This window comes from Anolis carolinensis, chromosome 6, assembly GCF_035594765.1.
Source record: "Anolis carolinensis isolate JA03-04 chromosome 6, rAnoCar3.1.pri, whole genome shotgun sequence".
NCBI lineage: Eukaryota > Metazoa > Chordata > Lepidosauria > Squamata > Dactyloidae > Anolis > Anolis carolinensis.
Genome location: NC_085846.1, coordinates 99,957,128 through 100,533,843, shown reverse-complemented (window position 1 = coordinate 100,533,843; position 576,716 = coordinate 99,957,128). Strand labels below are relative to the sequence as shown.

At 39.9% G+C, this 576,716-nt stretch overlaps 15 protein-coding genes and 1 long non-coding RNA gene across 35 annotated transcripts; 7 read left to right on the top strand and 9 right to left on the bottom strand.

Moving 5' to 3' along the window:
- Positions 1–65,454: 65,454 nt before the first annotated feature.
- On the top strand, positions 65,455–72,999 carry LOC100563866 (patched domain-containing protein 3). Its single transcript, XM_062957070.1, has 4 exons — positions 65,455–66,246; positions 67,370–67,491; positions 68,448–68,593; positions 70,299–72,999. Exons 1-4 carry the CDS (start codon positions 65,488–65,490, stop codon positions 71,819–71,821), a joined length of 2,550 nt encoding a protein of 849 aa, XP_062813140.1. The 5' UTR covers positions 65,455–65,487; the 3' UTR covers positions 71,822–72,999.
- Positions 73,000–75,043: 2,044 nt separating this feature from the next.
- On the top strand, positions 75,044–86,919 carry LOC100564061 (patched domain-containing protein 3). The gene is made up of 4 exons (XM_062957858.1): positions 75,044–76,078; positions 79,029–79,150; positions 80,827–80,972; positions 84,548–86,919. Exons 1-4 carry the CDS (start codon positions 75,323–75,325, stop codon positions 86,068–86,070), a joined length of 2,547 nt encoding a protein of 848 aa, XP_062813928.1. The 5' UTR covers positions 75,044–75,322; the 3' UTR covers positions 86,071–86,919.
- Positions 86,920–95,716: 8,797 nt separating this feature from the next.
- On the top strand, positions 95,717–108,844 carry LOC100564258 (patched domain-containing protein 3). The gene is made up of 4 exons (XM_008112389.3): positions 95,717–96,683; positions 102,162–102,283; positions 102,967–103,112; positions 104,248–108,844. The coding sequence occupies exons 1-4, from the start codon at positions 95,928–95,930 to the stop codon at positions 105,912–105,914; spliced, it is 2,691 nt and encodes an 896-aa protein (XP_008110596.2). The 5' UTR covers positions 95,717–95,927; the 3' UTR covers positions 105,915–108,844.
- Positions 108,845–109,406: 562 nt separating this feature from the next.
- On the bottom strand, positions 109,407–122,412 carry LOC100564455 (mycocerosic acid synthase-like polyketide synthase). Its single transcript, XM_062957857.1, has 6 exons — positions 122,397–122,412; positions 121,927–122,080; positions 120,424–120,584; positions 119,358–119,561; positions 117,001–117,182; positions 109,407–116,026 (listed from the first exon to the last, which is right to left on the bottom strand). Exons 1-6 carry the CDS (start codon positions 122,410–122,412, stop codon positions 110,477–110,479), a joined length of 6,267 nt encoding a protein of 2,088 aa, XP_062813927.1. The 3' UTR covers positions 109,407–110,476.
- Positions 122,413–123,535: 1,123 nt separating this feature from the next.
- Positions 123,536–130,376, bottom strand: LOC134299967 (uncharacterized). Of its 2 annotated transcripts, XR_010007220.1 has the most exons (4): positions 130,282–130,376; positions 129,403–129,556; positions 125,295–125,396; positions 123,536–123,626 (listed from the first exon to the last, which is right to left on the bottom strand). It is a non-coding gene; the product is annotated as an uncharacterized LOC134299967 (long non-coding RNA). The 2 variants fall into 2 exon arrangements; XR_010007221.1 differs by lacking the exon at positions 129,403–129,556 and having other exon boundaries at positions 130,282–130,373.
- Positions 130,377–135,413: 5,037 nt separating this feature from the next.
- Positions 135,414–147,764, bottom strand: LOC100564655 (phthioceranic/hydroxyphthioceranic acid synthase). Its single transcript, XM_062957161.1, has 5 exons — positions 147,567–147,764; positions 145,548–145,708; positions 145,153–145,356; positions 144,038–144,219; positions 135,414–141,742 (listed from the first exon to the last, which is right to left on the bottom strand). Exons 1-5 carry the CDS (start codon positions 147,746–147,748, stop codon positions 136,184–136,186), a joined length of 6,288 nt encoding a protein of 2,095 aa, XP_062813231.1. The 5' UTR covers positions 147,749–147,764; the 3' UTR covers positions 135,414–136,183.
- Positions 147,765–159,024: 11,260 nt separating this feature from the next.
- On the bottom strand, positions 159,025–179,996 carry LOC100564856 (phthioceranic/hydroxyphthioceranic acid synthase). Its single transcript, XM_016994278.2, has 8 exons — positions 174,706–179,996; positions 174,244–174,298; positions 172,665–172,728; positions 171,847–172,000; positions 168,673–168,833; positions 167,534–167,737; positions 165,890–166,071; positions 159,025–165,669 (listed from the first exon to the last, which is right to left on the bottom strand). Exons 3-8 carry the CDS (start codon positions 172,717–172,719, stop codon positions 160,120–160,122), a joined length of 6,306 nt encoding a protein of 2,101 aa, XP_016849767.2. The 5' UTR covers positions 172,720–172,728; positions 174,244–174,298; positions 174,706–179,996; the 3' UTR covers positions 159,025–160,119.
- Positions 179,997–182,593: 2,597 nt separating this feature from the next.
- yme1l1 (YME1 like 1 ATPase) lies at positions 182,594–210,559 on the bottom strand. 2 transcript variants are annotated; one of them, XM_003222080.4, is made up of 19 exons: positions 210,374–210,559; positions 207,572–207,703; positions 205,842–206,004; positions 204,971–205,069; positions 203,641–203,750; positions 202,775–202,925; positions 202,436–202,543; positions 201,585–201,667; positions 199,848–199,938; positions 198,257–198,409; positions 197,739–197,871; positions 190,070–190,132; positions 189,491–189,603; positions 188,680–188,835; positions 186,993–187,144; positions 185,478–185,604; positions 185,302–185,375; positions 185,082–185,168; positions 182,594–184,697 (listed from the first exon to the last, which is right to left on the bottom strand). In XM_003222080.4, exons 1-19 carry the CDS (start codon positions 210,404–210,406, stop codon positions 184,554–184,556), a joined length of 2,172 nt encoding a protein of 723 aa, XP_003222128.1. In that variant the 5' UTR covers positions 210,407–210,559; the 3' UTR covers positions 182,594–184,553. The 2 variants fall into 2 exon arrangements, with proteins under 2 accessions (XP_003222128.1, XP_003222127.1); XM_003222079.4 differs by having other exon boundaries at positions 202,460–202,543.
- Positions 210,560–211,634: 1,075 nt separating this feature from the next.
- mastl (microtubule associated serine/threonine kinase like) lies at positions 211,635–230,451 on the top strand. The gene is made up of 12 exons (XM_003222055.4): positions 211,635–211,880; positions 212,795–212,932; positions 215,990–216,129; positions 216,626–216,714; positions 217,723–217,829; positions 218,424–218,568; positions 220,166–220,338; positions 221,344–222,552; positions 223,833–223,968; positions 227,269–227,382; positions 227,462–227,563; positions 229,488–230,451. The coding sequence occupies exons 1-12, from the start codon at positions 211,719–211,721 to the stop codon at positions 229,643–229,645; spliced, it is 2,673 nt and encodes an 890-aa protein (XP_003222103.1). The 5' UTR covers positions 211,635–211,718; the 3' UTR covers positions 229,646–230,451.
- Positions 230,452–231,815: 1,364 nt separating this feature from the next.
- acbd5 (acyl-CoA binding domain containing 5) lies at positions 231,816–256,370 on the bottom strand. 2 transcript variants are annotated; one of them, XM_008112392.3, is made up of 13 exons: positions 256,233–256,370; positions 252,028–252,211; positions 249,790–249,910; positions 249,129–249,201; positions 245,797–245,908; positions 239,228–239,353; positions 238,321–238,536; positions 237,495–237,607; positions 236,360–236,618; positions 236,020–236,219; positions 235,175–235,225; positions 234,353–234,462; positions 231,816–233,839 (listed from the first exon to the last, which is right to left on the bottom strand). In XM_008112392.3, the coding sequence occupies exons 2-13, from the start codon at positions 252,122–252,124 to the stop codon at positions 233,827–233,829; spliced, it is 1,491 nt and encodes a 496-aa protein (XP_008110599.2). In that variant the 5' UTR covers positions 252,125–252,211; positions 256,233–256,370; the 3' UTR covers positions 231,816–233,826. The 2 variants fall into 2 exon arrangements, with proteins under 2 accessions (XP_008110599.2, XP_016849768.1); XM_016994279.2 differs by having other exon boundaries at positions 256,209–256,317.
- Positions 256,371–267,251: 10,881 nt separating this feature from the next.
- Positions 267,252–372,451, top strand: abi1 (abl interactor 1). Of its 9 annotated transcripts, XM_062956993.1 has the most exons (12): positions 267,252–267,557; positions 302,814–302,981; positions 340,952–341,128; positions 343,850–343,864; positions 344,552–344,652; positions 349,709–349,849; positions 354,399–354,499; positions 357,215–357,265; positions 359,228–359,404; positions 362,503–362,589; positions 366,557–366,742; positions 370,203–372,451. In XM_062956993.1, the coding sequence occupies exons 1-12, from the start codon at positions 267,441–267,443 to the stop codon at positions 370,376–370,378; spliced, it is 1,497 nt and encodes a 498-aa protein (XP_062813063.1). In that variant the 5' UTR covers positions 267,252–267,440; the 3' UTR covers positions 370,379–372,451. The 9 variants fall into 9 exon arrangements, with proteins under 9 accessions (XP_062813063.1, XP_062813064.1, XP_062813056.1 ...); XM_062956986.1 differs by lacking the exon at positions 343,850–343,864 and having other exon boundaries at positions 267,256–267,557; XM_062956989.1 differs by lacking the exon at positions 362,503–362,589 and having other exon boundaries at positions 267,263–267,557.
- pdss1 (decaprenyl diphosphate synthase subunit 1) lies at positions 372,231–399,450 on the bottom strand. 3 transcript variants are annotated; one of them, XM_062956997.1, is made up of 11 exons: positions 399,370–399,450; positions 392,480–392,544; positions 390,080–390,200; positions 389,833–389,963; positions 387,301–387,442; positions 385,408–385,519; positions 385,207–385,316; positions 376,933–377,013; positions 376,523–376,636; positions 375,173–375,253; positions 372,231–372,739 (listed from the first exon to the last, which is right to left on the bottom strand). In XM_062956997.1, exons 1-11 carry the CDS (start codon positions 399,433–399,435, stop codon positions 372,599–372,601), a joined length of 1,164 nt encoding a protein of 387 aa, XP_062813067.1. In that variant the 5' UTR covers positions 399,436–399,450; the 3' UTR covers positions 372,231–372,598. The 3 variants fall into 3 exon arrangements, with proteins under 3 accessions (XP_062813067.1, XP_062813065.1, XP_062813066.1); XM_062956995.1 differs by lacking the exon at positions 399,370–399,450 and adding an exon at positions 399,030–399,278; XM_062956996.1 differs by lacking the exon at positions 399,370–399,450 and adding an exon at positions 399,051–399,278.
- On the top strand, positions 399,229–426,836 carry LOC100565439 (protein adenylyltransferase SelO). 5 transcript variants are annotated; one of them, XM_062956982.1, is made up of 21 exons: positions 399,233–399,361; positions 401,013–401,177; positions 403,003–403,241; positions 404,022–404,140; positions 404,593–404,721; positions 405,265–405,329; positions 405,653–405,709; positions 408,231–408,329; positions 412,742–412,809; positions 413,347–413,434; positions 413,934–414,003; positions 414,267–414,339; positions 414,909–414,992; positions 416,329–416,458; positions 418,174–418,218; positions 418,313–418,394; positions 418,481–418,573; positions 421,766–421,845; positions 422,896–422,939; positions 426,402–426,481; positions 426,642–426,836. In XM_062956982.1, exons 3-21 carry the CDS (start codon positions 403,028–403,030, stop codon positions 426,762–426,764), a joined length of 1,743 nt encoding a protein of 580 aa, XP_062813052.1. In that variant the 5' UTR covers positions 399,233–399,361; positions 401,013–401,177; positions 403,003–403,027; the 3' UTR covers positions 426,765–426,836. The 5 variants fall into 5 exon arrangements, with proteins under 5 accessions (XP_062813054.1, XP_062813052.1, XP_062813053.1 ...); XM_062956981.1 differs by having other exon boundaries at positions 399,258–399,380; XM_062956984.1 differs by lacking the exon at positions 401,013–401,177 and having other exon boundaries at positions 399,229–399,361.
- A 3,136-nt stretch (positions 426,837–429,972) lies between these two features.
- Positions 429,973–491,636, bottom strand: apbb1ip (amyloid beta precursor protein binding family B member 1 interacting protein). Of its 2 annotated transcripts, none has more exons than XM_008112394.3 (14): positions 491,437–491,636; positions 474,601–474,672; positions 472,258–472,345; positions 470,395–470,693; positions 468,651–468,728; positions 467,137–467,296; positions 465,938–466,059; positions 458,873–458,947; positions 449,985–450,128; positions 445,956–446,066; positions 441,044–441,142; positions 432,869–432,980; positions 432,513–432,604; positions 429,973–430,988 (listed from the first exon to the last, which is right to left on the bottom strand). In XM_008112394.3, exons 2-14 carry the CDS (start codon positions 474,670–474,672, stop codon positions 430,419–430,421), a joined length of 2,022 nt encoding a protein of 673 aa, XP_008110601.1. In that variant the 5' UTR covers positions 491,437–491,636; the 3' UTR covers positions 429,973–430,418. The 2 variants fall into 2 exon arrangements, with proteins under 2 accessions (XP_008110601.1, XP_003222106.1); XM_003222058.4 differs by lacking the exon at positions 491,437–491,636 and adding an exon at positions 483,914–484,091.
- Positions 491,637–500,965: 9,329 nt separating this feature from the next.
- On the top strand, positions 500,966–514,010 carry LOC103279099 (uncharacterized). 2 transcript variants are annotated; one of them, XM_008112395.3, is made up of 6 exons: positions 500,966–501,199; positions 502,359–502,399; positions 504,405–505,041; positions 506,689–507,227; positions 508,828–508,894; positions 509,856–514,010. In XM_008112395.3, exons 3-6 carry the CDS (start codon positions 504,417–504,419, stop codon positions 511,373–511,375), a joined length of 2,751 nt encoding a protein of 916 aa, XP_008110602.2. In that variant the 5' UTR covers positions 500,966–501,199; positions 502,359–502,399; positions 504,405–504,416; the 3' UTR covers positions 511,376–514,010. The 2 variants fall into 2 exon arrangements, with proteins under 2 accessions (XP_008110602.2, XP_008110603.2); XM_008112396.3 differs by lacking the exon at positions 502,359–502,399.
- A 15,904-nt stretch (positions 514,011–529,914) lies between these two features.
- On the bottom strand, positions 529,915–576,425 carry gad2 (glutamate decarboxylase 2). The gene is made up of 16 exons (XM_003222133.4): positions 575,585–576,425; positions 574,343–574,402; positions 573,514–573,666; positions 569,937–570,170; positions 556,982–557,072; positions 555,529–555,641; positions 554,148–554,263; positions 552,101–552,180; positions 551,255–551,309; positions 546,824–546,940; positions 546,058–546,122; positions 544,784–544,862; positions 543,428–543,577; positions 539,931–540,038; positions 538,232–538,321; positions 529,915–534,778 (listed from the first exon to the last, which is right to left on the bottom strand). The coding sequence occupies exons 1-16, from the start codon at positions 575,658–575,660 to the stop codon at positions 534,605–534,607; spliced, it is 1,761 nt and encodes a 586-aa protein (XP_003222181.1). The 5' UTR covers positions 575,661–576,425; the 3' UTR covers positions 529,915–534,604.
- Positions 576,426–576,716: the final 291 nt, after the last annotated feature.

Here is a 576,716-nt window from a genome sequence, read left to right as displayed (position 1 = left end):
GTCTTGGGCTTCTGGAAGACGCATATCATAGAGCCATTCTAGAGCAGTGGTTCTCATCCTGGGGTCCCCAGATGTTTTTGGCCTTCAGCTCCCAGAAATCCTAATAGCTGGTAAACTGGCTGGGATTGCTGGGAGTTGTAGGCCAGAAACATCTGGGGACCCCAGGTTGAGAACCACTGTTCTAAAGTACCTAGAAAATGCTTAGAGAAGTGCTCTCTTTAAACCTTCGGTGCTTTTCTGTGGTCAACTGGTGGTGGAAATTGAGGAGGAAATTGACCAAAGAATTATTCTGGAGTTCTAGAGAGAGAAAAGGGCATTTCTAGTTCCTCAAGATTGATTATAATGTATTTTCAAGCTTCCCGTGTATAAATGAAACCACATTCAATGAGCCTACCTAATAAACGGACCTACTATATACAGAATGGTTTTCTATGTTGCTCATCTAGATTTCAGTCATAGAGTAAAACATGAGTGGCTAATCTCCATCATATCTCCTTGTGGAGAGAAAAACGGGATAGTAATAATAATAATTTGCCACAATTTGCAGAGATAATTGAAATTTGTAGGAAAGGATAATTGCCTAGATGTTTCACAGATCCAGATACTACTCCTAACAGATTATGCTGCTGATAGTTCCCATAGATGTCAAAAAGAGAAAGCCCTCTGAGATATGGGAGCACATCAGAGCATTAGGCTGAGGCCAGCCTCGGCATTTCAAAACCTTGAGTAAAGACAATACAGAGACTATAGAACCAATGGGATAGTGCTACTACCTACTGTAGTGGGCTTACAACAGGTTTTATGACAGCCAGAAACAGAAGTTCACGGTCATAATTACCACTTATTGTCTCATCTCTGCTGCCTGAGGTAGCTGCCTGCACCTAAAGGAAGCTCAGTGACGTATTATCTGCTGAGGAAGATACTTATTCATAACACTCTGGTTTAGCTTCTTACTTTCCAATACAATGGTGGAATTACATAACCCATGAGTTGCATGCTGCCATTGCAGATTCCATGTGGCCCTTGTCCTCGAGGGGCCTCAAATCTTTTTTGAATATAGCAAAAACAGCAACACTTTTGTCACTCACAAAGCCCACTGTAGCCTGCAAATTCAAGGGGTGACCAGACAGGACTTTCTGTCACCCAAAACATCACTCCCACTTGCCACTGTGTGGATCATTGCAACCTACCAAGTGTCCAGAGGAGCAGCAATACGTGCCCCCTCCAGCCCTTCACTGTTTGACTTTGTTGAGCTACTTGAGCCAACTGTGATTTTTTTCCTTAGCATATCCTTCAGTTGCATGCTTCTAAATATTTGAAACCCAAGGATGGATTTTTCCTCATGTTACAGATTAGCAACTGATGCTCATATTTTTGGGTTGCGAACTAGAGCTGTTCTCAGCTGCTTTTAAAAACCCACAGGAGTAGCATGCGTAAACATACAGTCTCTTAACCAGCCCAGATTCTAAATTTGTTGGCAAGGAAAAGCGTTGCAAGCTGCCACAGCAGTTGTTGATACCAACAACTCCAAGATCCTGAAAACCAGTCTCTTAAGACTTAAGAAGTCAAGATGCCTTCAATTTTTTCCTGTTTTAGCCAAGTTCATGTAATATTTTTCGATCTTAGCAGCTACTTAAACTTACAGTATTAAGTCTACCACTAGGCTATTTCCTGACACATGTTGGAGTGAAAAAGTCATCAAAAGCTGTGTCATGGAAATAATTTCTCTTTCTTCATGACATTATGCTGCAAAAATTTAACAAACTTTTTTTTTTGCTTTGGTTGCTTAATGTGCAACATCTTAATGAAAGGCACTCCAGAGCTTTGTCAGGATGGTGTGAGATTAAATCACAACATTACTTCCCAAATGGATTCTGTTCCATTTTGTTGACATGCATTTCTTTACATGTGATGCCAGCGCTGAAGAAGAAATGTTTTCATTAACCACTGTGGCATAACCATGGGCACATACCCTCCCATGTGTTGCATTTGATAAAAATGGGAAAGTCAACAATGTGAATGTTAGGAATACAAAAGGAACAGTCAGCACAATCCACCACCACCACCTGGCTGAGCTTCGCTCCTTCTGGTTTGAGCTCTAAACATTCAACCAAATGAAGATTATGAGATATTTTTCCTCAGCAAGCTGGACGAGAGAAGAAGAGAACAGATAGAAATGTATAACACAGTTTTTGCCTTTCCAGTATTCAAAAGTATTGGATGAGAAAAAGGATGTCTCAATGTACAGCAAAAGGATGTGTGAAATTTGTTCAACATTTCAAAGCAAAGTGTCCTCCCCGTACCTCTTGGACTAATTCTTAGATTGAGACCAGGGCCGACCCAGTGAAGAAGCCAGCAGAGCTCCAAAAGCTTGCAGGTTGTGTTTTGTGCCTTTTGGTTGGCCAAAAAAGAGGCATTGGTGATATCTCAATTACCTTATGTAACACAATTTTTCTTCCTGGATTATAAATGTCATTTCCTAATTGGATCTTTCATAAAGACATGGGAAATTTTTATTAAACTGCAAAAATGTTGTTTTTGTGGGATATCCTGCAGCACATTTTTCTATAGTTTCATAGAGTCTCAACCAATTCAACACAGTTTGTCGCAGCCACAAAAACAAGGTTTCTGGAGTATAAAAACAACTTTCAAAGTACATACCGCACAATTAAACTGGAATAACACTTTCAAACCAGGAACATTTTTTTCAAATTTTGTTCCATTGTGTTATTCTTCAGATTTTAAGAAGTCAAGTTTGACCCAGAGAATATCAGAAGTTATTGAAAGCTGTATGTAAGATTAAAATGTGTAGTGGGAAGGAATATTCAAACTATGGATTTCAATATGAATTTCTGTATAGATTAAAAAGAAAAAAAATTCAGATGGGACAGAACTTATTTATATATGAATACATGAGAACATGAAAATAAATTGTTTGGTTCATCTCTTATCCAGCTTATTGTGTTCCTGAGGTTATCTCAATCCTTACTAGAGCCTGGGGGGTGGATACTTTTAAAAATTGCATTGGCCAAAATTCCCCAAATATTTACCATGGCCATGCAAGGTGAAGAATTCTGGGAGTTGTAACTCCTGGAAGTAACTTCCCAGAAGTCTGATATAATGGCTATGTTTTCTTTCATAAGAGGAATCATTTTCCTTTCAATTTTGAGCAGGATTTTTAACAAGCCTAACTAGTAGGTATTTTATTTTATTTTACTTATTTTAACATTTTGCACCCCACCTTTCTTTATAAAATAAACTTAGAGTTAGCTTACAGAAAAATGTAGAACAAAGAAAATATATCATCTTATGAAATCACAGACTAAAAAAGCAATGGAAGGCCAAAAGCAATATAGTAGCAGAGAGAGAAAAGAACTAACAATGGCCAGCAATCCATCATTAATAACCAATATAACCAAGCAATACGCCACGCTATCTGTGCTGGAATGCCTGCTTTTTAATGCTGTGGAATGTAGACTGTAATTAGCAGAGAAGCCACTTTGTTCTTGCCTAGAGACGCTACTGTATGACTATTCCACAACGTCTGGGCATTAGGCCTGGCTATTCAAAAAGGGGTCCTAGAGTAGAACTTAAAGTTGTGGGTATGTAGTGCAATGCAAAATGCTGCACTATTCTTACTAGGTCTACGTTAAGTATGAGCAGATTTAGGTCCAGCGCTTAGCAAGCAAATGCTAGGGTTGAGCTTTGGCACAAATCATGGCATGATCTGCACCATTTACAAGCAGAATTCAAAGGTGCTATCTAAGGTGCTGAACCCATCCTAAACATATTTTTGAATAGCTCATTTAAAGTGTGAATTAAAACCCAGGATGAATTTGCAACCCCTCTAACATGAGAAGTACTTACTGCCATTGACTAGAATAAAATAATATAACATAATTTTCCAAGAGTTTCCTAGAGCAATGTTTTATCCTTAACTTTATTTAGCAAATAAATAAGTAGGGTTACTGTGAGTTTTCCGGGCTGTATGGCCATGTTCCAGAATCATAGAATCATAGAATCATAGAATAGTAGAGTTGGAAGAGACCTCATGGGCCATCCAGTCCAACTCCCTGCTTAGAAGCAGGAAATCGCATTCAAAGCACCCCCAAAGCATTCTCTCCTGACATTTCACCCACATCTATGACAGGCATCCTCAGAGGTTGTGAGGTTTGTTGGAAACTAGGCAAGAGGGGTTTGTATATCTGTGGAATGTCCATGGTGGGAGAAAGAACTCTTGTCTGTTTGAGGCAAGTGTGTATGTTGCAATTGATGACCTTGATTAGCATTGAATAACCTTGCAGCTTCAAAGCTTGGTTGATTCCTGCCTGGGGGAATCCTTTGTTGAGAGGTGATTAGCTGGCCCTGATGGTTTATTGTCTGGAATGGTCTAGAATAGGTATCTCAAAAAGTTGTCCTACACTAAGATGATCTGGTTAGTAAGACTGGCAAAAGACATACCAAGGTAATAGTAAGATTACACAACAGCAGTCCTTGCCTATCAACAGGACATGAGAAATTGGGGGCTTCGGATTAGAGCTCATTTTGTTTCAAAACAAATAAAGGCACATCACAGTGAATAAAAATTCTGGTTAAGTTTTTCCTTTGCTCCAGTGGTGGGATTTATACAACCCTCCAGATGGTGCTGCACTGCAACTCCCATTGGCCTTAGCAAATATACCCTACACGGAAGAACATTGGGAGTTATAGTTCGAACATATCTGGAAGGATTTGCAATTCCTCCCCTTGCTTTAGGCAGCGAAATCTGGTGAATAAGGTTTTCATTCACTACTGTGTTCCATAAGCTTTTGGTGCTATAAATCTATCAATAGTTCACAAAATTTCTACTTCCTAAGTACTTATTGGAGACGATTTACATGAGTGACAAAGTGATAAAAAATGTCACTTACTCAGTTCTGACTCATATTCACTTCCCATGAGGTCTCCATATGTGTCTAAAATGTTAATTGTCTAAAATCCTGAAGCAATAAAGTGATTGTGAATACTGTACTGTTTTGTTCATTGTACACCAAAGGGTATGCACAGCTTCCTGACTCTTTTTCCACATTTGCATTTTTGCAAATTCTGATTAATTTTAAAAATAATACACAACATAACTAAAAGATGAATTAGTTTTAAGGGAGGGGCAAATCTTTCAGTTTTGCTTTCTCTTTTACTTGATTTTAATTAATTTTGGTTGATTTTATTTAAAAACAAAGAAAATTAAAATCTTATCCTGACTAAAAAAAATACAGAATTATTTCTTATGGGAAGACTTTATAGGGACAGCCGTGGTAGACCTTAACAAAAAATCAAGACTCTACTTCTATCCTACATTTACTGTATTTGGACAACCAAAAGGCATGAAATACATCATATTAGTTTTTGAAGCTTCTTGGCTTCCTCCATCAGGCAGGGGTGATGAAAATCTATCCCGGAGTCTACCAAGATGGCATTTTGGTCCATTCACAGAGCTGGATCCAGGAGGTTGGGAAAGCTGCAAAACAAAAGTCTCCTTCTGTCATCTGCAATCCCTCATACTAGGCTAGTGGAACTAATGAGGACTTATTTCATACAAATTGTCTGACCCCATGGCCTTTGGAAGCAGCAACATGTGATTGTCATCATGTAGTAGATTTAGAAGAAGCAAGTGTTCATTATGGCAAAGTGTGTGGCAAGTGACCATAATGACAAAAATGGATCAGATTGATTAGGGCTTTCTGGAAGGTTGTACCAGATACTCAAGTTGTGAACGTTTTGCCAGAAGTCTATGATGTCTTGCCAGTACTCTGAACCTATACATTCCTGTCACTTTCACCACTGATTGCTCCCTTTCCCACTAGGTTCAGTGTTCCACATACAATGAGGCAAATGGAAAAAATGAAATCACTTTACTACACATGGAAAAGTAATCTACATGAGGGACAAAGTCATCAAAAGTCCTCTTGGCCATATGATCAGATGTCACATACATCCCCTTCTCATGAGGTCACCACATATTGTTCATTTTGATCATGTGAATTGGCCTTTATGACCACACTCACATCTATGGCCATATCCTACACACATTTACTCTGAAGTAAGTCCTAATCAAAGAAGTAAGCCTTACTTGATTAATGGAACTTCTTCTTCTTCTTAGGCGATCCCTCGTCGTTCGAGGATGATGGTCTTCCAACCTTGGTATCTTGGGCGTGTGTTCTTAGGTGACTGAAGAGACCGATTCTTGACCCGCATATTCTCCCGCAGTGAGGACATCGGTTTCCAGGTGGAAGGCGGTCCCGGTCGGGGTTAGCTTGACGCTCCTTCCTCTTGGCACGTTTCTCCCTTAAGCCCTCCGTTCGTGCCTCTTCGAACTCCGCAGCACTGCTGGTCACAGCTGACCTCCAATTAGAGCGCTCAAGGGCCAGGGCTTCCCAGTTCTCAGTGTCTATGCCACAGTTTTTAAGGTTGGCTTTGAGCCCATCTTTAAATCTCTTTTCCTGCCCTCCAACATTCCGTTTCCCATTCTTGAGTTCAGAGTAGAGGAGCTGCTTTGGGAGACGGTGATCGGGCATTCGGACAACGTGGCCAGTCCAACGGAGTTGATGGCGTAAGAGCATCGCTTCAATGCTGGTGGTCTTTGCTTCCTCAAGCACGCTGACATTTGTCCGCCTGTCTTCCCAAGAGATTTGCAGGATTTTCCTGAGACAACGCTGATGGAAACGCTCCAGGAGTTTGGTGTGACGTCTGTACACAGTCCACGTTTCGCAGGCATAGAGCAGGGTTGGGAGGACAATGGCTTTATAAACAAGCACCTTGGTCTCTCTACGGATGTCCCGGTCATCGAACACTCTCTGCTTCATACGGAAAAATGCTGCACTCGCAGAGCTCAGGCGGTGTTGTATTTCAGTGTCGATGTTGACTTTTGTGGAGAGGTGGCTACCAAGGTAGCGGAAATGGTCAGCATTTTCTAATGTTGCACCGTTAAGCTGTATTCCTGGCTTTGCAGAGGGATTAGCTGGTGCCTGTTGGAAGAGCACTTTGGTTTTCTCGATGTTCAGTGAGAGGCCGAGCTTCTCGTATGCTTCTGCGAAGGTGTTTAGAGTGGCTTGTAGGTCTTCTTCTGAACGCGCACAGACTACGTTGTCATCAGCATATTGGAGTTCTATAACAGATGTTGTGGTGACCTTGGTTTTGGCTCTCAGTCTGCTGAGGTTAAATAGCTTGCCATCTGTCCGATAGATGATTTCCACTCCGGTGGGAAGCTTCCCATCAACAAGGTGAAGTATCATAGCGATGAAGATGGAAAATAAGGTGGGGGCAATAACACATCCCTGCTTGACACCTGATTCAACCTTAAATGGGTCACTTTGGGAGCCGTTGCTGTCCAAGACTGTTGCCATCATGTCATCATGGAGGAGCCGCAGGATGTTCACAAATTTGTCAGGGCACCCGATTTTTTGGAGGATGGTCCAGAGAGCGCTGCGATTCACTGTGTCGAATGCCTTTGCAAGGTCAATGAATGCCATGTACAGAGGTTGGTTTTGTTCCCTGCATTTTTCTTGGAGCTGTCGAGCAGTGAAGATCATGTCCACTGTTCCTCTGGAGGGGCGGAAGCCATTCTGGGATTCTGGGAGGGTGTCTTCTGAGACAGGGAGAAGGCGGTTTGCAAGGATTCTTGCGAGGATTTTCCCGGCGGAGGTTAGAAGGGAGATACCACGATAGTTCCCGCAGTCTGTTCTGTCCCCTTTCTTGAAAAGGGTGATGATGGTGGCATCCTTGAAGTCTGCTGGGATTTTCTCGGTCATCCACACCTTTTCAATGAGCTGGTGGAGTTGTTGCATCAGCTCAGGTCCACCCTCTTTGAAGATTTCAGCGGGAATCCCATCAGGTCCGCTAGCTTTGTTGTTTTTTTGTTGGCTGATGGCATTGCTGACTTCTTCCAAACTAGGCAGTGCTGCAAGCTCATCCCTGGTTTGTTGTTGCGGGATTTGTGAGAGGGTCTCTTCGGCCACATTGGAGCTGCGATTCAGCAGGTTCTGGTAGTGCTCTTTCCAACGTAGTGCAATTGATGTTTTGTCCTTCAGAATTTTGGTTCCATCTGATGAGCGTAGGGGCTGTATGCCATGGTTTCTTGGTCCATAAATGATCTTTGTGGCTTTGAAAAATCCCTGAGCGTCATGGGTATCTGCAAGGTGTTGGATTTCTTCAGCCTTCTTTGTCCACCAGATGTTCTTGAGTTCTCTGGTCCTTCTTTGGACCTCAGCTTTTGCACTGGCATAGATCTTTTTCTTGGCAGCACAGTTGGTGTCTCTCTGCCATGTTTGGAAGGCTTTCCTTTTGTTATCAATCAGCTGTTGGATCTCTTTGTCGTTATCATCAAACCAGTCTTGATGTTTCTTAGTTAGGTATCCAATGCTTTCTTCGCAGGCTGTGATGATGGAGGTCTTCAGTTTGTTCCAATGTTCCTCAACATTTTCGGGGTGTTCTGTGGGTAGATGATCTTTGAGTGTTGTTTGGAGAAGGGCTCGTTTGGAGGGCTCCTGAAGGGCTTGGGTGTTCATTTTTCGCCTTGTTTTTCTTCCTTGGAGTCTGCGTTTGGGGACGATCTTGATAGCCATCGTGGATCGGATTAGCCTGTGGTCTGTCCAGCAGTCATCAGTACCTGTCATGGCTCTTGTGAGAAGCACATCGCGGCGGTCTCTGGCACGTGTGATAACATAGTCCAGGAGGTGCCAATGCTTTAATGGAACATTCTCCAATTAGTAGCCAGAGGCTCGGCACTTCAGTAAAGAGATTCATGGCATTGACTATTTGTGAAAAAATAGTGGTGGTATTGTTAGAAGATGCATGTTTTGTGCAAGCATGATGTGTAGGCTGGAGGGGGAGAAAACAAATAAGTTCCCAGCTAAATTGCAGTTGTCTGAAACCACAGATATAACAAAATTCCATTAAATAACATGACTTCCAGTCCTGGCACACCACAGAGTTCTGGTAGAGTATCTAGAGTCCTATCATCTCTTAAGACTTTGCAACAGACATCTAAGGTAATTTCTGGGGAAGGATATCATAGAAATGCTTGGAAGATCTAGCAAAATTCTAGAAAGACAATCTTCCCCACAAAATTGATATTCATTCTGTGGATATGGGGATCTTACAGTAATCCCTTTAGCATTGAGTTCCCTACATCAGGAAAGGCTTGGGTATGGTGTGAATGGGCCAAGAGATGCTTTGGATCTACAAAATCCAAGAATATACCAAACTTGGGGGCTAAATGTGCACCAGAACTGGAGCTGCCTGAAATAATTTCTCTTCCATGATATGTGTCCATCTCTGTGCCCCACTTCTCATGGAAAGCCACATTGAAGTGCCTTGGTGAAGTGACTGGCAAGAGCAGCTCTTCTTAAGTAAACCTCACCCCCAAAGAAGAGCTCATTTATCACTCCTGTTCCAAGTGTCTGTGCACTAAGCAGGGGACCAAGGGGTTCAGAGCAAACCCTCAGACCCAACCTCTCCCCCATTTTAATGGCATGCAGTGATCTGAGGACAGACCTGGGTCAACTCCAGGAAGGCCTGAGCCAGTCATTATTTCCAGGAACAGAAACCAGAATTAATACAGTAGGAAAAATACATCTAATAAGTCCAACTCTTTCTTCTTTGGCTAACTAAAATAAACATTTTTCTAACCTGTATTGTTTCTGGCTCCATTTTTCTTCTCAGCCTCTTACTACAGTTTACTTCAAAGTTCCTTGCTGGGTGTTTGGCAGCTCGGGTTTGATCTATGGTGTGACCTTGCAATACACAGCATCCACCGTGCTCGCTGTATAATGCGGCTGCAAAGTTCAGCTTTTATTGGAAGTGAGGTTGCATAAATAAACACTCTTACCTTAATGTGCAGTAATACGGTTTGAGCTGCAAATGGGCCACAGGTTTTGGAGAGATTAGCATATACGGGAGAAGCAAAAAAGAATATTGCCGACGGGCATCGATTTGCCTATTGCTGTTCTTGAAACCTGATATTCTGTGCTGGAAACGTTTCTGATGAAGCCTTGGTATTTCTCTTAAGGATCATTCTCTTCTAATGAGATATCGCAATACATTTTACTACAGTCCCAATTACTCTTTCATACTGCTGATCCCACTAGCTTAACCTACATGTTATCCTGCACCCGTCTGCATTTGGGAATAGAAGCAGGTTAATCACTTTTTGTACTGGATGCACAGCATCTTAGTATGTCCACATTTAACAGATGCAGCTCTTCCTGCCACTTATTTATGTGCTAAGAAAAACTTCCTCTTGCTTTAAAAATTATGAATGGTTCTGCTGTTGAAATCAAAAGGGCAGGGCAAATTTAACAGGGGAAAATACAGGCCCTTTCACACCACACATTTATAGCACTGTGATTCTACTTTCACTATTATGTCAAAATCCTAGAACGTATTATGTCATATTAATACAATTGTTTATTTTTTAAATATCTGCCCTTGTAATAAATTTTAGTAAAATTAATGGGGTTTTCCTCTGGTCAGATCTATCTAAATTGCCTTATTGGTGAAGCTCACGCTATTTAGTTGAACTGGTCAGCAGACAAAATAACTCTTTGCTTGTATTGGGTCAGCTCTGGCATCCATTCTAATTTTGGTAAAGGCTCTTTGTAGTCTCTTCAAAATCATTCTTTCCAAGTTCCATATATGCTGCAGAATGCTTTGTCCACATGCATTGTCTTTAATACAGGAAAAACCTTTGCATTTATTTCTGTGGTGTTTTTAATGCTCCCTCAGAGATGTCCAAATGTCATAACTGAAACATTTTTAGAGAGACAGCATAAGGCTGCTGAACCTGTCCTTTCCAAACTGCAAGCACCATGATTAACTGCACCACAAAAACACCCTGGAAAGCAAAAATAAAAAAGTGAGCATAATGAATACCACAGAGCCAAGGAATCACAGCTACAGCTGCTTTTCCCTTCCATTTTCTACTTCAAGGCCATCTCCCAAGTAAGGAATTCATTAATGGAGCAAAGACAATATTACAGAATTACAGGATCAAGATGTTATTGGAAAAGCCACACCGCCGCCTTTCCCCTCTCTTTCCTTCTTCATGATGAAAACTTGAAATTGCTTTAAATTGCTGTCCACAAAAAGATCATGTTCGGCCAGTTTTAGCTCGTTGGAGTGTTTTTGCCTCTGTATGTGAGGGGAATGATAATATCGTATCACACAACATTTGTTTCTGATCCAACAAAAACACTGGAGAACCTTGTTTATCTCAGCTGGCTGGAGATCATTCCAAATAATTGAAAAGCATAATACTAAAACACAAAACTAAAACACTGAATATTAAATAATAAAAACAGTAAGCACTAAACGACTGAAACTCAAAAGTGGTCTGACCCCCCAGCTAAATTGTACTGAAAGGAGGGGAAGAATAATAGATTCTTTCATGTGTTGTCGAAGGCTTTCATGGCCGGGATCACAGGGTTGTTGTATGTCTTTTGGGCTGTGTGGCCATGTTCCAGAAGTATTCTCTCCTGACGTTTCGCCCACATCTATGGCAGGCATCCTCAGAGGTTGTGAGGTATGGAATGTATTGTGGGTGAAACGTCAGGAGAGAATACTTCTGGAACATGGCCACACAGCCCAAAAGACATACAACAACCCTGAGATTCTTTCATACTTGTAGATCCATGTTGTGATTAACCATTGTGCCTTCAAGTCATTTCTGACTAGTGATTACCTCAAAACATAGGTTAAGTCAGTAGGACCAGCAGTTCTGCAGGCGGGCAGAGTTCTCCTCCCACCCTGAGATATGGACATAGATTTGCAAAGCATTGCAGTAGCACAATGCTCAGAGACATGACATAGTGAGGGTCATCATATTTATACGTTGCCACTATCCCTGGTCTCAGCAATAGTGTGGGATAATGGCTTCATGCAATAAAGTCTTGTGAGTCAGAGTGTGCAACTTGTCCAAGGGTACCCAGTGGGTTACCATGTATGAATGGGAAACCAAGCCCTGGTCTCCTACTCAAAACAGTATACCATGACTCATATTATTGTATTGTTAGATTCCTTATTACTGTACTTAAAAAGTACATTATTGATGATGATAATGACACCGATTTTCTGCTTGGAGCTTACCTTATCATAAATGGTTTTATGTGTGTGCAAAATTGAATTGAGGAGTTTCACAAAGTCCATATTCCTCAAGGGACTACCAGAGGTTACAACATACCAGCAACTATTGCAAAACAGTAGCCAGTGGAGTGGCTGATGCCCCATGGGCACTGAGGCACATCAAGGCATGCAGCGAACACTGGCTAGGAAGCTCCCAATGTGCATCACAGGTGTGCAATGCTCACCAGAAGTTCCTCGAGATTTCTTGGCCTTACCAGATGCACATTGTTACAATTTCCTAACAGGGATTCATTGTATTTTTACAACACAATTATGGAGTCTTAAAGTTATAAAACATGTGAAATAGGATCTAGGGGTGCATCTATACTGCAGAATTAATTCAGTTGACACCACTTGAATTGCATGGCTCAATGCTGTGGAATTATACAAGGTCTGCAGCCTTCCCTTCCAAACAGTGCTGGTGACTCACCAAACTACAATTCCCAGGATTCCACAACAGTGAGCCATGGCAGTTAAACTAAATTAATTCTACAGTGCAGGTGCACCATCAGCCATCATTAACAATTGCTTGTATATTTCTGGAATTAGGTGGGTTCTCAAATCATATATTTTTGGTTCTCTGTGATATTTCTGCTATCATTATTATTAGTAGTAGTAGTATATGCCACTTCTTCTCTCCCAAAGGATACTCAAAGCAGCTAAAACTAAAAAATCATTACAATATGTATTATTATTACAAATATTATTACAAATAATGGTGGATTTTAAAATTTATATTGAGCAAGAAATGCTTTGGAAAAATGTTGAATAGAAATGCCAATAAAACAAGCACTGGTGTCTCACACTTCATTTTCTAATCGCATGCTCACAAGTATGGCTGTGGATCTAGACAGATAGATAAATTTCTACTTTATCTTCCTGTTTTGGGGGGGAAATCTGGTTATTAAAAACAATGAACGTATGCTTACAAAAGTTGCATGCTGTGGATAGGCACCCAGCTGTGTGTTTAGTAGGGAATGATACATTAGAGCACGCCTTTCCCAACAGCAAATCAGGCCATGTTGACAAAGCAGCACCAGCAGAAGGCTGCGTAATTAGTAAGTGCACAAATATGCGCCTGAATAAAACCAGATCTGAAAAAAGTGGAGCTCTTCTGCTATTGCTCCTGCTGTTGTTCCAAAACAGACAATAATGAGCTTTAAATTATTGACAGTAGTGAAGCAACACTTCATAAAAACAGCCGCAGCTGCTGCCAGAAGTGAATGAAGAGATCTTGGTGAATGTCTTTCCAAGCTCATGGTCATGGGATACTTAGATTCTAGGCAGAGGTGGGCCAAGGACAATTCTGTATGGCAAGGTAAAGAATTGGACTGGATGACCCTTGTGATCTTTTCCAACTCTACGCTTCGTAAACAAAGCAACCATCAGATCCAGATACATATGCCTTTGTTTCAGGAGTGGATCATAAGGTCATCCAAATGCCCTTACATCATTGTATACCTTTATTCAAAGCAAGCAAACAAAAATTGGTTTGCTCATCAGTCAGGAAGACAGGAAATTATTGGGTTGAAATAATTGAACTACAGCTCCCAACACCCCTAGCAGTATAGTCAGTGACAAGAGGTGTAGGTCCATCACCACTTGTTTTGATAGATGTTGATCCATATCTGGCCTTATATTCTGGAGGAGCATCCATTTCCCCTGACACTTTTTCCTCAATCTTTCAGATTTGGTTTCTGGGTTTCTGCCCACACTCAAGTTTTTCTCCACCTTTTGCCAAGGAGTTACTTTCATCTCCAGACCTCATATACTCTCCGAAAATGGGATAGAAACTGAGAAGCAGGACCATAGCCAGAAAAGAAATTCAGGGACAGGGGATTGAATTTTTTTTTTTTTTAGCAAATCATGAGGAGTAGTTCCATAATGCAAAATAATTTAGAAATCAGGTTCCATCGATAAACTTCATTGGACACTCAAGACAGATAAACTTCAGTGGACACTCATGGGGATTTGGTTAATTAGTTAAAATTCATGAGTAAACTAGGTTTTTTTAAAACCTGAAAAATTTGGGGGGGGGGGGGTTTGAACCCCTAACCCCCCCCCCTTGGCTACAACCCTGCTGAGAAGTGTATACCTAAGTAACACCTGAGTGTGGTCAAGGCGGCAAAAATAATTAATGAAGGAAAACAAACAAGCTAGGAGAGGCTGTAGCAGTTTGTTTTTGCCAAAACCTACCAGGAAGGAAAAGAATCCATCCCTCTTTACCTATGATATGAAAGGGAGAAAACAGTGCATATGTGTAATCCAGCTAACTACCTACATTGCCATACCAATACTGCAGAGGTGGATGGGATTTGTTGGACTGCAAATCCCATCATTCCTCATCACTAGCAGTGCTGGTTAGGACTGCTGGAAGCTGCAATTCAACACTATCTGAAAGATTACATAATTTCTGTCCCAGTGCTACCTTCATGCCCAGATGATCAGGCAAGTTCATTTTACTTTCTTTGAATTAAAATGCCATTTTATTATTAAACTATCTGCAGATTTTCCTGCAGTGTCCCAAAACCCTTTGAAATATCAGTCTTTTTAAAATTTTGAAAATATCAACATGGCGGTCTACCTCTGCTATACTGAAAGCTCAAATAAAAGCTATCCATGTTAGGTTGAAATTGCCTGAGGATTCAGAACAAAGATGGGATATGTGAGCTGTTCATCTATGTGTGGAGACACTGGTGTTTCTTTCAGCTCATAGCAATTTCACACAATTGCCAAGGTTTGAGGTCTGGGAGGAAACCAAATACTTTGAATATGTTGCTCACTTGATAGTAAGCAAGCAAAGGAAATTGGATGTTTCTTGGCATAGCAGTTCCCATGTTCCCATCACAACATGGGGATTTCCTCCATACTCATGTTAGAAGTGCAGCCAGCAACAATCCACCTTTGTGATGGATTGGACAGCTGTTAGCTAACCAAGAACTATTTGGTAGGGTCTCCAAATGGCCCAGGACATTTTTCTGCTTGAGGTGAACCAGCCACTGATAGTCTCCATTCTCAAAGCAAAACAGATCTGGTTCCTACAGCCAAGCAAGTTAATGAAAATCCTGTAAGATAATGAAGAAAAGGAGCAAAAGGAGCAAAGGTTTTTCTCCATACATTTTTTTAGTATGTGAATAAAGATTTTTTGCTTTAAATCATAGAGAGAATAGCAAAGCTCCCACAAAACACTAGAAAATAATTGATGCATGTGTGTGTGTGTGCATATCCCAGAATTCCCCAGCCACCATGGCCTATTCTGTACTCAAAAGAGTAACTTCTCCAAACTCTCTTTCAAAGCTGCTTCACAGATAGACACGCTGGTCTCTGGCCAACACAAGGCTAAAGAAAGAGTCCAGAATAAAACTGGCAACTAGGTGCCATGTCTGGAAACATTCACTCTGCACTTTGTATAACTTCATTGCGCAGAGGCTGAGAATGCCTGCCCAAGCAGTTGTCTTCAATTGCAGGTTGAGCTGGGGAGACAGAACGTAACAAGCATTGTATGAAAGCTTGCCAACTCCCAGAAGATTTTGTGTTTATCTGCTGGTTGCTGACACAACCAGTATTTTTAGCAGAAATCTAAGCTTTGTACCCATCAGCGTAATCTACGAGTGCAAAAACCTTAATCTCTCTATCTAATGTGACAGCCAACTGGTGTGAGTTAGGCGCATTGATTGTCATGTTACAGCTAGTGGCTTTAAAAGACTGTCTTTTTGAAGAGTGCCAGGTAGTATCCACTAGGGATGTGCTATTCTGTTTTCGTTTCAAATTCTGGATGGCATCCTCCCCCGGGTTCTGTTTTTGTTTCAAATTTCGCACCTCCTTCTGTTTTTATCGTGAAAATTCTAGGAAATTGGTAGTGGGGCCATTTGGATTCATAATTCGGAACCCTGAGTTCAGTTTCCATTTTGGGGAGGGGGAGGGGGCAAAATTTGAAATGAAAACAGTAAGGATTTCCACTGTTTTGCACACCCCTAGTATCCACTGAATAAACAATCCATTATCCTAATGCTGTTGGACAGCCATTTTCAGCATTACTCAGTCTCCAATGGCTATGCTGATTAGAGGTCACAGTAGTTCCAGTCCACCAACATCTAGAGGACTTCACTTTGGCCACATCTGCACTATTGTCTCTTTGTCTCAGCTATTTGTTGTTAACTTTGATTTGTAATGACTCTTTGAATGAGAGACCATGTTATCAATATTCTTTCTCAAGTCTTGCAAATCCAGAGCTATGGCTTTCTTGACTATCTCCAAGTCTATGGCATGCAATGACAGGCATATCAAAACTCTTGACAACCAGCCCCAAGTATTATAGATAAGTAGTCGCACAAAGACTCAGGTTTTGGTTTTAAGTCCACCACCAAATTTCCCCTAAGCTATAGGCTAGAGACAGCAACATTCAGGATTTTATTGCATGAAGCCTCTATCCCGCAGCATTCACATGATCAAAGATAGTGGCAATTTACCAGAATGATCATACCTCTCCATAGTCGTGTAACTGGCTGTGATGATTTGCTGCTCTGTAGCCTCTCTGTCCAGTTAGGAATGTAGCTCTGGCCTTCAGCAGTCCTGCTAAGTTTTTAAAAGTATTTCTATATGCAACTTTTCAAAGTCAGTAAAAAATAGTAAATATTTTTGGGGAAAACTTTAAATGAATCTCCCACTGTGAAGGGGGTTGCGAGGAGAGTGGGCGAGCAGAACAGTGCCATACCTTGATGTCACGTTTGGACTGGCATGACAGTACAGAAGGATATTGGGCTCATTGCATGAGGTGAGAGGACGATGGAGCGAGCAGGGGCTATTGATGAGTTTTCCTGTCATTATCAGGGGGTGGGTTTATCATGGGTGACACCAGACTACCAATGGCTTTATCATGGGCTGATGGCCCTGTTTCAATGCCACCTTTGTGCAATAAAGTCCCCATACAGCAGAGAGCTCTTTCATCTCTTTAAACTGAGACAGCTTACAAATGGATAGCTTAATATTACAAACACTTGTGCCTTGACAAATTCTACAGAAATGACCTCTTACCTAAATAACAATTAAATGTTTGAACATTTTTGTTTTCCATCTACTATAAAAACCAATCTGGGGCTCATATATACAGTCACCTAAATCCAGGGCCAAGCCAGAGCCGGTGTTTGTTTACCCACTTCGCTCTTGAATCATGGCAGCAGCAGGAGCAGAATTCAGATGATCAAGTGGTGCTCAACTCAGTTTACCCTCAATGGATGGCTGTCCTTAGTTTTGCTGTCCTTTGCCGCTGCAGCAAAAGTTTACAGGATTCACTACTGCATTAATCAGATTTGGTCTCATAAAGGGCCGGAATGCAACCATGAGCTTTCGCATTGGTTTGCATTATTCAAGAATTCAATGATCATGCACTAAAGCTTGGATCCTATGTCCTGGGACAACCACATGAATAAAATAAATTATGATGTGATCCTGAAGACTTCAGTTTCTTTGGAAGTCCCATCAAAGTTACTGGCACTTCTGAATAAGTTCATTCAGTACCACAGACTTAAGTATTTCCTCCATATTCATAACCACGGGGTCTAGGGAAGGGTTATGTTTCGAGACTGGTACATTGTCAAAGGATCTTTCCAGCTATCTAATATCTATTTATCTTATATAATCCACAACAGCTGACAGGTTTTTAACAAATCAATGGGACAACATCATTCAATTAAAATGCCGAGTCATGCTCTGAAACCTCAGATATGCTGGATACAATCATCATCAGCAACAACTGAAGTGAAATGTTGCATAGTGGATAGAAAGCTCTAGCGATATTATTTTCAGACAAAGCCATAAAGGAACCAAAGAGAGGGATATAGATGACAAAAATAAACATCCTTCTTTGCCATTCACATATCCCGGCAATCTATCATTTTCTTCCTCCTCAATGCTCAAAATGCTATTTAAGTTCAGGACACCTGATCCTCTCTTCAACATAGTGGCTCAAGGCCAGTTCTATCATTCGGCAGAGTGAAAAAAAAATGGCTTCATGTAGCAGGTTCTAGAAGTCAGAGAAGAAAAGTAATGTAATAGGATGTAAAGCTATGAGTGCCACACATCACTAAAGCATGTCCTTTATCATCTCAGGCCCCTTCTACACTACCATATAAGATTCAGATTGTCTCTTTGGCAGTGTAGACTCATATAATCCAGTTCAAAGCAGATACAGTAGAGTCTCACTTATCCAAGCTAAACGGGTCAGCAGAACCTTGGATAAGTGAATATCTTGGATAATAAGGAGGGATTAAGGAAAAGCCTATTAAACATCAAATTAGGTTATGATTTGACAAATTAAGCACCAAGACATCATGTTATACAACAAATTTGACAGAAAAGGTAGTTCAATACGCAGTAATGTTATGTTATAATTACAGTATTTACTAATTTAGCACCAAAATATCATGATATATTGAAAACATTAACTACAAAAATGCCTTGGATAATCCAGAACCTTGGATAAGTGAGTCTTGGAAAAGTGAGACTCTACTGTAATGTGGATTATCTGCTTTAATAATCTGGATTCTATGGCAGTGTAAAAGGGGCCTCAGCCATCCTGGGGGGAAAGGCAGTCATCTATCAATTCAACTCAGGTACATTTATTTATCGTGTCAGAAGCAAATTGATATAAATGCAGTTATAATTTATTTTAAAAATACACAAACAAAGTTAAAAACTTGACAAGATGCCCAGTCTTCTGTGTGCACAGGAGGGAGTTTCTCATCTGGTAGCAGCCATGGTTTGAGGTTCCGGGTTTTAACCTGCCACTTTTGGACTCTCACTTGCTGAGGTGTTCCTGCGAGTATCTCTGTAGATCTTAGAAAACTATTTCTTGATTTAAGGTGTTGGCTGATATGAACAGAGGATGTTCTGGAGATGTCACTGCCATGGTCCATTCATTGCTGGCTGCTTCTTCCTGACAGATGTCAGGTGGTACAATACCAGCTAAACAGTATAATTTCTCCAGTGGTGTAGGGCATCGACATCTTGTGATAATGTGGCATGTCTCATTAAAAGCCACATCCACTGTTAATGTGATGAGATGTATTCTACACATGGGCATGCATATTCAGGAACAGAGTAGCAAAGCACAAGGGCAGATGTCTTCACTGTGTCTGGTTGCGATCCCCAGGTTGTGCCAGTCAGTTTTCATATGATATTATTGCTAGCACCCACTTTTTGCTTGATAGTCAAAAAAGTGCTTCTTGTAAATCAGAACACAGTACAGAGTGACTCCCAGGTATTTTGGTGTGCTGCAATACACCAGTGGGATTCCTTCTCAGGTAATCCTTATTGCTGGAGATGCTTGTTTGTTCTTAAGATGAAAAGCACATGTCTGTGTTTTAGATGGATTAGGAATCAGATGGGATTTTTTGCCTTGATATTCTGGGATATAGTTCTGTGTGGAGGGGCCTCAGGACCCTTCAACACTACCATATAATTCAGAATATAAGGCAAATCATCCACATTATCTGCTATGAACTGGATTATCTGAGTCTACACTGCCACACAATCCAGTTCAAAGCAGATAATCTGGATTTCATACAGCTGTGTAGAAGGGACCTCAAACTGGCAAACATAATCATTCAATCCCTACCAAAACATTTTGCAGTGCTGGCTTTTGCCTTTCTTCTTTCAAATGTCAAAAGGCAATGTCAATCCAAGATGAAATTTTAAAAATATACTCCAAATGGTAAAGAAAAGAATTGCTTTATTTTCTAACCTCTGTGTGCTCCTTTTATAATGTACCTTTCAGATATCAAACTAATTGGAAATCTCTTGGCATGAGACCTTTCCAGAACTTGCATTTTTCAACAACTGCAAGACGCATTTCTATTCTTTGACAGTTAAATGCTTGGTTTTCTCTTTGTTTCATTGCAGCCTGAAAAAATTCTGCAAATTTTGAATAAATAAATCACCCCAAAGTCATTGGAGAAAAAATTCCTTTGGTGTTAATTAGAAACAGTTCGTATGTTCCCCATTTCACCTGATACAGTTTACTATCTGATAATCTATTCTGAAAGTTAGTTTATAGCTTTATAGATATCATATGTGATCAAATGAAGAACGCAATGCTTTAAAAAATGTATTTGAAGTATTGTCCCAAAATTATAAACCCTATTTGTTTACTTTTTAAAAACCTTGCCTCACACATAACAAAACATCAAATGCCATTGAAAGGTTCTTTTGAAGGTTCCCAACTAGAAAAATAAAAGGTTCAAATAATGGCTTATATGTGTTCTCTAATAACTATTAGCAATCGTAGCTTAAGTTTCTAACTTTTGTTCATTCCTGAGTGTTCTCTCTTTAGGACTAAAGGAAAATTATGATACATTAAATTACATTTGAACTATAGTCAGTATGCAATTTCTCCACTCTTCGGTCTCCAAGTCTGATCTTCCTGACGGCATTAAATCTGATTCTGCTAATTTCGGAAACATTAATGCTGCATTAGTTCATTTAAATTGAAGTATTTTCTTCCCCTACAGCTCACATGGAGATTTTATATATATATATATATATATATATATATATATATATATATATGGATATTAATGCTTAATCAGATATTGGGAAGCTGAAGTAAGATCCTCACTGACTCAATAAATTTCCCCACAATTTGAACACACCGTTTTGGAATAGATGTACTGTCAAGCAAATTTATTAGGTAGCTGAATGAGCTTATCTTACCCATGTGCAGCTAAGCGAACTCTATTGATATCCGTTCTTCAAAGGAAATAAACTTGAATGGCTTCCTCTGGTTCCGATTTTCTCTTTGGTTGCCTCCCCCCGGTCTCCTTCGGAGAGGTTATCGCTAATAAATATGGTTTTGATTCTCCAGAAGTGAGCCATCTGTCTTTATCATGGATTAAAGTATCACGGAAAGGTATACAATATGCACCCAGCAGTATTCTTAAATTCAAGTTAAGCAGTTTGCCAGCCTCTCCAGATGGTTCTCATAACCCGGCACGGAGCACTACGTTTCTCTTCGCGATCTGAAGAGACAACACTAGATTAAAAGCACGTTTGGCGGAGAGTCTTTTCAAGGGCTCCTGCAGGTATTCTAATTATGCAACATATGTAGTTATTTCTGGTACATAAATTGGATTTTTATTGATTTGTGGGGTTCCTCAAGGAGCTCCCAATTTTAGTCATAAAGAACTACTTTGTACCAACACAAAGCATTCCTGTTTATGTTTCACTTCTGAACCTGACACTAGATTGAAAATACTGTCTAGGTTGTATAACAATAGGCACAATCCCACTGGGAACTTTCTTTTATTGCATGCTTTTTCCACAATTCGTATCCACAAAGTAATGCAGAGAAAACACCAAACAGACTGCATCCATTATTTTTCACTGGGTCAAATGCATTTTATCATTCTATGCCATATGCATTTATCACTGAAATTTAATATTTATTTTTCATTTACATCTGCCTTTGTAACAAATATTAAAAGCGAATTGCAATGAAAAGAGCGCAACAATGCTTTTAAAAAATCAAACCAATGACTCTCCTTTTATAATGAAAAAAACTCTAATATTCTCTATATCACTCACTGAGGCCCCTTCCACACAGCGGAATAAAATCCCTCATTTTCTGCTTTGAATAGATGGCAGTGTGGACTCAGATAACCCAGTTTGAAGCAGATATTGTAGGATTTTCTGCCTTGATATTCTGGGATATAGGGCTGTGTAGAAGGGCCCTGAGTTCAATGGAGCTCAGGTGTATGTAAGCGAATATAGAATGGTAGTCAAAGGTTCCAATCCTGCATGTACCAAATTGGGATTATGTCCAATTTAAACTAAATGGGATTTAACTCCAAACTGATATGCATAGGAGTCCACTCTTAAGTATTTTTATTAGAGAAAAATTATTAGTTTTGATAAAGATTGGGAACTAATAATCATTTAAGGTAACAATGGGGGAAGTTATCATTATTAGGGTTTGAAAAATAGTAGGTTGGAACAATAGATAGAAATGTGTTTATATTAAATATATAAAAATTAGGATAACTGGACAATTATAACCATTAGCTGAGAAGTGAGAAGTTATCTATTTGTATTTTTCTATTTTAGTCTGTTAATGTGATTCTTGTAATTATAGTTCTAGTTTGGTTATTTTATATTGGGTTTGTATCTTTATATATTTTTTATGGAATCATAGAATTGCACGAGACCTCACAGGCCATCCAGTCCAACCCCTGCCAAGAAGCAGGAAAATTGCATTTAAGGGACCCCCAACAGATGACCATCCAGCCTCTGTTTACAAGCCTCCAAAGAATGAGTCCCCGCCATACTCTGGGGCAGAGAGTTCCACTGGTGAACACAGTTAGGAAGTTCAGGTGGAATTTCCTTTCCTGTAGTTTCAAGCCATTGTTCCACGTCTTAGTCTCCAGGGCAGCAGAAAACAAGCTTGCTCCTCCCTCCCTTTTATATTATTAAAAACATGTTGCTTAAAAATAAAAATATAGCAGCAACAGTGCAAAACAATCAGCAGAGGCTGGATGGCCATTTGTCGGGGGTGCTTTGAATGCGATTTCCTGCTTCTTGGCAGGGGGTTGGACTGGATGGCCCATGAGGTCTCTTCCAATTCTACTATTCTATGATTCTAAGAGAAAAATCTGTTAAAATATCACTGAAATACAAAAGGCTTTGCTAACTGGTTAAAACTGAACAGCGATGGACTCTCGTGGGAGATGTTTGAGATCTTCTTCAGTGCTGAAAAGGTCATATTATTAGAATCCCTCTCCCATTTTAATGGGAAAAATGGAGAATTTTCTCATATAAGAAATTTACAAATGGTGAGGCTGGATCATATGGGGGAAAGTGGCTCTATAGTAGACTTTCTGGCCAGGAGCCATTTAGTGCTTCAGGAGTTCAAATGAGCACCTTGAACTGAACCCAGGAGGAAAAATGAAGTCAGTGAGCTGGTTTTAAAAACGGGTAAAATACGATCTGATTGGCTATGGCTAGCTCTAGTAAGAATGTTGGCAGTAGGAATTCGGGCATTTAATATGAACCAATTAAATTTAATTAACCCTGAACTCGCAACGGGATGGTTTAATTTTATACACACTGATAAAGCATAACTCATTCCTTTGGAAACAGTATCCCAGTCATTAGAATGGCTTATATGAACCAGATTAAGAGTCAAGTAGTTCTGTCTTGTGGGCAAACAAGGCCTGGCATTAATTGTATTTTTGTATCAGATTGGAGGGGGAAACTGATAATTAGTGGGGCTAGAAGAGACATGCACAAGGAGGAATTTTACCTTTTAAACGCTTCCTGAAGTCCTAAGAAAATGCTTCCCATCTGAATTAGTGTTTCGAGAAGTGGATAGAAGATTCTCCCAAAAGCAAACTACCATGGTAACTTTTTGCAGATGGTTGATTAGACAGATAAATTAGTAGGTATGGAGTCACCTCTATATTGTGTTTTACACATAGGGACACTCTTCAAGTGAGCATCTCTAAATACACAGTTTCAATGCCATGTGCCGCTATGACTGGAAATGTCATTATACCATATTATTCAGTCAACTGCACATACATGTACCAGTGCATTATATAACATATCTCGATATCTTTTTAAAATCACAATGTATTTGTTGAGAAATGATTTGGACATGTTGCTTTTTTTTATTGTAAGGTTGCTGTAAAAAGTTGAGCTATGCATTAATGGTCACAACCATTACAGAAGAAGACTATGATGAGTTTGTTGTATACGCAATTATAAATGAATAAAATGAAGCAAATACACAAACAGTCGTTTTGTTGTTTTAAAAGCAGTAGCATATTCTGTAGACAAAGATAATGATATGTGCTCTAATAAGAATGTGCTACAACCAGTTGCATTCCTACAGATGAAAGTCCAACCAAGATCAAGAAAATGAAAACCATACAACATATAACTGTATTTCCACTCTCACTGAGATGTAAATAATGTAAACCAAATGCAGAAATCGTTATTTTGGATAAGATATGTGAAGGAAAGAGATAGTGAAAAATGAAAGTGGAAAGAACAATTGATTCGAATAGATGGATCATATAAAGAAAATTGCATGAGTGTGCTGTGCTGCTTGTTGCTCCATTCCACATGAATTATGATTATATTATTTTGTACTCTTGACTTGGAATGAATGGTACAGTAGCATCAATAGAAAACAATTCTGCTCTCACAAATGTGTGTCAGGGGAGATAAACTGAGCTATTTGTTGACTCCACTTTCTTTAATATCTCTAGATGTGGCTTTCAGGGAACACAGAGGACTTTGACAGGGAGGGAAAGCTTCATTCCACAAGTGAATTTCCACTTCCATCTGTTAGGATTCAACCCTGTATGTTCAAAAAGCAGCATAGAAGCAGGACAAATTATAAGAATATACAGTCTACGAACTTTATCACACCAGTCTGTTGTCATGTAGCAATTACATTACTTGGATAAATGGAAAAATATCATTTGAACAATCACTTTCACACTATTGCACTCAGGCCTGTAGCGAGGGGGCGGTTTTAGGGGTTCAACCCCCCCCCCCGAAATTTTTCAGGTTATAAAAAAAACCTGGTTTACTCATGAATTTTAACTGGTTAGCCAAATCCCCATGCTAAGTCTATGAGACACAAAACATTAAGAGCCCCTCCAGGCACTATCTCAAGCAGATATTGACAGGTTTGTAGTGGGGAGGGGTGTGTGCTAGGGGTTAACCCCCCCCCCCGAAATTTTCAAAACCCCCCCCCAAAAAAATTTTCTGGCTACGGCCCTGGTTGCACTAAGCTGGCACTTTGTTGATGCTAATTCCCATTATTATCAGTATTCTGTACAGTCTCAAGAGCCCCTGGTGCCGCTAAACCCCTGAGCTGTTGAACTTGCTGAGCAAAAGGCTGGAGGTTCAAATCCAGGGAGCGGGGTGAGCTCCTGCTATTAGCCCCAGCTTCTCTCAACCTAGCAAATGAAAACATGCAAATATGAGTAGATCAATAGGTGGGAAGGTAACGATGCTCCATGCAGTCATGCCGGCCACATGATCTTGAAGGTGTCTATGGACAACGCCAGCTCTTCAACTTAGAAATGGAGATGAGCACCAACCCACAGAGTCCGACACAACTAGACTTAATGTCAGGGGAAAACCTTTTCCTTTGCCTATTCAGTCTCACTGCCTATTCATGCTCATCCTACCAAGTGCTTTTTTTTTCTTCCCCCCCCCCCCCCATTTTACCACAACTACACAATTTCACAATATTCTGTGTTCTCATGAGACTTTCCTCCGCTTCATAATATTGGGACTGCATCAGAATAAAATTATTGCACACCAAAGAGAGAACTATAACAATATTGGATTCTTTGGTGGGTTTTCCTGTCAATGAAAAGAGAAAACCAATCACAATGTGAGTGCAACTATAGGAGAGACACAACAAGTGTGAGGGGCATGCAAAAGCACTATTATGCTGCCACAGTTCTGTTTTATCAGCCTTGTGTGATAAAGTTCTACATTTAGAGAAAGATGACCAAGTAAACAGGGTGAGAAGTCAAAGAAACTAACATATTGCCACTGCTATCTATTTTTTTTCACACCAAAAACAGAGTGGAAGAATGCTGTTTGTAAATAGGTTTGTCCCTAAAATAAAGACGTAATATATAGTGAGTCTAAATGTCCTTCTCCTTACATCTCCAAATGTCAAGCAGAAAAAACAAGAACAGCACGTTTTGTGGTTTGCATTCTCAGTGCGTAAAGTGTACTGGAGAAATTTGACTTTGTACTGACATCTCTTCTCCATGTCTGGTGTTTCTTTTTCATGAAAGTAATATCACATCAATCAAACCCACACTGCTGTTAAAAGATACACACAGCTAGTATGTTGTAGTCAGAAGTACGAATTTCCCCTATAAAAAGAGTTTGCAGGAGACAGCGGAGAGCTGTTGCGGCATCACATAATGAGGCTCTACATTTATGATCACATTAAATTACAAATTATTTCCATGGCCTGCTTTTCTTTTTTAAGCTCTGTGTATGCATTCTTTCAGAATGACATTCAAGCATTGGTTCCATCCACTGCTTTGGGTTAGACATAAAATCTATCCCTAAAACATACATACTGTATGTAGTGCTGAACGAAACTTTGTCTGCTGGCTCGTGTCATCAACAGCAAATTATGAAACTTTATCAGATCTCCAAATTTTCCTGATATCCTCTTGCAGTTTAATTCCCAACAGCAAATTTGTCATAACGTATGGTTGGTAATCTACAAAAAGAGTTTACTTAAGATCCAGTCTTCTGCTAGAGTACAAAATTATGGTTATTAACTATATGTCTGCAAATGTTCTGTAGAAATGATATGCCTTCATCTAGGAAGGAAGATTCTTAACTTCTCGGATCCAGAGTATGTGAAATTACTAAACTGATTTTTGAGCTTGTTTGTGGTTTCAAAAGCAAAGGATATGGGATTTTTTTTCACCAAGATATGGAGTTAATTAAGTGAGCACAGCACAGTTCTTAATAATTCTAATGCTATACAATTTCTGATTAACACAACATTCACTCATCTCCATATGTGATAACTCCATTTTTTGAGAAGCACTGTGTTCTGTTTGAAGGGATTTTGATTGACTTGGATTAGAACTCTGGGTAGGATGCAGGTGTGTGGTCATGTCTGGAGATGTTACTTAGCCATGAATTTGTAACTACAAATAGTTATACACAGGCACCAAATGTTGCCTTAAACTGATATGAAACATAAGTGGTTGGGGCCACATTATGGCTGGACATGGGTGCTGTCAACTGCCTCCATGGCTAGTTTGGTATGGCTGGAAATGGGGCAGGCGTCCATCTCCCCAGCATCCAATTTCCTCCCTAAAGATAAAAGAAAAGCGATGTATTTGATCTCTAGACTGTTTATTAACAGGTTGCTGGCATGAGTCTGAGCAAATCTGCTTGAGAGGAGGGAGCTGGGGACAGGATGCAAGGTCAGAGACAGAACTGAGCTCAGAGGATAAAAATGAAAGTTTAGGTGGATGGACTAACTAGCAGTGGTTAGATAGGAGATTTATGTTCCGTCAACATTGAGCTTCTCAAGAGAGAGTCCAAAGGTCACAACTCTTATTAGCCAAAAAGTCCTTATCAATTTCTCAGGGGAAACGGCATGATTATTAGAGAAACACGCAGGTTATTTCATCAGTCTAGGCAACGTTCTGCTAAGTCAAGTCTTCTAAGGGATTTCTAGTTCCAGGTTTTCTTGCGTTCATATTTCATGTTTCAGGTTCCTATAGACTGGGTGGTTGTATGTGGTCCTGGCCATGAAAGCCTTCGACTTCCTAAAGACTGTTCCTGTATTTCATGTTTTGGATTGATCCTGCTTTTGTAGTCCTGATTTTTGTTGCATATCATGTACTTTGGATTCTGAGGATTATTCCTGATCTTTGGATTTTGGATTTTTATTGTTTTGCTGAACTACCTTTTATATATATTCTTCAATAAACTGCTTTGCTATTTTACCTTGGACTAGAATGTGTGTTAAGTACAGAGGTGAATCCCAGCCTTGGAGTACAACACATCCTGCACAGGAATCCAGAATGGGTGTCTCCACCTCCCCAAAACGGGGGACGGTCTGAATCCTACTGCAGGGGGATGTGTTTTTGTGACTTGGAGTGCAGCTGTATTAAGTGCCTTATCCAGGATTAACTCGCATCAGACTGTGTGGACACACACAGGATAAAATTACTTTATGCTCCATTAAATGGCAGTGTAGAACCATCCCATATAAGAAATGGAAAATATTAGTCATAATCTGTTGGAACTCACATTATGAATGATGCATAGCAGCAATGATGGGAGGGTAGAGAAAGCCAACTCTATTGCCAGAAAATACTGTCCCGTCGGCTTCTTTTCTGGCATAGACACCTTCGTTGTCATTCTTTCCCTCCTCATTGCGACACCTGCAACCATTTTATGCCTGCCTGCATACTGCCATCTGTATCACCCATCACTTATAGCCATGTAGTTATGCCACTTAGCAGGACTGTAGCCATATGTTGAAACTATAACTACCTTTCCATGTGTTCTAGGATCTTGTAGATTCTTGTGAAACTTTTTGTGAAGGCAATGTAATATGAAAGATGCCTGGCATTCAATTGGGACATTATGCAATGGTAAACCCATTTATAATCATGTAAAGTTGAATTGCAGTGGAAATGTAGCTGGATCATTACAGCCACTGTGCAAGAAGAGCGAGCAGCATGGCGATTGCACCATGGTCCAGTGCATCACGTGTCCAGAAGCACAACATATTTTAGGCACAACATATCCTGTTGCACATTGGGTACCCATGTCTAACAATGGGATATTTTCCATTGTCACAATTCACTAGGATGGTGGTATATTGTGTCAGCAGCATAGCTCCAACATCATAAAGTTCTATATCATAACCTTGGATGCAGGATCTCAGCTCATAAATATTACTATATTTACTTGAAATTTTAAAATTTCAAGTAAATATAGTAATATTAATTCAGACCTTTTCCTGCTCATAGAGCTAGAGGGAAAACGATACATACAGGATTGAAGAGTATTAGATTTGCAGATATGTACACAAATAGATGCACACACATATATGCACAGCCTTCTAAGGTCCCTAAATATCCTAATAATAATGGCAAAAATGTTGGCCAGCTGAAGGGGGAGGCAGACATACTCAAAGAAGGGGGAGAACAGAACGGAGTGTCTGGAACAGCAGGGCAGCACTGCATAGATATATATAAAAACTAGAAAGAACCATTTCATTCTGGATAAGTCATTTCCTGGTTCATGCTGAGAAACTATTTTTAAACGTCCTTAGGGATGGAAGCGAGAGCTGCCCAAAGACATCAGAGGCGAAAGGTATTTTTTTAAAGTAATGTGTCAACACTCTCCATCCCCATCCCAAAAGACAGCAGCAAAGTGCAGGGTTGCTCCTCGAACCTTGTTTTTATTTAGTGTGAAACACTTTTTTTAAAAAAAATGAAAATAATAATAATACTGTTATTTCTTACCCGCCTCTGCTTGTGGATCAAGATAGGTAACAACAAATACCAAAGTGAGTGTAAAATCCAAAGCCTGGTGGTTACAGACAGAATTTTTGTGGGCAGGAGAGAACTGCTTATGACAGCCCATTAGGGATGAGTCAGTACTGACCACTAAAGCTGGGATGAGATGCATCAAACCCAACCTGCTACATAGTAGTGTTAGTGTCCAGATGGTCCAATTGACCTCCACATCTTTTGGGTCACCATCTCTACTTCCTGACAGCCATGCAGCTCCAGCCAATAATAATATTGGTAAATAATCACATTGTTTTAATCTTGTTAGAAGCAACATGAGAACATACTGCAAGTCGCTTCTGGTGTGAGAGAATTGGCTGTCTACAGAGACATTGCCCAAGGGACACCCAGATGTATTATTGGGAGGCTTCTCTCCCTGCAAGCTAGAGCTAACAGACAGAAGCTCACCCTGTCTCGCGGATTCGAACCGCGAGATCAGCAACTCAACCATATTCACCTATAAAATACTCTTAATTGCAGTCCCCATAACTTTATCTATTCAGAACCAACTTTAAAAAAAATGATTTCTGTGTATTGGCTACATTGGTTCATGGTAAACTTAATTTTAAAAAATAGCATAAAACCAGAGAAATTAAGTAAAAATATTAATAAAGTTTTTCACCTTTTCCTATGTTCAGAGCTAAAATCATTGTCATTTACACTCCTACAGGAGAATTTATTGTCAATGTTCAGAAGCTTTTAACTTACACTGATGCATCTTTTATTCCCTGTAATTTTATAGCATCTTTCCATGATGGTTGACAACACTTTATGAATTTAAAAACAGCATTTTATCCTAGTATCTTTTTTCACTAAGAAAAATATAATGAAGCTACAGGTGTCTTTTAAAAAACCCAGAGGAAAGACCATTATTTTTATACTGCTTTTGTAGTATGCTGCTTTCTGCAGAAGCGTTTCCTTCTGCAGAAAAGTAACCGCAAACCAATTAAATATATCAAATTATCCTGCCCTATTGATTTTTTTCCATAAGTGATAAATCAATGTCAAGAAGAGATGATAAAAACAGTTATGTTACAAGCGCCTGAATCTTTTGCAGCATGGGGCAAGGAGTGTAATTGGAAAGAGATGAAATAATAATAAAAAGTCAGATACCTGATGGATTGATGGCAGGAAAGTCACAAAGCAAATGAAAGTAAAGTCCATGAAAATGAAACGCCTCCTTTTTGATACGTTTTCTTTCTCTCTCTCTTTTAAATGACTACCGGTTACCATCTCTATGTCATCTTCATAATCTGTCTCGTGCATCCAACTAAAGAATTGCTGCCATCTTATGGAAGAGCCTTTGAAAAACACTTTTGAAAAACTGCTCAACTCTACGGATAATTCTGATACAGCTAAACAAGTCATAGCAATAGCTTCATCTTTCTATCAACAGTAAGATGCAATGTGGATTCAAGGGACAGAAAATTACAGTGCTTTGAAAGTATAAGGCTTTCTCTAGTTTTTATGATTTGCACTTTTTGAGAGGAATATCATGAGTACAGGATTCAAACCAGGCAGGGATGCTTTGCCTTTTGCAGTTTTAGAGCAGGAAAGGTTTCAGAAAGGTGACAGCTTTCTGGAGCATACATCACCATAGATGCAGCTACACTGTAGAATTAATGCAGTTTGACATCACTTTAACTGACACGGTTCAAGACTATGGCATCTTGGCAGTTATAGTTTGGAGAGGCACTAGCACGGTTTGGCACAGAAGGATAAATAATAATAATACTGTGTTGTCGAAGGCTTTCATGGCCAGGATCACAGGGTTGTTGTATGTCTTTCGAGCTGTGTGACCATGTTCCAGAAGTATTCTCTCCTGACGTTTCACCCACATCTATGGCAGGCATCCTCAGAGGTAGTGAGGTATGGATAAACTGGATAAAATGGGTATGGATAAACCCTAACCCAGTTTATCCATACCTCACTACCTCTGAGGATGCCTGCCATAGATGTGGGCGAAACGTCAGGAGAGAATACTTCTGGAACATGGTCACATAGCCCGAAAGACATACAACAACCCAATAATAATAATAATAATAATAATAATAATAATAATAATAATAATGAAGTCAAAAATCAGAAACTCCTCAAAGCACAGCAGACAAAAAACCAGTACAAGAAAGCCACACTACAAACTAGAGCTGACAGCTGGCACAACAAAACATTGCATGGGAAGTTCCTTGACAAAATTGAAGGAAAAGCTGACAAGGAGAAGACCTGGCTCTGGCTCACGAATGGGACCCTGAAGAAGGAGACAGAAGGCCTGATCCTTGCAGCCCAGGAGCAAGCCTTCAGAACAAAGGCAATTAAGGCCAAGATCGAAAAATCAGCTGTTGACCCAAAATGCAGACTGTGCAAGGAAACCGACGAAACCATTGATCATATCCTCAGCTGCTGTAAGAAAATCGCACAGACAGACTACAAACAGAGGCACAACTATGTGGCCCAAATGATTCATTGGAACTTATGTCTCAAGTACCACCTTCCAGCAGCAAAGAACTGGTGGGATCACAAACCTGCAAAGGTATTGGAGAATGAGCACGCAAAGATACTGTGGGACTTCCGAATCCAGACTGACAAAGTTCTGGAACACAACACACCAGACATTACAGTTGTGGAAAAGAAAAAGGTTTGGATCCTTGATGTCGCCATCCCAGGTGACAGTCTCATTGACGAAATGAGCCGCTATCAGGACCTCAAGATTGAACTTCAAAGACTCTGGCAGAAACCAGTGCAGGTGGTCCCGGTGGTGATCGGCACATTGGGTGCTGTGCCAAAAGATCTCAGCCGGCATTTGGAAACAATAGACATTGACAAAATTACGATCTGCCAGCTGCAAAAGGCCACCCTGCTGGGATCTGCACGCATCATCCGAAAATACATCACACAGTCCTAGACACTTGGGAAGCGTTCGACTTGTGATTTTGTGATATGAAATCCAGCATATCTATCTTGTTTGCTGTGTCATAATATAATAATAATAATAATAACAACACTTCATTTATATTCTGCCCTTCTTCCCATGGGGACTCAGAGCGTATTACAATGTAAACAGATACAGGCAAACATTCAATGCTTTGTAACAATACAATGAGACACACATACACATATAAGGCAAAGGCTTCTCCTTTCATTTCCAGCTTTGGAGGCGGTGCTCATCTTTGACTCTGAGGAAGGTGCTCTTCTCCATTTCCAAGCCGAGGAACCTGCGTTGTCACCCTCTGGTCATGTGACCGGCATGATTGCTTGGAGCATCTTATATCTTTCCCGCTGAAGCAGTACCTATTTATCTACTCACATTTGCATGTTTTCAAACTGCTAGGTTTGCAGGAGCTAGAGCTAACAGCGGGAGCTCACCCCGTCCCACGGATTCGAACTGCCAATGTTCCAGTCAGCAGTTTAGCAACACAAGGGTTTGACCCATCGTGCCACCACGGCCTCAGTAAACCTACCTAATAAAACTACAATTCCCACAATGCCATCACATTGAGCCATGGCACATAAAATGGTGTCAAACTGTATTAATTCTATATTATAAATGCACCCTCATTTAATTCCAGCATAGATCACCCAATGAAGCCATCAGGAAGACCCAAGTGTCACACTTTATCTCTTTAGATATTTTCATGGAGATTCAAGTGTCAAACCTTATATCTTTGGGGGGTTAAAAAAATGCTAGTAGGTAAATGGTCTATGTCCATAGTCCTCCATCTGGATTCCTAATCATTCCCTTCCCCAGATGGTCTCTCTTAAGTTGCGGAAGGAGCTCCCTTGAATATTTTAAGAGGACAGATCCTGTGATATCCTCTCACAAGCCATCAATGAGCTTTACAGTGTTTTCAGGTGCGATGGAATTTTACAACATTGTTCAATATTGATTTTTTTTCAGGAAAAGAATTTCTGTGAATGCCAGGGCCTGTGTTTAAAAGGCAGTATAACATTTCAGAAAGGAAACCAATTTCAGTCTCAGGCTCCACCTAGGCTTTGTAATCAGGGCATTAACAATACAGGGTTGTTCTTTTTTTTTTTAAGATATGAAAACCAGGTTGACTTTGTCTTTTTTAACTTTACTGCTAGCAGACTCCGCCGAATGGCGACTTCGTTTTAAAACGGGCTCTGCGGTGCCCTGGTGTTTTGTTTGGCAGGCATGAAAAGAGATTTGGGGCAAAATAAATTGCTCCAAAGCACCAAAATGGGATTAAGAGATTTGACAGGACTTGGGTTTTAAAAATCAGTGCTATGTACAGGCACAGTGGTATGTTTTCATTTGTTTCTTTTTCAAAGATAAAAGCATGAAAACAAAGAGTGCTCCAAGCTTCAGTGGTCTTCACTAAGCCTGTATGAAAGTTTCCTGAGGCATGGAGTTACAAAGAGTAAAACGTACGCAAACACAGCCCTCCCAAAGCTACTTTCAATGCCACAATGTGAATAGCCGTGTCTATAATGTGTAAATACCTATGAATTATAATAGTAGAGGCCTATAAAATACCAGTCCTGCTTGGCTCTCCTCAACATCTGAACTATATTTGAGTCAGTGCAGAAGTGAACACATCAATCTAAGGGTGTGTCTGTAGAAATGATGCAGTTTGACACCAGTTCAACTGCCATGACTCAATGCTATGGGAACATGGGAGATGCAATTTTACAAGATCCTTAGCTTTCTCTACCAAAGTGTGTTGATACTGTAGGTAAAGGTTTTCCCCTGGCATTAAGCCTAGTTGTGTCTGACTCTGGGGGTTGGTGCTCATCTCCATTTCTAAGCTGGAGAGCCAGCGTTGTCCGTTGACACCTCCAAGGTCATGTGGCCGGCATGACTGCATGGAGCGCCATTGATACATACCACACTACAGATCTCAGGATTCCATAGCATTGAGCCATGGCAGTTAAACTGCATTAATTCTACAAGTGCAGATGCACCCTAAGGCTGAGCTCCACCAAGTAAGTCTGTCAGTGGTTTGCATTACGGTGACTTCCTGTTTGTTTGCTTTTCTACATCCACTCCTTTCCAGCATCATTTTTTTGTATTCTCTCTTACTTCTCCATTAGATCATGTATTTGGTATAATCGATTTTTGTAAGCAAATCAATGTTTACATGTTTTACAAAAAGGGGACCAAACTTGTATCTAGACCAGGCATGGGCAAACTTTGGCCCTCCGGGTGTTTTGGACTTCAATTCCCACATCCCAGTAGTCTGTTAGGAATTGTGGGAGTTGAAGTCCAAAACACCTGGAGGGCCAAAGTTTGCCCATACCTGGTCTAGACCTTGTATTGTGGGGGCATGTCTCACATGTTTAGCTTGTCTCACCAATTTGATCACTATGTTTGAGAGATATAAATCTCATCTACTCTGACCATTTAATGCAGCTCAAAGCTAGCTTCTAACTGCAGCAGCTAGACAACAAATGCTTTCAAAAGCATATGAAAGAAAGCTCTTAATGTGCACCAATTGCTCTGTGGTTTATGTAACCACCATCCGGACCTTAAACAGCTTCCAGGATTTCCTATGTAATCATCTGCACAGCGAAACCACTTTCTTCAATGTGCCTAGGTGGCTTCCCATAGCTGAGAGGACAAGGTTGTGCCCCCTGACAAAGAGGGTTGAGCAAGACATTACATGATATCTCCTTTAATGACATTACAAGAATACTATGGAGTATATGAAAACGTCATCAAAAGGATTATAGCACTGGAAAGACTTGGGTGAATTTTAGCCAATAACTCTGGGGACCTTCTGGGGGGCCCTTCCACACAGTCATATAACCCAGAATATCAAGGCAGAAAATCCCACAATATCTGCTTTGAACTGGGTTATCTGAATCCACACTGTCATATATTCCAGTTCAAAGCAGATAATGTGTGGTTTTATTCAGCTGTATGGAAGTGGCCTGGGAGATACTATGGAATAAGGCAGCTTGCTATTTCTGTATGTCAGTGTAAATAATACTGTGCAATGGGCTGTGTAAAGTAGACAGCTTGATCAAGCTTTTGGAAGGATTTTGTAGAGACATCACCTATATAGCTTATGCCCATGATTGTGTGTGCCTCCCATTGGCAGGACAGGGTGAGTCTGGACCAGCCAGATAATTCCAATCCTTATTAACTTTTTAGTGCTATTTCAAGTTAGACATGGAACCTTTCACCAACCAAGCTCAAAAATTGTGCTAATGCTAATCACTTGCATGTGGCCCATAATATATTTTTAGCGACTGTTCTAGTATGGTTTCCAGTACAAGGTGTTGACAGGGCTAAAATCTGGAAGGGTAAAAATTGGTCAAATTAGGAGGGCAGATTTTCCCGTCAGATGAAAAGATAAAAACAGCACGCAGTAAATGGTAGACTTCTTCGGATTACTATTTAACATAAAGTGACATTTCCCTTAGATGTAGCTTTGCTTTAAAAAAAAAAAGAACCCAGTTATTCCACTCCACATCTGCCAGAGAAATTAGGTACTCAGGAGTTTTTGTTTTTTATTTCTCTTAATGCATCTCTACACAGTGTTGAGTTGTTTTTTCCCTTAATGTGTTTTTTAATATATTGATCCAAGGGTTGTATTCTAACTGAAAGGGGCTGGTAAGAAAAACCTTTGATGTTAGTTTTGAATGCTGAGGTTGACGGAAAGAGGGCAAGCAGAAAGCTGGAGCATATTTTGAGTGTCCTATAACAATCTGGGAATCACTCTTTTTCCTTTTTCTCTCTCTTCCCCTTAGGAGGTCGCAATGTAAATTAGCTTAATGTTTTCAGTCTTACACCTTTAGGAAAGAACCTTCTTATGTAACAGTTTTTGCCATAGAATAAAAATCCCTTTACAGAGCAAAATGTGGGGAGCTAAGTCTTTGCTAATGTTCTTCTTGAGGGAAAGTATGAGTTATTTTAGCCATTTTCCCCTTATGGAAGAAGGCCTTTGAAAACTACACCACCTTGAAGTCTATTTGCAATTCAGGATTGTGTTAGAGGGTTGATATGCATGGAAAACAGACTTTTCTTTATAGGAAACAGCCTCTTTTTTAGCACAGGAGTATTGTTTTCTGCACAAAATAAGCTGTTTTCAGTGGAATACATCCATGTGTTAATTTTGTACTAAATAAGTCTTTAATTGCAAAAATCCCTGTCCATCTCGGATTCTTCTTCTCTTGATTTCTCAATGTTGAAACAATCATGTTTTTTTCAGCATTTTTTGCATATTTTTGGATATTCTTTCCATTCCTAGCAAAACAAAATCTCAAAGTTATTGTCTAGTGCGTTTTAAAAAAATTTGGCAGCTCAATATCTAGTTCTCTCAGGTTAAGGTATTGTTTCTCATAAACCTTATTAGTGGAACAAGTTGCCTTCCATCTGTTGAAATTCAATTTCCATCCATTCTAGCCAAGATAGTCAATGAGGCATGTTGGGAAATATAGTCCAAAAGTGTCTGGAGGACCACGTGGTTCCATCTCTACAATAAAAATAGAGCTCTGCATGTTGCTCCAATTGGGTTCAGAGTCTGATTCGGTGATTCAGTCTGAACTCAACTCAATATGGAATAATCTAAACACAAGATATTCTACTCATGACCTCAAATCCACAACCACATTTAGGAACTTAAAGAAAACTTGGAAGGACAGCTATGAAAGAGTACAATTGTGAAATCTGCCCAGTGAAGAAAGTTGATATCTTTTAATGGTAATGTTAGGGTGATCTGTACCACCTTATTTCCCATTTCTATGTAGAGTTGTGAAAGCTGTAGAATGAAAAAAGCTGATAGGAAGAAAATCTAATGATTTGAAACGTGCTAGAGAACAGTTCTACAGAAACCATGAACTGCTAAAAAGACAAATAGGTTCAAGATTAAATCAAGCATGAATTCTTTCTAAAAGGCTAAACTAAGATTGTCATACTTTGAATTTATTATGAAAAGAGGAGACAAAGTGGAAAAGACAATGATGCTTGGGAAGGTAGTAGGCCATAGAAGGGCTGTTGAGGATAGAGTGACTTGGAGGTCTCTCGTTCATTGGGCCACTATAAGTTGAGATCGATTTGATGGCAGTTAGCAACAAATGGAACTACTGGAGCCACACACAATCTCATTCTACTGTACTCTTACATTCTTCTTCAAGTGCCTAACTGCGAGTAAAACAGACTGTTTCCTGCCAAACCTAATACCCTTGTTTCTGCCAACTTCTCTCTTTTTCTATGACAAAACTGTTTAGTAAAAAAATAAATACACTCAATTTTTTAAGCTTTGGGAAATCTGAGCTTTTAGAGCTATGTATCTTTATCCACTTTGTTTCTAATGATTTTTAAAATCATATGTTTCCTCTCACAATATATTTCTAATTCAACTAGCCAGTTGTCTGGTTTAGTGTTGTAAACTGCAATCAAAACAAAGTCAGTAAATTACAAAGGGGAAAAAGCCAACCCTTTAACATGCCCAGATAAACAAAAAGATTTAATCCTGGTTAAGTTAATCATAGAATCATAGAATCATAGAATCATAGAATAGTAGAGTTGGAAGAGACCACATGGGCCATCCAGTCCAACCCCCTGCTAAGAAGCAGGAAATCGCATTCAAAGCACCCCCGACAGATGGCCATCCAGCCTCTGCTTAAAAGCCTCCAAGGAAGGAGCCTCCACCACGGCCCCGGGGAGAGAGTTCCACTGTCGAACAGCTCTCACAGTGAGGAAGTTCTTCCTGATGTTCAGGTGGAATCTCCTTTCCTGTAGTTTGAAGCCATTGTTCCGTGTCCTAGTCTGCAGGGCAGCAGAAAACAATCTTGCTCCCTCCTCCCTATGACTTCCCTTCACGTATTTGTACATGGCTATCATGTCTCCTCTCAGCCTTCTCTTCTGCAAGCTAAACATGCCAAGCTCTTTAAGCCGCTCCTCATAGGGCTTGTTCTCCAGACCCTTAATCATTTTAGTCGCCCTCCTCTGGACGCTTTCCAGCTTGTCAACATCTCCCTTCAACTGTGGTGCCCAAAATTGGACGCAGTATTCCAGGTGTGGTCTGACCAAGGCAGAATAGAGGGGGAGCATAACTTCCCTGGATCTAGACGCTATTCCCCTATTGATGCAGGCCAGAATCCCATTGGCTTTTTAGCAGCCGCATCACATTGTTGGCTCATGTTTAACTTGTTGTCCACGAGGACTCCAAGGTCTTTTTCGCACACACTGCTGTCAAGCCAGGCGTCCCCCATTCTGTATCTTTGATTTCCATTTTTTCTGCCGAAGTGAAGTATCTTGCATTTGTCCCTGTTGAACTTCATTTTGTTAGTTTTGGCCCATCTCTCTAGTCTGTCAAGATCGTTTTGAATTCTGCTCCTGTCTTCTGGAGTGTTAGCTATCCCTCCCAGTTTTGTGTCGTCTGCAAACTTGATGATCGTGCCTTCTAACCCTTCGTCTAAGTCGTTAATAAAGATGTTGAACAGAACCGGGCCCAGGACGGAGCCCTGCGGCACTCCACTTGTCACTTCTTTCCATGATGAAGACGACGCATTGGTGAGCACCCTTTGGGTTCGTTCGCTTAGCCAATTACAGATCCACCTAACCGTAGTTTTGTCTAGCCCACATTTTACTAGTTTGTTTGCCAGAAGGTCGTGGGGGACTTTGTCAAAGGCCTTACTGAAATCCAGGTATGCTACATCCACAGCATTCCCTGTATCGACCCAACTCGTAACTCTATCGAAAAAAGAGATCAGATTAGTCTGGCATGACTTGTTTTTGGTAAATCCGTGTTGACTATTAGCAATGACTGCATTTGTTTCTAAGTGTTCGCAGACCACTTCCTTAATGATCTTTTCCAGAATTTTGCCTGGTATTGATGTGAGGCTGATCGGACGGTAATTGTTTGGGTCGTTCTTTTTTCCCTTCTTGAAGATAGGGACCACATTCGCCCTCCTCCAATCTGCTGGGACTTCTCCCGTTCTCCAAGAACTCTCGAAGATAATTGCCAGTGGTTCTGAAATAACTTCCGCTAGTTCCTTCAGTACTCTTGGATGTAGCTGATCTGGCCCTGGGGACTTGAATTCGTTTAGAGTGGCCAGGTGTTCCTGGACAACTTGTTTCCCTATTTGGGGTTGGATTTCCCCCAATCCTTCGTCCATTCCATGTTTCTGAGGTTGAAGATGGCTTTCTTTTTGTGAGAAGACTGAGGCAAAGAAGGCATTAAGTAGTTCTGCCTTTTCCCTGTCCCCTGTCGCCATCAACCCATCTTCTCCTTGCAATGGCCCTATCGCCTCCTTTTTCTTCCTTTTTCTACCAACGTAAGCAAAAAAGCCTTTTTTGTTGTTTTTTATGTCCCTGGCAAGCCTGAGCTCATTTTGCGCTTTAGCCTTGCGAACCTTTTCCCTACAGGTGTTGGCTATACGTTTGAATTCTTCTTTGGTGATTTCTCCCCTTTTCCACTTCTTGTGCATGTCACTTTTGAGCTTTAGCTCAGTTAGAAGTTCTTTGGACATCCATTCTGGCTTCTTTGCACTTGTCTTATTTTTCTTCTTTGTTGGCACTGTTTGCATTTGCGCCTTGAGTATTTCACTTTTGAAAAACTCCCATCCATCCTTAACTCCCTTGTTTTTTAATATCGGCATCCATGGAATGCCGCTCAGTAATTCCTTCATTTTTTGGAAGTCAGCTCTCTTAAAGTCCAGAATGCGTGTTTGACTTGTCTTAGTTTCAGCATTCCTTTGTATTGCAAACTGCAGGAGCACATGGTCACTTGCCCCTAAGGATCCAACCACTTCAACTGTATTGATCAGGTCTTCCACATTTGTTAAGATTAGATCAAGAGTTGCTGATCCCCTTGTTGCCTCTTCTACCTTCTGGACCATAAAATTATCTGCAAGGCAAGTGAGGAATTTGTTGGACTTTGTACTCTTGGCTGAGTTTGTTTTCCAGCAGATATCGGGATAATTGAAATCGCCCATGACTACTATATCTCTTCTTTGTGCCTGTTTGGTCAGCTGTTGACAGAAGGCTTCATCAAGTCCTTCATCCTGACTCGGAGGTCTGTAGTAGACACCCACAACAAGATCTTTTACTACCTAGCTATCACCTATTCCTAACCCTTTCCTGGAATATACATCTTCTTCCTTTATTCCTGCTTTTTCATATATTTTATGTGTTTTTACAATAAACTGTTTGCTTATACTCTGGCCTCTTGTGTGCTGCTGTGGTCAAAGGGGTTTCCAGGCCTGGGGTGCAACAGTTGACCACATAATGCAGTTTCAAACTGCATTATATGGCAGTGTAGATGGGGCCCCAATAGTTCCATGGCTGAGCAGAGATTTAAGCCCTTTTCTCTTGAAGCATAGTCCAATGCTCAAACCATTACACCTCACTTGTTCTCCTCCCAAATGATCTTGGATAACAATTCCCATTGGCCATAACCAGCATTGTCAATGGTGAAATATAGTGGGCCAATGGCGACTAGACAGCCATATACACACTGTCCTTGGCTTACTGCAATACAGTATACACATTTTAAGAGCTACAAATCAAAGCCATGGTACCAGTCCTATTGAATAAAATTAACATACTATACTGTGGTACTTCATGTTTTCCATACCGGAATGCCAAAACCCTTGTCCAATCACTTCTTATGACAGAATCAAATGTCTAATTTGCAAATTTGAGACCTCTCTGCACTGCTAGGTGCTGAATGATCAAAGCTAAATGTATGTTGACATCTAGACATCTGCATAATCTCACGTCATGGAGCCATGCCCAGGTATTGTCTGTAGACAAATCAGTTTGGCAAGATGGCTCAGGTCTGCAAACCTGACAGTTTTCCTTGTTGAGATTCCAGCTGAAAAAATCTGAAATGGTTTCAGTATCAAAGCCTGAAGAGGTTTGTCCACATTAGGAACTTAGGCAGCAAAGCAGCTGAGGGAGGAAAGGAAAGGGTCCGAGGCTGTTAGGAATTGGGGGAGCTGAAGTCCAAAACTCCTGGAAGGCCCAAGTTTGCCCATACCTGAATTATACCATCAAACTCCTTACATTTTCCTTTTTAGGTTTTATTTTACAATTAATTTTATTAAAATATTTGCTATATTCAAATTTACATTTACTGCAGTCATGCCGGCCACATGACCTTGGAGGTGTCTACGGACAATGCCGGCTCTTCGGCTTAGAAATGGAGATGAGCACCAACCTCCAGAGTCAGACATGACTGGACTTAACGTACCTTTACCTTACAGTTGATCTGTTACTCTGATTCTGATCTTTTTCCTGGGTTGTAACTTATCCTAGATCAAGATAAACTCCCTCCTTTGCAATAATCTCATTTTTATCAGGCAAGAAACAGATCAGCACCGCTGTCGTATATCATATTCTATATTTGATCAAATATGTGTAGGCGACACAAGCTTATCAATTATTCTGGATCAATTGTATCGTCTGTGGCGGGCTGGGCTGTGGCGCAGCTGGCTAGTAACCAGCTCCAATAAATTACTACTGACCGAGAGGTCATGAGTTCGAAGCCCGGTTAAGCCCCTGACCATTAAATAGCCCTGGCTTGCTGTTTACCTAAGCAACCCGAAAGGCAGTTGCATCTGTCAAGGAAATGTAGGTACACTTTATGTGGGAGGCTAATTTAACTAATTTACAACCCCATAAAACTGCCAGCAGCATGTGGAAAGGAATGAGGAAGTACAGTACTCGGTGTCACTAGTGGACGGTGAAGCAACAGCTCCCCCTGTGGCTGTTGACGGGATCGACCATACCCTCAGGAAACTGGAAATGTTAAAATTGCCTCTGTGTTTGTACTGTATGTTGTTTGTCTGATGGAATTGAATGTTTGCCATATATATGTTCATTGTAATCTGCCCTGAGTCCCCTTTGGGGTGAAAAGGACAGAATATAAATACTTTAAATTAATTAATTAATTAAATTGATCTGTCAAGCATAACAAAAAGCAGCAGAAAGTGGGAAGGAAATGGGAGAAGGCAGAGAAGAACCAAATAGTCCATGAGACATTTGCGACACCACAGGGGTGTTGCTGGGAGGAGAGAGGGGGGAAACAAGGGCATTGCCCCCTAAATGAAATATTCCTTTAGTCCCCAAATTTCTTGCACTTGTAACTATTTTAAACTTCAGTTGAGCTTTTAGAAATGCCAGTTAGGCACCCGAAGCAAAGGAGCATATAAATGTATCAAGAAAATGGGAACACAGCAAACAGGTATGAATGATTGCATGGTGTCACTTTCTGCAATGCTAGAAATTTAAGGAATGAAGGAAAATTTCATGTGGGGAGCAGAATTCTTATTTAGAAGACAAACTCCCCCCCCCCCTTTCCAATAGCTGTACCTTGCCAAGGAGAATTCTAATTCTTAATTACTGTATAGTTGAGAATGCAGAGAAAATTCAAATTTATCGCACAATCCCTCTATTCCTTTACAATTGTGTTAGCATAGATAGCAGATACATACTGCATTGAACACCTTTGATATGGCGCATCTCATTAGTGCCACTGTACCCATTCTGTGGTCTCACAATCACATTTCTGCAGACTCTCATAACCCCAAATCCCCACTCTATTGAGGCTCCTTTAATTTTATTAGTATAATTGTGTCATTCCAGTAATTTTTAAAAAAAGGCAAATATAAAATAAAAGGAAAACAAAATGTTTGGGAATAGTGAGGGGGAAAAGAGGTGAATCCTTTCCCGAGACATCACTTTACTGGCATCATGCCAACACAGGAGTGGAAAGGACCCATTGCATCAAAGTAGGTTGCAGGATTGGGAGTTCTTAATAGCTAGGGATAGGAGAATCCAAAGAAAATCCTGGGTTTTGGAGTTTGGAGAAATATTTATTTATTTATTTATTTATTACACCATTTGTATCCCACCCTTCTCACCCAAAAGGGGACTCAGGGCGGCTTACAATAAAACACACATATATAAAAATATAAAATATAATACAAATATTCTGATTTATCTACTACAGAGCTTTAATGTGTCGCCAAATTATAAATCCCAGCACTACATACGATACTTACTTACTTGCTTGCTTACTTACTTAGGCAATCCCTCGTTGTCTGAGTATGATGGCCTTCCAAGTCCAGTGTCCTGGCAGTAGATAGGTAGGTGACTGTAGAGCTCTATTCTTGACCAGCATGTTCTTCCACAGTGAGGACATCGGTTTCCAGGTGGAAGGCGATCCCTGTCAGGGTTCGCTTGACCCACCTTCCTCTTGGCATGTTTCTCCCTTTCGCCCTCCATTCGTGCCTCTTCAAATTCCACAGCACTGCTGGTCACAGCTGACCTCCAGTTAGAGCACTCAAGGGCCAGGGTTCCCAGATCTCTGTGTCTATGCCACAGTTTTTACAGTTAGCTTTAAGCCCATCTTTAAATCTCGTTTCCTGTCCATCAACATTCCGTTTTCCATTCTTGAGTTGGGAATATAGTAACTGCTTTGGGAGATGGTGATCAGTCATTCAAACAACGTGGCCAGACCAGCGGAGTTGATGGCATAGGAGCATCACTTCAATGCTGGTGGTCTTTGCTTCTTCCACCATGCTGACATTTGTTCGCCAGTGTTCAAAAGAAATTTGCAGGATTTTTCAGGGGCAACACTGATGGAATCGTTCCAGGAGTTGAGTGTGATGTCTGTAGACAGTCCACGTTTTGCAGGCATATAACAGAGTTGGGAGGACAATAGCTTTATAAACAAGCACCTTGGATGTCCCGATATTCAAACACTTCTGTTTCATTCAGAAAAATGCTGCACTCACAGAGTTCATTCTCCATATGATTATATGGCATGAGAGAGACCAAAATCTTTGTCTTACAACAGGGAGGGGGAATGTATGAGCCTCCAAAAGTAGCAGTACTACAACTTCCATACTCCTTTGCCATTGCTTATACCGCCTAGGATTGCTATGTGTTGCAGTCCAGCCACATCTAATTCCAGTGGACTTCCAGTTAACTGGCACCCATGGGGATTGAAAGATACCTGATAAATGTAGTTTCTGGTTGCTTGAGAGGTACTATTAAAATAGGTCTATAACTATGCCATACCATGAATTCTGTATTCACTTGATATTCATATTGAAATACAGTAATTAAATACAGTAATAAAGACAAACTTAAAACAAACTTATTTTTGTTACAATTGTATTTTGAGTTTTATCAAAAGTATTATTTCTTTACTGATGTTTTTGCCCATTGCTTGAGAGTCCTGATTGCTTGAGTTTTGGTTAACCAAGAGTCTACTGTTCTACTTTGCAACTCAGTTGGGAAGGGAATTAGAAGGTGGGACTTGTGAGTTTCATTAGCTCTCTCACACACACTTTCCCTATAATATGAGGAATACATATGTGATTCAGTTAGGGTTTAATTGGTTTCTGTGATTTCTGTGATTGTCAAACTTATAATTTAAGCCTTACAGCTTTGGATCTTGCAACATCTGGAACTGTCCAAGCGTTTTAGCAGATCCCACAGTTTCAATGGATTTCTCATGTCTATGGATAGTTCATGTCTGTAGCATTAGCGATTGCTATAACAAGACATTTTATGTTTAAATCATCTTTTTTTAAAACAATATGTCCTGCATTTGCCATTGGGAGTGATTCTAGGTTCCATAGTTTTGCATTATGAATCATTTTCTGCCTTCTCTAACCTTTTAACAATCCTCTCCCCTTTCTCATCCAAATGGTTTCCTTATATACTTCTAGGTAATACAATACAGCTTGACTAATATTTGCAAATGTGTAAATACATATTCCTATGCTATCATAATAAGTATGTTCCCAGAATTTTCCATTGGCAATCTACTGTTTCAGTAGGATGTGTTTTTGATTAGTTTCAACTAATTTTCCTTAATTTTTTTTTCTGGCAAACTTTTACTTTAATGGCATTTTTGTATCTTTATTACTGCTTGCCACAAGTCATACCATTTCCAGATGTCCAGATGCCATGGAAGTAAGTAAAGGAAACAAGATGGCCAGCTATGTGGTGTTTAGAGCACCAAAATAACACATGCTATGATGACGGATGCTTTCGTTTTCTTTACAATATGTTCTTTTCCCGCTTCTTACATATGTCCATATTTCAGATATGCCCAATGCTTGCAAATGATAGTTAAATTAGCTTCTGCAGATATAGGGTATCTATTTTTAGACACATAGGGTCAAAATTGAACTCCAATTTGTTTTTACTATGCCTTCCAAAATTCCCTTTTTAGCATGGCCATTTCCAATTCTCTGTAGGATGAATCCCACTGGCACACTAAAACACCTTCATTTTTTTTCAGAACCCACTCCTAAATGATGATCAGTAATGAAGCCACAACACATCCCATTACTATTTTGAGAGTGATTCCAATGAAAGCTGCAGTTCACAAGGATGTTTTTGCACATTTTAGTGATTTTCTGTGTAATTTTGAGGTGAACATTACCTGGAATTGGCCACATGATAATGCCATATCTATTTCCAAAATGAGGTAGCCAAGATAAGCATGAAAATATTAAGTGTGGCCCATCACAGGGCAAGTGTGAAACACCTGCAGCTCAATTGGAGCTTTCCCAGCTGTTTTTGCTTAACAATCACATTCAGGTACTGGAAGCAATAGCACTAATCTGTTATAGAGAAGTCCAAAGCAACTCCTTAACCTTAATGCTATGACACCTAGAATTAATCTCTCTATGTTTTGATGAACTCTCAAACCTTCTTGGCATTGGACCGCTCATGATCAATGTCAGCTCATGCTCAGAAGTTTACATCAGATGATGATACAGTTTTCCTTTCCCTAAAACATAATTGTTTCTTCACAATATGCTGATACACAACATTACTCCATCTGGTTTGAAGGCCTCCATCATTGTTCTGGTACAAAAGAAGTTCCCTACCAGGAATTTTCAGGACTACAGACCTACAGAAATACCTTGAAAAACTGGTCTGCAGGCATATCATTTCTTGCCTTCCGCATGCACTGGATAAACATCAGTTTGCATATAGAGCCAACAGATTGACAGAAGACTACTCTGGCCCACTGGAATGACAGGGGAACTATGTGAGAATGCTTTTTGAAGATTTAGTTCCACATTCAACACAATCCTTCCACAACTCATGGATCTTGGATTGTCATATTGAATCTGTTCCTGGATTATGGACTTCTTGTCTGGACGTTCCCAGAGGGTTAGATTAGGTCACCATACCTCTTCAGCGCTCACTCTCAACATTGGGATGCCACAGGGCTCTGTGTTGAGTCCTCTGCTTTTCACTTTGTACACATTTGATTGTACCCCTACCCACCATAGCAATATCATCACCAGATTTTCAGATGATACAACTGTGGTGGGGCTTATCTCTGAAGAGGATGAATCTGCCTATTGGGATGAGGTGGATCGGCTGCTCTTGTGGAGCAGGGACAATAATCTGGTTCTTAACATCAATAAGACCAAGAAGCTCATAGTGAACCATAGGAAAAACAGACTAAAAATTCAGCCCTTGGTCATAAATGGAGACCAAGTGGAGCGGGTGGCCAGTTTTAAGTTCCTGGGTGTCACTGTTAAGGAGGATCTGACCTGGGGCACCCATATGGCAGTGTTGGTTAAGAGGGCCCAGCAGAGACTTTACTACCTGACACTCCTAAGGAACCACCTATGGATGGAGAGTGTGAGAACTAATTGAAAAAAACATGAACAAATTCTTAAGCACACTGCACATATCTCATTCATAGTGCAAAAAAAAGGCAAAGAAAGAACAATACAATGAAGAACAATTTCAACCAACATAAACTTAACAGTATTTCAGGAGAAGACCCCGGGAACTATCCAGTCCAATGCTCTTCTGCTATGCAGGAAAAGCACATGTCCCATTCTGACATCAGCAGAGGTGCCCACACAACCAACAAGGTGCTCCATACTGACATCAGCTGGAGCTCCATGGTCAGCTAGGCGCTGGTACATGGAGGAGATACCACCGCAGTACAGCAAATGCACTCCCAGGCCATCCAGACAATGGCCCTGGTTTGGCCATTGTTTTGCCTCTGGGATTGTTCCAGGACAGATTTACAGCAGGCTAAACTGCCCGGTGGAGATATGTCCTTAGTTTTAAACTTCTAACAATGGGAGAAATCCTAATAGTCTCAGTGTGATGGAAGTAGACTGCGGTCTGGGTTTGAAGGCAGTCTGGGTTAGATGCAAAGGGGAGGGGGGAATAATTCCTGGTCCATTAAAAAGGCAGTCTACAGCTAGACCTATTCAATATGTAGGAAACAATTTATGAACCTATAATGTTCTCATCTTTAGCAGAAAGTGAACTCTGGCTGTCCCAGCAAATCTCTCATTTCACCCACACAAACAGACCTCTTGCTGCGCTTGAAAGACGATGCACTAAACAGAAGGCTCACAGATTCAGTTTTTTTGGAAAAAAAGAGAAAAAGGAGATGGGGAAATTGTTTCAGCAGAAAGCACCTTGTTTACAAAGGGCAAGTCCCAGAGTATGAGTTAGAAGTGGAATTCATAACATAGGCTATAGCTAAGTAGCACTCTAGTGGGTTTTTCATTTTGAATCCACTTTGAAGCCCAAAATAATATAGATTCAGAAGCTGGATATTAAAAACTATATATCTATAGTATGTGTTCTCTGTTTCCTCTGTTAAAATGGAGTGGGAGGAGAACACCTCATTTTGGGATCCAGATGTTCCTGCTGAAATTTGTATCTAAGTCTGTAGTTTGGTCATGGTGTTTTTGTATAAGAAGTCTGGTTTGAAATTCATGCTTTTGGCATCATAAAAAATACCTTAGCCATAAAGTTAATGTCAGTCTAACTGGAAAGAGAGAAAGAGCCTTGTTGAATCAGATGACAGGTTCTTCTCATCCAGTATTTTGTTTTCTACATGGCAGCAAACTAGATGCCCTTGTAAAGTCCACAAACATAACAGGAATGTGATTCCTTTGGTGTGAGGTTGGCTCATTATTACTATTCTAAGGTGTAATGGTTCTGAGAAAACCCATGTGGTGTACATGTTTGGTCTTTGTTTATATCCTGCTTGTCTCCCAATATGAGAACCAAGGCAGCAGATAGGATATGGGATTTGGATTCTGGGAGGGATAAAGTTTGAATCCTTGCTCAGTCATGAAAAGCAACTGGATGATTATGGGCAAGTCACACTCTATTCAACCTCAAGGGAAAGACAATGGCAAACATTCCTTGGAATAAATTTTGCCAAGAAGCCCCTAGAGGAGAGTTGCAATAAGTCAGAGGTGGCTTGAAGACATGTAACAACATCAGCAACAAATGCTCCCGAGCCTGAAGGTTTCATGGAGACATAAAGGCAAGGGGTGTAGTCCCCCATTTAGAAATCTATGCATTCATTACATTAGGTAACACGATTTTGTTCCTGGGTTATAAATGTCATTTCTAATTGGATCTATCATAAAAACATGGAAAAACTTTATTAAACATCATGTCCATCCAGTCATGTCCAACTCTGGGGGTTGGTGCTCATCTCCATTTCTAAGCTGAAGAGCCGGTGTTGTTTGTAAACACCTCCTAGGTCATGTCACCAGCATGACTGCATGGGGTGCTGTTACTTTCCCGCCAGAGCAATACCTATGAGATACTTACATTTGTATGTTTTCAAACTGCTAGGTTGGCAGAAGCTGGGGCTAACAGTGGGAGCTCATCTTGCTTCCCAGATTCGAACTGCTGACCTTTTGGGCAGCAAGTTCAGCAGTTCAGCAATTTAATTCACTTTGCCGCTGGGGGATTATTATTATTATTATTACTACTACTACTACTACTACAAAGTGTGGGTGGCCATCTGTTGTGGGTTCTTTGATTGTACTTGCATGGCCGAGGGGGGTTGGACTGGATGACTCTGGGGGTCTTGCACTGAAATAATTTTTTTTCGTGTCAGGAGCAACCAGAGTTGCTTCTGGAGTGAGAGAATTGGCCGTCTGCAAGGACGTTGCCCAGGAGATGCCCGGATATTTTGATGTTTTACCATCCTTGTGGGAGGCTTCTCTCATGTCCCCGCATGGAGCTGGAGCTGATAGAGGGAGCTCATCCACGCTCTCCCCGGGTGGGATTCAAACCTGGCAGCTTTCAGGTCAGCAACCCAACCTTCAAGTCACGAGGCTTTTATCCCCTAGGCCATCGGAGAACAAAAGAACAATTTTAACCACTGAAATACTGTTATGTTGGTTAAAATTGTTCTTTGTTTTAAATATTATATTGATCTATCTTTCCCTTTTTCCTTTTTTTTTTTTTGACACTGTGTGAATTCCTTCACACAAACACTCTCCATCAATCTGCTACTGGCCCGGCCCATGCCTGAGAGATACACACACACACACACACACACACACACACACACACACACACACATATATATATATTAGGGCTTCACAAGAAACTTTCGGGCTCCGCAGCAGAAACTTTCGGGCTCCCCTGCACTAGAAAAAACAAAAACAAATAATGGTTTGTAAATGAAGTCAGCTAAAAAAAAGAGTAAGGTTACATTACAAATGGGTTGTTTCAACCAAGAAAGCCATAACCCCAAGCATGACATTTAATAACCAGTGCTAGTTAAGAACTAACTCTTGTGGAGAAAGTGATCTTCTAGGTATGCTGTCCACCCCCTGGATTATAAACGTGTTTTCCATGTGCCCCTCCAGATGTTGTGGAACTTCATCTCCCATCACTCCTCACAACTGAGCATACTGGCCGCTGAGCTGCAAACCAACAACACTGAGATCACCACATATCCCCTAGTCATCTTTTTCAGCAATATGTATTAGTGGTGGGCTTTCAGAACATGGACATTAACAAGTGGGCTCTTCTCTTATTTTTGTCTGTAGGTTGCAGGGGGATAGGTGATGGACTGTCAGCTGAAGGCAGTTTTGATGTAGAGAGAGAAATCAATCTCAGAGGCCAGTCTCAAACTGAGCCAGGAGGAGGACACCCATGTGGATAATGGACCCAATCCATCCCTTTACTCCCTTTTGTGGAGGGTGCAGTGGCTATAAATCACAGGCTCTTTACTAGAATAGCTAAAGCAGAAGTGGGATGGAAACTATTCAAAGCACCCAGGACATTACTTTCTGTGGGTTAGCAGAAGAAAGCCAAATGCCAAAATGGTAGAGTTATATTTTTGTCTGACCTTGATTTTAGCGTTTTCTTACTCAGCACGGTTCACTTCATATTTGTTTTGTTTTAAAGTCTGGAATATTTTGCATTTCACCTTAATAGTTCCACTCTGTTTGAAATGTTTATATAGCGTGATTTACTACAATATGGATGTGTAATTATGTGATGATTAGACAAAACATTTCTGACAAGAAAGGAAAACAGTAGTTAATAATGTTTTCCATCTGTCTGGTAGAACTTCACTGAAAAAGCAGCCCTTTGCGTGGACCAGAGTCCAAGGCTACACCTAGATGAGAACACGGTAGAAACGGTAATGCCTCCATAAATTCATTCTGATCCCTGCTTGCACATTTTTGGAAAGCATTACCATCTGTTTTGCAGATAAATATTACAATAATTAATGTCAGCCCATGTTTACATTAGAGAACCTTAGAAGATTTCCTCTGCAGAAATAAAGATGCTTTTTAAATGACTTGAATGAAATACATTGTCGTTATTAACTAAAATGAGAGTGTGTCAATAATGGCTTCTTTTACTGCACAACACTGAGACATTTTTAAGTTTCTTTTCTCCATTTAGGCCAGAATTCTTGGCTGTAGCTGTTCAGCATAGACTAACCAAAAGTTCAAATTCTGCAGATTTAGCAAAGAGGACTACACCATTTGTGATCCTTTGACCGCACATATGTAAAATATTTTGCATCTCTGCCTTAAATAATGGAGAAAAGAGTGATGTTTCTCCCAAATATGTAAAAACGTCCTCATGCACCCAGTTCCTCATGCACCCTGAGAATTGCCACAATATGCCCAATGTTTCATTCTTTTAAAAAACACACTACTGTGGTACAGCTAATAAAAAGGTTTTGGAATATGTTGGAGGAATGTAGTACTAGCCTAATTATGACTATGAAGAAAATGTTTAAATGTTTAAAGCAGGGGTCCCCAAACTAAGGCCCGGGGGCCAGATGCGGCCCTCCAAGGTCATTTACCTGGCCCCCGCCCTCATTTATATTTTATATCAGTTTTAATAATATAATATACTAGCTTAATAATATACTCCAGCGTCAAACCGCATTAAGTCAACAGTGTAGATGCTCTCTTGGTTGGGAGGAACACAAAGGGCTCAGTGGCTCCAGATGCCTGGCATCAAAAGGTGCCGGTCTTCTTCCATGTTGGTTTTATTGTGCATTTTTTGTTGTCTTCATTGTCGGTGGGATCAAGGGCTGGGCAATTTTGTTGTCTGTTTTGCATTCAATAAAGTATTTTCATGGACTATAACTTGATGGGAATGAGCCTCACAAGCGACTGGCCTCACACTTTAGGATGCAGAAAATAAATAAGTCACATTCAGGGAGAAAGGCAGCATACAAAGTACCGTATATACTTGAGTATAAGCTGACCCGAATATAAACCAAGGCACCTAATTTTATCACAAACAAAACCGGGAAAACATTGACTCCAGTATAAGCTGAGATACCAATAAAATTACATTAATTGAGGCCTCAGTCATTTAAATGTTTTTGAAACTTTACATCAAACTGTAATTTATATATTACATGTAATATTATTCATAATATTACATTATATAGATATAGTACAATATGGTAACTTATTGCCAGTATTGTGCTATGCTAATGATATAATATTATACATAAATTTAATTTGTAAGCCGCTCTGAGTTATGAGACTAATTCTGAAGTGCCAAAAAGTAGCATTACAATGCGAAAAGCATTTTGTTTTTATTTGTTATTTGTTCTGATGGCAACCCTACAAATGAGAGACTTCCAAGAGCCTCAATCATTAGCTAGTAGCTACCCTCTTGAGCAGGGGTTCTCAACATGGGGTCTCCAGATGTTTTTGGCCTTTAACTCCCAGAAATCCTAACAGTTGGTAAACTGGCTGGGATTACTGGGAGTTGTAGGGAACCCCAGGTTGAGAAGCATTGCTCTTGAGTCTGGCAAACTATCCTAGTTGTTGCTGTTGTGGCCTCTGTGGAAGAGAAGAAGAAGGAGGCACAACTCCATCATGCCTAGGGCCAGAAGCAGATGAAAATTCTTCCCCTCATCCCAACTGCCGAAGCCATGACCTCGAAGGGAGAGAAAAAGAGTCAGCATAGATCCATCGTGACTAGGCTCAGAGTTTGATTAAAATCCTTTCCTTCATCTCAACTGCCATGGAGGGAGAAAAGAAAAGCCAGGCCCAGCTCGATCTCATTTCTTTGGTCCCATGGCTGCTGAGAAGCCCTCCATGTTTTCCAACTGCCACTGGCCTGGCCATGGAAAGAGACAAGAGCAGCCAGCATCTTACGAATCTAATCCCCTTCCCTCCTGCCTTCTGCATTTCCTTATGTTTTGTGTCTTATATAGATTAGCCTGAGGGCAGGGAATGGTCAAAAGAGCACTTTATAAGCTGCTCTAAGGCCCTAGATACATGCTCTAGGGCATGTATCAGTCAACCAATCTCCAAAGTATGGATTCTTTGATAAGACTCAATACACATGTAGTGTACTCTTCCTCTTTTCCCATTGCCTTCACATTCACTAAGCATTATCGTTTTCCCAATAAGTCATGCCATCTCTTCATATGATAGCCTCAATTTAGTGCTTGTTTTGGGAGTTCAGGCCTGATTTGATTGAGGACCATTCATTTATCTCTTGAGCAGCCAGTGGTATCTGCCTCTTTAAACACTTAGAATGAGTTCATTGTCTTCCCAATAGTATATCCATGGTATATATCCCACTGCTTTGGCAGAAAATGGGACTGGTATGAAAACAACCTGAGATGCAAAGCATACTGGACATCCTTGGACCAGGTGTTGTCTCTCTGTGCCTGACGTACCTCTTTTGGTTGTTATAAGGACAAAATCAGGAGGGAGAAAATCTGCTTATGCCATCTTGAGTGTACAGAAAAAAAGGACGTGTACAAATGCAGGTTAAAAAAAAAATCCCATTTGGGCACGAATCCTTACAGCTTCCCCTGACTGGTACCAATGGCCCTGGGCAAAAGCACAAAGAGAGAACACAAAGTCCCTGAAACTACAATAATAAAATCCTGCAGGGAAAGCGATCTCATTTGAGGAACATTTTATTCACAGGGTGAGGAGAGGGATGATTTATTATTTCTTCAGTCCCTCCTTTATTACTTTTTTCAGGTGGGCAGCGTGTGCGTGTGCATATCTCTCACCCCATTTTCTCATATGCAGTTAAGGTTCCCCACTTAACACATGAGACTGGCACACAATAAGTTCCAGATGCTGGAGTACATGTCTGACAGTTTTGAAACAAAATTATTCTATATTTTAGGCTTTAATGACCTCTGCTTTGTCCCAGAGAAAATAAGTCATGACTGAATTTTTCTTTCTGCGCCTTCGATATATTATGCACCTGTTAGAAGACTTGGCACTTGGAAAACCTTTGTCTGCCGAGATGGAATTTATTTTGATTTGAATGACATTTTGCTTACCGTCCAAAGCTCTTCGATAGATTTGATGTGCTGTTAATTCCACCGTCCATATCACAAATACAGATTTCTGAGGGAGTTAATGTGGTTGATTATTATAGGGGTGAGGAAGGGGTTGATAGTTCCCCCTTCCCTCTGCAAAAGTAGCCTTGAGCAGAACTTGCAAAAGTTACTATTCAGAACAGCAGCACTCACGCTGTCCTAATCAGTATGTCCTGGCTGGAGGATTCTAGTCATTATGTTTCAAAAAATAACTTTTCTAAGTTTTTACCTAGATAGGGCCCTTTGTAGAGTTGGCTTTAGAATTAGGCATCTCTGGAGATAGTTAAATCTACTAACACCACTACTCAGAGCTGAAAGGTGGCCAATAAAGTTTCCTGGATAGTTGCCACTGTGGATTCAACCCAGACAAAGGCCATGAGTAGCCATCTGATTTTCCATTAAGACCATTGCTGATGTGATTGTTTGCAAGAGAGATGCACCATGCATGTTTCCACTGGAAAATGATAACTACGGAGGGATTATGCAAAGGCACATCAGAAACCTCTTTGTAGTAAACATGAAATTTCACTGACAATCTGACAAAACCCAGGAGCAAAGTGATGCCTAATGATTCTTTACTGCCATCTACTGGCTCCACATAAACACCGAAATAGTCATAATCCTCAGAGTTTGGGGGCTCATGTTGATTGTATTGTTGAAGGCTTTCATGGCAGGAATCAGTGGGTTGCTGTGAGTCTTTCGGGAAGTATGGCCATGTTCCAGAAGCTTTCTCTCCTGACGTTTCGCCCACATTTGTGGCAGGCATTCTCAGAGGTTGTGAGGTCACAACCCGAAAGACTCACGGCAGCCCACTCATCTAGATTGATTGTTGTTTTGGAAGAGACTTTTATTGTGCACTTGCACTGCCTTCTTTCCAAACTTTTATCAGAGTGGCAGAGGTGATGTCTGGGTATCACTTTCTTCCATTGTGTGCTTTGATACAACTTCTGGCTTCTTATCAGGACTTTATCGCACGAGTGAGGCAAACCGGCATTGAGGATGGGTTTTCACCTTTGGTAACAGCCTCCATCACACCTTGCTGTGTGCATCCCATTGCTGATCTGCCTCCTCCCCACAATTAACTCATTCTCCACTACTAACAGGCAAAACCCACCAAGAGCTGTCAATCTCATAATGTTCCCATCACTTACCTTTTGTGATGGCGTTGTTCTCCCATCTCCTCCTTCCATATGTATTCCTTCCTCCCTCACTAATCCAGGATAGCTAAATGTTCCATATCATTTCTGAGTTTAAAAAATTCTGTAGTTCCTATCAAACTGCTGTTACATGAAAAACATATCAGCCTAGAACAAAAGAGAAACACTGCATCTTTGTTTTGTAACACTTGGTGTATTCTATTAAAACAGCTGCTATAATCTACAAAATATTATAATGTGGTTCGACAGATACAATTTAAAGGTAAAGAAATATATCACCTGACAACCTGGATTTTAATGATCTATCATCATGGGGCGGGGGGGGGGGGGGGGAGAGAGAGAGAGAAGGTAATAATTGATCCAGGATGTGTTTAAGCAGTTATGTCCATAAGCACATTCACATATACTATGGTGGAAAAGAGATTATGGTTCAGCTGAGTTCGGCATTCCACCTACAGATCCACAACCATTGCCAGTTGTTTTTCCTGTGTTGCTCAACTCCTCAGATTTAATTACCCAAGAACTGTTCCTAGTGAGGTTGAGCAGGAAGATCCATCTCTGCCTCTCTCCACGCTTCCATTTTAGTGAATGCAATTTTTAATGAAACCCCCAGAATCTCAAATACAAAGGCTGAAATGAACAATGTCAACATAATTCCACACTCGCAAAAATTAGGGCAAACTTGTTTTGAGTATAATATGTATTCAGATGCACTTGAAAATATGAATGCATTCTCCAAATCACTGGAGTAGTAATTTGCAAATTGTGACTGTAAGAACAGGTTTCGTGTATCACTCTTTGCAGTAAAAGAAGGCAGAAAAGTAGAGGGAACAACAAAAAGAAAGAGAAATGGACAGAAGCAGAAACAAAATAAAATAGAGACCAAGCTTGTTCACAATACTGTTAATGAAGCTCAGTGCAGACAGCACATATATCCAAAAAAGTGTCTGTCTAAAAATGATGACTATAGGTCATTCTACTAAAGTAAAGTAAAATAAAATTGATTTGGGTTTTGAAACTGCACACAATGTTCCTTCTTTGGCAGGACTATCAAGTCTGCTCTTAGTGCACCTGAAAAGTATCAGATGGCTTCATACTACAATAAATCCCACTTCAGTTACAAGTCGAGTAGCCACCTCCTCTTCTGTGTTGTATCTGGAAAAGTGTGTGTATGTGAAAGAGAATATGAATGCCCTTCAATTGTATAATCTGTTTGTCAAAATTGGATCGTAAGTGTACATAGGCATTCCCAATGTTTACCCAAAACACATGGAAATCCTTTTCTTTAGAAAACCAGGACCAAACATAACAGCAAACCTGCACTTGCCATAAAATATACATTGATATTAGAACAAGATTTGAAAAAAAGAATGATTTCCAACCTGTGGTCTATGGACCACCAGTGGTCCAAAATAACTAAAATATGGTCCGTGGCCTTACCGTTACTATACCGTTGCAATAAGAGCAATTGGTCTCGCTAAACTTTCTTATAGTGTTGAGGCTTATTAAATATGGTTTTCTGTGGATGAGCAGATGGTGACTACTGGATAGCATATGTTCTGTATCAGGAACTAGGGCTGATGTGGTCTATCCAGTGCTATTTTCTGAATCAGCACCCTAAATAACCAAACTGAATCTAAAGTTGACAAAAAACTTATTCGTAACCCTTTTGGTACTAATGTTGGAAAGTGGTCCCTGGTCACAGTGGTCCCTGATTAAAATGGTCCCTGGTCAAAAAAAAAAGGTTGGGAACCACTGCTTTAGACTATATCTCCTAGAATTTCTCAGCTATCATAGCCAGTAGCTGGCAAGGATTCATGTGATCCTCAAAAAGAAATAAGCAGAAACTGTATCTGACATGCATTCAGGTTACAGTATTAATTTGGGCCACCACTCTCTTTCAACCAAGGCTATTTCACAGACTTGTGATTATAAAAAGAGTGGTAGAATGGGCAGATAGTGCCTCATACTCTCTAAAGGAAGGGAAGATTAAAATGTAATCAATAAATAAATTAATATGGTGTCTGACCTGGATATATCCCTGCTATTGGCTGCTGGCTATCAGCCCCAAAAAGAATTTTAAAATACTATTAAAATGTGAAATATGCACAAAAAACCAACACACATACACATACATACCCCCAGTGTAACTGGAAACACTCCAACATTCAAGGACTATGATATTATGATTCACATACTGCACACTTTCTTTTAGAAAGCACAAATCTATCACAGCGTCCACTGGCTCAGGACGTCTTCCCTTATGAATTCAGCTATTCAGTGCAAAGGCCTCAAGCTTGTTGTATCTCTCAACAGCTAGAAAGGAAAAGTCCTTGAAAGATGTGTCTCTAGCTGGAGCCAAAATACAGAGAGTAGTTAGTAATCCATAATTTCCAGTAAGCTATTAATGAACAGCACTAGGCAAAATAGTCTCTGCGTAAAGATTTAAATGCAGAATATCATAAAGAAACATAATTATTATTTAATATTATAAAAATGGGAACAATTTACAATTTCTCCTTCTAACTGGAGAAAAACAGATATTCGAAAACTACTTAAATTTGCAAAAAAGAAAGAGGTGATTCCAGGATCTCAGTTTAAAACAATACAATACCCTCTTAAAAGCTTTAAAAACCTTCTGTTTTGAGCGCCTGTCTGGATTTTAAAAAAAATCTTTGCTTGCCAACAGAAGGATGGTAGGGAAAGGGCTGTTCGGGCCTCCACGGGTAATATCTACACTGTAGAATTAATGCAGTTTGGCAGCACTTTAACTGCCATGGCTCAATGCAGCTGTAGTTTCACAAAGTCTTTAGCTATCTCTTTCAAAGGGTGCTGGTGCCTCACTAAACTTCAAAATCCAGGACAGCATCACATAGAGCCATGATAGTTAAAGTGGTGTCAATTTGCATTAATTTTGCAGTGTAGATGCACCCCGTGGGAAGGAAGTTTCAAATTCCAGGGGCAGCCACTAAGAAGACCTTCTTCTCTTATATCTCTACCAAACTTGCCTATGAAAATGATAGGACTGAGATTCCCTTCTGAGGATCCTGGGGTCTATCAAAAAGCTTGAACTTATATGACTTTTTAGGTCATAGCCAAAGGTCAAAACCAGCACTTTGAATTGTATCCAGAAAGAGATTGGCAGCCAGTGAAGCTGTTTTATCTGGGGAAATGTAAGGTCCTTGTAACCTGCCTATTAACACTCTGGATACATAAATTTCCAAATACTCCTAAAAGGCAGACCCATGTACTCCAAATCCGTGTCACTAAAGTATGTACCTTGTAACTCCCAAAACCTCCAGCCAGCATGGCTACTGGGAAATTTGAGAAAGGGGCATGCTGCGGTCCAAAAATGTAACATTTCCATCCTCTGAATATATTCCTGTGAAAATATTGGTCACTAAATTCCTATGATCATGTTGGACCTGAGTTCAAAGGCGGGTTGCTTATTTTTCACTCATTCATTCTGAATATAGTTCTTCAGCTGTTCTTCTTTCCCTTGAATTCTTTGTCTGAACTTTAAACAGGGCAAGGCGTATTCTGCCAAACACATTCTTACACACAAGCAATTTCCATTCACGCTAAAAGCAGAGTTCCAAGGAGAAAATGCATCCCCCTCCTAGAGACATGAAAAGGTTTCAGGATCGTTCAAACGCTAATGAAATAGTTCAGAGATCTTATCAAAGTGAATACGCACAGTGCAGTTTTATGCAAGCAAACCATCCCACCTCTGATCTTAGAAAATAGAATTCTTCTTTTCTTTAAAGCAACTAATATTATTTAAAATGAAAACATAGTTTCCTAATAGAATCAGCATATTAACTTTTGTTTCGTTTTTCTGCTCAGTGAATACGTTCTGGCTACGCAATTGTTCTTTATTGTTTCAGGCTGTCTGCCAGTTACTAATTAGAAATAAAAAAGAATGTCATAAAATATCGTATTGAACATCTATTCCTCCGAGTCACAGCAAAGTGGCGCAATCCATCATATCCAGTGACCCTTTCAATGGTATCCTACACCAATCTGAGAATTTAACAATCATAAGATGGCCTAATATTCTGCTCAGGTACCCAACATGTTTTCAGCAGTATTACGTATGGGTTGCTGTGAGTTTTCTGGGCTGTATGGCCATGTTCCAGAAGCATTCTCTCCTGACATTTTGCCTGCCTCTATGGCAAACATGCTCAGAAGCTGTGAGGTCCTCACAACCTCTTAGGATGCCTGCCATAGATGCAGGCAAAACGTCAGGAAGGAATGCTTTTGGAACATGACCATATAGCCCAGAAAACTCACAGCAATCCAGTGATCCTGGCCATGAAAGCCTTCAACTACATATGCTCATATATATGCCTAGAATTTTTAGTTAAAAAATCGACTCAAAAAGCCTAGGACAACGTATCCACAGAACACAGTGTAAATAAGGTATCTTAACTCTTACCAAAAAAATTAATCCATCTCCTTCTCTGAATAACATGGTGAAGGGCACAAGCTTAGTTTGTCCCAGAAGAGTCTAAAAGAAGTACAGTCCCTTTACCTCTGAGGATGCCTGCCATAGATGTGGGCGAAACGTCAGGAGAGAATGCTTCTGGAACATGGCCACACAGCCCGAAAGGCATACAACAACCCAGTCCCTTTACTCTCTCTGCAATGGCACCGCTTCTGGCCTTCTTTCATGTCTGGCTGTGGAAATTGCGTCAGTCATGAGGGTCAGCTGGCATTGACACTTTCCCCTCTCCATGGAATGGCCCTAATCTATACTTTTGTCCCCAAAACCTCCCCTCAGCATATACATAGGTATATACTGAGGTTTCCAGCAACATATTATGATTTCTCCCCTAAGGGCCCTTCCAAACTGGCCCTATATCCCAGGATTTGGTCCCAGGTTTTCTGTTTATCCCAAAGTATCTAGCACTGGGGATTCATATAATCCAATTAATACAGAAAACCTGTGATCAGATCCTGGGATATAGGGCTAGTCTGGAAGGGCCCTGAATTTCTATAAAAAGCAATATATGCTCCCACATTGGGGATGACATCAATGTCTGGAGAAGCTATTTTCAAGACAGAGAAAGAACATCCATACCTACCTCTTCCCGCATCCCACATTCAAATACCAGACAGAGAGAACATCAGCTAAATACATGCTGCCAAGTCCTGTGTTTAACCAGAAGAAAGTCCTTTGGGTAGAACTAGTGGGATTTGCTTACTAGTTGAATGTTTAGCATTACAGCATGGTATCCAATTCTCAAAACAACCAGATTTCCTTTGGTGACATGGCTTCACAAGGTTTGGGTTAGCAAATGTGTGTCCTGAAGCTACTTTATATTGAGTTAGATTCTTGGTCCAAACAGTCCATTATTGTCAGCTCTGCCTGGAAATAGATTTCCAGGGTTATAACAGAATGTTTTCCTAACCGTATCTTGAGGTTTCTGAGATCATTTGGTGGCCTCCCATCCCACTATGGGAGCCCCCGATGGCGTAGTGAGTTAAAGCCTTGTGACTTAAAGGTTGGGTTGCTGACCTGAAGGCTGCCAGGTTCAAATCCCACCCGGGGAGAGCACAGATGAGCTCCCTCTATCAGCTCTAGCTCCATGCAGGGACATGAGAGAAGCCTCCCGCAAGGATGGTAAAACATCAAAACATCCGGGCGTCCCCTGGGCAACGTCCCTGCAGACAGCCAATTCTCTCACACCAGAAGCAACTCAGGGTGCTCCTGACACGAATTTTTTTTTATCCCACTATGAACCAGGCCAAAATCGGCTTAGCTTCAAATAACAGGTTTGTTTAAGAAAGTATGGAAGTGATTTCTTGAGTTTGCTGGTCTATTTTGTGATAGATTTGAAGGACAAAACATAATTATTTCTAAATCCTCTCTTTGCCCAAATGTCAATCAAATCTAACATATCACACAGTTCTAGGATGCAAGCCCGGCTATGTTCAGTGAGGCTTACCCCTATCAAACAAACAATCACTTTGGGACTATATAACCCTCTTTTACTCTCTGGTCAGTATCTTTTTCAACTTCTGACACATCCCCACAGAACTATATAATGCAAATTTCTTGAAATAAAATTTACTGTACTTACAAGCAGGCCAAAGTAAATTTGGAAACATAGCAAAACTGTGGTGTCAAACTGCATTAAGTCCACAGTGTAGATGCATCAAAGGAACAATCAAACATTGTGTCAACGTGTATAGTTTGTCAACACTTCCCAACAATGAAATAACGAAAGATTTTGTTACTTCTCCTTTGCAACAGCCAAACATATGCCAAAAGCTGAACTCCAGATGGGATTGGACTGCAGCCCCTATCGCTTTTCATTAATGTCTGTGCTGAATAGCGCAGTCTGGCAAATGTCCATGTTTTGTATTACCATAGGTTCTTGTACTTTGCTACTTATATGAGTACCTTTCAAGTTTCCATCTATTTTCCACTTGGCAGTGCCTTCATCTGTCTGTCCTCTAGCTCCTACAGAAGCAACTTGCATATAATGATGGTTTTAGTTTATAGGGAATAGTTTTCTAGAATCTGGACATTTATCATACAACATCATAATGTTGAAATTATATGAAAAGCAAATCACCAAACATTCTAGAAATGATATGGGTGGCTAAAGCTGTGTTTCCTTTCTGGATTCCTCAAAATTTAGAAGGACTTTAAGAGTGCCAGGTGTAGATTAGTACTGTACTAAGGTATTTTGTAGCAATTGCATACTTTCCCCTTGTGTTTCATTTTTAATTAACGTAACATTTAAAAAAAAATTGGAAGGGTTAAGTTGGAGGGTGCATTGACATTGTACCATTAATGCAGTTTGATACCACTTCATCAGACATGAGTCAATGCTATGAAATCCTGGGATTTGTAGTTTGGTGAGGCACCAGCACTCTTTGGCAAAGAAGGCCTTGCAAAGTTATATCTCCCATGATTCTATAGCATTGAGCTATGACAATTAGAGTGCTGTCAAACTGCATTAATTCTACAGCGTAAGATGTAAGAATGGTCCTTTTATAGCCGAGTGTTTGGTGCCATCATGTGGTCAATTTAATTCTTCTTACAGGGAAGAATGTCAACAGATCGGGGAATTGGGTACATTTTGTGGGATTCAAGAGGGCATGTATAGTAGGGCCACATATTACACAAGGGATCCCTTCCAGGATCTTTTGTATAATATGATTTTCACGTATAAATTGGAGCCCTGATATTCACAGCATAATATAGAATCACACTGGAGGATCTAGCAATGCCCAGAGAAGTGTTCTCTCTAGGCCTCCAAGTGATTTTGAAATGATTTTCAATTCTGGAATTCCATATAAGGGATGCTCAAAACATAGCTGTTTTAAAGGTCTGAGTAAATAAAAAAGTCTTCACCTGTACCAAAAAGACAGTAAAAATCGTTCCAAGTGAGCCAATCTAAAGTATAGTAGGCTATTCCGTAACACGGACGCTGCCATCAAAAACCCTCACTTCATTATATAGAAGTAGGGTTGTTGTATGTTTTCCGGGCTGTATATAGAAGTACTTCTTCTGAAGTCCTTAATGTATGGGTAGCCCCATATGGAAACAGATGGTCCTGCACATAATGAGACCTGAAGCTATTACAGCTTTAACAATTAAAACCAGGAGTTTGAAAATGGGAAAGAAAATAAAAAATACTTCACGCCCCATTTGCTTCATGCCCCATTTCCAATAATGTTATGCTTGCCATTTCAGTATGTTTGACATATGCAGATTTTAGTGCCTTCTATTAAAGCCATTCATCGCAGATGTTGATCCTATTTAGCTAAAGCCATACATCCATCGCTCCACTTCATACTGGAGTCACTGCTGTACAGCGCATAGCAATTTCTGTTATATTTTATGTCACGCACATGCTTTCAAATATACCCATAATGTGCTGATTTTCTTTTTCCGCAGCCTATATCATTTTTACACTTGTCTCGATTGGTTTCTGCACTAAATGCTGCCTTTCTGGCACGGGGACACATAAATTCACATCAAAGGTTTTCTGCAGCTTGCATAAAGTCATTACTGTAAAGGAAGCAACACTGCCTTGCTTCAGATCAGAAACACAAAAGACAAACACAAGCCTTGGTGAACCATGACTTGGGGAAATATAATTATGGAGATTATACTAGAATATACTAGAATTCTAATTTGGTGGGTTCCAAGTACTTCCAAATGTCCCATATTTTTATTGTTGTTTTGTGCCTTCAAGTTGTTTTTGACCTATGGTGACCCTAAAGGCAATGCTATCACAGGGCTTTCTTGGCAAGATTTGTTCAGAAGGGACTTTCCAATTGCCTTCCTCTGAGCCTGAGATGCTATTACAGTCTACCCTGGGATTAGGGGTCCAGGACCCCTGACAAAAGTGGGAAAAATCACCCATTAAAACACTTTTTAAAATCTGAGATAACACATCTCTAGAAATCTCTTAAGTCTTCAAGTTCAACTCTGTGGTCAACCTCCACTTGCAAATTTGACATTTTCCATTTCATGGGTTTGAGTATTATGGCCTCTCTAGGATTCTCTAGGTCTTCTGTCACATTTGAGAATGTAAAGATGCCCAGAGAGAGTATACTCAAACCCATGAATCCAAAAATATCAAATCCGCAAGTGTGGAGGACTCATTGTATTTGCTGATATTATCCACTGGGTTTCCATGGCAAAGCTGGGATTCAAACATTGGTCCTCAGAATTGGTCCAACTCTTAAAATACATTGGTCCAATAACATTGGTCCAACACTTAAAATACTATACTATGCTATCTCTCTACAGATACCATGGGTTGCCAAAATGATAAATAAATTGGCCAGACAGCAAATCAAACCTGGACTCTCTGTTGTAGCCAAAATTATTGAACCAAGGCTGTTGTACTTTCAATGTAGCATGAGGCGACATAATTCATCACAGAAAACAATAGTTTATTTATGTATTACTTTAAGATATTTCTAGCCCACCTTTCTCCGCAAGTGGACCCAAGGCGGCTTACAACATGTAAACCATAAAATACAAGATTAAAACATAATTACCAAAGTTAAAACATAGATAAAATCGTATCTTCAGTATAACTCTATCCCACCTCCCCAGTATAAAACCCCTTCAAAATGCAAACATTTGACTTTGCCTCTTTGGTGTGGGAGGGGTTCTAGACATGTGATTGTACTGAGCATGCTCAGACTCAGGACTCCATTTTTTAGTTAGTCTGCTGAATTGGGGGTAAATGTGTCTGCATCAGACGTCATGCATGTTGGTGTTTTGGACTTTAGTACAGAAGTATGACTTATGGACTTTAGTGAGTACAACTATATCTAAAGACTATGGACTATTGATTAAGAATGATACCCTGAGTGCATCTTATCTCTGGCTGGCATGACTTCATGGAGCACTGTTACCTTCCCGCTGAAGTGGTACCTACTGATCTACTCACATTTGCATGTTTTCAAACTGCTAGGTTGGCAGACGCTGGGGCCAACAGCAGGAGCTCACCCCACTCTCTGGATTCAAACTGCCGACCTTTCGGTCAGCAAGTTCAGCACTTCAGTGGTTTAACTCGCTGTGCCATCAGGGGATAGTTGTTTTCAAAATGTGGTTTCCACAAGTTCAGAGATTAACATTTGCCAAACGGATATTTTTTTTTTCCTTTTCAATAAGGTTATGATTGCCATTTATTTCTAAAGGGATTATTTATTATTATTATTTACCTTATTTCTTCCCCGAAGGGGACTCATGGCAGCTTACATATGGCAACCATTAGATGCCTTAAAAAACATACAGACAATGACTTAAAACCAATTAAAATTTAAAATCAATTCATATTAAACATTTAAAGCATTTAAAAACAATTACATTCAGTATTAAAATCACATCATCCGAAAATCATAGTCCGAAGCTCTTCCGTCATTGAATTGCACATAATTCCAGGTCTATTATTTGCACTGTACTCATTTCTGAAAGCCTGATCCCAGAGCCATGTTTTGACTTTCCTAGCAGGGAGGGGGCAGATCTGATCTCGCTGATGAGGGACTTCCACAGCCGAGGGGCCACCACTGAGAAGGCCCTAGCCCTCGTCCCTGCCAGCCTCACTTGCAAGTCAGTGGACTGAGAGCTGGGCCTCCCCAGAGCCTGTGTCCAGAGACTGGGTGCAGTTCTCTCCAACCAGTTATGGAATTTTCCAATAGACCTTAGGGCAGGCAGAGGCAAAGTTCAGCCCTCCAGGTGTTTTGGACTTCAACCCCCACAATTCCCAACTGTTAGGAATGCTGGGATTTGGTGTCCAAAACACCAGGAGGGCTGGACTTTGCCCCTGCCTGCCGGAGGGTCTCTTTGTGTGGGAGTTTCGGGGGAGAGGAGGAGGCCTTGCAAGGCATGGCTGGCTGGAAAGCGCCCGTTGACTTCGACGTGTGGCGTGGAATGGGGCGGGCTGGAGCTTCCAAGAGAGAACGGGCGGGGAGCGCAACCGAGGGAGCCAGCCAACGGTGGTCGGGGGCCTCGGGGTGGGTCTGGGGGCGATGCCGGTGCGGTGGTGCCACACGGACTGCTTGGAGCGGCCTCTGTCGCGCGCCCTGCGGGCCGTGGGCGCCTGCGTGGGCTCCCACCCGTGGCTCTTCCTGCTGGGGCCCTTGGTGCTGTCGGCGGCCCTGGGCAGCGGCTTCATCCTGGCCTCCGTGCGGGAGAGCAAAGACCTGGAGCTGCAGTTCACGCCGGTGGACGGGCCGGCCAAGAAGGAGCGGCGCTTCGTGCAGGCGCACTTCCCCAGCGACGACGCGCAGCGCTTCTCCGGGCAGCGCCTCAGCAGCATGGGCACCTACGCCACCTTCCTGGCCGCGTCGTCGGCGGAGAACGGCTCGGTCCTGACCCGCCAAGCGCTCTCGGAGCTGCTGGCGCTGGACGCGGCGGTGCGGCGGGTGCGGAGCCGGGACGGGCTGACCTTCGCGGACCTGTGCGCCAAGAGCGGCGGGCGCTGCTGGGAGCCCAACCCGCTCTTCGCCGCCCTGCAGGGGGACGCCGCGCGCATCGAGGCGCTGCTGCCCACGCTCACCTTCCCCATCTACGACGGCCGCGTCTTCCTGGGCTTCTTCCTCGGGGGGCTCTCCTTGGGGCCCGGGCCAAAGGTGACGCGCCCCGTCCGGGCGGCCAAGGCGCTGCGCCTCATCTACTTCCTGCAGGAGGACCGCCAGGACATGAGCCAGGCCAGCCAGCGCTGGCTCGAGAGCTTCCTGGACAGCGCGCCCCGCCTCGCCCGCGCCCTCAACCTCTCCACCGTCCAGGTAGGGCCTCCGCCGCGCGGCCAAGCCCCCCCCCCCCCCCGCGCGCTCACGGCCAGGGCTCCCGCTTGTGCAGTCAGGGGAGGCGGGCACACACGGGCCAACTTCGTCCCCCCAGGTGTTTTGGACTCTTAACTCCCACCTGTTAGGAATGGTGGGACTTGAAGTCCACAATGGTTGTGCTCCCAGGCTGGGAAGCACCTCTGTGGAATATCAAAGATTGTATGTTTCTATGTGTATGTGTGTCCATTTCCAATCCATTTCAGTTCACTGACCCCCAGAATGTCTGTCCTTAATCTTGACATCTCACCAATAACCACATCCAGTTTACCCTGGCTCATCGATCTTACATTCCGGGTTCCTATAGTGTGTTGATCTTTAGAACATCAGATTCATTGCTCACCTCCAGCACCATCGGCCGCTAGCCTTCCTTTCAGCTTTGAGTTCATATCTAGGGCTAGTTGAACTTATCCTCTGTTCCTCTCCAGTAGCATTTTGACCATCTTCTGACCTGGGAGTCCCATTTTCCGATGGTTATACCGACATATGTCTGGTTGTACTAATCTGTTTAGTTTTCCTGGCAAGAATACTAGGGTGGGTTGCCATTACCTTCCCCAGGGATCGTATTTAATCTGACCTTTCTGCCATGACCTTCCCATCTTCGGTGTCCCTTCATGGTTTCACTTGTGGCATCATCGAGGCACCCAAGCTCCAGCACCACAATAAGGTAAAATCCTTTGCAGGAGGTTGGAAGCATACATTAGATAATGTCAGAAGAAAATCAGCCTGTGCTCTGTAGATTATAGCAAAGCCTGTGACTTTGTGAAAACTTTGGTGCACTCTTAAATAAATAGATGGCCCACAATATTTTATTATCCTGATGTATAACGTATATGCAAGTCAAAGAGGCTACCTTCTGGGCAGAATAGAAAGAGACAGAATGTTTTCCAGCTGGCAAGGAAAACACTGCCAGGCAAGGCTGCATTTTGTTGCCCTACCAACAATAACAATAGCTTTATGTGCTTGATACAGCCTATGTTTTAAACCTTTATGAAAACTGAAACATATAGGAGATAAAATATGTCATGGTTTATCTTCTTCTTCTTTTTTGCCCTCAACCTGGCAGGTAGTCTATTTTTCCTCAATATCCAGACAGAAGGAATTTGAAAAACTTGCCGAGGATGTGGTCCCATTGGTGTCTGTTGCATATTTTTTAACAATAATATTTTCAATATTATCATGTGCAAGGTAACCTTTCACATTATTCTTGGGAGGAAGGGGGAAATCTGTTTTCCTTAACATTGTATTTGTGTGTCTTCCCACATGTGTTTCTCTTGCTGTTGCCGGTGTAGAGGCAATATATATTAAATGTAATCCTATACAGGGCCCCTGGTGGTGGCTCAGTGTGTTAAAGCACTGAGCTGCTGAACTTGCAGACCAAAAGGTCCCAGGTTCAAATCCCAGGAGCGGAGTGAGAACCCACTGTTAGCCCCAGCTCCTGCCAACCTAGCAGTTCGAAAACATGCAAATGTGAGTAGATCAATAGGTACCGCTCTGGCGGGAAGGTAACGGCGCTCCATGCAGTCATGCCGGCCACATGACCTTGGGGGTGTCTACGGACAACGTCGGCTCTTCAGCTGAGAAATGGAGATGAGCACCAACCCCCAGAGTCGGTCACGACTGGACTTAACGTCAGGGGAAAACCTTTACCTTTACTAATCCTATACATCTCTACTCCAAAGTGAGGTTTTAGTACTAAGGAAGTATGGTATATGAATGCACCTAGTCTACCAAAATATGTCTTGTTCATGACAGTTTGGGACAGATGGGGTTAAGAGTGCTTTACCATTTCTGGACTTATTCTGCTTGACTTTCATCTTCCTACAACATTGTAGGAAAAATGAAGCAATGCAAGGATAAAGATCCAGCCTGCTGAAGCAACTGCAAGTCAAAGTTGTGAGAATCATGGAATTTGTATACCTTTGTCCTGATCTGAATTGTAAAAGTTCACCATAGAGTGAGGTCCATGCTTAGCTCAAGGCAATGTTTCAAAGCCTAGAGATTGATATCAGTACATGTTCCATGTAGCAACTGCAGATGGCATTGCAGTTTTGTTCAAGACGGCAGAGACATGTAGAATGAATCAGAATTCTGTTTATACTCTTCGTTTTTACAAACTAGGCTCTTCTGCATCTGTTTTGCAGGTTAGACACTGTCCGGACAAAAGTATGGGTCGCAGCTTTCGGGGTGATGTCATCAGGCTTAGCTGTCGTCAGCAGTTTTGGCTTGTTGTTGTATTGTGGGGTCCCCTTTGTTATCACAGCTGCGAATTCACCATTTCTTATACTCGGTAAGTGAACATGTCCACAAATTATTTCTACTTTCTGCATGTTTGGTGAACATCTTGGTAGACATGAAAGAACTTACATCCAGTTTCTTAACCGGCAAAAGTTCTATATTATTGTTGTTTCTCAGAATTGTCCTTCTTAGGCTGTAGTTCTTTATTAATGTAACATCCAGGAATAATTCCTTTCGACTGAGATTTGCATTTTTGCACGTTCAAATTTTTGATTTTGTTGATTCTCACTTAAGATAGCTTTTCCCATTTAATAATACACAGAGAGAGGGGGGATACTGTTCTTTCTCCAGTAAAAGTACGATATCTCCCATTTCCTGGCCCTTCATATTCTGAAGGTAAATTCATATTTGATCTTTTCACAATAATAGACCAAGTTGAAATCAGCTAAGGTTACTACGACAATTTTAATTGACTCGTTTTGCAGGAAAAACACACATTTTAACCACACTCATTCACTATATATATTAACAAATATCAGGTCAGGGCCCAAATTGTTTCTCTTACCTAATATGGCCACAGTTGCATGTGTGTTCCCTTCATGCAAATTGAAAATAGAGGCATGTTATAATCAGTTATTTCTCCAAGGAAGGGTCTGGGCCTAACATTTGATTTAGGAGTTTAGAGAATCATTTGGCACTACAAGCTGGTTAACTTTGTTTCTCAGCATTCCTCATTACTGGTTAAGTTGGCTAAGGCTGCTGAGGTTTGCAGCTGAGCATGTGATTCCCACCTCTGATTTAATTTGTTCTGGTGATATCTGTTAACCTTCTTGAATACTACACTTGGCCCTGCACATTTACAGGTTTCACTTTTGCAAATTTGGTTTTCTCAGGATGGCCAGGAGGAATGCTCCTCCTGTCATCCCAGAATCAACTTTCATGGTAAGTACAATTTCTCAATGTATGGATTTTCATTATATTCTCTTCATGAATCTCTAGGTCATCCGGTGTGATTCTATAGTCAACTTTTGCTGGAAGTTGACCATAGTTGCACTGGAGAGGCAAAATATTCTTAAAGTTCTCTACATATGTGTAGGTCCTCCAGTGCAATTCTGTGTCAACGTCTGGTAGATGTTGGCCATGGAGCTATGCTGAAGGACCTAGAGATTCCTAAAGAGGTGTTGTCTATGAGAGAAAGTTGTGTTTTTTTATTCAGTTTTTCTACTTTTGTAGAACCCCTAACTCTAGCAAATGTGGGGGGCTGACTGTATTTGTTTATTGGAGATATGGAATGAACACATAGTAAATGAGTCTTTGTATTTAGGATTGACAATAAATAAGTATTACAGTAGAGTCTCACTTATCAAAGCCTCACTTATCCAAGTTTCTGGATTATCCAAGCCATTTTTGTAGTCAATGTTTTCAATATATCGTGATATTTTGGTGCTAAATTCGTAAATACAGTAATTACAACATAACATTACTGTGTACTGAACTGCTTTTTCTGTCAAATTTGTTGTAAAACATGATGTTTTGGTGCTTAATTTGTAAAATCATAACATAATTTGATGTTTAATAGGCTTTTCCTTAATCCCTCCTTATTATCCAAGATATTCGCTTATCCAAGCTTCTGCCGGCCCGTTTAGCTTGGATAAGTGAGACTCTACTGTAATTCCTAAGCATGTCCAGCTTCTCTATACATTTTCAAATGGGCATGTGTGTACTTACACCATCTATTTCTAAACCCCCTTCTCTAGGAATTGGCATTGATGATATGTTCATCCTGGTGTCCTGCTGGCAACGTACGCAAGTAAAGCAGAGCATCAGAGACCGGATGGCTGATGCTTATGCAGAAGCAGCTGTGTCGGTTACCATCACAACTCTTACTGATGTTCTGGCCTTCTACATTGGAATTGCAACCGCCTTCCCATCAGTTCAGTCATTTTGCATCTATACTGGGACAGCCTTCCTCTTCTGCTTCACATACAACCTTACATTCCTTGGGGCTGTCCTTGCTCTAAATGGTAAAAGAGAAGAAAGCAACAGACATTGGCTCACCTTCATAAAAGTCTCTGCGGAGCCTCAGGATTCTCAGAGTTGTTTTTATCGTATGTGTTGCACAGGAGGATTTTTTGATGAGACAACCGGAACAGAGCTAGAACATCCCATGGATATATTCTTTAGAAAGTATTATGGACCTTTCGTCATGAACAATTGGGCCAAGGCATTTGTAGTAATCTTGTATTTGCTTTACATAGGGAGCAGTACCTATGGGTGTATACAAGTGAAAGAAGGTATGGATCTTCGACATGTAGCTGTTGATAATTCATACATCATTCCATATTATGACTTTGAAGATCAATACTTTTCCCAGTATGGTCCAAGAGTTATGGTTATTGTTACCGAAAATGTAACATATTGGGATAAATCTGTTCGTCAAGATATTGATGACTGCATGAAGGCATTTGAAAAATCACCCTTCATAGAGGAGAGTTTATCAGATTCATGGCTCAGGATTTATGTAATAATCGCTGCGGGCATGACTCTAGATATAAACAATCGCGATGACTTCATTGGAAATCTACCTACCCTGTTTTCATTAAGTCCTGACTATAAGTGGGATGTTAAATTTAATGCTACTGAAATATCAGCTTCACGGTTTTTCATACAAACTATCAATGTTAGAACTACAGTGGATGAGAAAAATCTCCTAATTGAACTAAGAAAAACTGCTGGAGAATGCAAAATTCCACTGATGGTGTATCATCCAGCTTTTATATTATTTGATCAATTTCTTGTGATAATTATCAACACCATTCAAAATGTTGTGATTGCCACTGGTGCCATGTTAGTTGTTTCCTTGCTGCTGATTCCCAATCCTTTCTGCTCTTTTTGGGTAACTTTTGCGATTGTCTCTGTTATTGTTGGTGTGTCTGGTTACATGTTCTACTGGGGCATTAATCTTGACTCCATATCTATGATCAACCTTGTTATCTGCATAGGATTTTCTGTAGATTACTCAGCACATATTTCTTATGCTTTTGTTTCCAGCGAGAAGATCCAAATGAATGAGAAGGCAGCGGATGCCCTAGATCGACTTGGTTATCCTATAGTGCAGTCAGCTTGTTCCACCCTTGTGGGAGTCTTTGTACTATCATTGGCAAACACACATGTCTTCAGAATCTGTTTTAAGATAATATTTCTAGTGATTGTGTTTGGGCTTGCTCATGGTCTCCTTTTTATTCCTGTGTTCTTAACTTTCTTTAAAAGCTGCGCCTAATTGTTAAACAGATGGCATCAAAAAATAATGATGTCAACAGTCCCCTAGTGTTAAGGAGTGCCATTTTTTTTTAGATCAAAACACTAGAAATGAGGCTACTGTTCATATAAAAAAATTAATAATTGCTGCCATAAATCCAAGGCCTTATGGTCATGTGGCTTTTTAATGAATAAGGAAGGCATCTCACTTTGATTTCTTCTGTAGTACAAGAACTGCTCTTTAGCAAAGACTACCTATTTTCAGTAGAACGTAATAGACTTATTTATAATAGAAGATTTGTTGGAAGGAACATCACATGTTTGTACATTATGACATATTACAAGAATTCGTGTACAATGTGGTATACCCCTAAATTAATACAGAATGAGATAAAGGGGTTTATTTGGAGCCATTCTGCTTAACAGTATACAGCACTGTGACGATTCAATGACCTTCCTGTATTAGTCTTGGATGATGCTCACACTCAAAGTCATGCCGATCATAAAATAAATATGGAAAAAAAGATGGGATACAGAAAGGATGAGGGGAAAGTGATGTGCCAAATCCAGTATATGTCAAATCAAGTCCAGGTCTAAATGTCAAAGGAAGTAGACCCATCTTGGAAGGAGACAAGGCTCTTATTTTTTAACAAGGGAAGTCTATGTTATGTACTCCCCCAGTTCAAAGTTCCTTTCATCTATAAATGAGATGGGACCATCAAAGTATGATATATCAGAAGTAAATATTCAGCAAAGTTCATAGCTTCAAAGGTTTGAGTAAGCAATGCCCTTGTAAAAACAAGACTCAGTGCCAAGAGGACTGATTTGCATATAAAGCTAATGTCTCTGTCTTGTGTGAGTATTCCAATATTCACAAGTAAATTATTCTGCTCAGTTCATTTATTGATTTTGTTTAGTTTTTGTTCCATCCCACCTTTTCAGAAAAGAGCATGAGGTGTTTAGTGTTCATGCACAACCATCACTGGCTAACAGTAAAGAACACGACTGACCAGAAAAATAAGAGCTCTGTCTTGTGTTTCATCTCAAGGTGGACTTAGGCTTTCTTTTAACTCTGTAGCTATATTGTATTTGGCTGTTGTGTGTGTCATTTAGCTACATTTATCTGTGCTGCATAATTACAACAGTTCTTTCTGAGACGTCAATACGAGGGGTGCATAATAAACAACATATATTTATTTATTAGATTTCAGTGGTCTGTTTTCTTTCTCGGACTAATCCTTCTCTGTGAATCACAACCACTGTCAAAGGGTCCAAACTGCTCTCCTTTGTCATGGCGACAAACACAATCCAATCCCAACTGCACAACACACTGTGTCTGACCGCCATATACCATTCATAGAATTATAAAGCTGTATAGATGGAAAGTATCCCAAGAGTCATTTTGTCTATTATACCACCAATGAAGTAATTCATAGTTACAGCATTCCTGGCAGATAGCTATCCAACCCATTGAAAACGTCAACAGAAAGCAAAAAAGCAAAAGTGTCACTATCTCAGCCATCTATGAGAACAATTTTGAATTTTGGGTTTTAGACAAGGGATGCTCAACCTGTATTTAAAACTCTTCTGTACCAGTCCATCAGGAATTACTGACCTTACTTTATAGTGGCAGACTACAAAACAAGGTCAATAATTCCTGAAGGACTAGTTCATTGTGCTAGTCAAGAATTTTTTTAAAAATGTGACTTGACTTTGGGACAAGGCACATTTTCTCAGCCTTATTAGAAAGCAATCATTAACCACTGAATGTATCTTGCAAAAAAACAAACAAACAAACCCAGACTTTCGTAAATATCTCAGCAGTGTCTGACTGAGGGCCACATGCCTTATTATTTGAGAACTAATATGTGGACACAGCATATTATTTGAGAAGACAGAAATGCTGGACCAATCCAACACAGTCAATAAAGAACTATACAGAGAAGCCATCGAAATCCACAAGCATGTGGACAATTTCAACAGAAAGGAGGAAACCATGAAAATGAACAAAATCTGGCTACCAGTATTAAAAAAAAAGTCTAAAATCAGGACCGTCAATAAAGAACAACACTCAGAAAACGGGAATTCCATACAGGAAACAATCAGGGCCAGCTAACACTTCTCAGCAAAGGATTCCCACAGGCAATAAGCAGCCAGATCTTGAAGCTGCAAGGCTATTCAATGCTAATCAAGGTGGCCAATTGCAACATTCACACTTGCCTCAAACAGACTAGAGTTCTTTCTTACACCCTGGACATTCCACAGATATATAAACCCCACGTTTGGCCCACATCTATCATGTTTCCCCGAAAATAAGACAGTGTCTTAAATTAATTTTTGCTCTCAAAGATGCACTAGATCTTATTTTCAGGGGATGTCTTATTTTTCCATGAAGAATTCATATGTATTGTTGAACAAAAAATGAACATTTATTACACAGTAGTTGTCATCTCAACCAGCACAACCAGACAAACTGTTAATCCCATCAAGAATTTCTTGTTTCCGTATATAACAATCTATGGTACGTAAATTTACCAGTCCTGCATGCTCTGGTGTTCTCTTTGGCGGGCATGCTTCAAAAAACAAACCTTGCTAGGTCTTACTTTCGGGGGAGGCCTTATATTTAGCAATTCAGCAAAACCTCTACTACCCTGTTTCCCTGAAAATAAGACATCCCCCAAAAATAAGACCTAGTAGAAGTTTTGCTGAATTGCTAAATATAAGGCCTCCCCCGAAAGTAAGACATAGCAAAGTTTTTGTTTGGAAGCATGCCCGGCACCCGCCAAACAAAAGACCATAGCATGCAGGATTGGTAAATGTACATTATTATTATTATTTTATTTTTATACCCCACCTCCATCTCCCCAGAGGGACTCGGGGCAGCTTACATACCAGTTGTATATGGAAATAATGGTAGTAACAAGAAATTTGTTACAGTTTGTCTGGTTTAGTTATGTTGGTTTGTGATGACAACTACTGTACAGTATAGAATCAATGTTCATATTTTTGTTCAACAATGAATATGAATTCTTCTTCATGGAAAAATACGACATCCCCTGAAAATAAGACCTAGAACATCTTTGGGAGTAAAAAATAATATAAGACACTGTCTTATTTTCGGGGAAACATGGTAGGTCTTATTTTCATAGGATGTCTTATTTTCGGGGAAACAGGGTATGGCAGGCTCCTCAGAGGTTGTGAGATATGTTGGAAAACGAAGCAAGGGAGGTTTATATATCTGTGGAGGGTCCAGGGTGGGAGAAAGAACTCTTGTCTGTTGGAGGCCAGTGTGAATGTTGTGATTAATCACCTGTGATTGAATTAATGTTTGTGACTGGGAGACTGCCTGTACTAGAAGTAAGGGAAGAAAGGTGGTTGAAGCGGGCGTTCTGTCCGGCTCTGGTGGAATGCCGGGGCCTTGAGCTTCCCGGGCGAGGGCGGGACGGGGAAGAGAACCCGGCGGTTGAGGGCCCAACTGCCTGCCTGCCTGCCTGCCTTGCCCTGGAGGGGAGCGGAGGGCGCGATGACGGGCCAGAGGTGCCACACAGATTGCGTGGAGCAGCCTCTCTCGCGCGCCATGCGGGCCCTGGGCGCCTGCGTGGGCTCCCACCCGTGGCCCTTCTTCCTGGTGCCCATGGCGCTGGCGGCCTCCTTGGGCGCGGGCTTCATGCGCCTCAAGGTCCTCGAAGCCAACGACATCGAGGAGCAGTTCACGCCCATCGGGGGCCCCGCCAAGAGCGAGCGGAGCCTGGTCCGGATGCACTTCCCCACCGACGACAGCGAACGCTTCTCCGCCCGGAGGCTCACCACGGAGGGCTCCTTCGCCGTCCTCATCGCCGTGGGAAATGACTCCATCCTCACGCGGGAAGCCTTCGCGGAGCTGCTGGCGCTGGACAAGGCGGTGCGGGCCCTGCGGAGCGAGACGGGGCTCTTCTTCGAGGAGGTCTGCGCCAAGATCGGCCCCGCCGGCCCGTGCAACAGCCCCAACCCGCTCCTGAGCGCCATGCAGGGGGACCCGGCCCGCATCGAGGCGCTGCTGCCCAGCCTGACCTTCCCGCTCTTCATGGGCCGCGTCCCGCTGGGCTTCTTCCTGGGCGGCGTCACCCTCGACGCCGGCGTCCCGCCCGCCCGCCCCGTCCGCGCCGCCAAGGCTCTGCGCCTCCTCTACTTCCTGCAGGAAGACCACGCGGGACCCAAGGAGGAGAGCCAGCGCTGGATCCACACCTTCCTCCAGCGCGCCCCGCAGCTCCTCCGCTCCTTGAACCTCACCTCCATCCGGGTCAGTGGGCGCCCTCTCGGGCCACCCCACCCTCCCTGGCCCTTGAAGCCACGGAGAGAGAAGCCGTGGACACACAGGGCCCGCTCTATGTGAAAACTTAAGGGTCCTTCCATAATAATCATAATAATAATAATAATAATAATAATCATAATAATAATAATAATAATAATAATAATAATAATAATAATAGTTTATTTATATACCGCCCTATCTCCCAGATGGGACTCAGGGCGGTTTCCAATCATAAAAACAACACAAACATTACATAACAACATAATAACACATTATTAAGCAAAGTAAAAATACAATTATAGAAATAAATAACACTTACATGACCTGATCAAGGGGACGGGAACCATGCCAAGTGATCTAAACCTTCCCAAGTTTGCCAGTCAGGTGTTAAACTAAGTTCCCCAAAATGTGAGGTCTCCAACTGCAATAGTTGCTGATCTAGACCCCTTTCTCTGAAGGGGAGACAGTCAGCCTGCGCACGACCTTCAACAAAATGCTATTCCAGAGGTTATCATATCACAACTCCCATCAGCTCTAGTCATGAGAACTAAGAGTGAGGAATGCACGAGTTGTAGTCCAGCATCTGGAAGGTCACATACAAAGACAAGGTACCACCGGCCTTGAGTATGACACATGTGTCGTAAGAGATACCTGTACGAAACCAACACCTGATAGACACTGGTCGTCCAGTCCTGGATCCATACCCATGCCAACCACCATCAAAAGTGGGCCTGGTGGGATGATCCCTGCAGCCCACCTTCTTCCAAAGTGCCCCCTCCACAGCTGCAGCCAAACCAACACCAGCCATTCACCACACCATTGAGTAGGGGCCCCACATCATGGTGCTCCCAGTCGGTGTCTTCTAGATGAATTATCTTCCCATCTTAATTTCGTTTGCCACCCTTGTTCCATTTCCAGTAGATGTCATCTACATAGAATCCTAGAGTTGGAAGAGTCCACACGAGCCATCCAGTCAAACCCCATTCTGCCATGCAGGAACACACAGTCAAAGCACTCCTGACAGATGGCCATCCAGCCTCTGTTCAAAACCCCCAGAGAAGGAGACCCCACCACACCTCCAGGCAGCATATTCCACCTCCAAACAGTTCTGTCCTTCAAGAAGTCGTTTAAGTGGAAAGTTCAAGTGGAATCTGTTTTCCTGAAATTTGAATCCATTGTTCATTTCATCTCCAGAGCAGCAGAAAACAAACTTGCCTCCTCCTCCTCCTCAATGTAACATCCTTTCAAATATTTCAACACGGCACTCATGTCCCCGCTCAGCCTACTTTCCTCCAAGCTAAACATACCCAGTTCCCTCAGCCGCTCTTCATAGCATTTTTCTTAATGCAGCTCAAGGCCTTGGTCTGTCTTAATTGGAATCAGCTCTGTGTCTCAAGTAGACACCCCCCCCCCCTTATGGTTAAGTGTCCATGTAAATGTGCCCCAGCTCAACAGCTCTTGCTCAGTTCCTTGGTTCCCTATCCATCTGTAATGTAGCCTTTTCCTGCTGCCTTCTAGTTTGCCAAGCATTACTGGTTTTCTAGTGAGTCATAATATTCCAAAATTTGACAGTCTCAGTTTGCTGCTGCTCAATCATACAGTCGTTTCCGACTCTTCGTGACCTCATGGACCAGTCCACGTCAGAGCTCCCTGTCGGCCGTCGCCGTGCCCAGTTCCTTCAAGGTCAAGCCAGTCACTTCAAGGATACCATCCCTCCACCTTGCCCTTGTTCGGCCTCTCTTCCTTTTTCCTTCCATTTTTCCCAGCATCATGATCTTTTCCAAGCTTTCCTGTCCTCTCATGATGTGGCCAAAATACTTCATCTTTGCCTCTAATATCCTTCCCTCCAGTGAGCAGTTGAGTCTCAGTTTAGTAATTTTGTTTTCCAGGGAAAGTTCAGATTTAATTTGCTCATTTATTGGCATTTTTAACAATCTCCTGTATTGATAGAACTTCTCTCCACACCACATTTCAAATGTGTTGATTATCTTGCTATCAGCTTTCTTCACAGTCACAAATACAGGTGGGAAATGTCATGGCAAGGACAATCCTAACTATAGTATTCAGAGAAATACTATGGCACTTCAGGGTCTTGTCTAATTCCTTCAAAGCTGCCCTTCCCAGTCCCGGTCTTCTTATTTTTTTTATTGTTAATGTACCAAGGGTGTCACTAGAAAAAATTCTGCATATTTTGCAGGTTCTCAGCCTCCGCTTCTTTCCCTGTGCATTGGGGAAACCACTGAAATATCATTTCCAGTTCTTTTAATGTGTATCTCCAAATGCCAGTCCATGTAGATGAGATGGTCAGCAGTGATTATTGTCAGCTTCAGCTGGTACACCAGCTGTGCCCCTTCCTAGAACGGGAAGACCTAAAAGTGGTGGTGCAATCACTGATCACCTCAAGGTTAGACATTTGCAATGTGCTGTGCATTGGGCTTCCTCTGTACCAAGTTTGGAAACTCCAGTTAGTTCAAAACAGGTCAGCCAGACCGGTTGGGAACATCTAGGAGTGAGTATATTATGCCTGTCCTAAAATCACTTCACTGCCTGCCAATTAGTTTCTGGGAAAAGTACAACGTGTTGGATATGACCTTTAAAGCCCTACGTGGTTTGGGTCCAGGTGTTGTACCCCGCTTGGAGTGGTGAGCAGAGGTGAGTAACAAATAACATTATTGTTGAGGCTAGGTGCTGCCCCAAATCCCTAGTGTCTCTTCTGTGCTGCTGTTTTCACTGGCAGAGAATTTCAGCTTTCTTTTCGATTCCTCCAATTCCCCCCTTCCATCTGTCTTAACCTTCTTTGGCTTTCTTAGTAACATTCCATCCTCTTCATTGTTGCTGTTGTCATTGTTATTAATGCTAGTATTATGACTTCCCTTAAGAAAGAGGAAATATTTAACTATTTGTTTTCTTCCTCTTCTTTTCACCTCCAACCTGGCAGGTAGCTTATTTTACTTCAGTGTCCAGACAAGAAGAATTTGAAAAAATCTCCAAGGATGTGATCCCATTTGTCTCAATCACATATTTTTTAACAATATTCTTTGCAATTATTTCTTGTTCAAGGTAATGTGTTCCCTCTTGTCTTGGGAAGAGGGAGACATTGATTTTACCCTTTATCATGTGGCTGGATGCTTTAGGGGAAGGGCTGGATGAGCAAAATTGGGATAGCAAAAAGCTGGGGATAAATTGGTCCTGTCTAAAATAGATCCATATAAATGGATGGGACTTATTAGTAAAAGGTAATTTAAAACCTACCTGGTGGGCTAATCTAAGGGTGCTTCCACACTGGGCTTAAAGCCTCTCCAAAGAGGGTTTAAGTTCCCATGGACACCCCTAAAGATGTGGGCTTTCCACTTCTGTTCCCACAGGGCACATACCCCATTAGAACCGGGCCTTTCAGGCAGGCCTGGGTCTAATGGGGTATCTAATTAATTTGGGATAAAGCGGGGCTTTCCTGCTTTGTTCTGAATTCATTCACTTTTACCTGAGGCATCATTTACAAACCTTAGGTAAAAGTCCAACAGTGCCCTAAGCAGAGGTAACATTAAATTTAGCCGTTGTAATGTTTTACCACTGCTTTCACTGCTGGTAGAGAACTGTGGAGTCACAGGATTGAAAATGGACCTCTACAATTGGGCATGTATAGAATGATGAAAGCTGCTCAGAGTGGTGTGATTGGGATATTAGGGTGCCTGTATAGTTTTAATGTATTAGAATATTTGTATGTTAATGCTTTAATGACACAAAGGGTTTAAATGGTTTTTTTTAAATTTTATATTCATATTTTAATTAATTTACACTTTTTTCAATTTGCAAAATGTCATTTGTATTGTTAGCCACCTTGAGTCCCTATATTGGGAGAGAGACAGGATACAAATCAAGTAAATAAAATGAAGACATGAAATCCCAATAGTTTTTCATTAGCAGAGCCCATGACATCATCCAACACTCTTTTCCTTGAGTTCTCCTCTTCCCTCTGAATTCCCTTTGCAATCCCCACAGTAGCAGGAGACATGATTTCCCCAGCAACAATACATTGATGTGAGATATCCCTGTTGTAATGTAAAGTATTTGAAAGTGGCTTGAACTTGACCAAGCAAGATCCACTAGCTATACAAAAGACCTATCCTTATTGAGGATTCTGGTAGAATATAGGCCATGAATCTACTTGGATTTTTGGACTCTCCTTATGGATATTGCTGAAGAGACAAGCATGCTGATTACCTGGGGTTCCAACACATATTGCTAAAACTCTGTAGAAAACAAATGGAAGAAATGCATTTTGAGTGCACTCCTGATATATTTACTCAGTAATACATCACCTGGATCGCAGTGGGACTTATATTTCCAAGATTGTAATTAATATGCAAAATATGTGTGTTTATGTAATTTGGGGAATTAATCCTGTTGGTTGTCCCATCTAGATAAGCCCATCAGTCATTTGCTGAATAGTAGGTCAGCAGTTATGTTAATACCAGTAATTTAATGTGTCTCTTCTAACTGAGACATTCTGTAAATTTTGAATCTATAGGTCCCAGTTCTGATCTGAATCATATAGCTTGTTGCAGTGTTTAAAGCTTAAGAATATATGATGCAACTGAGAGACTGCCTGGGCTTGTTTCAAAAACGAATTGCATTTTTTTCTTATTGGTATGGAGAATGTATTGGTCAGCCAATATAGTTTGGTAGGGACAATGAAACTCAGAATCCAATTTGGCTTTTCTTAATCTGTTTTACAGGTTGGACTGTGTGCGAACCAAAGTGTGGGTGGCAGCTTTTGGGGTAGTGTCAGTAGGCTTATCTGTCCTCAGTAGCTTTGGATTGCTGATGTTTTGTGGTGTGCCATTTGTTATCACAGCTGCAAACTCACCATTCCTTATACTGGGTAAGTGAAGATGTATATACATTTCTTGTGAAGTTTCCTTATCTATGCTTATGCACAAAATTGAATTTCTTCTTTCCTCCATCTATACATTCCCTTCACTGTGAAGGGAATTCAGGATCAATCTATGATTGTTTTTCTCGAGTTTAGTCTTATAAACTAATTACCGGTATGTATATTTCTGCTTAAAAGTAAAGTCATTAATTACTCCCAGTTAATTGTATAGTAAGCCAAGACAAAGTAGCGCCCTTGGGCCACATGTGGATGCCAAGGCTACCTTTATGACATTGGACCCCTCCATGTGTTCCAGATATCCCTTTTTCTGGCAAAAACTATTGAATTGCCACTCTCTTGAGTCCTCCAGGAGTGAAATTTCACCATTAAAATAAACTGAAATCCTACCACATCATTTAATACAAAGTGTGGCCCACATGATGCATATCTGTGACTCCTGGGGTGTCCAAATTTTTATCTACGGTTTTCTGTTTCCACATTAAGTTCAAGAACATATCCCCCACAGATAATGTGGTTATACTGTGATTTCTTTCAGGGTCTCTTCATACTCCCAAATACATACCTATTTGAGATATATACTTTGGACCAGCTGACTTCTACCAAGATATATGATAGGACATTTAATATAAAATTTGCACACAAAATTATTTGCATGTGTTTCTCATTGCACTCCATTAAAATATGTGTTAGAGAATGTCAAAAATCGGTTAGATTTTTGCTCATGTATATGTAGAATGTGGACAAAAATATATGTGCTGGTGGAGCATCTCTTATACTCCAAAATCTAATATTGTGCACCTGAGAGAGTGACACCTTTGCTTTCTGATGATTCGATGTAAACAAACCTTGGTTCATGAACAAAAATATGAAAAATATTGTACAAAATTGCCTATAAGCTGTGTGCATAAGATGTAGATGAAACATCTATGAATTTATGAGCCTCAATTATTAGCTTTTGCAGAAAACAAAACATGCTTGCTTTTGTACAATTTATATTGCAATGCTTTCCCAATAGTTTGACTATTTACTTACTTAGAGCTTTTAATCACACCTCTCTGCAAAAAAAAAAAAAAGCTCTCCAAAGTAGCTAACCCACAACTAATATGACAGTTATAAAAATAGTAGAGAAATGCAGGCCTTTCACATCCATAAAAAAACAAATAAAATGGTAAATTTTAATCTGAGATAGCATCTCTTTTTGGGTTCATCTTTACTAATACTTTATGGCATAGGGGGCCAAATCATTTCCATGGCCATTACACAACACATGTAATGCAACCTTGACCCAACTTTTAAAAAGTCAGTGTATACTCTGCAGCTTTCTCAAAACTTTGGAGTATACAGTCACGTCAGGAACATGTAATTCAGGAAATGGCACAGATGATTACATGCCACTCCCTGGGCTTACGCCCCACTTGATTTTACATTTGCAGTGTCCATGACTGAACGCTGCTTGGTAGTCTCATGCATTTGTATAGAATCGCTATCTGTTTCAGTTTGTTTCATTTGTAAGGCTCTTTTTTCGTTTTTGAGCACCTCTCCCGAAAATGGGCACCTTCACAAATGAGTTTTTCCATCCAAGGTCTGAAAAAACAAAAGATTTTCAGCCCATTGGTGACAAAGTGCCAGGGCCTGCCAGAGCCTGTAGGCCCTGCCAGCCACCAGGTCCTACATCTGAGTGCACCGAGTGCTTGGTGCTTGGCTGTAAACCCTGCCAAGGCCTACAAGCACTAAGCATTTGGCACTTGGCGTTCGTCTGTAGGCCCTGCCAGCCACGGCCTACATCCAAGCACGCCAAGTGTTGAGTAAGAGGCACTCAGTACACTGAAATCAACTGAATGGCTACCATTCCCACTTTTTTTTTTTGTTTCACTGATATTTCTGTTCCATAGGAGGGTGTACCGTTTCATGCCATGCAAATGGACAAAACGTTACGAAAACACAAAATAAACAGATGAGATGGTAACTGGGCCCATGACTACTGATTGGTGCATAGAGTAACTATATTCGGAGTGCTAAGGCAATCGGAAAGGGTAGGAGGGAGTGATATCGTCACTCCAGGGGCCAAGCAGTGTCTGCCACCATTTTCATATCTGGTGTGCACTGCAAAGGTAAAATCGAGGGGGGCAAGGTCAAGGTCACAGGTGAGCACTGGTAAAACTGGTTTTGGTGCCATTCACCTGTGTAGCAATTCCTTGATCTGGGGTCAAGGAATGTAGCCTCCATGTAGCTCCACAGCTGACACAGAAGTGAACTGTATAACCTCTGGCGAGGCAAATCCAGAGTACCCCAGTCTCATACCACAAGGGGGAGAAAGCAGGTGGAAAAGTCTTCTTTGCATGGCATTTCATGGGGTTGTGTCTTTAAAGAAGGCGGCAAATTTACATACCCCCATCACACAGGATTGCCTACCTTCCTTTCTAGCTCAACCATGTCAAGAATACCAGCACACTTTAAAATAGGCATCCTTTTCGAAACATACTTCTTTTCATGGGCTCATTCCTCTGAAGCCCCTTACACTGAAGGCGACAGCGTATCCTATCCTTGTGGAAACCTCACTTCTTTCCATGAGCTTGTTCCCCTGAAACCTCTACAGTAAAGGAGATGGGCACGCCTTTTAAAATGCTTATTTTAATGAGATCCACACCATCTTCAAACCACTAATGGAAACAGAAGGAGCATTCACAGAACCCTTCATGGATTCTCACACTGAAACATCACAAAGTAATTGGACAGATCCACCATTTCCCACACAAGGAAAAATAATGTTTTTATGCATTTCTATGTGCAGGGTAAGGATTGAAGTTGATTTTTGCCCATCTTTGAAATCCTTCAATTTTTACACACTGCAGAGATGGAGTCCCACAAGCAACCACCATAAGCATTGTTCGATGGGCTCCATCTTTGAAGTGTGTAGAAACGGGTAGAAACAGAAGGAAACTTCCATGTAGTGAGGTCCTCAATCAGAGACTCCACTGGAAGTTGACCCAAGAACTACAATGAAAGATCTACAAATATTTAGAGAAGTGGTCTGTCTAGGAATTGCTATGTCCTCCATTATGGTCAACTTCTGCTGAAGTAATATAATTAATCATAAGTATTAATAATTAATAACCATATTTGCAAAAGTGAAACTTGTAAATGTGGAGGGACAACTGTATTCTTCTGCAAAACTCCCTGGCCTTACTGAGTCTGGTACATTTAGTCTCTCTGTAAAGTGTAAAGATGTATCACCATATACTTGATCCATATCCTCCTCCAGATCCACCTCCCCTCCTCCTATGAAACTTGCCAAAGTGCTAGCCCTCATTTATATGTATTTTCATCTGTTCCTTTCTTTAAGCCACTGAATCCCAAGCCTAGCTTTCCTTCTCTTGCTTCCGCTGATGTAAAAAAGTCCATTGGATGTTCTCCTTTTTCTGTTTCTTCCAACATTGCTGTTTTTCCCACCAGCTCTTGTTCTTGGTGCACCATTGTCTTCTGTATTCTCAATTACTAATTTTGTTCCTCTTTCTCATCTGGCATGTGAGAAGTGACACATAATATCTCTGTCATTTATCCAGGTGTTGGTGTAGATGACATGTTCATCCTGGTGTCCTGTTGGCAACACACCAAAGTGAAAAGCAGCATCAAAGATCGGATGGCTGACACCTATGAAGAAGCAGCTGTTTCTGTTACTATCACAACAGTTACTGATGTTTTAGCCTTCTATATAGGAATTGGAAGTTCCTTCCAATCAGTTCAGTCATTTTGCATCTATACAGGAACTGCTTTTGTATTCTGCTACATTTACAACCTGACATTCCTTGGGGCTGTCCTTGCTCTAAATGGTAGAAGAGAAGAAGGCAACAAACATTGGCTCACCTTTATGAAAGTCAGCCGTGAGCCTCAAGATTCTCAGCTGTATAATATATGCTGTGTTGGAGGATCTTTTGATGAGACCACAGGAACAGAGTTTGAACATCCCATGAATGAATTCTTCAGAAAATATTATGCACCCTTTCTTATGCTGACCTGGACAAAGATAGTAGTGGTTCTCCTGTATCTCATGTACATGGGTTGTAGTATTTATGGGTGTACTCAAGTCAGAGAAGGTATAAACGTACGAAATTTAGCTATAGATAATTCTTATGTTGTTCAGTATTATGACTGGCTTGATGAATACTTTTCTGAATATGGTCCAAGGGTTATGGTTGTTGTTTCTGAAAGTGTAGAATATTGGGATCCATCTATTCGTACAGAAATTGAGAAGTGCATGGAAGTTTTTGAACGCTCATCCGACATAGACAAAACCTTATCAGAGTCGTGGCTGAGAAATTATGAATCTCTTTCTAAACTCACATCCATAAATATAAATGACCGTACCATATTCATTGATAAGCTAGTTGACCTGTACGCAGCAAGTCCAGACTCTGAGTGGGACATTAATTCTAGTACTACAGAAATATTCGCCTCACGGTTCTTCATACAGGCAGTCAATATTACTGATGCAGTGCATGAGAAACATTTCTTAAATGAATTGAGAAACCTTGCAGCAAACTGCAAGATACCACTGATGGTTTACCATCCAGCCTTTATTTACTTAGATCAGTACCTTGTAATAATTCCAAACACAATTCAAAATGTTTTGATTGCTACCGCTGTCATGTTAATAGTTTCCTTGACATTCATTCCCAATCCACTGTGCTCTTTGTGGGTAACTTTTGCTATTGCTTCCGTTATTGTTGGTGTGACTGGCTTCATGACCCTTTGGGGCGTCAATCTTGACTCCATATCTATGATCAACCTTGTTATTTGCATTGGGTTTTCAGTCGATTTTTCTGCTCATATTTCTTATGCCTTTGTTGCCAGTGAGGAACCCAACGTAAATGATAAGGCAAGAAACGCTGTATACATGCTTGGTTATCCAATTTTGCAGGGAGCTGGTTCCACCCTTTTGGGAGTGCTTGTTCTCTGTATGGCACGCTCATACATCTTCAGAACATTTTTTAAGATAATGTCTCTGGTAATCATATTTGGGGCTATGCACGGTATCCTTTTTATTCCTGTGTTTTTAACCTTTTTTGGCTTTTGTGCTGGTTTGTAAATGAGAGCTATCAAAATAAGAATCACCACCAAGTCATAAAGTATTGAAAGACCTCATGTAAATGTAAACATTATGAGGTTGCCTCCTGTCAGTGTGGAAAAATAAACCGCCACCACCTCTAATTCTAGACACCCCTTACATCCCATAAAGTCCTCATGATTTGGTCACACATCAGCCAACCAATAAGGTATGTTTTCCTTTGTACCTCCCATGCTGTATCCATCTAACCCAGGCATGGGCAAGCTTCGGCCCTCCAGGTGTTTTGGACTTGGCTTCCCACAATTCCTAACAGCTGGTAGGCTGTTAGGAATTGTGGAAGTTGAAGTCCAGAACACCTGGAGGGCCGAAGTTTGCCCATGCCTGATCTAACTTTTAATTCTTCCACAATTTTGTCATGAAAGGTTTGTTTTTAACGGACTGCTTTCGTTTTATCATGACGTGGCCATTCCAGGTGGCCTCAGTCATTACAGAGCGGGAGGTACACCACTAATCAATATGGAATGGGATGAAGTTTTTCTCTTTGAGGTCACTGTTTAATGACATAGAGTGGTGACTGCCTTTTGATTTCAGGAGAAACAACTAGTATTTTTTTTCTTCCGCTTCAAAGGGATGTGTTGGGGAAAGAAGTGCTCTTTGGTCCTACTCATGCCAGTTTGTGAAGCCAACTTGAGCAAAGTAGGTGTGTGTTTGAGAAACCAGAATTCTTATGTATATATGTATGTATTTATTTGTTTGTCTGTTTGCTTTATGCACTGCGTTTTTTCTGCCTTTCTCCCCAAGCAAAGCCCAAGGTGGTTCCCAAAACATTTTAAAAATCCATAATAAAAATATAAAACAGTTTAAAGATAATTTGGTCACAGTGTAGTCTTTAACAGGAGGGTAGAGTAATTAGTCAAATCATTTACTAGAAGAGTATTTTGTTGAATTAGTTGCACTTCCATGTTATTTGGGAAATGTGTAGGAAACAAAGTTTGTGTACGTTATACCATCAGAAAGCAAAGGTGGAACCATCTCACCCATCCATGTGGACACTTCTGGATTTTGGAGTTTTTCGGAGTTGGGAATTCTAGATAAGGGATGCTCAATGTGTAAGCAGATGTAGAGTGGGGAAACATGTTGCCTTTGGTCTCAATTTTATGGTCCAGAAGGTAGAAGAGGCAACAAGTAGATTGGCTACTCTTGATCTAATCTTAACAAATGTGGAAGACCTGATCAATACAGTCGAAGTGGCCGGATCCTTAGGGGCAAGTGACCATGGGCTCCTGCAGTTCACCATACAAAGGAAGGCTGAAACTAAGACAAGTCAAACACGCATTCTGGACTTTAAGAGAGCTGAGTTCCAAAAAATGAAGGAAATACTGAGCGGCATTCCATGGATGCCAATATTAAAAGACAAGGGAGTTAAGGATGGATGGGAGTTTTTTAAAAGTGAAATACTCAAGGTGCAAATGCAAACAGCGCCAACAAAGAAAGAAAAAAAGACAAGTGTGAAGAAGCCAGAATGGATGTCCAAAGAACGTCTAACCGGGCTAAGACTCAAAGGAGACATGCACAAGAAGTGGAAAAGGGGAGAAATCACCAAAGAAGAATTCAAACGTATAGCCAACTCCTGTAGGAAAAAGGTTTGCAAGGCTAAAGCGCAAAATGAGCTCAGGCTTGCCAGGGACATTAAAAACAACAAAAAGGCTTTTTTTGCTTACGTTGGTAGAAAAAGGAAGAACAAGGAGGCGACAGGGCTTCTGCGAGGAGAAGATGGGGTGATGGTGACAAGGGACGGGTAAAAGGCAGAACTACTTAATGCCTTCTTTGCCTCGGTCTTCTCACAAAAAGAAAGCCATCTTCAACCTCAGCAACATGGAATGGACGAAGGATTAGGGAAAATCCAGCCCCAAATAGGGAAACAAGTTGTCCAGGAACACCTGGCCTCTCTAAATGAATTCAAGTCCCCAGGGCCAGATCAGCTACATCCAAGAGTATTGAAGAAACTAGCTGAAGTTATTTCAGAACCACTGGCAATTATCTTCAAGAGTTCTTGGAGAACGGGAGAAGTCCCAGCAGATTGGAGAAGGGCGAATGTGGTCCCTATCTTCAAGAAGGGAAAAAAGAACGACCCAAACAATTACTGTCCGGTCAGCCTCACGTCGATACCAAGCAAGATTCTGGAAAAGATCATAAAGGAAGTGGTCTGCGAATACTTAGAAACAAATGCGGTCATTGCTAATAGTCAACACGGATTTACCAAAAACAAGTCATGCCAGACTAATCTGATCTCTTTTTTCAATAGTTACGAGTTGGGTCGATACAGGGATGTAGCGTACCTGGATTTCAGTAAGGCTTTCGACAAAGTCCCCCATGACCTTCTGGCAAACAAGTTAGTCAAATGTGGGCTAGACAAAACTACGATTAGGTGGATCTGTAATTGGCTAAGCGAACGAACCCAAAGGGTGCTCACCAATGCGTCTTCTTCATCTTGGAAAAAAGTCATGAGTGGAGTGCCACAGGGTTCCGTCCTGGGCCGGGTTCTGTTTAACATCTTTATTAACAACTTAGACGAAGGGTTAGAAGGCACGATCATCAAGTTTGCAGACGACACCAAACTAGGAGGGATAGCTAACACTCCAGAAGACAGGCGCAGAATTCAAAACCATCTTGACAGACTAGAGAGATGGGCCAAAACTAACAAAATGAAGTTCAATAGGGACAAATGCAAGATACTCTACTTCGGCAGAAAAAATGGAATGCAAAGATACAGAATGGGGGATGCCTGGCTCGACAGCAGTACATGTGAAAAAAATCTTGGAGTCCTTGTGGACAACAAGTTAAACATGAGCCAGCAATGTGATGTGGCTGCTAAGAAAGCCAACGGGATTCTGGCCTGCATAAATAGGGGTATAGCATCTAGATCCAGGGAAGTCATGCTCCCCCTCTATTCTGCCTTGGTCAGACCACACCTGGAATACTGTGTCTAATTCTGGGCACTGCAGTTGAAGGGAGATGTTGACAAGTTAGAATGTGTCCAGAGGAGGGAAACTAAAATGATCAAGGGTCTGGAGAACAAGCCCTATGAGGAGCTGCTTAAAGAACTGGGCATGTTAAGCTGCAGAAGAGAAGGCTGAGAGGAGACATGATAGCCATGTATAAATATGTGAGGGAAAATCATAGGGAGGAGGGAGCAAGCTTGCTTTCTGCTGCCCTGCAGACTAGAACATGGAACAATGGCTTCAAACTACAGGAAAGGAGATTCCACCTGAACATCAGGAAGAACTTCCTGACTGTGAGGGCTGTTCGACAGTGGAACTTTCTGCCCCCGACTGTGGTAGAGGCTCCTTCTTTTGAGGCTTTTAAGCAGAGGCTGGATGGCCATCTGTCAGGGGTGCTTTGAATGAGATTTTCCTGCTTCTTGCAGGGGATTGGACTGGATGGCCCGTGAGGTCTCTTCCAACTCTACTATTCTATGATTCTCTTAGCTAAAAGTATCACTGCATTGTATATGTCCCAGCCCATAACATTGGCAGAAACCTACTTATATTCTTGCAGTTTGTAAAGTTCCACACAGGCATTATCTTGCAAATGCATTTTTCAAAGCTGTGATTAGAGGCACAAGACCTCAGTCAAAGTTAACATTCGTGAGGTTTACCTGTGTTGTAATTTCTGGGTCTTCCAGCATGATTCTGTGATTGACTTCCACTGAAAGCTGACCATATAATTGCACTGAAAAACCTCTCTAGAAATCTCTAGATCCTCCAACATGTCTGGAAGAAACTGGCCATCGGGTCACATTGGAGGACCTAGAGATTCCTAGAGAGAACATTTCAAATCAAATCTGTGAATATTCAAATCCGCAAATGTGGAAGGGCAACTGTACTTTCTCACTCTCCATCCAAAATCAGCTGTCATCAGATATAGTTAAATGGGCTCTCAAAACAGCAAATCCAAACAGTAGTGAATGCTACATTGTGAGTCAATCTTACACTTGCACCAACTATGAAAAATAAAATGTGTGACATGTGTCATCGTTTCCTTTCTGGTTAACACAAAAATTAAAGCCTGGTTGTGGAGGAGCTTGACAAGCCTGACTAATAGCAGCCAACTGCAGCTCGCAGAGGCTCGTCTCTGTTCGAGACCAGATAGGAAACAGCGAATGGGGGGAGAGAGATAAGGTTTTGACTTGAGAGAGATAGAGGCATCATCTACACTGCCATGTAAAATCCAGATTATATGCTTTGAACCAGATTATATGGCAGTGTAGACTCGTACAATCCAGTTCAAAGCAGATAATCTGGATTATTTGATTTGATCATCTGGATTATATGTCAGTATAGATCCAGCTAGAGACACAGGGGAGCATGTAATAGAGACAGGAGGGGAGAACTAACTGGGTTTTGGAAAGCTGTAAATTAATAGAATGTTCAAAAGGTAATGTGTTACTGTTTATGGGTGCATCTACACTGTAGGATTAATACACTTTGACTTTGCTTTGAATTCTCTACTGGAGAGTTGTAGTTTTATAAGGCTTTGAATACTCTGGTGGAGAGCTCCTCAAAACTGTTTAAAAGTTACCTTGAGGGAAGAATCAAAGTATCTGGAGAGCTAAAGTTCATAGAAAAGTGTCTTGGGCTGTTCAACAGTGAATTCTAAGTACATCACCAAATTACAAATCTATAGATGGTGGAACTAGGGAAATTCAACCGGCATCATACGAATACAATTGTGGGGTGTGGATGCGGCTTGTTGTGTTGAAAAGAGCTTCCACTCCCTCAAACATGCTCCAAATTGTTGCATTCTGATTTTGTTATTACTCACAAACATCTGAGGCAGCCTTTGTTTCTAAACACAGCTTTCAGACAAGAGATGGAATTTCCCAGCAAAGATGGCACCAGAGTTGGATAAAAATAATAACTATACTAATCACTTTAAATCCAGGTTTTACCATGCGGCATCTGTGGTGTGCCATGCTTCCCTCAAAAAACCCAAAAAGAGCATTATGCAAGAGGGGGGTGGGGAGAGAGGGAGGACCAGACACAACAAAAGAAAAACCAGCCTCTGCACAAAAGTCATTTCAACTACCCCTTTTTCTATGCTCAGTTCCTGTTTTTATGAAACTGCTCACCAACTATGACCACAATTGCCTCAGCTAGAGAAAGGAAGGGCACAGCTGTTTGAGACTAGAGACAGTGCTTCATCTGCCACTATCAGGTTTGTCACCTAGACTGGCTCTACACAATAGAATTAATGCAGTTTGAAACCACTTTAACCACCATGGCTCAATGCTGTGGAATTCTGTAGTTTAGTGAGACATTCATACTATTTGGCAGATAAAGCTAAAGAGCTTGTAAAACTACAACTCTCATTAGATTAATTCGAGACAGTTGCTCCTTTGGCTGCTTGAAGAATGCGCTTGCAAAGAACATATGCGTTGGTCTTGAAAAATTCAAGAAAAAAATCACTTATGATTAAAACTTAGTCCTGTTTTGGTGTGTGATCAGTTTCTTCCTGGACTCCAGCACAAAATCTTTCAGTTTCTTCTTTTGCTGCTTATAGGCATTTAAAAGGATTGACCACTATTCAAAAAAAATAATGAATGCCTCTGAAGCTTTCAAAGAGACCTAATTGATTTTTGGAGGGCTGGGAAAACAGCAATGTTGAGGGTCTGGATGAGTTAACATCTGTTCCGGGATGACTCTGTCCTAACAACACTTGCAGGATTGTGCAAAAGTTAAACTTATATGGAAGATTGTTATTGAGGACCCCCAACTCCACCTCTAATAATAAAGAAGACATAGTTTGACCTCCATGGGAATTATAGTTTCCCAAGGCCAGATGAACTGGAAACAGCCTCCGTACCCACGAAGTCCCTCGAGCCTTCATAGACCAACAGCAGCCCATACCCCATGGCCTCCGAGCCCCCACACAGACACACACAACCCTGGCTCTGCAACAAGGAAGTTCCAGAGCTTCAAGAGAGATTGCCTATCCTACCCTCTACAAATAAGGCAAATGACCTCTTCCATCTTATCCTTAGCAATGATGGGACCCTTTCTCTTCACCCCCCCCCCCTTCCTTCTCTATAAACCTACACGTGAATTCTCTTTTATATTATTATTATTATTATTATTATTATTATTATTATTATTATTATTATTATTATTATTAAACTCTATAAAATGAAGTCAAATGTAGATGAACCTATGAACTGCAGTAACCTCTCTTGAAAGATTCCAGATACCCATTCCACGCCTTGTGTGAGAACCAGAGATCGGACAAAATCTATGGGACAAAGGTTCTTCCTGGATCCCAGCAGGAGCCCATCTGCATGCTGCCCAGCAATTCCCCTTTGGGGATCTCGGCTATCCGGAGGACAAAGATCTAGGGCAGACGTTTTCAACTTGTGGATTCCCAGGGGTTTTGGTCCACAACTCCCAAAATCCCAGCCAGTTTGCCAGCTGTTAGGATTTCTGGGAGTTGAAGGCCAAAATATCTGGGGACCCACAGGTTGAAAACCACTGGTTTAGGGAGAAACTTTGATTGCAATCCCATCAGCAATAGACTTCTTTGGGACTTTTTCTTTGTCTTCCCAGCATGGGAAGATGTCTGGAACAACAACTCTCATTGCCTTCTCCAGCAGGGTCCGGTATCTGCATAATCCTATCAAATCATCTTTTGGACTTTCCTTTGTCTCCAGCAGTCTATTGCTTCACACTTAAAGGTTGGCTTGACTCCCAAGGACCTCTCCACCCCCAAGATCACCTCTGCCAGCCCATTGGAAGCCCCGGGGCCTCCCTGCCCAGCTGGAAGGAGATCCCCGGCTATGTCACCGCCACCTCCTCCAATCAAGGCATGCATAGGCTTGGACCCACATCCTGACCAATTGGGACTCTGCCAGACGCCGGCTGGCTTCTCGGTGCTGGACAATCAGGGAAAAAAGAGGGTGTTTCAAAACACAGCAATGCTATTGCATAAGAATTTTTGTGTATAAAAATGTCTGCTCATGATTATGCTTTTACACTTGTACCCTTTGAGCATCCATTGCTGTACGAGTGTTCCTTTTGCGCAAATTGAATAAAGTCTCTTGCCGTTTGCCTTCAACCTGGTGAAATTCCTGGTTCCCGATTCCTGACTCGAGACATCTGCGGTTAACAAAGCTTGCTTGGTTTCCATCGGTAACCACGGCATTTTGAAAAACTCCACATTTCCAGCATCAAGATGAAGGTTGTTTGCTGATTGGTTTAATGAAACTGAAGTGGTCAAGCCCTTGTTTCTAAATATAGTTACTGTTTACATAGTTAGAGATTGAATATTCCTTATTTAAAATTCTGGAAACTAGATTTTTTTTTTGGATTTGGGATTTTTCTTAGTTTTGAAATATCTGTATTTGAATATGCATACATAATGAGATACCTTGGAGATGAGACACATAGCTAAACACAAAATTAATGAATATTTCATACAATTTTATACACATTTTTGGTAATTTTGTGCATGAAAATTACATGGGACCACTGAACCATCAGAAACCAAAGTTGTTACTATCTCCCTACCTGTGCTGACAATTATGGATTTTTGGATTTCTGGATATGGGATGCTCAACCTGTAAGTGAAAGCAGGATGGGAAAACAGATGGCTTTGGCTTCTCTTAGCAAGTAGTATCATCGCTTTGGTATGTATGCCAGCAAATCACATGGGCAAGGGGTCTATTTATGTCCTGGTAGTTTGTGAAGTTCCACAAGGAATCACCCTGCACAAGTAATTTAGTGTTAATGACACTTTCTGTACATGCAATATTTCATGACACAGTCATTTAGTTTTACTAGCATACTGTAATAGATATGGACACAGATAAACTGTAATAACAAAATCTTTGGGGACACAACATATCTCATGAGCATCTTTCATTTATATTTTAATATATATATATATAACCTGTTTTATATAGATTCAGAGGTTTCTTGTTACATTTGTATGACACATCTACTCACTGCAGTTGGCACACTTGTTAAACATGTGATCCTTCAGATGTTTGGGCCTCTAACTTCCAGAAGCCCTAGCAAGCTTGACCAATGGCAAGGAATCATGGGAGCTGAAGTCCAAAACACCTGGAGGGCCACAAGTTGGACATCACTGCTAACATGTCGCAACACACAGTTTGGAAAGCTTTGGTCTACATTTTGGTGATGTCAGCTGAAAACAATTACAGTAGAGTCTCACTTATCCAAGCTAAACGGGCCGGCAGAAGTTTGGATAAGCGAATATCTTGGATAATAAGGAGGGATTAAGGAAAAGCCTATTAAACATCAAATTAAGTTATGATTTTACAAATTAAGCACCAAAACATCATGTTATACAACAAATTTGACAGAAAAAGCAGTTCAATACGCAGTAATTTTATGTTGTAATTACTGTATTTACAAATTTAGCACCTGTGGCGCAGGCTGGAGAGCAAGCCAGCTGCAACCAGCTGCAATGAATCACTCTGACCAGGAGGTCATGAGTTCGAGACCCGCTCGGAGCTTGTGTTTGTCTTGTCTTTGTTCTATGTTAAAAGGCATTGAATGTTTGCCTATATGTGTAATGTGATCCGCCCTGAGTCCCCTTCGGGGTGAGAAGGGCGGAATATAGATGCTGTAAATAAATAAAAAATATATTGAAGACATTGATTACAAAAATGCCTTGGATAATCCAGAAACTTGGATAAGCGAGTGTTGGATAAGTGAGACTCTACTGTAATTTTCATTTATCCAGAATGCACCCTTTCAGACATATACAAAGAAATTAAGCAGTCTTCAGGTATGTATGCCAGCATTTCACATGGGCAAGGGATCTATTTATGTTTTGATAGTTTATGAAGGGGAACCCCGGTGGCGAAGTGCGTTAAAGCGCTAAGCTGCTGAACTTTGCGGACCAAAAGGTCCCAGGTTCAAATCCCGGGAGCGGAATGAGCGCCTGCTGTTGCTCCAGCTCCAGCTCCTGCCAACCTAGCAGTTCGAAAACATGCCAATGTGAGTAGATCAATAGGTACCGCTCTGGTGGGAAGGTAACGGCGCTCCATGCAGTCATGCCGGCCACATGACCTCGGAGGTGTCTACGGACAACGCCGGCTCTTCGGTTTAGAAATGGAGATGAGCACCAACCCCCAGAGTCGGACACGACTGGACTGAACGTCAGGGGGAAAACCTTTACCTTTTTCGTTTGTGAAGTTCCACAAGGAATCATTGTACACAAGTCATTTTTTAGAAAGCAATAAAGGTCTATCTCTTTTGCCAGTAGATCAGGCATGGGCAAACTTGGGCCCTGTTGGTGTTTTGGACTTCAACTCCCACAATTCCTGGCCTCAGGCCCCTTCCTTTTCCCCCTCAGCCGCTTAAGCGGCTGAGGGGGAAAAGGAAAGGGCCTGAGGCCAGGAATTGTGGGAGTTGAAGTCCAAAACACCCGCAGGGCCCAAGTTTGCCCATGCCAGAACTAGATAGATTGCAGTTTGGATTTCCTGGAATTTCCCCCCTAGAAAAGAAAGTGCAGTTCGCAGAAGAGATGTAAATATAACTGAACGGCCTTTTTGTCTGACTGGGATTTCCCCGGGTTCTTCTGAGGAAAGGAAGAGCCAACCGGGGCGGGGAATCCGCTCTCAAGCCCAAATACAGTCCAGCCAGACCCGCCTCCGCCTTGAGGTCATGGCAAACAACAACGCCTCCTTTTTCCGAGCCTGGCTTGAGCAGGAGGTTGCTCGGAAATGGCAGCCACGCCCAGGGCGGAGGGAGGGAAGAAAAGAGGCAATTCGGAGCCCAAAACAGAGCCGCATCCTCCCACAGCATCCCTCAAGCGGAGCCGAGAAACGAAAGTAGCGGCGCAAAAAGAGGGACGCGATGCCGAGCCGAAGGTGCCACACGGACTGCGTGGAGCGGCCTCTCTCGCACGCCTTGCGGGCCCTGGGCGCCTGCGTGGGCTCCCACCCGTGGCCCTTCCTCCTGCTGCCCTTGGCGCTCTCCGCGGCGCTGGGCGCGGGCTTCATGCACCTCAAAGCCCGCGAAGCCAACGACATCGAGGCGCAGTTCACGCCCATCGGGGGCCCTGCCAAAAACGAGCGGAGCCTGGTCCAGAAGGACTTCCCCACCAACGACAGCCAACGCTTCTCCGCCCAAAGGCTCACCACGGAAGGTTCCTACGCCGCCCTGATCGCCGTGGGAGAGGGCTCCATCCTCACGCGGGAAGCCTTCGCGGAGCTGCTGGCGCTGGACAAGGCGGTGCGGGAATTGCGGAGCGAGACAGGGCTCTCCTTCGAGGAGGTCTGCGCCAAGATCGGCCCCGACGGGAACTGCAGCAGCCCCAACCCGCTCCTGAGCGCCGTCCAGGGGGATCCAGCCCGCATCGAGGCGCTGCTGCCCAACTTGACCTTCCCGCTCTTCATGGGCCGCGTCCCGCTGGGTCTTTTCCTGGGCGGCGTCACTCTCGACCCCGGCGTCCCGCCCGCCCGCCCCGTCCGCGCCGCCAAGGCCGTGCGCCTCCTCTACTTCCTGCAGGAAGACCACGCGGGACCCAAGGAGGAGAGCCAGCGCTGGATCCACACCTTCCTCCAGCGCGCCCCGCAGCTCCTCCGCTCCTTGAACCTCACCTCGCTGAAGGTAAGCGGTGACAGAGTTCAGGGCAGAGTTCAAGCGCTTCTACATCATTTGTGGGTGAAGCAGCGAGGGAGTGTTGCATTCTAGTTTCCTCACCACCACGGTGAGAATTTGTCTTTTGAGTAGCTCCAATGGATCTACCGGTGGGTTTCCCCCCCATCTGATGCGGGAAACAGCAACACACCAACGCACCTTGCCACTCTGTCCCCTGTCTGATGGGGGAAGAGACAGAGCACCAACACGCCTTGCCCCGATGCCCCTAAGTCAGGGGTCCTCAAACTTTTAAAGCAGAGGGCCGGTCCACAATTGAGGGGCCGAATTATCATTTGAAAAAAAACAAAAAACGAACGAATTCCTATGCACACTGCACATATCTTATTTGTAGTGCAAAACAACAACAATAACAATGAAAGACCAATACAATATTTAAAAATGAAAACAATTTTAACCAACATAAACCTATCAGGCTTTAAATAGGAAGTGTGGACCTGCTTCTGGCCAATGAGATACTCAGGTTAATTAGGATTGTTGTTGTTGTTGTTGTTGTGTGCCTTTAAGTCATTTCAGACTCTGGGCGAGCCTAAGTCTAAAATTATGTATTTATTCATTTACTACATTTATTTACTACATTTATATCCCACCCTTCTCATCCCGAAGGGAACTCAGAGCAGCTGTATGTACATACAATATATTATATTATTAGCATAGCACAATATTAGCATTATATATTACTATATTGAACTATACCACTATACTGTAATATTACATGCAATATATAACATATAATTAATATTATATGGTATTATTATTCATATTATATTGTATAAAATGATAATATTATTATCAATATCATATGTATATACAATATATTATATTATTAAAACTGATACAAAAATATTATATTATAATTGAGGGCGGGGGCCAGGTAAATGACCTTGGAGGGCCGCATCCAGCCCCCGGGCCTTAGTTTGGGGACCCCTGCCCTAAGTGATAGGGGAAGGAGGGAGGGTACGCGACTTCCATTTTGTGAGTGATTTATTTTATTATTTATTTACTTACTTCATTTCTATCCCACTCTTCTCACCCCGCAGGGGACTCAGAGCGGCGTACAACATATATTTAGGCAAAAGTGCAATGCCACATTATACAAAGCAAATAAAACATAACAAAAAAATCAATAGAAACAATCAACATATAAATATAATTTAAAACCATTAACATTAAGATATTAAAACATAAAAATATTAAAAACAGCATCTGGGTACACCTTCCCCCTCCCCCTTCATGATCTTAATGTCTTCTTTGACTCTCTTGAATGGACTGGGCCCTTGCCAGCATCCTCCTTTTATGCCCAGCCTCTGGAGGCAGCAGGTGTTTCTGCTGGGCCTTGTTTTAGCCAGGCAGTCAGGGCCAGAGTCTGCAAGGAGCCAGTCACCAGGAGCTGAGGTCAAAGGCAGCCTGCAGCAAACAAACACTGCCCTTTTCTCCAAGCTCCCCGTTGTTGATGTTCCATGGCTGTCTAAGATGGTGCTGATGATTGTGGGCGAAACGCGACAATAGAGAGGGGAAGAGCTCATTATGTTGGAGTCCTAAATCAGTGGTTCTCAACCTGTGGGTCCCCAGATGTTTTGGCCTTCAACTCCCAGAAATCCTAACAGCTGGTAAACTGGCTGGGATTTCTGGGAGTTGTAGGCCAAAACACCTGGGGACCCACAGGTTGAGAACCACTGTCCTAAATAGTGGCAGTTAGTTCCGTCTTTGAATCGGCCCAATTCTTTACCTAGGCCCAAAGTCGCAGGTTGTTCCAAATTCAGGCCCAGAAGTTGGTGTATGCCACATCTGTGGTTAACCTGGTGAAAGCTACATTTAGGTACCTTTGCTCTGCAATTACAGTAGGTAGTTGTGGCCCATTGTGAATAGCCAATCAAAGGACCCTTCCCATTACGTGTAGATGTACCCAAATTAATGTTTGTATAGTCAGCTCCTCCTATCCACAGGTTCAGTCATCTCTGGCTTGAAAATATTCCAAAAAATAAAGTTCAAAAAAGTAAACTTTGATTTTGCCATGTTATACATTTTACAATGCCATTGTATACAATAGGATGTGAGCATTTTTATTTATTATTTATTAGACTTGTATACCGCTACTCCCAGTTTGGCTCGGAGCGGTTTTGGGTATCCATGTGCAATTTCGAAGCCCCACTGCAATCAGGCAATATTCCTTTTTTATGCATAGGGTTGCATATTGACTTCATAGAAGTATAAAGTCAGAAATAGCATCCAGTCCAACCTCAATCTGCCATGCAGGAAGACACAACCAAAACACTTTGAGCAGGTGACCATCAGCCTGTTTAAAAACATTCAAAGAAAGGAACTCCACCACAGGAGTGTACTTCACTGACTCAATCCAGTTTTAAACTGACCATTGAAATCAATTGCACTTGACTTCTTAATGCAAAAAATATACATTGGTTCCAGTGGTTCTGTTATAAGTATACATGTTTGTTATGAGAAAATACACAATGTTCACACAATCCAAGTAAAACTGATACTCCTCCCTCATATTGCTCGAAACATCACAGATTGCTGTAACAAAAGTGTTTGCTATCCATATCTCCACAACAATGTGACATCACAATTGTTTCATGTCCAGATTTGACTAGTGCTCTCTTGTGTTCATTTCAGAAAGACTGTAAAGAAGGTTGTATTTTAGGGTCTGGGCTTTATATTATTTGTATACCAGTTTTCTCAGAATGAACCAACATCAGGTATCAGTAATTAAAAAAAACCCTGAACAAAACAACTTTTAAAACAATTGAAATCACAGCACAAAAGGAGGGCCTCTCATATACTTCTGGGCCTAAGCATGATGGAGCGATACCAGTTTCCTATTTTCTCCCTCTAATGCCAGAACAGGGGTAGTTTGGATGAAAAAAGGCTTTTCATCTGCTTCTAAGCCAGAACACAATGGGAGACTGCACTTGACATTTGTTTACTGGTTGACTCATAAATTTATGGCAAAGGAAATTACTTATTCAGGCCTTGGTGGTGGGGGTTATGTGCTTATAAAATGTTCATTGTTTTGTGTTTTGTGTTCTGTTTACACTGGAAGCTGTTAATGTATGTAAATAAAAATGTTTATTAAAAAAAGATCACGTAAAAAGGAATGTCACCGTGAGAGGTTTTGATCACTGAGGTATGCCTGTAATCTGTAATTGTAACTGTTATGTTTTTATGTAACTTTGTATTTTGAGAGGAAGGATGTGGTGCTATTGTTGTCATTAGTTTCTGTTCATCACGGTTCCCATTAGTGAACTCAGATGCAGAGTACTGATGGGTATGTGGCCACCACTGAGAAACAAGTGGGAGATGTTGGCATATTCATGGGCAAAACAAAAATAGAACAGTGAAACAAAAACATCAGACAAAGAGCCCAATAGTTGAATGCTAACTCTGCATTCAGAGGTAAAACCACACCAGGGGAAGAGGGCTAGAATTCAATTTTCAGGATGTTAGAGCTCTGAATACTTGTTGCAGATTCTTCTTGCATCTATTAACTTTGATATGCTTAAATTTTTCAGAATGCAATGTTCCCTCCATATTTGCCGGTTTTGCTTTTGGAAATTTGATCTTTCACAGACTTGATTGCTGTAGTGTCTCTAGGAATCTCAAGTCTTCTGAAGTGACTCTGTGGCCCCATCTACACAGCCATATAAAATCCAGATTATCTGCTTTGAAATTGATTATATTAGTCTACACTAATCTGGATAATATATAGCAGTGTAAATGGAGCTCTGTTTGATGTTGAACATAGAATTATGATGGAATTCCTAGAGTCTCCTAGATAGGTGTTCTCTCCTGTTATATATTAGTCACATTTTTCCACTTCTGCAAAGGTCTTGCAGCCCTAACCGTAGCAAATGAGGAAGGCTGACTGTATTAGGCCTGTGCAGTCAATGAAAAAAATGTTTCAATACTCATTAAAAAAACTAGGGGGTGCTGGCGAGTCGTTTCTGAAGTGTTTTTAAAATATTTATTTATTTATTTATTTACAGTACAGTAGAGTCTCACTTATCCAACACTCGCTTATCCAACGTTCTGGATTATCCAACACATTTTTGTAGTCAATGTTTTCAATATATCGTGATATTTTGGTGTCAAATTCATAAATACAGTAATTACTACATAGCATTACTGCGTATTGAACTACTTTTTCTGCCAAATTTGTTGTCTAACATGATGTTTTGGTGCTTCATTTGTAAAATCATAACCTAATTTGATATTTAATAGGCCTTTCCTTAATGCCTCCTTATTATCCAACATATTCGCTTATCCAACATTCTGCCGGCCCGTTTATGTTGGATAAGTGAGACTCTACTGTATTTATATTCCTCCCTTCTCACCCCGAAGGGGACTCAGGGCGGATCACATTGCACACATATAAGGCAAACATTCAATGCCATAACATAGAACAGAGACACAGACGCAGGCACGGGCTGGCCTCGAACTCATGACCTCTTGGTCAGAGTGATCTGTTGCAGCTGGCTGCTAACCAGCCTGCGCCACAAATGTCATAAGTGTCCGTTTTATTACTATAATGAGAGTAACAAATTATTCATTATTTTGTTACGTAATTGTTACATAATTAAGTAATTTTGTGGGAGGTGTCCTGGGGCTCCTTTCTAACTCATTTTAGAGCTTCTGGGGTGAAACCTGCTATAATGGTAGAACATACAGTAAATGCAAACTCAGTTATTAGAGCAATACCAGTCAACAACTTGTGTCATTGTGACAACCGACACACACAAAATAGGCTGTCAAGAGCCCTAGAAGTTAGTGATACCCTCAAAAGGAACCAAATAAGAATTGTGCCTGCTTCAAAAACTTGTTGTGTGGATTGTGGCAACTAATGCACACAAAATAGGTGAAAGGCACGCACCCACCCCAAAAAAGAAGCAAGCAGTAAAGCCTTCGCTTTAAGCTATCGTCGACTCTTTCTCTCTCCGATGCTAGTACCCTAGTGCATTTTAACTTTCCCTGCCCAATTATGAATGGAGTCTGCGGCCTGGGGCTTGGGAATGTAAAGAGCAATGGCCGCAGCTCCAGCTTCGCTTCCCGGTAATGCTTGGTTGTTCTGTGAATTAAAACTGCATCACAGAGAGTAATAACATTTACGTAACTTACCAAAAAAAAAATCAGGTAAAAGTTTTGATTCCTAATTTTTTGGTGTGTGCGATGCCCGCGCAGCAGATATCAGATTGTATGCAAAAATCTAACAAATTAGAACCAGCTTACAACAGAGAACCAAAATTTTGCACAGCCCTAGTATTTATAGTGCAAGCCTGTTCAGAAGTAAAAACCTTTGGGACAATTGGGCATACACCCAGGTGAGTGTATATAGGATTGCGACCTTAATTAAAAGTAAACAAAAATATCTAACAGATGTTTCTCTTCTCTCTTTTTTCCTTCTTATTCGGACAGGTGGCATATTTTACATCACTGTCTAGACAGCAAGAGTTTGAAAAAAACAGCAAGGAAGTGATCCCTTTCTTTTCCATCACATATACCTTAACGATATTCTTTTCAATTATATCATGCTCAAGGTAATTGCTGGAAGAATGGATTTTTTTCTTACATTATGATTGTGTGAGCCCCCCCCCTTTTTTTTACCTGACTTTCTCTGTATAGCTCATAGTCAATAAGCATGAGATATTTATGTAATATACAGTTAATTGTTGGACCTAAAATAGATGAAACACTACTTGTTCTGTGTAGTGAGCTTGTTGTAGACTGTAATATATACAAGGTTGTCTTCCCATGGCCCAATGCAGTGGTTCCGAACCTTTGGGCCTCCAGGTGTTTTGGACTTCAACTCCCAGAAATCCAAAAGTTGGGAACCACTGGCCTAATGGGAAATATGACACTGCTGGATTTCAAGGTTAGCCAACTTTGTGTTCATGGATAATGTTGTTGAGAGGAGAAACAATCTGTGAAGACATAGCTCTGTCTTCCAACACTGTGCTGTTATGTCTCATGACTACTTGCCTCTCTCTCTACAGCTGATCATAAGGCTGGCCCTACACCCACCATACAGAGGAACAATTTAGAGGCAGTGTTTCAATGTTTAGCGAGCCTTGATCAAAGAATGTCAGTTTCCATTTGTAAAAATAATTGTTTCCATGTCTTTGGTAATGGGAAATGTTGCATATCTGGCTATTTGATTTGATGCTCTGGATGTAAATGTTTCGTGAAACTTTCATTTCACTTTTCTCAATCTGTTTTGCAGGTTTGACTGTGTGCGAACGAAAGTGTGGGTCGCAGCTTTTGGAGTGCTGTCCTCAGGCTTATCTGTGCTCAGCAGCTTTGGATTACTGCTGTTTTGTGGGGTGCCGTTTGTCGTCACAGCTGCAAATGCACCGTTTCTTATACTAGGTAAGTGAACAACTACTGTCAGCCTCCACATTTGCTGGGATTAAGGGCACAGGGCCCCCATCAAAGTGAAAAGTGTGAATAAAGAAATGGATTTTTTAAAACCTGAAATTGCTATATATTTTTCTTAACTCAGAGAATGACCTCCAGGCATTTTTGGGTCTTCCATCTGGACTTTATGGTCAACTTCTGCTGGAGATTGGTCATTTGCACTCAAGGACCTAGAGATTCCTAGACAGGTGTCCTACAGCATGACTGGAAAAAGTTGACCATAGAGTCACACTGGTGGAGCTAGAGATTCCTAGAGTCATTTTAATAAAAATTGTGAATAATCAAGTCCACAAAAGTCAAAACGGAAAATTTGGAGGGACAACTGTATATACACATTTAAGTGCATCCTGTAAGTTTTTGGTGGGTATACCTCAATAAATGTCAGTGAAAACTGTCCACTTCTGCAATTGCAATAAGAATATTAGCAATTTTACTATGCTTCATTCACAAGGGCTTTCCTCCTTTAATGTTGCTACTCAAAATAATACTCTTCAATCTGATTCCCCTTTTGATTTCTTTATTATTTCATTCTAGAGAAGTATCTAATCGGGATTACTTCCCCCATTAATACATTTTTATTATTTCCGCCTGAAAAAAATAGACCATTATTTGAGAAGGAAGCAGGAAGAGAAAAACAAATAAGGCAGCACCTTTTAATCTATGTTTTTATCTAAACATGAGCTTCCGTGGAAAATAATCATTTCTTAGGAAAGGTATAAATCTACTCTGCCACATAAATCAATGACTTCGGACATAGTCCATCCTGGAGGAAGACAATGACAAATCCCTTCTGAATAAATTGTGCCAATAAAATTTTATGACTGCCATCATTTGGAAGAAACCCAACAACAGCTTTTGACTTCCTTGATCTGGATCACATATGTCAAACAGAAGCGCATAGAACAAGTCTGGCCTGCCATGACATGTTAGGTGGCCTGTGAAGTTTTCAATGCCAGGGCAATATAACTATGTAATTGTCTTTGAAGGCAAGCACAAGGCTGATGTGGACCTTGGTGAAAATGAGTTTGATACCCCTGATTTATATGCTTTTTGGAAATGGATGTATAATCTTATCTGCTCTCTTTAGGAGTTGGTATTGATGACATGTTCATCCTGGTGTCCTGCTGGCAACACACAAGAGTCAAGGACAGCATCAAAAATCGGCTGGCCGATACTTATGCAGAGGCAGCTGTCTCCATTACCATCACAACACTTACTGATGTTTTAGCTTTCTACGTTGGAATTGCAACTTCTTTCCCATCGGTTCAGTCATTTTGCATCTACACAGGAACTGCTTTTGTATTCTGCTACATTTACAATCTGACATTCCTTGGGGCTATCCTTGCCCTAAACGGTAAAAGAGAAGAAAGCAACAGACATTGGCTCACCTTCATGAAAGTCAAGAGTGAGCCTCAGGATTCTCAGGGCCAGTTGTATAATATATGCTGCGTAGGAGGGTCTTTTGATGAGTCCAGTGAAGCAGAGTCTGAACATCCCATGAATGGATTTTTTAGAAAGTACTATGGCCCTTTCCTTGTACAGTCTTGGAGCAAAGCAGTGGTAGTGATCCTGTATCTTATTTACCTGGGAAGTTGCATTTATGGGTGTATACAGATTAAAGAAGGAATCGATCTTCGAAACCTTGCTAGTGACCATTCCTATGTCGTCCAGTATTATGACTGGGAAAAGGAGTACTTTTCTGGATATGGTCCAAGAGTTATGGTTGTTGTCACTGAAAGTGTAGCATATTGGGATCCATCTGTTCGTAAAGATATTGAGAATTGCATGGAAGCATTAGAAAATTCATCTTACGTGGATGCAAAATTATCAGAGTCGTGGCTGAGGGTATATGAAGGAGTTGCTCCAAGAATGTCCATAAATCTAAATGACAGAAATGTTTTCATTGGCAATTTATCTGTCCTATTTAGAATAAATCCAGATTATAAGTGGGACGTTGATTACAATGATACAGAAATAGCAGCATCACGGTTCTTTATACAGACGGTTAATGTTACTACTGCAGTTGATGAAAAAATCCTCTTAAATGAACTGAGAGATCTTGCCGAAGGCTGCAAGATACCACTGATAGTTTATCATCCAGCCTTTATTTACTTTGATCAGTACCTTGTAATAACTCAGAACACCATTCAAAATATTCTGATTGCTACAGGAGTTATGTTGCTTATTTCCTTATTGCTCATTCCCCATCCCATCTGCTCCTTGTGGGTAACATTTGCTATTGCCTCTGTTATTGTTGGTGTTGCAGGTTTCATGACCTATTGGAATGTGAATCTTGACTCTATATCTATGATCAACCTTGTTATTTGCATTGGGTTTTCGGTAGATTTTTCTGCTCATATTTCTTATGCCTTTGTTTCCAGTGAGAAGCCCAGTGGGAATGAGAAGGCGGTGGACGCTCTCTACCATCTTGGTTACCCTGTTCTACAGGGAGCTGCTTCCACAGTGTTGGGAGTAGCCGTGCTCTCTATGGCAACCACATATATTTTCAGAACCTTTTTTAAGATCATGTTTTTAGTCATCTTATTTGGGGCTGCTCATGGTCTCATTTTTATTCCTGTGTTCTTAACACTATTTGGCTTTTGCGGTAGTTCGTCACAGAGCCCGTATCCAGTTAGTAAGCAGCCATCTGCTATGGAAGGGTTTCATACTTCAGATGGAAAAGGAATGCCACGGTCTCCTGTACAATCAGATCCTGTCTCATGTTGGAAGTTAGGCAGGTTCAGCCCTAGTTAGTGCATGAATGGGGGTGGGGGGTGGGGCTAGCAATGAATAACAGGTGCTGAAGGATAGTTAAGGATCTGTTAAAAACACCTAAATATTCTTTGCTATAAACCCCTATGAAATTTATAGGCTCACCGCAAGTCAGCAGGTGGCTTAAAACACATGCACACAAACTAAAACTTTTTGCATTAAGGAAATTCAAAATGCCTATAAATGTTTTACAATTCCAATGCAAGTTAATTGCAAGGGATATGCACTGTTAACATGAATGTTGTCATCTAGCTATATATTTTTCCGGAATGTAATTTTTCTAAAACATAATTTTTCTAGGTTGCCATTTTAGAGAGACTGCAAGATCAGTTTCTCTCAGGATATACTTAGTATTATTGTGGATTAGGGTGTGGGCTTTTGAAATACCTGCCTGAAATAATTCTTTGTTAACAAAATGTTATGGACTTGTTCTCAAGAAGAATATTTGCTGGAGTCATCAAAGTTTAGTAAGTGGCTATATCTCTAGTATTATCTTAGGATGTTCCCAAATAAGTCTTATTTAGGGTATTCAGGGGGGAAAATCTAAGGTTTTGTTTTTTTAATTCTGGACCTATCATCAGCTTAATGTTGGATATCATGTTGACATTATGGTTGCCTTCAACGGGCTGTTTGTAATTATAAGACTCTATAAATGTAACCATTGTGCCTTGGCACTGAAAGCCTTGCAGGCCACATAAAATGACATGACGGGCTGAATTTGGCCTGCAGGCCTCACATTTGACACATGTGGCTTAATGTGTAACATGCAGCACAAATCCGGAAACCTAACACGTTTTCACTATTGAATGTGAAGATGTAAATTATGATCCTTGGAGTCAGTCCTTTAATTGGGTACATGGGTTCACTCAATGGCACATTTGTCAGATATGTCTAGAAAATTAGTGATGTTGTGATGGAAATAACTTGATGTATTTTCAACCAACTCATAAAGGCCTCCTCTCATGTAGTATTTTTATCACCAAAGTAGCTTTTATACATATAGGTAGCATGCCACCTTTTAATCTGGATCCATGCCATTTACAGCTTTTCTGAGAAATGAAGAATTTTTAAAGTAGGTTGTTGTGAGATTTCCGGGCTGTATGGCCATGTGCCAGAAGCATTCTTTCCTGACATTTCACCCATATCTATGGCAGGCATCCTCAGAGGTTGTGAGGTGTACTGGAAACTAAGCAAGGGAGGTTTATATATCTGTGGGAGAAAGAATTCTAGTATGTTGGAGGCAAGTGTGAATGCTGCAATTAATCACCTTGGTTAGCAACGGAAAGCCTTGCAGCTTCAAGGCCTGGCTGATTCCTGCCAAGGAGAATCCTTTGTTGGGAGGTGTTAACTGGCCCTGATTACTTCCTTTTCTGAGGGTATTTCTTTATTTATTGTCCTGATTTTAGAGTTTTTCAAATACTGGTAGCCAGATTTTGTTCATTTTCATGGTTTCCTCCTTTCTGTTGAAATTGTCCATATGCTTGTGGATTTCAGTGGCTTCTCTGTGTAGTCTGGCATGGTGGTTGTTAGAGTAGTCAAGCATTTCTGTGTTTTCAAATAATATGCAGTGGCCAGGTTGGTTCATCAAGTGCTCTGCTATGGCTGACTTCTCTGGTTGAGTTAGTCTGCAGTGCCTTTCATGTTTTTTTATTCGTGTTTGGGCAATGCTGCGTTTGGTGGTCCCTATGTAGGCTACAACCTCTGAGGTCGTAGACTCACAACCTCTGAGGATGCCTGCCATAGGTGTGGAGAGAACATGTCTATATAGCCCAGAAAACTCACAGCAACCTAGTGATTCCAGCCTTTGACAACACAATTTTTAAAGTGTTTGTATAAAAAGAAACATCCAAAATGAATCAAACCAAAGATTTTGATAGCTGCTTCCCTATGAAATAAGAAAAACACAGTTATCCCATGAAAATTCTTTATAGTTGTATGGTTTCTGACAAATAGTTGTTTTTGTGACAGAAACTGTCAAGGAAAAGATGAACTTTAGGGATACAAGTGGCAAGGATGACAAACAAAAGAACAGAAGAAGAAGAATATATTTTAAGTAGCATGGTTCTTACTGATTTCTTATGTAAATCAAACGAATGAGGGGGAAAGCCTTATTCTACTTACCCATGGGCCAACTTGGGAAGGATTATGACATCAGAAGAAATAATGACAAAGGGTTTTATTTTGAATTTCCAAATCTTGAGAATATATTGAGTGCCTGATGTAACTATTGTTAATGCTTCTATTTTGTTGATCTACTTTTTATTATTAATATATTTTTGAATGACTAAAAATAAGAATATAAAATTTCAACTTACTAGGAAAACGGGCTCTTTGATATGTTACAGCATATTAGATTTTATAATATAATTTATAGTAAATATTTTGGGAATAAATTGTGATTGGGGGGGGGGGGCAGTCCGGTTCTCTTCATTTGTGTTGTTTTAACAGTTTATTTTAATGTAGGACCGGGCTGTGGCGCAGGCTGGAAAGCAAGCCAGCTGCAACAAATCAACAAATCACTCTGACCAAAAGGCCATGAGTTCGAGGCCAGCCTTCGTCTCGTCTCTGTCTCTGTTCTGTGTCATGACATTGAATGTTTGCCTTTATGTGTGCAATGTGATCCGCCCTGAGTCCCCTTCCGGGTGAGAAGGATGGAATATAAATGCTGTAAATAAATAAATGTATTGATATGTCATGATTTTTATAATTTTTTTACTGATTTTAATGTATGGTGTATATTGTATTTGAATGTTTGTTTGTTGCAGCATTTAATTATTGCCAATCTGGAAGCCACTCTGAGTCCCCTTTAGGGTGAGGTAAAGCGGGGTAAAATAAATACAATTGTAAACCCTTGTACTCTATCTTGGCAATGTCGGTAGAGACTTGAAAAATAAATTAATTTTAAAAAACTCCTACATGTTTGAACTAACAAAAATCTGGGTGGGTTGAACCACTGAACAGCTGACTATCTTGTTATAGTTACCAGAACAATAGCAAGTGGAGATCCCCGAATTGTTTAGTAAGCCCTATGTGGTGAAGAAGAATGAAGCTGCCAGTCTAATCCAGTGTTTGCAGGTATTGGCTGAGCCTCGGATTGCATCTACATTAATGCAGTCTGGCAGCATTTGATCTGTCCTGGCTCAGTACTATGGAATCCTGAAATTTTTAATTTGTTGAAGTTGTTAAAGCACCAAAACTATTTTACAAAAAAGGTGAAAGACCTCATAAAACTATAATTCTCATTATTCCATAGTATTGAGCCAGGACAGTTAAACTGCATTAATTCTACAATGTTGATGCAACTTTACTTCCCATTGGAGAGGAGTGGGGGAGCTCTATTACGTGTTATGATCAGTCTGTGAAGCCTGAATAGGTTCTCAACCTGTGGGTCCCCAGGTGTTTTGGCCTACAGAAATCCCAGCCAATTTACCAGCTGTTAAGATTTCTGGGAGTTGAAGGCCAAAACACCTGGGGACCCACAAGTTGAGAACCACATAAATCAGGAATGTTTGCATGATTCCAAAGACGCTGATTGATCAGTGGTAAGCCAACCTAACTAAACAAAAAGATGAAGGGAAAATAAGTACACACACACACATATATATACACACACTTATATTTTCTCCTTGGGGCCCATTATATTACAATGCAGACAGGGCATAAATTATCACAGGGGTAGAAAGTGAAGTGAAATCTTCTGAACGGGCACAGACGCAAAAGAAACACAGTGTTAACCCCGATGCAATCCAAAGCTTATATCTAGCTAGCTATCTGGCTACAGCTACACTTTTAAAATTTACTTGTTTTGACTTGTGTACAAATTCAACTTAAGAATAAGGCTGCAGAACCTTGGGGGCTGCCTGTATATCTCCTGCTTTTCTCTGTGGAGCAAACACCAGCATGCAAGGAAAATAACTATTATCCATGGGCATTATAATCCGAATGTTTCAGCAAACACTGAAAATCACAATGTTAAGAAATACCATCATCATTACTGTCATTTCTTACCAGCAACCCTAGGAACAAAGCTATTAAGAGCAACTATCTTTCTTATTTATTTATTGACAGTATTTATATTCCACCCTTCTCACCCTGAAGGGGATGCAGGGCCTATCACATCGCACACATATAAGGCAAACATTCAATGCCATAACATAGAACAGAGACAGAGACAGACGCAGGCACGGGATGGCCTCGAACTCATGACCTCTTGGTCAGAGTGATTTGTTGTAGCTGGCTGCTAACCAGCCTGCACCACAGCCCGGCCTATCTTGATACATGAGAGGCTGGCATTTGAGGTCACAATGGTACCTCCAGCTTCTATCTGTCCAATTAGAGACTTCTTTACTAGCCTTCACTAATGGACACAATGGTAAAAGATTTCTATACATTTTCCTTGTCCAGTCACATTAGAGATCACTAGATCTTGTCCTGCAGACAGATTTGTTTACAACTGAAGAACTATCTTCCATGGCAAACTATTTCTAAAATGAAATAATTTGCAAAATACTAGGAAATTTGAAATCTTAGAAGGAAAATTGTTCCTACAACCAGCTTCCAGAATCAGTACCTTCAGCTGCATGAGAATCTGCTGTGTTGAACTGTTCTTTCAAGTTTAATATTAAAGTTGCAACAGTTGAACGGGGATCGAGTAATGTTGCAAGAGATATTTCGACTCTTCTGTCCACAAAGATACGATTCCGTAGCTCAGGGGCCAATGCAGAATCAATTCCTAGTGATGAAAGTGGTGTGTGCAATGATAGATCACCAGGAATTGTGCCAACCAGGGTTTTCAGAAGCAAGACAATATAATCAACAGGTCCATCTAGAGGCAGATTCTGGGATGCAGCTCTCTCAGGGAATTCAGAATTACTACTACCCAATTCTTTAGAAACAAGATTATAAAAGCGACTTTTCAGTGACTGATTTTCAGATAAAACATGACAGGCTAATGTTTGAAAATCAAGTTTTACTACAGCTTGCTGAGTCTTGTTTAGAATTAAGGTTTTTCTAAGATACTCATGGATATCATTCGCTTGTAGATCCTCTAAACCTTTAGTATGTAGTGCATTGCTTTGACTCTGGTGCTGAGTTTGCACAGTTCCAAGATTTAAAGCACCCCAGTTAATGGATTGTCCTGCAAGACCACTGTTTCTCCGATAATGGCAAAACAAATCCAAAAAGGAATTGGCAGCTGCATAGTTTGATTGAGTTGCACTTCCAAAAAATGACCAAAAAGAGGAGTAGCAGACAAAATGGTCAAGCTCCTGCCCTTGTGTGGCACGATGAAGATTGATTGCCCCAGCTACCTTTGGATGTAAAACTTCTTCAAAGTGAGACATGGTGAGTGTTTCAAGAGGCCCATCATGTAAAACCATTGCACAATGAAATATACCCTTAAAGGAAGAGTTTGGGAAAATTTTACCAATGGACTTCATAGCCTTCTCAACCTCAGACATGGAAACCACATTGCACTGCAGGCTAACTATTCTGCTCCATTTGCAGTGATCTTGGAGATCATTTAGTTCCTTTTGCATCTCAGCACTGGGATTTCTTCGTGAAAGTATCACAATTTTACCTCCTCCATTCTGTGCTACAAATTTTACGGTTTCCAAACCGAGCCCAGTGAGTCCACCTGTAATGATATAAATGGCATTCTGCTTAAATAATCGTCTGTCCGTTTCAAGCATAGTGATGTCTGAGATCTTACTGTTTACCTCATCACTTGTCAGCACTGCAACTGGGACGCTTTTGCAGTTGAAATAAGATGCCGTATTCTCTGACCTCTCACCTCCTTGCTGAAAAAGGGAAAATGGCAGCTGCTTTAATGGTTTCATATTCATTGATTTAAGCCAGCAGTAGATCTCCTTCTGAGATCGCAACAGGGATGCTTTTTGAAAAATATGGGTAAGATTAACAGTATGGATCTGGATATTTTCGTGATCCGTTCCAATCAGATTCTTTACGCACTCTGGCTGTTTGTTACCATAAACAAGTACAATGTCTTTGAGATGGAAAAGACAAGTTAGGGCTTCTTGAAATATTCCATTTAGCGGAGGCAGGAAAATGAGAGCAGAGCATTGATTAACACGTTGCCAGACACCAGTCACGTGGTTTGTAATGACTGTTTTCCATCCTAATTCTTGCGCTATAAAAGTAAGCACTTTGCACAAAACTGAGTCTGGTTCAATGGAAATAATACCCAATAATTCACCATGTTTTGGTATTGGCAACCTTTGATGCAACACAACATTTGCAATCCTGAAGAATGATATACAGGGCACGCTTCTAAAAAATGGAAATTTTTGGGTATTGAAACAAATGGTTTCTGGAATATTAATCCTTGATGCTGCAGAAACTGGATAACACGAAGTAATGTGATCCCCTACTTTTATCTTTTTCACTTCTACACCCGTTGCAGTTACAATGCCACTAATATCTAGTGCTAATAATTTGTGTGTATCTGTTGTATGTGAATTCCAGTACAAGGTTTTCCCAAACTCACAACTTGACACACTAACAGGAAAATAGTCTTCTGAGTGGATACTTATTTTTTGAATTTGAACCTCAACACTGTGCTTATCAAGCTGGATCTGTGAGCTGGTCACTTTTGCTGAGAGATCCTTCACGTCATATGGATTTGCTGTGAACAGAATGCACCGTTCAGAATCCTGAAGCGGGTAGGAAGGTGTACTGAAGGCCGCAGCTTCAATCTGTGTGCGTCCCATTTCAGAAGTGTAAATCCTTCCTTCATCGATCCAGATTTCTGGATAATCCTGTGCTTTATATTTTACCAAAACATCTGCTAAAGCTGAGATGTCTACTGTGTGTGTAGAACTGATGTCAATAATCTGAAATGAAATTTCAGGGACTTCGGACATGCAAGCTCGAGTCATGCCATACAATGCAAAACCAGGATTGATGTGATCTACTTTCCCTTCTGAGGTCCTGTAAGTAATTATTGTAACGGAGCAATTGGACTTCTTCTCTCTTAATGCAATAACAACCTGGCGAAATGCTTCACAACACCTCACTGAGTATTTCACCACTTTTTCTGGTAAAGATTCATTCAGTTTTTGGATACCCCACATGAATAGAACATCTTGATATCCTTGCAGCTCTAGATTTATCTTATTCTGTGCATTCACATCCGATCTCTTGCCTACTAACATTTTGTCCCATTCATGAAAAGGGACAAATCTAGACTCACTGTGTAAGTAATTCTTGAGCTGCTGGGTTATTCCCGATTTATCAGCAAACACTACAACTCTAGGCGCCTTTGGTAGATTTTGCATTGTTTGCTCAGAGGTGATCTCTTTCCATCTAGTTTCAAACAAAAATTCATTTTCATTCTTTGGAGTTTCTTTTACAAAAGTGATTTGAACACCTGTCAATTCTGCCAAAACAGATCCATGCTTGTCTATAAAGCATCCACAAAACTGTAAGTAGTTATCAGTGGACTTGCTTAATTTTACATACACCATCATTTCTTCTTGCAGAGATTGACCAACTATGAGACTGTTTATGCTGGAAAGGAAGCCTATTTTGTTCTTGTGTGTAACTTTAGCCAGCACTACCGCCATCTGAAAGAAACAATCCAGGAGTAGTGGGTGGATATAATACTTATGCATTTCCACTGCTATTTGTTGGTTCACCTTTAAAGTTGTTATAGCTTCTTTCAGATCTTCACAGTAAAATATATCAGGTAGCTGCCTAGAGGTAAGACTATGGTCAAATCCCAGTTGTGCCAGAGCTTCATAAACTTCACTTTCTTCAATAACAGACTTACATCTGTGAAAAATGTCTTTGAAAGAAATTATCTTTTCTTCAAGTGGTGTTTCGGGATACTTAGTAACCTGGCCTGATACATAAACCACATTGGTTGATCCAGAGAGTATCTGGAAATCAGATAATCTTTCTTGTGACTCCACTGTTATCTTCAAGACATGGGAATTTTCATTTAAAATATATGGTTGTGTAAACATTATATTCATTTGGCAAAAACGTAAGGGCACTTTTGGTCTTGATCTAGTCATCACAGCAGCCAAAGCTAGTTCCGCAAAGAACGCCTCAGCAATTAAAGCAACATTGTGATTCTTATGCTCATATAAATATGGAGTGAGGACTTCAGAGATAGTACAGATGAATTCTGAGCTTCCCTCATTTGTTCTGAAAATCAAAGAATGACTTGAGCATCCATCTTTATTACTTGTTGGCCGGCTGATGTTGTGATGTGACGTGAGCCTTTTATGTTCAAATTGATATCTGGGATAGGCTGCTGGTATACTTTGATACCCTTCATAAAAATGCTGCCAATCAACATTGAATCCCAGTTCAAACAAATCTTTTGCCATATTAAGAAGAGCCATGTATTCTCTGTCAGTCTGCATTAAATTGAAAACTTTGGGGTGTGCTCCTAAGGTTTCAGTGATGTATGTCTTCAGCTCTCCCGGGGATCCTATCTCTACAAATGCAATATTGTCCTTGTCCTTTGCTGATGTCACGATGGCCTCTGCAAAACAAACAGCTTCTCGAGCCTGTCTGGCCCAGTAGCTGCCAGTGACAAAATCACCATCTGAAGCAAACTTCCCTGTTGTGGATGAAATCAAGTCAATTTCTGGATTCCTTTTCTTTAAATCTGACAGACTTGCTGCCAGCTCTGTCAGTATTGGATCCATCATGTGGCTGTGATATGCAGCTGGAACATTTAAGACATGAAGAAATATGTTTCTTGTGCTAAAGTGCTCAGCTAGATGCTTCTGAAGGCCATAAATGGCATCAGCATCTCCTGACAAGGTGCAAGATTGAGGGCTGTTAAATGCTGCTATGCAGACTTTGCCAGAGTATGCGCCAAGTGCTTCTGATACTTCATGGACAGGGATATTCCCAACAACTAGCATTTTACCCCCAATGACCTTAGCCTGTAGCCTGCTCCTGTGATGGATGACTTTGACAGCATCTTCCAGGGAAATCAAGCCGGCACAATGGGCAGCAGCCACTTCGCCAACTGAATGCCCAACAGTTGCAATTGGCTTTATTCCCCAGTATTGCAGAAGGGTAACCAAAGCTACCTGCAATGTGAAGATTAATGGCTGGACAATCTCAGGTTTGGACAAATTCTCATTCTCAGTTTCTGTTAATTCCAAAATTTTAGTAGGTGAAAGCTGTTGAAATGCCTTCTTAATTTCAGCACATTTGTCTCTAAAGATGGGCTCAGATTTCAGCAGAATTTTGCATATCCCTTTAAAATTCAACTCATTACCAGAGAACACAAAAATTAATTGTGGTGGTTTCTTAGATGGAGATACTTCAATTGTAGCTGCAGATATAAGCTTTTGTTGTAGCTGTTGCAGAGAAGACACCAGAAAGGCTCTTCTATAATTATAGTTTATGTGGCTTCTTCTACATGCAGATGTATAGGCCAGATTTTGCAAGTTTATTGAGTCATTTCTTTTAACATACCTAGCTGTGTCTTCCATTGTCTGTCTGAGAGAGCAACCTGAGACTGCAGAAATGATAAATAATTCAACAGGCCTTTTGACTGGAATAGGAACGCTGCTTTGTCTAACCTGTCTGACAACGGCGTGGATATTGTTCCCTTCATATCCAAAACAGTTGATTCCAGCAACTCTGCCAAATTCACTAGATTCATCCCATTTTTCCACTGTAGTTGGAATCAAGAGATTTAATTTCTTTGTGTTTATGCTGCTATTGCTTTCTGAAAAGTGCAAAGATGGAACAATCTTTCCATGGTGCATCATGAGAAGTACTTTGATTAAACCGGCTGCTCCAGCGGCGGATTCTGTGTGTCCAATATTTCCCATAACTGAACCAATCTTGAGAAGGGGCAAGTTAGAAAGCCTCTTCGTTCCAATGATATTTCCTAAGCTCTCTGCTTCTGCAGTGTCTTGAGCAGGGTTTCCTATGCTGTGCGTTTCAATGTATTGAACTACTGATGGGTTGATTTGTGCTGGATAAATGCTGAGCAATAACTTTTCTTGTTCTACTTGAGGCAGTTTGGTGACTGGTTTTCCATTCTGGCTGACTGCAGTGATGCTGAGGACACCCCATATTTTGTTTAAATCTTCCTGTGCCTGTGATTGAAGGAAAGAGGCAATAAATACATAATGATGTGTAACATCAGTAGCTCTTGTACACATCCACAAAGATATCCAACAGTGTATGTGTTCCTTGTCCTCTATTCAATTCCCATAACAACCATATGCATGAATCTCAAGTCTTAGGAAAGCCTTGCACAAAAACTAATACATCTACAGCTTTAAAATAAAGCTTGAAGAACCCCTAGAAATTTCACTTGGAAGTCTTATTGTTCTGGGAAACCTTGGCTGAGAAACTGAAATAAGCTGAGGGATAAAGTCACACAGGGAACATCATGGCTGGGCTTCAGCACAGCTGGTTAATCACCAGCTGCAATAGATCTTACCAATCAAAAGGTTGGCAGTTCGAAGTTTTGGTCAGGGTGAGCACTCAACCTTCAGCCCAACTCACTGCCCACCTAAACAGTTTGAAAATAGCTGCGAGTAGACATATTAGATACCTCTTAAGTGGGGAGGTATTTTATGGCACCATAAATGCCAGCAATCAAAAGAAAGGAGGAAATCTGTGATCTTAGCTCTTCAACATGGAAGATGGAGTGACAGCACCCTCTTGTGGCTAGAATCAAACATAACCTCTAGGACGCCGAAGATGGGAAAATGCCTACATATAACTCTATTGTCTGTCCTGTCTATATAACGGCATTGAGTGTTTGCCGTATATGTGTTCTGTGATCCGCCCTGAGTCCATCTGATAAAATAAATAAATAAATAGACATGTGAACTGTGGTCTCCTCAATTTTAGTCTGCTATTGTCACCATATGAAAGTGGAGAACCTTATGATCCAGCAACTTTCTTGGAGAGCCTGTGATGAAATTGTCAATGTGCTATCTAAAGGAAGTATTCTTATTTATGTTCTGCTTGCATGCTTTTAAATAAATGTTTTAAAAACTATAAATCCCCAGAGTAATCTGCCATGTATCACCACTTGTGGGGAAAAATAAGCACCTACCTTCATCAGTGGCTTCAACAAGAGAACACCACATCCTTCTCCTCTTCCATATCCAGTTGCCTTCTTGGAGAATGGTTTAGTGATTCCATCAGGAGATAACATTTTTGCTTTACTGAGAGAGGCAAACTTCCAAGGATCTATGATGCAATTCACCCCTCCACAAAGAGCAGCTTCACAGTCTCCTGTATCAAATGAATAACAAGGCTAACTAAGGCAGAAACCGTTAAAACTGGTATCATATTCATATACACAAGAAGAGTCAATGTTTATGGCACTGTTCTTGTGATTTTTTTGGGGTCAGATACATTTTTTATTAATTTATTTAAGTATTACTATCCCACCTTGCATCCAACTGAAATCAGTAAGGGGAGATTGAAAGAATGAAAAGTATTTAAAATAGACTAAACATATTAAAATGGGCTAGAACAGTTTAAAACTGTGTGCACAAGCCCTTTGGAGTGAACATTTAGGCTTCAAAGAGGTTGATAAACATTTACGTCTTCTACAAAGCGCCAAAAGGAAACCAGTATGGACATCAAACTGGTCTCCAAGGGCTTGCTATAACTAGAGTTACACAACTGAGTAGCTCCTCTCTCATTTATCCCAACTTACTGACTTTAATGGCGGGATACAGTCTAAAAGGCTGAAATGTCTCGTAATTTCATTTATGCTTATTTACTGGAAATAAATGCTTAATGGTGGGATACAGTCTGAAAGGCTGAAATGTCTTCTAATCTCATTTATGTTTAGCTACTGGAAATGAAAGCTTTAATCTCAACTACACTGATAGTTTTGGCCATACTCTATTTCCTTTGTCCCCCACCGGATTGCAGTAATGATTTTTTTTTTTTTTGCCTGGAGTAGAATCCAGCCCTTTGGTAGGAAAAAAAAGTATTCTTTACCTTTGGTCAAGACAGTATTGATTGAGTAACCTTTGCAGATCTGAGGGTCAGGGCAACATGGACTGCCATTTAAAAAATCCCACAAAACACTGGATGTCAAGTTTTGGTTCCCAAAATGCAGTTTGTTTTATGTTAAGCATTACAAGGAGACCTTACAACCTATTTAAAAGTGGGTTGCTACTTCTGGAGTTTTCTCCTGGAATTCAAATGCTTGGTTTTGATTGCAAATAGAATATTTGGGGGCTTCGCTTCAACACAGTTTTTTCATTTTCTTTTCTGTCCCAAAACAGAGTCTTGGGATATTGAAGCGCATAACAACAGATTCAGGGTGCTTCATGCCATAGATGGGGAAACTTTATTTGTTCATGAGTTTGAATTGCCCCCTCTAAGACTTTCTGTTTACAGTCAGAATCCTATTTTCCTGATTCTTCTTTCAGGAAATGTGCTCTTTTCTTAACTCAGAAAACTATAAAAGAGGGGCGCTCTCTTTGTTTGAGGTTGATTTTGGTCTTTCACCTTACTCTTCATGGAGTGACCATAATCTGTGCTTTTGGGCTATGGATTTGCATGCCGCATGGCCTGCTTAGGCCCATGCTGAAGATAGCGAATCTATCTTTTTACTCTACTTTTGGATTGTATCTTTTGATATACTGCAACCAAGTTTTATCGTGTACCTGTGTGATTACCATTCACTCAAGTGTTCGTGAGTAAACTACTTTTATTACATCAATCAGTTTGATGTGGAATCTTTGTTTTATGGTGATCTGAATGTGTATTTCCTATGCAATCTTAATGGGGTGCTGTTTTGATCAATAGCCAAGTAAGCTTTCAACTCTGCCTGCATTTTGCCTGTCTTGCCCTCCTCCCACATAATGCCAAGAGGACAGCCCAAAGATTGCAGGAGGAAGATCAAGGAGGAGGATCATGGCAGTCACCGCATGCCTCATTTTTTCCCAGCATAAGGATGGGGTGAGCAACCCATCTCACCCAACACATGCCCAGCCACCCTCCCTCCCAGCCCGGCCCTCTCGGTCAGGCCCACAATGCGGCCCCAAGGTAAAACAGTTTGCCCATGCCTGCTTTAGAGGAAGGTAAGCTATTTCAAGCGATTTAGTTTTTCCTCTCTGATCAAACAACCGAACCCTTCTAAGCATTTATATAATACAACATGATTCCCTTGTTAATAAAGCTTTGAGAAAAGAATTTAGGAAGGCTTTAGGCTTTGATAAGAACTGGCCTGTTTCAATACAAAGCTAGGTGTGAAAGATCCTATCTTGTACCCAGCGGTTTTTCTGTAGGCAATCAAATTCCTGGCCTACTGCTACTAGCAGTACCTTTGATCCATAATTAAATGATTAACCCATCCATTAATTGATTAATGAAACAGGGTGTGGGTGTTTTAGAAAGGTTATTAATGAACACTCCTACCTAATAGTCACATCTAGATTCCCATACCTTGTTTTATGGCTTTGTAGCCGAGATGTAAAGCCGAAAGGAATGAGGAGTGCCCCGTATCAATGTCAAGTGATGGTCCCTTCAAATTAAAAGTGTGTGAAATTCGGTTGGCTGCTGTGCTTGATGCTGTCCCTGTGCCATTGTAATGGGTTGTTTTCCCAACTGCCCTGCTGGCAATGGACTCATAGTCTCGATTCATTAGACCTGTGAATATAGATGTTATGTTTTCTCAATCAGTGACTAACACTTTAATGTGTTTCCAAACACTTATTTGGAAACTGATGAACCAACCTGGACACAGCATATTATTTGAGGACACAGAAATGCTGGACCACTCTAACAGCCACCATGTCAGACTACACAGAGAAGCCATTGAAATCCACAAGCATGTGGACAATTTCAACAGAAAGGAGGAAACCATGAAAATGAACAAAATTTGGCTATCAGTATTAAAAAAAAACTCCAAAATCAGGGCATGTAAATAAAAAGCAACACTCAGAAAATGGGGGAATTCCAGACAGGAAACAATCAGGGCCAGCTAACACCTCCCAACAAAGATTCCTCAGGAAGCAGTCAGGCTTTGAAGCTACAAGGCCATTCAATGCTAATCAAGCTGGTCAGTTGCAACATTCACACTTGCCTCCAACAGACAAGTGTTCTTTCTCCCTCCCTGGCCATTCCACAGATATATAAACCTCACTTGCCTAGTTGCCAACAGACCTCACAACCTCTGAGGATGCCTGCCATAGGTGTGGGCAAAATGACAGGAGAGAATGCTTCTGGAACATGGCCATACAGCCGGGAAAACTCACAGCAACCCGCTTATTTTGTTTCACGTCAATCCTGAGCTTCTACTAATGGGCTCAGAGAGCTACAGCTGATCTTCCTATGAGGAATCCATAGGTGATGAGATGCAAAGGGTAAAGAAAACCATGCATGCACATACCCCGATGACTGTATGTCTATCCGCCTATAGATGGCAGAACACTGCATCTCTGAAGCCCATTGCTAATCCCAATTAATGTAATGTAATTAGACAAGTCTTTTGCTTTGTACAGTTTCTCACCAACAAAAACTCCTGTTTTGGTGTCACTGATGTTTTCTCTTGTGACTCCTGCATCTTCCAATGCTCTGTAGGTACATTCTAGGAGCAGCTTTTGCTGGGGATCAATGTGTTCAGCTTCCTCTTTGTTGATGCCAAACAACTGATGGTCAAATGCATTAAATCTAAAAAAGAAAAAAAATGAAAGCAAGAGAATATGCTGTATCCAGCAGTACTGAAAAGCAACTAACAACGTAAATGAAAGCAAATGAAAGTGTAAGTTCTACATGCTGTCGATATCAACAAATAAATGGTCTAGACAAGACACAGCTGCTAGAATCCTAATATTATTTCTGTAGTGCAGAGATGATACTCAATCCAGTGTTGCATTTGGCTTGGAAAGTTTGCACCAGGGAAAAGAGGGAGAAGTCTAGAATAATTCAGTTAGAAGAGACTACAATGCAAACCCCGTCATTCAGGAATACACAGTCTAAGCACTTCTGACAGATGGCCATCTAGCCTCTGTTTAAAAACCTCCAAAGAAGTATCTACCATGCTCCAAAGCAGTGTGTTCCACTGTCAAACAGTTCTTATCATGAAGAAGTTTTTCCTAATTGGTAGATGGAATCTCTTTTCCTGTAGTTTGAATCTATCGCTCAGTGTCCTAGTCTCTGAACCAGCAGAAAACAAATTTTCTCCATCTTAAATATCATGGTTACATCAAAAGACTCTCTGGGGCTTGGGATGTTTAACCCAACAGACACAAGGTTACCTTATTCACTGCCTTCCGCCATGCCCACACAAAACCCCCTGAATGCTTTCCTTCTTAGTTGGAGTCTTGGTCCATCATTGAAATTGACATGTGAGTGATGATTTACACTATGCAAGCACAATACACAATCTCAACCATGCACTAAATAAGCATGACTAGAGAGATGTACATCACCAGTACACACATGTTTTCCCACATCTTATGATCAATTTTCTAATTAGATCTTATGGTATTCTTATTTGTTTTTCAATACATACTATTGCATTTTTTTTCATTTTAAGCAGTTACCCTCACAGTTCAGATGGAAACTCTGCCTTGCTTTCAATTTGCAAATCCAGAAAGTGTCAATACAGGCAGTCCTCAGTTACAAACAAGATAGGTTTTGTAGGTTTGTTCCTAAGTTGAATTTGTTTGTCAGTCGGAACAGGTACATTATTTAAAGTGTGACTCCAGCCAAATATGTGTACCTTTTAGTTTTGGATAGCATTGGGAAGGATTAACATGCCTGTGGTGTTTCCTTTGCTGCCTATGCTTGAAAAATGTGGTTTGTTGTGGAAACAAGGATTTGTGATAAAGCTTCAATTGAGAAACCTTTTCCCCATGATAACTCTTTCGGGAGTGAATTTCTCTTCCGAGGGACAGATTTCTCTCACTTCCTGTTGTCTCAACCCTGTTCTTAACTATGAGTCATTTGTAAGTCAGATGTTTGTAACTTGGGGACTGCCTGTATTTCATTAGCAAGATTTAAGACTTACTCATCAAGAAGAGCAGCACGAGTTGTACATATTTTATTTGGCTTGTAATTATCTGGCTCATACCACTCGCTAATGTTAAATCTTTCTGGAGGTATTTCTGTTGTACAGTTTCTGCCATTTTCCAGCACTGTCCAATAACTGTCAAGTCCTTCGCCTGTTGAATGAGGAAACAAACAAACAAAAGAAGCATGTTTAATTGTACTGTCTTTATTTCCAAAATGCCATGTTTTTCTTGTTCAATCCATCTGAAATTTGCTGATTAATATGTATCCGTTCATTGTCATGTCCAAAAGTCATGACAGGATGTCAATTTGGGTATATTGTTATTACTTTATAATGCCTAATGAAGGTGGTTTGAGAGTTACTTCAGAGTGCAAATATCTTAGTAATTGGGATTTGCATATTTATATGTATGAATAATGTACAAATTTCCGCATTACATCCGGAAAAAAACTTGCACAAAGATTAACCTTGATGATAGCACATCTCTTAAGAAATCGTTTCCTACAGACCTAAGTTTATGATTACAGTTAGGGAGTAAAGGCCCAACTGACTATACATAATATATTTCATTATATTTCATAATATTCTCAGTTCAAAATATACTGTATATACTCAAGTATAAGCTGAGTTTTTCACCCATTTTAAGGACTGAAAAAGCCCCCCTCGGGTCCTGGCCAGCTTATATTCAGGCCAGCTTATACTCGAGTATATAGGTAATCAGAGTTGGACAGTCTTATCTTATTACAGTCTTATTATTATCTTTAATTACAGTTTTATATAAATATTCAAAAATATTTAACCTACTAATACCTCAATTAATGTAATTTTATTGTTATCTATTTTTATTTTTGAAATTTACCAGTAGCTGCTTCATTTCCCACCCTCGTCTTATACTCAAGTCAATAAGTTTTCCCAGTTTTTTGTGGTAAAATTAGGTGCCTCAACTTATATTTGGGTCGGCTTATACTCGAGTATATACAGTATGTTGAAATGAAGACACTATTGGTTAGAGTGTGTTGCACAAAACAAGGATTTCAGCCAAGGATTATGTCCAGAACATCTTTCAGAAACTGTTTAAAACCTTATATTGGAAACCAGAAGGGAGTCTGTCTGTGTTGAATAAAAACTGAACTTGGGAGCCAATTTGAAATTGTGCCCAGGAGTTTCCTAATTCCACAGCTTCTTATATTTTTTCAAGAAAAAGCATAAGGAACGCCCTATTTACTCAATATTTTGGGACTTCATTCAGAGTTCAAATAGTTTTAATGGGAGGAGGCATTTTAATGTCTTTTTTCAGTGAAAACGAAACCAAATATTTAAAGTGTCCTTGAAAAGATGCAAAATCCCCAGTTTGTAGTGGATCAATGGGTGGAATTTCCAGTCTGTCACAATAATATCTCAAGCACTGTAGCCAAGATGTGTAACCTTTCTAGATTTGCTTTTATTTTTAGCTTTACATCATAAAATCCTTGGTTTGAATTACAGAAGTTTTTATGAAGACGGTAAGTGTATAATACCACTTTCTGTAGAATAACTGTTGAGGATTGAAAGGGGAAATGTGCAGATAAATTCGCTTTTATTTATCATAGGATTACCTCCTGGAAAGTTACATCCCATTCCCGCAATAGCTACTTGAATTGTCAATGTCATCTTTTATGTTTTAATCTGTGGTGGCTGCTAGACAAGGAAATTAGTCCCTAGAAAATAAAAGAGAATGACAAATAATGAGAGGATACGTGCTTGACACAATGCAAATTGACTTTGAAATATAAAGACCTTTTCAGAATGACTGCTTGTTAACAAAGGATACTAAATTCTAGCTCCTGGTGAAGAATATTTCTGGCGTCAAATGTGTCAGAATAAAGCACCTGTGATTCTACATATATTGAATATTTGTAAAGTACTGCCAATACAAAAGTTAAGCAAGTTTTATTGGGTTGCTGTGAGTTTTCCGGGATGTATGGCAATGTTACAGAAGCATTCTCTCCTGATATTTTGCCCACATCTATGGCAGGCATCCTCAGAGGTTGTGAGGTCTGTTGGCTACTAGGCAAGTGGAGTTTGGCCAGCTTGATTAGCATTGAATAGCCTTGCAGCTTCAAGGCCTGGCTTATTCCTACCAGGGGAATCCTTTGTTGGGAAGTGTTAGCTGGCCCTGATTGTTTTGTGTCCGGAATTCCCCTGTTTTCTGAGTGTTGTTCTTTATTTACTGTCCTGATTTTAGAGTTTGAAATACTGGGAGCCAGATTTTGTTCATTTTCATAGTTTCCTTCTTTCTGTTGAAATTGTCCACATGCTTGTAGATTTCAATGGTTGCTCTGTGTTGACTGACATGGTGTTTGTTAGAGTGGTCCAGCATTACTGTGTTCTCCAATAATATGCTGTGTCCAGGTTGGTTCATCAAGTGTTCTGCTATGGCTGACTTCTCTGGTTGGATTAGTCTGCAGTGCCTTTCATGTTCCTTGATTCGTGTTTGGGCAATGCTGTGTTTGGGGGTCCCTATGGAGACTTGTCCACAGCTGCATGGTATACGGTAGACTCCTTTTTTGTATGTGTTTCAACGTACAAACTATCTACAGGATTCCCCCCAAGCAGGAAGCAGTCAGCCTTTGAAACTTCAAGGTTATTCAATGCTAATCAAGGTGGCCAATTGCAACATTCACACTTGCCTGAATGAGACAAGAGTTCTTTCTCCCACCCTCGACTTTCCACAGATATATAAATCCCATTTACCTAGTTTCCAACAGACCTCACAACCTCTGAGGATGCCTGCCATAGATGTGAGCGAACTGTCAGAAGAGAATGCTTCTGGAACATGGCCATACCCCAGAAAACTCAGAGCAACCCAGTGATTCTGGCCATGAATACTTTCAACAATACAAAGCAAATATCAATTTCTATAACAAAGTATTATTTTCTTTGTTCTTATAAGGAGCTCTGCATATTTTAAGCATTCAATATCTACATTATTCTGAAAGCTATCACTATTCAAGGGGTATAGGGCCAATATTATTAAATAACAAATGTTTGTGTGATGGACTACTTAAGAGTTTAAGTAGTGAATGAAATAAAATATTTGAAGTGTGCTTGAAAAGATGCAAAATCCCCAGTTTGTATTGGATCAATTGGTAGAATTTCTTGCATGTCACAATAATATCTCAAGCATCACAGCCACAGATGTATAACCTTTCTATATTTGCCTTTATGTTTAACTTCAGATCATAAGTCCTTAGTTTGAATTACAGAAGTTCTTACAAAGACGGTAAGTGTATAATACCCCTTTCTGTAGAATAACTGAAAAGTTGAGGAATGGGGAAATGGGAAAAATGTGCAGGTGAATTAGCTTTTATTTATCATAGGATTACCTCCTGGAAAATTGCATCCAATTCCCGTAATAGCTATTTGAATCTTAAATTTCATCTTTTATGTTTTAATTTGTGCTGGCCGCTAGACAAGGAAATCAGTCCCTAGAAAATAAAAGAGAATGATAAATAATGAGCGGGTAACTGCTTAACTTGGAATATAAGGACCTTTTGACAATGACTGTTTGTTACAGAGTATACTAAATTGTAGATCCTGATGAAGAATGTTTGCAGCTTCAAATGTGTCTGAATAAAGAACCAGTGATTCCATATAAATGAAGGTAAAACAAGTATTAATTTCTAGAAAAAAATATTAATTATTTTCTTTGTTCTTAGTAAAGAGCTCCACATATTCTAAGCATTCAACATCTACAATATTCTGAAAGCAGTCACTGTCACTAGCTGCAGGAAAGCTGCTGACCGGAGGGTTGGCAATTTGAAGCTGCGAATCGGGGTGAGCTCCCAACTGTTAGCCCTAGCTTCTGCTAACCTAGCAGTTCAAAAACATGCAATGCAAGTAGATCAATAGGTATCACCTCGGCGGGAAGGTAAAAGGGCACCCCATGCAGACATGCTGGCGAAACACGATCAGAGATATCTACAGACAACAGGATCCTCGGAATGGAAAATGGAACAAGAGCACCTCCCCATGGCCGGAGTTGAGCATCGCCTCCAGATGCCGGAGATGAAAAACGGGAAGGCCTTTACCTTTGTCTGTGTACGTGTATTGTATGTCATTGTTGTGTAAAAGGCATTGAATGTTTGCCTTATATGTGTACTGTAATCTGTTCCAAGTGCCTCCGGGGAGATAAAGTGGATTACAAATAAAGCGTATTATTATTATTATTATTATTATTATTATTATTATTATTATTATTATTACAGTTGAGTCTCACTTATCCAAGCTAAACGGGTCGGCAGAAACTTGGATAAGCAAATATCTTGGATAATAAGGAGGGATTAAGGAAAAGCCTATTAAACATCAAATTAGGTTATGATTTTAAAAATTAATCACCAAAACATCATGTTATACAACAAATTTGACAGAAAAAGCAGTTCAATACGCAGTAATGTTATATTGTAATTACTGTATTTACGAATTTAGCACGATATATTGAAAACATTGACTGCAAAAATGTGTTGGATAATCCAGAACCTTGGATAAGCGAGGCTTGGATAAGTGAGACTCTACTGTATTATTATTCAAGGGGTAAAGGTAAATGTTTTCCCCAACATTAGGTCTAGTTGTGTCTGACTCTGGGGGTTGGTGCTCATCTCCATTTCTAAGCTGAAGAGCCGGCATTGTCTGTAGACACCTCCAAGGCCATGTAGTTGGCATGACTGCATGGAGCGCCGTTACCTTCCCTCCAGAGCAGTACCTATTGAACTACTCATATTCACATATTTTCAAACTGCAAGTTTGGCAGAAGCTGGGCTAACAGCAGGAGCTCACCCCGCTCCCCAGATTCGAACTGCAAACCTTTCAGTCAGCAAGTTCAGCAGCTCAGCAGTTTAATCCGCTGCACCACTGGGTCCTCCGATTCAGGAGGTATAGGGCCATTATTGTTAAATGCAAATATTTGTGTGATAGAATGCTTAAGAGTTTAAGTAACTCTGTTCCACAGAAGTGAAAGATCACTTGACTTCTAGGGAGCAAAACTATTAACTTCCATGTGCACAAGTCCCTTTTGGGGTAATGCTTCACAATTCCCCACTTACAGGAAGCCAGAATTTATTGACTTCTGTGTGCATCATTCAATTTTTAACAGACTCATCTTCCTTCCTCCTCCTCTCTTGACTTTCTCTCTTGACATTATAACGTCATACAGTATAACCACACACAAACAAAAAACAGAAGAGGGAGTTAAGGGAGGTTTAAATATAACAGAAATCATCTTCCTCATTGGAGCGCCAGAAGTTGTCTGAAGCTTCTTTGCCATATATTTCTCAGAAATCCTTGAGAGAGAGAGAACCTGACTACACCCATACTGCAACCACTAATAGATAATTCACAGAAGAATAGCAAAAAAGACACCCACACTGTAACTAGTTACCAAATTGCTATGGGAATGAGCTCATAAATGGATTGTTTCCAGTGTTGCAAAAACAACACATTTTAAATTCTCTTGCTACACAATAATGCTCAGGCAGCAACAAAGTTGAGGCAAAAATAGGACTAATGCATCATTATGACAGCATAACAGCATGTTATGATAACGTGCAAAGGGTGCATGCATATACTATGGAAGATCTTATATAAACCATAACTTCTATGATTCCATAGCACTGAACCATGGAAATTAAAGTGGTGCAAAACTGTGTTAATTCTATAGTCTAGATACACCACAGGTCTTGTGACTGGCACACATCAAAATTTGAGGCAGATCTACACTGCAGTTAGCAAGCTTGAATAGCATTGAGTAGCTGTGAAGCTACAAAGTGAGTCAGTGGGAGTATCTACATAGAAGTAGCTTGGCTGTTGTTGCCTGAAGGCATCCTCTATTTGAGAGGTGTTGACTGGCAATTAAACAGGCAGCAAACAAACATCAGGAGAGAATGCTACTGGAAGATGGCCAGTTTGGCCATACAGCCCAAAAAAGTCACAACAACCCAAATAAGTTCTTGTTTAATTGGAAGACAGGAGGGAACAGTAACTGCCACCCCATATCCCCAGGCCACCTGAGCCCAGAAAACACTGTGAGATGTTGAGAACAGTTTTGCTCCAGAACCAATCCAACTGTTCAGACAGGCCCAAGCATGGGACAGTAGTCAGAATTTGGACTTTGGAAAACACCGGGCAAGGCTGCATTAACCCGTGTTAACCAAAGTCAATTGCTCAGCACAGCACCATGCTGCATTTGGAGCAGATTCAAGCGGTCAGTGTAGATGTGTCCCACATATAGTAGCATTATACAACAGATAGCAGATAGCAGGTCTCAGGCTACAGAAGAAGGCAAACGTTGTTCAGATGAGGTTGGCCTTTGCTTTCTACTAAAGCTGAGAGAATATAGATCTCTGGTAAATGAAAGTATGACAATGTCACATCTCATTATTCAGGGATTTACTCACTGAGTGAGAATAGCTAAGTTAAATTGTAGTTTTAGTATGGATGAATCTGCACTGTAGAATTAATACTCCTTGGCACCACTTAAATGCCATGGCTCATGCGATTCCATGCAAGAATGAGGAGGTTCTGATTATTTGAAAAACGTTTATTTCTGCAGTCAATTGAAAGAGTAACAATGCATTGGCTTGACTATTTTATGATTATATTAAGAATCTATTACAAATTTTAGCCACAAACAGTGCCTGAACTGTTATATTTTTATATAAGGAGTTCCCATATCTTCCTTATGTAAGACACTATAATGCTATTCCACATCACATGTTCTTTTTTTTTTTTTTTGACCAATTCCTTTTCGAGGAGGAGTCATGGTGAGTTATTTGAATCACACCCTTGTAATTAATCATGACCCAATCTCTGTTGCATTCCCTTTGATCTTATCACAGCAGAAGACTACATTCCTTCTTGAACTATTTCACATTTCCAAAGTTTGCAGCAATCTGTTCACCTTAAGCTGTTATTGTTATCTATTCCATTGCATTTTAATGTGATTTCTTTGAGTTACATTTTTTTTTACTTCAGAATTGCCATTTCCATGCTGTAGTTTGTGGACAGCTTTATTATAATTATAAATTATAACTGGATATTTGTACATAAGGGGAATGACTAGAACCAACAAGAAGAAACAGCAAACACCTGTTTAAGAATACAGTAGAACAATTATAGCAGCTGTAGGAGGGAAAATCTTTGAAATGTAATCCAGGGTGCACCTACACTGTAGAATTATTGCAGTTTGACACTGCTTTAGTTGCCAAGGCTCAATGCTATGGAATCCTGGGATTTCTGGTTTGACAGAGGAGAAAAAAAGTAAAGGTTTCCCCTCGACATTAAGTCTAGTCATGTCTGACTCTGGGTATTGGTGCTCATCTCTATTTTTAAGGCAAAGAGTTGGCATTGTCCGTAGACGCCTCCTAAGTCATGTGGCTGGTATGAATGCATGGCATGCCATTACCATCCCTCCGAAGCTGTACCTAATGATCTACTCACATTTGCATGTTTCCGAACTGCTGGTTTGGCAGAAGCTGAAGCTAACAACGGGAGCTCACCCTGTCCCGTGGATTCGAACCACCAACCTTCCAGTCAGCAAGTTCAGCAGCTCAGTTGTTTAACCCACTGTGCCACTGCGGCCCCTACGAGAAGGCTAAAAATTTTGAAAATATAACACCTATGATATCATAGCATCCTACCATGACAATTAAAGTTGTGTCAGACTGCAGACTGTTTCCCCCCCCCCCCCCTATATTAATGTGAGTGTAATCAAAAGTACTTCAACGCCATCATTCTCTTTCCAACAGGAGACAGAGGAAAGCTTCTTGGAAATTTACGAGCAAAGCATGAAGGCAAAGGCCTTTTACCTAGATATCTGTGATAACACTTTAATTAGTTTATACCACCTGAAATAGAGCTAATGCCTTGCTTTACAGGACATCATCCACATAAGTTGTCTTATGTGAATCAGAACTATGCAGCCAGAATATGGCTACAAAACGGAATCCTCCCTATGATCTCCAAGGATGCATTAAATCCATCGTTAATTCTCCTTAGAGTGTGTGTGTGCCTTTATGTCACCTATCAGCTTATGTGAAGCCATCCGTGAATTTACTTGGATTTTCTTAGACAAGGAATGGTCAGAGATGCCAGTAGACACACTGACATCAAAGGGATTTTATTTTAGTTCAATGAGGCTAATATTGGATTGAGCCCACTATAAACAGAAAGACATATCCATAATATGTGATAGAAAGCTATGTAATAGAATTCCATTACTATAATTATAGTACATAGACAAACAAAGTTCATACTATTTAAAGTAGATTGCTCTATTAAACTTTATTTCCTTAACAAAGATGTTTAAATAAGACCTACCTGAGGCATGGATTTCTCAGGGCTCAGTTTCAAGAAAGGTTACAAATGAACCATGTCAAAGAATCCACCGTTCCTATCTCTGTGCATCAATCCATACTTATGAGCTTCCTAGCTGTCCTACATATTTTTGACATAGGCTCAGACTAGGTTGGCTGGTTATACCAGTTGTAGTTCCCGACACGTAGGCAGTACATGACTATATACTGTTGTGTTAAATAGTGTTTTTAATGCTGTTTCCCAAGCATCACAACTCAAGTAACCTCATGAAATGTGGCTAAGATTTTGAAAGACAGATTTTTTGTGACAAAGAAGTCGCAGCAGAGCCACAACCACAAAATCTCCAAGCCACTAATACAATATAGAGATCCCTGAAGAGCAACAGATCCTAATATTGTTGTTGAAGTTTTTCATGGCTGGAATCACTGGGTTGCTGTGAGATTTCTATTCTGTGTGGCCATGTTCCAGAAGCATTCTCTCCCGACATTTCACCCACATCTATGGCAGGCATCCTCAGACCTCACAACCTCTGGGGATGCCTGCCATAAATGTGGGCCAAACATCAGGAGAGAATGCTTCTGGAACATGGCCATATAGCCTGGAAAACTCACAGCAACCCTGCTCCTAATATTTCTTGTGCCATTATCAGAATTATGAGCAGTGATTTGTGAGTTGAGTCAATTACTGAAGATCACATATGTAACCATCAGGAATCTGATACTACGATACCAAGTTAGGGTCCAAAATTTGGATGGTGCCTTTAGTATCCTATATACAGTACTTATGTATAAGTTTAGATATTTGAGGCAAAAAATCAACCCACAAAAATCTAGGTCAATTTATGCACAGGTCAATGGAAGTATTGTTCCCTTCTCTAAGTAGAATGTGAAAAGCAAGAGCTTAGTCCATCCTGGGAGAACCTAAAAGAATGGTGACCTCTGAGACAACAGGTGTCCGTTCTCTGCAAAATGACCCTTGACTTACCCACATGTCATATTAATACCCAAGATTTCGACCCCCAAACCTCCCCTTGACTTATGCATGAAGTCGATTTATACACGAGGTCAACATATATGAAAATATATAGAAATACTGTATATAGAAATACACATTTAGAAATACTCCATTTCTGAGACTGTTTGAAAACCATTTTGAACAGGTCCCATCACATGACGTTTCCCCATTCCGTCAGTAATCTGTAAGAATTTGTCTGCAAAATGTCTCAGAAACTGATTATTTGCTGAGGGGATTCTAATTATTATTTTTTAAAAACACTATGGATTCTTACATTGCTGAAGCGCTGTTTTTGTGTGTGATTGGAAAATCTATATGTATCCCATCAGCAACAATATGACTTGTCACTGGTGGGTGTCCAGGGGTGGAATCCCATGACCCCGGACTTTTCATGACAGAAGTGGCTGCGATTTCTGTTTTGGACGTTGAAGATCTCCAGGATTACTGAAATCAGTAATTGCAACTTTACCTTATTTTTTAAAAAAATCTGCATTATTTTTCCTTCTGTTGTAACTGTATGTGTAACATAATGTTAATGTGTAAAAGAACTTCATTAAAAAGAGTAAAAGAGTTGTTCATCTGTACTTGTGGCCATTGTCTTGTGGGGTCCAGCAGGGTACAGTCCTGTTCCTCATGTTGTTTAACATCTACATGAAACCACTGGGAGAGATTATCCGGAGTTTTGGAGTGTGGTGCCATCCGGTGCATCCTAAGATATTATCTGTCAGAATGTGTGGAATCTCTGGGTGTTTCTACAAAGCCACTTAAACTGAGTCAGGGAGCGAATTAAAGAAAACTAATTCGCAGTAGAGCCTACACAAGCACCCAAAAACAATTGGAAGCTAGGATGGTGACCACAAAGGTCTACTGATTGTGGATCAATCGGAACCCAGGAATATATTTTTTTCTACCAGGACATGCTGATGGACTCTGGCATGTCCATTTGAGATCAGTGCTAGACCAAGGCAGGGCACAGCAAATGGAGACAAAGAGGGGTTAGGTTCTTCTTTACCTTCTTGCATTTCTGGTTTTTTTAAGTGTGTCCACGTCAATCTTGTCCTGACAAACATTTCAGATTTTTTTTTCTCAGATCCGAGCTCTGCATGGCATATACACCGATTGACTGAAACGGATTTTATGGCTTATTCAGAATTTCCAATGAGTTGTTTTAATATGCTGTTTCAGACCTGATGTGTGTTGCAATGTTCACTAGGGGTCTATGTTTTGTGGATACCCCAGCTTCAAGATGGCTTTGAACTGCATTATCATGCCTATGCAGAACCGCTCTGCTTCTATGTTTTTAACTACAAAACATATTTAAATGTTACAAACGTATTACAATAATATTCTCAAGACAGAAAGGCTGTCTTGAGAATACTATTGTAATGCAGTCTTTTTCCCCCATGTCCTACTCATATTTTAGCGGTGCATGTCTATCAGATCATTTTCCACTCATTCTGTTTTTAGGAAGGATATAAAGAAATCTCCCCAGTTAATGGGTCCTTTTTTAATTGTTTAATGATCTTATAGTTATGATTTTCCTGGTTTTGAGTATGGTGATGACCTTCTAATTTGTTTTCAATGTGTTGTTAGTCATATATGTTATGGCCCTCAGTGTTGATTCTGATGTTATTTTCATTCAACAGTCTTCATCTAATTAACGAAAGATGACATTTGTGTGGAGCCCCCAGTGGCACAATGGGTTAAACTGCTAAGATGCTGAACTTGCTGGCAGAAAGGTCTACGGTTCGAATCCAGGGAGCAGGGTGTTAGCCTCAGCTACTGCCAATCTAACAGTCCGAAAACATGCTGGCCAGGCCTGTAGCAAGCCGGGGGGGGGGGGGGGGGTTAAGAGTTCAAACCCCCCCCCCCCAAATTTTTCAGGTTAAAAAATAAACCTGGTTTACTCATTAAGAGTAAACATTAAAAATTAAGAGTCCCTCCAGGCACTATCTCAAGCAGATATTGACAGGTCTGAACCCGGGGGGCAGGTGGGGCAGGGGTTCAACCCCCCCGAAATTTTCAAAACCCCTCCCGAAATTTTTTTCTGGCTACAGCCCTGATGCTGGCCACATGACCTTGGAGGCATCTATGGACAACACCGGCTCTTCGACTTAAAAATCAAGATGAGCACCACTCCCCAGAGTTGGAAAGGACTGGACTTAATGTCAAGGGGAAACCTTTACTTTTACCTGACATTTGTGTGCCTTGTTTTACGTTTGTTTTATGTCATTTGGAAAAAAAAGTATTATTACTCTCCCTTAAAGAAGATTTCAAGACATTATGAAACATGTGATTCATGATATAACAAAGAAATTGCCTCTATAGCATTAGAAAAACTTTTAAATAAACAAAGCGCATTGCATTATATGGATTTCAAATACCAAAAACCATGTTCCTATTTATTTGTATTTATTGCAGCACTGGGCTTTTGCTATAAATACAGATATTGTTGGTCCCTCTCATCCAAATAGAACATTGGTTATTGGTGTGTGGCACTTGACCATATTATAAACACAGATGTATTACTGTGCTGTATTTATTAAATGTCTAACCACAGAGCAACAACTAAGCGTTCACCAAGATTGGCAATTTGTGCCAGTTTATATCACATCAATTAATATTGCTTTTTGATGCTTCCCTGTTGAAACACTCTTCTAACTTAAAAAAAAAGGTTCTGCTGAAAAGTGGAGATGTGTTCACTCATTTGTGGGTGACTTGTTTGTGGTTGATTTGCCTATTATAGTTATGTCCAGCCACTCCACCCCAAAAAACATTATGTATTCCTATATATCTCCTGTTGAATCTTTCTTTCTTTCTTTCTTTCTTTTCTTTCCTTTTTTTTTTTTTTTTTTTGAGGTAGAGTCTCGCTTATGCAACATAAACAGGCCGGCAGAGTGTTGGATAAGCGAAAATGCTGGATAATAAGGAGGGATTAAGGAAAAGCCTGTTAAATGTCAAATTATGTTAAGATTTTACAAATTAACCACCATGTTTTAAAACAAATCGACAGAAAAAAGCAGTTCAATACACAGTAACGTTATGTAGCAATTACTGTATTTACGAATTTAGCACAAAAATATTGCAATGTATTGAAAACATAGACTACAAAAACATTGACTACTAAAAGGCAGACTGCGTTGGATAATCCAGAAAGTTGGATGAGCGAAGGTTGGATAAGTGAGACTTTACTGTATATTGCTAAAATAGTAAACTGTAATGTTGTTGTTGCTAGGTTTATTTCCTTGGAGCAAGATCATACACGCACATGACTACTCCTTCCACAGACAATTTGAAGGAGACAAGGGACACCTGATTTAATTTGATTTAATCTGATTAATAAATAGAAATAGTATAATAGTGTTAAAAGAATTTAGCCATGAGAAACACACACAGAACAAAGAAAACATGCAACAAATGGCAATTAAAAGGAGAGAAGCAAGTCAATAAACAGCCCATCACTTTCTTAGAGGTGCAAAGGGGATCAGTTGAAGGCCTGGGAATGTCTAGTCACAAGCATGGCAATAAAACCCCAACCGACAGCCGCCTTAGATGTAGGGATTGGAAATAGCATTTTGGTGTAGTTTGATTTTGATTGATTGGGCCAAATTGAGGCTTCAAAAAGACTCAGGTGGTATATTGAATTATTTTAATCAGGGAATGGCGAGGAAATTGCTTTCCTGAACTGTATTGATAAGCATCTAATCAAATGGTGCCATGTGTAGGATGAAACAAGATGAAAGGGAGAGGGGGGCATGAGAACAAAAATGTTGTTGAGAAGTGAATTGTACTGCAAAACTATAAAAAAAATCCCATGGAAAACCTCATTCGGTGTACCGCTTTCTTTTCAGAGCGGTCACCCGCAGCTCTATTTGCAAATAAATCTGTGTATTTCTATTTCCTCTGTCTCCTCATTGAAAAAAAACAGGGTCTCGGAGGTTCCACAGAGTTTGCCTTTGTAAAAAAAAAAGGGGGGGGCATTGCAACTGAGCCTCTTCAATTTCTTCCAGTGTTTGAGTATGTGGCGATCATCTTGTTTCAAGGAAACAAACAGGAACAAAACCATTGCGAGTTACTACAGTGACACTGTAATTTTGGAATATTTTTTAAAATGTATTTATTTGAAAAGGAGCCATGGGAGGCGAGAGAACATGGGAACAGGATGAAAGCATCCTGAAAACAGAGAGGATATGGGAGATCAAATTAAAATTAAAAACTGTAATAACATTTGAAATTTGGCTGAAAATCAGAATTCAGTACAAACATGTAGCATATATTTATTAATGTATCAAAATCAGCATAACACTTGATTGTATGTCAGTCAACATAGATCTTGGAAAAATACATTTAAATTTTCACCTTATACATTCTTCAGTTTCCTGTGTAAAAACCTGAAACAATTTACTTAATAAACTTGTATATTTAATGGTTGTATTTTAGTAATAAGTTCCCATTACATAAAAAAGCATTTTGGTTCATGAAAATTGAGAATTTTGATTTTACTTTCTTGTAATTATTGTGTTGAATAATATACAGTATATGTGTTCAAGGTACAATTTCAAATACCAACTCTACACACAGGCATGGTGTCATCAGAAATTATGTATTTGAGCTTAAATCCTACAATAAAATTACTTCTAAAAGGGCCAGGAGTAAAAAAAAAAGTCCCCTAAACTCTCTGTTTTAAATGTTGCAACACCTGAAAATGAACATTAATATATGACAAATATTGCAAAGAAAGTATTCCAAAATGGGTGGTATAAAGAAACTGACATAAAAGAACAAATTGCCATCAAATTTAAATCAAGCATTTTTATTATTAGTAGTATAGTATTTTTTAAAAAGAAATCTTATCAACATTTTAACAAGAAAAGATCTTTGTGTTTCCTTTTCAGTAGTTCTCATTTTTTGAAATCCTGGCCTCCATGGATTTCTCTTCCACAAGTGATGCTAACCTAAGTACTGTAGTCTCTGGGTCAAGTAACTTCACAAGGGGCACATCAACCTTTAGTTCCTGAAAAATGTGATTCTGTAAAGACATAGCTAACATAGAATCTATTCCAGTAGATAAAAGGGATGTATTCATTGAGATATCACTTGCGTCTATGCCAGTGAGCTGACTCACCAATGACATGACATAGCTTTCAGCTTTCCCAGGAGCCAAAGCATGAGCTTCATGTTTTCTTGGCAGCTCAACATCATTTCCCATGAATTCTCCAATGATAGTATACATACGGCTTTTAAATGCTGAATTTCGAGAAAAGTAATGACTGCTCAAAGCCCTGAAGTTCAGCTTTGCAACAGCTTGCTGAGGATTATTCAGAAGTAAGCTTGTTTTCAGATACTCATAAATTTCATTCAGTTGTAGAGTTACGATACCTCTTGATTTCAAAAGATTTTGAATGTCATTTTGATCTTCCAATACTCCAAGATTCAAGGCGCCCCAGTTGATGGCTTGTCCTGGCAATCCATAGTTCCTCCTGTAATGGCAGAAAAGATCCAGGAAGGAATTGGCAGCAGCATAGTTGGCTTGCATTGAGTTCCCCAAAAAGGAAGAGATGGATGAATAGCACACAAAGTAGTCGAGATCCTGCCCTTCAGTGGCATAGTGAAGATTGATAGCTCCAGCAACCTTTGGACTTAAAACTTTCTCAAATGTATCAAGAGTCAATGCTTCAAGGACTGCATCATGTAAAACCATAGCACTATGGAATACACCTTTGATTGGACAGTCTGGAAAAACTTTGCTGATAGCACCCATGGCACGCTTAACTTCAGGAGTAAAAATCACATTGCACTGCAGACTGACTATCCGGCTCCCTTCATTCTGGTTCTCTATATTATGTATTTCATTTTGCTTCTCAAGACTGGGCTTTCTCCGGGATAGAATGACAATGCGTCCTCCTCCGTTTTGAGCAATAAATCTCACGGTTTCAAAGCCAAGTCCGGTGAGACCTCCTGTGACAATATAAACAGCATTGTGCTTAAATGTTTTCCTTTGGGACTCATACATTGGTATGTCAGAAATACTGCTTTTTTGCACGTTGCCTTTCAGCACAGCAAGCGGGACAGACCTGCAGGTAAAGGTGGATGTTGTCGTGGTGTCTGTCCTCTCACTGTTCACTGCCTGTTGGAAAATGGAACAGGGAGTGCTCCTAAATTGCTTCAGTTCTATTGATTTCAGCCAGTTGGAGAAAGCCTTCTGGGAATGCTTCAAAGAAGCTTTCTGGAAAATGGTGGCAAGGTTGAGAAGATGAATTCTAAAGTTTTCATGATCATTTCCGACCAGAGATCTTATGCATTCAGACTGGTGGTTATCAGGTAGGACTACAACATCCCGGAGATGTGGGAGATTAACTAATTTTTCTTTGGGTAATCTATCCACAGGAGCCAAAAAAACAAGTGCATTGCACTGAGCTACACGTTCCTGCAGCCTGCCGTCAAGTATTGTGCACACTGTTTTCCAGCCGGCTTCCCCGGCTGAGTGAGCAAGGACTTTGCACAGCACTGACTCTGGCTCAGGAGACATAATGCCCAAGGATCTGTTCTGTTTGGTTATTGGTAGCAAATGATGCACAATTTCCCATGCTATCCTGAAAAAAGACATACAGGGCACCGTTTCAAAACATGGCATTTTTCGGGTTTTCAAACATACTGCTTCTGGAATAATGACTCTTGAAGATCCAGCCACTGGATAGCATGAAACAACATCATCCCCCACTTTGAGCTTCTTCACATCAGGGCCTGTTGCAACGACCTTCCCACTGTAGTCCAAAGCCATGAGTTGGTATTTATCAACAGTATGAGAATTCCAGTACAAGGCATTTCCAAAGTTACTGCTGCAAACACTAACCGGATAATACTCTTCAGTGTGGATATGTATTCTTTCAGTTTCCAATTCTACACTGTGATTGTCAAGAGGAAAATCAGTGTAATTAGACTTCTCAGCAAACATGCCTCTTGTTGTATTAGGCTCACATGTATAAAGACGGAATGACTCCAGCTTAGAGTTATGATGAGTAGACCGGGAAAGATTATTGCTGGTCACATCTTTAACCTGAGTGCGCCTGATTTCAGAAGTGTAGATATTCCCCTGATTAATCCAGATTTCAGGATAGAGATCTGCTTTGTATCCTCCTAAAACATCCACTAAGGCCAGGATGTCCATGGTACTTGTCGAGCTGATATCAATCATCTGGAAAGCAATGTCCGTAGCTTCAAGCATGCAAGTTCGTACCATGCCATACAAAGCAAAGCCAGGGTTCACGTGGTCGACATTCCTGTCTGCAGTCCTGTAAGTGATGAGCTTGATGGAAGATTGAGGGTGACTCTTTTCTTTCAATGCAATAACAACTTGACGGAAAGCTTCACAGCACTTTGATAAACTTGCAACAATGGCATCTGGTGTTTTTTCATTCAGTCTTTGAATTCCCCACATAAACAAAACATCACTGCACTCTTGTACTTGGGTCTTCATTTTGTCCAGAGAAGGGGATTCGGGGTTCCCGGACGTTAATAATTCCTCCCACTCTTCATACATCAGAAAGGTAGAACTTTTATGCAAGTATTTTTTCAGCTGTTGAGACACTCCGGTCTTGTCAGCTAAGACTGCAAATCTGGGTGCTTCTCCTGGGGTTTGGATCATCGTAGAATGTGGAGCTCCTTTCCATTTATTTTCAAAGAGCAAATTTTTTTCATTCCTGGATGTTTCCTTGATGAGGGTTATCCCAACTCGTTTCATCTCAACCAAAACAGAGCCATGTTTATCTGTGAAGCAGCCACAAAACTCTAGGTAGTTCTCAGTCAATTTGTTGATTTTCAAATACATCTTCATTTCCTCCTCTAAAGGCCGAAGAATTACAAAACTGTTTATGCTTGATGGAAACCACGTGCCATTTTTGGAAAATTTTAGAGTCACGACTCCTGTCATTTGCATAATACAGTCTAAGAGCACTGGATGGATAAAATACTCATGCATTTCTTCCCTAATCTCTTTGCTCACTTTGATCGTGGTTATTGCTTCCTTCAATTCTTCACAAAGGAATACATCATTGAGCTGCTTGAATATCGAACCATAATGAAATCCAAATTTTGACAGTGTTTTATACACTTCATTCTTGCTGACACACAATTTACACCGCTGAAAAATATCTTTACATGCAATGCTCTTTTCTTCGAGACAGACTTCTGGGTTCTGTTTGATTCGTCCTGATGTGTAAACCGCCTCTGATGAAGAAGACAGTATTTTGAAATCTCTTCCTTCTTTTTGTGAGTCCAGTTTTACCTTTAAATCATGGGGATCTACATTTAAAACACAGGGTGAGATGAACTTAATGCTTAGTTGATATAGATTTATGGGCACTTTTGGTCTGGAGCCAGTCAGCACAGCAGCCAGAGCAAGCTCCACAAAAAAAGCCCCAGGGACGAGAGCAACGCCATTGTGTTTGTGCTCAAACAGGTAAGGAGTTAGTGCCGTGGATAAAGAGCACTTGAATTCGGTGTTATCATTGTTAACACTGTGGATTAAGAGATGATTTGAGTTTCTAGCTCTTTCAGTTGTCTGTCTGTCCTGGTTATTTAATGACCCGAGTGTCTTATGATCAAACTGATACCTGGGATAGGCTGCTGGTATACCTTGATAACCCTCAAAGAGATGGTCCCAGGATGGATTCAATCCCAGTTCAAAGAGGCCTTTTACGAGATTGAGAAGTGTTTCATGCACTCTGAAAATTTGCAAAGAAGGAAATACTTTGGTCTGAGTGCCTAAGATTTGTTGTATGTACAACTGCAAGGCTCTTTGTGGTCCTATTTCTACGAAAGCAATATTGTCTCTGTCCTTTGCTGATGTCACGATGGCCTCTGCAAAACAAACAGCTTCTCGAGCCTGTCTGGCCCAGTAGTTGCCAGTGACAAAATCACCATCTGAAGCAGCTTTCCCTGTTGTCGATGAAATCAAGTCTATTTCTGGATTCCCTTTCTTTAAATCTGACAGACTTGTTGCCAGCTCTGTCAATATTGGTTCCATCATGTGGCTGTGGTATGCAGCTGGAACATTTAAGACATGAAGAAATATGTTTCTTCTACCAAAATGCTCAGCTAGATGCTTTTGAAGACCATCAATGGCACCAGCATCTCCTGACAATGTGCAAGATTGAGGGCTGTTAAATGCTGCTATGCAGACTTTGCCAGAGTATGCACCAAGGGCCACTGACACTTGTTGAACAGGGATATTCCCGACAACTAGCATTTTACCCCCAGTGGCCTTAGCCTGAAGCCTGCTCCTGTGATGGATGACTTTGACAGCATCTTCCAGGGAAATCAAACCAGCGCAATGGGCAGCAGCCACTTCTCCAACCGAATGCCCAACAGCTGCAATTGGCCTGATGCCCCAATATTGCAGAAGGGTAACCAAAGCTACCTGCAACGTGAAGATTAAGGGCTGGGCAATCTTAGGACTTGATAAGTCCTCCTGTTCTCTTTCCATTAATTCAAAAATATCTATCGTGGAATATTTTTGAAATATTGCTTTAATTTCATTATATTTTTCTCTAAAGATTGGCTCGGATTTCAATAAAGGCTCAAATGCCTCTTTCACATTCAGGCCATTTCCAGAGAATACAAAAACCAGCTGTGGAGGCTTCTTTGCAGGAACTATTTCCATTTCTGCCCCAGAAACAAGTTCTTGTTCTAACTGTTGGAGAGATGATACCACAAATGCTTTTCTGTGTTTGTAGGTTACATGACTTCTTCTACATGCTGAAGTATAGGCCAGATTTGGCAGTGCTATGGTGTCTTTTGTTTTAAGATATCTAGCCATGTCTTCCATGGTCAATTTGAGAGAATTAACAGAAGCTGAAGAAATAAGAAATAATTCTACAGGCCTTTTGACTGAAGGAAGAACTTGGGTTTGCTTAAACTGTCTCACAACCACATGGGCATTGGTTCCTCCAAATCCAAAAGAGTTGATCCCAGCTATTCTTCCAAATTCACTGGGCTCATCCCATTTCTCTACTGTTGTTGGAATGGAAAGGTTTAATTTCTCTGTATTGATGCTACTAGTGCTTTCTGAAAAGTGCAAGGAGGGAACAATCTTGCCATGGTGCATCATGAGAAGGACTTTGATTAAGCCGGCTGCCCCAGCCGCAGACTCTGTGTGTCCGATGTTCCCTTTCACGGAGCCAATCTTGATAGGCGGGAAGTTAGAAGGCCTCTTTTTACCAAGGACATTGCCTACACTCTCTGCTTCAACAGGATCTCCCGCAGGCGTTCCTGTGCCATGTGCTTCAACATATTGTACTATGGACGGATCAACATGCACTGGATAAATTCTGCGTAGCAAATTTTCTTGCTCCTGCTGAGATGGTCTGGTGATCGGAGTGACTGACCTTCCATTTTGATTGACAGCACTCATGCTGATAACTCCCCATATTTTGCTGAAGTCTTCCTGTGCCTGTTTTGGAAGACGGAACAAGAGAACACATTTATTATGACTACAAAGAAATCCTGTTTTCTGCAATAATTTTTATTTTATAAAGTTACTAGCTTCGCCCTGCCATGCGTTGCTGTAGCTTATGGGAATCATTTGTTGGCCAGATGGAATAGCAGTGAATAGCCTTGCAGCCTCAAAGCCTGGCCGTTTTCTGGAGTAGCTGGAGTAGCACCCTCAATCAAAGAGCCGCTTTGAAGCCTGGCTACTTCCTTTGTAGGGGTATCCTTGTTTGGCCATCTTGAACTGCACTGAATAGTCTTGCAGCTTAAAAGCCTGGCCGCTTTCTACATAGGGTTTTCTTGCTAGACCTGGTTGTATGGGACGGAGTAGCCTTGTGGCTTCAGAGCTTGGGGGTTTTCTATCTAAGGGAAATCTTGGTTGGCCGTGTTGAATAACACTGAATAGCCTTGGTGCTTGCAAGCCTGGCCGCTTTCTACCTTGCGGAATCCTTGGTTGGTCAGGTTGAATAGCAATTAATAGTCTCAGTATGGCAAGTATGAATGCTGCAATTAGCCACCTTGATTAGCATTTAATGGCCTTGCAGCTTCAAAGCCTGTTTGCTTCCTTCCTGGAAGAATCCTTTGTTGGGAAGTGTTAGCTGGCCCTGATTGTTTCCTTTCTGGAATTCCCAATCTCCCAGCTTTCAGAGTGTTGCTCTTTATTTACTGTCCTGGTTTGAGAAATTATATTGTTCTGTATTATTATACCACAGTAATTATTTCATATTACAGTAGTCTCTCACTTATCCAACATTTGCTTATCCAATGTTCTGGATTATCCAACGCAGTCAGCCTTTTAGTAGTCAATGTTTTTGTAGTCAATGTTTTCAATACATTGTGATGTTTTGGTGCTAAACTTGTAAATACAGTAATTACTACATAGCATTACCGCACATTGAACTACTTTTTCTGTCAAATTTGTTGTATAACATGATGTTTTGGTGTTTAATTTGTAAAATCATAATGTAATTTGATGTTTAATAGACTTTTCCTTAATCCCTTCTTATTATCCAACATATTTGCTTATCCAACATTCTACCGGGGTGTTTATGTTGGATAAGTGAGACTCTACTATATATTTATAATCATATATTATCTGCTTAGAACTGGATTATATGAGGCTCCTTCTACACAGCTGTATAAAATGCACACTGAAGTGGATTATATGGCAGTGTGGAGTCAAGATAATCCAGTTCAAAGCAGATAATATAAGATTATAAATAGATAATATAGCTGTGTGGAAGGGCCTTGAATCTACACTGCCATATAATCCAGTTCAAATCAGATAATCTGTATTTTATAGGCAGTGTGGAAGAGGCCTGATTGAAGTGGCTCTGGGCGCCATTAAATGGCTGAGTGGGTTGCTAGGAGACAAAGTGGGTGGAACTTAGCCTTCTAACTGGCAGCAATGGGGAAAAAACAATTATTCCTCTCCCTCTAATTAGGACTTTATTTTTCTTGTTTTTTTCTGTCTAAACACAGCGGGGATGACCATGTCTTTTGTGGCCAAGTTTCGTGGGATTTGGGTGTGTAGTTTTGCTGTTTACTTTAAGTTAGAAATGGTAAGAACATCTATATATATAAAACAGTGATGGCATCAGGGCAGTGGACAAAACAACAAAACTACAGGCCCCCCAACCTCGAAATTTGACAACACAACCCATCATCCATGGCTCTAGGTTGATACAACAAAAAGAAAAGAAAAATAAAGTCCTAATTAGAGGGAGAGGAATAATTGTTTTTATCCAATTGCTGCCAGTTACAAGGCTAAGTTCTGCCCACTTGGTCTCCTAGCAACCTACTCAGCCCAGGGGACAGGCACAAGAGTTTGGAGAGACCCCTAAGGGCCATCCAGCCCAACCCTTTCTACTATGCAGCAGGACACAATCCAAGCATTCACAACACATGGACAACATATAAATACTATACAATACTACACAGGGACATAGACCCCCTCTACCCTCACCACTTTCACAGTACACAAACAACCAAATGCATACTAAACGTAAAGACAACCATACAACAGACATTCAATACCACCACTACCTCAACAATTTCTCACCAACACCACCAGACTTCGCCACAGCAACGCGTGGCCGGGCACAGCTAGTTTTTATAGATATCATATTTCTATGAACAATACGTACCCATTTGAAAACTACGACTGGAGTTAAATAAGACATACTTATCCAGCATAATTCAGAGCTCATGAAAAAATGGTTTTTTTTATCAAACAAATAATATTCTGTATTCTTACTTTCTTTAAAGGTTTCAGCAGAAGTACTGCACAGCCCTCTCCTCTTCCATATCCATCAGCATTTGTAGAAAAGGGTTTGCTAATTCCTTCTGGAGAAATCATCTTTGCTTTACTGAGCGATATGAAAACACGGGGCTCAATAATGCAGTTAACGCCAGCACAAAGAGCAGCCTCACAATCTCCTGTGATTAAAAAAACACATTTGTGGGAGGCCCTGTTAGACTCATATTTAACTACCGGGGGATAGGAAAACATTGGAATCCCACCTCTCCAGGATGCGGGATACAGTAAGACGGAGAGGGCGTGACCTCGCATAGTGATCTGAGATAGCCGTCCATCCTGCCAAAACATTTGGAAAGGTCCAAATCTTCCAGAAATGATACAGACCTTTCCTGGTGTTTTTCTAACCTAGGATCAAACCAGATGACTTAGTTTACCCCAGGTTCAATTGGATTAGCCTGTGTGCATTGTGAGGATGCACCAAGCGAATGTGATTCCTACACTGCATTAAATGGCAGTGTAGATGTGGCCTAAGTTGGATATGAAACATACATGAAATTCATATTTAATCTTGTATCTAATCTCTAAGATATCTCAATATGTACATAAATAAACCTCCTTCCCTTGATGATATGATTTATTTGCACTCTTAGCACTTTGGCCTAGATTCTTTGAACCTTATCCATGATTTTAACATTTTATCTTGTATGTGGTTTTTATGACTTGTTTTTATGGTTTGATTATTGGTTTCATTGGTTTCTTGTCTTGTTTTTATTGTTCTATTCGGGCTTGGCCCCATGTAAGCCTCCCCGAGTCCCTTCGGGGAGATGGGGCGGGGTATAAGAATAAAATTATTATTATTATTATTATTATTATTATTATTATTATTATTATTATTATTAATAATAATAATATGGGGATTCCAGCATCCAAAATCCAAAACATTACTGTTTCCAAGCATTTTACATAACAGATATTTATCTCGTATCAAATTGCTCCATGTAGCATTGAAGAGCCCTATTGACAATCAAGGTCAGACAACTTGAGTTTCCTGGAGAAAAGGCAGAATACAAGTAATTTTACTAAAGAAATATAAGTCATTCTCATTAGTTTACCTTGCTTAATTGCATGCAAAGCAAAGTGTAAAGCATAATGAAATGAGGAACAAGCTGTGTCAATGGCAATTGAAGGTCCTGTCAGATTAAAGGTATATGAAATCCGGTTTGCAGCGATGCTCATTGCTGTCCCAGTGCCATCATAATGGTTAATTGTACAGCTCGTCCTGCTCCTTATTATTCTATAATCTTGGTTCATCATTCCTGTGAAAACAATAGATGTTCTATAATAGAGGAAGTAAGAAATGCAACAGGTTTCAATTTGTGTAATTAACATACCATTAAACTGACTTGTGCTAATTGAGCCATTACATATTCTGTAAAGTGGAGTAAAATTGTGTAGTGGCATATAATCATGTAATAGCATAAACACATAAATGTTTTAAGAATCTTACCAACAAAAACTCCAGTTGTGGAACCATTAATATTTTCTCTAGTGACTCCTGCATCTTCCAATGCTCTATAAGTGCATTCCAGGAGTAACTTCTGCTGTGGATCCATATACTCCACTTCCACATCATTAATTCCAAAAAGCTTGTTGTCAATTGTGTTAAATCTATAAAAAAAAAAACAGAAGCCCAAATGATTATATAATATTACCAACACATTCATTTACAAGGCAACTAAATATTTTCACATTTAAAAATATTTCCCGTATTTGTTTAAATAACAGTGAAAGAGGGTGAAAAAAATAGACATTATATTGGAAGTGGGATCTTGGATCCCATCAGATGGAAGTTGTCCTCCATTTCTACACACTTCAAAGGCAGAATCCCACAGAGCCCATCAAATGACAGATACTACTTCCAGTGGTTTCCTACGGGATTCTGTCTCTGCAGTGTGTAAAAACGGATGGATTTGAAAGATGGGTAGAAATTGACTCCACTTCTTTCCGGGCACATAGAATATGGGTATCTTTCCTTGGAATGGGAAGTAGTGTGACTCTGTTGTGTGGCTTTTCAGTGTGGTTGTTCAATGCTTCTTCTCTCAACATTAGTGGTTTAAAGATAGCATGAGTTGCATTGAAAGAAGCATTTTAAAAGTGTACGGGTCTCCTTGGGAGGAGAGCTCCAAAGCAGAGGAACAAATCCCATGGAGAGAAGTGTTTCAAAAGTGTGTGGGTTTCCTGGAAATGGGAGGAGGCAACCCGCTTGTGTAATGATTAAGCTAGAAATGGGAGGAGGCAATCCTATGTGATGGGGATGAGTAAATTTTCCATCTTCTTTAAAGAAGGAACACCATGGAACACCACGCAAAGAAGATGATTCTTCCCGCTTTCCCCACTCCCCTTGTGGGATGAGGTGCTAAGACAGTGGAGACCAAGCATTCAGTTAACAATGCACACACATAGAAGATTAAATTCAAAGTACTATGAGTGGGCGTACAAACTGTATGGGAAGATCTACAGCTCTCAGTCTCTTTAAGTGGTTCCCAAACTTATTTGGCTTACCGTCCCCTTTCCAGAAAAAATATTACTCAGCGCCCCCTGGGAAGGGGGCGTGGCTTAGAGGGGTGGGCATGGCTCCTGCTCAAGAGGGTGGGGGTGAGCCTCTCCTAGTCCAAGATGCAGGGCTGGGGGGGGGGAGGTGGGGGGGGGCCACAAGTGGGCAGCCAGGACTGGGATGGGTGGAGTTATGAGCTCTGAAGCAGGGCTAAGCTTCTATCCCTGTCCTGCGGTGCCTGCCAGGACACAGGGGGCAGGGCTAGAGGAGGGGATGGAGACTTTTCCCAAGTGCCTGACAGAGCTGAACCTCTATACCTCACCCCTGTGTTCTAACAAGTGCCTCAGGGAAGGTATACAGAGGCTCAGCCCTGTCTCACCCTCTTGGGAAGAGGCCCCACCCCAGCCCCACCCTTTAGTCCTAAAAGGCCTCTCAGGAGAGGTATAGAGGCTCAGCCTTGTCTCGGGCTCTTGGAAAGAGGCCCCGCCCCCTTCCCTAGCTCCGCCCTCTGTGTCCCAACAAGTGCCTCAGGAGAGATATAGATTCTCAGCCCTGTCTCGGACTCTTGGGAAGAAGCCACGCCACTCCTCTAGCTCCGCCCCCGTGTCCTAATAGGTGCCGTCACCGCCCCCCTGGATCGCTGCAGCGCCCACCAGGGGGCGGTAGCGCCCACTTTGGAAATCACTGGCATATTCCTTACATTTCCTCCCAAAAATGATTTCTAATTATACTTAAAACTGGATGTAATAAAAAAAAACATATTTAGATACTTGGTTCTAGGATTCTATCAAGCATAATCTCCTGCTACACAATAGCAAGAAATGCACAATGCAGATACAGTAGTAAATTATCTTGTTTCTTGCTGTCACATTCACATACCGACATCTTCTGCAGCAAATGAAATAAACTAGTATATGTTTTGAGATTGTTTATGATCCACATTGAAAGTATGATATAATACTTAAAGCTTACTCGTCAATAAAGGCTGCATGTTTTGTGGTTGTTTTTCCTTGTTTGTTGCTGTCTGTATCATACCACTCTGTTGTGTCAAATCTTTCTGGAGGTATTTCTTGAACACAGTTTTTGCCTTCTACCAGAACTTGCCAGAAATTATCAAGTCCTTCCCCTGTTGCGAAATAATATTTTAGCAGCATTAACGATTTCCTAATATTACAATTCTCAAGATTAAATTTGCCAAGTATACATATAATTTGTGAAAGACATTTAACGTGGCTGAAATGTTTGCAGATAAAATGAATAAATAAACGTATGCAAAATGTAAAAATCAGGGTATCATTTGATAATGAAATTGTGGCTTTCTGTGTCTTCAAATTAAATAAATAAATAATCAACCATGCATGAAATATGCCCAAGTATAAAAATTGTGCCGAATACCTATTTTTAAAGTTTTAAAGTCCAAGTTGTATTTCTCAGCAATAAAAAGGTTACAAGCAAACAACACTATTTCACTTAGCATTGTAAACAATACATACCCCCAGGAAAATTGCATCCAATTCCCACAATTGCAACTTCATCTTGTGTTTCCATAATTCTTTATTGTTATTCTGAAATTTTAAAAAGCATTTTAAATAATCCAGTTTTATTATTGGGTAAATGTTTCAATGGGGACATGAATGCTCTGAAGGAGAGGTTTGGAAAGTTCTGCAATTGTATGAAAATGTAACGTAATGGAGAGGGTTAGAAAATTGCTTCCCCTCACAACGTTCTTAATCAGATTAGGAAATTGGTGGCTGCTGTTTGAAAGGAAATTCTACTATACAGCTAATGACATGTTTAAAGTCATCATTGATTTTGTACCCAGACAATATTTTTAGTATATTTCATCAAGATTAGCGTTACTATGCTGCCAATAGTTATGATAGATATTAAACATACACACTAGGCATGTGCAATCAAAATGATTTTTGGTCCCTCTTCACAGAGATTAATCTGTGGGATCTTCTTCACAGAGGTTTCTTCACACTCAGAGGAAAAACTCCTGTTTAACTCTCACTCAGGGTCTTAGAGTTGAGAGGGACATGGGTTTTAAAAAAGAGAACTTTCAAAGAATCATAGAATCATAGAATAGTAGAGTTGGAAGAGATCTCATGGGCCATCCAGTCCAATTCCTTGCCACAAAGCAAGAAAATTGCATTGAAAACATCCCCAACAGATGGCCGTTCAGCCTCTGTTTAAAAGCCTCCAAAGAAGGAGCCTCCACCACAGCCCGGGGCAGAGAGTTCCACTGCTGAACAGCTCTCACAGTCAGGAAGTTCTTCCTGATGTTCAGGTGGAATCTCCTTTCCTGTAGTTTGAACCCATTGTTCCGTGTCCTAGTCTGCAGGGCAGCAGAAAACAAGCTTGCTCCCCTCCTCCCTATGACTTCCCCTCACATATTTGTACATGGCTATCATGTCTCCTCTCAACCTTCTCTTCTGCAGGCTAAACATGCCCAGCTCTTTAAGCCGCTCCTCATAGGGCTTGTTCTCCAGACCCTTAATCATTTTAGTCGCCCTCCTCTGGACGCTTTCCAGCTTGTCAACATCTCCCATCAACTGCGGTGCCCAAAGATACATGTAATGACTACAAGTCCCATATGTTTTGATTGACCTAAGTTGCAAAAGGCCTATGTCTGAGGAAAGCCTGTGCTTGAGAGAAAATGCTGATGTTTGGGGAAAGAGTTGTTCCAGAGAAAAGAAGTCACTTTCAAATAATAACAATACATCAAGTCAGAACCTTACCCACTAGAATTCTCATACGGTTTTAAACCTATACTTGCAACAAGTCAATAACATAAAAGCACCATTGTCTAAAGAATCACATGATGTTAAAGCATAGAAAACCAATGGGATTACATTATGGTTAAGATGCTTGTGACGTAGCCAACATTAGACGAATGAGGTAAATGATCTTTGTAAGCCAATAAGAATATGCTTACTATTTTCTGTGGAAGTGATAAAAGCCCTTGCAACCATTTTGAAAGTCAGACTAATCCTTTGATTGCATGTATTATCCTTCAAATCAAGTTATTTAAACAATAATAAGTTTCTTCCTTGGAGTTAAGCCATCCATTGAGTGTCTTTGTGCAAAATGGAATAACACTATGTACCACGATTTTTGATCCTGGGTTATAAATGCCATTTCCTTATTGGTTCTATCATAAAAACATGGGAAAAGTGCAAAAACGTTTTCATGGGGCATCCTGTAGCACATTTTCCTATAGTTTTTCAATGAATATCTCGTAGAGTCCCAACCAAATCAACATGGCAGCCACAAAAATGAAATTTCTGAAATATAACTACTTTCAAAGTATGTACAGTAGAGTCTCACTTATCCAACATAAACGGGCCGGCAGAATATTGGATAAGCGAATATGTTGGATAATAAGGAGAGATTAAGGAGAAGCCTATTAAACATCAAATTAGGCTATGATTTTACAAATTAAGCACTAATACATCATGTTATACAACAAATTTGACAGAAAAAGTAGTTCAATATGCAGTAATGCTATGTAGTAATTACTGTATTTACGAAATTAGCACCAAAATATCACAATGTATTGAAAACATTGACTACAAAAATGTGTTGGATAATCCAGAACGTTGGATAAGCAAGTGTTGGATAAGTGAGACTCTACTGTATTTGTCACATTGCTATGGACATGCAATAAATAGTTCTTTTGCAGTTTGAAGGTCCAACTTTTGTGGTGTTTTTCCTTGCCCTCTCCACAGAAAAGGGGCTTCCTGCTTTTGACTTTGGATTAAGAGGAGTATTTTTACATCTTTCACATCTTTGCCCCTTCAGAGTCACAGTCTTTTTCTTGAATGAAACAGTAACAAAGTTTATTTTATTATTGTCTGGTACAGAAGCGTGATGGTTACATTGGAACTTTGCTTTCTTAGTTGAAATTACAATGTTGAAATTACTATTTCCTCTTAAACAATCTTGCAAACACAACAAGGAACACTTTTATTTCACAGAGGCAGTTCTCTGACTATTCTCAACTTATTATCTTAATTATTCCAGCAACTATCTTCTGTTAACACATTTATTAACCTATCTTTACTGTCCACAACTCACTATCCTGTCCTAACAGATAGCTTTCCCCATCCTAACTGCTTTAGAACGTTCAGCTGCTCTCCCCAACTGCCAACTGCCAACTCCACTTTTTAAAAACTCTGGTGCATGCTCATTTACATATGGCCAATCCGGTCGCTGCTATGTAAATTAGCTCCTTTCTTGAGGTCAGATTCCGAGTGCTACAAAATGGTGGTTCACACATCAACCTTGCAAGGTAAGCTATGTCTTAACTATTACAACAAGTTCTAAATTTCCCATATAATTACACATTTCGCCCTTCTTTGCCTCGGTCTTCTCACAAAAAGAAAGCCATCTTCAACCTCAGCAACATGGAATGGACAAAGGATTGGGGGAAATCCAACCCCAAATAGGGAGACAAGTTGTCCAGGAACACCTGGCCTCTCTAAATGAATTCAAGTCCCCAGGGCCAGATCAGCTACATCCAAGAGTATTGAAGGAACTAGCTGAGGTTATTTCAGAACCACTGACAATTATCTTCGAGAGTTCTTGGAGAACGGGAGAAGTCCCAGCAGATTGGAGAAGGGCGAATGTGGTCCCTATCTTCAAGAAGGGAAAAAAGAACGACCCAAACAATTACCGTCCGGTCAGCCTCACGTCGATACCAAGCAAGATTCTGGAAAAGATCATTAAGGAAGTGGTCTGCAAACACTTAGAAACAAATGCGGTCATTGCTAATAGTCAACACGGATTTACCAAAAACAAGTCATGCCAGACTAATCTGATCTCTTTTTTCAATAGAGTTACGAGTTGGGTTGATACAGGGAATGCTGTGGATGTAGCCTACCTGGATTTCAGTAAGGCCTTCGACAAAGTCCCCCACGACCTTCTGGCAAACAGACTAGTAAAATGTGGGCTAGACAAAACTACGGTTAGGTGGATCTGTAATTGGCTAAGCGAACGAACCCAAAGGGTGCTCACCAATGCGTCGTCTTCATCATGGAAAGAAGTGACAAGTGGAGTGCCGCAGGGCTCCGTCCTGGGCCCGGTTCTGTTCAACATCTTTATTAACGACTTAGACGAAGGGTTAGAAGGCACGATCATCAAGTTTGCAGACGACACAAAACTGGGAGGGATAGCTAACACTCCAGAAGACAGGAGCAGAATTCAAAACGATCTTGACAGACTAGAGAGATGGGCCGAAACTAACAAAATGAAGTTCAACAGGGACAAATGCAAGATACTTCACTTCGGAAGAAAAAATGGAAATCAAAGATACAGAATGGGGGACGCCTGGCTAGACAGCAGTGTGTGCGAAAAAGACCTTGGAGTCCTCGTGGACAACAAGTTAAACATGAGCCAACAATGTGATGCGGCTGCTAAAAAAGCCAATGGGATTCTGGCCTGCATCAATAGGGGAATAGCGTCTAGATCCAGGGAAGTCATGCTCCCCCTCTATTCTGCCTTGGTCAGACCACACCTGGAATACTGCGTCCAATTCTGGGCACCACAGTTGAAGGGAGATGTTGACAAGCTGGAAAGCGTCCAGAGGAGGGAGACTAAAATGATTAAGGGTCTGGAGAACAAGCCTTTTGCTTGGCATGTTTAGCCTGCAAAAGAGAAGGCTGAGAGGAAACATGATAGCCATGTACAAATATGTGAGGGGAAGTCATAGGGAGGAGGGAGCAAGCCTGTTTTCTGCTGCCCTGCAGACTAGGATACGGAACAATGGCTTCAAACTATAGGAAAGGAGATTCCACCTGAACATCAGGAAGAACTTCCTCACTGTGACGGCTGTTCAGCAGTGGAACTCTCTGCCCCGGACTGTGGTGGAAGCTCCTTCTTTGGAGGCTTTTAAACAGAGGCTAGATGGCCATCTGTCGGGGGTGCTTTGAATGCAATTTCCTGCTTCTTAGCGGGGGGTTGGACTAGATGGCCCATGAGGTCTCTTCCAACTCTACTATTCTATGATTCTATGATTCTATGATTCTATGATTCTAGATGACAATTCAAATACTAGAACAAATTAGTATGTTGCCTTTTGGTCCTGTGATGATTCATATCACAAAATGCAGAACACATTTCCGCTTGGCCCGTGCAGGCTTTGGCTTGGAAACCTTTCCATTACAGCTGGTTTGGAAATTCCTCTGTGAAGCAAATGTCAGAATATCCCTCTAATAAAGAAAAGCAATCTCTACAATTTTCTACAATTTTGCAATGTGTATTAATTTATTAAAAAACATATTATATTAATATAATATTTTATTATATGAGTAGATTTTGTACATTTAATCCATAGTAAGGTAAAGATAATCCACACAGGGGAGAAGCCGTATCAGTGCTTGGAGTGTGGGAAATGCTTTGGCCAGAGTGATTCTCTCAAGTCACACCAGAAAATTTACACTAGGGAGAAGTCCTATAAATGTAGGTAAAGGTAAAGGTTTCCCCTGACGTTAAGTCCAGTCGTGTCTGACTCTGGGGATTGGTACTCATCTCCATTTCTAAGCCGAAGAGCTGGAGTTGTCCATAGACACCTCCAAGGTCATGTGGCCAGCATGACTGCATGGAGCGCCGTTACCTTCCCCTTGGAGCGGTACCTATTGATCTACTCACATTGGCATGTTTTCAAACTGCTAGGTTGGCAGAAGCTGGAGCTTACAGCTCACTCCGTTCCCCAGATTTGAACCTGGGACCTTTCGGTCTGCAAGTTCAGCAGCTCAGCACTTTAACACACTGAGCCACCGGAGGCTCCATTCATTTAATCCATACACCTCATTTATTTCTCATCCCCATTTCTCTACTCTCTTCCTATTTCTCACTCTTCTTCCATTCTATATTATCCACTCATTTATCTACAATATCTTAGTTCTATTTGCATTTTTGTTTTTGTTTTTTCCCTCCCCCTACCCCATACCCATACCAAGGCAGTCCTTCCTAAGCTCATCACAAAACTATGCAAAACAGTTGAATGTTCTGCAGAGGCATAAGTAAAGCACATCTGTTTACAAATCTTGTAAGCAATTAGCCATACATAGATAAAAAATAATTATGTTTGTGCTAGCTCTGCTCAGATCAGACAGAATCTACTGTCTTTAGGGTATTAAGTAAATCTCTGTGCTGGGCTGGAAAGAAATTCTAAATGGATGGCCCTTTGGGGCCTATTCCAACTCAATAAAGGAAGCATATTAATGTTTGGAGGCTGGATGGCCATCTGTCAGGAGAGTTTGAATGGTGCCCTTCTGTCTGGAAGAATGGGGTTGGACAAGATGACCCTTGGGGGTCCCCTTCAACTCAATAGGTGAAAAATATTAATTAGTTTAGAGGTTGGATGGCCATCTGTCAGGGGTGTTTTGATGGTGTATTTACTATGATTTTTGTTCCTAGGTTATAAATGTCATTTCCTAATGGGTAATATCATAGAAATATGGGGAAAGTTTATTAAACTGCAAAAACTTTATCTTGTGGAAGGGACATTGTGCTATGGCACATTTTGCTTTGTTGAGTCTCCACTAATTTGATGTAGTTTGTGCCACACAAACAAAGTTTCTGGACTAGAACAACTACTTTCAATGTAAGGACTATACCATTAAACAGGAAATAACACTTTCAAACTAGGAACATGTTTTCTTTATTATTAAAAATGTTGTTCATAAAAACTTTTAAAATCCATGGATAAGTGAAACATTCTGAAATTTGGTGGGCTAACAGTGATCAATGTGCTCTACCATTGTAGTAAGCTTCACCCTAATAGCTTTAAAAATGAGGGAGAAAGGAGCCCCTGAAGTTTCCCCAATTATAGTAATTTAATTATGCGCAATTACTATCATGAAATAGTAGCAAAATTTCATTACTCTTGTTATAATAATGAAAATTTCACTAAATTTACTTTAGAAACACTTTGCGCCCCCTCCCACCCCAACCCCCATTTTGTAATGACTTTGTACATTTTTTCTCAATCGCACATCCCTAGTATTTAGGTTAAATAAAATATTAACTGTCAATCAATTTTATATTTTAAGAAAATTTCAAAAGTGAACATTTTAAGCATGTACACACTGTTGCTAACTATGTCTCAATATTCTATAAAGTGAGGCATTCCCAAGTGAACAAAGGAGTGACTCACTTTATAGGACATTGGCCACACGTATTCTGTTATTATGTGGTTCAGAATCGTGCAACCAGGATATAACTACAAAACTTGATCCTAACTATCATTTTCAAAGGGGAAAGCTCTGACCTATCTCACATTTATATATGCGCATCTATCATGTGTTTAATCCACGTATATTGTGTGTGTGCCTTCAAGTTGTCTATCAATATATGTGACCCACCCATCAATTTAAATTTAAATAAATTTTGTAAGACAAGGAATGCTCAAATAAATTTTGTGAATCGCTCTGCTGAAATCAGAATAATTTAATTATAGTTCAGTGAGGCTAATATTCAATTTAGCTTACTATAGACACACACATATGATATACAAGAAAAAGCTAATTAACACTAGTACACAGGCAAAGAAATAAAGTCCATACTACGTTTAAGTTTATTTCTCTATTACATTTTAGTTCCTTAACAAAGGTGCAATCTGTTTAAGTAAGACCTACCTGAGGTGTGGATTTCTCAGGGCTCGTACACTCTTCATAAAGATCCGTTACAAGAAAAGTGGCAGATAATTCCCATGTTGAAGATCACCATTCCTAACTCTGTACCAGAATCTATATGAGGTACCTAGCTGTCCTACAGATTTTTAATATGATCAGATTAGGTTGGCTGGTTATACCAGTTATAGTTTCTGACACGTAGGTAATACACAACTATGTACTGTCGTGGTATGCTCTTTCTCAAGTATCACAGATCCGGGAAACCTCATGAAACATGACTAACATTTTGAAATATAGAATTGTTGTAACAAAGAAGTAGCAACAGAGTCACAGCCGCAAAATCTCCATACTACTAATGAAAGAGTGGGATCCCACTGAAAAGCAACAGATCCTAATATTTCTTTAACGTGTGTCACTATCAGAATTAGGAGCAGCAACTCATGGGTTGAGTAAGATGATGGAAACCACATATGTAACCGACAGGAATCTGGCACTACAGTACAGTTTACTACCCTTAATCTGGATATTGCCCTTACTACTCTATATACACATGTAATTTTAGTCTGAAAAAAAAATCACACATACCTCAAAATGGATCAACGTATCTGTGGGTCATTGTGAAGAACGTAGAGCACTGAAAAGCAAGAGCAGGGTCTTTCCTGGGAGAACCTAGAAGAAGCACCGGCCCCCTTCTTCTAGCCCTTTTGAATGCTTGGACCAGTGGTTCCCATCCTGTGGGCTCCCAGATGTTTTTGCCTTCAGCTCCCAGAATCTCAGCATTTCCTCCTCAAGGCATTCTCTTTTAATATCAATTCTGAATTATGAGAATCAGTACTACATGCAAATCTTGTCAGCTAAAAAGCATTTATATTAATCTTCTGGAACACAAACCAGCACTTGACTTTTATCACAGTGAAATCAAAACCCCGCAAGATGCAAGTTCTGCTATCAGTAGGAAGGTGACTTGGGAACAGGTTTGCAACCAGTTCTGTAAGGGGTTGTGCACTTCCTGAAAGGTAAGATTTTTAGTCTGGTATTTGCTGTTCTTGGATTCCCCAGTGATATCCGTGGTGAAGCTTGTTCTTGCACAGTTCTGCATGTTGCACCATCTGTGATCTTTCCTCAGTTTAGCTTGCCGTCCATAAGACATTCATAACTTGCACCATGAGTTGACTACTAAAATGTACTATGTGTGGTCTGTCTTTTGAGAATGACCCAGTGTTTCAATCAGTCCCACACTTAACAGCTAAGTCTCTAAGTCGTGCAGAGTATAGTGGTCATATTGCTTATGTACTGAAAAACTTGTCTTGGTTGTCAGCTACTTTTAGGCCTGGTTTAAAATGTTGGGTTAAATCTCTAAAGCAGCGGTTCTCAACCTGGGTTTCCCAGATGTTTTTGGCCTTCAACTCCCAGAAATCCTAACAGCTGGTAAACTGGCTGGGATATCTGGAAGTTGTAGGCCAAAAACATCTGGGGACTCCAGATTGAGAACCACTGCTCTAAAGGCCTACTTAGCTTGGAGCCCACCTGTTTAAGGGTACAGCTACACAGTAGAATTAATTGTTGGGAAATCATCCTGGACTACTCAAATCCAAATGTAGTTAGATAGATGATAGAGTTAGATTGAGGGAATTCTTTCCCTGTTTCCAAAGCATGCCTAGACAGGCTTTACTGTGTTTCACTCTATCCTGTTTACGTCCCTTACTTTGAAGTTAGTAGAAATGTGAATCTTTAGGGACACTAACTTCCCATTGGTCAGAATGTCTTTTATGGCCCCAATAAACTGGACCATGCGGTTGGAACCATTTTTTGGTTCTCTCTTCTCCCTTTTTCTTCAAGCTAACAAGCTGCATCCTGCCATCTCTCCTGGCAAGATGTAACTATGTAGATGTTTGTTATTTTTCCTTTCTTATTTTTTCCTTAGAAACCAGTCTATAGTAATCTAGACAGCTCCCAGGCCTTTCTATCTACAATGGAGTGCTTTTTACCTGAATAAACACTTTTGAACTTTTATTGAGACTCTGTAGTCCATTGCAAGGCTTCTCTTGCTCGCCAGTGTAAGTAACTGTTGCATTTAAAAGCTTTGCTTTTGCTACTCTGCTGATTTTGGTGGAATCTCCCCCAGAGAGGGTTAAATTGATTCTAACCGCTTAGAGATTACCACAACATTAATGAGTGTTGACTCTATGGAATTTGAGAGTTGCAATTCTGTAGGGTCTTTAGCCTTCTCTGCCAAAGAGTACTGGTGCTTTACTAAATTACAACTCCCATGTTTCCATATAATTGAGTCATGGCAGTCAAAGCAGTGTCAAACTGCATGAATTATATAGTGTAGATGCACTGTGAGATACTGACCCCTTCTATACTGACCACTTAAGTTGGTATAGAGATGTATTAGCCCAGTGGTGGCCAAACGCTGCACAGGGCTGATCCGAGGTAATGCGGGGCATGGCCACCTTAATATAATACCACATGTTACCCAAACTTAAGGGAAAGTCCATATTTAGCCAGAGAATTCAGATTTCCCCTTTATTTAGGATCTTTGGGAATTGTTGGATTGGTTCTACTGCAATTATGACATTGTGTGTTGTTTTGTGGCACTTGATCTTTTTATAAAAACATATAGTGGGTACAGTGCCATTTTTATTAAATGTCTATATAGAGAGTAACAGACTTATCTTGACTGGGAATGTGTGTCAGTTTATATAACATCATTTAATGTTGTTTATTGATGTTTCCTAGCTCGAAAAAAGAGTTTACATTGAAAGATAGAGTTAAAGCAGGTCTTCCTTTATATATACTCCTGGCCTTCTTTCCCAGTTGAGACCAGAAACGAGGAGGTTATAACACAGAAGCTTTATTTCTGCAGAAGCAAAACCCACGGTGGGTTCTGTAAATGCTCAAAAATCCACACAGAACAAAGAAAATGAAAGCAATTTATAAGAACACACATTTCACACTAACATTTCTTTGCCCTCCCAGTTCCATCTCCTTTCCACCTCCGGCTCTTGTCCCTCCCCTAACTCCACCTTCTCGGTTCACTGACCATGTACGAAATACTCAGTGAAGTCATTATTTTTCAGTTTGCAACTTGCATAACTTTTCGGCTGCTTCTGCAGACTGAGCTTCACTTTTGGTCATAGTGTTCGTTGCTAAGGAAACTTTTACATTCCATCATCACTTATCCTTACCAATTTCCCTCTCCTACCTCTGTTGTGTTACCTGAGCCACATTTCAAAATGACCATTAATGCAGACATTTTCCTTATTATAAATAATAAAAATTATATTTCAATCAGGTGCATCTTCAATAGCAGATGTCAGCTCATTTTGTGGGGTGACTTGCTTGTAATCTGGGTTGAGATATTGCATGTGTGTCCAACCACCATCCCACAAAATGCTGCAATCTACACATGGCCTCCTATTTAAGTCTCATTGCCTCTTTTTTCTTTCCTTTTTTTTTTTTTTGAGGTATATTGCTAAAATTGTAGACTGTAATGTTGTTATTGCTGAATTTATTTCTTGGAGCAAGATTACACATAGACAGAGGCAGACAGCTCTCCCTCCACAGTCTCCTCCAGTGCTCAAGTGTGTTGAGTTTATCTTGCTCAAAGGAAGCAAACATAGGAATCGCGCCATTATGGTTCACTATTTTAGCACTGTAATTTTAGAACTTATTATTTAAAAAGGACTCATAGGAGATGAGAGAACATGGAAACCGGATGGAAACATCCTGAAAATAGGCAGGGGATGAGATTAAAATAAAATCAAAAACTGAAATAACATTTGAAATTTGGTTGAAAATCAGTATTTAATACAAACATATACCGGTAATGCAAGCAGTTTGAATTTATTAATAGATTGCAAGCAACATAACTTTTGACAGTATGTCAGTTAATAGTTTTCTGGAAAAAATCAGTTATATACTTTGATCAACTGATTAAAGGACTTAATTGTTTCATGAAATCATTTATATAATAAAATTCCATATTTAGCTGTTAGATTTTATTACAAAGCTTCCATTATATAAAAAGAAATCTTTGGTTCACCAAAAGCAAGAACGTTGGTTTTACTTTCCTACAATTATTTTATTGAACATTTAGATATTGGAGTGAAATATGATATACAGGCTCAAGGTAGAACTCCATGGTTGTTTTATGCACAACTTCATGTATTTAAATCTACAGGTACATTTCTTGTCAGGTTAAGCTTTAAAAAGTGTTTCAGTTTGTATTTTTAATTTATAGTTTTTAACAGTCTCTTTAAAACAATATTGCTCTATATAGTTCTCTTTTATAACAGTCTACTTCCCAGGAACTCAAGCCTCAACTGATTTCTAACTTCTTACACTGGCTCCTGTACTCAAACAGACTCAAGCCTCAACTGTCATTCCTCAACTGTCATCCTTTCAAACTGCATTCTAAACTGAGACTGAAGCAGTCACATGGTCTTCAGCTCCTCCCACTGCCTCAAGTACTTAGAGCTAAGAAAACTGCAAACCAAAGAAGACATACATTTCAGGAAATAAACCGACACATTATAAACAAACAAAACATTAAATAGAGAAGGCTTTAGAAGATTGCCATTCCCAACAAGATTAAATCCTCAAGCCACTTTTAAAATTGCTGGGGGTAAACAAAGCCTCTGAAACTCTCTATTTTAGATGTTGCAACAAATGAAAATGAACATTAAACATATGACAAACATTGCAAAGGCATTCTTCCAGAATTAGTTTTTCCAGGAAATAAACATAAAATAGTAAGTTTTAGCAGATTTTAATTATACATCTCTAATAGTAGTAACATTTAAAATTGAAAGAAATATTATCAACATTTAAGCAAGAAAAAATATGTTTGTGTTGCTTTTCCAGCAGTTCTCAGTCCCTAATTACATTTTAGAAATCCTGGTCTCTGTGGATTTCTCTTCTACAAATGATGCTAACCTAAGTACTGTAGTCTCTGGGTCAAGTAATTTCACAAGAGGCACATCAACCTTTAGTTCCTGAAAAATTTGATTCTGTAACGACATAGCTAACATAGAATCTATTCCAGCAGAAAAAAGGGAAGTATTCATTGAGATATCATTTGTGTCTGCGCCAGTGAGCTGGCTCACCAATGACAATATATAATCTTCAGCTTTCCCAGGAGCCAAAGCATGAGCTTCATGTTTTCTTGGCAGCTCAGCATCATTTCCCATTAATTCTACTGCAATTGTATACATACGGCTTTTGAAGGCTTGATTTCGAGAAAAGTAATGACTGCTTAAAGCCCTGAAGTTCAGCTTTGCAACAGCTTGCTGAGGATTGTTCAAAAGTAAGCTTGTTTTCAGATACTCATAAATTTCATTCAGCTGTAGAGATACGATACCTCTTGATTCCAAAAGACTTTGAATGTCATTTTGATCTTCCAATACTCCAAGATTCAAGGCGCCCCAGTTGATGGCTTGTCCTGGCAATCCATAGTTCCTCCTGTAATGGCAGAAAAGATCCAGGAAGGAATTGGCAGCAGCATAGTTGGCTTGCATTGAGTTCCCCAAAAAGGAAGAGATGGATGAATAGCACACAAAGTAGTCGAGATCCTGCCCTTCAGTGGCATAGTGAAGATTGATAGCTCCAGCAACCTTGGGACTTAAAACTTTCTCAAATGTATCGAGAGTCAATGCTTCAAGGACTGTATCATGTAAAACCATAGCACTATGGAATACACCTTTGATTGGACAGTCTGGAAAAACTTTGCTGATAGCACCCATGGCACGCTTAACTTCAGGAGTAAAAATCACATTGCACTGCAGACTGACTATCCGGCTCCCTTCATTCTGGTTCTCTATATTATGTATTTCATTTTGCTTCTCAAGACTAGGCTTTCTCCGGGATAGAATGACAATGCGTCCTCCTCCGTTTTGAGCAATAAATCTCACGGTTTCAAAGCCAAGCCCAGTGAGACCTCCTGTGACAATATAAACAGCATTGTGCTTAAATGTTTTCCTTTGGGACTCATACATTGGTATGTCAGAAATACTGCTTTTCTGCACATTGCCTTTCAGCACAGCAAGCGGGACAGACCTGCAGGCAAAGGTGGATGTTGTCGTGGTGTCTGTCCTCTCACTGTTTGCTGCCTGTTGGAAAATGGAACAGGGAGTGCTCCTAAATTGCTTCAGTTCTATTGATTTCAGCCAGTTGGAGAAAGCCTTCTGGGAATGCTTCAACGAAGCTTTCTGGAAAATGGTGGCAAGGTTGAGAAGATGAATTCTAAAGTTTTCATGATCACTTCCGACCAGAGATCTTATGCATTCAGACTGGTGGTTATCAGGTAGGACTACAACATCCCGGAGATGTGGGAGATTAACTAATTTTTCTTTGGGTAATCTATCCACAGGAGCCAGAAAAACAAGTGCATTGCACTGAGCTACACATTCCTGCAGCCTGCCGTCAAGTATTGTGCACACTGTTTTCCAGCCGGCTTCCTCGGCTGAGTGAGCAAGGACTTTGCACAGCACTGACTCTGGCTCAGGAGACATAATGCCCAAGGATCTGTTCTGTTTGGTTATTGGTAGCAAATGATGCACAATTTCCCATGCTATCCTGAAAAAAGACATACAGGGCACCGTTTCAAAACATGGCATTTTTCGGGTTTTCAAACATACTGCTTCTGGAATAATGACTCTTGAAGATCCAGCCACCGGATAGCATGAAACAACATCATCCCCCACTTTGAGCTTCTTCACATCAGGGCCTGTTGCAACGACCTTCCCACTGTAGTCCAAAGCCATGAGTTGGTACTTATCAACAGTATGTGAATTCCAGTACAAGGCATTTCCAAAGTTACTGCTGCAAACACTAACCGGATAATACTCTTCAGTGTGGATATGTATTCTTTCAATTTCCAATTCTACACTGTGATTGTCAAGAGGAAAATCAGTGTAATTAGACTTCTCAGCAAACATGCCTCTTGTTGTATTAGGCTCACATGTATAAAGACGGAATGACTCCAGCTTAGAGTTATGATGAGTAGACCGGGAAAGATTATTGCTGGTCACATCTTTAACCTGAGTGCGCCTGATTTCAGAAGTGTAGATATTCCCCTGATTAATCCAGATTTCAGGATAGAGATCTGCTTTGTATCCTCCTAAAACATCCACTAAGGCCAGGATGTCCATGGTACTTGTCGAGCTGATATCAATCATCTGGAAAGCAATGTCCGTAGCTTCAAGCATGCAAGTTCGTACCATGCCATACAAAGCAAAGCCAGGGTTCACGTGGTCGACATTCCTGTCTGCAGTCCTGTAAGTGATGAGCTTGATGGAAGATTGAGGGTGACTCTTTTCTTTCAATGCAATAACAACTTGACGGAAAGCTTCACAGCACTTTGATAAACTTGCAACAATGGCATCTGGTGTTTTTTCATTCAGTCTTTGAATTCCCCACATAAACAAAACATCACTGCACTCTTGCACTTGGGTCTTCATTTTGTCCAGAGAAGGGGATTCGGGGTTCCCGGACGTTAATAATTCCTCCCACTCTTCATACATCAGAAAGGTAGAACTTTTATGCAAGTATTTTTTCAGCTGTTGAGACACTCCGGTCTTGTCAGCTAAGACTGCAAATCTGGGTGCTTCTCCTGGGGTTTGGATCATCGTAGAATATGGGGCTTCTTTCCATTTATTTTCAAAGAGCAAATTTTTTTCATTCCTGGATGTTTCCTTGATGAGAGTTATCCCAACTCGTTTCATCTCAACCAAAACAGAGCCATGTTTATCTGTGAAGCAGCCACAAAACTCTAGGTAGTTCTCTGTCGATTTGTTGATTTTCAAATACATCTTCATTTCTTCCTCTAAAGGCCGAAGAATGACAAAACTGTTTATGCTTGATGGAAACCACGTGCCATTTTTGGAAAATTTTAGAGTCACGACTCCTGTCATTTGCATAATACAGTCTAAGAGCACTGGATGGATAAAATACTCATGCATTTCTTCCCTAATCTCTTTGCTCACTTTGATCGTGGTTATCGCTTCCTTCAATTCTTCACAAAGGAATACATCATCGAGCTGCTTGAATATCAAACCATAATAAAATCCAAATTTTGACAGTGTTTTATACACTTCATTCTTGCTGACACACAATTTACACCGCTGAAAAATATCTTTACATGCAATGCTCTTTTCTTCGAGACAGACTTCTGGGTTCTGTTTGATTCGTCCTGATGTGTAAACCGCCTCTGATGAAGAAGACAGTATTTTGAAATCTCTTCCTTCTTTTTGTGAGTCCAGTTTTACCTTTAAATCATGAGGATCTACATTTAAAACACAGGGTGAGATGAACTTAATGCTTAGTTGATATAGATTTATGGGCACTTTTGGTCTGGAGCCAGTCAGCACAGCAGCCAGAGCAAGCTCCACAAAAAAAGCCCCAGGGACGAGAGCAACGCCGTTGTGTTTGTGCTCAAACAGGTAAGGAGTTAGTGCCGTGGATAAAGAGCACCTGAATTCGGTGTTATCATTGTTAACACTGTGGATTAAGAGATGATTTGAGTTTCCAGCTCTTTCAGTTGTCTGTCTGTCCTGGTTATTTAATGACCCGAGTGTCTTATGATCAAACTGATACCTGGGATAGGCTGCTGGTATACCTTGATATCCCTCAAAGAGATGGTCCCAGGATGGATTCAATCCCAGTTCAAAGAGGCCTTTTACGAGATTGAGAAGTGTTTCGTGCTCTCTGAAAATTTGCAAAGAAGGAAATACTTTGGTCTGAGTGCCTAATATTTGTTGGATGTACCTCTGCAAGGCTCTTTGTGGTCCTATCTCTACAAATGCAATATTGTCCTTGTCCTTTGCTAACGTCACGATGGCCTCTGCAAAACAAACAGCTTCTCGAGCCTGTCTGGCCCAGTAGTTGCCAGTGACAAAATCACCATCTGAAGCAGCTTTCCCTGTTGTCGATGAAATCAAGTCTATTTCTGGATTCCCTTTCTTTAAATCTGACAGACTTGTTGCCAGCTCTGTCAATATTGGATCCATCATGTAGCTGTGGTATGCAGCTGGAACATTTAAGACATGAAGAAATATGTTTCTTGTACCAAAATGCTCAGCTAGATGGTTTTGAATGCCATCAATGGCATCAGCATCTCCTGACAATGTGCAAGATTGAGGGCTGTTAAATGCTGCTATGCAGACTTTGCCAGAGTATGCACCAAGGGCCACTGACACTTGTTGAACAGGGATATTCCCGACAACTAGCATTTTACCCCCAGTGGCCTTAGCCTGAAGCCTGCTCCTGTGATGGATGACTTTGACAGCATCTTCCAGGGAAATCAAACCAGTGCAATGGGCAGCAGCCACTTCTCCAACCGAATGCCCAACAGCTGCAATTGGCCTGATGCCCCAATATTGCAGAAGGGTAACCAAAGCTACCTGCAACGTGAAGATTAAGGGCTGGGCAATCTCGGGACTTGAAAAGTCCTCCTGTTCTCTTTCCATTAATTCAAAAATATCTGTGGTGGAATATTTTTGAAATATTGCTTTAATTTCATTATATTTTTCTCTAAACACTGGCTCGGATTTCAATAAAGGCTCAAATGCCTCTTTCACATTCAGGCCATTTCCAGAGAATACAAAAACCAGCCGTGGAGGCTTCTTTGCAGGAACTATTTCCATTTCTGCCCCAGAAACAAGTTCTTGTTCTAACTGTTGGAGAGATGATACCACAAATGCTTTTCTGTGTTTGTAGGTTACATGACTTCTTCTACACGCTGAAGTATAGGCCAGATTTGGCAGTGCTATGGTGTCTTTTGTTTTAAGGTATCTAGCCGTGTCTTCCATGGTCAATTTGAAAGAATTAACAGAAGCTGCAGAGATAAGAAATAATTCTACAGGCCTTTTGACTGAAGGAAGAACTTGGGTTTGCTTAAACTGTCTCACAACCACATGGGCATTGGTTCCTCCAAATCCAAAAGAGTTGATCCCAGCTATTCTTCCAAATTCACTGGGCTCATCCCATTTCTCTACTGTTGTTGGAATGGAAAGGTTTAATTTCTCTGTATTGATGCTACTAGTGCTTTCTGAAAAGTGCAAGGAGGGAACAATCTTGCCATGGTGCATCATGAGAAGGACTTTGATTAAGCCGGCTGCCCCAGCCGCAGACTCTGTGTGTCCGATGTTCCCTTTCACGGAGCCAATCTTGATAGGCGGGAAGTTAGAAGGCCTCTTTTTACCAAGGACATTGCCTACACTCTCTGCTTCAACAGGATCTCCCGCAGGCGTTCCTGTGCCATGTGCTTCAACGTATTGTACTGTGGACGGATCAACATGCGCTGGATAAATTTTGCATAGCAAATTTTCTTGCTCCTGCTGAGATGGTCTGGTGATCGGAGTGACTGACCTTCCATTTTGATTGACAGCACTCATGCTGATAACTCCCCATATTTTGCTGAAGTCTTCCTGTGCCTGTTTTGAAAGATGGAACAATAGGACACCATTATTAAATCTTCATAAAACCATGTTTTCAGCAATAATTTATATTTTATATTATACTACATTTCTATTAATGTTCCATACTCATTTGAAAAAACTGACTCAAATGTACATTAAATAAGCCATACCCCTCTGGTACAACTCATGAAATATGTGTGATTTATATCAAACAAATTCTATATGGCATCCTTACCTTCCTTAAAGGTTTCAGCAAGAGAACCCCACAGCCCTCTCCTCTTCCATAGCCATCAGCTTTTGTAGAAAAGGGTTTGCTAATTCCTTCTGGAGAGATCATTTTTGCTTTACTAAGAGATACGAAAACCCCGGGCTCTATGATACAGCTAACTCCTGCACAAAGAGCGGCTTCACAGTCTCCTGTGGGATGAAAGAACATTTGTTTGAGGTGCTGTTAGACTCACTGTTTGTTTTTTTTGCAAAAAAAAACCCACTGTCACTAAAAAAACAGTTTCACTTATTAAACAAAACAGTAAATCTACCAGTTGTGCTTGGCTATCTGTTTCCTACAGACACATTTTGGAGCTAAGTATCGCAAGTATCACAATAGAAAATTGTGGACCTCATCACATGAAAGTGGGGGGAAAGGTGTAGGTAGAGGAAACCGTCTTCTTTCATTCCCTACCATCAGATCCTGTGACTTTCGGTGTCCAGGGATGTCAACCCATCTCACATCCTTTCCCTGCTTCTACCTGGCTTCTCCCATTGAGAGTTGGGTAGCACCGACTCCTGACAGTGCAGTTTTCCCTCTGTTTCCCTGCGCTGCCACCACAGAGTCCCACAGCAACTACCAGAAGTGCCCTTGCATCGTGAGATGGGCTCTGTGATTTTCAGCAGCGCAGAGAATGGAGAGAAGACTCCATCTGATAAGGTCCTATATCTAGCATCATCCCAACCAGATATGCCACTATAAGACAGGAAGCAAAGACAGGTCTCAGAAACTGAGCACATCTGGACTGTTTGTGAAGAAGTGATTCTTTGGCTAGCATGATCCCATGATTGCAAAGATTATGTACGTAAGAACTGATATGGCTGAAAAAGCATACCCCAGAATCCACTCTAGGTACTACATTTTTCATCTGCTGATACCTCCAAATGTGATTGTCTCATTTATAGTTTTATTTTACTGTCTTTACACAAGGAATGTTATCTTCCTGCCATACACCCTATTAAAGTGGCAGTTTTTCTTCATTGCCTCTTTACAGTACGCAGTTATAACACTGATATCATTTTAAATGCCATGGCTACATCTTATGGAAACAGGTTTGGAAGATTGGTGAGGCACTGGAGCTCTGTAGCAGAGAATTCTAAATTCTTACAAAATTACAAATGCAAGGATTGCATTGGATGGAGCTATGGCAATTGTATTAGTACAGATTGATAATCTCTGATCCAGAATTCCAAACTCCAAAATAATCCAAAAGTCCTAAATTGTTCAGATGGGCAGTTGTGCTGGAAACACCTTTGCTTTAGGATGTTTCAGTGTCCACAAACTTTGTTGTATGCACACAAAATATGTATAGCATTACCTTCTAAAGTTCTATATGAACCACATATGAAATTGATGTTTAGTTTTGGGTCCCTTATCTCCAAGATATCTCAGTGTGTACATATATGCAAATACAGGTACCCCAAAACCCAAAATATTTCTGGTCCCAAACATTTGGGATAAAGTATACACAATCTGTATCAAATTGCTAAAACTGTGACACTGAAAAATCTAATGACCATCAAGGTCAGATAAACCATTGTGAGTTACTTTGAGAAAGGCAGAATAAAAGTAATTTCACTACATAAGTATTAATCTCTCTGATTAATTTACCTTGTTTAATTGCATTCAAACCAATGTGTAAAGCATAATGAAATGAGGAACAGGCTGTATCAATGGCAATTGAAGGTCCTGTCAGATTAAAGGTATATGAAATCCGATTTGCAGATATGCTCATTGATGTCCCAGTGCCATCATAATGGCTAAATGTAGAGCTGGTCCTACTCCTTAATAGTCTATAGTCTTGGTTCATCATTCCTGTGAAAATAATAGATGGCCTGTGAGAAAGTGAGTAAGAATACAACATGATTCAATCGGTGTAATTAACATACAGATGAACTGATTTGTGTTAACTTAATTATTATCTCTTCTCTATTCTGTAAATGTAAACTTGAACTAGGGGCACTTCCAGACAGTACCTATAATTGGGGAAGGAACGGGTTAAAAAGGGGATGCCCAGATGACATTTGTGCTAAATGCGCACTCATTCACAGCAACGGAGGGAAAACCCGATTCAAAAAGGTTCTCTTTTATCCCAGTCCGGGTGAAAAAAGCAAATTTCCCCATGACTGTGTGGCCCAGCAGTCATGTAAAATTCAGGATTCCCCTCTTTACATCAGTGCCGGCTTTAAAAAGCCCAAAATAGCTGATCAGCTGTTCGGACTCCCATGGAGACACAGCTGATTTCTAGCTGGTTTCAAGAGAGGAGAAGCTGAGAGCCATTAGAAGTCTCTGGAAGTGTTTATTTTAAACTTTATAATATTAAATAAGTTGTGCATAAGCAATTGGGGAAAGAGGGAAATTTGTCAGCATTTTAAAAAAAAAATCCCCCTGGAATGCACTGGTGCTTATATGCACATAGGAATCTCTTCATATTTGTATTCGGGTATTTGCATGTGCACACATACACATCAGCACATAATTGACTGGCTTTTTAAAAAGAAACCTTCAGAAGATGTCCCCCGTCTGCCCTCAATTTTATCCCGAGACACAGAAGGACTGTGAGGACGGCGGGGAAAGAAATCCCAGGATTGGCAGGTCTGAGTGGGGGCCTGCTCTGAAGTCTTGGGTTTGTTTATCCCGCATATTAATCCTGTCTGGGAAGTGCCCTCAATCACTAGAGTCAAATTGTGTAGTATTGTAGCATGTAATTGTGTAGTGTCATCAAAACATACATGTTTTAAGAATCTTACCAACAAAAACTCCAGTTTTAGAGCCATTAATATTTTCTCTAGTGACTCCTGCATCTTCCAATGCTCTATAAGTGCATTCCAGGAGTAATTTCTGCTGTGGATCCATATACTCTGCTTCCACCTCATTAATTCCAAAAAGCCTGTTGTCAAACGAGTTAAACCTAAAAAAAGAATTCCAACTGATGACACACAAAAAACATAATACTACCAAAACATTGATTTCTAAAGCTACTAAATAAATGTCTAGTAGTCGTTTAAGTTAAAATAAGAAAAGAGGCAAAAAAAAACCAGCTTCTGTTGGAGACAAGGTGGAGACAAATACATAACGATACACACACATATGTCTAAATTCAAAATACTGTGCGTCAAATTGTGTGTGCTCCACCTTGGCAATATCTCTCTCTATCTATACACTCAATCAAAATGAAAATCTGTGCATTTGTGGCAGAGGTGTCTACTTGGACAGACAGTCTCCCATCTCCACAAACAGCTACAACTCCCAGTGTTGAGCAGCCAGCAATGGCCCTCCCTCTAATGAACATTGCAGGTTATAGCAGACGCCGTGAACATCTATCTCAAACCCTGTCAATGTCCTCCCCAAACACTACGGCCCACCACCCAAGGAATGCTATCATTTGGGACCATTTCATCCTAGATTTTGGGTGTTTCCTCTATCACAGGCAGGCATCCCAGGGTTCTCCATTGCTGTGGAATTTGCACGACCCCTCCCACTGCCTCTCCCTTAACCCTTTCCTACCCTTTCCTATGGCACACAGCAAACAGAGCGGAATTCCTCAACAAGGCACACAGCAAACAGAGAGGAATTCATCAGCAACTACACATACTGGAAGGGGGGCTGACTCCACAGCATTGAAGTTGTAGCTCACCCTGCATCAAGTCAGAGCACTGTGACCCTCTTTATTAATGGACCTGGGTTACATTTGGCATGCAGAACCCTCAATGAGCAACAAAAAATACCGGAGGGCTTTAGAAGGATTTGGAGGAGTTGTAGTTCACCTACACCCAGAGCGCACTATGAACCCAAACAGTGAGGGATCTGGACCAAACTTGGCATGCATACCCAATATGCCCAGATTTGAATACTGGTGGGTTTTGAGGGGAATTGGCCTGGACATTTTGGAGTTGTAGGTACCGGGGTGTATAGTTCACTCACAATCAAAGTGCACTCTGAACTCCACCAAAGATGGACCTGGACCTAACTTAGCACACAGAACCCCCATAACCAATAACATGTGCAGGAGGACTTTGGGTGAAATTCACCTTGATTTATAGGAATTATATTTCACCTACATCCAGAGAGCACTGTGAACTCAAGCAGCAATGCATCTGCACCAAATTTTGATTGCAAACCAATATGCCCACATTTGAATACTGGTGGATTTGGGATGGAATTCGTCTTATGTGGAAGTTGTAGGTACTGGGATTTACAGTTCACCTACAATCAAAGAGCACTCTGAACCCCACCCATGATGGACCTGGATCCAATTTGGCACACAGAACCCTCATGACCAATTGAATATACTGCAGGAGTTTTGGGGAAAATGTTCATCATTTTGGGAATTGTAGTTCACCTGCATTCAGAGAAACAGTGACCCCCACTTGCCACAGAGAAGCCCCATGACCAACAGAACATACTGGAGAACTTTGGGAAAAAGGGAATTATAGTTCACCTGTACCCAGAGAAACTCCCACTGGCAATGGACCAGGACCAAACTTGGCACAAAGAAGCCCCATGACAAACTGAACATACTGTAGAGATTTGTGGTAATTAGCCGTGATTTTGGGAGATGTAGTTCATCTTCATCCAGAGAACACTGAACCTACCCAATGACAGATCTGCACCAAACTTGGCACACAGACTCAATACAGCCAATTGTAAATAATAGCAGGGGAATCTGGGAGCTCTAGTTCTCCCTTATCCAGAGCACTGCACCCAGTCAATGACAGAGCTGAACCAAACTTGGCACACAGACTCAACATGGTCAACTGTGCATACTGGCAAGGTTTGAGGTGACTGTCCTTGGAATTCGGGAGTTGTAGTTCTCCCTTATCCAGAGAGCACTGAACTCAGCCATCATTGGATCTGGACCACACTTGACACACAAACCCAACATGGCCAACAGTTAATATTGGTGGGGTTTCGGGGTGATTGCCCTGGAAATCTGGGAATTGCAATTCAACCACATCCTTATGCAATTTCTAATGGGAGCATTCATACAAAACAAACTTCCCAAAACAAACAATGCCTTTTTCAAATAACCCGGGCATTGCCGCATCCCCAAGCTAGTATATAATAAAAGTGTATGTATGTATGTATGTATGTATGTATGTGGCCAATTTTCTATTGGCTCGCACTTCCAGGGAGCCCTGTGACCGTCCGTCACCAACAATGGATCTGGACCAAGCCTGTCACGCAGACCCCTCATGACCAATGGAACATACTGGAGGGATTTGGGGGGGAATTGACCCTGGATTTCAGGATGTATAATTCACCCACACCCAGAGAACACTGTAAATTCAACCAATGCGTGCTTAGTTTGGAGCATAGTCGCATACCCATCATGGCCAACTTTGCATTCTAGCAGAGTTTGGAGGGAATTGACCCTGAATTTTGGGAGTTATAGTTCACATGCAACCAGAGAGCACTGTAAACCTAACTGACAATGGATCTGCACCTAACTTAGTATGCATACCCAATATGGTCAAATTTGAATACTGACAGGGTTTGGAGGGAATTGATCTTGAATTTCACTCTTATCCAAAAACCGCTGTGTGAACCCAACTAATGATGGATCCGGACCAATTTTGGCATGCATATCCAACGTTGTCAACTTTGAATTCTGATGGAGTTTGGAGAAAAATTGCCTTAAATTCTGGGACCTATAGTTCACCCACATCCAGAGAGCACTGTAAACCCAACCAAGAATGGATCTGGACATACCTAGGTACGCATAGCCAACTTTGAATATCTGCAGCATTGGTGAGGGAATTGACCCAGGATGATGGAAGTTATAGTTCACATTTTCTAAAGAGACCATTCATAAAACCTCAAAACAGGCAATGAGTACTTCTAATATTTATCATTATCATTATAAAAGATCTAACCCAGGCACCACGGGGTACCTAAGCTAGTGATTGATATTTAAAACTTACTCTTCAATAAGGGCTGCATGTCTTGTGGTTGTTTTTCCTTGTTTGTTGCTGTCCGCATCATACCATTCTGTTGTGTCAAATCTTTCTGGAGGTATTTCTCGAACACAGTTTTTGCCTTCTACCAGAACTTGCCAGAAATTATCAAGTCCTTCCCCTGTTGCAAAATAATATTTTATGAAAAGTTATGTTTGTCCAATGCTTATCTGAAGATTGTATTTGCCAAGCACAAACTTTTTAATCTGCCTGAAATATTTACAGACAAAATCAAATACCTGTAGTAAAAATATGCAAAGTACGGTAATTCTAATTCCTTGCTTACACTAGTTTATCTTGTTGTTGATATAAGGCAAGTTGCATTTCCCAGAAAACAAAACTGGAAATGAAAGTTGAATTATGATTTTGCATTCTAGGTTGGAGACTAATTATAATTTGTGCAATTTTGGGCCCCTTCCACATGGCTGTATAAAATCCCAGATTGTCTGCTTTGAACTGGGTTATATGGCAGTGTGGACACAGATAACCCAGTTCAAAGCAGATATTATGGATTATTCTCCCTTGATATTCTGGGTTATATGGCTGTGTGGAAGGGCCCATAGATTTAAAGATCTAATTTGTCCAAATCCAAAGATGATCTTGGCAGCCAAAAGGCTCATATTGAACACAATCATGCATGAAATATTACTCAGTATAATATTTGTACAAACTACCTATTTTAAATATTTTAAAATTGGAGTTGCCTTTCTCTTAATTAGTTTAAATTGCAAACAGCAGTTAAAAAAAACTGTTAAAAGCATACTAGCATTGTACACAGTACATACCTCCAGGAAAATTGCATCCAATTCCCACAATAGCAATTTCATCTTGTGTTTCCATCACTGTTTACTGTTATTTTGAAATTTGAAAAAACAAACATTTGAATTAATGCACATTTTTATTACTGGGTAAATGTTTCCTAGGAGGACAAGTGCTCTGAAGGAGAGATATGGAAAGTGTCTCATTGTTTGCCTTGGAGCCCTTCCACGCAGCTGTATAAAATCCACATTGAACTGGATTATATGGCAGTGTGGACTCAGATAAACCAGTTCAAATCAGATATTGTGGATTATCTGCCTTAATATTCTGGATTATATGGCTGTGTGGAAGGGGCCTGTCATATAGAAAGATAGCATAATTAAGAGGGTTAGAAAATTGATTCCCCTCCTTGTGTTTTTAATCCAGATGAAGAAACTGGCGGATGTTATTCTAAAAGGGATTCTACTAAAGGGCTAATGACATGCTTAATATCATGCCGGTTTGGCTCTCAAACATTATTTTTAGTATGTTTTGTCAATATTAGCGGCAGCATACACATACCACAAACAATCAGGAATTTTTAAGGGAGAAAAGAATGTCTTTAGAAGTCATGACATTTCTCCCTTCCATATGTTAAATAATATGCATCTAATTAGCTTGGTTTATTTGTCTGTAATGCTTAGGTTACAATTTTGTATGAATTGTGTCTGTAGTTTATATTTAATATCCACATTGACCATGATGAATGCTCAGTTTTAACATAGTTATTTTAGCGTTCTGTTCCATTGTAACATAGTTGCCCTCCCTCAGCAGATCGTGGTTAGTTGGAGTGTGTGTTCAAGGCCCCTTCCACACAGTTGAATAAAACCCCACATTATCTGCTTTGAACTGGAATATAAGGTAGTGTGGACTCAGATAACCCCATCCAAAGCAAATATTGTGGAATTGTCTTCCTTGATATTCCGGGTTATATGGCTGTGTGGAAGGGCCCCAAGTTGTTTCCAATTTATGGTGATTCTATCAAAGGGTTTCCTTTTAAAGAGGTGTTCAGACAGGGTTTTGCCTTTACCTTCCTCTGAGGCTGAGAGAGTGTGACTTATCCAGAGTCACCCAATACATTTCCATGGACTTCAGAGTCTCAATCCAACATTGAAAACACTATGCTATCCACATGTTACTTTAGATTGCCATTATATAGGGTTATTGTGAGTTTTCCAGGCTGTATTGTGGGAGAAATACTTCTCGTCTGTTGGAGGCCAGTATGAATGTTGTGACACTGGCCTCCAACAAACAAGAGTTATTTCTCCCTCACTGGACCTTCCACAGATATATAAACCTCCCTTGCTTAGCTTTCCAATATATCTTACAACCTCTGAGGATGCCTGCCATAGATGTGGACAAAATGTCAGGAGATAATGCTTCTGAAATGTGGCCATACAGCTTGGAAAACTCACAACAACCCAGTGATTCCAGCCATGAAAGCCTTCAACAACTCATTGCCATCATATAGTTTACAACACTAGATCCAGAATTTACAAATTTATTAATTTATTACAACATATCCCATTTAAAAACAGGAAGCTACTCAAAAGGAGAAACAAATACCTCTTCTTAGTAGATCAGGTGTTGCTCCACTGAGAAGTCAATGCTGAGCAGTCATCTGTCCTAGTAACAGAAGATATGTTAAGTTTTCCTCATTGGAAAGACAAATGCGGCTATGTCTTTGAATTCTGTGATTCTATAGCTGTAAAATAGCCATGTAAGTAATATTTGCAAATATTCTCATGATTAATAATAAAACATGCCTTATTAACATTGTATGCGGTATATACAAAAATGTTCTCCCACTCCCTGCAACAAGTTCGCACTAAGAAATTCCCTAAATGTGAAAGGAAGAACTTTTACTCTCATCCATTAGAGATAAAGCTTTTCAAAAACTTCATGCTTTTAGTTGAGAACATATTAACCCGAGATTTCCACCCCACTGGTAAACAATCTGAGAAGAAAATTAAAAGTACAGCAAAGGAGGAAGTAGGAATGTTTAATATTGAAATGATAAGTACTTACAGAAACAGGTTATTCACATCTATGTTTTGCCATTCTCTCAGCTTTCAGAAGTGTGCAGAAGAAAAGAAACAAAACTATGTAATGGTAATCCAAAAACTAAAACGAATGTATGCTACTGCTGCTTTATCGTCTTGTCATAACACTGACAAATCACATCTGTCAAGTTTCTTCACTTACTTTGCTTTATATTAGTTTCATTTTGGCCGGTGCAGGCTTTGAATTGGAAGCCTTTCCGTTATGGTTTCCTTGGAAATTCCCATGTGATGCAATTGCCAGAATATCCCTCTAATAAAGAAAACCAGACTCTAGCATTTTATACAACTCTGCAAAGTGTATTAATTTTAATTGGCAAGATAATTGGTTGGTAGAGAGTTAAGATGACCTGTGCAAACCACATTTCCTAGGAAAACACTTGTAATGAGTCAAAAGATAAAGGATGTGATTTCAGAACTATGGTCAGGGCTTCTTATCAGGGCAATAGGAGGCTCTAGAGAACAAAGGTTAAAACTGCAACATTTATCTCTACTCTGTCAGTTGTTTCATATTCAATATAAGATATTACTTGAACAAATTTTTACTTCTGAGTCTTTTTTTTCATTCACGATTTTCATTCCTTTTATTGTTACTGTTTAGAGGAGAGGTATAGTAAGTTATGTTGTCAAAATATATAGAAACATGAACATGAAAAAGGAAGCAAAGAGTTTAGGAGAACCCAAAGGCTGACAGAAGTACCCAAAAAAGGTGGCTAGAACTGAAAAGTTTTTTTTTGTTTTGTTTTTTTGTTTTTAGGAAAACATCTCTGAAGGGAAGATGGCTCAAAACAGCAAAACTACTTGAGTCCAAAAAGGATCCTTCTAAACTCTAAAATCAGGACAGTAAATAAAGAACAACACAGGGGAATTCCAGACAGGAAACAATTCAGGGGGAGCTAACACCTCCTAACAAAGGATCCCCCAGGCAGGAAGCAGCCAGGCTTTGAAGCTGCCAGGCTATTCAATGCTAATCAAGGTGGCCAATTGCAACATTCACACTTGCCTCCAACAGACAAGAGTTCTTTCTTCCACCCTAGATATTCCATGGATATATAAACCCCTTTTGCCTAGTTTCCAACACAACCTCTGAGGATGCCTGCCGTAGATGTGGACAAAATGTCAGGAGAGAAGGCTTCTGGAACATGGCCATACATCCTGGAAAACTCACAGCAACCTAATACTTCTTTCAACATTGTTTCTCTCCATTCACACAAGGCTAAGTCTCGGACAAAGTTCTATCAGGCTTCCAGTGTGATAATAAAATTGGGTACATTCCTTTCTGAGAATTTTAACATTTGAGGAAATAGAGCAGCAGCCAATAGGTGTATTTATTCAGAAGCATCAGCACAAGAAGAGGCAGTTTTGTAAAGCTGAAGAAAGACAAGTTCAGTATCCTTCTTTGGTGGTCAAAGAGTGACCACAGGGGTAGGGATCATGCTCCAAGGCCTGGTCCAGGTGTTGCATAGGTATTTGGGCATGCAACCTCTTGGCCCTGGCCCATTTAGGTAGCACACCACTTACTAGATTTTCATTCATGACAGTGCTGTGCTTAGCTCTGGGGAGGCTGGGTCAGCCAGCAGCTGAATATTAGAATAGGGGTGGCAATGGTGGCATCGGATTGGCCTTCCCAAAGAAACCATAAAACGAGGTAGACAGTACAAATATAAGCTATATGAGGATACATTTAGCCAGAATAACACATGGATGCCCAATAAGTTGAATGTAGTTCAGTTACAGTGTCAACTGGGGTTGGAGACAGTGGAAGACTTCAGTAAATGCAATATCTAAGTCTGGGAGAAGGACACATTTAAGACTGACACCAAGCAGCAACCAGAAGGATGGAAGCCGATCAAGGACAGGATCAGAATCCAAAATGGCCATAACAGATTAGAGAGGTGGGCCAAAACTAACAAAATGAATTCCAACAGAGAGGAATGTGCAGTACCACACTTAGACAATAAAAATGAAATGCACAGCTATAGGATGGGTGGCACCTGATTAGAAAACAGTCCATGTGAAAGGGATCTAGGAGTCTTGGTAGACCATAAGCTGAACATGAGTCAACAGTGTGATGTGGCAACTAAAAAAGCCAATGCAAATCCAGACTGTATCAATAGGAATATAGTGTCTAGACTGAGGGAAATAATAACCCCACCTTATTCTGCTGTCGTCAGACCTCACCTAGAATCCTGTGTCCTGTTCAGGGCACTATAATTAAGGGAAGATATTGACAAACAGAAACATGCGTTGTGCAACAACTTAAACAGCCAATACGATTCTAGGCTGTGTGAATAGGAGTATAGTGTCTAGTTCAAGGGAAATTATAGTCTCACTCTATTCTGCATTGGTCAGATTTCACTTGGAATACTGTGTCCAGTTCTGGGCACCACAATTCATGAAGGATATTGACAAACTAGTAGGTGTCCAGAGTAGGGCAACCAAAACAATGAAAGGTGTGAAAACCAAGCCCTATGAGAAACAACTTAGGGAGATGGGTATGTTGAACTTGAAGAAAAGAAGGCTGAGAAAGGACTTCATAGCTCTGTTAAATATTTGAAAGGATGTGACATTGAGGAGGGGAGAATCTTGTTTTTTGCTGCTCTGGAGACTGGGACACAACAGAGCAATTGATTCAAATATCAGGAAAAGAGATGCCACCTAAACATTAGGAAAAATGTTCTGATGACACCGTTTCCCCGAAAATAAGACCTACCGTGAAATTAAGCCCTAGCATGATTTTTCAGGATTTTTGAGGATGCTCAAAATATAAGCCCTACTTCAAATAATAAGTCCTAGTTATAGTTCATAAAAGTCATTTTAAATAGTGTCCAGGCAGCTATACTTAGGCCCTAATGAATCCTTTGGAACAAAAATTAATATAGGAGCCTGTCTTATTTTCGGGGAAACAGAGTAAAAGCTGTGTATCAATGAAATATACTCCCTCAGAATACGGTGGAATCTCCTTCTTTGGAGGTTTTCAAGCAGAGGCTAGATGGCCATCTGTCAGGAGTTCTTTGACTGCATATACTTGTAAGGCAGATAGGGGTTGGACTGGATGGCCCTTGAGGCCTCTTTCTATGAAGATAACATCTGTTGAAAAGGGAACAAGGGTGGAACAAAAATTCAACATGGAAGTCACAGAGTGTCAGAAAATGATGTGGGTCCCTATTGAATGATATCTGTTTGGTTGCTGCTGTGGAGGGGGCACTTTGGTGGAAGGTGGGCTGCAAGGGCTCATCCCACTAGACCCATTTTTATGGTGGTTGGCATGGGTTATAGATCCAGTATTGGGTGACCAGTGTCTATCAGGCATTAGAATAACACGAATGTCTCCTTAGGGGATTTGGAGTGTGTGGCATGGAGCCAATCCTGTCCAGATAGAGGTGGATACCCAACCTACACACCCTGATGTTTGGGAATGCATATAGCTGCACCATCCTGTGTCATCTGAAGGAATCTGTCATTGGGCTGGATTAGCTGGCTCAATCAATCAATATGTGGATTACGTAGATCTAGATGCATGACTATGCTACAGCTCTAACCAAATAAGGTTGTGGAAAGTTCTTTCTATTTAACAGTGACTGGATGATCTGTGGTTTACTTAGGGAGGGTAATCTTGCCCCCAGACCATGCAAATGAATGTGTGACAAATTCCCCATTTCTCAGATCTCACATAAGGAAGCAGCAAGTAGCTTAAGAAGATAAACATTATGGCATATTCTAGTTGTTCACAGGAATAAATGATTCATGTGTAAGTTCCCTATACCTACTTCTGTATTCTCTTTCATGTTTCCCTTTATGTTCTTCTGCTTTCTCTCAGTTACCCACAACTGTCCTGCACCATTTTATTTCAGATCATTCTTGATTATTTCAAATCCAAATTGTTCCTTCTACCTTCCTGTTATTTAGAAAATCATTTATTTAGCATTGCTGTATCATCACCCAGTCCATGTGGACTCCTAAAGCAGTGAATAGTTGGTTCTCCATATCCACCAATTCTGCTTTCATGGATTAAAACCATCCATAATTTTTTAAAAGGATACTAAAATATTTAAAAGTTGGGTTGTTGTATGTATTCCGGGCTGTATGGCCATGTTCTAGAAGTATTCTCTCCTGACATTTCATCCACATCTATGGCAGGCATCCTCAGAGGTTGTGAGGAATGGAGAAACTAGGCAAGGAAGGTTAATATATATCTGTGGAGAGTCCTGGGTGTGAGAAGAGTTCTTTGTCAGTTGGAAGTCAGTGTGAATGTTGCAGTTAATCACCTTAACTGCCTTTGACAACACATATTTAAAAGTTGTTTATACCACAATTAATAAAAATGGAAACAGAAGTCAGGAAATTCAAAGAAGACTGAAAGTTGGGAAAGAAGCTGTCAAGGAATGATAAGACATCTTCACTTGAAATCATGTATCACTAATTCCAGTGTCAAAATAACCAATGTCACTGTATTTCCAGTTTCTGGATATGGTTATAAAAGCTGTACAGTGAAGCTGGTAGGAAAAAAAGAAAATCCTTTGAAATGGAAAGCTGGAGTAGAGTTTTGTGGAGACTGTAATACAGTGTTAAGTGTAGGATTGCACTTAACAAAAATGATGAGAGGTGCTTACAGTAGTGTGCAGTATACATATACATTGCATGTGCAACAACAGCAATAAGATCTGAATGACTGGCGAAGGCTTCCAATATGTATTTTAAAGCTCATTCTTCAAAGTGCCTGTATGCAATCCAAGCTTCCTTGGGCGGTTTTGCAGTACTGTTGAGGCATCTTCTAAAACAAATATGGGTGACAGCTGGTCTGGGGCTCGCAGCTGCCTCTTTCTTCCATATCATTTAATTTTTTCAAACCCAATTTTGACTAGATGCTCACTTTTGAGTTTGTGGTGGGAGGGTACCTTAGACCACCAGAAGGTATGGAGCAAGTGCCATGAGAAGGCTGACATAGACTCATGGAAGCTGTGCCCCTGCAATGTGCCCCTCTTCATTTTATGCTAGCACACATTTTTGCAGCAATTAAGGAGAGGGTTGTTGTGTTTTTTTCCAGGCTGTATGGCCATGCTCCAGAAATTCTGGAACATGGCCATACAGCCCGGAAAAACACACAACAACCCTGTGATTCCGGCCATGAAAGCCTTCAACAACACAATTAGGGAGAGCTTCAGAGAGGTCTTAGTAGGGTCCTCCATTTCTTTCCCATTGTTGAAACAGCATATCAATGGTGTAACACAGTGGGTCTCAACCTGTGGGTCCCCAGATGTTTTTGGCCTTCAGCTGGTAAACTGGCTGGGACTTCTGGGAGTTGTAGGCCAAAACACCTGGGGACCCACAGGTTGAGAACCACTGGTGTAACAGGAAAAGTTGTTCCCACATAACTTTTTTAGAAATGCAACATTTCCTTGGAAGGGCAGAACAGTTGAATCACATAGAAAAGAGATCCTCAAAACAACTTTTGCTAACTGAACTATCCCTAAAGTTCAAAGTACCAAAATAGTTCTCCAGTTTACACAGAATTTCCTGGATACCCATAGGTACAGGTTAACTAATAATAATAATGCAAAGAAATATTTGCATATCTACAAGGACACTCAAATATTTATTTGTTTTTTCCTCATTGCTGAAATAGTATATCAATGGTGTAACAGGGGAAGTTAATAATATATTGTTTCCACGGAACTATTTTTAGAAATACACAATTTCCTTGGGAGGGCAAAGCAAGTGAATCACTTAGAAAAGGGATCTTCAATACAAGGTTTTGGTAACAGAACTATCCCAAAAGTCCAAAATAGTTCTCCAGCTTCCCCGGAATCTCGTTACCATAGTTATGGGTTAACCAATAACAATAACACAAAGAAATATTTGAGTGCCTATAAGGTCACTCAAATATTTCTCCGTTGTCATCATTCTGATGTAGTGAAAGATGGATTACTGTTCTGTAATATGGAAACTCCATGGGTGTGCACATTAGCTGGAGAACAGTTGGGGTCTTTCATTTCCTTTTTTGGTCACCTCACCAAAACTGCTAGCATTTTTTGGCATTTTTTTCCAGGACTGCATCCATATACTGCATGTTTGATAAACTTTGGCCTTATGACATGTGAAATATATTATTGAAACAATTTTGACAGGAGAGTATGTAACTTTTTTCTTCATGGCCTCTGAATCACTGAACTGGGCCATCGTGTGCCTGTGCTGAGCACTCTCAGAAACTTCTAAAACTTTAAGATACGATTTTGGTGGTAGCCCTCTCCTCTCCCAACCAATTAAAACAGGCAGATCCAGCCAAAGCCCCCGTTCCTTTTCAACTATTCAAACCACCATAGTTGCAGGCAAGCAACCTGTCTTTTCACTCATATGTAGAAAGGATTTTGTATTCTGTCAGTCAGTTTAGGTACGTTTATATATTCTGCCAAGTGATTTCAAGGGTGATTTACCATCAGTGTCAGCAATGATTTTGGAATAACCATGTGTGAAATGGGTTGAACATAGAAAATGTACCTGTATGCAATTTTCTAGCTTTTAAAAAAAGTTAACTACTAGATTTTGGAAAACTCTAAACAAATGATTTGTTTCTTCTTGTTTCAACTTAAGTGGATTTGTTTTTGACTTCCCAAAAATATAACACACTTTGGAGGCAAAGTGTGTTAAAGCACTGAGCTGCTGAACTTGCAGACTGAAAGGTCCCAGGTTCAAACCTCGGGAGCCAATGTGAGTAGATCAATAGGTGCTCCATATAGTCATGCCAGCCACATGACCTTGGAGGTGTCTATGCTGGCTCTTCAGCTTAGAAATGGATATGAGCACCAACCCCCAGTCAGACATGACTGGACTTAACGTCAGGGGAAACCTTTACCTTTATAACCTATAAAGCACAGGTTGATTCATTCTGAAATTACAGACAAAATAAAAAAATGTACATCAAAAATGTGTTCCCCCCCCCCCCCCTTGCAACATAATGAATATTGAGATGTCATTTATTTGAAAGGACCAGTTGCCCCTGGCTTCCACTATCATTTTCTAATCCAGGAGAGCTCTTGGGAGAAAGGGAGAAGTCCCAGCAGATTGGAGGAGGGCGAATGTCGTCCCTATCTTCAAGAAGGGAAAAAAGGACGACCCAAATAATTACTGTCTGGTCAGCCTCACGTCAATACCAGGCAAGATTGTGGACAATATCATTAAGGAAGTGGTCTGCACACACTTAGAAACAAATGCTGTCATCGCTAATAGTCAACACGGATTTACCAAAAACAAGTCATGCCAGACTAATCAGATCTTTTTTTTCGATAGAATTACAAGCTGGGTCGATACAGGGAATTTTCCACAATTTGCAAATAAATTTGTGAAAAATCAGACAATGTGATTTCCTGGATGTGTTTTCTCGTGTTGTCTCTCATAGTTGAGGTCTACCTATGATGTCAATTACAGGCCTCTCTCATCTTTTTAAGTGGGAGAACTTGTACAATTGGTATCTGACTAAAAACTTTCCCCCCCATTGTATTTGCCTTGTAAATACCAAAGAGGCTCCTGCCTTTCTATACTGATTGCATGTCATTTGTGTCTACATCCTTGCATTCAAGTCAGGGCAATAAATATTCTCAACTTTCCCTCAAGGCTGCTATTTCCACTCTTCTACTTCTTAGAAAAGACAAGTCCAACAACTTGCAAAGATAAAGGCCAAGGCATTTGCTGACAAAACACTGCACAAAACAACAATGAGAAACTCTTATTTAACCCAGGAATGTGATTTCAATTTGTGTAGGGTCGTGGTGGATACATTCAGATTCTTAGCAAAGTGAGTGGGACTAGATAAAATTCCTCCTAATTAAACACAATTCATTAAAAACGTACACACTGGCTTAACTCTCAAATTTATTTACAAGTTTAAGATATGTTTTATACACCTCAATTTACATAAGAGGGAATTCAGAGCTAAAGCAATTTACAATTGCAAAAAAGAGAAAGCATTCTGCATATTTAAAACAAAGCTTTATTCAAAAATATAGAAAGCGCCAAGGTTGCTGCGACTGCTCATCTTTTCTGGTGTGATACTAAAAAAGAATACATTTATAACTTTTCAGCAAAGCAGTTTGGTACTCTGTTTAAATACATGCTCTTGAGGTCCTTCCATGTGATCCTAAGTTGACTGGATGGAAAAAGCAAGAAATGAAACTTGCGCTGAAACAGGTTTTTCTGTAATTAAGATTTTCTACCAATTCCAAAAATAACATTACCAATTATACATTTTCATTGTTGGTCACAATGCACTTTTCAAAAAAAGAGTAACAAAAAAGCTTCCTATAAATGAGAAGTGCTAGAGTTCAATTTTTGAAAAACAAAATCCACTCATGACCATACATCTCACCAAGGTTTTGAGGAGGAAGTGTATTATCACTTATATGCAATTTCACAATTTTTCTATGAGAAAGAAACAGAGCAGCCAGCCAAGGCCACTTTCTGTAAAAATGCTGTGCTATCCCAAAATGGAGAGTTACATCAATTCCCTAAATCTCAATTCCTCACTTTCTGGGGCCTCAAGCCCACGCCACACACACACACACACCTCAGAAATAACCACCTGGTCAAATTCAGTTTTGAAAAATAAAATGATACGGTAGTGGAGGCAAGGAGCAGCTGTGAGCCCCAGATCCTCTGGCACTTGCCCATATCTGTTGTAGATGATGCTGCAACAGTTTTTACCTAAAGCATTTTGGTAGCCATGTGCTTATGTGCAAAGAAACTGAAGATTTCAAACTCAAAGGGAATATGACCCAAACTGAAAAGTCATCCCAAATGTTCTTTAACTGACTGAAATCTTTCCAATGAGAAAATTGATAAAACCTCAAGCAGCCACATCATCATTTTAAAAACCCCTAAGAGTATGGACAGTAGCAAGGGACTGCAGCAGCACACCCCATATCTCTAAAATAAAATGGAAACATTTTTCCCAATACTACTTCCGAGGAGACAGTGTAGTTCTTCTCAGCCTTGATACACATCTCTTACTCTCAATCCCACCCACCTCAATATTTAAGTTATATTTGCATAAACTGAGGGCATCTGTAAGATAAATTCTATTACACCTCTCTGTCCTCCTACTCTGTTCAAAGAATTCTAACATCTTGGCATAGGTATGAAGGAGAGTGGTGGGAAAGTAATTCTGGTATAGTGATGTCTCTCCCCAATTTTCTGGATATTAACTGGCCTGCTAAATAAATTATTTCATTTTTTCTAAATTACAGAAGTATCACTACTCCGTAGCATTTAAAGATTTTTCAAGAATAAAGATGCAGGAGCAATACTGGACCAGAGCAATGAGTCCAGCATGCTTTTTACACAATGGCTGGTGAAATGCCTCTGAGAAGCTCACATACAAGCCCTCCCTGCTCATGTTCCCCAGGTAACTTGGGTTCCTACTAATTCTGATATTAGAGATCATTATAATTAGTTGTCATCAGTACTCTTATGCTCCATGGTGGAATATAGAAAGCAGTTATGCTCCCAGTCCACATAGAATAATTAACCAGGGAAGCTATATTAAGAACATACTATTCAGGTTCATTACATGAGGTTTCCAAACAAGCTAGATTCAACCCTGAGATTGGACATCTATTTTTGTGGGAAGGTCATTTTCTCCTTGTGTTTCTTTCTAAGAAGATAAAAATCAATAAAATGTAACAAAAGCTCACAAGACAAATTGTTTTTTTCCCTTAAGAAACGTGATTATTATCACACGTATCAGAAAGAAAAGAAAGCTATACTTCACAAGAAGATTACAGCATTCGTGGAAGTCGCCAGGATGCTTGATGATCTAAGTTATCATCTCACTTCGAGTTTTTTCCCCTCTAGAACGATCTGAATTTCTTTGGCATCCAGAGTCTCATATGTCAGCAATGCTTCTGCTAAATTCTTGTGCTCCTTTGCATGGGTCTTCAATAAATGCTTTGCCCGTTCATAGGAGTCCTGTTAAAGGTAAATTAAGCAATCAAAATAAACAAGGAAACTAGAAAATGTATACTAAAACTGTTTCCAGAGTCACAATTGAAGAAAAACTGACAATTTTAGTTGGGCTTTATTCATATACATTTTAAGAACGTATCAAGACAAGAGATGGGATGAAAATAAGGCACACAACATCATATGTGTTTGGGACAAAAGGACTATTGTTACCAGCAGAATGCCAATCACCAAAATTATTAACATAGTTTCAGTACACAAACAGGGCCATTCATTAACGTAAGAATAGCCACACAGTAGATTTACTACTTAAGGAAGTCAAGAGATAAAGTCAGCTATTAATCTTAAAAGACACTTATACTTCATGAATAAGAGAACAAGAATGATTACCTTTAAAAGTGTCCTTACTTCCTGTTCAATTGCAGACTGGGTTTCAGGACTGAGTTTGCCAGTATCTGTGTAGGTCATGACACCAAGCTGATAATTAAAAGGAAAGGATTGAGAGAAGTCACGAAACACATGTCAATTATTTGGCAGTTTAATCTTTCAACATTCTGAACATGAGGTAGCCAAGCAATGTAAGAAGTTTTATTTTTAAATACAATCTTACCTTCTCACTCATTCCAAATTTAGTCACCATGAGCTTTGCTATTTTAGTAGCATTATCAAAATCACTAGAAGCCCCTATTGAAAATAGCAGAAAAAATTAATTCAGATCACGAAGTTATATTATACATAAAACATGATACACTGACCTCAGATATTGTCATCTTGATTTCTACTGACCTGTTGTGATGTGATCACCTCCAAATATGAGCTCTTCTGCCACTCTTCCTCCCATGCTAACATCCATCTGTGCAAGCAGCTGAGATCTAGTTTCACTCCATCGATCATTTTCTGGCAGTAAAGACACCTTTAATAAAATTGTATGACAAGATTTAGTGTTTGCAAAACACACTAGATATTTACCATTCTTACTTAAGTTTGAAATAGCAATTAAGGGTAGAAGATGCCAACTGCTTTGCTGCTCTGAGACTTATGGTGATAGTTTACTGCCCAAACCTGCTGCCAAAGAAGTGAATATTACTTATTTATTTCACTTATATACCACTTTTCTCACCCCTAGGGGGTCTCAAAGCGGTTCACAACATAATCAATGGCAAAATTCAACATCTAGCATCTTTGTAGTATCAAGGGGCATCAAAATTCTTGGTTTTTAACTGGTACTGCTGTAGGCTATGTATTAATGTAATTTGAAGTGAGGAGAGGCTGCCCCCCAGTGAGCAACAAGGTAAACAACAACTACTAGCCATCCCATGTATCCTTCTCCAGTCTTCCATTATATTGGAGTGTCAAATTCATTTTATGGAGGGCCACATTTGCCTTATGCTTGCCTTCAAAGGACTGTTAAACTCATGGATAGAGAATCCATGGATACAGAGGGCCAACTCATATTTCTGTATATATAGAGATCTTTGCTCTGTAGTTTTTATACAATTTGGGTCCCCAGATATTACTGAACAACTACTCTTTCACTTTTGATTATCTGCCATGCAGACTGGGGATAATGGGAACTGCAACTCAACAGCCTTTGTGGCTCTGAGGTTGGGAAAGATTAAATAACATTTTAACTTCAGACACCCTATCCACAAGCTGTGTATTTAAATTCAAACCCCACTATCCTGATTAAGCAGAACAAGCTGCAGCCTTCCAGATGTAACTGTATCACAACTTCCATCAGCTCTAGCCATGCCTAATGATGAGGAATACAAGCACTGTTGTCCAGCATCTAGAGGGTCACATAAAATGACATGGCAGGTTGGATTTCGCCAGCAGGTATTGACTTTGCCAAATATTATTCCAAAACCTCATCCTTAATAAAATTTCACTCTGCACCCAGTGACCAAAATCAATGGTATAATTTTGCACCCAATAACAAGAACTAGGATTTCCTCCCCTGCCCTTCTTGCCTTCCTTAGTGCTCAAATCATGTCGTAGAAGCACACCCCTAGAATCTGGCCCCTACAATATCCTAACATCATGATAGCAAATGTGAACTTTATAGTCTTTGATGGATGGCAGGTGCTGAAGATTGGAAGAAACTACTGTGTGTGAGACACAATAGTTACAGTAACTTTTAAAAGTTGCAAGATAAAGATAAACTCCCAATGATTATGCTGTGGGATTTTAAGATGACATATACAACATTACAGTTTTGAGAATTTTCTCAATAATCAGAAGCTATCCAATGACCAAACATTAATGCAAAAGCAGGTATTCTCTATCATTCAAAATCCTCACGTGTCCAAGCGTTGGTCCTCGTGGCATGATTGTTGCTTTGTTTATCGGCATTGCATCTTTTGTATAATAGGCAATGATGGCATGTCCCGATTCATGGTAGGCTGTAATTGTTTTATTTCTATCATCAATTTCTACACTTCTACGCTCTGGGCCTGAAATCAAGGAAAAGCATAAAACGTAACACAAAATGTTATAATTTATAAATGCAGCATGCAAAAAAGTGCTGCCTGTACTGTACATATCTCAAGGTTCAATTAAGCAGGCAAACTGCCTTCAAGATTATTACTTTTCACTCACTTCATATTAAATTTCAGGTGTCCCCCCCCCCCCCCCCCCGGGTCTGATAGGCAGGATTATTTTTAGTATTTAATTGGATTTTTTTGAGGTTCCATGTTTAGACTTTATTTTATTTTTTGCACAACTGCAAATCTTGAGGTTGTCATAGTCACTTAATTCACTATTACTTTATGGGTTGTCAAACTAAATCTGTTCATATTGGTTCCAATACTTATAATTTGAAACCTACTGAGATAACTAGCATCAAAAAAGGGATTATGTTGGGCCATTCATGTTTAGAAGGACTCCTGGACAGCCACTCTTACTTTCAAGGGCTCTTTTAAGAGATAACACTTTATAACAGATGTTGTGTTTGAATTTAAGAAAAAAAAATTCACCTTAAAACCTTCTTGTCAACCCTGCAAACAGAACTTCATGGCACATAAACTCTGTTCTTGGGGCTCTGGATAATATTTTTGAACTCACATAAAATTTAATATAATTGCTGTGAGCTGGATGAGATTTTTATCTGACAGATAGATAGCAATTTGTATTAAATTTTATAGTTATAATCTTGGAGAACTATTTTGACTGTGAATATTCCAAGAAAATCCACACCATCAACCAATTTTTTAAAAATGCAATCCATAAAGGAAAACACAGACTATATTTCATTAGCAAGGTATTAAAATGTCAAGAAAGGAAAATGGTAAAAACAACCAAAATGTATCAGAACAGAAAGAAATTGGGGATACATGTAGACACCAGTCAAGAGAATGAGCAATTAGGTATACATTTTAATGCCTTAGTGCTAAAGAACGGTAAAGATTATTTGGTACAGGGAGCAGCTGATATATTCTTGCCCCACTCTTCAATAGTAAAGGCCAAACATTTAGCATAGTCATTATTACCTACTACAGGAGGAGCCCCCAGTGGAGTAGTGGGTTAAAGCCTTGTGACTTGAAGGTTGGGCTGCTGATCTGCAAGCTGCCAGATTCAAATCCCACCCAAGGAGAGCGCAGATGAGCTCCCTCTATCAGCTCCAGCTCCATGTGGGGACATGAGAGAAGCCTCCCACAAGGATGGTAAAACATCAAAAACATCCAGGCGTCCCCAGGCAACGTCCTTGCAGACGGCCAATTCTCTCACTCCAGAAGCAACTTGCAGTTTCTCAAGTCGCTCCTGACACGAATAAAAAAAACCTACTACAATGAAATGCCAATTTGAGATTAAAATGTGTATGAACAGAAAATCTGCCTTATGAAACCCAAAACTAGTCGTTCTCAAAAGCCATATAAAATATCTCCAATTTCCTTGACAAAGGGAGACATCATATTTTAAACTACCTGTAGATGCCTTATTAAAGTCAGTATCAAAATTCTGCCTTGTCTACCACAGGAAGAAAACCTACCCATAAGAATTTTGTCCTTTGAAAATTCTAGCTCTTTCATTGTAACCATATCTTTTCCATCTACTGCAGCTTTTAATGCAGCTTGGTTCACAAGGTTTTCCAGTTCAGCTCCAGAAAATCCTACTGTACCTCTGGCAATGATTTCTGGATCAAGAGCTGTATGAATAGGAAGACATTAAAACTTAATTATGAAGTTCTACATCAGCACGAATAATAGTCTTCCAGATGAGAATGCACAGTAAGCTCAAAGCTATATGTGTTATACCCATTTTTATTCCAAGAGAAAATCCATTCCTTTACTGGCAATATAATCATAAAATGGATAAGAGTTACAGAGAACCAAGGATGAAGTTGAGGTAGTAACTATTTAAAAGGGAAAAATAATTTCTTCTACCAATGACCCAAGCAAATCTATGAAAGCACGAACAATTTGCAAATACAAGAGGAGACATAGCAGTTATGAATTTGTACAAATTAGAAGAAAAGAATAAAATTACATTATTCTATCTATGATACATGTATTTACGAGTTCTCATACAAAGTCCTAGGCTAAATTTAGGAGCACAGAAACTTTGTTGCTTCAGGTGTTTTAAACTGTAGTTTTCTCCAAGTAAGGGTTTATGGGACATGCGACCTGAACCATATGGAGGATGCAAGGCTCCAGACCTGCGTGAATGGATTACTTTTATAACTTAACATTGAAAATGTCCTGAGCTTCAATTATGAAATCTATATGCATATATTGCCATGTTACCAGGAATTATAAGAATCTTTATCTCACAAAAATAAGTATATATATATTAATACTTACACTCATCATACTTTATTTTGTTGAGGTACCATTTCAGAATTTCTGTTCGGCCCTTAACATCTGGCCTAGGAACTGTAACTTGCATGTCAAAGCGGCCAGGACGTATTAAAGCACTAATTGGGGAAGAAAAACAATTCTTGTGAATCATAGAGCATATTTAAAATCGTTAACTAGCACATTTAGAAGACGTTATTAAACAAAGAAGAAAGAATGTAATTGGTAAAGCATGCCACACATACTCAGCGGATATATTCCTAATGTCAACTAATGGTTAGTTCAAACAAGCTCTAGCACCTATTTTTTAGCTAATGTTATGCATCTAATATTGCTCTTCTCAAACAGGCTATTACATTTATTTCTATCTTGTTTTCATCTCTTAAAGAGACTCAAAGCGGCCAGTGTGGGTAGCTGCTTTTAGTGCTGCCTTCAAAGATCATAAAAACGTGAGCAGAAAGTATTAGTAAGTCCTTTCCATTATTCATGCACCTGTGTTATTACTCAACATTTTCAAAATCATATATGCACAAAATCAACCCAAGCAAAGTTACATTTTATGCATATATACGCACACACACATACTTATCTAATGCTTCAGGGAAGTTTGTTGCACCAATGATGATGACACCTTCATTAGGTTTAAAGCTAAAAGATAAACAAACATGAGAACACTGCTTTAGTTATTCTAATATAAACATTTTATGTAGTCTTTTGGGGGCCCTTAACCAGGTGAGTGAAGTCAGCAAGGAGGGACAAAACCAAAAGTCAATAGAGATGTTTCTTTTCTACCACCCTAAATAAAGCTTGCCCTTTCTTTTATCTCTCTGCATCAATGGACTCAAGGCTTTTGTTCCTTCTTTCCTGCAGTCATTTCCTCCTTCTCTCAAGAAATTAAATTTTTGTCTTTCATAATTTCTTCATTTCCTTTCTTGTATATACAGGAGAAGCAATCCTTTCTTTTCCATGTGTCCCCTAGTGTACAGAGCCACTGTATTCACCTCTTTCTACAGGCTCGAAAGGATGGCCCCAGCTACTTTCTAAGCAAACATTATGTATCAGCTCTAATGAGCGCAAGGATGTACAAAAAGTAGTTATATAGTTAAAAACTGAAAGTTTTTTAAAAAGTGAAAGAAACAAGGTTCTTGGACTATGACACTCGAGAAGCAATTACTACTGTACTCTAAAGTCCTGCACCTGTTTCCAGTACAGGCATCCCCCACGTTACGAACAAAATATGGGCCCCTTCTACACTATCATATATATTTCAGATTATCTGCTTTGAACTGGATTATATGGCACTGTAGAAGGGGCCTGAGTCTTTAAGTTTATTTTTAAGTTGAATTCGTATGTTATGATTGAGCCTCATGGCTCTGTTACTGACAGACGTGGGCGTAAGACTCCTCGAGAGTCAGATACTCTCGAGGAGCGAGAGAGAAAAAGACTGCGAGACATATTTGCAGCACCATCTGACGAGGAGTCTTTCGAAGGGTTTACGGAGAGAATGGAGGAGGGGCTGGTTAGCTCAGAGGAGGATGAGATGGATTGGACTCGGGTAAGGGAGGAAGTGGGTGCCACTGGCCATGATGGGACAGAAGATGAATGGGGACCTTCAGGATTAGACCCATGGTTTAGCTGGAGGGATGGGACGGGATCCACAGCTGGAGATGCTGTTGGGCGTAGTCAGAGGTGTTCCAGCTCTGACGAGGAAAGTGATGAGGAAACGCCCGGGTTAAGGAGGACAGCTGACAGTGATGAAGATTTGTAACTGGCATAAAATGGGGCTTGGGAGCAATTGCAAATTGCGTTGGGCAAGGTAATCTGGGCAAACGCTTGGGATCCGTGTGTGTGTGGGACGCTTCCCTGAAGACTTGTGTGCTTTCCTGTGCTGTGACGTAAGTTGATTGGAATCCAGGGTCAGACGGCGGGAGGGATTGTGTGGGCATTTGTTTGTGCAAACCTGTGCTTACTCTTATTAGCTTGACCTTCCGTCGTCTTCTTGACGGACGCCATCTCCTGCTTTGAGAACTCGGACTGAACTGACCACGGCTTGTCTTCCCCCCTTCTTGGACTTGGAAAAACTACAAACGTCTGCTTCTGGCTTTGATCTACGGAACGGAACTGGTCTACTCAACTGCTACAATCCTTGGCTGATTTACTCGTGTTGGAGATCCTGTCTGCTGTGTGTGTGGGGGAGCGACGCAAGTTACTCTAAGCACAGTGTTGGCAGCAGAGAGGAATCTGCTGCCAATTAGTTGCATTCTTTGTATCTTTTGTTCCTTGGCTTTCGTTTCGTTTATACCCAGGCTGAAGCAAGCAGTTTGTTTTTACCCGGATTAAACTCCGGTTTAATCCGGTTTATCTTTTGAACATTTACTTTTGCCCCTTTTTGCTCCTAAAGGCAAAAACTGCCTGGCCCTTGTGTTTTACGGGCATTTTTGAGTTCTGTAATCTAATAAACTCTGTTACTTTGAATCTTGTGGCGTTCTGTCCTTGACAGATTGCCCAACGCCTCCATAAAAAGTTTATTGCAGCAATAAACCCGTCAGGAAGACGATGGATGAGTTAAGGGCCAAAGTAGACCAATTGCAAACGGCTTTTACCGTTATCCAAACAGCTCAGGCTGTGAAAGGACATGTTTTGACTCCTGAACGCTTTGACGGAACCAGGTGCAAGTTGCCAACCTTTTTGGCACAAGTGGAGCTTTATTTTTCTCAGCTCAGTGCTCATGCTTTTCCTACAGACACTAGCAAGGTGGCCTTTATTTTGAGTTTGTTGACCGGTCCCGCAGGACAATGGGCCACTAATTTAATTTTGGGAAATGACCCAGTCAAGGACAATTTGAATAATTTCAAAAAGTTGTTAACTGATACTTTTGGGGATCCTCTCCGCACGGAGAACGCTGGGTGGGCTCTGTATCGGTTGAAACAGGGAAAGGGGACTGTTTTGGATTACTTAAATAAGTTTAACCTGTATCGCCACCAGCTGGATTGGGGGGAAAATGCATTCATGCTTTTATTTACTGCCGGGTTAAGTGATATGCTCCAGGATGAATTAGCACGCTTGGAGCCGGCTGAAAGCTGGGACGCCTTAGTAGCTAAGGTGCTGCGTTTAGACGCAAGGTTCGAGGCTCGTAAACACTCAAAAGCAATGTGTGCGCCACCCATGCATGTAACCAGGGCACCTGTGGTGATGGGGGAAGAGCCCATGGAGCTTGGGGTCTTTAAAAAGCTGTCTACAGAGGAAAAGAGCCGTAGGAGGCAGCTGGGCTTGTGTTTGTACTGTGGGAATGCTGGGCATTTTGCCAAAAATTGTAATGTGAAACCTTCCCAGCTTTCGGGAAAAGGCCAGCCCTAGTGCGACGTGAGTCCAACGCACTAGGGCTCCTCAAGCAGTCAACTGAGGGGAGGAAGCATGTTTTCGTACCCATTACATTATCTGTTGGGGGAAGGGAACTTGTTTCTACTTTGGCACTGCTGGACTCAGGGGCTACGGTCTCCTATGTAGATATTGAGTTTGCTAAGAAGCATGGCATTCCTAGAGTGCGCAAGGCATGCGACGTGTGGGTGGAAGGAGCAGATGGGAGACTGCTGGAGACTGGGGTGGTTAACCATGAAACCTCAGCAGTAACGTGGGAGGTGCAGGGAGTAACGGGAACGTTTGTGTGGGATATTACGAGCTTGCCTAGATATGATGTGATCCTGGGGATGGATTGGCTAGCTGTAGTAAACCCACAAGTAGATTGGGCAACACGTAAAGTGATCTTAAAGAGGCAGGATTGTTGCACTCTAAATGTTACTCATTCTGATATGGAGGGAGTGCCTGCTGAGTATGGGGAGTTCTCTGATGTATTTTGTAAAAGAGAAGCGGACAAATTACCACCGCACAGGCCATATGATTGCGCCATCAAGTTGGCAGAAGGTGCGAAACTGCCAGCAGGGAGGCTGTATGCCTTGACTGTACCGGAAAGGCAAGCTTTGCGGGAGTTTCTAGATGAAAATTTAGCCAAGGGGTTTATTCGCCCATCTAGTTCTCCAACTGCGGCACCGGTATTCTTTGTAGCCAAAAAGACTGGGGAACTTAGGTTGGTCTGCGATTATCGGATCCTAAACAAATACACCATTCGGGATAGGTACCCGCTGCCTTTAATCTCGGAACTGTTATCAAGGGTGCAAGGGGCTAAGGTCTTTACCAAGCTTGACCTGCGGGGGGCCTATAACTTAATCCGTATACGGGAAGGGGATGAATGGAAGACGGCATTTAACACGTGTTTCGGATGCCACGAGTTCCGAGTCATGCCTTTTGGGCTTTGTAATGCTCCTGCGGTATTCCAGAGGTTCATGAACGATGTGTTCAGGGACCTAATTGACCAATTTTTAGTGATTTATTTGGATGATATCTTGATTTTTTCTAAGGACGAGAAAGAACATCGTCAACATGTCAAGCAGGTTCTGCACCGACTGCGGGCTAATGGGCTTTTCGCCAAGGCTTCCAAGTGCGTCTTTCATGTGCCTGAAGTGGAGTTCCTAGGTCATGTAGTGTCAGGTAGGGAACTTAAAATGGACCCACATAAGGTTGACGCCGTCAACTCATGGCAGGAGCTGAAGACTAAGAAGGATGTACAAAGGTTCTTGGGTTTCGCTAATTACTACCGGGAGTTTATTCCGAATTTTGCAAAGCTCACGGTACCTTTGACGCAGCTTCTGCGCAAGAAACAGCCATTTGTGTGGGGGCGGGAAGCTCACGAGGCGTTTCTACAACTAAAGTCTAGTTTTCAATCGGACAACATACTAACCCATCCTGATGTTGACAGACCGTTCGTGGTAGAAGCGGACGCTTCTAGCTACGCGTTGGGGGCTGTATTGTCTCAGAAGGATTCCTCAGGGACCTTGCGTCCCTGTGGATTTTACTCGCGGCAACTAACACCCTTCGAGCAGAACTATACCATATGGGAGAAGGAGTTGTTGGCGATTAAGGTGGCGTTTGAGGTGTGGCGGCACTGGCTTGAAGGGGCACGGCACCAGATCGTGGTCAGATCTGATCACAAGAACTTAGAGCACTTGCAAACAGCAAAGAAGTTAAACCAGCGTCAAATCCGCTGGGCTTTGTTTTTCTCCAGGTTTAACTTCAAGGTGCAGTTCGTGGAGGGGAAGGCAAACTTGCGGGCCGATGCTTTATCCCGCAAGCCGGAATTTAAGACCAATGAGCAGGTAGTATGTCAGACCATCTTGCCTACTGCCTCTCTGTGTGTTGTAAATAATGAGCTTGGGTTACATGACCAGATCCTTGAGGCTCAGAAGGATGATGTGTGGACTCAGGAGCAACTGATGCTGCTCTCTGCAGGTAACCGTACCATACTGCCGCATCTCCAGGATCAAGACGGGGTATTGGTGCGTAGGGGGCAGGTTTACGTACCAGTAGGGACCCTCAGGTTGGAGGTGATTAGAGCCCACCATGACGAACCCATGGCTGGGCACTTTGGCAGGTTCAAGACCGTACAGCTTATCACCAGGAGCTACTGGTGGCCAAAGATGCGGCAAGACATTCTGCGCTTTTGTGACAGCTGCGCCGTTTGTCAGCAGAGTAAGACGCCTGTTGGGCGCCCTAGAGGGTTGTTATCGTCTTTACCTGTTCCGGAGAGGCCATGGCAAATCATTTCCATGGATTTTATTTCAGATTTGCCTAAGTCTGGGGGTTATACTTGTATTTGGGTGGTGGTGGATTTATTTAGTAAACTGGCTCATTTTATTCCTTGTTCAACCATTCCGGCGGCCCCTACGTTGGCCTTACTATTTACAAAGCACATCTATCGTTTGCACGGAGCACCCGAGGTGATTATTTCAGATAGGGCTCCGCAATTTGTGTCACGCTTTTGGAAACACTTCCATGAGTGTTTGGGGACTAAGTTAAACGTGTCTTCAGCTTTCCATCCGCAAACGGATGGACAGTCGGAACGGGTTAATGGGCTCTTAGAGCAGTATCTGCGTTGTTTTTGTTTAGATCAACCCACGGCTTGGGTAAAGTGGTTACCGGTGGCGGAATTTGCTTACAACAATGCGGTGCACACGTCTAGTCAGCATACGCCATTTGAGCTAACTTATGGTTTTCACCCACGGGGAGGTGTGGCGCCGTCGACCAATGTGGTCTCTTCGGACCCTGTGTACCGCTCTTCGGAAATGGCTGCATTGCATGATGTTGCCCGTCGCTTACTGTTGGAAGCTAAGGCAACGCAGAAGACTCAGGCTGACCGCCACAGGCAGGCAGGGGAGGAGTTGGAAGAAGGGGATTTGGTGTGGTTATCTTCCAAACATATTAAACAGGCTGGGGGAAAGTTTGCGCCTCGGTATTTGGGTCCCTTTCCTATCGTTAAAAAGATTTCTTCTGTTGCGTTTCGTTTGCGTTTACCGTCTAGTTTAAAGGTCCATCCAGTCTTTCATCGTTCGCTGTTGAAACTTGATACCTCTAGTCGTCGTGGTGCTATAGCGGAGGGTATCACTGCCACTTCTCCGCCATCGGGGGAGGAGGCCTTTGTGAGAGGGGATAGTGTTATGATTGAGCCTCATGGCTCTGTTACTGACAGACGTGGGCGTAAGACTCCTCGAGAGTCAGATACTCTCGAGGAGCGAGAGAGAAAAAGACTGCGAGACATATTTGCAGCACCATCTGACGAGGAGTCTTTCGAAGGGTTTACGGAGAGAATGGAGGAGGGGCTGGTTAGCTCAGAGGAGGATGAGATGGATTGGACTCGGGTAAGGGAGGAAGTGGGTGCCACTGGCCATGATGGGACAGAAGATGAATGGGGACCTTCAGGATTAGACCCATGGTTTAGCTGGAGGGATGGGACGGGATCCACAGCTGGAGATGCTGTTGGGCGTAGTCAGAGGTGTTCCAGCTCTGACGAGGAAAGTGATGAGGAAACGCCCGGGTTAAGGAGGACAGCTGACAGTGATGAAGATTTGTAACTGGCATAAAATGGGGCTTGGGAGCAATTGCAAATTGCGTTGGGCAAGGTAATCTGGGCAAACGCTTGGGATCCGTGTGTGTGTGGGACGCTTCCCTGAAGACTTGTGTGCTTTCCTGTGCTGTGACGTAAGTTGATTGGAATCCAGGGTCAGACGGCGGGAGGGATTGTGTGGGCATTTGTTTGTGCAAACCTGTGCTTACTCTTATTAGCTTGACCTTCCGTCGTCTTCTTGACGGACGCCATCTCCTGCTTTGAGAACTCGGACTGAACTGACCACGGCTTGTCTTCCCCCCTTCTTGGACTTGGAAAAACTACAAACGTCTGCTTCTGGCTTTGATCTACGGAACGGAACTGGTCTACTCAACTGCTACAATCCTTGGCTGATTTACTCGTGTTGGAGATCCTGTCTGCTGTGTGTGTGGGGGAGCGACGCAAGTTACTCTAAGCACAGTGTTGGCAGCAGAGAGGAATCTGCTGCCAATTAGTTGCATTCTTTGTATCTTTTGTTCCTTGGCTTTCGTTTCGTTTATACCCAGGCTGAAGCAAGCAGTTTGTTTTTACCCGGATTAAACTCCGGTTTAATCCGGTTTATCTTTTGAACATTTACTTTTGCCCCTTTTTGCTCCTAAAGGCAAAAACTGCCTGGCCCTTGTGTTTTACGGGCATTTTTGAGTTCTGTAATCTAATAAACTCTGTTACTTTGAATCTTGTGGCGTTCTGTCCTTGACATCGTAAGTCGGAACAGGTACATATTTAAAGTGTAACTCCAGTCAAAAATATGTATTTTTTAAACTTTGGATAGCATATGGAAGGGTCAACACCCCTGTGGAATTTGTTTTGCTGTCTGTGCCCCTGTTCAGAAGATTTCACCTCATTTCATGTCTGTGTGATAATTGGATTTTGAAAAAATTGGCTTGTTGTGGAAACAAGGATTGGTGAGAAAGCTTCAGTTGAGACACCTTTTCCCCATGATAACTCTTTCAGGTGTGAATTTCTCTTCCGAGGGGTAATTTCTCTCACTTCCTGTTGTCTCACACCTGTTCTTAACTATAAGTTAGATGTTTGTAGCTTGGAGACTGCTTGTATTTGGATGGAATTTTGCCCAGAACACTGACAAATCTGGAGAGATTACTCATCTAGATTGGCCCTAAATACTGAAATATTCCCTTCCTAAGGTACATATCTGGTTTCACATTATTCCCATCTAAGGCAATACACTAAGACCGATGTTTTTGTTTTACGCAGTTATAATGAACACCCCCATCACATAAAAAGAAAATGACTATTTACCCATCCATTTCAGCAAGGAGCTGATTTATAGTCTGTCTTGAGTACGGATGCATTGGAGACTCTATTCTTTTGCCACCAACAGAATCTAGTTCATCAATGAATATAACACAAGGTGCATTGGCTTTGGCTTCCCCTAAGAATAAAGATGTCAGATTAGTTCTTAATGCTGCAGTACAGTATTTTATTCTCTTTATGTTTTCAGTGAGATTCATGAGCTTTTTCGATCCTATTTTTCCAATAAGAAGAAATTTGACTGCTATTGTTACTTTTCCAAAAGAAATACAGTCCACTCTGGATTGGACAAAGCAACAAAGTGGAAAACTTATTTCAAATTGCAATGGGTCAAACAAAATTCAAAATCTTGATACAATACAGACACTGAAAAAATGTTATTCTGTGAGACATATCAAGTATTACTTAGACACAAAATTGATAACACTTGTTCCGTTAAAAATGTGCCTGTCAATACCCCTAATAGGAAAAAAAAATAAAACAAGAGAAAGCTAAGTTGAACTTACTAAACAGGTTTCTGATACGACTGGCTCCCACACCAACAAACATCTCATCAAATTCAGACCCAGAAGCATAATAAAACGGAACATCAGCTTCTCCTGCCACAGCTCTGGCAAGAAGGGTTTTGCCAGTACCAGGGGGTCCCACCAACAGAATACCTGGAAAAATAAAGGCATGGAAATCAAAATATATCAGAATGTTTGTGCCATGTTTTGATTTTCTCTCTCTTAAATACAGTAGTCTCACTTATCCACCCTTTGCTCATCCAATGCTCTGTATTATCCAATACAGTCTGCCTCCCACCCAGATCCACAGCTGTTTCTCTAGGCAAGCAAGGATCACAGATTTGTTTAAAATCTTCACAGGATTGAACTTTTTATGGATTTAACTTCTGACAATGTTGTTACTATAAATTCATTTTATGCAATTCTATCATTATTTTTAGTCAATTTTTTAGTAGTCAATGTTTTTGTAGTCAATGTTTTCAATACATTGCAATGTGTTGGTGCTAAATTTGTAAATACAATAATTACTACATAACGTTACCATGTATTAAACTGCTTTTTCTGTCGATTTGTTGTAAGACATGATGTTTTGGTGCTTAATTTGTAAAATCAGAATGTAATTTGACCTTTAATAGGCTTTTCCTTAATCCTTCCTTATTATCCAACATTTTTGCTTATCCAACGTTCTGCCGGCCCGTTTATATTGCATAATTGCTCTTTGGACATAATAATTGCTCTTTGGATGTAATAATAATAAATAATTTTATTTCTCACTTGCCTCTCCCCACAGCACGAGGCAGGTCACAACACAATCAAAAGCACATAGGTAGCCCAATCTAGAACACATTGCAGAAGTCTATCCTGAAGGTTACCAGTGCTATCCTGAAGCTGACCGTTGCATCTACCTGGGCTGATATTTGAAGAGACGGAACCAGGAGCACTCCCAAACTGCGAACAGTCTTTTAGGGGGAGTGTGACCCCATTCTCAGATTAGGACCCTTGATGGCAAGCACCTGTTTTGTCTAGATTCGGTTTCAATTTGTTTTCCCTCATCCAGCCCATTGCCTGCTCCAGGCATTCATTCAGAGGAGACAATGCTATTCTTAGCTAAAGTTGTTTTTGAAGGCATGGAGAAATATATTGGGGTGTCATCAGCATAATGATAGCACCCCGCCCCATACTTAAGATGATCTCTTCTAGTGGTTTCATGTAAATATTAAAGAGCACTGGGGATAGAATGGCACCTTGTGGGATACCACATAACAGCCCATTTCAGCTTGGCTTACAAACAGGATAAATGTAAAGGTTATAAATGATTTGTAACAGAGAAAAATATTATCAGCACACTATTAAAATATCATTGTATCAAGAAATTTTATTTTTACTTTGTGACATGGTCAACAACAAAGGAAAACTGGTGAATCAGACACAAGTTCCAAAACATGAATAAGTGCCACATTCATTGACTCAATGGACTCAAATAAAACTAAGAGTTGTACATTCCCATCAAACAACTTGCCAATAGGGTTGTTGTATGTCTTTCGGGCTGTGTGGCCATGTTCCAGAAGTTCCAACAGCCAAGTTTACTTACCTTTAGGAAGTTTACCTCCCAGTACAGTAAATTTTTGAGGATTTTTCAAGAATTCAACTACTTCTTGTAACTCTTGCTTAGCTTCTTCAACCTATGTTCAATTAAGTGAAAGAGATATATTTATTGATGAACAGTATCAAAAATTTAAGGAATACAATTAAGGTCCACAATAATTTTCTTTGCCCATAACCTTGAAACATGCACATCAATGCTACTTGAATTTTTCTTAGGAAATGCAAAGCCCTGTGTACTTTAACTAGTATTTTCCTCTGAGCATCCAAAGTACTTTGTATGTAGGTATGAATTTATCTCTGTTTCTGACATATAATAAATCAAGCACACACAACTATTTAGTATCAAAACATACAGCAAAATGAGTTCCAAAACAAAAGTACACACTGTATAAAGCACCTAGAACTACAAATGGATTCTTATACTCAATCTCAGGTTACACTTCTGAAAGCCAGAAATGAAACACCAGCTTTGACCCTGTATAAGCTAATGTTTTAACAATTTAAAAGGAAAACAAACCAGCAGTCTCTTTCAGCATAAACGAAGCAACAGATCTTTTTTTGTGAAAATCTAAAATTTATTTATAGATTTTTTTTTCTATGATCTGTTTTTGGTGAAAATCAGCAGGGACTGAATAGGAACTAATATGAGAAGTGAAAGTGAAAAGGATTTAGGTGTCAGTACTCACTGTGAATATTCATTTTTGGCTGTGCAGAACAGCAATCCATGAAGAACTGTGTTATATCTTGTTGTGCTGCTTTCACAGATGAGAAGATATAACCCAGTACCCTGTGGATTCCTCCTTTGCATGCAACCAGAGAATTGGGATAAACTTTCATTTGGCCAGAATGGAAAAAATGACATGTTTCCAGACCATCAGTAATAAAAGAAACAGAGTAGAGTGACAAATTTTAAGAGAAGGTAGAGATATGCATGTTAGAACCAATACAAAAGAACGTACTTTTGTGTAAATCTGCCTTTATTTCTTGTTTATCCATATATCTTTGTCCCTATGAAGGTATTATATGCATAGGATACCTTGTTATCTCAGTTGATCATACTTTATCATTTTCGGGCTCTGATTATTTCAGTTCAACTAAACAAGGGTGGGGAAAGTGCCATCTGTGCACTACATGTGGCCATCCACAGCTGTTTTTGGAGTCCTAGTGAACTCTAACACCCCTCCTTCTCCCTATATATTATTTGCTTCAGAATGCCTTTCAATGCACTCTAAAAGAGTATGGAAGGCATCGCCACGATGTTTGGAAGCCTTCAGAGCCACCCAGAACTCGAGAATAATTTTTGCAAAATGTCCACTAAGAAACATGAGATGCATTTCTACTACATTTTGCAGGACACTGGATAACCTTAGGGCCACAAGAGGCTTTTTTTTTGAAACCCCAAACATCAGGAAAATATTCTCATGCCCCTTAGAGGCATTTGAGGGCAAATTGTGTCATTTTAATTAATTAATTTGGTATTGTTGTTGTTTAACTTCAAGTCATTTCTGACCCTAAGGTGAACTTGCACTGGATTGATCACAAACTCTGGTTTCCAGAGTCATAGCCCAGAGCTTAAAACACTAGAACATGCTGGATCCTACATATATACATTAGGTGTGGCCCTCCAGCATCTCCTAGAGAAATTAAGTGGATTTTTAGCTTTCCACAGTTGCCTATCCCTCCTGAAAAAAATACTCAGGAGACATCAAACATGTGAACTCACCCCTTTGACATGTTCAAAAGTGACATTTTTCATTTGAATAGGGTCTACTGCTGCATCAAGTCCAGATGTCGTTCGAAAACGTACTGTTGGCAAAATAAGCACCGAAATTAATGTATTTAAACAGAATTACGCCAACATCAATTGTCCTAATAATTTTCACCCCTCAACAGCAGCATGTATTACAGCTGTGCCTCCCTCTTATTTGAGATTCCCAGAACTGCTCAACTGATTATAAACTATTCTCACAAATAAAACAAGCTGCAACTAAAATAAACTTTTGTCTCCCCATGATCTATAAACTTTTAAGCAATTTATCACATTTAAGAACCAACATGAAAGAGCTTATTTCTGCATACATATTATAAATTCTGTATAAATACCACCTGTAAATTGTGAGTGCCATTTTTTCATTACCCTCAAAGCAGATGACAAATATTTGGGCTGATTATAGTGAAAAGTACAATGATATTGCCTATGATCTGTTAAGACACTCTAGCTTCACAGTCCAAATTGTCATATAAGTATTGACATAACCTAAGAAGTTAAATGAATTTCCGGTGTAAAGCTTTGGAAAACAACAAAAGGAGACATTACTCAAACTGCTAAAAAGTATTGCACTGAAGAATTGCATCCAACATGAGATGTATTTGATCAAAAGATAAATTATTTTCAATTATTACTAGTTTCAAAAAAGTAAAGTGCTAGATCTCTCCCATAGAGTAGCATATACCAAGAAAAATATTTTTGACTTTTTTCCATTTGCAATCTTAATTGAAATGGAAATGATCACATATCTGATAGAAAAATTCAAATATCAGTGAAGGATTCAGAAGAACGAAAATTTAACAAACCAGTATCAGAAAAGGAGCCTTTACCAGATAAAAATGGGGTTTTTGACAAACCATAAATACCAAGCAGCAGCAGAATGAGCAGAAATAGACGTGTTCGTCTTAAGGAATCTGAAAAAGAAAACAAGAAAGCCAGTAAAATAAACTTTCTGGATGATACAGATACCAAATTAAAGGGTCAAATAATGGAAGTACTGCAAAATGATGAAAACAACAAAAGGAGTATATAATTACTACGATATATTTCACTGAAGGGGAAGGAGCACAAAGAAAGCGAATTCACCATGTAATTTTCATTTTTTCATTTACACTGTAAATAGGTTTTTTAAAAGACCAACTGACCATTTGTCCGCTGTGTAAGTGCTTGTGCTTTCAGAAAACCCTCTGCAAACCCAGTTTTAAAGGCATCTTGATGAGCTTCAGGTATGTTTTTTGTTTTCATCAGTTTCTCTAAACTTTCAACTTCAGATCCTCTGTCTCTTAACAGAAGTCCCTAAAAATATGATTGAAGAAACTGATATAACAATCAATTCTTATACAAACAATGAAATAGGTTACTTTGCCCAAACATTCCAATGACTACATGCCTGCTATGTAACAGAGCACGGTTCATTCAAACTGCTGACTGGCATAGAATTTACACAGGTTAAAAAACTAAGTGTGACGGTATCTATCGGTAGGCATCTACATGTGAGTTTCCAAACTACAACACTGAAATTGCTTCAAAATACAATTATGTACTTTAGGAAGATATCTGTAGAAGAATTTCACACAATAATGCAAATAATGTTAGTACTGTATCCAAATCTCAACTATTTGGACATAGAACATTCTTATCTCTTAGATGAGAAAATGCTTAGATTAAGTAATTAAAATTGTATATTATGCTAATTTTAGTTCATTGTGTACGTATTTCAGAGGGGCTTCTCCTATTGTAAGATACACTGAAGACCCTCTTTTTAGGCACACTATCAAAGGAATAAAGAAACACATCTAATGTGATTTCCCCCATAATCTATCCTTTTTAGTCTCAAATTTCTAATTATATAATTATGTTTACAAATGCATACTCATGTCAATGGATAAGCTCATTTTATGCCATTTAACTGTTTTATCTCACTTTTGAATACATTATACTGACAGTGTATAAACTAGGCATCCCAGGACATAGAAAAGATTACCAGGGCACAGAAGTTTCTCAAGCTTACCTTTACAAATGAGGGAGCTACAGTTTCTGTTTCTGTTAATCTCTCTGATGTAGATTGCAGCCGTCTTGCTCTTGATTTCAGAGTCTTAAAGCCCCGAGACTGAATGAAAACTTAACATATATAAAAATGTGTTATATTTCAATATGGCATTTTTAAAAAAGATGCAGATGTGTGTTCAGCAGTTTCTTCCATGGTTATGTATCTCATATTTCAAATATTGAATGGTTTATAGATGAATCCTGCACTTAAAAAAGAATCCAAAGCATTATATAACTAGCTGCATGCTGGTTTGTGACTATGGTTCCAAAAGCAGTATCTTTCTATGGCAACAGCATAGGAAATTGACTAGATTCCAAAGCAGGTTGTAATGGTGCACCGGAAAGGGGCTTCTACTGTGAATATATGTCAAAACCCCACTGAATATGCTCCAAGGAGTTACTGGGATCTCTGGTACACAATTTCAGTATTAAAGGAACAATTCTAATGTTTAAGTCCCACATGTAAGTGATTATGTGTTGAATGAAGCAAACTCCCAAGGAAAAGGTTCATAAGACTGAAACCAACACTAGGTGATATAGCAAAATGTAACTGATTCATACCTGATTCTATTTGAGCAAGAGCTGTTTAAACAAGGCTTCTAAGTTTTTTCCCCTATATATTCTCACCACATAGGGATCAAGTGTATATAAAAAAGTGTTCCTACTCTTTCTAATGTATAGAAATTCAAAATACGAACTTATGTTGAGATTCCATGCATCCCTTGCTGCTTGGAAAAGTGCTAGTTTCCCATGTCAGCTTTTTGGCCTTTAATTTTTGTGAACATTTTGTTATTTATGCAATAAAGAAATGTATGATGATTTACTTGCCATTTTAACATTACATTAACGGATCCTTTTGGAAATCAGCTTTACTAACTTCTCAAACAGAGATGGGGGGAAAGCAGCTTGAGAACCTCATTTAGCTTTAGTCTTTTTCATGGCCCTCAAACTTCCTTAACAGCTCCATAAAACCTCTGAATCCTACATGAGCATCAGATTAGGTTTCAACATCTGCCCACCCCCCAATACAGAAAAGGCAACAAAAAGTAATTTCAAACTGCAATTTGGGAAGGAAAACGGTGCACTATGACCTGTTGTGGGAATGCATGGCTAAAACTGGCCTCTGCTCAAAAAATCTTTCATTTCCAGAAACAATGAAATTAAAAGACATGACTTCTTATTCTAGTGAATACTATAAAATAAAATACTGCAAGGTTTTTGTTGTAATTTTTTTTAAGCAAGTGACTTCATGTGATCAGCAGAGTGCCACTGCAAAAGTTCTTGCTGCGTACCTGGCCAACGCTGAAGATCTGAACATAGACTCTGTAATGGGCTAGGATGCTGTCTGTATAGGTAGGATGAACGCAAGGTGCTAAATATATCTGCAAAACCTAGAAAATGATAAAGAAGCAGTTTCATTTTTCTAGGCACTAAACTTTAAAAGTCAGCTCATTATTTTATAGATATTATAAGTTCAAAACATGAAATCAAAATGAGCCTGAGAAAATCTGAATCAGAACAAAGCAAAATTAAAAATTATAAAGTGAGAGATTTAGGTGTAGATAAATACTGTATAATTAATTCGGTTCACTTCTGAATGTACAGCTTGCTCCAATTTACTTCAACTTTCAACTGAGCCCTATTGGGGCATAATTTTATACTATGAGAATCTAAAAAACCAGACATAGTACAGTCATGACTAAGGGCAACCACAAACCATTAGAAAGTCATCAAATATTGGCCCATAAAAAGGATATTAACTCACATTTATCTACGTTAGTAATTTATAGCCTGAAAGAGAAGCCAGGACACAATATATAAAAACTTTCATGCCCAGATAAACGGGAAAAATGTACACCCTGGTTGGTTGCAATCTTGCATGTGGAACTGTGGTACACTGAATCATTTACCAGCCCACCACCCTGGGCCTACTGTGTGTGTGTGTGTGTGTGTGTGTTTGTATATAAAAAAAGAAATAAAGCTGGTATTAATTCTGGATCACTAATGGAGCTGAGGATCTCTTATTGGACAAACTGGCATAGAAATGAAACAGAAAGTACGTATCTCACAAAACCAGAGTATCAAAGGTGTGGTGTGCCTATGACTCAATTTAATAAGTGAATTAACTCATTCAGTATGCCAATGTAATTTCCTAAGACATACCATACTTATTTTCAAAGAAGGACTGTGAAGATATATAAGAAGTTTGCCAGTGTGAAGAGGTTTTGTTTCCTATACAATAGCCAGGAAGTAGCCTGTCCACTAGTTCATCAAGTTGGCTAGCTTTCAAGTCAGATAGTCCTAGGTCTCGTAGATTAAGTATTGGCTGCAAAAAGAATAGAGGGAAGTATTAAATTTTTTTAAAGAACAATATGTAATTCCAAAATAAGGTCCAACTGTTTTGAGTCCCACAATTTAATACAATTCCTAAAAGTAAAAACAAACTGGAAATCACCATTTCTTTTTTCATTGCATTCCTCTGATCCCTGTCTTCAGAGTATTAACATAGTTTCTTCAGTTATTTAAACTGTGTCTTTCCCCCAATATAATGCTTTCATCTTCATTTTACTTAAATATAAAAGAAAACAAGGCCTACCACATTCAAGCAAAAGCATTTTTCTAAATTGGTTACAAATATCAAGCATAATGAAATATTTTGAAATGTGCCTGAATGATAAAAATGGAAAAGCAACAGGTTTTTCATGACTGCTATGATTTGTATAGGACCGTTATCCTACAAAGTAATGGTAGAAATTATTACAGTCCCCAGAATGTTTCCAAAATAAAACTCTCAGCAACCCCAGCCAGGAGTGAAATGTGATGGTACATTTGTAATGGAGCAATGGTTCATATCCATGCTATAAAACAGGGGTCCCGAAACTAAGGCCCGGGGGCCGGATGCGGCCCTCCGAGGTCATTTACCTGGCCCCCGCCCTCAGTTTTATAATATAATATATTGTATATACATATAATATTGATAATAATATTATAATGTAATACAATATAACACTAATCATAATACCATATAATAATATTAATTATATATTCTATATTACTTATAATATTACTAATAATATTACAGTATAGTGGTATAGTTCAATGAAGTAATATATAATGCTAATATTGTGCTATGCTAATAATATAATATACTGTATGTACATATAATTTGTAAGCCACTCTGAGTCCCCTTTGGAGTGAGGAGGGTGTGATACAAATGTAGTAAATAAATGCAGTAAATAAATACATACATTAACTTGACTATCTCATTGGCCAGAAGCAGGAGCACACTTCCCATTGAAATCCTGATAAATGTATGTTGGTTACAATTATTTTTATTTTTAAATATTATATTGTTCTTTCATTGTTCTTCTTGTTGTTGTTGTTTTGCACTACAAATAAGACAAATATGCAGTGTGCATAGGATTTTTTTTTCAAATGATAATCTGGCCCCTCAACAGTCTGAAGGATTGTGGACCGGCCCTCGGCTTAAAAAGTTTGAGGAACCCTGCTATAAAAGGTACACTGTTTTATTCTTTAATCTCAATAGGCCTTGAGATTAACAGGACATACTCCAAGGGTGAGCAGAACTGCAGCCTCAAATGATCTTCTTTACAAAATAATGTTGCAGAGAATTTAACTCCACTTATTAGCAATTTTTATTATTTCCATGGAATAAACATTTTAAAAACTGCATGCAAAGAAATGCTTGCCTATGAAAACAATTATACACCTCAAAAATGTTATATAGTGGTCTCAGATACGGTAATATCAAAAACTAAACTAGCTATATTTGAGAACACTCTTTGATAAAAAAAAACACAAGAGAACAAAGTGATCACAATAAATAATATACCAAAATAAATAAATACACCACATTTCCCAAAAGTTCTTACCTCACTATTCTGCACATCAGATTCAGGCACTGCTTCCTTTTGCACACATTGGCTAGATGTTGCAGTGAATGATGGTGCCAGACTTTTGGGTGAATGGAAGGCATTGATAAGGTGACTCAAAGGAACTGTGACCTAAAATAAATCATAATATAAAACCACTGAACAACATATTCCTCCTTTAAAAAACATATGAAAGAGTTCTAATCTTGAATAATATACAATGCATTTTAAATATAAGCCATACTCAGCAAGGTAGGCAGCAGCAAAATAGGAATATATAAGCTCTTAAAAGAGATTTTTAAAATGCAGCATATGAAATTAAAGTCACTCCAAATTCATATTTAAATAAGCATTTAATTTACAAAAAGGACTTAAAAATTACTCCAGTGTATTTATTTTATTCGGTTTAAGTCCAAAAATATACTGCACTCGTTTTCTACATTAGACTAATATATTTTATACACTTAAAACATCTGTCATTTATGCCCAACTCAGAAACTAAAACTCCTGTTTGTACTGCAAAATAAAATTTCTTCACTATGCATATTTACAACATTGAATTATGAGTATGAATTGAATATTCTTTCTGTCTAACTGTTCAAGCCAAGTATTTTCAGAAAACTAGCAACTGGTATCTTCAGATACCTGAAGATGATGTTAATAATTTTGTAACTTGCCTCTCCTCAAGCCTCGAGCACAGTTAAAATACACAGATAAAACCTTCAGGTACTCATGGTGGCTTTTTTCCTCTGGCACCTCTCCTTCAGATCATTTCCTCATCCCTCTACTACATTAGATTGCATGATTCAGTGTACAAAGAGCATTCTCCATATTGAGATGTCCCCGCTGTTTCTGTTGTTGTTGTGTGCATTCAAATAATTTCTGAATATGTTGACTCTAAAGAGAATCTATCTCATGTGCAAATGCAGGTATTCCATACTCTGGGAAACATAGTAAATCCAAAACATTTCTGGTCACAAGCATATTGGATAAGGGAAACAAACAAACCTCTAGTGACTTATTAGCAAACCCAAGGTTTCAAGGAATTTTCCTAGATACTCAACAAGTGAAAAGATGATCCAGCGGGACTCTCTTGGCATCCTTAACTGCCCTGCCAAATGTTTGAACAAACCTCAGATGTATCTACACCAGAGAACTGATGCAGTTTGACACTACTTTTTACTGTCATGGCTGAATAGTATAGAATCCTGGGACCTGTAGTTTGGTGAGGCCCTAATACTATTTGGCAGAGATCTCGTAAAACTCCATGATTCCACAGCAAGGAGCCTTGGCAGTTAAAGCAGTGTCAAACTGCATTCATTCTAATTTAAATGTGTGTTAGTGTTATGTCTGTTTTTAAGATGTGTGTTTTAATTTTCTTGCTTTCATCTATGTATTTTAACTGTGCTCAAGGAGAGGCAAGTAACAAATAAAATAGCAATATTAAGAATAATTCTGCACTGTGAATGATTGCATAGCAAGGAGACATCGCAGTTAAAATAATAGTCATAGTAAAAAAGAATTCTACAATGTGAATGATTTCATAGCACGGGGCCATGGCAGTTAAAATAACAATGTTAATAATAATAGTAAGAAGAGTAATGTTTAGAGTGGTGTAAAGAGAACCGTCAGTGCCCCGTACAGAGATCACATTCTGCTTCACATTGTACAAGCCGAGTCTGAACTGTCACCTGCCGAGAAAGCCTATTTGAGTGCGGTGGAGAAAGGAAATTACACCAATGTGAAGCAAGCCCTGGTGGAATCAGAAATTTATTTCAAGATCAATATTAATTGCATTGACCCCCTTGGAAGGACGGCTCTCCTTATTGCAATAGAAAACAAAAATCTGGAGCTCATAGAGTTGCTCTTGAGCTTTAATGTCTATGTGGGGGATTCCCCGTTGCATGCCATCGGGAAAGAAGTGGTTGGCACTGTTGAACTGCTGTTAAACCACAAGAAGCCCAGCAGGGAGAAACAGGTATTTGGAGAAACTTCAATTTGGGAGGTAGTGTCCAGAACCAGCAACATCACCCCAACCCCAGAAAGCTCTTATAAAACCAGTATGTTTGTCTATGAGTTTACCTAGGGCAGTGGTTTTCAACCTGTGGGTCTCCAGGTGAATTGGCCTACAAATCCCTGCCAGTTTACCACTTGTTAGGATTTCTGGGAGCTGAAGGCCAAAACATCTGGAGACCCATAGGTTGAGAACCACTGCCCTAGGAGTTGAGAAAAGCAGTATATAAATGAAATAAATAAATAAAATGAATTATAATTATTCTGACATGTGAATGATTTCATAGCATAGAAACATGGCAGGTAAAGTAATAACAGCAATAATAGTAAGAAGAAAAATTAGAATTATGCCACCGTGTAAATGATTTCATAGCATGGAGCCATGACAATTAAAAATAATAATAATAACAACAACAACAATAGCAAGAAGAATTAGAAATATTTTGCCATGTGAATGATTTCATAGCATGGAGCCACGACAATTAAATAATGATGATGATGATGATAATAATAATAACATTAATAATAATAATAAAAAGAATTAGAATTATTCTGCCATGTGAATGATTTCATAGCATGGAGCCATGACAAATGATAATAATAATATCAATAATAGTAAGAAGAGCATGGAGCCATGGCAGTTAAGTCACGAAGGCGGCTCTCTCCCTCCCCCCTCTTATCTCCCTTCTTCTCATTCCTCTCCCCGGCATCCTAAGGTGGCCTTCACTACTCTAGACAATAGCGGCTCCCTGTGCCAGGCATTCGATCCATCCCCGAGCCTGTTTTTACCTGAGGTTGCACCGTGGTAGAAAAAGAAAACATCCTGCCCGGCGGCCGGGCTCGGTGGCGCAACTCCCGGCGGCCTCTCGGCTTCCGGGCCCGTCCTCGACCACGAAGGCGACTCGGGAGCGGCTGCTCCGCTCTGTTGGAAAATGGCCGCCTCCTTCGGCCGGCACAGGCGGAGAGCCGAACGCCGTTCTACGCGCTGACGTCACATCCGGAAACTGCTCCGGATGCGCCTCGCAGGCCTCTCCTGGGCCTCATTTCCGCTCGCGCTCTCTCTCACACACACAGACTGCCCCTCCCTCCTCTGCTCTTTCAAGCAAAGTAAACTGTGTCTTTGTTACAGGATACAAATTAAGTGATTCGTTATTTTTAGGGGACGAACACTTCCCTAGAAAGCCTGGTGAATGAAACATGCTCACAGTTAGATGCCACTTTAACTGCCATGGCTCAATGCTATGGAATCCTGGGAGTTCTAGTTTGGTTAAGCACCACCATTTTTGGCAGGGAAGACTGAAGGCTTTATAAAACTATGATTGCTATGAAGCCATAATAGCCTTGAGCCATGGCAGTTAAAATTGTATTGAAGAGGACAAAGGACATCTGATTTAATTTGATTTTATCTGTTTCATAAATAGCAGTTTTGTGTAGAGTGAGTTGGAAAAAAATAGCCTTAGCGCCCTTCTACACAACCCTATATCCCAGAATATCAAGGCAGAAAACCCCACAATATCTGCTTTAAACTGGGTTATCTGAGTCAACACTCAGATGATATGAGATTTTCTGCCTTGATATTCTGGAATATAGGGCTGTGTGGAAGGGCTCCCAATCTTAGTGTTAGAAGAATCTGACAGGGTCTGAGGCTGTTAGGAATGGTGGGAGTTGGAGTCCAAAACATCTGAAGGGCCAAAGTTCGCCCATGCCTGGTATAAAGAAATAAAGCAGGATATAAATAAACAAACTGCATTAATTCTACAGCGTAGATGGAACCCTAGAGGCTGGAATGCCCATGTAGTTAGTGCTCTACAAACTTTGCTCTCCAGCTGTTTTGAACTTCAACTCCCAGAAGCCCCTGTCAGCTTGGCCGACAGCCGGGAATCCTGGGAACTGAAGTCCAATGGCAGAGAAGAGAGGAGTTGCCTAGTAGGTAATACGAAACCGGACGTGTTGAGGAGCAGTGCTGTTTGCCTATCACCTCTATCTCTAGGGAGTAAATGGGCTGGGCGACAGCCACGTCACGCGCTCCTTCCTATTGACGCGTGACGTCAGCGGAGGAGGCGGGGCTTAGCTTTGAATTTGTCGCGGGGAGAAGCTGCAAAGGGGGGAAGAGGGAGGGGGGAGCTGGAAGGTGATGGAGGCCGGTACGGCCCAAAAGAGCTCCGGCGAAGGGCCCCAGGGGGAGAGGCTCCGGCCGCCCTCCATCCAGGACTTCGCCATCCTCAAGCCCATCAGCCGCGGCGCCTTCGGGAAGGTCTACCTAGGCCGCAAGGGCGGAAAGCTCTACGCCGTCAAGGTGGGAGGGATGGGCCTGGATGCAGGCCTGAGTCACAGTCTGGGAGAAGGGCGGGAAATGCTGGGAGTTGTAGTTTGGTATCACTTTCATTGCCGTGACTCAATACTGTGGAGTCCTGGGAGTTTTAGTTTGGTGTCACTTTAATTGCCATGACTCAATGCTGTGCAATCCTGAGAGTTGTAGTTTAGTATTACTTTAAGTGCGGAAACTCAATGCTATGGAATACTGGGAGTTGTTGTTTGGTGTCACTATAATCCCCGTGACTCAGTGCTATGGAGTCTTGGGAGTTGTAATTTGGCATCACTTTAATTGCCAGGACTTGATGCTATGAAATCCTGGGAGGTTGTAGTTTGCTATCACTTTCATTGTCGTGACTCAATGCTATTGAGTCCTGGGAGTTGTAGTTCGGCATCTCTTGAATTGCTATGGCTTCCCAGGTGCAATTGGCGGGGATAAGAGACAGGGCCTTCTCAGTGGTGGCTCCCCGGCTGTGCAACTCCCACCCCACTGAGATCAGATCAGCCTCCCTGCCTCCTAGCATCTAGGATACAATTTAAGACCTGGTTGTTCAAGAAGGCATTCAGTGAATGACAGGAGTATTGAAATATAGAAATAGTTAAGATAACCCCCGTATCAATGCAAGACTTGAATGTTTTTGTTGCGTTTGTGTTTGCCATTTATAGTTTTAATGGTTTTAATCTATTGTTATATGTGGCTAATTTGGTATGTGATGTTTTATACGTGTTAGGCATTGAATTTTGCCATGGATTATGTTATGAACCGCTTTGAGTCTCCCCCCCCCCCCCCCCCCCCCCCCCAGTGAGAAAAGAGGTATATAAATAAATATGAATCCAGGGGTGGAGAATGGAAAACATAGACAACATGTATCCACCTGTGTGTGCCTTGCTTTGCAGGTAGTGAAGAAAGCCGATCTTATTAATAAGAATATGGTCCATCAAGTACAGGCAGAGAGAGACGCCCTGGCTCTTAGTAAAAGCCCTTTCATTGTCCACTTATACTACTCCCTCCAGTCTGCAAACAATGTCTATTTGGTGAGTAAACTCTTTGTACATGTAGTGGATCATAATAAATTGTGTGGATTGTAATAAATTGTGGCAAGTTCTTGGTGGTATACAAAGTCGCCTTGTCTGTCTCTTGGGGAACCTGTCTAACAACTAAGTAGCAACACAAACCCTCAGTGGCGCAGCAGGCTAAACCGCTGAGCTGCTGAACTTGCTGACCGAAAGGTCAGTAGTTCGAATCTGGGGAGCAGGATAAGCTTCCCCTATTAGCCCCAGCTTCTGCCAACCTAGCAGTTTGAAAATATGCAAATGTGAGTAGATCAATAGGTACTGCTCTGGCGGGTAGGTGATGGTGCTCCATGTAGTCATTCTGGCCACATGTCCTAGGAGGTGTCTACGGACAACGCCGGCTCTTTGGCTTAGAAATGGAGATGAGCACCAACCCCCAGAGTTGACACAACTAGACTTAATGTCAGGGGAAAACCTTTACCTTTACCTAGCAACAGTAAAAACAAACCATGGAATAAGAGACTGGTTCAAGATTGGGAAAGGAGTATGGCAGGGCTGTATACTCTCACCCTACCTATTCAACTTGTATGCAGAACACATCATGCAACATGTGGGGCTTGATGAATACAAGGCTGGAATTAAAAATTGCTGGAAGAAACATTAACAACCTTAGATATGTACTTTGATGGCCGAAAGTGAGGAGGAGCTGAGGAGCCTTATAACCAAGGTGAAAGAAGAAAGTGCAAAAGCTGAGTTGCAGTTGAACATCAAGAAAACCAAGATGATGGCTCTATGGTGGTCATGCCCGAAAATACAGAAATTTTGGACAATTATTCATGATGAAATCCAAAAAATATTAAATATAAAGTTCCTTATGAAACCGGAATCCTATCTACTAGGGATCTTAGATCGGCACTAAATTGGGAATTAAACGATGACAAATTATTCATATATACAACAACTGCTGCCAGAATAGTACTGGCCAAAAAATGGAAACTTGAACAGATTCCTAACTTAGATCTTTGGTTAGAGAAGGTGAAAGAAATCAGGGACATGGACCAACTAACTTTTTATATGAAAGAACTAAGAGACAAACCTGTCAAGAGGACAAATTGGGAAAAAGTGGACATGTACCTCAAAACAAAAGTATAAACCAAATCAATAGGAGGACCCGGTCACAAATTATAACTTACTTAAAATGAATTAATTTGAGGAATTGCTGTCTGTATCTATGTACTTCTACTCCCCTTCCCTTCCCCCCCCACCCCTTATTCCTTTCCTTCCCTTCCCCTTTTCCCCGCCCCTTCACTGCTTCCCCAATGTATTCCTTTCCCCTGTTTTTATCCATAAGTTTGTATGGTTGCATCACAAAAACATTAATAAAAATATTAAAAGAAAAAAGAAAAAAAAGAAAACCAAGATGATGGCAACCAGACTGATTGATAACTGGCAAATAGAGGGAGAAACGTGGAGGCAGTGACAGATTTTGTATTTCTAGTTGCAAAGATTACTGCAGATGGAGACTGCAGCCAGGAAATCAGAAGACATTTACTTGGGAGGAGAACAATGATCAATCTCGATAAAATAGTGAAGAGTTTAGAGATCACACTGGCAACAATGTCTACATAGTTAAAGCAATGGTATTCCCTGTAGTGATCTATGGATGCGAGAGCTGGACCATAAGAAAGGCTGAGAGAAGGAAACTTGAAACTTTTGAACTGGTGTTAGAGGACAATTCTGAGAGTGCTTGGACCACCAGAAGTTAAACAGAAAACCTGGAATCAGATCCTGGGATATAGGGCCTGTCTGGAAGTCAAGGGAAAGGAAACTAGCCATATAGAAGTCAAAAGTACAATTATATTCAAGTCCACTGTAACCAAACTGCCCTTGACTTGCACATGAAGTTAATGTATGTAGCGTCTCAGAGACCCTCGAGTCATGACCCCGTAGCCATTATGGATCAGACTGAAGAAGATATGGGGTTTGGGCCGATTCAGCAAGATTCTGTTCCCTTCCAGATGTCCCCTGTTGACAGTTCTAGCCCACAGTTAATTACAAAGGCCCTTGAGTCAGAGCCTGGTTCTCCAGAGAGCGCTCCTTTTGATCGAAAATTGTTTTGGGAAACATCTCGCTCGGCGAAACAGAATAGGAGAAAAAGCGCTAGATTAGCGGAGAAAGCAAGCGCTAATTAAGCCAGTTCCCTTGAGAGTTTCCCGGGAGGTTTGCATCTGGCAAGTTGTTGACTTTAGTCCACTTTCCCTTGGGAAAGAGTGTTCAGACACCTGGTTTGAGGGGATATTGAAGTCCCATAAAAGTTCTGTGCGCAGGCGGACCTTTGCGGTGTTCAACGTGTCAGTTGAGGAAATCACATCGACTCTAGTATCTGTGACGCGCTACTCTCGAGTAGACCGGGCGTTGCATCTCATCTCCCTGCCAAGCCTGGACAGCGATTCAGCTCTACCACGACTAACTTTGCCTTGCCTTGTATCCTAGCCTCGGATTTGAAACCTGGAACTCTTTGACAGACCTTGCTGTAATCCCCATTCAAACAGCCTAGAAGTTTGAGTGTGTTTCGGTTATCGGATTTAAAACTTTGAACTCTAATACTGGACATCTACTTTCACATTTCTGGACTACATTTGGCCTTTTCCGAAAGGACTATTGTTGGACTATATACTCTGCTTATTTTTGTTTGACTCCTTTATTTCTTTAATAAAGATATTAGATTGTTTATTGGCCTCCGTGTCTGGTTCCCAGTGCTCACGCTCCCCTGAGGCGTCACAATGTATACATGAGTATATATAGTAAATTAACTTTGGAACTTTTCTCAAGAACTATTGATAGAGAGTAAAAAGTTTAGAAATTGGGATTTTTCACACAGATTTGAAAATAAAGGAAATTAAATTTTTCATAATAGAAAAAAATAATGAAAATAATACATTTTAAGAAGTATGAGGAATGTGATTTGTTTACTTCTATCACCTCTGGTTGTCTGTTCACAATAAGAATAAGGTACAGCTGTTGCCATAAACTAAGAGTAATATGAAAATGTTTTACTGTAATATTTTTCATAAACAGGTAATGGAGTACCTCATTGGGGGAGATGTTAAATCCCTTCTTCACATATATGGCTATTTTGATGAAGACATGGCAGTGAAATATATTTCTGAGGTAGCCCTGGCTCTAGATTACCTTCACAGACATGGGATAATCCACAGGTAAGCTTTGTTTATGGAGGTTTTATTGATGCATCCCATCCTGGTCAGCCTGGGGAGTTTCTAAGCTAAAAAGGATTGAACTAATTGGCTTCTCATATGATTCAGGTCTAAGTTATTAGCCTGCCTGGGTTTTGAGATCTGCTGCAAAGGCCCTTTTCTTTATCCTACCACTTTCATGAGTCCATTGGTGGGGTTATAGGAGAAGGCTTTTTTAGGATCACCATGAGTTAGAAATGACTTGAAGGCACACAGCAACAACCAGTTGCAAATTTCACAGTTCCATATGGAAAAATGGCCCTTAAAGTGAAGTCATAATGCTAAGAGTTGTGTGAAAGTGTCCCTGGTATGTAGAGCTTCCAAGTCAGTGCAGGGACAACCAGTATCAATATATAATTGATATATACTATGAAACCTTATGATTTATAATGATTTTTGTTAAGGGTGCTCCTGATATAAGCTGTTTATATATCTCGTATTTATTTCTTTATCATTACAGGGACCTGAAACCGGACAACATGTTGATTTCTAATCAGGGTCACATTAAGTTGACAGACTTTGGATTGTCCAAAGTTACACTGAACAGAGGTAACACCATTAAATATATGTCGTGTGTGCACGTATGCATGTGCACACAAGGAGAGGGAGAGAGCATTCCCAAATATGAGATTGTTTGCTCTTCATTATAATAGCCAATGTTCTTTTATCCATAAACACATTTAAAATATGCATTTCTTATCTGTAGAATGTAATCTAGGTCCAAAGAATGGTGAACTGGTTTGCATGTATGGAGAAAAGTTAGAACTCATTTCTCCATCAAGAGCCTTTTAACGAACTTTGAAACAATGATGACCTTTAAAAGTTATTTCCAAAATGATATTTGTGAAATTTAAGCGAAGTAATACTTTAACTTTTAGTTAGCTCTGCTGATAGATGCAGGTGTATCTCTATAACATTATTTACCTATTTTTAGATTTATATCCCACACTTTTTATGTCCCAAACAGATGATAATAATTCAGTGCAGCAGAACTAGCATTTGTTGTTGAGGGTCCAAGAGGAATGGGAGTGTTGAAGAGCTTAGAGATTGTGTGTTGCAAATTATTATGATGTTGATTACTTTTGGAGAATGTGAGAAACAAGGCAATGGCACTGTTGTATTTGTTATTTAATGCAATGGCTGTCAGAGGGGTTTGTGCTTGTTGCATCTTCCTCTGTTTGCTGCTCCCACCAGTATTTCAGAATGACACAATGTCTACTTTCAAGCCACTCTAGAAAATATCGCCAGTCACACGTCCTTGAGTGACTTAGAAAAAAGTGTTGCATTGCTCTGAGAGGCAAGTAGAAGCAGCAAACAAGAAAGCAGCCAGAGTTATAGAGCTTCTGTTTTCAAGCCGCCTTATTTAGTTATAATATAAACTATGTGTTGGCAGAAATAGTACATTAATGCTTCCCTCTGCAACTTCCTGGCATTTCTGCTGGTCTTACAGGGTCTGAGGAAAGTCTGGAGTGAATAATAAGAGAACATTTAATCAATGTGATATTTTGTTGATTAAATGATAATAAAACGTAATATCCTCATTTTCCCCCCTCTCAGACCTAAATATGATGGATATCCTCACAACACCATCTATGCCAAAACCGAAGCAAGACTATTCACGCACCCCTGGACAAGTGTTGTCTCTCATCAGCTCTTTTGGTTTTGTACGTATTCAGATTAATTTGCATAAAAAGAAGCCTCTATGCCTGGAGTGGGAATTAAGTGAACCTCCAAAGGGTGAGGACTGCAACTTCCAAAAGTTTTGGGAGGCTGTGAGCTGTAGTCAGACTGTATCTGGAGAGCCACAAACTTTCTACTCCTACTTTGTACTTTTCACACTTGTCAAAGTGTTCTGGAGTTCTCTTCAGGAGACTTCCCTGCTTTACATGAAAGTGCCATAAAATGATTCCAAGAAGAATTGAGCAAACCACATTCTTAGTTCTGTTCAAAATTAATTCTTCTTTATTCCCTGGGGAGCTGCTTTCTCTTTGGAAGAACTGGGCAGTTTCTCACATCAGCTCACTGAGTTCTCCACCTTGGTAGGTGGTATTAGATAGACAAACAAAAGCCAATCATACTATAAGAATTAATTATGCATTGAACACATTGTGTCCTCTTTTCTTTAAAGCGTATTATAAGAGCATTCTGTTGCAAAGAGTCAATTGTATTAAATTCATGATTGAAGTATGACATTCTAATTCTTTTATAATAATTTTGATTACATGAACCTTCTGAAAACGTTTTTGTCCTCTTGACAGTATACTCCAGTTGGAGGGAAAGTGCAAACACCTAGTCCAAGTCCTATCTGTGCAGACATGTCTCAGGTTTCTCAAGGGCTTATTTCCCCCTTATCTATAAGTCAAAAAGATTGCCCAGCTGCATCAAATAAACTCCTGAGAGCATGTAAGTATTTTTTACAGATCTAAGAATTGCTTATCTGCACATGAATTGGGCTTTATAAAGATAATCTTCACAGTTTTTGATGTTGCAAATTCCCCTCCCTATGAGATCTTTGGCAAATAACCTCTCAGGAATGGGTCTTCCAAGTGGTTGTGCCATTTATGGAAAGCTCTCCATAGTATTTCTTGGAATGTACCCACACTGATCCCTTTTCACTTGAGGTTTTTAAATCTTGATTGATTTTACACTGTTTATGACAATTGTTTTGCTGTTCAATACATGCATGTTATTTCATTATAATGACATATTTCTATTTTGTAAGTTGCCTTGGAAAGATTTTTAAAGGCCAAATCATGTTATCTGTGTATTGCGACTCTCAAATTTCCTCTAGCTAAAAAACATCAAAATGATTTAGTGTCCAAACACTAGATCTTTAACCGGAAGTGTTCCGATTCCAGTCCTGCTTTGTACAAAGTCTGACAAAAATCTAACAGCCTTATTAGGGAGAAAATCTGGAGTGGAGATTAGAGGAATAACCATACTCCCATTAGTATGTTACTTCCCCCCCCCCCCATTTTTTTCTTTTTTATAAGTTGTTGTGATTGATAGTACAGTAGAGTCTTACTTATCCAAGCCTCGCTTATCTAAGCCTCTGGATAATCCAAGCCATTTTTGTCATCAATGTTTTCAATATATCGTGATATTTTGGTACTAAATTAGTAAATACAGTAATTACCACATAACATTACTGTGTATTGAACTACTTTTTCTGTCAAATGTGTTGTATAACATGACATTTTGGTGCTTAATTTGTAAAATCATAACCTAATTTGATGTTTAATAGGCTTTTCCTTAATCCCTCCTTATTATCCAAGATATTCGCTTATCCAAGCTTCTGCCGGCCCGTTTAGCTTGGATAAGTGAGACTCTACTGTACCTGAGAACAGATGTTTAATGTACTGTATTTGATATATTTTCTTAGCACTTTTTCTTTTTGTTGTGTTATTTGTAGAGTATACTGATTTTTTAAAAATCAGGAAGTATGAAATAATGAAGAGGGGCAATCCTTTGTAGTCAGAAGAGACAAGCTGACAGTCGAGCATTATGGACAACAATTGTTTGGGACTTGTGTGCATATACCATATATCTTTTTTTATGGAACTCAGAGAACTGTTCTCTTGGGCTTTGTGTCCAGAAAGTATTTCCCCACAATTGTTAAGCTTCAGGAGAGCTGGTGGTGGCTGTTTCTTATCATTGCAGAAGGAAAGGAGGTGACCCAGAGGAGGGAAAAAAACCAACTGGGGAAAGAAAAGATGGTGCTTACCATTTAGGAGTGTTCCCTCATTTCTTCTTTCTTATGAGCCCAAAGTAGCAGCATCTTCCTCCTCTCAGTTGCCTCAGCCTTTCCCCATCAATACTTTTTCTAGGGCTTACCAACTGACAGTGGTGAGAGGATGCAAAACCACAGGCAGAGCACTACACTATACCTGCTTGATGTCGGATCATGATCTGATTCTCATACTGTCATTAGTATGTTCTGAAATTAAATGATGCTTTGTGCATTTTGATTTTTTTTCCAAAAATGATGTTTTCCCTGAAGGCTTTGATGCTTCTGCTGTAACACCTGCCATTCCAGCAAGGTGCCTGACCCCAACTCTGCTTCAGTCCAGAAAAAGGTATGGGACTTCCAGCGCCAGCAGCCTTTCCCGCACGCAATTGTCCAGCACGGAATCTGAGTGCTGCAGCAGCCCCCGGTGGGAGAAAGACATTCAGGTCAGGCGTCCTGCTTTCCTTCTCATGGGGTTTTGCTTCTTCTGAGCTGCTCAAAATAAATTATTCAAAGATGTAACTCCTTGCAAGTAGTAATATTACTTTTAATGAGTTACTTCCAAGTTTTTTTTGGGGGGGGGGGGGAATTAAACAGTTATATACTGTAATCTACTTTAAAATAACTTTTTCACATTTGTAATAGATACTTTATTTTTGTTCTCTATGGACACATTTGCTTTATTATGTTTAAGGACTGTGTTTCATATAATTTTTTCCCAGACATGCAGGTCTGTATTAGGGGCTTGTTATATATCTGTCTGCTGGGTCAACAGACAACAGATTCTTTGTCATGTTGCCTATATAATGGAAGTCCTAAGATGACATGCTTTCTTTCTGACCTGGCTTGTCTGAAGCAACTGTTTGGACTGAGGAAAGCTGATTCTTTTTGTTGCTCTATTCTGTTTTAATGTTGAGTGTGCATTGTATACATTTTATTGTGCATTTATTATAGGAGTACTTAAAACAGATTTTGAACAGTACAAAAGTTATCAGATACCCTATGCTCTAATTCAGATGGGAATCATGAGGTCCTCAAAATGTCTGATCAGTAACTGCTATGAATTAAAGTCCAGCAACATTGGAGGGGCCATGTGATTCTGACTCCTGCTTTAAATAAAGACAATATAATTTTCTAATAAGGGTGTTTGCTTTAAAATGTTCACATAACCTTTGTATACTTCTGAAACTGCAAGGCTCGTGCTTTTATAAATTTTCTTTCCAATGGTATGATTTCTAAAACAGCACATCTGTAATACCCACCTACCAGTTTGTCAACTATGCAATATTTTTCTCCAGCAGCATATTTAATGTTTGACTGCATCTTTCTTGCATTATAATTTTTGTGATATCATTAGGAGTCTTTCATATGATGGTGGAATAAGAAACATGCAAGAAATGCATATGGCACTTATTTCATCATGTTTGTAAACACTAATACTTAATTTTCAGGAAGCAGATGATGCACTTTTATCTACCTCAGGCAAAGGAGTTACTTCAGAAACACCCAAGAATACAGATTTACTGCTTGTCAATGGTATTAAAGGCTTGAAGCGAAAGGCTCTGGAGTGTGCCATCTCTCCTATTAGCAGCAATGAATCAGGGAACAGAGTTTGTGAAAGAACTGACTCCATTAATGTACCTGAAGTATCTGTAAGAAATTGTGATGTCAAAGATTTAGTCCGAAAATGTCTCTCGGAATATATAGAATGGGAAGGAAAGATCTGTACAGCAAAACCTGCCCTGGCAGAGGAGACAGCAGCAAAATCCTGTAATGACCAGCCGTCCCCTTTGAAGTCCGGCAATCTTTTGAATGAAAGAAAAGAGGAAGTGATGGTAGAGATGCCCGGTGTTAAAAGACGCTTTGGGTTGGTTGACACCAGCCCTTCTCAAGAATCTTTCCTTGTTAAAAAAAAGAATGCGGATTTCAAACGTGGCTGTAAAATCACCGAAATCCCTGAAAAACAGAGCACAGGCTTAACATCTGAAATCCGTTGCCTTACATTTGGCGGATGTTTGCAAGAGACTGGTACAGACAGTGGCCAAGCAAAAGTTGGCAGTTGGATGCACCAAAACCAAGGCAGCAAAGCAGCCACTCCTTTTATTGCTAAGAATCTTTTGGATTATTTAGATACAGATTGTGAAGAAAATGGCAAAAAGGAACACACTAACTCCAGCTTCTTAATCATTGATGATGAGAAGCCTTTGGCAAGTATGAACCTGGACTCGGATCTGTCCCTCCCAGAAGTGTCTACTGCAGACAGTCATTTAGACAGGAGTATTAAAGATGTTACCTTCGAGGAACCAAAAGCAGAGGCAGGGTCCACAACATCCCCGTGTTGCTCAAAAGGTGACGAGAAGCTCTCTCTCCAGGAGAGCAAACTACAGCAGCATGATCAGGACAGGAGTGTGAAAAGTGCAGCTGAAACACGGACTCGAGTTCACTCGTCTTCAGCAGTGGAGTCACACAAAGCCCTAAACCTCTTCAAGAAAAATGTGGTTGCATTTCAGAGTTACAATAGCATGATCAATATGTCGAATATGTCTGAACCATCAAGAAGCGTGATTTCTGTAGAAGGAATGGATATCTCTGCTTGCAGTGGCTCTTATCCTATGACTGTCACACCTGCACAGAAGGGGACATGCTATAGAGTATACCAGGTACGTTGCAACATCATTTTAAGAGCCTATTCCTACAAAATAAAAAGTGAGGGAAAACAATGAACCCAGTAGCAACATTAAGACTTAACTAATACTGGCTGAACAGCTTTTATTTGGCATTCTGAAATACTCCAAAATCTGAAATTGTCCACATGGATGGCTGAGGTAGCAAATCTTTATTATCTGATTATTCAGTGCACACAAACATGATTTCATGCACAAAATTATTATTATTAAATGTAAAAATTACCTTTAGGCTATGTATATAGGGCAGGCATGGGCAAACTTGGGCCCTCCTGGTGTTTTGGACTTCAACTCCCACAATTCCTAGCAGCCGGTAGGCTGTTAAGAAGTGTGGGAGTTGAAGTCCAAAACACCAGGAGGGTCCAAGTTTGCACATGCCTGGAATAAGGCATATGTGAAACAAATGAATTTCATATTTATATTTGGGCCATGTCTCCTATATATCTCATTATGTATGTATGTATGTATTACAGGTATTACAAAATCACTCCAAAAACCCTGAAAGCTAAAATATTTCTAGTCTCAAGCAGTTTGGATAAAGGATACTCAATCTCTAAATTTTAGCATAAGCTTCTATGGAAATCAGTTTACACTTCATGCACACAACTGTTTGAACATGCTTAAAAACCTGTGGCTTTAATATCATTTTATCAGTGTACGTAAAGTAGTAGATTGAAATCCTTGAAAGCTCATGCTGAAATACTAATTAAGTAGCCTTAAAGATGCTGCTAGATTCTTTTTTCTCCATTTTTCTTTATGCTACAAAAGATTAACACAGCTATATCATTGAAAATTGCTACAAATTACAGTTGTGGCTTGTATGTATCCTTGTGCACGCATTGCCATATGTATGTATGTGTGTGGTGAGATGGCAGAAGTGAATGAATTCATATATATTTGGAAAACAGTCCCCAATTGTCTCTGAACCTGAATACTCAGAACCACTCAACTTCCAGACAGGAAGATAAAATAAATATTTAATTAAATGGTATGCAACTAAAATAGTAGCACCCAAGGGAGGCATTATATATAGGTGACTTGGCATAGATAGGAAGCAAGAACAGAAGTGTTCTGCTTGGGAAGTCTGAATTTATGTTTTGGAACCATACAAGATGTTGAATGTGCTAGATGCAGAAAATATGCATTGTGTGGTTGAATACATCTATTTTCAGCTCTGCAACTCACTGATCCTACAATTGGTTTTAAAGGGTGAATTATCGCTTTGATACTTATCTGACATTTACTGTTGTCATTAGACTCCTCAGACAAACGCTGGCACACCCTACAGGACCCCAAAAAGTGTCCGAAGAGGAGCTGCTCCCATAGACGGAGAACGCATTTTAGGAACTCCTGATTACTTGGCACCTGAATTGCTTTTGGCAAAGGCTCATGGTAAGGCATCCTGAGGGGGAAAAAACATTATTCTGATATATTGACAGCCATATAAAGAGAACCTTATTCTGTTTGTGTTGAAAACATTTATATGGTTAGAAGTGTTCTCTTTTCTTCATATTTTCTTGTATTTCTCCTACTCTGCTGGATATTGAAAATGCCCCTAAATTTGTTATTTCTCTGACGAAATTAGGATGTGTGGAATTATAATGAGAAAAGGCATATTTGGGGCTACATTCAAAACAAAATTGAATATACAGTGGGGGGGGGGGGGAAGTATTTAGTCAGATACCAATTGTGAAAAATCAGACAATGTGATTTTCTGGATGTGTTTTCTCATGTTGTCTCTCATAGTTAAGGTCTACCTATGATGTCAATTACAGGCCTCTCATCTTTTTAAGTGGGAGAACTTGTACAATTGGTATCTCACTAAATACTTCCCCCCCCCCCCTGTATGTGGTATTGAATATTTGTGTGTTTAAAATGTGTTAATTACGGACAGTATATCTTACATCTAGTTCAAACATAGATTAGCTAAATGGCGTATATGTACAAATTTAAAGTGAAGGAAGTTTGGATATTTGTATTTTGAAAACAAGTCATTTAATGGAGAAGATGTCTCAGGGGTCTCTTTAGATTATTAGCATTTAACAATTCAGTGCAATGTGATGAAATTTTATGTATACATACCACAGTGTTTACCTAATGTTTTTTTCACACACAGGAATTCAAACCATTGGTAAGTTTGTTTTATAGCACTGTGCAGAACAAGGTATAATGGCACTGCTCAAAGTAGAAGCTGGAGAATTGTAGTTTTCTAAAAACGATGGGATTGACTTAAAGCCCCCAAGCTTGGCTTGGAAGTTTTTGGCCTATACGATTTTGGAATTTCATCAGACATGAAAACATTGTTTTCCCCAGGTTTTCAGGCAGAACACAATACAGTATTAATAGGTCTTGCAATTTTTATACATTTGAAAAAAATATCCAAGTTGTCTTGAAGGAAATCAATGTTTTGTGCTTCACTGATTGCTGGATGTAATTTTATTGTAAACCAAGAAGTAAACTGAAGTTCCTTTCAAGGTATTTTTAGAGGAACTATTTGAATGAAATAGCTGGTTCAGACTTTGTTTCTTTATCATGTAAGTGAATCAGACACTAACCTTCATTGAAAATTATTCATATTGATTTATATTTAACTGCTCTGAGTCCCCTCAGGGAGAAGGGTGGGATACAAATAAAGTTTTACTATTATTATCATTATAGTCTCTCTCAAACGCTTTCGGTCAGAGATGTCAAACTTGTGGTCCTCCAGATGTTTAGTGGCCCCAACTCTCAGAAGGCCTAGCCAGCTTGTCTATGGCCAGGAATTCTGGGAGCTGAAGTCCAAGACACCAGGAGGCCCATAAGTTTGACAGAACTGCTCTAGGCCCTCCAGTGCAACTCTAGGGCCCATTTCCACCAGAGGAAATGTAGGTTCCCCAGTGGGATTCTGTGGTCACCTTCAGGTGGAACTTTATCATAGAATTGCACTATAGGACCTGAATTTATTTATTTATTTGTTTATTTTGTTTATTTATGTCCTGCGTTTTCTCTCCATTTGGATACTCAAAGCGGCTCATAACTAAAATTATTTCAGTACAACTTAAAATATACAAATATTAAAACAGTATTAAACAACTTTAATATTAAACCAATCCAGGTTAAAAGATTTCTAGAAAAGTGTAAAAAGAAAAATAACATACTTTAAAATTTGCTTTTTCCACTTTTATGGGGATTTGGCACCCCTAATTTCAGTGAATGTTCAAGATTGGTTGTATATTGTGTGAATCAAAGGATTCATTACTGGCTGGCAGTAACGTCTACTTCTACCACAGTTACCACACAGTGAGACCTCTGCTTACTCACCTTTCTCAACCCCAAAGGGGACTCAAGGCGGCCTTACAACAGGCAGCAACTTGATGCCATACACACATATATCAAATAAACAATTACAATTAAAACCAATAATTAAAACATGAATAATTAAAACACCAATTAAAATCACAACATCCAAAACATAATCCAGGGATGTTCCATTTATCTATCACATTGATTCGTAGTCACATATAGCACTCTTGTAATTCCTTGTTGAAAACTTGATCCCAAAGCCACGTCTTGAGTTTTTTCCTAAAGGTCAGGAGAGAAGATACTATAGGCACACAGGTTGAAGTAAAATGGCTGACCCCATTTGAATGAGCAAGGAACATTGTCTCAACCTGTCTTCCAAAGCTTGGATATGTTACTGCAGTGCAGGCAAGTTCTCATAGCAAGTGCATCCTTTGTTCTCAACATAATGGGCCACTTGGCATTTTAGCTGTGCTGCAGCTGTAAGATGCATGATGCTTAATGGATTGTGGTGCTTCAAGAGCTTTGCTCGCTTATACTTTCCCTGCACTTGTTTCACAGGGATTGGCTTTCCTTTCGTGGTAGCTGTTCAAGCAGCAGATAAAATGTATTGGAAACAATGCTGAGTTCTAGGTTCTTACCAGAGTCTAAACTATAGCAGATACATATACTTAAAAAAAAGACCATGCATTGCATTACAAAGAAATTAAGAATGGAACGTAAAATTCTTACCTCTGAATTTGAAATTTAGAATGTGTTGATTGCAAGGACACACACAATTGGCAACACACAATTGGCGACTGAAAGTTTCAGCATGTTGGAGTTGGCTGACTTTGTTTCCCACCATGGATTATTTGAGTAGATACTCATTTTGGAGAAACAGCTTTAATAAAACAGTGCAGGGTGGATCTTGTTGGTTAATCCCAACTTGAGGGGCTGTATCACATTGTAAAAATAATATAATTTAGCTACCATGGTTCAATGCTTAGTGATGCACACCAACACTCTTTGGCAGAGAAAGCCAAAAATCCTGTAAAATTACAACTCCCATGATTCGTTATATTTAGCCATGGCAAACTGTGTTAAATCAACAGTGTAAATGAACCTGTGATGTATCATGCAGTCACCATAAATTTTATTCAATTTTCTTATGCAAGCAATACGAGCAATTTTGAGATTTCCTTTCTCTGAAATGTAGCTACAGCATCTGGTATTAATTGGTGCTTTCCAACTCAAGTACTAACCATAGCTAATTCTGCTTAGCTTCAAAGATAAAAAAAAATCTGGTGCCTTTATGGTATACTTTGCCTATTAATTTCATAAACAAAGCCTTTAATTACTAAATGTAGACATAAAACTGCATGTACATCTTGTGGGGTGGCTATTCATATATATGTACTTTCTTCACTTCAGGTCATGGAGTTGACTGGTGGGCACTTGGAGTTTGCTTGTTTGAGTTCTTAACTGGAATTCCACCATTCAATGATGAAACAGCACACCAAGTATTCCAGAATATTCTGAAAAGAGGTAAATTGCCTGTTTTGCCAAAAAGATTGTTTATCTAGCATTAATATCAATGTATTGATTGGTTGTGAATGTGTTCTAGATATTCCATGGCCTGAAGATGAAGAGAAATTGTCAGATAATGCCCAGAATGCAATAGATATCCTTTTAACCATTGAAAGTAGCAGGCGAGCTGGATTCAAGGGTCAGTATCTGTTTTACTCATCACCTTTTTGCTTATTTGTCCGTCCAGAAACTAGAATGTTAAAATATTTTTGGATGCACTCCAATAGTCCCTGAAGGATGTCTCAAGGCTATAGGATATTTCAGTTACCCGCTTTCTAGAGCATAAAGGGAGATCAAATTTTAGAACTCTGAAAAACAAAACAAGTCATGAATTTACAAGCTCCCAGTGGAGGGTAGTGGGAATTGTAATATTTAATACAATTGTAATATTGTAATATTTAAAACAAGGGCTAATGTGAGAGGACACATCTCTAGGAATTTCTAGGTCTTCCAGGATGATTCAATAGAATCACACTGGAGGATGTAGAGATTCTATCTAGAAATCTCTAGGTCCTGCCACATGACTCTTTAAAGTGTTTTTATACAACATCTTGCTTACACTTAGTTTCCATTGGTGCTCATACTTATACACACTTCATTTTCATGTAACCTTTTTTGTCTGTACCTTCGTTTTTAATATGGGCTATAACTCTTACACTTTCCGGGAGAGGGTTGTCAGAGTATCTTATCTGGTTTGACACATGCGCAGCTCCTGGTCCTGCCACATAACTGAAGAAAATTGACAGTAAAATTGGATTTGAGGGCCTATAGGAAATATTTTAATCAAATCCATGAACAATCAAATCCACAGAAGTCAAAACTGCCAATATGGAGGGAGAAATCTATTACACTATGTCAGTATTCCTCAAACAGGTGTTTTGGACTTCAGCTCCCAGAAATCCCAGCCAGGTTGCCAACTGTTAGGAATGGTGGGAGCTGAAGTGAGAACAGTTAGAGAAACATTGCGCTATGTACAAAATTTGACAAATCTTTTCCTGGTTGGAAAGTATTATTCCTGTTTAATTGTGCGGTACTTACTTTAAAAGTAGTTATGCTCCAGGAACTTTGTAATCCAGGAACAAAAATTGTGTTACATAGTGTTATAAGCCAGACTTGTAAAATTGGAATTTAATCTCACAGTTGGTGCACTAGAGCAATGACTAAAAATACCTCCATAAACCTACCTTAGCAGCAGGCAGAACCACCACAATGGGGATTTCAAAATGGGCGGTGAGTGTGGGAGTGTTAATCTCCTCTCCTAGAGTAAGGCGCTTTATGATCAGCAGCTACAGAAACCCAACAGAAAATCTCACTTTCTCCTTTCCCCTTAGTGTGGGGTTTCCATAGATTGGTTTTCTAACTGTTTGGGCCTTTTCCCTCACCTAAAGTAGAATTGCTCCATTCTTTGAAAATCAAACCAACACAAGTACCAGATTCACATTCCACAAGACAATGAAAATTAATAATAAGGTAGTCTCATTTCCTATTATAGGGACTTCAGAGGAGTACATGTGGTTCTCTCATCACTTTAATCATGGTGGAAATCCTATATGATAAAATAGACTTACAGTCAAAGGCCACATTGACATGACTTCATGGCCGAGCAGTGATTTATGTCCAGTCCTTTGCCTCTCTACTAGTTACACTGCAACAAATATTTTTTGCCTCTAATTTTAATTATCATGGTCTTGGCCATTTTCCCAGTACCGGGTCACTAATCTGCCACTTGCTCAGTGAATTCACACATTGTGAAATCATCATTCCACGGTTTCATAATGTGTGGAAAGGGGAAGACTAACCTATAAGTCATAGAAATACAAATGTAGTCTTATTCAACTATTCAAAATCCGATGTTTGAAAAGAGATGACTTTAAATCGTTACTTTAAACATTAGGAGAAAGTCAAGAAAAAGTCAGCATTTATTTTATCCTTGAGGCAGATTGTGTTCAGAATTTAGAGGAAAAAACATACTAAACACATCCAGAATCAAGCTGAAGAATCTAGGATGTGTGAGGCTTTTGCACAAGGGAATCTTAAAATGTTCTGGAAACTCTTTTCTCTAGAGCTGAAGCGTCACCCGTTCTTCCATGGTGTAGATTGGGATAATCTGCATAACCAGCCAATGCCCTTCATACCCCAACCAAACGATGAGACTGACACTGCCTATTTTGAAGCTAGGAATAATGCTCAGCATCTAACAGTGTCTGGATTCAGCTTGTAATACCAACACAATGGAACTTTTCAATGGGTTGCACATGTATAAAATTTCCTCGCATTGGTTTGCTTCTTACTTTCTGACCATGATGTTTTAAAAATCTGATCTGCTTTTAGTTCATTTGAAGGTGTTGACGTGTTTAGTTCCAAACAGCTTCTGATTGTACTTTTATTGTAGTTACTGCACTTTATGTAAACTCTACATAGGTAATGGTGGTATGACTCATTAAAAATTGTTTTCTGCTGCTAGAGTGTATTTCTAATTGTGGGAGAGGGGCTGCCATAGGCATAACAAGTACAGAAAATGCATAGTAATGTGTTTATGTGCAGGTACTTCAAAGTTTCAGTTACATACAGCTGGAATTCCATGTCAGAATCTACTTGAATTTGGTTTTTAGGCCACTTTGATGATATAACATAGTAACTTCTACATTTTCAATTCAGTTTCTCCTATGTGCCAGTCCTTTTAGGACGCACACTTTCAGGCACTTTGGGTTATTTATGTGCTGCCGGTTCTGCTGCTAAGCTATCAGTATTCTCCACTGTCTCTCATTTATTTAAAAATCCCTCTCAAGGTTTTATATGTCCTACTTTGATTTCTGGATGCAACAGGTTTAAATACTGAAAAGCAGTCATTTGGTTATTCTGCAAGCCGGACTAGCGGCCTAATCAAAATGAAAATCACTGTGTGTGTATTGAATACTAAAGATTTAGAACGGAATGAAATAAAGAATATCAGATGATATTTTAGTAAATATGTAGGTAAAAGTGATCTGTATATTTTAACCATTTAAATAAAAATCTTGTAAGACATAGCTTGTAGCCTCCTTTTGATTTAAGTAATACAGATAGCTATATCCAGCTGGTAATTTTGTTCTAGTCTTTACTGTTCCCTTGATATGGAAATAAAGTCAGCCCTTTACATTCACTCGAGTGAGAGGCACAGAGCCAATGGAAATAAAAAATGCTGTCTGTTTTACCCGAGAACATCTGTCTAGGAAACTTTAAGTCCTCCAATGTAAAACTAGGCTCAGTTTCTGGTGGAAGCTTCACCGGAGAACCTAGAGATTGTTAAATCGCACATAAATCACATCCATGAATGCTTCTAATTTGCCAGAAATTGCTATATTGTGTTATTTCAGAATGGTACCGCATCAGCTTATCCCTTTTCAGGCCAGATTGGTCCAGCATTTGGTCACCATAAACTTCAGATCACATTATCATTAGCATCTATTTTGGGATTGGAAATTAATTGCTTGTATATGGGAAGTATATCTGTCATAGCTACTTTTAGTTCTGGTCAAATAATCAGTGCAGTGCTCTTCTGTTTGGCTAGTTCTACTTTTTCCCTATGAAGTCAACACTGTAACCCAGTGGTTCTCAACCTGGGGTCCCCAAATGTTTTTGGCCTACAACTCCCAGAAATCCCAGCCAGTTTACCAGCTATTAGGATTTCTGGGAGTTGAAGGCCAAAAACATCTGGGGACCCCAGGTTGAGGACGACAGCTGTAATCACAATGTGGGCTGTGTGACCCATAAAATGACAGTTATTTCCCTCTAGTTAACTAAAAGAATATAATTTGTGTTTCAGTCACCAAAATATCTGAGAATTTACAGAACTTCATAGAAAAAAATAAACGAAATGTCCTAGATATGAGCATTAGTGATCTGCATTTGGACTTCTTCTGAAACTGCTGAACTAATTATCAAATGAGGAAGTGAGGCACAAAGAGAGACTTGTGAGCCTACTTTATGTTATAGATCTAAATCTTCAGAAGTGATGGTTTAGAGAACAGGAAGAACAGGTAAGGAATGAAATGTCAGACTACTGGATGACACAATGATCTCTTTCTTCCGGAACAACTATTCTTTGCACAGCTTTCAACAGAGCTGAAGCCTTATTTTTGCTGCTTTTTCTCTCAAACCAGTTTCGTTCATGTCTTCTTCAGACAAGATGGCAACTTGAGCATTAGTAGATGTCCTGCTGTTTAATAACATTCCATCTAAAGCTGTTTGCTTTACTTCGTGAGAGGATGATACAAATTCTCAGATTAATCTTGTCCTACCTGTTTGTTTCTGCATACGTAAGTCATCGCAGTGTAGAGAACCTCGCCATACTTCTGAAACTTTCACCATCACATCCAGTCATAAAAAACTTGTAAAATATCCTCAGGCAATCTGCTCCTGTCATTCTTTATTTGATAAATGCTATTTACAATATATTAAGATGAGTTAATTTTTAAAACTGAACTTTTGAATCATTTTCTATTTAAACAAAGCAGAAACTTAATCCCATAATTACATGTGTTATAAAGCTTATAGATATGAAGGTGCATTTCAAACTTGAAGATCATGAGCTTCTTATCAGTCCGGCGAACTCTTATAATACAAAATATGTCACAATCCTGAAATTATGTACTCCAAGCTCAATAGACTGTATCAGAGTCACATAGCTTCTGTGGTGTGGCACTATTTTCAGGTCTGCATTTTTTCTTTTGATCATAGCAAATAAGAAGCAATCACTTATGTTTGATTTTTTATAACATCACGCAAAGTAATGTTGACTGTCATTATTTGATTTCCCAATCATATGCTCAGAAATAACACGCTGTTATTCAAACATAATCATAAATGTAATAAAGTGACAATGCAAAAATTGTCTTTAAAGGGAGGCAGAGATGTAAAGAATCATGGTAGGGGGGTTTGTTATCAAACAAATTAGGTGCACAGAATTTTTGTGAGTATCACACTTGCTAAAATAATCAAGTGAATTGAAAACTAGACTATGCCAGTTGCTGCTCCACTTAATCAGATGTATGTGTCCATGTCTACACACACAGTTGCATGTAAGTAACTACCTAACCTCAGGCATGCCCAATCTCTATTTTCTTAATGCCTGAACCAGTGTTACCTCAACAGCAGAAGGGAGTTTCCAATATTGGATGGTTGACTTTTTAAAAGAAAAATCTCCACATTAAAGTCATGTCAGGGAAAAGAGCTTCAGCCAAATTCTCTAAGTGAGATCTGTTTTCTATCAAGAGGAGAATTTTGATATTAACAAGAGATTTATAAACTGAGTCTATATTTGCTATATAAATTAGCACAGCTCAATCACAGATTTACAAGCTTCACAACAACCAGATGCTTGTTGATTTCCTGTTTCAAGACATTTACTTTTCTGTGCCCTATGCCACAACGGTAGCACAAATGAAGCACTGCTCATGTATCTACAAAGCCTAAATGGCAGGCTCCTCAGATGTAACCTTTTGCAGAAGCACTAACCTCAGTACATTTGCAAAAGACAATGCAAATACACTGAGACAGATGCTAGTTTTAGCAGACGTTATCAGCACCTTATATCATACAACTCATCCAAAAACCATTAGTTGTATAAAGGAAAGAGTTTTTTCTAAATGTATCCTTCCCTCTTGATGCAATCCAGAACCCAAATAGACTTCAGAAAGTTACTTTTTGTTAAAGTCATGATTTCAGTCTGGCTCACGACTGCACAGTCATTCCAGTATTGGATTATTCAATATATATAATGTCATATTCAAACTCGGTCAGCTGTTTTAATATGGTGGAGCACTGGATTATCAATTTTTTAAAAAATGCATAATGGAGATTGTATTCATGCAAGCACAACTCACAACCTCAAACATTTGATTTTACTTTATGTACTAAAATGTTACCTCGTCTTTATAGCAGCAATTACAAATTAAATTTGCCCAAACTAGGATGTTACATGGTATTGTATAAGCCAGTCACTTGGATTACTCTAGATTTATAGTTACTACTGTCTATTATGTGCTATCTGGAAAGACTTGAATGACAGTACAAAATAAGTTGAGTTCTGGTGAAGTAACAATGTACCAAAACATTTTGTGTTAATTTAAGGAGCTTTTTCTTCTTTGAAAAGTTGACTGAATTGCTCTGAGGAGCTGCATTAAGATCTTTCAATTCTGTGCAATAATGACCCATAAAGGACATTCTGAAATAAGTTAAGGTTCATGTGAATGCTCAATGGGATAGCTGTGTTTATTCTAGGAGAAATGGGTTATTCAAGTAGTTCAAAGGGAAAAACAAAAACTAGGTGGAAGAGTTAGCTGTCCCAGAGCCTGAAGTTCTTACAGATTTCCAGAGTCTCCCAATATTAGCAGTCCTTAAGTAAAATGTGAAATTCAGCCCTCAGTTATGTTTTCTGAAAAGAAAAAAAATATGCATATTACCAATTTAGGTCACTTTAATGTATTCCTAACCAAACAGGATTACACACACTTCATAATTATTTCCTTTTCTTCAAATGGGCACGGCCGGGAATTATATGGGCCACATTTTGCTCCTGCCTAAGTTATCCTCTGATACTGCTATATAAAATGAGGTACTGTGTTTGATTTATGACGTTTACTTCTTTATTTGGATCTATTTCAATATTAAAATAATAACTCTGCATTACAAGTTTCTTCAGCACAACTCCTACTGGGGAGGTGTATGAATTAAGAAACACTATAAACACTTCACATTCATGACACATCTGATTTTGATCATGGTAATAATAACCTAGCAACAAATTTAATTAAATCCACACAATAACCTCAAAGCATGGTAAACTATTTCTGGGATAGGAGAACAAAATGTGAATATAATATATGTCACTCAATTTTCTCCAACTACCTCAAACTAAAACAGGCATCTTCATACTTATAAGTCTTACCTTCTTCTCCTTTGAAGATATACATGCACCAGCCACTGGGCAACAAAGGGCCATAGAATAGCAAAGGCCAAAGTATTAGGAGAGATCTCAAAGGGCCACCATGATGGTCTCTAAACACCAAAAATAAATGATTGTCATCCAGTCAGTCATACAAAATGTAGATAAATGCCAACTCAGTAAAGGTTAACACAAATTACAGATTAGGAACTATAGATACTTTACTATAAATTCAAAGGATCTAAAATGTGTATGTGTTTATGTTTGATTGTAATTTCTTTAGAATTTAAAAACATTGTCTTTATAATAAAGAACAAGACTGAACTAACGCTGAATGGCATCATGTTTGACTGCTCCACCACCTGAAATCTGTCTTCTTTGCAAATTTGAGAATATTGATAGAAACATTTTCTGGTAGCAATCTTATGCACACCTACCTAAAAATTTCCAGCAAATATACTAGAAATTACTTTCAAGTAAACATACATAGAATTACTCTCTGTGACTTTTTAAAGTTTCAACATCCTTTTCATTAGAAAGGAAAAGTCAGTAAAATTTCTGTTGCACTAAATTATACCAGTAGCTTAATTATGTTCTTGAGTATTTGTATGGAATTTGCCAGGACAATAAAGACACACAAACACACACACTTCATTTTAGCAGAAGCTAAAAGGAACACTTCAAATGCTGCATTATGGAACAATTATCTCGGCAACATACAACAAATTCTACAATTTCCTTAATGTCCATGGACATCCTAGCTTTAAAAGCCCACCATTTAAAAACATGTAAATTGCTTTTTAAAACAAGTAGACAGATTCTTACCTTAACAGGCGAAGTTTGCTGATCATTTGAATGGAGGGTTGCAGTTCTTGCCTGCAAATACAAATCAATTTTAACAAATAAAATGGACTATTTAAAATGTTTCTTCATGGTTTTGTATTATGGCATAGAAAAAGTATTAACATTTTTATTCACATTCAGCTACGATATGACATGTAAGGATTCAGCATAAAGCTATAGACTTTTCTGCTCCCTTCCATGCCTTCCACCTTGGCTCTCATTGTCATACATTTTCAGATTTCTCCATATATGGTTATGGCTAATTCCAACTGTTAGTCAATGTTAGTAACTCAGTACGTCTTCTCCAGCCGGGACTAACACTTGGTCTTAGGACTCAGTGCTCTTTGAAGAAACGTTCTTCCATGTGTAAACCAATTCCCAACTGGTTTGAAGCTTTAAAATATTTCCAACTGCAATAAAAGTGATTTTGGAACTTTCACACATGAAACAGTGTACATGTAGGTTGTTTCCTTTATGAACAGCGGACTACTTTTCATGGTTTAAGTAATCTGCCTTTCCTGTACATACTTCAAAAATCATCTGTATTCCTATGAACAATTTTCATGAACATTTGGGGGGGGGGATCTCCAATATATATTCTAGCTAAACAGGTTTCTAAAAATAAAGATTAATTTGAATAATAGATGCTGCTGCTGCTTTGATCCATTAGTTCATGCATTATCTCTGGTGAGTTGCACAGTTCCCTAGGCATCATTCCCAGTCCTACTGCACAATATCCATGGATCGTTCCTTCTGTAAGCAAACATCTACCCTAGCATAAAGATATGGTCACTTTGACTTTTAGGATACAATGGAGGATGCTTTACCTGTGAGGCTGTCAATGTCTCAAGTGCATGTAGCCTCTGTAGGACATTTTGCATATCTTCTTGTAGCCGTATGAGCACCACTGCGATTTGTTCATTGAGACTGCCCCTTGGCCCTCTGTCTGAACCCCATCGTTCTCCATCTCCTCCACTACCCATCTGACCACCTTGAGCACTATCACCCAAAGGATGCATTCTTTGTCCTAGATGAAAGAGGAAAAATTAAACTGCTTTAGAAATAAAAACATATTTTATGTAAACATTACAGTGCAAAAATAAGAGTTCAAAATTTCACAAATTACAAAAAATGTTGGGTGCAACATAGCACACATTCCAATAGTACCTCGGCCCCTTCTGATTCCGTAGAAGTCAACCTTTTCGCCACCTTTTTTTTCTTTGTGAGGACCTCCGTCACTTGCCTTGCCATCTTCACCGCCACACTTGACTTCCCCTTTTCCTTCAACTGCAGCTTCATTTATACCCTCTACCTTGTAGTTTCCAAGATCCAGAAAACCAGAGGTTTCTAGCAGACTTTGATCTCCTTCTGAGAAATGGAATGGATGTTTTGAAAATTCTTTTGTTGATGTATTGATTTCCAACATCTACAAATTAAAAGCATCTATTATGTCTGGAACCAATAATTCTCCAATAAAAATAGTTTCCCTTTCCCCAACGTTCTCTATGCATGGAATATCAAATATGCAGCATAAAGAGAGCTATACTGTGAACACTGCTTGCTCGTTGATTGTTATTACCTAGTCACCATTTCTAGAATTATTGGGGAACCAGCATTAGAAAAGGCGTGTTGATAACGCTACTAGCAATAGTTAAAAATAGTGTTCTAAGCAGATCAAGTACAAATCTACCATAGGGAAGATGCTGGGAATGGTGAAACACACTTTGAGTAATGATCTGCTTCAGCACATAATATGGGGACTGAAAAAAAAACCTGTGGTCCAGAATGGTATGAATGAGAGAATTATTTTCATCAGAACTACAGCACGGGAAGACAAAGCTAAACTCCCTTTCTCCAATGCAATCCCCCAAATTATACACTTCTTCAGACAATGATTAAAGTGCATGCTAAATGCAAAGATGCATATTTTGGCTTTAGAAAGTTGTCTATATCATGTCAAATCTGCTTTTGAAATTCTGAAAAGGTTAATGTTTAAGGGAGTAAGTTCTCATTTAGACCAGAGTTCAAATCCTTATTTGGATATAGAAACCCACAGGGTGACTTTAAACAAGCCACATTCTCTCATCCTCAGAAGATGGCAAAGGCAAACTGTCTTTAAACAAATCTTGCCAAAATGTCATGATAGATTCACCTTAAGGTTCCCATAAGTCTGAAACGACTCAAAGGCATACAACAACAACAACAACAACAGCAACCTCTTAGAATTCAGAAGTTTATTGACTCTTTATATTGTAAATGTATTGGTTCTTCCATATAACTTAGAAAATGTAACAAACTCTACCTCTTCTTGTCCAAACTGCTCCATAGAGTCACAATATATTTCACTATCTGAATCACTTGTCAAGTGTTGAATTCCAGAGATCTCTTCAGTATTATCTTCCTTCAGGTCAGTGCCTATAAGTACAGGATCAGACAGTCAAGTCCAAGTTGGGAAAGAATAAAGCGGTGATTAAAAATAAGTTATCCACACAGCACATTGTGATTAATTTTGTGCTAAGTCAAAACCTGTTTTTTTGTTATACCTAGGATGAATATGTCTTATTTAGACTATTTAAGAATAGAAAAATAATAAAATGGTTGCAGCTGGTTATTAAAAATACATTTAAAACATCCAGATCAGACATTCAATATCTTTTGGTGTATAGGGAGGGCATATGGAGCACTTGCCTGTTTCCCTGTCACACAGACACACAAAGGGTTTCTTACTTTGACCCCTTGTAGCAGCGATAGGCAAAGTGCATATCTTGGGGACCAGTGCTTTCCATGCCTCCTCCAAATGAATTTACAGTATTTCACCAGCATATGAAACAAACACATTATTTAAACTGAATAATACAATGTTTTGTTGATATTTAAATTGTAACATCAGGCTTAATACCGAAGTTACCAGAAACAGTAGACTGTCTGTATGTGCACATGAAAAAAGATAAAGACACAAATCAATATATCCTATTCCCATCACCCACTAAAATACACAGAATCATATCAAGCAAATAAGGTTTAATTTTTTATCCTCAACCAAGAACCTGACAAACATCGGGAAATGGCCTTTCTAAACTGACAAGCAAAACTCATATGACTGAGGCAAATTTAGATAATGAGATTACCTTGATGAGGAGAACCGTAATTAGATTTGACAGGTAGTTCCAGATATTTTGCTCCCTTCTTTATCTCTTCATCCACACTGATACCATTCAGAGCAGATTTAGTTTGTATGCCATTGTGCAAATTAATATCAGGCACATCATCACAGCAGCCATTGGCAACAACATTGCCCAGCTCCTTATCAGTGCTACAGTCCTGTTCCAGGCTCTCGGGCTCTTCTGTAAAATTAAAAGACTGCACATTTTAAAAGAAAAGCGCACTACTTTCCACAGATATGTTTAATACTGAATTCAGAAATAATACCTTGAAACTCATATTGGGAGAAATTATGATAAAGTAATAAAAATATATTAAATAAACTGGCTTTTGTACTTCAGCTCTGTTTATTTACAAATATCGACTTTTGTATAAGCAAATACATTATATGAAAGATTAGTAATCATAGACACAATTATTAGGAGTTCCACTGAACGTAAGAATGCTATCTTTTCAAAAAGATTAAAATGTACAAGGAGGATTTCTCAGCATTGTGTAGCTATCACGACTGCCAATCCCTCCTTGTTGAAGTACTAGAATGTCTCAGTTTTATTACTGGATAGGAAAAGGGGATTGCTTAAACAACCTGGAATACTTCCTCTTTCATTGACAAGAAAGGTGGCTAAAGGTTCATGGCTAGTTGCTGCTTGAGCAATCCAAATCATACAAGGAAAGATCTTGGATTATAAAGCAACAAGAAAAAAAATTGTTGTTGAAGGCTTTCATGGCCAGAATAAGTGGGTTGATGGGTATTTTCCAGGCTGTATGACCATGTTCCATACAGCCTGGAAACTCACAGCAACCCAATACCACAATTCACTCACATTATGTATTTTCATATGTGAAAGACAAATGCAGTTCAGAAATCTATACCTTTTTCAATCTCTTGTAATTCTATTATTTCTTCTTGGTGTGGTTCTTCTTCTGATTCTGCTCCACTGTCACTGCTTTCAGATTTGCCATTTACAGCTGGCACAGACATCATGATATTTCCAGAAACTAACAATAAATTTTGAGAAAAATAAGATTACAGAAACCAAGCCTTTAAAATCCTGAATAAATTCTATATTAATTCTCTACGCTAATTGTATTATAAAGAGTTTAGATAATACTATATATATATATATCTATATACTCTAAACTGCACTTACGATATAGCATATTATATAATATTATATACTATAATATTAAAATATATAAATAACAAAAATAATTTTAAAATTCTTCCTTTATATTTCTGCTCAACTTTATTATGCCTGAAGACACAGAATGAACAAATATTTTTGGCTTGAAATCACACTTTTTATTTATTAATAGGTCAAAGTTGAAGGTGGGCGATACTAATCTTCATGCTAAACTCGAAAAGGCAAGAATTACACAGCAATTGTATCTAGACACACACAACCAAGATGCTAAAAACATCTCTAAATCTAATCAATCTAATGACCAAACATCACACACATGTATCATTATGATGTAATGTAATATACTGAAAATCAGGCTTCCAATAAAATCAACCTGTAACCAGATCAATGACTGTGGAACTAAAAGGACAAACACAAATAAAACACAATGCCATTTGCCAACAGTTCAGTAACTGAGACCATGTTTCCTTGAAATTACATTTAGAAATAAGTTTATAATATCTCAGATTCTGATAGGGTTGTTAATATGGAACCATGAAGATAAAATCTTTGGAACTATGCACCTCATGAAGATAACATGGGAAACAGAATAATGACAAAAAAACATACAGTAATGTTTTGCTTATCCAACATAAACAGGCCAGCAGAGCATTGGATAAGCAAAAATGTTGGATAAGGAGGGATTAAGGAAAAACCTATTAAACGTCAAATTACATTGTGATTTTACAAATTAAGCATTAAAACATGTTTTACAAAAAAAATCAGAAAAAGCAGTTCAATACACTGTAATGTTATGTAGTTATTACTGTATTTACGAATTTAGCTCCAAAACATCGCAATGTATTGAAAACATTGACTACAAAAACATTGACTTCTAAAAGGCAGACTGCGTTGGATAATACAGAATACTGGATGAGCGAAGGTTGGATAAGCAAGACTCTACTGTATGACTCTGTGTTGCAACAATGTCTATGGTCTTTTCATTAGAGTTCATTTGTAGAAACATAAAATCTCCCCTTGGTTTCATGAATAAATTGGAACTTTGGCAGAACACACTGTAGTAATACACTAAAAATGTTATTCATAAGTACTTCTTTGAAAATGTACACTTCCTTAATTAATAAATGAAAATGGAAGAGATTTGATTTCTAGGACTACAATATTCACTTTTTAGAGAGAGGACTCTTTGTTACAATGGATAGCATGGCAAGTCTGATCAAGAGGGCCTTAAACTGAACACTACGGAGGTTGGACTAGATAGACAAACATCAATCCAAAGGCAAGCTCTAAGCGCAAGAGAAAGTGGGGGAGAGAATGTGATGCACAGAATTGCATAGAACTAGGACTGTTGTATGTGGGTTGCTTAAAAGGCAAGATCCAAATATACACATTTTCAGTGCAGTAGGCTTCATTGTCTGATGCAGCCAAGCTAACAAAGGGAAAAGATAACACATAAAGATCAATCAATGCATTATGGCATACACTTTTGTGAACTACAGTCGACTTCTGATTACAGATGAAGTGAGCTCTGCTCTGTGGCTACTGAGAGTATATCTATACCCAAACTTTTCTTTTCTGCCAGTTCTGAGATCATGAACGTTAGACACCTGAAACTGCATAGACACTAAGGAAAACCTAAGTGTGTGCTCCTTGAGGTCATTTTGTCTTTAAAATGAATTGATCTTCATTCATTAAAATCTGCCTATAGCCTTGACACACTAGATGGCAGACTTTCTTAACCTCCTCTGACCAGCAGAAGGAAAGTTGCACTTGGAGCTGGTATAGTTATATCTTCAGGAAGTTCTCAGCAGCTTCTGTCTTTTGAACTGTCCAAACTATTATAAAGAACAGACTTTCTACTGCCTAATAAGGATGAGAAGGGGGAAAGTGAAGCTAAGAACAATAAGGACTTCAGGGGAGAGTGAGAAAGACCAGCAAGTAAAAAAAGCGTAGAGGTGGTGGGAAAGAATAGAAACAGCAGAGCCAAAGAAAATGCACCAGGATGAAGGACTACCGTTGTTTCAAGACTGCTTGCTGCATTATAACTATATGGCTTTTTCTGTAGTAACAAAACACACATCCAAATCATGGCTTGCTTTGTTCAGACTTAGAAAAATAATTGTATTACAGAAAGTCTGCTAGTGTTGCAAATCGGGCCAAACTCCTAGCAAATAAGAAGCCATTCAGATGAAGTCATAAGAGGCTTTGAAGTATTAAAACACACAGCAGCAGCATTCAAGAGCTAAGAAATGCTTGGAGTATTTCTCCAAATATGTAACATTCAAGTATGCACTAAGCTTTAACAGTGGAAGGTATTTTTCTTTGTACATAATTTTCAGGGGAAACTTTTATTTGAAGCTAAGTTAGCAAAAACCTGTCATTTTAATAATAAGATGATGCTTTTTGCTTAGAGTTATTCCAAACCTTTTAAATAGAATGGCTGTATTTTGAAACAGTCACCAACAGATTTCATACCTAGCTGCCTGGTCCCAAAAGCAATTTCCATCTGACATGTCAGTGGCACGATAAGAACTGCTGTTTATGGAAAAACAAGTCCAAAGTCTCCTCAGGCTCAAGGAATTAATATTGTGGCATTTTTTATGACTAAATGTAGTGAGCGCGAACCAGCGCAATATAGTGGCTGAAAGCTGGAGCAGAGCTCTGAAAGATTAAGGTTCAAATCTCTGCTCAGCCATGGAAATCCAGTGAGACACCTTGGCCAAGTCACACTCAGCCTCAGAGCAAGGCAATAGCAAATCTTGCCAAGAAAACTCAGTGAAAGGCTTACCTTTCCAACCTTAAGTTGGAAATAACTTGAAGGTACACAATAACAGCAAATGTAGTTATAATGAAAATGAATTTAATTTAAAGATCTGCTTGATTAATAGACCTGGCATATAGCACTAAAGTTCCCTCCATCCATGTGTGTCTTCAAGTTACTCAAGTTAAAAACCTTACGGAAAACTTTTCATAGAATTATTTTAAGTGAGGAATACTAAGAACCATTTTGCCTGTTCCTTCTTCTGAAAGACAGCCTATGGGTTGACTCCCATCCAAGTGCTGAACAGGGCTGACCCTGCTGAGCTTCCAAGACCAGATAGGGTCTGGTTCCTTTAGGGTATTTCAGCCACTAAAGTCCATACTGCATATTACTTTTTCTCTTTCTGTCCCCTCAGTGTTGTTTGCAATGGGTGCAAATAAAACTATATTTTAGGAACCATTTCTGGAATGCAATCTTTTGACAAGTTACTCAGTTTAGCATCCCAAGAAAAATGCTTCATTTGTCAGATAAGGCCCATAAACTGGATTTTTTTTTTCTTTCCAGCTTCTAAAAGCTCCAAACAAAAAGTTACCCAGCCTTGCCATCTGAACCCAGCATATTTAATCATTGATCAACATGCTTTTTAAAGTGGCTTTGTGATGTTCTTCTTTTGAATATTTTTATGGAACCTGAATAGTAAAAATGGGTTCATGCTTAAAGGAGAAATGTGTTTTGAAAATGTGCATAGGATACAGTCCTTCAAATGAAATCCGGTGGGAAAATACATACAAAAGGGAAACTCCCTAATCTCCTCCCACTAACCATATGCACTTCGTGTTTTAGAGGCTAAAGATCGTAGTCTCCAGCTGAAAACTGTAAACAGTATTTCAAACCTCTGTAGTATGTAAGCAAACTTGTGAGTAACTTGTTTCTGCAAATAGCCATTTAGAAAACATAACGTAGTAAACAAGTCTAGGCTTTGTGCTGGATTACATTTTGACATTAAGCATTAAGAAGCTTTTACATTTCAACATACTTCTTTCACACCTTAGGCTGACTGCCAACTATTAAAATATTAGCATTGTAAAAAGATTTCTACAGATTTTATTTAGAGAAGATTTTTTAAGCATAACAGAAGCATTCTGATACTAGCAGAATCTAATCTAATTAAAAGCAGCATCGTACTCATGAGTGTGAATGAGGCCGTGCACCAATGTTCCTTTTTTGGAACAGTCAAAACTCTTCTATAGCCAAAATTATGGGTCATTTCCCCAAATGTTATAGTTCTAGTGAAACAGAAATTTTCCCACAGTTACTACTACCACTACTGCTGCAGTGAAGATTGCTAATTTTTCGATAGTTATACAGTGTAACTAAAAGGCCTGAGCCAACAGGTTTTCCTCAATTGCATTGTTGTTCCTGTTGTGATATTTTTAGTTGTCTTTCCAACATGAACAAGACAGCATAAGAATCCATGCTGCTTTCAGGATCACACAAGAGGAAAAACTAGCAGACTAATCTCTTTAACTGCCAGATATATCCATGGGAGGTGGATGGGGTTCCAGAAGAAAGAATCTATCAAATTTCTAAGTGCTTTTCGCGAACTCAATGTAGTTAGTCAAAGAAGTAAATATCCAACGACGAGTCTAATCTCAGCACCTTATCTATCCTGGCACTTAGTAGGAATGCTTAGTTCTCCTGCTTTTGGAGTGGATCCTAGAGCGGGAGTGACATCACTCCTGCTTTAAGAAAAGCTGTACAGGGAATTAGTTTTGAACAGGTGAAGATTCAGCATGCCTCACTTGTGTGCTACTTTGGATTTTTAGCCTTTGTGCACTACACTTGTACATTTTTTGTCCCTCAGAGTCACATTTTGTTGCAAAGTCTACTTAAATTGACCACAAAGACATTCTAGAATAGTGCCATCGGTGCAGTTGTAAACAATGCCTGCAAATTTGCCATGTAGTTTTTTTTTACATTGAAAGAAAGCTGGGACAAAATATATCCTCCCCAAATGTACACAAATACAAACACTTGTCATCCCTTCCCTTATCCAGACATATACAGCTAAATTCAGCATTATTCCTATCTGATCCACTGAATTCAATGGAACAAGGCAGGCATAAATCATTTCTATGGGTCTGCCCTGTGACAGGTTTACATTAAGATTCACTTAAGCCAGAAATAACTTGAAGTCACGCAACAACAACAAATGTTGCATCCCTCCTGGATTAAATACTTTACTCAGAAATATCACTGAGTGATACACAGTTTTCATGTATGCATTTAAAAACAACACAAAAACAGCAAGAAGCCACCACTGTGAAATAACTGAAATGTCCCACTAAAAATATTTTTAAAAGACTGATGTGTTTCTTTAAAAATGGTTGATTCAGTAAATCATTCTCTTGAGACGCCAAATTTTGTCATTAACTTGTTCCAGATAATGAAAATATGCTTAACACCCACTCCATATTTGCAATGGAGTATATGCAAAATTTCAATATTAATGTTTTAGAAATCACAAAATAGCTGAGAATCTGTCTACGACAAGTTTAATCTTTAGTAAAGTTAATATTTACATGTACTGCAGGTTTTTTTCCTCTTTAAAGTACTTTAACCTAGGATATTTTTGTTTGGAAATCTAGAATGGGTCTTTTAAGCAATGTTTGTATATTGTGCCACATGAGAGTAGGTTAATCAATGACCTAGATTTGAATTTAATGCTACTGTTTTGAATCTATCTCCAGTTTATGAGACTTCTATGAGATCATGATGTACTAAACTTTTAAAACACACCATTTCAGGGGTTTTTAGCATGGCTTTCAAATCTCACTTGTAATTTGAGTAGTTCACAGTTGTTTTTAAAAATAAGTTTAAAACAAAATTTAAAAATATTTTGTTTCACTGCTTTAACCAACTCCTCCCACAGTGTGTGTGTGTATGTGCCTTTAAAATGCCTTGCCTGATGACTATCCCATGAATTTCACAGGGTTTTCTCAGGCAAATGATATGCAGAGGTGGTTTTGCCAGTTCTTTTCTCTGAGTGCTTCCAAGTAAGATGAAAACGGTAGGTTACAGTTTAGATTATAAACTAAAAAAAACTGTTGCAACATTTTAATTAATTATTTGTTAAATGTATACTCAGTTCCTCTCTCAAAAATAGGACTATGGAATAACTAATCTCACTGTTCTGGGTTTTTAAAATTTGGGCAAATCTGAGGCATACGTTTAATAAATAGATTCAATTTTAATTTTTAAAATGGTCAGGATTGGGAAACCCATAGCCTTCTGGTGTAGCAAGTCAGTGCTGTCAACACATATGCATGAACATTATAACATGTCAAAAAAGCATTTGCACAAGAGTTTCCCCACTCCTGCCCTTTAGTTGATGCCACTGTAGGCTTAAACGCATCACAATGAGATGGATGTGCACATGACTACTTCCCTGACAAGTAATACACCATCTTTTAAAATTATTGTGGCTTAATGTGACTTGTGTGTCATAAAACAAAGTAAGAATTTTAAATCCCTACCTCCTATTAAGTCAGATATTCTCTTCTTTTTGTCCTCTACAATTTCATAGAAGGGACCTAATACATGTAGCAATTCTTCAACCTTGTCTGTCATTGGCATACTCTCAAGAATCTGTAGGAACACAAAACATTTATGAAAAGCATATCAGATAGGGGACACACAGCTTTCACATGAAAATGGTACCAGAAGAAAATCCTGTACACCCATAAGCAAAATAAAATGGTCCTAAGCAGAACATCTAATTCAGAAGTAAAGAAAGTGCAGGTTGTGGCTGGCTTTGTGACCTATAGGGGCCAATATTTTTTCTGGATTTGGGGCGGGGGCGGGGGTGAATTATCCAAATATCTCCTCTAGGTTATGGCAGGCAGTTCTGACAATTTTTTGCCTCCCAGAGCATTGAAGCCAAATAGAGTCCATTTCCCCTAAGCCCAAAGAAACCTGATAGTTCATTTTGAATTATACAACCATGCTATGAAGATCTGACTCTACATATTTTTAAAGAAGTCCCTTTAAATTTTAGAAGAACTTCCTTCCAATTACATCTGTATAAGAAATAGGACAGAAGTACATTGCATAGTGTCCCACATTACCTTTCTCATTATGTCTAATACGATCAAGCAATGTCTTAGGGGCTTTGTCTATCATAACTTAATCCCAAAAGGAGTAGATTTATCTGACAGAGAATAAAGAAAACCTAAATGTAAGTAGACGCAAATATCCCTTGGTTACTCCCATTTACCAACTTCATCCTGTAATCTCCTATGCTTGAAAAACATATAAAAACAATACATCAGCCCTTCATCTGATTAAATTCAATTTATGTCAAGGTGTTTTTTTAAAAGAAATAAAACATTACTGTGGTAGTGCTAGTTTGGACAATATTCAACAAATTTACTATATTGCTCTTCTTCCATGTTAAGTGTTATTGGATAAAAACCAGCATAGCAAGTAATAATTGTGCCAACCAACTGCAATTAATGTGAACTATTTTCAATAGATTTAATATTTAAATATATTATTGTTACATTCAAGCTCAAAAAGAATAGACAATGCTTTCTACTACAAATTGCAACACTAAAATCTATCTATTTTAGAACAGCACTACAGACTATCCATAAGTATGTTGTACAAAGTAGAGATTAAGAGGCAGTAATACATATGCCAAAGTCCTCAAATTATGTGCTTTTTTGCATGTGACAGGAAACTCCCTGTTCTTCCATACTATTTCTGCCTCTGGCATCAAATGTTCTTTGAATCCCCACCATGAAATAACGGGACAAGACATAATATGTGAAGAAATAAATGGGCCATTTATTGACCTAATTAGAAAACTGGTAAATTGGGCTAAGTAACTAGTTATGGGCGGACCACTGTGACATGGGTAATGGCGTGAGGCCGTCCCTGGGAACCTCCCCCCCCCCCCAAGCAAAATAACCCAATGGAGGAGGCAAACCCTAACGGAGATATTTTGGGAACCCCCTAAGCCATAGAACCTACAGAGGTAGACCCAAAGTCCCCCTTCACCCCAAAATGTAGGGGTGTCAAGGTGTTTGCCTATCCAAGCTCTCCCCCCACACCCTCCCAGTGACACCAAGTTATGACAGCCCCACCCATATAAATGTCTTACTCCCAGCAACTTGAATATGGGGTAGGCAAACTGACATGAAAGCCAGCCAGACATAACAGGTCTTTTGCGGGGGGATTCAAGTGCTCCCCTCTGGCCATCTGGTTGGCCCCTTCTGTCCAGAAGTGAGTGCTTTAAGAAGTAATGCCCTGAAACATATCTATTTCATACCACTCTTGCAAAGTTTCATTGAAATTAACCAGACTTACACAACAGTTTAAATTCATAATGTATCTTCACTTTTTTTCCAAGTTACTGAGCAACTTCAGAAAAATCTGAATGGGTTCAGCTATGTCTTAGAACAGTGGTTCTCAACCTGTGGGTCCTCAGGTGTTTTGGCCTACAACTCCCAGAAATCTCAGTCAGTTTACTAGCTTTTAGGATTTCTGGGAGTTGAAGGCCAAAATACCTGGAGACCCACAGGGTGAGAACTACTGTCTTAGAAAAATCATGGATAAAATGTGTATGTATTCTTCAAGGTAAACCTGACTCAGTAAGTTCTGCTTTTAAGCATTCTTCTCATCAAGATTTTCTATGTCTTTGTTATTCTCATATCTGCATAGCAAAAAAACCTGTCCTTAACATTTATAATCTGACAATACTGGCAGGGATCCCAAAACCCGACTGAATATATGAAGAGGTTTGCATTAGTTTCTGAGAATTGCTTCTATTTGAAAAAACTGATAGCTGTGCTGTATCACCAACAAATTATGAACTTTCTATTTCAAAAGAGTTTACCAAGTGGAAGCATTATCAAGAGAATATCTAAAGCACTACTTTCCCAACACCTTGGATCTTGGCCATACATCATTCAAGAATGGAGCACTGTTGCAAACACTCCTTGAATTGCTTAAGATGAACATGAATTAACTTTGGATGAATACTCCTCCTGTGCTTCAATGTATGAGTCAAACTCAGTCTTTGTTTTAGGCCAGATTAACAGAAAAAAATCATGTTGTATAACCTGTCTATACATTTCTATGTTGATATTAGCCTCCAACATTTCATTGGACATGCTGTAGTGAGGTTCAAATAGAAAAACCTGGAGTTAAAGGCAAAATTATTGCTGTAAGAGACAAGAGTTTATCCTTAGCAGCTCCACATTGATTAAAAGATCAGATAAATCAAAACTCTGATTTACATAAGATCAGCAACCAGTTCATTGGTGTCAAAAATTTTGGTATCTGTTTAGTATGAAGCATTGGAATCTATCTGTGCCCCAAAGAAATACATAGACTTTCAGCTCACATTTACAAAAACATACATCAGATTGAGAGTTCTACATACCAGTAGTTACCCAAGATTCAGGTTTTCCCAGTTTCAAGACATTTAAGTACTTTATTAATGTATTTTAAGTATTCTGTAAAGCCAAAATTCCTCCAATCAAGATAATAAGTTTAAAAAACAAACACATCAGAGTGCCTTATGCCTCTCTGCATCTCTATTTTGCTGCAAAGCAGTTCCAGTCCCAATAAACCACTGCAGGTTGCTTAGTACCACAAGCTTTACTAAAGTGCTATACAACCAATGGCCACTTTTTCATCCCAACACTCCTAAAAACTCTTGACACTGTGGCAGTTGTATGGGATAAAGTCCATGAAATAATGTGCAGAAATCTCTTCTGAAGCTTACCAAGTTCTAAGACTTCAGAGCCCAGAAATAACATGGTTGGGTCATTTGTTTTAAGTTAGTACTCACAACTCTTACCTTTTTCATTTCTTCAACATAGGCAATCATAGCATCTTCTTTCGGCATGTCCCCCAAAGCACTCCATGCATCCCTACAATGAACATCACAAACATCCTCAAGTTTCTATTTTTATCTTGTATTCACCCTTAGTGCTATTCATTTATGCACTGAACCCAGCCTTATTTCTCCACTGTCGACCCTGATCTCTCCTACTCTTGTCACAAATTTTAAATTTGATTCCAGTAACTTCATCATATTGTTCACTGATTATAAATACAAAGAGACAGCAAGCAGGACTTATACTATACATTTATATGAGACAACACATATTTATACTATTTAATACTAATAGGCATTGCATTTATTTACTGTAAAGATTCAAATGAAAGGAGTGAAGGAACATAGGGAACTGCCTAATACTGAGTCAAATCACTGGTTTACTTAACACAGTATTGTCTATGTTGGCAAAGGCACTTCAAAGTCTTTTTCTAGACTTCCCAAGGATTAGGCTTGGAACTTTCTATAAACATAGTATATAATCTATTACTAGTTATGAGCCTTATGACTACTTATGAAATAAAAACCAAAAAACAGTATGGCCAGCCCTCGCCTATTCTGAGCATAGCATGTCTACAAATAACTGCTTACAATGTATTTTGTTCTTATGTATCGTATTTACCATTTGTATCTACCAATGGGGTCCCAAAATCCAGGTCTTTGACTATTGCAAGGTCCTTGGGTTGCTTGTTTATAAAAGCTATAGAACTTCAGCATCATTTCATTTGTTGGCTGGAAGGAACCTGCACAAAAGTTTTTTTCAGAATGAAAAATTTTGTAACTTTTAGGACAATAGCTTTTAAATACAATGGCATTGCATGAAGTACTGAGATACTGAGAGCTAACAGCACACATTGCAAATATTTCAGTTAAGATTTTCCATTACCCACATCAAGGCAAAACCCAATTTGAACTCTTGTCTCTGTTTACTTTATGAGCCAAAAGAACCCACTCACATTCACTTTCAGGTATCACTGGATTAAATCCAATTGTTAAGAGACAGCTGAAGTAGGGCCCTTCCACACAGCCCTGTAACCCAAAATATCAAGGCAGAAAATCTCACAATATCTGCTTTGAACTGGGTTATCTGAATCCACACTGCCATATATTCCAATACAAAGCAGAAAATGCGGGATCTTATTCAGCTTTGTGGAAGGGGGCTGAGGGCCCTTCCACACAGGCCTACAGCCCAGAATATCAAGGCAGAAAGTCCCACATTATCTGAGTGTGGACTCAGATAACCCATTTAAAAGCAAATATTGTAGGATTTCCTGCCTTGATATTCTGGGTTATGTGGCTGTGTGGAAGGGCCCCGAGTACACACTGCCATCTATTCCAGTTCAAAGCAGATAATGTGAGATTTTATTCAGCTGTGTGGAAGGGGCCGTAGACTCATCGATCCAGCGTTTGAACTGTAAATTGATTCAAAAAGTTTGCACCAGCTGGAACTAGTAAAGGCATTTCGGCCACTATTTTTCTGAAAATCCTCTGAGGCCCCTTCTACACAGCTGTATAAAATCCAGATTATTTGCTCTGAACTGGATTATATAGCCGTGTACTTAGATAATCCAGTTCAAAGCAGATAATATGGATTATCTGCCTTGATATTCTGGATTATATGGAAGTGTAGAAGGGCCTTGAGTGAATGCAATGCAAAAAAGACTGTGCATGCTAACTTTACCAAAGAATGGACAAGGGCACTTTCCTTGTGTTAGCACAGCTACCTATTACCTCCTATGTTGAAACCTTATTACACCCACAGGCACTAATAGCCACACTTTGTCATGGGAAAATCTGCTGTGGCTTTTCATACAAAATGTTTTTTTCTTAATTTCATTTGGACAGGGATATTCCAATGACAGGGATATTCTAGTCTAGCTGCTTCAAGCTATGATTGCCACAGGATTTAGATCCCTTCCACACAGATGAATAAACTCCCACATTATCTGCTTTGAACTGGAATATATGGCAGTGTTGACTCAGGGCCCTTCCACACAGCCATATACCACAGAATATGAAGGCAGATAATCCACAATATCTGCTTTGAACTGGGGCCCCTTCCACACAGGTGAATAAAATCCCACATTGTTTGCTTTGAACTGGGATATATGGCAGTGTGGACTCAGATAACCCAGTTCAAAACAGATATTATGTGATTTTCTGCCTTGATATTCTGGGTTATATGGCTGTGTGGAAGGGCTTTGAGTTATCTGAGTCCACACTGCCATATATCTCAGTTCAAAGCAAATAATGTGGGATTTTATTCAGCTGTGTGGAAGGGGCCTCAGACAATCCAGTTCAAAGCAGATATTGTAAACCGCTCCAAGTCCTTTTTTGGGAGATGGGGCTGGGTATAAATTATTATTATTATTATTATTATCATTATTATTATTATTATTATTATTATGTTATTGTATGACACAGCAAACAAGGTAGATATGCTGTATTTCGTATCACAAAATCACAAGTCGAACACTTCCCAAGTGTCTAGGATTGTGTGATGTATTTTCGGATGATGCGCGCAGATCCCAATAGGGTGGCCTTTTTATTATATTATTATTATGTTCTGCCTTGATATTTTGGGTTATATGGCTGTATGGAAGGGCCCCTTTTTCTTTTGTTCACACAGTGTTGAAATCTGTGCCGTAATGGGAGCAATTTAACAATATGTTTTATTGAAAGAGGAAACATTAAATAATCCCAAGACACAACTTGCTTTGATTGCTGTGTTTTAAAAAAATATATTAAAAGAGGTAAATACAGGCCTGGGCAAACTACCGGGTGTTAGAAATTGTGGGAGTTGGAGTCCAAAACACCCAGAGGGCGAAGTTTGGCCATCCCACTCCCTGCACCTACTCACCGTTTTTCGGAAGGCTTTGGATCACCTTCACGGCTGCCTCGAAGCGGGTCTCGTGGACGGAGAGGCTAGTGCTGGACTCAGCCTCCATCTCTGCCATGGTGACCCCTCTTCCGCCTCCGGGGCCCCAAAGAGGCTGCTGCAAGTGTTCTTCTTCTGCTTCTTCTTCCCTTTCTGGGGAAAGCACCTGCAGCCAGGGGAGAACGAGACATGTTGGAATCGTGAGGAGGACCCCAGCAGAGGATTTAGTTCGCTCCTCAGTCACTCTAGTGGCCTACAAAGCCCATAGGTGTGTCCACATTGTAGAATTAACACAGTTTTGTGCCCCTTTTAACCATGGGATTCTAGAATGTGTACTTTGGATGAAGCCCCCCCCCCCCTTTTTTTTTTTTTTTTTTTTTTTTTTTTTTGCAGAGAAGGCTTTGCTTTAAGATCTTACAACACTTCCACTCCCGGGATCCCCCATTGCATTGACCATGGCAGTTAAAGTGCTGCCAACTGCATTAATTCTACAGTGTAGATACAAGTACAACCTCCCCACTAGTTTCTCCTCAGTTCCAATTCAGTCAATGTCCATGGGTGAATCTTCTACACTTCACAATTACTAACAGCTAGGCTGTTAGGAATTGTGGGAGTTGAAGTAGAAAACACCTAGAGGGGCGAAGTTTGCCCCTGCCTGTTCTACAACTGTAGGATGAATGCAGTTTGATACTGCTGTAACTGCCATGGTTCAATGCTATGGGACCCCGGCAAGGTCTTTAGCCTTCTCTGCCAAAGAGTGTTGGTTCTTCACCAAACTACAGCTCACAGGACCCCACAGCCTTGAGACATGGAATTTAAAGTGAGGCCAAACTGCATTTATTCTGCATTGTAGATGCACCCCATAAGAGGCTGTAGAGGACATGATACATGTAGTGTATCTCTTATACAAAAAGCTTAGGACCTGAAACGTTTTGGATTTCACACACACACATGCACGATTTTGGAATATTTGCATAGACACCATGAGAGATCTTGGAATCAAATATATTTGTTTCATATACACCTTAAACCAGGCATGATCAAACTTTGGTCCTCCAGGTGTTTTGGACTTCAACTCCCACAATTCCTAACAGCTGGCTAGGAATTGTGGGAGTTGAAGTCCAAAACACCTGGAGGACCAAAGGCACATAGACTGAAAGTAATTCCATGCAATATTTTTAAAATACTTTTGTGCATAAAACAAAGTTTGCTTACACCGAGAAAACAAAGGTGTCAATCTCTCAGCCACCCGTGCAGACAATTTTGAGTTTTTGCTTGGACATATAGCCTGAATGTAATTTCATACATTTTTAAAAATAATTTATTCTTAAAATTTCTTTATAGTAAACCACCAGAAAGCAAAGATGTCACTATCTCAGCCACCCAATTTTGGATTTTGGAATTCTGGATAAGGAAGTACAATCTGTATTCACTTTGTTTTTGTGCATCATATAATCCTTCACACATAAAATCTTTCTCTGTCTCATCTCTCAGATACCTCCACTGAATCCCTGTTCCACACTCAACTAATTGTTGTTTGGACCTCACAAGCTTTAACATGAATAAACATTCAATTCCCAAATGTGCAACTATAGTTGCTACATGTGGTTTCAGTCATGAACTCACACTCCTAAATAGTAAGTCAGACTGAATTAATTGAGGCTTTCAAGTATTTATTGCTAAACTGCATTGCAAATTAAATGAAAAACCTTAACCTTTATATACTACGATTCCACCTTGCCTGTTGACTAATGTTGTTTTATGCATCAGCCATGGACATAGTACTTGCCACAAAATTAGCCCCAAGGAGTTTACAATGGAAAACAGGAACAAGGGAAAGATGGAGATAAACATAAGACGACTCAAGATTATTTTAGTTGCACATCTACTTAGAGTTAGTTAAAATGAGCAATGAAACAGGGACATGGTTCACAAGAATTCAAAGAAAAATACTACTTTGTCCCACTTATTTAGGTTGCTCTCCCAGTCACATGGAAGATGGAGAGGCAATAAACAGAAAATAATACACAATTATTTCAGGGTCAGTCATAATAAGAACCTGGAAAATGGAATGTGTGTGCACAAGGATTAGAAGAAAAAGTACTATTTTTCTCTCTTATTTACGTTAATCTCCTAGTGTATTTTTAAAAAGTGCACTGGATATTGTGCAACGTGATGTTACACATGTTGCTTGGAAAACTCCACTGAGATCACTGGGACTTTCAACAAAACTTACATAGATACTTGCAGATTTATAGATTGTATAGTATGTTTACTCAGAAGAATCATAGAGTTGGAAGAGGCCACAAGAGCCATCCAGTCCAACTCCCATTCCGCCATATAGGAACAGCATGCTCCCATTCAAATTGTTTAGAAATCTCCAGAGAGGGGGATTTCACTACGCTCCAAGGCAGCAGCATACCCCACTGTCAAACAGTTCTTACAATCAGGAAGTTCTTCCTAATATTAAAGTGGAATCTCTTTTCCTGCAGCTTGATTCCAGGGCTCTGTAGTGTCCTAGTCTGAGAAGTGGTATTAACAACAAGAGATGGAAGAAATGTCGATGGGTGGAGACAATTTTTTTAACCTTTCTTTGACTACACTAGTTGTAGAGTCCAAAAAAGGGATTTTAAAAGTGTCAGGGAATAGCTAATGGTATGTACTGAAAAGGTTTGCATATAAAATGGTGTGTGTGTGCATCACCTGTTGATTTATATATGACTACATGTATTTCATAAGGTTTTCTTAGGCAAGGAATACTCAAGAGGTAGTTTCTGCTAGTTCCTTCCTCTGATATACAGCCTACTACACCTGACATTTGTTGATTAGCTAGATCGGTTTCCAAGATCAGAAAGGATCTGGTACCTTTATTTACTGTTACCTTTCACTTTCTCAGCCCAGTGAAATGTTTGTCTTTTGGGACGTAACAGCATCTAACATTGGGTGCATCTACACTGTAGAATTAATGCCCTTTAATACCACTTTAAATGCCATGGAATACTGAGATTTGTAGTTTGGTGAGGCATCAGCGCTTTTTTGAAAAGAGTCCAAAGGCCTTGTAAAGCTACAAGCGCAATAATACCACAGCACTGTGCCATGGCAATGAAAGCGGTGTCAAACTGTATTATTTCTACCATGTAGATCAGGCATGAGAAAACTTGGGCCCTCCAAGTGTTTTGGACTTCGACTCCCACAACTGTGGAGTTGAAGTCCAAAACATCTGGCGGGCCCAAGTTTGACCATACTTGATGTAGATGCACTCTTTACACCCATCTTCACTTCTTCATGTAATCAACCCTGAAATTAAACAATTTCTGCATCCAGTTCCTTCACAGTGCTGATTAAAAACAACACAACACCTATATATTATCCTTACTGACACCTCATTATGAGTAGAACAGTCTCTCTGGGCAACTTACTATGAACAAGCTCCTCATTAAACTGGAAACTAGTCAAAACAACTTCCCAACAATTTGACCTACTCTATTCTTGCAGTGCAAAGCTATTTTAAACATCGTTAATTAATTCCTGTCCCCACAACACTCCGATTGTAACTTATTATTACCATACTCTTCTGGAAATGGAGAGAACAAAAAAGGATCTATCTGAATGGTAGAATGAATGTTTGACACCGCTTTAACTGGCATGGTTCAATGCTGTGGAATGATGGGATTTGTAGTTGGAATTGGGGGTATATAGTACAGGCCTGGGCAAACTTGGGCCCTCCAGGTGTTTTGGACTACAACTCCCACAATTCCTAACAGCCTACCGGCTGTTAGGAATTGTGGGAGTTGCAGTCCAAAACACCTGGAGGGCCCAAGTTTGCCCAGGCCTGCTATAGTATACACCTTATAAAACTACAACTCCCATGATTCCATAGCATTGAGCCATGGCAGTCAAAGTGGTGTCAAACTGCGTCAAGTCTACAGTGTAGATGCACCCAAATGGGCCCTAAGACATACCCGACCGCCAAGTGCAGACAGAACATGACAGTTGCAAGGACAAACAACAGTAAATCTATTATTTCCCCCAACTTCCTGTAGTAAAAAGAAGCAGGCCAAGAAGCCAGTAACTTTGATGGAAAGCTAAGCCTCCACTTCACTTTGCTTCACTTCCTAAATATGACAGATCGCCAACAGAAGAACACAGACTGTCGTTCCTACCTTGAAGCCGCAGACTGCACTAACCTTTGCCCACAGCCAGGCTTTGCTTTCTGTTAATGTCTTCTAACAGCAGCTATGCACTCGTTCTGGCCCCGCCTATTCCGGTGCCTTCTGGGAAATGTAGTCCATATGCTAGTGCTTCCGGTCTCTGACATCCTGGCTACCATGACAACCGTTTCTTCCTCTCTCTCCCCCCCCTCCCTTTTTAATGTTCCCAACTAGGTGGCTTCCTGCCTGCAAAGAACACTATATATCTTAAGTGTGAAGCGCCATCAAGTGGTTGGGAGCCATCATTGCAAATGGAGAGTGTTCTCTCTTCTGATGACATTGGTCAAACAACACAAGCAAATGACTGGCAGCGTCGAAAGCCAACTTACTAATGCCCTGAAAGATCTCTCCAGCTACTAGAAAGATAACCACCTGAAGCCTAATCCTGCCAAGAAAGACACAAGTGTGTGCTTCGCAACCATGAAGCCAACAGGAAATTGAAAGTTACCTGGGAAGGCCAAGAGCTCATACTCTGTTCCCATCCGAAATATCTTGGCGTCACAAATTGCCCAAACACGAATCAGGGAACATGACAGGCACTGCAGACTAACTCAACCAGAGAAGTCAGCCATAGCCGGGCTGTGGCGCAGCTGGTTATTAGCCAGCAATAAATCACTACTGACCGAGATGACATGAGATCGAAGCCTTGGGTGGGATTGAGCTCCCGACCATTAAATCGCCTAGCTCGCTGTCCACCTAAGCAGCTTGAAAAACAGTTTCATCTGTTGAGTAGAAAATTCTAGGTACCACTTATGCAGGGAGATTAATTTAAGTTAATTTAAGACACCATAAAATCTGCCAGTAGCGAGCAGAAGAATGAGGAAATACTGCCATCAAAGTCACAAGTGGACAATGAAGCGGCAGCTCCCCCTGTGGCCGGAATCGAGCATAACCTCATGAAGCCAGAAGCTGGAAAAATGTTAAATTGCCTCTGTGTCTGTCTATATGTTGTATGTCTAATAATTATATAATGATATATAATAATATTATACTATACTAATATTATAATACATTGTATATACATGTAATATTAATAATATTATGACGTAATACAATGTAATAATAATTATAATTCACTATTATAATTGTATATTTATATTACATGCAATATTACTAATAATATTGCGATATAGTTGTATAATATAATATATTGTATGTATATATACTTGTAAACCGCCCTGAGTCCTCTTCGGGGTGAGAAGGGCGGTATATAAATGTCGCAAATAAATAAATAAATAAATAAATAATGGCATTGAACGTTTGCCATGTATATGTGCATTGTAATCCACTCTGACTCCCCTTCGGGGTGAGAAGGGCGGAATATAAATACTGTAAATAAATAAATAAATAGCAGAGCACTTGATGAACCAACCTGGACGAAGCATATTATTGGAGAACACAGAAATGCTAGACCATTCTAACAACCACCATGTCAGACTACACACAGAAGCCATTGAAATCATCAAGTATTTCAGCATCACCTTAGATCGAACACTAGCATTTAGGAAACACTGTGCAAACATCAAGTACAAAGTAGCTGCACGCAATAATATCCTGGGGAAATAAAGTCAAAAGAGTAAAGACAAGGATCCACTCAGAGGAAAAGTGTTCTTATTGTACATCAAGGGAACTACTGACTGCATAGGGAAGCAGATGAAGAAACACAACCTACAAACTATCTACAGACCCACTAAGAAAATCCAACAAATGCTACGTCCAGCAAAAGACAAGAGGGATCCTCTCACCTCTGCAGGAGTCTGCCATATACCATGCAGCTGTGGACAAGTCTACATAGGGAACGCTGTTAGAAATTGTGGGAGTTAAAGTCCAAAACACCTGGAGGGCCCAAGTTTGCCCATGCCTGCTTTAAAGATACAGACAATGCGGTTGCTGTTGCCCGTTTTTGGTCTAAAATGATTTAGCCGCATTGTCTGTATTTATACTTGTTTATTTTTTGCAATGCTTTTGACACGAAATAAACTTTTTCTCCCCCTTTACAATTTAGGAGATTTCTTTTGGGATTTACAGAGGCTCCTCAGCATTTCACGGTAGTATTAACTGAACTGAGTCACGATAATGAAATATTAATAAAGTATGCCTGTTGAATGACACTTACATAACCTAGTTATCTTTCGACTAAATTGGAGATGAAGAAATTAATAAATCTTTTAAATTAAATATTTAAAAGCGAACAGTTGAGTCACTTGTGACTCACAAGTGTCTCTTCTTTTGTATACTAAGCTTGCTTATTCCGTAATAATATTTTACCCGACTTTACAGTCATTTTGTGGATTATTGGCCATTCCATGAGATGCAGGAAGTATTATCCAAACTTTCAAGTGTCTGTTTCAATGCATCCTCTCTGAACACAGGCCATAAAAGTAACCCTGCTCTCCCGAAAACAATGCCATTGGAAAATGTTTACAGTCGCTTGCAGATTTTACCAACGTCGTAAGGTTTACATTCCTGGTTGTGATGTGAGCTGCATATCTTCCATGTATGGGCCTGCCTAAGTAAGTATTGGGAGGTTTCTCACTAAACAATGCCAGGTTGTGGTGGTTGGGGTCCTAGAGCTAGCCTGGGCAAACTTTGGCCCTCCAGGTGTTTTGGACTTTAACTCCCACAATTCCTAACAACTGGTAGGAACGAATGACATAAGAACAGAATATCTGTGATCTCTATCAGCAAAGAGGATACACTGATGTTTGGGTGTCATTGGGTTCTGTATCAGTATGGCCATGTCTGATTTCGGGTGCATCTGCACCTGTAGCATTGATGCAGTTTGACACCACTTTAACTGCAATGGCTCAATGCTTTTGAACCATAGGAATTGTAATTTTACGAGGTCTTTAGCCTTCTCCGCCAAATAGTATTGCTGGCTCTCCAAATTATGAATCCCAGCATTCCATTGCATTGAGCCATGGCAATTATAGTGGTGTCAAACTGCATTAATTGTACACTGTTACAGAATCTGGCTCCTGGATTTACATCTTTCTTTTGCATAGCACGCTGCTGTTAATGACCAAGGTAGTTAAGGATTGTCTGTCAGCAAGCACAGACTTCCTACTCGAGTCCCTTTGTCCAGGACTGACTGTGCCTCAGTAGTGATTGGTTTGAGTAGTTGCAGCAGAAAACTGTAGGTGAAAACAAGAGATTTTCTCTTATTTCTGTCCTCAAGTAAATTATACTTGAATATCAGCAGGGCCGTCTTAATATATTGTTGTTGTTTTACTTTGTTAAGTGAATATAGGCTGGATAACCCTTGGGAAAAGCTTGGGACCAGAAGTGTTTTAGATTTTGAAAGACTTGTACTTATGTATATGATGAGACCCAAGTCTAAATGCAGGTTTCCTTTATGTTTTACAGAAACTTTATAGAGCCTGGGGGTAATTTTATACAAGATTTTTAAAAAAATAATATTGTAAGCAAAACAAAGTTTGCATACAGTAAACCATTAGAAGGTAAAAGTGTTCCTATTTCAGCCACCCATGTGGTCAATGTTGGTTTTGGAGATATTTCAAAATTCTGGGTAAGGGATGCTCAATCTGTACTGGAGTTTGTGAAACTCCTATAAAACCCTTCAGTGTGAGGTTGTGTTTAACAATTCAGAGTGGAGCTATTTGCGAGTTTGTGGAAACTGTAATTCAATACACCTGGAGGGTAGCAGTTTGGGAAGAGTGATATCAGGGAAGGATGATCTAGGAACAAGGACAGGAAATTGCAACAATCTCAGTTGGAGTCTGTGGATATTTATTTCATTTCTCAATAGAAGCATTTCCTGTGTTGTATCTAATGTATGCAGGAATGTAGAACGATCACTGTATAATAGCAGTTCTGCATGATCAGCCAAAGTCTAATCCAATTTATCTTTGGCACGCTAACCCTAATCCATCAGTGTGTAAATGGAGGGGAGATATATCCAAGCTGCTGTTCAATTGGGGGCGGCGGGGGGGGGGGGGGAGAACAGCTGGATGTTGCACAGGAGGAGGGGTGCAAACCATCTCAAAAGAATAAGGGGCTTAATTACTGGGAGGCATTGCTATGGGGATTCTTAGTCTGGAGAATCAAAATGTCCTTGACCATAAGAAGACGTGATCTATGTGTGTAGTTGAAGGGCTGAACCAAAGTATCTTCCCATAATGCAGCCATTATATTTTCCCCAGGGAGTTATCCATCTTTTCAAGTGTAAGGAAGCTTTTCACGGTAATTAAGACGCAGCCCTCATTGTGCATTGAGAGGCAATAACTGACTAAGATGGGATTGATTACTGTAGAAATTGAGTTGGATTCATTTCTGAGATAAGGAGAGCACCTTTGTTATACAGCAAAAAAATGTCCCCTTTGTAACATCTTTTTGTCTTGTTAATAACAGATAACGTTACTGTTGTTGTGTGACTTCAAGTTGTTTCTGACTTACGATGACCCTAGGGTGACTCTATCGCAAGGGTTTGTTGGCAAGATTTATTCAGAGAGAGTTTGCCCTTGCCCCTGAAGCCAAGAGAGTGTGACTTGCGTAAAGTCACACAGTGGGTTAAATGGCCAAATGAGGTTTCAGACTTTGGTCTTGAGAGTCATAGTTCAATACTCAAACCACTACACCACATTGGCTCTTAATGTTAATTTGCTTCTAATAATTATGGCCATAATGTAATGGTAATGTAACCATATCACATTCATATATATTAATAACTCTTTCAGTGTTTCTGGAGCTGGATATCTGTCCTATGTAGTGCTAAAATATATTTTCTGAACAAAGCGTTACATATTTGCCAATATGTGAAGATTATACCAATGTTTTAACTATAGCTGGGCTGGAGGTCTCATTGCTGTGCTGTCATGTTGAAAGGAGCTCTGAAATCCCTGGGAAGGTTCACTGGCAGGACTGACCCTAGCTCCTAATGGACACATAATATATTCCTAAGGGGTTGTCAAAGGATCTCATTAGGATTGCTAAATAGCTGGTGCATTCCAACAGTAGGCAGATAGCTCATTAATAGTCCCAGGTAGCTTCCCTTCATCAAAAGCAGATAATGATTAGTAAACAGTCCCAAATCCTGCAACACTAATGACCCATCCGTTTATCTATATATATAAAAGGGTAATGAAATTTCGGCCAAGGACAAAACAACAAAACTACACATCCCAGAAACACTAAACTTGGCAGCACAACCCCTCATCCATGCCTCTACGTTCATACAACAAAAATAAAAGAAAAATAAAGTCCTAATTAGAGGGAGAGGAATAATTGTTTTTATCCAATTGCTGCCAGTTAGAAGGCTAAGCTCCGCCCACTTGGTCCCCTAGCAACCGACTCAGCCCAACAGATGGCCACCCAGCCTCTCAATAATAATAATAATAATAATAATAATAATAATAATAATAATAATAATACAATCCTAAGGTTAGCAGATACCCCTAAGGATCATCCAGTTCAACTTCCTTATATCATGCAGGAGGACACAATCTAACCACTCCTGACAGATGGCCATCCAATATCTGCACAATAATAATATACATCGAATCATAGCATCAGACAGTTAGGAGACACCCCTAAAGGCCATCCAGTCCAACCCAATTCTGCCATGCAGGACACAATCCAAGCACTCCCAACAGATGGCCACCCAGCCTCTCAATACTACTACTACTACTACTACTAATAATAATAATAATAATAATAACAACAACAACAACATCATCATCATACAATCCTAAGGTTTGGAGTGACCCCTAAGGATCATCCAGATCAACTTCCTTCTACCATGCAGGAGGACACAATCCAAGCACTCCTGACAGATGGCCATCCAGCCTCAACAAGTTCTCACCAACACCACCAGACAAGCCACAGCAACGCGTGGCTAGGCACAGCTAGTAATATATAAAATGATACCTACATTATGGCTTTCATTTTAATAGCATGGGAAAGGACTAAGGAAAGCCCTTTGGTAATCCATTTGCACTTGATTCCATTGCTTTTGGTCAAGCAACTTATTTGATTTCAATCAATCCAATTAGCAGAGTTTGGAAAAAATGCAGCAATCAGAATCCCTCATCTAGCATGGAGACCAGTTGTGCTACCTAGAAGATACTGAGAGAAGTACATATCCCTCTGCTTTTTACCATAGCTTCCTGTGGAAGTGAGAAAAGTTACTTTTTAAACTACAGTTCTCAGAATCACCTGGGCCAGAGGTTCTCAAACTGTGCTCCTCTAGATGTTTTGAACTTCATCTCCCACAATTCCTAATAGCTGGTAAACTGTCTGGGATTTATGGGAAGTGAAGTCCAAAACACCTGGAAGAGCATAGTCCAGAAAACACTGACCTGGAGAGTATGGCCACTGTCTGTGATGTTAGGGGATTCTGGGAATTTTAGTAAAAAAAAAAAACCAACCTTTTACAAGCTTTGCCAAATAGCCACAGTAGATGCAGCAATCAGAAATTCCAGCTCTTTTTTCTAATCAGTTTTGCTAAAAATCAACTACCTTTCTTGGACCAGAGTTTTACTTACTATCTGGCTCATTCTCAATGCATTTTTTATTCCCACAAACCTAGTCTCTTACAGATATTTTGGACAGCAACTGCTGCTGTCCCCAGATAGCATGGCCATTGGCTATAATATCTGCACCTGTTGCCAACAATTGTGTTTCCAGGTGAGATGTGTAGTTTGACATGCTTGAAAAGCACCATGTTGAGAAAGGATTTTGCTTAGCTCTCATCCATTTTTGAAGGTGTCAGACAGTTGGAGCATTCTTCCATCCAGTATTGTTCAAGAAGAATCGCCAAAATGTCTAGACTGGTATTTGTGTATGTTTCGTTTACATAAAAAGTCAGACTTAGAAGACAAAGAATGGGTGAAAGGAAGAAGTAACACTGCAAGGGATCAGTTTAAAGAAACCAAATAATTAAAGTATTCATTGATGGAGAGGGGGAAGAAGGGCAAGTTACATAACGACACACTGTTGCACAGCTTATTTTTGTCCCTTGTATTTTGTTCTCTTTCTCAGACCAGCAATGCTGTATTTATTTTTGGGCTCCCCACCAGCTTCGGCTGCCTAGCAATGGCTGGCTGCAGTCTGCTTGCTCCTGCCGCTGCAAAAAATGCCACCAGCTGCCTAGCAACAGGCAACTAAGAGTGGGCTGCCTTGCCCTGGTTAGGCAGCTCACCTGGAAGGAAGCCAGGAAAACACAGCCCGCTGAGAAGTTACTGGTTTGGACTAAAGAAACCAAGAATCCTCCAGTCACAATCATACCCTCAAACATTTTGCAGATGAACACGCGCCTGCATGTGAACAGGCAACATCAGAACGTGTTCAAGATGGCAAAATGTTATCCATAAGGAAGAATAGGTAAGCTAGGAGAGGCTGCTGCAGTTTGCTTTTGCTTGAGCCTCCAGAGATGGGAAATACTCCCTTTCCTTCTCTTCTGAGTTAATGAAGTATAGTCTACTTTTGCCCTTGGAACTCAGTTTTACAAAAATTGAAGTAAGCTGAGAACAAAGCATGGAGAAAGAAGCTGGGACATTTCAAAAGCAGCTGTGGATCAATTGGGACAGTCTCTGCTAAACCTAAATGTTTGGAGAATATGGAATATTACCATGCTGGTTAGGAGTGATGAGGCATAGACCAAACAAGTACCCTCTCCAAGTTCTATGAAGGCAATCTTGAAGTTGAGTAGAGTTCACTCTAAGGCCAGAAATTAGACGAGTTACACCTGGGAGATGTAATTCACAGATTCTTTCCAAGGTCTCCTCTCATCTCTAGCAGTAAAAATAGAAAAGTAAACAATCTGTTTCTTTTTCATTAGAAATACTCAAAATATGCTATGGAAAGCAGGTTTTTTATTCTGGATGTGTCTGGATTGTAGCATGAGTCAAGGTTGATACCACTTTAACTGCCTGGGCTCAATGCTACAGAATCATGGGTAGTGTGGTGAGGCACCAGCACTTTTTAGCAGAGAAAATGAAAGGCATTGTAAAACTACAATTCCCATTATTCCACTGAACAGAACCATGGCTGTTAAAGTAGAGTCGAACTGCTTTAATTCTACAGTGTAGATACTATAGTGTTGAATGACAGGGTCAGCCCTGCTAGAATTAGGACTTTCTGCTGGCTTTTCAGCTGACCTTTAAGGGCAGTTCTTTTAACAGTGATTTGATTTGGAAAAATTAGCAAATAAGCTTCTCATTATACAGAGATAAATGTTATAATTCACCATCTACTCACTAGAACCCAAAATCCAGCAATTTCATCTGTAGGTCTTCCACTAGTTCAAAAGAGTGGATGAAAGTTGTTCCACCAACACACTGAAATCTGAAATTCAGTACTGTTTCAGAAATGCAACCTCCAGAAGGGTACATTGTGATCTTTTGTACATGTTACAACCATCTTTGCCATTGGCCCTAATTGGCATTCTTGCTGGAGTCTTCTGCAGGAAAGAAAAAAGCCGAGGATTCTGGGAATGCCTTGAAAGGGAATGTCCCGTCATGATCTCTTTGATGTTCTTTCCATATGAAAATCAATCAGCATGAAGCCATAAGCAAAGCAGATGGCGAGGCTTCGGAATCAAGGCTTCCATCCTAAAATGCATTTGTGCCAGTCATGGGGTTACAGCCTCGGCAACATGATAAATAAGTGTTTGTAGGAGGAAAAAGATGCTTTACTATGAACTCTACAAATAAAATTATGAGTGTTGGGATCCGGTGGGGTGTGTGTGTATTTTAACTTTAAACATTATGGCATTGCTGCCCTTTACGTTTCTGGGGAGAAAGGACTAAAAATGCAGCTTCAGTATCTGCACAATCCTTGTCTAATTACTGAATGTTATTTAAGATTAATGAGATACATATTTCATATTTAGGCGTGCAGAAGATCATGTTCCCAAAGAAACATGTTTGGGCTAAAAGTATTTGCCTGCATTACATATATCATGGAAATGAGTAAGATTGCATAAAAACTGTATCATAATCAAAGGAAAAATGTTTTAGGGCCAAGCGATCTTTTTGTGGATGGAAACTAAACTAAAAATGGATGTATCTTGTATTTTTCCTCTCGGTCCTCAAGAGAGTGATCTCCGAAACAAGTCCAGTTTGGGCTGGTTTGATATTCACTTATTTGGCATGTAATCCTATGCTCCCCAAAACACAAGAGATTTACAATATGTTATAGAGGTATTTTTTGGTTTATGCCATTTTCTTATCACTGGCTTGATATTAATATTGAAATATTGTACTGAAAAGCAAATTAAGACAAATAACGACAAAAGTATGATCCCCCCCCCCCCCAATCACTTGAGAGTTCCGGTTAACTGAGACCCCATCTACACTGCCATGTAATCCAGTTTCTGAATGTAGATTGAATTGGATTATATGGCGATGTGGACTCAGATAATCTAGTTCAAAGTAGTTAATCTGCACTCAGGAACTGGATTATATGGCAGTGTAGATCAATAGAGAGGATTATATTTATTACTCGTAGATATTTAGCTGGATCTATACTGCAATATAAAGTGTAGACCAGGCATAGGCAAACTTGGGCCCTCCAGGTGTTTTGGACTCCCACAGTTCCTAACAGCCTACTGCCTGGGTTGCTATGAGCTTTCTGGGCTGTATGGTCATGTTCCAGAAGCATTCTTTCCTGACGTTTCACCCACATCTATGGCAGGCGTCCTCAGAGGTTGTGAGGTCTGTTGGAAACTAGTCAAGTGAGGTTTATACATCTGTGGAATGTTCACACCTGCCCTGGAGACTAGGACGCGGACCAATTGCTTCAAACTATAGGAAAAGAGACTCCACCTGAACATCAGGAAGAACTTCCTCACTGTGAGAGCTGTTCAGCGGTGGAACTCTCTGCCTCGGAGTGTGGTGGAAGCTCCTTCTTTGGAGACTTTTAGGCAGAGGCTGGATGACCATCTGTCGGGGGTGCTTTGAATGTGATTCTCCTGCTTCTTGGCAGGGGGTTGGACTGGATGACCTGTGAGGCCTCTTGGCCCTCCAGGTGTTTTGGACTGCAACTCCCACAATTCCTAACAGCCTACCGGCTGTTAGGAATTGTGGGAGTTGCAGTCCAAAACACCTGGAGGGCCAAAGTTTGCCCATGCCTGTTCTATGGTATATAGTAGACTCCTATCGGCTGTTAGGAATTGTAGGAGTTGCAGTCCAAAACACCTGGAGGGTCCAAGTTTGCCCATGCCTGTTCTATGGTACATAGTAGGCTACTATCGGCTGATAGGAATTGTGGGAGTTGCAGTCCAAAACACCTGGAGGGCCCAAGTTTGCCCATGCCTGTTCTATGGTACATAGTAGACTCCTGCCAGCTGTTAGGAATTGTGGGCGTTGCAGTGCAAAACACCTGGAGGGCCAAGGTTTGCCCATGCCTGTTCTATGGTACATACTAGACTCCTGCCAGCTGTTAGGAATTGTGGGAGTTGCAGTCCAAAACACCTGGAGGGCCAAAGTTTGCCCATGCCTGTTCTATGGTATATAGTAGATTCTTATCCCTGTTAGGAATTGTGGGAGTTGCAGTCCAAAACATCTCGAGGGCCAAAGTTTGCCCATGCCTGTTCTATGGTATATAGTTGATTCTTATCCTGGTTAGGAATTGTGGGAGTTGCAGTCCAAAACACCTGGAGGGCCAAGGTTTGCCCATGCCTGTTCTATGGTATATAGTAGACTCCTACCGGCTGTTAGGAATTGTGGGAGTTGCAGTCGAAAACACCTGGGGGGCCCAAGTTTGCCCATGCCTTGTCTACACTGATGATATAATCCAGTTTCAAACTTCAGTGTAGATATTCCCAGCTTTCATTGCCAAGGCAACTTTCACCTTTCCTAGAAGCAACGCTGCTGGACCCTAGTGATGGACAGCAACAGAGAGGAGCTGTCTGGCCAAGGAGGAAGGCTTGTGAACTACACCTCCCAGCGTGCCTTGCGAGCGCCTTTTCCTGTGAAGGAGGAGGGGAAGGAAGAGAAGGAGGACGGCGGCTGAGAGGAGGAAGAGGAGGAGGAGGAGGAGGAGGAGGAGGAGGAGGGAAGAAAAAACCCAAGGCGAGGGTGGGTGGGGAAAGCGACGCCTTACTGTTCTTCTTGCTCTCCTTCTCCGGAGGCTGGCGAGAGCACCAACCAAGAAGGCAGTGGGCTCTGTGGTCTCAGCGCCTGTCTCTGGGAGGGAGAAGGGAGCGATGCTGAGGGGAGGAAAATGGCAGAGCTGCAGATGTTACTAGAGGAGGAAATCCCTTCTGGGAAGCGGGCTCTGCTCGAGAGCTACCAGAACCTCACCAGGGTCGCCGACTACTGCGAAAACAACTACATCCAGGTAAGAGGGGGAAGCGGGGAGGCCCGGCCGGAGGGCTTTCCTGGGCCATTGGCTCTTTCGAAGGGGCCAAGACCCCCTCCTGCCTTCATTTCCTTCCTCCTTCCTCGCCTTCATGGCAGGAGGGAAGGAGCCACTCGCCTTACAGGAAGTGGGCAAGCCAGGCAGAGAACCATTTACATTGTCCAATGGGTGCAGGGTGGCTCCACTTTCCAGCTGTCAGGATTCAATGCTAGGAGTTGTAGTTTGGGAAAGCACTCTCTCTCATGGGAAGGCAGGGAAAAGACTTTATGGAACTACCACTCCCAGGAGTCCAAAGCCTTGAGCCTCAGTCATTAAAGTGGCGCCAAGCTGCATTCATTGGACAGTGTAGATCAGGCATTGGGCAGACTTGGGCCCTCCAGGTGTTTTGGACTGCAACTCCCACAATTCCTAACAGCCGGTAGGCTGTTAGGAATTGTGGGAGTTGTAGTCCAAAACACCTGGAGGGCCCAAGTTTGCCCATGCCTGGATTATTTGCTATGGCCAATTTGTCAGCAGATTTCCCAAGATCAACTTGAAACCAATGTATAGATCAGGCATTGGGCAAACTTTGTGGGAGTTGCAGTCCGAAACACCTGGAGGGCCCAAGTTTGCCCAATGCCTGATCTATACATTGGTTTCAAGTCGATCTTGGGAAATCTGCTGACAAATTGGCCATAGCAAATAATGCAGGCATGGGCAAACTTGGGCCCTCCAGGTGTTTTGGACTACAACTCCCACAATTCCTAACAGCCTACCGGCTGTTAGGAATTGTGGGAGTTGTAGTCCAAAACACCTGGAGGGCCCAAGTTTGCCCATGCCTGAACTAATGACATAAGAGCAGAATATCTGTGATTGATATCTGTATTGATATTTGGGCGACATTAGATTTTGTATTAGTATTGCCATGTCTGGCTATGGGTGTATCTGCATCTATAGGATTGATGCAGTTCGACACCACTTTAATTGCCATGGCTCAATGTTTTGTAGTAATAGGAATTGTAGTTTTATGAGGACTTTGCCCAGGCCAGCTCTAGGACCCCAGCCACCCCAACCTGGCATTGTTTGGTGTGAAACCGCCCAATACTTACCGTACTTAGGCAGGTACATGGATGGAAGATATCCATTTCACATTACAACCAGGAATATAAACCTTACAAAGTTGGTAAAATCTGCAAGCGATTGTAAATATTTCCCATTGGCATAGTTTTCAGGAGAGCAAGGTTACCTTTATGGCCTGCGTTCAGAGAGGATGCATTGACACAGAAACATACACTTGAAAGTTTGAAATACTTGAAATACTTCCTGCATCTCATGGAATGGCCAATAATCGACAAAATGACTGTAAAATCGGAATAAGCAAGCACTGTATACAAAAGAAGAGACGCTTGTCCAATGCCTGGTGTAGGTGCATCTTCTGAATCATTGTGTTCCTTTCCCTCTTTATTTATTTCTCTTCTCTCTCCGTTCTTCTCTTTTCCTGGTTTGCCCTCTTATCTTAAACTTTTGAACCAAACTAGACTTTTTCTTCCTCCTCCCTCTTCCCAAAACATTTTCACCATTCTTCCAAGTGTACATCTAACCAGTGGTTCCCAACCTTTTTTTTTTTTGGCCAGGGACCACTTGGACCAGGGACCACTCTCCAACATTAGTACCAAAAGGGTTACCAATTCTGTGAAGTTTAGATTCAGTTTGGTTATTTGGGGTTCTGATTCAGAAAATTGCATTGGATAGACATCAGCTCTAGTTTCTGAAACAGAATACAGTAGTCTCACTTATCCAAGCTAAACAGGCTGGCAGAAGCTTGGATAAGCGAATATCTTGGATAATAAGGAGGGATTAAGGAAAAACCTATTAAACATCAAATTAGGTTATGATTTTACAAATTAAGCACCAAAACATCATGTTATACAACAAATTTGACAGAAAAAGTAGTTCAATACGTAGGAATGTTATGTTGTAATGACTGTATTTACGAATTTAGCACCAAGATATCATGATATATTGAAAACATTGACTACAAAAATGGCTTGGATAATCCAGAAGCTTGGATAAGCGAGGCTTGGATAAGTGAGACTCTACTGTATATGCTATCCAGTAGTCCCCATCTGCTCGCCTACAGAAAACCATATTTAATAATTTAGAGCTGATGTGTTCTATCCAGTGCAATTTTCTGAATCAGCACCCCAAATAATCCCAGAAACAGGCCTAAAAATGAAGACACCAATAATTTTTTTTGGGTGGGCTGTTATTATCCGTAGTAGCAAGGTGAGACTGCGGACCATATTTTAGTTCTTGCGGACCACTGGGGGTCCATGGATCACAGGTTGGGAACCACTGATCTACACTTATTGTACTCTGACACCACTTGAACTGCCATAGTAATAATTTTTTTTATCGTGTCAGAAGCGACTTGAGAATATACAGCAAGTCGCTTCTGCTGTGAGAGAATTGGCCGTCTACAGAGACGTTGCCCAGGAGATGTCCGGATGTGTTACCATCCTGCTGGGAGGCTTATTTCATGTCCCCGCAAGCTAGAGCTGACAGATGGGAGCTCATCCCATCTTGTGGATTCAAACCAGCAACCTTCAGGTCAGCAACTCAACCTTCAGCTGGTTAAATCCATTGTGCCACTGCGCCGCCGCATAAGAATTACATTATATTATAATTTAAATAATAATAATAATAATAATAACAACAACAACAACTTTATTTCTAATCCACCCTATCTCCCTGAGGGGACTCAGGACGGTTTCCAAACAAAAAGTGGCAAACATTCAATGCCGTAATGAAAACAAAAACCAAATCAAATCAATGAATGAAACAACATCAACGCACACATATAATAAATACCCCAAAACAAGTATATTAAAACAAAATAATTATTTTAAAAGCGTAATAAAACTGCCATGGCTCAGTGCTATGGAATTCTATGATTCGTAGGTTCACAAAGTCCTTAGTCTTCTCTGCGAAAGATTTCTACAGCCTTAACTGACCACAACTCCCATTGTTACATAGCATGAACTGCCATGGCAGTTCAAGTGGTGTGGAACCGCAATAATTCTACCATGTAGGCTGCACCCCAAGTCAGGTCCACCTTAGAGTGCATCTATACCAAGCATGGGCAAACTTTGGCCCTCCACGTGTTTTGGACTTCAGCTCCCACAATTCCTAACAGCCGGTGGGCAATGAAGTCCAAATCACCTGAATGGCCAAAGTTTGCCCATACCTGATCTATACTATATCGTTAATGCAGTTTGCCACCATTTTAATTTCCATGGCTCAGTGCGTGGGATCACGGGAGTTGTCGTCTTACAAGGTCTCTAATCTTCTCTGCCAATGAGTGTCTCACCAAACTACAAACCCCAAGATTCCCGTAGTATTAAGCAGTGTCAAACTGCACCAGTTCTGTAGTACAGATGTGCCTCTAGCCTGTTTTTTTTCTGAAATTTGTATCTAAGGGTATGCCTTTTAGGGTTCTTTAGTAAGAGACAGGCTTCCTTGTGTTGGGTTTCTGGATGGGTCCAGAGCTGTGTTTGGGGAGGAACAGTACACTGCTTTAATCCGGAGCCTGTAGCTGTCTGTTTTTCTTCCTCATGCTGGGTTCCTCATTCTTTCTCTCACTTGTTCTCTTTCTCCTTCCTTCCCCATTAGTTTCACTTTGGGGTAGTGATAAAATGCTCATGTATTTGTGCGTTTTGAAATCCAGTGATAAAGCTGGCCTCCAACTGGGAGCGCAGAATGACACCAGGCTTCTTTTTGGGGGATATTCAAGTGGGCAGATCCAATCCTTGAATTTCTTGGCACATTCACTCACGTAGCAATGGGAAGAAATCCCGTATTTATGAAAAGAGAAGCAATCCCCCTTTTATTTTCTCTTCTGCATGCAGCCGCATACACACTCTCCCTCATGAATGACTTCATGTAATTTAATAACGCAAAATGAATTCTCTGGGGATGCTGTTTGTTTAATATTTGGCGTGTAATTTTTACCAAGGCTAAATGAATTATGTCCATGACATGATGCTGTGCTGAACGATACTGAAATGATCTGAATGTGGGAGAATTGAACTGCCAGGCATGCAAACAGGAGAAAGAGCTCACTCATTTATCCCTCTGATTGCATGGATTTGCTTTTTTCCATAATTAAAACAACCTACAGCTATATACTTTAACATCATATTATCTTTAAGTCTCCTCGTTACTTAGTAAAGGAATGTCATTTTTTCCCTTAATGTTTTTGTCTATTCTCCCTGAAATCATTTTTATATTTGTGTCTGATATAATATAAACCCATTTGCACCTCAACGGGGGGAAAATGCTCATAGATGTACAGATCTGTATGTGTTCTAATTGAACTTACACAGCACAACTCTGTGTGGATGTCACATTAACATTCCCTGACAAATGTGTATAGGATTACAGCTGCAGTCTCAATTGGAAATATTTTTGTACCTTTCGTACCTGTTCAGATCAATATTTAGATAACCACAGTTTCATAATTCTGCATGGATTTTTATCTAGATAAAAGACTTACGAAACCTGTTGCACTCTGCAGGTCTATCTGACTCCAGCCAATACCTGCTAATGTTCCCTGAGTTCAGCATCAACTGTCTTTCTAGTCTTTGTATGTACAATTCCACTGTTCTCCAGACTTTCACTTGTGTACATGGCATTCTGGAGTCAATATGGCTCTCTCATTGCTCCTTGCATTGTCTTTGCTTCTCTGTGATTTTTTATTTGCTAATATAAAGGCCAAGATACATGTGTCTGTGGCACAATACTGTTTAAACATAAATTGCATGGAAATAAAAGCATGGGGATCTGTTTTTATTAAGTATAAAAGTCTGTTGAGAAGTACATGAAATGTCGTGTCTGTCTGCAGGGTACCTCCTCATTCTCTGTTCTCCTGTGGTGCAGTTCTCCTCAGATGAACTCAGATATCAGTGTGTGTCTGGCTAGGAGAAAAATAATAGGAAATTGCAGAAAATGACTGTACATTAGTAGGATTCTTCCTTCCTTACCTGTGCTATTTTTCACCACACATTAATCCCCTTTCCAAATATTTGGTGCCAGGTCTATGCTGAAACACACGTATCTGCTGCTGTGATATCTAGTAACTTTTTAAGCAATCGATATCAGAATGTGGGTTTCTTCATGGAGTCTCTCTCCAAGTGTAACTGGATTGCATGCAGACTGTATCCATTGAGATGCAGGTACAAGCAGGGAGGAAAGGGTATGTAGTCTCTAGAGCAGGGGTCCCCAAACTAAGGCCCGGGGGCCGGATGCGGCCCTCCGAGGTCATTTACCTGGCCCCCGCCCTCAGTTTTATAATATAATATATTGTATATACATATAATATTGATAATAATATTATAATGTAATACAATATAACACTAATAATAATACCATATAATAGTATTAATTATATATTCTATATTACATATAATATTACTAATAATATTACAGTATAGTGGTATAGTTCAATATAGTAATATATAATGCTAATATTGTGCTATGCTAATAATATAATATATTGTATGTACATATACTTTGTAAGCCACTCTGAGCCCCCTTTGGGGTGAGAAGGGTGTGATACAAATGTAGTAAATAAATGCAGTAAATAATAAATAAATAAATAAATAAATAAATTTTAGACTTAGGCTCGCCCAAAGTCTGAAATGACTTGAAGGCACACAACAACAACAACAACAACAACAACAACAACAACAACAACAACAACCCTAATTAACTTGACTATCTCATTGGCCAGAAGCAGAACCACACTTCCCATTGAAATCCTGATAAATGTATGTTGGTAAAATTGTTTTTATTTTTAAATATTGTATTGTTCTTTCATTGTTGTTGTTGTTGTTGTTGTTTTTGCACTACAAATAAGACATATCCAGTATGCATCGGAATTTGGTTGTATTTTTTTTTCAAATGATAATCCGGCCCCTCAACAGTCTGAAGGATTGTGGACCGGCCCTCGGCTTAAAAAGTTTGAGGACCCCTGCTCTAGAGAGTCTACCTTAATACTGGACTTGTTCAGATATAGGAGGTGAAGTGATGCAGATACCCTTAAATACTGAGAAGCTATGAAATGAGTGATAGGGTCTAAACAGGCATGGGCAAATTTCAGCCCTCCAGGTGTTTTGGACTTCAACTCCCACAATTCCTAACAGCCAGCTGTTAGGGATTGTGGGAGTTGAAGCCCAAAGCACCTGAAGGGCTGAAGTTGTGCCCATGTCTGATCTTTGCTTTAGCTTTGTTTTTTAAATTGTTCATTACAGCCCCACCTCAAATAATAAACTTATGGCACTCAACAATTGTAGTCAAAGTGAAACTTGTGCAGGAAACTTTTTGAAAGCTGTATCGTATTTGCATATGATGTATCACAATCATGAAGAGAGGGAGCTGTCAGCTAAAAGGTCCCTGCTTAAAAAACCAGTCAGTTGAATATTTTTAGGCTAACAGCTATTTCTCTGTCTCCATTGGGGATAATTCCAGTTTAATTCACAGGGTTCTTACAAGAATTGAGATAATGTTTGTGAAATGCTAATGAGAAGTGTTATATATATATTAAAAGCATTTTGAGAAGCAGGAAAACATTTTATCAGGCATCATTGGCAATGTTGGAATAGAGGGAGGCTGTAAATTAGCCTAGTACTAGTATTACTTGACTGAAACAGTTAAACATTCTTTGTGATGCCAGTCTCACTGTTCAGAGTGCATTGTAATATAACTGATCCGTTGGAAAGAGTCTGTAATCTGGTGGGCATTTTAAAGGCGTCTCTATGCTGCTTCTATAACATTTGTTGCTCTGTAGTGCATCCAAAGAAATGGGTTTATATCCAGAAAAACTCACGCAGAAATCAAAACCAATTCGTTTTGAAGATGTTGCCACATTTCTTTTCCTACCCCCCCCCCCCCACATTTCCTTCCTCCTTTTTTATTAATTTCCTGAAGAAGAGGTCACAATATATTAAGAAGTTGTGGATTTTCTGGTAACCTGTGGCTTGTACAGTCTGGAAGCCCTTCCTTCCTGTTACCTCTATGAATCCTCATGATAACATAATTCTTATGTTAAGCTTCTTAACTTTTAAACGTATTCGATTCATTGGTATTTTCTTCCGTAGCGTAACATATTAATTATGAAGGTCACCAAGGTGGCATGCAAGAATTCAAGTAAACAGTAATAATATATATTTAAAAACCAGCAATGGAATCACATTAAAAACAACATTGAAATGACTAAAAGTAATGTAAAGGGGCAAGTTGAAAAGATGTGTTGCAGCCCCCAAAATCTGAGAGCATGTGGTCCAATCCTAACTTGTTTTCTGACCCATGGCAGCCCTATCATGGTATTTTCTTGGCCAGATTTGGCTCCTTTTCACGCTGAGAGAGTAAGACTTGCCCAAGACCATCCAATGACTGAGTGTAGATTTGAATCCTGGCCTCCAGAGTCATAGTCCATCTCTCTAAATGGGTTTCTGCTGATTGTAATAACTCAACAAGGCTCCTCTTCAGAAATAACCAGGCTCTAAGCCATTTAGACACTTAGTTAAGAATTAACACCTTGAATTAACTGCAGAAAACAAATGCTAAGCGGTTCAGATCTTTCATATGTAATCTACCTGTACCCAAACTATGCATGGCAACTTAATAAGTAAGGCAAAAAACAAATTACAGGGCCAGGCATCTCTCAGGCGAGGAAAGGGCACTTTAGTTGTATTGCTGGTTTGCTTGGACAGATAATTTAGTTAAATCTTTTTCTGTATCTGGAAATTGCATAACATTTTTCACTTACCTTTAAACCCATCTAATTTAGGAGGTGTGGAAATCCTACTGGGGTAGATCAGTAATGTCAGCAGTAGACTTTATGGTAAAATGCGGTTATAAACACATGCCTGAAATAGTATGTTTTGCATATCAGAGGAAAAAGTTGTGAAGGATGAGGGGTAAAATCTATCATAATTCATACAACCTAACATGTAGTCTGGATATTACTTTGTAAAGGAGGACTATGTTTTTCCTGTTTAGACTTCATTGGAATTTACTCAGAAAGTCCTTGAGGGAGAGCAAGTTTTAACTCTTGGAAATGTCAGCAGCCAGAGTTTGAACTCTTCTCGATATATTTACAGTGATAAGAGCTGAACTGTTTTTCTGCTTCAAAGAGTTCTTGCTCCACCCAAAGAAAGCTGCTGATACAAATGCTTTTTTTTTTAAGGCAAGGTTCCTTTTGGTTATTCTCATGGGAGATATGACACATTCAGTGGTGTGGCAACCGCAGCACATGTTTTGACCTGTTTGGTGTGCGGTTACCCCTTCCTTCTCTGTTGGATGAAGTTTTGGCAGACCTGTGTGGTATTGCTGGCTGTTTTCAAAATGGTTTCAAAAGGGCACAGGCTTTACTCTGAAGCAGAAAAGTTTATTTAAAGACTAATAGTAACTCATTTAATCACACACAGCCTGGTGTTCGTATTTTGAAAGCAAAACTGGAGGTTAACAATTGGTGAATAAAGGAGAGGGGAAAGGTGTCTCTTGATGTTAAGGTATACAAGAAAGAACTGAATGGCATCTTTTAGGCTAATCCCTAATTTTTTCTGCTTTATGTGGGTTTAGCCCAATTCTGTATTAAAGTGATAAATGAGTTGATAATACCGATTTGATTTTTAGTGTAAGACAGAGTTATATCAGCAGTTGTACAAAGCCATCTGTCCTGCAGTTGGACTAGTGCAGAGATTACTTTTTGAGAGGATTGATTTGCTTGTAGTGTCAATGTCTCTGCTGACGGGGCTGCCCTAGGATTAGAGTGTGTGACACACAAGGCAAGGCAGTGCTGGGTGTCTGTGTGTATATCCTGAGGGCTGGTAAGGAAGTTCATGGAACTGGTGTCTACGTTAGTCTTAACTGAATTTTTTTTCTCATTGACAAAGATGTTCTTTTCCTAACCTTACAAAGTACAGGCACAGTAGAGAACCGGAGATTTATGGCTACAACAAACAGTGAGCCCTTGGCATCTACCTGGGTTTGGTTCCAGGACCCTGTGCTTTCCAAAATCCATGGATGCTCAAATACTGGCATATACAATAACATAGTAAAATGGTGTGACAAAAATCAAGGTTTTCTTTTTGGATTCGAACATTTTCAAGCTATGGGTGGTAGATGCCTAATCTGTGGATATTCAGGGCTGACTCTAAATAGATTTGGAATAGTTTTGCTAAATATTTTAGTGTAACTTTTTTTGCACCAGAACTGATCTTGGAAGCTAAGCAGTATTAGCCGTGGTTAGTACTTGAATGGGAGAATGTCAATGAATGCCAGTTGCTGTAGACTATATTTCAGATGAAGGAACTGGTAAAACCACCTTCGAGTATTCCTTGTTTAAGAAAACCTATGAAACTCATTGGTCACCATAAATCAACAGATAACTTGAATCCACAAATATACTTACACAGTGCAATAATTTTAGTGTGGATGTAACAGACATAAGACAGCATCATTGTAGTGGTTAGATTAATTGGCATGAAGGGGGAGGCCTTGACTCAAACCCATCCTGAGCACTGAAATTCACTAGCACTGTGAGCTGAAGTGAGTCTGCTCAGATGTAAGTCCCAGTATGATGTAAGTCTCAGGTAAACATTTGTTCAATTGCTGGTTTGGTAATCTTAGTCAATCCGTCTCAGTCTAAGACACCTACATTTTCATAACTGAGGTCTCCTTCAAGCTTTCAGCATCATGCTGTACCTTTTGGAGATATGGTGGGAGTACAGTGTTCACCCCAACAAAGGAGAGTGACTTCATTGTGTCATCAACTCTTCATTGCCAAGTGGAAGACAGAACAGGTTTTGTCTCTCAGCTGTCTCTTCAATCAAAACATTGGAGGATCTGCTGGAAGTGTCTCACTAGAAAGATACATTTGACACCTTGCATTCTTTGTTTGGACAAGTGTGACTTAAAGCAGGCTGGCAGCGTTCATTCTAAATTTAATCATTTTAAGACAGAAAAGGGTTGGCTCTCAGTCTTTTGGATTTGAATCTTATTCCCTGTCTCTGTCTGCTGAAGATGTAGCTGCCAATATTGTATTATACTGGAAAGTGGCTTCTGGCTCCCATGTGCAGTGACGCAGGCAGCAACCAAACGGAATTCCAGATAGCAGCACACCTAGCCCTTTGGGTCAGATAAGCCTTCTAGGTAATCAGCGCTTATCTGAACGGAATGAAAAGGGAATGCTGGTAGAAGGTACTTGAAAGGATCCAGTGAGGTTCAAAGAATCCACAATGCTGAGGAAATTAAAAGTGCCTGTCAGCTGTTGGATGGGGGAAGAGGCATGAGGAACTGAATATAAATAAAGGGAAGCTAATGCAAATACTGTGGGGGATTTTAGGATTTGAGTAATGGGGAAAAGATTGTAAGAGCTGTGTTCTTGTAAATCTGTCTTAAATTTCCAAATCTTGTTTTATAGGCTTCACTATTGTGGAAATAGATAAAAACATATCTAGATGAAATAGAGGGGGATAATTTATTTTACAATCAGACAAATATAAACAGAGCTCTACTGCTATTTTTAAAATGTTTATAAACCGAGAGAAATGGAGAGAGTATTGGATGCTGTAATCATTTACTTCTACAGGATCTATTAAGACTTCTGACTAACATTTTGCTAGTGATATATATTGTCTTACACTGATCTATTCAGGCTTCATTCGTGATTTTACCCACTGTGTGCTGGGCAGGGCTTGTGGTTGACTGGAGACAGTTTGTAATAAAATAAATGTGCACTTAACTGCAGGCAACAGGATGATGGTGCAGGTGGGTGGCAGAAAACCTAATAGCCGTGAACTACTTAATTGATCTTTCTTTCCACGCTTTTCATCATTTGGCTACTAATAATGCAAATAAAACCTTATTGATTTTTATGAAACATATATACTGTGCACTTCTTTGTGCTCCCAAACCATGCTTGGGTATAGGACTGGCTAATCCTTTTTTAAAAAAAGGGAGAATATGGAATGGTTTTAATAGATTCTAAACGTTTCTTCCCAGTTATAGGTCTTACTTGGTCCTGAGGAAATACGACATACACCAAGTGTTCTTATTTTGTAATCGTAATGTAGTAGCTGAATCAGCGGCTTTATGAGGCAGGAATGGACTGATTGCACAGTGATGTGCTGTACTATTTTAAAATGCTAAAATGCCTACTAATGTATATTAAATTTGCAAATTAAGATTTTGTGATCAGAAACTCTTAAAAATAAAGTGTGGCTAGCTCAAAGTATAGGACATGCCAGGTCATGCTTAGTCTAATATTTTTTGTAAGAATCCCTGCCAGAGATGGGCCCAACAGAATCTGGTCATGATCCGTAGGTTACCTTCTGTCCACTGAGACATGAGGAAAATAATAACTGAAATAACTAAGACTCTGGTTTCAGTTCTTGGGTCTTGCATACTTTATTTCTGAAAACACTGACATTCCCACAACAATATGAAAACTCAGCCCTTTTTAATGCAACACATTAATTCCATGCAAAAATCCCCTTTCCTGGGTCAGGTCTTTTTGGACTGTGTGCAGTGATATGGAAAGTACTGTAGTGCATTGGTCAAGAAGAGATTTCAACATGATTAAATATTATTATCATCTAACATCTTTGCTTCCACTCTGGACTGATGTTTGTTTTTAGGCGATCCTGAGTTTTATCTGTCCTTCCATAGTATCAATGGCCGCTCTGTCATCCGTTTGAAAGAGAGCAGTTCATAAGGGTGCCAGTGCATTTTCAAATTATTTGTGGGTGGAAAAACGGGTGCAGCTTGCACTTCATCTCTTTATCCTGTTGCCAATTATCAATGCTCTATTTGCCTACTGGCTTCTTTATGAAGCTTTGTGGTGCTTTTCTCTCTCAAACATTGTTTTGCCATCCTCCTGACCAGATCTATCTTGTACAGCAGAGTCTCACTTATCCAACATTCGCTTATCCAACATTTGGATTATCCAACACAGTCGGTGTTTTAGTAGTTAATGTTTTTGTATTCAATCTTTTCAATCTTTTCAATACATTGGTGCTGAATTCGTAAGTACAGTAATTACTACATAACATTGCTGTGTATTGAACTGCTTTTTCTGTCAAATTTGTTGTAAAACATGATGTTTTGGTGCTTAATTTGCAAAATCATAATGTAATTTGATGTTTAATAGGTTTTTTTCTTAATCCCTCCTTATTATCCAACATATTCGCTTATCCAACGTTCTGCTGGCCCGTTTATGTTGGATAAGTGAGACTCTACTGTATGTGGAAAACTTTGGTTACTGATGGGTCTCCATTGTTGACTGGCAACAGATGAAACTGAGACTGGCTCCTGAAGGTTAGAGTGGACTTTATCAACTGTAAATATGAAAATATAGCTGCACATCAGAATGGCCAGAACTACTAGGTATCTTGTATTGTCTTGAAGGCTGCAACAGACTTGATCCACTCAGGTCCCAGTTCAACCAGGTTCAAGGATTTGTCAAAGTGAAATGAAATCACAAGCGTAATAAAATTGTGGTTTATTGATGACATGGAGACATTAAAGGAGTTGCAGTAATAAAACCTAAAGGCAAAGACAGCTCACATCCTTTCAGCTGATTGAGAGTGCCCCAGGCTCATTGGGAATGAGAACATAATTGCCTGGCTTTACATGCCTGTTTGTATACTTGGTGTGGTAAAGAAAGTACCCACTTTTACACTGGCCTAGTTGTGCATTCCAAGTTTTAAACTGTAAATATATCAAGATATGCTTATCGCTTAGTGGCAGTGAGAAAGGATAGATGTGATAAACTGGGGCAAACTAAGCAAAGCAGCTTCAAGTTCACACAGTAAAAATTCATTTTCTATTACAGTAGAGTCTCACTTATCCAACATAAACGGGCCGGCAAAATGTTGGATAAGCGAATATGTTGGATAAGAAGGAGGCATTAAGGAAAAGCCTATTAAACATCAAATTAGGTTATGATTTTACAAATTAAGCACCAAAACATCATGTTATACAACAAATTTGGCAGAAAAAGTAGTTCAATACGCAGTAATGCTATGTAGTAATTACTGTATTTATGAATTTAGCACCAAAATATCACGATATATTGAAAACATTGACTCCAAAAATGGCTTGGATAATCTAGAACGTTGGATAAGCGAGTGTTGGATAAGTGAGACTCTACTGTATTATCTGATATATTTTCACTAAGATTGCCAGAAAGATTGACAGAGAAATGCTTCATTGGATAAGGCGAAGCATTTAAGCAAATTTTACATATTGTTTTTGATGCAATGCTTAATGTTTATTCCAATCTTGCATAAGTTAAAAGCAAAACTTGGAAAAATTATTTGTTTGCCAGAATCTCTAACTCAGAATGGCTAGTGATCATGCTGACTGGGATATATTGAAAATTATACTCCAGTTTTTTTAACATTTTAAAGATCTGTGTAATAATAATGGTGAGTAAGCTTTTCCATAAACCTACAAGTAGACAGGAGTTTTCATAAATAAGACTAAATGGGATATCATTTTTATGTTGAGTGAGAAATGTGGGTGGTGTCAAGGGTAACAGGACAGGTGGTCAGATTTGGCCTATGGAATATAATCCATCAGGACAGTTAATTATATAGTTGAAAAACATTTAAATGTTTGAGGATGCCTGATCTAATTCAATCAAGGTGTGCTTATTCTTGAAGAGTAGATTGGTATTCTTAGTAGAACAAAAATGCAGTTATTTTGCTAATCATTCATTGAAATCTGCCAATGTTTCTGTGTAATAGCTTGTATTATATTTAATTTCCAGATGACTAAAGGGTAAAGTTGGTGAATAAGTGTGAGTCACTCAGGTTGGGAAGTGAATCAAGCACTTCTGAGTCCTGCTCCTTTTCCAAGTGCCTCATATTTAGGGATGAATGGACCATTTCAGTCATAAGCAATTAGCACAGAGAAATATGCTTAATTTGTACAGTTTCAGTTGAACTGTAGTTATCTTGTTCGTTTTATATTACCAGCTTGAACATGGCTACATATTCTCACAGAAATTAATTATTGTGACCAAGAGACTGGAAGATGCGATCCAAAAATAAGAGAAAATTCCCCGAATCCAATCACCCAGCTTGGCCAACTGCCATATAACCATGTCTAGTAAAGTTTTCAAGCTTCCTCTTTTAACATAGTTAAGAATTTTTGACATTTCTCACAGTGCTGAATGCGGCTTGCTTCATAATGCTAGAAGCAGCGTGCAAGGTATTGATTTTGGGTAGTGTCTCTGGTATCTGTGCACTTAGCACTGGGAATTTGGGTGGGTTGGATATATGGCCCCAGGCCAAGTAAGGAAAGTGCTTTATGAGTAGCTGAATGAATAATGTTGCGAAATGCTAATCAACTTCCATTGCTACTTGAATTACATTTCTTGACACCATCAACAGTTTTATAGGTTTCCTGTTGTGAACTACAAATATGAAATTTGCCACTGTGTTGTTTTAAAAACGAGCACAAACACAATATCTGCAATGGCATCCCACTCAACAGGAAGGCATTTGACTGTGTAATAAGTCTTTCTCTGGTTTTCTCATATAAATATCTCTGCTAGTAGCAGTATACTAATGAGGTGCCACCAGTGTTAAGAATCAAATGTTCATATACAATTATGTGTTGTATGTGCCTTCTAGTCATTTGTTGACTTATTGCCATTGCATGAATTTCATGGGGTTTTCTTAGGCAAGGAATACAAGTGGTTTTGCTAGTTCCTTCCTCTGAAATATAGCCTCTAGTTCCTGATGTTTGTTGATAGTCTCCCATTTAAGTACTAACCAAAGCTGACTCTGCTTAGCTCCCAAGATCAGGCAAGATCTAAGTGCATTTACCAGGATCCTCAAGATGAGTATACCATGAGCTTGCCTACTTCAATGCTACTTCTGAGTTTTGGGTTTTTTAAGGGATGGGGGCAGTATTCTTTTGGGAAGGGATTTCCATCACTGCATCATTTTTTTTGGAGGAAGAGGATACTGAGCCTCCTCTCAGCCAAGACCATTTTTTCAGTGCTACTAAAAGCAGCCTCAGAAGAGGGAATCCACTGCATAGTTAGGAGGAGGAGAAGCCTTACCTGTGGCCTCCCACACTGACCTGAAACTCTTCCCCTATCCCTCCTTGTATGTGTTAATGCCTTGTCCTGCTCCCTGTCTTTTTATGCATGTATGTATATTTACATAGCTAACTCTGTCTCGGTTCTATTTGTATATGGGCATTGAATGCTTGCCCTATATGTATATAATGTGATCCGCCTTGAGTCCCCTTCGGGGTGAGAAGGGTGGAATATAAATACTGTAAATAAATAAATAAAATAAATAAATAAACTCTTGACACTGTCTGCAACTCTTGGGCTTGCCGTGCTCCAATCCAGATGATCCCAAGGTATAAGAGCTTGAAAGTTCTTTATTACAAACTATAACAGGGTACACACGTCACGTGCAAGAGTTGCTCTTTTTACTCTTTTGAAAATTGAGCAATATTCCCCCCTCCCAGTCTTCCAGGACAGAAAATGTTTTTGAAGTGGAATGTAGTTTAGCATTTTTGCTTTAGGAGACACCTCCCAGGATAGGTTTCCAGCTGTTCTTCTGTTTTGTCTACAGGGCAAAACAAGCATAAACAGTAGTAAAGCCTGTTTTTATTGGAAGAAGAGCAAGTATGTTTCAGCTTGTTGGGAGTACTGTTGCCGAATAGGGAATATTGTATTAATACTGGCATCACACAACAAGGGCGGAGGTTCTCAGTGAGCAAGACTATAACAAATCAGCCTGGGCTCCTTTCAGTACAAAATGTACCATCAGGTTACATCACCTAGTTATTTACCCATTTACATCCAGTTATTTTCTGATTTACATAATTTGTATCCGGTCTCTTTAACAGAAATGCATGTTTTTATGGTTATTTACAAGGAATAAACAAATAGAAATACCATATTAACAGAATTAATAAACATTCAAACTAAAATAGCAACAGTCTGTTCAGACAGTGCTATTTAAATTAATTTCAATTAAAAATACAAGCATTAGCATTTCTTAAAAGCCTGGGAAAGGGGAATTTGTTTTTCTGGTATTCAGATCACAGCAGCGAGGGTGCTTATGTGGGCTTTGCTGGGGAAATAATTCAGAGGTCATGGGACACCACTGAAAAGTCTCTTCGGCTACAACCCATCATATTTCAGGTCAGATCTTGGAAAAAGGTTTTTTTTTGGGGGGGGGGGAGGGGGGCTGTGTGTAACTACATCTCACACAATGCCCATGCAGTTCTAGCAGCTGTAGTCCAAAACTGTAACTTTTCCCACTGTTTTGGCAATAACAGTTTCTTAGATCAAATTGTGAGCAGGGAGATGGATGCAGCAGAAGGTACTTCAGGTTGCATAGTGCTTGTGTTTGAAAGACCAGTAATCTGAACTTGGATGCTTACTGGAAGTCAAGTCTGCTGATTGAACAAGATGAAACTATTCTGCTGTGCTTATTTTTGACTATCTGAGATGTGAAAGAGTTTCTTTCTCATACCATAGAGCTGTAAACCCAAAAAAAACCCAGATCTGAAATGTGCACCAACTCTTCCTGTTCTGTTGGTTCATCTTCTGCACCTGTGGGCTATTGCTGTTGCGTATATTGTGGTGCTGGTGGGGGAGATAAATACTAGCCCTAGGGATTTCTATTCTTCCCTGAAGAAGTCATGAAAGGCTCTGGCCCTCATATTCTAGTTATCAGGGAGAGCAAGGCTTCCCACTACAGCCCAGATATTATGGTAATTGGTAGATAGTTTTCTCCATTCCCAATTTGAAAGAGGCTGGTATTAATCCAATGTGTTCTTTTAATATGTTGTGTGAAGGCTGGGCTGAATGACATGATGTAGGCTGTCTGTGCCACCCAACAGATTCCTCAGAGAACATTTGGTGCCTACAGCTGTCTGCATTCAACTATTTGTCAGAAGTTGGAAGCCTTTTACACCTATGCAGTGTAGTAACATGATTCTGGCTTCCATCCCCAACTACGTGGTTTTACCTAAATATAGTAGTTAATAAGACTGAGACTATTCTGCACAGTATACTCTGAGCAGAATCTGCCTTGGCTAACAGTTTGTTAACATAATTCGTAATGCTGCTTATCAGCTATAAAGCCCCAATGAAACAAGATTGAGGAAACTAAAGAACTGTCTGCTCCTATAAAAACTTGCACATTTGTTAAAGGTTTCTGGAGACTTTCCTTTGTCCTTGTTTTGGATGGCTACTAGGGATAAGGTCTTGATTTATTGTGAAAAATCCCTCTGAAAAAGTAAAGAAAACTTGTCAAGAGCATTAAGTCTAATGGAAAACCTCAGTAATCCATGTAAATCGTGGCATGATAATAATATTGGACTAGTTTTTAGTAATGTTCAAGAACCTGTAGAAATGAGCCGCGAACCCCATCATTCTTTCAGTATTTCCACTGACAGCAAAGTTTTTCTATAGACATTACACATTTTCTAACTCTGTGTGTTTACGTGCACCTTCTAAATTTGTATTTAAAAGCAAATTGAACAATAAAACATGTAAAATCAGAAAACATATTTCTGTTTTGCTCGTGTAGAGCTCATTTTAACAGAAAATATGGTTTTCTTAAAGTCAATAGAATTTGCTGTTAAATTGATGATTCCATCTTCCCATGAGAGTCATGCAACATGACTGCATTAGTCAAGGTCTTGAAATAGTACAATCAGATAAATGAATTGTGATTTCCATTTTTTTCAGCATGATACTTGAGGCCCAAGAAATGCATGGCAGTCTTTGGAGAGATATTTCCATCTATTCCACTTGGTTCTCTCCTCCTTGACTTCTTGGCAATATGCCAAGAGAAATGTCCTAAATTTTGGGACCTGTACTTAAATAACTGAAGATTTCGACTTGATTCTTCTGTGCACATGACAGGTTTTCCCTATGTAATTTAGATGTCATAAAGGTTGAACATCTTGTATCCAGAATTCCCAAATCCAAAATATTCCAAAATTCAAATTGTCCTCATGAGTGGCTGAAAGAGTGACAGCTGTGCTTTCTGATAGTGCAAAGTACCCAAACTTTCCTGTACAAAATAAAATTAGCTTCATGCTATGTGTATAAGGTGTATAGTAAACATAAATGAATTTCATGTTTAGGCTTCGGTCTCATCTCCAAGATATCTCATCATCTATATGTATGTACATGATGTACGTAAATGAAAACACAAGAATTCCATAATTCAAAATACTTCTGATCCCATGCTTCTCGAATAAGAGATACTCAACTTGTATGTATACCTGAACAAAAAAATTTTTTTTAGCAGTGCATATTATGTGCTAGGACAGAAAATGTGATGTTTGAAATGATGATTGTGCTGGTTGTTTTTGACACAATTAGTCTCACTACAGCATGCTGTTATGTATGTACAGTGAACATGTACTACAACTACATAAAACCAAAGAGGATGCTGACATGTAGACATGTGAAATATATTGCTCTTGATAAATATACTTGTAGTACCTGGACTTTGTATCCTATCACAATCAAATACCTATGTTTTTAGCATAGGGACAACATAAAACACTTCTAACTGTACAGAAATGGGAGGTGCTAGAATGGAGAAGAAACCACTAATGGAATCTTGCCTCCAATTTGTTTAGTAATGCAAAAGGTTTTATATCTTAGTGGATGTGGTACACATAGTTCTATTTTTGGATGTGCATAATGGCTTTAGCTATTCTAGTATGTATTTCAGTGTTTTTTAGATGTGGAAATCCATAACACAGAGTTTTAAAAAGCTGACATTTATTTTCTTTTTACTCCAGAATGTTTTTTCTTTTGAAAGGAATTACTTTTAATCCAGTTACGTGCTCTTTATTCTATATGCTACAGCAATCAGCTGTCCGAGGCTGAGAATTCCCAACTAATTTCATTTTAATCAACCATTATGACTGCTCATAGATGACCACAGGATGGTACTAATTATCCTGAATTCCTGGCCATGAATGAAATCTCTCCTATTAGCAAGCTATAAAAATGAAATAATATTAAATAGTCAGGTTTTATGAATCCTGTTCAAATGCGAAATGCACAAAATCTCGTTCCTTCCGCGAACCTGTTTCAGGGGTTTGTTGGGTGTCTACAGATAGAGTCTGTTCCTAGAGACAAGCTTGTGTTGTAAATGGCAGTCTGCAAAGTAAACATAGCTGTTTTAATTTCAAGCCCCATTAGTGACAGACAACAGCAGCAACAGAAAAAATAATCAATAATATCTAGACAGTCTATAGGGAAACAGTTTTTGTAATGCTCTTGATGAAATCACAGATGGATTTCTCCATCAAGTAGCTTTGCATGTAATTGGCTTGTAACCCAAACTCGACACTCTTCTCCTTTTCTCTCTTTCCACATTAATGCAGACATATATATCGAGCATACGTATATCTGATCCAGTGAGGTCTTTCTGTAATTCTAGATTTCCCTGATTTAATTGGAAACATAACATAGGCTGATGGCCTCTCTTTCCACTTGCATTGAGTCTGCTGGTGATGGCTGTGGTTTGTTGGTTACCAGATAGTCATGCTGAACAAATGTGTTTCGATAGTTAGTTAAACCCGAGAATGATGGGAGAAAGCACATTGGTGTGCACTGTTTTTTTAGCCAATCACATATGGTTATTGTTAAGTTAATGCATTAGTGTTATCATTTAAACTAACAGATAAATGTTAGTGGAAAAGATCCCTTACAACGTACACTAGTTTCCCCCCCAAATACTCTCTTATTTTATACGAAGGACTAATACTTAAAAACATTGGTGGTTGGTGGTTTCTGTGTCAGGGGTGCAGTGAATCAGTTATTCCAGACTTTAACAGAACTAACTTTATTACAACGTGCAGTGCTTTGGCTTGTGGGAGTGAAGTGCATGCGCTAGTATGCCATTCAGAGCATATAGGGATCCCATGATTTACCAGCTTGTGGTGTTGTCTAAACCTATTCCATAATTTAAAACAGCCTTCCAGTAATACCGTAGTAGTTATACTAAGACAAACCATGACTAACAGAACTACTCTGTGGCAAGGTGTCAAGCAGGTTTTCCTTCTACCTGCCAATGCACACCCTCCAGTGGCCTGGATTAATTAGTACAACAATTAAGCTATGACTACTACTACCTTCATAGATGACAGCAAAAATTAAAACTCAAACTGTGGTCTTATGACTGTGACAGGCTTTACTTTAATTGTGAAGAATTATGTACCAGAACAATAACTTTCTCAAAGATTTCATGTCACTGAAATCTTTACCATCTTCTCCCAGACACTTTCAAATATTGCTGCTGGAACAGAATGGCCTTTCATGGCTAATAAGTTTCTAAATAAAACTTTAAGTGTCTGAACAGCATTGATATGTCCCAGGAGATAGTTGTATAACCTGTTTTGGGCCTGGTGCCCTGTTTATGCCCTACAAAGGATGGAAATTTGCAGATCAGATGCCATCTCCTTGTTAACTGAATACAGTTTGTATTCTGCTTTCACTTAAATTTGCTAAAATTAATAGAATTGTCTGGAACAGATAAGTTTTGAGAGCCCACTTCCCGACTTGCCCTGAAAACCATTTGATATCAGAAGGACACATGTTAAAATGTTTGAATTGTTTTAAGCCTTCATCCTTTTTCAAAATTCTACTTGTTTAGTCTTAGTTCCTAAAAGTTCATATAGAATATAAACATTTACCCATAAGATCGCTCTCTGATTCATGTTTGTTTGAATTATTTTATATTTATACGGTTGGGGCCCAGCTTACTTGAGGGACCACATCTCCTCCTACCAATCCACTTGTGCCCTGAGATTATCAGGAGAGGCCCCTCCCTCGGTCCCACCACTGTCACAAGCATGGTTGGTTGCAAACGAGAGAAAGGGCCTTTTCAGTGGTGGTCCCTTCCTAGAGAGGTGCAATTGGCCCCCTCCTTGCTGGCCTTTTGATCTTAAATTAAGACCTTTTTGTGGAGCCAGGCCTTCCCAGGTGAATTATAATAGGCAACTTCCAGATTCCAGTCAGTTATATTTACCTTTTAAATGCTATAGTGGACCTGGCAATATTACATCAACTAATGAAAATAGGCTCTTTCAGGATCTTGTATAACCTGTTTTTATGAATAACCTCAGTGGCCTGAGGGTAGGGAAACTTTTTAATGATATTATTGTAAGTTATTAAGTTATTGTATATGGTTCAAGTTATTGGTGTATCTGTGTTCGTTGTTTTAGGATGTTTATTTGAATGCATTTTATGTAATTGCTGTTTTTTACTACTGTGCGCTGCTTTGAGTCCCATCATGGGAGAAAAGCAGCATAAAAATGAATAATAATAAAATTACAATACTGATAGCCTCCATGCATTTATTTTTTTATTTGTGGCTTAGTTCAAGAAGAAATTACAGGAAGGTTTATTTGGAGGGATGGAGAAGGGAAAGAGTTGTACTACATTCTATAAAGAGTGGCAGTGCCATTTACAAAAACCAATCCTTTTTCATTCTTACCGTAGTTTTCCAGGATCTTATATACCGTATATACTCAAGTATAAGCCGACCCGAATATAAGCCGAGGTACCTAATTTTACCACAAAAAACTGGGAAAACATTGACTCCAGTATAAGCCAAGATACCAATAAAATTACATTAATTGAGGCATCAGTAGTTTAAAAGTTTTTTGAACCTTTACATCAAACTGTAACTTAAGATATGACTGTTCAACTCTGATTAAATCATTATTTTTATCTTCTTCAATGTAAATGTGCTTATGTACCCTTTTAATAATAATTGAGTGAAATAACAAATTTGATAATAATAATAAATGCAGTAAAATAATAAATGTAATAATAGAGTAAAATAATAGTAAATGTATTAATAATATTAAAAATAGAGTAAAATAAACGTAAAAGTAACAACAATAATAGAGTAAAATAATAAATGTAGATAGTCATTAATAGAGTAAAATAATAAATGTAACAATACCAAAATAATAATAGAGAAAAATAATAAATATACCATATATACTTGAATACAAGCTGACCTGAATATAAGCCCACCAGGACCCTCACCCGAGTATAAGCCAAGGAGGGGTTTTTTTTCAGTCCTAAAAAAGGGCTGAAAAACTAGGCTTATACTCAAGTATATACAGTAATTAGTGGTTTATTATACGTTTCAGGCAAAAAACCATGATGTTTTTAAAAAGTGTGCACATCTTATTCCAGTATTCCTTCTCCTGTTTTGTGGGTTTCATCTGTCATCAAACTGGTGTTCCTGGGAAGGCTTTTTGAATTGGACTTCCCCTTTGTCCCCCTTTTTGGAATCTTCAAATGGCTGGGAAGGAACTTCCTGCATTTCTCTTTTGGCTCTCACTACTCTCTTGCTGTGTTGTTTATTTACTGCATTTTTGTATTGCCTGAGTGCCAAACAGCTATGTGTGAAAGAAAAGAGTTTTCAAAAATATACTGTATTAGCGCATAATACAATATAGTTGGCTCACTGTATCCACAGATTCGTTATCCAATATGAGAGGCAATAAAAGACATTTCAAATGGATTTGTGAGAAATAAAAGGTTAAGAACTGCAGCTCTAAGATATAAAGATTCTAGTGACAATGTGAGCTTCAAATGCAAACTGAAATGGAACAGATTGAGCATCACTCAGACAGAGACAGACCACTCATTAACCACTTCTTTCGTGTCTGGGCTGAACCTCAGATTATTTCCCTTCATCCAATCCATTACCAAAGCCCCACAGTGATTCAGAACATACACTGCTTCACTGGAATTTGATGAAAAGAAGAGAGACAGCTGGGTGTTGCCTGCATATAAATGACACCACAATCCACAGCTCTGAATAACCACTACCAGTCATTTCATAGGGTGGTTGGAATTTCTTAGGAACAAGTTTTTAAACATTAGATCCCATGTAGACCCATACATACATATATTTCTTTAAAAGCATTTTGGCTTTTCCTTGATTAAAGATTCTAGATTGAAATAATCTAAAACAGAGTTCAGTTGATGTTTTTCCTCTTCTGTTCATTCATTCATTCATTAATTCATACAAGTACAGTATTTATATCCCATACAATGTTTAAATATCTTAGGGAGACATACAAAAATCATCTTGACCAGGTTAAAGAATGCGAATGATATAAATAATTTCAAAAGGTCCAAAAGTTGTTAAATAATGTAATATGTGATAAGAAGACAGTGTAAAACAAATGAAAGCAGTTAAAAATACTTAAAACCATGCAGATATGTGGATTTGTGTCAGACATCAAGCACACTAATAAACAACTATATTTTTATTTGATACCAGAATAACATCAATACAGGTACCTGTTGTATGCCTAAGGCAGTGGTTCTCAACCTGGGGTCCCCAGATGTTTTTGACCTACAACTCCCAGAAATCCCAGCCAGTTTACCAGCTGTTAGGATTTCTGGGAGTTGAAGGCCAAAAACATCTGGGGACTTCAGGTTGAGAACCAGTCCTCTAAGGCAAAGAAGAAGTTCATAATTGTGGTGTCATTGCAGAGAAGGTCTTCTCCTGCATCCTTCCTAAACAGGCGTCTTGCAGGGAGAGGGCCTTCCTATCTTTCTTGTGGTCTCAATGTATTATGTCATTGAATGAATTTTAGGTCTCTTAAAATAAATTACAGTTCTTATGAGTCAGCATGACTAAATGAAATATAATCCTCATGAGCCAAAATGTAAACATTTTTTTGAAGACAAACCTGGCACACCCTGCCTTCTTTCCTACCCTTGTTTTCTTTTTAACTCATCCAAAGTGGATATTTGAGTACTTCTCTGATGTACTTTTTATTACAGGATACGTGCACAGGGTTACACACAAACCTCCTTGGATATTTATGATATGCATTACAGTTAACAATATCCCTCATTTCAGCTGCTGTCATTTGTACTGGTCTGACTTTTTTTCTCTATACACATCTTTCTATACACACACTTTTTTCTGTATGTTCAGGACAAATTTCAGCTGAACCTTGGGTTTGGAGTGTCTTTCGTTCCAGCTAATGTAATTTGTTGAGATAAAAATGTGTCTACCAATCTGATCCTGGAAAGCAAAGTTTATGTTCCTAGTTTGCTTTTTGAAATTGTTCGCTTCCTTCAAGTTGTTTCTAACTTATGGTGACCCAGCAAACCTGGCACAGGGTTTGTTTAGCAAGATGTGTTCAAAATGGGATTGCCAGTTCCTTCCCCTGTGGCTGAGGCCCCTTCCACACAGCTGTATAAAATCCACATTGAACTAGATTATATGGCAGTGTGGACTCAGATAACCCGGTTCAAAGCAGATATTGTGGATTATCTGCCTTGATATTCTGGGTTATATGGCTGTGTGGAAGGATCTTGAGTGTGAACTTTCCAAGGTCTCCAGAGTCAGACCACTACACCATACTGTCTCCTCCCCCCAAAGCACATCTCAGAGATCTTTTCACCTTTGTTATTGGAGTGGGGTTTTTTGTTGTTGTTCCATCCAGAGCTAATGTTTCTGACCAAACATGTTCTCTGTGTTCTTCATGCATTAACATATCCAGCTAAACAAATAGCATCTTACACTGCACCCTTTATTTTGTTTTGGGATATTTTATTGACCTTGTGTTGGAATGTAGGATAGAACATGTTCCAAAACCAAAATTTGCATGTTTTCTTTTAACTGGTTATGACAATGTCTTAACTGTAAATAGTATTTTCAGCAACCACCATTTTGTAATCAAAATTTGCCCTCAAGGAGGCATTAGTGGCTCTCCCTCTCTGTCTCAGCTTAATGGCCATTTTTGCAACCAGCTGCAATAACAGCAGAAAGCTGGATTGTTCAAGATGGCATGATGCCTTGTTTTTTTTCCCCTCCAGGATATTTTTGGGGCTCCTTGCAAAACTGGGTTAGCCACATGCATATTTGCTTGTACAAAATATTCAAAAGCAGAACTGGTATATCTCTCATCAAATCTTTCTTCCCTTCAGTTGGAAAGTGCTAGATTTTTGTTCCTAACACTTCCAGACAAAAAGGGATTTCAGACATAGCAAAGACAAGACAAGAGATATTTGCCCAAGACTATGAAAGACTTTTTCTAGTCCATACCCATCAGACTTCCTCAAGCTGAAATCCTTCAGATATTACAGGCTTTAGTTCCAAGATAGGAACTGCAATTCAAAACAGGTAGAAAGTTGGGGAAGTGTGATGTAGAAATAGTAAAAAAGGATCAATAGCCTGAATCTGTTTTAAGTAGTTTACCAGAGGATAACATATACGATTTCAAGCCCATATTTCAGTGCTGTTGAAACCATGAAAGCAGGGCTGTACTTCGCTATTGTGGAAACTATTGCTGGGAAGATTCTTATCCATGTGTTTCCTCCTGCATGACAGTTCCCTTCCCATTCTTGTTTACAGCAAGCCATGCTTTTTGCTTCATCCTGCTTTGTAGACTTCTTGGGTTTTCCTCAATGTGAGTCTCAAGGCAGCCTACAATATTCAAATGAACATACCTAAAATAATCACAGCATACAAAAGTTAAAAATACTGTGAAACTATCCAAAAATTAAAACCAGTTAAGATATGAATAATTAAAAGGAAAACAGCACAGCATGTTATGGAAGGCTTATGGGGTTCTCAAGCTTGTAAAGCTATGGATCCCTTTTTAAAAGAAAAATTTGTCATGTAGCCCCAATAAACTTTTGAACACAGGGGCCTTATTGAATTTTAAAATTTGACGGGCGGGTCAGGCCAGTGGCAGGTGGATGGAGAGTGTTTGTGTGAACTAATTGAAAAAAAAGAATAAATTCCTATGCACACCGCACTTACCTCATTTATAGTGAAGAAAGAATAATACAATATCTGAAATGAAGAACAATTTTTACCAACATAAACTTAACAGTATTTCAGTGGAAGACCCCAGGAGCCATCCAGCCTTTGCAATAGTAGTAGCAGTAGTAGTAATAATAATAATAATAATAATAATAATAATAATAATAATGGAAGCAACTCCAGGGGCCACCCAGTCCAATCTGTTTCTGCTATCCAGGAAATGCAGTCAAAGTGGCAGCAGGAAGGCCTTGCAGGCCATGGTGGCAGTGGGAAAGGCCCCACAGGCCATGCCGGCAGCAGGGAGGCCCCATAAGCCGCATGTTTCCTAGACAGGGGGCAGCGGGGGGGGGGGGAGCTCCTTACTGTGCTTTGCAAAGCCCTAAGGGCTCAGTGGAGTGCAGTTTGAGACCTGCTGCAGTAGATGATCAGTCTTCAAAGGCTTGCCATAACAAAAAGATCCTTACCTGCCTGTGGAGAGATAACAAAAAGGACACTGATCTAATTTCTGTAGGAATGCAGTTATAGAGCCTGGAAACAACCACTGAGAAGGCCCTCTCCCATATTCTCACCAAATCTAATATCAAGGGGGTAGAATAGAGAGAAGGGCCTCTTTAGAAGATTTCAAAAGATAGCGTGACTTCTGTAGGAGAGTATGGTCCTTCAGATACCCTAGATATGAGTTGCCTTGGGTTTTGTAGTTTGTAACCATCACTTGAATTGGGTCTGGACCAGCAGCCAGCAGATCTATTGCAACATGTGAGTTGTGTGTTGCCTGTAGCCAACTCCATTCAACAATCTAGCCACAGCTCTTTGGACCAGTTGAAATTGTTAGCTAGACCTTGTTTGTGCATGTTTCATTTTCACAGCCTTGTAGATCTTTCCCTAATATGTGCGGAACAAGCTGCCTGCAGTCATTATTTTAAGAGCAGCCTTATGCAGCCATGTTTTTCTTCTGCTGTGTTAAATATTCATCTCCTGGTTGTTCCCATTGGTACCAAAGAACTTCTTGGTTACTGCTGTTGCAACTGCTGACCTGGCATTTTTCTTCCTTGTTTTATGTATTGAGGTCATGGCAGACCTGCTCATGATCTGTAATGGCAAGACTCAGTTCCTGCTATGAACTGTTCACAGCTTTGTAAAGGAAGAATAAAAATCCAACGGCATTTCACTCCACCTCCAAATATCAACCTTTCATAATTATTTGAAGCAGCCTCTGGATATGCAAATCTTAATAGTTCCACCAATTGGACTTGGCTTATAGTAGGTAAATATTATCTAGCGTGAAAGAGTTAATTAAACCATTGGGACATATTGTCACAGATCACTTGCAGAAAAATGAGACACCGCTTAACAGGAACTCCTCAAGGTAATGGAAGGAAAAAATGAACTTTCTTCTTTTTAAGAAGTAAAACCTGATATCCGAAAAGAACAACTTAATATCTTAAAAAGAACTACACATCAGATTGAGATTTCAAGATATGCAGAGTCACTGAACAGTGTATCATATTATAGCAAATACGTCACTGCTACTTAATGTGTGCAGAGTTATTTTCATGATTGATAAGATCATAGCAACTTTCATGATTGATAAGATTGTCTGTCTCCCAATGATGACTCTTAATAATATATAGAATACGGAAATTGATGCTTAGTGTAGGAACACTGTTTCCAGACAACCAATCTGAACCAAGATCTTTCTGCGTACAGAATAATTTTCAGTAGAAACATTGGAAATGGTAGATAAGAGGCTTTTTTTTTGGGCCGGCTTTAAAAACCCCTTGGGACAAGAGAAGCTGTGCAGGATTTCAGCTTCTGCATGCCTCCCCTCTCCCCATTTTCCATTTCCGCGTACAATCAATCAGGATTCGGTGACCATTGAGAGTATTCAATCCCATTGAAGGCCCCTGTCCACATAACCCTAAAAGCTAAACCTTCTGTCCATTGGATCTGTACCAACTATAGCATCCAGGTTTGAACACATCCTAATGTATGTTAAAATCATCCTATTTGGTTAATTATAAAGGAAGCTTTTAATTTTGAGAGATAGCCTAAGCCCTTTCTAAGTTTGCTTTGTATAACACACGCGCATGTTGCACAAGATTTTGAGAGTAAGAGCATATTCTCTTGCAATGCTGTAATACTTTTATTTAGAAGCAATCTTCTGATATTCACTAAAACCTGATAAAATGAAAATGGTGGGAATAAAATGTAGGGTTTTTTTCTACAATGAACAGACAACATGCTAGTAGATCATAAAGGCACATGTGTGAAATTGTCTTTACTGGGAAGTCAAAGGTTTTTCAGAAAGCTTAAGCAACAAGGGATGTGAATTAAGGGAAGTGCATTTCTGAAATGTGAGCTCATTGGCTGTTGTCTTCCTTGGCACAATCTTGTAGTTTTACAGCATCCTGTATTGAGTATAATGTGCTGTGGACAAATTGTTTTAGGCATAGGTAAACTGATTAAAGTAATCTAATTTGCTTTTTACCAACTAGTGGCTTTATTCAGCTGTCTGCTGGACTAAATCTAACACCTCTTTTCAGTAGGAACCATCTAGCACCTTTTTATTGGTTTATATATCTTGAAAGTGCAAATCCTATATATTTGTCTAGAGGTACCCCCCCTTGTTTGAGCAGTGTTATAGACAGCTGGTAGGTCATCAGAAAATTATTATAGGGTTTTGGGAGTTTAGGTAGGGTGAAAGTGAAAAGCACTTTGTATTTGCAACTCTCTTGTGTTCTGAACTTGACCTATCAGAATGCTTAAATGTATTTATTTCCAGCCATGAGGTCTTTGTAAAGTAAAATACAAATGCATAGCCATCTTGCCTATGAACAAAACAATCTGAAATATTTCCTGCCATTCAATTGTATGAGATTGAAAACCAACCAGTGATGCTGACGTAGCCCACAAAGATGTAGGAAAATATATTTGGAGCTACATCTATCTCTTTGTGTTTGTTTGGTTTTTTTTGGTCAAAACTCAAGTTGAAATAAAATTTTCATTTATTTTTAAAAGTGACCCTTGGCATTTGCCTGGCTGTGATGATAATCTGCCTTCCTTAATTTCTCTCTCTCAATTGTGATTGTCTCTCTTCCATTTTGGCTGTATTGCTGCTTTGTCAGTTCTGCATCATCTCCATGCTCTTCACTCCCCCTCTCTTTAATTTTCCTTCCTGTCATTGCTTCTGGCAGCATATCTGTGATCTTTTTCTTCTCTAGTACTTTGAGATTTCTCTCATATAGTTTCTAGGACCTGGAATGACCTCCATTCAGTCAGTCCCTAAAATTTATTCTCCAAAGCAATTATTTTTTCTTGTTTTCAGAGAAGGAAATAAAGTATATTGTTTACCAGATTTAGACATACTTCAGGTAACAAGATATCTTGACAGCAGATATTCTTTTTACGGAGTTCTTTTTATGCCTCCCAAGCTCCCTTTTCTTCCTCAGTCAAGTAGAAGTTTTTAGCATCAGCAGTATTGGGAGGATGATGGATGGACGAAAAAGTAGAATTCTTGATGTCAGGTGCTGTAGAGTATCTGCATTAAACAAGAATTGGAAAAAAACTGAGTTGGAAAAACTCAGTAGAGCCTAATCTACTGTATGTGGTGGCATACAACAGGCATGGTAAACTGCAGCTGCCTGTACTTACTATGTACAAATAACAAAACAGAGAGAAAAGGAGAGACCAGATAAGACGTCTCAGCAGTTGCCCCCAAATACAAGAAAAACAACAACAAAAGGTCTATATGTTTATATGTGTGTGTGTGTGTGTGTGTGTGTGTGTATATATATATATGATAGAGAGAGAGAGAATAGTGAAAGAAAATCATTACTTGCAGGAGCGGCTGCTGGGAACGAGGAACAGGGCCTTCTTGGTGGTGGCTCCCCGGCTGTGGAATGCCCTCCCCAGTAGTGTTCGACAAGCTCCGACTCTCCTAGGTTTCAGGAAAGCCGTGAAGACATGGCTGTATACTCAAGCGTTTGAGGAGTAACATCTGGGGTCCATATGACGTGAATCAAGGCGTACGTGAAGGTGTTAGTGGACGAATTTAACTATATATGCATTTTAAATTTTATAATTCATGGTTTAATAGAGTTTAATTAGAGTTTTAATTAATGCGATACTGTTTTATTGTTTATGGATTCTGTTACTTTTTTATTGAATGTATTTTGGGCAATATAATTGCCGACTGTTGTAAGCAGCCCTGAGTCCCTCCGGGTGAGAAGGGTGGGGTAAAAGTGATGTAAATAAATAAATAAATAAATGCATTTTGGATTAAACCTTCAGGTGGTCCCTAGAAAGTTCAAACTTCCACAGAGGTTATGTACCCCTAAAACCAGTGAATGTGAAGAACTGACTATAGCTTTTATCTGGTGTTTAGCAGATCTTGGAAAAGATACTTGTTGGATTACGCATCATAAAAATTCCCAGTTATGTTCTCCAACCTAGCACCCATTCAGGTGTGTTAGACTGCAACACTGATCATCCAGCTTGAAATAATTAGGACGTTGATAACAACAGCACTGTTGCCAAAGCATGGATTGACACAACTTTGCCATCATGATGACCCACAGATTGTAACATCTTCACTGAAAATTTGCAAATATACTAACTGCACTTGTCTGCAAGAGACAGTCCTCATTTTTCTCTCTCTGATAAATAAGAATCGATTTGTTTCCATGTTATTAGTTTGGATTGCCGTTCTTGGCACAACTAAGACTGTAGGGACTCCTTATGGTTTGTTTGCTCTTAAGTTTATGAAACATTCCTTAGCAGGTTCTTTCAGAGTGATGAATGGTAAATAAACCATTAAAACAACAGCTTAAAATATATATCAGAAAATTCACAGGATCATAGAATCAGATCTTGAAGGGACCACAATTAAATATTAAAATCTAAAAGCAGTCAGCAAAATGCAGTGCAGTACTATTGTTTTATGCTTGCTGTAGTGTTCGATTGCACAGGTGTGCATTCTAAAATGGGCCCGGGCTGTGGCGCAGGCTGGTGAGCAGCCAGCCAGCTGCAACAAATCACTCTGACCAAGAGATCATGAGTTCGAGGCCAGCTCGGAGCCTATGTTTGTCTTGTCTTTGTTCTATGTTAAAGGCATTGAATGTTTGCCTTATATGTGTAATGTGATCCGCCCTGAGTCCCCTTCGGGGTGAGAAGGGCGGACTATAAAAACTGCAAATAAATAAATAAATAAATAAATAAAATGTTCATCAGTAAAAGGAAAGTAAAACCCTTTAGCATCTGAAAGAATTAAACACAAATTTCATTGTGTGGATGATGCATTTCTGATCAGGATTGTACATCTTTTGGACCACTGCTTTGAGATCAGAGGCGAGGGTCCTTTTTTCAGCCTGAGAACTGAATTAATTTTGGGCAAGCACATTGGGACGGATTGCCTCTGGTCTGATTGCCTTACACTCCTATCTCTTTCCCCATGTTTTTCCTCTTCTTTCATCTTTTAATGATAATGTCTTGGTGCCAGTAATGTTTCTTGTTAAATCCTGTGTGAGGCAAGAGAGGGATACGTTTATTAAGGGGACTTATAGCATTGGTGAAAGGTGAATAATCTCTTAGGGCCTTAAAACCATAAAGGCACCAGATCCCATTGGTTTCTGGGAGCTCAGCAGGACTTGGGTAGTATTTGGATGAGAGACACACCAATGGATACCAAGTGCTGTAGGCTATATTTCTTAGGAAATAATTGGCAAAATCATATCTGAGTCTTCCTTGTTTAAGAAAACTTTATGGAATAGATGGAGTTATCATAAAAATGCATGTGATTGAGCACCATAGCAGTTGTTGTTGAGCTCTACCTTAGTTTCTGTAGTTGTTGAGCTCTACCTTCAAAACTGATTGATAACAGAAAATAAGGATCTTTTTCTAGTATATGTCCAACCATCACTCCCCCACCTTTTAAATCACTGGACAGCAGGCTGTTGCAGTAACATGGTGTACAGAGTGATCATTGGTATCGGAATAGAATTTTTATAGGCATGTTCTTGTTTTTATCTGTGCAGTGCCAGAGATATATTTCACAAGACAGTTAATTAGATTGTAAGCAAACCATGCTAGTCAGGTTTCAAATTGCAGAAAGTTTCCTTTAGGGAGATAGTAGTAAATGAAAAATATATTTTCCCTTGAGGGAGAACTACTTGGTATGAGACATGTTTATATCTTTATTCAGATATAATACGATCCCCTTGGGCTGTCTGTGTGCATGCCTGAATCTCCACCCAAATACAATAGTATGGACAAAGTGGAAGATTAATAATGTAGAAAACATACTAACTACCAAGTCTAGGGTTTTCCTAAATTATTTTTACAATCATACCTCCTGCCTTCCTTGCTGTTGTGAGACTCAAGGCAGCTAACAGCGCATTTGAAAACAACACAGATTAAAACACTTTCCCAGACTGTACAAACATTGCTGTATTCAACTCATGTAAGAGATCAAGGTTGATATTGATATTCCAGGAAAAAAACTGCTTTGGTGTATCAAAAACAAATGAAAACAAAGGAGAAAGTACTGCAGACTTCTTATACTGCTCTCTCAGTTCTTTTTGCTACTGTGGAAACAAAAGAAGTAATTTGGTTCATGGTTTCCTCTTCTTGTCCTGTTTTCTAGGTTTACTTCTGTTTAATAGTGTACGAAGATGTGGAGGTGAATTATGCAAAGTTTAAAGTTTAAGTTTGCATGTCCTGACATCAGGAAATATAACATTTGACTTGAGTGCCAACTGAGTGCTGCATTTCCTGGCTATGTATGCTTCAGGGATTAAAAAAAAACAACAACGATTGCATAGAACTATGTGTGCATTCTCTTGAGTAGTTGAAAACCAGTCTTCCTGTTTGCACATTTCGATTTGCCAACATTCATATTTCCACCTCTGAAGCACTCTGGTAGAGCTAAAGTGGTACTTTAAAATGAAATACTGTTTCTTCCTTCCTTAGTATCTTGATGGTAGTTTTTCTGAATTGTTTGCTTGTTTCAATTCTAATAACTCTGAGAAGGCAAAATGCTGCTCTTGCAGAGTGAACACTCATCAACTCTAAGTGATGTATTCTCAACATTTGATTAGGAGATTTGGGAACATAAAGAGTGACACAGTTCCAAGAAACCAAAGACATGAGATCCTAAAATGCACAGATTAGTCAGAAGACTTGCTAGAATTTTATAATACAGAGATACCACATATTTTGGCTTTTTCAGTCTTCAAGGTAGATACAGCAAAATTATCTTCCTTTAAAACACTTTTTACTATATCAGCTTGTTACTCTTCCTGTTAAAATGTAGGTATATGGTAGGTCTAGCAAACCACTAGTTCATAAGTGACCTCCATTCCAGGCCATTTGGCTTAGGGCTTTTCTTCTTTCATTATCGTTTTTGTGTCTGAGTTTCTTACATGCCCCTCTTTAAATTTTCCTGTTCTTAGAACTGATATACCTTTCTTGGCTAAGTGCATAAGTATTCTAATCAGAAAGGTTCTGATTAAAATCTCATGCCAACTGTGAACTCACCGGGTGGCCTTAAGCAAGTCTCTTATCTTTCTCCCCATCCCTGTTTTGCAAATGGCAAGGCTAATGCATGCTCAGTTTTCATAACTGCATACACTGACTACTCAGGTATGCATTTTTCATTCCAGTATTTTACCAATAGTTTTTGAATATGTGTATATATATTCAAAATATATATTGGGCCGGGCTGTGGCGCAGGCTGGAAAGCAAGTCAGCTGCAACAAATCACTTTGACCAAGAGGTAATGAGTTCGAGGCCAGCCCGTGCCTGCGTCTTGTCTCTGTCTCTGTTCTATGTTATGGCATTGAATGTTTGCCTTTATGTGTAATGTGATCCGCCTTGAGTCCCCTTCGGGGTGAGAAGGGCGGAATATAAATGCTGCAAATAAATAAATAAATAAATAAATAAATATATCTTGTAATTTCCACTTGTATTTGAAAAAATTTTATGGAAGTTTTTTTTTCTTTTGAGAGAACACACCCCTCAAATTTCAACCCATGGAGAGTGGTTAGTGTGATAGAGAGGGAATAAGCACTGAACGTTAACCCAATTTTTGGTGACATGTTTAATGTTGTTGTTGCTTTCCTCCCAAAATTGGGAGTCAAGGCAGCTTACAGATTAAAACAGTATAAACCATTGACCATAAGGGATAGGGATGCTGGACCCCGACAAAAGTGGGAAAAACACAAATGCAAAAACAAGGTTTTTAAATTTGAGGGAACACATCTGAAGCCATTTCAAGGTCTTCCAGTACAGTTCTGTAGTCAGTATCTCCTGGATGTTGACCATAGGATGTTGACCATGTGCTGGTAGATCTAGATATTCCTACAGAGAAGTCTGTCCGGTTAAAAGCTTTGTTTCCTACAAGATGCCTCTAGAAAGCTCACAGGCAGGCCTTTTAATAGGCCTTTTCAGAAGTCCCCCCCCCCCCCCAGATAGGACTTAGGGAAATGCTATTTCTCAACCTTGACATGGCACAAGACCATTAGGAGCAGTAGCCATTACCAGACCTATCTTTGGTAAATTTGTCTAACTCTTCTCATCTCAGTTAGTGGCTATCATTACATCTTTTGGCTAAGTAGTTAAAGCACACCAAACATATCTTTTTATTTTGGACTGCTGTTTGCAAGGGATATTGTGAAGATACTTGTTTTGGGAGTTGGCTTTGTTATAATAAGGGCAGTGTTGAGTTTAATAGGCAGGGGTGAGTAAATCCCAGCCCTCCCATTTTTGTCAGACTCTCAGCTCCAGCATTCTCACGATTGCCTATGCTGACTAGGCTGATGGGAATTACAAACCAACTGCATCTAGATTTTTCCCACTCCTACTTTTTTGTAGTAACTTAAAAATTTGTATATGTACTAGGCTTTCTGTACTTCCCACTAACACATGAAAGGTGGTGCCTTTTTCTAGGCACTTTTTAGACATCTGTTCGTATGAATGCATATATGTTGCATTTTTATTTTTTAATTACTCTGGTTTTAAGAAATTCTGTGAGCTATCTAGCCATATAATTTTTGTGCATCCCTCTCCATTCCCTACTAACAATGAAAGATGTGGGAGAGTTACAAAGTGCTGCTATGATGAATTATGAGAGGTTCTCTTTACTGAATACTTTTGATTGTTCAATACTTTTACTGAAGTACCAACAGTGAATGCAGATTATATGGCTGTTGTATTATCCTGTCTCTGTTTTATTTGATGTAGATTTCTAATTCCACCTTATTTTACTGCACAACAAAGGTTGAGGTCTGGGTGATCTAAATTTTTAAAGAGTTTCTTCTCTTATTCCATGAAGGTATAAACATATCTCTTTTTTTTCTCCCCATTTCTTCAGGCTCCAGACAAGAGGAAAGCATTAGAAGAAACCAAAGCTTATACAACTCAATCTTTAGCCAGTGTTGCTTATCAGATCAATGCATTGGCCAACAATGTGCTCCAACTACTGGATATCCAAGCATCCCAGCTCCGAAGAATGGAGTCATCAATCAATCACATTTCCCAGGTAATAATTCCTGAGATAATTACAATTAGAGATATACTTTCCCCTGGAAAATCTAGAAGATATAGCAGACCTTTGATACTGCTCAAGTACCTCAGGCTGAATGCTGTCTCCCTCTTTCATGTTCACATTTCCTTCTTTTGATAGCAAGTCATCCAAACCAGAATTCAAATCAGTTTGGTCATGATTTGAATTCTTATTTAGAAAGCAATTGAAAAGTACTTGCTTATCTGGATGGAATGGCAAACATTGGTGTCTTTTGATGTACTTTTACGACCATGGTCTCACTTATGTAAGGTGAAATTGTGGTTTGGTACAGTAGCCATTTACGTGTGTGGGAGAAGATATCTATGTTGAAAGAAGGAACATCTTCAGTAAAAGTGAGGTCTCTCAAAGACTATGCCCTGGATTTGTGTTTCTTTATGCATACTGTTATGTTGAACTGTAAGCTGTCAATATTTTAGGATAAATGAATTAGTCTTTCCCATTTTCTTGGATTAATAGGGTGGGTTCTAGCACTTTATTACTAATTTAGATTGCACTTTAAACCACTGTCTTTTATTGAGACCTTGGCAGGCAGTTTGGTGATTTGAATTGGCAGAAGATGTTCAATTCTAGGAAAATATTGGCATAGCTTATTGAGCTGTTTATAATACATAACTTCCAACTTTTCTTGAAAGTGACCTAAGGAAAGTGTCTATAAAAGGTGGAGAAAAATCATGCTTTCCTGCTCAGGTATTGCAGAGTTGAAGAAAACAGATTTGCTAGTTTTAGATGTCAGCTGAATGAGCAATATAATAATGCCAGCTCTTGTATTTGCTCTTTTTATTGGATGGTTATTTGAGAATGTAACCCATCATATCTTAATTTTTTTTGCCTCCTGATATCAATGATGGTGGTTGTAGAGAACCACTGTGGCATCTTTATAAAAGTAGCTTGAGTAATTTATTTATAGTTGGGGCAGCCTTTTTTTTCCACCCAAAGATTGAGAGGTTGAAATCTTTCATAGCATTAGTCTAAAAAGCTAAACTTGACCCCAGGCCTTTGTTTTCTAGTTTAGAGCCATTTTAATGAGTAAATGCATATAAATAGTGCCTATATGGAGAGGGAAAATAGGTTATATAAATAAATATTTGATTATCTCTTTTGCCATCACTTTCTGTAATGCTGCTGCAGTGGAAAACGGCACAGTGGGCTCTTAGTATCCATTGAGGTTTGTTTCAGCACACCAAAATCCTCATTATATAAAATGGCAAAATCAAGGTTTGCTTTTGGGTGGTTTTGGTGGGGAGGTGGGGTGGGGGTGTTCAATATGTGGAGGGTGGCATTTGTGGAAGCAGCCTTCGTGACTAAAGTGAGATCAGCATATATACATTCTGGGACATCCTGTGGTATGCACATTTTCCCCATTTGTCCCTGGTATCTTGGGAACATGCTAGTCTTCTTAGAACACTGAACACTGTTGGGAGCGATCTTCTAAATATGAAGATTCCTGCAGCTAAATGTTAGGGGCTGTGAAAATTGTGTATCTGGGAGACCAGTGTATTTCCAAACTATCTTCCTTGTAATAAGGCCAACTTGATCATTAAGAAGAGTGTGGCAGCTGGAGGGGAAGTTTGGAAGCAAAGTGTTAGAGGACAGGACTTTCTTTGGTGCCATGTGGCTTCACTTCTGCCTTCTGATCCAGTAGAAGGCAATCTCACTGCCACTGGAAAAATGCCATTCAATTGCCAATTCAATATGCTTCTGTATTCGTAAATGGGAAGCAATTACTTTCTGCTCCTTTGCTGTTCAGCAAAACGTCTTGAGATGATCCTGTGTGGTCACTACAGGAACTCCCAAGAGGTTTATAGAGATAAAAGCTCAATGGGAAGATCAGAACTAGTTTTCTGACAGATAACTTCCCCAAATTTTATCAGAGACCTCATGAGAAAATGACACGTGGGACTCCAGAATATCCCCACTTGAAGAATGTTCTATGGTTGCAGGGCATTTTAATGTGCTTCTTCTAAAGGGTGTCCTCATTGTGTCCTTTTCTTCACATCCCAAGACATGTTTCAGGTTCCACTTCTTCCCAGTTTATCAACTGAAGGCAGCAGAGAACTCAATGGAAAACTGACAGGTGGAACAGAGGTGCATTTTATGTTTTTCGGAAATGCTGTCTGCAGAGGTCTTCTTGGGAAGTAATGAGGGAGATCTAGAGATGATTCATCCATGTGGATCTGAATAACTCCCAAGAGGCCTGTTCCGATTTGACATAGTCCAAATAGAGAACACTTTGTCCGGAATCTTTTAATGTCCAGGAGGCAAATCTCTATGGAAAAGGTTTCCCAGAGAAATTTTAACTGCAACTTTTAAGTTTTTTTATTAACTTTACACATGGGATATGTAATATTTTGCAGACTGTCTATTTTTTTTAAAAAAAAAAATTGGAAGTCTCAGTGTCACATTTAATTACACATCCTCTACATGTGGAGCCAAGAAATTACTTTCAGTCTTACAGCCTTCAGTGTTTATAGTTTACATTATATATATATATGGTGGCAGCTTGCATAAAAATGATATAGGAATGAAAACTATAGACTATCATGAAGGCTTTCAGCAGATGTCTTAGAAATAAGACTTTTAAATAGTCCATTTAAAGCTGGCCACAGAAAGTCAGTGTTAAGTAGGAAGTTGGCTTGACAATTCATGATTAAGGCTGAGCATTTGCATGGCTTCAAGAAGTTTTGTAACTCGTGCTATTTCTGGAGAACGTATATCTAGCCTGATGGAAAACACCAAATCAAGAACCAAAAATGTATCTTCTGCACTCTGCATCATTTTAATAATGTTGGATCATTTGAACACACTTCCTTACAGTTATAAAAATAACATTTTATTTCATGTACTGATGATTAGAAGAGACAGACACTGTTCTTTTATCGGTATATACAGATTTCCTGAGCATATATTATGTAGCTCTCTAGTTTATTTTAAGATACAATTCCATCCCTCCACTCCCACCCCAGGCTAGGAGTATTGATAATTTTGAAAAAAGTACCAGAAAAGCAGCAATTACTGCTGAGACTGCTTAAATGAAGCTATAATGACTAAATGCTCAATTGATACATCTTCAGAAAGTTGCATACTTAACATGAAAAACTGGTACCAAATCATTGCTTTTCTCCCCCAAGGTATTCATATAGCTCTATTTTCTGTCAGTTGTGGGGGATATCATTTCTCAGAAATCCAAAAGCTGCTTTTGAATAAGGGATTCCTTTTATATCTAACCCAGCTACCAAATGAGGCCTCAGTGATTAGCATAAATCTGCTATACAATATTCTTGCAATTACAAAACCAGAGTTCTAGGTTTCTCTTAGCCACTAATAATAGTGATGATTAGAACTGTATTTATTTATTTATTTATTACAATATTTATATCCCACCCTTCTCACCCAATAGGGGACTCAGGGCGGCTTACAATAAAACACATATATAAAATTGTACAATACATTGTGAACCAATTAAAAAGTTATTAAATTACATCAGACATTCATAAAAACACTTATAAAATACAGATGGGCATGTTCCGAGTCTAAAAGCCCGATATACTCATGCACAAGTCTACCTTGTCAAGGATAGGTTTGGGAGCCCAGATTTTTTATTTTGATATGTCCTGTGGATAATTCGAGGGTCATTCCGCAGAGAGGGGAAAGCACTAATGCTGCCTCAGGTCTAACTTCCCCAAGTCATTGTTACTATATCTCTGTCGAGGCATTGAAAAAGGCCAGAAATATTGCCATGAGTAGAGGAGGTCAGTGCATGTTTTAGATTCTCCCAAGATTGTCTTACTTCTTGCTTTAAGCCACCCTACTCATACCATGTTTCCCCGAAAATAAGACAGTGTCTTATATTAATTTTTGCTCCCAAAGATGCACTAGGTCTTATTTTCAGGGGATGTCTTATTTTTCCATGACGAAGAATTCATATTTATTGTTGAACAAAAAAATAAACATTTATTATATACTGTACAGTAGTTGTTATCACAAACCAGCATAACCAGACAAACTGTGAATCCTATCAAGAATTTCTTGTTAATACCATTATTTTCATGTACAACAATCGATGGTACGTACATTTACCAATCCTGCATGCTCTGGTGTTCTGTATGGCGGGCATGCTTCCAAACAAAAACTTTGCTAGGTCTTACTTTCAGGGGAGGTCTTATATTTAGCAATTCAGCAAAACCTCTACTAGGTCTTATTTTCAGGGGATGTCTTATTTTCGGGGAAACAGATATTTCCTTTTTAATAAGAGTTAAGGTACAGTACTTACATTGATCTGTAGATAAGTCGACTCAGGTTTTTGGATTAGTTTTTTCTAGACATATGCATCAGTATATAGTGTAATCACTATCAGTTGGCATTCATCTAGTACCTCAGATATTTTGAAGCACATTAACTTGCTTTTGACCTATAAAGTCGGACAAAATACTGACCTAGCTTCGATAAGATGGTGCTGAGAGATCACACAGTTTAGGAGGAACACTGCCACATCATATTTTTGCTCCAAATACCACTGACTTATATTTGCTTAATGACATGGGAAACCCAGGAACAGCTATTTGACTGGGGAGAATAGAGGGGAAACATAACCCTTTCCTTAACTCAGAATTTCTCAAACTGTGGTCCTCCAGGTGTCTTGGACTTCAACTCCCACAATTCCTAACAGCTGATAACTTGGCTGAGATTTCAGGGAGCTGAATTCCAAAACAGTGTTTGAGAAACACTGCCCTAACCTATTGTCTGCTCCAAACTGCTCCCATAGAAAATGGAATTCTCCTTCCACCAGCAAACACATTTATGCCGGAATTGTGTTACAATCATTTGCATACAATGATGAGTTAAGCCTTTAGTAAACTCTAATGTACCATCTGGTAATTTAAACCTATTACTTCTTGAACTGCCAGTTACAATAGCAAGAATGCAGAATCTACTACCACTGGGTCATTTCAGGACTACCATTAAATCCGGGCCTTAATCTTCTATTTTTCAACACTAAAAGCATACCTAGGCTTTTTATTCAGTGTTGTATATGAGAAAAAGGTTAAAAGAATTAGGTGTGCTTTCAGTGTTGGAAAATAGAAGATTAATGCCTGGATTTAGTGGAAGCAGTTTGGAGCAGAGAATAGGTTAGCAGGAGAGCTATGCTTCCCTTTTAGCCTCACACCCCAAATTGTTCCCCTTTCCAATGCCAGATATATTCTGATAGAGTAGTAGTACTGTTTGAACTATTATGCTGGAAGTTTGGGAGTGAGATGTGGAATCTGCTCTGATATTCAGAGGTGGCAGGCAGGAAAACGGTCAACTATTACACTATGTAACAATGTATGAAAAAAATCCTTTTCCTGGTTTGAAATCATTATTTCCTGATTAATTGTGCATACTTACTTTGCAGAGTAGTTGTTATACTGCAGAAACGTTGTTACTGTGGCTGCCACGAACTGTGTTGAAGTGGTTGAGACTCTATGAGATACAGTAGAGCCCCTGTTATCCGAGATAAAGGGGTGGGCCCCATCTCGGATAACTGAAGGGCTTGGATAGGGCAAGGTCTCGCCGAGGGACGTCCCTCAGCGAGACCTTGCCCCTTGGGAAGTCCCTCGCCATCGCTGCTGCCTAGGCAAGAGCGATGGTGAGGGGCTTGCCTGGGCCAAAGTCTCGCTGAGGGATGTCCCTCCGCATGGCCTCGCCCTATCCGAGCCCTTCAGTTATCCGAGATGGGGCCCACCCCTTTATCTCGGATAACAGGGGCTCTACTGTATCTCATAGAGTCTCAACCACTTCAACAGCTATTTCGGGGTACTTCCTCCTCCCTCCCTCTCTCCTTCTCTCGAACTCGAAAGAAGGAGAAGGAGGGGCGCCCCTAGCGGTGCCTCGGATAACCCAGAGCCTCGGTTAACCAGAGCTCGGTTAACCGGGACTCTACTGTATTCATTGAAAAACTATAGCAAAATGTGTTACAAGATGTTCTGCAAAACAAAGTTTTTGCAATTTAATAAACTTTTCAATGTTTTTATGATAGAGCCAATTAGGAAATGACATTTATAACCCAGGAACAAAAATAATATTACATAGTGTTACCTGTGCTTCTCTGATCCAAATCACCCTTTGAAGGTCTATTAAAGAAAAGCAAACATACAAGTTACCAACTAGATCTTGTTACATGGATTTGTCAGTACAGTAGAGTCTCACTTATCCAATATAAACGAGCCGGCAGAACGTTGGATAAGCAAAAATGTTGGATAATAAGGAAGGATTAAGGAAAAGCCTATTAAACATCAAATTATGTTATGATTTTACAAATCAAGCACCAAAACATCATGTTTTACAACAAGTTGACAGAAAATGCAGTTCAATACACAGTACCGTTATGCAGTAATTACTGTATTTACTAATTTAGCACCAAAACATAGCAATGTATTGAAAACATTGACTACAAAAACATTAAACACTAAAAGGCAGACTGCGTTGGATAATACAGAACATTGGATAAGCGAAGCTTGGATAAGCGAGTATTTAAAATCTTTTTACATCACTTTACAGCAGGGGTCCCCAAACTAAGGCCCGGGGGCCGGATGCGGCCCAACGAAGCTATCTATCCAGCCCCCACGGTACAAGGGCAGAAGGGGGTTAGGCTAAATGACCCAAGGGGTCTCTTCTTCTCTTACAACCCTCCTCCTCCTCCTCCTCCTCCTCCTCCTCCTTCCTCCTCCTCCTCCTCGTCTTCTTCCTCCTCCGCCTCCTCCTCCTCCTCCTCCTCTTCTTCTTCTTCCTCTTCCTCTTCCTCTTCCTCCTCCTCCTCCTCCTCTTCCTTCTCCTCCTCCTCCTCCTCCTCCTCTTCTTCTTCACATTGTGGCTGGGTGGCCATCTGTCAGGGGTGCTTTGCTTGTGCTTTTGGTGCACAAAGGCAGAAGGGGGTTGGACTCAATGGCCCAAGGGGTCTCTTCAAACCCTCTTTATTATTATTATTATTATTATTATTATTATTATTATTATTATTATTATTATTAACATTGAGGCTGGGTGGCCATCTGTCAGGAGTGCTTTGCTTGTGCTTTTGGTTCACAAAGGCAGAAGGGGGTTGGACTCAATGGCCCAAGGGGCCTCTTTCAACTCTCTTTTTTATTATTGTTGTTGTTGTTATTATTATTATTATTGCTCGGTGGCCAACTGTAGTCCGGCCCTCCAACGGTCTGAAGAATTGTGAACTGGCCCCCTGTTTAAAAAGTTTGGGGACTCCTGCTTTACAGTGTAGTTGGAAGTGGTGCAGAAGTGGGAAGGTTTTTGTCCTCCAGATGTTTTGGCTTACAATTTCTATCAGTTAACCAGGTTAATGATAAGAGACCAGGGTCCTAATGTAAGGGCAGGTGATGAATGGTTTAACTTACTTAGTTTCATTAATGGCTGAATATTCTTCTGATGAGCAGAGGTCTACTTTATTTGGGAACATAGGAATCTGCTACCAAAGAGCTGTGCTCCTGCAGAGAATCTTTCTACTACATCACATTTATAGGTCTTGCCATGCTGTTAGTTTGTAGTAAACCTGTGGAGAGTTTTCTGTTCTCTTGGTGTAACATGCAAAATCTCTTGCTGTGCAGACTGCAGTGTCTAACACAGTGTCTACAGCCTCGACCTTGCTCCATGTTCCTGACTGTTTAGTGGGTTTGTGGGGATGTCTAGTCACAATATGCCAACACCTATCAGTATGGTAGAAGTTTTTCAATATGCATATCTGCCTGTGACTTGCCAAGAGAAAACTGTCTTACAGCAGCTTCCCAATGGGGTGAGCATGAGATATGAGTGACTTAAAAAGCCAATGAAAGACTCAGTGACTTTAAACAGCTTCCCAGATCTGTAGATTTATTTATTTATTTCTCACATTTATATCCCGCCCTTCTCACCCGAAGGGACTCAGGGCGGCTTAAAACAGTGGCAACAATTAGATGCCCATACAAACCAATATAAAACAGTTAAAACTATTAAAATACATTATGAATTAAAAATATACATTTCAAACATAAAATCAGATCCGTTCTTCCGTTCTAGATCAATAGTTCCATAATTTATCTTTCTTCTTTTTACCATGTGCATAATGAAATATATAATGCAGGCATTCCATGTCAATGTATACACTAGAGCTTGGAAAAGCTACCTTTTTTTTACTAGAAGCATGTAGAATCCACTGGCCAGCATAATTTGTGGTCAAGCTTTCACTTACAGTGTAAAGATGGCCATAAAATGAAAACCTCACTTGTATTAATGTCACTGACTTTTTTTATGAGGAAGAGTCATGTAGATGCCTAAAAGCTCTGCATGTGGGCCTGTGTAATGCATCTTTATGTGTATGTCAAGCCCATGAGATTTGTTACTGCCCACGCAGATGCCTCAAGGACCTTTGGCTAATTTGTGGATCACTTGACATCTTGCTCAAGTGGGTGTTCTCTCAATACTAAAAGCATGTTCCATATTGAAAAAACATGTATTTGCTGCAGGTAAGTGCTTTAATTCTTCCCTCCGCCCCCTGCTCTGTAAATAAGTCATGATAACATTGTAGGAAGAGCTGCATTCAAGGAAGCAAACAATGGAATATAAATCTTTGGAGTTTCCTCTCAATCTAATGATATAGCCCATTATTTATGTATTCTATAAATAATTCATGATGTGCTTCTGGCAAAATAGCTCCAACTGAAAACCTATCTGTGGCATTAGAGCCAGGTTTTGTAATCATTCTTTTCAGAACTGAGGTGCTCATTTCTGGACAGTGTGCTGTCTACAATTAACTGCCTAGCAAATTCCTAAGAAGTATACTGCTTGAAAAACCTCTAGGTAGTCATACTTACGAAATGAGATCAGTTAAACATGATGAAAGATACGTATTAAAGTTTGCTTCATGTCTTCTATACTTGGCTATACATGTAGTATAGTATAGTATAGATAGTATAGATACATGTAGTATAGATACATTTATGTATCCATATACATAAATTATACAGCCATTGCTGTATTTTACTGCTTTTAATCAGAGGGTATTGTGAAATTCTGATGTTTATGTTGGCTGTTTATTGTTTATGTTTTGTTTCGGCACCTTTTGTATTTTGCATGTTGCACCTTGAGTGCTTTGTGAGATGCCCTGAGTCCCTCTTGGAGATGGTGGCGGGCTATAAATAAAAAATTATTATTATTATTATTATTATTATTATTATTATTATTATTATTGAAATAATTAAATGCATGTTACGCCCTTCACCAAATATGTGTTGGGTAGGTACGTAATCAATTCATGAACGTTCTAGAAGAAGACAAAACTCATGAAGTAAGCATTTTTCCCTATATGCAAATAAGAAAGCAGTAAATTTTAAAGCTCTTGAAGTAGCTTTTATTTGGATGCAAATTTTATTCAGATTTTCAGGAAATGTATGTGGGACCGCCTTCAGTAATGAGTTACTTCGGAATCCTGTGTTTGTGTGCATTATGTTCAGATGTTCTCAAAAATATAACTTCATGGAAATCAGGTATGTCCCCAAACATATCTGGTCCTGGGATGACCTCATGTAACCTATTATCACAGGCCCTAGCGTGAGTTCAGGGCTTTGTAATAGTGATCCATCACTTCCCAGAAACAGTAGATGGCAAAACGAATTGTCTTATTTTTTCTGGCTCATCCAGTTTTTATGACAAAAGTGAAATTCTTCGTGAGATTTTGCTTCTTTTTTCTCATTTTGCATTCCCACATCATTGGAAACTTGGGTTGCCATGGGGCTGCTTGCTTAAGCTGTAATGCTAGGACTGAATTGAATATAAACAACACAGAAACAAGCAATTCCCACTAACTGCTAATCCATTATTTCCAGCTAATCTTACATTCCTATGATCCTGAAGAAAACAAAAACTATCTGGGCTAGGTACATATGCTAGAATTGGAATGTTAAATCTGTATCTACGATACTATTCAAAGACTGCACATTTTAGCCAGATGGCTGAGTAAGAATAGGCTGTGACAGCGGTAAATCCAAATGAAAACATGTCAGTTGAATGATCAGATATTGACAAACAAATATTTAAAGCGTTAGAAACATACCAAGTAAAACATTTTCATTTAATTCCTTCAAGAAGCTTAACAATACACCATTAATGTCCTCCAACAACTCACAGATAAAAATGGAACATGTGAGGCTAAGCATCATCAGAGTATGACTAAGAGGCAAAAGTTATTAATACAGAAGAACAAACTTGTAGACAACAGCAATTTACTTTTGTCTTAAATCTAATGAGAATGACTGGATTTTGTCCCCTCCTGTTGTCTTGTCTCCCTGCTGAGCTCATTGAGTGCAAATTACTATTGAACTTTGAATTTGCAGCAACCAAATTAAGGGGAAAAGTAGAAGGAAGAGAGAGAATATAGGACATTTTAAAAGCAGCTGAAAAACTGGGGCAACAGAGGATTGAGATGTCATTGCCCTATTGAGACAATAGGAGGTTATGTACCATGACTGATCACATTTTGAACATGGGAAGTGGGACTGTACAAAGATGTTGTTAATTATTTGTTAAAAATCCCAAAATTACGGGACTTACATGTTAAAAAACACATTAAAGGATTGTAACTGAACAAAGGCAGTATGGCCTGCTACCGTTGAGGCCTTGTTATGTCAGTGGTTCAAAAACTTTGGTTCTCCAGAATACATTTGATTTAGTGGCAGTGCTAATTCCTGCACACTTGTGCCTTATGCTGTTTTCCAAACTGCAGGAGATACACTATAAGTGAGAACATATGTCCTTGTCAGGAATATTGAATGCTATTTCACAGAAAGGTGGTCTATTAGTATTACAAATGAATTTGCTGATGTCAGGTGTATAAAAATGCTTATCCCGAATGCTGTTACGTTGCTCTCTGTACTGAATTTCCTTGGAGTTTGCAAGTGGATTTAATTAAGTTTTAAGACTAATGTACTGTATTCGGGTACATTAGTCACACAAGGGCTAGATCGTCATACAGTACACATCGTTAGTGAGTCATGGACATATTTTCCAATTTCTTTGAAAATAAAATAAAAGCCATAATGATTATGATGCATCAAATGACATGGTTCAAATATGTTTACAAATTTCAATTAGGCATATAATGCACTCATAGTATATACATATTCTCAGCATCTGCTCAAAAATCCATCCATCATCACAATACTTTCAAAACCATGTACTAAGTCTCCAGATGGGCTTCTGTTTACTTATTGGATTAAATGTCCAGCTGGTTGTAAAAAACTTCCAGTTTTGAAAATAGACTTGACCTCTTTCATTATGATCAGTGTTGTTGAAACAATAAGCCAATAATCAAAGAGTTTATTCAGTTGAGTAGCAGGGTTAGTGTTGAAGCTGCTCAGCTCAAAGTTTTAATCGGCCTGTGAATTTTCTTTATGACTTGATTCATGCTATTTTCAAACGAAAGTGAAAATGGAGCCTAGCTTACTTTCTAAGAGCTTTATCCTATATCTGCTCATTTAGGATGCCATTTCATATATCCCATAAAGTAAGCTTTTGAGCAATTAATACAGGTAGTCCCCAAGTTATGAACAAGACAGCTCCTGTAGGTTTGTTTTTAAGTTGAATTTGTATGTGGGTTGGAACAGATATATCTTTAAGTGTAACTCCAGCCTCTCCCTCTCTCTCCCCCTCCCCCCCCCCCCTTCTATATATACTGGATATGCACTTTGGATAACATAGGAAAGGGTTAACACCCACGTGGTGTTCGTTTTGCTGTCTTTGCTCCTGTTCAAAAGATTTCACCTCGTGTTCTGTCTCTGTGATAATTGGATTTTGAAAAATTGTTGGGGAAATAAGGATTGGTGTTAAAGCTTAAGTGGAGACACTTTTTCCCCATGATAATTTTCAGGAGTGAATTTCCCTTCCTGGAGATACATTTACCTCACTTCCTGTTGTCTCACCCCCATTCGTAACTATGAGTTTTCTGTAACTCAAAAAAGAATCTCTTTTAGGTGTTCACCATCCTTTCTTCCAAACATGTCTCAGAGTAAACTTTGTTATCAAATTAAAAAGCTGCTTATCTGTCCAAAGCTCACATGAAATTATTTCTAACATGAATTTGATTTGATCTGAAATAACTATTTCAATCTTCCTAACCCCCCCTCTGTTTGTAGAAATGTCAGTGCTACACACACACTACTTTTAAAAAAATAACTTCAGAGAGGCAAATAGGAAAATCCAGTTATGTAATGAACATGACAGGGTTTTTTGTAACAAACTGAACATAGTTTCAGCTGCTGGTTTATTGCTTAGTACAGTGGGAGAGTCAGTAAAACCTGTTCAATCTGTGTATTATTTTCTTGAAGACAGAAGCTATAGAGAAAGCAGCTGCTGTGTATGACAGCAATTTCGGATATGTGCTGATGTGAGGAAAAAAGAGTTCATGTAGCTTCTATGAGCAAATAATCTGCGTGGGGAGAACCATTTTATTTTCCATTTGTTGTCACTTGCCTCTTGTTTATTAAGATAATTATTATGGCATTGTAGCGAAACTGCTCTTCAGATACCTTTGCTGAAGTCAAAGTTAATACATTTCAGTGGTGAAAGGGCAATGGGTGTAACCTTGTCTCCATGTGAGCCGCCCCAAGTCCCTTCGGGGAGATGGAGGCGGGATATAAAAATAAAGTTATTATTATTATTATTATTATAACCTATTTTACATCTCTTGTTTGCTTTGTGAGTATGTATTAATCAAGGGAAGCTTTCTTGTTTTTATACGAATCCATTTGCACACAGCTGTGTGAATGCACCCAGAAATGAAAACTTGATAATTTACCCTTTTAAAAATTCTGACCTGAATGTGTTTGATTGTCTTATCTGCACAACTGATATTTAATATCTCTGCATATTTTTCTAAAGATTGTAAAGAATTCTTAAGGGATCATTTCAAAATATGCAAATGGCTATTGGAATGGCAAACATAGTTTGTTGTAAGTAAGGGTGAAATAATGCACTTTTTGTTGCAACAATAACTAAATTAAATGTGACATATTCACTGATGATGTTTGAGCCGGTGGCAACTGACCAGGACAAAGATCTTGGGATCATCTTTGATAGTTCATTGTTTGCAACAGCACATTGCGTGGCACGAAAATGCTGTGTCACAGATCCACAGGGAAAAAATTTAAAATGGCCAGTACTGTAATGCCTTTATACAAATCTGTCGTGCAACCACAGGAGTACTGTGAATGTACAAAGGATAGTGGGAGAAAATACAGGAAATATAGGGAAAATGGAACCAGTTCGCTATCAAGGGTTACGATTCATGAGACTTTTTTTCTAGCAAACAACCACAGTGGAGGGGTGTTGGTGCTTTCTTTTTCTATTATGGGATCATCATAGGCATTTAGTTGACCACTGTGGACTAGATGTAGACTTGATCTGATCAGACATGGTTCTTGTGGATAGTGCAGGTAGTCTGGACATTGCTTTTAAACTGCAAGCACACACCTCTGCCCTTTTAAACACATTGGTTACATTTGTCCAATAGAGCAAAGGCTCTGGATATTCATGAACTATTCAGAATAATTCTGGATTGTTTGGTCACCTGGCTTGTCTGTCCATCAGTACAAAACATGATGTGCTATGGTTACTTCAAGTGAAAACCAAAAGTGATGACTATTTGCCCCAGCCCATGTGGGATAACAGACCCATAAATAGATTTCACATTTCCTGTTTTCTTCTTTTTTTGCTTCAGCCATATGACTTTGACAGATTATGACATGTGCATAGATGATACTTCTCTTGCTTTCAGAAAAGCCATCTGTCTTCATGGTACTGTGTCTGACCTTCTTATATCATGTATTTCAAGTTTTATTTCTTCTGTACTGAGTTGAACTCTGGTAGAATTCCCTTGCCATTTCAGCAATTTCAAACAGGAATATATTCACAGTATATTTTATCTGCATTTATATATATGCTTTTGGGAGAGCTTTTTCACAGGTTTATTGAATGTATACAATAGAATCATAGAATCATAGAATAGTAGAGTTGGAAGAGACCACATGGGCCATCCAGTCCAACCCCCTGCTAAGAAGCAGGAAATCGCATTCAAAGCACCCCCGACAGATGGCCATCCAGCCTCTGCTTAAAAGCCTCCAAAGAAGGAGCCTCCACCACGGCCCCGGGGAGAGAGTTCCACTGCCGAACAGCTCTCACAGTGAGGAAGTTCTTCCTGATGTTCAGGTGGAATCTCCTTTCCTGTAGTTTGAAGCCATTGTTCCGTGTCCTAGTCTGCAGGGCAGCAGAAAACAAGCTTGCTCCCTCCTCCCTATGACTTCCCTTCACGTATTTGTACATGGCTATCATGTCTCCTCTCAGCCTTCTCTTCTGCAGGCTAAACATGCCCAGCTCTTTAAGCCGCTCCTCATAGGGCTTGTTCTCCAGACCCTTAATCATTTTAGTCGCCCTCCTCTGGACGCTTTCCAACTTGTCAACATCTCCCTTCAACTGTGGTGCCCAAAATTGGACACAGTATTCCAGGTGTGGTCTGACCAGGGCAGAATAGAGGGGGAGCATAACTTCCCTGGATCTAGACGCTATTCCCCTATTGATGCAGGCCAGAATCCAATTGGCTTTTTTAGCAGCCGCATCACATTGTTGGCTCATGTTTAACTTGTTGTCCACAAGGACTCCAAGGTCTTTTTCGCACACACTGCTGTCAAGCCAGGCATCCCCCATTCTGTATCTTTGATTTCCATTTTTTCTGCTGAAGTGAAGTATCTTGCATTTGTCCCTGTTGAACTTCATTTTGTTAGTTTTGGCCCATCTCTCTAGTCTGTCAAGATCGTTTTGAATTCTGCTCCTGTCTTCTGGAGTGTTAGCTATCCCTCCCAGTTTTGTATCGTCTGCAAACTTGATGATCGTGCCTTCTAACCCTTCGTCTAAGTCGTTAATAAAGATGTTGAACTGAACCGGGCCCAGGACGGAGCCCTGCGGCACTCCACTTGTCACTTCTTTCCATGATGAAGACGACGCATTGGTGAGCACCCTTTGGGTTCGTTCGCTTAGCCAATTACAGATCCACCTAACCGTAGATTTGTCTAGCCCACATTTTACTAGTTTGTTTGCCAGAAGGTCGTGGGGGACTTTGTCGAAGGCCTTACTGAAATCCAGGTACGCTACATCCACAGCATTCCCTGTATCGACCCAACTCGTAACTCTATCGAAAAAAGAGATCAGATTAGTCTGGCATGACTTGTTTTTGGTAAATCCGTGTTGACTATTAGCAATGACTGCATTTGTTTCTAAGTGTTCGCAGACCACTTCCTTAATGATCTTTTCCAGAATTTTGCCTGGTATTGATGTGAGGCTGACCGGACGGTAATTGTTTGGGTCGTTCTTTTTTCCCTTCTTGAAGATAGGGACCACATTCGCCCTCCTCCAATCTGCTGGGACTTCTCCTGTTCTCCAAGAACTCTCGAAGATAATTGCCAGTGGTTCTGAAATAACTTCCGCCAGTTCCTTCAGTACTCTTGGATGTAGCTGATCTGGCCCTGGGGACTTGAATTCGTTTAGAGTGGCCAGGTGTTCCTGGACAACTTGTTTCCCTATTTGGGGTTGGATTTCCCCCAATCCTTCGTCCATTCCATGTTGCTGAGGTTGAAGATGGCTTTCTTTTTGTGAGAAGACCGAGGCAAAGAAGGCATTAAGTAGTTCTGCCTTTTCCCTGTCCCCTGTCGCCATCACCCCATCTTCTCCTTGCAATGGCCCTATCGCCTCCTTTTTCTTCCTTTTTCTACCAACGTAAGCAAAAAAGCCTTTTTTGTTGTTTTTTATGTCCCTGGCAAGCCTGAGCTCATTTTGCGCTTTAGCCTTGCGAACCTTTTCCCTACAGGTGTTGGCTATACGTTTGAATTCTTCTTTGGTGATTTCTCCCCTTTTCCACTTCTTGTGCATGTCACTTTTGAGCTTTAGCTCAGTTAGAAGTTCTTTGGACATCCATTCTGGCTTCTTTGCACTTGTCTTATTTTTCTTCTTTGTTGGCACTGTTTGCATTTGCGCCTTGAGTATTTCACTTTTGAAAAACTCCCATCCATCCTTAACTCCCTTGTTTTTTAATATCGGCGTCCATGGAATGCCGCTCAGTAGTTCCTTCATTTTTTGGAAGTCAGCTCTCTTAAAGTCCAGAATGCGTGTTTGACTTGTCTTAGTTTCAGCATTCCTTTGTATTGCAAACTGCAGGAGCACATGGTCACTTGCCCCTAAGGATCCAACCACTTCAACTGTATTGATCAGGTCTTCCACATTTGTTAAGATTAGATCAAGAGTTGCTGATCCCCTTGTTGCCTCTTCTACCTTCTTGACCATAAAATTATCTGCAAGGCAAGTGAGGAATTTGTTGGACTTTGTACTCTTGGCTGAGTTTGTTTTCCAGCAGATATCGGGATAATTGAAATCGCCCATGACTACTATATCTCTTCTTTGTGCCTGTTTGGTCAGCTGTTGACAGAAGGCTTCATCAAGTCCTTCATCCTGACTCGGAGGTCTGTAGTAGACACCCACGACAAGATCTTTTTGAGTCCCGGTTCCCTTGATTCTTATCCAAGCATGAAAGAAAACAAATTATTAATTGCCCTGTACAGTTCATTCAGGATCATTGTTCTTTTTGGATTATAAAAGTATATCCGTCTTTCCCCTTGAACATTATTTTCCTCTCTATTTGAAATATTCAAATCATTGACTATTGTGTGCAGAAAACGAATGTATCAAGCTGAAAAAAAGAATTCACCAAGCAGTCCAAAATTCTACTTTTAAGAGCATATCCACATGTTAAATTATTAAGAGTCAGCATGTTTCACTTATATTAAGTACCTGAAGTAGAGATTACAAAGACCTTTTGGTGACTGAAAGTGTGTTTACCTGCTCAAAAAAATTTCATCCTACCTGAAGGATAGGTAACTTGAACTGCTGTTTAGAGGTCCCTTGAGCCAGTATTTTATCTGTTATAGCTATGTTGCACATTTGTATAAATTATTTTATTGGGCAAAAAAAATCTTGCCCATGAAAACACTTCACAATAACTCCTGGAACGAAAGGCTTTGTTGTCTATTATCATTAGAACTGTCCATTCCAAAGTGAAATACATCTGATGTAGCAGACAGGAGCTCATAAAAGCTAATGCTAGAAATTTCTTTCAGCCTCAAAGATGCTACAGGATTTATTTGTGTATTTCTTATAGTGATCAAACTAACACAGCTATGACTTTGCATACATTTCAGTTGGAGTAAGTGGAGATTTTAGCCGAAGTAGCAAAAGAGGCACATAACGTAATTGTAGTTTTCTGTCTTTTGTAATAAAACAGTGGTCTGGCATATCGTGTTGAAGTTTAGCAATTATTTTATTGCCAAAATTAAATCATAAATTATTCACAATGCCGATATTTGATAAAATAATAAATATATATATATATATACAGTACTCAGTTGATATCACCCTTTACAATGCTATCCACACATCAGGCAGTAAAACCCACGTGCAAAGAATTGAAAAGGACTTGCACTAAGAAACTGGTGCTAGGTGATCTTTAGTCTTCCAAGGAGGAATCAGGTGGAGGGAATCTCAGAGCTTAGTAGGTTTAACTTTTTCCATATAAAATAGTCGCATAATGTATACAAAAATGATAACTAAATGTATACAAAATGATAACACACAAGGTATCGGGGTTATCCGCCTTAATTGGTTTGACTTCATAGGTTTTTCATTCTGTTATAGATGAAATGGACAATAGGCAATAATTTTCATTTTCAATCTACATACTGTCTAAAATGGGCAGCAATGATGATGGCGAGGCCAGCTTTTTGAAACCAATTCTTCACATATTAAATGAATTCATAATGCCTTTCAACTAAAACTGTTTTGGGATGTGCTGTACCATCATTTTTGCTGAAACCATTTTAATCTGTGTGACTTCAGTCTGTGAAGCTTGCTTCAGGGAACGAGGATTAATAGATAGAGATAAATGAGGTGGATCAGATGAATTTTTCTTCTCTTACTGATAACCAAAAAAAAGGAAATATGCAAATTTAAATGATTTAAGTCTCTCTTTAGAGCTTCAAGATGAGTGTTTAAGACTCTAGTCTTAAGGCTCAAGGCTCTAGTCTAATCTCCTTGATACAGGTAGGTCTAATTCAGAATTAGGAAAAAAATCAATGCCTGCATTCTTTTTTCAGGGACAGTGCACATTATTTAAACTCTCTGTGCATATATTATTAGCCACAAGCTTGGTGGCAGCTCGGCTATAATAACTGACTTTTATAATCACAAGTTGAGGAGACCAGGGACTAGATGTTGGAACATGGTAAGGAATTGATGGGAGAAAGAGGAATAGAATAGAGAGAAAGGACTTAAATCAGTAGTTCTCAACCTGTAGGTCCCCATGTGTTTTGGCCTACAACTTCCAGAAATCCCAGCCAGTTTACCAACTATTAGGATTTCTGGGAGTTCAAGGCCAAAACATCTGGGGATCCACAGGTTGAGAACCACTGACCTAAATGGTGGGAGTGATTTGAGATTTGTCAAATCTGTCTTTTGAGTGAGGGACATGATATAAAGAGGTAATTTTTTTAAAAAAAGATGAAGTCCATTGGTCTTCAGATGATGAGATCTATGCCTCAAATTTTATTAGAAGGTTTTGAAATCTATGAAAATTAGACATGGATTTTTATTACAGTAGAGTCTCACTTATCCAAGCCTCGCTTATCCAAGCTTCTGGATAATCCAAGCCATTTTTGTAGTCAATGTTTTCAATATTTCATGATATTTTGGTGCTAAATTCGTAAATACAGTAATTACTACATAACATTACTGCATATTGAACTACTTTTTCTGTCAAATTTGTTGTATAACATGATGTTTTGGTGCTTAATTTGTAAAATCATAACCTAATTTGATGTTTAATAGGCTTTTCCTTAATCCCTCCTTATTATCCAAGATATTCGCTTATCCAAGCTTCTGCCGGCCCGTTTAGCTTGGATAAGTGAGACTCTACTGTACTAGATAGGGTTAAAGAAAATGTTAATCATTAATAATTAGGGAAGCATGCAAGCCATTACAATGCTGGTGACCTGCTGTGAATCTGCTGTTTGTGCAAATACTGATCTCAAAGGGTTTTCTAAGACATCTACAACTGACAAGAAAAAGTGCAGAACTAAGTATTGTTTCCTCACCCGGGTAAATGGCTGCATTGTGATCTAAAGCATCTATGTACTTCAGTCACGGTTGATGCACACGAAAACCTTTTTTAAGGAAGAACCATGGTATCAGATTTCTGCGTCAGTATTTCCTAAGAAGGGTTGCTACTTCTACTTACAGCTTTAAGGATGACCTTGAGATATGAAACGGCATATGTAGCATTTTGCCATGCGACTTTGAGCATACCCAATTTTACCAGATTTTAGAAACTAAGCAAGGCCAAGCATGGTTACTACTTGGATGAGACACCACAAAAATGCCATCGATCTTCCGATAAAACTAGGAAATACCCTTGGCTGAAAAGTTGGAGAAATGTTGTAATTGAGAGTTAGGAATATTAGGTTACATGGACCAGTAGTCAAAGTATAAAACAGACTCCTGTGTCCTTCATTCCTCTCCTGTGTGCATTAGAAGTGTGAGAAGTGAGCCCCTCTCATTTAAGTTCTCTTTGTTGAGGACTGAAACTTTGCAGATCTACAATTCCATTCTGCTTTGTGCCTTAATTAGAATACGAGTAATCCAAAGACTCATTTTTAACATTCCTCTGTTTAAAACAGTAAATACAGTAACAATGAAATTGAATAGCTCCCCATTGATTTTATTGATAGGAATATGTGACCCCCTCCCCAGGATGTTGTGTTCATTAATTTACCCCAGCCATATAATTCTATGAAACCTACCTAATTAAAAAAAAAAGGTTTCCTTATTGGCTCTTCATGTAGCAAAATACGCATAACTGGAGAGTTGGATGTCATTTATGTTAGTAGTAGGGACAGCAACCTGTGTGCCAGTGTAGAAATAATAGTATTCAGATGTTAACACAAGGACAGGGTTGTCTCCCCCGCCAAAGCATCTGTGTCCTATCCAATAATCCAGGAATGTGTGACTTCTGTGGGCAAAGGGACACTTTTTCTTTTTTCGTCACAGCTGTAAGCCCCATACCAAGCTGAAAAATTACAAAATAAAGTAAAATAAATTATTTTCAAAAAGTGAAACTGGAATGGTTGGATAACTTCTCATTATTTTTGGGTTACATTATTTTAGAAGATTGAACTATTATACACCATGTTATACACATACCATGGCTTCTAGAAGCATGCAAGTACAGAAAAGCTCTTTAAAAATACAGCAGAGACAAATAAATTGTGTGTGTGTGTGTGTAGGGGGGGGGGGACTCAGTGGTGGCCCAAGGGCTGTAAAAGAGTCTTGGTGGAGGGGAGCACATTTAACTATATAGTCATAAGGTCTAGAATCACCTAGCCCGTGTTATCATCTCAGAGGCTGTGACATGCAATGTGGTTTTATAACACAAGGCAGTAGAGAGGGAAGAGAAGAAATAGTCAAAACACAGAAGGCACCATGCCTTGGCTTCATTAACAAGAGTTTCTGGAATTGTGTAGAGCCCTTGTAGATGGTGAGTTCCTGGTGTGTCAGTGTTGTCCTTTTTAGTAAGGACCTTTCAGATTCAATCACTCTGGCCATTGCATGCATATGGGAAATAAATTGTTGTGCACCTTGCAGTTGGTTTCTGACGCTTGCTGATTTTAAGGAGAACTTGTCATTGTGTTTTCTTCTTGCCATTGCTTGTTAAGAAGAGATTTGTTTTCCCTTCCTCGATGTATGACTTGGCCAAGGTAACCCAGTAGCTTTCCATTGCTAAGCGGACATTTGAACCCTGATCTCCAGAGTCCTGGTTCAGAGCTCAAATCACTACACCGTACTCAAAACACTTTTTGTTTCAGCAACAAGAGCTGATAGACTGTCAAGCATTTCTGGCCTTGCTTTTGGCTCCAACGCCTATTTTGTTTGTCTGTCCTGCTTTCTGGTTTGACTGAGAGCTCTTTGTGCTCAACTACTAGTTCCCACTTCCCAATATTCTCCATAACAGGGCATGCAGCCCAGCCTGAGAAATATGTAGTTCATCCCTAAGGAATTTCTTACATGGAAGTTGCTGCTTTCGAGGTCCTTCCCTAGGGCAAAGTTCCAAAGTTGTGTATATGCCAGCAGATGTTAGTTAAGTTCTGCAACTTAGCGAATGAAATGGAAAAGCTCTTGGTGGACTGCTACATATCTGTAGTCTTATGCAACAAGAGTATACTTGTGCTAGTACCTCTTTAAATGCACACTTGCTTTTTCCGCCATCTATCCCTTAAACTTGGGTCCTGACTGCTAAGTTATAATTTTAAAAAATGAGGCTCTAGATGCTTCTAAATTATCTCAATATTGAAATGTAATGGGAGACGAACTTCTCTTACCAAGCAATTCGATAAACTATTGCATGCCTACATTGCTGTTTTTTGCTACAGTAAAAACAAAACACATTGCCTCTTTATCAATACCTATGATCAACTTGTTTTAGGTAGATTCCCATGAGGCCAGAAGCTTAGCACTCACTCATCCACTTGGTTTGAATGTTTTAATAGGATATCATATTTCTTCACCTTACATCTGATGATCTGTTCCATTAGCTGCCATTGGGAAGTGACTTAGTGAAACTTAATAATAATAATAATAATAATAATAATAATAATAATAATAATAATAATAATAAAACTTTATTTATACCCCGCCACCATCTCCCCAAAGGGGACTCGGGGCGGCTTACATGGGGCCATGCCCAAGACAATACAATATAACAAAATATAAAAACAACATATCATAATACAATTAAAAAATACAAAAAATAACAATGTACAGTACAGAACAAAATCAAAAGCAACATAACATAACAAGGGCGGGCCGCATGAATACAAAGTTAAAACTCGGGGTAAGAAGAGATAAGAATAAAACCATGGGGAACAGGGACATGAGATAGTGAAACAGTCTAGAGGATAGATGTTGGGGGGAGTTACAAAGGAGGTATATGACAGTTACTCTCCGAAAGCACACCGGAAGAGCCATGTTTTTAAATCTTTCCTAAAGGCTAAAAGAGTGGGGGCTTGCCTGATCTCAGTGAGTTCCACAAACGGGGGGCCGTTTAATGAAAAGATTATTACACCTCTATTTTAGCTTTTGTAGTGTTAGCAGTCAATGATAATATAAAGATAGTACAGGTAGACAACAATTAATGAGGTAGATCTGTTAATGGCTATTGACTACTGTAACTAAAAATGTTGGTGCCAAAGGCAGAAATATGATAAAAAGTTCATAATGTCAATGCTCCTGACTAAATTCCAGCTGTACATAACTTGAGAAGGAAAAGGAGGAGTTGTGAAAATGAGCTTCACTGTCAAAAGTTTAGTTAATTGTGGTATACCTGTACAGCCCACAATTATCAGTAGGTGGTGTATTACCTTGGCAGGCCTCATGTGTCACGTCCAATCTGTAGGCAGTATTGATGGAAAAGATAAAAGACAAAAGTTCTTTTGTTCAATCTTGGGAATATTCAATAGTGCAGGGGTTTGGAAATATGGTTCATGGTTATTGCCAGGAGGGTCTACATCCAAGGCCACAGCTGTTACCTAAAACTGTGTATTGTCATATTCAACCAAATAACCCCAATTTGCTACATGAAACACTCTTTGAGCAAATCAAGACAGTCATGTTTTGCATGTATTTGGAAGTCTTCAGAGTTACATAGCAATTGATTAATAAATGGTTGGAGACTATAATTGTTTACAAATTCACTCAGGCCATATAGCAAGCATGGATCTGAAGTTTGTTGCATCTGTGGAATATTTCCTTTAATCAGATTTGACACACATACCCTTTGGAAAAGTTATTTTTGGATTATTCAAGATTTCCCCAGATTTCTTCTCAGAATTCTCCAGCCAGTGTTGCCAGTGAGGCTTGTACTTCAACAGGTAGCACTTCCAACTTCTGCATACATCTCAATGTTATGTATATTATATAATTTATAGACTAGGAATGGAAAGAATATTTGAAAATATTCCAGAAATTGTGAAAAAGGGTTTTGGAATGTTGAGAAATGCTGAAGAATATTACCTCATATGAACCTGCCCGTACACTGCAGTCATCAGGGTAGGTTCTCCTCTCGACCCCACCCCTGTTTCAAACCTGGCTGGTGGGGATGAGGGAGAGGGCCTTCTCTGCAGTTACCCCCCACCGCTGGAACTCTCTCCTGAAGGAAATTAGAACGGCCCCTCCACTGTCCTCTTTCAAAAAGCTGTTTAAAACACACCTATGCACATCTGAAGATCTGGCTTGTTAAATAAGAAATGCTTTAACAAATATGGCTTTTAACTCTGAATGTAGCTTTTTAACTTTGGAAATGGCTTTTAATCTTGTTTTACTGTTTTAATGTAGTTTGTGTAACTGTGTCTAATTGATTTTATGATGATTTAATTTATGAATGATTGTTTATATTGCTCATTTGCTTTATTATTTTGTGTTGTTAGCTGCCCTGAGTCACCACAGGGAGAGGGGGCGGGATACAAATAAAGTTTTGATTGATTGATTGAAAAGAATCTGCAGTTCCAGTGCAGAAAATTCTGCTATCAGTGTAAAACAACAACTTACTAATTTTGTACAGAATAAGTATCTAATTGTGAATCTTTGAAAACAATGAGATTTTCAAATATTTTCTCACAACAGAAAGAAAATTGCTAACATTTGCTGTTTCTTTCAAGAAGAGACTTAATGAAGAATTACGGTAACACTCCCATATCTAGGGAACCCATAACTATGTTTCACTTGCCTACCCCTAGGAAAAATGGTCGCTAGGAATTTGCTAGGTCCTCTAGGTGATTCAGTGGTATGCTTCCCCTGGAAGTTATCATAGTTTTATTGGAGGATCTGGTAAATTCCTAGAAAGAATACCTCTTTTATTGATCCAGTCTTTCATGAAGAACTGTTTTCATGCTGAACTTTCTTTGATGTGATGCATTATTCGTGGAATGCTTCCCTTGGAGGCTTATTTAGTGCTCATGTTGGGTTTATTTTGATCCCAAGTTAAAATGTGGTTTTCAGTTAAGGCATTTCGAACCTAACAGATTTCTCCCATGTACATGGTTTTAAACTGTTTCAGTTTTCTATGCCGTTTTAACATGTTTAATAGTTTTTTTAACCTGTTTAAATCACTGCTCTGCCCTGAGATTTCATAATGTACTGAGGGATACAAATATTTTAATAGAAATATATATTGAAAGATACATTCTCTCAGGGACCATGCTGGGAAATGTTTACCAGTGGTGGTGAAGACCAACATCAGACAAACATCCCCCTTTCTCTCTTTCCACCTAGCAGATTGCTAGAGAATGAACAGTTTTGCTGTTGCTTTGACTTAATTTGCACAGAAGTGCTGTTGAAATTAGACCAAAAGGAAGCATATGGCCCACCTGAGCTTTAGGTAGAGAAATCTGTAAGCGGATTTCCTCTAGAAGCTTGTCTATATTATATCTCCATATCTGGGGAGTTTTTCATTAGCTAACTTGTATTCCTGTGTATGTTATTCCTGTTGCTGCCAGTAGTTTTAAATGCTTTCTTTGAAAACACACTCTGTTTTTAGTATCTGTTGGGGTTTGGTTCCAGGATTCCCCCCCCCCCCCTTGGATACCAAAATCTATGGATTTTTATGTCCTTTGATATAAATTGTGTGGTAAAATTGTGTCCTTTACAAAAAGGGGCAAAATCAAAAGGGGATCTTCTCAAGCTGTGGATATTTGAATCCACACATACAGAATTCTGAGATACAGGGGACCAATGGTATAACATAATTCCTTGAAGGAAAACAACATCACATATTTAAATATCTGGGAAAGTGGAATATCATTAGATAGGCTAGGTCTCTATAGATTTTCCCATTGTTATAACCTAGAAGGCTTCCCCCTTATGCAAAAGTGAACTCCTCCTGGTCCTTGAGATCATACTCACCTAGGAAGAGGTTGCACTTTAATGTCTGTGAAAATTCTCAGCCTACTGACATCTCTTCTAAGTGCCATTTTCCTGCTCCATGGTTACAATCATGGAAACGCTTTTTCTCAGGCCAAAAATGAGTTCTTCACTTCACAAGAGCTGTGGTGCACAAAGGAACTATTCGGGTTTTTTATTCTGACTGAACGGCGAAGTTGGATTAACTCTGACAGTATGTGCTTTGCTCTGTTAACTATGTCATGATGTCCTTTTGAACTGGAAGAGGAAGAAAAGTTGCCATCACAAGTACCGTGTTTCCCCTAAAATAAGACCTCCCCAAAAACTAAGACCTAGTAGGGGTTTTGGGGGATTGGCAAATATAAGGCCTCCCCTGAAAGTAACACCTAGCAACTAAGAATGGGACCTTCCAGGCTGCAGGAGAGTTCCATTGGAAAGCATGGCTGCAGGGCAGAAGCAGCACTCATACGCACTGGAGGGAGGGAGAGAGAGAGAGTGCTTGCTTTCTGTGCCTCCCTGGCTGGCCTTGCCTTTCCTCCTGCCTGTCCCCCAGCCACAGCTCAAAAAACCTTCCGTCAGGAGACAAGGCTCCGTCCTGGCCATGCTCTCTTCGTCCCAGAGGCTTCTGATTGGCTCCTGGTGCCAGGGCTAGGGAGGGAAGGAGGGAAGGAAGAGGGCTTGAACACCCTTTCCACTCGTCCTGCTCCTTCTGCTTCTTAAAGGCACAGGACACATTGGGCTTCTCCTCCCATTCTTATTCCTATCCTATGCCATGAAACTTATTATTTTATTCTATTATTATTACCATATTATTCGCCTCATATTCTGTTATTATTATTATATCCCATTATTATATTATCCTAGTAATATTTTATATCATTATATTCTATACTATTATTCTATTATTATTCTATTATATTATCATATTATTATTATATTATTAGGATATTCTTTTTTATTATATTCCATTTTATATTATCCTATTAATATATTTTATATCATTATATTCTTTTCTATTATTCTATTATATTATCCTATTATTATTATATTATTATGCTATTCTGTTATTATATCCCATTATTATATTATCCTATTAATACCATAATATTATCATCATATTCTGTTATTCTTATATCCTATTATTATATTATCCCATTAATATATTGTATATCATTATATTATTATTATTCTATTATTATTATTATATTATCATATTATTTATTATGACACAGCAAACAAGATAGATATGCTGGATTTCGTATCACAAAATCACAAGTCGAACACTTCCCAAGCGTCTAGGACTGTGTGATATATTTTCGGATGATGCGTGCAGATCCCAGTAGGGTGGCCTTTTGCAGTTGGCAGATCGTGATTTTGTCAATGTCTATTGTTTCCAAATGCCGGCTGAGATCTTTTGGCATGGCATCCAATGTGCCGATCACCACCGGGACCACCTGCACTGGTTTCTGCCAGAGTCTTTGATGTTCAATCTTGAGGTCCTGATAGCGGCTGAGTTTTTCCTGTTGTTTTTTGTCATTATTATTATTATTATTATTATTATTATAGTAAATTATATTATTCATGACTACATTGAAACTAAAATAGAGAGAAATCAGCGTGGAAACCTTGTGAAACCTAAACTGCAAGAGGTACCATAGATTGTTGTACATGTAAATAATGGTAGTAACAAGAAATTCTTGATAGGATTCACAGTTTGTCTGGTTATGCTGGTTTGTGATGACAACTACTTTACAGTATATAATAAATGTTCATTTTGTTGTTCAACAATAAATGAGCTCTTCTTCATGGAAAAATAAGACATCCCCTGAAAATAAGACCTAGTGCATCTTTGGGAGCAAAAATTAATATAAGACCCTGTCTTATTTTCGGGGAAACAGGGTACAAGTGAGCCCTTTAAAGATTTTGCTTTCAGGTGCTATATATTTGAAGCAAGGTATGACTTTCCTGAAATTCTGGTTTGATACAGAGAAGTTTCCTAGACTGCTAAATGACTTGGCCTGCTTGGACAAGTAACATGGTGCAATTGTTTGACAGTTGTATATACCTTGTTTGCATTCAGTGAGTTCAAATAGATGATTGAGTATTTCATTATGTATTAGTGTTTTGTGGTTTTTCTGTTACACTCTAAAAATGCATCTCTCTGAAGACCATATCTTCCCATTACTTTGGGCTACAAAATAATTGTTTATGGTAAGAACATGCCCAGTCCATTATATATGATACAGTGGTGTTTCCTATGACAACAGTATAGAGAAAATATGCTATATGTAGGGGAGGGTTGCATCTGGAAGTTTAGAAGAGAGATAAGAAAGCTCTTGTTCTTTATGGTGGGCCATTTATATAGGAGACTGCAAAAAGGCTTGGAGGGAAAAAGGATTTCCTTCCCATGTTGTATTTCTTAATGAAACACCTTTGCACAATAGACTTGTTTGAGAATGAAAGCCATTTTACTCCACATACAGCTTTAGCAGCTGCTACCCACTTTATAGACAGGGTGCCAGATCTGATAGATTTAATGCTGTGATATAATCCGGCGTCTGGCGGCTTAGGTTCATAGATAAAAACTGTTCTCTTTCAGGGGCACCAAAGTTTCTGCTGTTGGTTCCTTCCCGGTAACAGACTGGTTGTACACGACCTGGGAAACTCTCAAATAAACCAGTAGTTACTCAGATCAGGGCTCAAAGGACCTTAAATAGTGCTTTCAGACCTGCTCAGTGTTGAAATCTTTCAGGTAAAACTCAGAAAGTAACTTTTTGGATGTCAGTTCACTGAATTCTCCTTGTCAGATTTAGAGAGTTGTATTTCACGCTACTTCCTTCCCATAGGCACTTTTTCAAGCTCTTCTTCAAATGGGTCTCAAGGCAGACAGGACACTGAGTAGATGTGAATGAGCTTATGAAATTAAGGGCCCTTTCACACAGCCACATAACCCAGAATTTCTTTATTTTATTTCCAGCATTTATATCCCACCCTTCTCACCCGGAGGGACTCAGGACGGCTTACACAATTGGCAACAATTCGATGCCAACAACATCGTTAAAATCATAATAAGGCAAATAATCCACAATGTCTGCTTTCAACTGGATTATCTGAGTCCACATCTATATATATAAAAGGGTAATGAAATTTCGGCCTAGGACAAAACAACAAAACTACACATCCCAGAAACACTAAACTTGGCAGCACAATCCCTCATCCATGCCTCTACGTTCATACAACAAAAAGAAAAGAAAAATAAAGTCCTAATTAGAGGGAGAGGAATAATTGTTTTTATCCAATTGCTGCTAGTTAAAAGGCTAAGCTCCGCCCACTTGGTCTCCTAGCAACCCACTCAGCCCAGGGGACAGGCAGAGTTAGGCCTCACATAGGCCTCTTTCCCACTGCCTATAAAATACAGATTATCAGATTTGAACTGGATTATATGGCAGTGTAGACTCAAGGCCCTTCCACACAGCTATATAACCCATTTATAAACTTATGTTATCTGCTTTGAACTGGATTATCTTGACTCCACACTGCCATATAATCCACTTCAGTGTGCAGTCGGACACAACTGGACTTAATGTCAGGAGAAAACCTTTACCCCTTACCTTAACTACCACCAATTCCTCAATACTTTATTTCCCATACCACCATACTTCGCCACAGCAACACGTGGCCGGGCACACCTAGTTGCCATATAATCATAAAATGGGGATTTTATACAGCTGTGTGGAAGGGGCTAAGGTGCTGCGTATTTTGAGACCTCATTTTATTTTGCAGTCAGAATCATCACCCTAAGGCTCACACACAGGACTTCATCTCTGTTCCTCAGAGTGCTGATGGTTTGTTCTCAATTGGCTTCAGATTGATATGGGAGCCCTTGGGACAGGCTCCTCTAGACATGTCTCCAAATTGGTTTCCTGTGTTTTTGAGCAGTTGTCTGAAGATGGTGAGGAAAACAGGTTTTTCCAAAACCCTGTGCAGGCTCTTGAAACTTGTCACTATAGCTTACATTTCACAGGACAGAACATTGGTGTCTGCCTATTGTTTACCAAAAAATGCTAGAATTTTGCATTGTTACAATTTGACAGATATTTAAAAATGAAATAGGGCAGCTGAAGAATCTTTGCAGGCCTTAAAATTTGATAAGCTATTGACTCCTGCAGATGTTTATGTCACCAGGGCTTCTGTAGAGTGAACCATGAGCATGCTACAACCAACTATGAAGTTTATTTTGGGAGACTCTAAGCATTAATGTGACTGGTCAGATAAAATAGGCTTGTAGGGCAGTTTTCCTTTGTGGAGAGATACATGGTTTTATTCATCACTTAAGATTCACAGTGACAAGAAATGGGTCCATAGACAGATGTTCCTGTCATTCTGCTTTCATTTTTTTGAGATAATTTATCAGTGATGATATTTTGTGGTCATGATGCCCATCATGCTATATCTTTTGACAGTCTAAAACACAGATTGGTTTTGTACAAGATTTGTTAGCTCCTACTGTATACTCCACGGACAAGTTTATAGACCAAGTAAATTTAAGGATTTGTGATACGATTGATTTTTATTTGAAATTAATAAGATTGAAAAGTTACAGGGAGTTGATAGGCATAGTTTCATTTATTAAAAAGCTGTGTTTGTGTGTGTGTGTGTGTGTGTGCATGTATATATATATATATATATATATATATATAGAGAGAGAGAGAGAGAGAGAGAGAGAGAGAGAGAGAGAGAGAGAGAGAGAGCGAGCAAGCTTGGGGACCCGGTGATGCCTGGGTCATTTGAGAATGCTATTATTTGTCTTTTAATGTTATGTATTCTGTTTGGAGTGGGTGAACTACAATTCCCAGAATCGTGGCTGAATCCTCCTCAAACCCTGCCAGTATTATAAGTTGGCCACTTTGGGTGTGTGTACCAGGTGTGCTGCAGTACTCTCTGGATGGGGGTGAACTATTGCAATTTCTAGATTCCCGGGGCAACTGCCCCGAAATATCTATCAGTATCCACAGCAGGCAGTATTCAGTTTGTGTGCCAAGTTTGGTGTAGATTCATCATTGGCTGGGTCTTTGGATGGAGGTGGTCTTTGGATGGAAGTGAACAACAACTCCCTTCCCACAAATACTTGCAGTATGTTCAGTAGGTCATGAGGCTTCTCTGTGTGAAGTGTGGTCCTAGTGCATTGTCGGAGGGGGTAAGTATTTATCTGGCTGCAGGTGAACTATAACTCCCTTTTCCCCAAACTATTGGTTATGGGGTCTCTGTTCGCCAAGTGTGATGCTCTTTCATTGCAGGTGAACTATAAATCCCAGTACCTACTACTCCTCAACTTCCAGTCCAGTTCCCCTTAAGACCTCCCAGTATTCAAATCTGGGCATATTGGGTATGCATGGCAAGTTTGGCCGAGAGCCATCATTATTTGAGTTAATAGCATTCTGGGTGTAGGTGAACTACAACTCCTCTCTATTCCCCAGTAGGAGTGACAGTGCTCTGACTTGATGCATGGTGAACTACAACTTCCACCATGTGGAGTCAATCCCTAAACTCCTCCAGTAAGTTTAGTTGCAGCTCAGTTCTGTTCTGTTTGTTATGCAGAGAGATTGGAAAGGAAAGGGCAGTGGGCGAGGCCATGCAAATTCCACACCAATGGAGAACCCTGGGATGCCTGCCTGTGGTGGAAGAAAAAGCAAAATCTAGGATGAAATGGTCCCCAAACGAAAGCATTCCTTGGGTGGTGGGCTGTAGTGTTTGGGGAGGACATTGGCAGGGCTTAGGCTGCATGTTCATGGTGCTCGCTGTAACCACAATGTCAGTGGAAAAGAGTGACTTGCTAGATTCTTAACCCTGGGAACTATAGCCTGTTTGTGGAGGCCAGAGGCTGTCTGTGTGAGCAGACATCTGTGCCACATACACACATACGGGTTTTCGCTTTTATTATGGATTTAGAATTAGATTTAGATTTAGATTTAGATTAGATTAGATTAGATTAGATAGATTTAGATTAGATTTATATATATATATATATATATATATATATATATATATATATGCTGTAGAACACCTGCTAATTTGAACTTTCATATGGATATGTAGAGCAGGTGTGTGTTTAACATTTGTAAATGGTAATATTATTCTTCTCCATTATACAGATACTAGCTGTGCCCAGCCATGCGTTACTGTGGCGTTGTCTGGTAGTGTTGGTGAGAAATTGTTGAGGTAGTGGTGGTATTGAATGTCTGTTGTATGGTTGTCTTTATGTTTAGTATGCATTTGGTTGTTTATGTACTGTGAAAGTGGTGAGGATAGAGGACACTGTTTATGTTGGATTAGTGAGACTCTACTGTATATTTGTAATCTTATATTATCTGCCTAGAACTGCCCCTTCTACACAGCTGTATAAAATGCACACTGAAGTGAATTATCTGGCAGTGTGGACTCAAGATAATCCAGTTCAAAGCAGATAATATAAGATTCTAAATGGGTAATATAGCTATGTGGAAGGGCCTTGAGTCTACACTGCCATATAATCCAGTTAAAATCAGATAATTTGTATCTTATAGGCAGTGTGGAAGAGGCCTGAGGCCTAACTGTGCCTGTCCCCTGGACTGAATAGGTTGCTAGGAGACCAAGTGGGCGGAGCTTAGCCCTCTAACTGGCAGCAATTGGATAAAAACAATTATTCCTTACCCTCTAATTGGGACTTTATTTTTCTTTTCTTTTTGTTGTATCAACCTAGAGCCGTGGATGATGGGTTGTGTTGTCAAATTTCGAGGTTGGGGGGCCTGTAGTTTTGTTGTTTGTCCGCTGCCCTGATGCCATCACTCTTTTATATATATAGATTGGTTCTAAAACAGATAGCTCCTTTGATTTGTTTTAAGGACCAAGTATGGCTCCAAAAGTTTTCTAAGGGAAACGTAAGTTTTATGCCAATTTTCCTAGAGGAAACAGAGCTCTGTCAATTTTATATATGAATGCACATTGCACATCTTTGTGCAAATGTGTTTGAGGACCCTGATTAGGTCATGTTTTCCATTTGTATGTCCCTGGAGAGCCAGTATAGTGTTGTGATTTGAGTGGTGGGACTAGAACTTAAGGAGACCAGAATTCAGATCCCTGCTCTGCCATTGAAACCTGCTGGCTGATCTTGGGCAAATCAATCTCTCAGGATCAGAGGAAGATAAGGCCAACCCCTTCTGATTAAGTGCCAAGAAAGCATTGTGATGACCTTTGGGTCACCATATGTCAGAAATGACTTAACAGCACAAAACAATGTCCCTTTCCTTTTTGAAGATGAATATATTTTTTTAGAGTGTTGCTAGGTTTGATGTGCAGAGAATTGTTGCAAAGTTGGTGATTCCTCCACAATACATGTAATACAGCATTTGTATGAATGAAGCAGAGCTTGAAGTATCAGTGCGCAAGCTAAGTCCCAATTTCCATTCTTATATGAGTCTGCGGCTGGAATTTAAATGGTATTTCAGTGCATTTGCCCACAGCTTTGAGACACTTTGTGTCTCAGAGCAATTCATGCTAAGTCTAGAGCTGACTACGTGAAATGACTCAGAGCTGTCAAAAGAAAATTATGCTTAAAAACTTCAACAATGCACTTTGTTTTAGGTTTTTTTCCTCTGTTCTTTTCTCTCTTTTCTTATCTGAGGGTATTTCCTTGTCCATCAGGCAGCATGCTATTATGAGCAGTGTCAAACATGAGATAAATATTACTGGATGGATATGGTGAACCTTTTCTTGGTTTCCCCCCTGCTCCCTGATGCTTTGCTTGAAGAGCCTACTATTACTTCTACTCCAAATGATATCAAGATCCCAATTATCACCTTTTCTGACATTGATCACATTAACTGGTGAACTTGGGAGTTGTGCTCCAAAATTTAATGACCAAGGTCTTCAAAAGGCTTCAGTCAAAACTCTTGGCAGACAAATTGCAACTCAGGAATAGGTTCTTAAAGCTAACACAAAACAAGATATATAACTGAAATGCTCGCACAAATATCCCACTCAGACTAATGGAGGCAATGGACATCCATTATTCTTTAGAATAGTAAATGGTATATATGCTGTTGGTCAAATTGAAAAGGATCTTCATTTTGTTGTTAATCCCTATGAAGAAAAGCTAAGTGCTGGAAATGTGCCTGTATGTCAGGAGGGATCACATCATTAAATCACAATGGGCATATTTGGTGAGTCTGGCGGCTAGTTTTCTGCCCCAGGTTACTCCAGGGGCTGCACTGATTCCTAAAATAAGCAAAAACAATGGTTGTAAGCCCACTTTGGTTAAAATAAAAGTTAAGTGGCAATGGCCTCTGATCTGTGCACATTTTGTCACTTTTCAGTGTTCCTAGAAAAAGCATTTGCCTTTTATGCCAAATGCTTGTGGTGTCACGTGGCCATATTTTGCTCATCTCTCTATTGAATCATATATAGGCAATGCGTGATAATTCTTTGCATGCCCTGTAGTGTCACACTTTCCCCTGATCGCACTCTATTAACCAACAATCATTTAGCAGAGTGAAAGCAGGACAAATAGACTAGGGAGCAAAGAGCTATTTCCTCACTTATGTAAATTGGTGAGGGGATAATCCAATTGTTCTCATCCCACCTCCAATCTTAATAAGCAGGCACTTAAACCTCTCAGCCTCTGCACCATGAGGTATATCTGTATACATATAATATGTGGCTCCAGCCCACCGTCTTGTAACACATGGAACAACTGAAGTAAAAAAGGTTTCAGATTCCTGACCTGTAATCTCTCTGTGTGTATATTGTATAACTAAGGTGAGGTCAGTCATATCTGCTGTTTGTTTTGCTACTCAGCTAATTTGGTGTTAGGTTACAAGAAAATTGTGTTAATCTCTCCTATGAAAGTGCAAATTGATCCATTCCAGGACAAAAATATATTTTTCATGAAGCAGTTTCACAAGTTTGGCAATTACCTCGTCTGGATAACAGTGAATGTTATGAATGTCTATATGGAAAATTAACATGGTCTAGAAGTTGACTGATTCATACCCACCTGTTTCAGGATGTTATTTCTATGAAAAATTTCTAGACCTAATGCCTAGTTTTAAAAGTATGAATTAGTGGGTGGCCTTCTAAAATCAAATTTTAGAAGCTATTTGTACTGTTGAGTTGATATTTCTCTCCAATATAGGAGATATAGCACCAGGCATTATTTGCTCTTCCATCAGAGTACCAGCAGCAGAGTGAGGTGCACTTTGCCTCATTTCATAGAATCATAGAATCATAGAATAGTAGAGTTGGAAGAGATCTCATGGACCATCCAGTCCAACCCCCTGCCAAGAAGCAGAAAATCGCATTCAAAGCACCCCCAACAGATGGCCATCCAGCCTCTGTTTAAAAGCCTCCAAAGAAGGAGCCTCCATCACAGTCCGGGGGAGAGAGTTCCACTGCTGAACAGCCGTCACAGTGAGGAAATTCTTCCTGATGTTCAGGTAGAATCTCCTTTCCTGTAGTTTGAAGCCATTGTTCCGTGTCCTAGTCTGCAGGGCAGCAGAAAACAAGCTTGCTCCCTCCTCCCTATGACTTCCCCTCACATATTTGTACATGGCTATCATGTCTCCTCTCAGCCTTCTCTTCTGCAGGCTAAACATGCCCAGTTCTTTAAGACGCTCCTCATAAGGCTTGTTCTCCAGACCTTTGATCATTTTAGTTGCCCTCCTCTGGACGCTTTCCAGCTTGTCAACATCTCCCTTCAATTGCGGTGCCCAGAATTGGACACAGTGTTCCAGGTGTGGTCTGACCAAGGCAGAATAGAGGGGTAGCATGACTTCCCTGGATCTAGATGTTATACCCCTATTGATGCAGGCCAGAATCCTGGTGGCTTTCTTAGCAGCCGCATCACATTGCTGGCTCATGTTTAACTTGTTGTCCACAAGGACTCCAAGATCTTTTTCACATGTACTGCTGTCTAGCCAGGCGTCCCCCATTCTGTATCTTTGCATTCCATTTTTTCTGCCGAAGTGAAGTATCTTGCATTTGTCCCTGTTGAACTTCATTTTGTTAGTTTCGGCCCATCTCTCTAGTCTGTTAAGAATGTTTTGAATTCTGCTCCTTTCTTCTGGAGTGTTGGCTATCCCTCCCAGTTTGGTGTCGTCTGCAAACTTGATGATTGTGCCTTCTAACCCTTCATCTAAGTCGTTAATAAAGATGTTAAACAGAACTGGGCCCAGGATGGAACCCTGCGGCACTCCACTCATGATTTCTTTCCGAGATGAAGACGACGCATTGGTGAGCACCCTTTGGGTTTGTTTGCTTAGCCAATTACAGATCCACCTAACCGTAGTTTTGTCTAGCCCACATTTTACTAGTTTGTTTGCCAGAAGGTTGTGAGGGACTTTGTCGAAGGCCTTACTGAAATCTAGGTACTCTACATCCACGGCATTCCCTGTATCGACCCAACTCGTAACTTATAGAGGGCATATAACTGAACTTAGTGTATATTGTTGCTTTGTGCCTTCAAGTTGTTTCTGCTTGATTGTGAGCCTCACATCAACCTATCTTGAAAATTTCTTGCCAGTACTTGTTCAGAGATTATTTGCTTCTGTCTTCCTCTGAAACTGAGAGAGAGTGATTTCCTCAAGGTCAACCAGTGGGTTTCCAAGGCCAGGCTGGATTTCAAATCTTTGTCTCCAGGTGTAGTCCAGTGCTTTTATGTTTCGTGTCAGAAGTGACTTGAGAACGTACTGCAGGTCACTTTGGATGTGAGAGAATCGGCAGTCTACAAAGATGTTGCCCAGGGGAAGCCTGGATTGGTTAACATCCTGTAGGAGGCTTCTCTCATGATCCCGCATGAGAAGATGGGGCTGACAAACAGGGGATCACCCCATCTTATGGATTTGAACTGCCGACCTTCAGGTCAGCAGTTCAACTGGCACAAGGGTTTCACCCATTGCACTACCACAGCTCCCTAGTCCTTGTCTAGTGCTAAAACACTACATCACATTGCTCTCTAGTGCATATTATCTTATGTTATTGTATAATTAAAGAGCAGAGAACTAGCATTTCTATTTTAAAATAGAAAGACAGCTATTCCTCCTTTATAAATAATCATGGTCTTAATGCAGACATGATGGCTTCAATCCAGTGAAAGCTAGTTATGCATAAGTCTCATTCAGATCAAAAGGACAAGTTATTTATGACTAATTTATCAGTTTTAATAGGGCTTTAGTGTGTACTTTTTTTGGGTTGGAGCCAGCTGCTGCAACAGTGTGTTATACATGAGCGTTGGCACCTGTCAAGACATGTGGATGGCCCTTCCTTCCTATTCAGAACAGTGGGGAGAATTTCACATTTGTATCTTTTTTGAACAGGAATATTGAATGAAGGTTGCTTTGTTGAAACTGGTTTACATTGATCAGGATTTGGCAAAAATCAGGCTTATATATATCATGAGAATGCATCTTCCAGAATCCTCATGATTTGCTATGTTTGCTAGGTCATCTATAAACTGCAGCCCAGTGAATCAGGAGGCTGCAGTTCGCCCATTGGGGTATAGCTATTGAATAGTCTATATACAGATCTGTGTCTGATGCATTCATACTGTATTTCTATGTTGTATTTTCCATGCATAGTTCTGGCTTTATGAGAGTCAATGTTCTTTGAATGTGTATGCATTTATGCAATATCCACTATGTATTTACATTTATCTAAAAGCTGTTCTGCTCTTGATCTGAGAAGGAGTTTATGTGTGTTGTATCAGTGTAATCGTCTACTCTCTATTGTATCTAGATCAACTAGTTATATTTTGGTCTCCCCCCCCCCCCCCCCCGTGCTGATATATACTAATTTTATTTAGCATTTTAATATGGTGACAAAGAAGGTCTAGCCAAGGAACATAGTCATTTGTCTTCCCAATTACATTTTTATTGGAAGACAAATGGCCAAATGAGGGTAGGAAGCTGGAAATGAAAGAGTTCTGTAATAGAATGCTTCTTATGTGCTTTGGGCATGATGCTCATAGCTGTTAACTCCACATGGAATGCACATTGATTTCTCTTCATCCTATAACTAGAACAATAGAAGGTTTCAAAATCCCATATTCATGGCAGTTTCTGCTCTAAAAAAATTATATGGCCTGAAAATGTAGGTACAGATGCTTTATTTGAGTTTGGGTTTAATAGTCTCAGTTTTTTAATAGTTCCAGAGGAGGTCTGTTCTTTTTAGCCTGTTGGTTTCTTTACAGCAATTTGCTCAATTTCCTCACTGTCTTGTGGTTTGGGGAAATGTGTATCTTACTTCCCAAATTGTCCTTATAGCGTAAAATTATGTGGGCTATTATGTACCCTTTCCTCTTTCCATAAGCAGAAAGGTATAATCCTATAAGTGTAATTACATCATAATTGCATGGGGCAATGGACATCCGAGCATGACAATACTAGCTGTCTTGAAATTACATGATCATCCCAGAAAATTAGTTTTAAAATTATCTAGAATCATAGAATAGTAGAGTTGGAAGAGACCTCATGGGCCATCCAGTCCAACCCCCTGCCAAGAAGCAGGAAATCGCATTCAAAGCACCCCCGACAGATGGCCATCCAGCCTCTGCTTAAAAGCCTCCAAAGAAGGAGCCTCCACCACACTCCGGGGGAGAGAGTGGTAAGCATTCTACATACCATTTCTTTCCATGTCTCAGTTAACTTGTTATTCAGCAAGTTAAACCCCCATATTAGCAACAATGCATTAAAACAATCCTGAATCAAAGTTAAGCTGATAAAGGGAAAGGAATAAAGGGATGCATAGCAAAAATAAAAATAAAATCATTGTACACTGATGTCTTGTTTTGGATCAAAACTTTTCTTCTCAGGTATAAATACGTCACTTTTTCTTTGTAGACGGTGGACATACATAAAGAGAAGGTGGCCCGTAGAGAAATCGGCATTTTGACAACCAATAAAAATACATCCAGAACACACAAAATCATTGCTCCTGCAAATATGGAGCGTCCTGTAAGGTATATTCGAAAACCTATAGACTACACGGTGTTGGATGATGTGGGCCATGGTGTAAAGGTAAGAATTCTGTTCCGTTTCCATACATGCTCAATTATTTTAAATAATTATTAAGTTAGCAGAAGCTTAGTCTATCTATAGTGGTTCTAAATGGTTTAAGAACCATTAAATATAGCATAATTTGAAACTTGTTCACCCTTCTAAGGACAAATTCCAGCTTGAATCATTGGTATTGTTCTAGATCTCTGGTTTTGTTATGTTCATGTCTTCCTACATTGCCAGGCACTGCAGAAACCACGTGAGGGAGGGCATAGGTGACCACTCAAAGAGCTACAGTTACAGACTCTCAGTTATCTCTGTATACCTTGATAGAACTGCCCTCTTGCCCAGCAAAGCAATTTATGCAAGGCGCTTCCTTCAATTCATGTAAACGCGTTTTGAATTATTTCATAGACATATTTAACCAGACAGTCAAGCAGTGTTTTAAACTGCAAAATGAATACCTTATATGTCTCTGCTAAATTTTAAGGAAATTAATGTCAAAAACATGCATCTTTCTTTCTAGAATCACAGGATTCTCTATGTTTCTTTTTTATAAAGGGAAGAGAAAAAAGCAGAAATTTTAGATCCCTCCCCAATCTTTGGTTCCATATAAATGTGACTATATCATAAAAGAGCTCGATGTCACAGTTCTCCAATGGTAGGATGAAATTGGAGATATGCCTTGGTGACTTCGCTTACGACATGCCAAAATCTGACACAACTCAGTGTTTCATTTACTGTATATACCACAATGTTGTGTTAACTGTTGCAAAATATCATATCAGATCCTGTTAGGATTTGTTTCCAAATCTTGATTTTTAGTGTAGGGTTTATTTATGTTTTACTGCAGTCAGGTAGATGTCAGTTGCCATAGTTAATACTATTATTGGACCATTTGGAGTACTTCTGACAATTAAGCATGAGTTGGGAGTTCCCTAGAAATTGCTATTTCCAACCATAACTTCATTGATACTCATTTGAAAGGCAGTCAACCTGTTTCTTGGCTCCAGCCCTGTCTTCTGCAATATGAGTGTAAACAGATAATGGACATGTTACTTTTTTGGGACAGCAGTGGCCATGATGCCTGAGGGACTCACTGTAATTCAAAAATGTAACTTATCCGAGACCTGGGTGTAATAATAATCTAACTTTATAGAGTGCTAACACTTGAACCCACTTTGAGTATTTAGGAAAAGTAAGAAACAGTTGAGGGCCAGCAGAGTCTAGTGATTTGAGTGTAGGACACTCAAGACACTGGAAGACCAGAGTGTGAATCTCCTCTCAACCATGGAAACTGACTAGGTGACCTTGAGCAAGTCACACTCTCGCAGTCTTAGAGGAAGGCAAGAGCAACCCCTCCTCTGCAAAAAAATCATCCAAGAAACCCAATGTTTGGGCCACGTTAGAGTCACCGTAAGTCAGAAATAACATGAAGGCGCACAAGAAGCTTTTTATTCTGGTTGCTTTTAAAAGCAAAACCCATGATATGCCAAAAAGGATATACAGTAAAGACATGAATGCAACCTACATAAAGACAGAATATTTTAAAGTTTTGGAAAAATACCAAATATAATGCAGAAACGTGGACAACGTGCCTTCCTGTGCAAGTAAAATAAGCAATTTCTCTAATCTTATCTTCTAATTCCTGCATCAGATAACAGTTGGAGAATTTCCCCAAGGTTGTTCCTGTGAAATAAACTAATGCAGATATATGAAGAGCTATATAACCTTCTTAATTAGATCTAATTTTCTAAGTACATGTTGCTTGCAAAGAAGCTTGATTTTCTAGAACTTAATTGATATATTTATAATTAATTAAAGTAGGCTTAATGCATATGTTAGGATAAAAAGACTTGCCATAGATAGTATACATATCAATTCAAATATTTGTTAGTTTGTGTTGTTATTATACAGTCCAGGACTGGAAGATCATCTTTTTGGGGGAGGGGTGTTGATAATCTCCATTGCTATATAGGATTCTGATTATTAAAGGCCATACAGACATGCACCAAAGAACATTCTCAAGGGTGCTGGGTTTTCTCCTGCAGCACAATCTTCTTGCATTTGTTTCAAGTGTTTACAGGATTTTAAAAAATGCATTTCTTGATTAAATGTCGATACTGTTCCATTATCCGGGTGGAGGGCACAAGGGGGCTCTCTCTCTCTCTCTCTCTCTCAAGAGTAGGATAGTCTATTTTATGGAGATGGAGGGTGAGTTGATGGAGGAAAACCATATTTCCCTATTAACCCCCCCCCCCCCAACACCACCACCACCCATGTCGCCGTCGTGGAAACAACCCTTGTTTATGATATGAGAGGAGGAGGAGGAAGGGGCATAACCAGCAATAATGGGGGAAATGGTTTTCCTCCTTCAACTCCCCCCCCCCCCCAAATGGACTATCGTTCTCTCTCTAGCACCCCCTAGTGGCCTCTGCCTAGATAATGGAATAGTACCTAAATGTCTATTTCAGAAGTGTTTCCCAATTGCTGAAGCTCTGTCACCATTTTTTTTTTTTTAAAAAACACCAAATTGGATTACCTCCTTTTGTGAAAAGCCATTGTGCTTTATGTAAAATTAAGAGTGTATTCGTGTGCCTGGACTGTCAGTGGGACTGTACAATGAAAAGGGGGGGAAATGTTACCGGTATTGTGCCATTAGTATATGAACCTGCCATGGAGAGTAATAGATTTGCCATTAATGTGTACTTTTCTTCCTCCTTTTCTTTTTGCCAACGTAAGTGGCTAAAAGCCAAGGTAAGAGGAGTTATTTCTCATTTGACCCACCACACCCCATGATAATAGAGGCTGCTGAGCCGTTACACCTGAAAGCTAGCACTTTCTCTTTCCTGTAGTTCTCTGTTCTTCCTCCCTCTCCTTCCCCATAGGTTATTTTAGACATGCTCAACTTCAGCTCCAACTGACAGTTAATATATCACTGATATATTGACATATGCATTTACCTATAGATAACATTTAACTCCTCTAACATACATAGTGCTTTGCTTTCATTCAGTAGATGCCTTTTCTGTTGTAGATCTATGTTTTAGATAAGGTTTCCTGGAAATACTTGCATGCTTATGCTAATTAGATAGCTGGACTAAGTAAATGAATTAATATACCTTGAATACAGGATACATTTGGTGGATCAAAATCCTTCGCTGAAATAAGGTTTGGTTCTTGAGCCGTTATTTATACTGAGTGCAGCTTAGGTTTCATTTACAGTGAATATGAAATTGCAAATAGTGATGCGGGGTGGGAGAGAGAATAAAAAGCTTAGACACGGATTTTTCTTATTCTGTTTAATCCAGTATGCAGTAGAAGAAGCTGTGGTCTAATAGCTGTCTGGGAATCCTCAGTTCATATTAGTGTATTGAAGCATTGCATTCACATAGTTTGAGCTATTTCCATCCCCAAAAATTAAAGCGTTATTCTTGTTTTCAGCACGGAAACAATCAGCCTGCGAGAACTGGCACTTTGTCAAGAACAAATCCGCCTACACAAAAACCACCAAGTCCGCCCATGTCAGGCCGGGGAACTTTGGGGTAAGAATAAGACTTCTCATTCTGCTTTTATGTTGACAAAGAACACAGTTTAATTTGCTTAGATCAACATTATCTAGCATGTGAGGTCCTGCTGTCCTCTGCTATTAAATACTGTGTGCAGTTCACTTCTGATATGAAATATTAGTATTAGGATTGAGCTTCTTTTTAAGGAGCTCCAGATTGTGTTTAATAATCTGCTGTCTTGGCCCATTTTAAGCAATTTCGCCTGGTTTTACTGGGAGTGTTTCCAGAGTGAGTGATGATATATGGGATTGCAATTGTGTGAGAACATTGCAGATTGGCTTGTCTGAACTGAAGGTGAAGATTTCTTATTTCTGAAAAGGACACTTCTGAAATAGACTGTTCTGTTTAGCTAGTCTAACCATTTCAGAAAATAATGTGAAGGTGAGCACTACAATTATCCAGTCCATTGGCTCAATTTAATCCAATGGATATTTTCTCTTCCTGTAGCTTTTACTAGAACACTTTTAAAGCTCTGGAATATAGACTTTAAAAAGGCTTGGGAGAAATGAGCCTTGGCTAGGACGATGCATTGTTTGTAACACAAGGACATTAGAAACCAAGATCCTGTTATGAGTTGAATACACTCAGTTGCAGCCTTTCCAAAGCAGTTCCTGTCCAGATATGTTGGACTGCAGCTCCCGTCATCTTTAATCAGCCTGACTGTGCTCACTGGAGGTTATAAGAATTGTATCCTGCAAGACATCTGGAGGCCACCAGCCTGGGAAAAGTTGTTTTACTGAATCATCAGGAAGGAAGTCAAGTAGCAAATCCAGACAAATGTTTTTAGATAAGTGGCTGTGCTGCTTAAGTCTTACCAATAACTCATTGATTTGCAAATCAGTGACTGGGAGGCTTCTCAGAAGACTGGGGCATCTTCTGAGCAGGTGTCATGCGTGATCAACCAGAGCTGGAAACAGTATTTGGGATAGACTTCATGCTCTTGGAGGATGTGTATGGGAATCCAACAAGCAATACTTGGATAATGGAGTTGCTTTATTTATTTATTTACAGCATTTATATTCCGCCCTTCTCACCCCGAAGGGGACTCAGGGCGGATCACATTACACATATAGGCAAACATTCAATGCCTTTTAACATAGAACAAAGACAAGACAAACACAGGCTCCGAGCGGGCCTTGAACTCATGACCTCCTGGTCAGAGTGATTCATTGCAGCTGGTTGCAGCTGGCTTGCTCTCCAGCCTGCGCCACAGCCCAGGCTTTGTTTATATGCATCGCACCACTTTGTGGAGGGGTCAGATAAGTTATGAGCATTGAGTCATGGAGTAGTATTATAAATACAGAATAATGGATCTGACCATTTCACTCCTTCACACATTCTTTTTTTCCCTTTTCTTCCTCTCAAATCTTGAAAAAAAAATTCTGAATTTCAGAAAGGTATCATAAAATGAACCAGCTAAAATTTTCACCCAGCTGGCCAAATTTAGTAAGTGCAGCTATTCCCAATATGAATTGCAGTGGATTATATCTCTGTTAAAGATGAGGAGCCTTTGAAAGAAAACCCCAATTCAAAAACACAGAAATGGTTGAATATGCAAGAACTCAAAGCCAGCCCTTTAAGAGCTAATTCCTCAAAGTTCTGGGCCTGAATGGCAAATCTGTGGATTTTGGAAAATGAGCCAAATGAAATCTGTAATTCATCATGGTAGATGTAGAAGTTGAAAAGTCCGAGAGAGTTCAACCTAGCATTCTTATTGGTAGTATTTAGATACTTTGTGTTCCAGCAGGGATTCAGTATATATATATTTAAAAAATATTCTTTCTTGTCTGTTTCAATTTTATTGCTGGTTCTTAACAAGTACCTTTTGATAGTGTTTGGGTGATTGAACTTTTTAATGGTAAATGTTGTGATTTTTGTAATTATTTTTGGGTTTATATTAGCAGACCTACTTAGCTAATTGAGCATTGCCAATCAGGCCTCTGTATTTGTGGGTTTCACTTTTGCAGATTTGATTACTCATGGATTTGATTTAATGTGTAGGAATATTTGGGTTCCCCGGTGCAACTTTATTGTCAGCTTCTGCCAGAGGTTTTGCTGGAGGATCTAGGGATTCCTAGAAAGGTGATCTCTCATATTTTGTAAAGCCCTTTTTATTTGTGTTTTTAATACTTACATGGGAATCCTCTCACCCCAGCAAATATGGAGGGCTGACTGTATGAATATTTCAAATAAATAAGCTTAAGACATTTAAGAAATCTTGCCTGAGCTAAAAGACAAACATTGAGCTTGAAAAATGACTTTAACTTTGGCTCAGTAAAGCAGTTGTGCGTCTCTCTGTGTGTAGAAGGCATAGTTCTTTTCTGTGGATAGAAACTAATGCAGAATGTCAGTCACCATCATTGGGAAATGTGCAAAGCCAGTTTAGCAAATTTATGCTTCAGCGACCTGGCATGGAATTGGTAGTACTTTAATGGATACTTGAACTGTAGAGTTGTATCCAAATATATTTAATATTTAATATCTAAATGCATTTAATATTTAGAACTTCAGTTAAGAGCTGGCTCTACAGTTCCTCCCAATGTGCAGCTGACTTGTTGATTTGAGACTGAAGCATTTTTTTAAAAAAGTTTTAAAATTGGGGATGTCCTTGTTCATAAATCCACTTTTACCATGTTTATTTTTAAAATGCTGTTTTCTGCTTTCTAATTGTCTTCTGTGTGTTTTAGATTTTTAGTGGAAGTTTAAACAGACCATAGATAGGATAATTTTTAAAAGCTATACGTACGTATCATTAAAAGCAGAAGCTGCCAAACAGAACTCACTCAGAGCAGAAACTATGTAATGCAGTTTGTAGGTGGATGTTTCACAGAACTAAAATTCAAGACGACAGTGCAGGGTAGAAATGAGCCATTAGCGCAAAACCATTTTACAGAGCAGAAGATGGGAATGGATGGATGTATAAATCTGCACTGAGCAGACAGAAGTTGCTGAGAGCTGGCAAAAAGACTGTTAAGAGCCATCAATTTGTAGGAATACCAGTAAGTGCTATTTAGCGCTAAGAGGACTAAAGGGCTTCATTATTATATTGTGCAGTAATTCTAGGAGTAATTTTCTAATTTTTACAGCTAGTGACTTAGATGTATTGGAGAGGAAGGGATGTCGATAGGTGGGCGTATTTTTTATAGTATATCTCAACCCTCTTTTAGATTCAAGCAGGGAAGGCAACACTTGGCGCAGCAATTCCCTAAGACTCTTTTGTCAAATATTTAGGGCCAACACTACACCAGAATGCCATTGGCTATCCCACTAAATAGAGTAGTGTGGCGAATCCATGTAACATCCTGAAGTCTTGTTATCTAGAACAGTCTCTATACATACAATATGTGGTAATTACCACATATACTTGTGTATAGGTCAAACCCATGTATAAGTTCAGGGTGAGTTATGGAGCCAAAATTATGGATTTTGATACCGTCCTTGGATAAGTCGAGAGTCATTCAGCAGAGAGGAAAAGTGCTAGCTCCTGGGAGCAACTGCCATTTTCCTGCCTTGGTGGTCAAAAAGACTTGAAATGATGCTGCAGTAGAGGCATATCAATTCATTCAGTTCCAGTATCATGCCAAATCAATATTTTTAACCTGTTTTACTGGTTTCTATATGGTAGGAAAGGATTTGTGTAAACTCAAAATTGCTGAGCACATTTATCAGGTTTCCTGATATCATCATTGCAATAAAGTAGAGATGTCATCTTTTGCAGAGTACAATCTTTTGCTGTGTAAAATTCATACTTTGCTAACCTACTCAAAATTGAGTCATAAAAAAATTATGAATGCAATAAACAAAACTAGGGAACAAAACAGATTGTGTAGATACTTTGGCCTTGTATGCTTTCCTGTTTGCCTTACATCATCATCTCACAGGAAATCTTTGTGAAACTTAAAAAATATTGCTGTTTTTCTGAGAAATGTCCATTGTGATAAATGCAGGGTAGGTGTAACGGACAGATTACAACAGAGCAGGATTTTTTCAGCCTTGTATCCTGCCTTCCATATTCCATCATGACAGATGAGGAATTCCTTGATTCATTTTACAAGATATGCCTTAACTTAGTTTCCCAACTTGCGCATGAATAAAACAGCTAGTCCAAGTTCAAGTAGACTTCATTCAATGCAATTTTCCCCTAAGACATTATTTACATATGTTTCCTTAATATAGTGGATCACATCATTATTCTGATTGGCTTTTAAGAGGTTTTAAGAGAATACTCTATTTTTTTTAATTGTACTGTTTCCTCATTTCTTTTTATTATTTTATATTTGCTTTTTAATATTACAAATAGTGTAATTATATTTTAAAATTGATCTTTGTAGTTTTTTAAAAACTATATTGTGCTTCATTTGATTTGTAAGGTGTTCTGAATCCCAGTTTGGCATAAAACGGCAGGATATAAATAAAGATGGTAAATGATGATGATGATTATATGGGTAACAGCAACAGACCTGGGAGTTGTAGTCCAGTGGGAGTATTTTTTCAGACACATCATTTGGCTTCAGAGGTGGAGAGGTTGTGTATTCTGCTGACATAAATTAAATTATTTATATATCTTTTTGGACTCATGTTTCCATTAACTCAGTTTTTTCTGTGAATTCCAACTTTTATCTCAAGGGAAAGATGATGATGTCACTGCATTGAATTGCATTGCATTGAAAGGCAGTATATTTCGCAGTTGGTTTCTCCTTCAATGTTAAATTGTGTAAGAATAATGTCATATCAATACTATTCTTAGCTCCATAGTTATCATGACAATAGCTATAGTAGATATGACCTGGATGCTTCTCAAAGCATCAACTTGTTAATGCTCAGTTGTGGATGGCTAAAGTATGTTATTATATTCACACATCTTAAAAGTCCAGCCACCATCTGAATATGTATGAGCCTATTTCATAAAGTAGGCAGCTCTTAGTTTAATATTAAGATGTCAGTGAGACATATTAAGCTATAGGGTAACATTACAGTAACTTGTTTTTCTTGTAAATTAAGAAGTCTTTTGTCTTTCTTTGTGTGTATCTAGGCGGAATACTCCATATAAGACTTTGGAACCCGTTAAGCCACCAACAGTCCCTAATGATTACATGACCAGTCCGGCAAGACTTGGAAGCCAGCACAGTCCTGGAAGGACAGCATCGTTGAACCAGAGACCCAGAACACACAGGTGGATTTTGAGGCTTTACAAATGATGCAATAAGAAACTGGATTTAGATTTAGCTCAGTTTAAAATAATGGTGAAGGAAAAGGGAGCCTAGTGCCATTCAGATTTCAAACCCTTTGGACCACATGAGCATGGATACTAGTCAAGAATTTATAGTAGTTGTAATCCCAAATGTCTGAAGGGTGCTGGGTACATATTATACAGTAGACTATGGCAACTTATACAATCTGGTACTTTTTAAAGAGAGGGTGGATGTCTGTAAGGAGTGCTTTGATTGTGTATACTTGCATGGCAGCGGGGTGGACAGGATAGCCCTTGTAGTCTCTTCTAACTCTATGATTTGGACTCTGAAATTGATTTGTTTAAAATACAAGGGATTTGCTTTTTTAAAAAAGAAAGAGAATTCACCTGTTTCAGCAGAATTAATGGGCCACACTTATCTATGACATTACTCCTCAATACTAGACTGTTCTGATCCATCATTTAGAAACTACTATTTTAGAGTAAACTAAGGCCCCATCTACACCAACAATTTAATGCAGTTTCAAACCAGTTCTGAAGAAGGTGATTTCACTATGCAAATTATTACATAGGAAATCCTGGAACTAGTTTGCGGCTCGGATGATAATGACACAAACCACAGAGCACTGATGCACATTAAGGGCTTTATTCTGAAGGCTTTTGCGGAAGTTTGTTGTCTGGCTGTTGTAGTTTGAAGCTACCTTGAAACAGAAGCAAATGGTCAAGGCTTACTTTACAACCTGTGCTCAGTGTCACATCGCAGTTGACTCTGATTTCTGGAGATTTTATCATCTAGGAATTTTTACTCATCACAGAAAGTATTCTGTTATCATGCTGAACAAGATGTAGTGAAATACTCCATTGTCTTTGGTAGTAGTGCTGGTCTATAAAGAGCCAAGCAGAACTATGGCTTCAGTCTACATGCCTTTCTTTAGTCTTTTTTTAAGGAGGTAGACTGAGGCTGAAGGCAGATTAGAAACTTTCAGCCAAATTCCAGGATGAAGAGCTAGCAATAGTGGCCTCAATCATTGGTGGTCTAGCATAGAGAATCAGTGTGCTGAGTTCCTTGGAAAAATTGCAGACTGAATAATCGCCCAAAAATGCATACTCAGGAGTTAAAATTAAAGACATTAGAGTCAGAGCAATATTTGACTTGCTGTGCTTCTGTACTTTCCTTAAAAAAAAAACACCCCTGAAATAAAATATAATTGATAGCAATAGTATTTTGTAGAGACAAAAACACATACACTTGTTCCTCCATATCAACAATTTTTACATCTGCCGATTCAACCATCAATAGCTTTAAAATATCCTTCCCTCAAACAAAACAAAATCCCAAAAGTAAGCCTTGATTTTACAATTTTATATAAAGAGCACCTTTTTATTATGCCATTGTATATAGTGGTCCTTGAGCATTCACAGACTTTGGTATCCAGGAGCAGAGGTCCTAAAACCAAATTTCATCATTTACCAAGGCCAATTGTATCTTATTCTCAGTGACATTTAGGAGGATGAAATTTTGTATTAGGTGGTTCAAAGAGTAAAAAATGCCATATCTATCAGACTTAAAAGTGTTCAGTTATGAAGCTCTCAACACTATGTAAGTTCTTGTATAAGTTTATTTAGTTCTATTCAAACATGCCAAATTTCTATTGAAACTTCTTTTGTGACACAGCCAGCTGAATGTTTTTCGTTTTTCTTTCCAGCTGGAGAAAATGTATTAATTCTATGACAAGCACAGGAAATAGTAATTATCAGCCTTGTAGTTACCAACACATGGCATAATTTCCCATCAGCCTTCAAGTTCTAAAGGGATTTTTATTCGAATGTGTCCTTAGGTTAAACAATCAAATTTAATCACCTCTCATTTCATGCAAAACTAGCATATCAATGCAGTTACTTTTCAATTCAGAGTATTACGTAAAGGAAAAACGACATATGCAAACCACGACCATTACTGTAGTTTGATATGTTATAGTCCCAGGAACTCCCATATTATTTTTCCCCCAATAATGTAGAATAGGGTTGTTCTATGTTTTCTGGGCTGTATGGCCATGTTCTAGAAGTATTCTCTCCTGACGTTTCGCCCACATCTGTGGCAGGCATCCTCTCAACCTCTGAGGATGCCTGCCACAGATGTGGGCGTAAAGTCAGGAGAGAATACTTCTAGAACATGGCCATACAGCCCGGAAAACATACAACAACCCTGTGATCCCGGCTATGAAAGCCTTCGACAACACAATGTAGAATAGTCCCTAAATCCTCCCTAGAAAAAGCATGCAGTATTTCTTGCTTGTTCCACATTGCCCAGGCTTCTGAATGGACAGGAACATTTTCACATTCCACATTTGCTTTCTAGAAGTGTCAGCCATCCTCTGGAGAAGAATATACTGCAGCTGCTTGCTTTAGGGAACTTGAGGCAAGATTTTCCAGTATGGTAGTTTCTTGGGCTACATTAATGGCTAAAAGGCATAGCAGTGGTCATTTTAATGAGCAGCACTGTGATTTTGTTTGAGCAGCATAATAGAAGTTCAACATTTGATGCAGATCTTGTAAAATGACAACAATTCTATTTTGAGAGAGCCTGCGCTCAGTTAAAACACTGTCTTATTTAAAACAGTTGTATAAGTGTCTTCTTATGCATGCATTATTTGAGGCAACGGAAATGGACTCTTCAGTGTCACATGTGGTTTGTGGTACGAAATTCAGCTGTAACCATGGCAACAAGTTCAGGATCTTTGGCATGCAGAGCACTAATTTTTGCAGGAATGAGCTCTGATTCTCATTGCAATCTTTGATACCTCTTTTATGCAGCTCTGTGTTTCACTGATTTTGAATGCTTGGGATTGACAGTGTCTTGTTTTGGATGAGTATGCAGAATGCAATGAAACTGTATTTTAATATATTTCTTCGTGACTCATTTACATTTTAATGCATGCAGTGGCCTTTATGCTAACTGGCAAGTAGCAGCTAATTTAACTCTCCATTTTGGTTTGAGTCTCTGGGGTCAGTTTCCTACAGCTAAATTCTGACCCACCCGGAGGCACTTTGCAGCTCCATTTTTTCATGGGGGAGGAGGGGATCTCAGATCCTACTCAGTTGGGTATGTGAATTTGAGGCATTGATGGCTTGTTGGGTGCACAGTACCCCCTCATTCTCAGTTCTGTGCTTGGGAGATCTTTAGTCCTTGTTTCATCATGCAGATTGGTGTTGTTTGATTTGTAAAACACATGCAAATGTTATCCATTGGCAGCAAGAGATCTCTTGACCCCCATTTAACTTAGGGTTGGTGTGAGTGTGGATCAGCCTGTGGGAGGCCACAGAACACACCCAGGCTGATCCAGTTTAACTCAGGGAAAGCTGCTTAATGTAGCTTCACTCAGATTTTAAAAATACAGGTAAAAGCCCAAATCCTGCAATGCACTACAATTCAGGCTTTCTCCTGTGTTCAGGCAATGTAGACACCCACTGCTTATTCCTGTGCGGAATCAGCATTGGGTTTCCCAACAGCCATTCCATGCTTCTCCATGCTCAGGTAGCTTGGGGATGTGGGATGGCTGTCCCCTCCTGCCCTCTTTCACCCCGTGGCTGCCAGCTACAACAAGGATGATGGCAGGGTCTCGCTCCTCTCAGGCTCCTTTGCCAGTCACATAGAACGGAATAAGGAAGAGAGCCTGTCGACCTTTGCGGTAGGTCTCCCTGTCACTCTTGTAGCTGGCAGCCATGGGGTGAGAGAGGGGGTGGAAATTGGGGATCTGCCCAGTGGCGGCGAATCTGTTTTGGTGCGGCTAAGAAGTGCGGACACCACCTGATGTTGAGGCAGTTCAGGATGCTCCTGTGGGTGCTTATTTTTGCAACAGTCTATGGTATGTGTCTCCAAGTCTTCTGACAACTTGCAAGTTTTCATGGTGTTTTCTTAGGCAATATACAGAGGTGGTTTTGCCATTTTCTGCCTCCGAAATATACCCTACAGCACCTGGTATTCATTGACACTCTCCCATCCATATATTAAATGGAGCTGGCTCTGTACAGCTTCCAAAATCAGATGGGGTCTGATGCCTTCAGGGGATTTAGGCATTTCCTGTTGCTCAAGAAAAGTTATTTAGTGCCCATCACACCACAACTACAAATCATGTGTTGGAAGCTACTTAACATGCAGTTTATCACCCTTAATTACTTCAGACTTCCTGTAACCATTTATAACATTATGTAGTCTAATAGTTCTTTAGTTCTCAGAGTGTTCTTTACACTTTTTAATTAAATACTAGGAAAGCTAAAACTGGGCCTGTATGTGAGTATCTAATGACCTAGCTAATTACATCTGTATCTGTTGCAATTTCATGCATTCTGCTCTGCTGATATGATAATAAGCAGCATGGATCTCTCTGTCTCGAATAGATTCAATTTATAACTCATGGCTTTGTCATGAAATTGAGATAATTTGTCTCACTATTGATTTCATTTTAAAGTCACTGTTCTTGCAAAACAACTGCTTACGTCCTTGCACTCTTTGTGTTTTTGTTTATTGTAGTGGTAGTAGTGGAGGAAGTGGCAGTCGAGAAAACAGCGGAAGCAGCAGTATTGGCATTCCCATTGCCGTGCCTACACCCTCGCCACCAACTGTTGGCCAAGGTATTTTCTTGACTGCCTTTCTCGGCAGTATCCTTTCTTGATTCAGATGCTTCTGATAATGTTTGGGTCAGAGGAACACCTTAATTTTTAAAAAAACATTACATGTGAGATTTTCATTTTTTTACCTTTTTAGTTTTGTAGGGGAATTCTGAATAAATAAAATAATTTGTAAATAGATAAAAAGATACGTCTGAATATAACAACTTCATTTACAATGTTCAGAAAGGTAGAAGGTATAACCAAAAAAGAACAATAAGAAAAATGAAAAGTGCCTCCCAATCTTTTCAATAGCTGCTATAGCCTGGTCCTAATTAAGTCTTTACCATTAAAAAAATCACAAAATAGAGTTGTTTCTATAATCTATCAATTTCATTAATATACATATAAAATAAAACTTGCAATACTAAATAGTTATCCTGCAGAACTGTAATAAAAATTAGCTTTTCAATTCGTATCTATTGATAATAGTTAATGATAATCATTACTTCTACTTAAACAAAACAATACTCCATTTTTCAAAATTAAGCTAATACTAATTTCTTATATTTAAACATTAACATTAACAATTTACCATATCCATGATCCATTATTCTGATAACATTATCCTGACCACTTTTTATGGCTGAAATCCATTATCCACATTATATAATTCAATTTTTTCTCATAATTTAACCCAACATAAACTTTCATGTTACGTGTGTGAATGAAAAAAATCTACTTCAAGACCATGTAATCCCTTTAAGCTCCAATTTTGCTAATTATCTTAAAGGCTTGACTTTAAGATTACTACATAAATCAGCACCCTGTCGACACCATTTAAACCTATTTTAATCTAAGTTATATCTTCATCTTAACACAAGGTTTCCCTTGCCCCCCTCCAAAGTTGGAAAAAGATTGAGGCAAATGCCTCACACCTAGCAGTCAAAACTTTAGATATGGTTTTACAACATTCTCCCTCTTCATCTCATCTTCCTCCCTCCAATTCCCATTCCTGATCACTTTAATCACATTTTCAACAATCTCATAATTTTCCTACTTCCAGTGTCCTGAGTCATAACAGCCTGATCTTCATCCACCCGCTTAGTGACGCCTTCCTCCTCAACTAATGTCAAGATTCTCTGCCATCTCCCCATACATCTTGTTGTATTATGATTTCCAGTTCCCAGTTTGATCTCAGAATTACATGATGTTTTTCATATTCCTTCCCTGACTTCGGCAATGTGTCCTGCAATTCCGCCACATATAGATCCTGAACTAGTTGGTTCATTTTGTCCTCTATACTCCTCAAATTGATCAAAACATCCATTTTCCTTTAGTATCCCAATCTCATCTCTAAAAGACTGTAACATGGAATTTAACGTTCCTCCTATTTCTATCAGTTCACCAAGTAGTACTTGAAAGAATGCAGACTATGATATCTACAAAGGAATGTCTCCATCCTTTCTTGAAATACAGATATTTCTCCACATCCACCACTAAAGCACATGGCAATCAATTACTGACCTTACCGCTGAAACCTGGTGGGATGGGTTTCATGATTGAAATGTAGTAATAAAAGGGGTATCACCCATTTCAAAGAAATAGACCAAGCAGGAAAGGAAGAAAGTAGCATTTAATCTCAAGGCTGTTTACATATGTGAAGAGATCTGTGACTTAAATTCTGAAAGTTAGATTGGGTAAAAATTAAGGTGAAAATTAATAAGTCCAAGTTAATAAAATTGAATATAAAAATTGATCAAATTTTTAATATATTGTTGTCATTAACCTTTTTGTTTGTTGAAAAATTTATTATTTCCAATTCTAATTAAACCTTTTATCCTTATTTCAAAAAGAAGGCTTCTTACCAAGGTAGAATTATCATAGTTCATTCTTAAATTCCTCAGTTCCAAATAAGTTTGATCTAGAAATTAAAAGTTAAAGAAAGAAAGATTTTTTGGGGAGGGGGGTCTAGTGTCTATAAAGAGCTTCTTCCCAGCCCCTAATTCTTTCAGGTATGATGGAGCATGATGAAATCCCAGCCCCGCAAGTAGTATTGCTCACCGTTCCTTTGTGATAACTGCTGGGTTATGGCGCCCTTATGAGCCATCCCTTTTGATCTTCCTTTGACCCAGGAACATCCCTGCCTCCTTCCTCTCCTGGAAGTCATGTTAGCACTCTTTTGAAAGTTAATGACATCTGCTTTCAGCACACCACACACTGAAGCAGAATTGTGAAGATGTGAGGTAGTATGCTGGGATTGGACCTCTGCTGCAGCCACCACTGATTACTCTTGGTTGTTTTCACATCTTGATATGCATTAAGATGGAAAAAAAACAGGTGTTTAAGTACTCAGCTTACATTCATTACCCTCATTGTGCCTACTTGTGAACTTACCACAAAGTGCTTTTAACCACATCCCATGGCCTATATCCAGAATTTACCTGTGGGTTAGAAGAAGAAGATGATTATTGTTAGGATGACAATGATGATGATCTTGTCTTTATTGTTCATCACATTATTTCTGATCACTTGTAAGGGACATATTAATATGTGTTTTGCCATGTAACCAAATGGAAGAAATTGCATGAATTGGTTGCATTTACTCTTTGTGATTTCTAAGCAGTATCCAATCAGGGTCTTCACAGTATCTTGAAAATTTGAATTCTGGACCAAATCTAGACTTGGCAGTTTGAATTGTTTTAATAGCACACATATCTGTTCCTTCTCCTCCCAAAGCTCCACCAGCACCTCCAGTGCCCCCGCCTCTCATGATGGGTAATATGATAGGTGAGATCTTCTGAGTGTGCTGGAATTTCAACAGTTTGTTGATATAACATTTTATAATCCCACTCTCCTTTCCTCCTCTTCTTCCAACTAATGCATTTATTACTTTATGTCTTTTGTGTGTATATGATCTAGAATAATAATGGAATATTAGGGATTTAACGATCTAGTCCCAACTAATATTTCTGTGGTGAAAGCCTCTGAAGATTTAATACTGCAGGAAGGAGAGCTATTGTTTCCAGCCCAGAATGATCTGCACATTTATTGCCATTATTGCCTCAAGATTTCAGGCAGACGAGGTTTTTGGTCTTCCTGATCAAAAATCTTCTTGTAGGACATACCAGGGATTGTATACAGAGACATCGTCTATCATATACTTCATCCACATACATATTGTGGACCTCTCCAACCAGGTGTCCCCAAGATACAACTTCCGTTACCCCAGCCCACATGATCAAGCCATGTGGTCCAACACATCTGGGGGAGAGGGAACAGCATGATAAAAGTTAATATGTTGTGTTTTAATTTAGTCATTTGTGGCTTGTTTTTTCCTGTCCATGTCTGCATAAGTTATAGAAATGAGCTGAAATATTTGCTTAAGAACACATGTGCTTGCAAGAATCAAATTGTAACTTTTCTAAGATCTCTACATCATATACTTAAGCTGATTATTTTGCTCTGGTCATGCTGACATTTACAAAAAATGAACTTGAGAGGCTTTGACCCGGATAACATTTGTGAACGTTCTGTTAATCTTAAAAGTCCAACAGGGTTGGATCCAGTCATGGCTTTGTGGTAAGTACTTACAGTTGTGCCTAATACAACACCCAGTTATTGCTACCTGCTGCATCCTTCCATACCATCTTTAATGTTATTCTACAGGATTCCCCCAGAGCAGCAATTTTCAAGTAGTTGCAGTGAATAAGGAATTTGGCAGGCTCCCTAGCTTGTGCAAATGGAAACATTTATCAGTGAAAAGTCTTCAGACCATTACCGTATATATTTGTAACACATATTTATCTGTATATAGTAATATTTTATTTCAGAACTGTGAACTGCACAGGAAGGAAATTTATACATTAGCAAATAAGATAGTTGCATGCTTTACAAGTCCACTTTAGATTTAAAAACATGAAGTATTTAATCACCTTTGCTATTTGAGTAAACTAGTAGAATTGAGAATAGACTGATCAGGTCATCATTACTTATATAGCAGTTTTAATGTGCAATCTTTTAAAAAAATTAACTCATGTTTAGGTAGCCAATACATTCTAAGTTAATAGTGAAGGTTGTTGGTGATTCTAATCTGTTAATAACAAAAGCTGTCTTTAAAACCCTCAATCTTATACTTAAAGATCTGAGAAGAGTTTGAGGATCAGGTCATCATGATTTTGGGGGGAAAGTTGAGAGTTCTTCATTGGCCAGTGGGGCAAGTTTAACCTGGTTTCTTGCAGGAGGTTTTGTTTTAAAATTTATGTTTGCAAATTTGTTTATTTTCCTTTTGGAGGTAAATGGAAATCTCTTGACTCTTAAAAAGCTAAATGTGTTTATGATATCTTAGAAGAAATTGTTTTCATCTCATTCTTTTTGTTCCCTTGATAATATGAAAGATACTACATTTAAATTTCTTGAATACAATGTAGGCAACTGAATTTTATCAGTACCACAGTCTGAATATTTAAATTACTGAATACCTCAAAGAAATCTTAGCAGGGTAAATAATCACCCTTTCCCACTGAACACACACAGACACAAATGTATGTTAGGTGTTTTTCTTAATCTTCTTCTCCATGAACTCTGTGGTTTTGGGTTTCATGTGTTTGCTGTACTTTGGATTTCATATATCTCTTAATTCATCTCCATTCACATCTGCTTTTTTTCACACTCAGTCTGTCCTAAGGTGTTATTTTTTGGTTTTGTTTTTGGCTTATGTCTTGTTGGTTCCTTTTGACTCCTGCGTTTTAGCTGTTCCTGGGTCAGTTCCTGGTTCCCAGTACGGCACAATGACCAGGCAGATTTCCCGACACAACTCTACTACTTCCTCGGCCTCTTCTGGTGGATTTAGGCGGAATCCTTCTGTGACCGCTTCATTTTCTGCTCAACCTCATGTTAATGGCGGGCCTCTCTATTCTCAAAATTCAAGTAAGCTGCTGGTTTATTGCAGAGCACAAAATTCCTGGGGCTGCTTTTGCAGAAACCATTTTGAAGGTCATACATTGCTTTGGAGTTTATTCAGGCCTTGTTCAGATATAACAATCTTGGTCTAATAAAACATGATTTATTGAGCCAAGGACCAGTCTTGAGCTGGCATGCTATATGTCTGTCCCTCCCTTCCCTTGTGTGTTTAGCTTTGGCAATACTGTTACAGTTTAATGAACCACAGTTTGCTGTTGCACCTGAGCTGGGAAACTGTAGCCTAATCTCTGACCATGGTTTTATTAGAACTAAGATCACTACATCTGAATGGACCTAAGAATTTAACCTATTGTTTTACTAGGCAAGAACCATTTGAAAGATTAATTCTTCAAACTGGTATCAAAGTTGCTTTCTTTTCTTCAGCACCATCTTACAGGAACTACCTTAAAATTCTTTTAGCCTTTTCTTGTTTCTCACTATGACAAGTGTGTCTCTTAATCCTGGTCTGGTGGGTCATGTGGAGCGGAGCAAGAGTGATTTTATTTTTCTCATCACATCCCAAATGCCATCTTCAGTGAATTTGCATATTCATGCAGGAGTTTTTTTTTTTAATTTGAAGTGATCTGTTATTGAACAATGGTACAGGTATAGACAAGACTGATGCGTCTGATTATCTATTTCATTGAATACATTTGAATGTGCTGTATCAGTTCCTAAATATTAGACTGTATGTTTGCAGTCTATATTGCAGTGCAGTTTCTCCATATACAGAGATATCTGAGTGGAGATTAACAGTTAATTTATTTCTTGTGTCAGAAGCGAACTGAGGGTACAAGTTGTAATGGATTTGCAAACATAGAGATTTTAAGGTTAACAGTTACAATGGATAGATGGGTTCTTGCTCCTCTCCATGTGATGAGGTAGACCATAAGATGGAATTAAATTTCCAACTCAGTCCATACTTTTGAGAGATGGTAAATAGATTGGTGATACTAGTGTTTATCTGCCATGCTCATTAAAGAAGTACAAGTAATGTTTCAGTATGACAAAAACATCCTCAGAAAACATTCTCATTGTTTAATGCTGTCATGTTTTTTTTTTACAGCACATAGTTTTATCATATCACCAAATATTATTACTAGCATTTAATTTTAACTTGCTGGTTGTTTTAATGTTTTTTTCTGAAATGTCTAATTTAATGCCCTAGTATTAACAATATAACCTCCAAGTTTCCACTTGGCTGAATTTTTCATACCAGGAGAAACACCTAGTTTGCGGAAATGAGGGCAAGAAGAAGTACATTTTGGAAATTAAATCTTTGTAAAAGCGCTTGTTGTGTTGTGTGTTGTTTATGTCGGCACATATGGGGAGCCAAGCTGGTTTTGAAGTTACCTAGGTGCTGGATTTAATTGTCAAATGACAAATATTGAGAGATAGCACTGTTTAAAATGTTTGTGTACTTGGAAATCTAGAACCTATTTCAAATTTGTGATTCCAGTCATATTACTCTGCTGAACACAGAGCTTTTGAAATATGTTGAATTTAGATTTGAAGAAATGCTACAATAGAAATGTATCTTGGTATTCTATCTGAGAATTTTAAAGACTATGTTATTGGTGTTATAAAACTTGCTAGTGGAGCTATATGCAAAGGTACTTCATCAAAAAATAAAAGCTAAAACAATGGAAAGCCTTCATAGTCCAGATGCAGATTGGACAGAAATATACAAAAAGTAGGTTTGTGGAATTAATGGGATATAGGTTTTGTCTCCTTCTGATGTAGATTTAGTATACTTTTGTTCAGTTTGAGGAGGTTTGACTTTTTCTGTTATGCAAATTTCAGAATGAAACGTGTACAGTAATACACACAGATAGCATCCACTTCTTCATCATGATCCCTGTGAAATCGCATATATGGGTCTCTTGCGCCTGCACAGTTAGTTTCAGAAAAAGGTGTACAGATAATACACACAGATAAAATCCATTTCTTTGGCACCTTGTTGTCATCTTTCTTTCAAATCACTGTCATTTCTTTCACAGTTCACTTAGAACTGAATTCAACCTTCAGTTCACAAATCAACCTTCTCATCAACCTTAATATTTTAAAATAAATTATTAGAATCATCCTTGCACACAGATCTCATCTTGATTGCAGTGTGTAACTTGTTGATGTTGCCACTAAAAACTTTTTACTGCTTTGCCAATGAGAACCCTCTCCATGATGCTTTTATGGAAGTGCAAAGTTCTGTAAAATATCTTGACAGCTGAGTGTAATATGTTGGAAGAAACCGAAAATGTATCATCTTGATTTAACTGAAATGCAGCAAAAAATAAAGCCCATTGCAAATATGTCCTCTTGGACTATTTAGGTGTAAAAAATGGAAATTCAATCATACATATTGAACTGTCTACCCAATCACTTTCTAAGAGCCTTCGATTATATGCAACGTTGCTTTAAAGAAATGGAATGGTAAATATCACTCTTAAAGGCAGTTACAACAGCTTTTGATCTGTTTCCTGAACATTTAGTTCTAGGATCAATTGTAAAGCACAGTTCCTACATGCACTCTTTCCTTTTTTATCATGGAATCTTATTGCAACATCTGCATCAAAAGTTACAGCTTTTTTCTTGTGCTGCTATCAGATTTTGCTGCAAGATGTCGGTCCTTCCGTGATGTCAGTGTTTCTGTGTTGAAAGTAAACATCATAGATTATAAGTCTGTGGAAGGCACATAAACATTTTGTAAGTTGCTCTGAATGCCTTTGTGACTAAAGAGCAGGGTAAAAAAATCTAAATAAATAAACAAATAAAGTAATTGAAAAGTAATTTTGAGGAAATCCAGTTCGTTGGTAGCACTTCTTTCTCCATGTAGTTGCCTTTTCCCTTTTTTCAACTTCCAGTTGACTTAAAATAGAGTTCAGCAGTAGTTGTATTATTGGGAAAGCAAACTTTGAAGGAGGTCCTGTTGTGTGCCTTTTTGTTGTTCATTGCATACCTTGTTTTGTGATCCATTGTTACTGACAGCTGCTTTTTGTTTTTGTTTTCCTTTTTTTTCTTCCTGTATCTGTGTTTACTCCCCTGTTTGTGGCGTGTGTTGCGTCCAGTTACTATTGCTCCGCCCCCTCCCCCTATGCCTCAGTTGACTCCACAGATACCTCTCACAGGCTTCGTGGCCAGGGTGCAGGAAAACAGTAAGTTGGGCAGCTCAGCTTCGCCAAAGAGTAGAGCCGGCTCTCTCTTTTTCTTTCTCTCTCTTAGCATGCATGGCTGGCCACTGAGACTCTGCTGATAGATTTTATTGTTTGGAGTTATCTGAATTTGTTTCTTTTCCCAGATGCTAATGATATTTTGCAGTATATTGCCGTTGTAGAATTGAGGGGTGCCTTCTCAGGTTTTAAAATAGATCTTTAGTATTTAGAATTATTATTATTATTATTATTATTATTATTATTATTATTATTAGTGACATTTTGGATACTGTGGATGTGCTCATTGACAGGGAATGGTGTAGATGTATATGCACATGATTGTTTTTCTTCCTAAATACAAACACGCAAGTGTATGTGTGTGCATGTAGTGTATTGAAAAAACCAACAACTAGGAGCTGATTAATAAAGTGATTGAAGACGTGTTCAAAATAAATGTGTGTATAATGATTACAATATATCACACACACACATATTTGAATAAATAATCACTTTGATGTCTGGCGATTTTATGAAAAATTATTAGGATGGGAAGCCCTATGAAAGACTGCATGTTGCTTTGGTTGTTCATCTTTAAACTCTCTGTGTGTATATTCACACTTTCAAGTAACCCGTTGACTTACTGTGACCTCATGTACTCCACAAGGTTTTCTTAGGCAAAGGATATTGAGAAATTGGTTTTTTTTTTCTTTTTTTCTTTTTTGTCAGTCTCACATTCAAATACTATTTTGGGCTGATCTTACTTAACTTTCAATATCAAGCTGAGAATACTCTACAGGACATAATTAATTTAGCTCTTGGATTGTTGAAAGGCAGGTATCTGCTTGGTTTAGTTTTATGGTATCCTAGAAACGCTTCATTGCAACCTAAGTGTTTTCAGAACATGATAAAAATCCCATCTAACGGAAGTGTTTAATATACATTTGTGGCTAGTGGATTGTGTATGTGTGCGTGTAGTAAAATACTACGTACATCTTGAAAGAGTGTCCTGCCCTAGTTTTGCCAATAATGCAACTGCAGAATTGAGATTAGATGGATTAAATTTCTTCAGAGTATTTCAAAGGTGAAACCATCATCAGTGCAGTAAAAGGAGGTTATTTAAGCTTATGTGAAATTCAGATGCGAAGAGTACACTTTATAAAGGGGAAATTAACTCTAGCTAATGAGTTCTGCTCAGCGGCATTTTAAATTTGCAGAATATAAGGACCTGCACTTCTTATTTCAGATAAATCCAAGCAATTATTTCTGTGTTTCTCCTTACAACATTTTAAAATAATGAATAAACAGAAAAGTATTGATTAGTTGGTGATTTAAAAAAAACACAACTGCTTAAAATGTAAATTAAGTGAAGAGGCATGGTTCTTCTTCCTTATGTTAATTTTGGGGTATCTTGTAGAACACAGAAGCAATGCACTCCAAATATATTCCTGTACCTGTTGAAATAGCTCCTTTTATATACAAAATTATGTTCATTTTCTGGAGTAAGATGAGATATGCTTAACCCTCAATAGCATTTGTTTTGCTCTTAAACTAAAGGAAATTCTGAAATAAATAGTCTCTAAAGTCACTATGGATCCTATCCATTAACTGTTCTACTTTTCTGTAACTGCCTGTTTCTTACATTAAATGGTTTAGGGCAAAACAAATGTAATGCTTGCAATTCATAGTGAATTTGTATTGGAAAAGTGACAATCCCACCCATTTCAGTCGGTCTTATGGTAGAGGTTCTCAGGGTATGTATACCTGTCATTTTACATAGTGGTAAAAAAACCAAATTATATTCTTATTTGACTGAATGGAAGAAAAAATGAATTAGATTCTTACTGCATACAAAAAGAAGGGGTTGTATAGAATAGTTGTTAGTGGTCTCAGGAAGCAGAGAACCACAAAATTACTGTCTTTATTCAGTTCTTTGCTTCAATTAAAGTAGACTCAGTTGAATCAATAAGAATTTGGAAAGTCACATGTAAATTCCAGTGAACCAATGAGTCTGTTCTGATTGTAATGAGCAATTGGATTTTGTCTGAAGAATGCATTTTAGACTACAGCCCCCAGAATCTTGCAGCTAGCATAACACTTAAAAAAGTAATTTATCCAAGCTGTATCAAAGGTCCATCTCTTCTAGCATCTGCTAATTGCCAAGATGTTTCAAGGCATCTGATATTCCGATGTATGTAGAATACCTCAGCTGCACCGAAATATTCTTTGTGTTCTTTCGTTTTTTTCCTCTTAATCCACTCTTTGTATTGGTTTTTTAAACTATCTATGCTGAGTTAATGGATTTACTTCTGTGATTTACAGGCTGGATTTAGATGCCTATAACTGAATTTGCTCTGATCCAGCACTGGTGTACATGTCAGAGTCACGTTGCCATTGTATTACAGTGGGAAGCCTCTTATTTAGGATAATGGTTGGTGTGCATGTTGGGATATAAATTGGAGATACATTGAGTTGTTATAGAATGGGTGGGCTATTCCTGTGGGATTAAGTTAGAGGACTGTGATGAAGCTCCCTGAATCTTGTAGACCATTCAATGTGTACAGTATGCAGTTTTCAGTCTTGTATAATACCAAAAGAAGAGGGCAAGAGACACTGCATGTTATCTAAGAATCTTGCTTCCATCAGTATATTTGATGAATGGGGTTGAACTAGAAGTTCTACTCATACCACTGGCTCTCTATCTAGAAGTTCATTAATTCAGAGGAATCTTTCTCTCTGGTGGCACCTGAACTCTGAAATGCCCTCTTGAAGGATGTATGAATTAGAACCAGTTATTTACTCTTTTGGATACCAAAGTGATACTCTTCTTTTTGTTCAGACATTTTGAGAATTTTGACATTTTAAAACAGTCTAAAGTAAGAATGAGAAACAAGGGCATCCTTACTTTAGGCATGGGCAAACCCAGGCCCATGGCCAGACACAGCCCTTTGGCTGCGTTTTCCCTCTGCCCCCGCGACTGCTCGGCCCTCCTATCCGCATGCGGATACAGTGGCCACCTGTGTCCCCAGGCTGAGAGGAAGGCCAAGAAAGAGACACGTCGCTGCCAAGCGCTTTCCAGGAGAGTGCTTACAAGCAGCGTGTGTCTCCTCCTCCTCTGAGCCTGGAGAAGAAGAACTGGAGGGAGAAACACGGTGCTGGCGTGAACCCCCTTCGCCAGTGCCATTCTCCTTCTCTGAGCCTCGGGAAGGTGGCTGGCCTCTCCCAGACTCAGAGGGAAACCGGGGGAGAAACCTGGCTCTCGCCAGCGCCATGTGTCTCCTCCTCCCACACCACCCCGCCCCCTCTCCATCCCACCCCAGCCCTTCCAGCTCTGCCCACATTCCCTCCCAGTCTGGCCACAAAGTGGCCCCAGGGCAAAAATGTTTGCCCATGCCTGCTCTAGTTGGATCGATTTTCCCATTGTTTGTACTTGGTAGGGTAATGGCAGTTGGAATCCAATTTCATCTAAAAGGTCACCCTTAATCTTGTGGTTTATAGGTGTTATGGATTTTATCTCTAATATTTTATTATTATATTATTTTTATATTTGTTCTGGGGTTGTCTTTGGCAGTAATTATATCTATGTCTATATAAAAGCCTTAAATAAAATAATGTTGAAATGACCAAAATGACACATTTATGTTTGAGCTTGCAATCATGAGCAGGTTCCATCTCAGCCTGTTAAATAGGAAGTGATGCAATGTTTGGCATCATAATCTTTGACATCATGCTAGAGGTCAGCTTAAGCCTTTGGAGTGTCTGCTTTGAAAATACCATCTATAGTTATGTGGCTGCTAGTAACCTGCAAGGCTGTATATTGTAGCAATTTAACACATCAAGCATTCATTTCTAATATTTGCATGATACTGTAGTGCATGCCATTAGCTTCTGTAGAAGATATGGAGCCCTGGCCATGCATTTATATGTATTTGCTCAATACCTAACAGAGGGCCTTCTTTCACTGACTTTCTAGTTGCCGACAGTCCAACTCCGCCTCCGCCACCTCCACCTGATGAGATGCCTATGTTTGATGACTCCCCTCCACCTCCACCTCCACCTCCAGTGGACTATGAAGATGAAGAAGCTGCAGTAGTGCAGTACAATGATCCATACGCAGATGGAGATCCTGCTTGGGCACCTAAAAGCTATATTGAGAAAGGTAAAGTTCTAATGTATTTCTATTTGAAGATAACAATATGACCCCTTATGAGTGACTGATTTGTTTTTCTAATAGATTCATTTCCTGCTTTTCTCCTAATGCAACCCCCACAGCACTTTTGCAGGATATCTAAAAAGTGTACTTTCTAGGCAGCTGTGCTTAGTGCCAATCTCACAACAAACCTATGGCAAAGTCTTATGTGAAGAATTAGTTTATAGCCAAAGACTTCTCACAACTAAGAATACACAGTGGAAAAAAAGTTTGGCCTAGCTCATAAGCTACATCAGAGAGTACATATTTATTGTAGAATTAATGCAGTTTGACACCTCTTTAACTAAAGTAGTGTCAAACTCTATTAATTCTACTGTAGATGCAGTCTAAGAATCAATAAGATGTCAAAAGCATTTTAATGTTGCGATTTAACATACTATGAATGAGTCACAGCAACTTCTGGCATATCTAATTTCCTGTCATGGCTGAGAAAGGGGGTGTTTGGAACTGTCCACTTTACATAATCACAGCTGGCCAATTATTTAAATTAGGATAGTTATCTACATCAGTGGTTCTCAACCTGTAGGTCTTGGCCTACAACTCCCAGAAATCCCAGCCAGTTTACCAGCTGTTAGGATTTCTGGGAGTTGAAGGCCAAAAAATCTGGGATCCACAGGTTGAGAACCACTGATCTACAGGCTTTTGTGAAATAAATTAATTTCTATTTCACAAATTAAAGTTGCTTGGTATTGAAAGAACTATAGTGAAGGTTAACTTAACCTGATCTAGCGTGGTATAAATAGTTGGACTAGGACTCCAGGAGACCAGAGTTTGAATCCTTGCTCAGGCTTCAAAACCCTTTGGGCGTCTTTGAGAAAACCACATGGTAGATTCACCTTAGGCTCAATATAAGTTAGAGTTCATAACAAGAAACACCATGTGCCTTCTAATCAACTGAGCATGGTTTGACAAGCAGAGTGTCATCATGTTGAGGGTGGTAGGAAGTATGAGCACAAATCTGTTCCTGTTGTACTTCATTGTGGTGTACTATGACATTTAAGCATGATCAGTGCTTTAGAAATGTTTCCATCTCTGAAATGCATGATGACAAAGAAGTGACAAAGACACTGATCTAGTTAGCTGTTTAATAAATGGGCTTAAGTTATTGGAACCAAACATGCACATGTTTCCAAGGGCATATCAAAGTCTTTTCAGATTAGAGGATCTCTTTCCGATCTAGACCAAGATATAGTAGTTCTCTTTCTCACAGTGGTCAAGTTCATTTTGGAAAAACAATTGTAGCAGAATCTTAAAATATACCTTTAAGCACTTTGTAATGAGAGAAGACAAATAATCCATTAATAAGGCAAATTGGATTTAGTTTAGCTTGTTTGTTTCAGAATGATGGTTTTCCAGAAATAACTTTCCAAATGACTTAGAGTGAGCCAAATGCAAAACCTTTTTCACTTTTTAACAGTGGCTTTTAAAGTCTTGCCAATATATGACATAGCTCTTGGTTTAAAAGTAAAATAAAATAGAACTAGTGCATTGTTGTAAAAGAATTCAGGATTATTTGGTATTGCTTTTTAAATCCTTGGACTATAATCTGTTTTGCATTTAATTGTTATTCCTACTTATGCATGTAACTCTCAGTTAGCGAGTGTGGTCTTTATTTTTAATTATAATTCCTATCCCCAATAAATTCATTTGTGAAGCATCTCCCATGAACAAGGAATGAGCATGCCCTTTCTGTCTTAGGTATCTTACTTTTCCTTCTTTCTTCTGTTACGAGCAGCAGCAAGAATGCTAACTCCTCTGCAGGTTGAATATGGCAGGTCTGCATCGGTATAGAACTTTGGCATGATTTGGCTCTGAAAATCTGATTGCAAACTACCTAGCAACAGAAGTTAGTACTCCCTTGATTGCTGTATAGAGGGATACAGCAATAAAACATCCTGCTTCTGTGTTGGTAGATGGTCAAGAGAAAGGCAAAGTCTGCCTCACACGGTGAAGTTCGTAAGCTCTCTAATATTAATACATTGAGTGAAGCTGTGTATGTGTTAGAAGAGTGTCTGAAGTCAGGAAGACGAGATCTGTAACAGAAGGGACATGAAATATCTTGTTGGTTGCTCCAAAGGAATCATTATTAAGCTCTACATCTTACTGGAGAAAGAGGTTGGCAAATTGGCCAACTCTAATTAGGAGTCTTGTTATTCAGCTCATGTGAGTGTGCAACTCACATGAACACATTGATCAAAGCAAGCTCCTGAGGTCTTGTCTTGGTAACTTGGAAAATTAAGCCAGTGGTTACACTCCTGAATTATGAAAGTGGTTGTAGATGAGTGGAAATGATAAGAATATTGGAACACAGTGCGATACCATAATATAGATTTTACACTCAATGTAGTTTGTGTGCGTTGATTGTAGAACTGTGATCTATCTGGAAAGAAGAGGCTGATGTCTGCAGGATGCTGCTCTTTCTGGCCTTTCCATTATATCTTTGAATTCCGATTACTATATTCTCCAGCCTTATGCTAATGACAAGTGCTAGGTTAATCTATTACAGCCACGGGCAAACTTCTATAATATAACTTTGTTCATTCACAATTTGTCCATAAAGTTGACTTGGCATGTTATGACCAAGAAGGTGGTAGGGGCATGTGGTTAAGCAAATGCATAAATATGAAGTAACATTGTTCTCGTAATTTTTGGATACTGTTCCTGGTGTTGCAAGCCTTGGCCTAAATCTTATTGATAGTCCTATATATAATAGCCATTGAATCAGTGGGATTTATCTAAGTGTTGATTCACTATTTCTTGGTAGGGTTCAAACTTTTGAAAACGTTAGGTTAACTGTACATTTAACATTATATACAACAGAAGATTTGGAGTAGACCACTATTACTTGAGTAAATGAGCGAAATTATATATAAGGAGAGCACATAATCTAGGCATAGTTTGACAAAATATTAGGAAGGTGTTGCTATTTCTGTTCCATATGCCCCAACACTTGATAGGTATTTGTCTACGATGATGAAGGATCCAGATCAGGACTGAGATCATCTGTTAAATTTGGAGGGGGTTGGATTTCACCCGTATTGCCTATGGATAAAATGCAGGGAAATGTATAAAATTGCCCTATAATCAAGTGTTTCTGTTGGTCTGGCAGCAGCACTTCAAGAATGATTCTTAGATCAAGATCCTTTGAGGTGCCAGACATTGAATCTGGGATGCTACGCATGCATAGCATATGTTCTGCTTCTAAGTGATCACTTTGCAATTAAAATACAGATGTTGCAGTTTAAAATGCCAGATTAGTCTAGTTCTGGTTGTTAGTGTGCATCTGTCCATTTGGAATGAGTTTGCAGGTTAAATTCTGAAACCATTGATAACAGCACTACAGCTCTTGAAGCTGCTTTGAGCCCGATTTACTGCAAAATCCATTTGACTCTTTTCTTCTCATTTCTAGTTGTTGCCATATATGACTACACAAAGGACAAGGATGATGAGCTGTCATTCATGGAAGGTGCAATCATTTATGTTATCAAGAAGAACGATGATGGCTGGTATGAAGGCGTTTCCAACAGAGTGACTGGCCTGTTTCCTGGAAACTATGTTGAATCAATCATGCACTATGCGGATTAAGTTCCCTCTTCAGGCCAGATCTTGTATTCAATCATGCCATAATTATTTACAAAGGGTAAACTTAAAGGTTAACACTTGTCTTAATACTCTTTTAAAATGTGCCCATCTTTCCAGGCCATACTGTTTAAATGGTATGATTGAATGTTCATCCGTAAGCATTTGTCTCTACAGAGTTTGTAAAATGAGCAACTGTTTATTACTGATTATGCTTATTTACTTAATGCATTGTTGATTTCTATGGCCAGCCTAAATATTCTGGGGAAGTAGGGTATATAATATTTAATGACTCATGATTCAAATTGTGCCATTACTTTTTTTTCAGTGCAGCATGGTAAACTAACAACTATGTTAGACTAACTAAATCTGGTTGGAAATTTTGATAGTGCTGGTCATTTACCTTTGTTTAGACTCCTGCTCATCCTCAAAGTATAGTATTCATTTAAAAGCATGCATACAAACTTATGTATTGAATTATACTTTTTTTCCAGAAAAATCCAAGATGCTTCCAATTTGTTGTAATCTTTTACCTGGAGTACTTTCACTAAAAGTTTATTCCAGTGAGTCATTTGAGTCTCTGAGGTGTTCGTGTGAATCAAAGATGGGTGGTCTTATGATGTGTATGTACTTTGTACCTGAGGTTTTTTTTTTCTTTTTTGGAGTAAATTTGCATTGACTTTTCCATTCATAAAATACATAAGTGAACCAAAGGTCTTGTCCATTACGTCTGTTGGCTTGCCTTGCAAAGCAATATTAAAGCAGCGATTTAGCAAACTTCCCCCTTATCAGCAGGGATGCCTTTTGATTGCAAATCCACAATGAAACGTCTCCTTAAAGGAAAAACAAGTTTCTTTGTGTAAAATTACACAACTCCTTAGCTTCATTTGTTTTGTGACTGGAAATGATGACATCAGAAGACTACCACTTATGCCTCTTTGAATAGTTAGTGTCAGAACAAGCACGGTAATAACAGGGTTACGGGGGATTTGTTTTTCTTAATTTACCACATCACTTAAGCGTTGTCCATTTAACTATGAAGGTCTCATATCCTGCTGAAAATAAAACTGCATCAGTGAAAGGATTTGCTACTGACTTGTCCACATTCACTGTACTGAAGTAGATTTCTGGGGGTGGGTGGGTGCGTGAAATGACTCTATGAATACACAGAACCTGTGGGCCCAGATGGAGGTGAGTAATATCAGAGATGCTCATCCATGCATCTCCTTGAATGGAGCCAATATCAGCTCACCTAGATTAGGACACAAGCTGTCACCATTTATTTTGCTCCTTTGAGAAAGTGTGCACTTTGACGCCTCCATTTTGAGCATGAGGTCAGCTGAAATTTCTGGTTTGTTTGTACAAAATTTGTATTACTTAGATAATCTAAGACAGACTATGATTTAGTAAGGGATTTGTTTCTTTTTATTTAGGAAAACTGTATTTGGGGCATTCAGTGCTGCCCTAATGGGTATTAAACTTAAATGATAAAAAGCAGGTGTACTGGATGTGTGAAAGCAGTTGCAATTATTTTCTAGTGTGACATTAAACACTGAAGGAGTCCTCGTCTCCTAACCTTAAATAAGTCTAATTATATTAAATGCTTTTTTGCCTTTTCCTAATTGTTAACATGTTATTTCTGAGAAGAATTAGCATCCCATAAAATCTCTGTATTCCCTTTATAAATTGGACCATCTCTTCATCTGTATATAACCTGTTTTAATTACAAAATTTTATGTACAGTCTTTTATAATAAACCGATCTCCTTTAATTTTCTGGGTACTCTGAAATTCTAATAGGCAATTAGGTCACTCAAGGTATTTTTGTAGTCCCAGCAACACACCAGGGATTACAGAAATGAGTTTTTCATCACATTGATTGTATTTATTCTTTGTGGCCTTCAGTGTCAATACTGAACAATGTAAACAGTGCCCAGTGAAACAAGAACCCTCCTTGTAAAAAAAAAGAAAAGAAGAGAGACCACGCAGGCACAGGGCATTGCTACCAGCTTAACAGACAGATCATGTTTTCATCTTTTTGTATGGCTTCCTTCAATAAAACATTTGTACTTCATATAAACCCTAGTTATATTTCTTTCAGTGAGGATAACTTATTTTATTTAAAAAAGAATGGTTACTGTGCTGGAAGTAAGCCAAGGTGTTCTGCGAATATAGTTTTAGGCACAGTCTGGTAAATTAGCTGCCAGAATGAACGGAAGGAGATGTGTCATTTGTCTCGGGCGAGAACAATTTCTGCCAGCTGAACAAGGGCATCTCTTTCTGGGGAGGGTCTGAGCTTGCTGATCTCTCTCATTGCTTCATGGCAGTAGCGCTGGGCGAGGTAAGTGGTCTGCTGTATACCCCCACTCTGAAAAACAAATAAATGGCAATGAAGATCTGCAAATGAACATTACCGCATTTCCTCGAATCTAATGTGCATCTTTTTTTTGACAAAAACACGTTGCTAAAATTAGGATGCATATTAGTTTTGAATATTACGGTCATCTAAGTGCCCAACCAAAGGAAATTGAGAAGTTGCTTCAGAAGTGCCATAAGGCTTGCAAGACATGGAGCAGCCATGGGCAAAAGAGGAGCAAAAGACACAGAGAAGGAAACTACTTGCTTTTAAAACATTTTCTGCATCTCTACCCCAAGGTTAGACTGCTACTAAAGCCAAACAACTTAACTGTTGCCGAGTTGGCCTCTCAAAGTGATTTTTATAATTCCTTCATCTGGTATTCATTGATGGTCTCCCTTTCAATTATTAAGTAGCACTAGATCAGATAGGACATACCTGGTCACACTATACTTCACCCCACTTTAAAACCACCTGCAGAATTCTGGGGCTTGTAGCTGACTTAGTCCCAGGACTTACCTGGCTGAGAATGGGAAACGTCTCCCCCCCCCCCCCCCCAAAAAAAAAAAAAACTACAAGCTCCAGAATTCTTCAGGAGGCAGCCACAGGATTGAAAGCAGGTGCAGACTCTTAAATCCTATTTTTAATGTGATTGTCTTTGGATTATTTAGTCCCCATAATTACTTCCAGTAAGTCTGAAAGAAATTTTTCATGATATTTTATGAGATTTACTTGTGGTTCCCTTTCGCAGCTCTAAGTAGATTTGGGGGCTAAAGTCTAGGACCCCAGAATAGCCCTCCAAGGATTCATCTACACTGCAGAATTAATGTAGTCTGACACTACTTTTAAGTGCTATGGCACAGTACTATGTAATCTTGGGAGTTGTAGTTTGGTGAGGCACCAGCATTCTTTGGCAGAGAAAGCTAAAAGACCTTGGCCAGTATCACACTAGAGCAGTGATTCTCAACTTGTGGGTCTCTAGGTGTTTTGGCCTACAACTCCCAGAAATCCCAGCCAGTTTACCAGCTGTTAGGATTTCTGGGAGTTGAAAGCCAAAACATCTGGGGACCCAGAGGTTGAGAACCACTGCACTAGAGTAGACAAAGAGTGCATCCCACCTGAAATCCTGTGGCTGTCTCCTGTAGAATCCTGGGGAGGGGCCTTTAAAATACTCAGCGGGAAAGGTCCTGGGCCTCACTAAACTACAAGCTCCAGAATTCTTGTGGGAAGGGTTACCTATTTCTGTTTTTCTTTTCAATTGCTGGAATAATTTGTGTCTGAGTACTTTGTTTTTGAAAGAAGGAATTCTAAGCAGGCAGCAACAGTAATGTGCACCTTTTTTGGGCCAAATTACAAAGAGTGTACTTTTTGCCATTGCGCATTACATTCACCAGCAAATACTTTTTTGGGTTTCAGGCTTTTGAAAATTGATGTGCGCATTACATTTGATGGTGTGCTAAATTTGAGTAAATAAGGGTACGTGGGTTTTGGCCCAGTCTTTTTTACATCCACATTTTTGGAACCAATTCAAAACTTTTATTCTATCAGAAATATTTAGACTTGTAGTTTTAGACACACCAGAAATGGTAGTTATCCCTTCATGTTCACTATTTTGATTATTAGCGTGCTTCTCCAGCCCACCTCCTGAAGTTGGGGCCACTGTGGGTTGAAGGAGACAACAACAGATCATAACTCGCAGTGCACCTTGGTTTTGAAGATGGGGATGCCATGTGAACATTTACACAGCAGTCATGTCCTCAGGAAGTGAGGGGGAGTGCTGTTTAGGAGGCAACCATCCTAGGTGTTTCTGTCCCCCCTGCAGCATGCAGGAAAATGAGCAGTCTTGCATACCACTTCCATTTCCGGTGCAGATATAGCTCCTCTTCCTGTGTACTGTGAATGTCTGTTTCACCTGAGCAAAGGAAGGGAGGTATCGAAGGAACAGAAACATGCAGCACACAGGAGGAGTAAGAAAACATCAATCCGTAGGGTAAGTGATCAGGGCTGTAACTGTTTGCCATGTGTTTCTGTAGCCCTTGGTATCCTTCCTTTTCTCAGGTAAAACAGCCGGTTATGGCATGCAGGAAGAAGAAAAGGGACAAGGTAAGTGAAGTATAATGTGGAGTTGGTAGCACCCTCCATAGGGATCGCAGTGGTGGCACTTAAATCCCCCCCCCCACAGATATAGTCTATGTTTTTCCACTTTTGCAAGGGGGGGGGGGAGGTGAGCCTGTAACCCTTGTGAAAGTGGAGGGATGAATGTATGAACATTTTATGTACATTTGAAAACAGCAATAGCCCCTATGCTTACTTCATTTCCATAGGTTAAGAATAAGAGCCTACAATTACTTTAAAATGTCTACAAAAGTGCATAGAGATATCTTTAAAAAATAAAGCAAGACACTATATTGAATACTACCTGTTTTGATGTTATTATTTCCTTACCTGTAAAACGTATTCCTGGGCACGTTGGACATCTCCTGGCAAATTAAATCGCCGCATTATCATGGCATTGATTTCTGGAAACTGAGCAGAACGAGGAACAAAGATTAACTCTACCTCCCAAAAATCTATCCTTAAGTACAGCATTCAACTGAAGGCAAACTTGGAGAGCATCATCTTATCCTTTTGCTTCACAGTACAAGTACATTAATGAAACCTTCCCAAAAGTTAGTCCCAAACTTTCCCCCCAAAAGTTAATTTTCATACAAATCAGGTTAATTGAAATTAATACTTCTGTAAAAGTGATTTATGTAACAGGTACAGTAGAGTCTCACTTATCCAACACTCGCTTATCCAACATTCTGGATTATCCAACGTATTTTTGTAGTCAATGTTTTCAATACATCGTGATATTTTGGTGCTAAATTCGTAAATACAGTAATTACTACATAGCATTACTGCATATTGAACTACTTTTTCTGTTAAATTTGTTGTTAAACATGATGTTTTGGTGCTTAATTTGTAAAATCATAACCTAATTTGATGTGTAATAGGCTTTTCCTTAATCTCTCCTTATTATCCAACATATTCACTTATCCAATGTTCTGCCGGCCCGTTTATGTTGGATAAGTGAGATTCTACTGTATATAACTTCACAGATCTATGTTTTAATGCAGTTTTGAGGGTGGATTGTAATATATTTTAGAATTGGACCATAAATCGGGAAAAAGAGGGAATAGTTATAGGCTGAAAACTATCATCATTGGATTAGAGCAGGTTGGTAAAAATACACTTGCAGACCCACTGCAGGGGACACAGAGATAATTTTACCATGTTTTTTGCCTTCGGAGAAATATTTTTTCAGTCAAAGTGGACTTGAATGTGACTTGAGTCCTTGTTTTTTAAAAAGATATTTTTTCAAAAAAAAAAATAACACTTCCCTACAAAAACTATATTGCAAGATTACCCTAACCTATTAACAAACCCTACTGCATTGGTTATTTATGACTGTGTCATAAAAAAAGTGGGACATTGTAACAATTGTTATTTTTTAACTGGTGTGGACAACTTTGGCAGGTCTGAGGGCTAATGCATGCTTGGAAACACCACCCCCAATCCTGCTGGTTCTAAGCATACACATACACCATGAAAATGAACCAATCATCTAACCCCCGCTAGCCCAGAAGACATATATTTGTTTGATTGAGAAAATGCAATCCTATTCCATAAACTGTTTAAATTCTTTAGCTATTTTTTTCAGATAAAGGCCTTGATTTGCAGAATGAGCATCTTTCAAATGCAAGCTGTACTGTTTAACCTGGGAAGAAGATGGTATCTTTATTATCAACCTACCTGCTGACATGCAAATAAGACAGGACCAGTGGCTATTCCAAGCTTAAGGTCTGCTGAAGTTGGCTTCCCTAATTGCTCAGAACAGGATGTAAAATCCAGCACATCATCTATCAGCTGCAAACAGATAACAACTACTGTTATTACAGTATACACCTTAAGATCTTCTAACAAAGCACCTATGTTAGTAGTTCTCAACCTGGGGTCCCCAGATGTTTTTGGCCTTCAACTTCCAGAAATCCCAACAGCTGGTAAACTGGCTGGGATTTCTGGGAGTTGTAGACCAAAAACATCTGGGGACCCAAGGCTGAGAACCACTGACCTATGTAATGGTTATAAAATATGTGCTTTCAGTTTGTTACTACAACTTGCTTCTTAAGAGTGTTTCCTTAGTTACTGATGGTATGCCCTACCTGAAATGCTATTCCAATATTTTTTCCATATTGGTACGCAATTTCATGAACTTTGGGATCAGGGCAAGCTAGAATAGATACCTGAAAGGGAAACAAAAGAAAACAGCTTAATGTGTACTGTTTGTACATGTGGCATGGGAACAGTAAACACCTGAAGGGAGAGAAGTCTTCATTAGTTGCATTCCTGACCACCCCCGGAAACTGTTTACACATTTAAGCACGCACAAACCTAGACCTATTTAAAAAAACATGAAGCTTGACAGACAGCAGTATAAAAAATGCTCTGAATATAGATTAGCCAGATTAAATATTTATTATGGCTGCTCATATCACTGCCAAGGCAGAATTATGCCTTGCGAGCTGATTGTCTATTGCTAATGCAATGACAATTTGAGTTGATCACTACATGCATAAATATATAGTGGAAAAAATGGGGAGTTAAGAAGAATGGTAAAGCTGCCGTATACGGCATCACTAACAACCTGGAAGCAGCAAGCCAAAAATTACAACAGTAGTCCCAGCAATAACACTGGTTTTGTGTTTCAGTTGAACTTATTTCTCTATATGCCCAATTCAAGGTGCAGGTTATCACCTACAAAGCCCTAAACGGTTTGGGACCCACCTACCTTAGAGACCTCATCTCCCCCTACGAACCCGCACGTTCTCTTCGCTCGTCGGGGGAGGCCCTCCTCTCACTCCCACCACCCTCGCAGTCGCGGTTGGTGGGGACGAGAGAGAGGGCCTTCTCTGTCGTGGCCCCCCGGCTTTGGAACTCGCTCCCTAGAGAGATCAGGCAGGCCCCCACCCTCCTCTCCTTCCGTAGGAGCTTAAAAACCTGGCTCTTTCAAAATGCCTTTGATACTTAATCTGGTGTTGGACTGATCGATCTGCCCATTTTATAATAGCCCCATTCTTGAGGTATTGCCAATGCTATATTACACTTTGTCCATTTTAACTGTGAAATCACCTTCCCCATTTCGGCACATGTTGCACGTTGCCTGGGTTCTATGAATTAGTCTCCAGTGTTAATATTGTATGTTTTATGTTGATTTTAACGATTGTTTTTACTGTAATTGATGTTTTTATTGGATAACTGTTTTATTGCTGTGTTTTGCTGTGTTTTGATATTTGATTGTTTTATCGGGCAAGGCCCCATGTAAGCCGCCCCGAGTCCCTTCGGGGAGATGGGGCGGGGTATAAAAATAAAGTTATTATTATTATTATTATAGAATGACTGAAAACACTTTATGCACAGTGGAAATGTTTGTGGCAAATTTGTGATTGTCTTGTTTGATCAATATCCACTTGTTACACAGAAGTTGCAGAAGAAGCTCTTTGCAAGATTCTGACTATACCCCACATCCCTGGACTAGTGATAATAATTCTTAGAACTAGGAAGTCATGCATATATATTCTTTAGTCTCTATTAAAAAAATAAAACAAATAATCAGGTGTATCTGGGAGAAAATGAAAAATCAGTCATGTCAATGGTAACATCATAAACAGCAGAATTCTGGCATAATACGGACAGGTTGCTTACCTGTAACCGTGTTTCTTCGAGTGTACTCTGTGAATTCACACTAATGGAGAAGGCTGCACCTGCGCAGGCTCCAACGGATACTCTTCCAAGCTAAAGTTTGAAATTTGGCGGTAACCCCGCCCCTCTTCCCGGAGGGTATAAAGGGCGCCCTCCGCGCTCGCTCTCCAGTTCCTACGCCGCAAAGGCAGCGAGAAAGGGAGAGGTTTGCATGTGGGGAAGGAAGGGCGGGATTGTGTGAATTCACAGAGTACACTCGAAGAAACACGGTTACAGGTAAGCAACCTGTCCTTTTTCTTCGTGTACTCTGTGAATGCACACTAATGGAGACTAGCAAGCTGAGGTGTAGGTAGGTGGGATAGCAAACCCGATAACCAGTCTAGTGTCCAAACAACACATTTATTGAGCACAAGGTGCAAAAACAAGCAAATGCAACGGTCAAAGAAGCGATGCAATAGCATATAGTGCAAAAAAACCGATCCTTGTTGTTAGGATCCAGAACACAATCACAACATTGTAAGTGAGCAATAGTCTGTAAGAAAATACAGAGGTAGGCATAAACTCATTCTCTGAAAACAGAGGGAGAAGTATTCAAAAAAATACATTTCAGTGCAGTGGGTAAGTATAGTACACAAGCACTACGTTAAAGAATCCCTGAGCACATCGATTACAAACAGGGTGGATGACAACGGTCAGCCTGTAAGAAGGATAAACCCGAAAACTGGTTTTGAGTAAGGCAACAACATTAGGTAAGGCAGGAGGAAAGGACGGACCTGGCAAAGGCCGAGTCCTTGAGGTTCTTTGAGTCCATCCTGTAGTGTGAAACAAAGGTGGATGGAGTGGACCAGATAGCCGCTCGACAGATGGAGTCGAGAGGTACGCCCCTCAGGAAGGCCGTAGAGGTGGAAAGGCCCCTCGTAGATCTAGGGCGGATCGAAGAGGGGGGTTGGCGTTTGGCCAGCTGATAAGCGAGCTCGATGGTCTGAGCAATCCAGTGTGAGAGTCTTTGGGAAGAAAGTGGTTCGCCCAGTTTATGGGTAGCGTAAGCAACAAACAGTCTAGGTGACTTACGTATGTCCTTAGTCCTGTCCTTGTAGAAAAGGAGGGCTCTCCTGACATCGAGGAGATGGAGTTTCCGTTCCAGAGAAGAAGAAGGATTAGGGAAGAAAGCAGGAAGTATTATGTCCTGGTTCAGGTGAAAAGCAGAGACCACCTTAGGTAGGAAGGTGATGTCCGGGCGAAGGACAGCCCTGTCGTGGTGGAAACGGAGATAGGGTTCGTCCACCCGGAGAGCAGCCAGTTCCGAAGGCCTGCGCGCAGAGGTGATAGCGATAAGGAAGGCAGTCTTCCAAGAGAGAAGGTGAAGGTCTGCAGAGGCCATAGGTTCGAAGGGAGCTGAGGCTAGTTGAGAAAGAACGAGTTCGAGGCTCCATCCGGGAGTCGGAGGTTGAACTGGAGGGTGCAAGTTGTTGTAACCTCGAAGGAAGGTCTTAATGAGGTTGTTAGAAAAGAGAGAGGGTTGTCCCTGATGTTGGAAATGCCAGGAGAGAGCAGCGAGATAGGATTTTATCGAGGCCAGAGAAAGTTGACGATCCGCAAGGGAAAGTAGGAAGTCCATGACCAGCGGGATCGAAGTAGAGGCGGGATCGACGTGTCGGTCCCGAAGGAAAGTCTGGAATTTTGCCAGCTTGTAAGCATAGGCCTTCGATGTGGCCGGTTTGTGAGCGGAGCGAAGGATCGCCTGCAGGTCTGGGTGAAGAGAATTTAAGGAAGTATCCTCCAGGCAGTCAGGTGTAGGGACGGGACGTCGGGGTGGAGGACCTGTCCCTTCTGCGAAGATAGTAGATGAGGGAGAGTTGGGAGAGTGCGGGGAGGATCCGCACACATCCGGAGTAGCGTGGGATACCACGGCTGGCGTGGCCATGCAGGGGCGATCAGGATGGCCGATGTCGGTGTTAGATAGAGTCTCTCTATTACTCTTGAGATGAGAGGGAAGGGAGGAAAAAGATAGACGGGTTCGAGAGTCCAGTCGAGGAGAAACGCGTCTCCGAGACAGCCCGGAGTCGAGTTTGGAGGTAGTCTCGCTCCGAAGCGAGGAAGTTGAGCGTTCGAGGGGGAGGCAAAAAGGTCCAGAGCTGGCCAGCCCCAATCGTCGAAGAGGGATTTCAGGATCTCGGGATCGAGACGCCACTCGTGGGGGGAGGTCGTTATTCTGCTTAGAGAGTCTGCTAGAGTGTTTTGAGCCCCCGGAAGGTGAACTGCCGACAGAGTTATGTGTCTCGCTATGCACCATAGCCAAATGTCCATCGAGAGAGCCATGAGTTTTCTCGAGCCCGTACCCCCTTGTTTGTTGATGTAGTACATGGCTACTACGTTGTCCGTTTGGATTAGAACAGACTTGTGGGGAAGAAAGCGAGCAAACGCCCGGAGGGCTTTGAAGATTGATAACAGTTCTAGAAAGTTTATGTGGTGAGACCTTTCTTGGGTGGACCACAGGTCCCTGACGGTGAGGTACGACATGTGGGCTCCCCACGCAAAATTGGAGGCGTCGGTCGTGATGGTGACTGACGGTAGGGAGGGATGGAAGGGAAGTCCCACACAAACGTTCGCTGGGTCCTGCCACCAACGAAGGGAGAGGCGAACGTGGTTCGGTACCGTGAGAAACATTGAGCTCGGATGCCGATGGGGTTTGAAAGAGTCTATAAACCATCTTTGGAGAGGTCTGAGACGTAATCTGGCGAAAGGGGTAACCATGACCGTGGAGGCCATGTGACCCAGAAGAACTTGGACCGCGTGGGCTCGGATCCTGCGGTTGCGGAGGAGGAGAGAAAGGTGCTGTTGAAGGGCTAGGAACCTGTCCTTCGGTAGGGAGGCGGTTTCCGTGATGGAGTTGAAGAGAGCTCCAATGAAGCGGATCTCTGTGGTTGGGAGGAGTTGAGACTTTGAGACATTCAACTGAAGGCCCAGCCGTTGCAGGAGAGAAAGAGCCTGTGAGACGTGGTTTTGAAGGGATGAGGGGTCGGACGCGACAATCATCCAATCGTCCAGATAAGGAAAGACCATAATGCCCTGTTTCCTGAGGTGCGCTGCCACCACGGCGACCACCTTTGTAAAGACCCGTGGGGCCGTGACGAGGCCGAAAGGGAGAACTGTGAACTGGTAAGAGTGTCCCAGGAGCTTGAAGGAAAGGAAGCGTCTGTGGGATCGACGCACCGAGACGTGGAAATACGCGTCGCGTAAGTCTATAGAGGCGAAGTAGTCTCCGTGTCGGAGCATCGGGAGGATGGAGGCCACTGAAACCGTTCGAAATTTTGAAGGCAGAATGAAGAGGTTTAGAGCCCGTAGGTCGAGGATAGGCCGAAGACCTCCGCCCCGCTTGGGAACCGTAAAGTATCTCGAGAAGAAACCTCGAGTGTCCTGCTCGGAAGGAGAAGGCTGGATTGCGCCCTTCGCCAGAAGGGAGTCGACCTCGGCGCATATTTCCGGTGAAGGGTCGGTGTGGAGGATGTGACCCGTGGGTGGCAAAGTTTCGAATTCCAAGGCATAGCCGTCTCTGACAATGCGAAGAACCCAGGCATCTGAGGTGATAGACTCCCATTCGCGGTAGAAAGGAGCTAGGCGGTCGAGAAAAGAACAGAGAGGAAGGATCTGGTCGGGGCCTAGGAACGGCATGGTAGTGGCAGTAGTAGTGGAGATAGAAAGATCCCCGAGAGAGTGGGCGTCAGGCCCGTCGTTGGGGTTGTGGCATAGCTGCAGGACCTTTGCCCCGACCTTTCGGGACCTGGTGCTGGCGGCGAGGTTGTTGCTGATGACTGTGGTGACTCGAGCTCGACGAGCGTCGAAACGGCTGGTGACGAAAAGGCTGAGGGTAGCGACGGTACCGTTGCGGGAACCATCGGGTCCGCTGAGCCTGAGGTTGATCGGTCCCGCACTTTGTTGCGAGAATCTTGAAGTCGTGATTGGACTTAAGTTTGTCATCAGTGCCCGAATTGAAAAGGCCCTGGGTGTCGAAAGGAAGGTCTTCGATCACTTGTCGAGAGGAAGAAGAGAGTCCTGAGGACCGAAGCCATGCATGCCGTCTGATCGCGACCACGTGGGCAATCATTTTTCCGGAGGTATCACCGGTATGCTTAGCCATTTGAATTTGGTGGTGTGCGAGAGAGTCCGCCTCCTGTTGGAGGGTCAAAAGGACTGACCGGTCTTCGTCAGAAAGCTTGGCGAAGAAGGGTTGGGCTTTCTCCCAGAGGATCTGTTGATAAGCGCCCATGCAGGCCCCGTAGTTTGCCATACGGCAAAGGAGGAGAGCACCGGAGTACAGCTTGCGGCCTACCGCATCGAAGCGTTTGCCCTCTCTGTCGGCAGGGGAGTTGGAGTGTCGACCCGACGATTGGGAGGCCTTTACCACCATGGAGTTTGGGTCAGGGTGATGCTTGAGCCATTCCAAGGCTTCGTCATCGGTTTGTACCAGGCCTCTATTTTCTTAGAGGTTGGAGGTATCGAAGATGGAGTCTTCCAAGATGCCTGGATGACGTCCAGGAGGTATGGAAGAAAAGGCAGCAAGGTGGCTGGCGGGGCTTGGGCTTGAACCCTCTTGAAAACGGGGTCGGTAACGGCCTTTGAAGTTTGTTTAATTTCCATCCCCAGAGCGTCTGCCATTCTGACCATCTGGTCGGAGAAAGCCCGAATATTATCCGTCAGGGAAGGTGGGTCGACCTCGTAGGCGTCGTGAGGCGGGGAGAGGTCGAGACCGAGAGAGACAACGGAGGCGGAGAGTATCGACTCGGGGCGTTCGATATCGGGGTCATCCTCCTCGAGCCCTTGAGGGGACCGGCGAGGAGAAACAAGCACAGAGTCCTGATGAGGTATTACCTCAGGAGCAGGGAGAGCCGGCTGTGGAGGAACGCCTTTGGACGCGGAGGCCTGGGCGGCGCGGGCTAAGCGCGTCATCTGCCTACCCCTCTCAGGTGTTTGAGCCGGAGGAAAGAGTTCTTGTCGAGCCGGAAGACGAGATGGTGCCGGCTGGGGAGCCTTAATAACTGTCCTGACCGACCGGTCGGGGGAGGCTTGAGCGTCCGCATCCGAGGACTGACCATGAGGAGAGGAAGAGGAGCGGAGGCGTTGTGCTGGTTGGATAGGAGAGGATCTCCTAGAGGAAGGCCCAGAGGAGGGGACGTCCTTCTTCGAAGACGCTGAGGAGGACGACCTCTGGATCATTCGTTTCTTTGCTGGGGGTTGTTTCGACGCGACCCTCAGCGATTTTCCCAGCGTCGGGGGAATCGGGCACACAGCTGCCGAGTCAGATTGAGTCCGTCTGGATTCCTCCTGAGCCCTCTTGAAGGCAATCTTCATGGCGGAAGAAGATGGCAGCGAAGCCAGGCGGGATCGAGTGGAAATGGCCGAAGCCACCGAACTCGAAGTTGATGAAGGGCCCATCTTGCCCGACCGGGTGGATACCGTAGCGGTGGTCACCGTGCAGGGCGGTTTGGTCGGTCGCGGTCTCGAGGTTTTCGAGGTTTTAGATGATACCGACGGAGCAGGCCTGGACGCCATCGAGGCCGAGGTGGAAGTGGAAGCCTCAGGAGCAAGAGTTTTTTCGTAAAGAGCTGCACGGAGTCTCGCAGCTCTATTTCTTCTGGCCTGAGCTGTAAAGGCCAGGCAAAAACGGCAGGTACCGACGACGTGGCTTTCGCCAAGGCAGAAAAGGCACTTAGCGTGGCCGTCGGAATCTGGAATCTTAGCGGCACACTGAGTGCACCGTTTAAAACGCGTGGTTGACATAAGAACGAAGAGTCCGAAGTGAGCTTTGCGGCGGAAAAAAAGGAACTGGAGAGAAAAGGAACTGGAGAGCGAGCGCGGAGGGCGCCCTTTATACCCTCCGGGAAGAGGGGCGGGGTTACCGCCAAATTTCAAACTTTAGCTTGGAAGAGTATCCGTTGGAGCCTGCGCAGGCGCAGCCTTCTCCATTAGTGTGCATTCACAGAGTACACGAAGAAAAAATGAAGAATTCAATTAAGAATTCTTCATAAACAGATCTATGTAGATGTACATTCTGCCAAAGCTGGATAATACAGATCAGGTAGGGTTATTCCACTCTGAAAATATAACTCCCATACTTGGTGTTGGCCACAGGCAAAGTTACCAAAATATTATTTTTGACCCCCTCTTGCAGTTTTCCTTAGACTTGGATACTGACGTGAACAAAGACTGCAAAGCTATTAACTCCCTCCATCCTGCTAGGGGTTGATGAACAATTGTGTGATACAAAATCCTATCAGGTTTTGGGGACAGGAGCACAACCACCCCCAATGCAAAGAACGTCAATTTTTTTTGTCTCTAACTGTCCAAGGAGCTGAGGAGGACATTTTTATTATGTTTTTAGTCTTCCTGGAACCCAATTTTGGCTTCCTACTTACTTCATGTTTTAAAAAAAGACCTTTCCTCAATCTAAAGTAGGCTCACAATACAGAGAAAATGCTACCTAGGCTTTCTGAAGGGCATTTGGGTGCAATTTCTTGGTCCTTGGGGACCCTGACAGTCAAATCCCATCTCTGGGGACCACACTTCATCCATCCTGCTCTAAGGCATAACATACATTGGAGAGTTGTTTCCAATTAGTTGGTTTTAGTGCCAGAGAAACGGGAAGTAAATAGATCTTTAAGCTAGCAAAGAAAAGAAGTCCCAGAATCTCATCTCTGCATCACGGTATATTAACAACAGGAAAGACGGAACGTACATACTGCTTTACAGCTGTGTGCTATAAGACTAGCAGTCTTCTTAAAGGTTTTCTCGAGGTAGTGAGCAAATCTCTCATTTTCATTTTCTTTGGAACCGAGCTGAAGAAATTCACCTATAAAAGAAGAGGTAATCGATATCACCCAACTGGTTACCTAGACAAAATGTCTTCACTTTTTGCTAGATATTTTCTTAAAAAGCCTTACCACGCACCAGATCCTCAATCGCCCGTGTTAACACAGAAACAATTGTAGTGTTTCCAATACGTGCTAAAGTTTGAGATGCTACTGCCAGGATGAAATCACCAGCTAGGACTGCCTGGAAAAGAATAAATTGCTTTAAAACAAATATAGACTCTTTTTTGTTTTTAATAGCATATAATGTATCCAAATTGTCCCCTTCTCTTGCTAATACTAAATAAAATAATGTCGGATTAGAGCCAGTTTAATGTTAGGTAATGTTTTCTGTATGTTTCTAGAAAACATTTTAATTCTGGAATTACCCAAATTACCAGCACTATAAAAATTGTTTACACTAAGATTATTATTATCCTGGAATGTCTGTAAACTGTAGTCTAATATACTTGAAGGATGTCAGGTTGGCTAACCCTTTGTGTTAAACTGTAATGGCTGTGCAAAAACCTGATGTTGGTTGTATACTGTTTAAGACCCTCTGTTTCAGCAGTAGATCAAATTAGGACAAGTGCATTCTGGAGAAGAAGGGGCCAAAGGGCTTTGTTCATTATTCCTCCCTTTTATGGATGGAGCCACCCACAAGATAAGAAAAGGAGCTCCAAGAATTCAAGATAAAAGGTAAGGAAAGCTTCCTGAACAGGCTGATTATCTTATCAGCGTCTCTTCAGTTCTTCTGACTTTCAGCTAAATCTATTCTAAGTTAAAAGGTGCCCTTTTTCGAAGCCATGGATTGGGGAACTCTTCGGTTTTTACACAAGTCAATTTATTTTGCCGTTTATTATGACTCCTTCCACAACAATAAAAGAAGAAATCAAAGAATGTGAGTTTTCAAATATGCTGGAAGAAGATTTGCATTATTTCTTCTCTAATGAGTCCTTGAAAGAAAACTTAAAAAGCTTTCCAGGAAACTCAGTTTTATAGTTATAGGAGTACAAAAAGCAAAGCTTCTATTCTGAATTACTCACAACCTAGTCCTTTTGATATTCCAATGATTTCACTTAAGCCTATGCTTCAATCACTCCTCAAAATGCAACAACAAGAAGCCAAAACCTTGGGCTGCAAGCTTTTGTTTGTGTATCATATTTTGATAAACAGAAGACGTGCATTTGATTTCATAGAAAATCTTTTAAAATGCTGTGACAGCCAGTAAGGTCTATTGGTTTGACCAAAGTCCACTCTCTTAGCCTGAGATGAAGGCAATAGCAAATCTTGCCAAGAAAGCTCTTGTGATAAATTCACCTTAGAATTACCATACGTCAGCAGTGACTAACAGCAGCAAAATGCTGGCCTGGACTGTACAGTATGTCAAATGCTTAGTTGGGAGCCCCCGATGGCGCAGCGTGTTAAAGCGCTGAGCTGCTGAACTTGCGGACCAAAAGGTCGCAGGTTCGAATCCGGGGAGTGGAGTGAGCGCCCACTGTTAGCCTCAGCTTCTGCCAACCTAGCAGTTTAAAAACATGCAAATGTGAGTAGATCAATAGGTACTGCTTTGGCAGGAAGGTAACAGCACTCCATGCAGTCATGCCAGCCACATGACCTTGGAGGTGTCTACGAACAACGCTGGCTCTTCGACTTAGAAATAGAGATGAGCACCAACCCCCAGAGTCGGACACAACTAGACAATGTCACGGGAAAACCTTTAATTTTTACCTAATGCTTAGTTGTATATGAGATAGCACATCTGTTTCGTTCTGAGCAACATGCATTGCTTGCAATTCAAAGCATATTGGTATAAAAGAAACTGTTGCATCTAAAACTTATATCCTCAATTATTTTGTTTTGAAAGCGTAGGTAATGTCTGCCCTCAGTTCTTATTCCATTATTACAAACAGTTTCTCAAGCAGTTCTGGCTTTTCATGTAAAACCCACTCTTCATATGCAAAAGCTCTTGCACTGTTAACTCACCTTCCTTTCTCCCCAGACGTGATTAACTGTCAATTTTCCTCTTCGTGAATTTGCATCATCAATTACGTCGTCGTGAACCAGACTAGCTGTATGGATCATTTCTGCAATTAGAGCTATAGAACGCTGGCTTGCCTGCACTTCCCTAAAATGGAAAGGGGGTGAGATCAAAAGAAAGTAAGCCATGAATCCTAGGGGATCCTGATCAGAACAGGAAATGAAAGTTTTGAACCACAAACTTGGTGGTTCAGTATTTTCAGGTTCAGTGCCTCAGCAATAAACTTCCATCAAGCAGACTTACACTTACTATTCCCTTCAAGCAGTAGCATTTAACACTCAAAATTGGTTTTAAAAAGTAGTTCTGATCTCACAGATTAAGATGGATATTAGCAAGATACAGTAGTGCAAGATGAATGTAGAATGAGAAACTATCCTCTTAATTCTGAACATTAAAATTTGGTTATCCAGTAAGGGGGAAATGAAGTACTTCATGAAACACAGGGTATTCTATTTCACAACATGTTGGACTGGAAAGCAAAATAAAAAGCTCTTAAGGAATTAGCTTGATCCATCCTCTGTGATTTTATTGATGATGTTAGCCACAGTTGATAAAAATGGAATTTCCCATGTTTAGAAGCAGCATGTCTAATTACTGGACAGCTATTTCCATCACACTCTGCAAAGTTTCTTTAGGGAAAATACCTGATCAGAATGAATGTTGGGCTAGACTAGATCAACAGAAAATCCACTTTTCTATTATGTGTGTCAGCAATCAACACTTTAAAGTGCTTGACAAGGAAAACACCTAAGGTTTTACAGGGTTTGGAGCTTAGGCACAGTAGGAGTTAACTTGTCCCTATGGAACCATACAGCAGAATATTTTACAGCCAAAAGCTACAAAGTGGATTTCACACCATTTCCATCTCCAAACTCTTCCTCTCGTTGTGTATAATCTACCGTAAGTCTAGCCAGGACAGTGTCCACATAAATATAGGATATCTACATGAGTTTTTTCAACTATTATGAGCCCCTTCCCCCGAGACATATTAATTTATGCTTTGGTATTGAACTGCATTACTTGAATTTAGTAACTCTAACAATGAAGTGCAACAAGAGAAAGTCCATGGTGGCGTAGTGGTTTGAGTGCTACAGTAAAACTTCTGGTTCAAATCCTTGCTTAGCCATCGAAACTGACTGTTTTGCCTTGGGAAAACCGCACTGTCTCTTTCTAAGAGGAAGGGATTGGCAATCATGGCAAGAAAACCATATAGTTGTCACCATAAGCTGAAGTTGACTTAAAGGTACACAACAAATTTGGACAGGAAAATTATTTCAATTATTTTATTTGAAACTTGCTGAACTATGACCCCAACTTCTGCTTCCCTACAAAATGGAATGGCTTTATTGGCCAATGGTATTTGTGTAAGGAGACACGAGAACACATTCATATTTAGTAAGGTAACAGTTCTTTAGGCCAAGATGGTAGTTTATTTTATTTACAGCTGCCATCCAAAGTTTAAAATGTATGGGGAAATAACGTACTTCAAACAGAGCAGCATAGTTTTCAAACTTCTTATCAGTTTACAGGAAAACGGTGAAGATTTATCTTCATGAAATGAAAACTTTCAACATATGGCTGGATTCTTCTCATTCCATTATGATAAACTTCAAAAACGTTTGATGCTTATCACCTTACAATGAAAACAATGAAATCTTATGCTTTTTCTTAGTGCTATACAATGGCATTCTACTGTACAGTTAAAGATTTACTTTGGTTAAAAAGGGTTAGTAACTAATATTAATAGGAATCACCACTGGGCTTAAAATAACAACAACAACAGCAATTTATTTGTAGACCATTCTATCTCTCTGAAGGGACTCAGGGCGGTTTCCAGCATATAAAGCAAACAATCAATGCCAAAACTCTACGCATTACGGTCTTAGCCAGGTTATCTTGCATTTGGTGTGCTGGCATCCAAGGGCATCATTAAATGCAATACTAATAGGCCACAAAACCAGGCCATCTATAAATATGGGGAGGGAGGAATTCACGTTGCTCAACAACCAATGCTGCAACCCATTGGTCTCCAGATATATAGGAACTCAAACCTCATCATTCTCTGCCAGTGTAACCATTGCATAAGGCTGTTAAGTATTAATGGCCAGTCAAGGCTGAATAGAGCAGCAACTGTAGGCTTTGTTTTCTTTTCAGTATAATGCCATAATCTAAGTGGGTCTACAATATTGGCCTGCATTGCATATCTGTCAAGTTCCAATAGTAATCTTATCCTGACAACCACGTCTGGATGCTATGCATCATAACAAAAGTTCTCATGCAGGTGTTTTAACATGAAACTAAGATACAGATTCAATACCTACTATCGCCACTAGCAATGTATGTTTTCATATCAGCATAGAAGCAAATGAATGTCACCGACAATCCAGTGCCATTTCTCTTTTCAAATGTATGTTTTTTTGAACCAAATAAACTGGATGAACTTAGAAGAACTTCAAAAGAAACTGTTAAGTATTTACCCAGAACTTTTATGATGAAAATTGCACGCTCTAGCCATTAATACCACAATCATTGGTCGAAAAGCCTTCCCTTTTCCATCAAAATAATATTCACACATTTCTCTAAGATCTGTCGTGGAGGCCCGTAATTCCTGTAAACAAACAAACAAAAAAGCAATTATTTACTGTTGCTTTAGTAGTATAACTCGATTAAATAGTACATGGATTCGGTCTCTTTAGTGGAACTGACCCTGTAAGAGTGCCTTACCTTTTGAATATCTTCATAGAGGTTTTTTAAATCTTTCCTTCCGAGTTTAAAAGGATCTCTGTATTTTTCATCACTGACTGCTTTACCATAGCTATGTGTTCGCCCTGTTGTGTGATGAAACCTGGAAGCAAAATTAGCCAAAAATATTCATATTACAATCATGAATTCCAGGCAATTTTTATCAGGAATGAAAAATATCCTGTCAAACATTGTTGGACTACAGTTCCCATCATTCTTCACCATTAGCTGTATTTATAAGAGTAGATGAAAATTTATTAATTTCAGAGCATTTCTATACTGCTTGTATTTAAAAAACAAAAAATAAACTTGCCTCAATAAAAACAAATCCAATAAAATCAACTGCAGCCCAACAAAAGCATACTTCCCCACTCTCTAGTTCATGTACTTTTAGTTCTAAAGTTATAAAATCCTCTGTTGCTGCACCATTGTTTCCATGTGCATGTTTATAGAACCAAACGTGAGAATGTGATGAAACAAGGGCCCAGCAACTGTGTTGAAAGTGAAAACCTCTGCAATACTCTATGAGCTCTATAAAGTGAAAACTCAAATATTGTAAGTGTTACGAGTTTTTTGTGCTTAGCTTTCTCTCCTTTGGCAAGTCATAGCTACATATCCAAGGATTTTGTGCCAAGCTAGGTATTATACAAGAAACGGAGTATCTGCTGCTCCACACATGTTGTTCCTCTGTTTTGTGGCATTCCTAATACAAACAACATGGATGTGATATCACAGCACACATTCCCAACCCCCTTCAAGTAATGTCAAATGAAGATATGCAAGATGTTAGAATGGGCCCAAGGTTCCATGGATAGGTGGCAGAATTGGTGGATACCAAGAGCTGACTGTATGTCACCACAGCTCATACTGTCTTTTGGTATCTAACAAAGTCTGTAGCAGAGTGAAGGGACCATAACCATATCTCCCACAGCATCTAATTTGACCTTCAGTAACGACAGTATGATTGGCTTGTTTTTATAACCTCTGTATCAGCACTGGGAACTATGCCATTATACAATGAACAGTCATAAATATTTAGTGCGGTCCACAAATGCATTATCTATCCATATATCTAGAGCAGTGGAATGCAAAGCATGGCTGTTTTCTTTGGCCCTCAAGAGCTCACAAGCAGCTGAAACATATTTTGACCTCCTAGGGTGCATTGGGATGATTTAGCCATATTGTTGGGATGTTTTAGATCCAGGAGATGGCCTTTAAAAAAGAAAGTAAATTAGAAATTGAGTCCTTGTAGGATGGTATTTTGAATTTTATTTTCGCCTCTGGAAATGTTTTAAAATTCAGGGGCACAATAGATGCCTCCGAACCCACACCAGCTCTAGACACGATCAGACCTACACAGTATGTGTTTTAGTTAATTCATTTTGTTGTAACGGACCTTTTGCAGTCAAGGCAGGGATTGTTGAGGTATATGGTATAACAGGAAGTTGAGACAAACTGCATCACACACTAGCCTTGATACAGATAAAAGGTTTTTTTTTAATCAGTGACTTGTTTCAGTACTTCCTACAGCAAGGACAACTAGGCCGTTAAATGGGAATTAGAATAAAGTTTGTGTATCAAAATGTCACTTGACAAGTGAGGCAAACTTTGGAGCACAGAACTAGGCTTGCAGGAAGGCTCACTGAACACTTAAAACTATGAAAATTCCAGCAAGATATGCTAAACAGTGATGGGAATCTTATAACATTTATATGTGGATAGGATTTTCTTCATTCTTACTGATGAGTTATGGATTCTATGTCTAGTTCTGAACCAAACGAGACTTCCTCTTGTTCCTAAACAATGCAGTGCCTGCAAAGTGCCGGAATTGATCTAATAAGACTGTTCTTGGCATGGTCTTCTCACAACTCTTACTATCTTTACTTCAACTTTAATATCACAACAGGGAAAAGTCATTTGAGAAACACCAGCATGTCTAGAAGTGAAACAATGTGTTATGTTGGTAAGATCCTGTAAGAACATCTCAGTGAGAAGTGTTCCAAACATGGCATCTACATGACTCAGCATTTTTAGAGAAATGGAAGTAGAAATTGTGAACGGAAGGCAAGAATGTAACTTTTGAAACTAGTGTATGAAAAAGAGAGATCTGTCAATGTGACTGTAAAATAATGTATCAATTTATATAGTTATATTAGTAATGGGAGCATCAATAGTAGTTATACCTTTAAAAAGCTACATCTTGTTTATCAAATAGTCTTTTATTATTGTTATAACCATAATTTATGACATCCAGTGGATAGTCTGCATGACATGAACAAATGGACATTGACAAATGGACACAGGGCTATGCAATAAAGGTCAATTGCCCTGCTAATGCTGAATGGAATCTGACAATGATGCAATATAATATTTTGAACTTACCGCCAAAGTATACTGTGCATCCTTGGAAATGATAGGGATGAACTTTCTCTCAGAAAATCTGATGTCTATATGAAAAAAGAAAAGGAAAACAGAGAAAAGTGTTCATTTGAAAATCATGTTTCACAGAGTTATTGAGTGTGGCCTTGAAAACTTTACATATGTTATCTGCCGTTCTACCACATTTGTCTATGTTAGTCATCTGTAGTACAGCATGATCTTAAGATTAACGATTAAACCCATTCCAATTTACAAAATTCTACTCTGCCATTCGGTATACACAAGGAAATACAGTACTTACAATTAAAAGTGTCTTCATTTTACATCCTCAAGTTTTCCCCCCATTTCTCACCGCTATTGTTTTACTTCCTCTTGTGACAAAAGCAAATCTGCAAGAGGAGTTTTGCAATCTCTGTATAAACCATCCTGAATCTTTACCATTCTTGCTGTACTAAGTTAAAAGTTGTTAGACAAGCTTTGAAGTTGCCAAAAGCATGGGTGCATGGCCCAAAAAGCATAGCATGGAATTACGTTCACATCTTCTCACCATTTTTGGTATAACATATGTTATAGGACCTTTTTCTACAGTGACATCATATTCCCTGCTTTTAGGGTATCGTAGGGCTCTTCCACATGGCCCTATAACCCAGCATATCAAGACAGAAAATCCCACAATATCTGCTTTGAACTGGGTTACTTGAGTCCAAACTGCCTAATATTCCAGTTCAAAGCAGAAATTGTGAGATTTTTATTCACTTGTGTGGAAGGGACCTTACAGGCAGGGAAGAAACTTCAACGGTGCCCACAAGTAGGAAAGGAAGACCCTTCACATTTGAAGGTTTGGCATCTGCAGATGTGATTTTTAAAAATAGATTTGATTAAATGTTCTCTTTAGGAATCTCTAAGACCTACTGATATATCAATTGGAATATGACCTTTAAAGTCATGCTGGAAGACAAAGATTCCTAGAGATGTTCTCTTGAGTAAAAATAATAGCAGTTTTTTATTTATAGTCTCCCAAATTTGCAAAACCATGTTCTGTACCCCAAATCTCGGTGAATGTGGGTATGACTTTACTACCCTTCTAAGAGTCTCATACTTATTATAATACTAGCGACAAAAATGCATATTATTGCTTGGAGTCCTGTCTTGTTTAGACATTCTATAGCAGAAGTACATAAGAGAAGACGCATTGCTGGCTTGTATCAAATGGCCATACAGTCCAAAGCAATCACACAGATTAGCCCCCTATTTTATGGTAAGTACTATTCTGGCAGCTGTAAGCAGTAAATAATTTTATGATTGTGAGAAACTGAACAAGCAATGGATGAAAGGTAACTATTCCTTCCTGAGCATAGAATAGAGATGGTTATACATATTTGCGTATGTGGCAAATAGGGGCTAAATATGGGATACAAAATTCTAGTTATTATTCTAAGTAGACAAGCATCGACAAAACCCAGGGCTCAGACAAATAGATTAGCAAATGAGCACATTGTTAAGCTTGTTTCTATTTCACAAAATCTCTTGCTTCTCAATTATAGGCAGCCCTCAAGTTACAGACAATATAGGTTCTGTAGCTTTGTTCTTAAGCTGAAATTCTATGTAAGTCAGAACAGGTCAGCCTTAAAATGGATTTGGTAAGTAATGGAGAGTGAAGCTAAAGGTATTTAAACTCGGCAACAGAAAGTTTGTGCATACATGCCTCCAAGTAACCTGTCAATTTGTAGCAATCCCATCAATTGTAATAGCAAAATGTATCTCACAAAAACTTTTGATTTATATTTTTTAAAATATATGATTTACTGCTTATTTCACATAGATTCAGAGGTCCCTCATTATGTTTGTGACATACCTACACACTTCAGCCAACACACTAACATGTCGCAACACACAGTTTTGAAAGCTCTGCCTTAACCACAGCAAATATAGACAGTTGGCTATATTGAGTATTACGCTGGAAGTCTAAATTTTTGTTCCAAGAGAACCATAAAATACAGACCCTTGGGCCAATTGCACTTAATGTGATCTACTTCACAGAGCTGTTGTGCATGTAAAGAAATTAAACATAGCACCGTTCTATGCTGCCTTCCGCTCAATAGAAGCAAAGGCAGAATATAATAACCTATAACCGATAATAAAATGTTAACAAATACAGTAAATTCACCCTGCAGGGCACACCTGTATGTAAATTAACAATTTTCTCTACCTGACATCATTTTATGGGTTGAGTTCAACTTTGTCCCTCACCACAAGTTGAGTATATTTTCCCCAGAAATTAAAAAATGCTCCAAAATCGGAAAATGTCCACATGAGTGGATAAGAGAATGAAATCTTTGCTTTCTGATATTCTGTATATGAACTGTTTGTTTCATGAAAATGTGTATACCTTTTCCTTCAAGCTATGTGTATAAGGTATATATGAAACATAAAAGAATTTTGTCCCCTAGTTTTAGCAGGGAGGAAATCTCCCAGCATCACTCATCTTCCCCACTTTGATACTTTGCCTATTTAAAAAAAATATTATTATAAGAAGAAAAAATACAAAGGAAAAAACAAGCAGGAGGACAGAAAAAGCAAATTGATATTGACTTTCAACTTTTTAAATGATGGCTATACATCTTGATAATATAACATCCCACTCCAGCTAGACTACTTCTGCTGAACCAACTCTGTTACAGGTTGAGTATCTTTACTCAGAAATCCAAAATGTTCCAAAACTGTTTATATGGGTGGTTGAGAGAGTGTCAATTTCTTTTGCTGAGGGTTCAATGAACACAAACTTTGGGTGCATCTGCTCTGCAGCATTAATGCAGTTTAACTGTCCTGGCTCAATGCTATGGAATCTTGGGAGCTGCAGTTTGGTAAGACACCAGCACCATTTGGCAGAGAAAGCCAAAGACCTTATAATGCTACAAATCCCAAGATTCCGTGGCATTGAATCATGAAATAAATGTCCTCTTTAGACTGCTCTCATCTCCAAGTTTTCTCACTATGAACATGCAATGATCCTCAAAATCAAAACACTTCTCCTCTCAGGCATTTCAGAGAAGGAAACCTCAGTCTGTGTGGACTCATAGATAATACAATATTCTTGAATTTCCTCTTTAGACTCGTCTCACATCTATGAAGAAGGAAACGTCCACAAATCCTCTCAAAATTCAAATACTTCTCTCAGGCATTTTGGAAAAAGGATCCTCAACCTGTATAGACCATATATTAAATATAATACTCCTGAATTTTCTCTTTAGACTTGGCTCCCATTTATAAAAGATGCAAATATTCCCAAATCCCCCACATCCAAACATTTCTCTCAGGCATTTTGCATGAGGGTCCTCAACCTGTGTGGACCCTGTGGATAATATAATATTCCTGAATTCCCTCTTTAGAATTGGCTTCTATCTTTTAAGATTTCTAATTATGAATATTCAAAAATCCCCCCAAATCCAAACACTTCTCTCAGGCATAAGGAGCTCTCAACCTCTATGAACCCTACAGATAACATAATACAGTAGAGTCTCACTAATCCAAGCCTCGCTTATCCAAGCCATTTTTGTAGTCAATGTTTTCAATATATAGTGACATTTTGGTGCTAAATTCGTAAATACAGTAATTACAACATAACATTACTGCATATTGAACTACTTTTTCTGTCAAATTTGTTGTATAACATGAAGTTTTGGTGCTTAATTTGTAAAATCATAACCTAATTTGATGTTTAATAGGCTTTTCCTTAATCCCTCCTTATTATCCAAGATATTCGCTTATCCAAGCTTCTGGCGGTCCGTTTAGCTTGGATAAGTGAGACTCTACTGTATTTCCAAATGTCCTGTTTAGAGTTGGTTCCCATATCTAAGATCTCTAACTATGAAGATGCAAAGATCTTCAAATCCTCCAAATCTAAATAGTTCTCTCAGGCATTTCAGTAAAGGAAACCTCAATCTGTGTGGACAGTATAGATAATATAACACTCAAATTTCCTGTTTAGACTTGGCTGCCATCTAAGAAGATGCAAATATCCCCAAATCCAAACACTTCTCCTCTCAGGTACTTTAGAGAACGGTCCCCAACCTGTGGGTCCTTAGATGTTTTGGCCTTCAAACTCCAGAAAACCTAACGGCTGGTAAACTGGCTGGGATTTCTGGGAGTTGTAGGCCAAAACATCTGGGGACTCACAGGTTGAGAACCACTGCTATAGATAATAGTATAATATTCAATTTTCTGTTTAGACTTGGCTCCCATCTCTAAGATTTCTCTCTCTGAACATGCAAATATTCCACAATCCAAATACTTATCGAAGGCATTTCAGAGAAGGGAACCTCAGCTTGCATAGACGCTATAGATAATGTAATATTCTGGAATTTTCTGTTTAGCCTTGTTTTCCATCTCTAAGACCTCTCACTATGAACATGCAAAAATTCTAAAACCTCAACATTTCTCCTCTCAGGCATTTCAGAGAATGGAACCTCAGCCTGGGTGGACCTTGGCTTCCATCTCTAAGACTTCTCTCTATGAACATGCAAATATTCCAAAATCCAAACACTTCCCTCAGGCATTTCAGAGAAGGGGTCCCCGGTGTGGAATTGTGGGAGCTGAAGTTAGGAATTGTGAGAGGTGGAGTCCAAAACACCTGGAGGGCCCAAGTTTGCCCATGCCTGCTATAGATAACATAATATTCTGGAACTTCCTGTTTGGACTTGGCTCCCATCTCTAAGACTCCTCTCTCTGAACATGCAAATATTCCAAAACCCAAACACTTCTCCGCTCAGGCATTTCAGAGAAGAGAACCTCAGCCTGTATAGACCCTAAGTATAGATACTATAATATTCTGGAATTTACTGTTTAGCCTTGGCTTCCATCTCCAAGACTTCTCTCTATGAACATGCAAATATTCCAAAATCCAAACATTCCCCTCAGGCATTTCAGAGAAGAGGTCCCCAGTGTGGAATTGTGAAAGCTGAATTTAGGAATTGTGGGAGTTGAAGTCCAAAAAACCTGGAGGGCCCAAGTTTGCCCATGCCTGCTATAGATAACATAATATTCTGGAACTTCCTGTTTGGACTTGGCTCCCATCTCTAAGACTCCTCTTTCTGAACATGCAAATATTCCAAAACCCAAACACTTCTCCTCTCAGGCATTTCAGAGAAGGGAACCTCAGCCTGTATAGACCCTAAGTATAGATACTATAATATTCTGGAATTTCCTGTTTAGCTTTGGCTCCCATCTCTAAGATTTCTCTCTATGAACATGCAAATATTCCAGAACCCAAACACTTCTCCGCTCTGGCATTTCAGAGAAGGGAACCTCAGCTCTAAGACCCTAAGTATAGATACTATAATATTCTGGAATTTCCTGTTTAGCTTTGGCTCCCATCTTTAAGACTTCTCTCTCTGAACATGCAAATATTCCAAAACCCAAACACTTCTCCTCTCAGGCATTTCAGAGAAGGGAACCTTAGCCTGTATAGACCCTAAGTATAGATACTATAATATTCCGGAATTAATATAATATTCTGGAATTCTGTATAGACCCTAAGTCTAGATACTATAATATTCTGGAATTTCCTGTTTAGCCTTGGCTCCCATCTCTAAGATTTCTCTCTATAAACATGCAAATATTCCAAAACCCAAACACTTCTCCGCTCAGGCATTTCAGAGAAGCGAACCTCAGCCTGTATAGACCCTAAGTCTAGATACTATAATATTCTGGAATTAATATAATATTCTGGAATTCTGTATAGACCCTAAGTCTAGATACTATAATATTCTGGAATTAATATAATATCCTGGAATTCTGTATAGACCCTAAGTCTAGATACTATAATATTCTGGAATTAATATAATATTCTGGAATTCTGTATAGACCCTAAGTCTAGATACTAGAATATTCTGGAATTAATATAATATTCTGGAATTCTGTATAGACCCTAAGTATAGATACTAGAATATTCTGGAATTAATATAATATTCTGGAATTCTGTATAGACCCTAAGTATAGATACTAGAATATTCCGGAATTAATATAATATTCTGGAATTCTGTATAGACCCTAAGTATAGATACTAGAATATTCCGGAATTAATATAATATTCTGGAATTCTGTATAGACCCTAAGTATAGATACTAGAATATTCTGGAATTAATATAATATTCTGGAATTCTGTATAGACCCTAAGTATAGATACTAGAATATTCTGGAATTAATATAATATTCTGGAATTCTGTATAGACCCTAAGTATAGATACTAGAATATTCTGGAATTAATATAATATTCTGGAATTCTGTATAGACCCTAAGTATAGATACTAGAATATTCTGGAATTTCCTGTTTGGACTTGGCTCCCATCTCTAAGACTCCTCTCTCTGAACATGCAAATATTCCAAAACCCAAAGACTTCTCCTCTCAGGCGTTTCAGAGAAGGGCTCCTCAGCCTGTGTGGACCCATAGGCGGAATGAAAGACAACCTTGTCTCTGCGCCCAAGGGCAGCCAGGCCTCGCCCTTCCCTCCCTTCTCCCCGCCGCCGCCCATTCATTCCCGCGCCCTTCACTTGCCCGCGCCCGGGCTGCACTCACGGCCTTCCTCTTCCAGGCCAGGCTCCTGCAGAAGCGGGGCAGGGCGCAGGGGCAGCGGCAGCAGAGGGGCCGCCAAGACAGGGCCATGGCCGAGGCCCTGCTCCTCGCTCAGGCCCAGCGCAGCTTTAGCAGCAGCAGCAGGGAAGCCTGGCCGACCCGGACGCGGAAACCCCGGCCTTGGGCGACACGTGGGAACCCGGCAGGAAGGCCGACTCCTCCTTCTCCTCGTCGTCGTCTTCTTTTCTGAGGCGCCTGATGGAAATGTGGGACGAGCCAGGCCTCGTCAGGGAAGGAGGCGGAGCACACGCAGGGTACATACCAACGCGCACGGTGGGGTCTTTGGCGTGTCTTCTCTTAACATATTATGGTTGTTTGGAGGTGCCATCTACACTACGCATGGGCAAATTTGGGCCTCCAGGTGTTTTGGACTTCAACTCCCGCCATTCCTAACAGCCTCAGGCCCTTTCCTTTTCCCCCTCAGCCGCTTAAGCGGCTGAGGGGGAAAAGGAAAGGGCCTGAGGCTGTTAGGAATGGAGGGAGTTGAAGTCCAAAACACCTGTTGGGCCTAAGTTGCCCATACCTGAATTCTACACTGTAGGCAAAACTTCATTTCTTTGGAGATTCTTATTATAACTTCATATTATTTATACCTTATGAATTTTAATTGCTTGTTTTGGGGTGCCACCTATATTGCAGAATGAATGTTGACAAAACTTGTTTTCTGAATACCGGTGAACTATAACTCCCGGATGCCAAGGTCAATCACCCCCAAACCTCGCCAGTATGCAAAGTTGTCATGTTGAATCTGTGCGGCAAGTCTGGTCCAGATCTGTCATTGGTGAGGTTCAGATTGCTCTCTGGATTCAGGGTGAACTACAACTCCCAAGTGATTGGCTCAGTTCCCCAAACCCCTCCAGTATGTTCTGTTGGAGGTACAATGTGCCAAGTTTGGCCCGGATCTGTCATTGGAGGGGTTCATAATGCTCTCTAGATGCTGGGTGAACTATAACTCCCACACGGGTGGGTCAGTTGTCCATCCATCCCTAGACCCTTTCAGTATGTTCTGTTGGTCATGGGGGATCTGTGTGCCAAGTTTGGTCCAGGTCCGTCATTCGTGGGGGTCAAAGTGATCTGTAGAAGTGGGAGCCAATCGGAAAGCTGCAAGAAACATTGCCACACCGCCGCCCACAAACATTCACTTTTATTATAGGTATAGAAGATAATTATATATTATTTCTTATTGATTGTTTTGGAGTGTCATTTACACTACGCATGGGCAAACTCAGAGTTGAAGTCCAAAACACCTGGAGGGACCAAGTTTGCCCATGTCTGATGCCTGATCTACACAGTAGAATGAATGTTGTTAAAACTTGAGAGCATTGGAGATTCTTATTATAACTTCATATTATTATTATTATATTTTATGAATTGCAATTGATTGTTTTGTGGTGCAGCCTACACTGTAGAGCTGTGGTTCTCAGCCTGGGGTCCCCATATGTTTTTGGCCTTCAACTCCCAGAAATCCCAACAGCTGGTAATCTGGCTGGGATTTCTGGGAGTTGTAGGCCAAAAACATCTGGGGACCCCATGCTGAGAACCATTGCTATAGAGTGAATGTTAGCAAAACTTGAGGGCTTTGGAGATTCTTATTTTAACTACTACTTATTATTATTATTATTAATAATAATTCTTACTGATTTGGAGGGGGGCGTTCAGCCTACGCTTTAGAATGAATGTTGACAAAACTTGAGAGCTTTGGAAATTAATATTTTAACTTCATACTATTATTATTATAGTTATTGTTATATATTATGAATTCGTATTGATTATTTTGGGGTCTTTGGAGAGTATTATTTTAATTTCATATTACTGTATTATTATTAATTTTAATTGATTGTTTTAGGGTATCATTGGCAAAACTTGAGGACTTTGGAGAACCTTATTTTCACTTTATATTATTAGGTAAAGGTAAAGGTTTCCCCCGACGTTAAGTCCAGTCGTGACCGACTCTGGGGGTTGGTGTTCATCTCCATTTCTAAGCCGAAGAGCCGGCGTTGTCCATAGACACCTCCAAGGTCATGTGACCAGCATGACTGCATGAAGCGCTTTTACCTTCCCACTGGAGCGGTACCTATTGATCTACTCACATTTGCATGTTTTCAAACTGCTAGGTTGGCAGGAGCTGGGGCTAACAGCAAGCGCTCATTCTGCTCCCGGGATTTGAACCTGGGACTTTTCGGTCTGCAAGTTCAGCAGCTCAGCACTTTAACACACTGCGCCACCACCAGGGGCCCTTCATATTATTATTGTTGATTATTTTAGTGTGTTGTCGGCAAAACTTAAGGGTTTTGGAAAGTCTTATTTTAACTTATTATTATTATATATTATGAATTTTAATGTTTTGTTTTGGGTGCTGCCTACGCTGTAGAATGAATGTTGGCAAAACTTGAAGGCTTTGGAGAATCTTATTTTAATTTCATATTAAGTTGTTAATTGTAATTGATTATTTTGGGGTGCTTTTGGCAAAACTTGAAAGCTTTGGGGATTCTTATAACTTCATATTAAAGTGCTTTGGAGTTCAGGGTTTTTTGGATCTTGAAATATTTATATACATTGTATGTTCTTTTTAACACATTTTAAGTGGTCTGTCATGTGTTTTAAAGTAAGGAATCAGACTGTGTTTTAATAGATTGCTGTTCCTCTCGTCAATCTATGGAGATTACGTATCCCCCCCCCCCCCAAAATTTGGATCAACTTCATGAGATATCTTGATGGTGCATCCACACTGTGGAATTAATACTGTTTGACACCACTTTAACTGCCATGGCTCAAGGCTAGCATTCTTTGACAGACTATGGTTTGGGTTACCACCATCCTGGCCTCAAACTACTTCCAGAATTTCCTATGTAATCATCTATCTGTACACCAAAACCACTTTCTTCAATACTGGTTTGAAGCTGTATTTAATGGTCAGTGTGTTGTGGTTAACTAGGATTGCAGTTAAGAGGATCTGTGTCTGGTGAGCGTATGCTAAACCAGATAGGCCAGGACAGAGAAACCAACTCACCAGTTTGAAGACAAGCCACAGAAGTTTATTACAATTTGGATGAAAAGTATGTAATTTGCTTCAAAATGTACAAGTATAAACATCCAGAGAAAAGTAAGACTTCTTATACAGTTTGACAGCTATTCAAAACTCCCACTTCCTTCCCTGATAGGCTGAGAGGGGGACTGGTCTGGAACTGAACCCTGCAATTGTCTCTGGGCTATGCATTGCTACATTTTATAAGAAAATTTATACATTTTATAAATTTTATAAAAAAAATTATTGTGGAGCACTTGGCAAACTATAGATCTTTGGGGAGGGAGTCATCATGGGCTGACAAGTGAAGATGGGTCCTTTGGTGCTACAAAATTCCTTCGCATATTGATATTCCAAACTAACAAAAGGGTGTGTTTACACCAGGCATGGGCAAACTTTGGTCCTCCACATGTTTTAGACTTCAACTCCCACAACTCCACAAACAGTTGGAGGGCCAAGGTTTGCCCATGCCTATTCTACACTTACACTATAATCCATCTTGGAACAAGTTTGGGAGGAACCACTGCAAGGGCAGAGTCGAACCTGGTTGAAAACAAGGGAAAGCAACAATTAGGAATAGAGATTTTCCTCTCCCAGGAAATCAGTAGCTCCTTGGTGCCCAGTCATGCCTTTGGACTTTCTTGGGTCCTTTTTTAATGTGTGGTATACCCTTAGATGCACATTGCAGTATGGATTGCCATTGTGTGTTTTGTGGCCATTGCACCCTCAGATCGGCTTCGAACTGCATTATATTGTCAGTATGGAATGTCCCAAAGTTATGTCTTTGAATTAATTAACAGGCTGTTTCTTCAACGTAAAAGATTTGAATCTAAATGTTAATCGTAATTGCCTTTTTTTGGTTCCAATCAGGCTTGAGTTAATTTGAGGACCCAGTATGTCAAGACATTCCGAAGTTCAGTGCTTGTTCACATGGTTAATGTTGATATGCCAGACTGGATGCTACCTCCTGGACTCTTTAACTGCTGCAAGGAATTTTAGCTATGTTCACAAATACATCAATACATCAAATTTAGAGCAAGACTACTGTCAAAGGAAAAGGAAGTTATTTAGTTTGGATGAATGGAGGCTTTCTACAGAAAAATTTACAGGTACTCCATAGCCTTCTTTGTTTTTTGTTTTATGTACTTGCCCGCAATTAATTTAAAATATATTAAAATGGGAAGAGATGAGTACATGCCTGGTTTAAAATTAGAGCTATTTTGACATAGAAACCCTATTATATTGATGGAATTGACCAATTGATTTTAGTGGGATTTACACACAACAGACTAACAATGTTTGCATGGCCTCGTAGTTCCCACCATTGGCTTAGTTCCATCATCAAAAATTAATTTTTGCTAAGATAAAAACTACAGTGTTTCTTCCTACTTATCCATGAATGTCTATGTTTCATTCAAAACCAAAAATAGTTCAGAGAAATAGCAACTTTTTACATCTAGAAATTGGTGCTAGCCATTGCATGTCTTCCCCAGAAACCTTGCTATAATTTTGGGATTGGGAACCTTTGTTCCTTCACATCTTTTGGACAACAAATAACACATTCCCTTGCCATTCTTTCTGGGGTCTGAATATTAAAACTTAATATGAGCATTACCGTTGATTTATTTGCAATATCCATATTGAGACTGGATTTGAAATGCAAACTTTGGGAAAACATCTGACCTACTTCTTCATCCCCTGCATTCTGTACCACTGAGCACATACATAGTTTATTTAAACCAAATCTAGCACACTTCCATGGCATTTGGGGTTTGGGATGATATGAAAGATATTTCTCAATAGGGGTTTGGAGTTCATGAACAGGCCCTGTCATGTTTTGTTTTGTTCTTCTGAATGTGGTATAAAAAGATTTTTCTTGTTCTCTCTAGCTGCACTTCCCATTGATTCCATTCAGGAAAATTATGTTCGTGAAGTCCGTGGCTCCATTTTTTCAGCTGTCCACCCTACTCCATTTAAATCCAGAGTTCTGCTTGTAGGCGTTTCAAAGGTTAGGCTTTACTTTCTCCCCCCCCGCTCCCCTCGGGTACTAAGTGTTGCTGCTTTACTTAAGAATGTCTTTATTTAAAAAATGGAATCCTCAAGAACAAAAATATAACTATCATAATGCAACCTTCATAACATATGCTTTTGTGTTCACAATACTTCATATATACAAGAGTAAATGTAATATGTATTGTTGCATATTATTATATTTATTGGAATTGTTGTAGTTTTACTTACAGGGATAGGAAGAGAGACTTGTGAGATCTTCTATGTTTACCTTGACTGGGGTTGGTAAAAGTGGAGCATCAAATGTCTTGTGCTAAGCCTGGTGTTTGTTCACTATTGTAGGAGTCCTACAGCTATGAAAAATCCACTCAAAGAAAGAGAGTCTGCATGTCAGATATGTGGAACTTCATGTTATTATTTAGTAATTTCTGCATTGCTATCTCTTTTCAGGAAGTCATGGAAGACATGTTGGACCTCGATGTATCAGTTTCAGATTCAGAAGATTTTCTACAGCTTGTCAGTGGTGCAAAAGTGATTTGGGGATCTCTTCCCCTGGCCCACAGATACGGTGGTCATCAGGTTAATAATAATAATAATATCAGTAAACTTTTCTGTTTGGAAACTGTACTTCTTGGCTTTTATCATTCTTTCTCCTTTTCTTCATTCACAATGCTCCTCTCATATATTTCAACAGTGTGGAAACTTTGGTCCTCCAGATGTTTTGGCTAGGAATGCCCATTAGGACAGCATGGCCAATAGTAAAGACCTCATATGCATACTGGTAGGCAAGGTTTTATTCAAGGTTTATGAACTAGAACTCCCTGTGAATCTGAGCTCTATCCTCTAATAATGACTGAAAAAAAATGAGCCCTATTTCTCATTGCCTGATACAGCGATATTTCACCATCAAAATAGGAATACTTAAAATAGGAATACTCAAAATAGGAATAATACTTGACATCAACTGAATCTGTTTTTGAAAATATGCAGAATTTGTTTTTTTAATGTGGGATTATGTTGAACGGCACCATCATGGAGCTTAATAGTCACTTTTCGTATATATTTGCCGGAAATAAGACAGATTAATAATTTTGCATTTAACTGTCTCCTGTTTCTCATTAGTTTGGTAGCTGGGCTGGTCAGCTGGGTGACGGAAGGGCTCATTTGATTGGCGTCTATACAAACAGGTAAATATATGATGACCCATGATACTTGAGGAAGTATATTAGTAACAATTATTATTATTGGTAATATTGATTTTTTTTAAAATACATTGCCTTAGTAAACCTTAATCTTTCAGAGAAATATTGATACATATTTTACACATATTGCAGATTAGATTAAAGATTGAGTGTGGGAGAGTGGAGTTGTCCAAAATTGGCAATGTCCAAAGGTGGATATGGAGTTTTTGACTGAAGCAAGAGATGAACTTGGAATTTCTGGACTTGCACACTTTTTTGCTGTGCTGCCCTATTTGTTGACATTACTAATAGCAATATTGTTTTTGCAGGTTTGGTGTTAGTTGGGAACTACAGCTGAAAGGTTCAGGAAGAACTCCCTACTCTAGGTTTGTTGTGTATTTTCGAGAGGGATTTTCAATCAGTTTCTTCTTGTACAGCAGTGATTTTCAACCTGTGGGTCCCCAGATGTTTTGGCCTTCAACTCCCAGAAATCCTAATGACTGGTAAACTGGCTGGGATTTCTGGGAATTGTAGGCCAAGACACCTGGGGACCCACAGGGTGAGAACCGCTGTTTTACAGCAAAACCCTTCATTTAACTTATTGTTCCAGCATTAAGAGCCACCCCAAAATCAAGGGTCAGCTTATAGAATAAACTGCAGATGTGCATGAAATTGTTTTTTTTACTATACTGAGTAGCAGGATTTGTTTACTTTCTATATATTCTGACAACCACTAAGATAAGAAAGGAAGAGTAGATTGGTTAATGAGTGATCCATATATAATTACAGTAGAGTCTCACTTATCCAACATAAACGGGCCGGCATAACGTTGGATAAGCGAATATGTTGGATAATAAGGAGAGATTAAGGAGAAGCCTATTAAAAATCAAATTAGGTTATGATTTTACAAATTAAGCACCAAAACATCATGTTGTACAACAAATTTGACAGAAAAAGTAGCTCAATACTTAGTAATGTTATGTTGTAATTACTGTATTTATGAATTTAGCACCAAAATATCACGATATATTGAAAACATTGACTACAAAAATGTGTTGGATAATCCAGAACATTGGATAAGCGAATGTTGGATAAGTGAGACTCTACTGTAGTTATTTATCATAATAGCCAGAAGGTAATTATGGGGGACGTAAAATCAGATCTGTATTGGGGGATCTTGCACTCAGTTCTACCATGATGAAAGATGGTCAGATAGTTATAGGAATCGTAGGCCTAATTCCAACTACTAATATCAACTAGAATTGGGCCCATTGAGACAGTTGTCAGTCAACACTTACATATATTGGTTACATAAGCTTCGAGTAACAATTTGGTGTAAGCTAAAAGATTTGGGTGACCTTATGGAAGTATGTAGGTTCTTGCAATGTATGTGTGTATGACCAGGCTGTTGCTATATGAGGCAGAGTATTTCTAGGCTGCTTTTATTATGGTCTAGGAGTGCCATGTTCACTGTGCTTTGCAAGGAATCTAGATGATCATTAGCTTCAAAGTGTAGCCCTCCAATGTTTATCTTTTTTTTGTTACTAGGAAAAATCCATTACAGCATAAGGATGCAATAGATCCACAATGCCATTCAATTAGGTCCTGTGGGAGCTTCTCATCCAGAACCACTCATAGAAATCTAAAAGGAAATTGTATAACATCTGCTCTCAGAACGATCCTCTCAGAATAACATTAGATATACCCAGAATGAAGGCTTTCAGTTTCCAGAAATTTGAAACCATTGTACTCTGTTAGAAACAATAATCAATTGTGGTGTTCAAATTACTGGTTTCATATGGAGCCAAGCCAAAGAATTGCTCAGAGAGAAAAAAGCAGTCTGGCATTACTCAATGTAATACAGCTCAAGAATAGTACACATTCTAAACTTATTTAGAGTTTTTCGGACTATTGAACGCACAATTTCTGCTGCCAAACAAGTCTTGAAAATAGCCTGATTAATATGAAGATCTGTCATCATTACAAACACTTACTGTCTTACAAATCTGATCTTTCTTATGGAAAGAGCTACAATGCCATTTGTTCTCTGTAGAACAAATTTGGGATTTCAGGTGTTGGATCTTTGGTTCCACAGCATGAGGTTCATTCTCTGCTTGAAATGTCAAGCATTGCTTTAAAAGAGGGATGGTCAAATTAGTCTATTTTTGTTTGTTTCACTTTTGCATTATTGCACTGAATTCAATTTTCTTTTCATGTTTTTGTTTTAAAAATAACATTAAAAGGTCCAAATACAGTAGAGTCTCACTTATCCAACCTAAACGGGCCGGCAGAAACTTGGATAAGCGAATATCTTGGATAATAAGGAGGGATTAAGGAAAAGCCTATTAAACATCAAATTAGGTTATGATTTTACAAATTAAGCACCAAAACATCATGTTTTACAACAAGTTTGACAGAAAAAGCAGTTCAATACACAGTAATGTTATGTTGTAATTACTGTATTTATGAATTTAGCACCAAAATATCACGATATATTGAAAACATTGACTACAAAAATGGCTTGGATAATCCAGAAACTTGGATAAGCGAGGCTTGGATAAGTGAGACTCTACTGTAGTTTTGTAGAAGTAATGTGTAACTATAACTAACCATTATTTGCGGAACTAAAGAAAGTTACATTATTAGTAACTGTTACATTACCAACTTTCAGTATTCAGTGCATTACAAGTTACATTGTTGCTTGTAATGCAACATTTCCAAACTCTGAGTTCAAGGGATACAAATTAGGTTAAGTTCAGTATTTCATTTTTCTAATTCTAAGAGGGTAATATTTAAATTCCCCGTAGAGGGTGAGTCACAAAAAGCTTGTGCTGAAAACAGATTAGTCAGTCTTAAAAGTGCCACAGAAATGCTTTCCTTTAAAGAAGTAGTGTTTCTTTTTCATAGAAATGGGGATGGCAGAGCTGTGCTTCACTCTTCTGTTCGAGAATTTTTGGGAAGTGAGGCTGTGCATTATCTTGGAATTCCTACAAGTCGAGCTGCTAGGTATATAATCTATTTTTGTTCTTTTTTCATAGTTAAGTTCAAATTTTATGCTTCCACAAATGTCACTAAGAAAAAGGTTGAAAAAGCTGTTTTATCATTCCCATTAATTGTCTTGTGTGAAAACAACACATCTTGTGGAAGTACAGCAGGTTGGCTTAAATCGATGTTTGTCTCTGCTTTTGTCCACTAAATAGGCACAAGTTTTGCTTTTTATAAATGATTGAGAAATCTCTGTGTGCATGTAGTAGATTATACTAAACAAGCAGCTTCAATATAAAAACTTCAACTCATTATTATTATTATAACGTGTGATGTGCTTTGCTTGTATCACTGGAACATTAATGCCTATTACTCTAAAATGCCTGCAATTGAATGAGGAGATACTTGTATATTAAGGTCCTTCCTGGCTGTTCAAATAGGTTTTTGTTCCCTGCCAAGTACATGAGGAGCTTTCCCTAGCATTAACTAGGAAAACAACATCTGCTTTTTGAAGTATATCCTTTTTTAATCTGTTGGGACACCTGCTTAGTTCTTTCAACAAAAGATCTTCCAGACCCATCATTAGATGCAAAGTGCACAGGATGAGTGTGAAAGCTTCTAGTGACTTAATGATTTTTATATTTTTTTTGGCGCTGCTGTGACACAGTTCAATGGAAAGGCAATACTGAGCATGGGCATTATGTATTAAATCAAAATTTAGGTGATTTTCTTCCGCTTCTGGCATGCTGTTTTGAATCCATATAATAAAATGGCTACTTCATGGGGGAGCTTTCTAGAAAGCTTTCAGGACTTCCCTTCATACAGAATTAACTCAACCACACACACACACACCCAAGTTCCCCGTGCTTATAGCTAGATTTTTGCCAATCAGAAGCTGCTATTGCCAACTGGAAGCTGTTGTGTCTCAGCTGATGCAGTTCCTTCAAAAGTGCTTGCTGATTCTTGGCAGAAGACTCGGAAAGAGCATGTACTTTATCCAAGACCACTAGTTAAATGGAACCGTACTATTAGATCTGTGTATTTTTATGTTCACAACAGAAAGTTACAGTCATAGAGTTTTTTTTATATATATATATATATATATATATATATATATATATATATATATAAATCCAATATCTTCAGATCTATAAACTTGTGTTTCTAAAGTAAACACTATGATCTAGTAGAGTGATATAGTATTAATTGTGTTTCACAGTTGTACTGATTTCTCCTGCCAGGTGGATTATGTATTTAGTCTTCCTAGTTAGCCATAGCTGGTTGTCGTTCATTTCCGAGTTTGCATATTTTGATAGGATTCTTCTTCTTTTTTTTTAAAGAACCTGTTTTTAAACAGGCTATGTCAGCTGTCGATTTGTTTAGCTTGTTTTACTTGTTAGGGGACAGGGTTTTTAATGGAATTCCTAAAATGTTTTCAAAAGACTGTTAAATCCCCCATTGGGAAGTTTAAGATGTTATCTTCTGCTGAGCATAAGTTTGTCCAAATCTCTGTTCTGTTCATGTAGAAATTCATTTCAGAAAGAGATTTGGCTGCTTGCCCTAAATCTAAGCAAGAGATACTTGATTGCTCTGTGCTTTCAGGAGAAGAAAATTGCACTTTCTACAATCTGAGTACACTACATAGGACTTGAATATTTCTAATAAAAAAAATGCCTGTGGAAGCCAAGACTACTTCCGTCATTGGTGTTCCTAACTTAATTTAGCAAGACAGGTTTTTGTTCGGCAAATGACACAGATATTGAGCTGGTTCATAAGTAAGTCTAAATGTTCAGGGTGGTGCAGAATTGGTGTAATATGATCCAATCCACGATAAACCACAATAAGAATTTGAATGGCCACCATGCAGATTTTAGATGCTTCAAATGTGGTCTCACATAGAATGTAATACATTTGTGAAACCTTGATCTAGTTAGTGCCTTTATCATCATTAATGGTGATATTGTAGTTGATACGTCAACCAGTGATGGTAAAAGATAATTCTAGATCCTGTCTGTCATGACCTCCCACATGCACCATCACAACTAAAACCATTCCTAAGCTATTTGCACATCCTTCAAGGCAATTATAACTTTGTCCAATGCTATCCCTTGTATTTTCTGACAAGACTTAGATCTTCTCAGGGTTAAAGCTACAGCATGTTTATGCTCATCCATCCTAAAACTATTTCCCTGCATCTATTCAGCCTGAAACACTAGATGAGTTTTCTCAAAAGTTTCCTGTAGATGTAGAATTAATGTATATGCATGACCTGCCAGGTAGTAACATAGCCTCTATAAAACCGTGTTTTCTCAGTCTAATCTGAGTATATTGGTGGTCCCAAACATGTATGAGAAGTCCAGGTTTAGGTTTAGTCCAGGAAGAGGTGGCAAGTCCAAGATTGCCACCTCTTCCCTGTACTGTAGGTTTATAGTGCATGCATTTGTAAGCACAGCATTTGTTGACTTTGAATGCCAGATTGGTCGTCCAGCATTCTTCAGCCAAACCTCTAATCTTCAACATTCAATCCATATCCCTCATCTTTTCTCAAAAAAATATCTCTTCTTTCTTCTTTAAAAACCTGCCTGAATAAAAAGGTTTTAGCCTGGGCTGCTGGACTTACACTCCCAACAGCATTTGGAAGGCCTCATAGTTTCCACTTTTCTCATTTATAGGAATTATTCAGACCACATCATCTATTATGTCTGCGTTAGTTACCATACTCAGAGTTTAATATGAACTTTGCTTCTTTCCTTAGTACAATCTTTTTTTTTCCATAATCACTCTTCCAAATTCTGAATTATTTCAATTTGCCTCCAGCTAGTCTTTAAAAAGTCTCAGTGCCTTGCTTTGGAGTTATGCACAGGCATTATCCTGCTGCTGGTCGTGACAGAAGTTGTGACTGCTCTGCTTCTGACATGAGCCAGTTCAGCCATCCTTAGGCAAGACTGTGATTCCCAGCTCCCTGAGGATTACGATTTTGATGTCGAATTTCATACAGACTCGCAGTCAGCATAGCTGAGAACTTCTAAGATCAAACAATCCACCAGCCTCGGGCTCCAGAGCTGTTGGATTATAGGCTACTGCCATCACATCCAACTGCCTAAAAGGCCTTGCTTTTTAAAGATAAGGATATATTGTGTTCTTTACTCACAGATACATTTGCACTGTTCATCCCTCCTAAGGCTATTCCTAAGCATTGTTAGCAGTTCCAAAAGAGCTAAACCTGGTGCTAAGGTAAACTGATATACTGAAGGGCATCTGGTTTTACAGGCACATTAGATAGTGGTCCTCTTCAGCATAAGAATATTTTTGTTATGCTTCTGCTTCCTCCAAATAGGAGCCCCATGGGCCACATAGTATATTCTGTAAATACCTTCATAATCTGTAGTTGTTGGAAGAAGCTTGAAAATCCTGGTGTTTTATCAGATAGTGCTGACATAATGTCTTCCAAACAGGTTGTGCTGGTAAATAATCTGCAGAGAAACATTTAATACACATTTCAAGACCTACTCTGCACTATTCCAAAATTATAAAGACCAAAGGGCAAGCTTCACCAAAGGAAGTTAGAGCCCTCATTATAATACCCAAACAGTAGCTTGCAGTACCTAAAAAGACAGATCTAACACTACATTAAAACATATAGATTAATTTATAAGGATAAGAAAATGGACAGCTTTATACACAAGAAGTAGATGACGAATTGTATTATAAACAGACAAGGCAAGATGAATGAGCCATTGTACTCCCAGGTATAGCAATGTCTAACAGGACATAAAATATGAAGTCCCAACTGAACAATTTGCCAACTAACAAAGGCATGGAGTAAAGGGAGTCTTTTAATTTTTTTTCAGCCTAAGATGATCATAAGGATGAATAAGTAGCCCAAAAATCCAAAGGATGAAACCTGTAACAGTGCAGTTTCTCATTGGGTTACTTTGTGCTGGGTTGACATGGTAAAGTTGGGATCATTTCACACCACACAGTTTTAGCACTATGATTCCACTTTAACTTGAATCCCATGGAATCCGATGATTTCTAGCTAGTGAGCCACTATAACCCTCTGGCTGAGAAGTCTAGTGCCAATCCCTAAACTGCAACTCCCAGAATCCCATAGATGTTTCCATAGCAATTAAAGTGGAATCATAGTACTATAACTGTGTAATGTGGGAAGACCCATAGAAATAACCTTGGATTTAGTTGCTGTTTTGATAAGGCCTAAGGGGCATCACACATATTCGGTTTAGCAGGGATTCTGATAGGCAACTATGAAAACATCAGACAGCAGAATCATGACAGTGACGTTGCAAAAAGATCATCCTAACTAAATTTTTACAAGCAAGATCAAATGGTGAAGCATGCTTATGACAGTACACACTCTTGAAATAAATTTAACCTTCTTCATGGTTAACTGCTGATTTGTTTTTCTTCCAAAGCTTAGTTGTCAGTGACGATGATGTGTGGCGGGATCGGTTATACAATGGCAATGTTAAGAAAGAAAGAGGTAAGTTTGGCCTTTTGTGTTACTGTTTAGTGACACTGTGATTTTCCAGCTAATTATCTTTAATCACACTTCAGCATTTTGTTTTTGTAACAGAAAAACCTTGAAGCAAAAAAGATTCATAAATCTTCAAAGACCTACACAAGATAGTGCATTATTTCACTGTCTTAGAATTCGGTCAGTGCTAAAAGTGTGTTCTTAAGACCTTAAAAGCAATAGCCTCTGGAGTGGGTCTTTCAGAAAAATACATTGGACAGTGTTACATCCATTTTCCCTGCTTTGAGTATGTTAACATGATGGGTTATTTATTCTTTTCTGTTACTCCATTGAGTTCTAAAGTTGGTTCTGGGTAAAATGCAGCCCAGCAACTCCATATGGCTCCCAATGCTGTTTTATGATTCACTACACAAGAAGAGCTGCTACTTTCATTTTGTCTCCCAAATGCAGAAGTTATGTGTATGCCTAGAGCTGGTCTGGACACATTGCTCTAGTTCAGAGTCCCTTTTTATTGAATAATAAGCTCGTGCATTTGTATTTTAGGTGCAATTGTCTTACGTGTTGCCAAATCATGGTTTCGAATAGGATCACTAGAAATATTATCTCATTCTGGAGAACTAGAGTTGCTAAGGTTAGAAATGAAGTCTTCCTTGTTATAATCTATATTTATCTGTATTATATGTATATTTCTCCCTGGGCAATATAATATAGAAGCTGATGTGCAAACGCAGGTTTCCGAAAGCTGACTTGTATACAAACGTCTTTTCGCCAAATCCTTCCTATCAAAGATGCTTGCATTCTCTAAAAGCTGTTCCCAACTCTGAAGAGGTTTTCTAGAAGAGCATTGCTAAACAGAATCTTTTGATACAAAGGGATGACTGTACTAAATACTTAAAATGGATTTTTAAGATATATAATTTGGCACCTAAATTGTGGGAGAAAGGCAGAATATAAGCATAAACAAACACAATACTTCCTGATTAAAGAGTGTCAGTTTCTTACAGCCCATTTTAATTTGCTTAGTCAAATAAAGTAATGTTATCAGCTTCCAGATAAAGGATTAAACAATAATCCTTTCAGTTTTGCTTCGCGTTATCATTGACGGAATGTCCTTTTTGTTTTTTGTTTAGAACTCTGCTAGATCATGTCATTGATGAACACTTTCCGTCAATAAAACGGAATGATTCTAATAGATATCTGGTAAGATACAAGTTGTTTCCATAAACATTGATAGCAAACATTCTTATACATATGTATGATATACAGATAGAAAAATGTATAGTCCACAATTTTTTAACTTTAAATGTATCCTCTTTCTCTTTCCCCCTTCTCTTTTAGTTAAAAGGAAACACTTTGCAGCATACATTGTATAGTTACTACTTCTTGTTATGGCAATACTACTATTGCTGTTGGTGCATATCTAACAGTGACATTCCATAAGCCAAAATTCTGTTTTATTTCAGGCCTTTTTCTCTACAGTAGTGTCCGAGACTGCAAATTTGATGGCCTTATGGATGTCAGTTGGTTTTGCTCATGGTGAGATATATTTGTGGTATTTTGTGGGTTTTTAACAAATGTTAAAAACCTTAGGTTCTGCTAAAATTTAGTATCATCTCCTAAATAGGATGAAGTCTTCCTCCTCCAAGCCTTTACCCTGGCATTTTGCACTTCATTTATTGTTGTAGTTGTTAGATGCCTTCAAGTTGAATCTCCTAGAGTTTTCTTAGCAAGATTATTCTGAATGGGTTTGCAACTGTTTACCCTTGAGGCTGAAAAAGTGTGATTTGCCAATGTCATCCAGGGGATTTCCATGTCTGAGCAGGAATGTGATCCTTGTTCTTCTGGGGAGTCTGTCCAACATCGTTCAGCTTAGAAAAAAAGCTGACATGACAAATGCATTAAAAAAAACTAGATAAGGTGTGAGAAATAGATAGGGTGAAGTTTCCTCTGCCTCCCTCAACTTGTCATCCATTGAAGCTGGATGATGGTAAATTCAAAACAGATATTATTATTAATAATAATAATAATAATAATAACAACAACAACAACAACAACAACTTGTTCTCATCCACCTTGGCTCTTCTTATGTTCTTATTTAATTTTAGGTGTGTGCAACACTGATAATTTCAGCCTCTTATCTGTAACCATAGATTATGGCCCATTTGGGTTCATGGATTCTTATGACCCAGGTGAGTACAGCCTACGTGAATGCAGAATTGATTTTGCCCGAGATATAAGATATGGAATCTTAAACAAATGGTGCATGTATTTGTGTTTAGTGACACATTCTCATTTTTTATTGTTTCCTGAAATTCCTTCTTCCACACAACTGCTAAAGCTTTGTGTCATAAACTTTCCTAAGTTCCACAATAATCAGTGGAACCTTATTGGTTACGGTGGGACAAACGTGTATCTAACATCCTGGGAAACCAACCTGGTTTGTTACATTCTTAATTTTTTTAAGCCCCTTTGTGGCTTGATTCTGAAAACTTAACTTTCTTTACCAATAACTGCCCTCTATAGGGAATGCAAAATGGATCCTGCATAGCAACAAATACAAATTATAATAACACCATAACCTAGAAAGCAAACACTTAGCAGAAGAGCAGTGTCTCAGCATGGATTATCCTGGTTGGCAACTAATATGTGCCAGGGGTGATTCTGAATTGCTGAATGAGAATTTATGTTTCTTCTCTAGCGGACAATTGGCAACAATAGCTGTCAGTTGTCAGTACCTTGCTTGTCAGCACAAAAGAAGAGGAGGCCACAAGATCAGCAAGACATTTTTCTTCATGTGTGGAAGCTAGCTATGTATGAACGAGACATGAGTCTTTCTGGCCTATAACATATATGGCCAAATGATCATTTCGTTTTACATTGGAAGTTGCATCAAACAAGTGAAGCATGGCATTCAAGAGATCCCTTTAACACTGGACCCAGGCGTCTGCTTTTTGTATTATTCCCATGATTCCAAAGTTCATATCAATTCACATAAGCCACACTTGTATGGACAATCTATAGAATACATATGGTCTTTTAATCTGTATTTGATACGGGTCTGTGTATTCATACACTAAATGACTGTATGTTTTTACTTAAAGTCATGGCAAATGATTTTGGACATTGGGTGAATCTTGCCAGTGCAGAAAGACTGTTGGAAAAATAACATCAAAATTGAAGTTTTGGTATTGCTTTCTCTTTTGAATGGTATTATTCTAACAGTAACCCAATGTTCATATCAGTGAACATTGAAAATACATTGAAGAAATTGATGCCTTAAAAACCTACGGTTGTTTTCCATTTGTAAAAAGAAAAGAAAATAACTGTCATCTGTAAACTACTGTGCTAACAATGTGTTTTTTTGCTGGCAAATATTAGTTCTTAGGGCTAAATGAATATCAGTAGAATTGTGGATAAAATATTTTAGGGCCTGAAGGACTTTTGTTAGCTTGAATCAACATGAAAAATAAACCTACTTAAATTCTGAATGTTCTCTTGTACAAAAAAAATGCCATTTTGTTTCAGACTTTGTCCCAAACACATCTGATGATGAAAGACGATATAAAATAGGAAACCAGGCAAACGTTGGGCTGTTTAATCTGAACAAGCTGTTACAGGCACTAAACCGTTTATTGGATTCCAGACAAAAGCAGCTGTAAGTAATCCTTTAAAATGTCTTCACACTTTAAAGAGCCAGTGAGATGAGACATGTTTTAATGACCATATGTGAGAAGAGAAAGATGGTTCGTTAGAAGAAATGGTTTTGGAAATCATAAGACAGAACTTGCAAAAAGAAAAAGAAAAAAAAAGAAAGAAAAGATAGAAACTCATGCATACAATTGCCAGATATGGGTAGTGAGCAGCATAGTTCCCTTTCATAGATTTGGCATTGGTGTTACTGCTGTTGTCCAAATGGAAAGGAAGAAACCAAAACATCAGAAATTAAGATGCCTTTAAAAAGTTGTTTATCTTATTAAACTGTCCAGGAAAAAATATAGTTTTGAGAGCCAAATGGAAAAGAGGTCTCTTTGGCCACCAGTATTTTTATACATGATGGACTTGAAAACTTCCTTTCCATCTGTTCTGTTAGCAGCACTGACTCTTCTAAGAAGAAGGGGGGGGGGGGGGGGGAAACACTGTGTTGATTCCTGTACTGATGAGACATCATTGCTTTGATGCAGTTTCCAGTTCCTTGTGTATCCGCCCACAGTACACATCTGAACATATGTAATGGGAATTGTAATAGGAAATGTATAGTATTTATTCCAGAATTAAGTATTTGAGCCATTGTGATGTAGTGGACTCCCACACAACCTCAGAACAAATCAAAGGCAAGCTCTGAATTAATCTTGCCAAGAAAACTCCATAATAGGCTTTCTTGAGTCCATATGTAGGGTAAAAATGTGGGTAAAAATAAACAAGCACAACAATAACCAATTAATGATATTGTGGGAATTTCTCAGGATGGGACCAGTTACATATTGTTGCTTACAAGGAATTCAGATGTAACATTCCTGGTTTACTTAATAGTGAAGGCAAGAAAAAGCATTGAGCTATTATTCTCCTGATTTTTTTCCTCTTCTGCTCATGTATTCTTCAGTACTTTACTCGTGCTTTCTTTATGTGAGTTTCTCAGTATGTCTGGGAAATGTTGGCTTGATGTTTAAAATGTGATTTTAAACTGCAAGACCAAAGTGCCCAAACTGGCACATGAGGAAAGGGGAGCATGCAGGCTGAACATTCATTCCTGGCTCTGTTACATCTGAAGGAACCCAATTGATTTTGTCTTGCAATATGGCTTTTCCAAAAATGTGATGTTTCAAATTAATAGAATTAAAACAGCATAGAATCGAAATTGTTAATTTTCCAAGTTAAACATACCGCATCTTGTAAAGTCAACATTTTGTTGCATACTACTGACAAATATCAATATACATTGCTTGGAATTTTTTCAAATAAAACAAAATAAGATTAAAGCATGAATAGAATGTTCTGCTTTAAACTAACAGTGTAAAGTTTCTGATTTGTAAAAAAATAATTGTTATGTGCCTTCAAGTTGATTCCAATCTATGACAACTCTCTCACAGCGTTTACTTGGTGAGATTTATATGGAGGGGGATTGCCATGGCTTATGCTTTCCTGTGGGGCTGAGAGAATGTGATTTGCCCAAAGTCATCCAGTGAGTTTCCATGGCTGAGCAGGGATTTGGACCTTGGTCTACCAGAATCCTAATCCGACTCTTAAACCAGCTGGCTCACTCTGTCTTATTAAGAAGAATTACAAAATGGCATATTGTTCTGTGAGTTCTGTGCAGTTGATTTGTTACTTTTATATCAGTTTGATCGAACATGTCACATCTTCATTTAACAGGGCTTCTCAGATACTTATGGGATATTCTGAGCAATATTATAGATGGTATGTAATAGCAAAAACTCATCTTATTCACTTAAAATATATCAGACATCTCCAGCACTGTAGTGTTAATACATTTTGTTCTGTTGACTCTTAGCTTTATGGAAATATTCAAACGAAAATTAGGTCTCCTTGGCGATGATGATGGAGATAACTATTTAATTGCATTCCTCCTAAAAGTGAGTTCCTTTCTCTGGTTATATATTTGAACCGCAGTTTAACAGAGAACCTAAAGGTGACACAGAAATCTGATAATATTTATTAGCTCATGGAAGATTCGAGAGCAGATTTCACAATGACTTTTCGACAGCTCAGTGAGATTTCTGAAGACCAACTGAAGAAGCTTAGCATCCCTAAGGTACTTATATATTGCATTTGAAGAATGTGTAAATGGTTTTAAATCTGGATACACAACTGTGTTAAGAGAGATTTGTTTCTTTTAAGATTAATTTGCAAAAGGTGGTGTGGTTGGTCACTAAAATCTAAATCTTGTGCGTTGAAAGCAGAAATGAGGAATATGGATATTTTTTTGTTTGTTTCTGAGAGACAAGAGTAACTGAGTTTAGTGAAACAGCTGCCTGTTCCTTTGTGGATCTTTCTCAATCTCTGTTTCCATGGCAGCAAAGCATCCAGGAATTTGACTGTTTTCCAAGCAGGAGCCAAAGGAGAGGGGGCAAAACAGTACAATCCTCATATTCATGGAACCAGTATATGCAGGTTCACTAATCCATGGTTTCACTAATTCAGTTATTCACTTAGTGCCTCTTGTACAAGCTACATGCTCCTCAGTATCTCTGTTGTTCATCCCATTGAAAATAATAATGTTTGGTATTATTTATGGTGTCATGTATCCATGCAAAGTCCAAGAATGTTTTCCCTGTGGATCTGGGGGTCATATGGTATTTGCAGTGTGAACAATTGACACCAATTACAGAATCATAAAGGTTGGAGAGCTTATTTTTTTAACTCGCCTTGATCCCATAATCTAATAATACCTTGTTTTCATTAGCAAGCTTAAGGTTGGATTGGTCCCTTACTAACACCTTGCCCTATCTTAATTCCAGTAGCTCACTTCAAAGCTTCTATGCTAGAAAGAATCCTTAAAATTGTTGTTTTGTGCCATTGAAGTTGACTCCAACTTATGGCAACCTATTAGAGTTTTCTTGGCAAGATTTAGTCAGAGGAGATTTAGCATGGCTTTTCACTTAAGGCTGAGAGAGTATTACAAGGACTTTTTTTACTTCCCATGTGCCATAGTAATTATTGTCCTTTAAAACATCCCCTTAGCCCGCAAAACTCACAGCAATCCCCTTAGTGCTTTGAAGGAAAAAATGTTGGACTAAGTAATGCTACTTAGGCTGATTTAAACGAATGTGGCATAATCACAACTAAACTCAGTCCTATTGATTTTAGTTAGACTAAAATTGGATTTAGCCCCTATCCTCCTTGGACTAAAATCATTAGCCTAACAAATGGAAAACTCAGATAGGTTTGAGATAAAATCTGTGGTTTATGTTTTCATTAGCCCTGCCTCTTGTATTCTCTAAGCCTTGTGGGCTTGTATTGATTGATTCACATCTCAAGTGGTGGCTGGAAGCCCTTTCCGCACTTGGAAAAGGCAATTCTCCAACTCTCTTTGCAGCATGTTTTTCTGTAATGCTGCTTAAGAGGTACATGACTGCTTCAAGGAGTATAGTAATCATGTCGACTAGCATTTGGGAAAACTTGGAATAAGCTGAACCATTAAAAATCTGAGTGGCTAACCATACAGTCCTGTACATGTCATAAATGGGCTTAACCTCCTCTTAAAATAGCATAGGATTGTAACTTAAAGATAACCCTTCATTCCACAACAGAATAAGTTTGCTTTTCAACCAGATTTAGAACTACGTCCAGTGGCATACGTTCTTCTTCAGTCTTGAATTTCAAGAATACTTGAAATTCAAGGCTTAAGAAGGACTTATGACAATTGCTGTTTTGTTTTTGTTCTGATCAGCCTTTGGGGTGAACTTGTCTGTGCTGTTTTTAAATTTGTTATAGAAGAGTAAAAATAAGATAATAAGAAGGAGAATATGACATGCAGTATGTTATGTTATGTCATGTTAATCAACAACCATTGTTAGGACATCATAATGTTCAGAACTGCTGTTTTCGTAGAACTATTAGTAGATTCACCAAATAAACTAATGCACATCATGAGAATGGATAAAAATTAATTGGCCCCTTAATTGGACTTGAATTTCCATTTTTAAATGAATGGGCTTCAAACAGAGTCAAGTTTCCCTAGATAATTCTTGGTTTTACAACAAATAACAATGGAAAGTTCCCTCGAGCTGAATGAGGCATTTATTTGTAAGAGGTATTCTTCAATCCAACGTTCTTGAGCCATGGAATATCAAATCAGCATTTGAGACTGTCAAAGAAATCTCAATAATGCATGATTCCTGTGCATAAGGAAAGTGACAGACAGAAGGAAAAGTGAGTATCCAGAGGTTAAAGTTAGATCTTCAACAACAAACAGCAAGATTCCAAGTCATGTTTCTTCAGAGGAGAGACTGGGAACCTGATATGTTTGCATTTGCAGCAAGGAATTCTGTGAAAGCAATTAATAAAGTGTTTCTCAAAGACATAGCTGTGTTAGTCTGTATCAGTATGCAAAGGGATCTTGTAGCACCTTTGAGGCTGACTAAGAAAAAGATGTTTGTAGTCAAGTTTTTGTAGACTTGGTCTGTTTCATCAGATGCAGTAGATGAAGTAGATTTAGGGAAACATCATTTCCACTTGAACTTCCATGGCTCAGTGCTGTGGAATCCTGGAAGTTGTGAGACACCGGCACTCTTTGATAGAGAGCTTGTAAAACTACTGCTCCCAGGATTCCATAGCATTGAGCCATGGCAATTAGTGGTGTCAAGCTGCATTAATTCTACACTGTGGATGCACCCTTAGTTTATGAAAACTTATGCCATTGACTGCTTTCTCTCAGTTCATCTCAAAGGAGCTTTCTTTCTGCAAGTCTTTCTCTGCAGTGTTTTTGCTGCTGACCCCCTGGATGCTTTGATGACATGAATGACAAACAGAAAGGCATCTAAGATATAAGGGATTGCCAAGGGACCATGTTAATTAAGGGGAAGTTTTAGCAATGCTTTCCTGCCTACTGCTTCTCCCCTGCAAGTCATCCCTTTCTACCATGCCTCTACTGTCCATCTTGGTCGGAAAATCCTTTTAGTTTGTTACTGACTCTTTCATCCTTGCAGAGTTTTGGCCACATGCTCCTCTTTTCCATCTCCCTCATCTGCTCATGGGGTGGATATTCAAAACTGGAACAACAGAATTGTGTTTCTGTAAAATATTCTTGTCTTCTTACTCCTGATCTTGCAAAGATGGTAGATATAGAGCTCATAATGTGGAAACTTTGTTTAGTACTGTTGCAAATTACCAGAAATCCTTTCAGATGATTTTATCACTGCATTATCGTGTCCATATATATCATGAAGCAACATGTGTTTTGTGATTACTATGTAACTATATATAACTAATTATTTCCATATAGGATTTTTGGGCTTTACAGGATGTGGCTGAACATGAGTTCTTTTCCAGTTGGGTGGATCTTTATCTCTTGAGATTGAAAAGGTAAAAAAAATACAGTTGTATTAATTTGTAGTGATTGCAAATACACAGGTAGGTAGGTAAAGAGATAGATTGTACATATAAAAAAGGAAAAAGGCATTGGACATCTCCAAAAATATTTGTAAAGGTCTGGACACACATTTAAACAATGCTTAGAACGATATTGCCACTTAAAATAATCTTTAAAAAGAAGATTGTTTTCATGTAACATCAGCTCTTGTGAGCATAGCTACTATTGGTGGATGATGCTTCAGTTGTGAGGAAGATGGGTGTTACAATCCAGCATCATCTGAAGGGCACACATGCCCCACTCTTTCCTCTTTAGTTGCAGTTCTGCAAAAAATGGAAAGTGACTTTGCACCAGTTTCTGCTGGGAACATCTTTTCCCCCTTCTGTTGTGTCCCTGAAGTTCCTGATTTGGCTGGAAGAGACTGTTCCCTCAAACCCAAATACTTTCAGAAGCACTGACAAGATAGCTCTGTTATTTGATTACCAATAAAGTAGGTTTTTTACATTATTGAATTCTGCTGAGAATGTGCAGCAAATTCATACAAAAATTGTGTACTATAGAATTGTCTATGGCAGTAAATAGACATTTCTTGCACTCTAAACTTCGAACTATTTACTTTAAAAATAAGAGCAAGAGACCTTTTCTATGAGATGCTACAGGCAGTGCATGTTTACGTATGTAGCAGTTTAAGCATCATATCTTAGGTATTGAACATTTTATTACTGTTTTTAAGATGTTGACTTAATAAATCATAATTAAAATCAGATTCTTTTAGTTTTATATTCTTGTTTGTGAACCAAGATCAAACCATATTTTAACTTTTGGATATAATGGGAAATGAGGTTTAAAACAGACTGAACTAGAAGCGCCAGAGCCAGGGAGGCACAAATGGAGAAGCGAACATAGGTGCAGTATTTATTCCTTGTTCAGTAAACCATGTTTTAGCAATCCAGGATTGTTTTGTCTGGACTACTTCAGATAAAACATACAAAACAAGAGATGCAAATTGAATTCTCTGGCTCACTTTTTTGCGTTTTATGTAGCAATATAGGTGACTTAGATTTGGAGAGAAGAAGAAGAATGACAGGTGAGTCAAGCTAAAAAAAATTATTCTGAACTATTCCCAATATAGACCAGACTCTTTACTGTCATTTAATTAAGATCATGATAGTATGTTGGGCTTCTAAACGCATGTACATATAGGAAAGTACTTCTTTTTGTTATTTCAATATGTGGATCATTTATTCTCTTTTCCCATCATCTACATTGTTAGTATTGTTAAATGCTATCAAGTGATTTTCAACTTAGAGACCTCAAAGCCAACCTTTTATCAGCAGCTGCTAGGTCCTTGCAAATCAGGACTTTATTGTCTATCCATCTGTAATGATGTCCTCGTCTTTTCCCACTGTATTTTACCTTACCAAACATTGTTGTCTTTTTTAAGAGTCATAACTTCTTATAACATGCCCAGGTTTGACCACCTCAATTTAGTCATCTTGGCTTTTAAGGGGAGTTCAGACAGTTCCATTTGACAAGTGTCGTTTGCAAAGTTTCCATCAAGCAAGTATGTTGGCATATCGCTTTTATCAAAGCCCTTTTCCTTCAGAGCTATTTCTACTGGGAGAAATGTGCCTTGCAAACCAGATACTCTTTGTTTTGACACTTTGTAGGTACAAAAGGCATAGGTTTGGGTAATTTATTTGTTAGTAGTGTGTTGAATCATTCTGACCTTGATGTTTTCATAAACAGCAATCTGCTACCTGTTCCTGTGTTGGACTTGGTGTCTCACGATTTTTTTTTTAAAAGACCAGTGTAGTGCTCTTCTTTCTCCCTCTTTTTATAGAAATGCTAGAAACTTGTCCAGTAAAACGAATGCAACCAATTTACAATGCTGTTCCAGATATTATGTCTTTGGGCCACATTATATCCCTCCCATCTTTGGTCAAAGGATTGGTGAAGTTGTTCTCATGATTCATATTTTCTAAACACAACTGTTCTACAACTGCACGCCACATCACAAACAAGCTCATTGAATTTTAAAGAAAAGGCTGAAAGAGTGTGACTTGAGCAAGGGGATTCGAACCCTGATCTCCAGAGTTGTAGTTCTATGTGCAAATAATCATACCATCATAATCTACTAGGATTATATTTACTAGCAAGCAGATATTTTCTCTTGTTAACATATTAGAGAATGTGATTGAACTATGGGCGGAACTTTCTTAGCTGTGTACCTAAAGTGATTACACAGCTAACCCTCCACGTGCCCGCATATGGGCAGCTGCTATGAGCAGAAGGAGTCTGTTTGCTAGGAAAGTAGCTGATTGACTTTTCCATCCTCTCCTATGAGTGATGTTTGGTGTGAGAGCTACCACACAGGGTCCCTGTTGTAATTTCCCCTCATTCTAGAGCAGGTCTGCATAATTTGTGGCCCTCCAGGTGTTTTGGATTTCAACAGTCTAGGACTATTGGGAGTTGGAGTCCTAAACATCTGGAGGGCCACAGCTTGTGCAGATCTTCTCTAGAGATAGAATCGTAGAGTTGGAAGAGACCTCATGGGCCACCCAGTCCAACCCCCTGCAAGAAGCAGGAAAATCTCATTCAAAGCACACCCGACAGATGGCCATCCAGCCTCTGCTTAAAAGCCTCCAAAGAAGGAGCCTCCACCACAGTCCAGGGCAGAGAGTTCCACTGTCGAACAGCCCTCACAGTGAGAAAGTTCTTCCTGATGTTCAGGTGGAATCTTCTTTCCTGTACTTTGAAGCCATTGTTCCGCGTCCTAGTCTGCAGGGCAGCAGAAAACAAGCTTGCTCCCTCCTCCCTATGATAATTTGCAGGAGGAGATAGTAATGTTAGTCAACACAGGAACTGATACCTGTTATTCACAGTGGCTACTGTCCAGTGAAGATTGAGAAACATTTCACATTCCATACATATTCTCCAAACTAGTGAATACATAGGAATTGTGAATATGAACTAGTCATGAACCCATAACTTTAGATTAGCATTTCTAACTGCCTTATATATCTTACATTATAATTGGTTTATTACCAGTGTTCCCCTCACTGAAGTATCTTCTGTTATGTGTTATAAAACAAGTTTCCTTATAACAAAGTAAAGTTGTAGCCACAAGCATATATACATTTAATCGCCCAATAAATAACCAGGCAGATAAATAGTCAGGATTTACTTCGTAGAGACCCCCACAGCCCTCTGTGAAATATGGATAAGATTTAAGTTCTGCTGCGGTTTTCACCCGTAACCATTTTTGTGTGTTCTTTATAATTAAGGGGTGAAACTTAAGAGTCATACTTTTAATTAAAGAGGAACCCTGCTACTTCTTCCAGTTGTATAAACTAGGCACTTTATAATTAAATCCTTAGTCTGTTTCCAAGAATTTCTACTTATCTCACAGTTCAGTGTAAAAGCCTCTGTAGCTGAACATTTATTCTGTTGGATAGATAGCAGATTACTGATCTAGCAGAATTTGCCTTCAGTTTTCCCTGAATTGTTTATTACATTTAATCAGCTTAAGGCAGGCATGGAGAATAAAAAAGGATTGTTACAAAGTTCCCTTTTCTACCCATAAATGCCCACATATATGCATGAGCACATGCATGCACACACTCCATAGCTACTGAGAAGTTCCAGCCTTTAATAGTGGGGCATGTTTCTTGAGGACATCTGCTGCTCAGAGTAGGAAGTGCCATGGTTTGTTGCCTTCTCACACATTCCCACTTCCTTTTTTTCTCTCTCTTAGATATAAACACTTGTGTATATGCAACGAATCACATCTCATTCTTTCTATGGAGTCAGGTAGCCATCCAGCCCCTATTTAAAAACCTCCAAAGAAGGAGACACCACCACCTAACAAAGCAGCCTATTCCACTCTTGAATAGCTCTTACCATCACAAAGTTCTTACTAATGTTCAGGAGGAATCTCTTTTCCTGCAATATGAATCCATTGCTCCGTAACCTAGACTCTCAAGCAAAAAAACCAAACAAACTTGCCCCTCTTCAGTGTGACAGCCAAATATTTAAAGATGGCTATCATATGTCCTCTTAACCATCTCTTTTCCAAATTAAATTGAGTCATAGTACCAAGAAGATTGATCCCTGAAATGTGGAATTCATATCTATTTTTTACAGCTATGCAATTTTGCTTGAAAACAGTATTTCCCATATAATCCATGTAACATTGGAAGCATAATATAGGCAGAACTGTGAGATGAAGGACCCACAATAAATTGTTTAGCTGTTTATAAAAATAGAGTTGGGAAAACTGGAATGTTAGTATTCTCCTCCAGTGGTGTAGAAGCATATTATTTTGTGCTAGTATAGGAAACATAGTGCTTAATTTTTAGAAAATGGAAAATGGGGAATTATGGATTGTTAGTTTGCATTTTTCTTTTGGTTCACTTCCAGCCCTTTAAAAATGCTAATTACTTTCTTTTATCTGTACTAGAGAACATGGAATTGAGTATAATAAATCTCTAGTGAAAAGCCTTAGTTAATTTTATACATACAATTAAGATTTTCATTTTGGTTTCAGGTATTAATCCTAGGTATGTGCTCCGAAATTGGATGGCAGAATCAGCTGCCCAAAAAGCTGAAAAGAATGATTTTTCGGAAGTAAGATGGTCATGCTGTCAATTACCCTTTATGCTTGAGACATCTAAAACTGCATTAATGGGGGCATCATCAATAACTGTTTAAAAAGGAGATATCTAAGAAAGTAAGATCAGTTTCTTTTTGTAGCTTTGCCATAATATTTCTAACATTTTATTTTCAGGTCCGCCTCTTGCAGCAGATTTTACAATCGCCCTTTCAGATGCAAACTGTGGCTGAGAGAGCTGGTTATGCACAACGCCCCCCTGCTTGGGCCCAAGACATTAAAATCAGCTGTTCATCTTGATAAAAATAACTTGTAATCAAGATTGAATAAAGATATAATACCACTGAATAATGCAAAAGGACATGCAAATGATATTTTTGTCACCTCTGTATTCTGTTGCTGCTGCTTTTGTGTCACTCAGTGACTCCATTCGCTTCCTTATTTCAAAGAACTATATATGTGTACTATTCTGGCCTTCCATAACCTAGCACTTTCTAGAAATGTTGGATTACATCTACAATTTTCACCCATATCAGGAATGGTGGAAATTGAAATCCTATTAGGCACCACAATGGAGTATGCTAGAATTTTAACGTGACCAAATGCCCTGCAAAATTGGCAATTTCTATTCCTCTCCATTGGAAGCATTGCCTAAGCCATTTATCTTCTTATTCTCACAACACGAGTTTCCTCTTCTTGCAGTGACACAGTCATGAGAATAGTTAGATTCAACAGATGGTTCTTTGTACAATGGCACCCAGATTCTGATATGGAAGCCTGGGGAAGCTTGTGTTTGGAAAATGTTAGAAATAACCATTGCATCAGATAATTGGTACCAGAAATCGATATTCTAAATGTTAGAACAAAATCATCCAGTAACGATTCTTTTGGATGAAATAATATTTTGCCGCAAGGATTATAGCATGTGTCAAGCAAAGCCTGTGGCATTATGAGAAAATTAGTGAAACTCTTACCTGATTTAGACTGTGTGGGCTTCCTCATGCCAAGAACCACTTAGCTCTTTTTATTTGCCATTTATTTGCCAGCAAAAAAATGCTTCCTGCTGCTAAGCTAAACAGCCTGAACAGCAATGCTAGTTCCATACATGAACTATTAGTTTCTTCAGGCTATTTCTAATTCTCAATTTAAAATCACAATGGGCTGGTTTACAAGAACTGTAACACCATAAACCAAAGCTGCGCATCACAAGCGTTGAACCTGACTCAGCACATTGAAGATGGGTTTGAAAGGCAGCAGATTACAGGCACTGTCTTCATAGACCTGTCAACAGCCTATGACACTGTAAATCATTGCCTTTTCCTGAGAAAAACTTATAATATCACAAAGGACTACCACCTTACCCACTTCATAGGAAATCTGCTACAAAAAGGAGGGTTTTTTTTTTTAATTACAGGGCCAGAGAAGAACAGCCTGCCTCAGGGGAGCATGCTTATGCCATCAATGTTTAACATCTACACAAATGACCAGCCATTGCCTGAATGCACAGTTTCATCTGTGCTGACGATCATGCCATCACCGCCCAAACAGGGAGCTTTGAAATGGTTGAACAGAAACTTTCTGAAACTTTAGGTGCTCTTACTGCCTATTACAGGGAAAACCAGCTGATCCCTAATCCATCTAAAATGCAAACGTGCTTTTCACCTTAAGAACAGACAGGCATTTTGAGCTCTGAGGATTATCTGTGAAGGAATCCCACTGGAGCATCGCAGCACATGCAGATACCTGCCCTGACTTACAAAAAATACTGCTGGACTATCAAGCAAAAAGTGGGCACTAGAAATAACATGGTATGAAAGCTTACTGGCACAACCTGGGGATCAAAACCAGATACAGTGAAGACATCTGTCCTTACGCTTTGCTACTCTGCTATTGAATATGCATGCCCAGTGTGGAATACATCTCGCCACATTAAAACAGTGGATGTGGCTTTTAATGAGACATGCCACATCATCACAGGATATCTATGCCCCACACTATTGGAGAAATTATACTGTTTAGCCGGCATTGCACCACCTGACATCCACTGGGAAGTAGCAGCCATCAATGAAAGGGCCAAGGCATTGACATCACCGGCCCTTCCTCTGTTTGAATATCAGCCGGCATGCCAATGCATTAAATCAAGAAATTGTTTTCTAAGATCTACAGAGATACTCACAGGAACACCTCAGCAAGCAAGAGTCCAAAAGTGGCAGGCTAAAACCCGGAACCTTGATCAGTGGCTGATGCTGGATGAGAGACTCCCTCCTGGGCACACAGAAGACTGGGCGACTTGGAAGGCGCTGAACAGTCTGCACTCTGGCACCACGAGATGCAGAGCCAACCTTAAGAAATGGGACCACAAAGTGGAGTCCACAACATGCGAGTGTGGAGAAAAGAAAACCACAGACCACCTATTACAATGCAGTCAGAGCCTTGCCACATGCACTATGGAGGACCTTCTTACAGCAGCACCAGGGGCACTCCAAGTGGCCAGCTACTGGTCAAAGGACATTTAGTATAATGCCAAGTTGTTGTTGTATTTGAAAACACATTTTTTTTAAAAAACAAAAACAAAAAACATTACAACTGTACCCTTGGACACGATAAATAAATAACCATAAACCAAGGCTGGTCAAAATAGCTCAAGATATTACACTAATTTCTACCATTTGCTATGCCAACTTAGAATGATGGGACTTCAACACCATTATTTGGAGAGCTCTTTATTATCTTTGTTGTTTGCCTTCAAGTCATTTCCAACTCACAGCGGATCTATGACAGTTTTATTAGGGCTGAGAGTGTATGATCTGCTCAAGTGAGTTTCCATGGCCAGAGGGGAATCAAACCCCACAGTCTAGTCATATTCCAATGTCGTGCTAGCTATTTGCTTACCCCTATCTTAAACTTGAAGGCTTAAACTGGAATTCTGTTAGGGACATACAGACTGGAATTCGGTTTTGCACCTGGCTATGGGGGATGTAGCCAGATACTTCTGTTCGTTGCAAAGCTTCAGGGCTTTATGGTGGGACATACAGAGATTTCAATGTATGCCAAGAGTGGAGAGGTGGATATACTGCAGATCTGCCTGCAGATATTTATGCTACACTGAGGGTATATTAGATTGCAGTCCAAATCTGGAAGTAAATAGGAAGGCTCCGAGAAATACAGCCGCTTTTCTAGAGGTTGTCTCAAATTTGTTATGTGCTGTATTTAAACAAAAAAGTAGTGCTTGCTTATTAATTTTGACACCAGTGGGAAAACAAGAGGATTTTATTAATGGAAGTGAATACTGTTGAAAAGAATTTAGGTGACTCATAAATGACAGAGAGGTAGGAAAAGATTACTTAGATTAGATACTTCAAACGTTTACAGAGTTTTTAGCATTAGTACAGGTGTTGCCTGCAGGTGTTATTACTGGAATCATTAACACTGCTGGGGGTTTCTAATCTCAAAGTAATCAAGAAATCAGGTGTGATACATTGTGATCAGGATGAATAATAGTCATGAACAGTATCTTCCACTTTTTATTTAAATAAGAGAAGCAAAAAGGTTTTTTGTAACTCCAGCCAGTCAATAATGGAAATCTACAAACTGTTGAGGCTATCATTTTTCTGTTTCAGAATTCAAACATCTATTTCTAGAAGTGCCTCAGCACCAAGTTCATAATTTCAATAAATTAGTCCAACTCTATGTTGCTGCTGCATATCTCTGTCAACTAATTGCTGGATCAAATAAGGCTACACTGTAGAATTTGCTTTTTCCCAGCAGACTTTTTTACCCTACGAATCAGATGCACTGGAAGTCCCTGTTTCAAAAAGTCTTTGAGAAAGGTTGGCCTGCTGAAATGACTTTCTGTACCATTTACTCCTTTGGACCACCAGGAAGTGCTCTTCTGACAATTTCTCAGGAGTATCTTCTCCATGATCCTACACTCAAGAATATACTCCGTTTATTTCATGATGTTTCACTCCTTTTCTTTTCTAATGCCTTCATTAAATCAGACATGAAATCTCCTCCTTGTCCAACTCCATCTCCCCTTGGAAGTGCACTTTGCCTTGGCCTTTCTGCCTGCCCATCACTGTCTTCCTGCCTTCGAGGAGGAGGTGGGGGCTTTTTCCTGATTAGCGGAGGCATATCAGGGGCAGGAAATGAAGGCGGAGGAGGAAGTGGTGGCATCATCATCTCTGGGGTGCCTGCGCCAGTAGTGTAGGAAGGTGGTGGTGGAGGAATGAAATCAGGAGGAGCTTCATAGCATTCAGGAGGTGGTGGAGGTGGTGGCGGCAGATCATCTAGTTCAGGAGGTGGAGGTAACAGTTCAGGCGGAGGTGGAAATTCTGTATCAAAAGTGTAAGATGTATTCCTTCTCTCAATGTTTGTTGGTAAGTTCAGAGGAGTTGTTACTGCAGAAGATCGTCTTTGCGGAGGGGGTGGTGGACGTAACCCACCAGGTTTATGATGTCTGAATTGTGGCATGGGAGGTAGTGGTGCTTGCCTGACATCCATGACACTGTCTGGCTTCTTAACCTTTTAACAAAAGAAACAATAATTCCAAAAAAAGTTTAGATTAAAAGGATATTGCAGAAAACATGGCTTTGCAGTATCATGTTGACAGGAGGAATGCATAGCTAGGAGGTTCACATTTGTACACTGCTTCAGTTAAGGACAAATTACTGTAAATGTATTTTCAAAATCTTCTATTATTGGTTTGGATTTATTTTAAAAATGTCATGCTTCACCCACTAACACTTATTTTAGCTTTGTCCTACATTCACTTGGAAATATGAAACTTCTGATTAGAGTGTCATAATTCTACTGATCACCACTTAATTTAGGAAAACCTGGACTACACGTTCTCTTACTTAGAAAGTTTTTCCTCATTGTAAATGCCAGGCCTTTGAAACAATATATCTGTCAAGAGAGCTTCTTACAGCTACTGATTGATAAAAGGATATTCAGTGCTGTCTCCAGTCCAGCATTAAAACCAATTGCCAATTTTCATTTGTTCAGCCACATTTGTGGGCTCTGGCTTGCTTTCCCACCCTTATAGTTCATAGTTTCTTTCTGATCAATATAATTTAAAATACCTAACTCTTCTGAAACTAAGTGCATTTGCCTGCTATCTGGGATCCCCTGCATGAGAGTCATGACATTTATCCATAATCCGGATAACATTTTCAAATGAGAGGGGAAGGGCTGTTATGGGGAAATCCACTCACTTAAGTTTCATGCACATAGATCTGGACCCAGAGCTTTTAGTAACTGCTATATGAACTCAGGTTGCATTTTTATGGTCTGTATACTACAGACCTTTGAATGAGATTTTCCTGCTTCTTGCAGGGGGTTGGACTGGATGGCCTGTGAGGTCTCTTCCAATTCTATGATTCTATGACTGGTGGGTGGGATTTACCTTGCTTGCATTTTGCTGAAGTCAGGATCCTATGTATTCTGCTTTTTGTACCAGTCACAGACTTGATCTCTTCTAATGCATCAATTGCACAAGGTAAATGAAAATGATACCTAGGCTATCATGCTACTAGCTTAGTATTTGACAAATTCGTCTTCACCCTGTATCACTAGACTTGTTAAGATGAAGAGAACCCAACTGGGGATATAATGTACACAGGTCTCTTTCATTCTGCAGGTGGCAGCTGGCAGTTATAAGTTACTATGCAAATGTAGACTCAGTTGATTCCTGACCACTTCCTGTTTTTGCTTGTATTCATCTGCAGAATTGTTTCAGTACTGATTCAAATCTCCACTTGCATATCAACAGGATAAAATCTAACTGCAGTGCATCCATTCCACCAACACAGGAAGATGTAATATAGTCACACAGTCAAGTTATTCAAAGAATAAATCTTAGGGTGCCACAAGATATATTTTGTTACAGTAGTCCACATGGGATATAACTTGGGCATGTGCCACTGTTTCTAATTCTATACAAATTCTTCAGCAGCATCGTAGCAGACCCAGATCTACCTTCTTCCATGCCTACTGTAATAGGATCCAAGAGAGAATTCTTATGTTCTTAATACATTTTATTTGTACCTTTGGTATCTCAGCAGCTTTCTCATTCACTGAAGAAACTGCCACAGTTGGATTTATGATTTGGGGGACCTGTCCATTTGCATGAGTAATACCTATGATGCAGCGAAAGAGAAAAAAAGCAGATTTACTCATGCATTATTAGAACTAATTCCAATTCAATTGAACAAAAGTATTAAAAACTCTTATAATATTTACAATAATCATATGGTGATCTTCATGAGATTACGAGTTCTCAGAATAGTTCTGTAAATCTGGTTTGTATTTCCTTATATGATGATATAGATATATGGTCGAGAATCTATACAGCATACCCTTCAACACACCAAGTACATACATAGTATTATATATACTAGTACCTTTTGAAGATGATCCCACAGTTGACACAGTAGTCCCTGGCTTTGCTAGTCGAGAAGCTAAGCCACTCTTCTGCACTGCACAAATGTAGTTATCGTACAGTGTCTTGCCATACTGGGAAAACAAACATTAAAGTATTTTTAATCATCTACACGTAAATGATCACCACAAGGTAATTTTTAATCCCTGGAGAAAAGCAAGCATGTAGGTGTATAAAACCCATCTGTGAGGACATAATCCAGTTTAGAGTTTACTTGTAACCTGTTACATTAAATATTTCAAAGACTCCTTCAATCAATTTCAACCCACTTTACATCAGTTAAGTCCACGTACACTGGATGAACTCACTTCTACATCTAGTCAATCCTTATTTATAATGACTAAAAATTAAAGTTAATTTCAACTTGAAGGTTTTCTGTACCCAGAATTGTTCTCTCATAAGGAGGAGAGAAGACTGCTTCAGAAAAAAGGGGAGATATACTAGTGAGTTCAAATACGTTGTAATTACAATAATTGTGCAAAACTCAATTTCATTCTATTTCACGCCACGCGCAGCCTGCCATTGTTGAAGGACTTTGGATTTTCCACAAGAATAAAAATAGAACAATGCTACTAAAGAAGACATAGATTTTAATCTGCTGGTGGAATTAATTAACATTTCTCTTTGCACCGATTTGTTTTTGTTTCAATATTTTTTCTATATGGGGAGGGCACTATTCCTATAATGTGTGGTGATTCACAAAGGAGGCTTGGGAAGGGCTTAGGTGACTACTGAGTACATCCAGTTTCAAATAAAAATTTGTGAACAATAGTTCCACACAGCCACTTAAAACAAAGGTAGAGGGAGAACAGCTATGTGACACAATTAGTCCTGAGTTCACAGAGAGGAGTTTCAAATACGATTTTGTCTATGTATATAGTTGTTGTTGTTACATGTCTTCAAGTCATTTCTGGCATGATGAGTCTGGGCTTTTCTTGGCCATTGGGCACAAACACGATCCCAATCTGTGGCACATTAGTGGGAGGGGGAATTGTTAGTACCCCACATTTGGTATCTTGAGAAGTATTATACTGGAGTGTAAAATTTCTAGGGCAAGAACCTACATTTGGAGGCACACTGCTATCATGTAGTTATATCTCCATGGCTACATCTCTGATGGTATGTTTCACAATCACCCTACAAGTGTGCAACGTGACCCCCCACCACCACTGTTATGATTGAGCCTCATGGCTCTGTTACTGACAGACGTGGGCGTAAGACTCCTCGAGAGTCAGATACTCTCGAGGAGCGAGAGAGAAAAAGACTGCGAGACATATTTGCAGCACCATCTGACGAGGAGTCTTTCGAAGGGTTTACGGAGAGAATGGAGGAGGGGCTGGTTAGCTCAGAGGAGGATGAGATGGATTGGACTCGGGTAAGGGAGGAAGTGGGTGCCACTGGCCATGATGGGACAGAAGATGAATGGGGACCTTCAGGATTAGACCCATGGTTTAGCTGGAGGGATGGGACGGGATCCACAGCTGGAGATGCTGTTGGGCGTAGTCAGAGGTGTTCCAGCTCTGACGAGGAAAGTGATGAGGAAACGCCCGGGTTAACGAGGACAGCTGACAGTGATGAAGATTTGTAACTGGCATAAAATGGGGCTTGAGAGCAATTGCAAATTGCGTTGGGCAAGGTAATCTGGGCAAACGCTTGGGATCCGTGTGTGTGTGGGACGCTTCCCTGAAGACTTGTGTGCTTTCCTGTGCTGTGACGTAAGTTGATTGGAATCCAGGGTCAGACGGCGGGAGGGATTGTGTGGGCATTTGTTTGTGCAAACCTGTGCTTACTCTTATTAGCTTGACCTTCCGTCGTCTTCTTGACGGACGCCATCTCCTGCTTTGAGAACTCGGACTGAACTGACCACGGCTTGTCTTCCCCCCCCTTCTTGGACTTGGAAAAACTACAAACGTCTGCTTCTGGCTTTGATCTACGGAACGGAACTGGTCTACTCAACTGCTACAATCCTTGGCTGATTTACTCGTGTTGGAGATCCTGTCTGCTGTGTGTGTGGGGGAGCGACGCAAGTTACTCTAAGCACAGTGTTGGCAGCAGAGAGGAATCTGCTGCCAATTAGTTGCATTCTTTGTATCTTTTGTTCCTTGGCTTTCGTTTCGTTTATACCCAGGCTGAAGCAAGCAGTTTGTTTTTACCCGGATTAAACTCCGGTTTAATCCGGTTTATCTTTTGAACATTTACTTTTGCCCCTTTTTGCTCCTAAAGGCAAAAACTGCCTGGCCCTTGTGTTTTACGGGCATTTTTGAGTTCTGTAATCTAATAAACTCTGTTACTTTGAATCTTGTGGCGTTCTGTCCTTGACAGATTGCCCAACGCCCATAAAAAGTTTATTGCAGCAATAAACCCGTCAGGAAGACGATGGATGAGTTAAGGGCCAAAGTAGACCAATTGCAAACGGCTTTTACCGTTAGCCAAACAGCTCAGGCTGTGAAAAGACATGTTTTGACTCCTGAACGCTTTGACGGAACCAGGTGCAAGTTGCCAACCTTTTTGGCACAAGTGGAGCTTTATTTTTCTCAGCTCAGTGCTCATGCTTTTCCTACAGACACTAGCAAGGTGGCCTTTATTTTGAGTTTGTTGACCGGTCCCGCAGGACAATGGGCCACTAATTTAATTTTGGGAAATGACCCAGTCAAGGACAATTTGAATAATTTCAAAAAGTTGTTAACTGATACTTTTGGGGATCCTCTCCGCACGGAGAACGCTGGGTGGGCTCTGTATCGGTTGAAACAGGGAAAGGGGACTGTTTTGGATTACTTAAATAAGTTTAACCTGTATCGCCACCAGCTGGATTGGGGGGAAAATGCATTCATGCTTTTATTTACTGCCGGGTTAAGTGATATGCTCCAGGATGAATTAGCACGCTTGGAGCCGGCTGAAAGCTGGGACGCCTTAGTAGCTAAGGTGCTGCGTTTAGACGCAAGGTTCGAGGCTCGTAAACACTCAAAAGCAATGTGTGCGCCACCCATGCATGTAACCAGGGCACCTGTGGTGATGGGGGAAGAGCCCATGGAGCTTGGGGTCTTTAAAAAGCTGTCTACAGAGGAAAAGAGCCGTAGGAGGCAGCTGGGCTTGTGTTTGTACTGTGGGAATGCTGGGCATTTTGCCAAAAATTGTAATGTGAAACCTTCCCAGCTTTCGGGAAAAGGCCAGCCCTAGTGCGACGTGAGTCCAACGCACTAGGGCTCCTCAAGCAGTCAACTGAGGGGAGGAAGCATGTTTTCGTACCCATTACATTATCTGTTGGGGGAAGGGAACTTGTTTCTACTTTGGCACTGCTGGACTCAGGGGCTACGGTCTCCTATGTAGATATTGAGTTTGCTAAGAAGCATGGCATTCCTAGAGTGCGCAAGGCATGCGACGTGTGGGTGGAAGGAGCAGATGGGAGACTGCTGGAGACTGGGGTGGTTAACCATGAAACCTCAGCAGTAACGTGGGAGGTGCAGGGAGTAACGGGAACGTTTGTGTGGGATATTACGAGCTTGCCTAGATATGATGTGATCCTGGGGATGGATTGGCTAGCTGTAGTAAACCCACAAGTAGATTGGGCAACACGTAAAGTGATCTTAAAGAGGCAGGATTGTTGCACTCTAAATGTTACTCATTCTGATATGGAGGGAGTGCCTGCTGAGTATGGGGAGTTCTCTGATGTATTTTGTAAAAGAGAAGCGGACAAATTACCACCGCACAGGCCATATGATTGCGCCATCAAGTTGGCAGAAGGTGCGAAACTGCCAGCAGGGAGGCTGTATGCCTTGACTGTACCGGAAAGGCAAGCTTTGCGGGAGTTTCTAGATGAAAATTTAGCCAAGGGGTTTATTCGCCCATCTAGTTCTCCAACTGCGGCACCAGTATTCTTTGTAGCCAAAAAGACTGGGGAACTTAGGCTGGTCTGTGACTATCGGATCCTAAACAAATACACCATTCGGGATAGGTACCCGCTCCCTTTAATCTCGGAACTGTTATCAAGGGTGCAAGGGGCTAAGGTCTTTACCAAGCTTGACCTGCGGGGGGCCTATAACTTAATCCGTATACGGGAAGGGGATGAATGGAAGACGGCATTTAACACGTGTTTCGGATGCCACGAGTTCCGAGTCATGCCTTTTGGGCTTTGTAATGCTCCTGCGGTATTCCAGAGGTTCATGAACGATGTGTTCAGGGACCTAATTGACCAATTTTTAGTGATTTATTTGGATGATATCTTGATTTTTTCTAAGGACGAGAAAGAACATCGTCAACATGTCAAGCAGGTTCTGCACCGACTGCGGGCTAATGGGCTTTTCGCCAAGGCTTCCAAGTGCGTCTTTCATGTGCCTGAAGTGGAGTTCCTAGGTCATGTAGTGTCAGGTAGGGAACTTAAAATGGACCCACATAAGGTTGACGCCGTCAACTCATGGCAGGAGCTGAAGACTAAGAAGGATGTACAAAGGTTCTTGGGTTTCGCTAATTACTACCGGGAGTTTATTCCGAATTTTGCAAAGCTCACGGTACCTTTGACGCAGCTTCTGCGCAAGAAACAGCCATTTGTGTGGGGGCGGGAAGCTCACGAGGCGTTTCTACAACTAAAGTCTAGTTTTCAATCGGACAACATACTAACCCATCCTGATGTTGACAGACCGTTCGTGGTAGAAGCGGACGCTTCTAGCTACGCGTTGGGGGCTGTATTGTCTCAGAAGGATTCCTCAGGGACCTTGCGTCCCTGTGGATTTTACTCGCGGCAACTAACACCCTTCGAGCAGAACTATACCATATGGGAGAAGGAGTTGTTGGCGATTAAGGTGGCGTTTGAGGTGTGGCGGCACTGGCTTGAAGGGGCACGGCACCAGATCGTGGTCAGATCTGATCACAAGAACTTAGAGCACTTGCAAACAGCAAAGAAGTTAAACCAGCGTCAAATCCGCTGGGCTTTGTTTTTCTCCAGGTTTAACTTCAAGGTGCAGTTCGTGGAGGGGAAGGCAAACTTGCGGGCCGATGCTTTATCCCGCAAGCCGGAATTTAAGACCAATGAGCAGGTAGTATGTCAGACCATCTTGCCTACTGCCTCTCTGTGTGTTGTAGATAATGAGCTTGGGTTACATGACCAGATCCTTGAGGCTCAGAAGGATGATGTGTGGACTCAGGAGCAACTGATGCTGCTCTCTGCAGGTAACCGTACCATACTGCCGCATCTCCAGGATCAAGACGGGGTATTGGTGCGTAGGGGGCAGGTTTACGTACCAGTAGGGACCCTCAGGTTGGAGGTGATTAGAGCCCACCATGACGAACCCATGGCTGGGCACTTTGGCAGGTTCAAGACCGTACAGCTTATCACCAGGAGCTACTGGTGGCCAAAGATGCGGCAAGACATTCTGCGCTTTTGTGACAGCTGCGCCGTTTGTCAGCAGAGTAAGACGCCTGTTGGGCGCCCTAGAGGGTTGTTATCGTCTTTACCTGTTCCGGAGAGGCCATGGCAAATCATTTCCATGGATTTTATTTCAGATTTGCCTAAGTCTGGGGGTTATACTTGTATTTGGGTGGTGGTGGATTTATTTAGTAAACTGGCTCATTTTATTCCTTGTTCAACCATTCCGGCGGCCCCTACGTTGGCCTTACTATTTACAAAGCACATCTATCGTTTGCACGGAGCACCCGAGGTGATTATTTCGGATAGGGCTCCGCAATTTGTGTCACGCTTTTGGAAACACTTCCATGAGTGTTTGGGGACTAAGTTAAACGTGTCTTCAGCTTTCCATCCGCAAACGGATGGACAGTCGGAACGGGTTAATGGGCTCTTAGAGCAGTATCTGCGTTGTTTTTGTTTAGATCAACCCACGGCTTGGGTAAAGTGGTTACCGGTGGCGGAATTTGCTTACAACAATGCGGTGCACACGTCTAGTCAGCATACGCCATTTGAGCTAACTTATGGTTTTCACCCACGGGGAGGTGTGGCGCCGTCGACCAATGTGGTCTCTTCGGACCCTGTGTACCGCTCTTCGGAAATGGCTGCATTGCATGACGTTGCCCGTCGCTTACTGTTGGAAGCTAAGGCAACGCAGAAGACTCAGGCTGACCGCCACAGGCAGGCAGGGGAGGAGTTGGAAGAAGGGGATTTGGTGTGGTTATCTTCCAAACATATTAAACAGGCTGGGGGAAAGTTTGCGCCTCGGTATTTGGGTCCCTTTCCTATCGTTAAAAAGATTTCTTCTGTTGCGTTTCGTTTGCGTTTACCGTCTAGTTTAAAGGTCCATCCAGTCTTTCATCGTTCGCTGTTGAAACTTGATACCTCTAGTCGTCGTGGTGCTATAGCGGAGGGTATCACTGCCACTTCTCCGCCATCGGGGGAGGAGGCCTTTGTGAGAGGGGATAGTGTTATGATTGAGCCTCATGGCTCTGTTACTGACAGACGTGGGCGTAAGACTCCTCGAGAGTCAGATACTCTCGAGGAGCGAGAGAGAAAAAGACTGCGAGACATATTTGCAGCACCATCTGACGAGGAGTCTTTCGAAGGGTTTACGGAGAGAATGGAGGAGGGGCTGGTTAGCTCAGAGGAGGATGAGATGGATTGGACTCGGGTAAGGGAGGAAGTGGGTGCCACTGGCCATGATGGGACAGAAGATGAATGGGGACCTTCAGGATTAGACCCATGGTTTAGCTGGAGGGATGGGACGGGATCCACAGCTGGAGATGCTGTTGGGCGTAGTCAGAGGTGTTCCAGCTCTGACGAGGAAAGTGATGAGGAAACGCCCGGGTTAACGAGGACAGCTGACAGTGATGAAGATTTGTAACTGGCATAAAATGGGGCTTGAGAGCAATTGCAAATTGCGTTGGGCAAGGTAATCTGGGCAAACGCTTGGGATCCGTGTGTGTGTGGGACGCTTCCCTGAAGACTTGTGTGCTTTCCTGTGCTGTGACGTAAGTTGATTGGAATCCAGGGTCAGACGGCGGGAGGGATTGTGTGGGCATTTGTTTGTGCAAACCTGTGCTTACTCTTATTAGCTTGACCTTCCGTCGTCTTCTTGACGGACGCCATCTCCTGCTTTGAGAACTCGGACTGAACTGACCACGGCTTGTCTTCCCCCCCCTTCTTGGACTTGGAAAAACTACAAACGTCTGCTTCTGGCTTTGATCTACGGAACGGAACTGGTCTACTCAACTGCTACAATCCTTGGCTGATTTACTCGTGTTGGAGATCCTGTCTGCTGTGTGTGTGGGGGAGCGACGCAAGTTACTCTAAGCACAGTGTTGGCAGCAGAGAGGAATCTGCTGCCAATTAGTTGCATTCTTTGTATCTTTTGTTCCTTGGCTTTCGTTTCGTTTATACCCAGGCTGAAGCAAGCAGTTTGTTTTTACCCGGATTAAACTCCGGTTTAATCCGGTTTATCTTTTGAACATTTACTTTTGCCCCTTTTTGCTCCTAAAGGCAAAAACTGCCTGGCCCTTGTGTTTTACGGGCATTTTTGAGTTCTGTAATCTAATAAACTCTGTTACTTTGAATCTTGTGGCGTTCTGTCCTTGACAACCACCAACATGGCAGAGACAGGGATGCATACAGGTTATTTTCCTGTAACTAGACATATAGATAACAAATAAGCATTGAAGCGATGCTCCTACACCATCAACTCTGCTGGACTGGCCACGTTGTCTGAATGCCCGATCACTGTCTCCCAAAGCAGTTGCCCTACTCTGAACTCAAGAACAGGAAACGTAATGTTGGTGGGCAGGAAAAGAGATTTAAAGATGGGCTTAAAGCCAAACTTAAAAACTGTGGCATAGACACTGAGAACTGGGAAACCCTGGCCCTTGAGCGCTCTATTTGGAGGTCAGCTGTGACCAGCAGTGCTGCGGAGTTCGAAGAGGCACAAATGGAGAGCTTAAGGGAGAAACATGCCAAAAGGAAGGCCCGTCAAGCCAACCCTGACCGGGACCGCCTTCCACCTGGAAACCAATGTCCTCACTGCGGGAGAACATGCAGATCAAGAATAGGTCTCTTCAGCCACTTAAGAATTCCAACCTCCACAATACCCAAAAAGTGAGTTGCGATGCTGGAAGCTCAAGGACAAGATACCAGCTTATGCTTATTTCTTACATTTCACCATTCCATTTTCCTCATATTATCAAGAAAAAAACATTTCCTCCTTACCTTTGCAATTCTTATGCCAGTCACCCACTGATGTAGCATTTGCCGGTCGTCACAGCACAAGTATTTGATATACTGTGACTCCTTCTGTAACTGAGGATGCTGACAATAACAAATCAGAAGAAAAATGTATCACTAAAATCTGCTAAAATTAAAGTAGATAAATAGAAATGACTTCAAATTAATTAAGCACCTATGCGTGAGCAAGGCATTATAAAGCACACCAGAGCATTGCTCGCTGTCAATATTTGTGCAACAAGTTACAAAATATTTTGTTTTATTACAGATACATATGTTGGGTGGAAGCTTGGTTTGAAATAGCTACAACATGATTCTCTGCTAATACATGCTATGATTCTGAGTATATTATTCTCCTGATGTGACAGGAAGTTGCTGCCAATTGAGATAGAAATAAGGTTGAACACTGTGAAAGCCACCCACTGTATGGCTATCAGCCTCCTCCCAGTAGACTCAAATCAAGGAAAAGTTTCATGAGAACCACCACTCCTCTTAACGTTCCTTCAGCAATAGCAAGAATATCCCTGTGGGCAACAAAATCAGGCAATTCCAACTGGATGGCCCCCCATGAGGGTCTTCCTCCAGGGAACCAAGAATGGGCAACTTGGAAGTCCTTGAACAGACTTAGAAGTGTTGGCAACCTGGCAAAATGGCACTACCTAGAAGAATCCTCTACTTTGTGTGATTGTGGAGTAGAAAAAACAACTCAGCATCTGTATGCTTGCCCACAATGCCCTGCCTCATGCACAGAGGAAGAACTGTTTAAAGCTACAGACAATGCAGTCACTATTGCCCGTTTCTGGTCTAATATTATTTAGCTGCTTGTACTCCCTTTATTTTTATCACTTTTAAACTTATTTATTTATGCAATGCTTTTGACACAAAATAAATAAGTTCTGAATATGTAACCAGTGGGTGCCTAATGTGGATTGTCATAACTGAGAGATAAATGTATTAGCTATAGTTTTAAAAAAGCAAGCAGATTTTTGAGAAACACAGAAGAACCCACTGCTGCAAGTTGATTGTGTGTTAATTTATTTGTGGTTGTCAGGTTGATTACAAAATGAATGTTTCTAAGTCTGAAGGGTTTAAACGTAATGGAGACAGTCTGTGTTTACTGGAGAATTTGCAAACTTTAGGCTTGTACAAAGAGATCTAGCAGTGAAGTCCATTATTTGGGTCCATTTATATACCTACCAAAGGAATTCTAGACTGGTTTACATGAAAGCCCGCTGACATATAGTAGCAATAAAAATATGATTTACATGAAAATCCATTGACATATGAGCCAGCATAGTGTAGTACTTAGTTTGTGTATTTGACTAAGACTCTGGGAGATCATAGAAACTCATGAAATCAAGGTATAAAAACAAATCAACCCACATTTAGAATTTAATCTTGCCACTATTAAATAATGAAAACTTTTAAAAGAAGGTCAAGTTGTAGGAATCTGTGACATCCAGCAGATGGCATCAGATACTTTTCAATGTTTTTATTTCCAGACCTGCCAAAGCCTGTTTTTCTGTTACAAATTTGTGAATTTGCGGCACCAAATCCAAAGGCATTTATTATGGCATAAACTTTCATGAACCACAATTCACTTTGATTAAGCAACTGTATTATTTTCCAGAGTTAGCAGCTGGAAAAAGAGTTTTGTAAAATATGTACTGTATTTTAATTGAAACGTTTCAGTAATTCTAATATTTAAGGTGACAAATAATCTATGCCATTGACAGATTTTTAGGCTGCATCATCAGGAAGCAATGCAGATATTTGGTTATTTCTTTTGGAAATGATTTCTTCCTCTCGTCCAAATGTATGAAAAAACTTCATCTCTGAAAAATGGAAGGAAGCTGAAATAGTGTCGTGGGTTTGAGTGTGCAGAGCATTTATTTAGAATCTCGGGCTCATTGCTCTTCCCTCTCAAATGTTTTCATTAGAGCTAAAAAATTCAAAGCAATCATGGCCCAAGTATCTCAAAGGCTATGGCATACTTTTGTAAAGGTAAACACAGATACTTTACTTCTGAGTAAAAGGCTTCTGTTTCAAGGATATGTGGGAGGAAGGGTTTCAGGAAATGCAGTGGTTTTCAGAGACAGTGCAGTTGTTGTTATTGCTGTTATCATCATTATTTTGTGCCCTGCTAGTATCTCTGGACTGAGACCCAAAGAGGTTCAGAGTGTTTGAATGGGCTTCAGAAGACATGACTTCTAATCCCTACCATAGGTGCGTCTACACTGTGAAATTAGTTCAGTTTGATACCACTTTAACTGCCTTGGCTCAATGCTATGGAATCATAGGAGTGGTAGTTTTACAAAGTCTTTAGCCTTCTCTGCCAAAGACTGCTGCTAATGCCTCACAGAACAAAAATTCCCAAAATTCCACAGCATTGAGACGTGGCAGTTAAAGTGATGCCAAACTTCATTAAGTCTACAGTGCAGATGCAGCCCAAGACATGACACTCATTGGGTGGCTTTGGGTCAGATGCACACACTCTCAGCCTGACCCTACTTGTTAGGATTTATTGTGAGGAAAAAATAGGAAAAGGGAGATATGTGTACACTACTCACTGCAGGAAATGACAAATAAATACAGATAGTTGAGGAAAATATAACCTTTCACTATTTTCAAATACTATCCCCAAATAAGCATTGCCTGCTTGCAAATTAGCATCACAAGCACCCTAAGTTTCTAAGAAGCCAAAGCAAGTGATAAACCATGTCCACATGTTTACTATACGATAACACTCTCATCGGTTAATTGTAAAACTGTGAAGATCAACTAGAAACCTTTTGTTGTTTCCTGCCCCACCCATTTCCAAGGAGGTGTCTTGAGACGCAGTTTAAAAAAACTTACCAATTTCAGCTTTATACAGGGAACTCCCTATTCACTATTTAATTTAAATGGTGAATAGGGAGTTCTATTTCAAACATCCTGTATTGTGCTGGTGTTAATGGAATTAATGGAATTTGACACCACTTTAACTGCCATGGCTCAAAGTTATGGAATACTGGGATTTGTAGTATTGACTGAGGAAGCTGAAAACTTTGTAAAACTACAACTTCAATGATTCCATGGTATTGAGCCACAGCAGTTAAAGTGGTGTCCAACTGCATTCATTTCACAGTATAGATGCGCCCTTGGTGAGGATTAGAACTCAGATCTTCTAAGGCTCATAATAACAGTCTAATGTCTTTGGGATTCAATCCAGAGAGAAAAGCAGAGTTCAAAATAAAAACGATGATAACAACTGTCTGCAACACATGGCAAACTATAAAGAATATGATGTGAACTAGCTCTAGAAAGCCAAGGCTGTTACGAAAGGAAACGGTAGTTGATTTCTTAGAGATTATCAACAAAATATATCTCTGAAGGTTATGAAGCAAATGCAGCAGGATGGCTTAAAAGGGCAGGTACTAAGGAATAGAAATGGTGTATGTACTATGTTGAGACTATTGTGCCAGTCTGCTCCCAGGGCACCAATTCTTTCACCCTAGATTAATTCCACATTATGCACCATTACTCTCAGGTTACTCAAGCAAAACCTTCACCAATAAACGCATAATTAAATTCTCCCAGTATCAGAGACACAACAGACTGACTAAACGAGCCAATTTACATATAGATTACCTTGCTACTGTCGACTGAGGGTTTTTTTTTTTTTTTTTTTAAAGCTAAGGCTATGGGTTTTGTGCCAGTGGCTTTTTGAATCTGCAGAAGACATGCCATATTCCATCATGCTTGGAAGGTGAATTTAGTCTCTTGGTCTCAGAAAGGATTGCAGACAACACAAGAATAATGGCTGCAAATGAACTGAAATTATTGGGGTCTATTTACAGAAAGGCATCCTAAAGCAGCTACCAGGAGTCTGTTTCCTTGATGGACACAAAAGACAGCAGGCTTTGTGAGTCACCTTCCTACAATCAGGCTACTCACAGTGTCACTAGAGTGCAGCCACACTGAAGAATTAATGCAGTCTGACACCACTTTAGCTGCCATGGCGCAATGCAGAGGAATCCTGGGAGTTGTAGTTAGGTCAAGCACCAGCATTATTTGGCAGAGAAGGCTGAAGCCTCTCATGATTCCATAGAACTGAACCTTGGCAGTTAAAGTGGTATCAAACTACATTAACTCTACAGTGTAGATGTGCCTCAATTTGCACAGAGTCATATTTATTGTTAGCCGTCATGAGTCCCTACACTGGGAGAAAGGCAGGATAAAAATAAAGTAAATAGTAAATAAATAAATAAATCTGGAAGGCACCAAACTGGGAAATGCTAGATTAGGTGATCACTCTGTTTAATGGGATATACAGAATTAAAATGTGAAATTACTCTACTACCATAAGCAGAGAAAATATGGGGCATTGGGCTACACTAGGATTAATGCAGTTTGACCCCACTTAAAACTGCGGTGGCTCAATACTATGAGATTCTGGTATTGTAGTTTTACAAGGTCTTTAGCCTTCTCTGCCAAAAAAAGAGTGCAGAAGCATCACTTGAGAATTCTCTGCTAATAGCAATAGAGCCTCGCCGAACTACAACTCTCAAGTTTCCATAGCCTTGAGCCATGACACTTAAAGTGGAGTCAAGCTGCATTAATTGTACAATGTAGATGTATCATATACAGCAATTGCAAAAAGATTAACCTGTCTATCCCTGTCTATTCAGAAATAAACTTGCATTGATTTCTATGGCACTTCCAAGATCAAATTGTGCAGAAAGGCTTACCTTGGAATTGACTGCTCAGTACACTGTTAATGTCTTATAGATAAAGCTATTAACAGATTATGCTCTACTTTTGAGACTTTCAAACTTATTCATGGATGACCCCAGTACACTTAACTGTGATATAGGATTATGCATCAATTCATAGATTTTATTTTTCTTATACTAACCTTTAAAACAAAACAGTAGTCCGTAGGTGCCTTGTATTTCACTTTGTATTGAATACCATAATACACATTTACATTCTCAAACTGTATGAAGCAGGCCAGATCCCGGGATGTCTAAAAAATCAAAACATACATTGCGTTAGATACTGTAACTGAGAACTGGCACATGATCACAAAGACTGCTATTGATATGGGGGACAACTGGCTCGACAGCAGTACTTGTGAAAAGGATCTTGGAGTCCTCGTGGACAACAAGTTAAACGTGAGTCAACAATGTGATGTGGCAGCTAAAAAAGCAAATGGGATTTTGGCCTGAATAAATAGGAGTATAGTGTCTAGATCCAGGGAAATCGTGCTACCCCTCTATTCTGCCTTGGTCAGACCACACCTGGAACACTGTGTCCAATTCTGGGCACCGCAATTTAAGAGATATTGACAAGCTGGAATGTGTCCAGAGGAGGGCGACAAAATGATCAAGAGTCTGGAGAACAAGCCCTGTGATGAGCGGCTTAAAGAGCAGGGCATGTTTAGCCTGCAGAAGAGAAGGCTGAGAGAAGACATGATGAGGGACATGTATCAAGATGTGAGGGGAAATCATAGGGAGGAGGGAGCGAGCTTGTTTTATGCTGCCCTGGAGACTAGGAAGCAGAGCAATGGCTTTAAACTACAGGAAAGGAGATTCCACCTGAACATTAGGAAGAACTTCCTCACTGTGAGAGCTGTTCAGCTGTGGGACTCTCTGCCCTGGAGTGTGGTGGAGGTCCTTCTTTGAAGGCTTTTAAACAGAGGCTGGATGGCCATCTGTCGGGGGCTTTGAATGCAATTTTCCTGCTTCTTGGCAGGGGATTGGACTGGATGGCCCATGAGGTTTCTTCTAACTATATGACTTTATGATACGATTCAATACTTGGAGATCTGTGGAAACTTTCATCTCAAAAAAGATGAAAGAAAATTCAAATCAGAAAAAAAGTGTTTTTGCTTTCCTGTGTGATGCTTTTTTACTTCCTCATCCCAATAGCAGGGTGGCTTTTGTTTTTGCAAAGTGTCTGAAAAATAAGGCCTTTTCCCAAGGGTTGTGTTCGAAGGTTTATTTGTAAAGAAGTGCAAACGTCAATCTATAAATCTGCTCTGTGCTGCAGCGAAAGGGCAGGTTTTCCTCTCACCTCAAATAGCCTTTTGTCTGCTGCTGTGAAACAACCACAACCTGTTCTTAATGGGTTGCCACGGCAACCAAGTTTCTCTTCCTTGCACACCTTGCTTCTGAGCTTGGCAGATGTGGATGAAGCGTCTGACAGATCCACACGCCCATGTTATGCTTCTTAATGGAAGCATAATAGCAGTGCCTTTGAATTTCCCCAAATTTCATCATGCTTTAAAGCAAACCACTGGGGCTGAAGCTAGATGTGATGTTGAATGCATCTTTAGATTTAACATGCATGGATATATATATATATATATATATATATATATATATATATATATATATATATATATATATATCAGGTCTCAAGGTGTGCATTGACACTGAACAGCTTCCTCTAGATGAATCTTTTCCTGTTTGGGAGGGAAACAGGGACAGGTCTGCTGTAGTTATCCCAGGCATGGGCAAACTTAAGCCCTCCAGGTGTTTTGGACTTCAACTTCCACCATTCCTAACAGCCTCAGGCCCCTTCCTTTTCCCCCTCAGCCGCTTAAGCAGCTGAGGGGGGAAAGGAAAGGACCTGAGGCTGTTAGGAATGGTGGGAGTTGAAGTCCAAAACATCTGGAGAGCTGGTTTGCCCATGCCTGATGTAAGGTAAAGGTAAAGGTTTCCCTTGACATTAAGTCCAGTCGTGACCGACATTGCCCAGGGGATGCCCGGATATGTTACCATCCTGCTTGGAGGCTTCTCTCATGTCCCCGCATGGGAAGTTTGGGCTGACAGATGAAAGTTCACTCCATTTCATGGATTTGAACCGTCAAACTTCAGGTCAGCAGTTCAGCTTGCACAAGGGTTTAACCCATTGCGCCACAGCGGCCCCTACATAACTAAGTAACATCTCCTGTCTCGGTCCAACCTCCTGAATCCACCTTAAGAGCCAGTAGTCAAATCAGGATGCAAGGATGGCGTTTCCAATGAAACATCACCAGACAAAGTTGTCACAAGGATTTGGGACATGGATTTGCTTCTAATTTTTTTAGCTGTATTTACTGGCTGGAGGGGTATGGACATGTTATGTTCCTTGCATCCCGATCAAAAGTTGAATGATGGACTGTTTTGAGGGAGCTAGCTCCTGGTTCTTCGGGTGAGCTCAAGTCTCTGTGTTACATAAATCTACAGTAGGACTGTATGGTTTTACTGAGTACGCACCAGTTGTGAATCTATAACTCTTAAGTTTTGAATCTGTCCCTCAAGACTGAATATCAGCCACTATCATTATTTCATCTTTGTCTTTATCTATTGCTTCGTCAGGAGCCTCCGGTGGAGTAGTGGGCTAAAGCTTTGTGACTTGAAGGTTGGGCTGCTGATCTGCAATCTGCCGGGTTCGAATCCTACCCGGGGAGAGCGCGGATGAGCTCCCTCTATCAGCTCCAGCTCCATGCGGGGACATGAGAGAAGTCTCCCACAAGGACGGTAAAACATCAAAACATCTGGGCGTCCCCTGGGCAACGTCCTTGCAGACGGCCAATTCTCTCACTCCAGAAACGACTTGCAGTTTCTCAAGTCACTCCTGACACACACAAAAAAATTGCTTCATCAAAATAGGGACTTAAGGCAACTTACTAATTTAAAACAGGCACATTTATGTATAGGTGCAGTTCAAACATTCAAAGAGAAACATTAAAATGGAATTGAATTATTAACAATAAACACGTTTTTGCAATTAAAGTCTTAAAGTGACTGAATTAAAAACCTTCAGTTTTTAACTGGAATAAGAGAAGTCCTTGCTTGTCAATAAAATCAAAGCAAGAAGGGGAATGTCCTAGCCTCCCTTAGACTTTTAGGGACAGATGGACTACAAAGGAGGGAAAAAATAAGTTCTTAGGATTCAAACCACACTAATTAATCAAAACCTAGAGCTATAGACTAAATCTCCATAGCTTAGTGTTAAAATATCCCCCATCATTGAATTCACTGGGCTGGGGTGTGGATAGTGAAGCATGCAGGGGCTATGTATAATCATATGTACAATTTTTTTGTGGCTGCAAGTCACATCCATCTCACTTCTTCCCATTGCATGCCTGTCTGTGTGAAAAATAAGTCCCAAATGGTCTTAAAAAGCTGGCTGGAGCACCCATATAGCTAAAAAATCTGAACAATCCTAAAAACAAAACAAAATTAGACCCCCCTCCAAAAAAGAAAAAAAGAAAATCAGATGTAGATGTCTGGGATTGATTTTCAGTTGAAAAAGAAGAGGTATGGTCCTCCGTCCCCCATGGAGGTCAGAAACCCTGCCAAAGTGTCTTACCTCTGATACCCTTCTATATGTTTTTCTAAATAAATAATATATAGGAGGGGAAAGGTTTGGCATATTTGACAAAGGATTCCAAAGTCCCTCCAGGAAAGATCTACAGAAAGCACAGAGGACTAATAAGAACAGAAATAAATCCTATTAAAGCCGCATGAGGATTTTCTCTCCAGCCTTACTCTGAATAAGCCAAAGATCAAGTCTGCATTTCGACAGACAAAAATCCAGACTGTTTGCAAGCTGTAAAATAATTCTTTTCCATAGGGAATGAGACCAAAAGTAATGGCACAGTTTTGTTGTGAATGACCTAACTGTCAGCTCAGGGTTTTAATTTTCTTTCATGTCCGGATTTTAAATAAATACAGTTTTTTGTTATCTACTTAAAAAAACAAGAATGGAGGGAGGTGAAGTGTCAAGGGAGTTCAACAACTCCATCCCAGTATTTGCACAAGTGTTGCAGCCCAAAGAGAAACCCTTCTCAGGTGCACCATATGCTGATCTTAAAATGCCACTTTGGGAGTTCTTTATTTCCACCTTCAAGAATGGCTTTATTTCTTGAAAGGGTTTCTTTGACTTGCCTGACCTTGGTCTTTCCTTTGGGTACATAATAAATTCCAGAAGCTCGCAAAAGAAAATAACGTCTCTTCCAGGACTTCTTGCCATCTTCTTTTAAATAAAGGGCTCCTTCAACCTCTGGTACAATGACAGATGTGCCGCAGAAGCTTTCCTGTGGGGTGAAAATCAGATTACACCAATCAGGAATGGAACACAGGAAACTGCTGCTATATAAGAAGTCTGGCTCCTGATCAATCTCTGTACTGTCACCAGAGTTTCAGAGAAGATTTCCCCCTGGATTTATTATTCCATGGTTCCATCCCACTGAATTCTGGGAATTGTAGTTTGGTGAAGCATTGGAGTGAACTAACTGACAATTCTTAATGCCCTTCCCTACACTGCAAATCCCAGGATTCTATAGGATAGAACCACAGGAGATAAACTGAACAATAGCACAATAGGGATTTGTGGCCTTCAAGATACAAGATAGGTCCTTCAACCCTTAAGCAATGCCTTCACCTGACAAATAAGAGCTGCACATTCTCAAAAGGTCAGCCACATGACTTTTCTACTAAAAGGAATTGAGAAAGTGGTAGAGAATATACAAAGATGTACTTAAAATAAGAGTTGTCACAATGCTCTGCAAGAATACTTGTCACAGCTTTAACAAAAGAGACTGTTTCCTCTCCAGGAAAGAAGATTGGAAAAAACAGCATGGGATTCTTCTCCAGCAGAATTGACGGTTTACAGAATTGCAGTGTCACTGTCTTCAAACAGTTTTAGTGTTTGAAGAAAGGATCTTAAAAACAGTTTTCAATGCAAAACAACTAGACAACAGTTTGCTGAAAAGTTCAGCTTTATCACTGAGGCTTTAACTGGGGCCCATTTTTAATGAGACAAAGTCTGTTCATTAGCTTATCAAAGCAAGGATGTCAGTGTTATCACATAACAGTTACTCTGTGAACGGCTACCACTAAGGTAATCCTTATCAGTGCTTTCTGTTCTTCCAAATCTTCATGCCTATTTAAAACTGCCATGGCCTGCACTCCACACCAACATTCATGCTCCTTCTCCATCTCTCGCATATACACATGTTCACACACAGACATAGGGAAGAGTTTGTATGTCTTATGAACAGTACTGGATTTCACACCCATTTATGCCATATTAGGTTTATTTATCTTTGTTCTACACAATTTTTCATTGTTTATATTTGTGTATTGTTTAAATGTTTTGTTTAAAAAAAGATAATCTGCCTCAACTGGAGGAAGAACAAGATAATTACAATCAGGCAGAAAATTATTGGCAAATACATTTGTTTCTTATCAAAATGAACACAGGAGAAAGCCTTCCCAGAAGAAAAGAAAGCTGATGCATGCTTTTCCCCCCAGTATGTTTGGAGAATACTGCAAGTTATCATATCTCTGAATACAGTAGTGTTCCGTCCCCCAGGACGATGGTTTACCTTACCTATTGGTCGTTTGTTTGTTTTCCCTCCTTTGCATCTTGTTTCAGCCTCTGGCTGCAAAGCCCAGGAAAAGTGGCTTGGAATCTGCAAAAGCTGGCTGCAGTTTTCTTTGCAGTGATTGGTCAAAGAGTGCAACATCTTAGGACCGCCCTTTTTACCAGGGTCTAGTCTCCATTTTGGAGCTTCATTCTGGCTATAGTTTTCCAACGTGCTGGAGCTGTGCAAGGCTAACTGGGACAAATCATCCTCAAAAGCAGGCCAATCTAAGCCTATCCAAATTAGATAAGTATTGAATTATATTGATCTGGAATAAGAAATCTAGTTAGAGGAGCAGGGTTATTCCATCGCTTCTAGAACTAATCTTTGCTGTAAAGATAGGGAAGGAAAGAGTTTCTCCTTCTAATATAGGCAGCGTGATTAGGGTATAGTGGTTTTATAATCACCTTTGCTTTCTGGAACCAGGGATAATTCTGTACCTAAAACCTATAGAAATTTGTTTCATTTTCTGCAACTTTAAGATCTGTGCCAGGTTTACAACCTTGTATGAATAAACATCCTTTTTTGAAGTTATCCAGACTCAGTCGTTCAATATCTATAGGACAGCTTATAGGGATTTGCAGTTCGCCCGGATAAAGGACAGCACGTTTCAGTTTTATAGCTTTTTATTGTCCGGGGGACGGCACAGTTTTGAGGTAGATCAGCGGTTTTTCCGCTTCAGCTAGCTTGCACGGCTTTATAGTTTTTTATAGTTTAGGAAGTTTTAGTATAGGCTGCGGCTTTTCCGCCTGAGCTCAGTCTGCATACCTAAAGACTCTACCAGCGTCTGAGGCAGTGGAGCCCGCTCTCAGACCTGAAGGAGTCAAATAGTGGGGCTCTATTTCCTTGCTATTTGGCTCGCGTGTGCGCACGTGGCCCAGTGGCTTTCTGGGTTTGCACAGGCTGTGCAGTTCCCAGCAACGTCCAGGGCTCCCTCGGCGGTAGACCTCGAGCCGCGGAGCACCAGCGACAGTTCTTTGGCTGGCTCTGAGGCGTGAAGCCCACCAGAACCAGGCTAGAACCTGGACAGGCCTGGCAACGCTGCTGCGAGTTCGGCCGGAGCACTCGGCCGGCTTCGACCTGCCTCATCGTCCTGCGGTGGTGACCTGCCTCATCGTCCTGCGGTGGTGACCTGCCTCATCGCCTGGCGGTGGTGACCTGCCTCATCGTCCTGCGGTGGTGACCTGCCTCATCGTCCTGCGGTGGTGACCTGCCTCATCGTCCTGCGGTGGTGACCTGCCTCATCGTCCTGCGGTGGTGACCTGCCTCATTGACCTGCGGTGGTGACCTCCCTTCACAGCGGGGAGGAGGCATCTCTTCTCTCCTCCTTTCCAAAGCCAGCCTCGGTGCTCCTTCGGCGGCAGGCCTCGAGCCGCGGAGCACAAGGTGCTTGAAAATTTGGCGAAGTCGCCATTTTGGCAGTTTACGTCACTCGGGCAAGGGAGGTATCAAGTGGCAAGTTGCTGTCAGTTGGCATTTTGCAGCTTGCCTACCAAAGTTTGGCGCCAAAGGTCACAATCTTTGTAAAGTATAGTTACTTAGTGATATATACTGCTATGGTTAAGTGTTGTGCATTGTGTTATATGTTGTATTTGCTTTTGTTGTAAATTTACTTGCTATTAAGAATACATAATGTCTATGCAATTTCAAGACGATACAGATGGTATACCTCCTTCTGAGGCTGAAAGTAGGAATGAAAGGCCCCAAAGGATAAAGCACCCTTCAGCCAAGATGCTAGCCCATCTAATAGATGAAAAGGAGCTCCTCCATGTGAGGTTAGGTTCGGCATGGGAGCGAATTGTAACATTGATGGACAGAATTGAGAGCTTGGGTATTACAAGGGTGCCATCCATATTACAGACAGACCTTGAAGAGACCTTCGGTCTCTGGAGGGGTTTGGTGTCTAAGATAGTCCAGGTCCTCGAGCGCATTAACGCCAAGGATTCAGAGTTAGAAATAGTGAGTGTCTTAGCTGACACTAATGAGAAAGAAAATAAGGTGAGGGCAATTCTAGATGCCTTGGAATTTAGTTCTCCACCTGTTAATCTAAGGTCTGAGCCAAAAGGAAATCAGTCTTCCTTATGCAGCCATGAGACCAATCTTTTGAAATCACCTGCTGTGGCACTTAGTCTTAAGTCCAACCGCTCTAGCCAGGTATCTAAACTAAGGGAGCGTGCATCGTCTAAACACAGCCACTCTAGCAAGTCTTCTGCTGCTGGGAGTGCCATCTCTTCCCTAGCTGCCTTGCACATTAAGGAGGCTGCACGTCTGGAGCTAAAGAGCAAGGTAGCGGGGGCGGAGGCTGATGCTAAGGCAGCTGATCTCACCCTTCCCTTTAAAGAAGAAGAGCAACGACTGCAAATAGAACAGGCCCGTAGACAAAGCGAAATGCAAATGGAACAGGCCCGTAGACAAAGCGAAATGCAAATGGAACAGGCCCAAAGACAAAGCGAAATGCAAATAGAACAGGCCCGTAGACAAAGCGAAATGCAAATAGAACAGGCTCGTATAGAGATTCTTAGAATAAAGATGGATGCCGCAGCCAAAAGGGTAAGGGCTGAGACTTTGGCCAAGGCCCTAATTGAGCCTCTCACAGAAGAAAATGTAAGCCAGTTACCAATACAGGACCCTTCTGCCAAAGTGTTTGCGCACCTTGGCAGCATGTACAGTCAGTTTTCGGATGAGGAACAGGGAGACTTCTCTCCTTACCCAGAGCAGGGCCCCAAAGTCACTTTTGAGTTTCCTGCAGAGCAGAGCGTCATAGCGGGGAGCTCACCCTTGCTCGAGCTACCTGTGCCTCCTGCTAAAACCCTAGGTCAGTCAATCAGGGCCTCAAGGCCGAGTGCTAGTTGGCCCCTACAGACAGCTGCACAGGGAACCATCGATTCGTCAGTGGTCGATGTCATCCCTCCAAGAGGCCAAAGGTTGACGCAAGGTACACGGTGGGAGTCCACTCCACAACAGCAAACTCCTCAATTGTTCCCTTCGACGCCGGAGTCCCAGCTTGTCTCCATCATCAGAAGCCCCAGAAGAGATCTTAAGGACAAGGGTGTCGAAAAGTTTTCGGACAAGCCTGAGGAATTTCTTCTCTGGAAGGCCACCTTCCAGAGAGCAATCAGAGACTTAAAGTTATTGCCTGAGGAAGAACTGACTCTTCTGGCTGCATGGTTGGGCCCAGCCTCATCCTCACAAGTTAAAAAGATCTACGCAGCCCACGTAGCCGATCCCGACAAAGCCCTGGAAAAGGCCTGGGCCAGGTTGCAGCAGAGGTATGGGGCCAGTACAGAGATTGAAGCATCTCTTATGGACAAGCTCCAAAGGTTCCCAGCTTTAAAACTCAAAGACTTCAAACTCTTGTGGGACCTCAGCGATCTCCTTGCGGAATTAGAGTCGGCCAAGGAGAATCCAGAACTGCCTGGTTTGAAGTGCCTCGATCAGCACCTGTCCCAGAGGCAGATCTTGACCAAGCTGCCCTTCACTTTGCAAGAACGCTGGGGACAGGAGGTCTTCAACTACAAGGAGGCCCACTCCCAGGCATACCCTCCATTTTCTCATTTGGTCCAGTTCATCACCAGGGCAGCCAGAGAAAGGAATGATCCACAGACGGGCCTCCCCACCTTATACCAAGGGACCCAGCCAGAGAAGGCACCTGAAGTGGACAAGAAACCACCTAGAGAGGCCAATAGACCTGTCAGCGTAAAGGCAGTCGAAACTCAACACAAGACTGACGAACCCAGGTCGGAGGTAAAAGAGTTGCTTTGCCCTATTCACCAAAAGCCTCACAGCTTGGCCAACTGCAGGGAGTTTAGTAGAAAGACATACAAAGAAAGGCAACAGCTAGTTCAAAAGCAGGGAATCTGCTTTAGATGCTGTGGAGCAACTCCACACTTTGCATCCAACTGCAAAGAAAACATCAAGTGTGAGAAATGCAACAGCCTCAAGCATTGCACCGCAATGCACAACTCCAATATCATCTCCCACCCCAAAGAGAACGCTTCACCAAAAGAAAAGTCAGCAGTCGAAGACACCGACAAGCCAGCCGCTCCAGAGATGCAGGTGGAAGTTTCAGCAGTCGCCTGTACAGAGCTGTGTTCTGACTCGCACCAGTACAGAGTTTGTCATCCTATCTGCCTAGCGGATGTATATCCAGCCAAGAGCCCTTGGCTTAGAAAGAGACTCTATGTGGCCCTGGATTCACAGAGCGATGCCTCCCTGGCTACTCCAGAGTTCTTCCGCATGTTTGACCTTAAAACCAAGATGGTCGACTACACTATGACTACGTGTGCAGGAAAAAAGAAGTTGCAGGGTCGCATAGCATCTGGCTTTGTTGTCTCCTCTTGCGACCAGAAGAGACAGTTCAAGTTGCCAGACCTGATTGAGTGTTCCTCCATCCCTCGGAACAAAAAACAAATTGTAACTAGAGAAGTTGTGGAGGCTCATCCACATTTGCGACGGTTAAAGAATGCTATACCAGCCTTTCGGCCAGATGTGGACATTGCCCTTTTGCTTGGCTCGGACTGCCCGAGCTTGTTCTGTGTGAACGACCAAGTTAAAGGACCTCCAGGTGCACCTATCGCACAACAATTGCCATTAGGCTGGACAGTCATAGGCCCAGTGTGCATAAACAAGATGCACCCACCATCGTCGTTGGACTCCAATCAAGCACAGGTGCTTAAAGGTGGACGTCCTACACTTGTGCGCAGTTGCCTAAGTCATATCTCGGTCTACTGCCAAGCAATAACTCCAGAGTATTCCTCCATCTTCAAAGTCTCTGAGAGAGACGAAGCCACAGCGCTCTCGAAAGATGAGCAAAGGTTTTCGGACATTATGAATGCTCAAGTCTCACGAAGTGCAGAGGTGAAAGCCTGCAAATCAACCACAGAAATCAAGATGGGCCAAAGATCTTGCCTGGAACCACACCGTTTTGAACGTTTTTCGGAGTGGCACAGTCTTCTTAGAGCAGTTGCTAGGCTTATACATCGCTTAGTCTGCAAAGATAGTCAGCCTTTGCAAGTTCAGGACATGTTGAAGGCTAAGGGAGTAATATTCAGGTCAGTTCAGAGGCATGAGTTTAGTCTAGAAATAGCCAGGTTAGAACAAGGGCTTGACACCCCCAGCCGGAGTTTCTTGCGTGAGTTAAACCCATTTCTAGACAAGGAGGGCATTTTAAGAGTGGGAGGGAGGTTAGCTAAGGCTAAACTCAAAGTGTGTACAAAGAACCCCATCATTGTACCCCCCAATAGCCATATTGCTTTGTTGTTGGTTCGTCACTACCATGAGAAAATCCATCATCAGGGTAGAACTCTAACTGAGGCAGCCCTTAGAAATGAAGGTCTGTGGGTAGTTAATGCCAAAAGGTTGGTCAACAGTTGTATTTTTAAGTGTGTCAAATGTCGGCGACTCAGACGTAACTGTCAAAGTCAGTTAATGGCAGAACTACCTCAGGATAAGACTTTGACAGACCCACCCTTTTCCCATGTGGGAATCGATGTGTTTGGTCCTTGGGAAATTGTTACCAGAAAAACCAGGGGTGGTGTTGTAAATAACAAAAGATGTGCGGTTTTGTTTACTTGTTTGTCAGTACGAGCTGTCCATATAGAGGTTGCAGAGGGAATGGACACTTCATCATTCATAAACGCATTGAAAAGGTTCATAGCCCTCAGTGGGCCAATTAAGTCAATTCGATCGGACTGTGGCACCAATTTTGCATGTGCAGACCTTAGCCAACCACTTCTGGAAGAGGTGGAAGGCCGAATACTTAAGCCAGCTTCCAACCAGAAGACTCTGGCAAACCCCAGAGGACAATTTCAAGGTGGGAAACCTTGTGTTGCTAAAGGACAAAGACTTGCCCCGCTATGCCTGGCCTATGGGCATTATACTAAAGACCTTTCCTTGCCCTGACGGTAAGGTTAGAAAAGTTCAGGTAAAGACTCATAGTAAGGACAAAATGTCTGTCCTGGACAGACCAACCAGCAATTTCGTGTTGCCTGTCCAAAGTGTGTAAGTTTTATACTGTTTTATTGTTGTGTATACAAAGGTGTTTGTATGTTTTTGATTGGTAAATTCCCACATCCTGGGAATTTAGCGGGGAGTGTTCCGTCCCCCAGGACGATGGTTTACCTTACCTATTGGTCGTTTGTTTGTTTTCCCTCCTTTGCATCTTGTTTCAGCCTCTGGCTGCAAAGCCCAGGAAAAGTGGCTTGGAATCTGCAAAAGCTGGCTGCAGTTTTCTTTGCAGTGATTGGTCAAAGAGTGCAACATCTTAGGACCGCCCTTTTTACCAGGGTCTAGTCTCCATTTTGGAGCTTCATTCTGGCTATAGTTTTCCAACGTGCTGGAGCTGTGCAAGGCTAACTGGGACAAATCATCCTCAAAAGCAGGCCAATCTAAGCCTATCCAAATTAGATAAGTATTGAATTATATTGATCTGGAATAAGAAATCTAGTTAGAGGAGCAGGGTTATTCCATCGCTTCTAGAACTAATCTTTGCTGTAAAGATAGGGAAGGAAAGAGTTTCTCCTTCTAATATAGGCAGCGTGATTAGGGTATAGTGGTTTTATAATCACCTTTGCTTTCTGGAACCAGGGATAATTCTGTACCTAAAACCTATAGAAATTTGTTTCATTTTCTGCAACTTTAAGATCTGTGCCAGGTTTACAACCTTGTATGAATAAACATCCTTTTTTGAAGTTATCCAGACTCAGTCGTTCAATATCTATAGGACAGCTTATAGGGATTTGCAGTTCGCCCGGATAAAGGACAGCACGTTTCAGTTTTATAGCTTTTTATTGTCCGGGGGACGGCACAAGTAGAGTCTCACTTATCCAACATAAACGGGCCGGCAGAACGTTGGATAAACAAATATGTTGGATAATAAGGAGAGATTAAGGAGAAGCCTATTAAACATCAAATGAGATCATGATTTTACAAATTAAACACCAAAACATCATGTACAGGCAGTAATGCTATGTAGTAATTACTGTATTTACGAATTTAGCACCAAAACTTCACGATGTATTGAAAACATTGACTACAAAAATGCGTTGGATAATCCAGAACGTTGGATAAGCGAATGTTGGATAAGTGAGACTCTGCTGTATGTTTGTTTTTTGCGTTGTAATCACTTGTCACAGGACTGGTTAGTTTTATGAAGCCTACAAATATGGGTTTGTGAATCAGTTCTAGTTATGCCCATCTCAAATGTAGAGGTCCTGGACATGTTCCACAACAGATGGGAGTATCCGAAGAGCATTTGCACTTCTTCATTGGAATACGTATTATGCTACAACTTCCTGTTTTTCTATAATAAAACTAAAGAAACTAAAACATTTCTATTCCAATTTGTAGAGAGACAAAAGGAGATGGGTTTCTTCATAACCAAATGTACCATTTCTCACCCAAATTTGACTTACCTCGAGTAAGGCTTCTTTGCTTTTTTCATTCATTTCTTTGCTTTCATGTTTGCCTACATTTGACAAGTAGAAGTTCTAATAAAAAACACAGAGAAAGGATGTGAGCGACATGATAATGATCAGAAACTTCACATGTCTAAAACTGTTAAGAAACAGGTGCAAGACAATAGTTGCCTTTGGTCTTTGGCTGCCCACTTTTCTAGGTTGATGGCCAACTGAAGCTCCAAGCAGAGTACAAGTATGATAGAGCAGGCATCAAGGAGTGGCATGATCTAGTTCCTGATGAAGCGTCCTCAGCAAAGGACATATTGATAAATACCTCCTTGAGCTGCTTCTCTGCTATTGTTGTTCACTTGGCTCTGCCTTGAGCCAGAGGAGATAAGCAAGAAAACATTTCTGGAGATGGAAAGTACTGGCAACTGCCACTGCTTGCTTGATTACTGCTTCCTTACCTGGCATGAAAGCAAACAAGCAACTAGTAGAGGAACTATAGAACAATAAAGCCTGCCATCTTTTACAGATCTGAACAGGTTACAGTTTTCCGAAAACGGAGGCCTCCAAACACAACAATGAGACACAGCTGTACAGATGGCAACAATGATGGAAGGGTGGTAGAATCACGGGGAAGTTAAGAGTCCCCCCCCCCCAATACCTTCCAGAACGAACAGCCAGTAGTGAAATCGAATATAGAAAATGAATGGATTGATTGTCACCCGTAGCTCCAATTAATACTGAAAGTTGTATGTTTGGATAATTCACATGTGGTTCCCATTCAAGTCACATGAAAGTTTCCATAACTGTCAGTATTTGACAATGAATCATTGGCACCTCATTTCTATGCCCTGACACATATACAATATCAATGGTGACTAATTGTGAAACAGACCACTACAATTCTGATATGTTATAACAGATTACATTAATCCTGGGGGTGTTTCAAAATAATTGGAACATTGCAAGCAAAGCATTAAAAAGCTGACTTCGGTCCAGGTTCTAAAATACAAGCAGTGATGTGACAATCGTCCCTAAAGAATATTTTTTGAACCACTTGCTAACACTCAATTGTAAATATAAACACCTTTTGAGTGAATGTTTAAAAGAAGGTGGATTCACACCTGTTATTTATCACAATGTCATGTCATTGTTTCACATAATCAAATCAAAGTATAGTTTTCTATGTATGCTATTACGGTTTTTCAAATGTCTAGCCAATTCAGACTCAGCTTTTTAGCATTATAATGAACCACATAAAAAAGTAGGGCAGCTAGAAATGTACTCTGAAATGGCTGGAGGAAATGAAGAAAGAAAGCTATCTTGTGGTATTAAAAAAAACCCTATAAACCCATCCAGAGATTTCTGAAGCTGGGTATTAAAAGAGCATGAATTAAGATGCAAATGGGAAAACTATTAGACCCTATAATTAGCCACATATTGACATATATATTACTTGCTATTAGTAGTCACATATTGCAATATGTATTACTTGCTAATATGTTCCAGCATGCTAGAAGTCACAGCACTATACCAGAAAGGGATAAAATCAGAAAGATATATGGTGAATTAGGACTTTAAAAATTGTTTTATTTTGTTGTTCGATTTACTTGGGTAAATGCCAGAATTTCAAAGGAGCTTTAACTCTAAGGGGTACATACAGGGTTATTCTGCTGTTCTTGTACAGTTCCAACACTTTCAATGAGGCTTGCACAGGAAAAATAGTCAATTAGACCTAATATCCCTAAGACGGATGACCTGCACTGTTGCTTTAGTCTGTATATACTCGAACAAACCATTTTAGCATCTTGTTATTGTCACACTGCTAAACAAACTCAAAACAGCTGCTGATGAACTGGAAGGGAAAGAAAGAAAGAAGAACCTCCTCTGACTCAATTTATATCTAAGCATCTGGGATTTATTTAGCGGTATTGAGGGAGAGAGAAATCGACCACCCAGAGTCTATAGAATTTGTGCTATAGACTACACTGTGGCACTGACAAAGAATTGACAAGTTTTGGTCAACAGCATATGACCTTGATTTTCACGTCTGCATCTCACTTCTCAGTGCCTCTTCTCGCTTGTTGCTTATTTGACACATCTCTCCCGCATCTTTGAAAAGGAAAAGTGCTTGTAATTAACCATTCTCCAATAAATAGGCCAAGCCAAAAGAGGAGTCCGCATGCTGTTCATGTGTATTTATCACTGTGTGGTCCCCAACCGATTACAACAACAGTGAAGGAGGCCACAGGTCTAAAAGGAGGCTTTCTGTGGATTCTGCTTTCTGAATATACAATGGGAGAAAAATAGTGTCTGAAAAATAAAGTAGTTTGCAATCTGTAGACGGCATAAGCAAAAATACTTGTGAGCAGGCCATACAAATCTATTCATTCGTATATTCATTGTACTGCCTTTTATTTTATGATAGCAGTGTGCAGTACAAAAAGCAATTTAAAATCTTGATGAACTGTACAATTAAAAAGAACAAGAAAAACAGCAACCCTAGATTTTGTAGCAGAAGTTCGAATATAGATGAAACAGACAGATGGCATCAACTAGGTTTATAAAACATTTTTAAAATTATTAGGAAAATACACAGACTTCAACTGATATTCAAAAGAATATAGTGTTGCTTCCTGTCATATTTTTAGGGGACATGCATGGCACAAATGGAAAATATTAATGGGAGCAGAGAAATGACCTCTTCACATCGACCCTGGGGCCGTGCAGTTTCCACCAGCAGTCACAGCAAAAGGGAAGGAGCTCAGGGGCGATACGTGGTGCCCCGTGAGCCCTCCCTCTCTTAAAGCATGCCTTCTTTTAAATATTCCTGGCCTTGTTTCCCAATTAAGATCAAGAATGAGGAGATTATAAATTATAGAAGTTTTATTTTCTTCTAGTCCCACCACTCGACTCCTCCCAGTCCCACCTCCTGGTTGTCTCTCCCAGTTGCCGCACTGAGCATGTGCCAGATTCTTCAGACTGAATCCTATTGTTTATTCAGAGTTTGCAAGTGTCTTGTCTTTATCTATTACTTCCCAGGTTGAATTTCGCCTTGACTTGAATGAGTCCTGAATGTCCCTTTGCTTGTAAAGTTGACTGCTCAGTCTTAACTTTTCCCTCCTCTCTTCTCCTGACGTGCTGTCTGAATCAAAAGCAATCTATTTCAAAATGGCAATTAATACAGATTTCATTATCTAACAATTAATAAAAATATATTATTCAAGCTAGCTGTCTTCACTTCCTTCCCCCATTATATGATGGGGATGGAACAAGGCGCATAGGGGTGAAAGAGCAGCAACATGCATTGTCACGTTATCCTTTTCCCCATCGTATAGGAAAAAGGACAACAAAATGCAGAGCTACCCAAAATATACTTTCCTCCCCGTGGTGCAGTCCACTTTGGACAGAATGCGAGTAGGACCAAGCCAGCATGGTCTGATGATGGTGGGCAGGCCCCGTCTCGAAGAAGAAAAAAGAGCACTAAAAACCCATGTGAGGAAGTCCAAATTAGCAGTCTTCATTACCAACACTACTACAAAGTGAGCATGTGTACGTGGACACATGCAAACTCTCAAGCATTTTTCTATAGCAAAACTTGTGACACCAGCACTATAAAAATAGCTTGGAGCTTCCTAATATATGATGCTGAAAGTCTATATAAAGTAAGCACATATATCTGTGTGGAAAGAAAATCATGTTTGTGGATTCTATTTTTTTTTTTTGGTAAAGGCTGGTTAAACTTAGTTTCCCTCTCTCTTTTCTATCTACGGTTGGCCCTCCATATCCACGGATTCTGCACCCAGAGATTCTACCATCCACGGCTTGAATATATATGTAAAATCCAAATAGCAAGCCTTGGTTTTGTTCTTTTATATAAGAAACACCATTTTAATATGTCATTATATATAATGGAATTTGACCATCCATAGATTTTGGTATCCATGAGAGGTCCTGAAACATACTTCAGCAGATAGCAGGAGTCCACTGTACTTTCCAATTTAGGAATTAACAATTGTTACTTCCAAACAGGAAAGGGCTTCCTCTGTTTCTTAAGTTTGTGATTCCTACTGATAACTTAAGTGAAAATTATGCCTTTCATTATATTCTTCTCCAAAAGATTAGCTTAATTATTTTAATGTATGAATCCTTATTGGCCATAAATTCATCAGATGTCACTTTTCCATTGTTTTCTCTACAAGCTGAAACTGAGTTTGTCCAAGCAAAGGTCAAAGACATGTATGCCAGGAAGCCTCCATGCTAACATTTCATTATTAAATCTAATCTCTTGAGAAAATGTTACACTGTACACAATTATTTATGAGATCACCCTTCATCCACCAGTACACAGGAAGGTTGGTGAGTATAAAGCAGACAGCTGTGTAATTATCTATATTTTCATTGTGAGTGAATGCACCTGGTTCTTCCATATTAACAGCACAATAGCCACACAATTGACTAAAAGAGAAGTGGATTCTATGGTCCGCTGGTTTACATGTAGATTGTACACCAAATTGGTTTTTTTCTACAAAATCCCTATAGGACAATGTCACTAAACATATGAGCTTCCAAGGTCACAGCCCCCAATCACACAAAAATGAAGCTTGGATGATCCAGTTTCCTAAAACTTGGGTTTACAATGCTGCACCTTTTGGATCGCTTAATCCTACTGAAAAGGCGCACTATGTGAAGTGTTTCCATAATTATAGCAGCCACTAGTGTGAGTTCAATATATTTTGCCACCAGCGGAAATACCCAAGTTGTAATGATTCATCTCATCTCCACCCCAGTACACATTCAGTACCCACTAAACAAGAGGGTTAGAAATCCCACAGTCCCTACAAATAGGATTGCCAGATTAGGACTATCTCACACTCTGAGATTTCAAGGCCAAATCTGAGGCCCTTCTACACTGCCATATAAAATCGAGATTATCTCCTTTGAACTGGATTATATAGCAGTATAGACTAATATAATCCAGTTCAAATCAGATAATGTGGATTACCTGTTGTGATAATCTGGATTATATGGCAGTGTAGAAGGGGTCAGAGCCTCCTTGTGATCTCACGGGAAATGGGGCCTCATGATGTTTCAAGTGATAAAAGACGAAATGCCAACCATCAACCACAATTGCAGGCTGTTGCATCAAATTCATTTTCATCAGCTTTATGTGTGCCTTCAAAGAGCCACTGAATCCATGAATAGAAAATCTGTGAATACAGAGGGCCAACTATTTAATTTTTTCACATAGTGGTTGGTGTATGTTATGGAATCTGGGTCCCCAGATGTTACTGAACAACAACTTCCATCACTTTTTATTATCCACCATGCCAGTGGTTCTCAACCTTCCTAATGCTGCGACCCCTTAATACAATTCCTCATGTTGTGGTGACCCCCACCCATAAAATTATTTTCGTTGCTACTTCATAACTGTAATTTTGCTACTGTTATTAATCGTAATGTAAATATCTGATATCCAGGATGAATTTTCATTCACTGGACCAAATTTGGCACAAATACCCAACACACCCAAATTTCAATACTGGTGGGATGGGGGGTTGTTGTTAATTTTGTCATTTGGGAGTTGTAGTTGCTGGGATTTTTGTTCACCTACCATCAAAGAGCATTGTGAACTCCAACAACGATGGAATTGAACCAAATTTGGCACACAGAACTCCTATGACCAACAGAAAATACTGGAAGGGTTTGATGGGCATTGACCTTGAGTTTTTGAGTTGTTGTTCACTTACATCCAGAGAGCACTGTGGACTCCAAACAATGATGGATCTGGACCAAATGTGGCACCAATACTCAATATGCCCAAATGTGAACACTGGTGGAGTTTGGGGAAAATAGACATTGACATTTGGGAATTGTAGTTGCTGGGATTTATAGTTCACCTACAATCAAAGAGCTCCTTGAATCCCAGCAACGATAGAATTGGGCCAAACTTCCCACACAGAATCCCCATGACCAACAGAAGATACTGGAGGAATTTGGGTTCCGAAGACCATCAGAAATATGTGTTTTCGGATGGTCTTTGGCAACCCCTCTGAAAACCCCCTTACGACCCTCCCCCAGGGCCCGACCCCCAGGTTGAGAAATGCTGCGTCACGTGGACTAGGATAACACAAATGCAACCCCACAGCACTTGTGGTTCTGAGGTTGGGCAAAGGTCAAATGACATTTTAAAGTCAGACATCATATCCATACACCTTTTGTTTAAATTCAAACCACAGTGTCCTCACTAAACAGAACAAACTACAGCCTTCCAGAGGTTACTCTGTCACAGTTCCCATCAACTCTAGTCATGATGTGTAATGATGAAGAATACAAAAATTGTAGTCGAACATCTGGAGGGCCACATAAAACGACATGCCATTCAAATAATAATTTTTAAAAATCACCAGCCAGTATTTTCTTTCAGCTATTGAGATTAAACCTAATTATGGAACCTCTCCAGGACGGACCCACCCCACCCAGCATCATTTCACTGAGTTAAGATTGCCAGGAGAATGGATGGGGATGGGTTTGGAGATGGAATAGGACTTGTCCCCTGTCTTTCAGCCAATAAGGCACCCAGAGCATTTCATAGATAAAGTGACAATATAATGTCCTTAAGCTTATGATCTTAAAAGACATGAAACAAAAGGAAAAGGAGGGTGGCAATGGGAAAGGAGAGTGACAACGGGAGCAAGGGATTAGGTACAGAAAATGTTGACTGCTGTTCTCTCCCAAAGAAAGAAGAGAAGTGCAAGTTAGTATGATATGGGGAGGGGGAAGACATTTCCTCAGGCATTTAAGGTGCATTTGGTAGTAGAAAGGTATGTAAAAATTTAAATAATTAATCCAAAACATCTGAAAGACCAAAAGTTCTTCACTTCTGCATTTTCATCCTTTAAAGGAAACACAGCTCAAACCTCTTTCAGGATATCAATTCTATCATGATGACTTTCTGCACCTTTCATCATTATTATCTGAATGCAAAGCAAATACAAAATGGTGCTATCTCATTGTGAAAAAACTCAATCAGGTCAACATCAACAATGTTTGCTTCATTTCGTATTCTTTCACCTGTGGGTTTTTAAACACAGCATATTTTTCATTTTTCTCGAGAAACAGGATCTTGTTTTCAGTGTCCCGAGTCCAGTCAGATAAGACACCAATCACATTTTCATGATCTTCAAAAAATCTTTCTGGAAAGAACACAAAGGAAATAGTAGAAACAAAGAAAGAAGGAATGTATAGGCAGGCAGGTCATACTTACTTAGCTCCATCTGAGCTAAGATTAATTATTCATTTTTGGCAAAGAAAGAAACAAATTATCTTAATACTCATGTCCTTGTAACAGGCATGGGCAAACGTTGGCCTTCCAGGTGCTTTGGACTTCAACTCCCACCATTCCTAACAGCCTCAGGCCCTTTCCTTTTCCCGCTCAGCCGCTTAAGCTACCTCCTTGGCATGTGGTGGCGTCTCCTTCTCTGGAGGTTTTCAAGCAGAGGCTAGATGGCCATCTGTTTGAAGTGCTTTAATTCAATGTTCCTGTATGGCAGGAGATTGGACTGGATGGTTCTTGGGGGTCTCTTCCAATTCTATGATTCTATATGGTGGGTGGTGAATGCCCTCAGTCCCACTTCTCTTGCCTCTGATGTCCCCCAAAAGCTCTCACACATTTGAATAAAGTAAAAAATTTCTATGAATTTCAAGCCAAAAGCAGTCACAAATGTGTGGAATTATTTCCCCTACCACAAAAACAAAAAAAAACATGGGTAGAAAGATAAGAGCAACAATCAGCCAAAATGGTAGCTGATAAGTGATATGACGTCAGTTCAACCTGAAGGGGAGCCACAGTGATAAAAATAGGAGCCCCTGATGGTGCAATGGGTTAAACCCTCGTGGCGGCAGGACTGTTGACCGAAAGATTGGAGGTTCGAATCCGGAGAGCAGGGTGAGCTCCCACCTGTCAGCTCCAGCTTCCTATGCAGAGACATGAGAGAAGCCTCCCACAGGATGGTAAAACATCTGGGCATCCCCTGGGCAACGTCCTTGCAGACAGCCAATTCTCTCACACCAGAAGTGACTTGCAGTTTCTCAAGTTGCGCCTAACACAAAAAAGTCACTATTTGTTGGAATAGGATCTAATAGTTTATAGTTCCATATGGAAAGTAACAACAGGAGAATGTGACTAAACACAGCATATTCAAACTGCTTTCTGGAAAAGCTGTACAGATATAATATGAGGAGTAAAGATCCTCAAATACTTTGCGACCTACCAATTTGTAGCTCTGGGTATATTTCATAAAGGCACCAGTCAATATTGCAGTCACAGTGGGTCTTTTCAAAGAGATTGTCCAAGACATCACGTGTCACTTGCCGTTCATCCACCATCAGAGACTTTGTGCTGTTATCATTCATGTGCACCTTGACAACAAGCTGGGAGAGGATAATAGACGAGTCAGTTAATTTCAGCATGGACTAAAAGGCTAACATGCTGACGATTCTGCCCGGGTTGATAAGCGCTGGAGATCATTACCGATTCAAATGCACCATGTATCAAAAAATGGGCTTGGAAAACAACGCATGCCCCTTTCTTGTTTTACTAAAGAAAAAAAAGACTAAAAGAGGCCCAAAAATATTTACAGTACCGGTAATCACTAACACAAATTTATCAATAACCAAACAAAAGGAGAGAAAGATGGACAGTTAACTTCAATAATATAGTACAGTAATAGCATATTATTGGTTATACACACAGGAGGTTGTCACATCATCAGTTGAAGTGCAGAATACGGAGACTGAAAAGATGGAACAAAGACTGAACTCTGCAAACATTTTTGCATAAAAGCTTTTCTGCTCATCACTAAGACTGAAAACATGGTGTTCTGATTTAAAAATGCTCTTTTGTTAGTCTAAGGAGAAGTAGTATAATATCTATCCCCTTTCCTGTTCTTATGTAAGTCCCCCAAATATCCCAGGAACCCCTGGACTACAAAAGCTTTGTGTATGATCGTTTCCACAAAAGTCCCTTCCCATGAATAGGTTTCAATTCCACTAATGGAAGGGATGAAATTTGGGGTGTTGCATTGAAATCAAACAGGGAGTTTTCAGTATCTTTCCAGTACAATTCTTTTCTATGGGAACACACCTACTAACCATATTTACTGCTATTATTCATTTCATAAAAAATAAATGGTGCATTGTTTGCATCCTTACAGCCTGACATTTAATGCCTAAACTTCATTAATGCCATTCTATATTAAATAAAGAAAGGAAGGTGGATTTTAAAATTAGAAATGGACATTTTCATGCTGGTGTTCTAATTCATTTCATGGCTGGAATCACTGGGTTGTTGTGCATTTTCCAGGCTTTATGGTCATGTTCCAGAAGCATTCTCTCCTGACTTTCGCCCACATCTATGGCAGGCATCTTCAGAGGTTGTGGGGTATCTTTGCTTCATTTTATTATTGCATATTTTTATTATTGGACTTTAAAATTACATTGTAAATTGCCCTGGAATAAATATCTATAAGCGATGGATTCTAAGATGATTAAATTTTAAAAAGTGGGTGTTAAATCAAGTGATGACACTTTATAATACATATCTCATTTGCCATTTTATCTCTGTGATTTGGACATATTAACTTTTGATTACAGTTTCTGGAAATAATATACTTTGGAAAAACAATTGACTTACAGTGGATAAAAACAGAAGAAAAGCAAAAAAAAAGATATGAAAAGATTATAAATATCAATACTTTGCACAACCTTTTAAATTTTCACTTCCCACCTTTTTAACTTTAGCTTCCTTCAATTTTTCTAGTGCAAGCTTAATTTTGTCTGCTTTCGCTTGTGCTTCTTGGTCTTCCTGAAAGAAAGAGGAAGTAAGATTGTATTTCCCCTTTTAAAGGTGCCAGACTTCAATAAGGCCCCTTCCCCGCTGCCATTTCACAAACATTTAAAGGTTTTTTTCCCTTTTAGAAAATGTTATTTGAGGTTTTCTACTCCCCCTGTCCAGCAAAGCTTGCATACCACATATTTTACAAATAGTTAAAATAACAAAAAGGAATGCCTCTATCATTATAATATTCTATTGGTGGTGTTCTATTGATTCTGAGTACTACTACTAAAGGTAAAGGTTTCCCCTGACATTAAATCCAGTTGTGACCTACGCTGGGGGTTGGTGCTCATCTCCATTTCTAAGCCGAAGAGCCGCCGTTGTCCATAGACACCTCCAAGGTCATGTGGCCGGCATGACTGCATGGAGCGCCGTTACCTTCCCTCCAGAGGTACCTATTGATCTACTCACATTTGCATGTTTTCGAACTGCTAGGTTGGCAGGAGCTGGGGCTAACAGCGGGCGCTCATTCTGCTCCCAGGATTTGAACCTGGAACCTTTTGGTCTGCAAGATCAGTAGCTCAGCGCTTTAACACATTGTGCCACCACTACTACTACTAGTCTATTTTATGTCTGGTTGATTTATTCTGGGCTACTATGTAATCTTACTTAATGGCTATCATACAGATAATTGACACATTAATAATGTGTTCTCCCTTTAGAAACAATTCCTTCCCTCTGGAATGGGTTAATAGAGCCATTCTCATTGGCTTTCATGGCAGACTCCAGCACTGCTGAAGAGAGGCTTTAAACAGTTATGTGGAAAAATCCATTGTCTCTCCAGCAAGGAAAATTACATGGAAATGTCAATTCCCTGGTATTTTCACCTATTCTCATTATAGTTTCAGTGGCAGGGACCTCAACTCTCATGTTCCCCAGCTAGCAGAACCAATACTCAGGATACACTTCAAAACATTTGGAGAGCGCCAGGCAGCCTGCCTCCTAGGCAACACCTGAAAGTGAGGAATGCCACTCAAGATATCCAGACTATTCTGTAAGAATAACTATGCTCCATGCAGGGTGATCTTAATATCATCTGATTTTTTTCGCTTTGTGAACCAAAAAAATCCAACTCTTCCTAGATAATCATACTGTAATTTCATCAACAGTCAAAAGAAATTGCATTTAATACACCAGGGACAAATATATGAGTAGTTTAAATTATTGCCATTACCCTATATTGACTACTTAGTTATAAATGCATAACTAATATCTCCTGGGGCAATCCTCCAAATCCACCTTAATAGCAATCTCATTTGGTGAAAGAGGAGTCTGAAGGCACAAGGAAGGTGATGTTTGCAGCTTCCTCCCACTGCAAGAAAAACTGTGACAACAAATTGCAGCAGTGGTCCTACTCCTGATGGTGAAACAAGCCTGGCAATATCCCATTCCTTGTATCCCAATTGCTAGCTGAAGGAACTTGCTTGGCACAGCTGCTGGCTGTTAAGGTGAGCTTGTGGGCATTTACAATAGTGGCTGCTTAGTGTTATGGAATACAGAGCAGCAACAGATATATAACTAGGTTATGAATCTATAATTGGAATACAGAATATTAAGTCTTTTGCTGCAATAAAAGTATCTTCAGTACTATTTAAAAACAAAAGAGTTTTGAAAAGCAATTTGTTCATCTACTCACCTGAGTGAGTGGTTCAGAAGCCAACGGCGAAGGTGATGGTGGCGGTGGAAGATCAAAGGTTGTTTCTGGAGGGGGAGGTGGCAAGTAATCCTCAACACATGCAACAGGAATATTTGGGAAATCTGACTGATACCCATAAGGGGCATCAGCATTTTCTGGAGGCTGATTCACAGTACTTTGCTGGTTGTTGGATGTGTCCTTTTGTAGGTGGAGTGTAGACTTTTCTACTTCACTTATGTCTGCTACAAGATCAGCCATTAAAGCATCCAAATCAGTGTCTTCCAGAGCATTTAGGGATTCTGTTATAGAAAAAAAAGGCAAAACACATCAGAGATCTTTTCCACTGAAGAAAATCTATTAGTCCTCTTAATACATTCAGTAATATTAATGAGTAACCCATAACAAGACCTGAAAGGAACAAGAAGGGGAAGCAAACTGATGCAGGTCCAGCTGAGGCTAGACTCCCTTCTCACACCTTCCTTTGGATGAAACACCAGAGTCCTGAGGGCAATCCAATAGATAGTTTGCTCCACAGTTAGCCACTTACTGGAAGATAAACCCAGGATACTCCCACCTAAGTCACAGAAGCTTATAAATGAAAGCAAAAACTCCAGATCAGTGTCAAACATAGGGCACTTCCAGACAGCCCAGAAATCTGCACGAAAGGGGTTTTTAAAAACCCACTTTGGTGTGGATTTCTGTCACCACCCCCACCCAAAAACCCAGGTTTTCCAATCGGGATGGCATGCAGCTACCCCAAGTCCCCCAAATTTCCTCAAGATGGCTGTGTGGATTGGGCCCGGGAATCGCATAAAGTGGTCCCCAGGTCCAATCCACACAGGGCCCACACCTGGTAAAACCTGGATGTTACCATAAGATCCAGATCTTACTAGGTGTTTACTGGAGACACTGTTTGGATGCCTCGGGTAAGATAGGGACGGGTCCCACTTTTTGGGCCTGTCTGGATGGGCCCATACACTCCTTTACTACCTCTTCAGGCCATAGGACCTGTACAAACAATATCAGATCCCTAACCTCCACTAAAAAGGTATAATGGGTGTACACCAAAGCCTTAAATTCTTTCCCCGCTAACGGACACATCTGCTTATGTTCTTTCCCCCATCAGGCTAACCAGTAAGATGCTCATTCCCTGTTGTAAGTCTCCGAGGAAGATCAAATTGTCTTCTTCTGACATCAGCCCGGTAGAGCTTTGCCCAATGTAAACAAACGTTAGGATATGTGAGAAAGTGACCCAATCCTCCATGTAAAACATTCTAGAGCTCTCAGTTTACTCTTTTGCAGAGTCTACCCAGACACTGGACATCACCTTCACCATGTCAATTTGGTATGTCAATATGGTCCACCTCCCCTGAAGGAAAATCATGCTGAGCCTGCAAATTCTCTTGAGTAATACCAAGCTATCCCCATTCAAGGTGGATGACTAAACATTAAGAGGAAGCAAAAGAGGCACATGAAGGGGACAGGCAGGCCTTACATTGCCTACCATCCTGCCTCCAGGACCACATGCAAACTTCCTGATCTCTGATCGTGGCAGCCCCAAGACCATATCCTTCCCAGAACATCAGACACAATTTGTATATATCTCCTCTGGTATTAACCATCAGGCTGAAGTATTGGGAACTTAACTTGCACAGAAAATGAATGATAATGTGGAAGCAATTCAAAAGCATGAGAGTTTGAGAGAATGTACAGAACGAGGGTCCCCCGTTCCCACCAATTAATTCAAACCTTTCAAGACTAATAATGTTGGAAGGGGAACAAAGTGCATTTTTTCCTCCCCACAAATCACAACCTATCCTCTTACTCTTTATTTCCTTAGGAGTACAAAAGAATAGAACTTACCATTTAAATCTTTAAAACCAACTGCAAAATTAAATCCATCATTAGATTCTTTTCTTGTTGGTGGGGGGACAGTTTCCATTCCCAGACTCTGATAAAAGAGAAAAAGAAAGAAATGCCACCATCACTTTTCACTGGTAAATGGTGTTAATGTCTCCTAAAATAAGAAGGATGTATATATACGTCTAGATGCCAAATCTTTATAAAAAGAATGAATTGTTTGTATGACTGTGAGATTTCTCTAAAATAGCTTTTTTAAACTTTAACATGAAACGTATTTGCAACCTTGTATGTTACAGGAGTCTTATATGACCTGCAATGTGTGAAAAGCGATCATAAGGAAGTGAGAGATTAATGTGAAAGCATAACAAGATATTTGCCCAAGAACCATTTCTTACTATAGGATTCCACTTTAACACTCTGGATAAAATCTATGGAATCCTGGAATCTACAGTTTCCTTTCCAGAGCTCTCTGGCTGAGATTTCTAAATATTCTTCTCTAAATACAAGGACTAATCACATCACATTAAATAATTACAGTGCTACATTTCATTAACTGTCATGGTATGTGTCACAATCCTGATTTTGAGCACTAAGTCCACAAATGCTTTTTGTTTAAACCCATAAATAAGTGAAATACAATTAAACATTTTACACATTTTCCAATCTCAGTTTTATGGAAAATCTATGGAGAGGAGTTCAATTTAGGGGGGGGGGGCTATTTGTAAAAATGGTCGCACACTGAATTAAATCCAAACTACTTTCGGTTGGCAAAATGTTACATAGCCTTTTTAAATTAAAAATTCTTGCTGTCTATAATCCTTATAGAATTAAAACCTCTCATAAAAGAGTATTAGATGAAAGGAGTGGACTTTTCCCATCAATAAAATGCATAGAAGTTCCTCATCTATTAAATCTATTTGTCATTTATCAAAATTTCAGTCTGCCATATATTTGCCCAGGCTAAAAATAAGAATGGTAGTTGGTAAGAAATACCACTTCCTCTTAAAAATTAACACTTAGGGGAATGAGGAAATGGGTGCAATCTTATTTTTGTGCTATATAAGGAAACAAAATTAACATAGCCAACAAAGGTGTAAGATCAGCTCAATAGAGCTTACTATGGACCATTTCAAACAAATGAATTTAAAATTATAATGTCCTGCCCAGATGATATCAAATTAAATTGGTCCGTTGGATATCATTTGCTTGGCACTTCTCAATGCAATACTATTTAAATCAGCATTACAACATTTATTGTTGTATGTTGGTCCTTCTTTGTCAATGTACAAACTAGAGCATCTGGATTAGAGTCAGCAACTATGCCTATAAGACTTCATGCAGTTCTTGGCCTAATTTCAAAAATCCTCTGCACATAAACTATCCAGTCCTTTGCAAGAGCCATCTATTTCTTCCCCAGCTACCCTCTTTGTGAGGAGAAAAGAGGAAAGAAGGCCGACAGAAGTAGCATCAAAAGAGAGAAGCATCTAATTTTGGCTTTGCTTTGTCCACATCTAGCTGCAACCCAGCTTTCTACAAACATGTGGCCCCCAAATGATTAATTCCAAGGGAATGCTTGAAAAATGCTGTCCATCCCAATCTAGGTACAATTCAATGTGATGGTTGAGGCCAATCATACCGTGAATGTGCCTGTGAGTGAGAGCAATATTGTTGCCACATGTTACCCCTCCAAATGGTCTACACTGTATCAGACAACTGCAAGGTGTAGAAACAGACACTGGCTGAGGTTTGTGCATGGCTCCACATGTGCAATTCCTCCCACCCTCCAACATCTGTTTATCATGAAGGGTGCATCTACACCAGACATGAGCAAACTTTATCCCTCCAGGTGTTTTGGACTTCAACTCCCTGGATGTTAGGAATTGTGGGAGCTGAAGTCCAAAACACCTGGAGGGCCAGAGTTTGCACATGCCTAATGCAAATTGTATCAATTTACAATGCATTCCACATAGAAAACAATACTCCCTTGGTTTTGGACTATGTTCGATTTTTAATTCCATTTACAATATGGAATTCAAAAGATGGGGGAAATGGTTCTAACAAAAACAGGAAACGATAGAATAACTCCCTTCCTAGGTATAAGAGGCATTTTCATATTTTGCTTCAGGTGAAAAGGTCTGAAAAACTGATACTGTTTGTGCTGAAGTGGTTTATTCTAGTCTAAACACAATCATTTCACAGGCAATATGAAGCCATCAAATGAGTGCCAATCTTTGTACACTGCAATAATTTCTTTATTAAATAAAGAGGAAATGAGGAACTCCAGGAGACACAGCAAACAAGATTCTCTCTCTTCTTTCTTTCAGTTACAAAGACATACTTTACCTGGGTCAGCAAATCCATTTCCCCTAATAGGTTGCTGAACATCTGATCTATATCATCACATGCTTCCTCCATCTGAAAAGCAAAAATCAGACATGGGTGAGAATGTTGCATTTCACTGTTTACAAAGAACACAGCAAGCATTTCTGCAACAGAAAGTGACACTGTATTGCAGGGGTTCTCAAACTTTTTCAGCTGCAGAGCCCTTTTGGAAGCAAACGTTTCTCATGAAGACAGAAGAAATGTTATATATGCATTATATATCTGGCTTGGGCAAACTTTTGGACACATGGGCTACACTGCATTTTAAAATTTGACCAACAGCCCAGGCCAGAGGCAAATGGATGGAGAGTGTTTGCGTGAACTAATAGGGAAAAAAAATGAGCAAATTCCTATGCACACTGCACATATCTCATTTGAAGTGCAAAAAAAGGGGGGAAAGGGGAGAAAAAAAAAAGAGAAAATGGAGAAAAAATGTAATAATAATATTAATAGGAAAAATAGGGGGATATAGAAAGGACTGAGCTATTGCTCTATGAGATCGCTGGAGGGGACTGGCACTCAAAGAGCCCTTCCAACAGATGGCCATCTAGCCTTTGTAGTAGTAGTAGTAGTAGTAGTAGTAATAATAATAATAATAATAATAATAATAATAATAGGAAATCAAGTCTCTGACTAACACTGTCAGAATCGTTAGCGCTGATATCAGCATGGAGTTTGGTCTGGAAAAATGTTCGACAGTGGCATTGAAGAAGGGAAAAATCATTGAAAGTGAGGGTATAAATATGCCTAATGGCCAAACGATAAAATGTCACCAGCAAGAGGCTTATAAATATCTGGGCATACTACAGCTGGACAACATCAAACATGAACATGTAAAACTCTGGTCAGCAAAGAATACACTCAAAGGGTCAGAAAAATTCTCAAAAGTAAGCTCAATGGAGGCAACACCATCAAGGCCATAAACACCTGGGCCATACCTGTCATAAAAAATACTGCTGGCATTATAAACTGGACGCAGGTGGAACTAGACAATTTGGACAGAAAAACAAGAAAACTCATGACTATTCATTATTCACTTCATCCTCACAGTGATATTGACCAGCTATATCTGCCTAGAAGATCTGGTGGCAGAGGACTCTTACGAGTAAAACAATCAGTCAAAGAAGAACATGCCCTGGTAGAATATGTAAAGGAAAGTCAAGAACCTGCTTTGATTGAAGTCAAAAATCAGAAACTCCTTGGAGCACAGCTCGCAAAGAATCAGTACAAGAAAACTGCACTACAAACTAGAGCTGACAGCCGGCACAACAAAGCACTGCATGGGCAGTTCCTTGACAAAATTGAAGGAAACATTGATAAGGAGAAAACCTGGCTATGGCTCACCAATGGAACACTGAAGGAGGAGACAGAAGGCCTGATTCTTGCAGCCCAGGAGCAAGCCAGCAGAACAAATGCAATCAAGGCCAAGATTGAAAAATCAGTCAGTGACCCAAAATGCAGACTGTGCAAGGAAGCTGATGAAACTATTGATTATATCCTCAGCTGCTGTAAGAAAATCACACAGACAGACTACAAACAGAGGCACAACTATGTGGCCCAAATGATTCACTGGAATTTATGTCACAAGTACCACCTCCCAGCAATAAAGAACTGGTGGGATCACAAATCTGCAAAAGTAATGGAAAATGAGCATGCAAAAATACTGTGGGACTTTCAAATCCAGACTGACAAAGTTTTGGAACACAACACACCAGACACCACGGTTGTGGAAAAGAAAAAAGTTTGGATTACTGATGTCGCTATACCAGGTGAGTCGAATTGATGAAAAACAACAGGAAAAACTCAGCCGTTATCAGGATCTCAAGATCGAACTGCCAAGGCTCTGGCATAAACCAGTACAGATGGTCCCGGTGGTAATCGGCACACTAGGTGCCATGCCAAAAGATCTCAGCCGGCATTTGGAAACAATACATGTTGACAAAATCATGATCTGTCAATTGCAAAAGGCCACATTACTGGGATCTGCACGCATCATCTGAAAATACATCACACAGTCCTAAACACATGGGAAGTGTCTGACTTGTGATTTTTTGATATGAAATCCAGTATATACACTTAATTTGCTGTGCCATACTCTGTCTTTGTGTCAATAATAATAATAATAATAATAATAATAATAATAATAATAATAATAATAATAATACAAAGGGAAAGAGGTCTAGGCAGCATGGGAGTGAAGAGAAAAGAAACTGGGTGGCGTGGGGGCTAAAGGAAATGGGATTGCATGGTAAGGAGGCACTTTCGGCAGCGGGGGCTTCAGTGGTGGGGGCTTGTGGCCAAGCATGCTTGGAGGAGGGGAAGAGGAGGGAGGAGAAGGGAAGCGTGGAGCCCCTCAATTTGCTTCACGGAGCCCTAAAAGCTCCACAGACCACAATTTGGGAACCGCTGCTATATTGTATTTAAAACTAACTTTTTCTTTCGCCTTACTGCATTGGTACCAGGTGAAGTCACATTTAGAGTAGACTCACTGAAATTGATGGGATTTAAATGATGAATACGGTAACTTGAGTCTACCCTAAATACCAACCCATAGTAATGAACTATTTCATTTTTAAAAACCTTTGGAAAACTTTATCTGAAGTGGTCCATTGATCACCTAGGATGACCTTTTCATTTTCTGAAGAAATAATATCATAGTCTAAGTTAGACTTCAAGTCAGGTGAGGTTTAAAGAAAATTCAAAGCTCTTATTTATTCTTCCAGAACTTGGCCATTCTTTGGAAAGGTTTAGCTCATTAGAGAACACCTGCCATATAGAAAAACACTATCTTGAGAACCTCTACTACAAATCTACAAAGGATTGAAACTTTATAATAATCTGACTGCCATCGTGATCAGGACTGCAACTTTAACAGGATTTCCTCAAACAGAATGGAGGACACAAGACTGATGGTAAAGTACCAGATACTTGGGAAGATATGACCACTGACCTTATTGGCCATGATTTATTATCTTGACCACAAGAATTGGTCATTGATGAATTTAGTATGTTATGATGCCATATGAGGTGGCATATGAAGATAACCTTCAAGTTAGGCAATTAACTATTGCCAGGTCTGTTCAACTTAAGCAAGGCTGCTTATCAGAACAGCAGTCCATCATTTTTTCAACTATTCCTGTCCACAGTTAATATCCAGGATGTTTTGTTACTAGTAGAATGGAATGATTTGAACTTCAAGAGGTTATGTTTTAATCCTGAAGCTGTCTGAAAATTTCTGAACCAAAACATGCAAATGAAGAAAAGCTGACAAATGCAACGATGCTATGTGATGTGAGAAATACAACCAAACTAATAAGCAGTTTACTAGAAATGGTAACAGATGAGCAGAAATTAGCTTCCAGCAAGAAAGACAGATAGCAAAGGTTCAAGCTAGTAACTAAAACATTATAAAGAAAGTATATACCAACCACATGATTAAGAAGGGGAAGACACAAGTCATAATTCTGATATTTCTTCCATGTGGAAATGAATCATTCCAGGGAAAGATGGAAATAGGATAGCAGAAAAATGGTTAAACTCACTCCAGATTTTTTCTTCTCATTCTGTCTGGTGAAAATTGCCTAACAAGTGATCAATGTTCAATGTCATGAGATCAGATCTAAAAGCACCATTGTGTTACTGACTAGCTCAATCCCTATCAGACATATTTATGTGTGTGTGTATGTAGAAACTGACAGCATATATACTATACATGCGATATATAGTATACATATACTCTATATACACACACACACACACACACACACACACACACACACACACATATATATCTATATACATACATTGAATTATATATATATACCGCATTGAATTGTATATATACAGCATTGAAGCAATGCTCCTGTGCCGTCAACTTCGCTGTACTGGCCACGTTGTCCAAATGCCCAATAACCATCTCTCAAAGAAGTGACTATACTACCAACTCATGAACGGGAAATGTAATGTTGGTGGACAGGAAAAGAGATTTAAAGATGGGCTTAATGCTAACCTTGAAAACTGTGGCATAGACACCAACAACTGGGAAGCCCTGGCCCTTAAGCGCTCTAGCTGGAGGTTAGCTGTAGAATCATAGAATAGTAGAGTTGGAAGCGACCTCATGGGCCATCTAGTCCAACCCCCCGCTAAGAAGCAGGAAATCGCATTCAAAGCACCCCCGACAGATGGCCATCCAGCCTCTGCTTAAAAGCCTCCAAGGAAGGAGCCTCCACCACAGCCCGGGGGAGAGAGTTCCACTGTCGAACAGCCCTCACAGTGAGGAAGTTCTTCCTGATGTTCAGGTGGAATCTCCTTTCCTGTAGTTTGAAGCCATTGTTCCGCGTCCTAGTCTGCAGGGCTAGAAAACAAGCTTGCTCCCTCCTCTCTATGACTTCCCCTCACATATTTGTACATGGCTATAATGTCTCCTCGCAGCCTTCTCTTCTGCAGGCTAAACATGCCCAGCTCTTTAAGCCGCTCCTCATAGGGCTTGTTCTCCAGACCCTTAGTCATTTTAGTCTCCCTCCTCTGGACGCTTTCCAGCTTGTCAACATCTCCCTTCAACTGCGGTGCCTAAAATTGGACACAGTATTCCAGGTGTGGTCTGACCAAGGCAGAATAGAGGGGTAGCATGACTTCCCTGGATCTAGACGCTATTCCCCTATTGATGCAGGCCAGAATCCCATTGGCTTTTTTAGCTGCCGCATCACATTGTTGGCTCATGTTTAACTTGTTGTCCACGAGGACTCCAAGGTCTTTTTCGCACACACTGCTGTCAAGCCAGGCGTCCCCCATTCTGTATCTTTGATTTCCATTTTTTCTGCCGAAGTGAAGTATCTTGCATTTGAAGTGAAGTATCTTGCAGCTGTGACCAGCAATGCTGTGGAATTTGAAGAGGCACGAATGGAGAGCGAAAGGGCAAAATGAGCCAAGAGAAAACCGATGTCCTCACTGTGGAAGAACATGCAGTTCAAGAATAGGGCTCTACAGTCACCTACATATCCACCGCCAGGACACTACACCTGGAAGACAATCGTACTCGGACAACAAGGGATCGCCTAAGACACACACATATACACACTATTAATATTCATCATTAGTTATCCAGGCATTTAAAAAGTGTGGTCAAGTTGGTTTAAAAAAAATTTAAATTGCAAAGACCCTGAAAAATAAACATAAGCCAAAATCCATTTTGGAAGTAAGTGCCTTTGAACTTCAAATAAACTAAATTAGAACTGGATCCTTAAGTTCATGTGGCAAGAAATACATCACAAACGATGAAAAGTGACTGTTTATTCCACATTCTGCCACAGTGAATTCCAATTATTTTTCTCCCTAGCTCTCAGTATTTTAACCCATTGTCGATCATGGAGAAAAATTAACCAAGCTCAGAATTAATAGATAGAAAAATGGTCCATTCTCTTCTGGAAAGCAATAGCTCCAGTCATGAGTTCATGGCTGATATCCATACAATTGAGAAATGTCTGCAATATTCCAGCACACCCCACAAGGCTCCGAATGCTAAATGAACAATGGCAATGCAGTATGTTACTGACACACAGAAGAGATCAGTGATCTGAGCAGATATGGTAATTGCTAGAGAAAGAAATGAGCAAGAAGGCCCCTTTAGGCATATAGCTTAGTAAGATGTCATTTAGACTGGTTCATATTTATGAGATAATGATGAGATTAATATCAATTGGGCAGCTCTATTCGAAGAGGCTGGTTTCACTTGAGCAACAAAAACGAATGCATGACTGCAGATGAAGTGGCATTTTTCCATTGCCAGCTGTGGTGAAGCTTTCCGCCAGAATCCACGAATACTTCCAAATTACCAGAAAAATGCATAGCACTTTGTCTAGGACACTGATTGGGAAATAGCTGGGATCCTTTTGCCAACTCCCTCTCAGCCTTCCAGTAAACACCTTGCACAGCAAACCAAATGGTGCGATTTAGTAAATGCTCGCAGGCCATTGCCTTCTGCTTATCAGCACCATGGATGAGTTCAAATCCTTTTGTTTAAGTAAATCCTGAATTCCTGTATGAGCAAAATTGTTCCTGCCTCACATTTCAAGCTACTGAAGGGTGCCAATAACTGATGATACTCAATTCAATGACCCATTGTGTTAATGCAGAAGTAACACAATGTAATTGTATTACATTGTGAAACACTCTAAATCTGCCATATATACTGTCACCTAAGCTTGGCATTAATTTCTTTAATTTTTTTCAATATAATATCACATATTTTGCACTATAGGAAATAGTCTGATCTCCATCTCATATTGCACAAATGTCCCTTCTATCCAAATTGAGCTAAACACAGTTATAGAATCATTATACAGTTATTCCCAAGTTATGAACAAGATAGGATTTGTAGCTTTGTTCTTAAATTGAATGTTTATGTAAGTCAGAACAGGTACAAGTGTAACTCCAGCGCTATATATATCTTTCCCCCATGATAACTCTTTCCGGGGTGAATTCTCCTTCTCGCTTCCTATTGTCTCACCCCTGTTCTTCACTGTGAGTTTTTTGGAAGTGGGATGTTTGTAACTATATAACAGTATAGTATAAACAATCAGATTGTTTCTCATGAGGAATACACAATGAGCATTTTAGAATTCTTTCACCCCAATAACACATTACTGGGGAAAATTCATCATACTTTAAACACAAGAGGAAACAGACGAGCATTTTAGCTTAACTGTTAGTCCAGTGCTATTCTATACACCAAAAAACTGACAGTAAAGTCTTCCCTATCATACCTCATTGGTTTAGAACTCAGAAGGACTCTTCTCAAATGCTAATGTTATAATTTAGTAAGTGGTAAGAGAAATACGTGAGATAAGTCTTCTTTCCTTTGTTTTAGCATTCACTGCATCCATTCTATAAAAAGCCCCAGAAATTCCGAATCTTACCAGCAAACAGATGGGCTATCAGCAACTGTAATTCCTGACATCCAAAACTGATTAGTATGAAATCAAATAAAAATTTCCCTTCAGGCAGGATGGATTTATAGCTATCCAAAGATTATTCTTCATGCTAAACGGCAACATGAGCTCAGATGCATATTTCTAATTGGTGAATTTGTTAACATGGCAATTTCCTTACTTAGTTTGGTGTTGTTTATTAATGCCATGTAACAGCATTTTGAAATTGAACTTGGTATTGTTCTACAAGGCTCACATTGTGGGGGCCATAGTCCACAATAAGAGTTGGGAGAAATGTGCAGCGTTGGAGCTGTAAAGCAGTAGGATGGAAACACAGAGACAGATTTCTTGCACCAAGTAGTAGTAAGATGGGAACACGGTTGTCAGCTTGGTAGAAGGCAAGATGGCAGATCAACAGTAATTTGGCACTGCATCACATGGTAGGAAGCAGGGGAACAGAAGGTATTTTTCCATTAGTGCCCATGCTATGAGGTTGGAGAGATATGCCATGCAGCTAACCCTAGATCCAAAAGTATCCACCAAGAACAAACAAGGAGTCAAGATCCTGAGTATTTAGACTGTGGGAGATAGCAGGAAGTGCGAAAACAATGCTATTATTACCCAGCATGAGTATAACTGTATGAGCTCTCAGTACCCTTGCCTGACATAACAGGCTTTGGCTCCATTAGAATTAATGAAAATCTTCTTCACAACACTGAACTACACAATCAACACAATCCCACTGGTCTATTATGCATTTACTGACAGACTCACAGCTTGTAATCTAGATGGGTCCAGTTGCTACCCTGAACATACCCAGTGTTTTCTAATTTGGAAAGTAACAAAACAAAGAACTGGAAAGCACATAGTTACAGTAAAAAAACAAAAGGGCTACGCGTTCTATTTTTAAAAAAAAAAGTCCAACCTGTTTCAACCTTATCACAAAGTGGCCTTCTTAAAATGCCTCCTTTCTTTTAATACATACATATTTTCTTGTATAGTCTGCATATTGCAACTTCAGAAATTTCTGAAGAAAGCCCCTATGATGAGACTAAAATGCACTGGGCTTTTTAAAGAAAAAAGATTTTGATCATCACATAGCATATGGTGTCCAGTCTCCTTTTAGTCTTTAATTTGGAAAATAAGCAGGTTTGAGTCTGTTTGGTATTCAAATGTAAGAGCAAGTAATTCAAGGGAAAGTTTGAAAAAAGCTCTGCCTGAAACTCGGACAGGCGCTCCCTGTCAGAGTTGATATCGGGGGCTGGATGTTAAGAGTGTTCTGGACACTGGATTAAAATCACCACATGTACTTCTTTCTGACAGGCACATCATGTCCTTCAACATGTCAACGTTAAACACTGGAAGATGTGTGGCCATGAACATCAAAGTGTGGTCAAGATGGCAAATGTTATTAATGAGGAAGATCTGATCAGTTTGCTTTAGCCCAGTGGTTCCCAATCTTTTTTTGACCAGGGACCATTTTGGCCAGGGACCACTTTGTGCAATTTACCCATAGTACAGGCAGTCCCCAAATTACAAACATCCAACTTGACTCATAGTCAAGAACGGGGGTGAGACAACAGGAAGTGAAAGAAATCTACCCTTTTGAAGGGAAATTTACTCCTGAAAGTGTTATCATGGAAAAAAGGTGTCTCCACTGAAGCTTTATTGCCAATCCTTGTTTCCACAACAAGCGAAAATCTTCAAATTCTAATGATCATAGGGACAGAAAGTGAGGTGAAATCTTCTGAACAGGGCACAAACAGCAAAACAAACCCCACAGGGGTGGTGACCCTATGCTATCCAAAGCTTTTATATCTATCTATCTCAGTGGTTTCCAACCTCTGGGCCTCCAGGTGTTTTGGATTTCAACTCCAAGAAATCCCAGTCATCTTACCAGCTGTTAGGAACTGTGGAAGCTGAAGACTCCAAAAAACCTGGCGGCCCAAAGGTTGAGAACCACTGATATATCTGGAATCACACTTAAAATGTACTGTTCTGATTTACATACAAATTAAACTTAAGAACAAACCTATAGAACCTATCTTGTTTATAAATTGGGGACTGCCTGTAGCCCAGAACCATACAAGCTGAATGCACACAGGCAGGAAGAGGATTAATATGGATCTATTGCCCTCATTCCTGACTTCCCACAAGCTCATAAACTGTTGTAGTAGTCCTTTGCCATCTATCAGTGTGCAAATAAGCAAAGAGTTAAAGCATTATTTCCTCTTAATTTGTACAGCTATCTAAAGAGCTACTGTTAATTCTATAATATTTTCTACTCCAACTCTGATTGATTTTTGTGTCTGTTTATAAATTCAGGCTGATAGACAATAAACAGTTACCTCCTCAAGATACAAAGCTATCTTTTCAGATAAATCTTCTATCCACCATCTCACCCTTAGCGTGTGAAGCAAAGACACCACAATTTTATTTCAAGATGTTTATCTTTTCTCTAATGCAAAAGTTCATGTAACGGTGGTTTAACTATTAAAAGGTTACAGCTTTTCCTCCAATTGCTAAAGAGGATCCTTCCACACCCCTCACGAAGCTTTCTGGATCAAGGGTTAGCTAACTGTTCTCAACAGTGCTCCAGTGAGAGCCTTCCTTCATATAGCTGGTTTTTAATATAGCTGGTTTTAATAATGTGCTATTATGTACTGTTGTTTTATATGAGTTGTTAGAAATTGTATTGTTTGTGTTACATATAATTTGATTTTGTATTGTCCTAAGTTTGAATGGCACCAAATTGTTGACAAGTGTTAGCTGCTCTGAGTCCCTCAATGAGGGAAGGAGGGTGGGATATTAAACAAAGTAAATAAATAAACAAACCTTGCAAATGACCATTTCTTTTCCACTATGACTTGATAATGCATCTATCTTGTAATGCAGGCTTTGTAGGTGCCTCTTATGTCTGATGGGAGAACAGAAGTAAACTGCAGTGGTGCATTCTCAGGATGGAAATCTGTTGACTAGGGACATTCACTGGCAACTAATAACCACTGCTGAATCTTAGTTTCACTATAAACAGAAGTACCTGAATCTATTATACAGGCGGTCTTAATTTACTCATATAACAACACTGGGCCATTTAATACAATCGTTTTGGCCACTTTTTCTCCTTCGGCATGTATTTGGCTAAAATGGCACACTATATGAACAAGAACATGGCAGACACCTTGCAGAGACTTCCACAACCCTAACATGTTTTAAAGTTGCCACAGAAATCAGGATACCATACATATTTTGCAAGCAGGATGTCTCAAACTAAAACACTGACATCTCAAGTTAAAAAGGAACTGGTAAATAGGTGATCAGGTAAATAAGTGATGGGGAAAAATTCTGCCTAAGAGCCTAGAGAACTACTTTGAGTGGATGGTGCAATGGTGTATGACTGAGGGTGCATCAACAATGTAGAATTAATGCAGTCTGACACCACTTTAACTAAGTGCTATGGGATCTTTGAATGTAGGCACCAGGACTATTTGGCAGAGACTATTTCTATTGGGCCCCTGGTGGCACAGTGTGTTAAAGTGCTGAGCTGCTGAACTTGCGGACCAAAAGGTCCCAGGTCCAAATCCCAGGAGTGGAATGAGCGCCCGCTGTTAGCCCCAGCTCCTGCTAACCTAGCAGTTTGGAAACATGAAAATGTGAGTAGATCAATAGGTACCGCACCGGCGGGAAGGTAATGGCGCTCCATGCAGTCATGCTGGCCACATGACCCCACATGACCTTGGAGGTGTCTACGGACAATGCTGGCTCTTCGGCTTAGAAATGGAGATGAGCACCAACCCCCAGAGTCGGTCACGACTGGACTTAACGTCAGGGGAGACATTTACCTTTACCTTTTATTTCTACAGATCTTGTAAAACTTCATAGCATTAATCCATGGCAGTTAAAGTGATGTCAACCTGCATGAATTCTACACTGTAGATGCACTTGAAGTATAGACAGAGTCATGGTAGAACTAAATGTTTGGCAGTTTACATGACACTTTTTTCCTTGTCAGAGCACACCCATGTATAGCTTGGGCAGGTAAAAACATATCTAAATACAGGGTATGTCCAAATGAACAACCCCTTTGATACATGTTACCTATTAGGGAGAAATTGTAGGCTAAGGATAAGCTATCTGAATGCACTCAGTCTTTCTTTAAAAAAAATTACAGTGTCTAATTATAACCTATAATAATTCTTGCATGTTCTGGGACAAAGAGCCCCTGTCTCCAAGTGCTGCCAGATGTATTTTGTGCCCTCTCAATTGAGTATAGAGCTATAGAAGAAATAATGTGAAGATATATACAGTATATGATCTCATCATTCCTAAATCCAAATTACATTCTATTTATTTGCTTATTTTACTATCCATCTCATTGCTATTTCCTACACGTGGCCTTTTTGATGAACTAACTACTGGTTCTGCTATTACAATAGAGTCTCACTTATCCAACATTAGCTTATCCAACGTTCTGGATTATCCAATGCATTTTTGTAGTCAATGTTTTCAATACATCATGATATTTTGGTGCTAAATTCGTAAATACAGTAATTACAGCATAGCATTACTGTGTATTGAACTACTTTTTCTGTCTAATTTGTTGTATAACATGATGTTTTGGTGCTTAATTTGTTAAATCATTAACTAATTTGATGTTTAATAGGCTTTTCCTTGATCCCTCCTTATTATCCAACATATTCACTTATCCAACGTTCTGCCGGCCCGTTTATGTTGGATAAGTGAGACTCTACTCTAGTTGATATGAGACTGCATCAAAAGGTTCTATCATATCTGACTCTCTCATAGATTTTGACAGTCTATACATTCTACCAGTTGACTATTTCATGATGCATTTACATTTTATGATGTTAATATAACAGAAATGAATTGTTTATTTGGACTGCTCTGTTATGTTCTGAAATGAACTAGTATTCAAATGCTTATTGTAATGATGATTGATGCAACTGTTGTTTTGTATTACATGTGTTGTGGGGTCACTTTGGCCTCTCCCACACAGCTAAATAAAATCCCACATTATCTGCTTTGAACTGGAATGTATGGCAGTGTGGACACAAATCAAAGCAGATATTATGGGATTTTCTGCCTTGATATTCTGGGATATATTCTGGGTATGGAGGGGCCTTTTGGAAGTATGGAAAAGGGGCACATAACATGTGATCCCCATATCCATAATGGATATGTTCCTGAACTTACTGTGGAAACAAGAAACCATGGATAATAGTGAACCCTATAGAAATGGAATGACCTCCATCGGAAGTTCCCTGCAAATTTCTAGAGAAGTTCCTTCTTTAAAAATCTCTGGGTCTTTCCACACAGCCATATAACCCAGAATATCAAGACAGAATAGCTCTCAGGATCTGCTTTAAATTGGGTTATCTGAGTCCACACTGCCATATAGCCCAGTTCAAAGCAGATATTGTGGGATTTTATTCAGCTGTGTGGAAGGGGCCTAAGTCCTCCAGATTCTGGGGTAATTCTATCTATTTAGAATCACCCCAAAATTGGAAAAATATCTAGATGTCTAGTTGCTCATATTATGTTTTTCCATATACAGGACCAGTTATGAGCAATAGTGACTTATTTGATGGTGACCTAGAGTAGCTGAACAGACAAAATTGATAACGTTCTGAAAATATCCCAGAAATACCAGTAGCCATTCAGCCAAGGAGCATATCTTTAAGGTATAAACGGCATACATTATGTACTTTATTGTTTATGTACTGTTTATGCACAGAGACTCGGTGCTTTTGGTACAACTATACAGTAAGTTAAAATCAGGAGGTGCTATGATCTTCATCATGGCATTTCAGTGTCAAGAAAAATAAGGATGAATTTTCACTGTAGAATTAATACAGTTTGATACCACTTTAATGCTATAGAATTCTTGAAATTATAGTTTGGTAAGGCGCCAGTACTTTTTGGTAGAAAAAGCTTAAAGACCTTGTAAAGCTGTAACTTCATTATTTCATAGCACTGAGCCATTGAAATTAAAGTGGATTCAAATTGCATTAATTCTACAGTCCAGAAGCACCCTAACATTCCTGTTTTTAAATTTCTAAAAGGTGCAGAAACTATGACCAGAGAACAGCGGTTGAGAATGTGGCCCCCCATATATCTTTGAATCGCAATTCCTATTATGAACAGCCCTTATTATGATACATACTAACTAGACAATCAAGCAATATAGTGGGGCCACATAATGCTCACCCCTTTATAGAAAAAGAAGCAGTAAGAAGTGGACTCTTTTTCTTACAAATGTAACTCTGGAGTTCCTGTAGAAGATTATTAGGATTTTACAGTGTGGGTGTGACAATTAGTTAGGAAAAGGTGGATCTTAAAAAAAAACAATGGCAAGCATAAAAAATAAGGACAAAATATGCCTAGTTTCTAGGAAATATCAAAATAAAAAACAATAGACACAGTATTCCTTGGCCCATACTAAAACGTGATGCCTTCAAATAAGGCTTCAGTTTCAAAATGTATCAGGACCTCACTTGAGGAAATTACCTTGCAACCACCAGAAATGCTTTCACTATAATATGAATAACAAGCAACAAGCCCAATGTAGTGTAGTTCAAATAAGATACATGGGAAAATACTGGGTGCATCTACACTTTAGAACGGATGCGGTTTGACACCACTTTAACATCCATGACTAAATGCTACAGAATCATGGGAATTGGTGCCTCACCAAACTGCAACTCCCATGATTTCATAGCATTGAACCATGGACATTAACATGGTAGTCAAACATTCAAACCACTATACCATGCTGGATCCATGTGCTTTACAATCCCTATTTGAGCAATTACTTTACTAACCCTATTCAAGAATAATTTAAAGCTGTACAAGCTCCCACATTCTCCACAGCTCTTCGTCAAGAAAAATAATGAAAAATGCAAAGAACATGGAAAACTAGTACAAGATAATTTTGTGACATCTGAATTAACCATCTGAATTGACTGTCCAGATATGAATTTCAAGTTTTGTTTCGGGATACTAGTTCTTTTTGCATGACCACTAGCTATTTTCCTTTATCTTCATGTTGTACTTTTCCAAAGAAAATGAATGCATGATTCACTCACTACCTACATGCTGCTCATAATCACAGGACACTTTGCTAAAGAAAAGCATGTGAAAAGTCACACAGTGGCTTGTGGAAGGAGTATGTGAGATGATGGTAACTAAAATGTCTGTTCTGTTAAATTCAATAAATATGGTGCTACATAACAAAGGAAACCTCTTTCACACCCTTAAGGAAAGGGGCTGCCCATTTTTATTCTCCTTTATAATCAGATACTATACATGATTCTTTTTATAACCCTTTTTCAAATTCAGTTGGTCTTGAAGACAACTTTGTGGTTCTTCTGTGTTGCAAGAGGGTTTTGCCACAGCTCACACGAGCTTTTGCAAATTTCTGGGGCAGGAAGTTCTGCAGAGCTAGTAAAACTACTGGAAGAGAAGTGAGAATACAAAATCTTTTCAGACTACCATGTTAAAAAAAAAAGGTCAGGCCCTTCCATACAACCATAAATATCAATTCAGATAATCAACAATATCTGCTTTGAACTGGGTTATCTGAGTCCACACTGCCATATAACCCAGTTCAAAGCAGATAATGTGGGATTTTATACAGTTGTGAGGAAGGGACCTAAGTTAGTACATGAATGGGAGAATGCCAAGGAACAGCAGGTGCAGTGTTCTATATTTCAGATAAAGCTACCTGGCAAAAGCTGTTTCTGAGTTTTCTTTTACTAAGAAAGTCCTATAAAAATTATGGTGTTGCCATAAATCCACAGGCCATTTGAAGAGTCATACACATACATACAAATATGCACACACACAAGAGTAGACTGTAGACTGTATTTCAGAAGGACATGTCAAAACTACCTTTGAATATCCATTCTCTGAGAGAATCATCAGAAATCCATTGAGTTGCCATAAGTCGACAGGTGAGTTGAAGGCTCATGTACATAAACATATGATCACCAAGACTTTATAGACTATTTCAGAAGAAGGATCTGGCAAAACCACCTCTGAGTTTCTCTTGCCTCAGAAAACTCTATGAAGTTAATGGGGGCACCATAAGTCGACCGCCAACCTGAAGGCTCATAACCTCATGCACATGAACCAAGTACTCTGAGCTTCACTTCAAAGGACCTGGCCAAATCACAGTTGAGTATGAAATCCATGTGAAATCCATATGGTTGCCACAAGACCACAGACAACTTGAACACACACACACACACACACACACACAAGCAAAGGGATGTATTGAAGAATAAGGACCTGAGAAAACCACCTCTGAGGGCCCTTCCACACAGCTCTATATCCCAGAATATCAAGGCAGAAAAACCTATGAAATGGCTTGGGGTTGCCAGAAGTCAACAGGCAACTTGAAGACACACACACACAAGGCTAAGTATTTGGGGTGGCCTTTCAGAGGAAGGCCTTCTGAGTATCTCATGCCTCAGGCCCCTTCCACACAACTGAATAAAATCCCACATTATCTGCTTTGAACTGGGTTATATGGCAGTCTGGACACAGAAAACTCAGATACAGTAGAGTCTCGCTTATCCAACATAAATGGGCCAGGAGAATGTTGGATTAGCGAATATGTTGGATAATAAGGAGTGATTAAGGAAAAGCCTATTAAACATTAAATTAGGTTATGATTTTACAAATGAAGCACCAAAACATGTTATACAACAAATTTGACAGAAAAAGTAGTTCAATACGCAGTAATGCTATGTAATAATTACTGTACAGTAGAGTCTCACTTATCCAAGCCTCGCTTATCCAAGCCTCGCTTATCCAAGCCTCTGGATAATCCAAGCCATTTTTGTAGTCAATGTTTTCAATATATCGTGATATTTTCGTCCTTTGGCCTAGATTTGTTTTTTATATCTATCTGTTTTTAACGTTTTTTCTTGCAAGATTGTTTTTATGATGGTTTTACTGATATTGTTGATTTATTGTTGTAAATTTGTTTTGATTTGTTTTTATATTGTGATGTTGGGCAAGGCCCCATGTGAGCCGCCCTGAGTCCCTACGGGGAGATGGGGCGAGACACAAGAATAAAATTATTATTATAAATTATTATTATTTTGGTGCTAAATTCGTAAATACAGTAATTACAACGTAACATTACTGTGTATTGAACTACCTTTTCTGTCAAAGTTGTTGTCTAACATGTTGTTTTGGTGCTTAATTTGTAAAATCATAACCTAATTTAATGTTTAATAGGCTTTTCCTTAATCTCTCCTTATTATCCAAGTTATTCGCTTATCCAAGCTTCTGCTGGCCCGTTTAGCTTGGATAAGTGAGACTCTACTGTATTTATGAATTTAGCACCAAAATATCACGATGTACTGAAAACATTGACTACAAAAATGCGTTGGATAATCCAGGACGTTGGATAAGTGAGTGTTGGATAAGCGAGACTCTACTGTATTGTGTGTGGGGTTTGCTACCTTGACATTCTGGGTTATATGGTTGTGTGGAAGGGCCCTGAGAAAACCCTATGAAATTCATGAGGCTGCCATAAGTTCACGCACACACAAAAGATAAGTTCTGTGGGCTACCTTTGAGAGGAAGGACCTGCCCAAGCCCCCCTCAGAGCGCCCCTTGCCCCAGACAGCCCCATGGGGCGTTTTGGGGTTTCCAGGAGTCGCTCACAAACATCCAACCACCAGCGAGGCTGTCGCAACCTGCCCGCAACTTCCCTTTCGCTCTGCTTGCAAAGTTTCTGTCCCTTCCAAAAAGGGCGCGGATTCCAAAGACCCTTCTTAATGCGAGCAGTAAGCGGGGCCGAGAGAAGGGCCCCTTCCCAAGCTGAGCTCCTTGTTACCTTGCCGGCTTGGCGCGGGCTCCAGGGAGCGCCTGGAACAAGGCTTCAGGTGGACACGAGTGGCCGGGCTCCGTGGGAGGGCTGCCTTCCTTTCTTGCTGGAGGTGACGAGAAGAAGAGATTCCCTGTGCGAAGAGGAAGCGGGGCCGAGGCGGGGCCCGGGCTCAGGGCTGTGTCGAAAGATCACGGCACAGAAAAAGGGGGATTCTCCTCCCACTGCTTTGTATTTCAGAATGAGGTATTTCTCTTCAGCAGGCCTGGGCAAATTTGGGCCCTCTAGGGGTTTTGGACTTCAACTCCCACCATTCCTGACAGCCTCAGGCCCTTTCCTTTTCCCCCTCAGCCGCTTAAGCGGCTGAGGGGGAAAAGGAAGGGGCCTGAGGCTGTCAGGAATGGTGGGAGTTGAAGTCCAAAACCCCTAGAGGGCCCAAATTTGCCCAGGCCTGTCATAGAATCTCAATCAATTCAACACAGGCCCCTTCCACACAGCTGAATAAAATCCCACAATATCTGCTTTGCACTGGAATATATGCCAGTGTGGACTCAGACAACCCAGTTCAAATCAGATACTGTGGGATTTTCTGCCTCAATATTCTAAATCAGGGGTCCCCAAACTTTTTAAACTGAGGGCCAGTTCACTGTCCCTCAGACAGTTGAAGGGCTAGACCAGGGGTCCCCAAACTTTTTAAGCCGAGGGCCGGCCCACAATCCTTCAGACTGTTGAGGGGCCGGATTATCATTTGGAAAAAACAAAAACAAACAAATTCTGATGCACACTGCACATGTCTTATTTGTAGTGCAAAAACAACAACAACAACAAGAACAATAAAAGAACAATACAATATTTAAAAATAAAAACAATTTTAACTCAACATACATTTATCAGGATTTCAATGGAGAGTATGGGCCTGCTTCTGGCCAATGAGATAGTCAAGTTAATTAGGATTGTTGTTGTTGTTGTTGTTGTTGTTGTTGTGTGCCTTCAAGTCATTTCAGACTTTGGGTGAGCCTAAGTCTAAAATGTATTTATTTATTATTTATTTATTTACTGCATTTATTTACTACATTTGTATCACAGCCTTCTCACCCCAAAGGGGACTCAGTGGCTTACAAATTATATGTACATAGAATATATTATATTATTAGCATAGCACAATATTAGCATTATATATTACTATATTGAACTATACCACTATACTGTAATATTATTAGTAATATTATATGTAATATAGAATATATAATTAATATTATTATATGGTATTATTATTAGTGTTATATTGTATTACATTATAATATTATTATCAATATTATATGTATATACAATATATTATATTATAAAACTGAGGGCGGGGGCCAGGTAAATGACCTCGGAGGGCCGCATTCGGCCCCCGGGCCTTAGTTTGGGGACCCCTGGGCTAGACTATAGTTTTTTTTTTTTACAAAAAACTATGAACAATTTCCCATGCACACTGCACATATCTTATATTGAAGTAAAAAACAAAACGGGAACAAATACATCCTCAATGTTAATCATAATCATAATCATGATAAAAATAATAAAGAGGGTTGGAAGAGACCCCTTGGGCCATTTAATCCAACCCCCTTCTACCTTTGTGCACCAAAAGCACAAGCAAAGCACTCCTGACAGATGGCTACTCAGCCTCAATGTTGTTAATAATAATAATAATAATAATAATAATAATAATAATAATAATAAAAATCACACAGTCCTAAATGATTAGGAAGTGTTCAACTTGTGATTTTGTGATATAAAATCCAGCATATATATCTTGTTTGCTGTGTTATGCTGTGTCCTTCTGTCAATAATAATAATAATAATAATAATAAAGAGGGTTGGAAGAGACCCCGTGGGCCATTTAGTCCAACTCCCTTCTACCTTTGTGCCCCAAAAGCACTAGCAAAGCACCCCTTAATAATTAATTAAATAATAATTAAAATACTATTATAAACAAGCAAAGAGGAGGAGGGAGCTGCCACTGCGAGGGCCGGATAAATGGCTTCAATGGGCCGCATGTGGCCCCCGGGCCTTAGTTTGGGGACCCCTGTTCTAAATTATTTATTGATTTACTATATTTATATCCCGCCTTGCTCAACCCATGGGGGCACTCGAGGCGGCCTACAACCGGCACTACATAGTGTCTGCAGCATAACGTAAGAAGTGACATTAAAATTAAACTAAACACACTTTAAAAACATGTTTAAATACAAACCAATGCTAAGACACAGTATCCAAAAAAGCAAGGTCTAAGGCCGATCCAGAGCCAATTGCACAATTTCAAGGAAACCTATTGGATGCACTACTTCTCAAAGGCCTGCTCACAAAGCCAGGTTTTCACTCTCAGGTTATATGGTTGTGTGGATGTGGCAGCCACAAAACAAAGTTTCCGTAGTATAAGAACTAGACTCTCACTTATACAACATAAACGGGCCTGGCAAAACATTGGATAACTGAAAATGTTGGATAATAAGGAGAGATTAAGGAAAAGCATATTAAACATCAAATTACATTATGATTTTACAAATTAAGCACCAAAACATCATGTTTTACAATAAATCGTCAGAAAAAGCAGTTCAGTACACAGTAACGTTATGCAGTCATTACTGTATTTACGAATTTAGCACCAAAATATTGCAATGTATTGAAAACATTGACTAAAAACATTGGCTACTAACAAATTGACTACAAATAAAGATAGAATTGCATAAGATGAACTTACAGTAACAACATTGTCAGATATTAAATCCATAAAAAGTTCAATCCCTGTTGCCTAGAGAAACAGCTGTGGATCCGGGTGGGAGGCAAATTGTGTTGGATAATCCAGAATGTTGGATAAGCAAATGTTGGATAAGTGAGACTCTACTGTACTTGCAAAGTAAGTATCACCCAATTACACAGGAAATCATATGTTCAAACCAGGAACAACATTTTGAAAAATTTTGTTACATAGGTAAAGATAAAGGATTTTCCCTGACATTAAGTCTAGTCGTGTCCAAGTCTGGGGGTTGGTGCTCAGCTCCATTTCTAAACCGAAGAGCTGGCGTGGTCCATGTGGCCGGCATGACTGCATGGAGCACCGTTACCTTCCCACCGGAGTGGTGCCTATTGATCTACTCACATTGGCATGTTTTCCAACTGCTAGGTAGGCAGAAGCTGGGGCTAACAGCGGGAGCTCACCCCATTTCCTGGATTTGAACCCCCAACCTTTCAATCAGCAAGTTCAGCAGCTCAGCAGTTTAATCTGCTGCACCACCGGGATCTTCCTTTATTACTTTGTTACATAGTGTAATATGTTTATTTAATTTATAATAACAAAAATCATATTTAAACCTCTTTTCCTGTCCACCAACATTACGTTTTCCGTTCTTGAGTTGGGAGTACAGTACTTGCTTTGGGAGATGGTGATCAGGCATTCGAACAACATGGCCAGTCCAGTGAAGTTGATGGCGTAGGAGCACTACTTCAATGCTGGTGGTCTATGCTTCTTCCAGCACGTAAACATTTGTCCACCTGTCTTCCCAAGAGATTTGCAGGATTCTTCAGAGGCAACGCTGGAATCTTTCCAGGAGTTGAGTGTGATGTCTGTAGACAGTCCACATTTCGCATGCGTATAACAGGGTTGGGAGGAAAATCACTTTATAAACAAAATGTTTATGAAATGATACTCCCACACCAAAAACAAAAAACTATGAATAGTTAGGTCACAATTGTAATATAGATATTCTCCTCCTTGGGGAGAATTTGTTCCCATTTACTTATATAATTTAGTTACTCCCAACCATGTTCTGGTAAAACTAACATAAGCCTAGAGGGGAAGTTTTGTTCTCAAGAGGGGAAGTCCCACACATAAAGAAGAAGAAAATTTACAAATGCTGTTTTCAGTGAGCATGGTATTTAAATAAAGATGGGTACCAATTTATGTATGGTGTATTACCACGTGACAGCAAGATGCATTCAGTGCTGTGGCTCCTTCCATATGTTGGATGATACTGGCTTAAATGTGATATCCATGTGACACAGCTAAAAATAACAAATATCCAGGTGAGACTTCAATAATTTTATTACGTTATCAGTCATCATGGACTCAACCCACTTCATGGAGCTGATGAAGCTTGCTGTGATCCATAAACGCGGACATCAAATGAATTTGTGAGTTTTTACAGCACTGCAGTAACCTGTTTTCACTGCAGTAGATTAAAGGAAAAGCAATAATTATATTTAAAAAGACAAGTTCAGGAGCCTACCTGAATTGCCTGAAAACCCAAACTTGTATGAGAATTGGTTGTGATTATACAGTAGTGTCAGGTAATAAACCACAGAATATGCAAAAAGAAGACCTATTCCTATTCTTCCCACATTCTTCAGCAGTTAAAACAAAGGCTGGATCTACACTACCATATAATCCAATTTCTAAATCCAGACTTTTCTGAATCCAGCATTATTATCTGCTTCAAAATGGATTATATAATTCTACATTGCCATATAATCTTGTTCAAAGCAGATGATATCCATATTCATTGAATATGTTTCTGAAGTTACTGTGGAAACAGAAAACCATGGACAACAGTGAATCATGAAATTAATGCCTTCTGCCAGAAGATACCATAAAACTTTTCTGGGGGAACCAAAAGTCCAGAGAGTAATTTACAGGAAATGCATACCATAGAATTGCCTGGAGGACCTAGAAAATTCCTTGCCAGATCCTGACAGGTGAAACCACAGGTACAGATCCCACAGATATAGGGGTCACACTATAAATTCTCTGATAAAGAAAAAAATGATGTTGAATTTAGGCAGCATTAATGTGTTCATAGCCTCATGCCTATAATATACTCAAGTGTCTCGGAGAAAAGCAGCTTTAGCGGGCCCTAAAGTGAATCTTACATGTCTCATTAATTCCTTGATGGTACATAATGTTCATTTTTAGATATATGAAGGAAGCAATAAGTGGAATGTGCTCTAAAGATGCCAGAAAGGAGGGTTTTTATTTTATAAAGATAATAGAGCACTGGGGAAATGTTGTTTCCTCTGTTAACATAAAGAGTAAATGAAATGTCTTTTTTCTGAAATCATTCTTCATTTTCGCTTCCCCCCCCTTTCCCAAATGTTCTGAAGCATTTGCTGATCCTATAAAGGAAAATACTACTTGTTTACAATTTGTCTGGAGAAGTGACTGTATCAAGTCTTAACTGCAGATTCATGTCTATGGAAGGGTGAAGTCTGCCACCTTGTAACTGAAGGTGGTATTGCAAGGCACTGTCAGATAAAATTAACTACAGTAATAATAATAATTAATCAATTTAGTAAACAAAATTGTCTAATCACACCATATTGCAAAATTATTTCATAGGGGCTATTTTTCATATTGAAAATGGCATATATAGCAGCAGGGAGCTCTGGCATGGGCTGATCCATGAGGTCACAAAGAGTTGGAAGCAACTGAAGGAATAAACAACGAGGCCAATAGCATATATAGCCATACGCAGGTAATTGCATGTGATAACACCAACTATATTGTTATATGTGTTGTCGAAGAGTTTTTTTAAAATACCGCAGAGCACTTGATGAACCAACCTGGACACAGAATATTATTTGAGAACACAGAAATGCTGGACCACTCTAACAATCACCATGTCAGACTACGCAGAAATGAAATCTACAAGTATGTGGACAATTTCAACAGAAAGGAGGAAACCATGAAAATGAACAAAATCTGGATACCAGTATTTAAAAACTCTATAATCAGGACAGCAAATAAAGAACAACACTCAAAAAGTGGATTTCCAGACAATAAACAATCAGGGCTAGTTAACACCTCCCAACAAAGGATTCCCCCAGGCAGGAAGCAGCCAGACTTTGAAGCTGCAAGGCCATTTAATGCTAATCCAATTGCAACGTTCATACTTGCCTCAACCAGACAAGAGTTCTTTCTCCTACCCTGGACATTCCACAGATTTATAAACACCACTTGCCTAGTTTCCAACAGACCTCACAACCTCTGAGGATGCCTTCCATAGATGTTGGTGAAACATCAGGAGAGAATGCTTCTGGAATATGGCCGTACAGCCCGGAAAACTCACAGTAACCCATTTTATTATATGTACATGTTGCATGCCTAAATATCCTAACGACACCAGCTGCTCTCCAATCTTGGAAGTTAAGCAATGTCAATCAAAATGAGTACTTGGATGGGAGATGATCAATAAATACAAGTGGCTATTTCAGATGAAGGAACTGTCGAAACTACCTCTGAATATTTCTTGCCTAAGAAAAGCCCATGAAATTCATGGGGTTGCCATAAATCGACCGACGACTTGAAGGCATACTCACACACCACATACTGTACGTATAGTATTTATGTCTTTCATTTTTATCTCATCCATCCAACAAGTAGTTCAGGGATCTTTGTGGTATACTCCTTGTAACGATCCCATAAAATAGCTTTTGTAAACTATTTCAAAAAGCCATTCTGTCTTAGACTGATCTGGAAGCATCTGAGGGGGAAAGGAAAGGGCCTGAGGCTCTTAGGAATTGTGGGAGTTAAAGTCTAAAACACCCGGAGGGCCGAAGTTTGCCCATGCCTGATGTAGACCATACTTTGTTTACTCCTGCTCTAAAATGTTCTCTGTACATTTTTCATTCTGTCACAAGGACAGAATGAACCACTAATGTTATAAGTACAAGAGAGACTTAGTCATATTTTATCCTTTAAGATATTTTATAACGCACTTGTTGAAATAATGAATATGGTAGTCATGTCTGCTTGCTAAATGACTCAAGAGAGATGATTTATTTGCTAGAAATGGTCATTTGTAATGAGTTGGTTTAAAAGAGCACTGTCGGGGATACATGAAAATGTTAATTGCCACTAATAGTGAACCACAAATTCATTATGTAAAGTGATTTAAATTAAAAGCTGGATCAAGTGCTTAAATATTAATACTCATAATTCCCCAAATAATCATAGCCCCCTTGCTGAAACCTGAAAGGGCAAATCTCTGGAAGAGAAGGCAGAATTTAAACCTATCTTTAATGCTGCTACATCAAATAACACAATGGCTTTTCTAAATATATCTACTGTACCATCATTCAAAGCTGATGATGGTAACCATGATGTTGATGCCATCATTGGAAACACAGTAAGTTTGGTTGTGTGTTTTCCGGGCTGCATGGCCATGTTCCAGAAGTATTCTCTGAGGATGCCCACATCTATGGCAGGCATCCTCAGAGGTGACGTATAAAGCTTTCCCAGCCATAAAATGCTACACAGCGAGGAGCAAAGAACGTTATATGCTCTTTGCAGAGAGTGCTTGCAAACTGAGCAGATTATGAGGCATATTTTTCCTGAGTAAGTTATTGTAAAGTGAGCTTTATTCCACCAGTAGCGGATGAAGCAGAAACTTGTTTTGCTCTTGATGAGTGGGGAAAAGTGGACTAAAAACCCTATAACATTTATAATGTTCTGTTGTTCTGGTTTAACAAAATATAACAGCAATTGATTTCCCATAAGTGGGGACTTCTGTAATATCTCTGTGCTTATTTCTAAATGCATATCTCAATTCCATGTTTAAACATGCAGGACTACTATTAGCTATATTCTTCTTTGGAACCTGAGTATTTCCTTCTGCAGCAGTTGTATTTACTATACAAACATCCATCAGCACAGATGTAAGTAACAGGAATCTCAGATGTATATGCATGTTCCATTAGAAAATCTGCTTCTGTACCAGTATACATTTCTACTTGACAGTGATGAGTGCCAGATCTTTGAGAGCGCAGATCTTGATTCTCTTTCCCATTACAATCTCTATTTATCAACGTTCCCATCCCCCGAAACCATTAGACAGATTCAGCACTCTATAAAAGTGTGTTAGATGGTTTTGCTAAGAAATTTTAACTGAGTCCGGCAAAAGGGAAATGGGCATAGCATGGTTTCATATTTTTGCCATGCTTTAAATGTGTTTCCAATTGTTTTTAAATAAATGTTTTAGTTGAATTCTTTGCTAAGTAGTTTGGATGAAGAAGACCTTAAAAAAGTGCAAAGGTTTTCTATACCTTGGTTCAGTCAATTAATCAGAGTATAACTTGTAGTTTACTGAGGCCTAGGACCCCTAAACTTTAAATCCCAGGATTCAGCAGGAAGCAGCCACAGAATTTAAAGTGGGGCAGCAATGCTTTAACAGTGTTGTGTGATAATCTAGGGCTTGGAAGGGTAGCTATGAAAGAACTAGATAGGATCCTCAAGTGGAAAGATATTAGGTATTGAAGTCAAGATTATGCATGTCATAGTATTTCTGACTGTTATTATGAAAGTTGGAGAATTAAAAACAACTTATTTGAAATGTGATGGATGAAAGTCCTATTGATACTGAGGACTGCCAAAAAAATTGAATGAGTGCAAGAGCTAATCAAGCCTGGATTCTCTCTAAACACCAAATAATTAAACAGTCAGATTTCATGAGACAAAAGAACTAATTACAAAATATGGTAATATGTGGTAATGTCAAAGGCAGAGGGGGAAGATTATATTATCAGATAGATGGACTCAAGGAAGCCACAGACCAGAGCCCCATCTACACTTCCATATAATCCAGTTTCTGAATCCAGTTTATTTGCTTTGAACTGGATTATATGGTAGTGTAGACTCTAACAATCCAAAACAGATTATCTGGATTCAGAGACTGGATTATATGGCAATGTAGATCCAGCCTGAATTTGCAAGAACCTTGAAGGGCCAATAATAACAGGGTCTCTTGGAGGTTTCTTTTTCATAGTGTCACCATGGTCATTAGAAACAAAACTATTTATTGTGCTAGTTACAGTCTGTTTTAACCAACACAGCAAACCATTTTGAATCCCATGTTTGGGGAAAGGTGAAAAAATTAAACAGTGTATTAGCTGGTGCAACTGGTTATGCATTAGATCTGACACTGTACTAGTAAAGAGACATGACCTGTGGATGAGACACATTTATTTGCATCTTGAAAAAATGGGAGTCCTATAGCATTTCCCCTGTGTTCTGTACTCTTTTTGTATGTTCCTACATGGAACCTATATTTAGGAGGGCTAAGTTCATTTGGGGAAACTGGGATATTTGCCCAGGATAACTCATAAGGAATAAATACACTTCCATATGTTTGGAACCAAGTTCAAAAATGGTTATTTTTTATGTATGTGAATGTTATTTTTACGTGGGCATATGGGTGCAAGATGAGGAGGAAAATTAAGAGAGGTGGAAGGGAGAATGCAATTTATGCCATTTTATCCACAAGCATAATAACTGCATACCAGTCGAGAACAGGTCCACTTGGCCATGTTTTGTGAGACTCCAGAATTAACATGCACACAACAAGAGCCCCTTCCCCAGAAGGCAAGACCTGCACCTCTGATGAACTAATTCCAAGATCAGGTTTCAAAGCCTGGCTTGGCCTCCTTCCTTGGCCCTGAAATCCCCACTTCTAACAGCTTCATCCGCTGCAACTTTGGCTCTGGGGGTGGGAGCGGGGAGGCGGAAGGGTTAAAAGGAGGCTCTTTGGAAATCGGATGCCAGGGAGTCTCCAGAAAGGCTGCGCCTCCGCCTTCTCTTCCAGCCTCTCTCTTAGGGGTCAGGCGGCTGTTTCTGGGTCGAAAATCACTCCCAGCAACGTCGTTTCTTTGGATTTGGTTGTGGAATCCGAGAAGAAAGTTCTTCCCAAGCGACTGGGTTTTTGTTCTTCTGTTAGGATCCGGGGCGCCTCCTCTTTGGGTAAGATCCCGACTTCTGTTTTCGCTCGCTGCGAAAGGAATGAATGAACTTCTACAAGAAAAGTTTCTTGAAAGAGTTTGCGGCTTTGTATGCCATCAGAGCGTGTGTGTGTGTTACAAAACTTTGGACTCTTCAAATAGAAATAGGTTTATCAAGTTAGGCACTTTTCAGACAAATATTAATCCTTCTAATTCTCTACCATTGATTTATTCATCTGCGGTTCCTAGTCTGCCTAGAATTGATTGCGGGAACCAGAGAAATAAATGTACAGCAATGTATACTGTGTTGTCAAAGGCTTTCATGGCCGGAATCACTGGGTTGCTGTGAGTTTTCCGGGCTGCATGGCCATACTCCAGAAGCATTCTCTCCTGATGTTTCACCCATGTCTATGGCAGGCATCCTCAGAGGTCTGTTGGAAACTAGGCAAGTGGGGTTTATATATCTGTGGACAGTCCAGGGTGGGAGAAAGAGCTCTTGTCTGCTTGAGGCAAGTGTGAATGTTGCAATTGGCCACCTTAATTAGCATTGAATGGCCTTTCAGCTTCAAAGCCTGATTGCTTCCTGTCTGGGGGAATCCTTTGTTGGGAGGTGATTAGCTGGCCCTGATTGTTTCTTGTCTGGAATTCCCCTGTCTTCTGAGTGTTGTTCTTTAGCAGCCAGGCTTTGAAGCTGCAAGGCTATTCAATACTATTCAGGCTGGCCAATTGCAACATTCACACTCTCAGGCAGAACATTCCACAGATATAAACCTCACTTGCCTAATTTCCAAAAACCTCACAACTTCTGAGGATGCCTGCCATAGATGTGGGAAAAACGTCAGGAGAGATTTAATGTTTAGACTTTGGACCCATCTCGAAGATATCTCATTACATAAATATATGCAAAGGCAGGTATTCCATAAACTGAAAAAATCCAAAATTTAAAACTTTCTGGTTCCAAGCATTTCAGATAAGGAAGTGGTTCTTAACCTATGGGCCCCTAGGTGTTTTGTCCCACAACTCCCAGAAATCTCAGCCAATTTACCAGCTGTTAGGATTTCTGGGAATTGGAGGCCAAAACATCTGGGGACCCACAGGTTGAGAACCACTGAGATAAGGGATACTCAACATGTTGCAAAATGTTTGGCCCACTTGTTTGTCTTTTTCTTTTTCTGAAATAGACCCAGAGGCTGGATTCACAGAGTTCCAAGGACACATATAAGTAAGAGTGGAAAATAATCTGTCTGGGTTGCTGTGAGTTTTCTGGGCTGTCTGTTTCTGTTCTGCTGAGATACAATCTCTCTCTCTTTTTCCTTTCCCAATCTCCTTCTTCTCTGTGTTTTTTTAATGTCATGCCTGATGGTGGATATGATCTTGCCTTGTTTTTATTTCAGCTGTGAGAGAACTATGGCCCGTGGACTGCATATGGTCCCTAACCTTTTATGTGACCCTGCTTAAGCCTTCCCCAACACTCAAGGCACCTTCAACCCCCTATTACACAAAAAATCAGAGCAGAAAACTGTCCCCAAAGAGCTAATCACCACTTCTGACACCTTTAAAAATTCCAGTTCCCAAAAACATCCCAAACAGGTTGAAAATGAGTTCAGGCTCTAGGAAATATAAACATGAATTAGATTTCCAGTCAGCTGAAAATGTGGTGTTTTGGGAGGACACCTCCCCATCACTAAAAAAAAAACCAAAAAAAAAAACCTCTTAAGTAGACCAAAATGCCTCAAAATTCTAGGAAGTATACAAGGGAATTATCGGTATGTTTCCAGTCACTTCCAGGTCATACGCTCCTCTGGAAATGTGATGACGAGGACTGCTTCTATAAGGCTGTTGGGACAGAAAATGAGCCCTGTCATAGTTGTCCATATGTTGTTGTTTTTTTTTACTGATAAGAGTCAGCACTCCATATTTAAAGATTTGACTTTTGTGGATTGGATTACTATTTTGATTAAAATGTTCTCTTTAGGAATATCTAGCTTTCCCAGTGCTACTCTATGGGCAACTTTTTCTAGAAATTGATTATATGGTTATGTTGTTGGACCTCAAGATTCACAGAGAGAACACCTCGCTGAGAATCTCTAGTTCCTCCAATACAGTTCTATGGTCAGTTTCTGGCATGAATCATTTCAGAGAACCTAGATATTTCTATAGAGGTCTTTCAGATTTAAAACAATACAATTTTATTATTTATAGTCTTCATTTTTAAGGATGACCTGTGCCTTAACACCAGCAAATGTGGATGTCTCACTGTATAAACATCATCACCCCAAGGGCCTTTCCAGTTGTAGATTGGAGTATAAATGCACTCCCTTCAATTGTCCTGATTAATCCCCTGCCATCCCACTTTTTCAGCTGCTTTTAAATGTTCCCATTTTCTCTTTCCTCCTTCTATTTCCATTTTTGTCTTCAACTTCTTCAGTTGCTACAAACTGAACTCAAAATTCTGAAGTAGGAAGAGTAAGGAAGGGGCACAAGCTTGTCCATCCCTGTAGACTCAGACAAAAGCAAAGTGCAGCAGTCTCTCTTCGATTGGGCGTTCTTCCTTGTTAATCACTTCTTCTGTCTTGACCATATTCTCATATTGCTTTGTCATACGTGTCAAAGTTTTCATTTGTGAAATGTATACTCTACCCCTGAAGGCACCAGATCCTGTTTGATCTTGGAAACTAAGCAGGTTAGCCCAGGATAGTATTTATATGGGAGACTATCAACAAATAGCAGGTGCTGTGTGTTTGTTTTCAGACAAAAGGTCTGGAAAAACCACCTTAGAAAAAGTGCCTTAGAAAACTCTATAAAATTTATAAAATTTCCGTAAGTAAACATTTGACTATGAAGTCCCTGGTGGCACAGCGGGTTAAACCGCTGAGTTGCTGAATTTGCTGACCAAAAGGTCGGCAGTTCAAATCTGGGGAGCAGGGTGAGCTCCCAGCTTCTGCCAACCTATCAGTTTGAAAACCTGCAAATGTGAGTAGATCAATAGGTACTGTTCTACTGGGAAGGTAATGGTGCTCCATGCTGTCATGCCGGCCACATGGCCTTGGAGGTGTCTACAGACAACGCCAACTCTTCGGCTTAGAAATGGAGATGAGCACCAACCCCTAGAATCGGACACAACTAGACTTAATATCAGGGGAAAATCTTTACCTTTACCTTTTAAACATTTGACTGGGTGGTATCTACACATGTAAGTAAATAAATTCTAAATAAATCTCTTACAGATGTGACCAGAGATGCTGTTGGGACAGCCCAGCTGGACTTGCTGTTGCTGGCTTGTTGTGTGCTTTTGGTTTCTGACTGGAGAGGGAAGAGACGTTAGCACCGAACTCTGTAGAAGCCCCCCATGTAGCAGGAGCAGCCAGGATGAGCAACCACCTGGCAGACAGCTGTGCCAAGGATCCCATTGCTCAGGCAGGGCAAATCGCTCCTCCCGTACTTTTGCCCACATGGGCACCTTTGTGCGAGGACAACCCCACAGCAAGCTATACCTATCTGTCCAACAACAGCAGGAGCAATATCCTCTTGTGGGGAGAGGTGTTGAACATGCATCTCTGGCCATGAAGAACACAAGGGAGAATTGCCCAGGAGGAGGAGACTGCACCCCAAGGGCTCCGAATGGCACTGCCCAGAATTGCAAAGGCTTTGAGTGTAGGCTGGCCCTGCGCATTCGCCAGAAGCCCAGACTAGCTGGTCAGGCTATGCCATGCTCACCGAACCAGGGAGAAGGATGTCCTGAACCCACACTGGTCAGAGCAGCTGAGATAGCTGCCCAGTTCATTGGGGAAGACCTTGCTTACACAGCGTCGGATTTAGGAGGTGGCGCTCTAGGCGTTCAGCTTACGTGTGATGTTAAACCAGGTAGGTGGCAGTCTCTGAAAGATTATAGAAGCATTCTATGTTCTTCACAACTTGGAGAAGTGATTATTTTTGGATTATGTCACAATGCTGGCTGGGGATTGCTGAAAACTGTTGTCAAGTAACTATCTGTGGTCAAGTCATTTGCTCTGGTTCTTCCAGTGGTTGTAGAATAGGTAGATGTAATGCTAGCTTTATAACAAGAAAGTACATTAGAACATATTCACATACAGAAGCAATAAGTCCTTGAGACAGGCTTGTGGTATTCAAATTCTTAAAAAATAAGATACAAGCTATAGGTAGGAATTAGTTGCCCTTAGTCCTCATGGGGAGATGGGGGAGGATATAAAGTTTCATTGAGTTTGATTGATGTATTATTTCAGGATAGGGAGATGCTCTGGAAGAGCAAGTTATGCCCACTTACATGATTAGCTTCAAGGCTGGATGGATTCAAATCCATAGATGGATTCTGGACTTTTAATGGTTATACAGAGAGGGAATGTCAGCAACATTGATTGTTACAAACCAGGTAACAAGCAAAATCTGAAATTCCCTCTCCTGTTATCACCCTGGCAAATCTATAATGGGTTCCCAACTGATGAGTCTGGATGACTTTTTGGCAAGGAACCCAACTTTGCCCTTTGTTTGACAAACAGGGAAGAGGAGTGAAACACTTTTGGGTGGTTCCTGCAAACACTGTCTGATTTCACTCCTGGGACCAAGTTCCTCAAAGTTCTAGCTATGCTAATTGCTGGAAAGGGACTCTTCATAATAATTGATCATGGATGCTTCACATATCTATTTGTAGTGCAAAAACATGAAAGAACAATAAAATATTTAAAATGAAGAACAATTTTAACTAATATAAACATTAATATTTCAATGGAAAGTTTAAGCCTGCTTTTGGCTGATGAGATAGTCAATTTAATTAAAATTGTTGTTGCTTGCTTTCAAGTAGTTTCAGACTTTGCGTGACCCTAAGTCTTAGGTTTATGGCAGGGGATAGGTAAATTACTTTGAAGGGCTGCATCTAGTCCGCAGGCCTTAGTTTGAGGACCCCTAGTCTAGCCCAACCTGAATGATGCTACTTTGGACATTTGATGGACATTTGACAGGAATGTTTTGCTGATCTGGCTGTCAGATTGGAGTGCCAATGAGCGAAGCCCAATATAGGGGCTGGCAGTTGATAGCAACAGGCATGTATCTTACTAACCACCCAGAAATACTCTCAGTGATGAGCGTTTGCAAGCTCTGGATTATGCTAATCACCTTCATTAGGCAAAGTGTGCCAGATGAAGACTTTAGTGTTATCAATCTGTGCAAGAATATTGTTTGTTTGCCTAGCTTCATGGAAGTTGAATGCCTTTTTCCTGACGGGTATCTGACTTCATTCATTTCTGCCCTTTGGCTGTACAGAGCTGAATGATCACATAGTGGTTATCTAAAACGGCCTTTCCCAACATGGTACCACCCAAATGTACCAACTACCATGCCCATCATTTCTCAGCTGATGTAGGGGCTATCAGATGTATAGTACGACACATCAGGATGGCACACAGATGGGAGAGACACAGATTCATAGTTTCTAAAGAAGAATGGTGGCAGTTGTAAGAAAAGAAATTAAATGCCTAGTTGTTGTTTGTATTTTAGGAGAAAACGAAGTCCCATCAGAAGATGCACTTGTGCTTCAGCTCCAGCTTACCAAAGGGCAAGAGAAATTTGTTGAAGCTTTGAAGAGCCAGCAGACGTTAATGATGGATTTACAGCAAAAACTAATGGAGCAACAGAATGTATTGGCCACTCAGCAGCTGGAAATTATTGAACAACAAAGGAAAATGTATGAGCAAATGGACCTGATCAAGGTCCAGTATGGCATGCTTTTTGACACAGTGAAACAAATGTCATTTCAGGGTCTGCAAGAGGATATTCAGCATTATTTTGAAGCCAATCTCCAAGGCCTCCAGAACCAAGCCAGGAATCATCTCCAGAAATCCTACTCTGTGCATAAAATAGAAGTTGATGCAAAAGTGATTGATATTGGAGAACCTTTAATGGACTGTGGCCTTTGTGAAAGTGATGAATTTTGCAATTTCCAAAATACACCCTCGCAATGTGAAAAATGCACCTTATGTCCTGCTGGTTTTTTCCAGCTGTCTGAGTGTTCTTCAAATGCTGATCGGATATGTCAGGTAAAGTATTGTCAATTCTTTAAACTTCAACAGTAAACAGAGTCACCATCACAGTAGTTGAAGATCAAGACTGTATCTGTCTTTAAGTAATGTGTCATAATGGGTTTAGTTATGTTATTATTTATTCAATTTGTGCTTATTATGATTGAGACCTAGATCTAGATGCTTTTCCCTCTCATCCTCTCCACTACTGAATTTTGTTTGCGAAGAAAGGAGATCCCTGAAAATATAATATAAATTTAATATAAAGAGCATTACGTTACAAAAAGGATGGGCAGAGATCATCCTTTTTGTAACGTAATGCTCTTTATATTAAACTTTTAAGCCTTTTATGGCAGAAAGAGTGTGAATCTTTTAAAACAGAAGAGGTCAACTGTGATAGTAAAAGGTAAAGGTTTTTCCCTGACATTATGTTTAGTCGTGTCCAACTCTGGGGGTTGGTGCTCATCTCCATTTCTAAACTGAAGAGCTGGCATTGTCCATAGACACCTCCAAGGTCATGTGGCTGCCATGACTTCATGGAGCGCCATTACCTTCCCGCTGGAGCAGTACCTATTGATCTACTCACATTTGCATGTTTTTGAACTGCTAGGTTGGCAGAAGCTGGGGCTAACAACGGGATCTCACCCTGCTTCCTGGATTCGAACTGCCAACCTTTTGGTCAGCAAGTTCAGCAGCTCAGCAGTTTAATCTATTGCGCCATCGGGGGTTCTGTTCAACTATGGCCCTCCCGGATTTTTTTTTTTATGGTTAACGCTTTTGAGGATTTACCACTGCAGTCAGCCCTTCACATTCACCGAGGTTAGAGACATAGAACCTCCTTGAAAGTGAACAGGTGGAATTGTTATTTTAAGTCCTCCCACATAACTGTGTAGTTAACTTCTGTTCAAATTTGACCATAGAATTGCTGTGGAGAACTGAGAAATTCCTACAGAGGTATTCTCTTTCGGCATCTCTAATTCTCCAACATGACTGTATGGTGAACTTCCAATGAAGGTTAACCATAGAGTCACACTGGAGTACCTAGAGATTCCCAGGGAGAACAATGTAATTACATTCATGAATAATCAAATCTGCAAAAGTAAAACTCATAAATATTGAGGGCTGACTGTTGTTTGCTGAAAAGAGATGAAATAGAATAAATTGACAATTTTGTTATGTAGAACAGGAAATATAGTAAGGAGAAAACCTGAAGGGGACAAAAAATCTATTACATGATTTGGAAGTTCAGAGTATACAGAACTTGATCTCTGAAGGGAAAGTTGTGATCACAGTAATAAATTGGAAAAGACATTAATTCATTTGAACTTTGTTAAACGCAAGAGATTAGCACATGACAACAGTGATTTAATTTATATCTGATACAAATGTAAGAGTTAGCAATTACATGTTTATAATTATAGTTTGGATCTCAGAAATATCCTTCAACAAACAAGTTCAGTGTTTATGGCTGTAGTCAAAAAAGTAACTCTTCCAAGCTGTGCTGTAACCTCTGGTTTTGAAGTGTGTATAATTGGTGTCCACCTTTTCTGATTGTGGAGATAAGAATGTTCCCAGAAACGAGTGATTTGGGTTTGAACTTGACTCTTACTATTTTTAGGACAGAGATGAGTGCGTTGAATCACCAAGCATCTGTGGGGAAAAGATAAAATGCCTGAACACTCCAGGTAAATTGCTATTTTGCTAAGAATTAATGAAAATGGGCAGGTTTACGCATTATGCATTTTAAAGCATGGTGGCATACAGAGAGATGTGGTTATACCTTGGTTATATTATATAGATGTGTCTTTATATTAGTCATTATTAATTTGTCAAGATGCCTCAATTGGAGCCAATATAGTTTACTATTAAAAACACATAGATTGGCCTTCTCCAATGCTGTGCCCTCTAGATAAGTTATTCTATAATTAAAATCATCCCCTAAATACTGGGGATGATTGGAGCTGTAGATGTAAGCTGGCATTCTGTTGGTTATGCTCAACTGGACTAGACACATTCTGTCAGCTGCTGAGTGGTGAGTCAATACTTTTAGGCATATCCCACTGTTTTAGTGGGTCTCCTTTAACATCAAGATTTAGGCTGCACATATCCGAAGGGCACTATAGACAATGTGTTTTTGGTTAGTCTGAATGAAAAATGTTGAAATGGTTCTTAGTGTTATTTTTAATACAAGTGCTTATAAAAACTGTAGATGAAAGGTACCATCAGGAGAGGTGTTCTGTCTATGTGATAGAAAGGAAAAAATGTATCTTTTTGACACATGCATGAGTCATCCCAAGAACAAAGACAATAGGCTGGTTTTGCTTCCAACGTATTGTTTGTACTCACACAGAGATGTGGAATGAATTGATCAATGAAAACCCAAACAATTGGAGACACCATAAGTAGGGGCCTTGAGCCATCCCTTGACTATGAGTAGAGGAGGTCTGAGCCTCTTCCCCACCATGATCTAGTAAAATACTCCTTTGCAGATGAGCCTATTCAGGAATTATAAATAAGAAATATGCTTAACTGTGCCCAATGGGATGGCCTACCCAACAGACCTGTAGAAATACAGAATATCATGATTCTCGTGAAATAATTAAACACAGGGTTGTGGCTGACATTGTCTTTCCTTCCTGTCAACAGGAGGATTCCGGTGTCTTGGGATTGCAGAAAAAGAAGCTGCTTTGGGACTGTGTGGTGAGGAGTACTTCTTTAACAAAGAGCTACAGGAGTGTCAAGCATGTCTTATATGTGATACTGGGGTGGTCGCTTTCCCTTGCTCCACTGTAAGTGATACCGTTTGTTCAACAGCCAGTGAAAGCAAGTTGTCTGAGTCATGGGCTGCAAACCTTGTTTTCCCCTTGACAAAATTTGGCACATCTCAAGTCTATCCCGGTTTCAATTTGCCCATCAAGGCAAAACAGGAATGCAACATTGGAACAGTGGCAAGCAACAGCTTAATATTCAAGCAACATGGCTTAATGTGGGCTGACTTCAATTTTGCTGTGAAACACAGCTGCAGGAATTTCCTCCAACTTTCTCTCAAAGTCAACAACAGTGAGGAAGGCTATGAGCTGAGTGGGGTTCGTATCGAACAGCCAGAAGGTAAAATTTTCCAGGGCGTCAGCTTGAGTGGTGCTGCAGAGGTAGAGCCGAGCCAAACTCTCTCAGTGTTTTTGAAGAGCCCTAATCAATTCTGCAACCAAAGCAAAGATTTAAACATTTATGACCTCAACACACCCTTCAGTTTGTTTTGGTTATCACATGATACAGGAGCCGTGGCCATGACTGCACAGACTACTACGGCGATGCATTACCAAAACAGCTATCGACCCACCTTTAAATTAGGTTCTGTTTCTGATCCTTACATGCTAACGTTGTCCCATGATGGGAAAGCCATCAAGTTTACTGAAACTGGTGTTGTAAAGTTTGTGTTTCACCAAGCCTTATACTCCATGGGTCAGACCTGTGTCCGTGAAGGTTTTTCACTGGTTTCTTATCTCAACAGAAATGGCACCAATTCAGAATTGATGACCGTTTATAAGTCTGGTGTCAATTACAGAGACACATCAATATCTGCCTCCGGGGCCACCAGAGTTGGAGCTGGGGATCTTATTAGTTTTGAGATCCTTTCACCAGCACAATGCAATGTTCGTTATTTTGGAGATGGTTCTGGAATTAGCATGCTTAGCCTCATCTGGATCCCATCTGCGGTGTCTGCTGCTCTTTCAGCCTCAGTTTCCATTAAGGGGCTGCCCACAGGAGCTGTCAGGAACAAGTTACTGGATTTTATGCAGGTCTCACCCATTGAGAAGCAGGTCTATCTGATATCTACTGGACAGCATGCTCAGAAATATGTTTTGTTCACTGAAAGTGGAGTAGCCAGTGTTGCATTGACTTTAAAGCTGATCCACTCCTGTAACATGCTCCAAGTAACTCTAAACCAGTTCACTGGTGATCATGTGCAACCTCATGCAATTGCCCAGCAAGTTGGAGGTCAAATGCCAGAAGGAAGCATCTGGACCAGTGTTAGCTTTCACTTTTCTTTTGAAGTTCACAATGGTACAATGATATCTATTTCTCTTGATTGTGTGCGTGGAAGAATCAACCATATTGCTCATGGACCTGGAACCAGCCTATCTGTCTTATGGATTTCATCCTAGCAAATCCCAGGATGAAACTAAAATGTAACCAGATGAATGTTAGGATTATGGAACTATGAGGAGGAACATCCAGTAAGACTGTGTTGGTCGTTTTCTTTTCTCCAGCTATATTTGGATGGGAGAGAATAGAGAAGGCACAACAAGAAGAGTATTATATGGTTGATTAAAATGGAAGTAGACTCCATATAGGGAATATATTCTTGGACTTTGTATGGAGCCATGAATCTGCAAATACTGTGAAAGCCATCCACTACATGGCTGCTAGCCTCCTCCCAGTAGACTCAAATAAAGGAAAAGCTTCATGAGAACCACCACTCCTCTTAATGTTCCCCCAGCAACAGCAAGAGTATGGGCAGCTATACCAGGAAATCCCAATTGGATGGCCCCCCATAAGGGTCTTCCTCCAGGGTCAAACCAAGGATGGGAAACTTGGAAGCCCCTGAATAGACTCAGAAGTGGAGTGGGCTGATCAAAAGACAACTTGGCAACATGGTACTACCTAAAACAATCCTCCACCTTGTGCGACTGTGGAGCAGAACAGACAACTCCGCATCAATATGCTTGTCCGCAATGTCCTGCCCTATGTACAGAGGAAGAATTATTTGAGGCCACAGACAATGCATTCGTTGTTGCCTGTTTTTGGTCAAAAGATATTTAGCCGCTTGTGCTCCTTCTATTTATCAGTTTTATACTAATTTATGTAATGTTTTTGATATGAAATAAAACTAAACTACTTCTACTACAATAAGAATAAGAATAAGATGTGCTGGAGGACAGACTATATCTAGAGAGGATATATTTTGTTAGACATGTATAAATGAAACCATGGATACAGGAATCATTTTACTTTATTTCCTTCTAGTTCTTAACTAACTACCACAGGCAGTGTAATACTTTGAATTTCAGAATGATTTTATTTATTAGAAAGATTGGTGGGTTGTGATGGAAGTTTAGTCCATTGTATCTGGAGGACTTATGGAGCCCTCAGTGGCACAGTGGATTAAACCACTGAGCTGCTGAACTTGCTGACTGAAAGGTTGGTGGTTCGAATCCGGGGAGCAGAGTAAGCTCCCGCTGTTCGCCCCAGCTTCTCCCAACCTAGCAGTTCGAAAACATGCAAATGTGAGTAGATCAAAAGGTACTGCTCCGGTGGGAAGGTAACAGCGCTCCATGCAGTCATGCTGACCACATGGCCTTGGAGGTGTCTATGGACAATGCCAGCTCTTCGGCTTAGAAATGGAGATGAGCACCAACCCTCAGAGTCGAACATGACTAGACTTAACGTCAAGGGAAAACCTTTACCTTTTACCTTATCTAGAGGACCTATGTTGCTGGAAGCTGACTGTGCAGGTTTCAAAGCTAGAACAGAGTTTTATTTTAGATGATCACCAAAAAGTCCTGCTCCTGGCAAAGGATTTAAAACAAAGCAAAATAAATTATCAGCTTTTAAAAATAAAAATGATTTAAGAAAAAAATAAACATTTTAGGCTCGTAATAGAATAAGCCTAGAGATTGAGTAGCAATGACCTTCAAGTTCAACCCAAGAAAAGCAAAAGTCTAGCAGTGAAAGTAGTTGTTCTCAGGTATGTGTCTATGAGCCTTCCGACCACCTGTTTTCTAGGGTTTTCTTATTGTCGTGTGCCTTTAAGTTATTTCTGACTTATGGTGACCCTAAGACAAACCTATCGCAAAATTTGTATAGAGAGGATTTGTCTTTGCTTTTCTCTAAGGTTGAAAGGGTGTGATTTGCTCAAGATCCACGACCAAGCAGTAATTTGAACCTTCGTCTCCTGATGTCCATCACTCAAGCCATTAGACCGTGCTTTCTTTATATGTGACTCCGCTTTCTTTATATGTGATTCCAAAAGAAAAACATAGCACTATCCTGTCCAAGTCAACTTCCTTTTAAGATTCCATTGGCTTCAGGGGTAAAACAACTATTGAAAATGTCAAAGAGACTTTGAAGTTCTTAAGTGGATCATTCTGTTCAGAATGTTATCTCAACTTCATATTTGTAGTGACCTTCAAAGTAAAAGGTAAAGGCTTCTACCTGACATTAAGTCTAGTTGTGTCCGACTCATCTTCATTTCTAAGCCGAAGAGCTGGCATTGTCCGTAGAAGCCTCAAAGGTCATGTGGCTGGCATGACTGCATGGAGCGCTGTTACCTTCCCACTGGAGCAGTACCTATTGATCTACTCACATTTGCATGTTTTTGAATTGCTAGGTTGGCAGAAACTGGAGCTAACAGCAGAAGCTCACTCCACTCCCCGGATTCAAACCGCTGACCGTTCAGCAAGTTCAGCAACTCAGTGGTTTAACCTGCTATGCCATCGAGAGCTCCTGACCTTCAAAATACTATGTGTTTATACGTATATGCATTATTACATCTAATGAGAAAAGATGCCTTCCTAATGGGATTTAAAGGACTATAAACATTTTTAATCTCCAACTTCTGAGCCTCTTCAAAATTCCAGAAAAATCCTTCTTTAAAAGCAGCTTAAGTGAATCAATGAAATTTGTTGTTTTTTGTTAAAAGTCAAAACATTAATGTTGAGTGTGCACTCTAAATATCTGACGTTATAAAGAATGTATCAAAATATCTTTTATTGCTTTTAATAAATGTTATGCATTTTATGCAATGTGCACAGATTATCTTGATTGTCTTCAACTGCAACCCTATACTCCTTTGCCTGGGAAAGGGCCCTGTTGAACTCAGTGGGAAGTTAACATCGGTGTGTATCGACATGTGTGCTGTAAGTATTTTAATATAAAGCAGGGTTGAAATTGGGAACCCTCTAAATCAAGCATGGGCAAACTTGGGCCCTCCAGGTGTTTTGGACTTCAACTCCCACCATTCCTAATAGCCTCAGGCCCTCAGCCTCAGCGGCTGAGGGGGAAAAGGAAAGGGCCTGAGGCTGTTAGGAATGGTGGGAGTTGAAGTCCAAAACACTGGGAGGGCCCAAGTTTGCCCATGCCTGATCTAGATGTTTCTGAACCACATCTCCCAGAGTCCTGCTTTATTGGAAATGCTGGCCGAAGCTGAACAGAGTTGTAAGTCAAAAAGGGTTTTGTGGGCCATAGTTTATTACTCTGTTTTAAAAATAATACAAATTGTGAATAAGGTTGTGGTTTATGCTGGCATTTCTCCCCACTTTTGTAAAGTGCATTAATTTATGTTGTTTTTTAATCTACAAATACCATTGCAATTATAGCAATATACAATTCGAGCTCTTGATGTTGCTTTTAAAAATGCATTGAGAGAATTTGATATGAGTAAAGCAAGTGAATTTATGTACTGTATATACTCGAGTATAAGCCTAGTTTTTCAGCCCTTTTTTTTAGACTGAAAAAGCCCCCCTTGGCTTATACTCGGGTGAGTATAAGCCAAGGGGGGTTATATTTGGGTCAGCTTATACTCGAGAATATATGGTACATTCATTATTTTTCTCTATTATTATTGGTATTATTACAATTATTAATTTTCTCTATTATTGTTGCTACTATTACATTTATTTTACTCTATTTTATTATTATTACTAATACATTTATTATTTCACTCTGATCTTATTATTATTGCATATATTATTTTACTCTATTTATTATTACATGTATTATTTTCCTGTAATAATAATAACAATAATAATAATAATTACATGTATTATTTTACTCTATTATTATTAAAAGGATACATAAGCACATTTACATTGAAGAAGATAAAAATAATGATTTGATCAGAGTTGGACAGTCTTATCTTAAATTTGAGCTTTATGTAAACATTCAAAAACATTCAACCTACTGATGCCTCAATTAATGTAATTTTATTGGTATCTATTTTTATTTCTGAAATTTACTACTCTCTGCTTATACTGGAGTCAATGTTTTCCCAGTTTTTGTGGTAAAATTAGGTGCCTCGGCTTATATTCGGGTTGGCTTATACTCGAGTATATAAGTGTATAAAATTATCTTATTAAATTAGGATATTTTATTTAAAAAATGTTTGGTCATAATAGGATTGATAGTAGCAATGTTGTGTTTATGGGATAGTATCTGAGATCTTTCTGTATGTAGAATGTGAGCAAATGCATCTCCATTCTAGGAAAAGCTTCATAATGTACTTCAGAATAATCAGAAATGTCCATAAATCCTCAAGAAGAATCCAAAAATCCAGGCAACTATGTTGAGTCATGTATTGTTGTTATTGTTTCTCCCTTTTTTTAGATGTTAAGGATTTTGTTTCAAAATTGGGGGGGGGAATCTTTTTTGGGTGGGTTTCCTGGAGCTAAAGTGACTCTTCTTATTTTATATCAACACTCAAATCATGGGAGATAATGTGAGTTGCAGTGCAACAGCCTAAGTCTCTCTTCCCTCCTCCTGCTGTGAAGTCTACTTTCACCTGCTTGCTTCATGACTGGCTCAGTAACCGCTATGTATGCATAGTAGCTTTCATGTAATCCCTTCAAAGCAAGTGCAAACTATTGAATGAGTTAAACCCGTAATCGCATCTGAATTGCATGAATATGGCCCTTGCGGAGAGGAGCACAAAGGATGCCCGGGACTATTGATAGATTGAAAGCAGGTGACTTCAGAAGAGGGTTACAGATGCTTTAATCACACACAAATAAGCTGATGTTCATTTTGGAAGACTAAAACTGGACAAAGCTTTCCGTAGACTCTGTCAAATATTTTGTTTGGTGAAGGAAAGGGCTTGTTGGTTTTTATTAAGAAAGAAGGCAGGAGCGGTAAAGACATTTATCTTGTGCCAAATGGATAAAGGTACTTGAAGCAATGTGCTTTATTTCATGCTTGAAAGAACATTAGACTTCTTGGGAGGCCATCTCATTCAGACTGCTAGTTTATTTAATTTGCCGGGTTTTGCTTATCTTACGGTTCCAATGTTTTAATATTTTGTACAAAGTAATTATTTTTTCCATGCCTGCAGGCTGAAACCAAAACACAAAAAAGCACATAAGACATGTCTCAGCTGAGACCAGCAAACAAACCTTTTAGTGATTTACCATAGCTGTCAGTCAATGGTTATTTTAATTTTAATAATTTACTAAAGCTGTTCTTAAATGGGCTTGCTACAGAGTAAGTTCATTGGTTGCAGTGACACTTCCTTCTGAGAAAATATGCATACATTCCCTGCAAGAACAAACATAGGTCAATTAGCTTTAAGTTCTGTTTCTTACTTCAAATTTTATCAACTATTCATAGATAATAACTAGCATAAAAAGGACTTTCTTTGAGAACACTTTCATCAATACTAAGTAAGTACAACTTGGCAGCTGTAAAGATACAGAATGGGGGATGCCTGGCTTGACTGCAGTATGTGTGAAAAAGATCTTCGATTGGAGTCCTTGTGGACAATGAGTTAAGCATGAGCCAACAATGTGGCATGGTGGCTAAAAAAAGCCAATGGGATTTTGGCCTGCATAAATAGGAATATAGTGCCTAGATCCAGGGAAGTCATGCTACCCCTCTATTCTGTCTTGGTCAAACCACACCTGGAACACTGTGTCCAATTCTGGGCACCACAATTTAAGGGAGATGTTGACAAGCTGGAATGTTTCCAGAAGAGGGCGACTAAAATGATCAAGAGTCTGGAGAACAAGCCCTATGAGGAGCGGCTGAAAGAGCTGGGCATGTTTAGCTGGCAGAAGAGAAGGCTAAGAGAATACATGATGTGGGCCATGTATAAATATGTGAAGGGAAGTCATAGGAAGGAGGGAACAAGCTTGTTCTCTGCTACCCTGGAGACTAGAACGCGGAACAATGGCTTCAAACTATAGGAAAGGAGATTCCACCTGAACATTAGGAAGAATTTCCTAACTGTGAGAGCTATTTAGCAGTGGAACTCTCTGCCCCGTAGTGTGGCGGAGTCTCCTTCTTTGGAAGCTTTTAAAAAGAGGCTGGATGGCCATCTGTTGGGGTGCTTTGAATGCGATTTTCCTGCTTCTTGGCAGGAATGGGGTTGGACTGGATGGCCCACGAGATCTCTTCCAACTCTGTGATTCTATGATTCTATGCAAACACATCAATGCTATTTGATAATATGAGGTATGATGATCTGTAGTCAGGGGAAATCATGGATCCAGAGTCCATATCTGGAAGGCTCACTGTAGATGAAAAATAGACATGGGATTTTAAAAGACCTGTTAAGCTCATGTCAGCTTTCCTCACAGCCTGTGAAGCATGCAGGCTGAGAGAACATGGTGACCAACAGACCTGCTGAATAAAACCTCCAGTATTATTCCTCACTGGTTCTGATCATATTAGAATGATTACACACAGGATACTCATCTTCTTTTATATTAGTGATCTGCTTTTCCATTTCCTGAGGTAAACCCAAACCAAAGGCTGCCTGGACATACGTGTAGGTGCATAGATCTGCAACAATATTAACACCATTGTATTAAAAATGGAAGTTTGTGTAGTATGATGGCTTTAAGATCTGGACTAGGATTTTTGGAGACCAGGGTCTGAATCCCTGTTCAGCCATGGAAATTTACTGGGTGAATTTGGGCAAATCATATTCTTTCTACAACAGGAAAGGCAATGGCAATTCACTCTGAATCAATTTTGCAAAGAAAAAGGATGACAGTAACAGCAGTTGTAGGGCTCCTCTAGATGGGGCAAATGTCTTGTGGCATTTGGTGTTATAGTTCGTAATACTCCTTTAAAATATCCACTTTTATTGTCCTAGATTATTTTCTGGTAAATCCCAGTGTTCTCTGCTATATTTTATTTCCATACTTGGGCAGGGTTTTTTGTCATTCCACAACATAATGGGACAGTATTATATTTTCACATTTCCATAGACCAAGTAGTGTTGCAAGCTCAGAGTTTGTCGATGGATGTTTTTGAATATTTTGGTGAAATTCTGGTTCACCAGCTTCTTTATCTACTCTCAGTTTAATTACAATCCTCACAATTGTTTGAGGAAAGTCTTGCCATTTTCATCAAAAGAAACTAGTATTTTGATCTGTTGTTTTGAGTTTTGAATGAGCAGTTAAGAGTCTCTTGCTTTACAAAAGATCTGGTCACTAGAAACCATCGTGACGAAACTGAGCGTATCGTCCTTTGCACATATCATGAGATTATATGAATCATTAGAAAGCATGATGATTCTTGGAAGGTGGTAGAATAAAGGAAAACCACACTGCAGGTGGATAAACTCAAAGAAGCCATGGTTCACAAAATTTGGGTATAATTTGTTTAGCTTTGAGTGATACAGACCGAAGGTTGCCCTTTGTTCTTGTTTTAAAAGAAAGTGTCTTGGATCAATCTTGAGATCAGGAATGAACAGCGCTATATTGATAAAACAGACATGGGGTTTTCCTAGCCCAATAAATGATGCCTTAGACCAGGCATGGGCAAACTTCAGCCCTCCAATTGTTTTGGACTTCAACTCCCACAATTCCTAACAGCCGGTAAGCTGGCTGGGATTTCTGGGAATTGAATTCAAAACATCTGGAGGGCGGAAGTTTGCTCATGCCTGCCATAGACTATCCTGCCTTTATTTTCTGTTTAACCACTTATATCTGGAAGCTTTTTAACTAATGTAAAAATATGATGTTGGGGAGAACCTCATATTTGCTCTCAAAATTGCCCTTGAGAAATGAGAACAATACACATCCTTTGAACAACAATTAGCCATGCCATCTGTTAGTATTGGCGGATGGACAATAAAATCTCCTCATCTTTGCCTTAGGAGGATAAGGGTATGTTGTGTTCATCAAGGTGACCATATGCACATAAAAGACATCTTTCCTCCCCCTTTAAAAGATCACGGAGCTTTGGTAAACATACACAGGAACACTGCAGGAATCTTTTGCATTTTTCATGGGAAATTAGATTCTATTAGATTATTCCCTCATTTTACCAGTGTTTCTGCCTCATTAGAGATGATTTTACTAGGAGTTCAACTGTGTGTTATGTTAAATATCACTTCCTAAAATAATAATAATAGTAATAATAATAATACTCAGCCGCTATCAGGACCTCAAGATTGAACTTCAAAGACTCTGGCAGAAACCAGTACAGGTGGTACCGGTGGTGATCGGCACATTGGGTGCCATGCCAAAAGATCTCAGCCAGCATTTGGAAACAATAGACATTGACAAAATTACGATCTGCCAACTGCAAAAGGCCACCCTACTGGGATCTGCGCGCATCATCCGAAAATACATCACACAGTCCTAAACACTTGGGAAGTGTTCAACTTGTGATTTTGTGATACGAAATCCAGCATATCTATCTTGTTTGTTGTGTCATACAATAATAATAATAATAATAATAATAATAATAATAATTATTATTATTATTATTATTATTATTATTATTATTATTATTATTTGTACCCCACCACCATCTCCCCAAAGGGACTCAGGGTGGCTAACAAAGCACTCCAAAGTGTCACACATAAAAAAGAATGACAGTACATAGACATCAAACAATAAAAACATGAGAAGACATCCATAAAATATCACATAATAAAATTAAAATACCAAATTCATAAAACGCAGTCATAACTGTGGATAAAATTGATTGTTTTAAATTAACGAACTCAGTGCCGAAGTGAAGCCATCAAGTCATTATACTAACCCTTAAAATCTATACAAGATCAAAGGCTTATTTAAAAAGTCATGTTTTTAGACTGGATTGGAAAGTTTGAAGAGAGGGGGCTAGCCTAATCTCTCTAAGGAGGGCATTCCAGAGTTGGGGAGCCACCACCTAGAAAGCCCTCTCTCTTGTCCCCACCAATTGTATTTCAGACGGTGGTGGGACCGAAAGAAAAGCCTGTGCCGGTTCATAGAAGAAGATGCAGTTGTGAAGATAGGTTGGACTCGAAGTGTATACGGCTTTATAGGTAATAACCTGCACTTTGAATTGGGCCCAGAAAAATTTTGGAAGCCAGTGGAGATGCTTTAATAAGGGCATGATATTCTCCCTAAAGCTAGCCCCAGTTATTAATCTGGAAGCCATATTTGCGCTACAATTTCAAGTAGGCATGCAAGATCCCATTCTGGGTTAGGACTTGTTTAGATGAGTAATGAAGGCTTCATTTCCCCCCCTATTTTATTTTTAACAACAATAAAATATGTCCCTCCCATGTACAGGTAAAAAGACTAGAGAGAAGACGAAAGTATATTTTGGCACTTAACTTTGGAATAACCTTCAGGAAGGCACAATAATCAACTATTTCAAATGCATCAGATGGTTCCTTGCCCAACACTGTCTGAGGGCTCATTTAGCATTTTTTTTGTAATGTGAAGGGAACCAGGATTAAGGTATCTGTTACTGAAAATGAAATTTTGTGATTCCTGGAGGTAGTGTTAATTCTAAGAATGTATGCTCCAGTTACCCTATTTAAAAGCAATTGTTAGTCACTATTTGTTGGAACTCAGTGTTTTCATTTTTAGAAAGCAAAACAGAACTTCCAAGACATAATTTTGCTACCAATATGGACAGCTGGCTTTAGTATAAGGTACCTTCCTGGATTCTAGGTATTACTTGGGAAATAGAACTTTCTCTGTTATTACTTGTATTATAAACCTATCAATACATTATTTTGTATTTTGCCATTGATTGCTTTTAGTTTGAAAGATTGTGAATTAGAATGTTGTAATACAAGGCTGCATGGTACAAAAATATGGATTTATCACATTGGAGGTAGGGACAATGTTTAAGAATCTGGCTATTTTGAAAATGAAGGATATGAAATGGAGTTAGAAACACTGCACTATTTCGAAAAGTACCAGTTCCTAGTTTGTTTTCATATGTAATATTATTCCTACAGCACATTGGGTGCCAACAATTCCTCTGAGCCTTCTACAGATGTTGAACATCTGCTGATACCTCAAAGCCATAGAAATGCACATGCATTGCCAAAAAGCAGCAGTCTGGAAATGTGGTTCTGTCTCACTCAGATTTTAGATCTGAATGTGGAAAATCTCCTGGCTTAAATATTCTACACCCTTTATACAGCCATGCCAAGAAAAGTATTTGAAAATATATGTTTTCTTAACACATGTTAGTATTTTTTTGAAATATTAGTACAGGTGATCAACATCAGTTCTGATTATGCTGCTTAATGCAGAGTTTCAATTAAGAATCAATTGGTCTGGGTGCAACTACATAATCACAAAGATAGGGTTTCTCCCAAAAAGAAATATGTGAGGCAAAATCCTCACTATTCTGCAATATACACTATTTGTCAATTGTCTTCCCGGAATATATATCATGGACCCCCAAAATGCCCAATAAATGTATTCTAGAGCAAATCAAGCCCAAACAGTGCCTAGAAAACAGGGAAATAAAAGTCTAAATAATCAAAGTAAGGCTATCACACTTTGACCATTTCATGATGTGACTTTTGAGAAAAAAATATCACACTTGGCAAAGTGGGAGGTAGAAACAAAAGAGGAAGATTGCATAAAATAGGAAGACCTGGACTCTAATTTGCAGAACCTGAGAAGAACTGTTGATGACAGATTGTACCAGAGGATTCTCATTCATGGAGTCTGCATATGTCGAAATTTACTTGATGGCAATCAGTAGCAACAATGTTAGCCTGTAATAGCACTGTAATATCTGATCTAGAATGAATCCTGTTGCCTAACAATCGAGCCACCTGTGTAAGGTTAGCTCTTATTTTCCTTAATCATATTTGGAATATGTACAACTTTTGTCAATAGGTACATGAGAATCAGTGTGGTGTGGGGGTTGGCATATTGGACTAAGACTCTGGAGACCAAGGTTGAAATTCCTGCTTGGCTTTGGAAATTTATTAGGTGCCTTTGTCCAAGTCACACTCTTTCAGCTTCAGGGAAAGGCAAAAGCAAACCCTCTCTGAACAAATCTTGCCAAGAAAAATCAGTGATAGGTTTGCTTTAGTGTCAACCACAGGTCGGAAATGACCTGAAGGCATGCAACAACAACAATTGATCATTTCAGTTGCATGGCCTGAAACTTCTTCATTTGTTAAACATTTCCTCTCCTACCTATATATTCTGTGGGGTTACATTTATTTGGATGAAAACACCAATTTCCAAGATTTTGCTTGTGTGTGACCCAACAGACTTGATGAAGCGCTCTTTTGCTGGATCAATAGCAAGCAACCAATTTATTTCCTCTGGTAGAAGACTGCATTTACTACCTTTATCGAAGTTGAAATCTCCTTCTCTCTTTGCCTGAGCTTTCTGTAGTTGTGCGATGCCCGATAAGGGTCACTACCCAGAGATTGAGGTCAGTTCTTCAAATATCACGTTACTTATCATTAGTGCTTCCCGGGATCTTTTGTACTATACCTCTCCCCACCTCCGTTAGAGTTGTGTCTCTAGCCAAGGTCATTTTGTGTATTGGGATTCAGAGCAACTCTGCAGCTCTGAGCAGTGAACCACTTAGACTGGTGGAAGAAAGACAAAACATAATTTCAAGTGTGCAGGAGTGATGTTATTCAGTAGTGCTGAACCATTCGTCTCAAGCATGCTTCTGCACAGAACTTCCAGCAGCTTCACAAACATCTCAGCTGCCAAATATCCCCACAAAAATAAAGAGGTGGAATTAATAACTAATAACTCCATCCTAGGGTTTGCTAGGAAGACTTATTCAGATTATGCTTATTATTCAATTCCTCTGAGGATGAATAAATAAATGAATTTTATTGTTATGGTCACAAACATAGAGTATAAAACTTCAGAACTTTACAATATTAAAAGACAAGGTTGAGAAGATATGACTTGCCTAAGTTCCCACAGTGGGCTTCCACAGATGAATGCAAATGTAGACCTTGGTCTCTCAGATTCTTAGTCTCCATCCAGTACACCAGTGGTTCTCAACCTGTGGGTCCCCAGATGTTTCAACTCCCAGAAATCCTAACAGCTGGTAAACTGGCTGGGATTTCTGGGAGTTGTAGGCCAAAACACCTGGGGACCCACAGGTTGAGAACCACTGCATTACTTCATACTGCCTCTTACCAGCTTCCCCTTATAAACAAATGGGATGAAAAGTGTCCCAACAAGTAGTGGTGCTGTGGTTTGAGCATTGGACTATGACTTTGGAGAACAGGGTTCAGATTCCCATTTGGTCATGAAAACACGCTGGGTGATCTTGGGCAAGACACACTCTTAGTCTCACAAAACCCTGTAATATATTCGTCTTTATCCAAAAATCGGAAATGACTTGAAGGCACACAATAACAGCAAGCAGCTTGATGGAGGACCACTAGAAAATACCAAGGCCTAGAAAATAATCCTTCCTTGAGCCCTGGGGAACTGCTCCCAGTCAGTCCAATATTGGTCAGTTAAATAGGGCAATATAAGGAGGCTCCCTGTGTTCCTTCAACGTTTAAAGCTGGGGAACAGAAAAGCTTATTAACATCACAAAATTAGGAATCCTATCCATACAACTTGTGCTGATAGGTAAAGATAAAGGTTTTCCCCTGACATTAAGTCTAGTTGTGTCCGACTCTGGGGGGAGGTGCTCATCTCCATTTCTAAGCTGAAGAGCTGGCGTTGTCCCTAGACACCTCCAAGGTCATGTGGCTGGCATGACTGCATGGAGCACCGTTACCTTTCTGCCAGAGTAGTACCTATTGATCTACTCACATGTGTATGTTTTTGAATTGCTAGGTTGGCAGAAGCTGGATCTAAACAGTAGGAGCTCAGCCCGCTCCGTGGATTTGAACTGCCAACCTTTCAGTCAGTAAGTTCAGCAGCTCAGCGGTTTAACCCGCTGCACCACTGGGGCTCCTTGTGCTTATAATGTAAACATAATATCTGCCATTTGGTACTGCAGTTACAGATTTGTAGCCTAGAACTATGAGCCATAACTGTTCTGTATTTGGTTACCTAGTTTTCCCAATCCATCCTAACAGCCAGCAGCCACATAGAGTAAAAGAGGTCTGTTCAGAATGATTGGCCACAAGGAAAATGATATTTCCAGCTCCCTGCCATAGCACTCTGAAACAGACAATGAGATTCAGGACCCTCTTGCAAGTCCTCATCATAGCCTGACTTGCTGGCAAAAGAATAGTAGAAATGTCTGCTGGCTGTTAAGGTGGGCTGAGAGAGGGGAAAATGACATTAGACTTGTAACCAGTGCAGGATATTGACGAATATCTGGAATTAAAGTCCCTCCATATTTGCATATATAGGGAAACATAGTTTTGTGAATACCTTGGATCAGAACTTGACACTTCTAAAATTATTAACTGCATTTCAATGAGTCCCAGACTAGCATGTCCCCAAAGTGATATATCTAGCCTCTCTCATAGATCCATGCACAATTATTTTCCTCCTCAATAACTAATTAGCACTTTTGGGAAACAGATCTTTGGAGTGTGATATTTTAAAATGTCTACTATAGGGTTGTAGGATCTTATTACTATGATTTTATAGCAGTGCTGTTGAAATCTAGACAGTAGTGAAGTATAAAAGGCAACCAGCCCTTTTACCTCTTATGACCAAGAGTGACAACATTAAAACCCTATTAGTTCATTCTCATTAAATTTATTGGTACAGCAGCTTTATTAGAATGGCTGCATCAGGCTTCCTAATAGGGGAACCAGCAACAGTATTATGGATGTGTCAGCTTTGAAAGTTAAAATGGTCTTTAAGACAGCTATCCTAATTTGAGAGGTCACAAAACACAATTAACAGTAAAGAATGGTCAGGACATGCCAGATCAGCAAAATCTTTTTATGTATCCCAAAGTGACATTGGGAGGCATTGTGCTGCTAATTGTATCTTTCCATCCTCAGTGGAGTCCCTATTGTTGTTGTTGTTGCTATTTTTAAAACAAAAACAAAAAACAGACCTTTTGGATCACAACACCTAGAATTTTCAGCCAACATGGTTATATACAGTTTTGTATTGACGCTTCCATGGGCTTTGAAACATATAATAATTTCTGAGCCAACTTTCCCAAAGGAAAATTAGGAACTATTAAAGCTATTGACACAACATTATTAAGGATTTGATCCTAGCCTGCGCCATTTGCACATTCAGGAATAACGGCAATTTACCTGTATGGGGACTGTCCCTATTGCACCTTAAAGCTTTGCACAGCAATCTCTGAATCCATGGTTGCATGTTTGGTCAGGGACATAACTCTGTTATTGTTTTTAATTATTTCTTTTAAGCAACATAGTAATTTCAGCAAAGTTTAGTGATTTTCCAAAAACTCTAAATCTTAAATTGCTGTGAGGGCAGAATGATGCCCCTGACATCACTTTTGTGCCATCATGCCACCACAGAACTTGATTGATCGTATCACACAAGGTAAGTATGGGAACCATAGTGAAATAGAAGGCTATTGATGGGTTTTCCTATCAATAACTGGGGATGGGTTTTTTGTAGAGAAGTGGTAGACTGGCAACAGATTGTGTGCAAGATTGTGCCAAAGGTGATGGTCTTTCTTCAATGCTGGTTTGTAACTTCCATGCAAATAAGTCCTAAGAGTGTGTCCAAACTGATTGAAAAATACCAGATTTTGTCCAAGTCCTTTCTGATTTTATGCTAGGTTAAAATAAACCAGTTTGGGAAACTGGTAGAAAAAGTTTGATCATAATAGGAACTGGAAATATGTGGGAAAAATTATCTACAGATCTCCAAAATAAAATGAAAAAGCATAGGAACAAATTCTAGGAGTTTCTGGTCTTTTAAACCAGTCTGAATCCATCTAATGACTTCATCCCACATAACCTTCTCTCCATCTTCTATTTTAGCGTGCTGGCAAAACAGAGTCCCTCTGAGACCCAATAGCTGCCCTTGGGAATCCGTGTTACCAGCATGTTAGAATGGAGAGAAGATACCATGTTCTGGGTGCTATGCGACTCCAGACAATAACACAAGAAAGGAGAAAGCACAGGAAAGTACAGAAAAGGACATGGGATGGCTAACCATCCCAGAAAAGGGATGAATTGTCAATGTGATGAAGTCCTAGGTCTCATATGTTTTTCCAGTGCAAAGTCAGAATCAAGGTGGATGAAGCTTCTCTCTCTCAGAACAGTTGGAGAGTATCTGGAAGTGCTGATTCTGGAAAATAATATTTTTCCAAGCTTCTTCTCCCTCCTCATTTTCCTCTTCCTTTGTGGACAATAGTTTTAGCAAAGATTGGAAAGTGAAATGGTGGAGGTTTTGGAATTTAGAGGGTAACACAGATGCCCAGCTCTGTTGTCTTAAAGTAAACAGTTCAGTGAACAAATGTAAGGAAGTCTTGGAAGTCAGAGAAATACCAGCTGGAACATGGAAGGTACCTGGCTCCTGAAATGCTTCATAATTCATCTCTGCCTGAGGTACCAAACAAGGACAGTGTGAGACGTGAAGCCACTTGCCATTTTTCATAAGTGCCATGATTTATTGTTTGCCTGTCAGAAATAATTTGTGAGGCTGTTTAGCTATCCTATTTGCTGGACTCACTGCAAAAATCAATTAATCAATCAATCAGAAAATTGCACTTCCAGGTCAAAAATATTGTGAAAACAATATCAGTGGCAGCATTGCTATTAATCTTTTCATGTCAGTGTTCTGAAATGTCTTTAATTGCTCAGAAAGAATGGAGAAGAATATTTCAAATTCAGGAGCCCCGGTGGCGAAGTGCGTTAAAGCACTGAGCTTGAGACCGAAAGGTCCCTGGGAGCGGCATGAGCGCCCGCTGTTAGCTCCAGCTCCTGCCAACCTAGCAGTTCGAAAACATGCCAATGTGAGTAGATCAACAGGTACTGCTCCGGCGGGAAGGTAATGGCGCTCCATGCAGTCATGCCAGCCACATGACCTTGGAGGTGTCTATGGACAACGGCGGCTCTTCGGCTTAGAAATGGAGATGAGCACCAACCCCCAGAGTCAGACATGACTGGACTTCATGTCAGGGGAAACCTTTACCTTATTTCAAATTCTCCATTGCTAAGAGGCTTTACTTGACTGAAGTCCTTGCATATTGTCTTCCTTTGCATGTTTCAATTAAATCTTCATTGAGGAGCATGGAAGATCCCATGAAAATAAAAATACCAATGCAACAGCAATTTTTCTGATTTTCAATTCACATGAAGTAATGAGTATTTTTAGCAGTATTCTTCTGTGAAATTTTTGTGAAGACTATTTGCAATTCAGAACTTATTCTGTGCAAAAATTGTGTGGGTTTTTTTTTTGCATGACTGAAAAACAGCATTTTTCTGCACAGAAAATAATGTTTCTAATATTTCGTGCCCAAACCAACCACATACAATGTGTGTAGAAAAAGACATCAAGATTATCTCCATTCATGATTCTTCCTATCTGAGTTTCTTAGCACTCGAGAAACCTTTTTTTTTTTTTACAATTTTCCAAATATTTTAATTTTGTCGATCCCCGAATAGCAAGCAACGTGAACCATGTAGAATGGATATGACAATAGCTCCTGATGTTTCCCCAGCTTGTCTTTTTTAGATTTATATGTGGATTGCTACACTTCCCACTTCTTCCCCCTCATCTTCTTCTTCATGTGTGAGAAGCAGACAACCTACTATAGCTGTATGATGGCTTCCCAAGAAGACTTGCACACATAAAAATCAAACATCAGAGAGTTCTGTCTTCACATTTCAGAACGCTGCACCATCGTAGAATGCTATATGTTAAATTTTGCATTTGTGCCTACATGTTCCTAGCAGACTGGTTTCTCTTTCTAAATATCCAAACGCTTACAAAACCAGACTATTATATTTTTAGGACAAATATAAAATATTCTTACAAGTTTAACAGGGCTATTGTCCTCCAGCATTCCTTAAAGTGTAGGAGTGAGAAGGGTTATGAAAGCATGCCCTCCAAGTGTCCAAGTTTGGCAGGGACAGTCCTGATGAATCCTCTGTCATCCCACAAAGTGGGACCAGTGTGTCTGAGTCATAGTGGAATGTGGTCAAGATGGCAAATGGTATCAAAAAGGAAGAACATGCAAAGTACAGATTGCAGCAGTTTGATTTTGCCTGAGACTACTGGGGAATGCAAGTGTATGAGTCCCTCCCCTTCTCACTGCTAAGTTAGGCATATGCCAACTATTTTTAAATAGCCATGGAAGTAAGCTAAGGTTTAAGGGGGACAGATGAAGGAGAAGAGACTGACTAGGACATTCTAAAAGCAACTGAAAAAATGGAGTGACGAGAGGATTCATTAAGTCTATCCCTGACAAATTGGGTTAGTTGTAGGGCATACTTTATATGTTTTGTACTGGCCATTCTTGAATTGGCCTGGTAACAGAGAACATTGTCTTGTATTGGTGTCAGAAAAAAACGAACAACCCTGTGATTAATCTTCTTGTAATGAACTTCTCCACACTAAAATGGCCTGGTGCTCAGACATTAGACATGAAATCATCCACTGGGGTTGTACTTGAAGACTTATTAGCTTGAAAGAATCCATCAGATGCTGTGTTCCATTGGTATATTCTTTGTAGCTAAAGTCTTCTCCATGTTACAATGAAGCAGCAAAGTAAGAATTAATGGCAGGCCCGCTAGACAACTCGGTGCAAATATGCTCATTATACACAGGCAGATTCAAGGCAGGTTCAACAGGCATTCCCATATGCTTCATTAGCCTTCTGTCTCTCATGGTAGCCAATATCAGTTTTGTCTCCGTTTCTCTTTATTGTACTTGGCAGCTGGAGAATTTTGAGAGAAAGTAGAGCAAACAGATGGTGAGCAGTGCAAACCAAATTCTCTGAGCCACTGCTCATCTAATGCCTCCATTTATATACTTCTCAAACCCTTCCTTTTCCCTTTGGTTAGTTCAAAGCAGCTGTAATAATTCCTATTCATTTATCCTGAAAAGTGCTAATTCTGAGGGTGCACACGCTTTAGAAAATAGCATTAGAACAGGCTTACTTTGGGTCCTGGGATTTTTAAAAAATTACCCAACTGGCTTGAATGTTTAAATTCCAGCTGTAACAGCCACTGACAGCTGCTTACAAACCCTCTATGTTTATATTTGCAGCCCACAACAACCTGAAGGATCAAAACAGCTAAACAATGCAGACCCAAAAAGCCCTTTAAAACAGAAAGGGCAACAATGCTCGTGACGTTTGCAGTGTCCAAATGATTAAAGGCAAAGCTGAGGAAATGAACAGAAGGGCATGCTGAAATTAACTATAACATAACTATGCGCTGGCAGAATACAACATAACTTTTCCAAGCTCAGCTATGGGACCATACTTGATCAGTTCAACGAAATATTTCATAATGAAATAAACTACATTCATGTTAAAAGGACAGATACAAGCTTCAGATATTTAAAGGCCTGGATCCAATTTGGCAAATGATAAGCTGGTGTACATTTATATGTGGCTCAGAGGACCACTGAGAGGCTGTAACTGCAGAACACTATTATGTCTGTGCTTATCACATTTAATAAAGCAAGCCTTATCAATCTCAATGCTGACATCAGTGACAACTGGAATAAAACATCCTAGTTCCCATGACCTTTGTGGAAAGATGACATGACAGATGTTCCTGGTCCTGCAGATAAGTAATACAAAAATGAGGAGACTGACCCTGCAGAGACACGGAAACCACAATTTACATTTTTTTTATTTGGGTTCTGAGTGACACCACCACAGATAAAATACTTGAATCAAATACAAGAAGAACAGATTGCCAGGTAGTTTTTTTCCCCTAGATGCAACAGACAGTTAACGTGGAAAAAAGAAAGTCCGGCTGGTGTTTAGCCACATCGAAACACCAGGTGAAGATCTTGGACATATACACATAAATAATATCTACAACACTGTAATCAGCTTTATTATTTGTTTTAAAAAATACATGCAAGATGTAACCCATACCTATAAATCATCATAGCTGTAGTCTCTGCACTGCCTCCCCCTCGGGGGAGCAGAAGCATTTGGTGGATAAGTTGCAAATGAGCCATTTAATGGCAACATTTACCCCAAGCGCACAATTTTCCATTTACATCAAGGAAAGTTGTACTACCATCACATGAACAGTGATGAGAGAACCTCAGTGTTGAATGAGTGAAGCCCAAATGTCCCAATCCATAGAAATATCCACAGAGCTGCCCATCCATTGAAGTGAATGGGAAATGTCCAAATGTACAGGAAATTCGGTAGTCCATTGGGATCCGGGCAAGTAGGGCAGCTTGAAACAAGCTGCTTTAGATCTTATTGGCAGAGCTATTAAGCTTTCCAGAACGTACACTTTAATGTAAATAATTGAATACTGTTCTTGGGAATCGGGGTAGAAGAAGATGTGATCTACAGCAGGTGAATAATAGAAGAACTAGAATGAATGCAGTTCTTACAATATCAAGATTCAATACTGCTACCACACAGATAAGGACATCTCAGTAATATATTATACAAGCTTATACAGCAATTATGTTGACTGGCAACACTGTACAGCCTTTAAATCTAAAGTGCACAGCCCTCAGTCTGAGGTGACAAAAACATACTATCGATATAATTTAAAAGGCAACACAATTACAGACACAATTTAGAATCTCCTTGTTCCTATTTCTCAATGTTACAATGAGCCTGTATCCAAAGTTTTGTAGTTTTCATCAAATTGTTACATTACATTTGTTTGCTTCAAGTATTTGGAGAGAGTGAAAAATAATATTGCTTTACAAACCCAGGTGGCCATGTTGATTTGAGTTAAAGCTAAACTCCAAAATTGAGCTAGGCTTATAAGTGGAGGGAGCTCCAAGGCATAAAAGCAATGCATGACCAAATTCCTCTCCATCTCCCCCACCAGTTTTCTGAAGCTTGGTGGTCTCCAAAAGTTTTATCTTTAATTGATATAATCCCTGACCATGCTGGGTAGGGATGGTGGGAGTTTGAGTCCATCAGCAACTGGGGATTGACATGCTGAAGCAGGTTGTCCCAGAGTGTAACCAGTCTTGCATCCTTAAAGTCTAAGTGAGTTTTTCCTTAGTTGATCTCATGTGGAGGACTGGCCATTTTCCCCATTGTACCAGGAAATGGCATTATATCAATGCACAATTCTTTATTTCCTGGACACTTGCCTGGTCATCCAGGGACCACTGCTTTAAGTCATAGTTGAGATATATGTGGTCCTTTAGGTGTTGTTGACCTCAATCTCTAATTCTCCAGAAGTGGATAAGGGGAAATGATATAAATATTCTCAGTAATAGGAGAGTGCATCCTCAGCTATACATTACTTCTAAGTCAGGACTGGAGCCAAGCCTTAGCAGCACTGGACACCTATAGAGGCAGGTCCCTCTATGGCTGGCATGGGCAAACTTGGGCCCTCCAGGTGTTTTGGACTTCAACTCCCAAACACGTGGAGGGCCCAAGTTTGCACATGCCTGTTCTATGGTCTCAGATTGGCAGTACTATTTGGAGATAAATGCAGACGCAGCAAATTTGGTGAGGTGCATGTGGCCATTTCTGGGGCCAGTCTCGACAATTTCTGGTCTGGACTTGTCTGCAGATTTACCAGGCATTGTAGATTCACCTTCAGTCTGTATGACATCAGACAGTGGAGTAGAAAGACAGATCTTTGGAATTTGTGTTTATCCCTCTGTCTGTTTTCTCAGATGCATGCAGAGAGTCTTTGTCTTTGAATTTCAGAGGGTTTCAGTAGCTGATAATACACTCTTTTATAATGCTATGATTCCTCTTTATCTGCCATGGTTACGTCCTGTGGAATTCTGGGGTTTGTAGTTTGCAGAGGCCTTAGAGCTCTCTGCCTGAAATTTCTGAAGACCTCTCTCTAAACTGCAAATATCAGGATTCCATACAATGGAGCTATGGTAGTTAAAGTGGAATCATGGTGGTATAACTATGTAGTAGGAAATGGTACTATAAGACTCCTACTTTAGAAGGACTGTGTTGACTGCACCTAAATATCCCTGACAATGTCAGCAGCTCACTGCAAAAGTCAGCTGAAATATTCTGTGTGTGTTCTAAGAAATCACAGAGCAGTTGCTCTTTCTCCATCTTTCTGTGTTGGCTCACAGAGTGACTCAGGCCAGGAATGGGGAATTTGTGGCATTCCAGATCTTCTTTTCTGTCAGCCCCATTCAGCCTCACTGGTGCTGATGCACTGACTATAGCTGTCATACTGGCTTGAAGGTTTTGGGGGATGTTGGCGAGAATCCTGTTCATGTCTTGTGAAAATGGGGGAAATTTGTTATTTCCTGTAAGACAGTGGTTCTCAGCCTGAGGTTCCCAGATATTTTTGGCCTTCAACTCCCAGAAATCCTAACAGCCAGTAAACTGTCTGGGATTTCTGGGAGTTGTAGACCAACATCTGGGGGGCCCAGGTTGAGAACCACTACTGTAAGACACCCACATTTAATTCACAATCACAGAAGCAGTGTTGCACATGTGGACTCACATTCTCAATTGATATATATCAATATGCTCCTGCTGAAGTTCTCAGAGGTATTCTTTTACATTTGCATCTGGTTAGTCATTCAGTTATGCCTCCAACTGTACATTCAGCTGAGTGACATTACTCTTCAACACAAAGGTTAGGCAGCACAATCAACCTGTAACTTTGAGGAGATTTACATTACACAACCCTGATACAGGATATTGGTCACAGTCCAAAGAGCAACCTTCTCAAGCTCTGAGATTCTGGAGGGCAACAAGTCTCCCAGAGGTGGTCTCAGCAACCAAAGATAGGTGAACTGCCACCACATTAGTCTAAGCACTCTAGCACCATATCATGTATCTGTGCTTTGGAGTTAGATCTGGATCCTTGGATTTCAACAAGGAGTTTCCAGAGGCTTATGAATACATTGCACAATTATTCTGCCTTAAGAAATTTTGTATGTGTTTATAGAAAGCCAATTGTGAGAAGGTGCAGTAGGAAAAGATGGAAGGGTTATACATGGAAGACAACAACTTCTGTATTCCCAGAAAACACTATGAATGAGGAAGGTCAATTGCATGATTGTTAGATTTTAGCCTGCTCTTGTAAGCCGCCCCGAGCCCTAGGAGAGTGGCGGCATATAAGCTTGAATAATAAAATAAATAAATGACCAAAGCCACATCTGGAAGCACCCAAGAAAGGACTTCTGGTTGACTGCTAATGCAGATTTGCTGGTGAATTTTGGTCTTATGAATCCAGTCCAGCTCTCCCTTTTTCCACCCTCAGGGTAGTTGTTGTCCCAACAAAAAGATCTCTTACTGCTTATCTTCGAGAGCTGAGCTGCTTAGAATTTAGAATGCATTACATAATAAGATATTTCAGTTTTCTTTCACCTGCAGTCCATAAAGATGGTCATTGCATTTAATCTGAAGTGTAACCCTTTTTGGACAAGACTCCACATACAACCCTAGGATTAATCTTGGGTAAACCAATCTTTTATGATTGTGCGTCTGCTTAGCTAGGCCACGAGGGAAAATTTTTTAGGAACAGCAGCAGTTTGCAATTTAGCTATAATTGGTCTTTGTTTGTTTAAGAGCTGCAGTAATCACTTGAGGTTTTGCAGTACCAAACTCTGGAGATGTTTAAGATAGTCTCACATACATCTGAGAGACATTTCCTTTTCAGAACTGATATGGGGTCAAGTCTCAAAATAAGCATGATTAGATATCTGGTGCACCTTCTTTAAAGGAAAATAAAATACTTTATTTCTCTTATTATTTTTACTGTTATTATTTGCCCCTGCAATCATTATAACCCATATAAAATAAAAAATCTATATTTTACAAAATAGGATCTTTTAATATATATATATATATTTATATTTGTATATTTCTTTTGTAAAATTATATGTATTTAAATACACCTGAAATGTTTGCATGTGAATTAGAAATTCTGTTCTAATAGACTAAGAAAAAAGGCAAAACATCAGTGTTTTAAAGCATTTTTTTTTGTTTTGCTGCACACTACTCCTCATTTTATTTTGCAATGGTTTGGGAGCAGATTTGGCACTGTTTTGTATGGCTATCACTAGCATAAATTATTATTTGAACTAACCATATTAAAATTTGGAGAGGGCAAGACTGCAAGCATGTATTTGACTTCTAATTTGCATGAATGCAGTCTTTTATATGTTACGTCATCAGAAAAGAGGTATTTGCAAACTCAAAGGTGTGGGAAAAACTTTTAAAGAGGAGCAATGTTCTCAATTTTAAATTGCACTCTACTTTGACGCCACAATATAGAAATAGATTCACTTTGGAACAAACTACAAATACATTCACCACAGTTTGTGACAACTTAATTGTCTACCTAGAGACATTTCAGAAGAGTCTGATAGACCACATGATTATAAATCTTGCCCAAGGCGCTCTATTTCTTCAATCAGAAAATCGATGTCTTGGTGAGCTGCTGATGGATTGGAGATAACCATACGGAAGAAGTTGACCTTGTCTCCCAGAGGCTGATAGCTGACCATAGTGGAACCGCACTCCATCATTCGGGCTTTAATTGTTGGGGCCACCTTCACAAACACAGTATGAAATCATGTGAGCATTGCATGGTTGCTTCTTGTGGTAGGTATCACAGGGTAAATTGGGTTAATCTGGTTTAGTCCCATGTTAGGAAAATTGGGGAATGCTCTACAATTTGGCTAAAACTCTGGAGCAACCCTGTGGCTACAGGGCAGAACACTGGTACTTTGTCCACACAAGGCACTTCCACCAACCCCTATTCCCTGCACTCATTAGTAAAGGAGCTCTGTGGCTATCTGGAAATGGCAAGAGTAATATGAATGGTTAAGGCTCAACCCAGCTGGACCATATAGACCCTGACCTGCCATCGCTCTGGCTTTGGGACAGTATGTGTGATCACCTCCAAGGCCAGTCTGCAGCATTTCTACTCCAGACTAAATCTGGATTAACAGGCCAGTGTAAACTTGTTCTTAATGTCAGGATCAAACTACACATGTGACCAGAGCTGCCATTAGAAGAGAACTTTGGAGTAGAAATCTAGAACACCAATCAAATGTGCAGGAACACCCTCAGATTAATCAAGGTTGGCTGACTACATTTTGAAGGAAGGAAAAAAACATTGCCCAATGGCCCCTCTCCAGGTTATGGGTGTAACTTTAATTGTAAAATTGGAAGAATTTCTTGACAGTAAATGCAGTTCAAGAAGATAGGGGACTTTCTTTGAAGGCATTTAAACAGAGTTTGGATGCCCACCTCCCAGCATGTGGCTCTTGCACTGAAAGGGAGATTGGATGGTGGACACAATAGCTCCTCTCACGGAGCAGAGCCAAACCAGACCCTTGGTTTTCCAAGGAGTTGGCAGTGATGAAGCAAGTGAGACAGAGTCTACAGTGACATTGGCGGAGAACTCGAAGTGAATTTGACCGAGCACAGGCTAGAGCGTATTTGAAAGTCTACTCCGTGGCAATGGGGGTAGCAGAGAAATTGTTCATTGCTGCCACCATTGAATCTGCAAAAAACCACCTAGCTAAGCTGTTTTGAGTGGTCAAGGGGCTATTGCATACTGGTCCTCAAGATGAAATCCCTGACCATTCAGCAGCCCTCCGTGAAGAATTGGCACAGCATTTTGCAGTTAAAGTAGCTCAGATTCATTGTAACTTGGATGCGATTATTGATACAGTTCCTGCTTATCCAGTGTTGATAGATACCTTTCAATTTTTGCAGCTTAAGGATGTGGATAGGATCCTTGAAGAGGTGAGAGCTACCATGTGTATTTTAGATCCTTGTCCTTCCTGATTGATCAAACAGGGCAGAGGGGACTGGCAGAGTGAGTGAAGGGGGTGGCCAATGCCTTCTTGGAACAAAGCAAAGTTCCAACTTGCCTAAAGAAGGCAGTTGTTAGGCCTATATTAAAAAGCCATCCCTGAACCCATCAATACCATTAGCCATGATATCTTTCTGGGTCGTTCTGCTGGGATGGGACTGGGAGGCACTGTTTTACAATGTCTCCAGTACTTCTTGGAGGGCCGTATTCAGAAGGTGGTCCTGGGGACTCCTGTTCAAACCAGTGGCTGTTATCTTGAGGTGTTCCTCAGGGTTCTATTTTGTCCCCCATATACATTTCAACATATACATGAAACCTCTGGGAGAGGCCATTCGGGTTTGGGAGTTCGATGCCACCTATATGCAGATAACACCTGACTCTACTACTCCTTTCTACCTAAAGCCAAGGAAACTGTCCTGATCCTAAACCAGTGTCTGTCATCAGTAATGGACTGGATAAGAGCAAACAAATTGAAACTTAATTAAGCCAAGACAGAGATACTCCTGGTCAGTCGTAAGACAGATCAGGAAATAGAGATCCAGCCTGTGCTGGATTGGGGTCACACTCCCCTTGAAGGCGCAGGTTTTCAATTTGGGGGTCCTCCTGGACTCAGCACTGAACCTGGAGGCCAAGGTGTCAGAGGTGGCCATGAAGGCCTCTGCACAATTAAAACTTGTGTTTCAACTGTGCCCATTCAAGCTCAGTTGGTGGGAATGAGAGGGCGGGCCTTCTAGGCGGCTGTCCCACAACTCTGGAACTCCCTGCCCAGGGAAGCCAGAATGGCCCCTTCCTTGCTATCCTTCTGACGACAGGCCAAAACCTTTTAATTCAGGCAGGCTTTTAAATATGAAGGTGTTTAATACCATCAAGGGCTGCTGTTATTTTGTGATGTGATTTTATATGCTTTTATGGTTTTAGCCTGGATTGTCATAATACTAATGTTGTTTAATACTATTTTACTATTTGTATATTTTAAGTTGTATTGAAATGTTTTTAGTTGTAAGCTGCTTTGAATCTCCGTATGTAGAGAAAAAGCAGGATATAAATAAACATAATAATAATACATAAATAATAGTTGACTAAGATGGTCCTTGAGATCCCTCCCAACTTTATGGTTCTATGATTCCAAATTCAGAGTTTGAAATTACTACTGTGCACCACATATGGGACTCCCCATACATAACATCTAATAAAACCCACTCTCATACTGAGCTTCCTGCCCTCCCTCTAGAAGTGAATTGATTCAATCAAAGAAACTGCAGTCTTGAGTACGAAAAGGGAAGCTGATACCTGGGGCTGTTGGAAATCTCTCATTCATACGTCAAAGTCAACTTGATAGCAAATGACAACAACTTTCCCCAGCTCTCCCCTAACCAAGATTCCTCTGGAAGACCATGTAGAAGTCAATAACCAACCTCAACATTCATAAACTATGGCCCCATTTATACATGCAGTAAAATCTGGCTTGAAGTCAGCAAGAAGTCGAGGTGTTCAGAAAACATTCTCTCCCCCCCCCCCCATGTGAGTTCCAGAGTGAATCTACCCAGAAACAGCATGATAAGAAAACTCATCAGAAATACTGATCCCAGCCAGAAAATTTGCTGAATCAATCCTGTGTCTAACCATGCCACAGGCAGTTAGCCAAATGCCAAATGCCAAATACAGAGGCAAATGTAAACAATTCAAAAGCATCTGAACAGTCCAGCCAGAAAGTAAAGAAAACCTTCCCACCCCCACCTCATCCCCTGAAGTGTGGCATTCCCATGGGTGCCCAAAGTCTTGCTGCTTTCTTGTGAAGCAAGTGTTGGAAAGATGCTTGCCAGGAGATAAGGGAAGATAAAATACAATAACATTCTGAGCTTTGACGGAGCCAAGTCAGAGCAGAATGTGGATTAAGAGTACCAGTGGATGTGTGGACTCTCTTTGATCTTTCAGCCAGTTCCCAGGGTGCCTGCATAGGCACTCTGGAAAAAACTGGATCTCTTAAATCCAAAGTCTGCTCTGGATTAAATGGCTGTGTGGAAGCAGCTTGTGCTGCAGCCTTGTAAAAAATGAACGGAGTCTTTTATCCAATAATAAGGGATCAGATGAGTGTTGGAATCAGGTCACTCAAAAACACATATTTTCATTACTTCATGACCAGAAATTTCATTGTCCTCTCTTTTTTTCTTGTATTTACCTTTGAAAGTCGATTCATTCTTTCTTCATTATCCTCCATATTTCGTAAACTAGGAGGCAGATACCAGAAGCAAACGTTTGTGTGTTGAGGCTAATGGAAGAATGACAGCATATATATTAAGGGTAGTTCAGTCACAGACACATTCATGATTTTTCCCTTCCCTTATATTGCCCTTCCTTATGAGACAACTCCCAGCACACTACATCTCCCAGGATTCCATAGCATTGAGCCATGACAATTAAAGCGGTACCAAACTGCATTAAATTCACAGTGTAGATGTACCATAGTCTAAGTCTTCCTCATTATACTATTTCTCTTTTAAATTATGAAAAAAAATTTTCAATGATGTATGCTAATAGATACGTTAGCATATGACTCCTTATGCAGATCTCTGTTATCTTTGTCTTCTTTGAGGGTAAGATGCCTCCTCATTTTTTTTACAATGTGCTACCCAAACTAGTAGTCATACATATAATGGTCACTTCCATAGCTGTTGTTTACAGCAAATTTTGAGATCTCTCCAGAAATGAAGGGCTCTTCATACCCTGTTTCCCCGAAAATAAGACATCCTCGAAAAATAAGACCTAGTAGAAGTTTTGCTGAATTGCTAAATATAAGGCCTCCCTCGAAAGTAAGACCTAGCAAAGTTTTTGTTTGGAAGCATGCCCAACGCCTGCCAAACAGAACACCAGAGCATGCAGGATTGGTAAATGTACATACCAGTTGTACATGGAAATAATGGTAGTAACAACAAATTCTTGACAGGATTCACAGTTTGTCTGGTTATGCTGGTTTGTGATGACAACTACCTAACAGTATATAATAAATGTTCATTTTTTTGTTCAACAATAAATGTGAATTCTTCTTCATGGAAAAATAAGACATCCCCTGAAAATAAGACCTAGAGCATCTTTGGGAGCAAAAATATATATAAGACTCTGTCTTATTTTCGGGGAAACACGGTAGATATGCTTGACTCCCACTCTCTTGAAGCACTGGGTTTCTACCTTTAGTTCTCCAAGTGTTTTGGCCTTCAGTTCCCACAAGAGTCAGCCAACATAGCCATTTGGACCCTGAGAGTTTCAGTCATGGATTATGGTTCAGAATTTCTGAGTGCTGCAATTAGAAATAGCTGAAGGAAACATGGCTTTGAAAACTTGCAATGTAAAAGCCCTGATTGAAAACAACAGGTCTTACTATTGCTGGCATGCATGCCAGGTGTGGTCCTTGCATCAGTCTTGTAATCCATTAATGATTTAGCACAATTATTCTGCCAATGGTGATATCACGTCTTGGCAATTGCAGTCTTCCAGATGTTTTGGGACTACAGCTCCCATAACTCCTCACAATTGATTTGGCTGCTGGCACTGATGGGGTTGTAGGCCAAAAGTTCTGAAGGACCAGCTGCCTATTCATGGCATATACTGATTCCTTCCAGCATAGTGGCCAGAAAAAATAGTTAACAAACCGGAAGCAAAACTGTTATCTATCTAATTGTTTTCTGAAGAAGACTTCCCTATTAATAAAATCGAAGGCTAGTTAAGACTGGTGTACTAATGGAAGCCCTTTAAAAAAATAACCCTATGCATATTTACTGGGAAATAACATTTTCCACATTTAGTGGTGTTTCCTCTCAGTATGTCTGGATCAATAGACATTGGCCGGAGAACAAACATTCAAAGTTAGAGTAAAGATGTACCTTTCCATCAAATACCATTTCATAGCCTTCTCTATTCTTTATTTTGTTATACAGGTATTCTGCAAGGTCCAAGCACTTGTCAATATGAGCTTCAAATCCTACAGTCCCCTTTGGAACAAAGGAAAAAAGAGAGAAGCTGAAAGGAACTGAAGCAACATTAAAATAGCCACAAGATAATAATCAAAACAATCATTATGTTGTGATGAAGTTCAACTTTTCCTTCTCCAGATGTTCTGGACTTTGGCGCAAGGCTTATAGTGATTGAATGCCAAGAGGAAGGTTCATCAAGCAAACCCTTGTTGGGATTGCCTTTTATCTGGAAATCTATGTAGATCCAGAATAGGTCTCTACAGTGACTTATGAACCCACCGCCAAGATTCTACCCTTGGAAAACAACCATACTTGGCTACGGGTGATAGCCTATGATATGGTGGTTGAAATCTGTTGTTCTAAGCATACAGTTGCTTTCTGGGTTGGATGGCAAACTAGCTGGTAGTGGCTGACATGTCACAGTAAGCAGTATTTTTAAGGTCAAACTAAATGTTGATGCTACACTATGAATATCATGGAGTCAATGCAGGATCCTGAGCATTTTGCCTCTTTTTGAAGATGGCCAGAGAAGGAGGCCCCATCATCTCTCTAGGCAATTCTTTCCATTACTGAATTACTTTTATTGTGAAGAAATTCCTTCTAATGTTCAATTGAAATCTACTCTCCTGTAAATTCAAACCATTAGACTGGCCTGACTCTCTGAGGCAGCAGAGAACCAGATGCTCCCTCCTCCCTGTGACAAACATTGAGGTTTTGAAAGAGTACAGTTAGGTTTCCCTTCAATAGTTGTCACAGGGAAGTTGGTGGTAGTGGGATGTGGGCCCATTCTTTGCTGCTCCAGAAAGCAGGACCAGGTCTAATGTTTTGATGTTACAGGATAATAAAATTATTCCTTACAGTAATAGCAATTCAGCAACAGAATCAATTTTCGAGGTTGTTTTTTCTTTTCTTTTTAGTTATGCCCAAGTGACTCCTTCACTTATGTTCCACCAACACTGTGGGTTGCCAGATGTCTGATAATCCCTTCTCGTACTCTTTTTGTAAGCTCCTGTACCTGACTAGAAGACTGCATTTGGCTTAATAGGCCCAGGAAGAATGGGTAAACTGCATATACTCATGTTGTTTTAGAGGCATATTTTGGGATCAAAATTATGGATTTTGATATGACCCATGGATAAGCTGAGCATCATTCTGTGGAATGGAGAAAGCACCAATGCCACCTTGGGGGGCCAGCCTCCCCTGGCTGCCACTGCCATATTCCCACCCAGGCATTCAAAAAAGCAAGATGTGGCATCATGGCGGGGAGAGTAGAAGGCAGTGCCAGGTTTACTCTTGTGCTTAGGTTTGCTTAAGCACAGGGCCCCGTTGGTCAAGGCAACCTATTTTCCTGCCAAAAAATGTTTTACAATGAATTTTGCTTGTGTGGTACAATTATAAATTTGAAGGCATTCTGTTTCAGTGTGATTCCAGACATAATGATAGAGTTGATAGTCTATGGGAATGTGCCACAAAGTAGGCAGTGTAGACCTACTGGGCCAATCTCTTTCAGGACCCAAGTAAGGAGCCTCATAACTAGCACAGGGACACATTTGTCTTAAATCCAGCATGGGGAGAGGGGGAGTACTTCTTTTAGTTTTCCCAGGATGGATTAAGCTATTTCCTTTTGCCACTCAGAGAAGTGGATGTTTCCTTTTTAAAAAAATAAGAGTTAGGATACAGTAATCACATTGACCGAGTGGTGAAGTTGACCCAGGTTTTGGGCGGTTGAAATATATATATATATATATATATATATATATATATATATATATAAGTTTTTATGTTAATACATTACAAGTTAATTTTGGACTGTAAATCCAAATTCTCTCATTCTGTCTGAAGGATTCTGGAAGTTATTCAAAAGTGTAACTCTTCAAAACTCCTATCAAATGGCATGAAGATTTGTTTCGAAGCAATGCCAACCTGGTTCAAAGTTGCTCACAAGATGATGAGGAAATAAGACAACATATGAAGGCTATGTCAATAAATATCTTCATTCACTGCCAAGAGGAAATCTTGGTAAAGAAATCTGAAATCATTAAGTGGGAAGTATTTATTTGGTATCATTTCCCAGGTGCAGTTCAACGAATCCTTTGAGATTCTTTACAAATGTGCCCCAGGAAAGGACAGATTTTTAATTAGTTTCCCCACATTAATAATATGCCTGCTCTAATTGCTGCATACAATGGAAGCAGGTGTTCTAGTCACAGTTTTGCCATGTCTAGTTTTAAGAATTCCTACAACCAAATCCTCTGTGTTGCTCCAAAGCTTTTAGCCTGATTACATTAAAACACAATCACTGCATTGCCAGATTGCCTAGAGCTGAAGCTCAGCAATTGCTTTGTGAAGTTATAGTATCTAAACTTGAAAGAAACATGATTTCTTGTAAATGGAATGTGCTTTGACAACTAGTATTTTTTTCATTCTCAGGGCTATGTTTTTATTCATTTCTTACACACATATCTTGCATTAGGGAGGTATGTCCACAAATTGGCAAGACTGCTGAGCAGTAGTTACTTTGCAACTTGCAAGCAATTCTCACTTCTTCAACACAATGTCTGGAGGGAGCCTGTAACGGGCTTCTTAGCTACTTAGCTTCCACACATGACTAGCTTTGATGAAGCACTGCCCAGTTTTGAAAGAAAAAGTTATTGACTTTCCCTTCTTGTTGCCAATGGTAGTAGGTGATTTCCATGTTAGCTGGCACTTAATCTGTTCTGAATGTTCCATTAACACAAAGGAGCTATCCAAGGTGATGAATGAACAATATTCAACACCTTGGATAGATCCTTCAAAACCAATAGTTGTCACTGACTGCTTCTTCAGCAGTTTTTGTCTCTACTTGGAACAAGCCTCTATAAAGCTAATACATCTCAAGTTCCATTTAAGACCAACTTATCTTTAAAGACATTGTATCACAAAAGGGATAGCTCATAGGAATGCATTGCTACTTCAAGAATTCATTGTCTTAGCTCAGAGAGAGCAGACAATGTTATCAGCCTTGCCAATGAAGAAGTCCCAACATTTCAACCCCATAAGCATTGACTCAATTGCTGCCTTGTTTGGAGGAAGAGGCAGTGAATGCTTCCATTGATATAGTCTCAACCCAAAATCCTGTTGATATACTCATCTGATATAACTATTGCAGCATAGGTTGTGGCAGCAGGAGGGAAAAGGCAGTAAACACAATGAACATGGCCGAAGGAAGTGGTGGAGACATTAGGCTGTTGAAAACTAGCCAATTTTGTCTGCCTTTCTTTAATATTCCTAGAAAAGTACAATCAATGGTGCACCAACATATTGACAACTTTGGTTTACTCATAAAAGTCAACATTTTTCTTAACTATATTTTTGCAGATCAGAATTTCACTCACCCAGATTCCAAAACAAGACATGGAAATGCTTACCTTTGCCCTCCACATCAGCCATAGTTTGAAGACATCCACATGGCGCCCACATTGCAAGGCCTTGTCGCCAGTGTCATATGAGAGGTCATAGTGCTTGTCTTGTTGAAAGAGGTAGGAAGCATGCATTTGGTTGCAGCTTTGCATCAGTCCCTTTAAAGAAACAGGCATATACTGAAGGACAAGTGTAGCAATCCTTAAGGTAAAGGTAAAGGTTTCCCCTGACGTTAAGTCCTATTGTGACCGACTCTGGGGGTTGGTGCTCGTCTCCATTTCTAAGCTGAAGAGCAGGCGTTGTCCATAGACACCTCCAAGGTCATGTTGCCAGCATGACTGTATGGAGCGCTGTTACCTTCCCACCAGAGTGGTACCTATTGATCTACTCACATTTGCATGTTTTCGAATTGCTAGGTTGGCAAAAGCTGGGGCTAACAGCAGGCGCTCATTCTGCTCCCGGGATTTGAACCTGGGACCTTTTGGTCCACAAGTTCAGCAGCTCAGCGCTTTGTCACACTGTGCCACCAGGGGGCCTGTCGCAATCCTTAGACGGCGCTATTTCTAAGTACCCTTTCCATCTATGGGCATAAGCATATACTCCTGGCCTTGATTTAGAGAAAACGTATGCATATGTTACAGTTTCACTTACTGATTGAAAGGGGATGTGGCTGCTGGCTCTTAAGATGGGTTGGGCCAGGTGATGTTACTATGGACTTCATCATATGGACAGGATGGAAGTGGGGGAATGCAGGGGAAAGTGTTATCTTTACCATCTTATCCCGTTCTCTACCAGCAAGGTCCATCTTTGAGGATGGCCAACCATCCCATGACCATTCCCTGTCTTCTTCCTGCTTTCTCTTGTTTCCCTCCTCTTTCTGGAGTCTTCTCTCCATTGTAGCACACTGGCAAGATGGATTCCCACAGATAGCCACTGGAAGTGGCCATGCATCATGAGATGGCCTCCGTGGGACTTTGTTTTACCAGTATGCAAAAGTGAAGAGAAAACATGGGGAAACTTCCATGTGATGAGGTCATAGTTATAGATATGGATAAGTAGCCAAGTAAAATATTGATTATCTTTGTTTGCTATTGGGTGTAGTTGCTTCCTGACTTTGGGGCTGAAAAGGGGACTTCATATCAGAGCTTTGAAAAATTCCAGCCAGCATGAATAATTTAGACCAAGGGGAACTGTAGTCCAAGAAGATAACTTTTCCAACATTTGCTAAACATGTAACTTTCACTTTGATCTGCAAATTCCATGACATACATTAAATCTTTGTGTCAGAATCATAGGGAAACCATTCAGATCTCATCCATTAAAAGGTCAAAAGTGAACAGAAATACAAATGAGTGGAGACGTGCCTCTTCCTGAACGAGCAGAGCAGAGCATTGTAGAGGGACCCCCATCATCTTGTGTGGATTCCACGTCACAGAGTTAGCCCTAGAACAGCAAGCAAACTTTGAAAGGCTGAATTGCAATCAGAGTAAATCCAAATAAAGGAAGATAGAATAGTGATATGGAGTGATAATTGGGTGTATTGTGACCAGCCAAAAATAGTTCATTTACATTTATCTGAACATATAATGTCCTTTTTTAAAATGACCACACACTTAAGTACAAATATTTGGATTTTTGGAATAATAACCAGCTTTTTCAATGCTATGAGGAGTAAGACCTCCACTTTATTGCAGTTTAAATATTCATAGTGATGTGGGGAGTGTTTTCTCTTTCTATTTCCAAGTGCACTTGGGTAAGTGTTTTCTATTTACCTATTGTCAATTTTTTATTTATAGCATTGTTTCAAGGTTGTTTTTTGGGCCCATTTCTGGAGAGTGGATGCACATTTAAATCAATGGTGAACCTAGGGTGAACCTATCACAGGGTTTTCTGGGCAAGATTTGTTCAGACGGAGCATGCCTTTGCCACCCTCTGAGGCCAAGAGAGTGTCAGTGGCCCAAGGTCATCCACTGGGTTTCCATGTCCTAAAGAGGATTCAAAAGCTTGTTTCCAGAGTTGTAGTCCACCATTCAAATCACTACACCATGCTGGACCATGAAAGCATTATATATCATGTAATAAACAAATTAATAACGCATTCTCCAGTTTTCAGGATAAAAATGTGATGAGAAGGATCATTGAGACAATAACAGTGATAAAATAAAAGGAACTCAGACACAGTCTTTATGCTATTGAAGATCTAGTCAATTATTTCAACCATGTCCACAGTTTAATAATTTATTCATAATTATATCTTTGACAAGAGCATATTAATTGATCTGTCATAATCTTGTTGGGAATGACCTGGAGCAGAGGCATCCTGTAAATTTTAATTTGCAGGAACTTCAGAGTCAATGGGAAGGATCCAGTGTGAGGCTTCCACTGTGAGAATTCAGCAAAACTGAGATGGGATTATTCCCTCTCTACTGAAGTCCAAAAGCAGCTTTTGGATGGCTGAGAATCTCTCTGGACATTATTATTGTTATTTTATTTATACCCCACTTTATCTCTCCTAGAGGAGACTCAAAGTGGCTTAACATAAAAGCATTAGCATACAATTAAAAATACATAAATATATACAACCCGAATTTAGCTCAGTTCATCTAGCAGCATTTAAGAACATTATTACAAGCCCTACCTTTCAATGCCATTTAACTTCCATTTGTGTTTCCTTGACATCAGCAGCCCACCACCCCATGCTCCCTGGAAAAAAACAAATAGTAACCATTAATTGTATTCAATGCTATTAAATTCAGAGGGTGGAAATCCAAATGCATGAATCATGTTTGGAAAACTATTGTTGGAGGAGTAGCTAAAATAAGAGAAGGAAATTGTGGAACGTTGATGCTGATTAAATGGCAAGTCAGTTGTACATTTAGAATTTATGATTGCGAGGTGTGATAATGGCACTGATTTAAACATTTTTCAGTACCTTCAAGGCTTTATTTTGCAAAACATGCCAATACCAGTATACAGTGGTTCACAAATAGATCAATAAATTAATGGCAGATCAGTATAATGACTGCAATTAAACAATACTATGAGAAAACAAATAAAGACTCAATATACCAATTAAATATTTGGAAGAGTTTGAAAGGCTGGATATTTGGACTACAAATATCAGAATCTGCCCAGCTAGCATGCCTAGGAACCATGGAGAAATTCTTGGTTCTGTAGTAAAAAAAAAATAGCTTTTGCGTATTTGGCAAAGAACACAAACAGAGTATGTCCACCAACTTCCTAAGAAGCAACAATTTTTAAAAGTTTCTGCAAACTCTGCTGGGAAGCTTATTTCTTCATTTAACAGCATGATTTTGTCCCTGGAGCATATTTTTAGATTTTATACTAAGATATTCTAGTATTTGTTGCAATGCAGTGCTTGAAGATGCCAATTTCATACTCACATCAACATGCATCCAGATCTTGTACTTCTTGCAAATATCTGCAATGGCTATCAGTGGGTCAAATGCCCCATATACTGTAGTTCCTGCTGTCGCACTTACTAGGAAAGGAACAAAACCCTATGGAAGAAAAAAAAAAGGACAATATTCCAATGGAGATAATATTCTTTAGGTGCTGCCTGGACCTGTTGGGAAGTAAACTGGAGCAGAGGTGTCTTACAATTAGTAAACAACACACTTGAATCAGGTGAGATTGATGCCAGAGCTGATAATACTGTGAATGAGGGGCAACCCAGTGAACCTGAATTCTCACAAAAGAAAGGTCCTGTGGGTATTAAAAGATGTCCACCTGTGTCCAGAAATAAGATGTCCATCCTATTCTAGAAGTGTAGCTTGGGCCTGCTCCTGCATTTAGAACTGTCTCCTGAGGCTCAGCTGTCTTTTCAGGCACCAGATAGAACTTTTCTTGGATATCACTATCCTTACTCTGGCAACATCCCAATTGGATTATTGTAGTGGGATGAGATTGCCTTTGAACATAACACAGGAACCCCAATGAATGCAGAACACAGTAAGAGAAGGAAGGCACTGATGAAATAAGATGTCTGAATCTCACAGATTTATTCCTGACTTAATAATAATAATAATAATAATAATAATAATAATAATAATAATATAAGATTGAACTTCAAAGACTCTCGCAGAAACCAGTGCAGGTGGTCCCAGTGGTGATGGGCACACTGGGTACCATGCCAGAAGATCTCAGCTGGCATTTGGAAACAATAGACATTGACAAAGTTACGATCTGTCAACTGCAAAAGGCCACCCTACTGGGATCTGCACGCATCATCCGAAAATACATCGCACAGTCCTAGACACTTGGGAAGTGTTCAACTTGTGATTTTGTGAAACAAAATCCAGCATATCTATCTTGTTTGCTGTGTCATACAATAATAATAATAATAATAATAATAATAATAATAATAATAATAATAATAATAATAATAAACTTTATTTGTATTCTGCCCTACCTGCCCAAGGGGACTCAGGGCAACATACAATGGCAAACATTCAGTGCCTTCATAAATCAAACAAATACTGACATAAAATCCCAGAGAAATACCACATATGAAAGTAACATTAAAACCTAACATCAAATTAAAGCCTAACACCAGTAAATTAAAACTAACATCAATAAATTAAACTACACGTAGTCAAACGAAATTATATAATAACAAAAAATCGAAACAAACATCCACTTTAATTTTATAACAGCCAACTAGAGTTCACAAAACAGTGTGGGTCAGTTGTGTAGTCAAATGATGGTCATTGGGCTGGTGTGGACTAGGAAGGTCCAAAAATGGAATAGTTCTCAGTGAGGGGCCCGGTAGTCATCTAATCCTCCTCCTTTCCATATTCTAGTGAGCATAAGCAGGTCTTCAGCTGTTTTTTGAAGGAGAGGAGGGAGGGGGCCAGCTTTATTCTTTAGGGAGGGAGTTCCAGAGATGCGGGTGACCACCGAGAAGGTCCTCTCTCTCGTTCCCATGAGCCGTACCTTTCTTCATGACTCGTGCATTACTGATATAATGCATCAATAAGATTGTGGCCATTAGTACCAAATCTGCATCCACGTTATCTATAAATTATCTGAAGCTACTGTTATGCAACCTGGTGTATTATTTTGCTGTCCTTTTCAGTGCTGTATAAGGGACTCCCATTATGTTATTAGGTGGCAAAGAAACAAACGCCTCAGAAGTCAATGTTGCTACTCATTTACAACTTCTCTTTATCTTCTCTATTTGTCAGAGTTTAGCTGCTTCTACATGTAGGTGGCAGCAAACTGTCAAGGCCACAAACACATATTGATGTTTTGTTTGCAGAAAGCTTTCTCTGGCACACAGTAAAATGACCATCTAAAATAGACATATCTGACTTTCACTTCTGACCTTTATTGAGCGAGCAATTCATATTCATTGATATAAGACACTTAGAGTTCTCTTCTCTAATATTTATGTTGTGAACACCCATGACACTCTGCCTAATGGTAGGACCAGTACTGACGCCACATTGAACAATGGAATACAAAGATCCTAATTTGTGCTAATGAGAACTGTCATTAACATATGAACACAGGAAGCTATGGAAGGGTCCAGTTCTAGAGAACATGGTTTACATCCAAAAGACTCCAGATTCAACCTCTGCATCTCCAGCTCGATCTGGGAAAAACTGTAACCCTGAGATTCAGTGTGGCTGACAGTCCTGAGCTAGATGAGTGGAATGGCAGTCTTACGAGACCCAGGGCAATTTCCCAAGCAACTGTTTAACATCTTGGATAATCCAGCCTTATATTGCTTATGATGACTGACAGGTGTACTCTCTCTCTAATCTCGGAGAGGAAGGAAGTCTTTCCAAGTCCTCTTATTTGAAGCCAAAGTAGAGATGACCTCAAATATCCCTTTGTATTTAATATTCAGGGTTTTTCTTTTTAAATTTACATCACAGAAATTGTTAGATCATGATAATTATTGGGATCACAGCAGGCATGCATAGAGAAGGAATTAATTTTTTCCTTCGCCTGCTATATTCCTGAATAAATTATTTCCACCGAGAATGGTATTTGCATCAGGAGTGAGGAAATTGCCAGTTTGCTCAGAGATGTTTCAATGGGGGTTTCCAGGACTGAACCTAGGACTTACAGCAATTGTTGTAGGCAGAGCTCACAGAATCAAAGTGTTGTGACTTTTAAATTCACAAGGATGACATCATCTGTTTTGTTCCTCAGACTCCTATGTCTCCATTGAACTTAAGTGAATACTTTGCAGCAACTAGAGTAGTGGTTCTTAACCTGTGAACCTCCAGGTGTTTTGGCCTACAACTCCCAGAAATCTCAGCCAGTTTACCAGCTGTTAGGGTTTCTGGCCAAAACATCTGGGGGCCCACAGGTTGAGAACCACTGAACTAGAGGGAACAAATTTTCCTATCAATGCAAGCTATTTTGTAGTGGCCTGGTCTTGAACCTATTCGCTTTGTAAGAGACCTGTTCTTCATGTGTAGAGAATGGTTTGTTGGAAACGGCCAAGACAACTACCGATCTTTTTAACTTGTTTTTGGGTACATGTATATGGAAACAGCCATGGTGAGTGGCTGCCCAAAAATGTACTATTATTGTATTGTTTTCTGCATGCAAAAATGAACATTTCTGAAGAATGGGCTATTGTGCTACACACAGTGTTACACAGCTTAATTCCCCCTCTTCCAAGGATTACAAGGATCTTGTTGATATGATGCTGAGGAACTTTGATAGAACCTCTTTGGATCTGCTTTCTTTGTGATCTTATCAAATTTTGATAGGTTTCTTTTACTATGTCTTTGCTTTTAAAATAAAGGATGGCAACATTTCACTGCCTTGGTTCAAACACTTAGACCAAGGGCAATTGTGGAAGGTTATTGTACCACAATATCCCTTAGCAAAGCTTCAAGCAGCCTGCCTCTATAGAGTGGGTACAAGGGTATGTTAATCATGGTTTGTCTCCCCTCCCAAAAAAAACATCATCTGGATCTAAATAGGCCAGTGGTTCCCAATCTTTGGGCCTCCAGGTGTTTTGGACTTCAGCTCCCACAGTTCCTAACAGCTGTTAAACTGGCTGGGATTTCGGGGAGTTGAAGTCCAAAACACCTGGAGGCCCAAAGGTTGGGAACCACCAAAATAGGCCAAGGGCCCCACAAAATGTCTTGGAAATTTACATCATGCCCTCTTGTGATCATTTTGGAGTTGACTGGCCTCCAAACATGGTGAAAAAGCACTCCACACCCCTAGAGTACACTTGATGGCATTCAGGACTAATTTTCTTTGCAAATAAATATATTTTGACCCCTTTGGCCCTGGGAGCTACAAAACATGTCCTGAATGGGTCTCACTTTGCCCTCTGCTTAAGACACTCATATTAGACACTGATTCAACCTGCAAGATGCTCACACTCACTCAAGTACATTGAAAATTTGGGTTTTGATTTTTATTCATTTTATCTATGTAGTTAGATAAATTCTTTCATCCATATTCATTTTATCTATAAGTCCCCCATCCCTTCATGAAGCAGCTGTCAAAATAACTCAGCCACTATAAAAGAAATTCATAAAAATCAAAAATCCAATTAACACTGAAATGGTAATAGATGCATCACAAAATTAAATGGCAAAAAGAATTCAGAGAGACAATGTAAATGCCTACACGAGTGGAATAAGAAAACTTCCAACTTATTTCTGTCTGCCCTAACCTGATGCTGTCCAAGTTATAATTGCTACCATCCTCAAGTAGCAGAATTAATTGCTAAGTTTGATAGGGATGATGGAAAGTGAATACCAACACATGTGGAAGGCATCAGGTTGGGGAAAGCTGTTGTATGATGCATTGACTGTAAGCAGAAATCTACTTGCCTTTTGCTTTGCTTCAACAATTCTCCTTTCGAGATCAGATGGGATCATTTTGCCTCTGGAATGAAGTAATCAAAATAAAAAATGTATTAGTTTGCTATCATGACTTCCCCAATTATTCTGATACTCAGGTTATTGTGAAGCTATGAGAAGTTCCAGAACTTTGAAATGTTTTGACTACAGCTTCCAGCATTCCCAGTCAACATGATTGTTGGCCATGCAACTGAAGATGTGCTGATATCAGTAGAAGAGCCTGCCAGAATTATTCAGAAGGGTTTGCCATTGCTTTCCTCTGGGAGATCATGCCTTTCCCAAGGTCATCCATCTGAGAAAGTACATTTAGTCTACAAAAGCATATACTATCAATTTCATTGTATTAGTTAGTCTCTAAAAGTGCTAGAGATCCCTTTGATATTCCAGACTAATGTGGTTATGTTTTTGAATTCTACCCCCAAGGTGGATTTCATGGCTGAGTATGAAATCAAACCCAGTTCTCGCAGAAACCTAATCCAGCACCCAAACCACTGCCCCATACTGCCTTTCAAGAGGAACTCTACACTCTGCTGGGCAACTCAGGATCTAAGCTTGACATTGTAAATGTAGAAGCAAGAACAATTAGTTTGCCTGTGTCTTAAAATGAAATGAACATCAGCATATGAGCCAAACATTAATGCCTATTTTATTCCCCTTACCAAACTTGGTGAAATGCTTATGTTGGTTTGCACAACTTACCTGAACCAGTTGCCGGATGACAACATTTTGCATTATTGGGCAATCAGTTTCATATTTTTTGGTTTCTGTCATCATCAAAGATTGGACCTTTCTATAAGTGAACAATTATGTGCTTACCTCTCATCAACTCGGATCAAAACCACACTGTCCGTACCAATTCCTAAGGCTGCTGCTCCTTTCTTCACAGAAAAATGACTCTGAAAAAGAATGTAGATTATCATTTTTTCACAATATTTATAGTAGCTTTGCTTCTCCAATGACTAAAAAATAATCAAGTAGTATCCCTGGGGCGGAAAACCCACCAGGAACACTCCCTGTGAAATTAACACTCTGGTACTGAGAGCCGCTGTGGTATAGTAGTTTGAGTTGGGACTGTATTCACACTGCAGAATTAATGCAGTTTGACATCACATTAGCAGCCATGGATCAATGCTATGGAATTCTGGGATTTGTAGTTGTGTGAGATATTTATCTTTCTCTATCAGAGAGCTCAGGTACCACAACAAATCACAGATCCCATAAGATGGATCCCTCGGAGTTGGGAATCAGTCCCACATCTTCAATACTGGGTAATATCAGATAACTTCGCAAATGGTAATGATTCATTGCAATTGATTTTGTTGGGGTCCTTTCATTGCCCTGTATGGAGATTCTGGTTCAAATCCTAATTTATGCACAGCACTCATAGGTGACCTTTGTTTACCTACTTAGTTTTGTCAATCCTACAAGACAATAGAGAAGACAAAGTCATAAAATAAAAGCTGTGCTTCAGAAGACAGGAACTCCTTTTAGATGGGTGGAGGCCAGATGCTCCTTTGCTCCATGGGCCAGAAAATGTCAGTGGAAGTGACCATGCTCTTGATGTTAGGGCATGGTCATATTCTTTGACATCATCAGATCATGTACAAAAAAGCATCTAGAACTCTTACATACACTGTGGCTTGGGATTAGTTTTGTTCCTGTTCTCCTTTGCTGAAGCAGCATCTGCAAACAGTGGTTGAAAAAAAAAAAGCCTGCTTTGTTTGTCATTCCTGAAATGTCTGCCAGGGATACAGGGGAAATAAAGTAAATCCAGGGGAAAATGTACTTTCTCTTTGAGAGTTGGTCCATGATAGAGGAGAACTCCTTCACAATAGCTGCCATGAGTGGGTATTAGAGGAAAGGTCAAAATTTGTGTGTAAATAAGAAGGGTTAGACTCATGACCTTGTGGTACCTCTCTCTCCTGATGTACATTTCCTTGATTTCATTGGAGAAAGGGGAGGATAAAAATACAGTAAGCCCTCTATTTTGGTGAGATTAGGGGAGCTTAGCAAAAGTAGATAACATGATTTTTTAAAAAAAGGTTCTCTGGAGTGACTCTATAGCCAAATTTTGGCAAAAGTTCTGGAGGACCCAGAAATGTACTACTCCATTATCCAGGTGGAGGCCACTAGAGGGTGCTAGAGAGAAAAAGATAGTCCATTTTACAGGGGGAACTGAAGGAGAAAAATAATTTCCCGCATTTTTGCTGGTTATTCTCTCCCCCGCCCCCTTCCCATACCATAAACAAGGGTTTTTTTCCATGATGGGGACATGGGTGGGTGGGGATAATAGGAAAACAAAGGGAAATGGTTTATTTCCTTCTTCAATCTACCCCCCACCCCCATAAAATGGACAATCCTTCTTTCTCTAGCACTTCCTTGTGGCCTCCACCCAGATAATGGAACAGTATCTCCAGAAATTCCTAGAGAAAGCATATTAAACATATCTATGAATAACAAAATATTCTAAAGTTAAACCCACACATTTGGAGGGCTGAGTGTAAAGAAAAGCCATAATTTTAACTCCAAAAGGAGACTAAATGAACCAAGAGGTTTTCAAAGAAACACACCATCTGATGCAATGCATTTTAGAAAGAACCTTGTTTATATCATAAGAAGGAAAGAAAGAAAAAAGAAGCCACTGAAATAAGTAAAGGATTACAAAGGCCTAAAATCGATTGTTGGTTACAACTAGAGTGGCTCCACTGAGCAATGTGAACTGACTAATTACAATTCATTCAGTGGGTCTGTTCCAATTTGGAGTAACAGTTGGACTTTATAGTTATAAAATCATGGTAAGAAGAGCCTAGTTAAATGAGCAAACATGTGAGTTTAGTGAAGTGGTGAAAACAGAAACACCTACATGCTCGGATGTGAAGGCAACCAATCTTGGAATAGCTGCCATTCCTTTCTCCTTAACTTCTGGGAACATCTTGAAACGTGCAATCAACATAGCATACATGTTAGATATGGCACCACCTGGAGTCCACAGTAACACACTGTTACCTCTTCTGTTCACACAATTGCATAGTTTTAAGCACAAACAACATTTTTCATCATGCAACTTTTAAAAGATAAGAGAAATCTTTGTTCTATTAACCGACCCTGCCCCAAATCAGACTTCCACTATAAAAAAAACATAGATATTTTAGGGATCATCTAGATAGTTTGGGATCTTTGCAATGTATCAAGATCCAAATGATGCTTCTTTTGTCCCAGCATATTTCCCTGTATATTCCATCAGATGTATTAAAACTTCACTGAGTGCAACATTTCTTCTTTGGATCTCAAACCTATGTGTGGAACTGTTGCTATACTTTACTGGAGCAGCAGTGGGTGGTAACTTCCATGTTTTTCCACCCCATCACTTACATATGTGTCATTACATCCCTTGCCCAATATATCTCCAGGGAGACTGGCATTACTGATCTGTTTGTTATTTTTAAAAATCTGTCCCGATCCTCAGCACTTACTTATTGCATATTACACTAAGCTGTTATCTTGTTATTCTTATGTTTTAACTCGGCCAAGTTCTTTCCATACTATGTACAGTAGAGTCTCACTTATCCAACATAAACGGTCTGGCAGAATGTTGGATAAGCGAATATGTTGGATGATAAGGAGGCATTAATGAAAAGCCTATAAAACAACAAATTAGGTTATGATTTTACAAATTAAGCACCAAAACATCATGTTATGCAACAAATTTGACAGAAAAAGTAGTTCAATATGCAGTAATGCTATGTAGTAATTACTGTATTTATGAATTTAGCACCAAAATATCACGATGTATTGGAAACATTGACTACAAAAATGTGTTGGATAATCCAGAACGTTGGATAAGCGAGTGTTGGATAAGTGAGACTCTACTGTATTCACACACTCCCTATAAAAATGAGGCATTAGTTCTCCTGAGATGCCTACAAGCATACAATACATACCTACAAATATACAATACACAAACTAAAAGGTAATAGAAATGCCTTTTTGGATTATATTGACCCACTTTATGAAGACACTTTTTGCACAATTTGCTGGAAGGAAGCATTCAGCTGGGACCATCATTGCTAAGTCTTTAATAATGATGCCCTAGACTGCCATAAAACTATTCAATATTTGCTGTCCAAGAGAGGATTTTTAATAAAGAATAAGCATCCTTTTGGACATGAACACTGCCTTCCCCCACAAGAATAATTACAAATGATAAATATCACAAAGCAAATATGCAAAAGAAGATCACTCACCGGGTGAAAAGATCCCATCTCCGGCACCTCCTGGCCAACCAACAATTTCTCTCATTTTCCTCAATGTGACATATTCCAAGAGCACAAATACTGGAGCTATTTCATAGGTGAACCTGAAAGATAGCAGCACCAGCATTTTGCTGACTAAATTAAAATAGTGATAATGTTTTCCTGAGCTTGGGCTACCATGCTTGCTGGGGTTTACTTGCTATTGTACTCTATGAATGTAACTTCCCAAGCACTGAAATTTCCCTCTTCTTATCACCCATGTTTAAAGACTCCACATTCAAACAGGTGTTCTCTTGGTTTAAGAAAAGTTTTTTTTCTTTGTGATCTTTTCATTTTTGCAAGATCCCCTAACCCAAGTGAGTGTGGATAACTGACTGGATTTAATTTTTGTTTATTTGTTTTGTGTTCTGTTGCTTTAACTAGTTCTCAGTAGCACAGTTTGCTGCTAGTGGCAAAAGAGGATGACCACAATAACCTGGCGTCCACATGTGGCTTATGGTCTAGGGCAGTGGTTCTCAACCTGTGGGTCCCAGATGTTTTGGCCTTCAACTCCCAGAAATCCCAACAGCTGGTAAACTGGCTGGGATTTCTGGGAGTTGTAGGCCAAAACACCTGGGGACCCGCAGGTTGAGAACCCACTGGTCTAGAGGTTGTTGAGGAGTACACATCTGCATATAAGAACCCAGTTTCTAGTTGAAGGATCCACCAAAGGCAGAGCTGAGAAAACAGTGTTCAAGACCTTGGAGGGTCATTGTGAGATCTGATAGCACTTGAGCTAGATTGGGGTGGGACTCATACAATACTTCATATATTTCTGGAATGCAAGTCCCAGCATTTCTAACCATCAGCTATGCCAGATAGGCTTGATAGGATTTGTACTTCGACAGTATCTGGAGAACTGCATGATTCCCATCCCTAGACTAGATGGGATTCGTGATCTGACAAAGTGTGAGTCTAGACTCATAGGTTTATTTAAGATATTAGTACACTGCCCTACTGTCAGTCTGGCTTTCACTACTTGATATAAACTTAATGGGCTGGATTCATAGCAAATGCAGATACATTGAAATTAATGGGACTTGAATTAGATATAATAGGCCCACTGATTTCAAAGGCTCTACTCTAAACATGGCTCAATCTGTATCTGTCCCAGAAAGCAGATATTAATCTTATACACAAAATGACCAATGAACAAAAATACTCTGTCTCCAAGGTGCAGTTTTCCAATAAGTATTTAAATAATAGTAGCTGAAACCATTACAGTTTCAAGTCACAAAGCAATTATCTATTGCATTTCTTTGATGGTTTATGCTGTGCTTATTTTCAGTGGGAAACAACATGAAGAGCAGCTACAGTGGCAGAAGAATCTATTTTTGAAAAGACTTCTGTGTCTGCACCTAAATGTATCCTATATTAAAAAGCAGCAAGAAATTGACATACTTACATGTTAGTGTTGGCTGTAGACGTTAGCCAATCTGCAGCTAATCCAACCATATCCAATCCAGTTGACAGTTGATTAAAATACCTGGGATGCCCTGTGAAATATTGAAAATGTTGGTGAGAAAATTTCAGGTTGATTACTGTTCCTTTTAAGCCACATGCCTGTAAACTTCTGAAATCTATTTATTTAATTCTGCAGGGAACAGAGATCATTGCATGAGAGAAGATTTCCATCTCTGTATGGAACCGTAGCCTGAGGAATTCAGTGTACTCTCACATCCAGATTTTGAAAGGAAAAGGGAGAGAACAAGGAGATCCTGAGCATTATCTGTCTTCAATTTTGCAACAGAGAACAGGGAAGATCTAGCTATGAGCAAGATCCAGAAGGCTGATATCTCTTCCTTTTTAGACAACCAAATGGTGCTTGGGGGAGATTCCCACCCTTTCAGAGCCCATTCATACAATCACAGTGCTATATTCCACCGCCATAGCTACATCTCAGACACCCTTGGCCTCAGAAAACCTCAAGATCGGTTCACCTCAAGGTTATCATGTTGGAAATGGGATCTGCAGTGAATAGAAGGATGTTTAGAATTCTCAGCCACAATGCTGTAATGCTTTAGCAAACTACAAGTCCCAAGACTGCACAGGATGGAACCATGCTAGTTAAAACGAAATAGTACTGTAGTTGTGTAGTGAGAATGGACTCCTGGTCATTGTTTGAGTGTGTATGTATCCTGGCATCTCAAGCAGAGGTTATTTATGTGTATGGATGGATGTTGTACAATGTGACACTTGATACCTCCTTCCATAATAACTAAAAAAGTGAGGACATTATTCCAGTATATATCACAAACAAACTTGTGGTCTTAGTGTGCAGAAATAGACTTTTCAAGCATGATTATGTAAACCAGCTGCCCTCTGCCTGCTTGGATTACTGAAGGAGAGGACATGCTTTTTTTTTTTTTTTTGATGTCTTTGGCAGGAGGCAATCATTTGTAGAGTTCTGATACTTATCTTCCCTTCTCTCACCTCCACATACATCTTGCTTCACCATAGGCCCCAAGGTATAAGAGAGCCCTCCACCCCATTGGTGTGTGTATGGCCATAATTTCCATAGACATACCAATGGCGAGCATAGGTCATTAACACATACTGTAAAGCAGTAGCTATATCTAGAAAAATCACACTTTTATTCTATTTCTAACACCCTTGGAAGGGAAATAGCAAAAAAATGATTGACAGAGTCATATATATATTCCATCATTGTCTGAAACCTGCACTTTGCAAATAGCCCACAATGTTCTGTAAAGTACAGCTACATTATTGAAAACATCAGGAGCTTTGGATGTACAAAGTGGTTCTCCCTTGGGACTCGGCATTAATGGGGAACACGAATTGGCCATTTAGCCAGATCCTTTGTCAAAGTCACATTGGAATGTGCTTTTAAGACACCTACACAGGTGGGAAGCAGAAACAGGTTTGCCCAGGGGGGTGCGCATGTGTCTGGGAAAGAGAAAATGAGAGACAGATGGAGAAATAGAGAAAGAAGAGAACTGGAAATGAATTATCTGGGGAAAGAATGACAGTCAGGGTGGCATAGTAGTTTGAGCCTTGGACTATAGCTCTGGAGAATAGGATTTGAATGGCTTTAAAACCCACTGAGTGACCTTGGGAAATAACACTCTCTCAGCCTCAGAAAAATACATGATAAGCTCACCTTAGGGTCAGCATAACTCAGATATGGCTTGGAAACACACAACAACAACAAAACAAGGAAATTGGAATTGGCTGTATCCTTGCATTTGTACCCCTGTAATGTCCCTATGGGAAGCAGCATGGCATAGTGGTCTGAGCATTGGACAATGACTCTGGAGACCAGGGATCGAAGCCCCGTTTGGCCATGAAAACAAATTGAGTGACCCCAAGCAAGTCAGATACTCTTAGCCTCAGAAAACCTCAGGTTAGGTTTACCTCAAGGTTATCATATGTTGGAAATGTCTTGAAGGCATGCAACAAAAACAATAACAACAACAACGATATATTATGAGTATATAAGTATATAATATAATAACAACAGCACTGTATTTATATTCCACCCTTCTCCCCAAGAGGACTCAGAGTGTCTAAGAGCACATAAACAGACACAGGCAAACATTCAATGCCTTGTTACAATGAATCACAAACAAACAGACAAAATTGCTGAAGAGATACTGTGTGTGTCTTTAATTCGCAGAAATCATGTAATGCTCAATTGTGTCTGAAATCAATAGGAAATCTTTAGGCTACAACCTTCAGTTATTGAATTTCAGCTTCCATCCACCATTGACTATGTTGGCTGAAGCTGATGGGAGCTCCAGTCCAACACAACTGGAGGGCTACATGTTTTCTGTCCTACTTTAAGCTCTAGCCTTCCCACTGCTCAGAAAAAGATTTTCCAACCTATATGACAAACTAGAATTATGCACATCTCGCTACAATATCATATAAAAATGTATGTATCACCAGAATTCGATCTACAATAGTCACAGTACAGCAGGGAGCAAATACAGCACTATAGAATCCTTAGGCCAATGTGATTCTTTTTAATCACAGTCTAAGAAATACTAAAATAATAAAGTAGAATTTGTTCCTATTGCTTTTTCTCCTCCTCTTTACAATGAAATCGGTGATGCCTTCTAGCAATAGCCCTTTGAAGACCTTTGTTCACATGCCACATGTTGTCAATAAAAGCTACATTTCAGAGGCAGAGGCAGGCATACCAGCTGAGCAGGCTTGCCAAGGCTCATAATAACCTCTGTGATGAATAGCTAAAGATTATAAGCGACGGGGCAAAATGAGGAAATGGGACTCTCTTTGCCGATTGCATTGCAGGGGAGTCAAGGGACCGAGGGTGGTGTAAGCCGGCTGCCTGGGCAGCCGAAATATGTGTCACTTCTTCCTTGTCAGAATGCACAATTATAAATGGGAACATTTCTGGTAATTGTGATTTTAAATAACCTTGATTAAAGTCAGTATCATTGCTGTGTCAGTATGATTCAAGAGAAAATACTTCATGGACTGATTGGTCAATTTACGTGGCTGATTTCACTGCTTCTAGCTGCTCTTTACAGATCCTTTGCATGTTCCAGGAATTTCCAAAGACATTATTATTATTATTATTCCCTGCTTTATCTCTATTTTATGTCTTTATATAACATCTCATACCATATACCATTTTCTGATATATATATATATATATATATATATATGTGTGTGTGTGTGTGTGTGTGTGTGTGTGTGTAGTCATGCCGGCCACATGACCTTGGAGGTGTCTAAGGACAATGCTGGCTCTTCTGCTTAGAAATGGAGATGAGCACCAACCCCCAGAGTTGAACATGGCTAGACTTAATGTCGGGGAAAAACCTTTACCTTTTTTTATATATATATATATGACAGAAACAAATCATATGTATACACCAACAGACATATATGCACATACACACATGGTTTCAATCATTTGCATGATTATAATACGCAAACACAAATACATTTCTCAAAACTGGAATGTTTCTGTAAAATCTCAAAATGTTTTACAACATTTACAACACTTACATAACCTCCTAAAGCATATATATCCTGCATGATTTATATGAATGATTTATGTCGTGTATATGATTATGACATACTGTACATACAAATACATGCAAACACACCCTCCTCTCATTATCTATTTCTCACAGAAGAGCACGGAAATCAACAGCATATGTAAAAAAGCTCTAAAATCACAACACATCTGAAAAAAAACCCCATTCATACATGTAGCAAAGAAAATGTCTCTGAAACAAAACATAAAATAAAAAGTAAAAAGAATGGCATACTAGATAAAGCTGTATCTGCTTTTTGACGTTGACAAATAGAATGATTACCAACTACTTCAGTAGCATGAGTTTATACAGCAGGTGAAAGATACTTCTTCTTCTAACACAGGGATATTGAACATAGATGCTGCCAAGGCCAACATAGATGCAACTGGCTAGTCCAGGCATGGGCAAACTTTGGCCCTCCAGTTGTTTAAGACTACAACTCCTACAATTCCTAGCAGGTGTTAGGAATTGTAGGAGTTATAATCCAAAACATGTGGAGGGCCAAAGTTTGCCCATGCCTGGGTTAGACTCTGCCACTATTCTCATATAAATCAATGACCTGCTCTGATGACCAGTCCTCTTGCTATTCTATCAAGGCACAGGATCTTATTTGGGTTTACTTTAGAAGCCTAGAGTTGCAAGTGTCCATAATGGTCATCGAGTCTAACCCCCTGCAATGCTTCTGATGCCTGCCAGAAATGTGGGTGAAAAGTCAGGAGAGAATGCTTCTAGAACATGTCCATACAGCCCGGAAAACTCACAACAGTCCAGTGATTCAAGCCATGAAAGCTTCAACAACACACCTACACAATGTTTAGTTGGAATCTCACCTTGTAATTTGAGTTCCTGTTCTAGTTTGTGGAGCAACAGAAAACAAGGAGGTCAAATCTTCTACATGACAACCTTTTACATACTTTGAGAAGTCCGCACTACAAATAATAAACGTGATCAGTAGGAAAGGTTACTTTTTCTGGATTACAGCTCCAATAATCCCACTCTCAATAGGTCCAAACAAGCAATTTCCTCAACTTCTGCTCGAATTGTGAATCGACCTACTTGAAAATTTAAAAACCACAAACACACAGTGGCAATGGATAATTCTCAGAGGAATACGAGAATTGGACTTAATCTCAACCAAGTATAGGTAAAGGTAAAAGTTTCCCCTGACGTTAAGTCCAGTCATGTCTGACTCTGGGGGTTGTTGCTCATCTCCATTTCTAAGCCGACGTTGTCCGTAGACACCTCCAAGGTCATGTGTCCGGCATGACTGCATGGAGCACCGTTACCTTCCCGCCGGAGCGGTACCTATTGATCTACTCACATTGGCATGTTTTTGAACTGCTAGGTTGGCAGAAGCTGGAGCTAACAGCGGGCGCTCACTCCTCTCCCAGGATTTGAACCTGCGACCTTACGGTCTGCAAGTTCAGCAGCTCAGTGTTTTAACACACTTCGCCACCGGGGCTCCTCAACCAAGTATAGATTGCATGTATATTTCGTCTCATGGAGTCCAACTCTTTGGGGAATTTAGCACATATTTCACCCATTTATCCTAATCTAGGCTACTAAGACAAAAATAGAAAGACAGCCCTAAACACCTAAGGGTGCATCTGCACTATATAATGAATGCAGTTTGACACCAATTTAACTGCCCTGGATCAATGCAATGGAATCTTTGGAATTGCAAATTTGTGTGACATCAGCATTGATAGGCAGGGAAGGCTGAAGACCTTGTGAAACCACATCTCCTCCCAGGAATCCATAGCATTGAGCCATGATGGTTAAAGAGGTGTCAAGAGGTAGACAAGAGATACATGCTAAATGGCAGCAGAATTCTAGACTGCACCATTGCTTATTGTGGGGATGGTTCCAGTTTTGACCTATCCCTCATTACAAAACAAAATCAACAACTGCAAGGGAAGTGTGTGGGGGAAATGAATTCACTAATGAAGACAAAGACTGTGCACAGCCGTTTCCTAGAAGGGTTACTTGTTTACATGCAGGGTCATTGTTTCCAGGCGAGGCACGTTCAAAGATAAGATCACCCCCTTGCGGTGGGAAGTGGTACAGCCTCCTCCCTTCGCTTCCCAGCCAGAGTCGTGCCTTATGTTCTGCGTGATTCACCCGAAGACACGCGTGTACGCGATCACACGTGCGTCACGTCTCTTTCATCCTTGCCACCTAGAGCGTGCAAAAGGGCCTCCTTTTTACAGATCCTTGGCTTGGGGCCCATCTACATAGCCATATATATGGTCAGTGTAGAGATGCATATAATGATCAATGTAAATACTCATGTAATGTAATCCCAATGCAACCTATGGCAGTGTAGATGGGGACCAGGTGATCCCTACACTTCTTGGGTAGCTTCCCTCCTTCCAAAACATTAAATCATCATAAACATAATCACCAATATATTATTATTAATATCAATAATAATTACTATTGATGAATCTTTTATTGTTGTGATTATTATGAGCTATTCTTTAGCCATTCGTATTATTAGCAATATTATTAATAAATATAAGTAATGAATATTATATTATTAATACAACTGCTAATAATAATAATAATTCTTTAGCTATTATTATTATCATTAATAATATAATACTCATCAATAATATGTTTATTATTAATACTACTGATAATAATAACGAGCATTTTTTCATTGTTTTCATGAATATTTTTGATTATGTTTGTGAATGTTTTGGTGAATACTGTAAATTTTTTGTGAATGTGTTTTGTGAATATTTTCATGAATATTTTCGTGATTATTTTTGTGAATATTTTGGTGAATATTTTGGTGAATGTTTTTATAATTATTTTGTGAATATTTTTGTAATTTTTGTGAATGTTTTATGAATATATTTGTGAATATTTTATTATTATTTTGTGAATATTTTTTCATGATGAAATTTGGGGATATTTTTATGATTATTTAAGTATTTATTTACTTGTCTGTTTGTAATTATAATTTTGCATTAATGTTTTATTTTACACATTGTTTGATTATGTATTTGGTTTATTATCATGGCATTGAGTATTTGCCATTTTGATCTGTAAACCGCCCTGAGGTTATAAATAAAGTTATTATTATTATTATTATCATCATCATCATCATTCTCATTATCATCATTATAACAAGAATAATTCATTAGTTATTATTATTAATAATGATGATGATGATGATGATGATGATGTAATACTAACTGATAATAATATATTTATTACTAGCACTACAACTACTACTACTAATAATAATAGCTAAAGAATTCCTACACAAAACAACACTCAAGTCGAAATGAGCCCCCCTGCTTTTTCTGTTGTCAAACCAGAGCCTTTTTCCTCCTGACTAAGCACCTGGCAGGTTTATTCCGACTAAATGCTTCACTTTCCCTTCCAGATGGTGAACTGCAAAGCCATTAGGCATAAATACCGTTTTACAAGCAACACCTACTCTTCAAAAAGCTCTTCAAATCCATATTTTAAAACTGAAGCCAACGAGCGATCGATTCAGCCAAGAACACCCACGTTGAAAGGGGAAAAAAGAACATCATTCGTGTCCATCAACAATTTTACCCCCATCTATACCTCTTTCGATGAGACTTTAATAATCCCTATTTCTTTTTGAAATGGCAAGAAGGGAAAAGACTCCCGAACCAACAGGGAGGATTTATATGAAAGGATATAATAAGGAGATAATGGAAATCGGAGATAATGTCTAATAAATCATTTTGATTGCAAGGTACCATGTTCAGTCTACCTTAAGCACTGGCTTCATGCCATCTTAGGCAAGATACAGAGATGTAGGGTGCATTTACATTGTAGAATTAATGCAGTTTGACACCATTTCAGCTGCCATGGCTCAATGCCATGTTGTCCCGGGAACTGTAGTTTTGGAAGGTCTGTAGCCTTCTCTGACAGAAACTATAACCCTTCAGAGTCGATAGCAATGAGCCATGGCAGTTAAAGTGGTGGTGAATTGCATTAAATAAATAGTATAGATGCCACAGAGAGACTTAAATGTATCCATTTTGTCCCCAGAAGCTTCTCTTCTTTGTATCGGTCTGTTGACTTCCCAATGTCTAAAGCCTACACTGCCATGTAAACCAGTTTCTGAATCTGCTTTGTTGTCATTATCTGCTTTGAAGTGGATTATATGGCAGTGTAGACACACATATCTGCTCAGTTCAAAGCACTGGATTATATGGCAGTGTAGATCAAGCCTAAGATTGCATCTACACCGTATAACTAACGCAGTTTGACACCACTTCAGCTGCCATGGCTCAATGCCATGTTATCCCGGGAACTGTAGTTTTGGAAGGTCTGTAGCCTTCTCCGACAGAAACTATAACTCTTCAGAGTCCATAGCAATGAGCCATGGCAGTTAAAGTGGTGGTGAATTGCATTAAATAAATAGTATAGATGCCACAGAGAGACTTAAATGTATCCACTTTGTCCCCAGAAGCTTCTCTTGTTTGTATCGGTCTGTTGACTTCCCAATGTCTAAAGCCCTATCTACACTGCCATGTAATCCAGTTTCTGCTTTGTTGTCATTATCTGCTTTGAAGTGGATTATATGGCAGTGTAGACACACATATCTACTCAGTTCAAAGCACTGGATTATATGGCAGTGTAGATCAAGCCTAAGATTGCATCTACACCGTAGAACTAACGCAGTTTCACACCACTTCACTTCATGCTTTTAAATCCTGGCAGCTGTAATTTGATGAGGTGAGGGTGAGGGCTAATGTCAAACTAGAACTCTCAGAATTCCATAGCAATTGAAGTGGTGCCAAAGTGCGTTAATTTACAGTGTACACGCACCCAAAAAGGTTAGGAAATAAGCCCTTTGAGAATTGCATCCTTACTATGCAATCGTCTCCAATATCTATTCTGAAGCTATAAAACGAAGGCTCGTGTTTCAGACCCAGAAAAAAAACACATAAATTTCCAAAGAAATCGGTCAGGAAGTTTCGGATTGTAAAATCTCAAGCTCTGTCTCAGGGGCATGTGGCTTTCCTCTGGATATATATAAATATATAAGGGCGGCCTACAGGCCGTGAAATAAACTCATCTCCTGTGATAAATGGCTGGCTCGTAAATCAGCCCGTCAAAAGGATAATGCAAACCCATCAGAGACGCCCCATCCAGGCTTGACGGGGCTGCTCTGGAAAATGCAAAGCTATTTCACAAACAAATGGAAACACATCAGGGCCTTGGACGAATGTAAACAATAGGAAATAGAAATAGGATCCTAAACGAATGGAAACAGGACCTGAAACACATCGAAACATTAAAAAACAAATGAGAACAGAACAGCATTTCTGTGTTCTCCAATAATATGCAGTGGCCAGGTTGGTTCATCAGGTGCTCTGCTATGGCTGACTTCTCTGACTGAGTTAGTCTGCAGTGCCTTTCTGGGCAATGCTGCGTTTGGTGGTCCCTATGGAGACTTGTCCACAGCTGCATGTACAGAAATGCTGGACCACTCCAACAACCACCATGTCAGACTACACTGAGAAGCCATTGAAATCTGGACAATTTCAACAGAAAAGGAGAAAACCATGAAAACGAACAAAATCTGGCTACCAATATTTTAAAAAACTCTAAAATCAGGACAGTAAATAAAGAACAACACTCTGAAAACAGGGGAATTCCAGATATGAAACGATCAGGGCCAGCTAACACCTCCCAATAAAGGATTCCCCCAGGCAGGAAGCAGCCAGGCTTTGAAGCTGCAAAGGTTTTCAACGCTAATCAAGGTTTTGTGTGTGTGTGTGTGTATCAGGAGAGACTTGAGAAACTGCAAGTCGTTTCTGGTGTGAGAGAAATGGCCCTCTGTAAGGATGTTGCCCAGGGGACGCCCGGATGTTTTAATGTTTTTACCATCCTTGTGGGAGGCTTCTCTCATGTCCCAGCATGGAGCTGGAGCTGATAGCAAGAGCTCATCCAATCTCTACCCGGCACAAGGGCTTAACCGACTGCGCCACCGGGGGCTCAGTAGCTAATCAAGGTGATTAACTGCAACATTCACACTGGTCTCCAAAAGACAAGAGTTCTTTCTCCCACCCTGGACCTTCCACAGATATAGAAATCTCCCTGACCTAGTTTCCAATAGACCTCACAACCTCTGAAGATGCCCGCCATAGATGTGGGCGAAACGTCAGGAGAGAATGCTTCTGGAACATGGCCATACAGCCCGGAAAACTCACAGGCAACCAGTGATTCCGGCCATGAAAGCCTTCGACAACATACAGAACAGAACTCTCAATGAATGGAAGCAAGATCCAAAACAAATGGAACAGCAGGACCTTAAAAACAAATAGAAACAGGAGTGGAAAGGAATGGGAACACCACCCCAAACAAATGGAAACCGGATCCTAAAACGAATGAAAGCAGGACCTTAAACACACGGGAAACCTAAAGAAACAAATGGGAACAGGACCCTAAATGAAAACAATAGGACCCCAAACAAATGGAAACAACAGCACCCAAAAAACAAATGGAAACAGAAGCCTAAACGACCCGAAACAACATAGAGAGGGGATCCTAAACAAATGGAATCAGGACCTGAAAACAAATAGAAACAGGGCCCTAAACACATGGATACGGAACCCACAGAACAAAAGAAAACAACAGAATCCCAAACAAATAGAAACAAGAGACCTCCTTCAAAGAAACCCCCGAAGTAAAACAATGCGAGCCCCAAAACAAAACAGTCCAGCACACCAACCAGCATCCCCGTTGTTCTTGAGAGGATTGGTTTTGTCCTTTGGCAACCAAAGGAAAATCGAAGCCCTCCAAATCTTATTCGCAGCTCGGTTGACTCCTAAATAAACCGGCACAAGGCTAGGCTGAAGCGGACATTTGGCGAGGACTCAGCCCTGGGTTAACTCTGGGCTGACTGGGCTGTCATTTCCGAATGGACTGGTCTGAATGAGGTTTAGGGGAAATAATCTGGGTCTCGATGACCATTATCCGCATCCATTGAACTGGGCAGAGTGTCTACATGCACAACGATACACAATCGAATTGTGTGTATGTGTGTTATAATCATCGGAACTACTTAATGTCATAATCTCTCTCTCTCTGTATGTATTTATAGGTACACATTCCATACATGCATACACATACACATATATACAGTGGGGCCTTGGTATCCGCTGTTTGCATTTTGGATTTATTATTTTTGCGAGGGCGATATTTTCAAGTCCTGGCTACAAACACGCTGATATATATATTATCTACACCTCTTTCTGGCAAGGGATTAACTGCATTGGCTTGGGATCCAGAACAGACTTGTCAGAAGTGCATTTTTGTTTTAAAATCGAATGGACAAATCGATCTTCTTCTTCCTGCTTAGTTTTTCGTCGTGGAGTGTCTCCAAGGCATTTCCGATTTACGGCCACCCTAAGTATATGCAGCCTAATTGTTAATCTCGTTTAAAGTAGAGTAACTGCATCGATATGGATTACATAAACGTTATGTTACTATTAGGTGGTGGGTTTTAACGAGCCCAGGCGAGTATAGAACATTTCCTGTGTTTAATTACTCATCCTCCACCCGAGTTTCACCCTCCTTTTTGTTTAAAAGGAAGGCGACAAACTAAAGCCACCTCCTTGGTGTGCCTTTTCTTTGGCCCTGGTTTATTGGGACCACCAGAAGAGCATGTCGTCTGAGAGAAGTCCTGAAGTCAATTTGCCTCTGGATTGCTACTGGGTGTGTGTTGATTCCCTTAAAGATATCAAATGCCATCTGATCGTGGAAGCTAAGCCGGGTCACCCCTGGTTAGAATTTGGATGGGAGACCACCAATGAATACATTGTGCTGTAGGCTACGTTTTAGAGCAGTGGTTCTCAACCTGTGGGTTCCCAGATGTTTAGGCCTTCAACTCCCAGAAATCCTAACAGCCGGTAAACTGGCTATGATTTCTGGGAGTTGTAGGCCAAAACACCTGGGGATCCACAGGTTGAGAACCACTGTTTTAGAGGAAGGGAAGGGCAAAACCATCGCTAAGTACACTGATCAAGGAACGTGAAAGGCACTGCAGACTAACTCAACCAGAGAAGTCAGCCATAGCAAACCACCCCATGAACCAACCTGGACACAGCATATTATCGGAAAACACAGAAATGCTGGACCACTCTCGCAGCCACCGTATCAGACTACACAGAGAAGCCACTGAAATCCACAATCATGTGGACAATTTCAACAGAAAGGAGGAAACCAGGAAAATGAACAAAATCTGTCTGCCAGTATTTTAAAAAACCTCTAAAATCAGCTCAGTAAATAAAAAACAACACTGAAAAACAGAGGCATTCCAGACAGGAAACAATCAGGGCCAGCTAACACATCCCAGCAAAGGATTCCCCAAGCTGGAGTCAGCCAGACCTTGAAGCTGCAAGGCCATTCAATGCTAATCAAGGTGGCCAATTGCAAAATTTACGCTTGCCTCAAGCAGACAAGAGTTTTTTTTTCCTCCCACCCTAGACATTCCACAGATACATAAACCTCACTTGTCTAGTTTCCAGCAGACCTCACAACCTCTGAGGATGCCTGCCATAGAGGTGGGCGAAACGTCAGGAGAGAATCCTTTTGGAACATTGCCATACAACCAGGAAAACTCACAGCAGCCCATCGCTTAATATTCCTTGCCTAAGAAAACCCTATAGCATTCATGGGATCTCTGTACGTTAACTTGAATGCACATAAATATACACAAGATTTCAGTCGTTTGTGATGGCATCAGGAATAAGGAAGGCAATCCACACACAATCTAGTGATTCCTTAAAGCAAACCAACCACCACAAACGAAGATGAGAAGCGTTATTTTTCCCCATGTGCCAGATACCTCCCTGACAGAAATCCAGTCCGTTTCAGGGATCACAAACGCAAGCTAGAGCTACATTATTTCAGAAAACCAAATAGTCTCCAAAACAGCCGGCAAGACCTATAAAGACAAGCAATCCAGTCCGCGGTTTTTTTCTTTTTCAAGACAAGAATGATGCATCATGGCTTCAATACCAGACATTAAATACCTAAAATCAACCAGCTCAATGTTTTCTTTCACAACCTCAAAACACAGCGAGATGTATGTGCATGAAGGTGTCAGTCTCTCTCTCATGCACACACATCTCGCTGTGTTTTGAGGTTGTGAAGGTAAACATAGATCTGGTTGGCTTTAGGTATTTGCTGGCAGAGAGGGAGGAAGGGAGAGGAAGAAAGAGAGACTTAAATGTGTTTTCTTTCACAGTCTCAAAGCACAGCGAGATGTGTGAGAGAGAGAGAAAGAGAGAGATTTTAATTCAACCGCTGAACCTGAGCTCCTCTCTTTACCTGTTTTGATGGCGTATTTGAGCGCAGTCCTGCAGAGCAGCAGAATTTCTTCCAGGGTCTGCGGTTGGTCGGCCAGTTCCCAATTATATTCCTGAAGGAGCTCGTTCGGGTAATGGAAATCGATCACTTTGGTCGAGCGGTCGAAATTGGTCACCAGGTACTGGAGCAAAATGTCCACCACGTCCTGCAGGAAGGACAACGTGGCCGCTTCCCCCTCCGAGTTGGGCAGGAGATCTGAAGGAAAAAAGGAAGGAAGGAAGGCATGTGGTTGTAGCCTTGGCTTTGCTTACCTCTACGAGATATATTTCCTCCCTTTTGTGTCGTTTCCATGCAAAGTCGGTGCAAGAAAAAAGGGGGCAGCTGTCCTGGAAAAATAATAAAAAAATCCCTCTACGCTTCTCTTGTGGGTAGAATGAATTCATGGCTAGGACACAAAATCCCCACGTTTCCATTTCTATTGAAGATGGATTATTCTGAAAAAGCGAACCATCTTCCCCTCCTAAGCAAAGCCTTATTGATATTATATATTATCATCAAACATTTTATATGTAATATATAATCGTATATAGAATATACAATAACACAATTATATAACAATATTGTATATATTAGATTATAGCTCATATTCTATACAGTATTACAGATAAAATATTCGATGATAGCGCCACTTTAATACTGTAAATAATATGATATATTATAATAATATGTTGTATGTACAATATATAAGATATAGTAACATTTTATAATATATTATTACATCATATTATATATTATATATACAATATTTGATGATAATGCCACTTTAATACTATCTATAGCATGATATATAATAATATGTTGCATGTCAAATCTATAAGATATAGTAATATTGTGTATATATTATTACATTATATTATATATTATATCTAAAATATTTGATGATAGGAATCATAGTAATAATAATAATAATAATAATTCCATAATATAATATCTTGTAAATATAATATTACATCATATTATATATTATATATGACAATAATGCCACTTTAATACTGCATATAACATGATGTGCATACAACATATTGTGTATCATGTTATATGCAGTATTAAAGTGGCATTATTGTCATATATAATATATAATATGATGTAATATATAAGATATAATAATATTGTGTATATAATATATTATTACATCATATTATATATTATATATAAAATATTGGATGATAATGCCACTTTAATACTATATATAACATTATGTATAATAATATGTTGCATGTACAATCTATAAGATATAACAATATTGTATATATAATATTACATCATATTATATATTATATATGACGATAATGCCACTTTAATACTGTATCTAACATGATATATAATATGTTGTATGCACAATATATAAGATATAATAAAATTGTGTATATAATATATTATTACATCATATTGGATGATAACGCCACTTTAATACTGTAAATAATATGATATATTATAATATTATGTTGTATGTACAATATATAAGATATAGTAACATTGTGTATATAATGTATTATTACATCATAGCCGCCCCGAGTCCCCCCGGGAGATGGTGGCGGGGTATAAATAAAGTTTTATTATTATTATTATTATTATTATCATCATATTATATATTATATTTAAAATATTTGATGATAATGCCACTTTAATACTATACATAACATGATATATAATAATATGTTGCATGTACAATCTATAAGATTAACAATATTGTATATATAATATTAAATCATATTTTATATTATATATGACGATAATGCCACTTTAATACTGCATATAACATGATATATAATATGTTGTATGTACAATATATAAGATATAGTAATATTGAATATATAATATATTATTACATCATATCTATATTATTCTATATATCTATATTATTACATTATATCTAAAATATTTGATGATAGGGATAATAATAATAATAATAATAATAATAATAATAATAATAATAATAATAATAATAATAATAATAATTCCATTCGATGTGCTTATCACGAGTTTTGTCCTTGATTGTGAGGGCTATTTTCCAACATGCCTCATTCATTCTCCCGAATTAAACCCTTCTCGGTCGCTGTTCCTCTCCAGTGGTGCTGAAACCATCACAACCTTGGCAAAGAATGGACTCTCTAAGAATTGGCAACACTGCCCGTTTCTTTGAATTTAAGGAAGTCACTTTATTGGTGATATATATCGTCTCGTTCACTGCCGAGGGAATGTATTGAAGTCAGAAGATTCATACCCCAGCAAGACACTTCTTGGCAAGCTCATCCCGAATTAATAGCCTGCCTCCCGTTCCTAGATCTCTCTCTTCCCCCGCCTGCCTCTCTTCACCCTTTTTGTCTGCTTTCCTATCATATGTTTGAGCGCAGAGTAAAAGCGGTGGGTTTTGGAATGAGGGATTCGTGGTTTCCGAAATCTATTGGCCCACAGCCATTGATCTGACCGACTTCTATATATTAAGGATGGGGAGGAAAGGGCGGATGTCCAAGTGACACAAAGAAATATCGTTGGGAGCCAGCCATAGATTTTGTTTGCAGTGCTTCCCCATGACGCCTAAATAGGGAATTCCTAGGTGGCAAGAGGCAAAGGTGTTGTAAGATGATAGTTATGAATAGTTGTGTGGAAGCCTACGCCTAATGGAGTCTGAATGAATAAGTTGTTTATTGTACTAGCCATAGGCCATGACATCAAATAATAAACTGTTAAAAGGACAGTATACGCTTTCCAATATAAACATTACAACTTATTCTTTCAAATTACAATAGCAGTGACAATCCCGTAGGCATGATAACCATAACAAAATCTGATTTGTATTACCCCAAACTGTTTCCATTTCCAGCCTCCCCTGTGGACTTTACAAGATTTTTTTGAGCTGCAACTGCAAATGTGGCAACCTTTAATGTTACATTTTTGGAATAATTCGCTGTGAATCCTTCTCTATCTTCCCTCTAGCCAGCCTGATGGCATTGTCTGGAAGCGCAGGGCTGTAAATGCTTTCTTGAGGGCTGCAGAAGTTAAGTCTTGAAGGTATTGTTGCCAATGTTGGTCACTTTTTATTAGGGGATACCAAGTAGTGAAACCCTGCTGTTTACTAGCCTGCAAGTTGTCAGATGCATCCATCACAACGATTTTATCACTAATCGCCTTTTTGTCCAACTGCGATAGGGTTGTTGTTGACCTATCAAAATACTGATGGCTAGGGCCAACCAATACTGAGTCCAACCTCCCAGTTTATATTGCTCCATCAAGCATTGCTTTGTTATCCTCTCATCCTCCATTTCCAAAAGTCTCCTCCCATATGAGGTATTGAGATTATGTATACACCTAATGGGCATTGTGTATAGCTTGGCCAAGGCGCTAACCCGCTCTTGCTCTGTTGAGAGAGAACAATCGGTAGCCAAGTCGGCCAAGTCGATGGCCATGGGCCAAGGGGTTTTCCTGAGCCAGGCTTCCATGGCACCCTGCTGGCGTCTGTATCATGGCCAGCAGAGGAAGGAAGGAAGGACAGGGAGGCTAGATCAAGGGCTGGGTGGCTTCCAAAACCTCCACTCACCTGAGGCGTGCAGGAAGGCATAATTGATCTCCTCCTTGGGGCAGCCGCAGGGCTTCTTGTTGCAAGAGCAGGCCGCCTTCCTGGGCTTGGAGTTGGGGTCCTCCTTGGCAGCCCCCGTTTCCATGGGCTTCTCCCCATCTCCGTAGAGCAAAGCTGGCAAAACGAGGCAACAAAAGAGGCTGAACGGCACCCTTTCCCCTTCGCCGGAGAATTGCTTTGTTCATTCAATTGCATTGTTTTTAAATGTTGTGAGCCGCCTTGCCTCTCAACCAAGAGATAAAAGCAAGATATATAAATATAACATTGCGAGTTGCTTTGCTTCTCAATCATCGGGAGACAAGGAGCCCCCAGTAGTGCAATGGTCGGGCAGGACTAACGAGGAGAGCTGTGAGCTCCCTCTGTCAGCTCCAGCTTCCCATACCAAGACATGAGAGAAGTCAGGGCAACGTTGCCCAGTTGTCCCCTGGGCAACGTCCTTGTAAACGGCCAATGCTCTCACACCAGAAACGACTTGCAGTTTCTCAAGCTGCTCCTGCCTCTCAATCATCGGGAGATAAAAGCAGGATACATAAATATAACATTGTGAGTCCCTTTGCATCTCTATTAAGATATAACAGCGGGACATAAATAAATATAATTATGATAGAGAATGCTTTAATTTGCCCATTATTCAAACGAACACCACTATGTCCTCTTAATGGAAACCTCCGGGACAAAGTGGGGTAGGGGCGAGGGGCGGTTTTGTTTACTTGTTTTATTTATATCTCCCCCGCCCTCTTCTTTTGAGGAAGCCATTTATTCGACCCACCCAAAGGTTGTCCTTGCTTACCACAGAGTTTGGTGGAAATGCCTCCTGTGAACTTCTGAGCAGCCTGGCACCAGGCTTTTGCTGTGAAGGATTTGGGGGTGGGAGATGAGAAAGGAAGAATATAGGATTAGAAGGAGCGTTTCCCACCAGAACTTGGCGCGCTAGAAGGTCATTTCAATGCAAGCAGAGTCCTTGCTGTCTAGACTGCCACCCAGCCCTGTCTGCAGCTCTTATGGGGGGTTCATTCAGGATTAAGCGCAAGGAGGGTGGTTTCATGAGAAAGGAGGAAGACAACGGGGGAAATCGGGGGGATTTCAGAGAGATTTTTTGAGTGAAGGGACTCCGGATGCTCTCCGTCCGAGACTAGAACTGGGCAGGCAACCTCTGGATCCTTCACAAATCCAAGAGGGAAAGGATGAAACTATCTTAGTGCTCTAACTGGGGAAAGAAAAAAAGGAAAGGAGCGTCGAAAGCTTTCATGACCAGAATAACTAGGTTGCTGTGAGTTTTCCGGGCTGTATGGCCATGTTCCAGAAGCATTCTCTCCTGACCTTTCGCCCACATCTATGGCAGGCATCCTCAGAGGTTGTGAGGTTTGTTGGAAACTAAGCAAGGGATTTTTATACATCCGTGGAAGGTCCAGGGTGGGAGAAAGAACTCTTTGTCTGCTGGAGACCCCCAGGGAGGAATCTGAATCAGCCAGGCTTTGAAGCTGCAAGACTTTTCAATGCTAATCAAGGTGATTAATTACAACATACACACTTGTTTCAAACAGACACGAGTTCTTTCTCCCAACCTGGACCTTCTACAGATATCTAAACCTCACTTGATTATTTTCCAGTAATCTTCTGGAACATGGCCATACAGCCCGGAAAACTCACAGCAACTCAAAGAAAGGAAGGCTCTTTTGTAAGCATCGTGACCTTTGTTTGTCCTTCCCAGTTCCCCTCCCCATTTGTCGGCGTCCGCCTCTCCTCTCCCTCGCAGGGTCAGATCCTAGAGATCCTTCTTCGAATTTGCCATCGAAGAGCTTTTCCCCGAGTCTCCCGCCTCTCTCCCGACGGCGCGCAAGCGAGTGTCTCCTTTGCGCCTTCCGAAGCCTTGCTGGTCTTGGAGGCGTCCGTTTCTTCGAAGGGCTGGATGAGATCCTCCTTGGCCACCCCCGCCATGCTCCAGAGACGGAACAGACCCGCGATCCAGGCGCTTCGGGAGAATTGGCCGTCGTCGGGCGACTGGAAGAGGCGAGGGGAGAGGCTCTCCTACCTGGACCGGGGTTATCCGGGTCTCCGGAGCCCTCCTCGGACCCGAAGGACCAAAAACCCGCTCCGGGAGCGGCCATCTGCGCAGCTGGTGAGGGGCCGGAGGAGTGCAGGGGGCGAGGCGAGAGCGCGCGGGAGCCGTCGGTCCGGCTGCTTTGGCTGTGCGCGACGGGGCGAAAAGTGAGCGGGAGACAGAGCGAGAGCGAGAGAGAGAGGACGGGGAGGAGGGAGGGAGGGCGCTGGAGGGGAGGGAGTCGGGCGGAGGGGAGCGCGAGCGTGACGGGCGAAGGGAGGGGGCGGCGGGGCGAGGCCAGTCACGTCGCGACCAGGGAGGCAGCCGAGCGTGGCCCGCGATCACGCCCAGGCAGAGGCAGGCAGTAGAGAGACACGGGCTCCTGATTCGCCCTCCGAGGGGCTCTGAGAGGCAGGAGGGGAATGAGCACTATTAGCCCAGGGTCAGGAAGGCAGGCGTGGGCATTAGGAGGGAGGGAGCTCTCCGTGGTGCTGAACCCTCCCCCCCTCTGGCGCTATCAGAGGGAATTCGGTTGTCTGGGCGGGAAAAGAGCTCTGGCGCTCTCCGCGGTGCTGATCCCCTCTTTTAGAGTCGGACGGGAGATGAATAGCGCTGCGAAGAGAGCTCTCCTTGGTCCTGATTCTCTTTCAGAGACGGGGAGAAAGAATAGCCCAGACAGGAGGAGGAGAGGCAGTGGCGTTGCCAGAGGCGCTCTCCGCGGTGCTGATTCCCTCTCCGAGGCGCTATTACAGCCAGGAATTGAATTAGGAGCCCAGGGCTCTCTCCGTGGTTCTGAGGCGCTTTCAGAGACAGGTGGAGAATGAGAAGCTCGGGCAAGAGAAGGAGAGGCGGCGGTAGAGACGCCAGGGGCGCTCTCCGTGGTGCTGATTTCCTCTCCAAGGCACTTCTAGACGGCAATGAGTGGCCTGGGCGGGAGAAGAGCTAGAGCTGGTGCTGATTCTCTCTCCAAGGCACTTGTAGAGACAGGGAGAATGAGAGGCAGGGGCAGTGCTGCGAGGGAGCCCCCGGTGGCGTAGTGGATTAAAGCCTTGTGACTTGAAGGTTGGGTTGCTGATCTGAAAGCTGCCAGGTTCGAATCCCACAGCCTGGATGAGCTCCATGC

Coding starts and splice junctions, on each gene's coding strand:
- gad2 (XM_003222133.4), bottom strand. CDS start 575,660: ATGGCCGCTCCCGGAGCGGGTTTTTGGTCCTTCGGGTCCGAGGAGGGC. Junction 554,264..555,528: donor AGATGGGATCTTTTCACCCG/GTGAGTGATCTT, acceptor TGTGGACTCCAG/GTGGTGCCATATCTAACATG. Junction 538,322..539,930: donor AAATGGTATTTGATGGAAAG/GTACATCTTTAC, acceptor TTCTTCCATTAG/CCTCAACACACAAACGTTTG.
- LOC100564655 (XM_062957161.1), bottom strand. CDS start 147,748: ATGCTGCTAAAATATTATTTCGCAACAGGGGAAGGACTTGATAATTTC. Junction 145,709..147,566: donor CATGCAGCCTTTATTGACGA/GTAAGCTTTAAG, acceptor TTTTTTTTATAG/ATTTAACACAATTGACAACA. Junction 145,357..145,547: donor CACAACTGGAGTTTTTGTTG/GTAAGATTCTTA, acceptor TTGTTTTCACAG/GAATGATGAACCAAGATTAT.
- LOC100564455 (XM_062957857.1), bottom strand. Junction 117,183..119,357: donor CTACAAAGCCATAAAACAAG/GTATGGGAATCT, acceptor CATTTGATACAG/GAGACTGTGAAGCTGCTCTT. Junction 116,027..117,000: donor TGTTGAAGCCACTGATGAAG/GTAGGTGCTTAT, acceptor CTTCAATCACAG/GCACAGGAAGATTTAAACAA.
- LOC100563866 (XM_062957070.1), top strand. CDS start 65,488: ATGCCGGTGCGGTGGTGCCACACGGACTGCTTGGAGCGGCCTCTGTCG. Junction 66,247..67,369: donor TCAACCTCTCCACCGTCCAG/GTAGGGCCTCCG, acceptor TCAACCTGGCAG/GTAGTCTATTTTTCCTCAAT. Junction 68,594..70,298: donor TTCACCATTTCTTATACTCG/GTAAGTGAACAT, acceptor CCCCTTCTCTAG/GAATTGGCATTGATGATATG.
- apbb1ip (XM_008112394.3), bottom strand. CDS start 474,672: ATGGAGGAAGCATGTGATGATATAGATCAGATGTTCAGCAACCTATTA. Junction 432,981..441,043: donor CTGGCATAAGAATTGCAAAG/GTAAGGAGGAAA, acceptor TTGTTTTCCCAG/TATGGCAAGACACTGTACGA. Junction 432,605..432,868: donor TGTGGGATCATCTTCAAAAG/GTACTAGTATAT, acceptor GCTGCATCATAG/GTATTACTCATGCAAATGGA.
- acbd5 (XM_008112392.3), bottom strand. CDS start 252,124: ATGGCAGAGATGGAGGCTGAGTCCAGCACTAGCCTCTCCGTCCACGAG. Junction 237,608..238,320: donor TTACGGTTCTCCTCATCAAG/GTAATCTCATTA, acceptor CTGTACTTATAG/GCACTGACCTGAAGGAAGAT. Junction 234,463..235,174: donor AGCAAACTTCGCCTGTTAAG/GTAAGAATCTGT, acceptor TTTGGTGTTTAG/AGACCATCATGGTGGCCCTT.
- LOC103279099 (XM_008112396.3), top strand. CDS start 504,417: ATGCTGTTGGGACAGCCCAGCTGGACTTGCTGTTGCTGGCTTGTTGTG. Junction 505,042..506,688: donor TACGTGTGATGTTAAACCAG/GTAGGTGGCAGT, acceptor TTTGTATTTTAG/GAGAAAACGAAGTCCCATCA. Junction 508,895..509,855: donor AAAATGCCTGAACACTCCAG/GTAAATTGCTAT, acceptor TCCTGTCAACAG/GAGGATTCCGGTGTCTTGGG.
- mastl (XM_003222055.4), top strand. CDS start 211,719: ATGGAGGCCGGTACGGCCCAAAAGAGCTCCGGCGAAGGGCCCCAGGGG. Junction 216,715..217,722: donor CAAAGTTACACTGAACAGAG/GTAACACCATTA, acceptor CCCCCCTCTCAG/ACCTAAATATGATGGATATC. Junction 220,339..221,343: donor GGTGGGAGAAAGACATTCAG/GTCAGGCGTCCT, acceptor CTTAATTTTCAG/GAAGCAGATGATGCACTTTT.
- LOC100564258 (XM_008112389.3), top strand. CDS start 95,928: ATGCCGAGCCGAAGGTGCCACACGGACTGCGTGGAGCGGCCTCTCTCG. Junction 96,684..102,161: donor TGAACCTCACCTCGCTGAAG/GTAAGCGGTGAC, acceptor TTATTCGGACAG/GTGGCATATTTTACATCACT. Junction 102,284..102,966: donor TCAATTATATCATGCTCAAG/GTAATTGCTGGA, acceptor TCTGTTTTGCAG/GTTTGACTGTGTGCGAACGA.
- LOC100565439 (XM_062956984.1), top strand. CDS start 403,028: ATGTCAAGACATTCCGAAGTTCAGTGCTTGTTCACATGGTTAATGTTG. Junction 405,710..408,230: donor GGAAGAACTCCCTACTCTAG/GTTTGTTGTGTA, acceptor TCTTTTTCATAG/AAATGGGGATGGCAGAGCTG. Junction 413,435..413,933: donor GGAGAACTAGAGTTGCTAAG/GTTAGAAATGAA, acceptor TTTTTTGTTTAG/AACTCTGCTAGATCATGTCA.
- LOC100564061 (XM_062957858.1), top strand. CDS start 75,323: ATGACGGGCCAGAGGTGCCACACAGATTGCGTGGAGCAGCCTCTCTCG. Junction 79,151..80,826: donor GCAATTATTTCTTGTTCAAG/GTAATGTGTTCC, acceptor TCTGTTTTACAG/GTTGGACTGTGTGCGAACCA. Junction 80,973..84,547: donor CTCACCATTCCTTATACTGG/GTAAGTGAAGAT, acceptor TCATTTATCCAG/GTGTTGGTGTAGATGACATG.
- LOC100564856 (XM_016994278.2), bottom strand. CDS start 172,719: ATGGAAACACAAGATGAAATTGCTATTGTGGGAATTGGATGCAATTTT. Junction 166,072..167,533: donor TTTGAATGCAATTAAACAAG/GTAAATTAATCA, acceptor TTCATCCCACAG/GAGACTGTGAAGCCGCTCTT. Junction 165,670..165,889: donor TGCTGAAACCTTTAAGGAAG/GTAAGGATGCCA, acceptor CTTTCAAAACAG/GCACAGGAAGACTTCAGCAA.
- yme1l1 (XM_003222080.4), bottom strand. CDS start 210,406: ATGTTTTCTTTTTCTACCACGGTGCAACCTCAG. Junction 206,005..207,571: donor CTGATGTGCAGAATAGTGAG/GTAAGAACTTTT, acceptor TTCTTTTTGCAG/CCAATACTTAATCTACGAGA. Junction 199,939..201,584: donor CTTTTGAACATGTCAAAGGG/GTGAGTTCACAT, acceptor AATTGAACATAG/GTTGAAGAAGCTAAGCAAGA.
- pdss1 (XM_062956995.1), bottom strand. CDS start 399,137: ATGGCCCTGTCTTGGCGGCCCCTCTGCTGCCGCTGCCCCTGCGCCCTG. Junction 392,545..399,029: donor TGAGTGCAGCCCGGGCGCGG/GCAAGTGAAGGG, acceptor TTTTTCATATAG/ACATCAGATTTTCTGAGAGA. Junction 375,254..376,522: donor TCTTATTTGCATGTCAGCAG/GTAGGTTGATAA, acceptor CGTTCTGCTCAG/TTTCCAGAAATCAATGCCAT.
- abi1 (XM_062956993.1), top strand. CDS start 267,441: ATGGCAGAGCTGCAGATGTTACTAGAGGAGGAAATCCCTTCTGGGAAG. Junction 349,850..354,398: donor CAGAGACCCAGAACACACAG/GTGGATTTTGAG, acceptor TGTTTATTGTAG/TGGTAGTAGTGGAGGAAGTG. Junction 362,590..366,556: donor GGCCAGGGTGCAGGAAAACA/GTAAGTTGGGCA, acceptor CTGACTTTCTAG/TTGCCGACAGTCCAACTCCG.